Source organism: Anarhichas minor, unplaced genomic scaffold (genome assembly GCF_050575085.1).
Source record: "Anarhichas minor isolate MPS153535 unplaced genomic scaffold, ASM5057508v1 ptg000042l, whole genome shotgun sequence".
NCBI classification, from domain to species: domain Eukaryota; kingdom Metazoa; phylum Chordata; class Actinopteri; order Perciformes; family Anarhichadidae; genus Anarhichas; species Anarhichas minor.
Genome location: NW_027466488.1, coordinates 9,766,948 through 10,323,067, shown reverse-complemented (window position 1 = coordinate 10,323,067; position 556,120 = coordinate 9,766,948). Strand labels below are relative to the sequence as shown.

At 41.9% G+C, this 556,120-nt stretch overlaps 3 protein-coding genes and 1 long non-coding RNA gene across 5 annotated transcripts; 1 reads left to right on the top strand and 3 right to left on the bottom strand.

The window, feature by feature from the left end:
- Positions 1–9,781: 9,781 nt before the first annotated feature.
- Positions 9,782–11,614, bottom strand: LOC142970083 (uncharacterized). The gene is made up of 4 exons (XR_012959167.1): positions 11,566–11,614; positions 11,312–11,452; positions 10,290–10,494; positions 9,782–10,006 (listed from the first exon to the last, which is right to left on the bottom strand). It is a non-coding gene; the product is annotated as an uncharacterized LOC142970083 (long non-coding RNA).
- A 101,642-nt stretch (positions 11,615–113,256) lies between these two features.
- LOC142970061 (neural-cadherin) lies at positions 113,257–408,316 on the top strand. The gene is made up of 37 exons (XM_076110212.1): positions 113,257–114,304; positions 198,773–198,970; positions 200,243–200,468; positions 202,956–203,160; positions 208,325–208,436; positions 214,183–214,432; positions 225,158–225,300; positions 238,210–238,382; positions 242,221–242,389; positions 243,667–243,837; positions 244,690–244,862; positions 245,912–246,079; positions 248,439–248,688; positions 254,023–254,150; positions 254,450–254,636; positions 263,390–263,533; positions 271,722–271,842; positions 272,097–272,259; positions 274,712–275,380; positions 277,195–277,386; positions 278,311–278,754; positions 278,941–279,271; positions 280,254–280,347; positions 286,770–286,954; positions 294,577–294,806; positions 305,976–306,253; positions 322,383–322,597; positions 340,709–340,836; positions 346,650–346,777; positions 347,083–347,206; positions 353,416–353,596; positions 357,494–357,660; positions 375,019–375,283; positions 380,292–380,472; positions 387,208–387,452; positions 405,131–405,285; positions 407,687–408,316. Exons 1-37 carry the CDS (start codon positions 113,257–113,259, stop codon positions 408,314–408,316), a joined length of 8,871 nt encoding a protein of 2,956 aa, XP_075966327.1.
- Positions 408,317–420,638: 12,322 nt separating this feature from the next.
- dpy19l3 (dpy-19 like C-mannosyltransferase 3) lies at positions 420,639–472,379 on the bottom strand. Its single transcript, XM_076110265.1, has 19 exons — positions 472,124–472,379; positions 471,339–471,503; positions 470,510–470,637; positions 460,990–461,080; positions 458,022–458,143; positions 457,329–457,474; positions 452,558–452,681; positions 451,400–451,534; positions 451,000–451,131; positions 449,671–449,772; positions 449,364–449,437; positions 447,376–447,534; positions 446,278–446,406; positions 440,446–440,557; positions 438,911–438,967; positions 438,481–438,563; positions 429,677–429,809; positions 424,974–425,132; positions 420,639–422,753 (listed from the first exon to the last, which is right to left on the bottom strand). Exons 2-19 carry the CDS (start codon positions 471,454–471,456, stop codon positions 422,544–422,546), a joined length of 2,214 nt encoding a protein of 737 aa, XP_075966380.1. The 5' UTR covers positions 471,457–471,503; positions 472,124–472,379; the 3' UTR covers positions 420,639–422,543.
- Positions 472,380–483,174: 10,795 nt separating this feature from the next.
- On the bottom strand, positions 483,175–502,264 carry znf507 (zinc finger protein 507). Of its 2 annotated transcripts, none has more exons than XM_076109948.1 (7): positions 502,132–502,264; positions 497,770–500,064; positions 495,886–496,003; positions 495,638–495,746; positions 490,177–490,281; positions 488,645–488,779; positions 483,175–487,673 (listed from the first exon to the last, which is right to left on the bottom strand). In XM_076109948.1, the coding sequence occupies exons 2-7, from the start codon at positions 500,059–500,061 to the stop codon at positions 487,280–487,282; spliced, it is 3,153 nt and encodes a 1,050-aa protein (XP_075966063.1). In that variant the 5' UTR covers positions 500,062–500,064; positions 502,132–502,264; the 3' UTR covers positions 483,175–487,279. The 2 variants fall into 2 exon arrangements, with proteins under 2 accessions (XP_075966063.1, XP_075966064.1); XM_076109949.1 differs by having other exon boundaries at positions 502,128–502,255.
- Positions 502,265–556,120: the final 53,856 nt, after the last annotated feature.

Sequence of the window (556,120 nt, the reverse complement as noted above, 5' to 3'; positions counted from 1 at the left end):
AGAGCAATAACTACAAACCATGAAACTTCAAAAACAAGTGAAAATTCAATTCCAACTACCGACTGATTGACTTCACACATATCTTCAAGATTCGAACTTCCTCGAAGTACTCTCAGCATTTCGGATATATGTTCAACTATATCGAGCTCTGGGTGTCCACAGACAACTACAATATGTTTTCCTCCATTTCTGATTCAACAACATTAGGAGGTTAGTGGCAACAAGAAGAGAATCTCACTGCTGATCGGCTTTAAACGACACACACAATTAAACTCACGCAACTTCGTGAATGAGACAAATTTCACATATTTGCCTCATGGCCCCGAACCAATTTGCTTTAGTCACTCGTCTTCGCATTGACTTTGTATGTAAAAGTTTGCTTCGCGTTTGGTGTCAACACATCATTAGCAAGACTGCAGCTTGTGAAAGTTGTGCTTTCAGTGCATCACTGAATTGATTTTGGAATAGCGCTGCTTGTTTACCCACTGGTTTAGGGTGAATATACATCTCAAAGTTGCTTTTACAACATGAACTCCGTCAGTCACCAGAGACTGGCTTGTTACTTCAAAGATCAAACATGGTGAAATGAGCGTTTAGGTACACATGGCTGTAACAAGCTCACATCTGACACACTGTGACAGTCACTATATTTTATATTTACTGCTGCATTTTCTTTAAAATATAACTTGTTTATGTTATTCATGTATTTGTTCCTTCTATTCTGCCTGTCCATATTATTTCCTTCTGTTTTGATTTTGCACTTTGAAGGGTAGAGTGTGTGAAATAAACATATGCTGTAAATAAACGTCTGCTGCCTCTTTCTCACTCACCTCATTGTTCTAGAGATGGTAAGTACAGTGCAGGAGGTGTGTTTAGTGTGTGTGTGTGTGTGGGTGTGATGTCCATTTAGTCTCTTTGAAGATAAAAGACGGGTTAAAGGTGTCCCTTTATCTGGCACAACACACAATACAGTGAGGGTGAAACCGGAGAATGAGAACTCATGAATAATGCTGGAGAGGTTTCCAGCTTTTTAAATCTACATGCACGTGAAGCCCTGGAAACCTGGTGACATCATCTAACATGATTACTGTCACACTTTAATTCATGGTCTCAACCTTTCCCGCCTCCTTTGTTCTGCCGAGCACGGTCGCATCTGTTGTGCATGATTTCATGCACTGGGACGTACGGTGTGTGTCCTGTGTCCATGAGCAAAAAAGACCAATTCCACATCACGTCACACATCATTTAGTCACACTAATGATTTTACAATTATCAAAGCAGCACCTATTTTCCAGGTTGTTGAGCATAATTATTTTACCTACTGCTGTGCCAAAATGTACAATAAACTATTGTTATTATTGATTGAGAAAAAACAACAACATTGAAAAGACTTTTCGGAAAATTTGGGTCAGTTAACTTTATATTATACAGGTAAAGCCTAACAGCACGTTCAGAACAAAAGCTCTCTGGGAAAGAAAACTACATCAGACCCGTCATCCACTGCAAAGCAAAGGTATCCAAAATCACTGGGCTGAGGCGATTAGAAAAACTCTAAATAAAGGTCTGCATACCACTAGGAAAGCACCCGGGTGCTCTTTGGGTGCGCTTGGCCTGACAGAACGTTTCGGGTACGCTCGATTTGATGGCAGCCGATATATACGATATAACGTTTTCCAATAGAAAGAATTTGTTCATGGTCGTTTATTAAAGATCTGCTCAATAATTGCAGAATGGTAATTCTCACCCATAAAGCTACTATGACACCCTCCATGCAGACGCCTCAGTGAATCAAACCAAACAAATGAATCGTTCTCATGTTATATGGTCGTGCACCAGCTAGTGAGCCTTTTGGCAAGTGCAGACCAGATTGTCCTGCGCATGTGTTGTACACCGATGCTGTGATACGGAGCAGTGACATCTCTTTTAACTCTCCTTGCACTAGACTACGAAGCACGACGACGAACTGGCAACAGATAAAGGGGATTCCCACTGTCAAATCATCAAGTCCTCTCTGAAAGACATTTTGAGCCCTTTATGAACACTTTCCGTTGCATGGACAAACTACCCACAATTCATAGGGTTATGATGTTAAACACTATGGAATGCGTAAAAAAAAAAAAAAAAAAGGGGAAACAAAGAGGAAGGCACATCGGTGTTGAGCTTGGTAGATTGGATTTAAAACGGGAACATTATCATTAAGAATTTGAGATGATACATTAAAAAAAATAAAAAATCTGAGGGATGCAATAATAGGCTATATATTATTATTATTAGCCATCATTAATATTGCTTTTTGAAGCTGTTTCGGTGTCATCAGGGTAATGTGATATGTCCCCACAAAATGCTGTCCGATTGATACCAAGTGTCCCTGAGGGTTCAGGTCTTAAGGCTTTAGGGGGAACTTTAGCAGACAGCCGGGCTAATGAGGGACAGATAAGGGCAGGGCACACAATCTTACAGGTGGGAAAACACAGAAAGGCAGGATATGAAGTTGTCTTCAATGAAGGAGGGGAGAATCATAATAAAAGAGGAGACACTTCATGAATGAACAACATGTAACTGAATGAATATCACATCACATGTCACAATCTGGCTCTATGCCCTCTGACTTTTAACGCAAAGACTGGACTGTGTTGCATATTTTTGAAGATCCGTTTCTGGAGGATTTTGAGTTTTGGGTTAGGGTTTCTTTTCTTTGCTTCATGTGGGTTATGGTTATTTATTTAGGTTTTGTGCTTTTATTTTGTAAGTTCACTCTCCCCGTGTATCCTGTCTGCTTTTACTTCCTTGCCTTTTTGTTCGTTTTCCCACCTGTGTTGATCGTATGCCTCGCCCTGATTAGTTTCACCTGTCTCTCATCAGCTCTGCAGTCGCCAGACCGCCTGCTTACCTTTTCCCAAATCCCAATTTGTCAGTTACTACACATACCAGCCCAGTTTGCTTTGTTCTTTGTCGGTTTGTCTTCATTTATGTTCGGAGCTTTGTACCAGTTATCCTTGCCTCCTGTTTCCTGCCTGTTCTGTTGGAATCAAGCTGGTAAGCGTTTCCAAATGCTTTGTTTCTGCTGCCTCATCCTCTTTGTCTGCGTTTGGGTCCATCCCATGCTGCCTGCTCTCCAGACTGCAGACTGTGACAGTACCAACCAGCCAATTATGAAGCCAGCAGATGTTTTTGATGATGACCTTTGTGAACTGGTGTATTTCCTCGGATGCTTGCGTGGGGAACGGACACGAGCTCCTGGTGGGGGGTTTAAAGAGGCTGCTCTGAAGCTGGCATGCGTGGAGGTTTCCTCTATAAAACATGGTTAAGGAGTTGTTTACATGGGTGGCTTCTGGACTTAATCAACATCTCTGACTCCCAGCCTGTCTCCCAGTTGGCTAACCTCCACCCTGCAGCCCGGTCAACTTGCATCCAGCCCTCTTGCTTTGAGTCTGGTGCCTGCTAGCACACAGCTAGCTAGCCTCCAACCCACTGGTCCACAGCGTAACCTTAAATTTGCTGTCACTTGTCTCTCGTTATCTGTCTCCTTTCCTTGAGTATTTAGTCTCTGTGCTCCCATTGTCTTTTGTCGGTTCGTCTTTCACTGTTTGTTTGCACATGGAGTTTAGTTCGCCCATTACCTGTCTGCTTTTTTGAGGTCTCAGTTTATAAGAAATTCTTTTGTTAAATCATTCAACTGGCATTTACTGCCTACCTGGTCTGTGTTTGGGTCCTTCCTCTGCTGCCTGCTCTCCGATTGTGACAGAACGAAGGAAGAACATAACCCAGGAGCAGGGCAGATCATGGTTTATGTCAAAGTAACTTCTGGTGCGCAGATCTTGCCTTTTGAAATAAAAGCATCACAACTGGCAATAATGTGCAAATAGTGAACAGAATCATGGAAACCCTGTAATTCACTACAGTATATGTCCTACTTTTATGTTTTGTTCACACATAATAAGGCTTTAAGAAGAGGCATTTGGAACCTTTACCAAACTATAAAAAATATTACATGACAAGAACATCTCCTGCATTCAAATACGTACTGCCTCCTGTCAGTATCATATACTAGTGGATTAGTATTATTGATGTGTTACCATATAGGCATCTCTTTATTGTTGTAGTTGAACAAGGTGCTATTTCTCACCATTTTAGATACTGCCAGGGAGTTTAATCTATAACAACTGATAGAATTTAAGAAACATACCAAATATATTGTATGTGAAATCATAATCTGCAAAGTAACTACAACTGTTAAGTAAATGTAGTAGTGTGAAAAGGTATAATATTTTCCTTTAAGACAAAGCAGTCTGAATTTGAAATACCCCCCAAAGAATTACAAGTACTGCACTTGAGTAAATGTACATATTTAGTTCACACCACTCCTAATAACCCCATCAAACTAATACACATGTAGCTACAGGATTAAGCAATGCCAATAACCTAAAGGCCCAGCACACCCACACAGGTGTTTTCCATTAACCTGCTGATTAGACCTCCAGTGAGGTGGAGCTTTGCTGGGAATAATGTGAGACGCAGTCTAATCAGAGCAGTTAAGACAAAACACCTTTTGTGGATGCAGTGCGGATGTATAGGGAATATTACAGCTCGTATGGATTCACAACATTGTAAAATGTCACAGAAAACGTTCCATGCTTGGAAGTTGTAGGAAATTTGGGTTTAGAACTATGTTTTAGGAAATTATAATAGAAGTGTTTAATGATTCATAAATAAGAAATCATAATTAGAAGTGTCTTGGAATACATAATTAGAAGATTCATAATTGTAGAAGTGTTTTAGAATTTGTAGTTACAAGTGATTTGTAGTTAGAAGTGTATCTTAGTAGAATTTGTAGCACCTTTAGCTCTATGCTTGTGAAACTTGTGAAGGTTTTTGCCAAAAGTTGCAAATCCTTATCTTTATATAGAATGTTTACCATAGAAGTGTTAAGCCATAAAAGACAGTCATTGAATGTTTTAAACTGTAAAGAATAGTATGTTGGGAGTAAGGGACAGATAGATTTCTAGACAGGCAATTACAGGTCATACCCGTGCGAGGGTCCTGCGAGGAGGAGCCAACTGGATTTAGCCAATAGGAACTACGGACATTATGGGAGGTTTTTTGAACGATGTAAGGCGGGGGATAAAGAAATTCCGGCCTCTTGCTCCTGTACCACTGGGTGGGTGGTAACGACTTTTGGGGTGAGCAGGTCATATTCGGTGTAACTGTAAATGATGTACTCCACTATGCAATTGTTTTAGCATGAGAGGTATTAAATGCTTTGTTTATAATTGAAACCGGTTCTCTTTGTGTAAGAGGCTGGATTACATGCGGTTTCCACACAGTCTAGAGGTTCCATGAACCTAACAAAGTCAGCAGTGATTCTACCTGGTGTTGCTGGTGGCTGAGGCAGAGCTTAGGCAGTTTGGTTGATTGAATCCTTAACTTGATTAGCTGTGGTTTGGCAAAGCAGAGTTTCGTCCGTGCACCTTTTCAGCTATATCACCACCCTGTCGACACACGGTGCAGCACCTCCAGTCTGAGCATGAGCCACTGGCACTGTATTATTTCTCCTTAGGTACTGGTACTGGGGTGCAGACAATCACAAAAATACGAATATAGGTCTAAATCACAACTTTTTAATAACTCTTTGACATTTGAGAAAAATGTGTAAATAGTAAATGGACTTTAAGTCTACCAACCACTCAAAGCACTTTAACATTACATGTCATTCACCCTTTCACACCCATTCATACACTGATGGCAGGGGCTACCATGCAAGGTGCCACCTGCCCATCAGAACGATCTAACCATTCATACCCATTCACACAGGATGTCTGGGGTTAAGTGTCTTGCCCAAGGACACATCGATATGGACTAGCGGAGCCGGGGATTGAACCACCGATCCTAATCTGATTGAAGGACGACCCCGCTCTATTACTGAGCTCTATAGGGCTGCATCTAATGATGTTTATTTTTTACAATTAGTTGATTCATTTAACGACTAATTTATAGATTATTCTAAAGTGTATTTTTTTATTAAGTGTATTTAACTATTAATTTACCCAACAAAAAATAAAAAAATAAACACTTATTCAATCAACTTCTCTTGAAAACAAACAAATGTAACAAGATAATAGACCCTATTTGTCCGATGCCTGATTAGAAAAATACTGGAGCTCAAATTCCAAAGCATTGTTGTGACACATAGATTAAATATCTGTCACTGTATGTCATAGCAACCCTTTCCCTGAACTGAAGAATAAGTATCTTTATTTAAGTACTTGACTTAAAACTTTAATATGTTATGACATTAATTTCACCTATTTTCTCAGTCAGACATGGCGAGTAAAGTAAACAATATAACGGCCGAATAACAACGTTGACACATGGTGTAAAGTAACATGACTATAACAGCAGCAGTGCAGACATCACTTTTGACATGGGGGCAATGAAGAACATCTGGAAAACGTATTTCAAGTGACTACTACTAACGAAACACGTTCTGCATGTTGATAATGCATCAATGCATGGTGGGCAAAAAAAGTAAACATTCGATGTGGTCTTGCTGCTGTTGGCGTCTTGACAAAGCACTCCGAGACTTGTTTTCTGAACTGTTCGTACACAGCAGTCGCACTGCTGTGATAAGTAATTTCCAATTTCCAGAGTTTACAGAGAACCACGTTGTTGTCTTTGTCTAAAATACTTCCACACTTGAGAGGATCGTGTGTGTCTTTTTTTAGCTGCAGCTTGTTCTCTGGAAGAATCTTCGACTATATAAGAAATGGACATAGTCATCGTGACGTCACTCATTGGTTTGTGAACTGCCATTTTCAAGCCATCTTGGATTACGACTGTCGCCATGTTGTTTTTTTCGCAACCAATGAACAGAAGTTACCATATTTGGAATGCCGAGGAGTGATGTAGAGACGCAGTATACGGCTCTGCTAGCGGAAGCGACCTGTCAATCACAGTAAGCCCGCCCTAAAGCATAATCCGCTTTATGGTCTATTTGACTGTATATGGACCATAGTTTACTAAATGAACATCATGCTGTATTGAAGAAGACTTGAAACTAGAGATTGAGACCATAAAATCATGTTTACTGAGGTAATAAATCAAGAGAGAAGTAGAGTCATTTTCTCATAGACTTCTATACAATCAGACTTCTTTTTGCAACCCGAGGAGTCGTCCCCTGATGGCCAGTAGAGACAATGCAAGTTTAAGACATTTCTGCATTGGTTTCACTCGGCGGAACCGGAGGTTGCTGCCTGGGAGGAATGCATGGTTTCACAAGGTACAGCCATTGTTGCGACATGCCTACGCACATTATGGCGTATTTTTCAGTAATTCGTAACAGCCATTGTGAAATAGTTTCAGACAGGGACAAAGCTCTTGAAATCACACACGCCAAGAATCTGACTTTTGTTGGGAGTAGAGATTTCTGCAACAACTTAACCAACTGCCAAGGTGCATGGAGAAGGGAAAAAACTCCAGCAGCACTGGTATACAGAACAACTTTATTGTTAGACCAACACTTTGGACTTGTGGCCCGCAACAAACAAAATGTAAGTGGGGTAGGTAGGAAGCAGAAAAAATATAATAAAACAACCATACAGAACCTTCTACATATCACCCATGGGCCGGGTATATTGTCATGTGGCCTCAAGCCAGCTACTTTTGAATGTGGAGCAAGAAGCTGCTTCTTAGTGAGCAGAGAATGCTGAAGTAGATGTTGTATAAATCAATGAACTAGTTAAAGATAATTGTATATATCACACGTAGCACACATGTTGTCGCATCACCTGATCTGTGTTTATTACTAACCGTCGCAGTTTATTACAAGGTGTAGGGGAGTCTGGCTATCAGTACAAATCCATCCCGGCTGTTCATCAGATCATTATCAGGTTGATTTCGCTCACAGATAGAACAGCTAGGGAGTCGCCACACATTTGGATGGTGCAGTGCAACCATTGATATTGAGAGACCCTCTATATCTGCCTGGGAGATCATGCAGCTTCATATTATCAATTGTGTAATCTGATATGTCTGGGTATGAATATGGCTTCTAGAAACTATCCTACTATTTTTATGGATTGCTTCTCTTTATCCGATACCATCTTGGCACAGTCTCTGAAATTTTATATTTTCTTTTCCCCTTGTTTTTTCTTTCTTTGCCTCCATTCTTCCTCTCTTTCTTTCTTTCCTGTCATATGTTTCATTGAACATCTCACTATGAAGCAATGCATCTGACTTTAGTCAGTGTTTCATCACATATCTTGAGAACCGCTCATCCGATGTACTTCACATTTGGCAGATGTATTGCTAGGGACTCCGTGAAGTGCTTTGTGACGCGTTCAATATTGATAAATTTTGATTATACCATGGTCTGGATGAATACTCCAATCTGATTGGCTGCAGGGTATCCATTAATTTCTGATAATGGACACCTACTAAGTAGTTGTGGTTACACTGTTTGTTCGCTGTTCTAAATTGATTTGCTGGCAACCTAAAAAAAAATACATATTAATATCTAATTTACAACAATGAGTGTAATCTTCAGTGCCTCACCACACCACAGGGTTACTCTGCCCCTTACTGACACATAAGCGATCGTCTTTCACATCCAATTCGCTATTCAACGTGATATGCTAATAAAGATTTCATGAAAATATTGACTGGGGTGCAATGACATGGCAGGATAGCTAGCTAGTCTTCTTGTTAAACATACTGACTAATTGTATTTACTGTTTGTTAACCGTACGCAACGTTATTGACTTTGAATCTTGCATTTTTTGTCTTCATTTTTCTTTTCTTTGCAAGAGACCATGGTATAAGCAGTATAATGCCCTGAGGTGTAAATAATCAAGAATGAATGGCCTTCGCATCACACACTTTGCATCCACGTCATCCATTTATTCCTGATAACGGACATCTCGTAGGGCATTATCACTAACACAAACAAGCACACAGCACTCTGTGCAGCAGCTGGGACGGGCCCTGCCACATCATGTTTGCTGCTGGATCCTGGAAATAGCCTGCTAATGCTAAATAAATGCTGGACCCTTTCTGACACAGGAACAGCATCACTCTTATTAAATCCATGCTCTACTGTATAACTGTGGAGGATATGTCAAAGCAACCCAGGTGAAAAATAAATATGCTAAGTATATTTAATTTTAGCATACTTGAGTATACTTGAAGCCCTACTAATCATAAGTATACTTAAAGAGTGCTATTTTGGAACAACTTATTTTGTACTTAATATATTTTAGTTGTGATTAAATAGTAGTTATGCACAATTTGAAGTGTATTTAGTATATTTTTGTGTGCTAAATTGGAACAACTTAATGTATACTTAGTACAATTTAAGTATATGACTGTGTATGTACTAATATACATGCTGATAGCTAACTTAAATTATACTTTTTGTGTGTTTTAAGTATATTTGAAATATATTATGAGTGTTTTGCAAATACAATATTAATATATTGATATTGTGGTAATAGTATACCAAAAGTTATACTTTTGGCTTATTCCAATTACTAAGAAAGCACACTTTCTTATTACTATGCTATATTACTTTGTACACTACATACTATTATACATTACAATATTACAAATGTATTACCAGTATCCTAAATGCTGAATGAACTTCCCAGATAGTAATCAAAAAGAATTTATTGAATTTCAAATATATTTTATTAAAATATATATATAATATATTTATAACAATTTAAAACACACTTTGAAACAATTGCAATATAGTGCATTTTTGAGAAATAAAAGAAAATATATTGAACAGAGAGCAAAACAATTTTAAGTTTACATGGTACAAACAAAACAGAATGTTTCAGAATAAAACACAGAACCATCCAAAAATTGCACCGCTTCAGACTCTCGCTCTCTAAATTGAAATTGAAACATGTTCATTTCCTTTTGTTGAACTGCTCATTGTTGCATTTCCTTCTGATGGCTGCTCGCACGTCCGAGGCTCTCGTCTGTGGAAATTCTTCTATAACAGCATCTGTTAAGAGAAGAGACGAGAAATGATGTCACACAGCATATTCATACAACATTTTCTTCTATTTTGACTACACAGGAAATCCTGTTGAACCAATATTATTTTTTGAACAGTAAATCAGGATTAATATTGAGGAACTATATCAATATGATATGCCAATATTCCTACCAGTGCAGGTCAAACGTATATTTCATCACTGGTGGTGTGTTTACCACGAACATGTGATCCTGCTGCTTTATAAATCGCAGAAGCTTTAAATTGTCTACATACGACTCAAGACAATTACCTGTTATGGCCTGCACTTTGGCAACGTCCAGTTGTCTTTTCGGTGTTCCCTCTTTCCCAGACTTCCCAGTCAGGGCGGAGAGTGCAAGGACATCCTTCGTGAAAACCAGGGGAGCCAGCTCCTGGCAAAAAAGGGTCATGCGGGAACGATTAAGTCGCAGGAAGGCCCTCTTCGAAACCGTGACTGTGCTGCCAGCCAAGGCGTGCTGTATATGAGAGAATCAATGGAACACATTAATATACAGTTGGAAGATCTCTACCTACCTATTAGGAATTAATAGACGTTATTCACATAATTATACAATGTGCTTCATTATTTAAAACGGTGCTAGTAGTCTGTACATCCCTCTATGGAGCGGTACCACCAGTGGTGTGGAGGTTCCCACTCTCTACTAATTCACATGACTGATGTGTGACACATGTAACCTAGTAAATCCCATCACTTTATTTCTGACACATTTGAACTTGAACAGCAGACGATGCTGGGGAAGACAAAAGGAACGTGGTGTCATTTTTCACAGAGCCTCCATTCAGTAGAGTAACATCAAGTATATATTAAAGACAAGCGTTATTGACCCATTTGGCCACAAGAGGGAGTATACCTTTAAGTGAGTTAGTTTAATAAAAACGAGTAGCCATACTATTACAATTCGTCATTTTTTACAAAACCAATTACAACTACCAACAGTCATACCTTCAAGGACCTTAATGTATTGTCACATATTGTCAAATAACGAAAAATAAAGGCTAAACTGCCACAGCACTGTTTGGGAGAGGTGCTGCCACAAACAGTGGAAAACTGCCGCGACAAGTGCTTGCAACAGGAAGTGCCTCTACGAGTTGCCGCTGCTACGATTTGAGCCAGCTCCTACTGGATACAAGAGAGCGCCGAAGGTTTAGCTAGCTACCAGAGTATTTGAGCTAGCATATCAGCATGTAGGGTACACATATAAAGTTAAAGCAAAAATATAAATTGAATTATCACGTCACAAAAACGACTCGTACAAATCAATATTCACTCACCCGCACAGCTTTTTTTTAGGCTCCAAGATTTCGGTCTCACACATTTTCTTTTCATGCCTGCACTCCTGCTTTCCTCCTCTGCCCATATGTCTTTGCCAAGAATGAATAAATTCTTCTTTGAGACAAGTTCTTTGTACGAATCTGATAAAACGAGAACAGATAAAAAAGTTAAGCATTCATGTTCTTCAGACAAAACAAGACAATTAAGGAGTTAACTAGTAGCTGAAAAAGAAAAATGTGAACTCCAAACTCACCGCCAAATAGCAGGACTTTCGCGGCCACTGTCTTCTCCGGTTCTTTTCTTGTCATTTGTCTTTGTTTAAAAAAAAAAAATACTATTTCATAAAATAGTTACAGGCTACTTTAAATCGAACTCTGCTCTAATAATAGTAATTGTTTTATACATACGGTATAGTATGTATGCAAAATTGTTAATTGGGACTACAGATGAAAAATTGTCTCTTGGCTAACTCTGGCGCATTTACAGAAATGTTTTTTATTAATATTATCAAATAAACCAAATATTTTTTTTTTTTAATTGTCATGCACCAGCTGGTGATTGAAATCAGGACAGTTTAAAGTATGGTCAGAGGTATAGTCCTGGATGTGTTGACAGCATTGACGTTAACTTAAGGAAGGACATTAAGGAGCTGGTACTGCAAAATGGAGTTTTCATGTAATTTGCTTGTCATGTTATTGTGAAGGACAGAATATGGTCCTGGATGTGTACCATACAGTTAAAACAACAGACTTTCCTATGTGATGAGCTAATTATGTTAGGTCAAGTAATGAAGCTAAGACAGGTATTACCACAATGGACTAACGTGCAACAGTAAAATGAGTTTGATCTGGTTTTAATGTTGCTCCTGGGATAACACACACATAACGTTACTGTTAGCGTTATCTCAATTGTTGATCGTCTTGAACACACGATTGCGATTTCTGGTCTGCTCTCCCTTTTGATTATCGTCCCGATTGCAGTCCTACAGTCGGTTCAATAACAGCACAAGTTATGTTACTAACATTACATCTAAACACTGCAATTGGTGATTAACTTTATTTATGTTAAATTAACTTGCTATGCTGTTAGCTAGCTAACCTTTCTGAGGCTACTTGAGCTCGAGCTAGCTAACGTCACAGAGCTAGCTCCACCAATATTAGCAACCTAATGAAATGAAACAGAACAAGTGAAACATTATCTGAGATGTTAACAGTTCAATAATCATGAAGACAGAACAATAACGGAGACTTTGAATTTTAATTTCGGGTGATAAGCGGCTCCTCGGTTGATCTCCACATGGCTGTGAAGGATGAACTGAAGCTGTTGTGTCCAAAGTCACGTTTAGGAGCAGTCGGTCACGTCTTGTCACTCAAAAATGACTTGTAGGCAATGAGCAGTTTGAATAATAACAAATATTCTATCATTACAGATACATTAACCTACAATAGACTGTACGATGTAGATGGATTGTGATTCACTGAACTTGTATAGAGATGCATATATCCACCACTTCACAACAAAAATACTGTATCATGCTGATACATTACAGTAGTCTGCTGTTATTGTTAATTCACAGCATTAGCTGTTAATTTACGGCAGTAACTGTTCATTTACATGCGAGGGATGAACAATTAACTGTATGTTACAGTAAATAATGTAAGATACCGTTGAAAATCCACCGTAAATGTACAGCAATTCGTTACAGTGTATCTATACCTGTTCGGGGCCCTTTTAGTTGACGGTCCCAGGCCCAGGTTGCCCACCTTCACTGATGGTAAAGTCTGCCCCATGTGATATTTTTCTGAGCAATGTAGGAGTATGTGTTAAGGTTTTTGTATGAGCGGTTCTCTACAAAGCTACAGGCATTAAAACCACAGGCCAAGCATTCTGCGCTGCACTAGTCCTACTAATGTTAGTTTTACTGCGAGATACTGCAATGCATATCAAGAGACAACCTCTTAAAACATTCATTCAATAACGGTTATTTAAAAAAAGGTTTTGACACAGCATGACGACAAACTGTTAGCAGACGAAGACAGAGAGAGTGAGGGGAAAGGAGGAAAATAAAGAGTGATAGTTTTGCTTGTGATGGAATTCTAATCATGGAGCAACAAGGCTACAGAGTGACATGTTTTGATTATCACACTGATATGTGGCCTATTGTGAGACCTCACAATGAATCAGGCAGATCTCATGTTTAAATGTATATATTATTGAAAATGGAGGGGGTGCGTGGTGGTCGTGTTGGGGGGGGATCAACGGAGAGAATAACAAAGCAAGGTTGCTGGAGATGAAAAGGATGTCTGGAGTTTTGGTATCTGAGAGGATGACAGAAAAACGTCTGTCTTCTCTGCATTTGGTGGTTCTCATCATACCCCCACATGCCTGTCAGGCTTCAGGGAGAGATGAGAAGAAGAAGGCAGATCAGAAATCACAGAGTACCTCCGAAACCATCAAGAGCCTCTCATCTGCATACCGAGTGGCCTCGAGAAGAGAAGTTTGATGGAGGAAAACCTGTCTCAGTAAATTACGGGCTGTATGCTCTCACAGAATGTCCACAACAGAGTGAATGACAAAACGGAAAAAACACAATACGAGAAAGTACGTCTGTGAATAGTAACACTGAGACTTGAAAACAAACACAGGCTCATGTATAAATTATAACAGAATGCTATGTTTTCACTGATACGCTAGCACTTGACAGAATCTTTCAAATCACGAGTCCCATAGATGGTGGCCTTGGTAGGACATCTCAGGGCCAGCTTGTAAGACTTCACTTTCGTCAGATCACTGATATGATTTTTTGACTACAATCCATATGATCATCTGACCACTAGTGTGTCTTTCCCACATAAAACTTACTACTGTAGGACCTGCAACTTCTGTAATCTGATCATGCCAGGACACATCAAGTGTTAAGTCTACACACTCTTGAGTTCAGATCTTGCTGAATTGGGATTAACCAGACCACGTGCCGAGGTAGCTTGGCTAACATTGAGTTCAGATCGCAGTGAGGGTCAGTTATTGACTGACATCTTCATTAAAACAATGCTGTTTGTATTTCTGCACTGCAAACAGACACAACAACAGCTCTTATATTGGATTACAGAAAAAACCCAGGACTGAAACCTCAAAGATTCTACTTTTTAATGCTCACATACACACTACGATATTACATTGATATCACAAACTGCCTTAAATCCAGTCTGGATTGCCAACCAGACAAAGACAGGCAACCATACTGTGGCCAGACCTCAGTATAGTTATGTTTAATCAAATAATTGTTCACTAATTTAACAAGCAGCAAACCTGGGCTTGGTATTCCAGCATTGCTCCAGGCAAAATATAATGAAGCTTGTCATGCTTTGTTTGCTCTGTATACTCTATGGGGCCTTGAAGGGTATTAGGTAGCCTCCATACAACATACACCACAGAGAGGGAGAAATGCACAGTTTTGCCCCGGGGCCCCCTAAGGATTATACCAGCCAGGCCTAAAAACCCCACCAAACTCTAGAGAAACACGTTTGGGTTATGACATCACTATCTGTATACCTTTACTCCAGTGGAGCAACATTTTGATACAAAATAAACAAAGTTACTTTTCCCGGGGACATTATCAGCATCAGCGCCAGAAAATTCTAGGAAGAGCTCCGGGGGGGGCTATGAATTTTGAAGAAACAAACAAACTGTACTACTATGGAAAATTAGATTAAATGAGCACTGGCTAAAATGGCACATAGTTGAAATGCACGTTAGTTGTTTGTTTAGCATTAATGATTAGCTTTATATAATAATGCAAGCACAATACAATAAAATGCATACAAACCGTCACAAGCACAAACTTGTCCAAGTAGTCAGTGTTGGGAATAACATAGCCTGACACGGGTTATCAGCAATATGTTGGGAACGTAAAGGAGCGTGTTTGGGTTATCAGCATCTAAGAAACTAAATTCTTGACATCAATAGAATTATTAATGTCAGTAACAATTATTAATGATTATTAATAATAACGGGGCACCACCCTGCGAACAGGGACCAATAACCAAACGATAAACTAAGTCTCATAATTAGTGTTCACTCACAATGTCAATAGTCTGAGTACTATTACACATTCAGAGTGAAAGTGAAGGTTTAAGTTCGAGCACAGACCACATATACAGCTATTATCACAATACACATGCACAAAGTAATCACAGACAGCTGCTCTTTAAAATAAAACAGAGTTTATTACGTTCTAATACTAATGATCTAGTCAACTAATATCTAAACTAACAACAACTATACATTTATGAGCACGCTATCTAAAATCAACAGACGATTGAAAAGAGGGGTGTGTGTGTGTGTGTGTGTGTGTGTGTGTGTGTGTGTTTGCGTGCGTAGGGGTAGAGCGAGGGAACAGCTCAGCGACGTATGACGTAGTTGGGACGTGGGGACGTCTCTCATGCGCGAGACTCAAAATGGCGGATAGCCAACAGAAGACCCGGCGTCTATACGTGCCGGTAGCCGTTTAGCACGTAGCTACATTAGCTCAAAGCTATATGTGTGTGTGTGTGTGTGGATTAGTAAAAGAGAAGGGAAAGGAACAAAACAAAATGAAATAAAACAAGAGATTAAGATCCTCTGCGCCACGCGGGAGTACGGAAGATTGCTCTCTCAGGCAGGGGAGCAAGAACCGCGACTCTTTGTCTCAGCCGGCGGTTCTGACCTCCTGAACTGATGAGAAGCAACTTCGACCTCACTAGGCGGCTAGCTCAACACAGATCACGGTAGCATGAAATACACTAGCTTCTCCACAACCCCAACGATCTCAGCGACCGTTAGTGTCGGCGATTATTAAGCATACACCACGTTATAAAAATGAACAGTACTTTAAGCACACAAACAAGATAAAATAAACACAAATGAACTCTCTCTAACTCTGCCCAGAATCTATTTTGCCTTACGGTACGATGCAATCGTGGTGATTGAGGGGGTTTCTTCTGAGGGGTTCTTCTGAGCTTCGTTGGGCCCAGGCAGCGCGGCTGCGGGCCGCGGGAGGTGTTCTCTCGGTAGGAGAGAATCGCTGTCGTCTCGATAAGGGATTTTCGCGTCCTTATGGCCGGAGCAAACGAGGCGCTTGGTGGAGAGTGGAAGTTCTCTCTCTCTCTCTGAAGAAATCTTGCTTCTTCACTTCTGCAGGACTAAAAAGGGGTTCGCTTCGTGGATACGAACAAAGATAAAATAGACAGTTTGGTGAATTCGGCCAGCGAATATACTGTAAACTGTTAGATCTAGGTTTTGATTAAAAAGAAGAACAACGTTGCATGTGTGCCTCCTGCTACCCCGGAGGGATCGATGGAAAAAGCATTGAGGTGGGGGTTGCAGGTAGTTTTGTAGAACAGTGGCTGAACCACAGGGGTCCTGGGGTGTCTTGGCTCTCGGCCAATTAGATTGCAGCGTAAGTTTCAGGTAACTTCAGGTACACATAGTTTTTTGGGGGGAGGAAACTCACACCCTAATGTGAATTTCTTCAGAGTTGGGGGGGTTTGGTGCTCATACAACTACAATCAGGATGAAACCTTTGCTTGCAAAAGGGAAGGCCTGACTCTCTCTTTGTTCCACAGCACATGTCGAAGCCATATAGTCAGATCCCAACAAGAGTAACCAAAGAAAGTATCTGTGGATTTATGAAGTATTGTAGCTGTGAACAACAATGCCTGTATCAATGGCTACAGGTGATGCCAAGCCATCTTGCATTAATGTGGAAACGGGAATAAACAGCTCCTCACGACATGCCACCACAGCTGTTTCTAAGCACCGCCCTCAGCTGATTTTGACAGAGATTCGTTCATGAATTCAAAATACACCAAGCGCTCTGCCAGTGCTACGTTCTTATGTGACTGCTCTGAATAATAAATGTAATCTTTGATTTTCAAACTGTAGTGTTCTCGTTCAGTGTGTCGAAACTCTGATTTAAACACCGAGCTAAACCACAGTTAATGAAGACAGAGTCGTAGTAATTTTCACCCTTTTTACTGTCACTTTGTTCCTTTAACATGTTGTGTGGTGAAAACTGAAAATACAAACAATACAAAATATTCAGTCTTATTGTAAATACAAACATACATAGATCATTTGAACATCAACAAACATTCATAAAAAACACTGGCATTGTTCCAAACTTACATATAACACAAACCTATCTAAGTGACACATCAAACCCATTTGTCAAGACAACTGTACTGATATAAAATGCCCACTATGTCCAATGTCAAGTAGAGTACTTACAGCATTGCTCCTAGGACGCTTCCAGGTGGATGCGAGCAGATTACACCTCTGAGCATGTGGCTCTCTTTTGTTTGACTTCAACCAATGAAGCTACCAAAACCGGAAGTGACAAAACCGGAAGTGATCATGACTTGAACGAAAAGACAACATTACAATACTATCTTTTCGTTTTGTAATGAGCATAAACAAATTATCTATACAAAGTAGAAAAATGCCTTTGAAGGCAACACACAAACAGTAGTCTCATGTTGTTGTTACAGGCTGCAATGTGGAGTCGCTGGACATCAGTAGGCTACATATGAGACGTTTGGGGAACATCTGTAAATTGTTGCGTCTACCGATATATTTATAAATACATAAGTCAGTCTTCATATAGCCTATGTATGTTATATTTATATCCCATGAATGTTTTTAATGTAGCCTACATTAAATTATGTTAAACATATATTTCAATCATTTGAATGATGTCGGTAGTTATATGCACATCAGTCTGGGCCCCTAAGTGACAAAAAGGCCCAAGGTATGTGCCTAGAATGCTATAGTGTTGGATGGTGTGATGGCTACAACTACAGATTATTAGAGTTATTGCAGTGCCCAACATTGATGGAGTCAAATTGTCTGTCTTGACTCGCATTCACTAATGCGCAGCACTGGACTGTCTGTCACGGCTCCGCTGTGACCTCAGCTTGTCTCCCCTCTGTTGTCTGTCTGTCTGTCTGTCTGTGTGTGTGTGTGTGTGTGTGTGGCTTGAGTGCGGCTGCAATCATCCGGCACCTGGGCTCATCTCCTCACCTGACAACAATTACACCATCTCACCTTCAGCTTAAATACCCCGGCTTCCTGCAGTCTCATCGCCAGATTGTTCCATCAACTCAGTGGTAGCTACACCTCGGCCCCTTTGAGTTTAAATCTTCTCTTAGGGAAAGTTAGCCTTTTTGACATTTTTAACTAACTTGTGTTTTCCCTCTGCCTCAGCGAGTCCCGTGCCACATCGCCGCCCAGACGCCTCCGCACACATCGCCTCGCTGCTCCACCTGCATGCTTCACCTGCATGTTCCACCGGCTCCACAGACAAGCCAAATAAAACCCTTTTTTCACCTACTCTGCTGTCCCGGTGTCTGCGTTTGGGTCCAGGATAAACCGACCATAACAGAACAATCTGGCCACCATGGACCCAGCGGACCCGAACTTCCTCCACCAAGCACTGGCCTCCCAGGGCACCCTGATCGGCCAGCATGAGACAACTCTCCGGGAAGTAAGGGAGACTCTACGAGCCCTTTCCACCAGCGTGTCTCAACTCAGCGGCCACATGGATCAGGTCACGACTCACCTCTCTGCCCCCGGCGTTTCCGCTGCTCCCACGGCAGATCCACCGGTGCCACCCCCAGCCCCCTCGGCTCCCCCCTTTCCAGCTCCGCGTGCTTGTGAGCCGTTCATTCCGACGCCGGAGCGCTATGCCGGGGATCTGGGAGCCTGTGGGCGGTTCCTCCTGCAATGTTCCCTGGTATTCCAGCAGCAGCCAGCCACCTACGCCCCTGATAGGTCACGTATTGCCTTTATCACCAGTTTACTTATGGGCAAAGCTGCCCATAAGTAAACTGCCCAGTGGGCCACCGCGTTATGGGAGAGGGAGTCCCCAATCTGTAATTTATACACTGTATTTGTAGCAGAAATGAGAGAGGTTTTTGACCATCCCGTTCAGGGTAGAGCAGCAGCCAGGAGACTCCTCTCCCTTCGTCAGGGCGCCGGAACAGTCGCAGAATATGTGGTGGATTTTAGAATCCTAGCTACAGAGAGTGGGTGGGAGGAGATTTCCTTGCAGTGTTTTTATCTACGGGTTAGCTGAGAATATCAGGAATGAGCTAGCGATGAGAGAGGAGACAGACAGCTTAGACTCCCTAATTTCCCTGTCTATCCGCCTAGATAACCGCCTCCGTGAGCGCCGTAGAGAGTGCACCAGCTCCAGACCAGCTTCCACCTCTTACAGTCAGCCTCACGCAGCTCCCCGGGTTAGAGCGGACAGTCAGACAGCCTCCGGACCGCCCCTCAGCGATCGACCACCTCGCCTCCTGTTCCCTCCTGCCAAAAGACTAGGCTCATCAGCCACTGGAGGGGTCCTGATGAGCCAGACCTCCACCTCTTCCTCAGCCCCTCCATCCTGCAGACAGATGAAGGCATCACTCACGTGGAAGGGAGAATCCATCCCACTTCATGTCCTGATTGACTCAGGGGCAGACGAGAACTTCATTGACTCCACCCTCGTCGCACAAGCTGGAATTTCCACGGAAGCCCTTCCTGTCCCCCAAGGAGGTCTACGCCCTGGATTGACAACTCCTGGCTCACATCACTCACCACACAGCTCTCCTAAGTCTTCACCTGTCCGGTAATCACCACGAGTCAGTAGAACTACTCTTAATTTCCTCACCACATGTTCCAGTGGTCCTCAGCCAACCTTGGCTTAAGCGTCACAACCCTCACATTGATTGGTCCACAGGGGCTGTAGTTAGTTGGAGCACATTTTGCCACTCTCACTGTCTCCAGTCAGCCTCAGCTCCCACTAACGTAATTGCAACACCCACTATTGAGCCCCCTGACCTCACGTTAGTGCCACCCACTTACCACAACTTAGGGGAGGTATTCAGCAAGCAGCGAGCCCCAACACTGCCCCCTCATCGGCCCTATGACTGTGCCATCAACCTGCTTCCTGGCGCCCCCTTGCCCTCCAGCCGCATTTTCAAGATCTCCCGTCCTGAAAGAGAGGCTATGGAGAAGTACATCCACGACTCCCTTGCAGCTGGGTTAATCTAACCCTCTTCATCTCCGGTGGGTGCTGGGTTCTTCTTTGTGGACAAGAAGGACCACACCCTTCGTCCCTGCATCGATTACCGTAGTCTCAACGATGTAACCATCAAGAACAAGTATCCTCTCCCTCTCATTGACCCCGCCTGTGAGCCCCTTCTCAAAGCCACCATCTTCTCCAAACTGGACCACCGCAATGCCTACCACCTCATTCGGATCCGGGAGGGAGATGAATGGAAGACCGCTTTCAACACCCCTCTAGGTCATTTCGAGTATCTGGTCATGCCTTTCGGCCTCACCAACGCCCCGGCAGTGTTCCAGGCCGTGGTGAATGATGTCCTCCGTGACATGCTCAACCGCTTCGTTTTAGTCTACATTGATGACATCCTCATCTTCTCCCGGAACATGGAGGAACACATCAAGCATGTCAGGCTAGTGCTACAGCGACTACTGGAGAACAAGCTTTTTGTAAAGGCGGAGAAATGTGAATTCCATGTCACCACAGTGAGTTTCCTTGGATTCATCATCCAGCCGGGGCAGGTGAGGGCGGATGCAGCAAAGGTTCAGGCAGTGGCAGAGTGGCCTACTCCCACCACTCGGAAACAGTTGCAGCGATTCCTGGGGTTTGCCAACTTTTACCGACGGTTTATCCGCAATTACAGCAGGGTGGCTACCCCTCTCACGCAACTCGCCTCCACTGCCATTCCCTTTACATGGACTCTAGAGGCTGACGCTGCCTTCACCTCCCTCAAACAGCTGTTCACTACTGCCCCGGTATTAATTCATCCTGATCCCTCTCTGCAGTTTGTTGTGGAGGTGGATGCCTCGGATTCTGGAGTCGGGGCCGTCCTCTCCCAGCGGTCTCCCCAGGATCAGAAGATGCACCCCTGCGCCTTTTTCTCCCGGCGCCTGTCCCCCGCAGAGCGCAACTATGATGTGGGAAACCGCGAACTATTGGCAGTGGTTCTCGCACTCGAGGAGTGGAGGCACTGGTTGGAGGGAGCTGAACAATCATTCATCGTTTGGACAGACCATAAGAATCTCTCTTACCTCCGCTCCGCCAAGAGACTGAACTCCCGACAGGCTCGGTGGGCGTTGTTCCTGGGAAGGTTCAATTTTACACTCACCTGTAAACTCGCCTGGTTCACGCAGCATCAAGCCGATGCTCTCTCTCGGCAGTCCACCACGGAGAGAACCCCCTTCGAGCCTGAACCCATTCTTCCCCCCTCCTGCGTGTTGGCCGCTGTCACATGGGGAGTTGAGTCTCTCGTCCAGAAGGCCCAGCGCTCCCAGCCGGATCCAGGTGGTGGTCCTCCCAACTGTTTGTTTGTGCCGGACGCAGTCAGATCCCAGGTACTACAATGGGGACACTCCTCGAAACTCACCTGCCATCCTGGTTTCCACCGCACGCTCGCCTTCATTTGCCAACGGTTCTGGTGGCCATCCATGTCCGGAGACACCTGTGCATTTGTGTCAGCCTGTTCAGTCTGTGCTCACAGCAAGGCATCCCACCAAACCCCGGCTGGTCAGTTGCAGCCTTTGCCTATCCCCCACCGTCCCTGGTCTCACATCGCAGTGGATTTTGTCACGGGCCTGCCCCCGTCTGGTGGCAATACCACCATTTTAACCATTGTGGACCGGTTTTCCAAGGCGGTGCATTTCATCCCCCTCCCCAAATTGCCTTCGGCCATGGAGACTGCTGACCTCTTGACTCCACGGCATTCCCCTGGATATTGTGTCTGACCGAGGGCCGCAGTTCTTGTCACAGGTCTGGAAGGCTTTCTGTCGGGCTCTGGGTGCCACCGCCAGTCTTTCTTCGGGTTGCCATCCTCAGACCAACGGCCAGACGGAATGGGCCAACCAGGATTTGGAGTCGGCTCTGCGTTGTGTCACTGCTCGCCACCCGTCCTCCTGGTCCGTACACTTGCCGTGGGTCGAATATGCACACAACTCCCTCACGAGCACCGCCACTGGCATGTCCCCCCTTCATGGCCTCCTTGGGGTATCAGCCGCCCTTGTTTCCGGCCCAAGAAGGGGAAATAGCGGTACCAACTGTCCAGGCCAACCTCCATAGGTGCCGACAGGTATGGAGAGGTCCAGTCGGCGCTCCAGCGTTCGGCCACCCGGAACAAGCGCATCGCTGACCGTCACAGAGCTCCTGCACCCACCTATCGTCCAGGCCAGAAAGTATGGCTGTCCTCTCGGGACTTGCCTCTGCAAGTAAAATCCCGCAAATTGGCACCCCGGTTTGTCGGACCCTTCGAGGTGGACAAGGTCATCAATCCCTCTGCGATCCGGCTCAAACTCCCAGCCTCTTTAAAGGTCCATCCTACCTTCCACGTCTCACTGCTCAAGCCAGTCTCCTGCAGTCCTCTGTGCTCTCCGGCCGACCCCCCACCCCCCCGGTTCGTCAATGACCACACTGTTTTTGAGATCCAGTGCATTCTGGATGTCCGCTGCCGGGGCTTCCAATACCTCGTTGACTGGGAGGGTTATGGCCCGATTCCTCGTGGCTCCTTCACGGATGCTTCCCTCGTCCGGAACTTCCATCGGGAGCATCCTGACAAGCCCGGTGGGGCGCCTGGAGGCGCCCGTCGAGGGGGGGTACTGTCACGGCGTGCGTGCGTGTGCGTGTGTGTGTGTGTGTGTGTGTGTCAAAATCATCCGGCACCTGGGCTCATCTCCTCACCTGACAACAATTACACCATCATCACCTTCAGCTTAAATACCCCAGCTTCCTGCAGTCTCATCGCCAGATTGTTCCTTCAACTCAGTGGTAGCTACACCTCGGGCCCTTTGAGTTTAAATCTTCTCTTAGGGAAAGTTAGCCTTTTTGACGTTTTTAACTAACTTGTGTTTTCCCTCTGCCTCAGCGAGTCCCGTGCCACGTCGCTGCACACACCGCCTCGCTGCTCCACCTGCATGCTTCACCTGCATGTTCCACCGGCTCCAGACAAGCCAAATAAAACCCTTTTTTCACCTACTCTGCTGTCCCGGTTTCTGCGTTTGGGCCCAGGATAAACCGACCATAACACTGTCCCTAGATTTTCTACACCATCATCAGTCTGGTTGGAGTCTGGTTGGGCAGATGTACAAACTTGAAAATCTCTTTGCCAACTTTCAGTCGGCATGTTTGTAGCACCTGGCACATTATACTTTTACTTTGCAGTCATTTACATTAGTGGATGAGATGAGACAGGAAGTCAATAACTCAATAGAGTGAGAGTAAAGGTCATAAATGAGTACAAACTACTAACCGTGTTTAAGATAGTGGTTCCAAATGGTTCAGTTATATTTTGATTGCACATGGTTGAGAGCCACTGGTTTCTGAAATCAAATAACATAGGCCCTGCTTAATGTGCAAAATATGAAGTTGCCCTGCAACAAATCAAACTGTGCTGAAGACGTGATTGGGTTTTCTATTGACTGGATGAGAGATAATCATGTTTTGTCTATACCCCGTCATTCCCTCGCAAACTTATTCACTTTTGTTCCTCCTCCCTCCTCATTCTTACCAATTTTCCAATGTCCCTCTGTCCTCTTTTCCCCCAAATTCCCCCCAAAAACGTTGCTTTCCATCAATAAATATTTATGATGCAGTTTGCTCTCTCTCGCTCTCGCGCTCTCTCTCTCTCCCAGGCTGTTTGGTATTGGTGTGTGTCTCTTGTCTGTTAGATAAGCGGCCTGGTGTTGGTGGCTGCATTTAGCCAGAAGCACCACAGCAGCACACTCTCTAATTAAAGGCGACCAATGAAGGACAGTATTAGCATATCAATAAAGGCCCCCCCCCCCGCTCTCGCTGCCCGGCAGCCTGGCTGCTGAGTTGTCCGCGATGCTGCGTCCATGGGCCAACCACACAGAGCCAGGCTGCTCAGAGGCCGACTAATGGCGAACACAGAAGTTATATAAGGCTCATAACACTGATTAGAAAGTAATTAGTTATATAATCTAGTCATAAAATCTCAAAAAAAAAAAACACTTAAACATAGTCATAGCCTACTGTGAAATTCCTTTAGGTACTGTAATTATTGTTAGTGGGAGGTGACATGATGTATTACAAGATTTAAATATCCTGAATATCTTATCTGAGATTATTGTTGTTTCTTGTGGCTATGCTTATTAAAGAATTAAGTCTACTGTTCACACAGATAATTCCTCTCTATTGGGCAGCGCCGCACAGTTAAGTAACTATAAAACAGGGGAAAAGATCTGAAGATGTGATCTGGATGACATCTAAACCTTTTTATGCATAAAAAGCATTCTCGATATCCTGATTTTGCCCAGATTTTTTGTGGAGCTGACAGACATGAACATGGTACTTCTTAGTTCAAGCAAGGTGATGCTGCAAACTCTCAGAGGCTCTGAGATTCAAGCCAAGGGACACGCGACTGACAGAGATCTCGGGTAGAGTCGTTTCAACGACATTGTCCAGAATTTGCCTTTCACACATGTAGGACACAACAGGAGACTGTCCGTGTCGTTCTCACCAAAAATACTCCCTTTGGTTAAGGCGACGTATGCCATGATGTGCAGGAAGCGGGACATTGTGGTTAGTAATTTGGTCATAAACAACTCTTGCCCTTCCTTGAATTTGTCATCGGCATTGATATGAATTCGGCATCGGCCCTTTCCGACAGAAGTCCCAAAATATATGTATTGGTGTCTAAAAGTAATAAACCCTCTTCTTCATCCTCAGATGTTTGTATTCTTCCGGTTTAGTACCAGTTTAATGGAACGTCATCAACACGCCTACTCGCTCTCTGTGAATTCTCCGGACAGTGACGGGCTCTGTTCACACATGGGCTCAATCAGCTATGGCACAGACTTTGTACAAAGGACCTGGCAGGGTAAAGTCTGTTTTAATGTCTGCCTCAACTGATCCGGATATTTGCGTTCTCACATACAGCTCCTTCGGGTAATGTCTCGATAAGTTTAAGGTTGCAGTGCATGTGTCTCTACAGACATACAGGAGTTTAGTGTGACTAATGAGCATTATCCATAGAAGATTCACTTCAGAATCGAGTATTACAGAATTATTACAGCAGGGAGATCAAAAGACGTCTCATAAAAATGAATGAAAAAAGGAAGCCTTCACTTGTCTGTAGTGCTTCCTTCTATTGTTGCTTGGAATAAAATAATGCAAGCGCTTGCATCAGAGAGTCAGTACAGTCACTCTCTGATGCAAGCTATTTTTTTTTCACGATGCTATTTCACAAAGCCACAGAGACTCGTTGACTCACTGTGTGATTCGCTTCTCTTCACAACCTAATGTCAAGAGCGCAGCTGACACTCTGGGGACTGACACTTTGAACCTGCATTTGTGCTGCGCTGGTTTAGCCTCGGCCTACTGTCAATCGTGTATCTGATCTGATGTAAGCCGATTCACAGACTTCTGTAGTCTCAGACACTTATTATCTCACTGTACAATCACATGAACTGTACAATCACATGTATCTCATAATGAGCTAATCAAGACGGTTAGCATGTTTAAAATACACTAAATTGACTCCTTGAGGGCCACAGGGGGACCTCATCACAAGTCCCCAGCTTGCTTTGGGGTGCGTGAGCCTGTTTATCTGTTGATAATTCAGTGGAGTTCTAAACATAGGGCTGGACTGCTGTGGAGGAACTTGAAGTCAAATAAAAGCTCTCCCTACTAGTTCTTTAAGGCTCCGCGAACTCAGTTGATGGTGTTACAGAGGCAGAACAGAAGGAGAAGAGTAAATGTATAGATTTAACTCAAACAAAATGACACATTGTCAAGTTTGAGAGGATTTACGGGTATAGAGTCCTGTAAGCTGGCTGGAGCATTGAAGCCAAGTGGTGTGTTTGGCCTGCTGAGGACAGAGAAAAAAAGAGTGGCACTCTGTGTATTTCTATTTCGCTGGTCCCCTTTTCTTAAACCCACAGAGGCTAATGGCTGCCAGGACAGTGAACTACAAAGGCTGACCCAATGTCCTGTGGAGGGGACGAACGGTTTATTAATCTTTTAGTTGCATGATTCTTGGCGTCAAAACAAGAAGGGTAAAAAAGAGAAAAACTGTGATGATAAAACACTGAATTAATTAGCCACTTTAATTGTGTGTTCTCCAACTCCTATTCTCTGCGGGCATAATTAAGATGTGTTTATTTGGACACAGTTTGCTCTTCAAGGAGGTAACACAGCTAATTGGTATTATACTCAAGTCACGCATATATTGCAATTATATCAACTAGCTGCTGCTGCTGCAGAAGCCACTGTGTAGAGCTGGCATCTCCAATTACTTATTTAAAAGATAAAAATTAGCACATATTTTAATGGGTTTGTAAATGCAATAACATTTAAAAACGGAGCGCGGCCTCTTGGGAGGAGGGAGGAGATGGAAAATGCAATGGGCTCTTTCACCCACAATGTACTCCTCCAATCAGTTCCACTGATTCTTTCAATGAGGAAGCTTGTGTGGGAGGGATTAGGGACTACCTTTCTACCTGATGATGTTGCATAATTATACCCTTCATTAACAGATTAAGACCAGAACACCACAAGGCAGTTTTTTTTTCTCAGACATTCTGCAGTGCTGAACCTAAGCCACACTGTGATTATTTAAGTCCGGTGTGACACTTCGGCTTCTGTTTGTCTTTAGACGATAGAAGTTTGGTCAGGAGAGACTTCATTTAAGAGTGAAATAAATATATTGAAAGGGTGCAAAAGAAAGTTTAGAAAGAGTCTTTGACGATTGGACCCCATGGCAACGTCATAATTTTTTAGGGGGTAGTGGAACAGGAATATCCCGATGGAGTCGACACTGGTGGTGAAGAGATGAAGGGGCTGTTTAAAGGTTTGACAGCAACGATATGATTGGCTCACAGAAACTGTGGCAACGTATGGTTGGTTTAGTGAAAACCTCCAGCTGATTAGGTTGCAAAAAAGAGGGAGAGAGACTTCCTGAATGACCTTCCGCTAATCCTCATATCAACTTCCCTTCCTTCTACTTTCCTGAAATCACAAACATTTCATGCCCCTACGGTTTAATTAAAACCTTGAGTCGTTTTCAGTGGGTGACATGTTTCTTTTGGACGGGCTGTCAGTCAAAGGGAAGAGAGGGTTTCTATGTGGAGGAAAGAAAAGAAACACTGAAAGTCGGAGATGGCAATCACAGTGAAACAGCAGTTAGACGCTGTTTGGATTCCACAATGTGACGTATTCCTGATTGAAACGAGAGCAAATGTTTTATTGGTTGTCCTGAAAACTTTAAGTGTGTTCCTGACATTTACTACCCATGTTTAAGACCGGGGTCACCAATCTTTTTGAGAATGAGAGCTCCCTGAAGGGTAGAAAGTAGTATGGAGGGCTACTTTTTTTATATAATCTTCCCACATTTGCTTGGTTTATCAATGAAATTCTGAATATATTGCATTTAATAGGCTACATTTTGGAGACTTTGTTCACTGGTAACTGTGATTCCTCCCAATCATTATTACTACCGTTTTAAGAGATCATACTAAAACAGAGAAATCATTAAGTTTAATGATATCTCGGTTAAACTCCACAATGAATCTGTTTCAACATTTCACATCATGTTTCATTCCATTGTGTGTGTTTTTTTCCAGCTGACGATGCCAAGTGGTCTTCCGAAAATGCCCAGCTGGGAGCGCTTGAGAGGTGCAGCATTTTTTTCATCTGAAAGCTTTGATTGAGTCTGGTTGCTGTGATACGGAATATCTGTAAAAAAGTAAAAATGAATTAAAAATGACGGCACAAGGTAGAGTACTTATTCTGGACTAAGGGAAAGCTGAGGCAGGTATGAGAGAGAGGATGGACCCGCCGATGTCTGTGTTTATTAGATAGAAACATCTCGGCGAGTAGGATACGATTTTTTGGTTCAAGGGCTGAAGTTGGATGGAGCCTGGTTACAGAAGTAGGCTACTGTCGTGGTATTTGTACCGACGGGATTGGACGGCTGGGTCAAAAGTCCCGTGGTGTTTTATCCAAAGTTGTAAGTTGAATATGCAGCGCCCAGCAGGCCCTCAGAACACCATGCTGCTAGCGTTTGTGCTCTAGTACGCTGGCCTCATGAAAAACATTTTGACCAAACATCTACCGGTGACCCGTGCTATCTTTATCTTTTTTCATAAACTTCCAGGTAGCGCTGGGCGGTATGACCAAAAATGCATATCACGGTATTTTGTAAGATTCTGGCGGTTTCACGGTATTTTTTTTTCTTCGTGTTAAAGCATTAATTAATTAACGTAATTTCTGTTATTACAAATGTTAATGTGTTCTTTTTTCTTTCTTTTTTTACGGAACCTGGAATTTCCATTACCTTCTGTATAGAGAAGAATAAGAGGGTTTGTCAACATATGAATGGATACATTCATGTCCACACCGAGTTCAGAATACGTCATAAAAATATTTTAGTATTTTACAGGATGAGAAAAGGCATTTTGATATGATGATGTATATTTTTTTCTGTTACCTATATATGGCAGAAACCTAGTGATAACTAAGCAATTAACACCGGGACACAAGATTACAATTTTTTTTTATTATTGTTTTTTTTATTTGACTGTCTCTAAATGACCTCAATTGGCCTCCATCTACTTTTCGAGTGACATCAGAATTGATCATACACTCGCCACACACGCACACACACACACAAATTACAGACACAGCTTCACAATAGTAGACAAGTGAGCCAACTAATTAGAGCACACATCCCACAGAAATATCTGCGGAAGAGATGATTTGTCAAAACACAAAATAACGTCTTGTCATTTGCTGTGTTTTGGCTTGAAAGCAAATTCCGTAGCTATTGTTACTGAAATGTGTTTTGACTCCCCCTTGATCGCTCGTCGCACCATCTTCAATCACCGAGCAGTTAAAAGTACAATTAGACGGCGAGGGGGAATAGGAAGAAGATGCACAAGGAGATTTTCTTTCAAAACTGATTACCGGTCGCGAGATTTGATTTCTAAAAGCCAGAAACCTCAGCACCCGCCTCCTAAGTGTTTGAGCCTTTAGTATTTCTGAACAATACTTTCAGCTCCCCCCCGAAGATTTACTGCGTTAAAAAAAAACTTTGTGAATCAAAGAGTTAAGACAGCCTTCAGGAGCTGTAGTACTGCTCTGTCTCATGAATCTGCGAGAGTCATGTGAGAGTTCTAATTTGCTGGATAGATGTATCTTCTGTTAATGTTCAGACAGTATGGGTAATTTAGTCTTCTGAGACAATATTAAAAGAAGCAACACACTGATTCGTTATGAGAAGTGAAAAAGGAGAAGCCTCTCTGGAGTTTAGCCTGTAATGTATTGACAGAGTTACAAGGCTTCCTTTTGAAGAAGGGATGGACCGTTGCTTTCAAAAGAGTCCAATTTGAACACATTTTTCTAGTTGCACATTGAAGGCCGTGCAATTAAGTTTTTCCGAAAAAAAAAAAAAACTTGTATAGATATAATAGATATACTGCAAGCAGCCCACAGAGGTCAATTGAACGAACAGCGTGCTTGGAAGATGTGTTAAAGACATGGTTGGGGGATTGCAGCACCACAGTGAAACACTGATTCTTACTCTTTAAAAATGGATCTAGTCCTCCTCTTGAGCCCGTTTTAATATTTAATCCAAATTTATTATTACAGGCTTCATCATTCTTTAAAATGTTATTTTTGTACTTTAATAAGGTTCCGAATTAACCCCCAAGAGTGCAGATTGAAGATCCTGCCGAACATATTTGAAATGAAACGACATGTGGAAAGCGATATCAACTGTTTAAAGCTTTGAACACCCAAGTTTGAAGATCACAGCTCCTCTCTTTGCCTTACATATCTTCTGCTTCATCTCCCCCACAGCCTTTGTCTCGCCGTCTATTCTCAGTTCTTCAGTCGATCCTTCTCCCACTACCACCGAGTCACGCTTTAAAAAGAGAAGAACAGATATCGCTCCAGCCAATCCATCTTGGTGAGGAAGACCAGACGATACCGCAGTAGTTATTACAGTGGTGGAGCCACACTTTGATGGAAAAGATTTACATGTTGTGTTGCCATGGTAACTTATTAGCTGTGTAAGACTTAGAAATAGTTAGAAAACAATAGAGGAGGGGGAGACGCCTTGCTCATATGTTTTATTTAGCGGATTTTTCAAAAAAGCCTTCTTCTCTTTGCCCACTTATTTTTTATTCTCAGAATGACAGTATGACATTAATTGTACTTGCAGTGACTGGGATAGCAGAGTGAACCAGTGTGTGTGTGTGTGTGTGTGTGTGTGTGTGTGTGTGTGTGCAGAGGCAGCGATGGTTGAAGTCTGAAGGCGTCCATGTGAGGGGACAATAAAGATCAGCATCAGTCTTTATGTCTGGCCCACTCTGCTCTCTAAGAAAAGAGCTCAGCAGGCCCATTGTATGTATCATTCCCTGCACAGAATGCTCTTACTCCTCTTTACAGATAACACCTCTGCTCCTCCTTTTCACCGTTTCAACTCCATTCGCCTCCTTTTTCCAACACTCCTACTTTGTCTCCTTTGCTTTTGATCCCATCTCTCATAATCTCCTCTCCTTCTTTTCTCTACTTTATCTGTTTTCATTTCTCTCTTTTCTTTAAATCTCGCTCTCTTCCTTTCCTCTCGGCTCCACATTATTGTGAAACCTCGCCATGCCACATACACACTCCTACTTTTTCTCTTTTTTTTTTTTTAATCTTCTTAAGCCATTTGCATATTCACGCTGTAATTTTCCTCCCAGGTTGCATTTAAATAATACAAATCCAGTCTATATTTGTCAGCTGTGAGACTATCCTATATTTATGAATATAATTGAACACATTCCAGCCGTCAGAAGATGATGCCGAGGGGGGCGTAAGAACAAGGAGTCACATCTGGAGGCCCACTTTTCTCAGCCTCGTTTTTTTTTCTTCTTTTTCCTCCTCTGAAACCGGAGCATCGCAGCGAGAGCCAGAGTTCGATGCCTCGCTGCTCAGGCCGCCATTCATGTCTCCTCTTTCATTTTGCTTTGTTGCTTTGAATAGGTGCACATTTCCATCACCGACAGAACGTACGCCTCCCTTTCTTCCACGGTGTTGCATGTGTTGATGTGCGACACTGCCTCCTCACTTCCTCAAGTTCATTAATCCGGTTTCAAGGGGGCTCCGACAAAGCAGCACCCTCTCTCCTTCTGCTTCCGTCTGTCTCTTCCCCTGTAAGTGGGTCAGATTCATAAACTAATGATGCACTTTTAATGCTCCATCTGCAGTTATGAATGACAACGTTCATCAGTGTGATTAATCAATCAAATTAAAGTACCCCGTCTCTGATGACATTAGTTATAGCAAATGTGAAGATGTAAAAATTTGATGTTTTCACACCTCACATGTGTGTGTGTGTGTGTGTGTGTGTGTGTGTGTGTGTGTGTACTCTCTCTCTCTCTCTCTGTGTATGTGTGTTTGTGAAATCTGAGAGGAGGTGGAGAAAGCATAACCCTCAGAGATTGTGATCTGATGTGTATCCTTTGAAGCTGTGTTCTTGTAGTAACTGTGGATAATTGATCCATGCCTTTGATTCCAGCTCCATGCTCCGTCAATTTCAGGAGATGTGTGTGTATGTGTGTGAAATCCACGAATTGAGGTGAGAGGACCTACTGGAAGCTACCTACCTGAGCTCTTGTGCCAGAGCTGGGCAGTCTGCTGTGCAAACACAGACACACAAACAGCGTCAACAACAACAACAGTGCAAAAAGTTTAGACCTGGGAGGGGAACCGTGTGTCGGTAACCGCTGTTTGACCCCTGGGCAGTGCAGCGCTGATAAGCTAGCCACACACAGCTTCCATTCACATGATTAGTATCCAATGAAGTCCTCTATTGGTGTCAGTATCACTTTAAGTGGTTTAACTGGTATTGATACTGGCATTATACTTTTTTTTAACAAGACACACCTCCTTATAAGACTACATATAAGCCATTTGTGGGCCACTTTTATTCACAGATGTTACCGAACAGTAAAAAGAAGACTTTCACACCACAGAGCTTTGAGTTCAGCTGTCAGCAATCGGCAGACTAAAAGAAAACAAGTTCAGCAGTGTCTGTAGTAGTATCACAGCACCAGAAAATAAAATATTAATAACAAGGCGTCATTAGAGCAGAGCTTTACTTTGACAGAAACAGAGAGGCAATGGTTCGACAGTTAAGTTAGACGCCAAAAAGCATCTTTCTAAAGCAAAGTGGTCCATGACCGATACGACAGGGGGTCAGGGGGAAGTGACAGAGAATATTATAGCCTGCAGTAGGTGATGGTACACTGTCGGGGTGCATCACAGGTTGATATGGGACGGCAAAGTCGGTGAAGGATTTTCTTCTTTTTTTTTGTGAATGTGTTTCCTCACGTGGAGAAACATGATCACACGTGAAGTTAGTTTGTACCGAAAGAGAAAGCTGATCGCAACCCAATTCCAGTTGAAACAGGTGTAAAGGATGGTGGTGGCAGACTGGATGCATGATGGGGCCCAGGATAAGTGTGACTGCAGCAAGGGAAGACAAGACATGATGGAGGAATCAAGCTTGGAAAAACAGTTCATATTGTTTGTCTGGCTGAGGTTTGTGTGTTGAAGAAAAAAGCAATTCCCCTTTAGGAAAATGCTTTCAAATAGATACACAAAATATGTTGGATTCAGAACATGTACTAACTTAGTCATAGCCCCCCCCGACTATGTAAAGACTTTTACATCTTTTAGCAATCTTGCTTTTATACCAAAACACACAAATAAGAAGGTACACACACATTACAACGTTCCTAAACTGGGACAAAAATGCTGACATGCACAAGTATTGACAGAACACAAATACATCCACAGTAACACGCACACACACACATTGATGCAGTGGGCAGCCAGAGTGGAGTAGCCCCTTGACACTGATCTATAGTCAGCGATTCATTACTCCCTCTAATGAGTGAGGTGAGATGGCTGCTCTCAGAAGCAACTACCCACCACTGCAATGCTGCAGTAAATTACATCCAGCGCAATTCTCACAAGCCCACTGACACACAGACTGAGGCATAAACAAGCAAAAAAAAAAAAAACATCTCTCTCCTATCACCTCCCACGTTGTTTGCTCACTTTATACCCAATCCGTGTCTCATCTTTCTCCCCACAGATGGACTCGTGCGGTTTGTGTTGCAAGCTAGAGATGCACCGATCCGACTTTCTCGGTCCTGATACCGACACCTGGCTTTTTGGGGGTATCAGCAGATATCGAGAACCGAACCGATATCGGTGTTTGATTAATAAGCTGCATGCCTCATTGTGTGGAGGAGACTGGGATCATTCTTTTATATGTGCAATGTGCTAACTTGATGAAATGTACTGAATTATTTTTTAATAAAGTGACGGATACCAGATACCAGAATGGCCTTTTGTCAGATCTGGCTATTTGAGTCAGTATCAGAGACAGATATCAGCGTCAGTATCGGGGCATCTCTTATATCAAACCGCGCGGGATGGTGCGTCACTCGCCCTTGATCAATATCGAGAATGCAGTTATAGGGCGGTTAAGCCGACAGTCTTCTTCGGAGGAGGTGGCTAGCGATCCACATCCTCTTCATGCCTGTAATCACTCAGCGGGGAAATCAACAGATGAAGACACAGCGGAATAGAGAAAGAGCACCTCTTCATTCATGGAATCTTTAGGAGTTGAGTGATCACACACACACACACAAGGTGAAGACCCTACTTTATAGTAGCATTGACCTCTTTTCAGCTCAGCACAGAAACATACCAGCCATGACTCGAAGCGCAGCGTTCATCAAAGATTAAAGGTGGTGTGTTTGTGCAAATAAGGGATTCAGATTGAAAAGAACATTTATAATTAAGTAACTATGTGTGTTTATGTTTGTTGCTGGCTCGGAATGTCAATATGCTAAATTCATAAATTCAGGCTGTCATGCTTCTGATTACATGCTGCAATCCCACATAAAACAATTGTGATGATACACACCAACCGCTGGCAGGAGATGGAGCTTGCACAGCGGGAACACGGCACGTGTGCTAATCATGCATAGGTAATTATGTGTAAACTAGGATTTGGCAGGAGGAAGCTGGCAGCTTTATTAGCACCACTGACATTTCACAAGATGTGATGCTGGGACAGCACCGGTCCAACATTTTTAATGAGTGTTTTATACTGTGCTAGTCAAATGGGCCTACAAGTTATAAAATTATATTTTTCCCCACATGAGAAAAACAGTAACATTTACAAAAGGAAAGAAACACTGAAAAAAAGAATATATATATATATTTTCATTGTAGTTACTTGAAAGCCTGTTGAGTCTCATACAGAAGCTAAAGGGTGCACTTACAGTTCAGCACTTTTCATAGGTATCAGTCCGAACAGTGAAGGGAACAGCCTGGCTTGCGTCTAGAATGAAGATGTTATAGACATGACGGATACATCAACCACTACTGATTGGTAACAGAAAATGGTTACTGAAAAAGGCTAATAAACATGTCTGAAAAATGCAATGGTAGCTCACCTTGATTAGTTAGCAAAGGATCAATCCAGAATGCATGAAGTCATAAAAATACCAAGAACAATAACGTCATACAACCTTGTTGTGAACAAATATTTAACTCAGAGAGGCACAGCAGTGTGTATACTGCTAGTTCCAAACACCCTACAGAAAAAATAAAGATGAGCCAACGAAAAACATCATGATCCTCATACGGTCCTCCATGCTGATATAATAATACGAATAAATCCTTCCACTGCTGAAGTGCGTCACAGCAAAAAACATATTTCCCCTTATCTCAGAGAGAGCACACCTTCAGTTTACAAATCCTCATTTAATAAAGCACCCCTTGTTTCTGTATTTTAATGACACTACATAGTAAAGCCTTGTTTTTCTGGGTTCATAGCCTCAGGAATTATTTTTTTTTCAAATTTGCAAAACTGATTGAACTGAGATCACAAGAATAGAGGATCTAAAGACTTTTGCTTGAAGGTCTTCATTCTTTTACATGAGATAAAAAGGGAGCTGAGAAAATGGATTGTGACATTTATTGAAATTAGAGGTGTTCAGGGACTTACTAAACCACGCTGTTTGAATTGACTAATTAAATTCCACAGTGAACTCAGAAGTACACGAATGGCGCCTTAGAGGAACTTCTTTCTTTTGTGCCTCTTTTACAACGAGTACAAAAGGTCAGCTACAACATCTTTTCCTGAACGTGTTTTGCTTTCTTTCTTTTTTCCTGCACGCTTGAGAGAACATTGTTTCGGGTTTGTTTTTGATACCATCATGGAGGTAATTCGCTCTGTAGTAACGGTTGGTTAGCAGGGAACGAAGGTTACACCATTTTGTTCTTAATTGTTTCTCATTAATCAGTTAATTTGTATTTGATTACACGGTTAGTGTGTTGCACATACAGATCAGTATTCACTATTTCATGCTTTCATTACTGATTTACTCACCTTGTATTAGTTATTCTGGAGCTAGTATTTGATCAACGCAGTAAATAACAAATTTCCCCCTGGGGATGAATAAAGTATATATCTATCTATCTATCTATCTATCTAATAGTTGAATGAATACCTGCAGTGTAACTGTTGTTAATGTAGATTCATGAGACAGAGTATTGACCGACCACGGTCGTAATGCATAAAATGTAAGGTTCGTGATAAAAAGTCTACGTGCATCACTCCTTTTTTTTGGGGGGGTCGGATGTAGAAGCTGGTCTTTTATGAGGTTGTTTTAAAAATCTCAATCCTTATGGAACTGGGAGAACACGCACAAACCTGGTTTACCCTCCCACAGGTAGCCAGGAATTGATTCAGACACACCTTAAATCACCTGTTTGCATACATCAATACTTCTTTAATCTACAAATTGTTCAATAAAAGCAAAAGGAATAGAAGCAGCGCACTATTATGCAGGGATGTGGCTATTTATAGTGCCCGTATTATCATTTATTCATTATATAGCTTCATCCATTATTTAGTCTGTATTGCTAATATCAAAATAGAGAAAAAAAGATTGATTACACTTGATTACACAAAGGTAATGAATGAGCCAATGACAAGCATTTTACAATTGCTCCATGTAAAGCTAAACAAATCACATAATTAGTGGAATTGGCCAAAAACCTATAACAAATGTTTGTTTTCTATTATTGAGATTACATCTCTCATCTTATTTTTCATTTCCACCTTATCATTTCATGTGCAGTTGGCTATAGAAAACCATGTGCACTCCATGAGGTCAACCTACTCTAGGCTAATCTAATCTGTTTGTGTAGATACTATTTTTGTGTGTGGGTGTTTGTGTGTTGAAAGTAGCATAAAGCTTATGTGCAGACAAGTCTTACACCATCAATAATTATTTATCTCTTTGTATCTTCTGTTAAAATATATTGTCTGTCATGATTTATTAAAGCTTACGTTATAGTATGTTTTGTGATTTTGTTTTGACTTATTCTTTTTTAAATTAATGAACTGATCATTATACGTGATGATTCAATGTGCATAGCATCCATGTCATCAATTTTTCATTCAATTATGTTGTGTGTGTGCACACATTCACCAACAGGGGACCTTCAAGCCATAAGGGGACATTGTAGAGGTCCTCTGTTGGTCCCGCTTTAGATTATGCTGAAATCATTTCTAAAACCCTCTGGTGATTTAAGTAATGTCTGTGTGTGTGTGTGCATGTGTTTGTGAGTAAGTATTATTTATAGGATTTAATGAGCCAGCATCAGGATGAGGAGTGGGGACAGTAGGCTACAATTAATTACATGCCAAAAATGGAATCATCACTTTGCTTGACATATCCAAATGAGATCCGGCTGACAAAATGTTGGATCGTACAGTATGATTGGTACTAAGCTTATTATTTAGGAGTGTAGGAATTCAGATCTAACACCATTGCAACCGCATGCATTACACATGTCTTCTTTGGTAATACAAAATCTCTTGGGAAATGAAATATAGGAAAAATAACTGTTAATATAGTACAGTGGAAAGGCCCTTTTGATATTATAAGAAGAGGAAAAAAGAGAAACCGAGCTGCAGACAAAGAGGTTGAGATGAGAGACTGACAGTTCCTGTTCCTTAATAAATCATGTTAGAAGAAAACATGTGGAAGGAAATCTAAAAATAAATACTTTAGACACACCGGCTCCCTCAAAGATTTAAATACACAATGCGTGACCTTACTCTCTCTCTCTCTCTCTTTCTCTCTCACACACACACAAACACAACAACACCCAAACTGAATGTACTAAAACATAGATAGAGCTGACATTTAAATAAAGTCGGGCCCCGTCTCTTCTTGTGTCTAGTCATCTGAAGCCCCAAAAACCAAAACCATTCAGAAATCTTGCCAGGAACTTATATCCAGCTAAGAGTCATGCACATGTTGTTTCATACAGTATTTGTCTATTCTAGAACAGCCACAATAGAATTTGATAAAAGAGACAAACATCAGGTTTTGCTTAGATTGAAAGAGCAGGGGTTGTTTTTTGACGTGCACCGTGGTCACGTCATGCTCTCTGCATCGCTTGACAGCTCCAGAGTCGGCCCTGAGATGTCTCTCAGCTGCATCTGCATCTCCCTGATTACAGCCCAGCTGCTTCTCAAGGCTTCAGAGTGTTAAAGGCAGTGTCTGTCTGTCAGTTTTACAAGTTGTCTTGTTCTAACCTGTGAATCTGACAGGCTGAAGTTGTGATTTATTGCACATGCAGTGTACTGTATTCCAGTGGTGGGCCGTCAGGGCCAGCAAGGCCTTCTCTGCTGGCCTAGACACTTACAGAATCCCAAGCTTATACCTATTTTATAATTTACTCATCTTTCATACATGTTTTCTAAATATTTTTCCCATTAGCTTATTATTTCATTGCATAGCTACTGTCTTCCTCTGTTGCGCTGCTTACAGCTTGTTTAAAGTAGAGCTTTTATCCAATCAGATTTCGCCCCTATGTTGTCTCTAAGTATAAAAATCTGCCTGTAGGCCTTCAATATTATAAGTGAATCCCCTTACAGTTTAAGTAAATGGGGACGATATTGTTGACATGCCAGAGCAGTAGTAGTAAGAGTCAAAGTGTAAAGATATGTAAGACGTTTTTACGTGACATGACATTTTTAGCATTTTGGCATGTTAGACGGTGACAATCCCAATATCTGCTGCCTCTGCCGAGCGGACATTTTCAGCCCACAAACGCATTAAAACGTATTCAAGAAATACAACTGGGGAGGCTTGACTGTCATCACTGGCGTCCATGAATCGAGAAGCACTTCTTGCTGAAACTGAAATGCACGGATGTACTGAACAACCGCGTTATTGAACTCTTTGTAATCAAAGCAAGTGTGAACAGCTTTGGTTATGGTTAATATTGTTCCCTCTGATGTGAATAATATTTGAATGGCTCGTGCTCCTGAGTGTGGCAGAATGCGTGTTTTAGCGCCGCAGTTTTGCTGGAATATGCAGAGGCCTGTTGAATCCTGTTATTTGGGTTTTATGTTATTCTACCTGCTTTGTTGTCATATAAATATATGTGACTGGTTCTTGTGAGTTTGTTCTTGTCATTGTGTTAATTACATTGATTTTGACTATATGCATTGCCCGTTAATGACGAAGCATCCCGTCATGCTGGCGTCATAATGAGGTTATTAGGAGGTGGTTCAACTGTAGTAGGACAGCACTGAAGTTAGGTATAAAAAACACGGCCCGCCACTGCTGTATTTGGACCTGTTTCCTCTGTTGCCCCGGCCATGTCAGATTCCTGCTTTTTTTGGGGGGACTAAATATATTCCTATATAAAGGGAGGTCGGTTTATTTTAGTATTTGCAAGTCCCAATCAGTGATTTTGATCTCGCCAGGAGCACACGTGCGTAGATTTCTCTCCCTCAATCCAAGAGATACTTATAGTCCAAATTACCTTTTTGAAACACTCTTAGGCAATCTTGAAATATAAAGATGTATTTGTTGTCCTGTTATTGAGTTCATACTGGTCTCGTCCAGCATTCATAGCTATGCCTATTAAAACTAATGCGCCGTAATTCATAGATCTCCCACAAAACTATTTTGTATGTCATCTACGTCATCATGAACAAATTAGTATAAAGACCGCAAAAGCCAACACAGGATGGGAGAGGAAGTGGATGGGTCCAACAAACAGCAATCTTTCAGCCAGGAGAATTTGTTTGTTCCCCATGTAAAACGAGAAGCCAATTTATTTTCTTGTTTTACGTCAGCGTACTTCAGTAACGGCACTTTTTGTAGTTATTTTAATCCAAACAATGATCTTCTCCTCAACCAAACTAAGTAGTTTTGATGCCTAAACCTAACTAAGTTGTTTCCTGTGAAGATGGAATTTTATTTTGAAAAGGCCGCATCGAGCTGAAATTGACAAGTGTTGCTGGACTTTCACAGGAAAGCGGCAGAACAATGATAAGTAACTTTTTGTAAGATATATGTGCGTCCATTCATTCGACTGATCCACTCATATCAATCCTGTTTGAAGGAGGTTTTAGTCCACCATTTTACAGCCTATATGTATCCGTCCTGTGAAGCCTACCTCCACCCACTCTTCAGCCGCCTTCAATGTTTCCCTGCAGTCTGCTTGCCCCTTTATGTTTCCAGGCTGACTTTCCCCTTTTATTCCTGCTGATCTTTCAATCAATTCCCCAATAATCACAAACTGAAGTAAAAAAATAAAGGTTTACTCTTCCCAAAATGCAACAAACTGATGGAAATGAATCAGATATTATACAGTACAATGCAAGAGTAATGCCTTGCTCAAAGGAAAAGTTACACCGAGAAAGAAAAATATCACAGAACTGACAGAAACAGAACAATAAATAAACAGAAGGCTGGCTCAGTTAAACAGTTCAATACTATTAATAAATACATTATTTCCGAGATAAGTTCTGGTACAAGCTTCATACAGCATTAACCTTCTCATATCAAATGCAGTGGTGGGTATTGGTAATTGGTCGATGGATTTGCTTTCATATAGCACTTTTCAAGCCTTCCAACCACTCAAAGCACGTTACACAACATGTCCTACATGTACTTCATATGGAGTGATTTGGGGTTGAATATCTTGCCCAAGGACACTTCGACTGATTCGGGGATTGAACCGCTGATCTACCTATTAGCGGACGATCCGCTGTAACTTCTGAGCCATAGCCACCCACTATCTGTGACTATCTTCAGTGATGAACTAGCGAGCTGAATGGTAAACAGAATGTGAGGGGGGTAAGTGTGGAGGCAGCAGTTTGTCTATAAATTAAATCCGCATAATCCAGAACTCAGTAGAAAAACTGCTTTAACAACCCTCTTCCTTTAAGTCAGAGGGAAGCTGCTTGCTGCTGTCTGCAAAAAAGTTTGCCAACGAAGTTTTCTATATGATAATTCAATGTAAATTTCTCATCAAACCAGATGCAAACAATGTATTATTTATGGTTTGTTACAGTTGAGATAATCTCAATATCTGATGAGAACAACCTTTGTTGTGTTTGTATTAAGAACAATCGAAGAATAATATGGACCTGTCTCTTAGAAATTATTTTTTGATATTACTAATTTGCAGCAGAAATAACATCCTCTTAAATAAATCATCTTTGCTTTTTTCAAGGTTATGTTTAAGCACTCGAAGCATGTGGGAAAGGTTACTTTAAGATCGTGGTATTGTTTACATTTGGAAAAGGTCAACATTGATTTCGATCACAGGAAATGAAATCTATTTACTTACTTACCTTGTAATCTTTTCTTAAAGGCACAATAAGTAGGATTCATCAGTTGCAGTTTGTTAACCCATCAATCAAAGTTGGGCCCTCCTCCTCTGCTCAACCAGCAGATCTCAGATTCACTTTCATTTTCCCATCGTCTAGCTTTCTCTTGGATGTGTGCTTACAATCAGGCACCCGGCCACTACATTTTTTATTATAGAGGGTGACTATCAGTAGTGAACCAACAAGCAAAAGGACTCAAAATCAGACTCAGGAGACAGGACAGTAGTAAGTAAAAACACTTGGATGTAGGGTTCGGTACACAGGTGATCGCCATTGACTGTATATAAGAAGTGGATGTAGTCATCGTGACATCACCATTGGTTTGTGAACTGCTGTTTTGAAGCCTTGAGTTTGCCGATTTCAATGCCATCTTTAAATTTGACCGTCGCCATGTTGTTTTTATTGCAACCGATGAACGGAAGTGACCATATTTGGAATCCAGAGGAGTGACGTAGTAACGCCGGATACGGCTCTGGTAGGGTCAATCACAGTAAGTCAATCACAGTAAGCCCGCCCAAAAGCATACTCCGCTGTATGGTCTATTTTACTCTAAATGGACCATAATTCACTAAATGGACATCATATTGAGGTAATAAATCAAGTGAGTAGTAGGGTCATTTTCTCATATACTTCTATACAATCTGACCTCTTTTTGCAACCGGAGGAGTCGCCCCTGCTGGTCAGTAGAGAGAATGCAAGTTTTAAGACTTCCACATTGGCTTCACTCGGCAGAACCGAAGTTTGCCGCCTGGTAACACACAAGTGGAAAGAAGACTCTGAATGAGAGACAACAGGTAAGTGCCAAAATATAACAGAAAATGTGACAAACACTGAAAATACATGGGGCTAGGATGTGACATTGACGGCCAGAAACTTCTCAAACAGCAAAATAAAAAATAAAATACAGGGTAGGGTGTGTGCAGACACAAATACCGCCACACACTTCTAGTGGGTTTTTCGGAAAATCCTACTCATTCTGCCTTTAAATTTGATCAGAATCTTTTAGTAGCCTAAGCCTCACCACATGGTAGAACTCAAGAAGGAAATCCTGGTCTGTGGTGGCAGCGTTCTGCAAATGTTAAACCCACCATCGATCCAGACCATCCCCCTTCAACTTCAGTGTGGTGAGGGAACAAAGTGCTTCCTTGACATTCTTGCAGGTCATTCAATTAATTGGAGGAGAGTTTTCTTTTCAACTGGTAAAGTGTAAAAAAAACTTTTACTGGCAACATTTACCTGGCCAGTGTGTCGATACACACCAGAAACATTGAGCCATCTTCCCTTCAAGCTCTAATTTGCCTCAGTTTTTGTGTGCATCTAAATCATTCTGTAGGTTTTTGTTGTCTATGTGATTTGTACCTGTACAGCATGGTCATTTTAAGTTTTGTGGCTAAGGCTAATTGGTCCCATTATGGGCCAAACTGAATCCCAGAAGGCCAAAGCCTGAGCTACCAATATAAGATCTGCTTATAAAACACCCACTCAATGTGGATCAGTCTGTCAATCTGATTGGGGTAAGACACCCATGCACCCATACATGTGCACACAAGGCACCAACCCTCTTCTTCAAACATCCATCGGTGTATTCATTAATGTACTGAGTTTTTAATTATTCTATCATTTAAACTGCACCCATTCTCTTTAGCCAGATGGTACTGTGAGTCCTCAAACATATAGAAATAGGTTTATTGCTAGGTTTTCACATACAAGGAATTTGCTGTATAGTAATAGTCACAATGAACACAAGAAGAGAATAAAAATAAAAAAAAGTACTGCAAATGCCAAGAATCATCTACATATAGCAATTACACAGATTGTATGGACAGCTGCCAAGTTGAGAAAGCTGTTTATCAGCCACCTCACTGTAATTCTCAGTTGAACATATCAGGAACTGGGCTTTTTCACCTTTTGACATGTCACAGAAGGAAAAACATAGATGTAAATACCCAAATTAACAATGGCTCCATTCCATTTCAGGGTCCTGGTAATATGACTGACTGGGACACTTGAATAGAGCTGAGCAATTTTAGTGTCATATGTAACACCTGTGTATTTCAAAAAGTGTCAACAAACCTGTGTAAAACTGGCTGTAAAGTTACCACCTATCACATCAAAATACATATGAACACACAGAGCAATACAGTTACGCTTGTCAAAAAAACTCTAAATATCTATCACAATAAAAATACCGATTTAGAGTTTATCTCTATGTCTTTAGTGCGACTACAAGGCTAGCAACAGGTATAACTATCTAGGAAATCCCATGTTGGTATACAGTTTTGCCATTCTTCATGTACTGCCGATATTGTGCAAATGTAGCCTTAGTCCTGTATTGATGCTATTTAACACCAGCATCACTAAGACGGTCTGACAGACTGCTGGGTTTCAGCCCACCACTTTTAAACTCAGGTTTACACTAAAAAACACATCCAAGTGTGGCAACTCACGGTCAGAAACACAGGTGAAATACACTCTGGTTCACCGTAAAAATATCTAGCACTGCTTCAGGGTAAAAAAACACATCCAAGTCCAACTTCTCGCGGTCAGAGACACCAGTGAGATACACTTACACAAAAAACACATCCAAGTCTGGCAACTGGCAGTCAGAAACACTGGTGAAATACACTCTGGTTCACCGTAAAAAATACATCCAAGTCTGGTACTGGCAGTCAGAAACACTGGTGAAAAGCACTCAGCAGAAGTAGATCAATGAAGGATTCTCGAGATATACAAAGGACATATCGCCACAGATTCCCTGCTTTACAACTTGATGTGCTCAAAGTTCTGCCTGTAACGTTACAACTTGTTCTGTTGTAACGTCAACTTGTACTCCAAGTTGTCCAAGGTTGTTACAGTTATTGCTCAGCTGCTTTGTCAGATTTCTCGAACCCTGTTGGCAGAGTTTTCTGGGTAAACACATGATCCGTTACAACCGGCATTTCCACAGTTTGCAGACACATCAAACACGTATTCCAAATCACAATAGTACGGCTATACAATTCTTATTTTCTATCGCTCCGACAGCATTTGAACTCCCTTCTCTTTGTCACGCTCACTGTGAGATCTTCGTTCCAAAGCATATTGCACTATTGTCACATAAGCAGTCTTCTATTTGTTCAAGGATGGCCTTAAATAATGAAGAATACAACACCCAAGACGTAGTCCTTTTAATATCCTTTGTTGTGTCAAAGCTGGTACATTTTACGAGCTGTTTTCCTACCAAATGTTTTTAGACCCAGCTCAGTTTAAAGACACCCACAAATGTAAATTATAAAGCCCATTTTCAGGTAAGAGTTCCCTGGGATTTTACAGTGGAGGCTGCTTTGAGTGGTGTCCTTTGTGAGAGGCTGGCGAAATTATGCGTGTGTGTGTGCGAGAGCGAGAGCGGAAGAGAACGTGTAAGTGAGACTTTATAAATACACCAGTGAAAACGACTCTTGCATCGCCATGCAATGCACATCGGGACCATCTTCAAGCTTTTGTATGATACTCTGATTTCTAAGTAAAGGTCTCGCCTTTTCTATTACAAAGCAAAGCATCCCTAAATAAATCTGCCATGTCTATAATAATGCAGGAATAATTTTAGCACTACATCGAAAAACATCTTTAATCCTGCATGAATGGACTTTACCGGACTTCAACCAGAAACGCTGCTCTAGTTGAAGTAGCGCTTCAAACTATGTGATTTGATTTTTGTCTCAGACTTTGTTAGTGTCACAATATGTTTTTGTGTGACCGCACACTGTGTTTGCTTCTAGACCGCAATGGGTAAGAACATAATCTACATATGTATAACTCTGTTTGATATCATTAATTTTATCTTTGATATACACATTGGTGTGTGTGTGCGTGTGTGTTTCTGATTGATGTGCATTATGCTTCATCCCGGCATAAACCGCGAGTGAAGATTAAAGGAAAATGGGGATTCAGCAGAATGCGCTTAGCGTTGGTTTGCACATAAGCAAAGATAAGTGAAAACTGCAATGAATGTGCGCGCAGTGACTGAATCTTTTTCACATTTGTTTCATCTGGCTGATCTGTTGATCTGTGTTTGTTGAAAAAAACCCAGAGACACTGCAGATGTCAGATAACCCTTTGGCTTCTCTCCCGCTCCCGTTTCTCAAATTCAAATGAACCTCATCAGCATGAAATATCTCAGCATCTGTTTGCCAAAGAGCACGGTGACAGTCTTGAGGAAGGATAAATCGTTGAGCAAAAAAAAAAGGCCGGCACAAAATTACAATCAATGAATCAACAAGCTATTTTGTTCTTATTTGTACCCCCCCTACCCCTGTCTCCGGTTAAGAATAGAGGTTATTTATCTCTCTGTTCTATTTCTGCCTCGTTCTGTCACTCGTCATCTTGTTGAAATCTGCATGCAGCAGCATCCATCATATGTAATCATAGTATGAAATCCTGACTCCGGGGGTGGCGGGGCGTATATGAGTCTTATCTCGACAGAAACACAAACACAAATTGCATTTTAAATCACTATCCTAACAGTGTTCTCGTTATGAATGGGATACGAGGCGTCGGCAGCACCATTAGCCGGCAGCCAGCATATATTAACCATGCAGCCTTCATCACTGCGTTCGGTATGAATGTGTGGCTTGTAACCTGCGTTGAAGTATGTCGCCATAACTGAAGCTTAGTTCATACTCGCCATAGTGAAGCCAGCGCGAGGCATGTGCGCCAGAAAATGACGTGATCACAGCCGGCGCATATATAGACTCCGCAAGAGGTCGCGGCGCTTGGTCATGCACCTCTACATTTTTGGAACTGCGCGCGCCCGATCACATGACTGTCACAAATAGTAAAGATATATAAATAGTTATAGAAGACCAATTCACTTTGAAATGCTTTAGAAACAGCTGGTCTTAAAAATCTTCATTTGAGTAAATATTTTGCAGCCAAATTAAATTCTTGGATTCTTTTTTTACAGGTCTTGTATAAAGGTAATAAAGTAGTCCATGAATATGAGATACGAGTTTACAGATAATGACATTCCCTCGTCATTGTGGAGGTTGGTTTATGGCGTTTTGCAGGTTACACCTACAGTCTATGGGTTACACTCGTTGTCGTTTTGATTCTTCACAGTACATTTTGTTTGTACACCCTCTGGCGTTTCGGAGAATAACGCATCACATAAGAGTATAAACGCCTCCGTTCATGCTCAGAGCTGGCACGCTGTCTGCAGCGTGAACACAGCTTAATAAAGTCAACTCGGGTTCGGGAGCAGGGCCACTGCCTCAACCACACCTGTAATCACCAGTCAAGCCTACTTACACCTGCTCAACCTCTCCCATCCTCTTTCATCTCAGTTTTCTTGACCCACTCCCCCTTTCCCATCCCTCCCGCCTGCTCATCCCCATTCATATTCGTTGACCCTCTCTTCCCTCCGTTCATTCCGTCTTATTCAATCCTGTGCATACCTCTCTCATCTCTTCTTCTCCAGGTACAGTCTGTGTCCCATGATCGGTTTCGGGTCACTCCACTCCAGAGACAGATCCCCCCCCCCCCCCACCCACACTAAGTAGCTTTCATTCATCCGTCCCAGACCGCCCTCTCCACGTTCATCTCCTTCCTCAACATCCTATACTCCTTATGTTAAAACTTTAAAAATCGTGTTGCCGTGTTGGTCCATGTTAGTCAAATATTGGCCTTGATCATTGTTGGACTCAAAACAATGTGGAAATTGTTGAATGAACAAAACCTGGCTTATTGTTAATAGAGGGAATCTTGGATGTTTTCAAACGTGCTACCTGGTGAAAACAAACCTCGGCTTCACTTTGCAATGACATTGCTCCAGCTGGCAGAGCTATGAGAAAAAACATTAACAAAGTAAGTCTGGCTCACTAAAACACAAAGTAACAAGTGCTGGTATTTCTTTTTCATCCATTCAAAAATATATAACAATGCAGATCCCTAAAATGTGTGCAAGGTATAAATTTGGACTTATTTATACACTGACTGACTTTCACCACACCACTTACTTTGGCTGTGTTATCCAATAAAATACAGCCAATCTACATGCAAACTGTGAGTCCTTATGTCTTTTGTGGAAAAAGTACAAACAGTATAATGAAAACGATATCTGTTACAAGTCATTACAACATCCAATCAGATCATTTTATTTAAATCCTCACATTTTGAGTTTTTTTATTATTATTTTAGCAACATTTGGCAATTTCGATGACATATAGGATGTTCTATTCTATGGTGGTGTTGATGTAAACTTGGATCGATTAGATCACGATGTGGCCCTAGTCTGTTCTGGAAGTACTCCACAAGGCACGAGGCGGATGTCAGGTAATCGGGTAAAATAAGGTGATCTGGGAGGAGATTAAACCCCATTTCGTTTTTTAAGCAGACAAACCAGACAAATTGTCGTACAACACAGCAAGGTTCTTCTTCATTTACACTGTTTTAAGTTCCTCTGGAGGGTATTTGTGATCATTTGATTATAACATAAAATGTTTGGTTTGTTATTCCTTGTGGAGACAAACAAATAAGCAACTAGTTTGTGTGAAGGAGAGCGGATCAATCGGGCATTTTGTGCAGGGCATATAAAAAATTAATTTGGATTTCTCTCATATTCAGATTTCCCATGTGGTAAAGCATGTTGCACGTCAATTGTACCTAAAGTATCAGCTTGCACAGGTTTAACTGGATTATGTGCAGCACCCTGGCCAAGGTTTTCTGCAGGTGAACAATTTCTGCCAGGGAAATATTTCCACACCCACACTGATGCAAATTTGAGGATGTACTCAAACTGCTCAAATGATCCGCTTTTATTTATTCATACAATTTTTTACAATTATTTTTCCAGTATATGTTATATTTTGTTGAAAGGTAGTTTGTCTTGGGGTTACATGTATGACGGCCTTTTTATACAAAAGTAAAAAAACACTGTCCAGTAAACTCCTTGCGTCTCCAACTTTGATGTCTTGCACATTTTGGCATGCTCGTCTAAATGCTCCAGTGGCGGGCCGTCAGGGCCTGCAAGGCCTTCTCTGCTGGCCTAAACAGAATCACAAAGTTATATCTATTTTATAATTTAATAATTTTTCTTAAATACACTACATGTATTATAATTTATAAAAAATATTTTTCCCATTATCTTATTTTCTCATTGCACAGCTACTGTCTTCCTCAGTTGCTCTGCTTCCAGTGCAGCTTGTTTTAAGTAGAGCTTTTATCCAATCAGATTTCACCTCTGTGTCTCTAGGTAAGAACAGAGACCCAGGCCTGCAGACTCTCAAGTGAATCCCTTTGCAGTTTAAGTGAATGGGGACGATATTGTTGATTGTCATAGTCTTCAACCAATCAGATCTTTAGTTTGACATGTTGGGCGTATTCTTTGACATGCCAGAGCCTGCTAGCTGGCTTAGCCATACGTGATTGGTCAGTGGGCTAGCCTGACATGTTGGGAGGTGACAATCCCAATATCTGCTGCTTCTGTCGAGCGGACATTTTCAGCCTCAAACGCATTAAAACGTATTCAAGAAATACAACTGGGGAGACTCGAATGTCTTCACTGGCGTCCATGAATCGAGAAGGACTTCTTACTGGAACTAAAACGCACGGATGTACTGAACAACCGTGAGATTAAACTCTTTGTTAACAAAGAAAGGAGGATGGACTTTGTCTTTAAATAGTGAACAGCAGCTCTGGTAAGTGAACTGCTTTTGTTTTTACATCTGCAGTAGCTTTAATATGCTTGTTTATATATTATTATTTGTACAACTTGTTTTTATGAAGATGGATTTTTGTTTGGTTTTATATGTGATAGGAACCGTTGTTACGTCCAATGTTGCGCTGGGGACATATTTAGTTAGTGCCAGTGTTGCCAACTTGGCGACTTTCTCGCTAAATCTGGCGACTTTCCAAACCCTCATGGTGACTTTTTTTGTCAAAAGCTACTAGTGACAAATCTAGCGACTTTTTCTGGTGTTATTGGAGACTTTTCTGGAGTTTAGACTCTGACTTGAAAGCACGTACCGTTCTGCACTGTCGTGAACGAGCAGCGGGAGCTGCCGTGAGCCGCCCCAAAGCACTCACAGGTGGCCACTCTCTCGCGCAGCAGTCCCAGCTGCAGTCAGAGAAGAGAGGAGACGCACACACTCTCGGCGTATTCATGTATCTGCACTCTGCAGTTAGTGCATTTATAGGTATTGAGCTTCATTTTTACACAAAACAAATAATAACCATAGCTGTGTTTCAGCTGCGGGACAGCAGTGAAGGCCCAGGTATAAAATGCACGGCCCGCCACTGCTCATATAACATATGACCTTATCAAAACCCAATGGATTACATCATAAATGCTATTCATCAAGCTTAAAAAAACAGCTTTTTTGAGCTTCTTCAAAGTTCAGCACCATTAATATTGCACTTTTGGGTTGTAAACTAAACTCAGGTTTCTAAAACAAACATTTTCCCAGACAAAATATCACATTAGCATAACCTGATTATTTCTGTATCAACGGTGTAATATAATACAGAGATACAGCTTGGACTCAGGTTAAGGTTAAGCAGGGTTTACATGTAAATGAGGCTGTTCAGTGTCTCCCTATTCATTCTCTGGTCTCACCTTTTTCTGTAGTTCCTGCACCTCCAGACGGAGCTCCTGCATGTCGACACTCAGTTGTGTATGAATCAACAGATGGAGCTGTTTGAAGCACAGGCTACCTGAACACTATGGCGTGGGATAATGCTGCGCCATCCTATGAATTAAGCAGTCACATTTATTAAAAGACGATAATAAAGCAAGGTGAGAGAAACAGAAATGTTTTCATCATCCTGGGGAAAAAAAGGCCAGTGTACTGAAACTGCATTGCCAACACATCGCGAAGAATGACAAAGAAGTGCTCTGCAACAGGACTGACAAATGAGAAGGAATTGCTTAATTTGGAACAAAAAAACATTAAATATCATGTTTTCTCAAGAATGTTTTGAAGCTGGTGTTTTGAAGCACATGTCATGTCAGTTTTTGGAGCAAAAACTCCAAAAAGCAGGCACAGCAAGTGTAACCTTATTGGCGCTTTAAGACTGAGCAGCCAGCTGACCTCATATCTAGGGAGACATTGACTGACTGATCAATATCTTTTTGAAGCCAGCACCTTGTGACCATTTGGAACCGCCTCACATGACATGTTGGCCACAAACACTCAGGTGTGCTCATTCATGTGAAGTCACTCCAAACTGGAACTCGGGCAGATGTATGTGTGTGTATGTGTGTGTGTGTGCCGCGGCACACGAGAGGTGGAAGGCAACCATCTGCCACTGATATATTTCCTTTCCCAGGAGCCCTGGCAAAATGTTTGGGCTCTACTTATGACTTATAAATACGATTGTTCCATGATTGATAACGCACTCTGCTAGGATGCCGCAGGTTTAAGGTCCAGGGCAACAGTCCCACTTATTCCTTCATCAGCCCTTGAGGATTATGAAGCTCATTTATTTCCAATGAGGCCCATGCAGGTATATTGCACTAATTCAAAGTGATGGATAGAAGCCTGTGAGATTAATTGGTAACCTCATTTACTGTTAATGGCTTGCGTCTGCTGCGGATGGCCTGCTACCTGTGTACTGCAACTAACTGATATTATATCTGACTTGCATAAAATATTGTTGTCACACACACACACACATACACACACACAAGAGTGTAAGTGCGTCAGTGTAAAGCTCCGCATTGAAGTAGCTCAAAACTTGATAATTAACCTGTGGCGGAGAGGGAACAGCGTTTTTTATCATTGTGACTCGGAACGCTTATTTTTTTTATCAGTAATAAACACCTTCCTATGTATGTACCTGATAGCGAAGTGAATGGCAGTACAAGCACCTCCCTCAGGCATACAGTGCTCGCACCGGAGGCAATTAGTCACTGTGCCTTTACTACTGCTATTAGGAACTTTCTAATGAATCCGGGATTCAGATGTGTACCTGCTGAGCGATGTGTGTGTGCGTATGTGTGCGGGAGCCTGTCTGGTCTTATCTTAATGCAAGTAGACTGGTGGGCTGACGGGAGGGATCTGTAAAAACAAAGAGATTAATGAATAATGCAGGGGCTGTGCACACAAACACACACGCAGGCTCGGCAAATAGCACAATAAATACATCAGAGGTCCCCAGTGCGTGCTTGTAAGTGAATGTACGTGTGTGTGTGTGTGTGTGTGTGTGTGAGCGAGACAGAGCGGCCGAGAGGGTTCACGTGAAGGGTCCGTCGCCGATGCCGCGTTCAACCTCAAAGTGCACTGGGAATTATTTTGAGTGTTGCTGTGGAAATAAAGAGGGTGTGTGGCAGGTAGAGAGGAGTCTCTCCGCTGAATATCAATGACAGTCATACGGTGCGCAGCGATGCTGCTCTGTGTCTGTGACTTTGTCAAATATCGGTGTGATATTTTCAACAAGGCTGTCTCCAGCGCCACAGGCTGGGAACACGGGGGTTTGTGAAGAAGAGGAGTTTTCTGTCATTTGTTTTGGATTTATTTGTTGCAGTGAAGGATCCATTTTTAGGCGTACGTTCCCCAACTCGAGAGCACGTTGCACATTTTGGGGAAATATCTGAGGGGGGTAAATGTCGTTATGAATATAGTAGCTGTGCTATTGCAGCTAAAATAATACATTCAGAACTCTGTTTCATCAGTGTGTGGCTTTCTTTTAACTAGGATTTTACAATTGTAAAATAAATTATATTAATTTTTTCTATATTTAGTTTACATGTACAAGCTTGTGCAAACATGTGCAAGCTTTACAACAAGACAGCATTTTTGTCAATGAGCAGTAACCATTTCATGATTACTCTCTGGGTGGGAGTCTGGAGACGTAGTGACTCCATGTGTTTCATCACATGTAATCTAGCAATGATGTCATGAGGCTTTTGGCAAACCTTTTGATCAAAGTACCCTAAGGTAGTGTTTTTTGTCTTGGGACCTACTTTTCCAAGGATCAAGGATATCTTTATTATCCTCGAGGGGGAATGTGTATTACAGCCAGCAGTAACCATTTAACAAACAAACAATAAACCACACATGCATGACAAAAGTTACGTTGAGTTATTTAAAAGGCCAATGGCAGCAGGACAAATGAGTTCTCAACTCCTCAGGGTTTGCATCTTTGCAGATCGTATCTGCTGCCAGACAGAAGGGCCTTTTTAAAAATGACAAACCATCACAGCACAATTCACAATAGGCCTTATCTATTAATCGCAAGTCCCAGTCAGACCCCGAACAAAACTCAATTGTCAAAACATATTTATTCCTGGATAACGTTTATTGATGTGAACCAAATAAAGTGCTGATCATAGTCTGCATAAGGAGTTGGTCGCAGTGAATGGTTGGGTCAAACCGACAGGACTTTCACCCAGGAGATCACTGTTCAACTACCAACACTTGGTACCCTATGCATCAAATGCTCTATACCCCTCAAGGGTTTTTTTTTTCAGCGACAATGTGTCAGTTACAGCTCAATACATGCAAACTGTTTTTTTTCAAAAGAAGCTTCCAATAGGTGTTTGCTTTGTTTGGTTAGGTTTGAGCAACAAAGGTACTTGGCAAGGCTTAGGAAAAGATTGTGGTTTGGGTTAAAATAAGTGCTCATGTTACGTCAAATATATACAAGGTGTTAGTTAAGGACGTAAATGATGTAACAAAAGATTGATTTAGCTACACTGGCTCCCTGTAAAATCTAGAATATAATTTAAAATCCTTTTACTCACCTACAAAGCCCGAACTGGTCAGGCACCGTCATATCTTAAAGAGCTTATAGTACCATACTACCCCACCAGAGATGTGCTCCTTAAATTCAGGGTTACTTGTGGTTCCTAGAGTCTCAAAAAGTAGGATGGGAGCCAGAGCCTTCAGTTATCAAGCTCCTCTTCTGTGGAACCAGCTTCCTGTTTCAGTCCGGGGGCAGACACACTCACCACATTTAAGGAGTAGGCTTAAGACTTTCCGTTTCGATATAGTGCTTAGTTAGGGTTGGCTCAGGTTTGCCTTAGTCCAGCCCCTAGATAAGCTGGTACAGGCTTAGACTACCGGGGGACTTCCTAGGATACACTGACCTCCTCTCTCCTCTTCTTCATCTCCTTCTGTATGAATTGATGTCCCATTAATGCTCATTACTAACTTTGCTTCTTGCCCAGTCTTTCTGCTTTCTCACCTCGCAGGTTCCATGGATCGTGGTTATATCTGGACCCTGGTCTTGCCTCCTGCCGTGGTTCTGTCATAAACATTGAATGTGTTGTAACTCTGTTATGCTGTTCATTCTGTACAGATGACATCTATTGCACTTCTGTCCATCCAGGGAGAGGGATCCCTCCTCTGTTGCTCTCCCACAGGTCTCTCCCTCTTTTCTCCCTGTTAAAGGGGTTTTTTGGGGGGAGTTTTTCCTGTTCCGATGTGAGGGTTCCGGGACAAGAGGATGTCGCATGTGTAGAGACTGTAAAGACATCTGAGGCAAATTTGTAATTTTGGGCTATACAAAAATAAATTGAATTGAATCAAACAGACCAAACCTCTTTCCTAAGCGTAGTTTCTCGCTCTTTATACTCCGTCAGTTGCTCTGACTGTCTAATACTGACGTGGATAAGTTCACATTGCAGTTATTTGAAAGCGTTCTCATATAGACGCCAAGAGATACCGTGTGTGTCTGTATTAGACACAGAGGGACACTGACCAAGCGTCAGTATTTGATGAGTTGAGAGTGAAAAATGGGTTGGATTGGCTAATAAGTATTTATATTTCATATTATGTGAACATCAAGTGGTCCATGCATTCATAGAATCAATTAGAACACGCTGTTAATATAACTAAGATTGATTCCCTGTTACGAAATACAAAATCAGGTATGAATAAGAGGAACTGGGGATGGAGATCTAAACTACAAATGTAAATTCTGACAGCAGTTACATTACTTTTTGTTTCTTTTGATATTAAAGTATTAAAAGTTATAAGTGGGTGTAACCAAACAACATGTTATGCATGACATTGAAGCATGACTCAGGATAAAAAAGTGTGTTTTTTTAAAGGGGTACTTTTTCATCAGTGAAAAGTTGGTATTTTGATTAAATACGAATATACAATGATTTAGCTTTTCATTGGTTTAAAACGTGGACTGGCTACTTGTCAAACAAACTAGTCCTACATGTTTTTCTCAACTCTCCAGTCTCACATCTCTAGTCACTTACCTGCGGTGTGTGCAGATAATCATGTGTTCAAACATCCACAAGTTAAATTGATGAGCATGCAAGAGAGTTTGGGGGTCCACAAGGGTATGGACGTGCACGTTTATGTGAGCGCCTTTGTTCCATGAATTGATGTGTGGAAGTGACACGGAGAGAACAGTATATGTGTGTGAATATGTATCGATGGGTTAGTTTAATGGTTCATGATTCATTTTAATAAATACATAAAAATTGAGTGCAATCTTTGAAGGCCTTTTTCTCAAAATCATGGCTCGTGATATCGCGAGAATCGCATCAATCTAAAAATACCTTAAACTTAACTTACACTGTTGAACTGAAGATTAATGAATAGAGAGATACCAGACCAAACACCCATGTAGACCTTAGAATAAACTGTTGTAGAACATGGATCTTAAGTTGTCAAATTGAATCGTTTGGAATAAAAAGAAAGGAGGAGGATTTCTCCGGAGAAACAATGGGGAGCAGTGATTGGTCGTTAGGTACACACACTCACAGCTCAGTCGCTTTGCTCTATTTGCTGATTGTCTGACTGAACGTACTGCTGCTCTCCTCCACTCACAGGGCACAGTCTGTCCAGAGAGCCACAGCCACATTCAAGCAGGACACTACTGAGAAATAAAGGCGACTTTCTTCCAGGGAGAAGAGGGAAGGCCTGCTCGAAAAGTCGCTACATTTGTTGCTGTATGCCTGTTCTACGTGTGATTAAGGTACACCGTTACATTTGGCATATTGCCAACAAAGAAGATATACGAAGCCATGTTGCAGTTGATTTATTTAATAATAATATTTCAACAAAAGCAATGCAGAGGGAGTTTCCACTATCCACCCATTGACCTAAATAGTGCACTAATTAGCGATACGATCTAAAGAGCATAATGCCACTGCTAATATGAAATATGTGGTTTCTATCCTTATTTTCAGGACCATTGCATGCAGCATCTTGGTTACAGCCTCAAAAAGCCTAAATCACAACAACATAGAGCTACTGTTTCACAATGAAGGAATACATTTATTAATCAGTGCGCTCACATAAGAACCTAGCACAATCAGAGCGGCACATATTCTTTGAATCAATGAATGATGCTTGATGACCGTGTAAATTCTTAGTAAGGGACATCCAATACGTGTAATCACTAGCAGCGTGGGTTGCAGGTAACCCAAAGAGAACGTGTGCACCATCACGTTTCAGATGAGACGTTTTCAAACTTTGAAGAGGAGGCTGAGAAAGAACCCAGAGCCCAGCTTCACTTCTAACGGCTGCTTAGTACATTCATAGTCTTCTACCGTCGGCCGCTGAGCAGCTCCACTGGAGCGGTCAGGAGAGTTCACCAGTTCCCTTAAAGGCAGTACAAAAGCAGTTATTTGAGAGTTTGATTGTTCATTTCCCTGTCGGTCCAGCAAGTTTAGTATAAATCTTTTCAGAGAAATAAAACTGGTACAACTCTGAAATATAGTGGTAACTGGGCTGATATGTGCATCTGACAAATCCACCAACAAACCAGAGTCCACAGCTTCTGCCTTTATGACCTTACTGGAAGAACCCTGACACACACACACACACCAGCCTGCATCCCTTGACCCTGTCCATCTGTTCGTCTTTCCCTCGTCTCTGAGCCTCACTGATCCTTCCAGAAATCGAGACACGAGCGCTGGCATCGTGGTCCGGATGTCTGGACTCAGTGTCAGCCTCCAGTGCCACCGCGATAACATGCCAACAGGAATCCGTTATCGTTCAAAGAGCAGCCACGACGTGACGCTGCCCTGAAGAGCTGCTGATACCGAAGCACGTCGGATTGCTTTCCAATAAACGCGTCCACGTGAGAGTGTAATGTCTCTCGGCCAACACTTCACATGCATCTGTCCGACCAGAAATGGAAGGAAGAAAACATGTTTACATCACCGACGTTATGTCACTAAGGGACAGAACAAACAAAAAGATATAATGAATGAAGGAACAAACACGCCCCTGTTATTGAAATGGGGTTTTGAGTCTCCAGCCAAGTGACAACGCTGGAAATGAAGACCCCGTCTTAATTTGCCTGAAAACAAAATGTAATTTTCTCCTTGTCTCTCGCCCTCTTCTTTCTGTCTCTTTCTCTGTAATTAAAACACAGGTGTCAGTTTCTCTGTGTCTGCACGTGCAACAGGCTCATGAATATTGGTTTTACTTCCTCTCGTCTTGTTTGTTTGGCCTGCGTATCCTGGACAGCTGCAGATGCTCTTTGGAGCGTTTATCAATCTGAGAAATGGCTCTCGCACTGATCCCTTTTCAAATATTCTTGAAATGAGCCTTCTGCTCGGCTTAACATACATTAGACCGCCTCATTATTTCAAATGCTCCTCGCTTTGTATTCTCCACTTACACGTTGAGCGAGGAAACAAAACTAGTGCGGAAGGAAAAGGAGCTTGACACATCTCTCTTTTTGCAGCACGTCTTTGATTTTGTATCACACCAGCATTTACTTTAAGATCTCTGATTTCAAGTTATTGTATTATAGTCACGCATGCCTCATGCTACATCATTACAATACTGGAGCATTTTCTTTGAGTGTATTACAGTGACGCAGATGGGCTTACATTGTAGTTAAAAGCCCGGTGTGTCTCATACAGACTCTAAAAGGAGGCCAAGGGCATGATAACACATCAGTACTTGAAGACATGAGAAAGAGAAGAGCCTGGTCCAACATGGCAGAGAAAAGCGAGACGCAGCAATTGTTTGCTGACTTGAAGGACACGTTTACGAAAGAAATCAAAGAACTCAACTTAAAATCTTTCAATACGGACCACAGAATGGGACAATAAGATAATTATGCAACAAACAGCGGACTTAGGTAAGGACATGGAGAAAATAAGCAAAGGGCGTGGATCAGCTGAAGACCTGTGAGTGAGCTCGATGACACTGAGAACAGACAGTAAAAAACAATGAAATAAGTCTCGGATTGACATTTTGTTAAATTAATCCAGGCAGAATTATCTCTGAATTTACAACTTTAAAGAAAAATAGTGAAAGCAGTAACATGACAGCTTTCCTCCAAAAGCTAATTGTCAAAACTGTGGAAGTGCCATTTGAGCTCAATATTTTTCAAGCAAGATGCATTCATAAGGAGTAAACTAACTGGAGGAGACCTATTATTGTAACTTTCTTAAACTTTGACATGATGAAACGAGTCCTCAAAGCAGCACAGAAGTTCTGGATGAGGGTGGACGTTTTTAATTCGACAATGGCTTCACGTCTTTTAAAACAAGACAGTAGAAAACTCTGTATGAACCAATCCATTATTTAGCACAATGACCGTTTTTTGTGCAGTTGTACAGGTGCACCTGAGCAAGTGTTTTGTTTATCCCCCTTTATTTCTTAGTCTTAGTCCTACTTCAATTCCTAGCATGTACTCACTACTCAAGACAACTCGAAATGAGATCCTGCCAATCTCTAAACAGAAGATATGAAAAGTTGAAAAAATCTCATTAAACGTTAATGGGCAAAATAACCAAGAGAAGAGGAGGATCAGTCGAAGATATCCAAATGTTTTCCAAATTCTCTTCTTTCAAGAAAGGAAGGTAAAAGGATAAGGTAAAATGACTAAACGACGAATTTACTCCAGTTCATAGATCAAAATAGATAGAAGTAGCTGACATACTAACATAGAGAGGGAAATTACATTGTTGATAAAGAGGGCAGGTTTGCTTCAGTTACAAGAAAGAGTCAATTACTGTTTCCTTTTGAGACATGTTCTACCCAACAGAAATAGGCAAAGTATTTATACTGCTTATGACAAAATGCAAAGGAATTACGGTAATGGAAGGAGACCTGAATCTTACATTAAGTTCGAGACTGGACTCCTCGAATAATAAAACACATCGATCGACAAAGCATCATCGATATTAACGGGAGAAATCTCAGATTTTTTTTATGTTAAAAAAAGATGTAGAGGTAACATACATAGGCACGCCTGATGTGAAATATTTGTAGAAAAGAAACATAAGCATGAAGTTGAGGGCAGAGTAAAACAGGCGAAAGAGGTGTTTCGAGGCATCCTTGAGCATGCAGCCATAACTGTCCAACCAAAATATTATGCAGTTTGCTGCAGCAGAATTCAAGATTAGCCATCCCTCAGTGACGCACGCACACACATGAGCGATCACATGATTCTCCTGCTGGAGATAATAATAACAGTGATTCATAAGGAAGGTAAAGACGTTATGGAATGATCCTCATACAGGCCAATATCAGCATCATTAAAAAACAAGCTTTTTTTAAAGCTAATAGATTAAAGCCCAGTGTGCCTGATATAAAAGACAATGATCCATGTGGTTTCATACTAGGTAGGTCGTTGTCATAATACTAGATAATAATTAACTACATAATACTTTTAACATTAAAAAATATATATGAGCTCCCATTCATATTGATGATGCTTTGGCTTCTCTATGTTTTATTATTCGAGGAGTCCAGTCTAGGACTTAACCCTTAATACAAGATGGAGTCTTACTTTGATAAACTTTGTACAGAAAAATGGCAGAAATCTCACTCCTGAAGTTAGATGCACAGAAAGCCTTTGATAGAGTGCCATCGATTTTTGACATTTTAAGTACTTTTGGTTTCCATTAAAAGTTTAGTATGTAGCTCCAAGGATCGTATAAAAATCCATCATTTGGAGAAGTTAATGTCACACTGTCTATAAGATTTTAGATCCATAAAGGGACAAGACAAGGATACTTGCAATTTGCTAAAGGCACTTGCAGTCAGGGAAAATTAAAGGTGTTAGTGTAAGTAAAGTAAAGTAAAGTAAGTGTAAAACATAAATTGACATTATATGCAGACAATGTGATAATTTATTTAACATCCTCAGATCAATCCTCAATAACTCCATGAAAACAATCTCAGAATACAGCGAGCACTCAGGCTACAAACAAGAAAACAGACACCAGCAGAGCTCAAAGATGGATTTAAATTGAAATGGCATTTAAAGAAAATGAAGTATTTGTGAATCTATTTTACAAAAAAAACATACAACTACCAAGTTTTGGAAAACATATTGAGACACGACTTCAACAGATGAAAAACTGTACCAGAATCAATAATGAGTGAGTAGAAAGCGTAACAGTTATGATTCTTCCACAATTGTTCTTATTTCAAACCCCAATGCCCATTCCAGGTTGTTTTAAACGATGGAATACAATGCTTTCAATTTAGAATTATAAAAAAAAACAAAAAAAAAACAACCCAACCTAAAAAGAGAAGTAGGCTTCCAGATTTAATGATCTTTTTCCATGCTACTCAAATATATATGAAATTAAAGTGAACGAACAAAGGAGTAGGAACTTTATGGAAACTAACAGAAAAACTATCAACACTAATATCACTTGAAAACAGTATCTTACTTAAGATTAAAGGAAATGATGGATGTGTATAAAATAAATTGATGAATTGATGGAAAATGGTTGTCTTTTTCCATTTTCACTATGTCTCATTCCCTAAAATTAACAATGTTTTAGTCAATTACCATTTTCCAATGATTCAGTTTATTTGATACATTATCCATCGAGGTGTATAAATGACAATAGTTTGTTTATTTTATGGGTTCATGGGATTTTTGTTGTTCTGGCTGAGATGTTGTGTTAGATCAGCTGTGCATCAACACAATCAAGGACATTATGTACTCTCAGCAAGGAGAGACTGGGCTCTGTTAGTAGTATAATAATATGGATAAATTACTAGAACGATGGGCAGGAAAGTGTATTCACGCATCATTACAAATAATATGATGATTCATGAGCAACTACATTTAATTTAGGTAACACAATTGTTTGTGAGCTATCTCATGAAACAGCATAGGAAAGAACAGGGTATGGGAATGCATTGCTGAAATGTATGAATATAAATAGAAATGGTGACATTAGTAAAATCTCAAAACTCTTTAAATTATCACAGGAAACAAAGGTATACATGGAAAACACCAAAGAGAAATCGGAAACATAACTGGCATTAACAATTTTGGAAGAAGATTGGAAAGAAGCGTAAAACATAATTGAAATACAATTTTCGAGACAACTAAATTAAAATGTTGAAATTAATGTCCCTGGAAAATTAACATAAGACTTCCTAACACCAACAATTGTACAAAAATATTATTATAAGGCCGTGCTGAATGTTGGAGGAAATACCTAAACTCTGCCTTTGACCCATCTTAAGTCATTTGGTGGTGGTGGGTGGGCTCGGGGAGCAACTTGGAGTTCAGTGTCTCGCTCAAAGACAATTTGACATGCCGGCTGTGGGAGCCAGTGATTGATTAGCCAACCGTGTGGTTAAAGGCAACCCACTCTACCCGCTGAACTACAGCCGCCTTATGTAGATATGTGCGGAACAGGAAGCTAACCACGCATACTTTTTAAATTTATTTCCAGTGTTGAAAATGTTTAGTGGGCCAGTTCAGGAGGAAGTCACATTTACAGAAGCCCGTGCAACCGTCCAATATGATACTAGGTACCATCCTGTTAGAAATAGAAAGGGAAAGGAGGTAAATATATTGATAGAATAATAAGCATTGCTGCATTATAACAAATCCCACAACACTGTTGAAGAGATCAAATACAATCAGATCATCTATGCGTCAGAAACAGAGAAGAAGAATTTAGACACCCAGACATTTACATTTGACATTACATTACATAGACAAAGAAATTCTGACCATAAAACACTTAATTTCCTGAATTCTGGGCAGTTTTTCTACATCAGTTTATAGTGTAAATGGCTTTAATTATGTAAAGGAAAACACATTTTGAATACAATGGAATAAAATGCAGTAAGACTCTCAGGCATTCTGTATTGCTTTCAAATATGTATTGTCCTGTACATCAGCTTTTGTCACTTAATGTCATCTCTCTGTCAGTACACATTTAGGCATGATTAACTCTTCCCTCCTCTTTTGTGTCTTTAACCTTTTTAAATGTGCATGTGGCACCTATTCACTCCAATCATACATTAATTAATGTTAAATCATTTATAAACCCCTTAAATAGCTTGTGTTTCAGCAAGATTTCTGCTCCTGTTCAAAACATTCTGCATACACAAAACATCTTTGTTCTCTACATCCAGCATATAAACGTAATATGTTGTGAAAACGTATATTACGAGAATAAAGTCGTAAAAAAATAATGAGAATGAAGTCATAATATTTCATGAAAACATCTACCTGCCATATAAAACTGAAAATAACAGAAAACAACTTATGATCAGGCATGAATATCACTTTTGTGGGGCCTATCATCCACACAAATATTAACTTCACTCACTCTGATTAAGTGCAGACTAGATTCACTTCATCATTAACACTCAACCCAGCAGAATGCAAGTTGGACACTGAAAGTGAGTTGGACGTGTTAACGTAAACTGCCAATACCTATGAACGGAGAAGCATGTTCCTGCCTATAGCTGTGTGTGTTGTGTATGGATGACCACATATGTGTGCATGTGTGATGAAAAAGGTTAAAGGATGGTCTACAGATTAGAGTTCCTCTCATATATAAAGCAAAGCGAGCAACGGATGAACAAATGATGTATAAATCCTGTTGTGGGAAAGGAATGAAGGATATACTGAGGGTGCAATCAAATCCGGATTAACCCTTTGCTCTTTAAGTCATTGTTATATCCCTGTGTGTGTGTGTGTGTGTGTGTGAGCTCATTGTCCTCTCTCACACACTAATCTCCCTGCATACACAAGACAACCTAACATTTTCTCAGAAGAAGCCAAAGAAGCCAAGCGCCATACACTTATGTGTGTGTGTGTGTGTCTGCGGGTAAAATATTTGGAGGGAGAGGTTGCACATTTTGATCTGCTGGTATTGAACCCAGGTTATTACGCAGAGAAAGTCAGTTCTGATATATCTGTTTTCTCTAACCCCTGCCCTTGATGCCCCAAAACCTGCTGCCTCTATCCCAATGAGCATTGATTCAACTAAATTATTTATCCCTCTCTCCCTCTCTCCCTCACACACACAAACGCACAGACCTATAGAGGCAAAAAATATATTCTATGAAGGTATACTGCTACTTAGCACAGAGGAGGCTTTCTCAGAGGTTCCCTGCAGATAAGAGCTTGAAGGTGCAATGCATTAAGACTTTTAAGGAGCAGTCCTGATGCATGCTGATATCTGGAATCCGATTCCAAAAGCTGTAGTATGATAATGCATTTTTCTCAGCTTCTCACAGTGTAACCTTTGCCCTTTAGTACAGAAAAATAGCAGAGGAAAAACAGACAACACAATATGATGCATCTTACTGAAATGGTTACGGACAAGCTTAGGAAATACATTTTGTCTGTTGCAACGCGTCATCTGGCAGCCCGGAATTATCTCCCAAGTTTCTGTGACTTCAGAGCTGACGAAATCTTTCCCTCTGCAGCTGCTCCACGTTTAAACCAGGACTTGAAACCCGTAGTGCAAAAACCCTGACTTTGATGCATTAACCAACAGCACTATACGGGGATTATGGTACCAACAGATGTTGTAACACATGAAGCAACAACAATGGCAGAGAACATAAAGGGGGTTTAGACTTGAGTGAGAACAGCTATGTTTGAGGGAAGGAATATGTTCTCTTCTTTTTTGGCAGTTGTCTTGACTGCACACGTAATAGCCAATGCAGATCAACCAAGGTTTGATCAACAAGGGTTTCTAACGGCCGATACTGCTGCAACCGCAAATATGCTATACTTAGACAGTGATTTCATTTTAAAACCATGAAGAAATGTCTGTTGCAACCAACTAGGAATTCACGGATACGCTGGATCAGTTTTGGTGACGATACTGATCCTGATGAAGTGGATTGGGTACTGGCAATGGCACGGCCAATCCACAAAGTTTTTTTGGCAAGGGCATTATGAAGTTCAGTGCTTCTGCTTCAGTAGTAGTTACATTCATTCAGTCACAGCAGGCTGCTGACTTTTAGTTTTAGTCACACAACAATCCCTGGCCTCATGTCACTTGACATAAAAAAAATATTCCAATGAGCCCCATGCCGGGTGTAAATAAAGTACTGATGTTTGATAAGTACTCTGTATTGGCAAATACCCTAAGTTGAGTTATAGGAAAATGTGAAAAAGGACAATAGGTGAATATCTACATCCAGCCCTTTTAATTGCTTTTCAGCACGCAAGCTTTTATTTCTCTTCAGGCCGACGAGGTACTAGAGGAAGTTGTTGGGTTATTTTCTTCATGCTGGTCTCCTTGCTTTGATAATACCACGACCCTGACCCTGACTGTCATGGACTGAGGAAATTAGCAGTAGTGAGAAGTTACTGTCAAGGGTCTGGACTTGCATTGTGAGAAACGATTTGAGTATCTATGAGGATAGCCCTGGTTGCCCTGCCTTGATGTCACAGTCACGACCATCTGGAAAAGACTTTTGCAGTGAACCCAACGCATGATCAAGCGACTTCTGTTTTTGATTTGGCTTGTGGGTGCGTGTGAGTCCCCAGGAGGAACTAGTCTAAGTTACAAGGATATTTGAAATGCTCTGTTTGCTCTCATTTTTCAAATGTCATAGTTGTTTAAATCTTTATTTCATTCATTACTCACATGTCGTTCAGACAGAGCACTGAAGTCACGCTTGTGTTGACTGATTGGCATCAGCTGTTTGATTCATACTTCACCATCATGGGCTCATTTACAACTGTTAACATCAGTTTTCTAGAAATATCTAACAATAATCATGCAGGTGTACAAAGTGACCATTACTACAAGACACTTCTTACTTTTAGGCTGCAGGTATGCTTGAGTAAACGTTGTTTGCAACCGCAGCTCTCTCCCCCACCCCAACCTCCTCCTTGTATGCATTGACCATTGAGTATTAAGATGAGTGACAACTTTATTCGGCCTATTTTCTGTAACCTGTGTAGCATTTAAGCATGGTGAAAGTAACACGCTAACTAGCGGACAGCTGGCTAGCTAGCTTGCCAATTCCCCCATGCCTCGTCATTTACAGAAAATGAGCTGAACAGCAGGCTGGTGGTAAGCGGCAGGGCTGGCTCTAACGGTACCTCCTTCTTACTTCCTGTCGCTCTAGAGAAGGACTAACTAGCTAACTAGCCAGCCATTGATCTCCCCAAAGCTGCATCCACTCTCTTCCGGGCAAACTGTGACACGTTATGGCCCCACTGACGTGTGTTGTCTCAATAACAACTCATATTTCAGTTTCTTTTGTGCTCGTCAAATGACCATGGAAGACAGATTAATGTCCGATCTACTCCTATTCTTTTTCTATGGATTGAAAACTGAGGAGCACAGTGGGGCAGAGAGCCTGAGTGGACTGGTGATACTGGGGAACAGAAGCTGAATGGACTGGGAGTATTATGCTTTGAGAATGAATGAGGAGAGAAGTTAAACCTGGAACTAGATTGTGGAGGACTTTGCAGTGCACAAGACTCAGTGATGTTCAGACAGATGAGTACAACTCTTTGAACTCACTCTCCAGATGAAACCAATGCATTATCTAGTAGCGTTGCCTGTGCGTTTTATGGTGTAGAACAGGTCTTCAATGTTTTTCAGGCCAAGGACCCCCAAACTGATAGAGAGATGGAGCAGGGACCCCGACTATATATATTGTATATAATTGTGTTTTTTATTAAACTGGGCCTAGTACCATGTATAAACATACCTCTTTATTGTGCATTCAAATAATACACAGGTTCATATATTCATGTTTTTATTTTAAACATGTGCAAAGTACAGTGAATAGGGTGGCCGTGCCACTGCCATTTAGAAACATACCTTGTCAACTGATATCAATATTGTCTGTCAATTTTTTTTATTTTTATTTAATTTAATTTCATGATAATCATGCATACAACTATTCAAATTGACGTTTTTATTTTAAACATAAATGTGGAAACGAAAATGAGTGATGGCCTATTAGTGCCACTGCCATGCATAAACATACCTGTTATCTTGCATACAATACTGAACTATTCAAATAATGGAAAGATTCATGTTTGGAAAAAATAAAAAAAATACAAAGAATTGTCTAATCAACCAAAAATGTCACGGACCTCCTGTTGAAGACCTCTGGTGTAGAATAAATGTGTAGTCTCTTGTGTAATGTGTGCTTTTGTGGCTGTAGTCACTGTTGAGTTTGTATTGTATATTGTTCATATACACCACTGTGATGTCTGCCTTAGTGATGTTTTATTCTGCTGTTAATTCTATAAGTAGCTTAATGTTGCTTGTTGCACAGACCGCAGCGTAGTCCATAGACTTGTTATTCATCGTCGGTCATTTCACTGAGTTTTGTCTTTTCTAGTTATTTCTCATCAGGCTACACGAAGCAACCTTTTCCACCTGATATCCCATGCCATAATGTTGCCATATGTTGTTTACAAAGGATTTAAATGGTACATACACACATGAATGCTGAAAAAGTCAGAGTATGGCCATACCTCCTCAGTCACTAAGTTTGCATAATTCGTCCTTGTAAAAGCCATAATGTTTTACAATATGTATGTATTCTCTGGAACTCAGCATCATTGTATTACTGTGAGCATTTTAATGCAGATCCAGATGGATATTAAAAGCTAAACATTTGCCAATAAACAAAACAACAGCTTTAGAGAATTGTGTAGCCCCGACACAGGTATGTGCTCCCTGAGTGCTTTCTAGTTTATTTATTTATGTAATGATGAAAGCTAGAGGGAAAAATAAAAGAGGAAACTTAAATTTCTCTCAATTTAAATCGGTTTATCTTTTGCTCTGAGGATATTACAAATATTTTTACTCTCAAAAATATCCTATTAAACTGTCACTTTTTTTAAATAAAAAAAATATGAAACAGATTCAGGAACAATACCTAACTAATAACTAGTTTTAAAGTCATATTCCTTGTCGGTAAAAAAAACTTTCTAATGAAGGTGCTACAGTTTGCCAAGGTTTCAAGGTTGTGCCCTTGGGCCTAGTGTGACTGAAGAGAAGACAGGAGCAGAAACAGTGGGAGCAACAAAGAGATATAGGGGGAAGGAAGAGAGAGAGAGAAAGAGGCAGAGGCAAAAACAGACACGGAAAAAGACTGCAGCCAAGGTAATGAGCATCAGAAAAGCAGAGCGAAGATGAAAAGACTATCTTCTATCTTTTATTCATATAGTTTGTTTTTAGCCTGTCGGCTCACATTAACTGCTGTGCACACACGTACACATCAGCATTTATAGGAGCTTGCACAAGATGTTTTATCTTAATGCAGAAAAAATTTCCAGCTGAATGGCACTTTACAGAATTTATTTTGCAGTCCTGGATTGAAGCCATAGACAACTGACTATTGCGATACTTAACACATTTCCAGTTTGTTCCAATGAAGCAGAACTTTTTTACCCTATGAAATGGTTCAAACTTATTCAGAACGAATACTGAGTAAGAGCTACTATGCTATGATCGCTTCTTGCCTATAGATGTCATTATGGTTAACATCCATATTGGCACATTCATTCACCAATACATTTTACAGCTACAATAATTGTTGGAGCACATATTTTCTTGCACTGATTATTTACTCTTTTTGTATCCTCCTCAAGTGTGTCATATTCAGTTCAGTTCAGATCTTTTCACATCAAACTTTTTAGCAAAATTTGGACTTGTACTAGTGGAAAAAGCAGGTGTTACAAACAACATTGAAGACGATAACATTCTATTCAACAATGGCATCATCACAGTAAGTGTTTGAGGCTGGACCAGGTGGCAACATCCGGTTCTGAAGAGTGAAGCCAATACGGAAGTGCCTTACACTTCCATTCTCTCTCTCTGATTGTATAGAAGTCTCTGAGAAAATGACTCTACTTCTGACTTGATTTATTACCTCAGTAAACATTGTAGCACTTCTTCTTCTTCAATACTACATTTATGATTCAGTAAATTATGGTTCAATTTAGAGTAAATTACACCATAAAGCAGGGTCTTGTGATTGTAATTGACTGGTCGCTACCACCACCAGAGCCGTATACGGCGTCTCTACGTCTCTCCTCCGCAGTCCAAATATGGTCACTTCCATTCACTGGTTGCACAAAGTCAAAATGGCGACGGCCGTAATCCAAGATGGCGACGGCCAAAAAGGCTGAACGCAAGGCTTCGAAACTGCAGTCTACAAACCAATAGATGATATCGCAACGACTACGTCCACTTCTTATATACAGTTTACAAAACGAAACAACATTTGTAAGTTGGCACTTATTGTATTCCTATTAGTTTGTTGCACTTATTGTATTTGTATTAGTTTGCTTCTGTACTTTTGCTCTGGTTTATGCTCTTACATGCTTGTTTAAAAAAGGAGATGCACTTATGACTTCTGGTGACTAGTTCTCTTGAATACCTATGTTGAATACACTTATTGTAAGTCGTTTTGGATAAAAGCATCTGCTAAATGACTGTAATGTAATGTAAATGTAATGTAAGTGGCAAGATTACAAACAGGGCAAACCGATTTGCCCTGCAGGTGGCACAAAGTGTGAATGTATGATCTATATATTTAAAATTGTGTTTTTCCCGACTTAAATATATATAGTACGAGAACCCACTTCAGTTCCCGTTAAGTCTGGAAGTCAGTATGAACTGTGTCACACACAAGGATAACAAAGAAGCACATAGATACACTTCATACACACTCACACAGTCTGTGTTCAGTCCTAAAGTCAGACAGGGAGCTCCTCCTTTGGCTGTTTGTGGCAAAAAAAAAAACTTGTCAGATTTGAGGCAATGGCAAGACGAAGATGTGCTATTATTAAAGCTGAACTCAACTTGCTTGGGGAATAGAGCGAGGCAGAACATCAACGCACTGACTCTGACTTGCTCCGCACCGCTTGCACACTGTGCATGCATGTGCACCTATGCACAGATGCACATGTCATATACAGTAATTGTCATATACAGTACCTGCATGTGAATGTGTGTTTGAGTGTGTCGAGTTTTCCCCATAACACGCAATATAACCATGAGAATGAGTTTCATTCGGTGTTTAAAAGACAGGGTTTGACTGACAGATCTAACGCTCGATAACAAAAAAGAAATGTGTGTTGTTATTGTTTGTTATTGCTGGTAAAAGGGATGCTACAGGCTTTTCTTCAGCAAAGTTATCCAGATAGATTGGACCGTTCAACATTGATCATCAGTCAGTCACTTTAATCGTCCAATAATAATAATAAGCCTGTAAATTGGCTTTAACCTTGCTTCACATGGCATTGCCACAACCTTTTAGAAGTTGGAAGCAAACAAATGTCTAAACTATCATTGTTTGCTGCAGCTTAAGATTTCCTTAACTGGAAATAGAGGATTAGCCAAAACCATGTAAAAACATCCCAAACCAAAAAATCCCTTACATCGTTTTCCCCACATATTCAATTCAAAACTTCTTCTCTTCACTCACTTTGTATTCTGTGCTTTTATGATTGTTTTTTTGTCATTCAAAGAGTCTTTGAGTCTCTTGAGAAGCACTCTATAAATATAATCATAATAGTTATGTGAACAGAGTGGTCCACATTCCTATAGGACGAGTAGATCCGTATTACTCTAATACATAAAACGTGTTGACTCGCACACATGCATACGTAAAAGGGACACACTCAAGTAGCTCGATCGCTGTGAAAAGCCGGTGCTCGGGTTCATAATTGTTTTCATGACTTTCTGGTGGCTTCAGTGGGCTTTGGCCAGTTTGTTTGGTTTTCTACGAGGGAGGTAGAGTCCCATCCAGATCCAGAGCCAAAATAAGGAAAATAAGTTTGTATCAAGCCAAATCCGAGTGCAAAAATATTGCTTTGCTGATGTCTTCGAGATATCTTTCTGTAGTATACCACTAACTAGTTTCCATGCCATTCTTTTTTATTCATTTTTATCACTCTGATTGGCATTTTGATAGAATTCTAAAACACCAACAACACATTTTGAGATAATTGCCAGTTTAAAGCCCGTCGGACAACAAGTCCAAATAGTTTTGAATTTAATTTCCTAGACTTTCATGATTTTCCTTGTCAAAAACTGACAAGCGCACGCTCACATACACTGCTAGTTAATCAGAAAATTGTTAGGACCCATTTCATGTCCAATCTCTCCGGGAAAAGTCTCATTTAGGCGACCGATGCTGCAATTGTTATTTCAGTCCCAAATCAACACGCTGACGAGCCTTCAGACATAAAGGCACACACAGCAATTCTTCTCCAACCGATCTGCAGACGCTCCTTTATTGAATCAGTCAAAACTCTGCATCTTTTGAAACACCGTGCTTTTTTTTTTTCCCTCTTCTGTTTGGCTGCGAGCCAACTCTGCAGAATTTGGCAGCTGCTTCGCTTCGTAAAACCGAGGCGCAAACTCAATTTGGCAGCTGAAAGTGTGGGAAGTCTCTCTGAGTGAAAACTTTAGGTCCTCTATGTAGACGGCGTTTGAATGACAAGCGAAGGGAAGGGTGGATGTCTGGTGATGGAGTCTGTTATTCTGGTGACGGAGTCTGTTATTATGTCGCTCCCCCCCTCTTCCATTTCATATCTCAAGTCTCTATGTGTGCTTGCCACACCGCCTCAGGATAGCACCACGCTCAACGGGAAGTCAGAGGGCGTGTAGGTGAAGAGGCACCGGTGTTTGTGTTTTTTGTGCGTGTGCGCTTATCTGTTTATTATTGAGCTTGGCTTGTTGAGAGGGATGCTGGGAGGATGGGGGGAAATGTGTGTACGTGTGCATTTTTGTGCTTGTGTGTGTGTGTGTGTGTTTGGGGGGGGGGGGGTTATCTAGTTTGCCTCAGCAGCTTTGCGCTGAGCATCTTAGCTTGATGAACAGAGAGATTGGAAAGAAGGTAGCAAATGCCTCCAGGAGAGAAATGCAGTGGAATCAAAGCTCCCTCTCTCGCTGTGTTTTTCCTCCGTCTCTCACGCATGCAAACACACACGCGTAAACAAGCAGACCTACAAGTGCAGACACACACACACACACACACACACACATGGCTTCTTTATCTATGAGTGCCACCTGGCTGGCAAAGGTTTAGTATAACCTGGCAGACGGCCCGACCGGATGATCTGTAGGGCAGAGGGAGATGTAGACAGAGAGGACGGGAACGACACGCAGGCCAGACAGAGATAGAAAGAGAAACGGCGGAAGACAACGACTTTTTGATATTCTTTTAACGAACCCGAGGCAGACGCAGAAAAGAGATAAGAGAGGTCAAGCGAGGGAAAGAAGGGAGATGGAGGGGTTTTAGAAGAAGAGAGCAAGGTGAAAGCCATAAAGACCAATGACCCGATGAAGGGAAGGGGTCAAAGATGAAAGCGAGAGATACAGTGACGTAGAAAGTGAGACAGTGAGTGAGCGCGGCGAAAAGATGTGAGCGGAGAAGATGAAAAAGGCTGGCTGGCAGGAAGGAAGTGACAGAACGATGCTCTCTGGAGACGAGGAGAATACATAGCGGGAGATAAAGTGTGTGTGTGTGTGTGTGTGTGTGTGTGGGTGTGTGTAGCAGCTGTCGCTAACGGAATCAAGGAAGTCCGGCAACACGGGACGGTGGGAATGAGTGATTGGGGGATCTGACCGATTAAGATGAAGGACTCGCGGGAATTTCTTTTGCATTCTTCAATGAATGGGTTGCTGCTGTCAGCATGGTGTGTGGGGAACACGTTTTATAGCACATGGAGACATTAGAGAATATTTATCATTTAATTAGTCGGTGGTTTAATTAAATCAAATTTTAAAAAATAGCTCAACACTACATGCTCTAACTTCATGAGGGAAGCTGGAGCCTATATTTGAAACCTAAAAATCCATGCACTGATCACTTTTTAAACATAGTACAACATAAGTAGATTTTTTGTGTGTTGAAAGTGTTAATGTGGGCTTTACATGTTATGGGCCGAATGTTCTGTATTGTATGTGGTGAAAGGCTCGGGAAGCACAGCAGCAGTCCATCACATGACTAGCACACAGACATACTTCACCTGTAGATAAGCAATGTAAGACCGTTGAAGATACTGGACTGTTTGAGGAAAACCTGCAAACAGAAACTTCCCCTCTTGACTATCCTGATCTTCCTTTTTGGAATTACATAATGCTATTAATCCTCTGAGCACACGTGATTTTGAACTGACGTGGAGTGCTGTCGCAAAATAAAAAAATGATATTTTAAGTGAAGGGAGGAGGTGGATGGGTCCAAGAAACACAAACTTTGACTCAGGAGTTCTAAACCTAACGTTTCAGACAGTTCTTTTCAAAATTGACTCTCTGTCGACTTTCTTAGGTAAACAGTAGTTTTTTTAAAAAGCGAGGAGATCATGCATTAAAATGATTGAATAACTGAAAGAAAATGAAGGGAAGTGTTGCTTGAAAACAGTATAGAACTTAACGATTACCTGGATAAAAAGCTACACCGTGGTAGTGTGTGCACATGAAAGGTTGAGCTGACTCATTCCGCTCTATTATTACCCGGAGCACTTATACAGGCTAGAAACAGTTGCAGAAAAACACTGCTGTGTGATGGAGAAAGGCTTATTGCAGCTTCAGAGAGTCGTTCGCGTTCCCCCTCGTCTGCTCTATTGGCTTGGTAAACCCCTCCTCCTCTCGCAGTGTAATCACTCTCCCTGAAACTGCCTCCTTTTTTTTCTTTTTTCTTTTACCATTTTCATCAAACCCAAACCCTCCACATGCCACTTTCCCCTGCCTCTCTTCATCCCTCGCTCTTTCTCTCCTGATACCTGTCGGTTTTCCCGTTTGCGCTCCTGTTTCATTTGATATTCAAAGAAGCTGGTGTTGGCAAGATGTAATTATTGCCAAGGGAAACTGGCAATAATAGCGAATGTTTTGCTAATAGTGTACCACGCAGTCAAGTGATGACAAAATAATACATAACTTTACATTCGAATGACAAATTATCAAAGTGTGAAAATACCAAGTGCAGCTCTGTCTCCTTTCCTTGGGTCCTGCTACTGCCAGTCAAAGTTATATTTAACCTCGAGCAAAACACCAAAGGCCTTACAGGTCACTTTGTGACGCCTAATGAATACAGCACTTCCTCGTTAGCCTCATCTCCAATTAACTGGCAGGGGAAGTTTAGACGAAGTGCAGAAAAAAAACAAATGATTAGTTTTAAAGGACTGTACTATTATTTTTTTGTCAGCTGATAATTGCTAGACCAGAATAAATTTAGAGTTGTCGTTTGATAACATTTGGGTTCAGCTTTCAACATCTGTAATTGATTAAAGTTGCCTATATAACTCAAACAATTGTAGCTATAACATGAGATAACAAAGGCTGAATGACATTTTTAACAGGAGTGGCACTGACCTTGCAAACCATTTTTCTCTTGGGCTTCTTGCTCGTAGAAACTGTTTGTTGGAAGCATAACACAACCTTAATTATGATTTTTATCAGCATGATGGGGAAACCAAGTTGCAAACTGTTCATGCTGAATGTATGAAAAATGTCAACTGACAACATATTTCATTTGGTTTAACCACAATATCCACTTGTAGCAATTGAAGCATGATCAATGTTTTTACAGAGATGTCCCAAGCCAAAGTAGGGATCTATACAGGGAAATCCAATCACTATTTGAATGGATGGGTATTGGCTAAAGTACGGTCTCTTCCTCACTGCACTGCTCTGCTCTTCTTTACCACGGCTGGCTCAAAAGTGCCAATAAATACAAGCACAGAGAAGAAAATAGTACGCATAATATTATTGCATGCTTATATTGCTTACAATAATATTGTCTGTCAAAGCAAAACCCATTTAGTGCATTTAACTGCCCGATTACATTATGGGTTTAAAATAAAATATTTTGAGAAATGCAAACAAATAAAAATAAATAATAATTGCAAAGTACTTAAAAAAAGATTCGAGGCGTTCAGGGCCCTCCTGCAAAAACGTAAGGGCTCAAATTGTATTATAACAAGCCGCCCCATGCTGTGAAAATGTGCTCTGTCTGATCAGGTCCTAAATCAACATTTAAGTCATGTCGTTTTGTGTATAACACGTTACAATAATAATTTTAAAAAAGATCAGAACTAAATAAAAGATTCATTGGGATCTGAGATTCGCAAAATCTGTTGATTTTGCCAACCTGGAACTGGATCCAAAATGGAACCAGCTATTGTTTCAGCTGATCATCATATGACCAACAGAGAAACAATTGGTATTGTATTTCTGAGAGTGTGATAACCTTTTGCGTTAACCTTTAGAAATATCCAAACCCATGAAAACAATCTCCTATTTACTGAGTCTATCATGTCAACAGACGGACTTTCACACTATTTACATTAAACAGCAGGACCTTTATCGACTGTCTTATGTGAAAAAGAAAATGAAATGTGTCACAAATTGTTGTTTCGATTCAATTGTCTTGTAACTCAGTTTATCACAGTTTGTTTTAGAGAGCACATCAATTTTACAGCACAGACAGACACACACTGAGACTGAAAGGCTGACATGGAGGAGGAAACTAAATGTTTGCCCATTGCAAGACGGTGTGGTTTTGGGGGGGGGGGGGGGGGGGGGGGGTGAAGCAAGGTGGAGATAAATTATTTGTTAACCAGCAAGCCAAGGCTCAGAGAGAGCCAAGTGGATACGGGTTTGTATTCAAAGCCTGTTTGTGTGTGTACGTGTGAACACAAACCAGTAATTACATGACAGTAGTTCCTTTTGACATGGAGATTTGATACGGGCCCAGCGAGAGCAAAACAACACAACAAAACAACTCCGGACAAACAGTGAAATGGTAGCTATTGAGTTCAACACACAGGCGCACAAACACACACACTATAGACACACTAAAGACATAGGTGGAATGATGAAGACTCACAAAATGTCCTGGTGGATTAAATGTGCTCCGAATTTACAAAGAACTCAAACGTACTGTCTTCTGAACCATCGCACACACCACGAAGACTCAAAACTCACCGAACATAAATCGATGTTTTTCTGGAACAACAGTCACGTACGTGTGAAATGAACCTCGGCAGAATGGTTCTGTAAACACACACACGATTGAACAGTTAGCTCTGCAGGGCCTTTCAACATGTATCATGGCGTTTCCTCCTCTGCTTGCAATTTACGTGGGAGAAATTATCTGAAACGTTTTTTTATAAACCATTAATTTGACTTGCTGCAACAGAAACCTTCATGAACTCACAGCGTGCACTGAATGAGAGAATGGCCGTGGTAGAGGACTGAGGGGTATTATTATTTCAGACTGACGCAGTTGTTATTTTCACGCACAACCACCACGTGGTTTAAGTAGCAAATGTACTTGCCCATCTGCAAGTGCCCATCTTTGCACCCAGGGGGTCAAAGCCTCAGAAGCCTTTGGCTCACACACAAGTGGGGTTACAACAGAAATTTAGAGCGTCAAACAAATCATTTCCTGCATTCTGCTGAATTGTATTTAATGCCAATTCATGGTGGAAATTACTGAGCTCAGCGTCTCCTCTCCTCACCCCTTTGTGTGTGAGTGTGGACGTAGGGTACTTTAAAGTTTGCTGGCCCTCTCCCACAAAAAACTTGTGCATAATGCAGCCTCTGGATTCAGCATCCCACCCCTCAATGGACAGTGTCGAATAGTAATCTGTACCAACTAGTTAACATTCTAATTCTAAATCAACATTCGAATGCTGCTTTTTTTTTGGTTTTACATGTCTATTCATTGTGTTTAAAGCCAGTATTTCCCAAAAGTTGCAGATTAAAAATAAGCTATACTTGTATTATCAGTATTGTACTATTTGTAGAATTAGATTCCAGTGATGGCTGCATAGGATTTTTTCAGACTTGTGTGATCCAATCATTTCCAATAACTCCAGAGCATTGTAAAGTTCAAAAGTCAAAATGTAATTGAAAGAGATTGATGTAATCCTTAGCAAAGTTCCCAACATGTTTTATCTGACAAAATGCAGTGGCGGGCCGTGCATTTTATATGGGCCTTCACTGCTGTCCTACAGCTGGAAAAACAGCTACGGTCATTATTTGTTTCGTGTAAAAATGAAGCTCAACACCGATCTGCAGAGAATACGCCGGGAGTGCGTCTCCTCTCTGCTCTGACTGCAGCTGGGACTGCTGCGCGAGTTACCGCCTGTGAGTGCTTTGGAGCGGCGGAGGGGCAGCACCCGCTGCTCGTTCACGACAGTAACTGTAGAACGGTAGTCCTTTAACGTCACAAAAGTCTCCAATAACACCAGAACAAGTCGCTAGATTTGCCACTAGTAGCTTTTGACAAAAAAGTCGCCATGAGGGTTTAGAAAGTCGCCAGATTTGCCAGAAAATGTCAGCTCGACAGAGGCAGCAGATATTGGGATTGTCACCGCCCAACATGTCACGCTAGCCCACTAACCAATCACGTATGGCTAGGCCAGCTAGAAGGCTCTGGCACGTCAAAGAATACGCCCAACATGTCAAACTAAAGATCTGATTGGTTGAACACTATGACAATCAACAATATCGTCCCCATTCACTTAAACTGCAAAGGGATTCACCTGTGAGTCTGTAGGCCTCGGGCCTCTCTTCTCACCTAGAGACACAGAGGTGAAATCTGATTGGATAAAAGCTCTACTTAAAACAAGCTGCACTGGAAGAGCAACTGAGGAAGACAGTAGCTGTGCAATGAGAAAATAAGATAATGGGAAAAATATTTTCATAATTTATAATACATGTAGTGTATTTAAGAAAAATTATTAAATTATAAAATAGCTCTAACTTTGTGATTCTGTTTAGGCCAGCAGAGAAGGCCTTGCAGGCCCTGATGGCCCACCACTGACAAAATGTTGTTCTTCATTCCATAGTTGTTAGCGTTGTTAGCCTTTCAAAGACAACATTCCGACTGCAGAAAATTCTCTTCTCCAATATGCCAAATCCAATGCACCAGGTGCAGGCACACCTAGCTTTTAAAGGCGATGGGAGATGAAAATCTGATTGGTTTGATTCATATTGCGCCACAAACACACCTATGATTTAATTAAGAGACCATGGCGTGTTATTTTGCACTCAGATTACGCAGTGTTTAATTAGAGAAAGGGGAGTTGGACACGCCCTAAATGCATAGATCTTTAACCCTATGGCTCTGAAAACAAAAAACAAGTACTGTATCGAGGTGTTGTAAGAAGGATGTTCAAGATGGGATAATATTTTGAATCCTATACCGTATAAGTTAGTGGGGTCATACAAAAACGTCTTTGTGCATATGTGACTCAGATCTGTTTTTTTCAAAGTGTGAACAACACAAATCTCATGGAATCTGAGCTTTTTGTGAACTCAGCCTCAACAGTCATATACCATATACCAAGTCATATACCAACAGTCATGCCACTTTTACTTTACAATTCAGAGTTTTGAAGCGATTCAGGTCACGATCCCACCACTCCTGGACCCGTATAAGCCATAATAGAAAACCCAGCTCGCCTCATCATCTTCCACATTATCATCCGCTCACAAATGTGCTGTTTTCCACTGTAGATCAGCTTCTGAATGAGTCCTTAAACACTGACTTCAGTGGCCTCCATGCTTCGCTGTGATTTGTTCGTCTGTTTTGCTCATAAAATCTGTTAATCATTTCACGTAAAAAAAATGGCGATAGAAAGGCTGGTCTGCCAACCATATTATAACTTTTAACAATTTGCATGTCAATTTTTTGGAGCAAATCTTCCATCACAATAAAGATTCTGTCATTGCTTTGTGCTTTTGGTCACTGAACAGGAACCAGTTGGTGAGGAAAGTCAAATTGCCTTTACGAATCACAGCATGAGTGTGAGGGACAGCCCGGCAAGACTCAACGGACTGAAACGTCACCATAGTCTAAAGTACAGAAAATGCACAAAGTGAACTTCTGAGGTAATGCAGCTGGAAATGCTTTCTGTTTGATTTATCCTCGAGCCGTGAGAGTTCTCTCTTTAAAAGAGACGTTGTTTGGTAGGCTGCGGTCACACAGCGGAAACATTAATCTTCCGTTAAGAACTGAGATATCACAGGCGTTGCAGGCTTGCTTACAGAGATGATCTGTGCTCGATGAGTTCGAGATTAAACGCGCCTGAGCATGTAAAATTAGTACATGTTCTTTAGATTGCACATGCACTGTACTGTCTACTTGAGGAGAATACAGATGATCAGAGCATCTTTCTTTGAAGGTGTTATTGCATTCACTTTGTAGTGAAGCATTGCTGATGGATTACAGATAAATCCCGTACTTATTGGAGGAGTCCATGTGCATCAGATTGGCTTTGTGTTTGACAGCAGTCAAGCAAATAAAAATACAAGTATCGATCAATGTTCCTGGTTCAAGGTAGACAGCAATTTTTGAATGAGATTTGGGATTTATTTCAAGAGCTATAGTGAACACAAGGGGCAGGCTTAAATGAATACGTCAGACTTCTCCAAAACACAGCCCTTACTGTGGAAATCACGAGCTGAAAGCCCTCAAGAAATAAGGAAATATAAAAAATATATATCAGCTCTCATTGAGAAGATCAATCTTACTTGTCTTCGGGACATCTGCACACATGGTTGTCAATATATATTAGTGCTTCAAGGGTATAGTGGACCTCATCAACAAGATGGCACACATCAATTTTTTTATTAGTTTTATTATGTGTCCTGCAAGAGAGTTTACCCCTGATTTATGAAGACAACGCGTGCAACTTAAAGCTAGGGTTCGTAATCTTCTTGAAAAACATTTCATGCTATACTTGAAATTATCTTTACGTCCCGATATCAATCGCTGTATCAAATGCTCTGACAAATAAAAAGAAAGAAATCCAGTATGTGGCTCTCCCAGGACTGTCCATTTATTTCAGTTTGGCACAAATGAAATGATTGGACGGGCTACCTGCCCTCTCGGGCATCTTTTTGTCTGGCTAACTATTGCTAGATTAAGTAGCAGTCTCAGCTTGGCCGGGTGTAAATAGCCGAATAGCTGCCATGTGACTACTGTCACCCGTGTGCAAATAGACACTCCGTTTTAAATATCTAGCACCCTCTTGCTAGTTTCTCAAGATTACCAGCCCCAGCTTAAGCCAATTCCAATACCTAAACTGAGACCATACGCCACATTATCGCACAGTAGTGGTCTTAGAACAACAGACACGGTAGCAAAGGGACAGGCCAGAGCAGGGAGACCTGAAACAAATGCAGTCAAAATGAGTGTGTGATGGCTCTTGTTGGTCAAAGATCACACTTTTTCATTTCATCAAGGCCAGATAAATCAGTGTGACTTACGTGTGAGCAGAATATACTTTCTCTTTCATCCTCTGGTATTTGAAAAGATTGAACATATGCGCATTTATTATTTTATGATAACATTCTCGTGTTGCCTGTTGTGCCTGTGAACACAGCAGCCACGGGTTACTCAAAGACAAAGTTCCTCTCGCCATTTTGGGCAATTATGCAGATTTTGGTTTCATAAATCAACAGGAGATGTTCATTTAAATGCTCTCCCTTGCATTTGTTCCCTCCTTTGGTTCTCCTCGCAAAATATATTAATCTGGTCAAAAATGTGGCAAGTCTCTAAACCCAGCTGTCACCATCACATCTTTTAAAGTAAAGTGGTCCAATTATTATTGATATAATTCACCTTTAAACAGTTGAGCTGGATGTTTCAAGCGTGGATTACAGCTAAACCCTGAATGACTAAATAGAGCTACAGCCACAATTAGGACCAAGATTGTGTTCTTTACAACATGATTAAGTAAAGACTTTAAGGCCCTCTCACGCCGTTTATACTTCATTTCTCTTCTCAGTTTCATTATCCTGCCCTCCATTAGCACCACATTTGTTGTACGACAAGGCTGGTTTGTTGATCCTCCAAATTAAATAACTAGCAGATCACAGCAGCATACAAATCAGTTGTTAGCTCCCCCGCTGTGAGTGGAGGTAGCACAGCCTAAAGATAAAATTCCATGAATCGAGAGGAGAGAGAACTGTGTGAACACCCGTAATTGGAGACACGCTGGACTGATCATGCTCAAGCTGCAGGACTAAGTGAACTTCAGAGATTAGTGTGACACAACAGACTTTAATCAAATCAAAATGCTTAAAAGAAAGACAAAAAGGAGACAGACAATACAACATGTGGAATGGATTATGGAGAGCCTATGGTTCTCAGTGCATCCTTGGTGTGTTTGGTAACAGATTAAGGCAAATAATATATTGTGAATAGAAATGACATTAAAAAACACTGACGTTGAAGGCTGGTGAGCAGTTTGTATTTAATGAAATATAATATTAAGTATAGACTTTAAAATATTAGCTTTTAGCGATAGTAATTTAAGTAATTAAGCTGTCAATAGTTTCCATATTATGTTGAATTTTATTTATATAAAGTAGGATCGTTGGCTCATTTTCCATAACCAGTGTAGCAGTACAACCACAGCCTTTTGTTGTTTCTTTGGTGGATTTGTAATTGAGCCATCAGAACATTACACAATCTGGTGAATCAGTGTTATTTACTTCCATCTGGCAATAGCAATGTGCTTTGCTACACTGTGACAAGAGTGTGTGGATGACGCATTGAGTTGTTCAATTTGACTCATTTTGGGGCTGGCTAGTTAGCTATCTAGCTTCCACCACAATGTCATGCTACAGTTACTGAACATTAAATAGCAGCACATGAACTGCTGGGCTTGTAGCCAAACTTTACTGTTTTTAATTTGCCAGTCATGACGACTATTACTATTACTGTTTATTACACTACAGGATTTATGTAGGCATGAGTAAGAACTCATGCTGGAGTAGTGTTGTTTTTCCCTTAATGTGTAAACTGTGTGTGTCAAACAGCATGCACTTGTTATGAAACCACAGTTAACGACTTGTGAAAACAGGAAGATGTGCTTGTGGCATATGGTGTTCTCAAATTATTTTTTGAAATCATAGCATCCGAGCAGTTGCACTGAAACATCAGCTCAGTGCTTGATTACTTTAGAATATGCAGAAAACAGGATAAAAGGTTGACTTAACAGTCTGCGAAAATATGGATGTGTGCAGAGGAAGAGAGAAGAAAGCATGAAGAAACCCAGTTGAATTTCACTGTTGAGGAGATGTTGAGGTATGTCAACCAGTCAATTTCATTTTACATTCAGTACTACATTGACATAGGGCTACTTGATGAGGCAGTGACAGTGTTCATCACATAGCAGACCTAGCACAAAGAAGAGGAGGAGAAGCATTCTCTTTCTCTCGTATTTTTACAAACATTCCACTACAGATTCAAGTTGCTGACAAACCGTGAACACCTATAGTTATTTTCCTGTTTGACTGACAGCTATTCTCCACCTGTCAATGGGGCGGGCGCTGGCACAGGACGCACACACACAAACACGCACAGTTTCCCAAGTAAAGGTTATGGACTTGAAGAATGTTCTCATTAGTTCTGTGTACAACACTATCAGTAAACTGCCACCATTGTGGAAGATGCAGTGTGTGTGTGTGTGTGTGTGTGTGTGTGCATATATGTGGGGATAATGAGCTCATACCTCTCTCGAAGTGTGAGGTTGTGTGGTGAAAGCCAACTCTCTTCACAACACTCTCCATCACCTTAAACCCCCTGGCGTTGAGCGCACCAGATAGCACACAATTATGTTCACTCATATATATATATATATAGCTGTCACTCATACACGCATAATAGCATGTTGTGTCTGACTTAATGCCAAAATTAATTTACAGTCAGGCCGAACCATCCAATCTGGATGCGACGAAATAAACATTTGACAGCTGCATCACGCTGTTACTATTTTGTGAGCAAAATTTAATTCATATTTTGATTCATTTTATTTCCCGAGCAGGTAATTGTGCAACGGATCACAACACTTATCATCATAAAGTACTTCATTTTTGAAAAATGAATTGAACTGAAATGTCCTTGCCCTGCAGCTTTAAATTCATCTCATTTAGATACGAATTAACGACAATCAAAAAAGCCACGATATACATATTACTCTCGTCTTCTCAAAAGAGAAAACTGTGTGCAGGGACGTTATCTGTGGCTATGGAAACCACTTGTTTCAGCCCTATTCCTCTCTCTGTTTACAGCATTGCTGGGCAGTGAATGAATGTGTTAGGATTCTGATCATAGTGGGCTTTTACGTTTATTTATCTGTGCCTTCATTTCGGATTTCAGTGGGTACGTTTGACCAAAACCAGTTGTGCTTTGCCATTCTTGGTAAAAGGTGGTTTCGCTGTCCACTTTTCTCTTTTTTGCCCACGCCATGTGAAATAATTTATTTGACTCACGTAGTTCTCTTGCTTTGTCTCTCCCCTGTGTGTGTGTGTGTATATCTCCCTCAAGCCGCGATGCTTATCGGAAAACACATGTGTGATTGGCTAAGTGGCATCACGTGATATCATTTACAAAGCATGTAATTGGTCTGTGTTTCCTGCACCGCTGAACGAGTGCCGTAAAATCTAGAAAAGCTGTGCCGGTTGAAATAGAAGCGCTACGTAAAAATGTTATAATTCTCAATTGTATGTGGGTTATAGGCAGTGGTGTATAGTAACGAAGTAGAAATACTTCGTTACTGTACTTAAGTCGTTTTTTTGGATATCTGTACTTTACTTTACTACTTATATTTCTGTTGACTTTTACTTTTACTTCACTACATTTTGCAAAAAAACTGATACTTTTACTCCGATACATTTCCCCTGAAACCTTCGTAACTCGCTACAAATCAAATCTATCTTTAGAAACAAAATGAATCATGAGGCCAACGTCGGGGACTGTGGTGGAACAGAGACTGCAAGCAAGCAGGTTTGGTGAATCAGTGGTCCAAGCTTGCAAGTTAAATCATTGGTTAATCACGTTAATGCGCAATTGCAAACAAGTGCTCTCAAAGCCGCGGTGTTTTGATTCCCAGTGATGCCCAGGATGATATATGCTATAGCTAGCGAGCGACTACATTAGTATAATTCCACTCTACGATGACTGATTTCATGATGGAAGCAGAAATGGAAGCACCTGCTACTCCCGCAACAAACGACGGTGGTGACGAAGACCAACACCCGTGGATCGCTAGCGAGTTAGTGAGCTGAGGAAGTGTTGACAGTTGTGCAGCACTAGTTGGCTAACGTTTGCTATAGCTAGCCACAGGATTGACAGGAGCCGCGAGAGCGCAGCATTAGGGAAATCCTTCCCAGCTGTGCACAAGCTGTCTGTGAAGCTGAACACACCTCTACCTGCCTCAGCGGCCTGTGAAAGGCTGTTTAGCATCGCAGGACTAGTCTTCAGCCCAAGAAGAGCGAGACGGAATTCTCGCAATTTTGAAAACCAACTTCTTTTGAAGATGAACGGGACATTTTTCAGTTTCAAGTAATGACTGGGTTGCTGCTTTAGTATTGATCATGTTTTGATATTTGAGTCATTTTGTGGATGATCAGATGGAGTTATGATGGTAGCAGTCGCCCAATTGCAGATTCAGCTTGAGCAAAACCTTTGCCTGTTGTGTTCAAATCAGTTTACAAGGCAGGCGTCCTTTCTCACAACACTGACCTGATGCATCAAGTGGATATTTTTTGCTGAACACAACATTATGCATTTGCCCTCTACATCCTCTAGTCGGAATGAGCATACTTATAAACGCACTGTTACAACTCCTTCATACTGTCATATTGCTTTTCAGAGAATTATGATGATAAGTTCATAGTAGATGCAAAAGTATACTTATGTACAATATATTATGTTGAACATTGTTGCTCCTGGATGGATCACAGCCAATCCAATTATTTTCAACACAGCTCCATGTCCTTGGTCATGGTGCCACAGCACTTAAAAGAATAAACTTCATAATTCTCAAAATTCTGACCCTTTGTTTTTTTATTAACAGCATTTACTTGCACTTTTACTTTCAATACTTAAGTACATTTAATATCAGAAAATTACTTTTGATACTTAAGTACAATAAATATCAGATACTTTAAGACTTTTACTCAAGTAGTATTCTAATAGGTGACTTTTTACTTTTACTGGAGTAGTTTTCCAGTAAGGTATCTTTACTTTTACTCAAGTATGGCTTTTGAGTACTTTATACACCACTGGTTATAGGGTCCGATTACAATTGTGTCCTGGTTCGGACCCGGACCGCGGTCCATCGATTAGTGACTCCTGCCCTAAAGGGTGCCTTGTGGGTCAGTATCAAGAGCCACTGCCCAAGCGTCTGCATTTAATGGCCGGGGAGTGAGTGCAGGCTGAGTAGACGTCAGGTTGCAGGAATGTTGTGAAGGCATTTTATGTAATTTTGCTTGTATACAGTTAGGAAAAACCTTTGAGCTATTTGTGGAAAAACACTTTAGTAATTTAAGAAAGATGTTTTCAGCAGCCATACCAAGGAATGGTTGGATTAAAAACACGTTTTACCGATGTGACTAGATGCTAGACTGACTGTCAAGTAACACTGCTTGTTTTTCCACTATGTGAAATACATGCAGAGAGGTTCGCCTACACAGCCTACACATAGGAAAATTGCCCATCTGCTTTTGTTTGGGAGAAAAACAGCAGGGCATGTGAGAGTAAATTCTAGCGGATTTAATGCATTCAGCACCTAAGGCCAAGATTAAAGAAGCAGCAGTAAAATACAAAGTGACAAATGTTGCCTGTGCTGAAGAGCTGCCTATTGTGTATCAGCTGTATGTTGTGGGAGTGTTTGTGTTGGCTCTTTTCTCTACTGTATGATGATATGTGTCTGTTATCGTGCAAGTACAATGTTGTATCGCTCTCTGTCATCTCTGTGTTTTTATTAATGTACAAAGAGAAACAGGAGGTAATATGGGGGGAAATGAAGGGTTTGACATTACAGATTTACATCAAGCCTTCATATTCTTTTCAGTAGCAGCAGTTTATGAAAATCCTTGGGCGCTGTGCACAGAGAAGATCCGGTCGAAAGGAAGACACTGCCGTGGCCTTGTCGCTGAGACCGGGAGATGGAGCAGCGGAGCGACAAGTCTCGTCCCAGAGTGGGAGGGCAGTGCAGTGTTGGTGGCAGGGACGACGCTGCAATGATTCGTCAAACCGTTGCAGTTAGCTGATCTACGCTGTGGTGCCTCAAAAGCTCAATATGTCTCCACATAGCACTCTGCAAAAGAGATGACGCCAGCTGTGGCGGTGCATCTGGCAGGCCACCGAGCACAAACAAACACATATTTCTTGGTGAAGCAGAGGTTGGTCAGGGCCGACTGGTGATCAGACCCGAGGACAGAAGGGGGACAGGCTTCTGAGGTGCAGTGTGTTAGTGGCAGTGAAGTAGGTTGCGCTATTGACAAAATCACAGAGTATATTTTTCTGTTTCACCATTTCTGAGGCAAATGTGCCCCTAAAGACCCCCCAACCCCCTGAAACTGATTGATGGTTGTTTTACGTTACAAAAACAAGATGACATTTTGGAATGACTTAACTTGAAGTATGGCAAATACTATACTTTCCCTTTGACGGTGATGGTGTCATCCCATGTTCTATTTGCTATTATACTGTCCTTACTGAGCAGACATTTAAAAAAATGCAAATTCAGAGAAAAAAATGTAGTTGTTTAACATTTTGCTTGTCCTGAAAATCATTTGTCACAGAGGTTTTGTTTTTAATTTCTTTGCTATTAAAATCTGATTTTCAATCCATAGCATCTCTAAAATATATATTATGCCATTGCCTTTCAATACAGTCTAGATCAGGGGTTGGCAACTTTTTTAATCCAAAGAGCCATTTTGCTCTATTTTCCACCAAATAAAATTCGTCTGGAGCCGCAAAAGCTATTTGATATCACAGCTTATAAAGTGTTATATATAGTTATATTATATATACAAAAACTATAGTTTGTTGTATTTATGAAAATATAGAACAAGAATAAAGACAATTCTTGACATTTTTTTGCAATTTTACCTGATATAACAATATCAAACTCTTATGAAGAGGAGAGTTTGCTGCAGCAGCTGAGAAATCATCTCCAGCGTGACACTTTTCAGCACATGCTGTGTGCTTGTTCTGGAAGCATACAGGTAAGTCAGCATCGTTGGCAGTGAAAGCAAATGAAGACATCCACGCAGAGTTAAACTCTCTATTTTCCTCCGTGACTTTTCTTTTTTTGGATTTATCCATTGATAGTTTACAGAGGGCGGGGGTCAAGTGCTTGACAGGGGTAGAGGATTTAACTGCCTGTGGGAATAATTTATTTTATTTATTTAACCTTTATTTAACCAGGTAAAATCAATTGAGAACCAATTCTCATTTTCAATGATGACCTGGCCAAGAGGCAGTGATTAACATATAAGATTCCGTTCATTCTTGCTTATAAATTATATTCTCTCTGAACACGTTTCTCTTTTTGGAGAACGTCATGTGATAACTTCTTCGATTAGCGCAATTTCCCTGCTCTTCTTTCTATTTCCTCGTCTTAGCCCCGTGTGTCACGTGTGTGTAAAACTCGCTCGAGTCAGGAAACTTGTCAGAACACCCATATTTGATTGGCTGAGCTGCATCACGTGATGTGATTTGCAACGCATTGGTCGGTGTGTTTCCTGCACCGCCGAACAAGTGCCGTAACGGCTGAATAAGATGCGCCGGTTAAAGTTTAAACTCGGTGCCCAATATGTATAATTCCTAATTATCTATCGGTTTTTAGTTCCTGGGTCCGGATCCGGTGCACCAGTTGGGGACCTCAGGGAGCCGCAACAGAGAGGCTAAAGAGCCGCATGCGGCTTGCGATCCGCAGGTTGCCGACCCCTGGTCTAGATGAACATTTTATTCTGAGATCTGGCACTTCAATGGTTAAGGTTTGGATAAGTTAAGGCACAAAAACTTGGTTAAATGGAAAACTCTGCATGAAACATATTTTCTTCAGGCAACTAAATTACTTGGCTACGTTTACAAAAACTCATCATGGTTTGGTATAAAATTACTTATACGTTATTTTGGATACAGACATAAATTGAAATTTGACTTCTGGTTTCACATGGGACCCAGACAGCAGCCTTCCGAGTGAAAGGCCTGTTAGTTTGACCTATCCACAACCACAACCCCATTCCTACATGGACTTCTGCTGACTACTAATAGCTTTTCGTCATCCGTCAAAAAATACCGTAATCAATAAGAAAATAAGATGGACTCAAAACATGATTCGCAATACAATTTGTATGGTGGCCAGCTGGCGATGTCCTCCTTGCTGCAGATGCAACCCCTCTCCGCTGCCTTATTTGGCCGTATTCCCTGCCGCGAATAAATACGGCAAAACACTGTAAAAGATTACACTGTAAAAATCCTCATATTTTGGGATGCAATTTTAGAACAGATTTTGCAGCTGTGTCCCAGAGACACAGAGAACATTGGCAACTACTGCAGGTGTTATTCACACTGTATCCTTAACGTTAGGGTGATCATCTGCAAAATTTCCCTTCAAGGATAGAGAAAGAAGGCAGTTATACGTAATAAAAAGGCTGATCACAAGTGCATGTCTGTGGTAGGATGATAGGACTCAACACACCCTTGAAGCCAGCAATGTTGTCCTGCTTGTAGGGGCAGTAGGGGAACCGCATCAGAAAATAATCAATACTAAGCTGTTTTTTGTGTACTTAGTGCATCTTATCTTGTGTGCTATGTCTCTAAATGCTAACACTTGATTTAACATCTTAATGAACTTTAATGAACAATAAATTCCAGAAAAAGTCGACACTCTGTTGAGAGGCACTACTGGATATGATGTATTGAAGAGAATAAGGCTTCTTTTTTTCCCAAGACCTGCTGTACTCAAACTTTCAAAAGACTCAATAAAGTCTGTGTTGACACACATACATCCAGGCAGTGTGTGTACTGTATGTTCTAACTTCATGAAAAGATATTCTGTCTATCGATCTAGGACACACGCACACACCGAGGAGCTGTTAAGTCAAGGTCAACACTAGCTACTGACTAGTTTTCAGCTCTTATCTTTAGCTTGTGCTAAACCTCAGAAAAAATACCTCTTCATGAAACTATTTCCACTCCAAAAAATGATTCACATGCGTCTCCAACACCTGTGTTCCTTTCACAAAAATACCAAATACAACATTAGTAATAAACCATATATTTTCTTTGTTATTTTTACAGCATGTTTTGAAAAGATTTTAAGGTTTATTATATTGTAATGTAAAGTTGGATATTTTCAGAGAATTGCCATTCATGAGGAGAAAGTGATTCATGATTACATTCTGTGTTGTTGTGTCATGTGATGTGTTTTTCTCAAGTTTCAGACAAAAACAGTATTGTGTTATTATGATCCATATATGAGCTCTACAAATGTCTGACAGAAGGACACAACACATCCAAAGCCAACATTTTTTATTATGTATTTAAAAGTATCAACAATTCTATCATATTGCTGGATTGCCATTGCACTGCCATTGCAGAAAGTAGTGTGACAGTAAAAGTAGTAAATGTTTTGACACCAGCAGCCGATCACTCACATCTATATACTGCATGTACTTAATGATTTTTGCTACATTGCCTCCAGTATTTTACATAAACCGAATATTTAAGGAATAAAGTTATCAATTATTGAGCTACTTCGGTATAAAAAGCAAATACTTGCCCTTACATCTTCCTATTATATATTTGTGTATACTACAAATAACAAAAAACATTTCTTATTAACTGAACTCTCTTATAAACTTATTGATTGGAACCAACATGTTCTCACTCCCAACTCGTCAAATACGGCAGCTTGGTCAGCAGCTACGCTCCCAATTATGATGCGCCATGTACCACTCATGCGTCAGTTTTGCATGTGTCAATTTAAGCTCATTACATGCATACACTTTCTTTTCAAAATGAAATTCCATGTTCACAGCAAACAACTTGGTAAGGTTTAGGCAACAAAAGTACTTGGTTAAGTTGAGGAAAATACCGTGGCTTGGGTTGAAATAAGTAAGTTTGTTAGACTATGTAGTATTGTTATATAAGGTATGTAGCATAGTAGTCTATGTTACAGGAGCGAGGGAAAGTTACGTAATGTTACATAAATCATAATCAGGTGGCCACCTGAAAAGTAAAGCCAATCTTGAAGTGCCCGGAACTTGCATTCTTTCTGATGGCCATGAGGGGGCGACTGCTCTGGTTGCAAAAAAAGTCTGGTTGTATAGAAGTCTATGGGAAAATGACTCTACTTGTCACTTGATTTATTACCTCAGTAAACATTGTAAACATGAGTTTATGTTCTCAATATCTTGTTTCAAGTCTTCTTCAATACAGCATGATGTTCATTTAGTAAATTATGGTCCATTTAGAGTCAAATACACGATAAAGCAAGGTATCCCTAGGGGCGTGGCTACCTTGTGATTGACAGGTCGTTACCTCAGTCTTTTCCGATCTGGAAGTTGTCCTTGTTTTCGCTTTAGAACTTTAACCCTTTCACAATGTGTTTCAGTTCATTACAGTTAACTGTAACTTCTTTGATCACCTGAAAAAGCCTAGTTTTGCATTTGGTTGTAATTAGCTCCTCCCTCTCGTGTCACCAAAATGCCGAATTCAAATATTCAAAACTGTAGTCCACAACCAGTTGGTGACGTCACGGTTACGGCGTCCGCTTTTTTCATACAGTCCAGGGTTAAAAAAAGTCAACATTGACTTTTGGTTTTACAAGGGACGAACAAACACAGTTCTCCTCTGTGACAGTCCTGTGTTTATACTTTATTGCTCGTTTTACTATGTTACCTCAGTTCCTCTTTACTCCTGCTGTATCTGAGGAGTTGGGAGTGAGAGCGGGCTGTATATAACATGTCTGTAATGTTATTACCTTTAAATGGGTCACATACTGATGTGCACAAGATGATGTATCGTCGTATAAACAGACAGGACTTTCAACCAGGAGACTAATGTTTGTCCCGGTGCATGTGTCCCAAAGTGTCAAGTTATTGTGAAAAGACGTTTGTGTTTTATTTAACTTTATTTTTGTTGCCTAAACCTAATGTTAAATTATTTATGTGATTTTATTTCCGTGATCTAATTACTTGATGAGCTGCTAAGTGGTCGTGGTCATTTTATGCATTTCTGTGACAGTTGCCCATTGGTGGTCATCTACCATTACACATATAGTGTGTAATGGTAACTTGTCTTACCTGTGTTTTTCGGGGGGTTTCCTGTGCATTCTGTAATGCACCAAATGTCACCTTGAGTCCATGATGAGGGTTAGCGACCCTCTGTCAGTGGCCTGCAACTTCATTATGCACTTCTGCAGGAATGGGAAAACATCAAGCTAATTCAGATTAACGCATTGCTTCATGCACCAGATATGTGTGACTGGAGAATAACTTGTATGGAGTTGTTGTCTAATTTATTTATTTCAATTTAAACGATAACAACAGTTTTATTTAATTATGTTATCAATAAATACAGTACACTAGTATGCAGGAAAGTATGACCATTAACAGTCAAAGAAACTGATGTAATGAAAGAACATGATGCCAACACTTTACAGACTTAGTATGCCTGCTGCATTAACACCCATCTAATTTGTGAGAGTCACACTTAGTACCATATTTGCACATGCTGAGTGCCTCACAGCAGAGGGAGAAACAAGATAAAAACAAGAACATTCTCATGAATGAAGCTGCACTACAAATTGGTTATCAGGACTGAATTAGCTGCTCGTAATCCAAACAGGCACAGTAAGTCCATCACCAGTCAGAAAATCTCAGTCATGACCCCAATGTGCAACATCCAAACTTACTTGTTCAAAGCGTGCACAGAACCTGAAGAAAAACACGAGAGAAATAGAAAATCTGGCCTTAATAGTCCATTACTGTGTGACAAGCATTTTCATGCTGCACCCGGCGAGCCACAACTGCTGGGTTGGTGCTGGGTGTGTAGCAAATTGCAAAAGCTCATCGGTCAAAGAACCAAAGCTGTAATATATAGGGGAGAGAGCGCGGCAGAAATCCTGGAGAAAAAAAAGAGTAGAAAGTCAGCGAATGGGATGGCCTTTTAACAAATTTGACCATGCAATGCTTCCTGCAACTTTGTTACACGATCAGTAAACAACACACATGTATAGCTTTCAGAGACCATCTGTAAATTAAGATGGACTTTAAAACATACTGGTTCATGTCAATCTGAATCAGAAGCATTAAACACCATATTATAGATACACTTGCATCCACACATGATGCAGAATATAAATGTGGCCTCTGTGTATCCCACTGATTGGATTGATTTTTTCTTTTCTTTGTCAAAGAATACGCCCAACATGTCAAACTAAAGATCTGATTGGTTGAACACTATGACAATCAACAATATCGTCCCCATTCACTTAAACTGCAAAGGATTCACTTGTGAGTCTGCAGGCCTCGGGTCTCTGTTCTTACCTAGAGACACAGAGGTGAAATCTGATTGGATAAAAGCTCTACTTAAAACAAGCTGCACTGGAAGAGCAACTGAGGAAGACGGTAGCTGTGCAATAAGAAAATAAGATAAATAATAAATGTATTGATTTATAAAATGGATATAACTTTGTGATTCTGTTTAGGCCAGCAGAGAAGGCCTTGCAGGCCCTGACGGCCCACCACTGCTTGAATCCATTGACAGTATTATCCGGGATGTCATGGTTCTGCGTAACATCTGCTTAGATAAATGATATTATACTATATGATAAATACATTTAATATTATAAATACATTTATATCTTGTTACTCACAAAGACCTCTTGCTCCGATGCAAATGGGGCTCCATGCTGTGTAGCAAGTTGAGCCTCTAGAATTTGAACCCAAGATGCTGTCAAAAGTTTAATTTATAATTGCCAACACAGCCTCCATAATTCCTCCACTTTCTCAGCGCACATATAACTAGAACTCGACTTTCATTTTGATCCCAACTACACACTTGTAAAGTTTTGTGACACCAAATCGGGCAAGGGGTGTAAAGTGGCCTGAGCTAAATTTGGCCCAAATTTGATGCTAACCTCTGGGCTAACCCCCTTCACTTTAATCAGCAAGTGGCAAGCAAGACAGGGGAACCTAGCTTGTGGAGTTTGTAGCGTTTATTCACCGACAAACTGTACACAAAACTTACTGCAACGTCTAAACTAAATATATTTTCCCAAACATCAAAACAGAGTGCTGTTCAGTACTTTTAATTGATTTAGAATAGCCTCGATAGCAGCGTCGGTGTTGTCTGTATCTTTGACCATTGTTGCCGTTATTAGTCTTCGGTTCTGGTGCACAGCTTGACAAAAGCTTCTTGACGGCGATAGTCCCACCACTGACGCCAATTGGCTAATTAGGTCGCTCCATAGATGCCAGACGAGTCAATCAACCCGAACTCGTGAAGTGGGCGGATTCAAAGGTCTGGACCCAGGAAAGAGTGGAGAAAGTGTGGCTGCCAATCCAAACTGCCTGGGGTCTGTTTGTGAGGAAGTCTAATAACCAGTTGCAGAGTGAGATACTCAAGCCCAGAGAACCAAGTTTCATGGGTCTGATTGTGGTGCATGCTGAACTGAAATCAACAAACAACATTCCAATGTAGGTGTTGTTATTTTCAAGATGTGTGAGGGCTGAGTGGAGAGCAGCAACCTCTGTGGGTGTGTTGGCTCTTTATGCAAACTGGTGAGGGTCCAGGCTGTCTGGAATGTTGTTTTCGATGTGCTTGAGAACCAGTTTCTCAAAGCACTTCATCAGAATGGGGGTGGGTGCCACAGGGGTGGTAGTAAATTAGACTGGACGCTGCAGACTTCTTAGGTAGAGGAATGATGACGGCTGTCTTGAAGCAGGTGGGAGCACTCTCCTGTGACAGTGATGTGTTGACTCAACTAGCATGTTGGCATGTGTTCTCAGTACACATGATGTTATCAGGCTCAGCAGCTTTACTCATATTCACTGTTGTCCGGGTTTGTCTTACATCCCATGTAAATATTGACAGTGGACGGTCCTCTGGTGGCGGAGCAGACAAGCTACAAGCTCACTTCTAAGTTTTCCCCACATCTGATGGCTCCTACACTTTCAACACCCCCACAAAATCTGCTTTCCCTCCACCTCTTGTCTTGATTTAACATGACAGACACCCTTCAGTGGGAGAGAGGGATAATCTGTTTTGCCGAGGCAAACGGGGAAAGAAAGGACAGACAAATTGATCTTCACAAAGCTGATGAGATGCTCTCGTTTTGACCGAGGCAACAAAAGCTGCAGTGTAGGAGCTGAGAATGGATCCAAAAATGAGGCATTTTAATCCAGCGAGAGACAAAACGGAGGAGGGAGAGAAATAGATTGCGGAAAGAAAGGAGAGATGGTAGTAAAAGAGACGGAGAGAGATAGATTGAGGGAAGGCAGAATAAATGGGAGGGTAGACGAGAGAGAGATGGATTGAGAGACAGGGGTTGCAAAGGATGGAAGAGACAGATTGATAAAGGTAAAGGGAGAGAGATATCGATCTTGTGGCACGAATATGCCCCCTGGAGGATAAGGCTCCTAGAATACAGGGTTGGTTTCTTTGCTTACAGGAAGAAGTATTTCTGTGCTTCGTAAAGGGTTAGACTCGTATGGGTCGTTGGAGGTCAACAGCCAAAGTTTTGTTACGTCTTTACTGCAGCTTAAGATTTGTCTGCTTTTAAGATTGGTTCGGTTGCCTTGATTTGTATTTTTGGTATATTTTCTTACATGCAAGTCGAACAGCAACCGTTGTGAATGTTAATGATGTTAATGAACTCTCCTGTCAAACCTTTCTCTATCTTCTACATGGTGCTGTCGGTGGCAGGACTAAATAACTCTTTAAAAGACTTTCCTACTATGGAGGAGGCCTCGAGCACTTGTTTATTCTAAGAAAAATGTGTGTGAAAAAATCCTTTTCTTTCCCCTGAATGGACCTCTTATCAGGTCTGTGTGGTTGTGTACAGACTCTTTGATTGACATCCCCCTGACTCTTCTTTTAGCTTTGTTCCACCTGTTAAGGTGAGACAAATTACACCTTTATCGTTCTTACCAGTTCAGAATCTGGTGGCCAGCCAGAGGTACAGCTAAGCATAGTTCTGCCCGCCTTCAGGAGACATGAACAAGGATACAAGAGACTAACCTTTGCAGAACTCTTTTATCAGACCAACACACTTTATTGTAAATCTGTTAAATTGGGCTCAGACGAGAGGAGTTTTATAATCCTAACCGACTTTGGAATCAGGTTGCATCATACAGAAAGAAAAAAATCTTCACAGATTCACCAAACAGAGACTGACATCGTGCTACAACTTGCTGTTGTGATGCTTTGGTGAGAAAAAACAAAAGCAAAAGGTTGAATAAGAAATGGTTGGGGAAACGCAGTCAACACTGGTGGTCTATTCTTTAGTGAGAACTGGAGGTGACAATTAAACAGTTCATTTTAATCTTTCAACAGTAGTATTCTAGATAACGTTACCCTCAAGGGCTACAATGTTAACCGTTGCTTGAAAACACTGTCAGCTGTTCCGGCTTGTCTTTATCAATGGCTATTATGGACCCGCTGGGAAAGTTTAACCGTAATGATCCAGATTTCAACTCCTAAATATCAAAGCGTGTTTGAAATTATTGGGGCAGCCCCGATGAGGATTCGGACAGTTCGGGAGGTTTCAGACTGAATCTGTAAAACCTTCACATTACCCGATAATCTGGGCCGAATAGCGATACCAACCAAGGTCCTGGACCGGATAAATCGGCCAAAAACTTACACCTGTAGTCTGAGCCATATTCATTTCACTAAAAACCTGCTTCCCTGCTTCCTCTGTCCTTGCATCTCCAATGGGACTAAGACTCTAGGAAAAGATACGAGTTCGGGAAACGTGGATGAGGTTGAGGTAATGGAGATTTAACCACAGAAAAGAAACATGGTGCTTTCCATTTGGCTAACGTGGCTCCTCATTGGTGCTGTCATTTTTGTTTCCGCAGGACTTTCATCTAATCTACAGTATTACAATTTATGCAAAAGTGTCAATATTACAGTAATGCAAACTCAGTTGCATTACTGTATTACTGCATTACCTTTTACTGTATGTACTAATATACTGTTAAGTCAGCAATCAACCAATCAATATACATATTCAGATTGAAGGGGTATTACCGCCCAGTAAAAGGACTATGCATCCCCCTCACTCCGCTCTTTGAACTCCTCTGAGAGCCCCCTCACAGATGCATTAAAATGATTGGAATGTCCTTGATGATAGCGGATCAATTTCCAGGTCACGGGCCGGAGGACGGAGGAGCCAGTGCGGGAGGAGAAGCATCCTATAACAACTTATGTAGTCCCACCAACTTTTATGAACAATCTGCATGTCTGACTTTGACATGGGAGACTGCCGTTCACATTCCATTTCCTACCATCAGTTAACATTGCTTTCTTTTAACCCATGACCACAATCTCTCCATAACCATTTGTTTTCAACCCATGACTATACTCTTTCTCTAACATTAGTGTAATTTAATCGCTGCCTAGCCTTACCTACTCCATATCCATGGTGTTTTTGCCATAACTTTGATCTGTTACTTAGCCATGCTGAAGTTCACAGATATTGTAGGAAGTGAGAATTTCTAAAATGTTAGCACTGGTCGCTGAGTGTAATGTATTTTTAAAAAAAGTCCAGTATTGAGTGGTGAGTGGTTGGCCAGACATCAGCCCTTACTCACAGGACAATAAGAGTTCGAGGTCGCTTTTTAGGAAAATGTAGTGTTGGAACAAATGTCCAATGCTGCTGTTTGTCTGGTGAGGACAGTCTTGACGTCACGTCAGAATGCACGTCAGATTCACCTTCTTTCACAGCATAACAAAATTTCTGTAATGACGTAATGCCACAAAGTAGGCTGTAGTTGGCACTGTCAGAGGGACATGGGACAGAAAAGGCCTGGTTTATGCCAAAAGTAGATCAAAACGGACTGTGTGGACATCCATAAATGACAAGGTACATGGTTCACGACGACAGATTTCACAATGCCTGAGAAGTACAATACAGCGCACTCCGAATGCAGGAATATAAAAACCTCTGCTTTCGTGCATACAGTCATTACGCCTTGAATATCCACCAAACTTTATGACTCTGGCTCACAGCGTCTGGTAGCCAGAAAAAAACCCATTCCCACTGCTGAGGAAGAGACAGATTCTTTGGTTTATTTCGAATAAACAACGGAAATAGCAACGGCCACCGTCGACGAACAGACAAAAAAATGTGTAATAGGGAAATACATTTATGAAAAATGGGAGTGCCTGCAGAAAGCCTGGCAAATAAAATGTATTTTTCTGCATGAAAAAGGAAAATAATATCAGTTCCTTCCAGCAGGAGAAAGTGGAAGACGTTTAAAGCAGCTCTGTTTCATAGCAGCATGTCCTGCAATTAGACTGATTATCCTGATAGCTGGATAGGATGTCTGTGCGGGTTAGTCCGTGCATGCGTGCCTGATTTGACTTAGTTTATGTGTGTCAGTGTTTGTCACTGTGAGTGTTTGTGTTAGACTGTCATGTAAAAACCCATAAGTAAAGTTAAATGCTTTCTTAACTACGTCACAGACTGTAGACAGTGGTTAAATGTGTGTTTGTGTGTGTGTGTGTGTGAGAGTGTGTGTGTGTGTGTGTGAGTGAGATCACGGAGCAGAGACTAGAGGCAGAGCGTACCGTGACAAGCCTCATTAAGGGGGAATCTCTCCACTGTTCTGGCTGTCGACATCACCACCGCCAGACTTCTCTAATTACGCTCTCTAAGTGCCGTTTCGTGCAAGCAATCAGCCGACTGCTCTTTGCATATGCAAATATGACAGACCTGATCATTAGCTTTTATATCTCACACACTCTAATTGTTATTGTAAAAAACTGCCGCATGGAGCCAAGGGCAAACGCACTCGGTCCTCTCGCAGCCTTTCCCACCCCAACCCCTACCCCCTCTCTCTCTCTCTCTCTCTCTCTCTCTCTCTCTCTCTCTCTCTCTCTCTCTCTCTCTCCCTCAATCTATCACCAACTGTCGACTCTCATTCCGCTGCATGTTTTATGGGATTCCGTCGCTCCAAACAGACTCATGCGGTTGAATGTCACGGTAGTATAATCAGCTAACAAATGCCTCGGCTTGACATTGTTTCATCAGAGCCGAGGGGAGAAAAATAATAGAGGAGCACTTCCTGGCGATGGGCTAATTGGCCGAATGGAGTCACTTAGGCAGAACAACAGTCCCATCACAGCAATGATGATGATGATGATGACGACGATGACGATGGTGATGGTCCCAGAGAAACGACATGGGAGCTCACTGGCCCAAATATATCTCCCCCGAATCAACAGCAATGCTGTGTGATCTCCAGCGAGAATACAGTGAAAGAAATGTAAAAAGTTTCACGGACTGCGACGCGATTGTCCTTGAGACAACGCAAACATTTGCATTTGTTAAGCAGTGAATCCTTCTGACCTGCCTGAAAACCAATCCAGAGGCTCATATGACCCCAAATCTCGGGAATATGTATTTAACGAGAAGCGATGCATTAGTTGTCTGTTATGGATATATTTAGAGATTTTGGTATATTGATATTCACTTCTTATCATCATATTCTCAGTCACCTTCTCTTAGAAATGTAATAAAACAGAAAACAGTGTCTACAGCTCACATTAATAAGCTACTGTATAAGATAACAAAAGAATGCTAGGGACGTCTACATTGGCAAAACATTGATCCATTAAAAAAAAGAAATGCTATTAAAGATGTTTTAACAAAATAGAAAAGCCCAAAGACATTGTTTATCTTCTGTCCAGAGTCCTGCTGGTGCTGAATCTGTAAAGCTCCACATCGGAACCGACCTGCTACTCTCCGCTGCTACTCTCGACCGCTAATCATCTTTAAATCAATTCAGGATTCGACCTGGCCTAAGACTTGTGTCCTGACCGGTGGGCTGGCGTATCCTCAGAGCAGCTAAATAAATGCCAGAAAGTGAACATGTATATAATTAAACGTGCAGTGATACATCCAGATAGCGCAGGCAGATGCACCCTCCATCTTTTCTGTAGTGCACGTAGTGTTTCCTCCAGTTCAGACCCACTTCTCCCAAAAACCAATGTGTACCGGCCCGGGACACACTGCCTGCATGAGCAGAGCGTGTGCGTCTGGTTTTTTATATAGCGCGTGAGCAGCGCGGCTCGGCTGCATTTCTGCTGCGTCAGCACAGAAAGCAAAGGTAGACAGTGGAAATGATCTTTCGACTGTATATCGACATCATACCGGCAACATTACTACAGTTACTACAGGCTATAGCTCAGTGAGAATACCCACCAAGCTCAGTAATTTCAGCCCACACACTACAGGCTCTCTAAAGACACATGTATAGAGGAGTTATAGCTCACGGCTGCAAGCTAAGTACATTTCTTATTTTCAGTTCTATTGGTGTTTTGGGATGACACATCATGTGTGAGCGGGTTAGGGGAAGTGATGGATCACAGGGTGTGTCAATGGTCATTGGTCCTCTCTCCCACACTACCTGTCCCATCCAATTAACAAATGAATCAACAAGTCAGCAAATGGAGAGGAAACACACAGTGGGTCATATCCAACATGCAGGGGTTCTGGTTTCATCTACTTCTCCCACTAAACAGTACGCAGTGCAAACCATCAGGTGAGGGATGCTGACATCCATGGGAGGAAAATCTCAAAACAATTACAACTTTTTCCTCTTCATTACAGAATGTCTTCAGGACGGCCCGTATCCTCATCCAAAAATACCAGCTCTCTACATGCATCATTTCCAACCTGACAATTTGTCGGGCAATGGTGCATTGCATTTTCAATTTCAAAAGTCATTTTTAATTTCAGTATAATCAGTTCAATAATCAATTTCAATAGTCAGACTTCCGTCCGTAATTGGTTCGGTCAGTTTTGATGGTGGTGAGTCATAAACAAATTGGTTTTGTAGTAAAAGCTAATTCCATAACTAAGTGAACAGTTATGTAAACAGCATTATTATGAAGAGTATTCCGTAAAAGCAATCGTGTTAACACCTTCAACAAACTGCTTTTGGCAGCCATGGAATTCTATTGCATGCAAATATAACAAAATCCTAATGAATGTGCCACAATCATTTAGACTGAGACTGAAAATAAAGAAAATCATCAAATTACAACAACATACATAAGTTTTACTTGTAATAATGTAACAGTACATGTTGTATTGTCCTATAGATCACACAATAACCCTAAATCTCTACGATGGTGTAAAGATGACAGGAAATGAGGGAGAGATGCAGCAACTGGGTTTTGTGTTGCAGCACCCTTACAAACAGCCAATAACTTCTTTCTTCACAAACCTCACACTATTGATTACAAATCAATAAGTAAAGAATTCAAATCATAGCGCTCAATTTACTCAAGGAAAGCTGTTTACCCATTACATGGACTCAAAATGTTTCCTGCTTCCAAAGCAGGTGGCAATAATGGATACCTATTATTGTCTGTCATCTATTATCTATATTTCTTTGGTGACTTGTGATGATGAATTGAATTAATGCACCTTTTGAAAACTTTTCTTTTCCCCTCAAAGCGTTGGGAAAGATCAAATTGTCTGTCCTACTGTGTGGTCATCTTAACATCCACCCCTCCACCAAAAAACACTCCCGAGAGTAGTCAAGCTCAGCAAACCTAGCTTCAGCAAATAAAATAGAAAATCAGAGGACACTGTCAACCCAGCAGCCCTTAGCTCTGAGGAAGACCTCTGACAAGATTCTTCTTCTCACGCAGAAGGTCACGCTGCCTCGCTGCCTTCCAAGCCTGAGGTTTTCTATAATTAGTAGGTGAAAGACTAACATTTTATTTGCATAGCCCGACGTTAATGATATAATATCATGAATCAACAGTGTTGAGCAGAACAATAAACAATAGTTAAGAAAGGTAGTGGGTTATAAAGGTAAACAATGAACCATGAATTTCCATAAAAGAAGGAGAATCTCTTTGTTTTGTTTTTTACATGAATGAATGGCTGAGAGGTTTGTATTTACGAGTATATTGTTTGCATCTTCTAATAAATATTGATATGTTCTTGATCACTTTGTGTTTTGTCTATTTGCCTTTTCTGTTGAGAAGATAACTGAGACTTTTGAGGGTTTTGAGGCACTGACGGGCTTTCAATGTCATTAATAAATGCCTTGTAAGGCACAGATAATCCTCACTTTAGATGAGGTCACACAAAATACTTTACTAATGATTAGTAACTACCTCAATTAATCATGAATTGCAGTATTAACTCACGTTTATAAAGCATATATTAACATAGTCCTTAACCATTAGTGCATATCTAAATCATTATACTGTATATATAAATGTATGAATAATGTACATCTAAATAAGTTCTTAATCATTTATTTCTACTTTATAAAGGATGTTATATATATATATGTTATAATAATTGGTTTGTAATATATATAATACTTAATTTACAAATGGGGAATCCATCATTTATAAAATATGAAAACACAATCACAAAACACATCATAGACGAGCTTATTAATCAAGAATAAAACATTTATAACTGTTATGAATTGCATACTAATGAGTGTTAATGTAGGAACAATGCTTTACAAATGGTGAATTAAATATCTACTCATACTTAACTAATGCTTCATAGTGTGTAGTTATTATTAAGTGTTACCAAAAGTAATTACATAATGAAGTGGCCATTCTGGGTTCAAGCCCTTTTTAGCTCAACAGAATGAAGCAGCCGAACTTCCAAAATCAAAGCCACAGGAAGCAGAGTGGTTTTGAGTTTCACAAAGCAAACTCACTTCAGCCGGTTTAATTCTGTCGTAAGAAGGAGTATGAGAACAATCACACACGCAGCCTTTCAGTATTTGCACACTCAAAGTCTTGCCGGTCATATTTCTTGCCATTTGGGGGACATGTTTCAACAGCTTAATTCATAATATCCAGCAAGTTTGATGATGTTTGGACAAACTGTCATTGATTCAAATGTGTGCCTGCTCATGTTTGGAACTAGTGGTGCCCTCTATTACTCTATTAACTGGTAGTTTTAGACACATGGTTCAACTTTCCTCAGAGTCTTTTATTAATTGGACAAACAACTTCTGATTTATAGTCTGCTTTGTGTTGTGCTAGGCTATCCCCCTAGTGGTTGATTTTAATGGAACTTTCAGGGTATGTTTCAGATACTCTTGTGGACATATCTTTTTGTGATGATTGGCCCAAAGGTTGTTGACTTTGGTCAAGTTATGTGCTGAGCCACGTCCTTCTGTTCATTGGTCGATACCTTTTAAAACGTGACTAGAATCCTAAAAAATCTTGGGCGATGGTGTGGTTTGCAGAAACGTATTCTGGCGACTGGGTTGAATATTCAGTATGTGCACTGCTTTTTATTTACCAAGGCGTGGTATAGACAGGGCAAACAGGGCAGGTAGAGGGAGTAGAACATGAAATAGTGTATGCTGTAGACAGAGGGGTGTGGAGACGGACTTGCTGTATGGGGTTCAATTCACCAGCCTACCTCTGTCCCTCCATAACACCCCTGCTGGATGATCCTCAAAAGCTCGGCTTCAGGATTTAGTCCACTGGCCAAGGACCCTTTTTACTAGGGGAATCCATGCTCAATATAACTCCGACGGTGTCAAAGGAGCAAGAGTGAGATATTGGGACACTTACTGAGGAGGTACTCAATGCGGCAGCACAGATTCACTGAGGATCAGTGGCAGCCTTGTGCACTTAAATATTGAACAGAGGGGGGAAAATGAATCTATTCGCTTTCATGCATTATTAAAAGGAAGTAAAAACAGAATTGTATCCGCTGAGTTTCAGCTCTGTTCTCCGAAGTGAGCGGACAGAGAGTTTGGAATTATGAGGCTCCATTAGTAGTCAGGGCAGTTTGAGTTTCCACATCCTGCCCAGTGAAATTGACAGGCAGTACTGTTCATTTTTATAGCTTTCCAGGTTGATGCTCTAAAGGCCCTCATAGGTTCCATTAGGTGCTGTATTATGATGACTCCTTTGTTTTGATTTCATTCTTCGTAGTTTTTGCGATGTCTTTAGAAATGTGTAAAATGGTAACTGACTGATATAAAAAGGTTTATTGATGGCGCAAATGTGGCAATGGGGATGGCTGGCTCCGCTTTTATTGTTGTAACTGCTGCACTTGCATTAGACTTGGACCAAGAGTGCGTAATCCCCCTGGTTCATAAAAAACAGAACATCAGCATGAAGCGATGAAGAAAGCGGTTGACTAAAGCATTAAGACGTGCATGACAGCACAGGGCAGCAGCGGATGAGGCAGTGCAGGTCAGTCTGTTTCATTTAACACTGGGATGATGATGATTGGTGGTCTTGTACATGTGCGCTCTGTAGTGGACCAGTCAGTTTCAGTGGGGTAGAGTTTTCTGACTGGCTGCTCTTAAGTTCTTTGCTTTTCTCACAAGAGGATTCATTCTAACACACTAATGTGCAGCAATATATTACAATGCGTATCTATAGAAGTCCACTTGAGGTTGGATGCCGCACGAGGTTTGTGCAGAGCAGCTTCTGGTTTCCAGCTTTATCGCACTTGATGCCAGGTGTCAGTGGCAGTCAAGTTGCTCCTTCTGTAAGGTCAGTGGCGATGATGTTCACAGCTTCCAGATCATGCAAGACGATGTTATCGAACCTGATTTGTGGGCGACCAGAAGTTTTCTTCCTTTTCTGCTGCAAAGTCTGCACAACTTTGGTTGATTGATTGTGTTTTGCCTGGAGATCCTAAGGATGCATTTAAGGGATCACATCTATTGGCTGCCACTCTGTCAAACATACTAGAGAAGCAAAGTATTTAGGGCACACAAATTAAATACTTCTTGTTGTTAAGCCTTGCGAAAAGAATGTGCAGCCTTGCCAATGAGCTCATTGATTTTTGTATCAAGTGAGAGGTCTGTGACAGTGCAGCACACACATGCTGTATGAATTGATTACCAACGTATTACTGGTGGTCATTGATAGTAATAGGGAATAGGGATCTTGTATCTTGGCACAAGTGCTCTCCTTGTGGGACTTCCTTGTGGGTGTCTAGTGCATCGTCTTTGAGCAGGCTAATATCTGTGATCCAAAGTGTTTCTATCTGTTCTGAACGGCCACACATGAAGGTGGCATGTAAGGCATGCCATCATAGAGAGGGGGGGAGATGCAAAGACTGTTTCAATGGGGATAACTGTGCACACTTTGCCTCAAAGGCATTCATAGTGTTGCACTTGGATGCACATAAAGTGTCAAAAGTAAGATTGTAAGAATTTTTAGCGGATTCCGTTTTATTTCTTCCCAAAGTCCTTGTTTTCCAGTTAATTTTTTTCCGAATTTTGTGTTTTAAAATGTAGGCACATTTTGTCAAGAATGTCAAAAGATTTGATTTGTTTGTTTGTAACACAACGATGCCCTAAATGAAGTGCTCTCAATTCAGCTGTTAGCGTAAAATTCCAGATTTCTTTCCCCAACAGGTCAGATATTTAGCCTTCTAGGTGATGCATCTGTGAGCTCTCTCTCAGCTCGCGTATTTGAACAGCGAGCGTCGAGCCAACGCTAATTTGCCTCTGATCTGGGGCATTTGTTGGGAAGCTCCAAAAACTATTAGCATGTGTAAAATCAGGGCTAAAGTCATGTAGTGTGAAGTACGTTAGCTGTCTCAGAGGGCTCCTTTTGACATGACTGTAAGTGTGTGTGAGTGGAGCCTGGCTCTCGGTGAAACACCGGCATAGAGAGCAGACGAGGGAAGCAGCATACTCGTTAATTAATCCACAAACATAGAGTCAAAGGTTATTTCTGTCCGTTCAACTTAGGTGCTGTGAGAAATCCTCCTTTTCAGAAAAAGCATCCACATTTTGGCAAATTCCACAATATTCTGCATTTTGTAGATGTGTGGCGAATGAAAAAGAGATTTGAGAGTTAAGACCAAACCTGGCTATCGCCATAGCTCTGAACACTGGCCGCTGGCTGAATGAAGTCATGATTGTCGGTTTGAAAAAAATTACAAAACATTGTCGGACACAATCTGTTAAGCGTTTTAGATGTGACCGACCATCCGACAAGCACCTCTGTTAGAACTATGATTTTCCTTTAAGTGAACTTGCACCATCCGGTCCAATCTGAGGGAATGACCAGTCTGACAGTCAGCATGTATTCCAGCACTGTGGTTTAGGTGATCAAGGAAGAGGATGGTTCAAGTCTGGATGTCTCCATGGCATCTTGTGTTGTGACTTGCACTTGTCAAAGTAATTGGTAATTCCTATATGTGCAGAACTCAAAGAAGTAACGTCTCTTTTCATTTATTTTTGCAACCCAATGTTTTCCCAGGACAGATAACCAGGAGTCATACTTTGATGTTAACATCTCATGCAGAGAAAGTTGTTCTTGTTTTAGTCGAATCAATAGTGTCACTAACGGCGCTACCTTGACCGTCTGCGGTGGGGAATTAGATGGAACAACATTCGCTCTGTTCAGTTGATCCACTCTTTCATGGTGGCTTTGTGGTCTAAGACAGCACATAATTGCTACATCCCAGGTTTTGTACCGTGTCAGGATATTGCGATGCATGCCACCCCACCTCTCTCTCCTCATTTTCCTGCCATTCTCCAATGTGCTGTCCAATAAAAAGCAAAAAAAAACTTTAAAAAGGGAAGGTTGGTTTAGTCAGACTGATAACGTGACCCCTGATATTCTTTACAATTCTCACACAACCGCTACACTGTTGCTTCCTGTGTTGTGTCAGCGTTGTGAAGTGAAGCTGGAGTGTTTTGTCCAGAGTGCAAGCTTGAGCAGGTTGATGCAAAAGTACTGCTAAGCAGGTGACAGAGGTGCTGTTTCCACCTCACTTTTAGGTCCCATAAAACGGAAGGAGCCATAAGTGTTTTGCACCAGAGACATTTCAGAAAGATGCTGGAAGGATTTTAAAGACAATATCAGACGCTATGAGGTAAACACGTTGTCATCTGAGGCTTGGTTGGGACCCTTTGCATAACTTTGCGTATCAAACTATGACGCTCCGCTACGGCAGCAGTGAAGACATGGTTCATTTTGTGAATTCGAACAAAAACACTTGCTAAGGTTTAGACAACAAAACCACCTAGTTAGCCTTAGGGAAAAACATCGTTGTTGGGTTTACAATAAGTATGTTAACTCAGCAAAACGTGAAAAACATAACATATGTACAGAAAACACGTAACTTCAAAACAACATTCTGGGACACGAACAGTGGTCTCCTGGTTGAAAGTCCTGTATTTGTTTGATTTCACTGCCATTTTTATGACTTTATGAAACTGACCATGTAAGTCGTTAGCATATAATGTCAAAAAGCAAAATGAAGTCTATTTAGGTCCTGCTGGCTTTATTTAATGTGGATAGCATTTTTATCAATCCGAATCAGCTTTATTGGCCAAGTATGTTTGCACATGACAAGGAATGTGACTCCAGTTTTAAGTTGCTCTCAATGTACTTGCACACAGTTCAAGAACAGTTTCAAATTGTAATTCTAAAACTGCCAAGATGCTTATCAGATGCTCTGTTTTCGTGATAAACCTAAAACTGCACTCGACCAAGAAAGGTTTTATTCATCCTCCTTTTTAATTGATTTTGTAATCCGACCAAACTCCCTGCATGGAAAACAAATCTTGTGGAGGCACATTATAAAGATCCATCCATGTGTAAGCCTAATGTGCAGAAATGACAAGGATGTGGATTTGAAACTGTATGTGTTTGTTTGTTTGTTTGGTTAGTAGACTTAAAGCTCCGGGCTAGTATTCCCGAATGTCCCTATCTACTATCTGACACACCCACACGCTAACATACACAAGCACACACACTGGCATTATACCCAGCCAATTTACAGCCCAGTGGATCTCCAGATTGTGTTTGCAGCAAAGTCCAATTGGCGCCTCTCCAAAGCACTACCGAGCATATTCCCCGTCTCTGTTTTCTTTATCGTCCTATCAAGATATTTCCCCTGATGGCTAGCCTGTTGCAGGTGGGAGAGAGAAATTGTATGTCTGGATAATGAACTCACACCTTCCTCTTTTTTCTCTGCCAAGCATTCTATAAACTCCAGCGATGTATCTGTTCTCCCTTCCCTACGTTTGTGCATCGTCGACAGGCTCAGAGCCGATGCTTCATTTGTGAAAAAGCCTGAATTGGGGGATCGACAGTGTTCCACAGCTGATAATCCATTAATTGAAATCTGGTTTTGCAATGAGAAAGGCTGTGCGAGAAGAGGACAAACAGAGATAGAAAAAATAATTAAGACTCCGAGGGTTGTTAAAATGGGCGGGCAGAATAATCAATAGCAGTTAGGGGAGTGTGTGTTGTGTCAATCTAACAGCTTGTTCTTGTTCTAGGGGGACAAACCCCAGACGTAAAAACTACTCGGTCACGCCAGAGCCAGATTGACGTTCCACTTTATTGAGATTTAGTGGCTCTGCGTGGATTTGAATGATCCTCAGTGCACTCTGTCAGTTGTCATGATAATGAATGGAAGATGACAGGTTCAGTGCCAACCATTCTCACTTTGCTGCTCACTGTCGGAGGAGGCCAAACTTTATGACAAGGGCAGCCAAGGCATCTTAATATGACAATATTGGTGGGCCGTGATCATGATTAGAGGGAAAAAAGATCGATGGCTTTGATGTTACAAAGCATCTGGAAGTACTTTTGAATGACTTCAATCTTTTTAGCTGTAGTAGCTGCTAAAGGAGCCTAACTGAAACAAATCCAATATATCTTATTGAAAAATAAATATATTTTCTTCACTTATTACTAGTGCTGGGCAAGTTAACGCGTTATTTTCACGTTAACGCATTAAATTTATTATTATTATTTTTATTTTATTTTATTTTTTTCTTGAAAGACAAGAGACAATACATAGACATAACAACAAGAGGATGACAAGAACAGTGGGATAAAAGCCAGCAAACATCCTATAGTCAGTTGTGTATGTATGTGTGTGTGTGTGTGTGTGTGTCCTTGAGCCTTTTGAGATGGGAAAAAAAAAAAAAAATAATAATAATAATTAAAAAACAACAACAAAAAAACACAAAAAATAACAGGTAAGTATTTTTAATTTACTATTATTGTAACAGACTGTCTCATGTTTATCGTTTTGTATTGGAGATATGATGTCCCTTCAGGGTTGCCGTAGAGAAAAGGCGACTTCCGACTCTGGTCGAGGGGGGGCAGAAATAAAGAGAGAAGCTGCACCAGCTGTTGCTCTCCCTGGAGACTACTGGACATCGCTGCGGTAAAGTCAGCAGACACTTACATGTTAGTGCACCTATATGCTGAAATGCACGGTAAACACATTTAAATGGCACAGATCGGGAGCGAGCGAAGGACTTTGAAAGTTAGCGGAAACATTAATGTGAGACAACATCCGGTTTCTTCAGACAAACATCCGGTTTTCAGAATAAGATGCCAACAAAGTATGAATTATATTCACATTAAGTATAAAACATGCTACCTGCATCTCGTGAACCAAATGTTATTGCACTTTTGTTCATATAGCAGTACTTTTAAAATAAAAGTGCGCAATACACTACTTTTGAATTCATTATTGAACTTTACCATAACAATGCGATTAATCGCAAAAAATCCATGCGATTAATCGCGATTAAATATTTTAATCGTTGCCCAGCACTACTTATTACACAATAGCAGAATTGATTAGTTACATTAATTTACATTACTCCGCCCAACTTCTGTGTTTAACACATGCATGTTATTTTACCAATGGCAAATGTTACAAGATTTGGGGTCTCACCTATTTCTTTCCACGTGCTATTTGCAGTGACAATAGAGAGTCTTTGACAGTACATTGACGTCATACCAGCAACTACGGTTTGGATGTCCATCTTAAGAACTCGTTAATATTTATTTTTTAACATTTCCCCTTTCAAAATAAAACCCCTCTTAGCGTCATTCTGTGCACAGAATCTCTTAATTTGTTTACACAGTCTAAAATGAATATAAATTACATTTATATTGAAATGAAATGACACGTTCTGGTCATTATGAAAGGAAAACGCTAGAAAGAAGTGCTGGCAGCAGCAGCAGCAGCGCTGACTGTGTGGACGCCAAACACGTGAGAGACCACACAAGTAAATAATGCAACCTTGGAGATGGTAGAAGTCAAATGTCCTTGTCTCTTTGCAGAAGATATACCTGCCTCAGACCACCTACAGCCTCGTCGTTAAGCTAGGAGTATTTACTGAAGGACTGTAGTTTCACTACGTATAACAAACATATCAAATATTTGATACAGGTCTATAGAAAGTCTAAATTCAATGTGTTTTCTATCATCTGATAATACACTAATATAAAATAACAGATAGTATCACATCATCATTTTGCAGATAAAACTGTCTATGTATCCAAAGGCTAATATACCTCTCTGGATAAATTGTTCTGCAGTTAAATACACATCAATGAGCCACACTGTTACCCATGTTCCTGCATTACCATGAACACAAACACGTTATTTATTTTGGCTTAATTCCACACACAACGTCCTGATTAACACACAACAATTGTGTGTTAATCCGCCGCTAAAAAAATGTACCCAAAAAAATGACACTTGTTTTTAAGATGTATGTGTTCAGTAGGAGCCAATGGGCAAAGGGCTAAGTGCCACAGACAGGGTGGGAAAATCAGAAAGTATTATGAGATGAGCTAACAAGTTGTTGGTTTGGGTCTTTTCACTTGAAGTGAATCAAAAATACTTTTTACATACTTTGGATGGTTACAACTTTGTTTCAAATGTACCAATAATGCTTTAGAAATATATGTGTTTTTTGGTTTTCTTTTGTGCTGCTCGTATTTCTGTATTGTGCCAGGTAAACTCAGCTACATACACTTCAACCCACAAGTGTTTTGGCCCTGTGAACATTGCTCTCCCTGCCGAACCTCCTTGACTGTGCTGAAGTGGGACTGCGATCATATTATTTTGCCCAATGGCATTCTCGGCGCAGAGAATGCTCGAAAAAGTCCAGTTTTCATGGCAAGTGTGTGAGAGTGTTGTTTGTCATTTTACGTCAGTACTGGCGTCTTCAAATGCCCGTTCGGCTCGCGTACTGGAATATGTGCCTTTTCCAGAGACGGGATCAGCTGAAAAGCTGTCTGTAATACTGACAGACTGAAGACTGCAACATGAATAAGCAAACAGTTCCAGGGGAGGCTTAATACATACTGAGTTTTATTTTAAATCCAAAGATGCACACAAAGAGATGAGAGGGAGAGATGATTCAGTCTGGTGCTCACTGGGCCATTGTCGCTGCCACAGTGAGGGAATATTACTCCACAGTCAGGCTTAACAGCTGACCAAATCTCTCTCTGTCTGTCGCCCTCTTTTTCTTCCCTGGCTTGTTTTTGCTTTGAAAATGTGTTTATGACGATGCACTTCATGTGACAGATATGATGTTACAGAGGAATATGAGTTTTTTTTTTTTTTTACTATTAATAGATTTCAGATTTGGAAGAGGACAAAGGACAGATCCCCCAAAAAATAAGACAATAAGGTTAAAAACTGTAATGTTAAATACAATAAAATACAACATGAAGGTAATAGTGATGAAGGGATAACTAGAGAACAAAACTCTTGCACAAAAAGTATTATGCAGATTGGATCTTAAGATCCAGGGTTGTTTCTGCACGGTACTTTTGCTCTGGTTTATGCTCTTATATGCTTGTTTAAAGGAGATGCACTTATGACTTCTGGTGACTAGTAGTTCTCTTGAATACCTATGTTGAATACACTTATTGTAAGTCACTTTGGATAAAAGCGTCTGCTAAATGACTGTAATGTAATGACATGTGATGATGTAGTCGGTCGAGGTGGACATCATTTTAATTGCTTCAAACACTTTCGAGTACTTTAATCAATAGTAATGTATCTTATTTTATTAAATGATCATGTGGTATTTATTTCAAATTTTGATATGAAAAGTATAGGAACTATAGGACTATATAGTGGAGTAAAATCAAGTAAAGTAGAAGTGCCTTAAAGTTGTACTTAAGTAAACTACTTGAGTAAATGTAGTTTTTTTTTCTCCACTGAAAACTTGATAATACGCAATTATTATTGTACAAAGAGCACTGTACATCATGTTTTTATCGGGCATTACATCATAACAAAATCCATGATTAAAGCCTACTTTCTCCTGACAGAAATACTGCACATCCAATATATAATGTATCTTTAATTGTTTTCTTGAGTCTACATGGCATAATTAAAATGTGGTTTATTTACTATTAATTATTAATTATCCATAAAGAAACACTTATATTTTTTAACGTGTTAGACAGCGTTTTTTCACTTGCATGAGATACGCTCTGATTTGAATCAATAGAGCCGTCTGCTAAACTGCAGTTCACTGTGTAACCCTTCATGTTGCTGTTAGCTCTGTTAGCCAAACACACAGCTCTTAAGAGCTAACCTGCTCTCCTCCTCCCGACATGAGAAGACGTACTCCGTTTTAGTCAGCGCTCGGTTCAGTTTCTCATTCGCTAAGCGATTGTCATACGTAAATATATAACACAGTCGAACAAAAGTTTGTGAATAAGTCATGAACTGCAATCTATTGGTTTGGTGTACAGGGACATAAGTAGATTTTTGTTCCGCTTCCCTCAGAACAACTTCTTTTCAGGGACGACATTACATTACAAAAAAAAAGTTAAGTTGAGGCAAGAAAACCACTTAGTTAGGTTTAGGAAAACCATCATCGTTGAGCTTGGCATTGCTTCATACAGTTAGGTTTAGGCAATAAATCGACCTTAGGTTTAGAAAAACCATCACAAATGTTAGGCGTCAAAACCACAACAATACTTTGGGACACCCGGTCTTATGGTGGAAAGTCTTGTGTTTGTTGGACCCGTCCACCTCCAATCTTTCTACACCGCTTGCTCTGACAGTAACATATTCACGTGAACATGTTTAATTTGTGTGTCCACCACGGTAAAAGGATCTTAAATGACTTGCCATTAGCAATGTTTTTGTCTTGAGCGACACAAAAAAAAACGGACAATCGTGTCCATGTACACGAAACCAGCAGACTGCATCTTGTGATTATTTCAAGACCTGCCATGACCGTACAGGCATGATGCGGAGAACAGACGTCTGGTTTTCCCCAAAATTCACCAAATTCTCAGGCTTACTCTTTACTCTTTCCTTCATAAAGTACCCGGCAATGAAAATGTTGCGTTCACATCACAACACACTGCAAGAGCACATTTTCTCTCACGCACCGTGAAACTGCCGATATAAAAGATCATATTAAGACGGCCAGATAGCAATAAACAATAGCTGGCAGAGAATTTGCACACTAAAAAATACCTTGTGTTTGGTTTTAAAAGGTATCTGATAATCAATAAAAATCTTATATTACAGCAATATAGTCCGTTTAATGTTTACTAGTACTATAATACTGTGTCAAGATTCTGTGGCTGCTGAGGAGCTGACCATGGTGTTGAAAGGTGCTCATATTATATTTGCGCTGAAATAATTCTTGAAATAATAGTGATGATAACTTCAATACTGCATAAACGGGCTGTTAACTTAAGGGTCCTGGTTTGGGGGTTTGAAAATATGGTCAGACATACATGCAATTGTCTTAGGCGTGCAAATCAGGAGAGGAACAATTTGTAATCCAAGCGGAAGCAATATTTGATCACTTGCTGCCCCTACCAGCAGGCAGTACGGAAGAGTCGGCAGTCAATTACTGTATGAAACACCATTGTCAATCTTTTTTTTTTTCAAAAAGTGTGAATCACAGCAATGATGTGAGGTCCTTGAGCACACAGTCATAATTAAGCACAGCAAATATTAGGCTGATGAGTCCAGCAGTATGCGAGATTAGCCTTGGACAGACGGACATAGAGAGACACAGAGGTACACACACACACACACACACACACACACACAACCGAACACATAATGTCCTGGTGGAGATAATGATGAAAATGAAGTCAAGGTAATGGCTCAGTCTTCAAACACGTTCCTCGTGTTACATTTTTGAACAACGTATCCGTGGTTTCCTAATTGTGTGTATCCTCTGACATCAAAATAGTTGTGGGCTATTCACTTCTGAAACACCGCAGAGCGAACTCACCTTCACACCCTGAATTTAAATGTTATGCTAATGACGATGGAAATTCAGTCCCACACAAAAACCAAACTTTGACTGAACACAGTTTTGGTGTAAAGTCTGAAACTGATGTTATCCAAGGACCTGCTGATTTTAAACTTTTAAAACTGCACAGGTTGCAGTGCTTTCCTGAGTAGGAGTTCAAACAGCTCGAAGTACAAAAGGCACACCGAAGACTGGTGCTTTGGATGAGATAATGACCATCCAGCATGCTTTAGGTCCACAAACAGTCTCAGATTGTTATAGGGATCCACATGGAAAGATTGTGAGGCTTCTCGATTTGGTATAGAGTGCTGCAGGAATGAGCCCAAAAACCCGTAAATGAGTCAGCATGTTTTCCCTTCCAGTTCCCTCGTCAGTAAAGGAACATAATACATTTTTTTGTATGTGTTTTTGGTTCGATGACTGAAATAAAGTCTGTGTTATACAGAAGATATCTCAACGTTTGTTCTACGATATAAGTAACATCAGTATATAACCCCTCTCCTGAATTCTGAAGCTTTTCGTGTCTTAAAAAAAGTGGTCGCCAACAAGTGGCTAAATGAGACTACAAACGTCATCAGGACATTTAGCCGGCCTTCACAGCCTCATTGTGTTGCTCACGGCTCATGCCATCCTGATATTGTTCGTTTACAGTCTAACGTTGGCTTTAACCCTTCTAGCGATGCATTTCCGCTTCCAAAATCATAAAACAGTGATCCTTTTTGTGAAGATTATCTTGCTGAATTAAACGTGCAAACCGAAATCCAAGGAAAAATAATCCTATTGGCTTTTTTGTTGAGAGAACCGCTGCGATGCTAACTTCCGGCACCACTCTATTAAATTGTATCTATGTGGGGAACAGATATGAAAGTGGAAACTGTTATATGAAAGTGAATATTTGTTATATTAAATTAATTCCTTCTTGTTGCTGGGGACCTGCGTTCAACGTGCAAAGACCCTTGGAGAGCAGAAGCTCCCTGCCTGCAGCTAAAGCCTTTATTTTCTCTTTGCCCCCCTGGAGGCGTTTTAAAATGATCTATTTTTACATTATTTTAATCCAATGGACTGAAGTGTTATTGGAAAGAGGAGTGATGGATCTGGACGTGCAAGACTGGACATTGATCACCGAGAGAGAAGGGAGGTCGGGTTGTTTCCCCCCTGAGGATCACCCCTCCTCCTGACACAAACAGACACGCGCACGCACACGCGGACACATTTGCGCTCTGTTGGCCGTGGCCGTGGGGGTGTTTGTGCGCGCGCCCGAGTTGATTTGACTCGCTGCTCCTCTGCTGAGAAGTTAGTCTCCGATGAGAGGGATCCGTTGCCGCTGCATCACTTTGTTGTAGATGCATTGCGCTCGATTCTTTTGGCAATGCATGCGTAAAACAGTCGGTTCCGTGTGACATCCCTGATGGACCGCGTATCACCCGTACTTCTGAGTGGCAAAGAAGCCCCATTTCCTTATAATAAGAGGTCTGAACCATCTCTAAAGAGAGCCGGCGTTTGGCCGCGCGCAGTTTGCAGCAACTCAAACGCAAGACGGATATATGGGTCGGAAACAACGCACGTAAAAAGAGAGCGAGGAAGCAAACGGAGGTAAGCGCGCACTCGAGCTGTAAGAAGCTTTTTTTTTTCCTGGGACGCGCACAGACAGACAGCGCTGCTGGTGAGGCAGCAGACAGGGGAGAGAGCGCGAGAGGAGGAGGACGCACAAAACAAACACACAGAGACAAAGTTATCCTGCGTCGAGATGAAGTATGGTGACGACAAAATACCTGCGTTCCAGTTTAATGGAAGTTTCGCATCATAAAGGCAAAGAAGATAAATACCCCCCGAGGAACGAGCGCACCCATGGGTGTCGATGTGGCACGAGCGCTTTAGTGCAGCGGAGCCGATGAGATATCCAGTCATGATTTGGGTCGCGTTTCTACCTTTTTTCGTTTCGTGCGCACAAGGGAACGGGACCGCGGAGCAGGTGCCGTTCTTTCACGGGCATGTATTTGAGAACTCATCTCCGGGCTCCCGGGTCAACGGACTGAGCGTCCCGTTAAAGCGGCTCAACTCGCAGAGGCTGTGCCGTACCGAGGAATTTGCGCCGCACTTTAAACTCCTGGGAGACGGGAGCGACAATTTTCGCGTTTTTGCGCACCACAAAAAGGGGCATGTTTTGTTGAAGACTTCTGGGGTTCTGGACCGGGAGGAGCGGGCTGAATACGTGCTGAGTCTCGGTTTGTGTTGCGGGGAATGCGCGGGACTCTCCCGTGAAGTGGACGAGGAGTCTCCGGTTGTCGCCGAGGTGGCGTCCATCAAGGTGGACGTCCTGGACACCAACGACCACCAGCCCACCTTCCCCGGTGCCGATGTGAAACTGAGCCTGGATGATGCCACTGCGCTCCGCACGGCGATCTACTCGGTCACAGCGAGGGACGATGACAGCGGCAAGAACGCGGAGCTCATCTACTTCGCCTTGCCCAAAAACGGGAGTTTCTACGCGGTGCCCAAAACCGGAGACATTCTCCTGGTGGACTCCATCCTCGGTCTGGGTGAGCCGATTAAGTTTGAAGTGTTTGCCCAGGACCGCGGTTGGCCGCCTCGCACCAGCCAGAGCGTAGCAGTTGAGATCAATCCACGGCAGTGGCCCGTGGCGCCGAACCCCCAACCGGGCAAACGGAAACCTACATCTCAAATTAAAGTGCCAGCGAGAAGGTCCAGGTCAGTGCTGGAATCGGACAGCCCCGTTTTCATCAACGTGTCCGAGGATGCGGGGATAGGTTCGGTGGTGATGAACCTGGGCCCGGTGAGGTTTCAGTCGGCAGCGTTTGAGCTGGTGGAGCCCGACGTGGAGAGCTCACCGGTCAGCGTGAGCCGGGACAGCGGGGATATAGTCATATCGCGGAGGCTGGACCGGGAGACCGAGCCTCTGGTGGAGATCACCGTCAAAGTTCAGGATAAAAGAGGTGAGCGAAAGACCGAACTGTGTGAGTTTCGCGCGTGTCTGTCTGTGAGGTAGAGTGCGTGTGTGTGTGTGTGTGTGTGTGTGTGTGTGTGTGTGTGAAAGAGTGAGAGACAGTATGACTGTTTGTGTGCGCATTTTCTTGTCTAGTGTTTGATCCCCGCGAGTCTCGTTGAGCAACATACAAACATAATCTATCTAACAATGCGTTGTATTGTGTGCGTAAATACGCACGGAAAGTGCCTTTACTAAAGAGCCTAATATTGTGATATAATACAAAGCGATTGTCTTCCCTATAACTTTTTTCCACGGGGTTCCAAAGGCCCCTGGACTCTAGATTAAAGTCCACTGGACAAGATACAGTTTGGTAATAAAGAAGAGAAAGTAACCCCATATAGGTATTCCTTATACTTTATAAATTGGGCCTACTGGGCATTGTAATTGAAACTTGACTATTACAGAGCAGGGTCAGTGGGGAGCCACTGTGCGCAGCATCCCGATGTCAGGGTTGGTGTAAGGTTCTCGGAGGTGAAGTGTCTTTGGGGTGCGAGAAATCCAGGAATCCTGTTGCTGTGGGAAGTGTGTGCTGAACCACAGAGGTACCTTGCAACGTCAGTATTCTCCACTGGGGCCTCACATCCACGCGCTCCATCCTGAGCCTCGGACTGAGCGGTGTTCAGAGTGCCTGGTGTTTACAAAAGAGGTTCAACTGAGTGGCAGCAGTCAGTGCTGATGATGATACATGTGCTCGGTTGAATCAGGGCGGCCGGTGCCTGTGCCTACCGCTGGGGGGGGGGGGGGGGGGGGGGCTGCCGCCGAACCAACAGGTTAATTATCACCTGCGGATAACGGAGGGGAGCAGAGGGACGGGGGAGGGGGCGTCAACATCCAGCCAGATTCACATTAATAAATGGATATGTGAGGGGATGAAACGCCGGGCTAATTGACTGTGACACTGAGCAGCTGGGACTATAATACAGAGTGCAAAGAAAACAATATGAATGACTTTGCATTTGCTGTGTGATCTATATATCTATGTATCCATCTGTCTGTCTGCGTGGCATGATTGGAAGAACAGGTTCCGCAGCGTGTTCCATTAAGACCTGCTAACAGCTTTTGACTGGAGGAGGTGACCTGATCAATGTGACCTATTGGTCTCGGTAATGTGAACTATCCTGATGCGGGGAAAGAAGCTGAGGCCGCTCCTGGCACACAATGCCAGGTCACACTCCCTGTAACAATGTTGGCTATTTGTTACAATCATTTCCCTTCTTGGACACATTCATAGTGATGGCCGAACTTGATGTTGTCAGTGTCTAACGTGGCACTTTAGTGTTGCAGTATTATGTTATTCCCCTGAGAGTTCCTTCATAGAGCACCGGGAGCTAACAATTAGCTGCTGTCTGATGTAAAGGAGGGACTCAGTTGGGACTTCTTGGCATCCGAATTTACCCGAGATTTCTTTTTTTGTCGGCAGGTCTCCAAACTGTTTTCTTATTATTAAATTTCAAGCAAGTAGAACACATTTCACCAGCCGATGAAATGCATTAGTGGAGGACGTTTTTTCCCTGCACCCTGTCAAAAGTTAAACCGGTTTCGTCTCTTTCTGACGGACTGCGTTGTTATATTCCTCCTGCAAATGAGCAGGAATCAAACACGCGGGAGACAGCCTCGAATAATAACGTTGCTGAATAAATTGTCAGGATATTGGCAAAGGAAGGACCAGAAAAACAAAACAAGGTTTCGCTGTCGATTTTAAAAAGATGTAAATGCTATGTATGAGAGGCACTGGCAGGAGTGTCATCTGTGTTCTTATGAAACAAAAGTTTAGTGCGTGAAAAGTGAATTTTAATGTGTAATCCATTTAAATCCAACCAGATACAATGCGAATAAATTATATGTTATTTAAAGATGTAAAATGGCTTTCAATGTATCTGAAGATTAGAGACACATTGTTGCTGATGTAGCCAAATCCCTTTCTGACCAGTGCTGGTTTTCGGATGATTGAATCTTCAATGGCTGCATCTATAACTCAACTGTGGTGTGATGTGTTTTGCTCTAACAGTATGCGTACGACGTTTAAAGAGGACGGTCAGCGTAAAAGGGGGGAGGGGGGGGGGGGCGAGCCCGGCTCAGCCACGGCGTCTGAAGTGCGATGACGGCAGCGTCCGTCGGGTTGTCGGTGGCTCTGTTAAAGTCCTTTAATCCGTTTGGAGTGGAGAGCCTTCCGGAGCCTCGACCTCCCTCCATCTGCTCGCATTATCCCTGTAATCCCATCTCATTCTCTCTGTCTGCCCCCCCCCCCTTGCTCTCTTACTTTCTCGCTCTTATTTTCACTCTCACTCCAGGGATTTAGTTTGAGTGGAGGCGCAGTTTAACAGAGCAAGAGAGAGAGAGAGACAGTGAGCTTCTGACATGATTCTTCGAGGGACGGATGTGTGTGTGTGTGTGTGTGTGTGAGGCTAGAATTCTTGCATATCAGGATCTAAGATCACTGCTTATTGGTATAGGTTTGTGGCCCACACCACAAGGGAAGTGCGTGTGTGTGGTTGTATTTCTGACATTGTGGGTACTCACCTTGCCATTTTTGGGGCAAGACGTCCAACCCCACACGGTAAACATTTACATTTTAAAGTGAAGAGTTGGCCTGTGAGGGTGAAGGTTGGGGTGGGAGTCCGAGGAACGAATACTTACCTTCGGTAAATAAAGTGCTCTTTCTTTTATTGTCCTATCATCAACCCGTGTGTCTTGCCGCACATCTAGCCTCTGATATCCCAAACCTTTCATTTTCACAAGTCATTTAATAACGTGCCAACACCTAAAAGAGCACCAAGTGAGTGCTCCATTCATTTTCCCCAGAGGTTCCTCCTCCCCACTTAAAGCAGCCAATCTGACACCGTGCTTTGACTGCAGTGACTCCCGTTGGCATAATGATTAATGGAATTATTAATTTGGTTAATTAGTTAAATGATTAATTTGGTCAGGCACACACGTCTATTGTCCGTCTTCAGAGCTCAACCCAATGTTTTCTTTCACTGCTTTTCTTCTCATTTCTCGCTTAAGGTGAAACCGCCTTCTGCACTTTCATCTTTTCAAATAGACAATAAGCTATTGTAGTCCTTTTTAGGAAATTATTATAATGCACTTTTTTCTGTGCACACTCTCACAGTCACATGTTCTAGCAGCCTTTATGACATATCAAAAAAAAAAATACAATAATAAAAGAGTTTATGCCAAACAAATAGACCGTTTGTATCTTGTACGGCGCGACAGGTATTCCACTGGACTCTTACCACATGGGAGTCCAGTATTCTCTTACGTTTTAAGTCTGATTGGTCGACCAAACCCTGATGACCCTGTTACATGTTTGACTAGAGCCAAGTTTGACTATCAAACCTCAACTTCTTTTGGTGCAGACTATAATGTGACACTGTATCAAGAACTGTGAACTTGAGATCTTGTTTACTCAAAGCTCTCGTACGTCTGCTTTCGCTTAGACCAAATTTAACCATTGAGAGGTTTGGTCACATTGCAGGACATGCAAGATCAGCAAATTAACTCTTAACTCGTCATGCTACAAGTTTTTTGTTGCTTGACACAAAAGGAAAAGCATTAATTTCCTACATTCTAAGTCGGCCCATCACAGTTTCATAATGAACCATACTGTATATATATAATTTTTACACTTCTAAACGGGTGGGGTCCACTCAGTTGGCCCGAGGAATTCAATTCGGCGGGTCAGAGACGGCCGCCTGGTGTGGGAGGATCCTCTCCCCGGTGCTGGCTGGCCCTCGGCGGGCCAATTTCTTCCTTGTGAGCCACGACTGGCCATAGTAAGTCGACTTGGGAAGGTCTCGGGTGAAGGCGGTTAGCTGCCGTGAGCTACAGCACCCGTCGCCCGGACCTTGCCTGCATCCGGGGCGCCGTGGACTTGATGCCAGCTATGCCCTCTCTTCTTGTGGGGCTTGGACAGGGCTCCCGGCGCGACTGTCAACGGGGGCGGACTGTCCTCGGTGCGATGACTTTGCAGCAATGTGGACCACCCACCCGACCTTCTTGAAACACAGAGAATTTAGACGTTGACTCTCAGTGGGATCAGCGGTATTAGCAAAACTCTCACATTACAGGGAGTCGTTTGTTCAGTGTCAATATAAAAATAGCTTGTAAGAGACTTAAAATAAATATCTGCCACTTGGCTGGGATTAAACAAATTCAACTTTCTTCCAATGTGACTTCACTGTTTTCTTTCTCCATTTTTCTATAAGTAAGGCCTCTTCAGTTTGGTCCAAACTGCTGCAGTATATATACACAACCATTTAAAACTTCCTAGCTTCAGTCAGAGATGTGTAACACGTCATTTACAAATGCTTTGCTTGTTAAGTGAAGTGTATTTTGAAGCTGCTGATAGCAGCATTCTGTCAGCTTCAGCCGGCAGACTGCTGCATTAATCACTGCTTTGCCAGCATCAGTGAAAGGTTCAATTCTTTTTTCCCCCTTTTGTCTCCTCTAATTATTTCCTGTTGCTGTCATGCCAAGTCTAAAGATGGGTTCCCACTTTTATTATGTGGAGGAGAATCCTTCGTGCAATGTTAGCAGAGCTGTCGTCTTTGCACACTTAAACAGTGCCTGCAGACCTACTGGTGCAGAACAAATGAGCAGCTTACCTATGTAGTTAGTGTTCTTTAATTAGAGCCATTTAGCAAGCAACCCGTTTTTAGGCACATTTGAAATGCAGTTACTTTCCCAAATTTAGCTGATTATAACTACTAACTGGCAGAAGATTGAGCGACAAAATTAAAACAAGATTATTATTATAAATTAGTTTTTAATCATTTTGATTTAATGAATTCATTTTATTAATAGTTATATTACAATCACCATGGTAATTCTGTGTTAACTGCGCTAATTTTAAAGCAACACACTGTACAAATTGAAGTTTGTTTTTAATACATAATTAAATAACCTTTACAAAATATAATAGATTAAAAATACACATTTTAATTTCAAAATTCTAAACAATTTGCAAACATACTTTAATTACTTTGGAACATACGGGTAAGATGGGGGTTTATGGATGTGTATCATGTTAGATGTGTAATTTTCTTGATATAAAAATGACAAAGATAGAAAATAGCCAACAGTTTGCTCAAAAGACTAGATGCGTGGACACACATGTCCAGATTGCGCGTGAGTGTTATGGGATTTTGGTTAATGAAGAGAAACAGCTGGCTTTAATCAAGACAAGGGTTACTTGATCTCATACAGATTTCTGCCTCTCACAACGAGACCAAGCACGAACACACATGCAAACCAAACGTGTGGGGAAACAATGATCAGAGAGAACTGCGTTTTCAGGCTCTGCAGTCAAAAGAAATGCACATGGAATGCTTTTCCATCCAATTCTTTTGACATTTCAAACACACACTGATAAACACACACACATAAATACTGTACATTCACCCACAAAATAAAGCATTGTGCTTATTGGGAGTTCGGGGTTGCCAGATTACCATTCCATATCCAGACAGATGGCAGTGTGGAAAGCCTGTTAGCTGCATATGTTTCCTGTCTTTTGTTCATCGAGATGAAACATCGTCTGCATCCATTTATTCCTTCAAAGAGCATAAATAGCACTTATCTGGCCTTCTATGCACACGTGTGTATGCATGCACAATGATCACACTGATGGTTCACTGTGTGCAATGGTTGAGACGCATGCATATTTTTTTTAGGTGGCTTGTTTCATTGCAATTTGTAGGGCTGCTCGATTATGGCAAAAATCATAATCACGACTTTTTTGTCAATATTGAAATCATGAGTGTGTAACGTGATGACTCATTCACTTTGGAAACATCTGGATGCAAGTTAAGTGCGTCAACCTGGTGAATTTTGGGAGAAAAAATGGAGAGGCTAGATCTATGAAGAGCTTCTCCCTTATAGCATTTAATCATAAACACATTGGTTGCATGGACATGAACGATGATGACGCGACAAAAAAGCCCCATCCACAAAGCATGATTAACGAGGGGTCCGTGGTCTTGCGGGGAGCAGGGGGCCCCACAGGGAGAGGGGGATCAGCGAGGTCTGGGTGAGGAATGCTGTAAAGCCACAGACTGTATATAGGAAGTGGACACAGTCATCGTGACATCACCTAATGGTTTGTGGACTGTTGTTATGAAGCCTTGAGTCTGACAATTTTGCTATCGCATCTTGCAATATGGCCGTCGCCATGTTGTTTTTTTTGCAACCGGTGAATGGAAGCTACCATATTTGGAATGCTGAGAAATGACGTAGAGACGCCGTATACGTCTTTGGTAGCAACCTGTCAATCACAGTAAGCCCGCCCTAAATCATACTGCACTTTATGGTCTATTTGACTCTAAGTGGACCATAATCTACTAAATGAACATCATGCTGTATTGAAGAAGACTATAAACTAGAGATTGAGACCATAAACTCATGTTTACAATGTTTACTGAGGTAATAAATCAAGAGAGAAGTAGAGTCATTTTCTCATAGACTTCTATACAACCAGACTTCTTTTTGCATCCAGAGGAGTCGCCACCTGCTGGTCAGTAGAGATAATGCAAGTTTTAAGACAATTCCGCGTTGCCCCCTGACTAAAGGAGCCACCTTCACCTCGAACCTTTCCAAGCTGCTCTAGAGCCGTTCGCAGCGCACCACGGAGGAGGAAATGGACAGAATCTGATGGTTACTGACTCCAATTCTGTCACCAATGGTTTGCAAACTGCTTTTTGTAAAAATCCCAAGTCTCAGCTTCAGATACTGTCAAATGTGCTGTGGAATTTATGGCTTCCCTTGGCACAGTTCTCTGGTTCAGTGGCTTCAAGAGAGTTTATTGTATGATCCGCTTTGAACACCGAGAGGAATGGAAAACACAGTTACTCTTACTTTGGTAGCAGTAAATGAGACAGCTCAACTGCTCAGCTGTACAGAGTTTGTTAAGACGAAGAGCCATTTAAAGGTGTGAAATGCAGCATTTTGGATTTTCAGTAAAAAGAAAGCTAGATTTTCAGAAAGAAATTGGATTCATTCTTGCTGTAGAAAAATTGCAGTTGAAACAGTATGTGAAAAATGCTCATTAAATGTGTTGAGCCCTATAGCGATATTAAAAGCTGAAATTTAAGACGTTATGGGAAATAAAGTTGTACCTGTTGAGAAGATTTTAAATAGCGGTTAAAAGAGTTTTATTTTAAGTGTTAATGCTAAATGAAGTTCAAGCTCAAAATCTGAGAGGAGGTGAAGTGTAATTCCCGACATGAATTATTAGCAGTTAAAGTAAAAGATGTTTGAACACATTTTTTGATGAAATGTCATAATATTTCAAATAGATTTGGTAATGATACCAAAGTGACTCGTAGTCTTATTACACACCCATGGCATTGTTGGTGGTATTAAGGTACAGTGTTAAGGGTTTAGTGGGATCTGTTGGCACAAAGATAATCTTATATTCATTATTTTGTCTTCAACGGTGTAGATTCACCTGAAAGAGTCATTGTGTTTCCGTTTACTTACGATGAGCCCTTCCCATGCACATAGAGAGCTGGACCTGAGGCCATTGCAGGTTCTTCTACATGCTTAGAAAGGGAGGGGGTTAAGGGATGTTTTGTGCCACAGACCAGTTTTGCAGATTTCCATCCAAACCCAAATGCACTGCACAGACCAGGAGAGGCTGCCAACTTTGTTGGATATTGAAAATGGTTGGAGACAGGCTTGGACCCAGATTCAGCAGTGACCTGCACTCCATCAATGCTGACTTGGAACTTTAAAAGCTTTTCAGAGTTTAATGTCAGATATGAGCCACTACTTTAAGGCACGTCGGTAGTTATTTTGATTTCTCACCTTTCGAAAAGCACCTCTTAAAATGACTGCTTTCAATTGTCAGGACCTTCTTCTGCTCAGTGACAAAAGAAACCTTTTAAAGTTTGAAAAGGTCACCAGTCACCTAATGATAAACGATTGTAAGAGAAATGTTCCGAACAGAAAAATACATTGTTAAAGTGTTCACTTGGCTTATGCTCCTTGTACACGAACATTTTTCAATAATTATTTCTTGTCTTTAATCTGCGCAAATTTGACTTGTGTTTGAATAAACATAGCTGTTAAAGTGTCAAACAAGAATATCTCAGCTGTGGGTAGCACTGAAATCCAGGTTGCTAGAAGATGCTAAATCGGAATAACTGAGATTTCCAAATTTTCAGAAAATGTCATTTTGTGTGTGTGTGTGTGTGGGGGGGGGGGGGGGGGGTGGTATTTGGTCAAAAGCCAAAGTATTGGAAGTTTGGCTGATGGTACTAAAAAATGCAGTAAACTAGAGACTGTCAGCCCATCACACTGCTTTCCAAATACAACATATTATCATGAAGAGTTGGAGACAAATGGAACAGGTATCCTTTTTATGAGAGTGTCTCTGATTCACAGTGGGGAATGGATTCCTTTCATATTTTATGCACAGAAATGTGTTCTGAGTTAGTCACAAAAAATTGGAAAGGAGCCACAGCGGTAGTGTCCTCTTTGAAACTAGTACTTAAAACCTTTATGAAGACAGCACGTAAACACGTTAGTCACCTGGTTTAGAGAGTGATGTAGCAATGATCAAGGACAGGACCTGGCCAGTAAAGAAATGCAATGTGATGATACGACAAGGCTGCTGTGGCAGCCAGACTGAATATATACTGTATATATATATCCAGGGATATAAAGGGACATATGATGGTTTGGGCTGTTCAACTACAGTAAAAGAGATGTAACACATGACAGCTTGAGCAGTGTACCACACAACCTTATCATATTGTAAAGACTGAAAGTTAAGTTCTGAATAATGAATTACTGGGATAAAATGTAGCAGGCTTATTCTCATAACCTCTATTTGCATAATCACTAGGAGTGTAACGGTTCACATTATTCTTGGTTCGGTTCAATACGATACAGTGGTGCCACGGTTCGGTACGGCGCGGTTCAATGCAGCAAAAAAGCAGAAATGCCATCATAAAGTGTGTTCTTTTTTTACTTTGAACAGCGATGGATTAATTTGTGTACAGGAAGCTGCAGCAACTCCTGTTTTGTCTTTAACACGTGGGCTGCTGTTGTGCTTCTGTGAAAGAAGGTCACGCTCTCTCTGATCTTTGGAGGAGGCGAGAGATCTGCTGCACTGCCGTTGCTTTCTGAGACGCTAGATTAATGACATCGGCCTATTTGTGTGGTTACAGTCAGCTAGCTTTGTGTAGCCCGTGACGTCCGGCCGTCTGTTGTCAGAGCAACAGCGGGAGCTTCGGACATTTGATTCTCATTGGGCTTTTGTTTTCTTTTACAAAGCAGGAATTATGGTCTGGCAAAATGGGCTCGTGAAGGAGTAGTGTCACGGGGCTCAATAGCATTAAGCATGTAGGGTCTCATATCCGCGGCTATAAACATACCTTTAGCCCTGTTTGAATCGGTAGGGAATAGCTACCTAAATGCTGCGGGGAGAGTTTGTAGCGTGTGTGCTGCTGTTGGTTTTCCTGGTAAGCTAGTTTAACGTAGCGTGTAGAATGTAGAATGTTGTTCTTCCGTGGTGAGAGTGTCAGACAGCACGTTGTCTGTTACGTCGGGTTGGTTGCCTTGTTGAGAGCAGTGGCTCCACCGAGAGAACATCATATTTCCCACAATTTAAGCTCTAGCATAAATGCAATAGTATTATTCAAACGTATTGCTGGTTCGTAATGCGTACCGAACCGTGAGCCTCGTACCGAACAGTTCAATACAAATACGTATATTGTTACACCCCTAATAATCACCTATCACCAACCAGCATGGCAACTACTTTTAGGAGTTAGTGTTGAGCCCTGCAGCTGCCGGCTGTAGCTTCCTATTTAGCGGACAGATATAAAAGTGTTATTGATGTTCTCACCTAATTCTTCAGGAAAGTAAACTCCTTTTTCCAAAATGCCAAACCTTTTCTTAGAAATGTTCATATAGCTGTAGATGACTGCTGGTACTGTATGTCTCCATTTTAATAGATGACTTGATCAGCTTTTTTTCAGCTTTATTTTTCAGCTTTTTTTCACAGATACAGCTTTTTTTCACTTCCTCTACTCCACTGTCACACAACTTCAATTTTATTACAGCTAGTTAAATGATGTCCCTACAATCAGCATGTAATTATACACTGTTGCCCTGTTCTCCAAGGAACCAGCTGTGGTGCAGCATCAAACCAAGAGCCAAACCACTAAAAGCTGTTACTGATCAGTGATGGGAAAGGTGTGAGAAAGACTCGCATAACACCAGTGAATCTGATGAATCTATCCATCCATCCATCCATCCATCCATCTATCCATCCACATCCATCCATCCATCCATTTTTCCATTATTCCATCCACATCCATTCATTCTGCAAATTCTGCAAACTCCTGGCATTTCATTGAGACAACAGACAAAGCTTGACAGAAACACCTGTGATACTGGTTCTGTATGAATCAATGCGAGTCAATTTGCATGGTTACATCTTCCAAAAAAACCTCATGAATAATTAATTGTAGTTGGCAGCAACAATTTGTGCCACGGTCAATTTCAATTTCTGAGCAATAAATTGGCTTTCTAGCGTTGTGCTTCCCCCTTTTAATGGAATTTTGACTGTTTTACAATTTTACCTCTGCTCTCCTGATGCCTTTGAGTTACGACCCACCGTTTATGTGTTTAAACACCAGTATCATCAGATGTGTTGCCATTTTGTAAGCAACATATTTCAACTTTAGTGCGCAGTTCAAACTGCAGTTTGCTTCACGGTGACCTTCATCATATCACTAAAATGTCATGATTATAAAGGTAATGCTTTAAGACACACTTCAGGGTGCCTGTGATACCAAATCCATATTATCTTGTCTCCTGCTTTTTTTTGGTCTCTTTTGTCCATTTTTCTCCAACCTGAATTTTCCTCCTGTTACTGTCCATCTCATCGTCTCAGTTTAAACTAAATCTGTTGTAGTATCATTTCACAGTGAAGTCTATCTCTAGTGCACTAGTGTTGGCAGCTATTGCATGCTTTAGCCCCTCAACAAACATACAGTGCAGAAATAGCAGGTTGCTGTAATGGAATATGGCTTATAGCTAATATAAGCTAGTGTAAAATGGGGGACCTGACCCAGGCAGGTTTTATTCCTTTGTGTACAGACTTAGGGGCCTATGTATTAGGCCCCTAAGATTAATTTCAATATATCACAGCCTGTCATGGTCTATGGATTAATGAATGTGTATGCCTGAAGTGGGGAATAAGATTCAGAGGTAAATAGCGGCAGCAGTGTATGGAAGTTCACTGTGTGTTGAGTCATTTGTTTTTCACAGTGGAAGTCTTTGTCAGACTGGAATCCTCCTGTTCGCAGCATTACTCCTGCTAAATGTGATGCGAGCCGGAACAACTTGAGATAAAGCCTAAAAAAAATCTTGTTTTAAAATATTGATTTGTACCAGGCTCGCTATTTAATTGCGAGATAAAACCTCGGCATGGGAAGTACAGACTCGGAGCACAAAAATCAAAAGGAAATGAAACAACTGAAAATTAATTACTGTCGCATGTTGTTATCAAGGTGTTGCCATTATTGTGATAAGAGATTGTTTTCGTTTTGTCGTATCTTACGGGCATAGTGTAAGCGGTTCAATTCCCAGTGAACAAGCGGTATTTGCCAGCACTGGCAATGAGAATAAGAAAAGAAATCCATGGAGAACGACAACTGACAAAGTCAAAAGTTGGAAAAATACAGAATAACGAATTGGCTTCATCGTTATCACCAAAAATGTACAAATATATACATTGATTTTAATAATATATTATAGCCTTATGCATGTATATGTTAACAAACAAGAATAATCTATTGTATTGCCATTCAAGTACCTACTAATTGAATATTTCTGCCTTCACCACATGGCACCATCTGTCGTTGCTTCAGAAATAGCACAGGCAGAGGACAGTTTCATCTTCTATTGGTTGATGGAATTTTGCCAGGTCAACGTTGCTTTCCAGATTAGAAAAGAAAACAAAGCTGAATTTTTTTTTTTTTTTTAAATCTGCCTCTAAAATGTTGTTCTGTGACATCACAGGTAGGATTTAGGGTCAAACTGTCGGTTCAATTAAAGTCAACCTGTCCAGGACAGAGGGTGCTCTCTGTTACCTTTGTTTTCCCAGAATGAGAGAACATTCAGACCTATCATCTGTTAACTCTGATCCAAAAATGCTACTGTGCTTGGCAGCATTTACTCAACGGCTTGGTTGCATCGCACACAGCAAATCCTCAAGTGAGCCCGAATTGATCAAGTAAGCCACATGACAGCAGTCTTTTTCCCTAAATGGTCGGAATGTGTTCAGTGGCAAAGATGTTCTTATGGATGTAATCAAATTAAATTAGAGCGTCTTTTCTTTTCACCGTCATGAGATTCGTATTCCACTGCGAACAAATTGCTCCAAGGTTGCTTTGAAAGCACGACTCCTCTCAATGCAGTCTTGGTCTGCATGCTGGACTCTCATCTGTGCAAACTAATTCAGGCTTAGGAGGAAAATGTCTCTAGGGTTCAAAATAATTACTTTAAACCAACTGGGTGTGAAAAGAGACTTTGGCAGTTGCATCACCTGATTGGATTTTTTCATTTATTTATTTTTTTATCTTTTTTTCTTTACATGCGTAGGGTCTTTAGACTTACTAAAGGCCGTGTGATAAACTTCACCCTTTATAGAAATAGTTTTGGAAATACAGGCAAGAGTAGCAGTCACTCATTATGTATACAAAGAAAAGCACATTATTAAAAGAAATAGGATGGTAATACGTTAACAAGCTGTTTGTTCAACGCCTCCGACAGCAGGTCGTCTGCCACGCTCAAGTCATCTCTGTAGCTGCTACCCAATTAAAGTGAGCGTTGTTGTGATGCGAGGTAGCCTATTTATTTGTGTTGCAGCTTCCTCGTCTCTAGCCTTTCTGCCGGCTTTGGCTGTGCAGCGGGATCAATTAATGTCTGCACACGCGTGTGTGCGTATTTGTGAGTGTGCGCATGTTGGAGGGTCAGTAGTAACACGCGGGTTCGGTGTGTGGTGTCGGGCCTCCTCCTCTAATACTCTGAGCACACAGGAGAGCTCCTTCTTGCTCTGCTTCCTCCTCGTTACTTCTTTAGACAGATACACATTTCTCCCCCGTGATGTAAAACATGATTGAAGTGTTTTCTTTCCATCTTCTATGTTTGCAAGTGTGTCGTGGCCACACACGCGCCTCCCACTGTGTTCTCCGAGACCATCAAACGGCACACAAGCACACCGTCGGATTTGTTATCCGCACCTCATCCACCAAATCTTCTTTCTTCCTGTAATTTCCCTTTCTACTCCTCCTTCCCTGTGGTTTCACACACCCTCTTCCATCCCTTACTGCTATCTATCCCTCCCAAAGTCCGCACCAACTGTGTTTTTTTTTAATATAAATCTACGGCGTTCCCATTTTTCTCTCAGTGATCCTATCCCCTCTGTTATTTCCACCCTATTACATTTTTCCCCGGTTGTTGATATATGCCTGCTTTATTCACCTTTTCTTCACTTATTCTCGCAGCGTCACTTCTTTTTTTTTTCTTTCCAGGGGAGACTCATTTCATTCTCTCTCACTTTCTCTCCCGCGCTATCAATGTGAGTGATTGTGTAATCCGGCGGCGTGTTAAAGGCATGAGGAGACTGTCAAACAGATCAATAGACAGCGCCTGAATATGTATTCTAACCCCCTTCCCACACAGCTTTTCTTAAACACACATACACGCACACACAAACACACGAGTGCGCGGCGAACACAGCGTCGCGTCCGTCGCTCAGAACAAACAGGCCAGTGAGAAGGCAAGCAGGTGCACAACAGCTCAAACAAACATGGAATTTGCAATGTCTCATTTATGAAGTACACATTTATTTAGACATGAATCTTGAATACACACACACACACCTTTGAAACATTACATGGCTCACCCAAACAGCGAGTAGTGATTGATGTGCTTCACCGTGATAGATTTCCTGTCTGAAGCAGAGGAAGTCAGTTCATCTGATTAAAGACAGACAAGTTGAGAATTAAAGATCGGAAGCCACTCTTTATGTCTCTCTCACTCACTTTCACACACACACACACACACACACACACACACACACACACACACACACACACACACACATAATAATGTCCGACAAGTGGCTGATCCCTTATCTGTCCGCTACAGTAGCTGTCAGTGCAGAGAGTGGAGCCGGCATCATGTACCGCGCTGTTTGTCGGGTCATCCGTCAGCTTGTAACAGCTCCACGGAGGGCAGAGCGCTGCAGCGCGGACGAGTAAAATTAGACCTCTGTGATCGTCGCATATGCAAGAGCGCTCACCATTTACATTTCTACGCATTCAGCTGACTGCTACAATAGCAGCAATAGGACAGACACAAAGGTCAGAGCTGTTGTCGTCTCACAGTACTACAGTGATGACAAACAGAATGGATGCGAGGACAAAGAGGAAAGGAAACAGAGCAAAGGCTCACCAGGTTACTCTGTGTATAGCTGCAACAAACATGCAAATCATGGAGTTCACATATAATGGTCTGAAGGTCTACATCTCCTCCCACGCAGCACTGTAACGGCAATGGGTTGTCAGTGTGAAGGGAGAGCAGGATCAGGATGAATAGATGGAGAGTTTGGGGAGGAAGTTCTGAGGCGATACTCATCCAACGTTTTGTCACGTTCTGTGCCATTCTGTGCCCCGCTTCTAGCGTTACTGGCACAGGTTTTACTTTTCTTGTCAGCATCCGTTTTGGTATGCAGCACCTAAGTGGGAGGACATTGAGTGGAAAGGGTCTTATCAGTAGCAGTGTCAAGGATTACAGGACTTGCCAGGGAAGCCAATGAGCGTGTATCAAAAAAACCTCGACGGATGTTTTCTTTTACCCCACCGATTAGAAACACTCAGGATCATTACTTTGGCTGTCATCATTTGGTTCATATATTCTAACAAGGCATTTTAAGGACTTCCATCACATGGAAGTTCAGTGCGATTGGATAATACCTCAAGTGGGAGCCTTTTTGTTCATTAAAACTAAATCCACATGGTTTTAGTTTATTTCTGTACTAGAATAGAACTGACTGTGGAGATGTCAGCTCCCAAACTCACTCCAATCCCTTTTGCAGATAATCTGTGCCTGTGCTCCTCGACTAATCCTGTGTGGCTCTTCGTTTAGAATCACTCAAGTGTTTCATATTGTGGGGCATCACAAAACCCCACCACCAAACTGTCACAGGGGCCTGATGAAAGGAACTGAGGTACCTTATTAGCCAGCCATTTAAATGCCCAACCCAATATCCTAGGAACGACCATTTTGGATGATTACGCACCTCGCAATTTATATTTAATGGCAAAGTTCAGAGCCAATATAGGAGGTAGTATCTCCTTTATGTAGCATGGCAAGTAAGGGTTTGGAGAGCTGTACAACATGTTTTCACTCCCAACTTGTCAAATACAGCAGCTTCGTCCGTGGCCCCACTCTTCAAACCATGACGCTTCAGGTACACCTCAAGCGTCAGTTTTGCATGTCTGCATTTCTGCTTGTTAGATGCATGCATCTTTTCAAATAAACCTCTGTGTTCACAGGAAACTACTTGGTTACATTTAGGAAGAAATCCTGGTTTGTGTTAAAATATGAAGCCCACGGTTGTTCTGTAGTTAAGAAGTCAACGTTACGCATGCAACGAAAGTTGAGAAGGCTACATTTCTTGCTTACGTAATGAAACGTGACTTAAAATAATCAAAGCAAAATTTATACCGAATACTTACGAACGAATAACCGAATAGTCGAATATTGGGGTCCAGCCTGTAACTATAACCACAGTCTTTTCCTGACAATACTGTTGTTTTAAGCACTGGCATTGAATGTCATTTGGAGTTTTGCTGCATCGTTTAATTTCAAAGTTCTTGTCTGATAATAGTGTTGAAATACCACTCGCCAATGTATTCCATTTTGTTTTCTGCATGTGACTCGGTAACACTGCGCACTTCTGCCTATAGAAATATCAACAATAACTCATCCTGCTGGTTTAAATAATCTATGTTTGACTGTGCATGGCAACATACGTCACTGCGGCACAAAAATACATTTTCTATTTACACTCAATCAAAACTGAAAGGTCAGTACGTGCATGTTCATTTACATGTAACAAGCAACTTACAGCACCAGTTCTGAGGAATTTTTATTTTACATTTGAAGCACTACGAGCTGGTCTACAGCTCAGTGCAATGAATTGAGGCTCTTATGTAACTTTGTGGGGACCCATTATTTGAGATTGACAAACTATCGCGACGCTATTGACAACAGGCCTTATCTATCAGTAATATCTATTGAATTTGTGTGCAAATGAATGTTCCTGACCATTTGTACTGCCAGTTCTGCACCTTTTATATACATATTTAAAATAATAAATGTTAAATACAATGCCATGAAAGAAGTTCTGCACATTTATTTGGCGACTAAAATAAAATCGACTACGGTGAGACACAGGGATTTCAAGACAGACCAAATCACAACTAGCTGAAGGTTTGCTACAGCTGAAGGAGGCTGGGGGCAGCCAGTTACAACAGGCACTGGTGGAGGACTTTTATTAGTCCCCCTCCACCCAAAGGTGCCATATAAGTGAAATCCTGCTGAGAATTTGCAGAGCCAGAGTCTGTTTGCGAAACAAAAACTCAAGATGCGCTAGTTGAACATGCCCACCTGAGCGACTTTTCTCAAATGTATTGACATTTATTTAACTCAGCAGAGGGAATAAGCATGCTGCACCTTGTGAGGCCTCCCCCACTGTCTTGGAGGCTGTCCTGGCCAACCTCAGCAGCCAGTTGGCTCAAATTGGAGGTTCGTTAGCTTGATTAAGCTCACCTGGGCCTTCCAGACATAAAAGCTGGTCAATGTGCTCACCGCCCTTCCCCACCTTCTACAGCTGACGTCCACCCTGCGGCACTTGGTTTTTCACCGTCAACACCCCACACAGCTCATAGGCCGCACACACACCCACTGCTTTCAGTTGCTGACATTGATACTCTACATATCAAAACTTAATGAATTATGTTGGATTTTAAGTATAACCTTGTAAAAACAGTGACAAAGAAAATCAGGTTTATACTGCACTTTCCTCTCCAGCACACACTCACCAATGTTAACACATTACCTGTTTTAAAAGTTACATGGACAATGTGCTGATAACTGAAAGGTGCAAGTTGGGAGCCTGAGCACTATTTACAGATTTCAGCTGTAAAATATTGGCTTCAAGGAATACTACACTCGAAATCTATCTTTTGAGAATCAAATACTCACCATTGGCTGGCTTTGAAAGGGGGTCCGGAAGGTTTGGAGCTTGCTGCTTCTTGGAGAATGGTGGCTTTATTTAGCTTGGATTCACAGTGGTTACAATGGATTTCAGATGGTGACCCAAAGTCATGGCAAAACTAGAAAGAAAGTGTAAACTGTATCAAAACTAGGGTCGGGTTCATTTGATTTATTTTTTATGTTTATGTCAATGAATTTCTGTACCAAATATGATACCAAAATACTTTCTTCTGATATCTTACTTCTTAAAAAATAACTGTATTAATCGTTTCAGCAAATGCCCAATACAAATATGTCAACGCATTCTCATTCCCAACTCGTCAAATACCAACGCTTGGTCTGTGGCCCTACTCGTCAAACCATGACGTTAGGTAACCCTCTAGCATCGGTAGATAATGTCAGATAACACTCGTTACATGCATGGGATTCTTCTCAAAATAAACTTCTCTGTTCACAAGAAACACACTGTTTCCTTTTTTACATGCATAGTATCTTCTGAAAATAAACTTCTACTAGGTATAATTAGTTTTTATGTTCACAACCAAAGCCACTTGGTTAGATTCAGAAAAAAGATCCTGGTTTTGGTTTGAAAAGGTACATTTGTTACACTGACCAAACAATGGTATTTGATGGAGTATTTGGGAGTGAGAGTATTGAGAGTATTTAATATATAGTATATAATATTTTGTTGAACTTTTTGCTCCAGCTGGACAACAAGCATACTTTCTAAAGCTACTAAAGGTCTTGTTCCATAAACCTAAACATATGACATATGCTGTCTTTTCTCTTGGGAGGACAGTCTTGAGGGTCAAACACTCATGTGAGTGAGGCCACTGACATGAAAGAGTGCAAACACTCGGGCTTGTGTAACGCCAGAGGCGCCTGTGAAGCAGCTCGGCACAAACGAGAGAGTTAACACGCAAACTCAGGGCATCGCACACAATGAACACACTCAAAAAAGATTTAGGGAACACTCGTCCTCCTAAATTGCATAGTCAGGGTAATCTAATTGCAAACACAAAAAAAAGATGCCTGAAGGTGAAGTCCCACTTTTAGCACATAAACAATTCACTGTGTGTGTATTTCCAGGAGCCTGTGGTGTGTTTGTGTGTGTGTGTGTGTGTGTGTGTGTGTGCACAGAAGTACGATAACAACAGCCCATGCTGTGAGCAGTAATCTGCTAACGCAGTGGATTGAGTTGGCTCTGCAGGATTAGCAGTGGCGTGTAACACAACACACTCTTAATTACTGCTCTACAGTCATGTTCAATATAGAGGAAGAGACGGAGAGTGGACACACTTTTTAATTGCTGTAATACATTCATGTAGAGGCAGAGGAAAATTGAGAAGATTAAAAATGCAGTGTGTTTTTAGCTGCCTTTATATTTGCAGGGTGAACCCCCCCGAGCTGTAACTAACCCACACTCGTGCAGTCATGCGTGCAGACACAACACAAACATATGTCACCGAACTATCTGCCAGCCAGTTGTTCTCCGCGGCGGCCGCAACGGGATGAGACCGTTTCGTCATTGTCATCGCCATCTTCCTATCAGTGTGTCAGCGTGTGTGTGTGTGTGGGAGAGAGAGAGGCTGCCAGTTGGGGTAGATCGATATCACTGACTGAGAGATCACAGAGATGCTTATCGCCCATCAATGACTACTCATGTGTGTTTGTGTGTGAGCGTGTGTGTGTGCGTGTGTGTGTGTATGTTTGTATGTTAGACGGTATCCAATGACAGAGAAGTGGGGAATGGGTGGAGGATTGATGGTTTAATGAAAGAACAGATGAGTTGATGAATCCTATTTTCTGCTCCAACCCCTCTCATCTCTCTCTCTCTCAGTCTCTCTCAGTCTCTTTCTGTCTCTCTCCGTCTCTCTCTGTCTCTCTTTCTTGCTCTGTCTCTGCTGAGTGTCTGCTCCTATACAGAGGCACATTGGTGCCGTGGCAGAAAAAGACAGAACAGGATCAATATCACGTTAAAGCAGACAGATTTATTGTATTATCAAGATGTTTTATGTTTCTCAGGTTATAACGTGACCACTTCATGTTATTACAAGAGGTTTTCATGTTATTACGACACACATTTTTTATGTTGTTATAACGTGAAAAATATATTGTTATAACGAGACAATTTTCGCGTTATAACAAGAAACATTTCATGTGAAACATTTCACATTATAACGGGATGTCTTTTTTTAGTAAAAGAAGACATTTCATATGTAACATGATCACTTATATTATTATAACGTGAAACTCGTGAAATTGAGGGATATGGCTCATTTACATGATGTGAATAAGTTCTGCGTAATGCTTGGCTTGAGACATGGCAAGATTCTGCTGTTTTATTTAACTCGTTTTCATGAACATCTAATATGAAGTGGGCCCATCCTTAACTGAACGAAGTCATTTGATTGACTTACTTTTTTCAGCTATTTCAGCAAGGCCAAGAGTAGTTCTAGTCTGTGCTAAGGCCTTTTAAGGGTTAGGTTTTGGGCTAAATGCTAACATTAGCATGACAATATATTTGCGATATTGACATGCTGATGTTTAGCAGTCATAATGTTTACAATGTTCATCATTTTAGCCTATTGTGAAAGCATGCTATCATTTGCTTATTAGCACCAAACAGACTTGGCTGCGTTGCATTCTGGGTTGTTGACTGCTGCTGGGGAAGAAGGTGCTTATTCTCTCTTTTACACTAAACTTCACCTTGCACTCATGTTGAACATCGGCCTGAACTCTTGTACAAACTATGGCTGATCAGTTAGATGTGCTTGAAGGCAAAAACACTCAAAAAAGTGGAGTTAGATTTAAAAGTAGCTGCTGTTAATAGCTTCAGTTTTAAAGGCTTGAATTGTTCTTGGAGCTGTCAACCTTGAAATAATTGTATTAGTCTTTCATTGGAGAGTTGGAGTGCTCTATGGTGGACAAAACACTTCTTTGGCAGCTCATAAATCCATGCAGAATTAAAACTTTTACATTTTAAAGTAGTCGGCCTTTGTGCGGAGCGGTGGCTTCAACGTTCATCCACATCAGTCAGACCCTGAGCTCTTTGTCTCCCTGTCTTACATTCTGCTCTGTCATGTCTCCTCCTCATTTCCTTCCTTCCCTCTTCCTCGTGCCAATTTGCGTCGTCAGACTATCCTCTCATCATCGATCTCCTGTTCTTCCTCCTGTCAGTTTTTGGAAGACCTGGGCTGCCTCTCTCTCTCTTTCTCTCTCCCCCTCTGAATGTATTTTTTTCCATTTCTCCCCCTGGTTTCTCTTCTTGCCACTCCAAGCTAGTCTCAATCAAGTCCATCTCAGTTCCAACATGAACGGCTGTCAGACAAACACTGCCGAATAACTGAAATAAAGTGCAATCGCAATGATGTGAATGGATGACTACAATGCAACAGAACACTAGCCAGTATTGTATTGCCCCCAGCCCTGATTAGGTTGTTTCCCTTCTACTGTGCACTGTGTAACGCTCTGTGGCTAATTGCCAAGTTCAATCAAACAGACAAATGAAGAGAGGGGAGACACTGACCTTTCAGAGGTAGTCACTTCTCTCCTCTCTCTCTCTCCTCTGCTTTTCCTCTCATTTCCTGCTACATCTGCACTCTACACCTTGCACCTCGCTGCTTTGCCGCTTTCCCCTTATACATTCTTGTCTCCTCTCTCTTCTAACCACCCTATATGTCAATCCCTTTTTTATCTTCAACCCCCCTCTCTCCTCCCCTCTTCCTCTTCCTCTTCCCTCCCTTCTACGAGGAATGACTTGCCAGTCATTCCAATTTATTTTGACGACTTATTCTCCAGCTTGTCAGGAGAAAATGACGACGTACATACATGCTCACACACACACACACACACCCCTCGTCCTTGTGTGTGCTCACGCCGTATGTGTCTATTTCCACTGCCACCCATGGATAATGGCCCGCCCCTCCCCACACCCGGCTATTCAATGGATGGAGGAAAGCAATGGTCCAGAGCAGAACAATGGCTGCCTCCATGGCGCGCTGGAGTCGTTTATCTGTTTGAGGGCCGAGCGTGTCCCACTTGCTTTCCGTCTGACCCGCCGACCGTGACTGATGGTGCAGGCCACGCCACGTTGGGGTCTACATTACACCGGGACCTCTCTGTGTAGAGCGTGCTCGCTAATGGCTGCTCTGCACTCATTCATCACCGCGACGGCCCGGAGAGAAGCGGATGATCGGTCGGAGGCATGGACATATTTATGCATGCGTGCACATGCACGTGTGCGCCACGCAGCTACAGGGACGCAAGCGTGAAATTCTAAGCACGGATGGTGAAGTCCAGACGACATACATTTATGAGTAGGCCTACACCCACTCACGATATTACAATCAGACTCTAAAAAAGGCTCTTACAGGACCAAACATAGCCTCTGTGGGCTCCAGACTTTGTTTAAAGCAGGACATTATTTTTGCTTTAGCATTTTTTTTTTCTTTCTTAAAAGTAACAATTCGTGGAATGTTCATGTGTCTATTTTGCTGTGTGTGTAAGCAGCTGTGAAAGTGCAATAATAAGTCAGCCTGCAGCTAGTTGCACTCTGCACTCTGAGTCTGATAAGTCTTTACAGGGAAAATAAGCCTCTGCAGCACTGAAGGGGATGCATTTCATATTTTTCAGGAGTTTGAAAAAAACAGAAGATGAACTGTTTTTTTAGCGTAATCGTTAGATCACACCAGGCTTTTTTTTAACAGCAAAATTTTGAGACAAAATCAAACTTCCGATGGAGCCAGAGTGATTAGTGGAGAGACGAAGTGAGTTCGCACATTGCTTGTGAACTTCGACATGCACATTTGCAGCCTTGACAGCTTGCAAACCGTCGTGCCAGTGCTGACCTTTGAGGGAACGGACAGAACCAAACCAAAAAGACGTTTTTAATCATCTTGTAATGGAGACTTGGAGGGTCCTATTCTGGTTGAAATGCGTTTTTTCAGAAGCTTCCAAGAAACTTAAACATGTCATCTCCATATCAATCAAGCTCTGAGCTCTTTGTCACTCGGTTTTGTGTTTTGCTCCAGCGTGTCTCGTCCTCATTTGCTTCTCTCTTCGTTTTGCCAATTTGCCTCATCGGGCTGGTTGGGTTGACATATTTGTCATGTTCAGTCTGCAGAAGCAGTTACCTTTGTTCACATTGATCAAGAGTTGTTATTTCTACAAATTGACTCATAACAACCCGTACAGCTGTGTTGATCTCACTGTAGTGTGTTGCCATGTTTTTTTCCATGAATACAGCTTGGTAGTTAGCAAGCTATATATGAACGTGGAGTCTCAATTCAACAAAAAGTACAAACAAGTATTTTAATAACTAACACAATTTAAAGCATCCAATTATTGTTAGGTTTAAAACCAGGCTACATTTAGAGAGAGGCCATGGTTCCACTCGTCCTTTCAATTTAGACTATTGTGATCCGAACTCAGCTCAGTATGTGCATATGTGTACTTGACACCACAATGCGACCTGCACAATTGGATAGTGATCGGATATACTTTGTACTTTGGAGCGGCTTTAAAACGGTGAATAAACACATTTTATTACCAATAAATTCTTCACAACAAAATCCCTTTTATTTTTTTAGTACAGTATTTCTAAACATATTTTTCCTGAAGAATAGCTGCGAACAAAGCTACTCTAATTTGGTGAGAATTTATTTCCCCACAATAAAAGTTCCCCGTTATTTCTCTTATTTAAAAGCTTTTATTTTGAAGCAGCCAAATCAGGAAATGTTGGGCTTGACGAGACTCATACAGCGGGTCTCAGCTGGACTCGAGACCCGGTTTTTCTCCTCTATTCCCTTTGCTTTCCTCAGGAGAGGTACTCCTGTGTGTGTGTGGAGGGGAGGGGGGACATGATGGAGACCTATGTCCGGACTGTGCCCACATCCTGTCCACACCTCCTTGAGATCAGAACTCAATGCGAGCAAGATCCAATCTTAACAGACAATGCGCCCTTTTGTGATCGGATGACAAAAGTACCCTAGCTGATTGAAGAAAAGAGATACTTTATCAACAAGAAAACTGTGGTTGCCTGATAAAAAGCGAATCCTTTGAACGTTGCTGAGCAAAAGTTGTTGGTGCAAAAATGTCTCAATCCTCAGTGGTGGATGTGCTATCACTTCTCTGCCCTCAACTCCACCACCCTCGCCACTAACATATACTACATCTGTGCTTCTCTCACACTGTGTCTGCCCGTATTGACGGCATTATATCACTTTGACCTTGAGCTGAACCTGCGGTGCTTAGTAAGTATCTTGTTGGGAAGTATCTCGCCAGCGTAAATTCAAGTTTCACTCGTAACGCCCCCAATGTGGCTCTTTTTCACGGTTTTGGATAAAAAAATAAATACAAATACAGGTACTTGATCCAGCCTCCCGGACACAGCCAGTTCAGACACTTAATGGCCTCATATGAGGGGATAAATCCATGGTTGTCTGTGTATGTGTGTGCGTGTGTGTGTGTGTGAGAGGAGTTCAAAGCCTTTTTGTGTCGCAGAGGGATGAAGAGTCAATGCGGTCGGGGAACATCGAACCATTTGCCCTGTAGATTGCCTTGTTAAGCAGCACTTGTCTACCTGTCAAAATCCCTCCAGACCTCTTATCTGTCTTAGCCAATAATATCAGCCGCTAGCAGAACAGTGTATGAAGAGAACAGTCGCCTCTGAACATCAGAGCGTCGTGCCACAGTGCTTGAGAGCCCCAGGGGCCATCAGTTGAGTTTTTGCTTCTTCTTTTTCTCTCCTTGTGTTGTTTGAAGTGCATTAAGTTGCTCCCACAGCATTTTGCATCTATTGCCTGATTGTAGCGAGTCTCTCATTGCTCTCTGACGCTGGCCTTTCCTCGCGGAATGGCTTCCCTTCCACCATGAGATATCTTGAGATTAGACAGACTCCTCTTTGGATCTCACTGAAGCTCCATTCTCCAAGGCAAGCCATTGTCTCTGGCCCTTTGTTTTTGCAACATTTTGTACACTTTCTTCCTCCAACCAGTCACATCAGTTACATTTACATATTCCCCCGTGTGCAGAACAGCTCTCTCAAGTGTAGGTGGAGTGTGTGTGTGTGTGTGTGTGTGTATTGTGTACCTGAATGTGTGATATCCGACTCCTCAGTACACTGCCAAAGCCATCGCCCAGCATCTGCAGAATAAATGAGCTCGATATAATATGATAAGCAACAGACAGGCGAGATAAAATGATAAAATAGCCCTCACTTTATTACAGACATTGACTTGTTGGTCTCTCGCTGCAATATAATCAAACTAATGTGCGCCCATTGGAAGCGAGATCTAATTAAATGATCTCCTTCTCCACTGTTTTCGTCTGCATTTTGAAATTATTTTTCCTCAACACAACCCTGCCATCTCCTTTATCTTCCATTTTTTAGGGTCATCTTGTTCACTCTTTTCTTTTCAGTACACTCATCTTCTCTGGCGTATATTGCACTTGTGAAATTGTTGTTTGAGGAGATAATAACGGGTCTATCTGTGAGAACAAGGCTTTGGTAGAGACATGTCATAACTCTCTTTTTTTAACTTTTTTGAAGAGTTAACAAGCTATTTTGCATATAGAAAAATTCATGTTCCTGTCCTCGGAATCATTTGTTGACAAGGTGTCATTTGTCGGCAGTGCCATGTCGTTTCCCAAGCCAACTAAACAGACACGAAGAAGAGAGGATATTCTGCATGTTGTCAAGAGAACGCCTCAGACAGCGAGCGACGACTGAGCACTCGTTACCCTTCACGATGCATCTGCCAACAAGTACAAATTGTTTTTCAGGTGCCGTCTGCATGGAAAGCGCGCCAGTTTTCACTACGTATGCAGCACAGCTTGTTATTCGGCTTCCATCACAGTACAGTACAGAGCGTAATCAGTGATAACTTGTTTTTAAAAGGCCTCATTCTACACAGCAGCCGAAATCCGTGTTTTTTGCACCAACAGCTGTCCGTGGCCGAGCAGCTGGCACCTTTTGATCTTTCTGCCACAATCCGGATTTGCTTCCCTCTGCTACAGAGCGACGCGACCATTAACTTTGTCTGTCGGCCACAGACCGCCAACAGCATTGCCTCTCTTAATTGCTAAAAGCTCCGCACAAAGATACATTTGTATGATTAGGTCCAAAAGCTTATGTTCATGTGTCAATTTCCCCTCATTCGTGTTGATGCTTTCTGTGGCGCTCCATGAGATCAAACCTGTGCAGCTGCTTCTTTTTTTTTTTTTTTTTTTTTGTCAGTAGGATTATTATTAGATTTTCTATGACTCATTTGTGTCCCTAAACACGCCGCTGGTAGCTGTGTATTCTTGTTTGGAATAAAACCACGAAGTGAGATATCTCTGACTGTCTGTGTCCTTCATATATCTCCTGAACCATCCTTTCAATCTACTTCATACTCGGTGGGTGTATCGGGCAACACCACATGCAGCAATACCGGGAGCCACGGGCATGCTGTCTGATATCTATATACAGTATCTATCGACATGATGTGGCAACACCATGGCAAAGGATTGTTTAGGTTTGGGCAAATAAGCACGTGGTTAAGGTGAGGTAAACATCTTGGTTGGGGTTTGAATAGGTACTTTGTTAAGGGAAGGGTACCTACGTCTTCGTGGTAACAGTGTGTGGTTAAGGAACGATCAATATCCTGGTTTTAATAAACCAACATTGACTATCAGTAGGTATCGGGAAACGTGACAACAGTCTCCCGTGTTAAGATGTTGTCCCCTCCAGCTCCCCCCATGCTCTATGTCACCTGACACCTTTTTTAGCTCCTGGCGATCTAGAGTCACGATGACCTCGGCCGACAGAGGGCTTTTTCCTCTTAAACATGAATAGATGTAGTTTTGGAGTTGTTTTTCTTGGTGACGAAAGTCTCGAATTGATATATTCCTTACTCCACAGCTGCTTGGTAGAACATACAACGCTGGGACTGTCTTAAACTATAAATTGAATGGATATACTGTACTCTCATTGCTCATAAAGGAGGAACACTCCTGATTTTACATATAAAACAAAAGAGGAATAATACTGAGCCTGAATAAAAAGTCTTCTGTGGCTTTGAAGGAGCTCTATCAGGTCTTAGAGACTAACCCAGATGTCCACTCAAAGCACTGTAACACGACATGTCATCATTCACCCATTCATACCCATTCATACACTGATGGCAGGGGACACATCATACACATCGACATGAACTCGCGGACCCGGGGATCGAACCGCCCATCCTTTGATTAAAGGACGACCCAGATCTACTACTAAGCCACACAATGGGAAATGCCCTATAATTATATATGATTATATATTCATAACAGACATGAATATATCCATAATTCTAACCAGAAAACCAAAAACGACAATAGTCAAAAAGTTTTATTGGGGACCCACTTAATTTCCCTGGGACCCAGTAAAATGGCCGCCTGTGGGTCCTGAAGACTCACTTAGTCTTTTGATGCAATCTATAAGCTACTTTTGGAGACACATGAACATATTAGTTGTGTGATGGAGTTATTGAAAAACGGTCCCTTAGACATTGTCTGTTATCTGTTGCTTTGAGGCAAACCGTGAATGGCTCCACAAAGCCGTGTTAAAATGTTAAAATTGCTTTTGGTTTTGCCCCTCTCATGGTCCCTCCATTGTGCAGAATAATTAGGTGCTTTTTAAATGTCATAGACCCATCACCATGACGCTGTAATTAAATAAGAGAAACCTTTATGAGTGTCATAATGAATTGGCTAAGTTGTTATCGTCGCCACTAAACAGGCTTTGTTCCTTCACTGAGAGAACATGCTGTCATTTGTGTAATGAATCACACTGGAATGTCCTTGGGTGAAGTATAACGATGGTTTGATGCATTACATTATGAATATTTGGCGACATGTTTTTGGTTCATGTCATCCACCACAGCTTCATTCACAGTTGTAATGTTTGTTACAAAAAATACAAAGTTCCAGCCAGCTGAACTTTTTGCCATTTCCTCTCTTTTTTCTGCATATGACTTACACCTATATATTTGTTACTGTCCATTTTGATTTATACACGGGTTACAGAGAGTCCACCTTCATGTGGGTGAGCTCCATATCAAGTCCTAGTGCAGAGAACAGACCATGGTCCACACAGTGCACCATTAGTTGCCGTGTTTACATGCATAAAGTGTGTGCTAAAAAAGATTTGCCGATGCTGAAACTGTAGATCACCTGCATCACCTGCTAACTATCCATTCTCCAGTGAATAAGGCGCTGTGGATTAATAAATAATCTAAATCCAGATGATCATTAGAGCAGCTTGCCCACTCTGTGGTCGTAATGCAACGGACAACCCCCCTTGGGGACGGGCCGGTGTGTTTGAGATAATCTCCTGCTGTGGTGCAGATGGAGAACGACACCCATCTGCCTACAAAGCAGTGCTTCACCTGTTATAAGTGCCATGAGCAAATATTACTGTTCCTCCTGAGTACATAAATGCTCCTTTTGCAGCAACTTATCAAGAAAAACAACTTCCACACCGTGTGTGTTAACTTGTGGGAATCTGCGTATCCTCCTATCTTGCTCGGTTTGGGGAAGGGTTGGTTTTCAACAATCCTCTCAAGATCTTTCTTGCAAGAGAGGGAGGATGCGGTATCTGGTATCTGGTTGGGTTTTCCTTGACCCCCTCAGAGGGAGCTGCTTGTTTTATTTTGCAGGATACCAACTCGTTTAAGCTGTTGTCCATCATGGTGGCATTGCTGCTTACCCTTCGGCTGAGAGGGGGAGTGATTGATACAACCTCTTCGTCCAAAAGACAAAGTTGTGTGGTAATTGGCGGGGACATTAGGATGCTATTTTGGAGTCCTAGCTAGGTTGGGATTGGTGTGACAGTCATTGTGGTTGAGTTGCGGTTTGCCCTTTGCAACATGCCTCAGTGTGAGCGGTACATGTCTGGACTTAATAACCACACAACCACAAACACACAGCTGCATGTACAGTGCATATGATCTGTTTATGGGATGCACGGTAATGGACTGATGCTGACCTTCTTCACGCGGACATCTGCTAGACTTGAACCGATCCATTTTTACATTTCCAACTTTGTCCTTTGTTAGACATGTTGGGCTACACCTTCAATGTCATTTAATGTCCCTTACATTCATTACGTCATGGCGGGCCATCTTCTCAGCTTCTCTTTTAGCATCCCTGGAATGGTTTACCTTACCTAAAAAGTCCCATGCCGTGTGGTTGATATATTTTATATTTGGAAAAAAACACTGATTTCAGATGGGTACTCTGTACTGGTAGAAAATTGAAATTGGTGCATCCCTATATCATGTAAAAACAATGTAATGCCAACACTAAAGAGCCCAGTCAGCGGTCTTATCCAGTGCTCGGAGAACTATTGTTACAAAACACAACTATGAGATAACTGGTGTTTGCAGTTTTTCTTTTCTTTTCTTTTGCCTTTATTTCACCAATTGAATGGAGGACAGACAGGAGGGGCACAGAGTAATGACCTACAAACCTCTCCAGGGTGGATGGGAAGACAGTACATGGTTTCTATTTTGTATCTTTTAATAAGGGAATACTCTCTACAGCCTTTCCCTTTTGATGTTGTCTGTTACGCCCGGCATACTTTGACAATACCTATGATGTTATGAATGTCAGCAGAAGGAAATAAATGATATGCTGGTATTGGTACTGTTCGTACCAAATCGTATTGTGGCCTTTCACAAACAATGCATGTTAGTTGGAATTATCCCATGGAAGAATTGATAGATTGATTAATTGTGAGACCCCCCCGGATCGCCTCCGCACTGTCTTTATAAATGTGTGTTGGGTCAAACAGCATCATTACGGACGCTACTTCAACAGTATGTGCAGTATGTGACAGTCAACCACGCCTTGTCGTGTTGTCACGTTGCCTTTTAGTCCTCCAGTAAGTGCTCTACAAATCTGAAAAGCCTGATGGAGATTTCAATCGCTTAATTGAGGTCCAATGTGCAGCTCCTTTTCATCACTGGTCTCATTCTGTCTCAAGTAAACATTCAAATTGTACTATCTTTGGAGCATCTGGAGCCATTTACAACTATCAAGGTTTTCCTTGTATAACAAATACCTTATTATATATGTATTATACCTTTAACCATCAGCAGCCCAAGGGAATGTCTTTCATTAGCCCCAAGGGAAGTTCTCCCGCTCATAACATTTTTTTTAATCTTTTCGATCCATCTTTTTCCCCCCGTGTGAAAGGCTGGCCTTGATGAGGCTGGAATGATATACCTATCCTCCCCCTCCTTTCACTTGACATTTCAAATTTTTGTTAAACAATTTCTGTATTTCATTTTGACAAGAGGTGACCTAGCTCTCTCAAATTTATTTCAAACTTTCTCCAAAGCAGATGGGATTCCGAGGAGTGACAAAAGACACATGCGCTTTATCAAAAAGTTTAATGATTCTCCGTCAAAAGTAACTTTGCCTATTCATTATCTGTCCTTCCTTATTCTCCTCATCAGTTATCCATGGCAGTGATCTGGAATTGCATCTGTAAACAAAATAAAATAAAAAATAAATAAAATAACATGGGATTCGTTGCTCCCCAAATGATCTTGTGTAACTAGAGTGAGAAGATAACATACAAAACAACAGGAGATTCATTATGGAGACACAAACATAACCTACTGTAATAAAATAGTTGATCTTTTCTCTTTGTCTCTGTCATTCTCTTCTTCTCCCTTGGATGTAATATTTTAATTTGCATTGGTTAAGTTTGTCATTTGTTAAGATGACTGCGTGCTGTCATCGGCAGAGTAGTCATGGAGAGAGAACGCGGCTGTTCTGCAGTCGAAGGATCCTGCATCGCTTGAGTAATCTATTGAGCTGGCAATGATGGCAGCAACGGGTGGCTCCTCTTTGCTGTTGTCAGCAAAGCTAACACTTCTTGCTGCCCTTTAGTCATGTTAGTTTGGTCAGTAACCACCACTAGGGTAGCCTTGCTTCGTTTTTCAATGGTCTACTCTGTACAAAATGCAGAGTTGTTTGTTGACACTAGTCGGCTACCTTCTTCCTGAATCATTTCCACGGATGTGGAACTATCTAATGTATCTAAACCCATGACTACCCATCTGTCTGGATGTCACAGGTGAGATAATTTTAATAAAACAGATTCTGCATTCCTTTGCCGAGTTTGGTATCAGAAGCGTTCTGGTTTCCATTTTGATTCTGTGATTCTGTGCCTCGAGGAGGCCTTTGGTTGAATGGGGGTAAACGGTCCGGATGGAGAACAAAAGAGGTGGAATGCATCGGCGGGAATGCAAGCTCGTAAACCATTGGCTATCGTCTGACAATGATTTGTTTTTTTACTTGTGAAGTAACGTGGTCGTACATGTCGTCTCACAACTCCAACTGCAGTCTCCCATCTGAAGTTGCTAATCGGAGTTTAATCAAATCAGCAGTCCACTGAAACGAACGTCTTGGCCCAGATATCTACTGGCCACACCGGCAACCTAGCCCATGGGTTCCCGAAATTTCAGGTGAAGTAATGCACACTTTTGAAGTGGCATGTAAAAAATGTTTTTGGGTGTGTGAATGTATGCTTTGGCGCAAGTGTCAAGAACCCTTGTGTAAGTAATTGGCCTGTAAGAAATAGTGAAGGTTGATAATTATATGACTTTTGAATGCAGACTGAATTCTGATCGGCTGTAGGCCTCTTAATCACCTGTAAATGTCTTATAATGAAGTCGAGAAGAAAAGTGTTTTGTGCTTGCCAGTAAAATAAGTGTTTCTGGAAGTGCAATATAACTTGAAAATTAAAATAGAATACCTTTCAAAGCTTAATGAGAAGGTTAAGGCTGCAGATCTGTCTGAGCACCAACATTGCATTGCAGATGCTTAGCCACTGCAGTAGACGGACAATGTCACGTTGTAGGTAGAATCTACCAGATAGTTTGTGCTGCTGTGTTAGTAATGTTAGCAATGATTGCCATATAACTTCAGTATGCTTACATGAAAATCCAACTATAATTCTTTATTGTAAGCTGTTTTATTTAGTGTATTAAAGCTGGGGGAGGCAGTTATTCCATTATAATTATTTATTTATGGGATTGGTTTTCCCTAACACAATGACTTTGGCTTCATGTTAATTCGAAGGGAAGCAAATAAAAAGGATATAGAAAGCATGATATTACAGAATATACATCTAAAAGAGATTCACAATGAATAACTGATCTTTTCTCAAACATCACTGTACAATGCAGTTATGGGTCAGTCAGGCTGGTTGTATGGAAACCCAATTCTGAAACCTGATGTGTATTTGGCTTGTAAACATAGAAATTCACAAATAGGAAAAGCAAGAAGCTTGTTCCTAACTACTGGCTTGTGTGTTTACAGATTATCTATATCCTAAGCCCTGTTCCCATAAAGATGCTGTGCCTATACAACAAAACTGCTTATTGAAATACCTTTCGAGCGAAGTATTTTGTCCGGAACTCCGTGTTTTTGACGATATCACAAATACGTTTGTAAAGATTATCTGCATACAGAGGAAGCTGGGGTGGATGCATGGGTCAAACACAGGACTTTCACCCAGGAGGCAGCTGTTTGTGTCCCATGTGAAACCAAAAGTCAACTCCCATTTTTAAAAATTCACTTCTGTAACTTAAATAACATAACAAAACAAAAGTTAATTTGCACCCCAAATTAACTGGAGTAACTGGGAACAACTCTAACACCTTGCATCCCCATGGATCATGGGGAGCATGGAGCATTGGGAAGAGGTGACATATCCTGATTGGGTTTCCCTTGTTTAAGTTATCTGTCATTACGTCTTCGAATCATCATCTCTCTTTTCACATATTTGTCACTTCTTGCTAATCTCTCTCTCTCTCACAACTTCCCTTGTGAATGACGGAGGCCAATGCTTTGTCTAGAGAATGACACCAAGGCCTGACATGTTAGGGACAAACTAGTAGTGTGTTGGGAATAACATAGCCTCAAAAAGGGGGCACCAATATGTTGGGAATAACATTGCCTGACAAAAAGGGGTTATCAGCAATATGTTGGGAACGTAAAGGAGCGTGTTTGGGTTATCAGCATCTAAGAAACTAAATTCTTGACATCAATAGAATTATTAATGTCAGTAACAATTATTAATGATTATTAATAATAACGGGGCACCACCCTGCGAACAGGGACCAATAACCAAACGATAAACTAAGTCTCATAATTAGTGTTCACTCACAATGTCAACAGTCTGAGTACTATTACACATTCAGAGTGAAAGTGAAGGTTTAAGTTCGAGCACAGACCACATATACAGCTATTATCACAATACATGCACAAAGTAATCACAGACAGCTGCTCTTTAAAATATAACAGAGTTTATTACGTTCTAATACTAATGATCTAGTCAACTAATATCTAAACTAACAACAACTATACATTCATGAGCACGCTATCTAAAATCAACAGACGATTGAAAGGGGGGGGGGGGGAGTGTGTGTGTGTGTGTGTGTGTGTGTGTGTGTGTGTGTGTGTGTGTGTGTGTGCGTAAGGAGGAGGAGCGAGGGAACAGCTCAGCGACGTATGACGTAGTTGGGACGTGGTGACGTCTCTCATGCGCGGACTCAAAATGGCGGATAGCCAACAGGAGACCCGGCGTCTAGTGCCGGTAGCCGTTTAGCACGTAGCTACATTAGCTCAAAGCTATATGTGTGTGTGTGTGTGTGTGTGTGTATGTGTGTGTGTGTGTGTGGATTAGTAAAAGAGAAGGGAAAGGAACAAAACAAAATGAAATAAAATGAGAGATTAAGATCCTCTGCGCCGCGCGGGAGTACGGAAGATTGCTCTCTCAGCCAGGGGAGCAAGAACCGCGACTCTTTGTCTCAGCCGGCGGTTCTGACCTCCTGAACTGATGAGAAGCAACTTCGACCTCACTAGGCGGCTAGCTCAACACAGATCACGGTAGCATGAAATACACTAGCTTCTCCACAACCCCAACGATCTCAGCGACCGTTAGTGTCGGCGATTATTAAGCATACACCACGTTATAAAAATGAACAGTACTTTAAGCACACAAACAAGATAAAATAAACACAAATTAACTCTCTAACTCTGCCCAGACTCTATTTCGCCTTACGGTACGATGCAATCGTGGTGATTGAGGGGGGTTCTTCTGAGGGGTGCTTCTGAGCTTCGTTGGGCCCAGGCAGCGCGGCTGCGGGCCGCGGGATGTGTTCTCTCGGTATAGGAGAGAGTCGCTGTCGTCTGGATAAGGGATTTTCGCGTCCTTATGACCGGAGCAAACGAGGCGCTTGGTGGAGAGTGGAAGTTCTCTCTCTCTCTCTGAAGAAGTCTTGCTTCTTCACTTCTGCAGGACTATAAAAGGGTTCGCTTCGTGGATACGAACAAAGATAAAATAGACAGTTTGGTGAATTCGGCCAGTGAATATAAACTGTTAAACCTAGGATTTGGTTGAAAAGGGAAACAACGTTGGTGTGCTCCCTAGCTCGACGGAGGTCGAAGGGAAAAAGCATTGAGGTGGGGGTTGCAGGTAGTTTTGTAGAACAGTGGCTGAACCACAGGGGTCCTGGGGTGTCTTGGCCCTCGGCCAATTTGATTGCAGCGCTGCTTTCAGGTAACTTCAGGAACACATAGTTTTTGGGGGGAGGAAACTCACACCCTAATGTGAATTTCTTCAGAGCTGGGGATTTGGTGCTCAAACTACAATCAGGATGAAACCTTTGCTTGCAAAAGGGAAGGCCTGACTCTCGTTGTTCCACAGCACATGTCGAAGCCATATAGTCAGATCCCAACAAGTGTGTGCTCTTAACTGCACTTCTGCCAGCCACCATGCTGGGTATGGAGGGCGGCAGAGACCATAATATTATATGGATGGTTTTGTTTGTTTTTATCATAAAAGTAAAAGGAAGTAGGGTACCACACTATCTGTTGAGTAGCTACAAAGTATTTTATGTGCTATAGGAAAGGTTTTTAAGATTTCTAGACATATTTTTGTCTCTCTTCTCCTCTCTCTTTTTAGAGTAGCATCAAAAAGAAACAAGAAAGCCTATGAAATGTGAACGCACATGAATGTACACCACGCAAGGTCTATCTAGTAAAAGACAAGTCAGTTGATGAGTTATGGAGCCGGATTATCTACGCTCTTAAGCATGTGTATGTGCGTGTATCGCTGGTTGTGTGATGGATCAGTCTCGTTAAATTTTGATTGTATGCCTGCCTGGCAGGGACATGATCGGAGTGCAGATGTGCTACTTGTTATTATTGTGTGCGTCGGTGTTCACGGTTGTGTGTGTGTAAGAAGTATAAACTGGGTGTCATGTGTTGACAGGATAACAGATGTGCGGACAACACTCACACACGTGCAGTTCAAAGGAAGCGAATGAATCATTATGCATCTGCGCTGAGTCGACTTGACAAACACCTCCGGTTAATGAATAGAATAGAATAGAACAGTGGGGCAGAAAAACAATATGATGAAGTCATACTTTCTAACCTTAGGACGTCATTCAGCCGTGCAAAGCTTCCTTACCTGTCTCCACCATGAATTGGTCTACACATATTTGAGTGCTTGCTGCTTTTTATCTGATGTGCACACTGACAGCGTTAGCTGTCCTTTGCTGTGCTGTGCAAGGGTTTGTTCAGAATTTACACATTTGTTTTTACTGTTTTATGCTTGAACTGGAATTTGTTATTCCTTTTTTTTCTTTATTAATCAGAACAAGAAGTCGCAGAGTACTGTGGTAGCAACATGGAATCAAATTGTCAATTTGAATAATGTCAACTGTCAGAAATTTGGTGTATTTGTCTGTCGCCAACGATGCAGAAGGTTTACTTCAGTTCTTTGTGGATTTAAGACGGAAATGAATGAATGTGAAGACAAAAGCTGTTATTTAAACAAGAGGCAGACAAGTTGACTTTGTGACTTTTTGTTTTAATTAATCTTGAATCAAACAACACAGTATGCGACTGCCTTATGAGTATAAATCACTGAAGATGAGTGGAGGGTAAATTAGGTAACAATTATATCTGTTTATTGTTAATATGAATTTCTAAGAATGGAAGGATGCATACAGCTGTGTGCCACTAATAACACACATTTCCCTGTTTATTAGTATGTTCACAGATAAGCTAAGGATCACTGAAGACTCAGCTTTTGAAAATATACTATCATGAAGTAGGCTAGCTCATTATCAACCTTTAGATTTGTCAATTTTATTATTTTGACATTATTGCATCGGAACATCTACTTTAAGTCAAGTTAGTAAAGGAAACTATAATTTATTATAACTTGGGTCTCATTTTCAGTCCTCCAGTTACTAACAACATTGTACTCACAACTTAGAATGATAAGAAGAAGGAATGAAAGGAGGAAAACAAAACGTAGAATGCAAGACCTTACTGTCCTTTTAAAATCACTTCGCACTCGCAACTTAGTACAACTGTATTGGAAAGATTGCAACTAACTCAATCAGGTTAACTAATGCTAACAATGTTATGATGCGAGCAATAGTCCTGCTCTACTCTATGAACTAGGCAGAGAGAAGGCTCAAAAAAGCAACTCATGAATTCATTTGAGAACTATTGAATAACCTATAAAACGCTTGTAGTGGTGAGTCATTTGAAACACCACTTTCCCCCATGCAGTGTGATGGTGAGTGCTTGATTTTGACCGAAAACACTGATGGATTCTTTTTGTACACAGCCCATGCCTGGGCACAAAGCTTTCATTAAATGTTCTTTATTGAATAGTCACACAACCGTCTACCCTTTCCAATGCAGAGCATCAGAGGGGAAATTGCCTGTAAAAGGGTAACAAAGAGCACATAATGATAAGAAAAGAAAAAAAAAACACATCATCTGGCGACAGACGAAAACCAGAGTAAAAAAATTGCTGACCAGAGAGGGGTGGAAGTAAGAGCGGTTTGCTGGCCACCGGACATGTGTCGGAGGGGATAAGGAGGAGAGAATGGAGCTGAGAGGGTAGGAGAAGAGCAGCGGCGAGAATCCAGGGTGAAAGAAAGAGTAACAGATAAGAAATGGTGTGTTGCATCGATTAGGCCGCACCTTTAGAACAAAGTGCAGTGCAGGGGCAGAGAAAGTCTATTAACTTCATTTGAGCAAGGCAAGAACATTGTCTGCGGGTGTCTTTTTTTCTTCTGTGTGCAGTAATAATGGAGTTTATATTGTGTAAACTTATGTGCTCGTTCACGTCACTACTGCCTGACCGTTAAAATTAATTATGTGAGACTTTAAAGAGAAGCTGCGAGGAAAAGGTCAACAGCAAAATATTCACAGCAAACACAAAACAGATCGTTGAAGCTCAGACTCTCTTGTTTGGGTCATAGAAAGTAAATAGGCCTTTTTTTATGATCTGGCAAAGTGTTTGGGCTCGATGACCACAATGGATCGAAGCTTCGACCGTTGTCATGGTAAACAACATTCAAATTAGTATTTTATGTTTGTTTTTAATATAGGCTGTATCATCCCCCAAAATCCCAAATAACCCATGAAATATCCCACATTATTCATTATGCATCAACATTAATTCTTATGAGTTATTCTCATATGGATAGTGCTGTTTGTTGTGTGTAAAGGTTGTGTGTAAGTGTGTGATTTTCGGAGCTGTCCCAGGTTCTGAAACACAGCAGAGCAGATTGATAGAAAGACCGTCTCAACAAAGTCATTTTATTTGAAATGTTGGCATAGGCTACAGTCTATTCCGTTATTTATTTGTTTGTAGACCTCTTCGTTTCAATAAAAAGGAAAGTCCGGCAATACTAGATAATACTATCAAAGGATAATAATATATAATATAAGTAAATCATCAACTCTTCAGACTTTAAAGAAGAAGTGGACGTAGTCACCCTCACCTCATGCATTGTTTGGACTACAGTCATGAATCCTCGAGTGAGGCATTGTGGCCGTCACCGTCTTTGTTTTCGGTCGTCGCCATCTCAGTTTTTTTGCAACCAGAAGTGACAGGAGAGGGTGGAGATTTTTTAGGCAACCAAAATGTTACAATTAACTTTTATGGACTGGAAACAGTAACACGAAAATACGGACCACTCCCAGAATGGATAAGGCGATGGAAGCGACATGTCAATCACCTGTCAAGGTAGCCACGCCTTAAATCCTACCCTGCTTTATGGTCTGTTTTATGCTAAATGGAACCATAGTTTATGAAATGGTGGAGAGGAGAGGAGAGGAGACGAGAGGAGAGGAGAGGAGAGGACAAGACAAGAGAGTAGAAGTTGAAAAGGAGCCGAGAGCTTTTGGGATCTTTTTAAATGGTCATGGGCGCACCGGAGCCCTGCGCACACACACACACACACACACACACACACAGGCATGTACACACTGCTGGGAAAGACAGTTCCATCTGCAGTTTCTTTCAGCTCATTCCAACTTTGTAACAAGCAAACAGTCAGCTTCTCTTCTTTCGTGGCAAAAATACAACTACATCAGCAACCCCATTCCCCCCACCCCAGATGTACAAGGTGCCCTGTACACTGTGGCGTAGACCGTGTCTCACACACATCTATGCACATTTTCATTTGTGAACCCTGTTTACTTGCTACGGTTACTTCACAGCACCCATAAAGGAAGATGAACCATTAGTAGATGTAGAGTGCCTGAGCTCATCACAAGGTCAATGACTTTTATGAGATTTGGGTCGCTGAAAAATCTAAAATCAGGAGGTTACCAAAGGTTACCAAAACATTTAGGATTCATCCTCTGAGCGGCGTGCATATCCACATTGAATTTCATGGAAATACAGCCATAATCTTTTTAGATACCTTGATACCATGACTGTGTGGGTCTTGGGTTTATTTTGACCGTAGGAGGATGCTAGGAAAAAGGTCAGGAGGTTATTATTTTTAGGAATCATCCTTTCGATTTTATGCCTTTATTTGAAAGTGGACAGAAACGGGAACTTTGGGGAAAGAGACGGTTCAGCAAGTCGGGAATCTAACCGGAGCCTCGCTGCTGAGGGCGTTTTGGCCATGTAATATGCGCCCTAACCGCCCCCATTAGAGACTTACAGTGTATGAGAGCCATATTTAATGGAGATTTGGCCAGTAGTTGTTAAGATATGTATCTTGCACTGGACCAAGTGTTGGATGGACAGACTGATAAACAGCTGCCTGACTACAGATTTTAATCTTTTTAAAATAAAAAAATATATTTTTCATGTCTTTGCATTGGGTGGACATAATCATCACAATCACAATCTATGGTACTGCTTTTGGCACAGCAAAAAAAGGCACGATGTACTGTAAATCAGCAGCAGTAAAAACACTCATAATTACAAAGGGAGTCTAATAAATCTGATGAGGCCTCTTGGGGAAATTATTATGTTTACCACATGGTAATTACCAAGTGGTTCTTTTGATGGTTATGTAAATCAGTTTATTAAAACTGCTGAACAAAACTGATTAAACAAGTGGACCAGATTTTACATCCACCTTTAATCACCATTACCTTTAATCATGCCCTTTGATGAACGCCTGAAACTTCCCATAACAGAAACTCACGTCCAACTCACGTCCAACAGTGCTCCAGTGTAATGGAGCACTGTTGATCCGTGATCCGTACGGATCACACCTCACGGTTCGGTGCATTAAAACGATTAAACGTTAACCATCACAGTGTGAAATAAAGTTTTACTAACATCGTTATCCGCCAATATTCAGTAAAATATGCGATCAAGACATCAGCATTTATGCTTTTCTAGTCTCCGATCTCTGATAATGTTACAATGTGAACAACCAATCGGTGTTTAAATTGACCGGAGGGGAGCTGGTAACGTGGATCATGTCTAACGAATGTAAGTTCTGTTCAGTTACATTATGATGCGTTCAGGCTCTGTTCAGTGAAAATGAGTATTGGGTGAAGGTAAATTATTACGTTATCATGTGTTCACATGTAATCTCGACAAGATTTGTTTTAATCAATAAAAATACATTGTTTTATTTCTTAATCATTTGAATTGTGTGCCATTATTAAAAAAAACATTGTAAATTACTTTAACAAAGTAAAAGGATAACATTTAGAATGTTTGATGGTTTACAGACTTCAGAGTGGTTTAAATGATGTTTGGGACGGTGGCAAAAAAGCCTGGATCCTTGTAGCTATAATCAAACAACAAAGGGATCTGTATCTGCAAATATGGATCATCAATGATCTGTAAAAGTTATATTTGCTCCTTTTGTGTTGATCCGATCCATGACTCTGATCCGTGATACGCTTCGAACCGTGTGCTTTATAATCCGCTGCACCACTATCCAACCCTCAGAGCAATTAAAAAAATATGTGTATAATATAATATGTATTCTATTGAACTGGCATGCAAAAAATAATTTCTTCACATTCAAACATTCTCAGCACAGCTCCACCCAACAACCTCCAATTAGCAATTCATTGAAATCACCTTTGTTGGCGTGAATCCTGTTGCCTAGTTTAATTATTGACTTTTATCTCCATCTGATTGCCATTGTTAATCATACGATACATGGTGGAGTGCTTTGATTGGTTGAGTGGAGCTAATGACCTAATTGCCCCCAGCTGTTCGGAATCGGAGGGTTTTTCGCTTGTTTACTCAAATATTTTTTTGTATTGACCCTGTCCAAATTGCACCAACTTTGACACTGCATGTCCTCAGGCTTCTAGTAACACGCCCACCAAGTGTGGACTAGATCGGACAAACAGTTCTCGAGATATGCAAAGGACACACACACACACACACACACACACACAAACACACAAACCGATATCCCTGCACTATAGCTGGGAGACTAAACTTTTGTTCAGCAGGGTCCACTGTGGTCACAAATGTCAATTACCGGATAATGTCACATTTCATTTCCTATATTTCCAAAGACTCTCTGAGTCCGTTGCTCTAACTCTTTATCAATCAGTTACACAGCGGTATCTAACAAAGTTTGCTCACATTAAGTTATTGGTCATAACAGGCTGAGCAATGCTCTGAGAACTGAGCAAGGGGGTTTGCTTTATTGCTTATGAATTCATCTTTTCATCTCTAAGGGGAAGAGTATATTCTATATTTCTTTTTAAAGTCACATGGTCTTGCTTTGATCAAGCTTGTCAAAATGTTTAGTCTGTAAAATATACAGATTAAACCTAATCAGTGCTGCTGTTGGCTCTACAGCAGATGGCCAGGAATTAATGTTAACTATTTCGGTGGTATCACCTGCTTTATTTCCTCTTATCCTTTATCATCAAAATAAATGATTTATGGTGGTTATGATGGGGGAAAAGCTGTGATACCAAGAGGAAAACATAATAAAACTATTTTAAAAAGTAAGGGCCATTGAAATGAACAACAATCTGTATGACATATTGGTCAGACATTTGTCTGTGAATACTTCAAACAAAATATTTGATCAAAGGGGTTGCTCATTATCCGATGGTGCGTTGATTGTCACAGTAACTGAAATATCAATGTCCGTGACATTTTTGAAACAGGTTTACTTTGAAAACAAATCAATCAAATCTTAGGCTATTTAAAAAATTAAGAACTTGTCTTTATTAGGGACGGCCCCCTCTTAGTCGATTAGTCAACTATCATTTTGTTAGTCCATTAATAATGCTTTTACAAGCTGAATGACTTCATTCCAAGAAACAAATGAACACATATCTAGTGAACACATCATTTAAAGTGGTGCCTCCGCGTTATTCCTTGTGGAGAAAGACAGTTTTACAGATCTCTTGATTAAACCGACGAATCGATTAGTTGACTCAAATTTTCTTTAGTCCCGGAATGCCTACTTATAATGGGTATTTGCAGTATTGTCTTGTGACTCATGTACTTTTTCATACACTGTACAAGTAAAGCTCTGCCTCGCGAATTTAAGTCGACCCTTTTTGCTTATTCAAACGTATGCTGCTGTTTGTATTTGAAAGGGATTGTGTGTGTGTGTGTGTGTGTGTGTGTGTGTGTGTGTGTGTGTGTGTGTGTGTGTGTGTGCGTGCGTAGGAGTGTGTCAGTCATATTTGGGGATTAGAATCCAATTTGTTCTCATCCACCAGCTCACGGGCCGATGGGAAGTCCCTGTTGCTGAGCTAAGAACAATGATTGCTCGAGAAGATGAAATGACATACGGTCTGAACCTTCCCGCTGATGGTGTCCTAAAAACCCCTCTCTGTCCACCGTTAAGTCCACTTTCCAGGGATTTCGACGGGATAAAACGCATGGACTCCTCATTGCAGTGCTTCTGGTTACTGTTGTTCAGTCGCAGTATTGCTGATTGTTAGTCGTGCCGAACCAAACGAGAAAATTGAGCAAAAGCGCTATTCGACGGGAGCGAGAATGAGGTAATGGAGCTTCAATCCTCTGCCTTCATCTTCAAGCAACTGCAATCAGTGTTGCCGTCGATCCTTATCGTCATCACAGCCAGTGGCGAAATCACCATCAGCCGAATCATCATCATCATGATCATCATCGCTGCCTTTGTCATCACAATAATCTTCATAGTTATCCTCGTCAACACTGTGATCACCATCAGTACCGGTAGCGCCATCCTCATTCATCCTTATTATAACTGCGGCCCCCTTTCTCTGCGCCATTTGTTTTGCCACTACCTCCTTCTCCTCTTCTTCCCTCCTTCCTCCCACCCTGCTCCCATTTCCAGCTTACAAATCCCTTTATTAAACCGGATCCCCGGGCTCCTGAAAGCTGCAATACAACCAAGGAGCGGCTAAACCCCCGAAGGTCGCATAAGCTCTGTCCATCCCCGTTCGCTGCCTGCCTGATTGTTTGTTAGTGTATGTGTATGTGTACGTGTGTGTGTGTGTGTGTGTGTGTGTGTGTGTGTGTGTGTGTGTTAGCGGCACGCAATCCATCAGAATTTCCCACAGCACCGACATCCTACTTAGCCAGAGGGAAATGTTGTGTGCGTTCATGCCGGTGCGAGGAGAGGTTCTAAGCAGGGGCCTGTAACAGATTAAGGCTGCATGGTGCAATGCTTTGAGAAATGGGAGATACACTATCCCGCAACACTAAGATGCCAAATGCCCAGCAGCCACTCTGAGTGCTGTGTGTGCGAGAGTGTACCCTGACACCAGTGTGTAAACATAATGGTTTTAAGGTGCTCCATTTCACATTTTGCCCCCATTCGTCTACCACCCATCCACGCGTTCTCTTTAATCTCTGCTCCTCTCCTGCTTGTTTTTTACCCTTTATCCTTTATTTTCTTTATCCCTCGGCTCTCCTTTCTTCCCCTCCGCCTATAACTTTCCTTCCTTCCTTTGCTTTCTGTGTCTATTTCTTCCTACATTTTCTTTTCATCTTCATTTTTTGGGGGTTTTTGGGCCCCGGGGGTGCAGGTGGGGGTGTCTTATTACTGCGTCTTAAACACTGGTACATCCAACGGCACACACACACACACACACACACTGTTCTGAGGCCTGGAGGCTGGTTGCCTTGGATTGAGACTAATGGTGAAATTACACAGGCTGCTGTTCTAAACAATAGTCTTCACTCACACTTATCTGGGTCGATGGTAAGAAGAAGGGTGTTGGAATCGGTGGTCCGGGGGTGCCAACAGTTGCTGGAGGAGATGGGGGCGGGGGTCTTTGTCTTTACTTTCTTCATATCTTCACATTAACATCAGTTTATTATGTTGATGGTTTAGCCAGACACACTGTGGTAGAATATGCAGCTGCTTGGCTATAAACAAACCAAATTGTATTACCCCTGTTATTGCCTCTCTTTACAAGTCAGAGATAGATTATGTTAAAGCCCCTGAACACGTTTCTATAACACTATTCAATTTTTTCCATAATATTATATATTCATGATTTAATAAGCAACAGTCACACCTAATCTTCCAAAATCTGCCCTTTGATTAGATATGATTGATAGCTGTCTGGCAATATAAGCACCCCACCAACTGTTATCTTTGATTAAAACATTGTACATTTTATTTTATTGTAAATATTATATTGGTACATGACATCACTTTTTTTTCCGGCTCAGACACTACAATTTAAAAAGACAATTGCAATAATTTCTCACGTGAAACAATCACAACGTGAAGTTAACAGAAAGTGTACCACCTCATCATTCAAAGTAAGAAGTTGATTTTACAAAAATATTATATTTTTTTACACGGTGAATTGCTGGTCCTGCAAGATTCAGAGGGTCATTTCAGATTCTCAAACTGTGATCTTCTGACTGTTCCCAGTGAAATCTGCCTCAAAGTGGCTGGGCCTCTCACCTCTAGAGTTTCCTGTCTGAGGATCTGATGCTTATTTTACATTACCTCTCAAAACCCAGTTTACAACCTGATTGTCCCCACCATAAAATTTACGCCATTGGTGACTTGTTTAAATGCCTAGAAAGCTGTAGTCTATTTGGATTATTACACATGTCTGCAAGTCTGTCTTAAAACAGTAGCCAGGTACTAAAAGTTTTTATTTTTTTTTTCTTATTTTTTTATCCTAATGTTCATACTGGAGATCCCTTTCAAACGTGCGTTCAATGTTAGAGATGGGTGACAAAATCCAGTCCTTGCTTTGTGCAAAACTCCTTTCCAAACTTTATGTTGAGCTTATTTGTATGGAGCTAGAACAGTGACAGAAACTTTTGGCAAAATAAAAAAAAACTGGCATTGAAAACAAAACTTGAAAAGAAAAATTGGCATTGAAACAGTGGTATTGGGCAAAGTTGGATTGGAAAAAGTTGGATTGGCACTGAAACAAGTATTGGCACAGAATAAAGAAATAAAAAAACAGGCATAACATATTTTTTTATATTTGGATCATTTTAAATTCTGATTTATTTACTGATGAGAATCTTCTCATTTTTCCTCATTTTTTTTTTTTTTTACAGTGTCAGTTTTCTTTTCTTTTTTTAACTGATTGCTGAAATACAAGTCTTTTTTTGTGCATTTTTGGTCTCTCCATGCACTACTACCAGGTACCCTACAGGCTATGATAGCTGACATTAGGTGATGTTAGCGCTTAGCCCAGTGGACCTCTGCCAGACCGGCATAACGTCAGTAAGAGTTCTATGTGAAAAACCAACAGCAGAGAGAAACAGACTTAACTTACTTGCTGTTCGGAAGTCCCAGGTGCACTTGTGAAGGACATTGCCTTATGTGCCAGTGTTTTCTTTTTCAGCTCAAGTTTTGCTTTCTATGCATCTTCCTTCTTTTTTTGTCTTTTTTTTGCTGCCAAAACTTGCTGCCACTGTTCCAGCTCCATATATTTGAGGCTTCATCAGTCTCAGTTGGTCTTTGGTATTTGAAAGTTACTGCTTTTTTAGCTGCACATTCCCTCTTCATCGTTGTTTTAAGTCAAACTTCGGGGGGGGGGGGGGGGGGTTGTACCTTTACCAAACAAAGAAAATGGTTATATGTATAATTTTTATAATGGTCATATGAGTTCGGGAAGTCACTGGCAAACACACCAGGTCCGATAGTGACAGACAGATGAAAAAGAGAGGGGGGAGAGAGAGAGAGAGAGAGACAGCAGTGTCAGGGGAAAGAAAGCCTCATGCAGTGTGAAGAAGGCGAGAACAATGACGTGGTTAGAGGATATGTTTATCAACTATATGCGTATGCGTGATGGGGGGGCTGTTTTTGTTCCTAAGTAAAAATGCCATACATGTGGTTCTGAGAGTCTGCTTTCTTATTCTAGTAACTATAAAACTAAAAGTAAAGTATTCTTATTGGATCTATATTAGATCCAACTTTACTGTCATAAATACATCGGAATCTAATATTTACCCAGGAAGTGCAAAGTGCAAAGGATAATTATAAAGACCATTGCTAATGGTTGGTAAATGTACAAAAGTAACTAAATGTTGCCATATATACAGCTATATACAGTAAATATAGCAAGTGTAGACAAAACCCATTCCACTCTGCTTCATATGACTTTACTTATACAGAATAGTGGGGAAATCAGACATAAGTAAGCAATACTTCTCCATAGAGTGTTTAAATATTAAAACACTTCTTCATTGTCCTGTTGTTCGTTACCTGGGCACAAGGTAATTCTTCATTGCAATGGCTTTAGAAATACAGTACTTTTTAGATTGATGTGCGCTAAGAGGAATCTTCTTTTTTTTTCAAGGTTGCATGGCTAAATATTTTTAAATGGATCCCCGTTGACTCAAAAACAGACTTACAAATTTTTTTTTTTTTAAATCTTTAAAATGTTTTGAACATTCTCTAAAACTACCCATGCTACAGAGAGCCATTAAAAAGGCGTTATGGTGTGTTGCAAAATCTTGCAAACATGTGATCATCAATGTAATATGTCAACCAACCTACTGTTCAAACAATTACCGGAGAGAGGCAACAGATCTCACAATCAGTTTTGTTGTGATGGAGCTATCAGACACCCAACGTGATCTCATACCTATTCATCATATTTGCTAACTTTGTTACATTTGGTTAACATTGAGAAACGGTCACGGTTTACATTGTAACATCTGGTTAATGTTGTGAAGTGGTCACGGTTTACATTGTAACATCTGGTTAATGTTGTGAAGCGGTCACGGTTTACATTGTAACATCTGGTTAGCATTGTGAAGTGGTGACGGTTTACATTGTAACATCTGGTTAGTATTGTGAAGCGGTCACGGTTTACATTGTAACATCTGGTTAATGTTGTGAAGCGGTCACGGTTTACATTGTAACATCTGGTTAGCATTGTGAAGCGGTGACGGTTTACATTGTAACATCTGGTTAGTATTGTGAAGCGGTCACGGTTTACATTGTAACATCTGGTTAATGTTGTGAAGCGGTCACGGTTTACATTGTAACATCTGGTTAGTATTGTGAAGTGGTCACGGTTTACATTGTAACATCTGGTTATCGTTGTGAAGCGGTCACGGTTTACATTGTAACATCTGGTTATCGTTGTGAAGCGGTCACGGTTTACATTGTAACATCTGGTTAGCATTGTGAAGCGGTGACGGTTTACATTGTAACATCTGGTTAGTATTGTGAAGCGGTCACGGTTTACATTGTAACATCTGGTTATCGTTGTGAAGCGGTCACGGTTTACATTGTAACATCTGGTTAGCATTGTGAAGTGGTCACGGTTAGCATTGTAACATCTGGTTAGTATTGTGAAGCGGTCACGGTTAACATTGTAACATCTGGTTAGCATTGTGAAGCGGTGACAGTTTACATTGTAACATCTGGTTAATGTTGTGAAATGATCGCGGTATTTCGTGGTTAAACAGTTGAGGCTAATGTGAAACACGGTTAACGTTGTGAAACGCGGGCAGTTGTGAGACTGAATGGAGTGAATCTAGCTGGCATTCTTATGTCTTGCTGGCTGGTGAAGTGCTTTAGGTCTATATATGATGGGTATATCATTACTTGGAATCCTGCTTTAGTGCAGCTTTAATATAAGAGCATCTAACCAGATCTTTATTCCCAGTGTCCAGAGCTGACAAGGCTCTACTATTGTCACAATTGAATTTAAAATATATGAAAGTGCCTCCGGTGTGCAAGACACTACACTATCCTAAACAGAGATGCTGCACATCTCCCTGGATAGATTGGGTAGTGGACTGTGTTTGTGTGCACATCATTATGTCTTTGTTCAAAGTGTATATGCCAGTGTGTGTGTTTCTGTCTGCGCTCCCTGAGCTTAAAGTGCCTGTAAACCATCCTCAGTCTCAGTGGAATTGTAATGGGCTGTCAGTGGCTCAGTATCCCATGAGGTTTTGCTATTCATAATGTGTGTGTCTCATTGTTTTTTTTTGTTTGTGAGTGTGACAGAGAAAGAGAAAGCAAGAGAGGGAGAGGGTGTAATTCTTTTCTGTAGTAAAGTACATTGGCCACTGTGCAGGATGATCCTAATTGACAGCGACGGCCATTTCCTGTGGGACTCCAGCAAAGGGACTCAGTGTGTGTGTGTGTGTGTGTGTGTGTGTGTGTGTGTGTGTGTGTGCGTGTGTGTGTGTGTGCGGACTATGTGCTGATTTGTACGTGTTTGCACTTCGCACTGCGTCTATCATTTTAAGTAGGTGCACATTGTTTATGTCCTATTGGGTATTTTGTTAAAAGAAAAATGTGCCGCCTTTGGTGTGAATGGTCCAATCAGTGTTGACAATATATGTAGTTGATTGAAACAATACATTCCTTACTTTATAGCTATATTCAACGACAGTTCTCCTGCTGCAAAAGCTGTTGTTCTTTCTGCACCCTGAGCCACCATTTGACATGACGTAGTTGGTGGTAGGTAGAACTATAGGCCTCCACTGGTGGTGTCTTTGCTCACATTGCCCTCCGAGTCCAACAGAAACAGAATCAGTGTGCTGTAATGAACATCAGCGTGGGCAGTTTTTGTTGGATGCTGTCGCCAGCGCCAACCCCCAGGGAGCTTTTGTCCGTCAATATGTGCTGGAGACCTTCTTCCAGATCCTGAAGATAAACTGGAAAAGACCAACCAGAACAGCAGGGCCAAGAGGGACCATTGATGGAGTATTTTTGTCACTTAATGTTGTCAAATTTATTGTGAAAAGTGAAAACAGAAGGAGTGAAGCTGTAATGTGCTGTTGTTGAAAAAAAAAAGAGTTGTTGCCATCTTAGTTCTTGCTTGTTCAGACTACGGAGCTTCCGCATTTTGACATTAAAGTACACTGGTAGTTTTTACTTTCAAGTACGCAAAAAGAGGCCAGTTTTTTTCTTCTTGAACACCATATAAATTGATCAAAAGCCGGGCTGACTGAGGAACATGGGATGATTGTTTATTCTCCTCCCAAGAAGAAAGAAAAATGGTCAAAACCTAATCCTAATGTATTGCCCGGCGCATTTCCTCCACAGCGGTGCACAGCGACCGACCACCGTGTAAAAATACTTCGTAATGGGTAAAAGTCTTGCATTCAAAATCTTACTTAAGTGTGAGTACAACAGTATTGGCATCAAAATGTACTAAAAGTACCAAAAGTAAAAGGATTTATATGCAGAATGGCAGATTTCGGAATAATAAATGATACCATTGGATTCTAATTATTGATGCATCTAATTGTTTATCACTTTTATGTGGCAGCTTAATACTTCATATACTCAATGATTATATCATAGTTTATCAGTTGATTTATATTTTGTATCTAGAATCTGAATCTGCAACGTAGCTATAAACTAATATAGTCACGTTTATGTAGTGAGGTAAAAGGTACTTGTTTCCCTGTGAGATGTAGTGGACTTAAAGTATAAAGTAACATCAAATAGAAATACTAAAAGGACAAATACCACAGTGCTTGAGTAGCCTTAATGCACTTTGTTACATTCCACCACTGCTAGAGCACAACATTGTTTACAACCTCACATTCTTCGTGGATCTAGCCTCTTTAAATTGCTCTCAAAGTGAACCAGATTGATGCATTTAACTTTAAAATGTCTTCGTCAAATCCGTCAGAGGTTCACCCACCACAGCGTGATAAAATCCTGTGGGAAACACTGATGTTTGCAAATGATCTACAGAAATTCATTGTGCAGACTTCAGTGACTCATTGTCGGATGTATCTAGGTCGCCGAAGTGGTACTCAGAAAATGTGTCCAGAGTTGGCAGGTCTGCATCCTGGTACACGTAGACACAGCCGGCACGGCTCTGCAAGCAGGACAACTTGGTTTTATCTGTCTTTATAGCACACACTGAGGAATTTATGCTTCAATCAAATGCATTTACTCTCAACACTGATTGGACATCCAAATACAAGATGACTAATCTCCCCTTTAATTTCAGAAACAGCATTTATACTGTACTATACTTTAGGCACTTTCAGCAAAACTGCTAAAAAACTGGAGTACAGGAGTAGTCCTTGTACATTAAAAGATACCGATAGCTAATACTAATAAAAAAAAGTGACTATAGTTTTTCTATATTCTATTTATTAACATTATTATTTTCATTTACTCTTTATGTTCTTTGTTTCTTACATTCCATCTTTCTAGCACTTGAACTATTGGTCTATAACAGCCTCATTACCAATAAATACAATATACAATGAACACAAAGTATCTTTTACAAAGTCAAACAACTGATCTTCATTGGGGTCAAAGGTCATAACGAATAATAACCAGTACATTATTTTTGTATACAATAGCAATATAAACACTCATTGTAGCCTCTTTTTTACACCTATTTCAGGAAAGTGGGACACAGCCAACCCATAGCAACACACAGCGAGAGGTTACAACAACGCATGAACGCTCATGTTGCTCCTAAGAACCGGGTTTATATATATATATATATATATATATATATATATATATATAGAGAGAGAGAGAGAGAGAGAGAGATGGAGCAACATATAAGTTCATGATTAAGTCTTAGCAAGACAGTAGGCATGAGGCCGTTGTTCTGAAGGGATTGATATAGTTCACCTGGACCAGATTTTAAGAGAGAAAAAGAAAAGTAAAAGAAAGTGAGAAAGAGTTGTGGTAGATTACAAGCCACAGGAGGTGAAACGCTGTTTTCACACCAGCTCTTTCTTTCATCATTCATTTGGTGGATTTGAAATCGATGCTAGTGTTTGATGTCAAAAGGTGTAGCACCCAGTCAACCCAGAGTTGATCTGAAGAGTGTGGGAGACTTGTACTTGTCCAAGGATCCGCCTAAGAATACCGTGCACAACTTGACCCACAAAGAGTTGAAAGAAAGAAATGAATGCATCTGCACGGGCGAGAACCCTTAGATCTGTGCGAGGAAAACCTCTGGAGAACAAAATAATTAAGATTTATGAAACAAAAGTAGATCTGCCCTAAACTGGCCCTGACTTATGTTTTCTGATGGCAGATTTGCATCTGCCAATGTATGTCACCATCCTCCTCCTCCTCCCCCTCCTCTTCCTCTCTGTCATGTAAGGGTGACATCGCCCAGATAGGAATGATGTGCAACATAGCCGTCACAGTGATCACTGCAAAGCTCTTTGATTGATGAAGACTTTTTTTTTTCTTTTTGCTGATGTCAACCTATATTTCCTTTTATCATTATTTGTCACTCTGGCCTTGAATCCAGTAAACAAGATAGGTGTTTGTACCTTTACTTAGATTGAATGCTATTTTATATTTTTTCTCCGCTCCGGCCGTAGTTGGTTATTTGTCTTCTTTGACAGAGAATTTCTGCTTGCTGATGGAGGTCTGATATAAGAGCGTTTAGTACCCGACGGAGTGAAAACACCTGCATGAATTGTAGTTGCTCCTCCTATTGCAGAAGCTAATAAGAACTGTCACTAAGTGATTTGGGGCTACTTCTCAATTTGTGCTTAAGGGCTTAATGCCTGCACTTAATGTCATTCTCAAAACAGCCACATCAGTCAGAGCACACTTTTTTTTGTTTGCTTATACCTTCTTCCACCAACTAATGCGTGTCATCGAGAATCCAGCGAGGAAGGAGCTTGAAGATTGTGCTGACTGAACATTAGGCCGCCTTATGATGTACTGTACTTAATGTGATGACTCTAAGCAGCAGGTGAAATGCTTCCATTGTGCTTGTGTCATTTAAGTGCAGCATTTTATAGTATTTTATGTATTTCTTCTTGATATGGTGTTCCAACAGCTAAACTAGCCAAGTCACTTTAAAATAGTCGTCAATGTTTTCAGCACCATGGAGAGCACCATGGAGAGTGGCGTTTAACAGAACAGGCACAGGCAGGCGGTCGGAACAGTGCTCCACTGATTTAGCATCGCACTAATATTGTAACATTGTCAGAATCATAATGGGCATTTTGAAAAAGAATGAAATTGATGCAGGAGAAGCAGAGATATTGTTGTTTATCCCCCGCAATAAGAGATACCAATACTAATATCGGTCCCCTACTGACTGAAATAGCTGGATCGGTTATCAGAGAAACAATGGGGATCTGGTATGAGATATACCGTTATTTTAATAAATAACAATTCAATAGAGTTATATCTTTGAATTATTTGGTTATATTTTGTTTTACAAAGTTAGGAAAGCAGTTTTTAAGTCTAGCCTGACGTTGCCTTTCACATAAGATAATGATCCCAGTCTCCTCCACACAGTGAGGCATCAGCTTATTAACTAAACACTGGTATCGGATCTGAAGTCATTGTCGGCCAATACTCAAAGGACCAGTGAGTCCCGGGGAGGAGAATACCTGCTCAGGTACCGAGGAACGCAGAGATAGCGCCTCACTAGATTGGCGAGCCTCGGGAAAGTTACGACAAGTGAAGACGATTGTCTCTGAAATAGATACCCACCTCTGCGTCTCTGCCATTAGCGTGTTGCGGGGTGCTGTAGTCGTTAAATCTCACAGCTCACCTCGTGAACTGGACATTTTGACTTGATTGTAGTTGAGCATGTGATTGTGTTTTTCTGATTGTGTCACTGCCAGATGATTTACTTGCAACCTATGTGGAATGTTAGCTTGTCAGTGCATGCTGGGAGCGACTGCAGCTTATGAATGTAAGAAAAACATAATTGATGTTATATTGCCAATAAATCATGTTTTTTGTTGTTTTAAACACCACAACTTGTGTTGGAAAATGACATGCTACTTGTTGAGCTCAACGTTATTTACACTTAAACACTACATTGTAAGTCAAAGAAAACATTAACACTAGCCTCCTTTATTCAATAATACACAGCGCTTTGTATATAATTTACAGCTGCTTTAGATGGTAAAACTTTATAATAACTACACGCTATGAAGCATTAGTTAAGTATGAATAAACACTTAATTCATAATTTATAAAGCATTGTTCCTACATTAACACTCATTAATATGCAATTCAACAACGACAGTTATTAATAAGTTGATTAATAAGCTCGTCTATTATGTGTTTCATGATTGTGTTTTCATACTTTATAAATGATAGATTCAGGTAGTTACTAGTCGTTAGTAAAGTATGTTGTGTGACCTCATCTAAAGTGAGGACTATCTATGCCTTACAAAGCATTTATTAAGTATTTTGTGTGACCTCATCTAAAGTGACTTAATCATGAATTGCAGTATTAATACGCGTTTATAAAGCGTATAATAACATAGTCCCTAACCATTAGTGTATATCTAATTAATTATATATATAAATGCATGAATAATGTACATCTAAATAAGTTCTTAATTATTTACTTCTACTTTATAAAGGATGTTATTAATCATCTACAACTCCTTAATAATTGGTTTTTCATATATATAATACTTAATTTACAAAGTATGAAAACACCATCACGAAACACATAATAGACGAGCTTATTAATCAAGAATAAAACATTTATAACGGTTGTTATGAATAGCATACTAATGAGTTAATGTAGGAACAATGCTTTACAAATGATGAATTAAATGTTTACTCATACTTAAATAGTGTGTAGTTATTATCAAGTGTTACCCTTTACATTTAGATTTAGAGTTGTTAATAATTTTACAAGTCAGTTATCTTTTATTATCCTACATTATATGTGCATTATCATGTAATTTCTATATTCCCAGCAGATTGAAATAATTTTGTTGAAATAATTATCAACCACAATACATGACTCGTTGACTCAGGAAAGTGTAGAAGAGTTTGGTTATAACGTTAGCATATCAGTCAAAGGCCCGCTGCTGACGTCATGTTCGACTCAGAACCCTGGAGCCCCCCCCCCCCCCTCCGTAGGGCTGTTTGCCTGTTTATTCAAAGTTGAACGTGTTGTGTGTCCAAACTGTGCCAAATTTGACACAATGCTCCCCTGGGTCCCCAGCAATACACCCCGCAAATGTGAAGTAGATCGGATGAAAGGTTCATAGGATATGTTAAGGACACACACACAAACAGACAGACAGACAGAGATTTCTTGCTTTATAGTTAAACTTCACTCAAGTAAAAGTACTTTTGGAAAAAAGAAAATAGGCTTCAAAATGATTTGCATGAAATGTCAATGTGAATCTAACTGGGCCCTTCTGTCCAAACCAACAATATATTCCATTTCTGCAGAGGGCACTTTGCAGCCTGTGCATACAACTGGTTATCAATTATAAATACACAACTGCCTTCCTCTGTGTGGGCTTACTATAATTACTAGAAAAGAGACAAAACTCAGACAATTAAACAAAAATGGCAGACACATAAAAAGTCTATGGCCATTGCGGTGGGTGCTAAAAGCATTATTAAGCCACATAAATTGAGTAGCCTGACACTTCTTATAGAATCAACAGTAGAATAAAGCATCACAAAGGCAGACAACACAGAAATGTAAGGACAATAAAACCCCCAAAGCGACTGCTGCCCGCAAACACAAACTAAGCAAAGGAGAGACAGAAGATATTTTTCACACACGTAGGCTCTGGGGATAACATGGAACATTGGTGTGGCCCACCTAAAATAAAAACATGCTTTCACTGGGTGTACATTTCACCATTGTATGTGAAGCATAAAAGGGGAAAAACATGACAATATGGCACAAGTTATGAGAAAGCAGGACGGTTTGTGCACTTTCCAGTCGATTTCCAAGTCCTTGGATGATGACAGCGTTTTCACAGCTGAAAAGCAGAACCGTACTGTGATGTTGTCCCACTTTCTCTGCTCTACAAACAAAATAATGGCGGAAGGTCAGCATATTTCTTCTCTCTTGTCTTTATTTGCATATTTGGTATTTAGGTAATTCAAAACTAAAGGAAAGTAATCAGTGAGGTGCATTCATTTTCTACTAAAATACTTGGATTAGGATATTGATTACATTTGTTAACAGGTAATTAGTTATTGTATAGCAATACATTTTAAAAGTAACCCTCCCAACCCCATGAGCATGAGCAATAGACATTAGATCGACATCATCTTCAATTTCACCAAAATCACATAAAATACTCAACTATACTAATATGTTAGTGAAGAGTCTCGTGCATAAATAATCCTACTTTTAAGCAGTCACAGCCGCAGAAACTCAAACTTCAACCACAGATTTCCAAAGAAAACCATTTCACAATTTTGCATGAACACAAGTTATGACTGACAGGCAATCCCTGGAGAGTGCAGTGTAGAATGACAACAGCAAAGATTGAGACGAGAATGAATGAATGCATGAAAAATCAAAACAAAATGTGTCCCCCCCCAAAAAATGAAGGAATTGGCAAATGATAAAAGAAAAGCAACAAGTTTTAACCCAGACCAAAAGGAATCTCTTTGGTTGACACCAACATGTCGCACACAGATTATTGATCAGTGTGTTCATTCATCCTTGAATACAACTGCAGAAAACCAATCTGAAATGTGGGCTTACTTTAGGCTATAATCAACCTGGTTTCACAAAAATACGTGAAATGACTGTTAAAAATGCATTACGTGGTGGTGGTGCGTTCATTTTACGTGTCGTCACCACGGAAACAATGCCAAACGAAAGTCAAATAGGGTCCTTTTTTGTTGTGGACAAATTACTTAAATGCATCTGCGTGAACAGCAGCATTTAGAGCTAGTGACGCAACACATCCTTATAAAACTGTTAGTATGATCTTTCGGAAAATTACTTTTGTATTGTGTGCGTTATCCTACGAAAGCCAGCAACACGTTTCCACTCCTTACAGGCATACAATCTTTTAAAAAAATCTTTTTCACAGGCCTCTGTAAAGCAACTCTGTTATGTTCAGGCAGCAAAACTACTTTTTAAATATTGTTGTTTGGGTTAAAATAACTATGGAAGTGCCGTTACTGAAGTACGCAAGTTCAGTGACAAATACACTATGGTTGACTTCCTGTGTCTCAGGGGGAACGAACAAAGGTCTCCTTGAGGAAAGATCGCTGTTTGTTGGACCCATCCACCTCCCCTCCTGCCCTCTCTGTGTGGACTTTTGCATTCTTTATACTTCCTGGTTCATGATTACGTGGATTACATTCAAAATTTAGTTGGCTACCTATGAATTACGGAGCATTATTTTTTGTAGGTATGGCTACAAAATGCAGGATGAGGCCAGCCTGAATGACATAGCTTTAAACTTTGAGAGACTACTCATGATGGGTAGGAGGGGAGGGGGAGGTGGATGGGTCAAACAAACACAGGACTTTCAACAAGGAGACCCTTGTTTGTGTCCCGAAGTGGTGTCGAATTATTGGGAAGTTACATTTGGGATATTTTGCCTTATAAAATAAAATAAAAACTAGTTATATTGCCTTTACCTGAGTTGACGCACTCATTTTAAGCTCAACTATGGTATTTTTCATAAACCTAACCAATTGGTTTTATTGCCTGAAGAATTTCTGTGAGATCACATCATGTATAATTAATAGCACTTCTGATAAGCTGTGTATTGCGTTGTTGCAATCATACGTACAAATGAACAAGTTGCGCCCGTGTACACCAGCTGTGTTAACACACTTTGCATTGTGTGTGCGTCTGACTGTGTTGGAGTGCTCCAGCTGTGCCGGCGGTTACAGTTTGCACTTTGTTTGGCGAAACTGAACCCTGTTGTCCTTACATGTACTTGAATGTACACACACTCCCACACAAACAAGCATTGCCCAGCCCGCAAGACGCACAACATCCACACTGCACAACTCCTCTATAATGACAGACACTCCTCGCCCGCGGCGGATTGTCGCTCTGACGACTTGCCATTTCACATCACTCCGCGCAGATGAGTGAGACGCAAACATGATATCGCTCCAAAGCATGCAGATGGAGAGGCGGATAGACCCACTGACATGGATGCAGATGATGTTTATAACGTAGCGGGGTGGAGGAAAAAGCCTTGTGATATGAGTGATGCTGATGCTGAGACTGTGGGAAACGGAGATCCCTCGAGCCCTGGTGGGGTTGTCGGGGCTGGAGGCAGGAGTTGGAATCGTAGCATGCCGGCGATGGGAGTCAGCATCAGTAAAAAAAAAAAAAAAAAGGAAACTATATTTTAAGGGGCTTTGCTTTCCCGTGTCAGCACCAGTTACATTGTAAACTCACAGCACTTTCTTTCTGCGTGGCTAAAGGCTAGTAAATAATCCCCCTTTTTCCCACTGCTGGTTAGCCGAGGGTTAAGTGGGTTAAATTCTAAAATAGTCTTAACTCTGCAAGGTGGCTAATCTTGGATTACAGCAGGGTGAGCTAAACTGAGGTTGACTTGAGTCTTGGTTATCCACTTTCAGATGTGCCAGGTTGACACAATAGTCGAGTGCTTTAATCTCTGTCAGCAGTGGACTGAAGGTTTTTGACAATGCAGTAAGAAGATGCATTTTGCATTTGTACAGTGAACAATGAAATCATACTTTGAGCCATTAGTTCACACGCATCTATCCTCAATCAATACTGACTAATGAGGGTAAACAAAGACTGTCACCTTCTTCAGGCACTGCAAACAGAAAACTCTTTGGTATATGGAATTTGACTTTCATATACTGCAGAGAGAAGTTGTGTCTATGGCCTTGATCTTTCTCCAAGACAATTATAATCTTGATCTCATGTAGAAATGAGGCTAAAAAACATTTTGTCTTGTTTATATGATATTTTACTGATGCACACTACAAAGGACCATTCGACTGAGGTACTATTTACAAAGTCAACTGTGAGTGAGTGGTTTTACCAGGTCCAATAGACAGTGACCTGGCAACATTAAACATCCAAAAACCTACTTTAATCGCAAATTCAGAGGTGGAGCTGAGTTACAAATAACTTTCATCAACTGAAAACACACTGTGAAAGTGTTACAAACACAGATAACTCCTAGACCGGACAACGCCGTGGTAGCGACCTTTCAATCACAAGGTAGCCCCACCCTAAAGCATCTAAATGACCATCATTTACTAAATGAACATCATGCTGTATTGAAGAAGACTTGAAACTAGAGATTGAGACCATAAACTCATGTTTACAATGTTTACTGAGGTAATAAATCAAGAGAGAACTAGAGCCATTTTCTCATAGACTTCTATACAATCAGACTTCTTATTGTTACCGGAGGAGGTGCCCCCTGCTGGCCAGTAGCAAGAATGGATTGGGTTCACAATATTATTTTCAGAGCGTTAAAATAGTAAAAAAATAAATAATGTAAACCACTCCTTGCTTTCTCTGTCTGCCATGCTGGCCTGTGTCGAAACATTTATTGGTTTACGTAATGCACTTAGCTACTTGGCCAAAGTTCGATTTTAAAAGCATATTTTTATTGAATCATATATTTGTCTAATTATATTTGTCTAAAACCAATCAATATTTACTGTGCATTTTAATGGATGTCTGAATGGGATGGAAATGTAGGCTATGATTTGTCAAGCATACAACATAATGTTTATAATAATTGGCACTGCAAATAGATTATGAAATCCTTAGAAGATAAGCTTTGTATAACCTAATCAGACAAATATGAGAGATGTACATTCATGTCTACGTTAACTTTGCAGGTGCCTCATAAAACATTCACTTTGCTAAGTTTTTTTTTGTATCACATCTCCCTCCAGTTATAATAAACTATCTTGCACTGATGAGTAATGAGGACCAATTTAAGTAAAGTGTTCAAAAGTGTGTGGTGTGTTTGTCTGTTGGAGTTTGTGTGTGGGCTGCGTTGAGATGTTTCCTCAATCCGTGAGTTATTCAGTGAAATGTGGATGACACGCAGTGACCTCCGATGACCTCGCATACCTTTGCTTCCTGGGTGATGTGCTCTCGTCCGACAGATACGGTCAACACAGGGCCCCGAAGCTTCAGAGTAGGAGGCGATTAGAATGACCTACAAGCACTGGACGTCATTGCCGGAATCCGTTCGCAGGGAGCGCACACTCGGAAGCATCAGTGTTGAAGTAATGAGAACAGCGATTTGTGAGAATTAAATAAATATAAATTATGACTAATTAGTGACATGGATATGTTGTAAAAAAGACTCTGCTGCTTAGGGAGGATTACATTCTCATATACCTTCATCCTGAGCCGAGACACGCTGAGCATAACGCATCAGTTGGATGCTACAATATGGGTGTACAAATATATATATAAGTGCTCTAAATGTGGAATGGTCAGAGGACATAACGCTGCTCTTGGCAAAATGTTAGGGCACCAACAGAGATATTTCACTCCCACTCATTGAAACGCTGTTTAGTGAGCTTGTTTGTGCAGGCAGAATGCTGGTGTCTGATATGATCACTTCTCTGTCAGCTGGAAGAGGAGGATTTGAAAGATGCGCAAAACTCCCGCTTCTCTATCTAATATTGTCATGTCTGGATGTTCTTCATCAGTTACCTCTTGCTGCGTTTTGCATCTTTGATAAAGAACTATTTGGAATTCTGCTGATGCCAGAAACCGAGAAGATGTTTAAAAGGCAGATACGCATACAGTGAGGGTTCAGGTTCCTGCTAACACCACCGGATTAAAAAGATAGAATCATCACTTGAAAGGAAGTGTTTGTTGTTGGATCATTTTTGCACTAACTGACATTGACTAGACCCAAAATTGCAGATTGAGATTGACCACTTTTTAGACCGGAAGGCATCAGGAAGACCAGCTGCAGCACATCACACACACAGCATTTTTCCTGTGTGTGTGTGTGTGTGATCATATCATGAAGTCTGAGGGGGGAGGGGGACTTAAAGGAGATAGTTTTGTTTATATTTGTCCGGATTTTGAGGTACCAGGATTTCTCACTGCACCCCGATACAAATGAGGTGAATGGAATTTCATTTGAAGTGACCGCGGCATTGAAAAATCTCATTTTAGGGAAATCAGCGGCAACATCTTCTTCCTGTTACTCCTGTAACTACGTTTCACCAAAGAAATAGTCCCTTAGAAAACTATTAACCTTATCTTGTGTCCAGTATAACACAGATTATTCAGATTTCAACACAGGCAATACATTTTTCTTTGGGCCCAGTAGTCACATTTTGTATGATAATGTTTAATCAAATCTTTTGGCAGACGACGTAATGTGTTGAAGATTAGGACAACGGTCCTAATCAGTGAATGAGGAGTGTGTCGTTTACTCTGAAATCATTGATGTTCAAGGATAGTTTTTTCTCTTTATTTGAATAGGCTTGCCTTTTAACTGAAGTAGCATCATTAAGAGAAATTGAATTAAGATACAAAATGTTGCTGAAGCAATGCTGAGCATGAATACATGATTTCCTTGAGTAGGTGAATGGATTTGTCTGTAATGCTCGTACACATCTACAGCGAGTCTGCTTTCCAAGGCGTGGGTTTTTGCTCAATGGAAAGCACTTTTGCAAGTTTTTTTCCCCCTCTTTTTATTTACTCAAAAATAGAAAGAAAGGGCTGAAAACGAAGAGGGAGGAAAAAAGTGATGAAGAGAATGAAAGAAAAGAGAGGTAGAGCGCGTTCCAAGTCAATTTCTTCCTTCCTCAGATTGACTTCAAAGCAACACGGCTAATCCTCTCACGCCTGCTCATTAATAATCCGGTTAATAATCCGTTTAGCCGCTTTCACGCTGTGCTGTTTGTTGGCATTATGGTGCCGCGCAAAAGTGAAGGGAGTCGCGGCGTTTCACTTGAAGTTGCCCCCCCCCCTCCTCCAACACACACTCATTTAGTGACAATAGGCATCTATTTGTGACGTTCTTCACTCCAGCCAACACACACACACAGTCAACCATTTATCTTTTCAAGGCCTCTGCAATACCTCACCAATGTAAATATAGATTATTTTTAGAGCTTGAAAAGTAATGTGCTTTGTACATTGTATATTTTTTCCCCACTCACAAATATGTGTGTTTGCGTACATACAATGTTTCCCCGTTCTTAATAAGTTAAGTGGATACATAGAGACCTCGTCCCTCTCGTTGCCATGCATACCCACAAACTTACATCGTCTCTCTGTCTTTTCTTTGTCTCATTCGCTCTCCCTCCCAGTTTCTTTTTAATTCTTTGTTTTTCTTTCCCCTGGTCTCTCCCTCCATTTATTTTATTTTTCTCTCTCACAAATGGAACTAAGCCAGCCTTAAGTTTTTGGACTGGAGTCCATATTTTCGTAGAGCACGCTGGAATACAACTGCCATTCCCAGTGAGCCCGAACGAGCAGGTTGCCAGATCCATCATGGTTTTATCTCTCATTATCTCTGAGACTCTCAGCCCCCCTTTCACTCGCCGTCTGCAACTGCTGGAACAGAGTTCAGATGAGAGATGAAACAATTAACTCCCATTTTTATAATCAGCCGAGAGAACTTGACAGGAGAACCAGTAAGAAAGAGGGAGGATGTGGGAATCCAGCTCCTTATTCCTGTTCTGTCTACAGCTGCACAGTGTGAACCAGAAAGATGGGCGGATGAATGGACGGGTCACAACCTCTGTGATTTTAATGATCCCAGTCAACTAATCAACATCATGATTTCCACTTTTTCATAATTTCATTTCATAATTCAGAGAACAAATATGAAATTGTCATCAGACAAACAACGGTTGATCAATCAACAGAAACTATTTGGATTATGTATTCATTGTTTAAGTCATTTTTTTTCAGGTAAAAATGTCAAACTTCTGCTAGTTCTAGCTTCTCAGGTGTGGGGATGTGATGTTTTTAGACCATAACTGAAGATATATTTAGTTTTTTTTGGACTATTGGTCGAGTAAAACATTTTAAAAAAAACATTTACTCTGCGTATTAGACAGTATTGATTTAAGGCACCGCCCGGTGAGGTGCGTGGTGACATGTGACAACTACTGTGACTAAAGGCGTTTACAAGCTTACATGAAAAGAGCATTTTTGGATCCAGACTCAAAAAGAATGCCATTAGAAATGTAAAGACTGTAATTCAACATTGCCATCACAATTCAACAAAAATAAAGCGCAGTCAGATTTGTACATGTTTCTTTCTTACTGTACTTCACCACCATTGTGCATTTATCTAAACCGGGCCTGTGTGTCTTCACCATGTTTGAGCTCTCTTTAATGGAGTGGCGGCTGATTTGCAGTAGTGACAAGAGGGAAGCAGTTTTGTGAGGAGTGAAGGGATGCAGACGACATGTTTTGTCTGTAATTGAAGTTCTACTATAAGGCTGGAATCTTGAGGCCTTGTCTGCATGGGATATAAATTGTGGCCTAGAGGCATGAAAACTGATTACACAGACTTTATTGTATGTCTTCAAGGGATACAATAGATTAAGTTGATGACAGCACTTGCGATTCTCCCGTGATTCATTCAACGAATTTATTTTGAACTGTGGTGTGTAATAGCAAAAGATGAAATTCAAATATTAAAAACGCACATCACATAAAATACACTAGGCTATCACACAAGAAAAAAAACTTGGGATATCATTTTTGTGCACTTGAGTCCTAATGTGTATATATGTGTGTGTGTGTGTGTGTGTGTGTGTGTGTGTGTGTGTGTGTGTGTGTGTGTATGATATTATAGTGCTTCAACAAACTCATTTTCATAATCGATTAATCTGCTTTTAAAAAGGATCTTCAGGCCTACAACATGTCAGAAGTAGTGAACAATGCCTACACAAAATGACCCAAAAAACTATTTCTTGGTGTTTTTATATCAAAATACAATCATCTTTTCTTCCTGCAAAACAAATGATGACGTGTGCTAACGTAAGCTATTACCAACCATTTTCAACTAATACCACCATGACATCCATCCATCAATCAATCTGCAACTTTGACCGACAAGGGAGGTGTGTGTGGAGAGACAGTCCTCTGTAGCTCTGTATTGTAATGCAGTCTAAGCCTGCCCACTTTTTAGCAGTCCAATCAAATGAGAAGGATTTGATTTAAATTCCTGTTGTAACTGGACACCGCTCAAATATTCAGTTTCACTGGACAATACTCACACAATTCAGAAGCTAAAGGAGCTCCAACTTCCGTCCCATTGGGACTTTTAAGATCATTGTCTTGACCAACATTCTACAAGTTAAAGATATTCAATTCATTTCTAAAATGAGCACAAAAGACAAGTGGCAAAATAAGTGGCATTTTTGAAACATCTTGTTGTTAAGCACTTAGATGTGTCAGTTGGTCTTAGTGATATCTTATTGGTCCCACCCCTCCTTCACTGTTATTGGACGGCTGGTTAAAAAGTGACAATGACCGTGTCTACGGCTGACTGATTGACTCCCTAAAGGTGTCCAGGTGCTCATGGGTACCACTGGTCTAGTCGTTTGAATCTCTTGTGATTGTACAAGAGAAAGAAAAGTCTAGTTTAGGGTAAAAATAAATAAACTCAGCTTTGGTTCGGGGCTGGGTTAAAGATTTTCCCCATCACTTGACATTTTGCTTTTAGCTAAATATGAGCCAGCCTCCCTCTGAGAATTTGGCACTGTGTGAATAGCTGCTGCTTTTGAAACTTTAGCTAAAAAATGCTGTATTGACTTTCATATTAATCTTTGCTCTGTGCTGAACGGACAGGCAAAGTGTAACAGAGACAGGAGACGGCAGGATGTAATCCCTACTGAACCCCAGCACACCTTAACAGGACTAAGTAAAGCCGCAGATCATTGAGATTACCTCAGCCGAACGGTAAATTGAAGACACGTTGACCTGAATTGGACTGTTTTTAGCTAATTAAAAGATTCAGTAATTAACAGATTGTTAAATCGGGGACACATTGTCTTCTTGTCCTAAGGTTTGTGTTACGTGGGGTGTCAAGACCGATACCTTCTAACTGGAGCAGCAGGATGGAGGTTGTAAACAGGAGGTTGTAAATAGCTGGTATCTCCTTTGGTAAGACAGTCTTAGAGCCTGATGGTAAACAGGGGAATGTCGTTAAGGGATGATTAGGATGATTAAATGATTGGCTTTTGGAAGGCTAATACTAGGTCTGTGCAATGAACAGAAAATGTATTGAAACAGCCATTGTGAACCAGACTTCAGTATGTTTGATAAATCCCCTCATACCGACTGTCGGCTACCTTTTATAGTCCTAAAAGCAAACATTACAGATGAGGATGAACTTCTACTGTGTGTGTGACAAGTTGGAAAACATGCATTTTTATAAGTTAAGGAAAATAGTAATTTCATGGTCTATTGTGTGGAATGTAATGTGATTGAGAGGATCATTCATAGATAACTTTACGATTTACGGAAACCAGGAGTTAAAACACATCACACATGAATACGTGGTTGAGATAATAAGATTGTGTTTTCTTGCATCGTTTGTTTTGTTCTGAATTGTGTAGTTGGATACGTAGTGTTAAACTGATCTACATAGTGGTCTTGATCTTGAGTCTGAGATCGATTGCTTTGGTCTCCACCCACATATCTCGGGGAAATCGCGATCTTTTCCTCATTGCAGTAAAGTTCTTGCTGAGGAAAAACATCATATCACTCTCGTGATTATTTATCCCCCTTTTTTCAGGTATGTTGTGGATTTTAAACAGCGTTAACATGTCGGTATGAATCTGCTAACATGGTCCTATGTTTTAAGAGAATGTTGTTACATTTTTGGGTACTTTAGAGCTAAGTTTTACAGAGAGTACTGTATTGTGTGTAACTTACGTGAGTTCCCGCGTGTAATAGTAGCTGCGTCTACTGCCACCATTTTGTGAATTCACATGTACACAGACGGTAATATTTAGTAGTGATATTTTATTTGTTTTATCTGTAGAATATGTTTTATGCACTTTGAGAGTTTTAACAGTACTGAATGTAAGCTAGTTTGTGCTCGGGGAAATATCTAAAGTAATACTTTGAATAGTGTTTAACATAAATAGCGTATGTACTCTCTACTCTCCTGTAAATCTCTTCCTGTGTAAATGATTGTATTTTTGTACAAACGATTGCAGTAAAGTTCTTGCTGAGGAAAAACATCATATCACTCTCGTGATTATTTATCCCCCTTTTTTCAGGGTACAACATGTGTTTGAGAAAAACCAAACTATTTCTACAATCAATGCAATCATACAATGTGTAAAGCATGTTACACAAGTGCTTGTTCATAGTATGTCACTGTAAACACCCAGATAGGAACAAATTATCAGTCCTCGTCTCTGTCACTACCTCAGTCCAAAAGTCAAAATGTATTGAAATTTTTTTTTTTCAATTGACATGTATATATTCCCCCTTTTGTACAGCATTTGTTGCTCTTTCAAAAGCTATCTTTTCACTGAGGTGGCATTCTAACAGCACCATTAATTGCATTTACATAACCACAATAACACAAAATCATATTTCTCCCATTTGTTAGGGTGATGACATAAATAAGTGTGACGACAGACATTCAAAGCTTCAATCCAAAACCTCACTCAAAGCTATAACATTGACATCCGACATGCCCACAGCCCTGATACTCATACGGGGTGTCATGTCATGTCCGTGGATCAGAGACAGCGAACTGGTTTATAATTAAGGAATGAAAATTCACCAGTCACTGCTGATTAATGGGGTTCAGTCTGCCAGAAACCTCTCTATATGCACAGTAGGGCTCACATTCTAGAGATTATTTGTATGACGCCGTAATTCTGTCAGTAATCTATTTAAAGTTGTCTTAATATCGGCGTAGGAAGAAAAAAATAATCGATCATCACTTAAATTGTTGATATGCGATCCGATTGCCAATTGGCACAATCCTATGACGCATCTTATTCAAATCTTTGATTTCTATAATGTAGCAAAGGCCTGAAAGGGCTCTTGAACCTGTACGGATTGTTTTCTGTAATTTTGTTTGCTTGCTTTTGAATGTTTGTTTTTTGACCACTTGTAGCAAGATGCAAACACAACTTGATATATTTTCACCTTTCTACTTGTTGTGGTGAGTATATTAGCAAACACTTGCCCGTGTACACATCCAGCAGACCTATTAGCATTCACTTCAAGTCGTGTATCAACAAAGCTGAACGCTTCAAATTGTTTGCCATCGAGTAGATAACTATGTCTGTCAGCCGTTGCTGGGGAGGCGCTGAACATTTGGTTGGTCGGGGCTGAAATGCTCCGCAGAGTCAGCTGGTGCGTCAGTAGTGATATTGATTTCACTTGATATAGCCATCGCTTTATGAATTAGCTGTTGCACTTCTGTGAATGTGTTGTGTCCTTATGAGTGTGCATGCCAACTTGTGTGTGTATTTGTTGGAGCACAATATTGGCACTGCGAAGATTTTCAATTAGGAGTAGCTGCGCTGGAAGAATAAGCAGTGAAACTATTGGCTAACCATTTGTATCATTTGCAATTAATGTAAGAACTAAAGCTTGATTTTCTCTCTCTCTCTCTCGGTCTCTCTGGCTCTCTCTCTGCCCATCCCTGGGTTTAATTGGCTTTTCAGTGTAAAAATGTGAAAAAGTCACTAAGACGGCGGCGGCTTTCCATTTAAACAGATTATGGATGGAACAGTTACTAGTCAGGGCCAAATAGCCCTTTGTAATCCTCACAGAGGACATTTAATTAACTGGCCTTCGTTGCTATTCTCTCTTTCTCTCTCTCTGCCTTGCTTGTTTTTTTTCGTTCACTCTATTTCTTTCTTCCTTTTTCTTTCCTGTCTCTTTTTTTTCTCTCACTCCATTTCTCACTTTTTCAAATGTACGAGTGCGTACAGGACACACCTGCATGTGCAGACAGACACACTCAGAGTGCAGGTGTTCTTCTTCAGAGGCTAAAAGACGGGAATAGTTTGTGCCGCATGTTAAAACTAAATGGGAGACGGAGAGAAAGAGAAGGGGGGGGGGGCAGTGACACATTATGCCTTCAGTACTGTCAGCACAATGTAGAGCAGGAGGGGGAGAGAGAGAGAGAGAGATTGAGATAATGAGGTAGCAGCGAGTTAGAAAGGTGCTGATTGTGGCCATCAGAGGAGAGCGGAGTGTGTGGGGGGGGATTCATCAGCTGTTCACTGAGTGCCTTCCTATACACAAACACCTCGACATACATTTGTCGACAAACCATGTAATTACCTTAACATGTACTGACACAGACGTGCACAGACATCACTTCAATGTGAAAAAAGACATTTTCCCTTCTCTGATGTTTTCCACTTACATCTGCTTTGAAAAAGACTAACTGGCAGTCACTGCACTGCACTTAAGGAATGGAATGACTCATAACTGTGTTGTTTGACAGATATAATAGAAGCAATCGGATACTTATTTGTCCATCTAGTGTGATTGTGTCCTGTTTGTTTTGACACTTTAAGGTTTTCATGTGTATCCTCAATATGTTGACTATGTGCTGAAGATGTGTACTTTGCAGTAAAGTGGTGTAATATATATTTATATTTTTTCCCACAAAGATTATAAAGTCAAATTTATTTAATGATTCATAGAAATGATAGAAAGCACACACACCTTTAGGGGTGGAACGCTACACACAGTTTAAGGTTCCTTGTGTCTCAGTGTGGGGGTCATGCTGCGGTATGTTTTTGGTACAGCAGGGGAAACAATGTTTTTTCATTTTTGTTTTTAAATGTAAAAATGAACAGTCGCTCATTGGCCATAAATCTTACTCTAACAGTTAAGACACTAAATATTTTTTTTTTAAATGAACTCGGTTAATAAACTTTTTTTAAAACAGATACAAATAACACTAATTTCTGTAGTGTAAATATATGGGAAGCTGCCCGAACGCTGTGAGAAGGGTTCGCTGTGAAGTCTGTTTTTGTTTGGTTCCTCTGATTGACACATTTGGTGATTCCATTGTAAATTGAATGTTTGAAGTGTATACACTTCAAACATTCACATGTCACAAGCTTATTTCACAGAAAGAAAACAAAACTAATATTCTGTTTGCACTTTTTCTTCGGTTCATCTGTGCCAATTGAGATGTTACAACTGCCCTTTGTTCTAATGGCCTCCGGTCTCCCCTACTGTAACTGTAACACTGAAACCTGCTACAAAGACACACAAGGTCCAACCTATCTGGGCCAGTAAATACTAGAGATGCACTCATAGCTAATTGGGATTTCTGAATTATTAAAAGTCTGACCAGCCAATTTCGATTTTTGCCAATTGGAGTCGACAGGACCAGTGTCTACATCCATTAACTGTAGAGCTAAATGTAAATCAGTGGCATAAAAGCCAAGCTTGTTCATGGACACACACACTCATATTAATTGTGATTAATTAAACAGAATATGCACAGCTTTATAAAACTGACACATATAAGGGAATGCATATTTTTGCCTTTGTGCACACATCATTTGTTTTGAACCCACACAGTGTTATGTATTTGGCTCCTGGTCTCAACTTGGAACTCATTCATTGGCCGCCAGAACGGAATAGTGTTTCACTGCGTTTCTACGACCAGCGAATATCTGGGGCTTAGACCACAAAGTCTGTAATTTGATTTTAAAAAAAGTTGCAAATGTAATATCCTGCACTGTAGAATCTCAGGTTGCCTGTGCTTAGAAGTCAGGTACATTTATATGAAACACAACTTTAATAGTGATCTCTCTTAATGTTGGTGATTCAATCACATGAAGTCCAGCTGATGTCATTGACAGATTGCTACATTTAAGTTATTTAAAGACCATTGTAACCTATTACATCATTTTTCTATCTGTACACACATTTCTCAATGTGTGTACAAGTGAGCAATATCAAGACACGCATCATTGGAATCTTCTATATGTATTTATACATTGTGTAATAGTACATCTTCAGTTCATTATTTTGAGATATTTTGTAGATAATAACCAGAAATAACAGGATTGTAGTGTCTGTTTTTAATCCAGTAAATCCATAAATATCCAACAAATCAACATAGCTTACTTCATAACATTGATCCAAAATCCTTTAAATCCAATTCTGCCATGAAGCATTCTTCTAATTTAATTTTTCAACAGTGGCCATAATGGACTCGTAAAACCAGAGGAGAGCTGAATCTCTGTAGTGTCAAGATAGTGTCATACTGTATCTCCTAACCCTACTACACTAATGATAAAGCTTTTATCATTAGAAGCTTTTTAGTTTGAGCTCTGCCTCTTTTGTTGCTATGTATTTAATGTGACCTGCTTCTGTCTTTTCCTCTTGTGTTGCTATCTTGATTGTCTGCCCACACAGTTTGTTTAATGAAGAAAGGGTCAGTAAACCACAAACCGTGTAGAAGCAGTTGTTTTTAAAGGCAATTAAATTATCTTTTTTTCTTCACAGTAGTATTTTAAAGCATCCCTTGCCCCTTTTGAGTTCGATGGGACTAAGTACATTAAAGTTTTAAGTGCAGCGTTTTCTAAATATTCACTTGTCTTCCAAAGGCTTTATGTCATCTGTCATGAAAATATGAATAAAGGTCCGCACACTGTCACTCCCTTAAGTGCAATTCATAAGCACACCCATGAGTAACATTTGGAGCTAATGCTCAACTTGCTTACAGCGTACAAATCAACATGATTTCTGCGATCATTATTGTGATGTGGGCTGATATGGATGCTTTGCTTGTGGTGAGCTGAGCCTCCCACTGTGAGTGGTATCCTGGTCTTTTTCTAAACAGGAAATGATTTTGTACCTGGGTTACTCCAGATGTAGATGTTGTTCCCCATCTCTGCCATTATCTCTGAGCTCGATATTGTAGATTCCTGTTCCTATGTTTAAGGGACATCCTATTTTGGATATCGCGTCACCTACGTTTAATTCAAGCCATATAGAAGGAATGACAGCTACTGGCTTGGTGTTATTCTTATGAGTTTTTGTATATATTTGTATATTATATGTATATATGTGTGTTTTTCTTAATATATATGTAACATAAAAATGTATCCCCATACAATGGTTTGTATGATATCTTACGAAAAGGTGACTCAACACGTATCAATTTCCGCTGGTAACTGGTATAGTCTTTTCAAAATAAACTTCCGTCATCTCAGGAAACAACTTATTTAGGTTTAGACAACAAAACGACTTAGTTAGGTTTTGGAAAAGATTGTGGTTTGGGTTCAAATAACTACGTTACTTAAATACGGAAGTAACTTGATAAATATATCAATTTTGACTTCTGGTTTCACTCGGGGCACAGTCATGGGTGAAAGACTTTTCTTTTCGATGTGCGCATCAACTTTACTTTATTTGCATCTGTAGCTGGACTGTTGAACAACATAAAGCAAACAAAAAGAGAAGCATGAGGAGTTGGGAAATATGAAGCCGATACGATCCATCAAAGACTGTCCGGATTGGCCCGTGTCCTAATCCTGTGGATCAGTTCGGGACATCCCTGCTTAGGGACCTCTGTCTAAGTAGCATTATATATCCTTCTATATCTCTATTCTTGACTCACATAAAATAATAGATAGATAATGTTAACCAGTATCTATAACACTTTGCAGCCGTTCAGAGCTTGTGTTGTGAATGCTTCGAAGCTCTGACATAATTATTATAATTTTTTTTATTATGTGCCTTACCTCAGAAATTGCAAATAGCTCATGTAATAAGCGATAGTAATCTCGCAGTGTGCATTAACATGTATTCTGAGTTATTCTCAGACGGATAGAGTGTTTGTTGTATGTGAGGCGCTGTCCCTGGTGCTGAAACACAGTGGAGGAGATGGATAGTCTCAACAAAGCCATTTTTTTTATTTTGGCCTTTATGTTTGCATAAGCTACAGTCTATTTATGTATTCATTTGTTTATAGACCTACACATAATCAAATGAGTTTTTATGGGCTTTCGCTGGAATTTATTTGATGTGATTATTGCACATTTTGTGGCTGTTCTTCATTTGAATGAAAAGGAAACTCCCTTGAAATTCCATTATCTCTCATTAGACAATAATAGCACAACACATAACACAACGGGATGCTCCGTGTGTAAAGACACTACGGCAGGGAGGTCTTCTTACTCCGCAACAACCTGCCAAGAGAGAGGAAACAAAAAATCTTCTTCCAGCTGTTTATCTGAGTGAGATCTGTTTCTCTTACTGACATAGTGGATGGTGAGAGGCGACTGACGCTTGTAAAGAGAAGGAGCATCTCCATTAGCGCTCTCTCCCTCTCCATCTGTATATGCATGCATAGCATTGGTATTCAGGACAGCCCGAGTCATGCCTTTGGTTTTGGGGCCTCAGTTATTCTGCATTAGTCTCATCTGTATATATTTTTTACATTTGACCTAAAATTAATATTTAATGAAACATTTCATGTTTTGTTTAATATATAAAGGCAAGATAAGATTCAGTGAATCATGCTTTTAATGTACAGCATAGAGAATAGTATTTCATATTCACAACAATGTATTAACGTAGACAGGGAGAAGAATAGATTCAATTCAGTAACGCAAGCACAAAATCAGGTTACTTGAAGATGTGATGCTTCTGAAACTCTTCCGGTGACCAGAAATACGGTGTTAGGTATAAATCAGTTAGTTTTGCTTTCAATCATAGTTTTGAAGGAGAAGGCCAAGATGGCGCGAAAACCATGTTCATTAACATCCGCCAAGAGCCAAACGTGGGTCGATTTTCCGTTTTTGGAAGGCTATCCACACCGGCAGGTAAATGTTTGTACCAAAATAGTAATGAAATACGAAACTATGCTGAGAGTTTCTACCGCGTTGTAGTGTCATTTGCGGGCGCTTTGACACAGGCAGCAGAGGACAGAAGCAGAGTTTGACACACACACACACACACACACTCTCTAACAGATGTGTTTTAAGCATGTCTGAATGGTGTCACTGACCGTCTGTGGCGCTCCTAGTTTCACTGCACTGCCTACCATATGGGACAACCGGCTGTTCCGCTACACCATAGCGACCGTGGCAATATTTACAAGGAGCATGCTAACCTTTAAAACAAAAAACCTACCGACGAAAAGGAGGATGAAACAATACAAAAAGAGGCCTGTTCTTTAAGTTTGTATTTAACCTTATCTCAATAAAATGTACTAGACAAATGTGACACAAAAAGCAATTTATTATTTTACCTGGGGAAAAAAAAATCTTTACCGCTGGACTTTTTGTGAGTCAAAAAGTTATTTCAGGCACTGCATGGTTTCCACTTCAATGATTATAAGATAAAGTTAAAGATAAAATGGGTGTAGTAACTGGTGTCGCAAGCTATAAAACACTGTTCCGTTTCGCAGCTCATTTACTGTGCAATAGACAATCCACATGATTCGGCAAGACGCAGCAGGGTGGACAGTTTGCTGTCTGTCAGATCAAACAGCTGTAGACTGCAGTGCCTCTCTGTTTCCAGTCACAACATTAGAAACCATGAGAAATGTGAGTGTGTGTTATTTACTCCTCTGAGTGAGGCCTAGACAAGATTCAAGTTTTATGTCCTGTAAACCCACCCCCGCCACTTGACGGATATTTTCAACAGATTACAGGAAAGTACCCATAGACTAGAATCAGAGGCCCCTAACGCTTATATTCGTGACTTTTAAACCCATAACCGGATGTTTGCAAGGATCTGTGTCAGAAGCAGTGGCGGGCCGTGGATTTTATACCTGGGCCTTCAGTGCTGTCCTACTACAGTTGAACCACCTCATAATAACCTAATTATGACGCCACAGCTACAGTTATTACCTGTTTCTAGGGGTGTAACAATACAAGTATTCGTATTAAACCGTTCCGTACGAGGCTTATGAACCGAACAATACGTTTGAATAATACTAGTGCATTTGGAAAATGCAGAAGCTTAAATTATGGGAAATATAATGTTTTCGGTGGACTTCGCTCAAACTGGCAACCCTTCACGTAAGCGACACTCTGACCCTGGAAACAAAACATTGTACTCTGGTGAGGCCCGTGTGTTCTGGGAGGCACGCTAAACTAGCTTAGCAGGAAAACCAACAGCAGCACACACGCTACAAACTCTCCATACTGATTGAAACAGGGCTAAAGCAATCGCCACACAGTCCCCATTTCTCCAGAACATGATTCGTCATTAACGGACAATGCATAAAGTCAAAATCTACGTAATAAACACAATGACAAGAACAAACTCACAAGAACCAGTCACATATATTTATATGACAACAAAGCATGACAAGTCAATCCAGCAACACTGCGGCGCTAAAACACGTATTCCACCGCACACTGAAGAGCACGAGCAATTCAAATATTATTCACATCAGAGGGAACAATATTAACTATATCATAAAAACGACACCATAGACAAATGAACACAGTAGTAACGTTACTGCAGATAAAGGAGGAGGATAAACAAAGTCCATCCTCCTTTCTTTGATTACAAAGAGTTCAATGACGTGGTTGTACAGAACATCGGTGCGGTTCAGTTCCAGCCAGAGGTCCTCCTGTGAACATTTCCGTTGACTTGTAGATCCACTCGGGTCTCAGCAAAAGTTTTCAAAAGCACCGTAGCTTGTAAGTGTCCTGCCGCGCTACGGTGTCGTGTTGCTGCCTTGGTTAGCCAACTCAGGTTAGCGTAGCGTAGCTCCAAACAGCTCCAAACACCAAGAGCCCAGTAGCAAATGAAACGCATTCTTAGCCATAAAATGACGCAACGCTTCTCCGACGCTGTTAGCTAGAAATAACGTTCGTACAAATCCTTTTCCTGGCTGGGTCAGGGCTGCTAGCTGTGAGGTTGGCCGACCCTTTCTTAGATGTCCAGTTTTTTTGGAAATGTCCTTCAGAAATCCGTTTCTTCTCCTTCAGCCATTGAGTGTTAAGCTAGGTAAGCTAGGTAAAAAAAAAAAAAGAATCTACACCAAGCAAAACGCTAAAAATGTCATGTCAATGTCATAACTTCTTACATAAGTCTGTTGGGCTTTATAGTAGGCTACTATTCTGGTCTTTAACTTGATGTGAAATACAGCGAGCAAGTATGGGCAGCACAGTTGTAACATGATATATGGCTCGAATTTTAGGGACAAGAATTTTAGAATGAAGAACAATAGTGGATTTATTTCTATACCTTAGCTTTCCTGAAAGATCACTTAAAGAAAGCCTTTATACAAAAACACATTGCCGCTGATGATTGAGTGACAGAAGTTACTCAGGTGATACAGTGAAGCTGTGATTTTTGGCTATATAAGAAAGTTTTCCTTTTACCCTTTGTAGTTTTTAACAGATTTGAAGGCTAACTCGGAGCTCAACTACAGTGAAGCTGGTAGCATTGTCTGGAAGCGTTTTCCAAGCAAAGTTATGTAACCCTCTGTGGTGATGATCAGAGTTCAAGTCTGAAGTGTTTGAGGTTGTTTTTATAGACATGAATAAAGTATGAATATGAAATGTGACAAAGGGAGAACAGGTCAAGATGAAAAAAGTACAGTTAGCCGACATAAAGAGAACAGTACTAGTCATTCAGCTTGTAGCTTCTCTACACAATAGTATTCAGAAAGAAGTCCCGATTTTTCAGCAACTGAAGTCAACAAGTTGAACTTAAGCTCTTTCCATCTATGTAATTGTGACTTCTTCAATACAACTAAACAAGTAAAGGTATTTTCCATTTTGAAGTTCATCAATGTAAAATAATAAAAAAATATATATAAACGTCCGATTTCATTGTTCGTCTTAGAACTGCATTTGTATGAGGAAGAGGTTTCTTTTTGATTTAGAATAAGAGAGGTCAAAGAGGTGTAGAATATCTTTTTTCATATCTCTTCGTTTTATTCTCTGTATTCATTTCATATTGTCTTTGTGTGTTCCTGCCATTCCTGTTTAACAGCAACCTCTGTGTTGAAAGAAACTCATTTCTTTATGTATCCTGATTTAATTAATTGTCTGCCCTTTAGCTCTGTGTTGAGGGAAGCTGTTTTACATCGATTGACAGATCTCTGAGTAAAACCTTTTCTTGTAGTGCGAAGAAGAGCCCAGGCCAGCCCTGTGAGAAATCACACTTTAACTAGTGTGTACTTACACCCTGGGACTAACGAGGAATGCATGCATTGGGAGCTGAAGGTTTCAATATTCCACTTCCTTTCAGAGAATGTAAGCTTGGCCCGGCCCACACCTTTAGTTTAGCCTGGTATGTCCTGTAACACTGCATATAATCCTGGCCAGAAAGAGAGACGGCTTTATTGCGATCTTCTGTCACCACTGCGCGGTGAACAAAACTCGTCTCAACCAGACATAGAATTGGACCTGAAAGATATTTCTCCGCAACAGAGGGGATCTTTAGAATGACATTCAAAAGTTTAGAATCTCCTACCACAAAAGCTTGATTCTGTAGAGACGGCCCTACATGCTTTTAGGTTGTGGAAAGTACAAATAGATGTTATTTTGTATGAAGGGTTTGTTTAGTACATAGAGAACAAAACACTGTATTATAGATCAACCAGACAAAGAGACAAAAATACCTCTGAGCCAATGGCTTTACTGTAATAAAGAAGTGGGTGGCACACAACAAACTGGGGGTCCACCTCCAGGAAAATAAATAATTCCCTGCATTTCTACATATATTTAGGGGCCATGGTAACCATTACAATATCTGGAAAAAAATGTAAGTTGATTGTCATGCTAAATTCTGTCAGAATGCATAAAAAAGCTGTCTTACTTTCTGTGTTGTTGAACTTAACTTTACTGAACTTCACATGGTGAGTTTTTCAATTATGGATGTATGAAGAGACCTATGTATATTTTAAGAATAAGACGGATCTATGGTTTATTGTTGTGGCACTATTGATAATGTGCCATTTGCAACAATATATTACAAAGTCAAGATAGTCTGCTACTTGTGCTTCAGTATTCCCATTTTATTCTACTTTTATACTTAAGATGTAAATCAGATAGTCTACAGTTTACAGATGCAAATATTGTACTTTAACTGCACTTCATTTAACTCCACAGCTTTAGTTGAAATACCACAGATATCTATATGTGTTGGGATTACACTTTTGTGATGAACTGTGTTTAAAAAAAAAAGCGTTACTCTATGTGTTGAGGAAATTCTTCTACTTCGTAAGACTTATAAACTATGTAAACAGCCTTTTGCTCATGAAAGGTTGACTTGTCATGAGCTCAATTATAGGCAATCTGGTTTTGAGCGTCTTGTAATTTGGGGCTCAGTACCTTGTAATGGGACACTTCAAAATGTTGATGAAACCACCGATCTTCCCATTAGTGCACGAGCCGCTCTACCTACCTATTGTATTAACACTTGTTTTTCGAGACTCGTATCTCTGTGTTGCCATACCATGGAACTGCATTGTCAAATACATTTCAAGGGAAACATATTTTGTGATGGACGTTTGAGGTCACATACGTTGAGTCTGCAGAAGTCTGCATACCGAGCAGGTCGAGGTCATGGATGGGTCAGAAATCACTGGCTTTCACCAACGAGACTGTGTTGGCATCCCGTGTGAACCAGGGACATTTGTTGCCTGAAAGGAAAAGTTATTTACTAACACCAACCAAGTCGTTTTTGTAACCCTACATTTACAGTTTCAGTCCTTTTCAAACAGTTTCATACTGCCGCCGTTATCCAGGAGGAAAAAGACGAGGTAATTGAGAGTTGCATGGGAAAGCAATTCTGTAGCAGGCAGGGTTGCTTATCATTACTTTATACCACCTAAACTCATGACAGCAACTCAGTCTCCAGTATAAAAAGTTCTACATTTAGCTTCCAGTTGTAAACAAATCATTACCAGTGACACCCTGGATGGGTCCAAGGTCATGCTGCATGATAGTCCCTTTTTAGATTTCAGGGGTATTGAGCGTGCTAATTTATCTCAAAAATACGCTCCCATTTTTTACTTTCCTCATTATTTCTTGACCTTAAGATGCCACTCAAGTCAAGTGGTTTAGCTTTACTGAAGGGGATAAACAGATGAGACATTTTCTCCTAATGGTAATTGACTACTTCCACTCCTTTTGCTCGCACCACAGACCTTGAAAGCTTGAAGGGGAACATAGAAATGAAATCATAAATTGATTAGCTGATCGACAGAAAATTGTTCTGCAACCAATTTAAGCATCAAATAATCGTTTCATTCATTGAGCGTTTCTGCTTTTCTAATCTGAGCATTGGATTTCTATTTTTTATATATGATACATGATACTCACTCGGCTACAATATCTTTGGGTTTTGGACTGTTGGGTAAACAAAAACGACACTTACTTGTGGGGAAATTATAACACATCACAAATTAACAAAACAGTACTGCACGTACATGTTGAGCGTTGTATGTAGTTCTTGGCTCTGTATGCACTGGGGCACGTAAGTTGGTACAGAAAACATGTTGTGCAGGGCTGCTAACCCTCAAGCATTGACATTTTTCACCCGCTCTCACATCACATGTCCCTTTTCGACTCAATGACGGAAACAAATTTGAACTGATAACGTCCCGGCTTGAAATGTGGACACCGACAGCGCACGGACAGACCGGACGGAGCACCACAGCTCAGCAGCAGCACCGTGTAAAAAACACTGCGATCAAGCCAGCCACCACTTGGATGTTGATGCACATCTATTTGTGCTGTTACGGTAGCAGTGCTTGGAGCGTTCAAACAGGACGAAGAAAGACACACATTACAGTAGTTATTTATTACACATCATATATTGAATAAGTCTCATTGAATATGTGACCGCACCATAGAAGTCCTAATATGCTATAATAAATAAAAAAAGTTATGTTTTTAAGAAAATAAAAGTCAAAGTCAACTCAAAATACGTTATAATACATTGATGATTTCCTCATATTTGAACTGTCTTTAAAAAACGTCATAGCGGTCAATGTTGGATTTCTTTTAGGCAGATCTGAGGAGAAAGTGAGACAAATACCAAATGGTGCAGTAAAGAAAGAGGTGTTACCTGCACCAGTGGAAGGACACCTGAAAAGGCATTTTGAGCCCCGACTGTATTGGCCGATACACAATTATTGGTCCTTACTTTGTATCATCTTCAAAGATTCCAGCATTGGGTGGGCTATATGACCAAGTGAAACTTAAGTTGAAAGCAGACATTTTGTCTGCTGTGAAAAGGTCTGTCATAGTTTGACCTTTTTTTTCGTCTTCCAAAGGCAGTTTGCAAGTCTTTGCAGAGAAAATTGCAACTTATCCAACCTTGACCACAATTTGTGATCATAACAGAATTAACATGAACAAAAAAGCAGCAAACGCAGCCTAATTTATTCATTAGGGGTTTATGTTCATGCATAGGGCTCTGAGGACTCTACACATGCTGTATGTGCTCTGGGAACAAGATAACAAGAACGCGCCGAGTAAAAATGAATATGTAGCAATGCTTGACTTGCAACCTATTGACAAAATGAGGTAGGTGGGCATGGAAAGGCCTTCTGTAGCATTATTAGTAATTGCGGGTCACACTTTTTTTTCCATTGCAACATATCATTAGATCCAGTGAGATGCATTAGTGTGAGGGATGGCAGTAGCACCAAGCTGTATCTCCCAATGGTCCTTTATTAGCCACTAATCCACTGATGATCGTTATTACTGAGAAAGCTGTGTGTGTGTGTGTGTGTGTGTGTGTGTGTGTGTGTGTGTGTGTGTGTGAAAGATACATTTTGGCATAGTGCTCCGTATATTAGCCCAGTGATTTATTATCTGGGTAATGCCATCCCTTCTTCCCCAAAGCTGCATTGTCCTTTTGCCAATTAATTCTGAATCTGTTACGACCATAGGGAGGGAGGGAGGGAGGGAGGGAGGGTGATAGAAACAGATAGCGAGAGAGAGAAAGAAAGAGAGATCATCAACAAATACATTGGTTGAACCCCAGAGTCAAGTGCAGTGCTATATTTTTTAGTAAGATGTGGCTAGTTAATTTCGCTCTTGTGTCTTCTTTTGATATCCGCTTATGCTTTCCTTTCTAGCGTTCCCTCGCTCCCCCTCTCCTCTAATGCCATTGATTTATGCAACTGCCTATTGCTGTTTTCTTATTTTCTTTCTCTTCTTAATTCTTCCATCTTCCACTATCTATTGTTCTGCTGTTTCTATAACAACTGTGGGGTCATGTCTCAGCCTCTGTGTTTCACTCTTAATCCTGTTTATGCGACACTCAGCTCTTTTCTTTTTTCTTTTCTTTGCCTCTGTGCCGGCCACAGCTGTGTTTGGAGCCATTGTGTTTTCGGAGTTCTCTGTTCATCCCTCCCAATCTCGTGAATGTGATATCTCGGGAACCCCTAGAGGGAGTTTCTTCACATTTGGCACAAACAAGGATGAATTGATCTGATTTAGGTGTTCAAAGGTCAAGGTGGCACCTCTACTCAAGAATTCAAACGCTAATTATGACAACATTTCACTCAAATGTCTAATAGGATCAAATGATGAAGTGATGATAAAGGTCAAAGTCAGCTTCCCTGTGAGAGAAACACTTTTCTGGCCATTATGCATCGCCATAACCGAGGAACAGAGAGGGAGACTGTGACCATATCTCACTGTTCTCGCTGCACACCTTCATCTGTGGTGAGTGTATAGAGTGTAAACGAATTTCACCTTTTATTTTTATTTTCTAATGGTCTCACACACCAATAGACATACATCAATGCAGCAGCAAAACTTGGCAAAGTCAAATCTTTTTCATTTTTATTTATTTATCCCTCTATCACAAATCAGAAAGTTGCCTTAAGGCTTTGATCCGTCGTTCATCGAGCTATCAATGTGTCACAGCTCGTTGTGGAGAGGGAGAGAAGGGTTATCCAAGATGGCTTTGATTTTGTTCATCATCCTCCTCCCCTCTTCCACTGCCTTATAGACTGTATATAAAAAGTGGACGTAGTCACTGTGACTTCACCCATTGGTTTTGAAGCATCAAGTTCAGCATTTTGATTTTCTGCCACAGGAAGTGACATGTAGAGTGGAGCTAAGTAAAACGTTAAATAGGACAGTTTTAGGCGACCAAAACGGTAACAATTCACTTCCATTAACTGAAAAAAACTGTGAAAGTGTTAACGTTGTGGAATGAAAACATGGACAACTCTCAGACCTGGCAACGCCGTGGTAGCAACCTGTCAATCACAAAGTAGCCCCGCCCTAAAGCATACTCTGCTTTATAGTCTATTTGACTCTAAATGGACCATAATTTACTAAATGAACATCATGCTGTATTGAGGAAGACTTGAAACTAGAGATTGAGACCATAAACTCATGTTTAGAATGTTTAATGAGGTAATAAATTAAGTGAGAAGTAGAGTCATTTTCTCATAGACTTCTATACAATCAGACTTCTTTTTGCCGCCAGAGGAGTCGTCCCCTCATGACTATTTGAAAGAATGCAAGTTGAAGGCATTTGTGCATTGGCTTCCCTTTTCAGACCTGGAGGTTGTCGCCTGCACTGCCTCCACACTGTCCAGTCCCGATCACCTGGCTGAACGTCCTTAACATTTTGAGGTTTCAATGCATTTTTACTTTTGGCTTCACAAAGCTAAGTTATTGCAAATGTTTGGAACGATCCTATGCAGCCACCACTGGAACCTACATTTTCTAATATTATAATTCTAGTCATATTAGTCTAGCCTGATCTTTTTCTGCAACTGTACATAAATACCGTCTTTAAACACAATGAAGAGACATACAAAAAATAAATGAAGCTGTACCTCATAAGCATGTTGATTTAGAATTTGAATGTCAACGTTATGAATGAATCTTCGAACTATTCGGTACAGCTCTAGATGCAAACTGTATTACCATGTTTTAAACACACAAACTCACTGCAGGATAATGACGTACATTGGAAGCTCCGTTGACAGCCTGTTCCATACCAAACCATGGTCACAGTTAAAAAAGAGCAATATTTCAAATTTGTATTGCTAAGTGAAGATGCAGGTACTGCATCCACCACATCCTGCACTGATGGCTTTGTACATCTTCTTTCTCTCCACTATTCATCATATTCTGTACAGTCACAAACAAAAGGCAATTTCTCCTCTTACGTTTGTTATACCAGCCAGAGAAGGTAAAATATATAGGAAAGTCATCGTCTGGACTTCATTCATCAGAAAATAAACGTAGAACAATTACAGCTACACCATTTTGTTATATATTCCGAATGAGAATAAATCTATTTTTTCAATCGGGTACCAAAACTGACACCCCACAGAGCAGTTCTCTGGCTCGAGCCCTGAAAGTACACCGCTGCTCCCCTCCTGCGACCAGCAAACACTGCTGTGCAGCATCTTCTTTGTGTGTGTGTGTGTGTGTGTGTGTGTGTGTGTGTGTGTGTGTGTGTGTGTGTGTGTGTGTGTGTGTGTGTGTGTGTGTGTGTGTGTGTGTGTGTGTGTGTGTGTGTGTGTGTGTGTGTGTGTGTGTGGGGGGGGACCGTAGTGTGTTTTACCAGTGTCAGGATGATTGCTGTTTACACAGGTGCAGACAGCACTGATGATAATTGCGAGTTGAGATGCAGATATGGCCTCCTCTTAGTTTATTCTTGTTGTCTGGTGTCCAAATGACATATGAAGAAATACGTGGAGATGACAGTTGAATGGAAATCAGCGTAACTGATTAAGAACATGTGAGAAGAAAAATACTGGAAGACTTTGGCATTGTTACCACCATGTTTCTTTTTTTATTTATTCGTTTTGATATTTGTTTTTGGGGAAAATAGCATCTTAAGGAAATTATAAATTCATAATGGAGTTTTATTTTCATGTGTCCGAACACCTCTTTTGCAATACTTATACTTTATATAATATTGACTGAGCAAGCAGTGTTAACCTGAGGGGGAATTATCAGGCATAACCGGCGTAAGAGCTCACGCACATGCACTAACATGCACTAAAAGGCACGCAAACCAATGGGTGATGTCACAGTGTCTACGTCCACTTCCTTCTGTATATAGATGTTAGATACTATATTAATGCTCTGAATGTTGTAGAAAAACCCAATCATTTGTCGCACTAAAGGACTGTTTTCCACCTTATCGCCGTGTCTTTTAACGGCATGAGTAGAGTCAAAAAAGAAGGTTGAGATCCCAGGAAAGCTGCCTTAAATGAAGGAATACAGTTTGATATGAAAGTAGGCTAAAGGGACACAAAGCATATAATTAGTAAAGGATGAAATCTAATAATCATTTTAAAGCAAGTGTGTATAACATAAGAGTTCTGAATGATTTAACAAATGTAAAACTGATAATAATAATGTATGTGTATCTGAGTAAAGTGAAGTCTGTGTGTGTGTGGAAAGAGCTGATGTAAGCAGGGTGGGGGCCTTAAAGGCTGAGATCATAACAGATGTTGGGGTGTTGTCCGAGCACATACACGGGTGTAACCTGACACACGCTCGAACATTGAGGAAGTGAGAGCATCCACAGAGGGAAGTTAGGTGAATTCCAGAACACACACACACAGAAAGTTGGGTGTTGTCCGCAGCACACACACATAATCAATGATGTCATGATAATCACATGCCGAGTGAGGGAGTGTTGGGGAGGAGGGGGGAGAGAGAGCTCAAAGTGTTATAAAAAGAGAGACTTGCAAACAGCAAGACGGGATTCAACGCGGGAGCCACCCAAGTGCTCCATGGAGGAAACACTGGACCTCGACAGCCGCATCGGAGGACTTCGTCTCTGTTCACGGAAAGAAGACAGCCGTTCCTGGACAAAGATTGAAAGACGGAGATTTTCCTCTCCCCCCTGTTTGACTTTAACAACCGGACAACAGATGGACGCAGCCGCCCCAAAGACTTTGTACTGAGCCTGAGGGATCGCTGAACGGACTTCGTTGGCTGCGCAGGAGGAGCCGAAGGTTCGGACGGACCTTCGCTCCAACCCCAAAAGGACTTTTTATCACATCGTGACTCCAGCTCCACCGAGCCGCCTCGGCATCGGAAATTAATGAGTATAACCTAAGAAGAAATTGTAACCTGATCGAATTAAGTATAGTATTATTTTATGTGAGCTGTAGCTGTGCCCCTGCTAATATCCTGCAATAAATATATAATCTGCATTTAAAGTAAATTTCTCAAGAGAATTCATTTGCTGAAGTAGTAGAAGTTCCTCGTGGCAGTAAACGGTTAAATCTATTGTATGATTAACAACAAGAGTTCTTAATGGTTATCCTAGTGACCGGCCCACTTAAAACAGTCCCTTACGGTTTTAGTTGTAATCTTAGCCGTTAAAATCTAACCTGGCAATTTACCAAGAGCCCGGATCCAGAAGAGGAAAGCTGCCATAACTGACGCGACTAGGTAGAAGCACCCGGCCAGGGTGGCCCCTCGGCCGAGTGCACGTTACCAGTGGAAGCAGGGTAGACGTCAGGAGTAACGGTAGTTAGCAGAAGCCGGGCGAGTTTCCTCGACAGAACACCAGCTCGCCAATCTTTTAATAGAGAGCTGAGTCAGTAGGTAGCCCCGTATCGGGCCAGAGAACCCCCGGATCTAACAGTAGTTGTTATTAATGTGTAAAATGCACCAATGCTTTGCTTTGTGTAGTAGGCAGCCAATCCAGAGCAACCAATGATTATTTGCATTGACAATGAAGCTGCCATTTATTTTCTCATTGGACTAGTTATTGGTTTAGTCCATTAAATGTCAAAAATCACATCACAATTTGTAATCCAGTTGACGGTGATGCCTTCAAATGCTTTGCTTTGTCCAACCAACAGTCCATAACCCAAATACGTTCAGTTTACTAGTCAGAAAGTCCTCAAGTCAAGGAAGCTAGTGAATGTAATCCATTATCAAAATAGTTAATTACGAAGTATTACTAGTATATTTCTTTTTGATTAGTCAATAAATATACCAGTCAATCATTTTAGCTTTAAGTTGCATCAAGGGTTGCTTGTTGTGTCAAAGGTTTGCTTGTCTACAGAGAAGTATTACTTTTATCCATACTTGTGTCAACGATGTGCCTACCTGAGAAGTACCTAATACTATGCAAACAGCTCTCTCACTTTTCTTGTTGGCACTGGTTTGTTTACTTGTATTTATTTTTGAGCTGGCAACACTGCTACCTGAGCCTCAGTCTGTACTGGCTGCTGGAATGTTTTCCTGGGCAGCACAGCAGTCTGTTGCTGGCTGACTGTCACATGGTTTGCTCTGCTCGTAGAGTCTTTGGTCTGACAGAGAAGGACAGAGCGGTGCTTTAGACAGAGAAACAACTCTCGAAGACCAAAGCGAATAAAAATCTCTTAGACTTTTACATTTGGACTGAAAATGAACACAGCAAGCACAACCTCATTCACTTTTTGTCTAAATATGTCAGCGAGCCAGTAGGTGTGAAACATTCTTCTCCGATAAACCCCCAAACAAGTTGACTAATGGGAGCAAAGACAGCATGGATCTTATTTGTTGTCTACTTCTGTAACATATGCTAGGAACAGGCATTTGAGTCGTTGCTAAATGTGGCTAATGTAGCAGTAGTGAATTTACCTAGCATAGCAATGTGGAAACAAGGGCTGTCACAATATCTGATTGTCACGATTATTTCAGCAAAAATAATTCACATTATATTGTGATATGTCTTGAAAATCTAAAATATGAATAGCATTAGGGCTGGGCGGTATGACCAAAAATGCATATCACGGTATTTTGTAAGATTCTGGCGGTTTCACGGTATATCACGGCATTAATTAATTAACGCCGAAAAGGACCGGCCGGCCAACCGGCCAGCGAGTGGTGAACAGCTGTTTGTGTGGCGTGTCTTCCATTCCGTCACTTCCTGTTTCCTTCACCTACATTCCCCTGGGTCCTAAGCCCCTCCATGTACCGCTTCTTATCACCCTCTATGTACCAATGTACATTTATAACAAATTCCACACATATTACACGGTAATCAGCGTTGCATATGTGTCTAACCAAAATACCTTTTGTTGTTCAGTCTTTATTCATCCTGCATCGCTCTTTTCTGTTCTTTAATGTAACGTTACGGGAGCAACAGAGCCTCTCCCAGCTGTTATTAGTGTTACAAATTGTTTGTGTCACAAACTGTTGTGTAGTGGTGTTTTGCCCTGTTAAAGAGCGTTCGTTGTGGGTTGTTAATTGTTGTTATAACCATGACTAGGGGTCCCTCTCAATACACTTAAGATAACTAGCTCCGACCGCAGCGCTCTCAGCGGCAAACAATATATTTTGCTGCCTGTTGAAGAGCGACAGAAGTTGTTTCGGCTGTGTACCGGTATGACGGCATATGAAAAATCCATATCATACGGGAAATTAAAACCGGAATTAACCGAAATTAAAACCGGTATACCTCACAGCCCTAAATAGCATTACCAATCAAAAGTGTTGAGTATTTTATCAATATTGTATTATCGTCAAAAAAGGTATAGAGTGTCACCCAAGTTTCCAACCAAGTGGAATGAAATGTAACTGCATGCAGCATAATGTTCATACATCGTTCGTACATTTGCCAGACAAACTTTTCCTCCACCGACACTAGGTGTCTCGCAATGTTGTTCCTCATGAACTTGAAATGACCATATGAAAGGCGGTATCTGCCTGGAATGTGGTCTGCCAGTCACCGTGGTTAACCGCCTCTAAACTGACGTTTTCCCTGTTTTATCCCTCTTCAGGTCCAGAGTGGTACTTGGTCAGAGTGGAGTTGACTGTGACGGATGTAAATGATAATATCCCAGAATGGAGCATGGTTCCTGCGCCCTACCTGGCTGTGGTTTCCCCTGATGCCATTGCGGGTGCTCTGGTCTACATGCTCCATGCTGAGGACGGGGATGAAGGCAACAACGGTGAAGTGGAGTACTTCCTGTCTGACGGTAGGCACATTGTTCTACTTTTCTCCTGCATGTCCTATTGTTTAACATTTTATCCTTCAAATTCCTTTTTCCTAACTTCTTGCCTCACGGTTAAGGTAGATGGGTGAGGACACAAGGACACTAGTAATATAATAACTAATATAAGTGTATAGAATAGAGGGATCCCTTACACATATGCTTTTTCTGCTTTGACAAGTGAAATGTTTGTAGCAAAATAGTCTCATGAGGAGTTTAGATAGTACACACTTGCATCCACAACATCTTTAGAGTTTACTAGTAATCATACTGAAGTCAGTGCATTGATGTATATAAAGCCTCTGCACGTAGACAGTCTCAAAATGAGTTCAATTATGTCAATAGTTTGCATGGTTTTAGATGAGTGTTTCATCATTGAAGTGTATAATACAGAGGCCATAAATGTATCTAGGTCAATACTTCTAAATGTATCCCATGATGCAGAATCAAGTCTGTTTCTGTTGCTCCTTGAATCTTGAGCCTCCTTTTAAGCCAGTTAATATTTCATGCACACGTAGTTATTTTCCAGTGTAATTGAATTCATTTCTCCTCGACGCAGAAATAATTGCTTTTCTTATTGTTTGCCATGTAATGATTTCCTCTGCCCGCTTTGGAATCGGTTAAACCAGTCTCTATCAAGTGACAGTCTTCCAACGTTCCCCGTGGGGGTGACGGAGACTGAATTGATAAAATGAATGTCAAGAAAAGCAGAACCATATCTAGACTAAAGTTTTCAGTCATTTTAATTGATGTTGGTTTAATTGTTTTGTGAATGCAGGACTGGGTGTGGCAGTAGGATGAACCCTATCACACAGAGTCAAACATGATAACTACACTACAATTACAAAGGTCTTCTGGTGCCGTTATGTTACATGTTCATGAAGTATAACATCCCAGTGCGGTCTGACGTGCAACACAACATCTCTGCTCTTTGCAATTCACATCTCAACGACTTGGAGAACTGAATGTCCAGTGGTATCCAGCACTTTATCGACACGCTCAGCATGCATTTACTGCCTTTTTAACGGCTCTTGAAGGCATTGGTATTTACATTGCCTCTTGCCTTGTAGTCCTTAGCACTGCTTGAGTCTGAGTCCAGTAATCGTGTGCAATGATGCCTTTTAATAAAAAAGTGTTGTATATGTGTAATTTAACAAATTGCATTTGTGAGGGACTGGAAAACAAGTTATGTTTATATATATTTAACAGAAAAGACATTGGTACTCCAATCAACAAGCATGTTGCTTCTCTCTGCAGGCGGTGATGGTCGTTTTGAAGTGGACAGGAAGAACGGCCAGGTACGAACCACAGGCCTTCCCCTGCAGCGGGACAAGGAGTACCTGCTGACGGTGGTGGCCGCCGACCGGCTGGGCAGCCGCAGCGCCCCCGTCGTCGTGTCAGTGGTAGCCGGAGCTCGGCCGCCGCAGTTCACCAACGCTTCCTTCACCATCGCCGTACCGGAAAACACGCCAGAAGGACAGCCGTGAGTTTACACAAACACACACAGGGATTAAAAAAAAAAGACGCCTTGTCCTATCTATGGAATTTCTCCCACAATAGATATGTTGGCCTTGCAACAAAGAATTAAGGGTTTTCCTACCTGGATTTCTCGACGAGACATCGACATGAAGGGGTTCACACACCTCGCATATGCACATATACATATTTCTGTCTTTCTAACACAGACGTGATGCATAATATTTCTTTCTATCTCTGGATGTGCTAACGCATATTCAAGTTTCACATACTGCAGCTAACGCATATTCATGTTTCACATACTGCAGCACACAAATTGAAGTACTGCCTTCAAGTATTGATATGCACACACACACACACACACACACAGTATGACATTTTAATGCAGTGGTCCGTGATGGATTTAATGCATGCTCTGACATTGTAGTTTATCAGCGTTGATGTGTATTGAAATATGGATGTCACACACACACATACATGCCTGCATGCCTCCACACATTAAACTGCGTAGGCCTGTGTATCCTTACGCACACATGAGCGCACACACACAGCGTCAGGTCTGACTAAAGTGCTACAGTTATGACTAGTGTCCTTGGATTGGTGTCGTTATCACCCTCCAGCTCCTTTGATGTGACTGACACGTTTGACAAAGCAATAAAGTGGAGATTCCAGTCTGTTGTTTACCCTCGTTTCATCAGGGAAGTTGTGTCAGAGTAAGATGGCACGTCTAATAAATAACAAGCAACAACTCAACTCAGCATTTTACACCTGTGTGCCCTCCTCCCGACCCCCTCTTAGTGTGCTCTGCTGGGAGCTCTGACCTCACTGTGCCTCTCCTTCTACTCTACTCTAGTTTTCACTTTGCTCTTAGATAATGGAGTCTACGCTGTACGTCTCTGCTCTCCTTTTGCTCTACTTCACTTTAAAGGAATAGTTTGGATTTTTCGAAGTGATGCCGTATGAGGTACTTATCCGTAGTCGGTGTATCACGCCCCCAGTTTGGAGAACCAGATCAGTAGCACCACCACAGGAGCAAAGCAATTAACCGCTGTTGAAGGGGACTGCAGTAAAACTTATTATAGACACTTAAAAGAAAGTCTCACCCAAACAATCAATATCAGTTTAAATGTGAGCTATATTTAGAATGTTTTCACCGCTTTACCTCGACATCAGTAGCACTTTCTAACGGGGAACTTAAGCTGTTAAATCCGTTCCCTTGCCTCAATCGGTTTTACTGTCTCACTTTGGTGTGTTAAAGGGTTAGTTCACCAATATGGCACGATAAAACAAACAAAGTCAGTTAGTTTCAATGAACTTTAGTTAGATTATTTTGAATGTGATTTTGCATACATTTGACACGTCATATAGTAACTGGATTTGGACATGTATTTTTAAAGCAGCAAATTGATTTCAGCTGCATAGCTGAGCTCTCGCACAGTTTGATTCTAGTCTACCGGCCCTTCCTTACTACACTACAGTCCATGTTGCTGTGTCAAAACTTATTTACCCAACTTCTTTTCTCCACTATAATGCCCTCATTCTAATCTATAAACATCCATTCTCCTCTGCATATACAAGAGTACACTTTAATTTTCTGTAGTCAACTCCGGCAACCCACAGCAACTTAACAACCTGCAATTTAACATGTAGCCAATGTCAGCCACTGCTCAGGAGGTGGTACTAAATCCAAGCTCCAGGTAAGCCCACTCTCAGAGCCAGGGAACGCAACAACACAAGCATTGCAAATAATAATGTGTGCGTTTGTCCAAACACTTTCAAGGAAGCGTTCTTTTTTAAGGAAAAGGCAATATTGTGATCAACAATCTCCAATATTTATGTTAATTAAACCTCCCGGTCAATAGTTTGCGGTGTTTGGAGCACACTGGAACATTACCCGTAATGTTTGGGTTGTGTGTTTACCCAAACAAACTTTTATCTCATATTATAACTATTTCTGTCATTAAGAGATGGGCTTTTAGCTGCAAAGCTTGCTGCATCATGCAGTCCTTTCCGTATCAGATTCTTCACCTGCACCTCTCTGTTATGAAGCAGACAGAGCGAGACCGGCACCCGGTACTAGAGAGCTGGACAGTGGGGTAATAGCTGGTCTGGTGCTGGTCCACTCCGCTGACCTCCTACTGCAGGAGGAGCCCCACTAAGACTTAACAATAGTCCTATTTAAAAGTAATTGCTGTCACTTTTACATATTTGAGGACAGCATGTTACAGTGTTCAACACACAGTGGAAACTTAAAGCAGAACCTAAAATATAAGCTAGGCAAGTTCTTCAGTTCAGGTTATGGTAAAGCTCCCGGTTATGGCTCGTTAAGTTGCCATAGTGGAAGACGCCCATCTGCAGTACAGAGTTCTTCTCTACACCACTCTAACATACCAACATGTTCAGAAGACCATGCAGGTACATACTCCGCTCTCTTCTACCTCGCCCTCTACTGCACATTCAGTCAATGGTGTACTTTTTCTCCATGCCTCCCCAGCTTCCTGGTCACACCTGCCGTGTCCTTCCAGAAGAAACCAATCAGCTACAGCCTTCTCATCAATCCCAGCAGCCTCTTCTCCATCTCAGCAGAGACTGGTGACATCAGCCTGACCCGCCCTATCGACTACGAGAGCGACCAGCATCGCTACTTGCTGCTGGTGCGAGCCAGCGAGGGCATGGACAGCATGAGCAGTGCAGCGGAGGTTTGTTTGTGCGTGTGTGTGTGTGTGTGTGTGTGTGTGTGTGTGTGTGTGTGTGTGTGTGTGTGTGTGTGCGATGTGAATTCAAAGTCATATTTCCACTGTCAAATTCAATGACTTGACGGTCTTCAAACCTCAAAGATTGTTGACATTACAAGGCTGTCTCATGAAGTCTTGCACAGTCTATACAGCATATTGCAAACAATATCTGACAAGTCCTCAAATTAATAAGTCTTCTACGAGTGGGATGTTGTCCGGTCCTTTGACGTGTTCCTCATGTGGCACGGCTGACTTTGATCTGCTGCATTTCAAGCCACTGTCATGTACTTCTTGGACAGAATTGCAGACCCAGTGTAGTAGAAATTGGCCGGAAGCTGTTGAACTGTGGTGAGCAGTGGTGAGCAGTGGTGATTATGATATATCTTGCAGACAATAAAGTAACCACACATGGTCATTAAATCCCAGTCTGCTCTGCAGTCTGCTCTGAAACGTCCTTGGATGCTGTTGAATTTAAATGTATTGATCTACAGTTGCTGTATGGATGTAAACAGCTGTGAATGTTGCAGTTCTAGGGCTTCCTGATTGGTCTCTTCTTTGTTTAATGGGAGGCATTTTGAACTCATCAATGCTACATGGGTTGTTTTGGGATGCCTTTAACCCGCACTGATCGTAAAAGTTAATTAAAATCCTCAACCTCAAAGACAACTGTACACTTTTAGAGCACAAGTTTTGTCTTCAGTCAAAGCCAAATAGACTTGTCTGTCTGGATCGACTGCTTTGGTATTCCCAATGACTTCCTTATGTTGTCAGGAAGTGAGAGAACAGCGGTTGACCGCTACAGTCATCCATGCATCTGGTCTGGTCTCCATCATTACTCTGGCCTCAGGCTAAAACATGTCCTGCTGTACCGATCTGTCCTCAACTGCTCCGCTCTGGACCCCTGTGGCCTACAGAACACCAACAGGCCATACGGGCAGAGAGAGAGAGAGAGAGAGAGAGAGAGAGAGAGAGAGAGAGAGAGAGAGAGAGAGAGAGAGAGAGAGAGAGAGAGAGAGGGGGGGATTACTAGATCTAATAGTGAGAAAATGGAAAGAAAGAAAGAAATTGACAGAGAGTTGGTGTGTTCCCTTGTCTGTCCACACTTCTGCCCTGGGTGACCGGCCTCCTCATCCCCATGCTTGCCCTCTGGAGTCTGGGTATAGCTTTTTGAACATCCTCACATAGAGTCCCATCAGCGCTGAAAAGCCAGCAGCATCTCCACGCTGTAACCAACCCTGCTGCCCCAACAGCCGCCTCTCTAGCTGTGCAGTGTAACACCACCAGATAGAAACTATCCTGGGGGGGTTACTGTAAGGTTCGCTATATGGTATTCTGAGAACATCTATTGCCGTCACACGGTTCTCAACATGGCGACGGCTGAGCCAGCAGCTCACGGCTAACTGTGCTATCAACGCTAACACTGCAAACAACCGCAACAGTGCTGACGGGGCTGACAGTGTTGTTGGGGGAACTGGCTCTACGTTTCTGCAATCACGCCCTTAGTCAGGGCGGCGCTATCAAATGTAACTGCCGTTTGAGCACAGCACAGAGCGGTAGCTGGGACCTTTGGGCACGCTCACATGCACAGAAAGGCATGCGCGGCTGGGAGAGTGAGTTATTTCGTTATATCTTAGCATAGATAATAGTTGTTTGTTGCTATATTAATGCTCTGATTATCACCTTATGTATCACCTTTAACATACAATGTTGTTATATACAATGTATATGACGACTCTAATAACATTTCGTTAAGAATAGTCAAATTAATAAATAGAGCTTCACAATAAATGCATCATCATCGGGGCTCCAAGGGACACCCACATCATCAAGTCTACCTAACAATACGTTGGCTCCAGTGCTACATGCTAATACACTGGTCTCTGCTGAGTGATACTTTTGAACATTTCAGTAATTTCCCAACAGGGAACAAAAAGTGTAGTGTTTGTGAGTACATAAATATCCAAATGAAAATGGTTCACTAGATGTGTTGCTGGGTATTTTTACAAAAACAGTTAAACATCTTCAAACTCTTCTCTGAGCTTTATTTCTCTTTTTTTAGATTTAAATACAAACTTGTCAAGCCGACACCTCTTGATCAATTAGCAGCTGACAGTTACAGGTGCTGTACATGTGCATTTAGGATTTCAGTATGATACTCTAGCTAAAGTTCTTACATGAGCCTTCTGTTGTATTTGGTCTCTTTTGATATTTATGGTTGTGAATTGACTTACCCAGATGAGGGTGTGACTCGGATTTTCAACTTGAGACAAAGATTATGGACTTCAGGCTTGTTGTATTAAGATGTATGTATTGCTTCTGTGTTGCCCAGTGTTTAGGTCTAGTCGAACCACTCAGGTCTACTTTGGTCCTTTTCTCACTGAGCTCACGTCGGGTTCAGTCCATTTAGGGTTAACAAATAGATGCAGGAAAAATACTAAACCACTATACTTCAGGGATGAGGGTGACCGGACAGCGGCGATCACAGCCTCAACAAATCCATCTCTTTCCCCCCTGGCATCTGCCCTCTTGCAGGCTCATAGCCTATTACATAAGACATGCCCTCTTTAAAATGGCAACCAATCCAAAATGTCGACCTGTGACCATGCCTAAATGGCATTTTGGTTGTGTGCACTTTGTTTGATTTTAGACAAGACTGCAGCTGTCTGAGACTGCTTGGATCTGAGACACTTCCTGTACATGAATAACTGTAACTTACAGCTCAACTGCTTATTTTTAGTTTGTCCACCAATATGAATCAGAAGTGCTTTTGAGCACCTCACGATTAAACGCATTCTAGTTTCCCCTCGTTCTTGTGTTAAAGTTTACTACAGCGTTAATAATAGGGGACTGTAGAAATAATGCTGCGTCTTCGATTGATGTAGCTGCTATTTCTTTTCTGCTCTTCAGAAAATCTGTGTCTGTCGACCAGAATAGCGAACAGAGGTGGTGTACTTGTGTTGACTGGAGTCACTGAGCATGACTTTAATTTGCAGGTAGTTTCCAAGTTTCTCCCTCCAGGAGTGATAGCTCATCGGCGCCATTAGTTACCTAACCAGCCTGAGACCGGCCTGCAGCTGCCCCGTGTGTGTGTGTGTGTGTGTGTGTGTGTGCATGCACAATGTCTGTTCTAGCTCATCTTGCCTTATTACCCCTCTCTTCTCATTCAATCTTGCTTTTCTTCAGCTTCGTACACACATGTGCCGTATGTTTATGTCTTGTCGAACCCTCGCCATTTCCCGTCATACTGGCACACATGCACTCTGCCAAGTAAACACACACACACACACACACACACACAGACACACACACACACAGAGGCAAACAAAGATTAACAGTCACTGGCAAACACAAAATCACCTCAGGGAGTTGACATGGTCAGATTTTATTTTGCTGTCCATTGCTTCCAAGCTGATCTTTGCTGAAGGATTAACTGATATTACTGAACTTCATCTTACCTACCACGATTTAATACCAGTGGTATTTGCACACCACTTACAATGTGTGTGTGTTTGTGTGTGTGTGTATTAGAGAGTGATGTGTAGTGTTTTTGTCTGTACCGCTGTGTTTATAGGACGTTGGTCTGGGGATCAGAGAGGTGCTCCATCCAGCTCATGTCCGTATTTATTCCCCCTGAATGCTGCAAGCAGGCAGTCAACATCTGCCAGAAGATGTTGCGTTTGCCTTCATGCCCCTAATGAACTGAACAGCCTTACAGTGTCACACGCACACACACACACACACCTACATGCTCACACCATACAAATTCATCTGTGCACACTGATCCACTCTCATTTGTTAGCTCAGGGCTTCTGAAAAAATTGCACAAGATTGCATTCTCCGCTGACAGGCGAAGTGGCCGACTCTGCAGAAGCTCCCCCACTGAGGTGGGGTAAATAAACCAGAGGGATCAGGGTCAGGGCACGCCTTTGGAGCTGGTCGGGATGAGGCGTCCTCTTGGCTAGGGATAGGGTTAATTCGGGTTACTCGCAGATGAAAAACGACTCCGGACCCAATGAAAACCAATTCCGGATGGTGCCTGAAGTAGTAATCCCAGATTTAAAATTTTCATAACACCAACCCGGTGTGACTTTTAATCTCCTGCATTTCCACTTGTGATTGCCTGGGCAGCTTTAGCATGTAGAGACAGTCACAGCGTCACTGGGACATGTATGAGAGGACAAATGCAGAGACTTTACACTCGTTTCAAGTCTAGTATGATAGATATATTGTTTATGTTGAGTAAAATCTTTCTGTCATATAGATTGTTTTTCATTGCGCTTTGGCCATGCTGGGAGAGAGATTCATTTATTTGTTTATTTATCAGGGACAATGCACACCAATCAACAGTCAAACTGTAAGTGAGCCAGAGAGGCTAGTTCTCATCTGCTGTCCCCGGCCAGATGTTTGAAGGCAGCCTGAAATTACAAAATTTCAAATAAAAATGTAATATTCATAGATAAACAGATGGTAACGTATAAACAAAACCAATACACATATAAGCAAAAGAAAAGTGTACACAAGACACTAGAGCAGAGCAGACATAACAGGCTGCAGCATGCGTCAGGCAGAACAAACCCACCTACAGTACAAGCACATATTTAACACTTAGGAGCATAACATACACATCAAAATGGAAAATAGCAACACTGAACAAGACAAATGCACATATCTCTTTTCTGTTTTCTCCCTGAGCTTTCATTCTTTTTTCCCTGTTAATGTCTTGGGGGGGGGGGGGGGTTACTTATATACGATACGAGGGTTCAAGCACTGAGGATTTGTGATTTTGGGCTGTACAAAGGAAATGGAATTGAACTGAATTGAAATGCTCCAGATGTAGTCCCAATGCAGTTTCACTCAGGTATATGAGCGACTCTGTTCTTTTGTTCAACTTTCAAGATGTCTGTCTTGTCAGAAGAGTCCTTGAAGCATTTCAATCTCTTTATCTCGTGGAATAATCTTGATGATGGATTTATTTTTACCTTGAAGATTTTCATGCCAATGTATTCGGGGACTAAATGTTACAGGCATTTTTAATTTACTCTTGCCAACCCCTCCTCCTCCCATCTTTGACTTGCTGCCTGTCTCTCTCCATCTTTCGATCCCCCCCCCTCCTCAACCCCTCTCTCAGGTACGAGTTGTTATTGTCGATGAAAACGACTGCGTTCCCGAGTTCCTCCAGTCCATTTACAGCAAGGATGGTGTGCCGGAGACTGTGACAACAGCCACGTCCCTGCTGCAAGGTGAGACGTGTTCCATCCATAACCCCCCCATCAAACTCCCATCTGTATGTCACTGAGTGCACTTTTTCTTGACCTTATTTTGCACTGAAAATACCCAATCCATTTCTCATTGTTTTTCTGTTGTACAGAGTTGCTAGGGGACTCAGAGATGCACTTTACTGTTTTCTTTAGCTTCGTGTTCTCAAACAAACCTAAACAAAAGAACTAATGAAGCTGCGTTAGTGTTATTTTGCTACTTGACTCCACTAATTAAAAACTCCCACGCAATGTTGAAAATGTTTGGCGTTCTTGTTCAAATTGTCCTAAAACACACCTGATAAGCACGATACATGATGAATTAATCATGATGTTACTGTGTGTGTGTGTGTGGGGGGGGGGGGGGTACAGGGCTGTGTCTGTTTGTTTTTTTCCAGCCTGGGTTTACTCACAAGGTGAATTTTATTTTCACTCTGTCCATATCCGGTGGGTGTAAAATGCTAGACTTCAACAAAAACACAACATATTTTACCTCATGAATGCCTGGAAGTTAGGCTGAACTGTGTGTGTGAACAGCCCCGCTGTAGAGGCTTTCAGAACAAAGTAAGAGTGGCTGAGCTTTTTTAACATTCGTGTTTGGACTGGTTGGGAAACTGAGGAGGTGCTTGTCAGCACTGGCAGCCGTGAAATCACCAGCCTCTCCTTCCCTGTAACGACCCAATTTCCACACGGGGATCGCTTAAGTTTCATCTTATGTGGGGAAATGGTAATTGTAACCGTTGTGGGTGCGACTTGTCACAACTTAATCTGTCACAGTGTGGCTTAACACTGGGGAGGCCACCTTTTGAGGTTCTGACGGTCTGCCAACACAACTGACGGCAAAACATGTCACACTTCTCTATCCCTCTGCACACTGAATAAAGAATACACATTCTCTTTGAAAAAATGTAATATCTTTTTAAGAACAGTGTAATTATTGATCCAAATTGCCTGACGAATAAAAGAACAATCGCACTTTAAAAGCAACTCAACATTACAGTCATTTAGCTTTTATCCAAAGCAACTTACAATTCAGATTCTATCACATTCATACACCGTAGGCACAGCTACGGGAGCAATTTTTTTTGGGGTCAAGTGTCTTGCTCAAGGAGACATCGACATGCGACTAGCAGAGCCGGGGATCGAACCACCGAACCTCTGATTGAAGGACGGCCCTTCTCTCCACTTAGCCACAGTCGCCCCATCATTCTGTTTACAGCTCAAAACAAAGTGCTGCTTCAAATTCAATAAACAGGTTTACTTACTGTTGGCTTAAAATGGAAACACCAACAGGGCAGCAAATGAGTATCGACGACAAGAAAATGCAGGAAAATACAACGCTGCATGCACTATGTAAATTATTAATGACTGCTGTTATGACACGGCATTGAGAGTGCTCATTAACTTCCGCTGCAGGCGGAAAACTTTTGGATCGGGTTCCCATTACAAAGCATTGGTGAGGCACTATGTTTTCCTGTTGTCCGTCCAGCACTATATCTCAGGAACACCTTCAGGGAATTTCTTCAAATTTGGTCCAAACTTCCACTTGGACTCAAGGATGAACTGATGAATGTTCAAGGTCACTGTGACCACATAAAACACGTTTCTGGCCGTAACTCCAGAATGAATATGCTAATTATCACCATCATTATCACCCATATTTAAATTGCCTCTTTGTAGCAGTAGCATACACATAGTTTACACACCGAGTCACAGAACAGCTTTAACGTGTAAAATCACTTTGTGTCCTTTGAAAATAGTTTTGTTGTCTTGGCAGCTGAAGTCGCACATAGCTATGCTACTTCATAGCATATGGCAAAGACAGCTTAGTTGAGTAAAACTGAATGAAGCTGTGCAAATGAAAAGTAAAAATAACGTCTGTTTTAATCAATTTAGTGGAAATTGTGGCATGTTTAAGATATGTAGACGTTATTGCACACACTGCAACAAAGACATGCTGTATGTGATTAGTACTGACAAAGATATCTGAGCCCACACAGTGAAAAGGTTGTGTGCTTTAAATCCATTCAATGCAAACACAGAAACAAGGGTTTTCAGCCCAATGTAAGAGCAATTCAACCGCCAACTAAATGAACAGCAGAGCTAAACAGTAACTTGGATTATCTGATAAAATGCAACAACTGATGTTTAAAGCTATGAAAGATGAGAGAAAAAAATGGTCTGGGTTACAATAAGTAGGTTTGTTACTTAACTTGGGTCACCTACGTAAATGAAGTATGTTACATAAGTTAACTTTCCTTTCTAAGTTAATATGAGTAAACGTTGAGGCGCAGACATTGGGTTAAAGTCTTGTGTGCAGCTCAGGCTGATAAACCAATGTATTGGACAAATCGGTCCTTTGACCTGATGAAAGCACGAGATGTAAGTCAGGGGATCAACCTATGTTCATACAAAGTTTTAATGGCAATCCTTCCAATAGATGGATTTAAGGCTCTACGTTACAGAAATTACATCACCATATGTTCTCTCACATTTAAATCACTCATATGCTGAGAGAGAGAGAGAGAGAGAGAGAGAACCTTTATTTTACGAGTGTCAGTCTCCTCGCACCCTTCACTCAGTCACTCACTCACTCAGTCAGTAAGAGGAACAGATCTCAGTCACATATACATGTGCTAGAAAAAAACAATCCCTCTATGCAGATTGTGTCAGAGTAACCAAAGCTGCTCCGGTTGCATCTTTACATGTGGAGCCTGAGCCCCGATGAACCCGGACATGGAAACAAAGACCAACACAAACTATCAAACTGTCCTCAAATTTGCGGTCATGAGTGTTCTGTACTTTGCTTTTGTCGAAAGAGAGATGATGACAAAAATGTTTGTGTTAGGAAGAAACGGCAATAATAATAATAGAATTGCTGCAATAACACATACAAATGAAACACACACGCACACATCTACAACAACAAACAGCGCTATTGGTCTGAGAATGGCTAATATTACTGATGTTAATGTGGCCAAATAAAGCAAGCAATAATAAAATAAAATCAACAAATACAAACGAAGCTGTAAAGCAACACACTTTTATACTTTGTAAGGTGGGAAAAGGTCAGAGATTGGGCTCCGTAGCCAAACACTCTTCTTTTTACATTTTCAAAACTAAGTGCAGTTAAAATGCTTGCATGCATGTCACAGTGAATGTGACTAATTCAGTTCTGAGTGCACCTGAAGCTGAACAGCCCGGCCTCCTAAAATTACACCATGTTTTTCCTTTCCCCTTACTTCATTAAACGGGTTAAAAGGCACATTATTAAATGAAATGAGGGAGAGATGGGCATCCAGCATGGTTTTGCTAAATCATGTGCTAGTAATCCCATAATCACTTCCATCATGAGTGGACAAACGTGTACTTCGCCAAGTTGGATAAAAGAACTGCAGAGTGCCAAGCAAGCCAATTATGTTGCTTTCCATCGAGATCTGAGTCTCTGGCAGTTTCCATCTTCAGTACAAAATCATTATATTTCAGACGGACATGCAGCGATGCCAGCACAACAATGCTGATTTAAGATTACAGAGGGACCCGCTGATGAATACATGCTCAAACGGTGCTCTGAAGAGTACAAATCTCTACTTAGTAAATTAGATATTGACTCATGTGTGACATGTGTTTGGCCGCTGCATGGGATAGGACGGCCATTTTCTACCCATCACTGCTGGATGAGAGGTTATTCATCACTTTACAGCAGCAAAACCGCTGCATTTCAGTTGTAATTCAGAAAAATGTCAGTCCTTGTAACCAGGGCGGTAGTGCAGGGTAAACATCCGTAAATTCACTTTATCCAGCTTGCAAATCTGACCATAAATCTGAATAACAGACTTTACAAACACCATCATTTGTCATCTAAAAAAAGTGTGGCTGGGTCTAGACACAAATTGCCATTTCCACACTGGATTGGATGCAGTTTTCAGTTGTGTATTGCAATTTATTTCCCTGCTAAAAAGAAGGCAGTGTGACATAATACACATAGAGAAGCCACATTTGCAGCTGTAAACTAAAGCTTATGGAAATTGAATGATAAAACACCCATTTTGCTGACAGTGTTTACTATACATTACAATGTTCTTTTCCTTCCCTCTGAATAACATCGTTTTTGTAATTTACTTGGGCAATTATGTAATACTTTATACCAAAAGATGCATGAAATGTGTACTTTTTTGTTGTTGCCTGTCGTCCTGCATCACCAGCTCTACATGATTATCAGACCAACACTCTAAAGACGGAGCTCAGACCTGGTTACAGGTGAGGTGTGAAAGCATCCTCCTGTTTGATTCTATAGTATTCTCAGCCTGACTTTCATTAGGGTTTCCAATTAGTAACAATGCAATGCGCTTCACTTTGCAGTTCAACTAAATAGTTTAGGGCACTTTCATCTTGCAGCTTTATGAGGGAAGATGTTTTTTGGAAAATATAATTGATTTTAGTTTAATTTGATGGTTGTTCAGGATGATGAAAGACTGGAGGCCACAATAAAACATTTTATTTAATATAACAATGCTTGCAGAATCAATGAATCTGTTATATTCCAATTAAAATTGGACTCGTACTGACACAAAGGAATAAAACAAATTATGTGGATAAATACTGACGGAGTTTATAAACCTTCTTTTAATAAACAGATCTTTTCACTTTGTTGACATTTTGTTAAAACATTAATTTGAAGTGTGCTGAGAGTTTCTCCGAGGCTTTATGGCGATGACGCAGTACAGTTTGTGAGCTGAAGCAAACAAAGATGTGTTCATGTGTGCATGTGCCTGTATTCCTGTGCTTCTGTCTCTGTTTGTTTTTGTGTGTCTATGGGCACGAACCAAATGCAATGTAAGGTGAATTGGAGAATTGAGAGTTTGATGGCAAAAAGACTTGTTAGCGGAAAATATGCTTATTCTAATCCCTGGAGGATCTTTTCAGTTTTAGCAAGGCAATCAATTTGTGGCCGAGCGAGTCCGGGCTCCATGGATTTCCAATGTGTAATGTAGAAACAGAAATGTTGCAAAATGACAGTCCTTTCGATGCATGCTGTGCAAATAACTGAACATTTAAATCAGTGGGGGCATCACTTCCTTTTCAATCTTCTCTTTGGTCACATGGCATGAGAAGTGATTAGATGTCCTGTGCTAATGGGAGGTTCCTTTATACAAAATACATCTCTGGATTATTAACTAAACAGATTGTACTTCATTGTTTGATTCAGCTAATATTGTCTCTTTCACCGTGACTTAGATCAGTATGCTTTACTGGCATAATGAGTCATTTTCAATGTCATTTCATTTTTTTAAAGAAACCCAAGTGGGACAGAAAAAAAGAACGTGAAAAATATATTGATTCTGTATGACCTGCTACCGTTTGAAATCAGTTGGTGAGATGTTGAAACACAGTTGGTTTCATTTTTTTTTTTCATATATATTTCTGATTTCGACTGAGGAAGATAACAATGTCTGTAAAAGTGTTTCCATGTTTAAGAATGAATAACAGCCATGCTCATGCAGGCTACATCCATCAGAACCGACGCCCTTGCTTTCACACTCAGTGTAAACAGAGAGCCTGCTACAGCAGAGTAATGGTGGTGGTGTTAGAGAGTGCATCGCATCAATCCGCTTTCATATAAACTTTTTAGGACAAAGGAAAAGTTGGGATCTAAGGGGCTCTGGTTTTGTCTTTTAATCCCTCTAACTTCTTTTTTTCCTATTCTCTATTTCTATGTTGTCATCTCTAGTGTCCGCCAATGACTGTGACTCCGAAGAGAATGCAGAGCTGGCCTATTACACCCTGAGTCCAGACTTCACCATTTCCCCTCACGGGACCATCTTCCCAGCAGGGCCTCTGGACTACGAGAGGCCCAACCACCTGTACGAGTTCGTAGTGATGGCAGTCGACAAGGGGGAGGTTCCTCGCACTGGCACGACTACCGTACGGATTCGAATGGCGAACGTCAACGATGAGGCGCCTGAGTTCTCCCAGCATATGTAAGTAAGACTCGGGCTGTTTAGTTAAAACCCAATGGAAAGAGGCTCTGATGGGATGGGATGAAACTTGCAGTTAGTTTTAACTGTAAAAGCTGTTATAAGCTCCCCTTACTCTGTGTCAGATTCCTCAGTGCTGGTGAGGCTGAGACGCCAAAGGCTGACGCTCATTCTGTTGAGCAGGACCTCAGTTGTTAGCAGCATCGCCCTGGACTCCATTCAGTTCAGTAGGCTTTATTTGCATGACATCTGACATGCCAAAGCAGAATTAGGATTATGAAATATGATGAATGAAATAAAGAAAAACAAAAATAAATCGGAACCATTTTATTTTCAGGTGCATATTTACTGATTCACACTGTGGAGCCGCTGCACACTGGTGTTTTTCAGATGTGCTGTAGTCTGATGGAAAAGACACCATAATTATTAAAAAGAATCATTAGATGAAGCCCAGCTTCAATTTCAGCCGCTGTCTGCCAAAATGATTTGGTCGGGGCCGGGAGAAAAAGGTTGCAGTCCTTTTTATGTGCTCCTCTCTCCTTTGGATTTAATTGATGGCTTCCTCTACCCCTTTTTATTTTCTGTCTTTATCGTATGAAGATGCACCTACAATAGTGTGGCTCTACGTTTAATAGGCTGAAGCATGCTTGGTGGATATAGAGACAAAAATATGGGTAAAGCGATATGTAAAGATGTAGAGGGGGAGGGGGAGTCCTGCTTTGTCAGGTCAGCTCCTCACAGCTGCCTCCCAATTCAACATTGCAGCTGCTGTTAACCACAATTCCAGTGATGCCGCGGTGCCTGCATCTTTTAATTGGTTGATTTTCTGGCAGAGAGCTCGGCAGAGTGGTGAGGCAGGGTCAATCAGCCATGCCCACCAGCACCCTCAGGAGGCCTTGGGCACGACGCACTCTTTGTGTGTGTGTGTGTGTGTGTGTGTGTGTGTGTGTGTGTGTGTGTGTGTGTGTGTGTGTGTGTGTGTGTGTGTGTGTGTGTGTGTGCTCTTTCTGAGTATATATGTGTGTGTTTGTGTGTTCTGTTATTGGGAAGGTCTCTGCAAAGTGTAGGTATGGACAGAGTGATGTAGTTATAAAATGCATGTGTGTATGGTGGGAGTGTGTGTGTGTGTGTGTGTGTGTGTGTGTGTGTGTGTGTGTGTGTGTGTGTGTGTGTGTGTGTGTGTGTGTGTGATGTATTGATTTACTGACGTGCGACAGCAGAATTATCAGTCAGTGCTTTCTTCTGGAGCCCTCGACCCTCTACTGCAGCTGCCACAAAAACAGTACTGGACAATCAGTGATGTATCACTAACACACACACACACATGCGTGCGTGCATGCCCGGGAGAGACTGTGCACGAGAGTGTGTTGAGTCAATGCATGTGATGGATAGAGATGAGAAGACGGAGAGAGAAAGAGGTCATTAAAGATATCATTATCGAGGCAGAAAATCTGTCCTATTTGTATCGATTCATGCAGTTGGAAGCTTGCGATAATGAGTTTCCATGTGTGTATGCAAGGGCCTTAGGTTTCAGGTTCCATTGGTGGGGACGTATATGAGATGGGGAATCATGACGTCTTCCTCCAGGACATTTTTTAAGAGTCAAACACTTCATTTCCTGCATTCTGGGAAATTTGTGTGCTCTTGTATAGTAGAAGTGTCGTGTCTGCCCCCTCTTAGTCGACTCTTATCGATCGTTTTGGTCTTTGATTTCTTCTGTAGAGTGTTTTTAGGACTTTAGGACATGCAGAATGACTTATTTCCAAGAAACTTATAAGCACATCTCTGGTAAACACAAGATTTAAAGTGGTGCTAAATCAATTTAACCGATAATTTAATTCCTAAAGAAATCCTAATCTCTGCTGAGTGAACACACAGACAGATCTACTCTTCCCTCCTCTGTTGTGTCTTGTGTTTGGGGAATTCAATTATTGAAATGTGCGTGTGGCATTTATACACCTCAATAATGCATTTTAATTCATTTATAAGCCCCTGGACTTTAATAACTCATGTGTTTCAGCACGATTTCTGCATATTCAAAACATTTTTAACTGTGTTGTTTGAGGTGTCAAGAATAAAGTCGGAACATTTTGACATGAAAGTTGTAATATTACTCGAATAAAGTTGCAATTTAATTAGAAAGTCACAACATTTCAAGAAAAGATCTACCTGCCCTATAAAACCGAAGCTAACAGCTACACTTGTGATCAGGCATGGATCTCATCATAGATTGTTTCCTGTTCTGGGACAAAGGATGTCGTATGTGTACAGATTGTAAAGCCCTCCGAGGCAAATTTGCAATTTGTGATTTTGGGCTATAAAAAAAGTCAATTGAATTGAATCTCGTTATCGTGTGGTAAATACAGGCTAGATCCACTTTAACATAATCGTTACCACACTTTAACAAACCAGCGGTGTTATTTGTGATTCCATAAGCACCGTGTCAATTGTAAAAGCCGACTCAAATATCAGCTGAATATTTCATCAGGAGGAGGAACTGTGTGCTACTCACACTCGTGGTCATCGTCTGTTGTAGAAATCCAATATAAATCCATTTCAGGCTGAAAGTATACAAATGAAACTGAACAGTATTGTTTTGAGGGGGTGTCATTGCTACTTTCTTTTGAATGCTGGCCGTGGTGTTGATGTTTGTCACTGACCACCAGTGCAGAAAGACTGAAAAGAGAACTACTTTTTCTTTTTTCCATCAGTTGGACACTCTCAGATCTGCCTCTTCACCACATGGCTCTCCCTTCCTGGGGAGTGACAGAATAGCCGCCTTTCATCTATTCGCTGTCACTTTGCGAGCCATCGGGACCTTATTACCGTACCTACCATCACCTGCCTGTTGCCACGGAAACCACCCTGGGAGCCTTCCTCCACCGTTAGATGTGTGTCTAGTGTCCAGTCCAGAAAGAGCGCCCATGTGTTGTTTAGGAGCTGAAAATCTAAATTTACATTTCTCAATGATTTCTTTGGAATTGGAGCTTTCGGAACTGATTTGTGACGCCCAACCTGACCTTCCAGTGGAGAAAGCGTGATAAAGGGCCCTCCTAGGACCACTTCCGGTGGAGAAAGTGTGATAAAGGGCCCTCTTAGGACCACTTCCGGTGGAGGAAGCGTGATAAAGGGCCCTCTTAGGACCACTTCCGGTGGAGGAAGCGTGATAAAGGGCCCTCTTAGGACCACTTCCGGTGGAGAAAGCGTGATAAAGGGCCCTCCTAGGACCACTTCCGGTGGAGAAAGTGTGATAAAGGGCCCTCTTAGGACCACTTCCGGTGGAGGAAGCGTGATAAAGGGCCCTCCTAGGACCACTTCCGGTGGAGAAAGTGTGATAAAGGGCCCTCTTAGGACCACTTCCGGTGGAGGAAGCGTGATAAAGGGCCCTCTTAGGACCACTTCCAGTGGAGAAAGCGTGATAAAGGGCCCTCCTAGGACCACTTCCGGTGGAGAAAGTGTGATAAAGGGCCCTCTTAGGACCACTTCCGGTGGAGGAAGCGTGATAAAGGGCCCTCTTAGGACCACTTCCGGTGGAGGAAGCGTGATAAAGGGCCCTCGTAGGACCACTTCTGGTGGAGAAAGCGTGATAAAGGGCCCTCTTAGGACCACTTCCAGTGGAGAAAATGTAAAGAAGTGCCGAGCTTAAAGTTGCTGTTGCCAAGCTTGTCAGTCTTTCAATACGTGTAAAGTTTGCGGCAACAATTTTTGCAGATTCACCACTTTAATAAGTACACATTTTTAAAGACAACAGGTCCTTGATTTCAGACAGAGGTAGACAAGAGCAGGCTTCTAATTTTTTCAAGTCATCAACAATCGGTTTTCAGCTAAAATTAAAGCTGTCACTCACAGATCTCATCAGCTGCTGCTAGCTCGCTAGTTAGCTTGAGCTCTCTAACAGCTCCACATGACTCATATGAACATCAGAACCCAACAAATCAACAAATATGTGCAGTTGATGGGTACAAACAAAATAATTATGACCAGACAGCGCTAAAAACTAAAGCTACATCCCCAGTTAATTATTCACATGAGACATGTAGCAGACATAACCAAAAAAAGGAGCAAACATGTTGTATTGCAGGGTAGAGCACGCTAGCAGTAGCATTACATTACCTTAAGAAAATAATATGATATCAGACTTTTTTCTCTTTAACGCTAGGTTAGTTAGCTGAACAAACTAACGTTTGCAGCCATGCGTTAGGGCAGATAAACACGGATACATGTGTACTCTTAGATTTTTGGTTGTGGAAAGTCAATGTCGCTCATACAAACCTCAAAGTCTCCATAGAGCAAGGTTAACGGTCCATAAAGTTAAGGCCATGTGGACTCGAAAACAAAAGCACTACATCCTTTCACCATTTACCACAATGAATTTATTATACAAAATATTTTTTATTTTGAGAAAATGTGCCACCTTAAACCTCCTTGAAATGAGATTAGCGATGTCTTATAACGGCCCTCGTTTTGGTGACCATGTGAAGCTTCACGGCCATCCAGCAATAAACTTTGTCAAGAGGAGTTCTCAGAATTCTCAAGAAGCTGTATTTTACACGCTGAACATTAATATAGCAGAAAACTATAGGTTTGTAGTTTAACGTTTCATTTCGTTTTTGTGTCTGCTTACATGGACAACAGTATCCTCGGTTGTTTTTGGATGCGTAACCATAGTTTCAGAAACCTGGAGAAGGCCTTACCCTGGTATTGACAGGCCTGATTATGCTATCTGTGTCCTATAGCCACTGGAATACTTTGGCATTTAGACACTGAAATGGGGTTTCTGATCACTTTCTTTCACCTGTGCTGGTGCATCTTCATGTGAAAAAAAGATCCAAATTTACCATGATGATGAACAGTGTTGTGATCATCTACATCCTAAAATTCAAACCAAATTGTGGATAAATGTTGTCCCTCCATCACTGGTGGTCAGCGGGAGAGTATAAAAGGCAGCCAGAAGCACAGTTAACTCAGGGAGAGTGCTGAAGAGTTGCCAACACAATTACTTGGAGAATGTTGCATATTGCCTCGTCCAGGTTTCTCCATGTTCCGTGTAAACATCACTACCCAAACCGATCCTTTATGAAACATACTAAAGATTCAACAGATGGAGCTTTTAAACTCCACCAGGGTAAACAGAGCAGGACCCAGCAGACATAGCAATATCGACAGAAACAACTCTCATCAAATTGGTTCACATGAAACACTCTGCTCACATACACGCGCTTCTAACCCACCACCTTAATAAAATGGCATAATTTAAAATGTCAGAGCCGGGACTTATTATCTTGCTATAGTGAACACTGCTGCCTCAGTGCTTGTATTGCAGCCACGTCTGCGACAGTTATTACTGCAGTCGGCCCCACACACACCTCATTTAAACAAGCAAATGGAAAGAAAGCTTTGTAAGTACTGATTAACGGGGAATCAGACGGGAGGCATTCCAGCAAATATATAAAACAATCAGTGAGCAGCAGTTGGACCAGCTGACCTTCCCGGTCCTCAACTATTCACCACACACACACACACACACACACACACACACACACTCACACACTCCATTACCACCTCTCTTCCCTCCATTCTCCATCTATGCCTTATCTAGATAAACAAAATTAACTCAATAATTAAATTCAGTAATTAATGTTCACAACTGACATAAACAAAAAGTAAAACAAAAGGTTAAAAAAGTAATTAGTGTGTGGCGGTGTATGTCTGAGGCGGATTTCAATTGGTTGCAGCATTGATTCGGCCAAATTCGAGTTGTGGTGGAGCCCAAATGTGATTGCAAAAGGCATCTCTGTGCTGCTCGACTACTGAGCTGTTTTGCTTTCCTCTCGGTGATCCGTCCCGATCTCTCTCCGCTCCCCCTTAATAGAGAGGCACTCACACAGGCACTCCTTCACGCAGTGGAAGCCTACAAGCAGCAGCTTGAGAGCATTAGAGAGCGCTATCTGTTTAAGTTAGGTTGATGTTAGTGTCAAGTAGGATACGCCTTAAAATGATCTACCTGGATCCTGGATACTTCTGAAGTTATTGACATCATGCTAGGCTTAATGGTCAGCAATGTAAGTGTAGGTCTGCTTTCCACTGTTCTGGACACAGAGGCATTCGTCTTCTTTACCATGTCATCATCCAACATGTCGGTTTGTATTGTATCTTAAGAAAAGTTTTCTGTCTGTTCTTCTACAACTGTCCAGCAACACGATTTCAGCTTGTTACTTGCATACAGTCTTCTTTTTTATCTTTTGATTATTTGTTTTCAAAGTACCTATAAGGTGTAACGATGTATTTCTGTGGACGTTGAGCTGATTTAAGTCAACATACTGAAGTATCAATTAATACGTTAGTTATTACAGCTGCCAGTTTTTCCACTGAAAAATACATTTGTTCTGCTGTTCTAAAGAAATGAACTGGAGGTCAGTAAAGAGTGAGAAGGTGCTCCGTGTGTTGAAATGTGCTTTAGCTGCTTTGCCTCTTTGGGAAGACGAACGCACACATCATTTTTAATGTTTGTAGTTCATTTTAGATCTTTTTTATAAACGAGCGTGGTAATAGTGTTTGTTAATCTGTAATAGTGTCCTTTTTAGTTTACAAGGTATGATTTAAATTGTGTTTCATATTTATTCTGATTATCATCAACCCAGGGTCTTCCTCGTCGACGGTGTTTTGCTTTGTTTCATAGAAAGAAAAAGAAAAGGTTCATAAAATCATAGCATAAAGAGGTAAAAATGAAACGCCAAAGCATGGTTTACATTTTGTACTACCTTGTCATTTTCAAGTGCCTTCATGATTTCAAGTCTTAAATTTACAAAGAAATGTTATTTCTTATATAGTAATATTAAAACCCAAACATATCCAGTTTACAATAGTTAAAAATGAAATGCAGCACAATTTTTAGAAACTGAAAACAGTTTGAGTTTGACATTTTTGCTTAGTATAATTGTATTGTGTAATTTGCTGTTGACTAATCAACTAATTGTTTCATGTCTGCCATAGATGGTGGGAGTTTTTAGCATGCCACTAAGTTGATTGTCTAGCAGACCAACACGGGCCAACTTCAGCTATTGTTGCCATATCAGGCTGCTCCTTCTTATAAGCCTAATTGTAAGCCAACTCCATTTGGATCTATAATGATTAATCTGTCTGCATCTGTAATGAGTACGTTGAGTTCATTCGGGGAGTCGGGAGAAAAGAGGCTTAGCAGCCCGTGTAAGAGAGTCGTGCATGAATTCAACTGCACAGACAGCGTCTGTAATTTAGCCATCAAATTGCAGGCAGAAATGCACAAGGAGGCCTAGTTCTTTCTGGCTTTCAGGTGAGATAAATACGAGCAATTATCTAATGATCTTTCAAATAGCTTCCTTAGACTACAAGTTTAAGCCGTTTGATCAATGCGACCTATGTAAAACACTGCACAGCATCTCCTCCTTGCCCCTTGCGTATTGATCTGTGGGGAAGTGCTCGGCTTGCAGACTGTGAGCTGAAATTACTCAAATGCTGCAACAACAGTTCTACAAACCGAGCAAAGCAGTGGCACTTCGCTGATCTTCCCAGGCAGAACTAGTCCAACAGTTGTTGAGGCAGAAAGACGGCAGTGACGGAACACGATGACAGCGCTCGGCTTCTAATGAGAGCGCCTTGTTTCCAGTGAAAAATGAATGGGCCGCGTCGCCCGGACGGTGTGTGACAGAGGATGTGCGTTTATGTCAGGCTGTCAGTTACTCGACCTGCCTTTTTGGATGTGCACGCACATGCAAGCAAGTAATGAGTCATTGATGAACGACAGCAGAGTACGTCTTTTAGTCCTACCTTGAAGCGCATTTAGCAAAAAGGGACATGCACACAGACTGTCTGTTCTTCATGGAAAAGGCTTACAATTACTGAAAGGATCAGATCACCCAAATTATGTTTACCCCCCTTACTGTTAGTCAATCACTCATTGAGTTCACTGACAGCTGTTGGCAGTATGGGGGTTTTGCTTAGAAACCACAGTACTTATGAAGGGTAACTTGATGAAAAGTGTTTTAAATGTCATTTTTTCAGTGTTGTGAGAACTATTAAAATGATTCAGTTTACCACGTTGGTATTTTGAGTCTCAGCGACACATTTTTGTGACATTAGAAGTGTCCCCATCTAAGAATGTATATAGCTGAATCTGATTGGTTAAGTTTTAGTTTTGTTTCTCATTGATCCCCCTAAGCTCTATGTATCTCAAAATAAGCCGAGAAACATGCAACTAATGCTTCTCTACCCACTCCTACAGACCCAGTGTGTAGGTCTGTAGGAGTGGCCGTAGTGCTGAAGTCAAGCGGAGACTGATTTAGCATCTTTGGAAATAACTTTCGGTCCTAATTCTGCATCATACACACATTATTTTTGACTTATGGAAAGGACCTCGGTGGAGGTCTGCGCTCTCCAAGTAGCCTTTTCGTTCCTCGTGTTTTAGTAAAAAAGAATCATGTAATTTCAAGATATTTTAACATCTCTATTGCAATTATCTGCCTAATGTCCTGCACCAAGGTGGTTATGTTACAGTTTGTTTTGGTTTGTTTGTCTGCTTGTCAGTAGGATTATGGAACAAAAAGGAATGGACCTACTTATATGAAACTAAGTGCAGCCTGGGCCAGAAGAAGCTATTAAATGTTGGAATGGATTGGTCTGCGCTCTCTGAGTGACCTTCAAGTTCCCCCATGTTTTTGAGATAGTGACACTGACTAGAAGGGTTTTTAAACCAAGAGAAACTGCACTGGGAACATGTAATAACTCATTCATGCTTGCTGACTCAGACTAACATATTGCTTGATTTCCAAAATATACAAAATGGAGAATGAATGGTATTGGTGTATGGTACTGTAATGTTTTAATCATCATTAAGCTTAACCCTGCTAGTTCAAATGGCTTTGTCCTATTGCCTATTGTTACTCCTTATCGGTTAACTAATAACCCAAAGAGTCTGGCGTGTTGTATTTCGCAATGATATCTGCTATTGCCCTAAGGACCGCTGAAACGTGACCCAGGAATGTAAAGTGTGAACGCGCGTGTCAACAAGGTGGAAAGACCAGCCTTTCAAGAAAGGTTTTGCTTTCAAGCACATCAGTGGTTCGGAGATGCATGCGCAAGGCCAAAAGAGAGTTCAAAGCTGAAGTTCAAAGTGCTACTCTTGAGATACAAAGACAAAACTGAAGGGAAATTTTAGAGCAAGAAGCTGAGCTCAGTTTGCTCCGCATGGGCTGATAAAAAATGCATGTCAGGGCAAGTTAGCTTGAATGGGATTTATATATCCCATTCAAGCAAACTTGAATGGGATATATAAATATACATACAATAAGGACTTCCCATTTCTGTACATGCATGCATAAAGTCATTGCATGAGTACTCTGTCGGGTTAGATGCTTCTGTTTGCAGTGTAAAGATGAGCTCATGATACTGTTGTACATTGCCCAGGAAGGCATCACTTAAATGCCGAAAGAACTTAAAGCAAAACTGTGAAAGCATTGCTGTCTAAGCTCACGGAGGATCTCGTTCACCCCCGTCTCTTGTCCACTGATTTTAAAATCCAGCAACAGACATAAACACCCTTCAATTTTGATTTGGGTTCGGCCATTGAGGGTATCCTCCACGACGGTGATGCACACTTGCGGCCCACTCAACCCTGTAGATTGTGCTGTGCTGAGAACTATTCCCGTCTACTAAAGAGGAAGCTCACTTTCACAATCGTTACCCTGCTCCACGTTCTCAGTTTGAAAGTTGTTAGATTGCAGGCACTCCATGATGGAATGTGTGATGGAAGATGGGTGTTGTTGGCGGTTAGAAGTCTGGGATGCGAGTGTGAAACTGTCTTCTCTGTATGGACATATGTCGGGTTTTTTTTCTAGGTTATTTAGAATTTTGCCCTGCGGGTCGTTTTGTACGCTGCTCCTCAGAACTCTGCTGGTTTGTAGTGTTGCAACTGCTCAGGGACTGATTAACACCCGGGGCTCACGGTGAAAGCAACCAACTAGCTGGTGTAAATGGAAACAAAAGAGAAGAGAGTTCAAGCATTAAACGCATGACATGTTAACACTGAATAAAGCTCTGGTGCATGGCGGTCTGTTGGCTATGTTGGAAATGTTGTCAGTATTGCGCACCTGGGATCAAAACCACTTGCCTCATAAGAAAGTCACAGTAAGGCCTCCTGTGGCTGCACATGTAAACATTTTACGAAACTGTCTTTGCTCACAGGGTGCAATACAAACACTGGTGCAGCCATCGCTCAGCAGATCTCAGGTCAACATGGACAAAGATGTGATTTTTCATCGTTTAGGCTGTTGATTGTAGCACATGCAGTGGGATTTATCCAGAAGGTCTTTTAATGGCAGCCCCCCTAGAGCTGTTACAGGGATATCAAACCAGCCCTGTTCATGTTTGTTCCCCATAGTTGAATTTGAAATGACACTAACGCGGTTAGAATTTTTAGTACTGGTGCGTTGGGTTGGTCTGTAAATGCCTTTGCTCATGACACATTTATGATTGAAATCAATCAATATTTTTGTGGGTATTGCAGCCCGTTTCTATCTTTGTCTTATGTGCTGATGCATTGATCTGCTGGTCGAGCATGAATAAGATGGAATTGATTTGAAATATTGACAAAACTATGTTGAACGTGTCTTATTTTTGCCTTTGCAGCCAGGGCTCGTGTCCTCCTTAAGTGTAGGCAAGCTGTTGATTGTGTATCCGTATGTGTTTTATCAGATATCGGACCTTCGTCTCAGAGGACGCGGGACCCAACACACTTGTTGCCACGGTGCTGGCGAAGGACCCTGACGGGGACGGGATCACGTATAAGATCACCACAGGAAACGAGGAGGGCAACTTCATCATTGACAGCCAAAAAGGTAAGACATGCATTCTTTCTTTTTCTCCTCATCTGCACATTGTCATTCGACCAAGTGTTAATGATTCCTAGTTGTTATTGTTATTAGTTAATCCCATTTTCACCAAGGCAATACATTGACATCTTGATGTGCAAACCATGCACAAATGGCTGAGGGGGGTTCAAAGTTCAAAATTCAAAGTTAGCTTTATTGTCAATTCCACAATATGTACCGAACATACAGATGAGTTGAAAAGACGTTTGGGTTGGGGGAATGGATTAGCATGGGACAGCGTGGTAAGTAATTTTGTTGCCTAAACCTAAAAACGTATTTCACAATCTTTTCCCAAACCTAACCAAGTACGTTCCTGTGGAAATGGAAGTTTATTTTGAAAAGACAAAACATAAATTGACTCGTGCTGCTGCCTTTCGTAGGAGTAACTTTTCGTAGGTTATGATGAGGATACGTTGCCTGGTTCGACCCTGGGGCCTCTCCGACCTTGGGGCTTCTCTCTGTTATTACCGGTGCCCGTTGGTGGCGTGGCAGCTCCCAGCGTGTGCCTGTTTGAAATGGGCCGATTGCTCCAAAGAGTTCGATTGCACTGCAGTCAATAAGCAGCAGCCTGTAGAGGCTCTCTGCAGATTAAATGATTATTGGTTTTATTATTATTTTTCACATAAATCATATGCGTCTTCCTGTTCAACTCGTCTTGCCCTATTAATAGAACAGAGTCGAGTAGAACTTCAGGCTGCTCAGGAGCCTGTTATTATTGAGCTATTTACTCGCTTTGCCCTGGAACCCTGACATCTGCACAAAGATTGCTTTTTTCCAGTTGTTTACACCCTGCTTTGCTGTCAGCCCTACCTGCTATATTTACATACACCGTATAGATGTAAAAGCTCTGCAGTTTGTCAAGCGTGCCTCGGAGCTTCTTGAAATGATGCTTTATATAGTGTGTGCAGTATAGTTTTATGTCCTTTCTCACCATTCTGTGGGTAGGGATGCCTCACCAGCCTCCCTTCCTCTGTCTGCAGGAAGCTTTGTCAAGGATATTTAAATCCTGACAGGTCATGTCATGGAGACGTTAGAATAATCAGCCCGAGTGAGTGGAGCGTTTCCACAGTGTCTCTGTAACAAAATATCATCTGAGGTTTATAGTCACACATCTCAACTTCCTCTGAGGCAGGAGCAGCAATGAGAGGCAATGTGAAATAGGAAACGGTGTTAATGACGCTGTGTGTGTGTGTGTGTGTGTGTGTGGGTGGAGTGTGGGGCGGCAATTGCATAGTGGTTCGACCCCTTTGTAAATTGCAACCCCCTCTGAATCTGCATATCCTATTATAGGGTAATACGATGACTTCTACAAATTCAATTACTCAAAACTTCAAAGCCCCATCTCCTCTGATCACCAGCTATGACATTCCCTGTCAGCAGAGTCAGTGCACACCGTGGTGGTCACATTGTCAAGCAGGGAGAAGAAGTGCGGCTAATAACTGGATTCCTTCCGCCATCAGATGATGGCGCAGGCTTGCTTTGCCAATTATACTGTTTTGGCTCTCGTGTGCATTTAGACACATATCTGACACAATGCCTTTTTAGGCATTTGGCACAGATTGATCGATTTAGCCATATATCTGGTAATCTGCAGGTTCACTATAATTGGTGTTTATGACTGGAATACCACATGCTGGTGTACCAATACTCAGTCGGGTAACTGATGATGGTTTTTTTCACTGTGATTAATCTATTGATTATTTTTACTCAACTAATTGATTATTGGTTTATTAGCTACACCAATAATCAGCCACTGTACTGATGACCTCGTCATCATCCTGTTGTCGTGGCTGTAAGCGTGGTGATGAAGAAAGAGGCAGCAGAGACGGGCTTTAGATTTATGGATTTAGTTCTGACTTTCTCTTTGTCTGAAATACTTATAAACAATATTTCATACATTTTGCCAGAGATTTAGGAGGCTATTTTTCACAGCAGACATTTTGAGTCTTAATTGAATATATTTTTGTTTTCGACAGCTGGTTTGGCAAAACAATGTTCAAGACATAACCTTGGGCTTTGGGAACAAATTATGTACATATTTCATATATACATTTTATATATAAATATTTGTATAAATACTTGTAAATTTAGTGATTAATCGAAAAATGACCATTCTAATGTTTACATTACAGCACTTTACAGTCATTCTTTCAGGGTGACAGTAGCTCAGTCTTGGCTTGGGTAGATGGTTGAAGTCCAGCAGGTGCCAGGTACGGAGTGTGGACTGGTAGCTGGATAGGTTGGGCACTGGAGGTCAGCTGGCTGCCACAGCTCTGTCCCATCAATCTGACATCGCTCCTCAAATATCAGCAGAACACAAACACAAATTTCCCAAAGGGGACAAAAAAAGTACCCATATTCACAAATACTTGGCCTTTAGAAATGTTGGGGTTCACTCAGTATTACATGTGGACTGGAGAAGCCAGGGAGCAAACAGCAAACAGTCAGCCCGGCAGTTAGTGACTGCTCACTAAAAAGCTATTCTGTGAGCTGTTCTCACAGCTTTATGTCTTCAGTATTTGGTTACAGATGGAATTGGGATCAACTGCCAGACCAGCAAATCTGTAAAGTATTGAGAGATCCACTGACACTTTTGAATCATTGATGACAAGAAAAATACAGAAGTTCACCAGGTTTATCCTTTAAGAAATTCATCAATTGTCAAATTTGTTAAAGATTACATTTCTGTTGATCGACTAATCAATTAAATGTTTCAGTTCTACAGTTCAGTAAATATGTATCTGTACTAATAAAACAAATACTGTCCCTAGCAGTAGGATTATTCAAGTGAGGTAAAACAGTTATTATACATGCAACACGGAGATGAGAACATGCTCCTCCTGTCACCATCACAGTACATGGACACCTGCAGTCACACTCACACATGCAGACACACAGAGGGAAGCGAGCCTCATACAGATGTACACAGAGCCACTCCACACTTTGTCCGCACCAGAGTGTGTGAGCCAAGGTGCGACACCATAACGCTTGTATTATGATCCAATATCTTGTTTGAAAGAGCCCGACATTTGGTCATTAAAACTGTTTTATGGCTCTTATAATGGGAGGCGAGCACGTTGGATTCCGCCCACCCTCTCCAACCCACCTCATTCTCTCCCTGCCGCTGATGAAAATCGTTTATCGCCTCTTCTCCCCTCTCATTGCCAACTCATCCTAAATGTCCAACAATCATTCAAGCGATTGTTTTCCTCCCTTCCGGCAGGAGCAGCCCTGCCGGCCTCCCTCTCCATGTTAATTTGCCTGTAACTCACCCCAGAATACAGTGCGTTTCCCCGAGATTTAGGATGAGCATTAGGATTCCAGCAGGCTGGTCAATATGACGATCACGCTCTTCCTATTAAAACCCATAAATACAGAGACACCCGCTCACCCTCCTCCTCGGGGAGGAAGTATTTACTGACGGCGAAGGGGAAATTCTGGCACCAATAAACAGGCTTCCATCATTTGCTATTTTTCTCAGCAAAGTTTTATGGCAATTTGAAAGAGGAGAAGAAGAGTATCTCCTTGAGAGGGAGGCAGTAGGTGGCTTTGTTTCCAGTGAAGACTCTAGATAACCAGTGATGGGGTAGAACGTCTTCCTGTTGTCTGGTTTCATTTCTATTATGTTGTCTTTCCTCGACTCCATCTATTGTGTTCGGTCTGATGTGGTGACCTGAGTCTGATCCTGCTTTACGTAACTAGCCCACATTGTTCTGCCCTCATTGTTCTCCATGGCTCCCCCTGGTATCGTTATAGTCTCTTTCTCTCCTCCACTAGTCCACTTCCCTCTCCTTATAAAGCTCTTTCTTTTTTTTCTCGTCACTCTTTATTTGGTCCCTTTCTCTTCACTCGTCCCTCTTCCTCTCCCAGACTCCAGTCGGCATGACGTCGACTGGAGGAAGCCCTCCCTCCGTCCCGCTCCTCCTACACCCCACACCACCACCACCACCACCGTCCCGCTTTATCCCTAACTCCTCCGCGTTGTCTCTCACCCATCCCTCGCTTCACCCCTCTACTTCCTCCCCTCCTGGCTGCCGTTCATGTGAAGTGACGTCTGCTCACTGACCCCCGGGGAAACATCTTCTCCATCTCGGACAAGCAATGATATGTGCTGGCTCTGTTAGCAGCAACACCCACACACACAGAAACAAGTGTGGACATGGAGACAACACACCCTCACACTGTTAACATGTAAGCACACACACACAGACACACGACAGACAAAACCATAAACATGAACAATGAACACACATGTGCATGTATACAGAGACTTACACATAGAAGGGACCGTGTACTGTACATATGCATGCATCTACACACATGCAGACACACACAGAGATGCAGAACCCGTACCACAGGGACACATATCTCATAGCTTAGAACAGATGCTCGCTGTGTGCTTTGTTCTTGGAATATCCTAAAACCTTTTCCGTGTCCCTTTTCCAACCACTTACCCAGCATGTGTTGCTCTCATCTAAGGCTTTTAGGCTCTATTAGATGTTTATGCCAACCAGAGGCAGAGTAAAGCGGGGCTCGGACTGGAGGGCGCCCCCGGTGCTCCCTGTACATGTCACATAGTGAGCAGGCAAGTAGCCTTTCTCTTTCTCTCTGCCTGCTGCCTTTACTGAACTGGTCACATTTATCTGGCCTTCTGTCTCAATTCATTAAGCATGACTGCACTCTGCGGCGCTGTTGAAGCAGCGTGGGTGGAGAGAGGGGAGGATGGAAGAGTGCTTAGTCTCTTAATGCATCTTATGTATGGACCTACATGTCTGTTTTTGTTTTGTAATTCATGATTCTAGCCAGCTTTCTGCTAATAGAAGGCCAAACAAAAGCAACACTACTGCTACTATTTCTGTCCACCACTACCTATTGCAGTTCTGCTGCTACCATTACTATGACAACTTTTACTATTGCAGTACCACAGTACTACTACTGATTTAAAAGGTATTTTACCCAAATTACTGCCAAAAAAAAACATTTTCTCACAAACTGCAGATAGTGTTAGTTTAACAGGTTGTGAGACCTTTTGAGAAAATACTGAAAAATTGACCAGAACGTTTCCTGTGGACTACCCACAGAGCACATGTCAATTATTACTCAGGAGAAAGTATTTTCAATGAAAAGTGTTCACTGTGAGGAAGGGCTGGGCAATATGGACACAATCTCAATATAGGTCTTTTCATATCTCCATAACCATATCACTGTATAGCATGTTCTCTGGTCGTTCAGTAGATAGTCAATGTGAACTATGGTACACATGGTAAAGTCTATTTTTTATACTCCTGTGTGAATTGAAAACTTGACAAATGACAAGTATCTCATTTAAGAACTTGACATGAAAATAACAGTTTCATTTGAAATTATATAGAGAAAAAACATATATTTTCAGCTATACTCTGACTATGTTTACATGCATGCACACAAATACAATACAACAGTATTTAGATTAAGACGATAGTTTGACCCGATCCTTTGAGAAATGTGAACTAGTACGAGCTTGTTACCATCAATTATTACGATATCGTAGAGTGTCACGATATGTCAATGTATGATTTCATCTCGATAATGATTCCGTTGAAAGACGATAGATTAACACATTGAATTATCGCCCAGCACTGTGAGGTCTGTAGATGTTATCTGGGGTGGAGGCCGAAATCATCAAATACGTCAAAGCATCGCAAATCAAACCAAAACTCTATCTTTTTAAAACATCTCTAGAGATGGCAGTGCACCACTTTGGTTCAGACTGAAGTATCTTTATCTAGCTATTGCTTTGGTAGCCATGAGATTTGTAAAGACGTTCATGGTTCCAAGAGGACGAATTGTAATGACTTTGGTGATTCCCGGGTTCTTCCTCTATAGTGTGCTGCCCAGGCTTTCCCTCTTACACCACTACGATATGAATTGTTGTGGTTTCAATTGAATTATCTCAATAACTATTGGATAGGTTGTCCTAACATTTGGTACAAACATTAATGTCCCTTTCAGGATGAACTGCGACCCCTGGTTTATGATCAAATACCTGCAAAAACTAACCAGCCTCAGCTGCATTTGTTCTTTACCGTGTTCACTATATAAAACTGCTAAACAGCACGACGCCGTTGTCATTGTGAACATTGCTGATATTAGCATTTAGTTGAAAGTACCGATGTTCCCAAGTGCAGCTTCACGGAGCCATTTGCTATCTTAGTCTTTTTGTTTAGGTGGACCAACCCTCTAATTTACACCTGACAAGCAGTGTTACAACATCTTCAATATATCCACAAGGATAACATTAACTGCACATTCAGCACCTATTGCACCACGTTCATAATAATAGCTCAGAAAGTAATCTGGATTTTAAAGGATAGTTCAGTTATATATTTACTTTTGTGGCCAGTTTGTGTTGACCCAAGTCAGTTGCTGTTTCTGTAGCAAACAATTGTTTGTCTAATTTTAGTCTCATTGTTCCCTCTTTTTTTATTTATCACAATCTCTTGTAAGCCCTTTCTACAATGCAACCCCTATCAACCCAAGCCACGCAGTGTACAATAGCCTATTTGTGTTTGAATAATGAGAAATTGGGAGCAAACCATCCAGGCCGCTGTCGTTTTAGAGTATGAGCAAATTGCTTTTTTTATCTTAGCAAAGGTGTCCAGGTGAGAGATTTGGCCTAAATACATCTAGCTGCTGAGATGGCCAAACCTCGAGTGAAAGTCAGCAACACTAGCGTGGAATAAGTGTCTGTAATTAAAAGGCTGGCCTACATGAAGGAAGGAGCAGAGTGAATTGCATGTGCATACTTAGTGGTTTTTACTGGAGGGAGGGTACAGCTATGTTTTTAACTTCAAAGAGCTGTGATGCAGCCTTGAGAGTGCAAGTTATCGGTTGCTTATGTCTCTATATACAGGAGCCTAATGAATAGATATCCAGGTAAATGTTGAGATCTGCCTTGATCTTAACAAGTTTCATTGTGAAGTGAGTCCATCATTGTGTGTCCAGTTATTCATTGCTACTGAAAGATTCCTCTACAGCACTGCTTATTTCAAACAAGCTGTAAAGCTGATGCATAATGGGGTTATGGCCTTAAGTTGTACTTTGCATTTAGCTGAGCTGTTGGTATTAACTTTAAAGGTGTTTCAAAAGGTTTGGTTTAAAATGGTGTGTCAAGTATATCTGCTTCTACCTTTGTTTTGTTTTACACAAAGCAGCTAGTACAGCCAGAAGTCCTGATGTGTTTGGGAAGTTTGTTTTCTTTTGTCGTTTGATGGATTTACTTGGCATTCAACATAATCCCAACATACCCGGTTTGATTAGGACTGAGTATCTTTTAAGCATGTCATGAGTAACTTTTCATAAGATGTCATATGAACTGTTGTATGATGAGACATCGCCATTCTACACCCTTCCACCAAGTTGTATGATAATCGGCCTGTAGCTTTCGCGTAATCCAGCTGACAAACAGAGAAACAAACAATCCAAAAACATAACCTCCCGGCACCAGTAACACATTTAATACACAGCCATAGTTGCCAAATATAAAACGGCTAGTAGTAGCAGTTAGATGTATGGAGTACATTTAAAAAGGCTATTATGTTCAGTGAATGCGTATTGCGATGGTGAGCAGGTAGATTAGCTGACGAGCAGGTGAGCCGCGCGGCACATTTGTCCTTGCTCCTATGCAATGAGCTCTATTTATTTTAGCATGATCAGCATACAAAACATAAGTGTGGATGGTGACCGCTCTGGCTTGCTTAGTTTTATCTGTATTTACATGTTAGGAAAATAATTGATGGTTGCCAGGAGGTTTGGGAACAAGGGCTCCAAAGTGGGCTTGCTTAGTTTTATAACTGCATATGTGTTTACATTTTATTGATGAACCACAGGGGAGTATTATATCTGTACGTTGTCCAGTCCACCTCAGATGTGAGGAAAAAGGCCAAGAAATAGATCTTGATCAAGGTCTGTTCAGCCAGATTTCCTGTGAGCTTGACAATGCGCCAACGTGAGCATGAAAGCAACCACACAAAAGCAAGACACTGATACTACATCATTTAATGTGAAATATTCCTCCAAGGGATTTACAGATCTCTCCCCATTCGCCAGCCACTTCTTTTGCATGTCCCAGATGCATGATTACAAGCATAACAATTCTCTGACAAATATTACAGAATATTAAAATATGCTGTTTTAACTTTTTGCGTGAGTTTGAATTTTTAAAGAATGCCACTGTTGGGATTTGTGGGCTGATCCAGAGAATGTCCAAATTAAGGCCCTCTCGCAGGAGACATTTAGGAAGCCTGTCATATATATCAGTGGCACATAATATAACTCTCAGCCAACATATCAACACAGTGGTGTTTGCAGAACGCAGTGGAAATTGGGTCGACTTTGCACGACTGATAAAACTGAAAACAGCTTGAAACTACATGCATGTGGTGGATTTGTGGACTCCCTCGACAGAAAAGCCCGTGCATGTTAATAATAAACATACAAGCTTTTGCAAAACATCCCCTCAGATTCCTCTGCACACATAGTGCTGGCTGGCTGTAGACTGTCCTGAGAAAAAATCACTGCCGGACTTTATTGTACTCTGCAGCAGTGTTTGCTGTTTGTTTGCACCTGTGTGTACGTATTTCACCCCGTGTGTGTGTGTGTGTGTGTGTGTGTGTGTGTATATTTATGCATTTATAAGTGCCAATCACTTTGTATGTGACACGTCTTTCTCGATGCAAAGCTTCCTCCCCTTACACCTCTAAGAGTGTAAATTAAATTCATCTTTCATCCTCTCTTGCATGTCTATTTGTATCTCTTACACACACACACACACAACCCTACGTATACCCTTAACCATGGACAGCAGTGCCAGAGAACCAGCCATTGTGACAAACACCTCGAGGCACACACCCCCTCCATGGCAATCCTCCATCTCTTGTGCAACACACACACACACACACACACACACACTGCAAGGCAAACAGAAGGGACATACTGTAAATGTGCAGCTCAAAAACGATGAGCTTGTATAGCATTAACTTGAGTAGAATAGTAATTCTCCTCTTTCCTTTGTCAATCATTTCCAAAGACTCATCTACAGATCAGTAGATCATGCTAATTCAGGAGCTATCAACACACACGCATTCCCAACAAAACAAAACAAAAAAATTCATACAATGTCTGGCTGCAATCTGTCTCATCAGTTGCTTTGGTCTGGCAAACAGAGATAGAAGGAGGAATAGTGCGCGCTCGCATATCTAGTGTGATAGTGTGCGTGTGATTCGGATTCCAGGGTCTCTCGTGTAACAGCGAGCAAGTGAACACATGACAGCCACAGCACCTGCCCCTGCCTCTGAAGATAAGGAGGGTGTAATAAGTGTGTCTGCACTTTTAGCCCACACACGCGCACGCATTTTCACGCGAGCACACGTACAAAGTAAACAGAGCACCAGAGGGTGAGATGAATACAGAGCGGAGGAGAGTCATTCAAAGCAGAGAGTGGGATGCAGATGAGCCGCCTACACCGGACTGAGAGAGAGAGAGAGAGAGAGAGGATGAAATAGAATGCCAGAATGATGGTGCTAAAAGGGAATACCAATCAATTTAACTATTCATATGTTGTGTGGACATAATTAACGAAATCTCTCTGAGCTAAAACAAACTGAAATAAGAAAGTTTGTGTCCACCAGGAACTTCTCTCCCTCTCTGATGACTTGGCTTTTGTAACAGCACAGACGGTGTGATGGATAATGTGGGTTATTTGTCGACCTTGCTCTCACTTTACTCTGGTTTCGATGTTGATTGTGTTGATTATTTCCTCACTTCACTTTATAGATTTCATGCCCTCGAGATGTCAGGAGTCCTCTGTCAACACACAAAGCCAATCGGTGCTCTCCAGCAGGCCAACATTTACCGTCTTTATTAGCATGGTTTGCTACCTAAAAGGGTCATTTTCTCTTATTTGTGGAGAACTGTTCATATCTTACAATAATTTCAGCAAGTGAGTAGATCTAACAGTTACCTCAAACTGAACCAAACAGAGAGAGACTCCCCACACCACGGTTCTGAAAACAAGCTTTTCCCCTTAAAAAGAACAAAACATGCCTTGTCAGCATTGCACCAGCTAAATGCTAACTTTAGTTGCCCTAAAGTCTGAAACGGGACGGCAAACTCTTAATTGCTCCCACATTGTCATTGTCAACGGCAACGGCAGCGCATTACAGCTTTACACTTTTTCTGTTCATAATTTTCACAATAAAAGCCTGAGACATACCAGACTGGAACTTAAATTCAGTCAGATAATTTCAGTAAAAGGCACAGCAGGAAAATAGCTTATATTGGGTTTGTCCACGACGGCCCAAATAAGCCCATAGAGATAATAATGGTAATGATACCTTGAAAAGCAAAAGCAATGCAATATAACAACAGAAAGCACAACAAAGGCAACACAAACTAAGGTCATATTAAAACACCGATGAAACAATAAAACCAATCGATACAAAACAATGAATAAAATATAGAGAATTGTGATAATAATGATAACGATAATAAATACAATTGGTAAAATGATGACAGCACATAAAAGCCAGAAAGTAAAAATGAGTTTTAAGAAGTGATTTGAAGAGATTACTGATTCTGCGAGCCTTATCTCCTCTGGTCGTTCCAAAGCGGACGGCCAAAGCACGATCACCTTTAGTTTTCATCCCCGACTTTGGAACAGCCAGAAAGGCCCCATCCGAGGATCTGAGGCTGTTTGGCTCATACGGGGTCAGCACTTCTGCTATATACCTTGGGGCAAGACCCAGACGTGCTTTAAAAGTGATCAGTAAAATCCTAGAACCAATTCTAATACCAATGTATTACAAGTGTGTCAAACAACTTGGATGGTTTGGATTTCTTCTTCTTTTAATTTCCAGCAGACAAGGCACAGGAGGTGTTTATTTGCATGTAGAGCAAGTAAATGGGGATCAGAGCACAAGTGGTCCCTCGAGACGCACGTGGAGACGCATTCTAACGCCAGGCGTGTGGTGACGTCTTTAGAGCCATCCACATCGGATCACTAAAGACGCATGCTAATGCCGGGTTCAGACAGGGTCATAGAAACACCTTTTGTTTGCTCTCCATCCTTTTTTCTTGCTAAAGAAGTTGATTTTCATGTGAGAGACACTCATTGTTCCTTTAAGCTCAGCCTTGATTGTCTGTTCTCGCCTTTGTGAGGTATGAGCTGTACCAATTAATGTTTTTGAAGCAGTCAGTTCAATTGGCTGGATTTATCTAGAAGGATTGCACTAGACCTTCATTACATTACATCAGTCATTTAGCAGACCCTTTCATCCAAAAGGACTTACAATGAGTGTATTCAACAGACTGTAGGTATTCAAGATAACTACTAGTCAGCAGAAGTCATAAGTGTATCTCCTTTTTTAAACAAGCATCTAAGAGCATAAACCAGAGCAAAAGTACCTTCACAAAAATCTGCTGCTAAACTAAGCTCGCTGGTTTACTTTGACGATTATCTGCAGTGCTCAAATACTAGACTGGATTGGGTCTGAACTTTTTCTACATGAAAACATGAATGGGCGTCTGACCGAGATGTCATTGCTGCTATATTGACAGATACAAAGTATAATATGGCTTCACCTTAAAGAACAAAAAAATGTGTCTGCAAAAGGACCATTTTAAGATTAGAAATTCCAAGCTCTCTGCAATCAGAATTGGTTCTTGTTTGAAAATGTTTGTCAAATAATAATCTCATACTAAAAAGCATAAGTCTTGTGTCATGTTGTTTGGAGATATATGCTGCATTTATCGTCTGAGCGATTGGTTTATAGAAATACAAACAAGCCAGAGCCTTTTTTTCCCGATACCAAAAAGACAGTTGGTGCGGCAAGACCTTTCTTTAGCACTGACACAGCGCTGTGGATGTAGGTCTTACAATGCAAGACTACTTGATAAGTAAACAGGAGGAACCAGGGATTGAACCACCCATACGATCAAAATGTACAGTCATAATTTGAAAAAACAGCCAACTGCTAACTAACACTAGAGCAAGAATACACAAAATTTGACCAAGCGTATCATTTACTTGAGCCAACCGTGTGTTTGTGCCACTAATCTGTGTACATTTCAAGACTTTGTTTATAGGAATATATCCAAAGTGGAGGAAACAAGAAAATAACTTGTATTTCGTTTTGTCCTCTCCGCCACCAGAAGACTACTTTGCAAGGAGGAAAGCGTGCAGCAGCTCCAGTAGACAGACCTTTAGTTATGGGAGCTGTAGCAAAGCCCAGTGCTCTACTCCCGGTGAAGAGTTCCTCTGGTGGTGGGGAGGACGTAATGACAATACAAGTCACTTTCTCACTTCTTCCACTTTGGATTTAATCCGACAAACAAACTACCAAAGCATACACGGACCCTGCACCCTTTATTTGTGGACGAGCCCTCGGGGCAGCTCTACTTCTTCGTCCTCTCATGTTGGACTCAGGACAGACTGGACGCTACAGACTCACTATCGCCTCTGGAGGAACAAGTGGTATTTCAGTAGATATCTCTGCAACACAATACATAGACGTCTTCGACATACCGTCAACACTGTAATGATGTTTAAACTAAAACTCTTAGCAGATCTTTCACATTTGTCCTTTCAATTTGGGAAAAATCTTCTGGTAAGTGGTCAACAACCCATGTTCTGTAACTGCTCCATTACCAAATCTGGTAAAGTATTTGTTTTACCTTTGGGAAGTTTGTCTCCTTAAAATCCAGAAATGGAAACATGTTACTAATACAAACACCGTACTGACGTCTGTCCATCTCAAACTTAAAAGAAGGACATATGGGGCCTCAAGTTCCATCATTGACGGCTGACTGAGTGTGTGTTATCCTCATGTCTGGTTGCAGGTTTGATCCGTCTGCGCTCCAGCCCGCCCCCCCACCTCCAGGGCGTGGAGTACGTCCTCAATGTAACCGCGGCGGACGACAATGCCTCAGGCGGACCTCAGGCCTTGTCGTCTACGGCCCAGGTCATAGTGGGGGTGGACGACGTGAACAACAACAAGCCCGTCTTTGAGAAGGTAAGGCAAGCAATGGCGCACTTGCATCATTAAACCTCGTTTCTGCTTGCTCGTTATCTAGTTGTGTCTGAAACAGTGTTGTGGTGTCTGCTCTCCTGGTTGCCATGCCATTTATTGCTCTGCTTTCTGGTCTCCTTAATACATCTCAATGACTTCTCACTCGGTCCTTTCCTGTGCTAGTTCTATTTTTCCTGTCTCTATCTCTCCAATGTAACTCTCCCCCATCACTCCTGTGGCTCCCTCTCTTTGTCTGTCTGCGTCCTCTATTTATTAGCCTCTATCTCTCCTCTCTGGAGGAGCGATTAGCCGGCTTGACCCTCGTCTCTCTGCTACATCATCTCGGCCTTTTAATTAAAGCTTTGAGGGATGTGGGAGAAATCCCGACCGGCCCACTCTGGAAGCGCTACGTCTCCACCCTTTTTTTATGTCATGTCTCCATTTTAAATGAGGTGACTTTTCGAGCCCCCTGTGGTAGCGCAAGCCAAGATTAGGAGAGTCGGCTTGCCGAGTAAACTCCACTCACTCTCTCCTGGGGGAGAGTGATCGCCAAGTGTTTCCCTTTCGGCTTCACCTAGTAGCAGGAAGACGCAGAGGGACGGGTGACAAGATGAGAGCCAAGAGAAAAGATGAAGAGGAGAGGGATTCATATGATCTGTATGCTCCAGTCTCTCTCTCTCAGGATCTCCTGCTGGCATCATACTCCAAGTCTGTGATTCATTCGCTTCTTTCTGTGGGCAGGATGTTGGTTGTAACAGACAAAGAAACCCTTGAACCCTGAATACAAAAAATGCATAACTGAAGATGAAAAACAACAAATGAAGCAGATACAAAAATACGAAGAAAGAAAAACAACACTACAGTAGATAGAAGAGACAAACACAGCTGTTGTATTTATGTCTTTGGTCAAAAATGGACAAAGAAACTGAGCGGAAAAAGTTCTGGAACAGGAAATTGAGAAGATTTGCAGTGTTGGTCTCTGTTAGTGGAGACATCCAATGTAAATGGATGTTTCTTCTGTCGCTGGCAGCCAGCAGCAGGACAGCAGCAAGGCCCTTAATCTTGTTTTGATACCCAATCTTATACAACGGACTATATTCTCTCTGGAACTCAGAGCTGGACCAAGACAGAAGGGGCAAAAGGCAGACACTGAGATGTGGGAATACAGGGAGGCAGGATGTCTAGTGTATAGCCAGATCCTGCATTTTACCAGCGGCATAGATATCACACTACAGACACAAAAAGACATTTGTTAATGTGGAGTCACAGGGGTATTATTACAGGTTTTTTTCACACACACTTATATCTTAGTAGAGAAATCTAATTGGTATTATTCCTAGATGATACTAGATTTTTAATAAGTGGATTGTCCAGACGCTAGTAATCCACAGTGAATATCAGAGCCTTCATCAGAGTCATTACAAAATTCAGTGTTTTCGCCATCAGTTACGTTTTTCAGTCACACACGGCCAACTTCTTAGTGTTTAGTGCCACAGCAGACCTTGCCCTCATGTTCCCTTCGATGAAATCAATCCCAATGGGTTCTCTGCTTTGAGGTTACAGAATTTAAATTCAGGGAAAAGAGAGCTACGATCAAATTGGTTCTTTTAGTCGTTCGGTACGCTGATATATTGGAATCGGTATTGGAACAGAAAAAAGTTGGACCTCAAACTCCTTCGCTCCTAAACTTCTCTGAGGGTGAACCCAGTCACCCCGTGAAGCAACATCATTTCAACTTCTTGGATCTGCGATCTCTTCGTTCGGTCACAGGTGAGGGTCGGACTTGGATCATCTGGTCAATCCGGAGCGTTTCCTTCAAACTCAGCTCCTTCTTTGGCACGGCGGTCTGGCACAACGTCCACATTGCTGGCGACTACACAACCTCACTCTTGAGCAAAGAGCCTAAGAAACTCAAACTCCAGCGAAGTATATGGTGTTAGACTTGAAGGCACTGACTTTCATCCCAACTGCTACACAGCTGCAAACCATCCAAGCGCACGGTAAAGGTCACGGTCTGATGAAGCCAGCCAAAAGCACATCATCTGCAAAAAGCAGAGACGCAATCTTAAGTTCACCAAAGCAGACGCGGCTGTTCCCAGACATTCTGTCCATTCAAATCACAGAATTGGTAACCAGGCACATCAATCACAGCATCTCCTTGTGTTCAGACTTATTGTTGTGTTTGGTCGGAATGTGACCGGTCCACACACCTGGGTTCTTTTAACACTGACTGAGCATTTGTGAGCACTCTGATACATTGCATGAGTGAATGCCTGAATGCAAACCTGCATATCTTCATCAAAGTCCCTCCGTATTTTGTTGCTTTAAAGCAAAAATGTGAAGCTCTGGAGGCAAAAAGTCCAAAAGCTTCTGATGAATTCAGATGGAAGGGTTGAAGGGGCAAAGAACGGTAAAGCATTGTTCCACGATAGAAGAATAGAGGACGGGGTAGAAGGGATAGGAAGAATGGGAAGAGGCAGGAAGTGAGGGAAGATAAAAAAGAGTTCCACTGTCATTAGTTAGACGTCAAAGCAAGACATCAAGCAGCAGTACTGAGGGATTCCTTCCATTCCACTGTCGGCACATGAGCGTCAGCAATCCAGCGAGACGTGGGGGAAAAAAGAGCTAGAGAGCGAAAGATGAGAGACCAGAGAGAAAAAGAGAGGGGTAGGGGGAGTGAGCGAAACCCAGGCAGCGTGTAAATGAGGATAATAAAGCTCTCTGTGTGTCTGACAAGTTCAGTGATTGACAAAATCTTTGAGAACCCAAACACGGAGCAGCTACCTTGCAACTCACCAGGAACTGAAGGCGCCTAATGAATCTCTATGAGGACTCAAAGAACGAATGCGTAACACCTCATGGAGAGCAGTGTTAATGTTTTATGGTTGGGAATAGCTTTTTTTAAACATGACAGCAGATAATGTTAAGCACAATGTTTCTCTTATCAATTTGAGAATAAAACGACAAAATGCCAGTTCCGCATATAAAGTCTGATTTCCAGCATACGCTCTTACCGGTTTTGTCATGTGTGAGTGGTTAATCTTTAGTTAGCAGGCAAACAACCACACAAGCCCACTCATGCACTCCCATGGGGTGTTTAATGCATGCACTGCAGGTGCCACCCTTATAGGAGTAAATGTCCATGTGTCACATTCCCTTTTTATTCTTTTTGTCTAACACGTACATAAGACATATTATGTCTGTGGAACATCTGTTCACCACAGTCTTTTTGAAATATCGGGTTGTCTACCTTCCATACTGCTGTTTATTGTGCATTCAATTATTCAGTAAAATCACAAACATGGCTCAACAACAAAAGGCTTTACTCACCTGACAGAAACATACCTGCTTCATGTCATATTTATTTCTAACTGCAGCTATTTGCTAGTACACTGCTGAAGGCTTACTGTGAAGTGTGGCGCCCCACTTCCAATAAAAAAAGGACTTGTTGTAGACAGAGCTAACAAAGCGGGTGCCGAAAGATCAGCAGATTTCATGGTTACCAAGGCACAGTGAGCACATCAACACACAGCTATTGAGCACCGTTGCCAATAGCCTCCACTCCAATGGGTGCTGGGATAGGCTTCAAGAGCCCTGAACCCCATCACCACTATCCAGCTTACACAGACACATGTAGCAAATCAATGAATGGAGATGGTGCAGGACCCAGGCTTCCTACTTTCTTTCTTCATCAATCTGTCCTTTCAAAATAAATTCTACCTCCCACATACTCTTGATTACAGTTTCGATAGAACAGAGCACTGATCCAAGTTTCTCCACACTTTCATTGCTGTGATCTTCTCTTCCTCCTACCTCCGCCCGCTGTCTGAATCCTCCTAAGTGTCAGCAGTACAGAGAGAGCACGTCAGTCCTGGAGAACCAGCCGGCGGGGACGTTCGTTCTGCAGGTTCACGCTGTGGATGCTGACGAGGGCTCCAATGGCAGGGTCACATACGGCTTCATGCACAAAGACTCCACTGTGCCCGCATTCAGTATCCACCCAGACACCGGTACGTACACACACACACAAACATACACAGTCTATGTCTCATATTTAATAGAGTACAACAAGGCATGCAGGGTGTCTACAAGTTTACAAGTCTAAAATCTTGTAGATCTGTTTTAATACTAGACTCAGTTAAAGGTAGTTGTCATTTTGCTGAGAAATGGATCATAACTTAAATGCTTCATGGCTTCAGTGGTGAAATTAGTTTCACTTTTAATGTTTGTGAGACATACTGGAAAACATACAGTAGGTTTGATAAACGGTTTTGTAAAAGTTGTACACAATAAGTTGAAACAATTCAATGAATCTGTCTTTAATGGATCAAATTATTTATCCCTTTGTGAACAAAATGTATCTACTGTCTTTGTGCAATGACCATGGACAAATATTATATTGTGATTTGCTTGCAGTATCAACGTCATGTTGTGTCCCGAATCTATAATTCTACCTATATACAGCATGCTCTATATACTAAACGTATTGGGATACTGTTTTTGCACTTGATATACAAGAAATGAACATAATTAACCATTTTTACTAACAGGAAAATTGTACAATACTGTTGGATGTCTATAAATGTTTGTTAAAAAACCCTGGAATATGATTGGGCATCTAGGCAGATGTATTGGTTACAACAATCCCAAGGCCGGAAACTGCAGCAGCTTCCTTTCCCATGTTGTGTTTGCAAGTTTACTAGTGAGGTCACACGGTCATGTCAAGGGTTTGGATGTAATGTCAAAAAAGTAAAGACTAATAAGTGCCAAACAGCATTTACCTTTCACCTCAGAAGCAGCAGTATGTGTAGTAGGGATGCGGTACCTGGGATTTGAGTATGGGCCGATACCAAGTACCAATCTGATAGCAGTGTTTGATTAATAAGCTGTACGCCCCACTGGACAACACCACGCTTGAGTTAAACATGGCTTTCTTGACTTTGGAAAACAAAATGTAACAAATATATACATGGATATAAATGTACTGAATTGGTATTTTTATAGAACAGTCGTATCCGATACCAGATCGGCCTTTTGTCACCGATAAACGATCCAGCAGTTTAAAATATAGAATAAATATATCTCTCTTCAGATTTGATGATAATTACTTCAGTCTCCCTTCTTCTTCTGCTCTCCATCTGCTCTACTGTCTTTAAAATGTAGCTTCAAGGCAAGCAGAGGAAATCATTTTTAGTGTTAAATTGCAAATGCTCTGGGGACTCGAGACGAAGCGTCATTTGGTATGATTCAGCTGTCTCATCAAACTCGTTATCTCTTGTGTCTCTAGGAGTAATTGTGACAGCCAGGAAATTTGATCGCGAACGCCAACGGGAGTACGCAGTGACAGTGACTGCCACTGACCGGGCGGCTGACCCGCTGATTGGCATTTGTCAGCTCAACATCCTCATCCTAGACCAGAACGACAACAGTCCCAAGTTTGAGAACATCCGATACGAGTGTAAGTAGATATTAGTGTAAACGTGTGAGCTGTGGTCACTGAGAGAGCTCAACCCACTGCAACTTGCAGTGAGGAAAACATCTTCACTATTTTGACAACAAAAACTGAATAATATGAACTTCATCCAGTTACTAATGCACGTTCCTCAGTTTGTAGTGTCTCCTGGCAACCCTGTCTTCTACTAAGTCACATTCGTGTACAACTTAACTGCACTCTCAATTATGTTTTGAATGAAATTAATTTTCTTCCGGATTGCGGCAGTTACAGTTAATAGTTTGAAACACGTGGTTGACGGTGTTAATTGAAACAAAACAAACAAAGACTACAAAGCTTCTTGGTTAGGTTTAGGCAACACAACTACTTGGTAAGGGTTATTAAAACTCATGTTTTTGCTTAAAATTACTACAGAATTGAAACAAAACAAAACAAAAATGCAACAACAGTACTTGTTTTTTCTTTTTACCCCTACCATCACCCTGACCCCCCCCCCTTACACGGACTATGACGGACTCATTTGAAACTTATTTGTGATGCGTCAAAAGCAAACTTACACCACAACATAATATTTTTCCCTCCAAGCGTAATTCACAATGTAGTTTAATTGTGTAGGAACACGGTCTGTAGGAGACAGGGCTGCTCCTGGACATGTTTGTTGTGATGTTACTAAGTTCCATTGTTTCTCATGAATGTCTTTCTTAATTAGCTTGTGTTTTATTTGTCGAAGGTATTTGTTGTCTAAGATTCTGTTCTTGATTTGTTGTTGTTTTCTGAAGTTACTGCCTGAATACACGGTATAGAAGGCCTCTCAGAACCACTGGGGCCTAAAGCACACCTCCTTTTCTTCCCCAACAGACTTCCTTCGCGAGGATACAATGATCGGGACCAGTTTCCTGCGGGTGGCGGCTCATGACGATGACTTTGGCACCAACGCAGCCATCACGTACTCCATGTCCAGTGAACAGCCTGAGTATCTCAGGGTCAACCCCCTGACAGGCTGGGTGTATGTCAACCAGCCCATTTCCCAGGTACACACTAAACTGTATACAAACAGACAATACCAAACCAAAGGGAAAGTTTCAGCTTGCTATTTAAAAGCTTACATCATACAGTATGTTATATATGCGTTTCAAGTTTAGCAATTATATATCGAGCAACTGTACAAGCAAACACCATGGCACTATTCCTAGTACATGGCCAGAAAAGCAAGTATATTTGCATTCAAGTACATTCAAGTATTGCTGTGAATGAGGTGGCAGAAGTCCAGTGGCAAGGAGCAGACCTGAATATGGGATAATGTCTTCACTGCCTTTTCTTTGGCATCGGGAGAAATAACATTGCTGATATTTTCCTCATCTTGCTGCCTCTAACCCTTTGCTTCACCACCAGCGAGAAAAACATCTAGGTGGGAACACGAACAAGCAATAGAGTGAGATTGCCACGTATTGTGTGCAAAACTAGTCTGTGCCTCAGATGAGTGCCACAATGATCATGCCCCCCCCCAAAATAAAAAAAGCAAAAACTCGCCATCTTCCATTGCCAAGAGGAATGAATGTCTGTATCCTCAGCACCTTGCATCTTACACCAACACAGGGCACCATGCCAGTGTTTTGCCTTGCAGAGAGAACGGTTCGCACTAGAACACATTCACATTCGAAGATACAAAACTTTTCCACTAATGAGTACAACTGGATAAAGTGTAATACACTAGTAGGCACTGCCTGCACGTTTATTTCAGCCTATGCCCATGTGATCATCTCAGTTGTGTTAATTGCTAACAGCAAATATTTTAAAACCACAAAACAATCTTAAAAATGTGAAAAACTGGCTTCATGAATTTGAAAAATTGTTCTTGTAAGGGTTACAAAATGCTGCTGCTCCACAGTTGGCCGTGCAAATCCCTGCACAGAAGTGTAGAAAAATAGATCGCTTGCTGGGAGCTGTGTGATCTAGATTTCCAAAATGTTTATCAGTCTTTAAGGAAGCTGTAATGATCGCTGTGTCATACTGATCTGCAACACAAGAACGCACCATCAAGTGATCATCTCTCTTCATCTCTGTGCATTCATGACCACAGAGGACCTACATCACCAGGGAAATCGTGGCCACTGACGGTGGGAACAGGAGCAGTTCGGTGGAGCTGGCCGTCACCATCACCAACGTGAAGAACCAGCCTCCACAGTGGGACAAAGACAGCTACAGCGTGGTCATACCAGAAAACACCGTCCGAGACACAGCCATCGTGGTACGTTGGGGGAGGGAGGGGGTGTCACAGCCATCGTGGTACGTTGGGGGAGGGGAGGGGTGTGGTAGTTGGCAGACAGAGGACGCAGATGCACAAGCACAAAATTAACAAGTCAAAATAGGCATACATTTGTATTCATATGGCATCTTACAAACAAGGGGGCAGTGGTGGCCTAAAGGGTGGAGATTCAGGCTCGTCGTGAGCTGATCGAGGCTCACGACCCAGCTGGGAAAGCAACAGTGAAGAAACGGTAGATAAATAAATAAAAGGTTCAGGAATTTAAAATGCAATACAAAGTAAGATGTATTAAAGTAGGGTAAAAGACAAAGCAATACTAATAAAACAGAAATATAATTATAGTGCAGCTACTGTGCTGCAGTGTTGCTCCAAATTCAATTACAGAAAGAACTATGCAGCAGATAAATTAATCACTCAAAGGCACAGGGAAAAAAAAACAGGCATCTATACACACAAGTGTAAGCATGCAGATATGCACGCACATTTGTATACTTCAGTCAGGAACACTCTCGTCATAGATTTAGCCATTTATTGCAACAGATGGAAATACAGTTATGTTCTTAAAAGAATGTTCACTGCCGCAAGCCAAGCAGCATGCAAAGCCAAAACGGGGAGCACATACACGAGACACGAGTGGGCCCAAAGCAAGACATTGAATACCATTTGAACCTTTGCGCGATGCACGTTGAACCAGAAAGTCGGAGGCGGCAAAGCTGCGGTATGTAGCAGCATTGGTTTAGCAGGGATTCATATTTAAACAGACCGCCTTGTACTGAGGCTGCGATTGGTGAGTGACTGATAACAAACAATGACTCAATCAGCTGGCTGTCAGCCGATTACAGCTGGGGGCGTATGACTCCCGTGTCCTGCATGAACTAATGTGATGCCTCATTTCCTGAAAAAGTCTCAATGCTGTTATGTTGTTGTTTAGTCAAATTTGCCTTCTTTTATCTGGATGTCCAATCAGTGTTTTAGAATGTATCCTTTCAATACACTACATTTACTGTAAACACTGATTGGGCCATCCACATAAAAGGTGGCAGATCTTCCCTTTCACCTCATTTGATTTTAAGTCTCAAACGTTCAGTAAATCTGAGTCAATGATGAGCAACAAAAGAGTAAAACTCTGTAACACATGTTTGGGGACGTCAGGGGAGCTACAGGTTTAGGAACCACAGCTATATAGAAAAATGCAGACATTAAAATACGGCCTTAATTCCAATGATTATCTTTGCAGTTATGATGTATCCCGTCAAGTGCATTTGATTACTCATATTACCCTTTCATGCCACTACACGGTTTCAACTAATCAACAGAATTTTCCAAGGATCTCTTGAAAGCAATTAAGCTCATTAAAGTTGCTGATGAATATTTCAAACAGAGCGATGGAAATGAAAAGACAGAGGAGAGTGCTTTACATGAGAGTGTGTGTGTGTGTGTGTGTGTGTGTGTGTGTGTGTGTGTGTGTGTGTGTGTGTGTGAACATGTTACTGTTAAAGACACGGAGCGCGGTCCCCACAGTGCAGTGTATTAATCGAGACGGTAGTGTGGTGTTGATTTGCCGTTTGTGCAAAGCTGCAATGACTCTCAGTAGGTTGTTATAGCTCTACCGTGGAAACTTGAGCTTTTTATGACCGAAATCAGCACATGCACTAGTCAGGCATGTTTGCCAGTTCTGCATGCCTGATGGGATGTCTCATTATTGTAACTGCTACACTTCGCAGGTTGAATACATACAGCCAGTTCACCCATAAGCACGTCATGTCAGAGATGGCATTTTTCTAATTTTAATTGGGGTGTATATGGCATCAGCTGTGAATGAGGTCTCCTTAATTAGTTTATAGAGACTGCAGAATGAAGAACAGTGTGTTTCCCTTTGATCCCAGCGGAGTTGTTGTCTAGTCCAACAGTTTAGGACTGACTGTCTTAATACTTTAGTGTTCATTATCATGCTATGAAACCCTTTTTTTTTCCATTGGGCAGATCATTTTCTGCCATTTAGAATGCACACTTCCATTAAAGCTCCGCAGCTGCTGTCCTGCGCGTCTGTTCCTGTCCTTAGGGTCATTGCTGGCACGAGGGATTTTTTTCCAGCTCTCCAAATTGATAATTGGAAACATGTAAAACTTCTGTCAATTGGAAATGAGTGTCTGTTTTTAAATATTTGGTTCTGTTGGTCATCTCTCACTTACATGAAGTGATAATGCCTGACTTTTATTCCAAAAGTGAGACAATGAGAACTACATTATTCAAAGTCCCACCTACCTATGCAGGCGAACATGAGCGAGATATCATGTCATATTGAGACGTGACCTCGAATCCTCTTCTTCGTTCCAAACAGACCATCAAAGCCACCTCCCCTCTCGGGGATCCCAGGGTGACGTACAACCTGGAGGACGGCATGGTCCCTGAGACCAACATGCCAGTTCGCTTCTACTTGACCCCCAACCGAGAGGACGGTTCTGCCTCCATCCTTGTGGCGGAGCCCCTGGACTACGAGACCACCAGGAACTTCATGCTGCGGGTTCGAGCTCAGAATGTCGCCGCTGTACCACTGGCGGCCTTCACCACGGTCTACATCAATGTCACAGGTGAGCCTTATTGAATAGTATGCGCTTTATTTGAAGCAGTTTTAACGATCCTCAAATGTAATTCATTCCTCAAACCATGCGTTACTATTTGTTGTCTCCCAGCACTATCGTGTTTCTGTGTAATAGTTCGGTATTTCACGTGAATTATGTTTTTTTACATATATTTTCCTGACACCTGCTATTCCATGATAACATTAAACACAGCATTATTGCATAGCATTGTTATTTCATTAATAAGTGTTATTAACGCTACATTCTGAGGCTAAAGATACTGTAATCAAGGGGATCTAGTTGATTGATTTTCCCTCGTAAATATAGAGTTTAGGTGAAAAGAAAGAAGACAGCATTGTGAAGAAAAAGAAAAGTCAAAGATGCACAAAATGTATTGTGGATAAACACAAAGTATTGAGGAGAAACAACAGTTTGTAAGGGAATCGTTGTTGTGAGAGATGAATATTGGTTAATCGATACAAAGTATTTCATGTTTCATTATTGTAGTGAAGTGAAAGGTTCTGTGATACATGTCACTGCAGCACACTGAGCAGCTGTATGAGCTACAGCTAATGGAAGAATAGATTTTGCCGTTTAATTCACGAGATGGGCTTAATGGACTTTTCAGAATATAAATAACAAAAGCTAGAGCAGCATCAGGCCCCGTGCTTATTCAAAGACTGAATGCGGGACCCTTTTAAGATCTAGCTGCTCATATTTTACATGTGACTGACACATTAACCATTTGCAGCATCATCACCTGATGTGTTTTGGTTCAACAGTTTGTGTATTTTCATTCATTTCCATTTAAGAGGAAAAAAAATCTTAAATCTTGGAACATACAGACAAGTTCACAATTTTCCGTGGAGCTGTGTGAGCTGTCGACGTGAGGAAGAAACTGTAGAACGATTTATCAACACGACAAAACTTTGATGTGCACATCAGCAGAGGGGGTTCTGTGGCTAACTTACAACCGTCTGATGTCGGTTGCACAACATTTAATTAGCGGGTTTGCTGTGCTTAATTGCTGCTTGATAGTGACATCATCAGTCCAGTTAGAGACTGCAGATGGAACAGAGACCTGCCTTCACATGGCTGTAAATACCGGTGGAAAGGAAAGAATTTTAGTGTATTTCCAAGTGTCTTGACAGACAGAGCTTTATTCTGCCGGCATTAATGTCATGACCGCTGGTTCAAAACATTTTATTATCATGTTGTAGAATGAAGACATTGTTGCGACAGCAACAATGAACTTAATTCTAAGAGCACCATGAACCGCCATCCATGGATGTGTGATGCAGGAGTTTCTCAATGGCCTCTGATTAGAAGGCATTTACATCATCAAGGCATTGGCCTTGCTGGTTTCAGGGCTGATTTGAAACAGTTATTGGGCTATTGAGCCATTTCAACCCATGAAATCCAGATTTTTATAGGTTTGTTCAGAAATGTCAACATTAGCGCCAGCGCTGATGCGTTTCATCACGGTACCAGTTTACAGCGCACGTGTATAGTACCTCTCTAAGTGAGCTTAGGTTGATTAATCAGCATCATTTACTGCCAGCTTTGATGTCTGGAGGATGTATGAGCCTTTCAACTTTGACAAAGGCCGCGTAGACCAGATCCACTCCTTCGCTTCCTACCTTTAACAATAAAAGCGCTTGACAAATACAATAGCTGTTTACCAGAGGGAAGTCAAATTCACTCAGAGCATTTTGCTGAAAGGAAACCCAATCAAATAAGCAGCTTAGGCTATACAGTTTGCTTCAGACAGAGTGCCAGACACTGCTCTGGGTCAATAGGAACCGGGTCGCCTGCACAAACCAATTCTAACCTTTTATTGTAAAAGTGTCCCAAATCGTGTCCGTAAAATAGTTTTAATGCAACATATTCTCTGCAGAGTATTTTGCATTTTAATGCTGTTTTTTGGTCACGCCCCTCAGTGTGTAAAGGCCCTTCGTATGATCACTTTAGTCTGGTGTAACTCTGTTTCAGTGACATTTAATCCCTTTGCAACGTGCACATTCGACAACACACACACACACACACACACACACACACACACACACACACACACACCTCATTCCATCAAGTTGGTTTTAATCCAGTGAGAAATATTTAATTCACAGACCCTCTCCCTTCTCTTGCTCCTCTCTCTGTCCCTCTTCTAACTTCCCCTTCTCCACTTTCTTTGGCCCTTCCCTCCTCTTGCTTATCTGTCTTAATAAGAAAGCTCTTTGACTCCTCCAGAGGCATTGCGGCTGAGGCAGGCAGGGAGGTCTTTAATGGATTTAAGGCCCCATTTTTAATTCATAGATTAAGACATTTGCACAGAAGAAAGGGAAGGAGGAATGGCACATGAAGCAGCATTAGATTTAATGTGTTGCACTATTCAAGTCATGCACGTGACCTTAAATTAACTATGTGAGGATTTGGCTTCTGCTTTTAAAGCAAACTTTGGAGTCCACGGCCCGTCTCACTGGTTCATGGTACTATCTGCTTCATCTCTCTGAATAATGTAACTCTCTCTCTCTTGTTATGGCTAAAGGTAACTGATGTAAGCTAAGGAACATTTTGTGGCCATTATTAATTAGCCTGAGTTGGCATGTTCTGACCCTCTTGGCACCAAAAGGACCCAGAAGAATAACCACAACAGTAAAAATGACATTGGAGGTATAATATGTAACTTGTGTGCTTTAAAATGTCTAAAAACCACTGGACATGTGTTTTTTGGCTTGTTGAGATGCGTCCTTACATTATCCTAAATGTTTCCAACACTTTTCACATCTGGAGGAATCCATACATTTTAATCAAGGTAACAGTTTGTTTGCCAAACCTGGCCACCTGTCGATTTGACTTTTTGATGCCACACCGGGACGTCTGGGAAATATGGTGAAGTTCTCCAAGAAACAAGCTGAGCAAACACGGTGTCTGCCGAGCAGCATCGGAGAGAAACATTTAATGTGAAATGGTTTTATTCAGTGGTTTATAATGGTTATTATAGTGGATTTTAATCACGGGGTCCGTTCGTTTTTGAGAGGAGCAGAGCATAGTCGGGTCGAGTCACAGAAAAAACTCCTAAACGCCGAGATGTCCAGTTATCAGAGAATCAAGCTGACCAAACTTTAGTGGCAGCTCGGCTCGCAGCCCCTCCAGGATGTCCTTTGTCCGCCGAACCGCATCAGAGAAACCATCCCGGTAAAAACCTCCGGAGCAATGAACACTTAATGAATCCTAACCGGGAGATGCTGACTGCATGACAGGAATGATGTTAAAGACAACAACTCCCATGATCCCGCTCTACTTCACTAAGTCAACAAACTAATTTATGCTATTTTTTTCGAGAGAAAATTACATATTGGGTTATTAATACATTAATACGTCACTTGTCAGAGCTACAGTAAATGTGTGGGCTTAAAAAGAATCAATAAGATGATGAGGGAACCACTATGGTGCTAATGCTGATCCCTTGCAATGTTCTTGTTTCCAGGATTTATGTCTCATAAATAAAAAAGTGTAAACGTTGAAAACTAGGATTAACTCCTATCTATACGTCCCTCCAATAGCCACACAATAAACCGATTTTATAAGAAATCTGAGTGAGTATGTGCTTGTTTTGTGTTTTATCAATTTAGAAGACTCAATTGTATATAACAATATCTCAATGTATGATATGATCACGACATGATTCCATTGAAAGACGATAAATTATTATATTGAATATCGCACAGCTCTACTCTGAGGCAGGATTTTACAACTCTGAAAAGATATCACAAATTCATATTTCTTTCTTTTGTTACAATGATTACAAGGTAAACAGGAGAAATGAGGCTTCACGTTATTAATAAATCAACGAGGAAGAAGCACGTGCACATATTTAAATGGCCAATGCTGTTCCTTTCGGATGTCGTTTCCTTACATTCTGCCAAAAGGAAGTAGTAGTAGTTTAAGTAAGTAGTAGTTGTAGTAGTTCTCTTTTCCACTAAAAGTAGCACTTCAAAATAACATTAATAAAAACCAAAGTTCAATAGAAGACAATATTATTTAAAGTTATAAATTCCAGTTTCACACAGCACTGACCCAGCTGACCTAACGTGAAAGCTGCTCCTTTGTATTGGAGCTAAAGCAGGAGAACCACAATCCACCAAAAGCTTCTGAAGAGTCTAGTTACAGAATAATGTGGTGGAAAAAACTATTCAATAGTACCGAGTGAGTCCTATGATACTGAAATTAAGAAACATTGAGAAAAGAAGTTTAAAGTATTTATTCTCTGCGCAGAGAAGGTTCAATCGTCATACAGAATGCAATGCGGTCTGAAGGAAGAAGAACCCAGAGTGTTGGTTGTGTACGAGTTATAAAGGCCCTGAGCACATGGTGGCATAGGAGGAGTTCATCACTAGGACATCTGGACAACAGTGATCATTCACTGGTCAACCATTGAATGGTTAACCACTGAATGGTCCACTGATTGCATCCCCATTCAGCCCTTTATCTAAGCTGACAACATTATGCCCCTGATTAAGACACACACACCCTCACTGACCATGTCTGACATTTATTAACCTTACTAAAACAAAAAGGGCCAAAACACTGAGTGGTCAGACAATAAAAACAGATAAGTCATAGGGGAAATTTGCCATCACAATACAGGGCTAAACGATCAGAAATATATCAGGGATGTTATATGTAATTCATAGGATCTATAATTGAATTCTTAAACGCAACGGAGTACAGCCAGATACATTTGCCCCGTGCATTTGGCGTTACCCAGAAGCCATGCATTCTGGTCTAAATGCCAACGTGCATTTGCAAAGACATTTAGTCATTTGAACTAAGGGGTGAAGTAATTTAAGATAAGTGGCAAATAAGTGTTATGAAATAATTGTCGGCAAAAGACGCAAATTGAACTGCAATAACCCTTCAATTCTATGCATGAGCTGTCAAACGGGGCTAAACGGAGCAAAACGATTGCAGGGGACTAGATATAATGCAAATCCTTTGAGTGTCCAAAGTTGTGCTCAAATAATTCTCATGAGCTTTATCCATCAATCTATCTGTAACATATAATGTATGCCTTGGCCTGTTACTGTTTTTTAAAGAATAACATCTTCTCGTTTGAATTGATAACTGTGCTAATCACAACCATTTGTTGTTAATAAGCAGGTGTGGTTAGATGGATTGATGGCTAGATGGATGCTACCACCTGGTGCTGATGCCAATTTGGGCTTTGCTAAGAGCCCATCAATCATCTGAAATGTTTCTATCAAATACACCACACATACAATGCAAAAACTAATTTTTTGGTATACCCTAAACACACTTCCTCCTGTTCTCGTCCTTCTCTAGATGTAAATGACAACGTCCCATTTTTCACTTCCTCCATCTACGAGGCCTCGGTCACTGAAGGGGCAGAATCGGGAACTTTGGTTTTCCAGGTTTCAGCCAATGACCTCGACTTGGGTCGCAATGGCAAGGTAAGAACACTTTGTGCACACACACACACACACACACATACACACACACTGTGGTAAAAGTGGTGATGTTGCTTTTTCAGAATGACCAGTTGAAAAGGATGTTTAGAACTCTGCCCTTTAACTACATGCACTCAATCATTTTCAGTCTCCCTCTGTTTTTGATTATCCAAAACATGTTCTTCCTTGCTGTCTAAATGAGCTGTTCAACTGTGTTGGAGCCACTTGGCCTTCTATATAATTGTGTCTGCCTCAACCCCCCCCCCCCCCCCCCCCCCCCCCGCCCCCCCCGCACCGCTCAGATCTCCTACTCCCTGCTGGAGGATCGCAGTGGAGACCACCAGTACTTCCGTATCGACCCGGAGCTGGGACTCATCTACTCGCAGACTGTGTTTGACCGCGAGACCAAGAGCTCCTACCTGTTGGAGGTTCAGTCTGTGGATGGCTGGGAGTCAGCGCGGCCCGGCAAACATGGACAGCCCAACTCTGGTAAGTGAGACTGCCGCTGATAAGAACAGCCTGCGACTGAATCAGTCGTTGAGTTCTGATTTCTGTGGTGCTTTTTGCAGTCTGTCCGTTATTGTTACATCTAGGCAAGAACAGCAATTGAAAAAGCTGTCATGAAGTTCAACCGGTACTGTGTTATAGCTGTCAGGGATAAAGAGAAGCTGCAGTTCATAGAGGTGAAACTGTGAATTAGGACATAGGAAACATTTGGTAATTCAATTCCCCAACAGGTTGTCACCTGCACTTATGTGACAATAGCTTACCAAAATGTCAGCCTTTCTTCTGTAGTCCACAAAGTATGTGGACACCTGAACATCACACCCATAGTGATGTGTTGAACATCTTCTTTAAACTGCTGCTGGAACAGCTTCTTTGGCGGTTTGCTCCCATTCAGCCACAGGAGCGTTAGTGAGGTCGGCCGCTGATGTTAGGGGATAAGTCTTGGCTTGCACATCGGCACATTCTGTTTTCGTTCCAAAGATATTGGATAAGGTTTTCTTTTCTTTATGGACCTGGTTTTGTGCACAGTGTCATTGTCATGAAGAGGACAGGGCCTTCCCCAACCTGTAGCTACAGAGTTAAAATAACAGCAGTGTCGTATCCTGTCGCATTAAAACAGCCCCAGACCATTATTCATCCCACACCAAAGAGTTGGCAAGGTACATTCAGGCAGGTAGTGTTCTCCTCACACAACAATGCCAAACTCAGCTTTCTAATTAGTGAAGCACGATTCATCACTGCAGCCTAGACTTTTCTAGTGCTCAAGAGTCCAGTCACAATGTGCCTTACACCTGTCCAACCAACGCTGCTTGGCTTCTCACATGCCTGCACTCAGGCTCGTGTGCCACTGCTCAGCCAAGGAAAGCCACGTCATGAGACTCCTCACAAACCACGCTAGTGCTAATGTTTCTTTTGGGGGCGGTTTGGAACTCTGCAGTGAGTGCCTCCAGTTCTGTTAGCTTGTGTGTGGCCCACTGCTAAACTCTCATTGCTCCCAACCTGGGCAAATTTTGCAGAGAACACGATATCCTTGGACATCGCCATATTAAAAGTCAGTGCGCTCTTCAGTTCAACACAATATATATATATATATACACAAATGTTTGTAAATTCAGACTGCATGGCTGTATGCTTGAATTGATGCTGCACCTGCTAGCATTGAGCCCACTAATTGGACCTTGTGGTTGGTTAGATTGTGTTGGATTAGAATAAATTCATAAAATAAACCCTAGCTTTTGCGATTTGAAAATTACATTCTACTTCATCGCAATGTCGGACGACTGCGATTAATCACCCCCAAGGTGAAAATATATTACTTATGTGATGTTCTTTTCTGAGATACGATCAGCCGCAGCAGTTCAATTCAAACAAGAAGTAATTATACTGGTTACTGAATCTGTAGCTTTCATGTAAAACTTATGATTCTGTTGATATGAGATTTGTAATCCAGTGTATATAATGATGCTGGTTGCGGTTCTACTGATTGAAAAAGAGGACAAGCACAAAAAGGGGAAAGAGCCATAACAGCTGCTCTGTAGACTTCGTTAAAGGCTCCAGATCTTCATTCAAGGCTAGAATAATCTCTGTTTTCCTCTTTCTGTCTCTTTCCCCGCATCTGCTCATCTCTCCCCACTGAACGACCAAATGCCATCTTTCTCTTTCAGTCGGTCTCTCTCTCTCTCTCGCTCCATCTCTCCATTTCTCTCTCATTTGCTGCCAGATGAAATGCATACATTCTCCAACGGTAGAATAGAGAGAGACACAGAGAAGTGAACAGATGTTGTAGACAGATGGGTGGATGAAGAGAGGTGTTGAATAAACAGCAAGATGGCCCAGGATATATTTTTAATAAATGTGATCATAGATTATTAACAGATCCCCTCTCTAGGTTTGGCTCACTACGGCATTTGTGGCAATGTAAACAGAAGTTAAATATTAAGCAGAGCAGAGGCTGACGGACTGCAGTGGAGCTGTGTGAGTTATTTTATTTAGTTTTTGTCTGTGCTATGAATATTGAATGAGGTTTGCATGATGACGGATGGGTGACAGGCAAATTGACCAATTTAACACACGCTTTTTTCAATCTCTGATATTACGATTTGCACAGGGAAATCATTTCAGTGTGATGTGACCGAATATTACTCAAACAATATGTTAAACCTGTAACGGAAGCATCTCGCCACATCTTGAACAGCTGCAGTTTCTAAAACTTTATCTTGAAAAAAGCCATACCTGCTCTCTGCTCTGAAACAAACAAAAAAATACAGAAATTTCAGTCACATTTTTACAAGCATGGCAACAAAGCAGGGTGGCATGTAGTATTTTCTCAGTGAAAAATAGGGCAGAATACCAAACTACCCCTTCAATCGCCGATGAAATGGGGGATTTCTTATTTCATCCAAAGGCTGACATTTTTCCATTTAAAAATGAAATAATTGCTTCATCCCGTGATGCTCTTTAAATCACAGGGTGGTTCTTATTCAGCTTCCTTTTGTTACAGATGATGGAATTCTGCTCTCGAACCTCTGATCTCCAATTGAGAAATACGTTTGGCTATTAAATGGTCACATTCTTTCCAGGATAGCTGTGACCATTTCTGGAATTGTGCTGGTACTCCCCAGTATCAAGTACCAGCCAACTAAATTGGGAAAATGATTCATGATTATATTCTAGTAGCAGTCCTCATCGTTATTACTTCTTAGGCCTTTCATTATCTCCGTATGGCGTAAGCTGGCGGGAGATCATGCTTCAGGTTGTGTGATTGCGTGTTTGTATCTGTGTGTCTGTCCACGGCTGATGTTAGTTTCATTTATTTTATTAAATTGATTTATATCAGGGACCATGTACAAAAATAATCTCAAGAAAGAGAGGGGATGCTTTGTACCAGATCTACCATCTGCAGTCCCTGGACAGGTGAAAGGGAACAATACAAAACCTATCATCTCCACTACAAATGGACCAACAACCAATTGATTTCCACAAACACACACTTGAATAAAAATAAAACGGAATACATAAGTCAAAATATTAGGCAATAATAGGCATCTTTCTTCGGCGTACCCCACCTCAACGACGTTCTGGAGGGCCCACCTGCTTCCACAGTCAGCCTGCTGCTCAGAGAGCAGGAAGCCTCTGTGTGAAAGGGAGGGGCCAAAATATTTTGACACGGTATTTCGACTGGGAGCTGCTACTGCCTCAGCCCCACCGTATCAGACTGAGTTTTTGGACTGTAGCACCGGCCAAGTGAATAATCAGATTCAGGTACTTCCTACAGGCTGTGTGATGTCTCGAGCCACTGTAGGTTCAGGTCCAAGTGTGGCCCCCCCATGACGTGATGGCAAGATTATCCAGTCTCAATCCTGTCGATGTTGTCAATAAAGTTGATTTTGGAAATGTTGGAAATGTAATTTGGATTAAAACAAATTACATCTCTCAAAGAGAAAATTCCCCTCCTCCCCCACCACACCGGCTCTCCATGACATCTTGTTGAATTTGTCTTGAACAGAATGTGATGCCTCATGGCTGCCCAGTGTCAAAGGACACACCGGGCAGTGGGCCGGGTCATTTATGCCAGTAAAAGCATCATGTCAAAGTGGCTCCAGTACACAGGAAATGATTGCGGTTCACCTTCCAGGGGATAGCCTACGAGTGCAACAGGCTGCCATTCGGCTATCCCTGGCCCCCCCCCCCCCCCCCCCCCGGACCTTCAGCAGATGTGTGGGCATGGCGCTGCAGCTACTGCGCAACCAACGCAGGAAGGTCTTCTTTTATATGGACGATGTCATCGTCATGGCCATGGCCAGAGAATGGGCTATGTTTAACACATTCCAATTGAGTTCGCCATCAACTGGAGGGAGAGTGGCCCCCTGCCACACCAACAGGTTGAGTATGTGGGGGTTATGCTCGCAGCGAGCAGACTGTGGAAAACTAATTCGGAACACGGACGCACAGCCCTTGCTGCAGGGAGTTGGAAAACTGCGGCACGGTGTGGATGTGTAGTTGTGGGGTTCATGGCGGAGGCCTGTTTGTGTTGCTGGGCGCCTGCATAGATGGTTTGGCAGCTTCCGCTTCGATGCCAAGAAGCACAAATTGCACTTGGTTGACATTCCCTCCTCGGTAGAGAATGATCTACATTACTGGGGTTCCCCCACAACAGGGAAGGGAACGCTGCTGGGACGAGTGCCCTCTTTCACTATGGTGTTCACAGATGCGTCCCTGACGGGTTGGATGGCGACCTGCCTGGGGACAGCATTTGGCAAGGTAGAGTTCGGTCCACTGGCATAGAGCCTGTGGTTGTAGGCCTTGTCTCCTGAGAGGTGCAGGCCAAGGAATGCTGGACTATCTATGCAGGTTGTAGAGACTGTACAGACAGATAGACCGGGATCCACCATTGCCTGTTACATGGCATAGCGGTCAGGGTTCCAATGCTGGTGTGAGGAAAGGAGGCTAGATCCCCTGTCCTGTGCAGCTTGGTCTATTTTCTCCTTTTTGCAGTTTTTGGTGGATAAAGTGCTGTCTCATGCAACCATTGTAAGTGTATACAGCAGTCACCCAAGGGTGCACCCCAGTTGCTTGCTGCTCTGTGCTGCTCCAAGGCAACGGCAGCGCGTGCATATGCAGAGGCCGGAAACTACCATACTATTGTGACTAAATACACTCATCAAAGTCGGAAACGAAAGAACGAAGATCGGAATAAGTTTGTGTTGCTCCTCTCGACATTCATCCTAAAAAATGCACTTTAGTTTTGTAGTGAGGTTATCAGCAGATACATTACAAAACAACAGAATGGCATTATTAAAGCTGGTGATTAAAATCAAACATCAGATCTGTTTCACCTTGATTCCACCATCATGTCCACATCTCCTGAAGAGGAAACAATCAACTGGACCAAATTTATATGAATGTTCATGGCAGCCCACTGATTGGACAATCATATCATATTTCCCTGCTTCTGCTGCATACCCCCAGCGTATGTAGCTCTTCAGGACTATTTTGACTGTACAGACTGGAACATGTTCAGGGATGGCGCCACCCAGGAGAACGACATCAATCTGGACGAATATACATAAACAGTTTCATAATATATCAGCAAATGTGTTGATTTTGTGGTGGTGCCGACCATAAAATCGTTTCCAAACCAGAAAGCCTGGATACATGGAGAGGTGAGGGCGCTATATAGAGACACAAAAGCTGCCTCTCAGACAGGTGACAAGGAAGCATTCAGCATCACCAGAGCAAGACTGAAAGCTGGCATCAAGGAGGCAAAGCGGAGGCGTCAAGAGAAACTGGTAAGAGACAAAAACACCAACAACATTAAAGATATGTGGCAGATGTGTGAGGTCACATGGCCAGATAAACCGTACACTTTTTTTATGCTCGCTTTGATCTCCTCAACAAAGAGTCAGCTGTCAAGTCCTACCCTCCTCCAGAGGACCGGTAACTGTCAGTCTCCTCAGCGGATGGGAGAAAAACCCTGATCGTGTACTAAGAATATGTACCAACCAGATATCTGATGTCAAATATTGTCAACATATCAATGTCACAGGAGAGTGCTCCCACCTGCTTCAGGACAGCCACCATCGTCCCTGTACCTAAGTCAGCATTGTCCAGTCTAAACGACTATCGCCGTGTGGCATTCAGCCCCATTCTGATGAAGTGCTTTGAGAAACTGGTTCTCCAGCACATAAAAAAAAAACTACCCCAGCCAACCTGGACCCTCACCAGTTTGCATACAGATCCAGCACATCCACAGAGGATGCTGCTCTCCACTCAGCCCTCACACATCTGGAAAATTACAACAACTACATCAGAATGTGCTTTGTTGATTTCAGCTCAGCATTCAACTCAATTTCCCACTTAAAAGATTAGCACTCTGGGCTTGAGTACCTAACTCAATTCACGCAACTGGTTATTAGACTTCCTCACAAGCAGACCCCAGGCAGTTCGGATTGGCAGCCACCGCTCCTCCACTCTAGTGTTGAACACCGGAGCCCCCCAGGGCTGTGCGCTCAGCCCCCTCCTGTTCACCCTTTGCAGTTTGCTGGTGACACTATCGTCATTGGCCGCATTACAAACAACAATGAGACTTATAACTGAAATGAACAACCTTGCAGAGTGGTGCTCAGAGAACAATCTACTGCTCAGGAAAACCAAGGAGCTGATTGTTAATTTTTTTAAAGGAGGCAAAGACATGTACCCCTGTCAACATGAATGCAGAGGAGGTGGAGCAAGTGAACATTTTTAAGTTCCTGGGAATCTGCATCACAAACAACCTAACATGTTTATCACACATCTTCATCCTGGTGAAAAAAGCTCAAAGGATATTGAAATACAATTCCCACCCCAGCCAGAGCCAGTTCACTCTGCTGCCGTCTGGCAAGAGATAAAGAAGTATTAGTTGTCGTACCACCAAACTTCAGAGCAGCTTCTTTACTTTTTTCAGGCTATGAGACTCATTAATTAATCCTCCTCCGTCCACATATAAAAAATATAGCAAAATGGGACAACAAACTGCATTTCACTGTGCAGCCCTGTTGTACGATGACAATAAAGGAACCTTGTAACCTTGTGTTGACCATAATAGAGCTACACTCAGACCAAATCCCTCTTTTAATCCCAATAATAATTGATGGCGTTCTTTCATAACCCCCATCCTTGGGGCAGGGAAGCAAAGTTACCTGCTTTACCCAGTTTGTGCTTTGGCATGTTATGTTGAACGCATGACCCCGTTCAGACATACTGATCAGCTGTTTGTGTGCTTCGGGTATGGTGTGGCCAGTAAATCCCTATCAAAGAAACTCTTGGCAGGATGGCTTTGTGAGTGCATCTCCCAAGCCTACAGGCAGGCGGGAAGAGACCATCCAACTGTAGTCCACACAAACTTAAGCACATCATGGACAGTGTCAGGGGCCTTATTCGGTGTGGTCGACACCCTGTCCTTTAAAACGGTTCTACGACTTGGACATGTCAGGGTCCGGGGTCTGTGTGTCGGTTGTGTGAGATCTGCACTCTACTGTGGGCACTTTTCTAGTTAATTGCCTAATACATGCGTACATATTTTTTTATTTGGATTGATTGAAGCCTACTTTAGAATGTAATTATGTACATGACAACTACTTAAAAAGCTTGTATGCTTCTGTATATTGCACAATAAGGTTCCAACTGGGAAGCAACTTCACTGAAATAATTACTATTACAGGTTTGATAATTCAAGTAAACAATGCTCCTATCAACGTCATTTAAACGTTTCTGATACACTAGCATGCTGGTCACATGTTTTCACTGGATAAATAAAAAACAAGTCAAATTTGGCTCGGATAAAAACTAACTATATAGTTGGATTCAAATTTCCATAATGAAACCTTTGCTGCGGTTCTCACCGAGGGATTGCATCCAGTTAACTTCTGCACTCACAGCTGCTGCATGAAGCAGGGCCGCAGCTCTCATCACTTTTATGCTGCGATGAGAAAGTAGTGATTGAGGGCTTGCCTGCATTTGATATCTCCTTGTTTACGTGAGGATACTTCACCTGTATGGCTTGATACGTTTTGTATTTGGAATACCCTCTAAAGAATTTTCTTTAAAAGATAAAACTCTGATAACTGGCAATATTTTTCCCTTTATTACGTGTTGTGTTCAAGAACTTAAAACCTTAAGACCTTCCTTCCTCTGTATTTATACTAACAACCCTTCAATAAGAGTGGGAGCATGTAAGACAGTATTATTAGTACATTTATACTGAAGATTGTGTCACCTGGTTTTTCAATGCACAAGATATTTAATACATCAAAAGCTCCAAAGTGCAACTGTAATCTGAATAAGAAAATTAAAAGAATAGAAGACGAGATGATATTTGCTCTATTTAACTTTAACACATTTACACATACTACACACATACATTACGCATGCAAAGCACCAAGTTGCACACTAGAGAGAGCAGCATGTTGTCAAGTGGGCACAAAAATAACCTTGATAAACACTTCTTTCACCGGCAGTTAACAAGCTCTCCTGCTACTTAGTGTGCGGGGTTGGGTTGGAGGGTGTGAGTTTTACACATATAGTGTTAAAACATGCATGAGCTACTAACATCTACGTATCCACTTTACATGTTCATCCTCCATCCCTCCTTACCCCTTCTCTCTCTCTCTCTCTCGCTCATGCAAAGCCCTGGCATAATGCGACTGGTTTTGTTACAGCTCCAAGGGCTGCGCTAGTTTGCTATCTCTGCTCTGAACTGTATACCATCTCTTCCACCCTGGCTTAAATAATTCATCTGAGTGTTGCAGATTACGCTCGTTTTGATACCAATATCAAGGCAAGCTTTGTACGTTGGGTTGCTCAACTACCGAGCCGTACACCGATGCCCCCAAGGGTGCTTTGTACTCCGCTTCAGCCCACAGTTGAATGCTGGAGGAGAAAGAAAACGGTTGGATTTAATGGTAAAATAGTCAGAAATAGTGGAGACATATGACAGATGTAGCATGAAAGTGGCAGACAATGGTGGATGGAAGACAGAAATTGGATGTTATTTTTGTTCCTGTCTGTGTGCTTGAAGAAATGTCATCTGTTTGTGTATGTTGGCCTGCATGCTGGTAAAAAGTGGCTAAATTGTCGCTATCCAAAGAGAGAGACAGATGTTCATGTTCACGTTGACAGAATAAGAACAAACTCATGTTTATGATTGCCTTTCTCCTCCTTCTCTCTCTCTCACTCTTTCTTATCTTTTTTTATTTCAGACACGGCATATGTTCGCATTTTTATCAGTGACGTGAACGACAACAAGCCAGCGTTTGCACAGGCGTCTTATGAAGTTGATGTGGATGAGGACGCTGACGTAGGCTTCGCCATTCTCACTGTCAGTGCCAACGATGGGGACGAAGGTGGGTAGCATGGATAAAGGAATATGTATATGTGAGTGTGTGTGTGTGATTCTTGGAATGGCTCGATGTAGATACAGAAAGGAAAGTGTGGGAGTGATGGTGGGCCTGGTGTTTCTCTTTTCCCTCACTAAAGAAAAAACTTTCACTTTTCACTTCACTGCTTTTGTTTGACCCCTTTTTACTCTGAGGGCAAAAAAGGTTTACACTACAAAACATGTCATGAAGTCATGACAACCGGAGCAATATGTGAGTTTGAATCATCCACTTAAGAAGAACCAATTCAATACAACCTCTTGCTGTAAGGCAAAGAAAGAATCTCTCAAGCGCTGAAATGTGGACTTTCAACATGTGAGGCTGTTGTTTTCCACTTCTTTGGTTAAACATTTCTTACCGTTGAGATGTTGCTCACTGCAGCTAGTGCAGGTCCTTGGGATCTTCTGTCACGGCTGGTGTTTTTCATTTTCCAACTGTGTTTAGCCCACGTTTGAGGATGCGGTGCTCAGTTTAGTCAACCGCTTCAGTGATTCCATTCACTTCAAGTTGATTGTGGCACACACTTCCACTTGGCTGCACTTCATGGAAAACGATGGTATCATGAACTATAATCTTGAGGCCAATCCTCTCTTTCTTACTTTAAGGGTGCATATGCTATTTCTAAGGTCTAAGGTTTTTCTGAATAGAGCTAGGAACAACACACAGTGGCTTTCAATATAGTGTGTCCCTGAAACCCACAGGTGGTGATTTGAGTGGGTGTCACGATTTCAATTCTAAATCTAAAACTTCAAAGATGACACAGCTTAGGTTACCTTTAGCCTGCAGCGGCACTTTTCGTAGCCACTAGCGGAGGAGGAGATGACAGAGATACAACATTGACAGGTGATTAGATGACCCATCTGTCAATCAAACTCCTACCGTGGTCAGTTGGGAGAAGAGCAAAAACATATTTTTTTCATTGAAAAAAGTCTTCAGTGGCATCGTTTGCTTTTCTTTCAATGAAGAAACAGTCTCCAGTTTTGATATAACTGATGATATTGCAGCATCCACGCTAACTTCTTTAGGCGCCGCCCTTGTCGACAAACGGTTGCCTCTCTGTGGCATCGCGCACACCTAAGCCACGCCCCTAGCTAAACGTGGCTCCTCACAGGACGCTGATTGTCCGTGCTTGCTGGACATGAACGCATTACTTGAAGATTTTTATCTGAAGTGTAATCCTGCCATTCTTGCGCGATCTAGTGACATTGAGAGATTCCAGGCTATAAGATACAACTGAATGAGAGTCAAACGAAAATGTTTCCATGTCATCAGAGCAGAGAAGAATTAGAAAAGTAGGGCTGATACCTCTTGATTTATCCATCAAAACAGAGTTAACTGGATAAAGCTAGTTGTTCCTTCTGAGTTGTTGGCAAACAATTTGCCCACTTACACCTCAGCCAACACAGACCAACATTAACATTTATTTAGAGTCGTGTTTCTGTCCACATGATGAATGTGAGTCCAATATTCACTCTCCTTCTGTCTCCACCTATCCCTAATATGTTGGGTTGTTTTCAGCAGGTACTTGATAATTTTGTCTGCCATTCGTTGCTAGACAGCTGGTGTAGAGTGGGTTCAATCAGGCTCTTAGCAGGAAATGGCTTTGGGCTTTCCTGAGTGGTGAGACTGAAAATACAGCAGCCTTAAAGGCACCCTGTGGAGCTGTCTTGAAAACAATCAGAGTTTCGATTTATAATCAGTGTTACTCACCAAAACACACTGAGTGTATCATTGAGGTCTAACAAACATGTTAAATGCATGTCCTTCCTCATAAAAACCTTTATAAAGCCATTTTCTTAAATATTTTAAATCCAGCATTGTTTACATCCATGTTTACTAGTTGGCAGTCTTCTTCTCCTCCTCATTTGTTGCTGCAATGCTGTATTTGTTAGTTGTTGTCTTTCTACCTGTGTCTGCTTACGATTGATTTTTGTCAGTGCTTGTTGCAGCCAGACGCTCCCTTGCTCACTTAACGATGAAAGCCCTGAGAGGCAAGTGAGGAAAAAAAAAAACAGTTGTGGCGATTCAATTTCTAAGTCTGATCCAAATAGTTTTTCTCTTCTGTGTTTAAGACCTCAAGGTGGTCTGTACAACATTCCGAGCATTAATGCAGCAGCAAACAACTATTTGCATGTAAAGCTATTGTGTAGTAATGATGGTGGTTACTGCCATCTTTGTCACAGAAGCGTAACATCCACCTTCCAGTTAGTTCCATCAGCACTGTTGCCATTGTTTGCTCCATTCGTGCTGTTAGCACCATTGGCCGCTAGCTGCAGTCTCAGCTAACGCCATGTTGAGAGATGTGTAGAGGCAATGCTTCAATCATACATCTGCTCTGAATTCCTCAGATCTTATTTTGGAACAGGTGAAAAAAGGTTTTGCGAAGATTATCTTTCTAAGATGCTTATTTTATTAATTTTTTTATTCCGGAAACCAGTGGGGTAAAACATTTTGGCAGGTAAAAGTATTTTTGCGTTTTTGTTAATACTCATTTCCGCCCCAAGAGGCTGAAGTGCACCACTAGCCAAAGTTCTGAATGGGACTAAAAGCATTCATGTTTTCCCCAACGGCAGATTAGTACGGAATAAAATACATTTCTATCCAAAAGAAACCACATTACAGTAATGGTACATCATTTGCTGACAAGCATTAGAATGCATGGAGAAATTAAAACTCTCATGGATAAAAAAGTAATATTGAGAACATGGGTTAGTGGCAGGCTTTTTAGCCTCTTGTGGAAATGAGTATTACAATGACAAACACATCCTGACAAAAACGAAATCACCTCCCAAAACTTTTTATTTCTTAAAGATGATTATAAAAGTAATTTTCAAAAAGCATAATGGCAAAACTTTTTTTTCCTCCACCTATTTCACGGAACTTAGGTTTTTTTGAAGAACATTTTTCTCACTTTTTCTTCAGTCATAAACACAGGAGTGAAAACAATTCGGATCAGACTGGGAAAATGGATCTATGTTTTTAATTCTCCCTTTCCTCCCAGGGCTTCAATACTTTTTTACATCTTTAAAATAAATGTAAATATTGAATACTAAAGCACATCCAATTTTCTGATGTGAAGTAGGCCACAATTCAAGTGATGATTCATCAGCAGATGATTCTGTGAAAAAAATATATTGCTGCAAGTGCATCGGATTTAATTTGCATCAGGCATTCCAGCTAAGAGAAAACAGAAGTGTGAGTGTGAAGCGTGAAAGAAAACGTTTCAACTATAATTTGCTTGGACTCATTATAAACAGCTTGGACTCATTGCTCATGTTGAAAATTGTATTAAAGGGTCCAAGCTGGGATTGAACTTGCATCTTTGTGATTGTGAAGTGTTTTGTTTTGGGGTTATTTTCTACCATTCTGGCACTTTAGTCAGTGAGCTGCATCAACTAACTTCAATAACTGCACCTTAAGCTCAGGCTGAGTTGCTACACATACCTACTCCTCACTATCAGACACAACTTTGTACCTTTAAGTTGGATCAGATGGTAGAAATCTGGGGCTCAGTATGTACCTGTTATGGTTCACCTGTGAAAACTCTATTTCTCCCCACTGTGAAGCAATACACTTGTGTAAAACAAGAGAGAAGTATTGAAAGTCAGTGTTGGATTGAAAATGGTACCTCCACTTTGAGCTGTCATCATCATTCAAACCAATTGAATTTCACCTGGTAAGAGCCTGGGAATGGTGTCCACGTATTTACTGCTTAGCAAAAACTCCTATCGAATTCTGTCAGCTTGAGTATTGTGTTGGAAAGCCAGAGACGGTCAATATTGGGACTCATAAAGGTCTCATTACCTTTCATTTTCTGTCCAGAATTTGTCAAAATGACCCTCAGAGAAATAATCTTTAAATTTCAACTCGCATAACTCTACCCCTGATTGACCTCGCTAAGTAGTGATACTCAGTGCTGAGACCAGCTCATGGGACTTTTTACAAATGCTTCTGTTTCTCCGGCCATAGCTTGAGATGTGTCCATTGTGAAGGGGATCAATTTGTATTGGAAATACAGAAGCAGGAAAGGAGGAGAGAGAGAGAGAGAAGGATGCATTGTGTATGTGAGGATGAAGAGAGGACACAGAGGTGTAACTCTCATATTATCTAGAGTTTTTCATAGGCCTGCTGTGCACCTGTGATGAATAACCCTCAACAGCTGCACACATGACATGACATGACAGACGCCTATTTGCTTTCTTTGTTGTGCGAGTGTGAGAAACCTGCTGGAGTCCAGGAAAGGGTTATTACCACCAACTGTGCGAGATGCAGCAAGCACCAACGTGTGTATGTTTAATTTTTCTATTTGTGTTGTGCGTACAGAGGATTAAATTGGGGGAGGATGAGATTTGAAGGAGACTTTTCCTGCTGCCAGCAATGAGGACAATGTTTACATATCGCACAGCTGATGTAGCCAACATATATGATATATGAATTAATTGCCTATTACCAGTCAATGTATAAACCACTATGTTGAAGCAGGATTTTAAGTTGTTGAACGTTTGGATATTTTCAAATGTTAAAGCTGAAGCCCCAGCTCATATTGACTCTGGTGAACCCAGAGATTAGCAATACCTGCATTGGAATTACAATATGTAATCATGTCAGTGAATCATCTCCATAGATTATCATTGATCTCTCAGAATTGTGCTTCTATCATAGGCGCCGGAATAATGAATACGCCACTGAAAATATTTAGCTCAGCTCCTTTATGCTTGAAAGGTGGCTTCCGTCTTCACAGAGGACAACGGCCGTCAATCTAGACTCACCTTGATGGAGTCAATGGTTTTGTCCAATAGATGTCCACCCCTGTCATGTGCCAGCATGTTCCATTGAACAGCTGTTAAAGGGTTTGCTTAATCCGTCCTTGCTATACATGCACTACTTAGCCTTCATCTTTTTACGTGATGAAATGTTATAAAAGATGTGCAATAAACCTCTGGGCCGGTCCTTTAGGAGGTACTGCTCAAAAGGCCAGTTTGAAATTGATTGCATGTTTGCGTTATCATAGCTGTTCAGCACAAGATTGTAAATCAGTAAAAATAAGCCTTGCATTGCTTATGTTAGCTGTAAACAGGCTGTTTCTTGCGCCCTGCTATACTGTACATGTAAATGCCATTACGCAACAAAACATTTATTCCAGGTCAGCATAGCAACAGTCAGCCCTCAGACATAATTCAAATGAATGCACTGTTGAAATCAGTTGTTTTATGTAATTAAAGACAATCTAAAGTAAATGTTGTTTATAATACTGCATATATTGGTATTAGTGCATACAGTCAAGTTATTTCTGATTCGCAGGTAAAACATTGTTTATTCTCAATTTAGGTGGACATGGTTATTTTCGTAATATTTGTATCACAGAGAAACGTTTAAATATTTATAACCTGAAATTAAATGATCCATATTTGAAAGAAACATAGAAAGTCTTTGTGGTAAACAAACACTCACTAATTGAAAGAATGGGTACAGACGGTTCCACTGAAGTCCCTTCTTTGATAGGTAGACATCACTCAAGGATGCAAGTCCCCTCTGGGCAATTTCTTTGAAAACCATTAAAAAGCACATTTACAGTAATATTCCTTATAAGTAAATTCTCTATTTTATTTTTCTTCTCATAATGACCCAAAACATAGGTCCACACTTGGCCGGAGTAATGTGATAGTCCACTGTTGGTAATGTAGGAATGTACGTGTGTGTGTGTGTCTTTCCCTCCCTGCTCTCTTGTCTGTATAATCCAGCTTCAGTAAAGCACAGCACCACGGGAGATGAAAAGAGTTTTGAAATTGGTACAACTGGGAATAAACATGAATTGTTTTGTTTATTTTAACAGTTTTATTTCCCCTTGCGCTGTCTCTTTCGTCCATTGGGTCTCAGCAGTTTTCTGAATACTTAAGAGATTGAGAAAACTAGGGGTAAAAAACAGGGATGTGATTGCATATATCCCCAAATGTCTCATTTAAAATGCCAACAGACCGCCAGTACAAAACGATCTGGATTAGTGCATTCTCCTCTCTCCTTCCTTGACTTTCATCTTGCTAATAAGCTGCGGATCTCATCTCGTCTTCAGAGGTTTCTCCTTTTTCCCTTTCATATTACCATCAGGGGTGGTAGATGCACTGGTGATTGAGATGCAGACCTTCGCATTACCAGTAACTGCATAATTGCATTAAGGGGGGAAATTTTGTTGATCAGCATAATACAGTGGACTAGTAAAGTTGCTTTGCACAGCTTTAAAAAAAGAAGAACATTATTAAGCGAGTTGTGGGGAGAGATGAGGGGAGGGGGAACTTCAAGGCAATATGATTTTAAATTGCTTGGAAGAATGGATTATTTATAATCCAATGAAAAATTGCTACTTACTGTTACGTTTAAGTATTCTTCTAGTTTGACCGACATTTGGGAGATAATCTGATTAGATTCTAAATTTGCATACCATGTGTCATGCTTACCAGCCTCTTCATAACGGATCCAGGCCTGTATCTTTTGCAGGGAGCCATATACAGTACATGGTACTTATGTGAATCTCTGAATACCATGTACCAATGTAAAAACCATCAAGTTGAATCATATTGCATTGTTCTCCCAAAGAGTCAACTACTGCATTGGCACATGTACAGGCAATGAAAGACGCTAGATCTTAATCACTTGTAACATAATAGGAGTTCTAATCTTCTTCAATTCTAAATACAGCTCGGTGTTGTATACTTAACAACTATACGGTGATGGAACTATGCAAAATGAAGCTTGTGCACACATCCGCAAAATGTTTGCATGCTTCAGCACTCAGGACCTCGCAGGTACCCACTGTGAATGCCTTTGGTGATTTTCTGCTCTTTAAGCACATCCACAATTAAATGCACCATGTTCTACCAAGGGCCACTTCTGACATAGGATGTTAATACATATTAATAATTACAATACTGATATTAGCAATCATATGGCTTGAACCTTTCCAGTGTCAAAAAGGAAAAGCACCACTGAATATGTGCTGTATTTATTTTGTTTTGTATTAAGGGGACACTGGTAATGCATTATTGCCAATGTAGAGTTTTTCTCTGTTATTTTCTTTTCCACCTAGAAAATATGTGCACTTTTGATTCAGTACTCTTCTCAAGTCTCGAAACACAATTTAAATGTCATTTTTAACAGCTGTTTGTTTGATGGCTAAAAAGGCAGAATTACGTTACGTTTGAATGATGATTCATTTTTAGAATGTCCAGACACAACCTTTTAAGTATTTTACTATACATTTAAGCCCACATTACCCAACATAATGTTATCAAATCGCAATGTACTTATAATGATTCATAAGGATTTTAATACTCCTATTTGCTATGAAAGTAAAGTAAATGATTCAAAGTATTTTATAAATTGGATTTAATTGCTTTTAAAAAATCTTTGGGTGATGCCAGTCATTATAATCAGACATTTTCTTAAATTGTGAAATTATTGTTTTCTGAATAATAATAATAATAATAGCCCCCTTTGAATATTGATTTAAAGGGAGATACATTCCTTTACATCGCCTCACAGCAAGAGGGGCTCAGGTTTGATTCCCGGGCTGGACGTGTGGAGTTTGCATATTTTCCCCATGTCAGCGTGGGTTGCCTCCGGGTTCTCCGGCTTCCTCCCACAGTTCAAAGACATGTAGCTCAGGTTGTTGATGACTCTAAATTGCCCGTAGGTGTGAATGTGAGCGTGCATGGCTGTCTGTCTTCATGTGGTTGTCTGTCCAGGGTGTACCCTGCCTTCGCCCAATGTCAGCTATTTATTTTCATGAAGATGCAATTCTAATGCAACAGGTTCACCATTGTGAGGGCCAATGCTGCTTGTTGTTTGAAGATTCAAAACAATCCGATCCCACCAAACACTCAATATCTGATTCCACCAGCTAAAGCGGGCTGATGCTATCAATCTCTCTCCCTTAACTGATGAGGGAGACAGATTTGTGGATTGGCACAGACAGCAATGGGCTAGATGGGGACTTCCAATCCACCAAAGCCCTTTCATGATACAAATACAACAGATAAGCTCCTGGCCTATTTCTTTCCACCCAACAAGTGTATACAAATCATATTCTGCTTGTCAGTAACTAAAGTTATTTACGTATATGTCATTCATCATTTAACCTTCATCTTCTCCGGTTCTGCAGGTGGAAACGCTAAACTGCGCTACCAGATCACATCAGGGAACACGGGAGGGGTGTTTGATGTGGAACCAGAGGTCGGCACTATCTTTATCGCCCAGCCTCTCGACTACGAACAGAACAAAAGGTAGGAACACACCCCAGGGAGGAATCCTTTGAGACACAAATGAAGTAAATGCTTGTCAAATGATTTTCACTCAAATATATGGTTGTATTCTCCCTCCTGTATTACTCGTTTATTTCTTTGTCTGTCACTATATATGCTATTGCTTTAAACTGAACTTTCTATACAATTACACCTCAGTATTTTAATTGTTCAAGAACTTTTCTAGCAAGTATTTCTTTGTGAAAACCCATGACAACGCATAAACTTTTGCCCAGGTACAAGCTTCATGTCCTGGCTTCAGATGGGAAGTGGGAGGATTACACAACAGTGTCGGTGAACGTGGTTAACAAGAATGACGAGGCTCCGGTGTTTACCGTTAACGAGTACTACGGCAGCGTAACGGAGGAGCTGGATGGCTCTCCGGTGTTTGTGTTACAGGTACAGTCCAATCCTTATTCCGCTGTACGATAGAGCCTGTGAGAGTTTTTGCAATCACCTGACTACTTAGCACGATATGTCTGTGGTATCACAAGCAATTGACCAGTCACTTAAGCATTCATCTCACCTGTCTCGTTTGTCAAAGAGAATGTAAGCGATAGCAGCCAGTTTTACGCTAGAAGGGAAGAAGATTATCAGTTTTCCTTATTCTTGTAAAACTAGGCCGAACTAGTTATACACCGCATTACAAGCTTTTAGAACAATATCATGCATGTATTGCCAGTCTCGAGCTAAAAAATAAGAAGCTGCTTTTGTCGACTTCTGTCTGAAATCAAGGGCGCATTGTTTAAAATAGTCCAAAAAATGTTGCGTGTCAAATCTTCATGTTGTGGAAATGAGAAGTTTGACAGGCATAGCAACGGTAACAAAGAGGAACGGGGCTTTACAGGAGATCAGTTGCACACCCAACTTAAGACCTACACACTCCTAGAATAGCCAACACCTTGGTGAGTTTAATTATGTTCTTGGCAATATTGTATGACGTGTCTGTCTTATACGAAGGCATTGAGCCGATTGCCTGCATACATCGCTGCCTATTTTTGATTTTGAATGAAGTGTTTTTTACGACACGTTGCAGCCCATTGGTGTCTAGACGGGTTGTTAGCCAACCCTTCTGAGTTAACCACCTCTCTATTGCATGAGTAAAATACACAGTTTTTAACCCCTTTAGAGTGATTCATAGCCCAGTGCTCCCTTCTCTCTCTTAAGAGCATATGTCTTACTCTTTTAAAATAACACAAGTTAATTTTGGCTCTACATCACTCCGCAATTACCGCGCTAAATTGAAACATCTTTGGCCTGCCCAGGGTGTAATTGCTGCCGATGTGTTGAGAATGAGTGAGAAGGAGCAGACAGGAGAAGAGAGGCAGGAGAGGTGGGGGTCGGGGATGAGGAGGATGGATCTCTGCCAGGTTTGCCCATCAGAGAGTTCATACCTGCACAGAGCAGTTGTGAAGTGCCTCCAGTCAAGATATCAATTCAGCAGCATTTCAAACCTTCTGGCTACGAGTCTCCCCCATTTGGGGGCACTCTGGCTCAGCACCCCTGAAAATATTGTTCGGAAAATAGCCTTATTGTTTGCCAGTATTGTGGATCTGTCCAGTTTTTTTTCCGGATTAAACAGCAACGTATGGGCAACACTATCATATAAGTCACTTTTTACACACTCCAAACACAACTATACACTACTAGTATAAGCATCTAGAAAATGTGGCATAAAATCATGAAATCCTGGGCAGAAATCGGCGTTATGTCTGCCTCAAATCAATATTTTCACCACGAAGCTAGCAGCTAGCCGGCTAATCCGGACATCGTTTAGCATTAGCATCACGCAGAGAACGCATACATACCGTCGGTTCTTCTCTCCGTGGACGCACCGCAACGCTGTGACTGGACAACGGTCCAATGCCACTGGTCTTCACCGGAAAAAATCCATGGTTTTTGGTCAGGTTTTATGAAATATTAGTACAAAAACATCGAAAATGCTCCGGTTCAGAGCTACCGTCATGGCCGCGAAGTGCCTCCTGTTTACAGCCTAGCTGTTTCCTGTGGAAGGGGGGTCAACCCACCTCGGGCCAGCGGTCAGACTTTCGGCCAATGGAATTTTACACTCGGGGAGACGAGGCTCTCTTTGCAACTTTAGTGGCTGAAACTTATGTCAATCAACACCAAATTCGACACAGACCTTATTAGGGCTTATTGACTGAAATCGACCGATGATAGGCTGAGATACAGCGCCATACACACACAGGGACTGAGAAAATCCTATGGCTGAGAGCCAGAGACAGGCTCTGATGATGCTAGGAATCTCAAAATGATTCCTAACATCTGTATTTGTATGTATTGAATAATATGAGTGATAAAAAAGTGAAATATATAGTTATATAGTATATAAAATTAGAATAGAGCATGAGAGAGAAATGAGCATTCGGCTTGAAATTCTGTACTCAGACCTCCTATTATGCTGGCCTGCTTCACTCAATCTAAGTAAAATGAGCTTAGAGAGACCACAACCCTGTTGTGCTATGACACAGGAGTATTTGTAGGCTTCACTCTGCAATAATTCCAAAAAAATGTCAATGAAAGTGCTTTTTTTTCAGGCGAACCTGGAACTTTTTCAACTTGAGCTGTGCCATAAGTGTATCAGTTATTAACCAGTAACATATACACAATATTTACACAATATTTACACATCTCACAAGTGTTACCTGTATAGACCATCAAAATTATTAAAATAGACCTTGTAGTTTGGGTAGTTTACTCTCTTGAGTATGAGTATGCAATTTTCGAGCAGAGGGCTAAAAATAGGGCTTGTAGTTAAATAGTGTAAAAAAAAAAACATGATTACACTCTCATCACCCTCTCTGTCTCGCTGTGCCTTTTGATGTCGTAGGTGACGGCGTCTGACCCGGATAAGGATGCTGACCAGGAGGCCCTGCGTTACTCCCTCCACGGCCAGGGTGCAGAGAGTGAATTCATAATTGATGAGGTCACAGGCAAGATCTACGCCCAGCGGACCCTGGACCGCGAGGAGCGGGCCGTGTGGCGTTTCGTCGTCTTGGCCACGGACGAGGGCGGCGAAGGTCTGACGGGCTTCACCGACATCATCATCAATGTGTGGGACATCAATGACAATGCGCCCGTCTTCACCTGTGCCCCCAGCTGCCACGGAGACGTGGCCGAGAACTCGGTAGTGGGGACGTCTGTGATGGAGATGACAGCCACCGACCTGGACGACTCGGCTGTGGGGCAGAACGCCGTGCTCTCATACAGAATTATGGGCAGTTTAGACGCCACTAACATCGAGGTGGGAGGAGTGCCTACCTTTTCGGAAATGTTCACTATCAACCCCACCACAGGGACCATCACTGTGGCCATGGGCGGTCTGGACAGGGAGCAGGTCGAGTCCTACCTCCTGGTTGTGGAGGCCAGAGATGGGGGAGGGATGACAGGAACTGGAACTGCTACCATACTAATTAAGGATGTGAACGATCATGCTCCAAGATTCACTGACCACTCCTGCCTGGCAAGGATCTCTGAGAATGCAGAGCCCAATGCAGAGGTAGGTTGGAAGGAGCTTTAATGAGGCACCATTTTTATTATTTATTTAAAAAAGCTATTAGAAACATGTTCTCTCTACAAATGTAAACGTAGCATTTGTTGGTGATTGATGGTATACTTCATCATCCAATATATGACAAAAAGACAATACACAACAGTGTCATACAAAAAAAACATCAAAGGAAGTACAAGTCAGCAGTCTGTCTTAAATGGGTGCCCTCAGACCCTCAGTATTGATTTCATATGTCAGCTGTTGCCATTGTATCTAAGAAATCACATATGCTACATTCAAAATCAGCAATAAAACACCCTCAAACATCCAAACTGAAGTATTCCACTGAGAAGTGCTGCACTTGTTGTAAATAGGAAGCTTTCCCACGTTTAAATATCATGTTTTCCAAAAGAAAGTGTGTGGACCAGGTGAGCTACCGCGGGGCTTCAAGAGAACGTTCCACATCAGCTGCAGCCATCTTGGTTGTCCTCTTTATGGTCTTTGTCTCAAACACGCCCCCGTATTAGATAGATGGTTGGGGTTGGCCCGGCAGATCAAGTTGTTGTAGACCTGTCCAAAGCGCAGAGGGACCACCGCATCAGTCAGAGCAAACAAGAGCTTGCAGATTTGTCGTGTTCCCAGAGATAGCTGTGGTATTGAACCAAAAATCGTGATCGGCAAGCCACAGTGATTCAACTGACGGGTCGCCATCGTTCAGTCGAGTATCCAGTTTTTATAATACATCCATGGTCAAACTGCTCAGCTCTCTTCACTCCAGCAATTCAACAACTCAACAATTACAAGGATGTTTTACTGGGGAAATTCAGTTAAGGGTTTCTCACTGCAGTGCTGACCTGTAACAGAGATGTTGTGGCAGAGCTCAGTACTACAAAAGTGTCCTCACTGTGCTCTTGAGAAACTCCTTCCCTTCCTTATATTCACTCACTCCACGACAACTTATGAGATGTTTTTTTCCCTTTTTTTATTGTTGGTGTCAGTGATCGTTATTATGGAAACATGGTTCTTGGTTCTGAGTTAGCTGTGGAGAAGGCTGTCTGGCAGTTTAGGTAAATGGACTGTACTTGTATGGCGCTTTTCTAGTCTTCTGCCCACTGAAAGTGCTCTAACATTACATGTCATCATTCATCCATTCATACACTGATGATAGGGGCTACCTGCCCATCAGGACTCTAACTAGCATTCATACACCGGAGGCAGAGGAGAAATTTGGGGTTAAGTGTCTCACCCAGGGAGACATTGGCGTGCGCTAGTGGAGAAGGGATTGAACCGCCGATGCTGTGATTGAAGGACGATCCTGCTCTGCCGCTGAGCCACAGTCGCCCCAGGCTTATAATAAGTCGGCCTTTATTTTTGTGAAACTGTCTGACTTGCTTCAGACTAATCTGATCCACAGATCAATTTATAATATCTTTGTGAAACCGGCTAAAAAGCTGTGAATATTGGACTTTTCATTCATCAGGTAACCAGTCAATACTCCAGTGGGACACACATGTTGCTCTATGTCTGCTGGTTGTTTTTAGCATGTTAGTTATAACAACTTGATAGCTGGTGGTATCTCAAGACTGTCTCTTTACCCCCTAATGGTAAGAATATTTAAAGAAGTGTGTTTAATCTATAGCAGAATATTGTCAAAGTACAAGCTGATAGTAACTAGAAAGCACATTGTCTGCTCTGTTTGAAATTCGGCTATTGTCAAAAATACACCAGCACGTTAGAGATGTCAATCAATGTATCAAAAATGTAAGAAGCCAATAATCCCAAATGAGATACATTACTTGCATGATGGTATTGCTTGTTCTAAGGTCCTGGAGCTCACTGCAGAAGACAGAGACACTGGAGAAAATGCCCAGCTGACCTTTAGTGTTGTGGCCGGAGACCAAGAGCAGAAGTTCTATATGGTCAGTCACAAGCAGGAGCAGCGCGGCACCCTGAGGCTCAAGAAACGACTGGACTATGAACGACACAGCGAGCAAAGGTTCAACCTCACACTGAAGGTATGTGGCAGCTTTTCCATGGAGTAGATTTTAGTCGGCAAGTTGTAAGTTTGGATGCATTCACATACAGTGTGTTCCTGGAAAGTTTTAAAAGTTGTTGAAACTGATGGGGAAACAATGAAAAACTGTTTCGGGAAATTTCATAGACATTGATCTCAAAGTTTTTTCTATACTGAGCATAAATCTCTCAAATCAACTGCTGCCTCCGTCAACAGGTACAAAGACTTTCTAGGTGAAGAGAACTATAAAGTCAGTCACAGAAGACACAGGAGGTGTCGTATGTCAGACAAGAACATTAAAGCTCCACAAGGCAACTTTTCATATGGGTGTCAGTAAGAGGTAGCTGTTGGAAAATAACCAGAAATCCTATCGGGTGATACAATAAAAAAAGCTGCAGCACACTCATGCACATAGATGTATGGATGGTGTGATATTGCTTCTTATCCAAATAATAAGAAATGTTTCCAAACATTAGGGTGATCACTACTGTTTATGCACAAAATCATGAATATCTTCCGACAAAACAATTGATCACAATTGATCACAAACACAACTAGAAGGGCATTCTGAGAGCGCAGACCTCGAGCAATGTCAATGAAAGTGAAAAAGATTGGTGTAACCGCTTCGTGATTAGGATCTTCACCAAAATGTCTTCTTCGTTGGCCTATGCTATACGCTTTCACCAAGTTTCATAGAAATCTGCCCGATTGTCTTTTAATCCTTCTGACAAATAGACAAACAAACCAAAAACATGACCTCCTTGGCGGAGGTAATTATGTTAATAATAATAATTGTAGCGGTGCCTTGGAAACATTGCAGACCAACCTGATAATATTTGGCTGATAAGATGGATGTTTATACAGTTTAATCTTGCCTATACTGCACATGTATTACATGTGAGACTAAATGAGGTTCCTGTTTTAGGTTGAGGACTTGGACTTCTCCAGCCTTCTGCACTGTGTGGTGGAGGTAGAGGACTATAACGACCATGCTCCTGTCTTCATTCCACACCTCCTGGCTCTTGCCCCACTACCTGAGAACATCAACGTGGGAACCAGTGTGGCGCGTTTGTTGGCCAGCGACTCTGATTCAGGCCAGAACCGCGACATCACCTATAGCCTATCGGAGGACTCCGATCCCGATGGGCTGTTCACCATTGACCAGTCCGGTGTCCTCTCCGTGGCCCGGCTTCTGGATCGGGAGAGGATATCGCAGCATTACCTGGTTGTCATAGCAACTGATCATGGGGTTCCACCTCTAACAGGCAGCGCCACAGTCCAGCTGCCGCTGTTGGATGTAAATGACAACGGACCAGAGTTTGAGGCAGCTTATTCCCCATTAGTCTTTGAGAATGTGGCCGGACCACAGGTACGTAGGTGTGACTGGGCTTGATCTCACGTAAACATGCAACATACTGATATAATGCTTTGATTTGGCGAAAAGAAGAAAGTTAGGCGGATGCAAAGGAGAATTGTTTAACATTGGTGGTATGGATGAAATAATAATTAGAAACTTAGCAAAGCACAACACCTTATGCTCTCCCTTCTTGTTTAGGTAGTAAGGTTGAACCAAACGTCGACCCTCCTCCGAGCTGTGGATCGGGACTCTCCAGACAATGGACCGCCCTTCCACTTCACCGTCCCCTCCGAGTATCGCCACAGCAATGATTTCTACCTCCAGGACAACCTAAACGGGACGGCGACACTCACAGCTCTGAGGACGTTTGACCGCGAGCGGCAGAAAGAGTTCCTCATTCCCATTGTTATGAGCGACAGCGGCCATCCAGCCAAAACGGTGACCAGCACCCTGACAGTGACCATCGGCGACCAAAACGATCACGCACACGTGGCGGGGGAGAAGAAGATTTTCATCAATAGTCACAGAGGTGAGGGGTTCATCTGAAGTGATGAAGCTCTGGACTTCATCTACTTTTATAGCACATTTCTAACTTTGATGTCTCTGTAGCTGAAACTGATTCCGCCAGCCAATTAATTTCCAATCAGTGTGCACACAAGCAGAACATCACTTTTATGGTGTTATTCACCTCTGCCTCAATCCACCTGCTGTCACCACATAGTCATTGTCTGCATGATCCCTGTTTAGTCAGAATGGCTCCCATGGTGATATTCTAAGGGTCACAAGGGCAAGCCATTGCTGAATTTGACATGCAAATAATCCATTTTTCACATCCATAGTTTCTTTTGTTGATATTCGTACTCCTAAACCTATTGGAAAAAAGCACATTATCAGATTTTGCCATTGTAAGGAAACAATGTGTTTCAATGAAGTCTAAATTTTTCCTTATTTTCTGTCAACAAAGAACAATAGGCTAAAATTCAGCATGTCAAGGTCTGCCTTTACATTTTCAAGGGTACCCTCAGAATAATTCCCACATGGTTCAGAGAGTGAGGAGCTGGAGGAGAGAGTGAAAGCAACAATCGTTATTTCTCCATGATTATAATCGTAGTGCATTCTCACAGCCTTTACTGTTATGTATTTCTCTCTTCTGAAAGGTAATTGTGAATGAAGCCTGAGACATACGTTCTGGCCTACATATATTTATGTGTGTGTGTGTGTGTAATTTCTTCCTTGTTGATGCTGTGTTTTGAATACCATATACTGTGTCTATTGGAATGGTTTTTAAGGCTTGTGGTATTAATGGTATTACAAGCATGGCACACACAGTACACACTTAAATACACGTGGAGATACACCTGCTGAGATACACACTATTCTTACCCGAACGTTGTCCTGAATAAATGGAAAGCCAGTGCAGAGTAATATATTTGATCCAAAAATGTTTATACACCGAGTTGATGGTGATTTTAAAAAGTAAACTGATGACCTCGTCTGTTTTCTGTTATCAGGTCGTATGCCAACTACGGTGCTTGGAAAGGTCTACTCTCCTGACCCTGATGACTGGGACAACAAGACGTTCGTATTTGAAGGACACATGCCGAGGTAAATAATGTGACTCTTCATGAACCATTCATGCCGGATGTTTCATATTTCAGACCTATGACACAGGAAAGAGAAAGCTGCACTGTGTAAGATCTGTTAATGACAGTGCAACAGTTCTATCAACCTAAAACACAGACTGTAGAAGTATTTTCTAAACACACAACACAATAAGTGCCAATGAAACCGCAAACACAGTAACGGAAATCACTGAAATACTCCATTGACTCCATGATTCCTTTGCTCAAGATTTTCCGAAAGGCACCATTACCATTTCAGATATGTAGGTTGTGTTGGCCAACGTTTGTGATGGCCTGATCTTTGTTGTGTAATGATAGATGATGGACCTGTCCCACTTGGGATGATGTACACTTTGTCATGAAAACCTCAATGGGGATTGCTGTGGGAACACATGGCTTTTCTTGGTCTGAGCCGTGTTACGTTTCCCTGCTAATCTTGCAGCACACTGTGTCTACATAATAGGTTTTGTAGTTGTGATTGATTCAGACATTTAAATAGTGCAAAGCAACAACACCGCTGACTGAAATATCTCTCAGGAAGACAGTAGCCAGATGTTTTCTTGCACTGTGATCAATTCTGGAGACTCATGTACTAAAGAAGTCCCTCACACTTTGCAGAATTCAAACAGCTGCGTTTTGCTGCTATTCACAGACTTTTTTGTTTTGCTGGCTCCCAATGCCTTTTTTGCATTTGTCACCAACTAGTTGGTTCCTCAGCTGAACACCGGCCAAGTGTGAAATCGGTTGGATGGAAAGTTGTGGAGAAAATGAAAGGACAGGCATACATAGACAGAGACTCCTTCCATTAGAGTTAGATGTATCACGTTACAATTCAGTTTTTTTCTTGCATAGACCCAATTTCTTGTTGACAGTGTAGTCAGTAATCAACCACCAAGCTGCGTCCCTGATGTATTGATTAAGCTACAACTTCCTCATTAAATCAGCAAGATAATTCTGTAGTGTCAATTATTTTCCATCGTTTTTACCACTCGATTCCTCCCTCACCCCACCATCCTGTCCAATTTTCCTTCACAGGTTGGTTTTTATTTTTCCTTTTTTGCTGATCTGTTCCCTGTTTCAGGATGCAGAGGCTCTGGCCTGTTTCTAAAAAACGGCCACCTCGAGACGTTCCTCTGCCAATATGGGCAGTTATATTTTTCACTTTTCCGACTCGCACACACACAAGTACCAAAAATCACTTCATCACCCCACAACATCTTAAGTCTTCAGTCCAAACTGAGCTGAACTCCCAGCATTTCCCCCCTTCTCCTTCTTAAAGTGAAAGTGCAGCCTTTATAGAGGACCGGGTGAACTATGAGGCGTTAACATTTCATGACAGCTCTCATCTCTTGGTTTTTCAGGCCAGTCGAGTTCAGAACACATTGAGTTTTCACTGCTGTACTGGCTTTTCACAAAATGGAGTGGGTCATAGCTCATTCTGTTCTACTTTATATATTTTTATGTCAGTGCATCAAATCAAACACGATTGCTGTTGTTCACTGTGAGTGCGTGCTTTATCTGTTACATTTGTGGTGTCTTATATCAAGGGGCTGTTTTGTAGTTGTAGTTAAACAAACAGCACGCAAAGGATATTAGTATTATAATGAAGCATATCAATGCATCTTGTAGAATAGTTCTACTGCACCCGTCCTACTTTGTCTGGAAAAGAAGTGGCCAATAATGTAAAAGGTAGTTCACATAAATGGCAATAGAAGCAGGCTTCAGCAAATTGGGAAGTACCAAGTGGGAAAGTATTGGTAGTTTTAATAGAGAAGTAAAAATTGTCTTTCAGTGAAACCTGAAATTAAGTGCTATACATTAGACATCATTTACCCACCACAGCATATGCTGTAAAATGAGTTAATGGGGCCCTGTAAGTGGTTTATTATTTGATTTGCCAAGTTTCTGCCTTGGATCTCCTCTATAATCCAACTTGAATGAGCTCATTTGCTGTACAAGGGGAGCACGGAGACGAGGACCAAGTGAAATTGCTTCCTTGCATGTCTTTGTGCCTATTAGTCAGTCTCATTTGTCCCTGTGTCTTCCTCTCTCACTTTCTATCATTGTCCCAGGGGGCCATTGCTTTACAGCAGAAAACAGAGTAAACACATGGCTGAGGGGGATGAAAGAGTATTTCTATCGGTCTGTCTTCATCTTGGACAGTTGGAACACGTCCTGAAGGCAATCAAAACCAGGAAAGGGTGTTGGGACTTTTACAGAATATCACATAACTTTAACACATCTGCTTCACTCTTTTATACATATCTTTACAAAATCCCTGCCGACCCTCACACACTGACAAATTGTTGTGACTATCGCCTATTAAGGGTACAGTACTTTCTTCATTGGCACTGAATGTTGGCACTAGATGTTAATCTTGAGGAGTGAAAACGTCCGATATTGATGCAATTCTTAGTGATACTTTGCTGGTATTTTATAATTAGTGCCCGAGCATCGACCAGCAGTCATCAAGGACCCTATTGAAACTGAAGGAATTAATGTTATTCTCTCAAATTGATTGCTTTTTTAGGGGCTTAAGATGCTCAAAGAGTTGTGCAACTTGTCAGGATTAAAGAGGAAGTCAAGCCATTTTTTATTTAAGGCCATTTCTAGCCTTTTTTCAACGCTGTATTTGTCAAACTCCTCCTACAGATTTAATCGGATCGACTTACATTTGGTCATTACAAAGGTAGTCAGATGTTTTATTTGGTTTAAAACGTTTAGAGTACACTGACCCTTTAATACTGGCTCAAACCAACTAAAAGCCCACAGGTCCTCTATTGGTACATGTGGTGGTAAATTACATTACATTACAGTCATTTAGCAGATGCTTTTTTTTTTTTTTTACGGGAGCACTTTTGGGGTTAAGTGTATTGCTCAAGGACACATCGACATCAATTACAAAGTTTATTACATCAAACAATATTTTAAACAGGGTATTAAAAACACAGGAAATCCATTAAATCGAATCGATTCAAAACAGTAACAGGTATATATCAAATATACTTTGTGACACAAACTACAGTAAAAGAGGGGAGTGCTACAGGATAAATGGACGTAGCCGCAGACAGAGGGGAAAGTAATGCTGGGACAGAGTACTCACCATGGTCCGGTGCCCCACATACACACTGCAAAGCTAAACGGTAAAGAAACAATTTGTGGAGGGAGTGCAAAGAAAACACATGATTATGGGGGTGCAAAGCAAGGTGAGAAACTCTATGACCAAACCCTCCACGCTCCCCACCGGCCCTATAGCACTCGGACAGACAGACAGACAGAAAACAAGTGCTCAGCACACAATGTTAGCGTCGCATGGCAGCTACAAGAATCTATTAACTATTAACCTCTTGGGGGAAATCAATGACTGCCACGAGGGCTAACAGAGGGTAACAAAATAAACTAACACTAACAAAAACCAGCTAGTGAACTAAAGACTAAACAAAACAGCAGTGGCAGTCAGCGTCTCTCCTGCCTGCTTACTGCGTAGCCCCCATCTGGAAAGCTCAACACAGGGAAGTGAGAGTCGCTATGGAGCCAGAAAGACACAGCTCATCGGTACGGCTTATATAGGGAGCCAAACAAATTGGGAACAAGGAAGTAGGAGGTGCTAAGGCCTACCTAGCCCTACAGTAGCCCAGGAGGGACATCTCATGACCGGCTACACAACGTTGTTTCTGTGCTGCCAAAAAAGCACATTTTGCCATAAAACGGTAAGTAGTTGTAACGTTGACATGCTTTGTCCAATCTGCTCCAAATTTTCCAAGCAATATAAAGGGTCCAGTCCTGAGGACATAAGACTCATGTCCCCACCCCCTACACATAAGCCCTGTTTGTTTCAGACCCATGTGGGAGGCATCATTTCACTCATTAGTGAGTTCCTGTTTCATTGATGTGGGTTATCACCGCTCCCTACACTGTAGCCCCGCCTTCTTTCATAACTCATAAGCCGTTTGTCGGAGACTCTTGTGGAATTAATTATTGCACTCGGCTGAGTTCCTGTTGGATTGTGCCTGGGTGCTTCCCGCCGGTACTCCCGATGAGCGGGGGCCCGTTCATCACCTCTTACAGCTTAAATGATTGTATTTTTAATTAAAGGTCTATGAACATAGGCAGAACCCTCACTCAGGGCTATGAGTTTTACATCACATCCTAGCAGATGGACATACTAGAAATTTGCTCATTGCACACAATGAGGATGAGCCCATCAATATGAGCCCCATAAAAAGGGTCCATGTCCATAATCATGTTTCAATTCCACATTTGTAGAGGGCTGCATGGACTGCTGTGACAACACTGGACACACACAGTGGAAGCTCTGAGTCGATACCCAAGGGGAGCGACTCATATTGTAGAATGTCGGGTCCGGTTGACTCTGGACCTACAGGAGATAAGCAGGCAGTCATACTGAGAATTATTTTTCCACTTAGACGGTTACTATTGTTGGGAATGAAAAGGAGCGTGTTTGAGTTATCAGCATATATAAAATCTAAATTATAGACATCAATAGAATTATTAATGTCAGTAAGATTATTAACGATTAATAATAATAACGGGGCATCACCCTGCGAACAGGGACCAATAACCGAACTAAAAACGAATCTCATAATTAGTATTGACTCACAATGTCAATAGTCAAAGTACTATTCCACATTCAGAGTGAAAAGTGAAGGTGTTGAGTACGAGCACAGACCACATATCCAGCTATTATCACAATACATGCACAAAGTAATCACAGACAGTGTGGCTGCACGTTGAAGATAGACCGAACTACCAAAATGAAGTTTGCACGTAACCACGCTTGCGAGACTACAAAATGGCGCCGGACTCTAACATGGTGATAGACAAAAGAGAGATTGCGTTATCTGCACGTGTCTGAAGCAGTTAGCTTCCCGCTATATGTGTGTGTGGGTTAGTAAAAGAAGAGAGAAAGCAAACAAAACAAAATAATTCCTCCAAAAACAAAATAAGATCCTCCCCGCCGCGGTGGAGTACGGAATATTGTTCTCTCATCTACAGAAACACAACTGACGATCTTTGAGTCGCCCAGCAGCGGTTCTGGCCTTTGAACTGATGAGAAACAACTTCCGCCTCCGCTAGGGGTGAATCATCTCAACGCAGTAGTATGAAATACACAGTAACTTCGACACAACATTAACGATCGCGGTCGTTAATCTCTGCGATTATTGAGCATACACACCACGTTATAAAATGACACAGTAACTTAAGCAACACAAACAATTTAATAAACACAATAACCTAAATTTAGCCCAGACACTGTAAGTGGCCTTACTAAGAGTTGATTTCGTGGTCTGATCGGTCCTTCTGAGTTTCTCTGCTGAACTCAGGCGGCTCGGTGATAAAACTCTCTGTGCGTAACAGATACTTTCTTGGGCTCACTAAAGGAATGTTCTTTCCTTAAGGCTGGAACAAAGTCGACTTGGTTAGAAAGAGAAGTAAGTTAAACAAAACAGCCTCTATTTGTCCAGCGAATGTAAAACTGGGGTTCCTTCTAAAAACAGCTACATTGTGTTCGTGCTTCCTTTCCCTGACGGAGGTCGGGGGGATAAGCAAAGAGCTGAGGGGAACTCAGGGGTTTTGTAGTTTGGGGGTATCCAGTCGTAAAACCGGAAGTCTCGGCTCGGCATCCCTGGGCTCGTCCAATGAGCAGCGTCGAGCTTTCACAACCGAACTACCTCAGAATTTCATTTCTTTCTTGTGGGGGGTTTGGTTGCCATCTACCTAAATCAGGCTCCAGATTGCTCTGCACAATAGGAAGGCCAGATTCCTTTGTCTCAGAGCACATGGCCCCAACACTATGCCGACCTCTGATGGGCAAATAACTGAAATTACTGTTCTCTGCAGATGCACTGTCACGTCTGAAATAGCCTAATCAGTACCACACCAGCGGTTTCCTTCAGATTCAGCAGCTTGACCCTCTCAGGCTCCAAGCCATTAGAAAGTAACTAAGGCCGGGCGATGCAGTAGTTGCACTGTTCACTGTGGTGAAATTGGATGCTGCAGACAAACCAGCCAGTCTCGGACCCTGGTCACACTGTGATCCAGCCCTCTTGGGATCTGCAGTAGCCAGTAGATCGGCACAGAGGTTCGTGACTCGTTTTTGTGGGCTGTGCTGGTTGGCTGTCTGAACACGTAACATTTTTCATGCGTTTCTCACGAGGCTGAGATTCAGGTTCAAACTACTTCATACATCCCAAGAAGAGGAGTTAATTTGAAGCTTTGGACAGTCCATAAAGCTTCAAAACTCTTAGGAGAGAGGGTAAACGTATTCATCCCTGCACAGGGCTTGGCTTGTATGAATTCAAACAAAGGCATTAAAATGTTGTCATTTAAATGTAATTTTTTTAAACTGGTTTGGGTATCTGTGTGTTTGTTCTTTCCCCTCAGTTACTTTATCCTGAACAAGCGAACAGGCTTCCTGATCATCAAAGAGAACGCCCCACCCGACATCTATCAGTTCCAGGTCCGTGTGTCCGATGGAGTGTGGCCAGATGCCGTCTCTACTGTCACCGTGCACGTGAGGGAGCTGCGTGACGATGCCATCTACAACTCAGGGTCTCTCCGCCTGGCAGGTAAGATTGACTCTGTAGAGACACACACACACACTGCCCCGCCTCCGGTCAGAAATGGTCTGAGGTGTCACACTTAAATGTCCAGGACGCTGCGTTTGGTTCTGGTCTGGTGTTCACAGACAGCTGATGTTGTCTGTTTCCGGTGTTCATGCAGTGCACTGTAGAGGGTCTCACACATCTGTCCAGTGTGATGTTATCACATCAGCTGTGTGTTGTCATGTGGCTGAAGTTTGAGACGTCGTCCTTGACCTTAGAAAACTGGATTGGCTGAGAAATATCTTGAGATGTGGTGGAAAGCTCCAGAGAAAGCTAGTCAGTGGACCTCCTGTCAAATAACTTTGACCAAAAATGTCTCTATGTCTGGTTTATTGACAGTATTCTAATATATCTGTAATATACGGCACATAAGGTTTTGTCCGGGACATCACCACTGTCTCTAGTGTTAACACAGTCCACCAATCCTTTTATGAATGTCTGTATATTTTCTGCTTCCGCGCCTGCGACAGCTTTGGCCAGTGGCATTACGTTGTCCGTCCGTCCGTCCCGTGAAAAACCTCAGGCACAAACATCCACCTGCACTCAAGGATGAACCGATTAGAATTTGGTGGCCAAAGGTCAAATGTAGCCTCGCAAAAATACGTTTTTGGCCATAACTAAAGAATTCATCGGCTAATTGTGACAATTTCACACAAATGTCTATGAGGATAAAATGATGAAGTGATGACAGACATGGATGTAAACTGCAACTTGACTGGATGGAAGAGGGGCTAAATACAGTTTTTTTAATTTTTTTTTTTTATCTCACTTACACTTTTAACAGCACTCATACTTACTCTCATACTCTCTTGTGTGGATTCAGTGAAACAGATATGTGTTCTGAATACTGTAAACAGCAATTAAGTCATACAGGAATCTAGTAACATACTCTGAGACTGTCCTTTCTCCTCATAAAGACAGACATACAAAAAACTGTCCTTCACTTATAGATTTCAGTTGAGCTTTGGCTCTGTCATCTCCTTCGTATCGCATGTATTTGATATTCATGCCAAAGTGCTTGGCCCCTTTATGCTATTACAGCAACAGGTAGGACCTAAAGCAAAACCAATTTGTGATGAGCTGATAAAAGTCAACGGGAAAAAAAGAACTGTGCTGAGTGTACTGCTGACAAGGGAGTGTGGGGGATTGTGGTCATTATTTGCAAAGTTGTCTCCAGTCATAGAAAATTAATGAGCTCTGATTACTGTTTGCTGTGGTTGTTTGCATTGTTTCACAGGACTGTCACACTCCCAGTTAAAGATATTTCCTTAGCGAAAGATTACACCCATTATTAATCCCTCTCCCCTGACTCATGAGATTTCAGTTTGTCGTTGGCGCACACACAGAAAAAAACCTGTTTCCATTACTTATGCTGGCAAAATAATTAGTAGAGAAGGTTTTGCTCAGCCAGCACATTCTCCTCACATGTTGAGCAGCATCCATCATTACCTGAGGCAGAGCACATCGGCTGTCAGAATTAAATTCGCTTTAGAGAAATGGGACATGGTTGAGGGATTTTTATGATTTCAGAGATATTGAAATAGAAGCAGAGGGGGAGGCCAGGAGGGGGGCACTCCGAAGATGGGAGGAGAGTAGAGGGAGAGAGAGGGAGAGAGAGAAGGCAAGGAGAGGATGGAGGGGAGAGTCGAGCCTCATATAAGTAGATAAAAGGATTTGCCTCTCATTCTGAAAACGGGGCTGAGGTAAATTAATGTGCACCAAAACCCAGAGACGCTGGAGAACAGCTGGCGCACACATTTTCAATATTTCTGTAAGGCAATTGAATCCATCCGCAAAATGTGGACTAGCAAATGTGTGTTCAAGATGAATAATGGAAATGAAGAATGACAGAAACCGCTCTCGCTTTTGTTATTTGCTTTTGCGAATGAAACCATTTTTTAATGAGGTCAGGTTTGTCAGCAACGTATCCCTGATGGGTGGTCACTTCACTGAGGGTTTTTAAATGGCAACGCTGTCATCAAAGGGCTGTTAGCTGCAGAGTGTATTGATTTAATATGCCCCGGTTGTAACAGAGGGACTTAAATTGAGAGCTGGACAGCGCCGCTGTGAACACAGTGTCAGAATGACTTTTAACCTGCAGTTCAGCAATAAACAAACAAAAAAAATGTAAGTTTGAAGTTTTGAAGCAAAAGGTAATAGCAAGAATTAATGACTTTGAGATCATCCTGAGGTGTAGGCAAGCTACCAAAACAGTGGTGTGTGTGCGGAGGATGTGTAACAGAAGACATTTCCAGGATTGTATTTTTTCATGTGCAGCTTTGGAGTGAACAGTCTCATTGATTCTCAGTCTCAAGGATTATGAAAATATTCTACTTATAGCATTACTTACACCCTCCTTGACATCCTAAATCCCATTTCAAGAACAAATGTGGAATGCAATGAGGACCCACAAAGAACGCACTCGTTAAGTCTGCCTCGCTGAGATTAAGGCCTCTCTCTTCGTTTCTCCCTCTCTCTCTCTCTCTCTCTCTCTTTCAATATTGATGGAAAGGTAAAAAAAACAATGTGGTAAACAAAAAGTCCTTGAAATGTCCACATAGCACTAGCTTAGAGTGGAATGCACAGTGCTCAGGGGGAAAGCACAATCTGAAGCACACAATGAGTGCAGTGCGTACACTCCTGACGTGGTTTGTGTCACACAATGAACGTGCTTTAGAAAGCGCAGAGAGCTTGTCCTTTAACAGAATATCTCTCTTTTCACATCGCTCTTCCCTCTGAGGTGTGCGCATTGTGCGATCAATATACAATTGTGTTACATGATTTGTCAGGATGGATTGGTGAGATACCTGAAACTTTCTTCACCTCCCTCACTGATCTGACACTTTAGTCGTTACTCAAATTGCCGCTCTCACTGTCCTCATGTCAGCTCATGAGCCTGGTATGTTCCATTGAAAGAGCAGCTAAAAGGAAAGTAGGAAAAATACACGAAATGCCACTAAACCTCATGGCCTTGTTTTTCTGTTTTCTTTTCTGTAGACGGGGGAAGATGTTTAGATCTCCTACTGCACACCACCTACTCAGCATGGTTGTAGTACTTGAGATCGATCCTGCTTTCTAGGCCGGTCTCAAGACCGCTTATTGAAGGTCTCGTCTTGGAATCGACTGCATTTTTTCGAGTTCTTGTCTCTGTCTCAGACAACGAGGACTCTGAATTTTATTTGAAGACTACAGCTGCGGGGATATCACTAAGTTGGGCCTGCATTGTCTGATGTATTTGTTGACATCATTACTGTGATTGCTCATAGAAAACAAAGGAAAAATTCACACACATAAAATTGCAAGCACCTTTATCCAGTATGTAGGGCGAATAACGATGAGTCCTCTTTTGTTCTCTCTCGAAATTTTAATGGGAAATGTGGATTTTTCAGATCAATGTGACGAGTGCCTACATGGTTTACATGTTCAATATTTTGTCATCAGTGTGTCATGCAGTGTTGGACTCTGGTCTGGTTTTGACTCTGACTCGCCCAGCTTTGGTCTTGACTTGGTGGCAACCACTAAATGTCTTGGTCTTGACTTGGCGTAGCCCTGCCTTGGTGTTGGTCTTGACTTGGCCTCGACTTGGCCTAGCCCTGCCTTGGTGTTGGCCTTGACTTGGCCTAGCTCTGCCTTGGTGTTGGTCTTGACTGCGTGTCAACCCCTTAAAGTCTTGGTCTTGACTCGGTCTCGCACTGTCTTGGTCTTGACTTGGTGCCAACCCCTCAAGGACTTGGTCTTCTCTCAGTCTTGTTACACTTTGTTTAGGTGGTTTTGATAATAACACTGCTAGTCTCATTGCGCCGCATCCACTTTCATCATTGAGTTATGGCTTCAACCAGTGAGTGTTTTCATTAGCAATCAAAGGGGCCATTTCCTGTTCATAAGGAGCTCTATTCAGCCTGTGTCATCAGCTTTTCTCTACTTAGACTTGAAGAACATAGATTTATAACAGAACAGCCGGCATTACAAACTGGAGATGTTTACCAGGCAGAGAGGGTCTAACAAAAGATGATATCAAGTTGCATGATGGGAAAATATAGAACCTAGTGTTTCTGGAGATGCAGTAGGGACTAAAATATCACAATATTACAACCTCTGCTTCATTTTGACAATTTCTGTGTTTAGGTTCCCCAACATTATTGAACACTGGCTTGCCTCTTTACTTGGCATTTTGTCCAGAACCATGATTCAAAAGGTTGTTGTTTATAAGGCCCTTTATTTTAATTGAAAAAATTTCATGTCAGAATAAAACACCCATCACAATTTCCCAGAGCACAAAGTGACATCCTTGAATCGCTTTCTTTGTCTGAGCAACAGTCCACAACTCAAAGATTTGTTATATTTACAATGCTGTCAAACTAACAGCAGTCGTTGTGGTCAATTAAAACTCCCTGGACGAATACATATGTCACACCCTCTGTCCGTGTCTTGGCCTAACAGAAGATTGAACCAAAGTCAACCACCTCGTCTGTTTTTCTGTGTGTGTGTGTTTCCTTGTCTTTCGCTGTTCCCCCGAGCTCTTCCTGTTATCACTGAGTGGGGTCCTGAAATAAAATCTGTTCAAAACCATGGCAACGCAGGTGAGACATTTGGCGGTTCTCCACATGCATCACATGAGGAAACCAAAATACATCATGAATTGTTTTTGAGTAAACAATCTACATTGAATACAGTTAAGATAGAAGAGATTTATGTTTCAGCTGAGTGCCATCTGCATTCTGCTGCACACAATTATGCTAATGAGCAATATGTTTCTATTGGCCTCATTAGCTGTCTGCTTGTGTGTCTTCATTGTGAATCGGAGTTGATAAAGGCACACTTCCATAAACACCTATCAGAACATCTAAGACGATTCAATCCTTACTTTTTTGCAGCAATGCTTTGTTTTCTCTTTTAATATTTTTATTTTAAAACTGATATTATTATATTGTGATATTTGGGTCTTTAAATAATCTATTCTTAAGTAAAAATGTATTTCTTAAGTAGGATTTTATGGCAAAGCACAGCTGTTTGCTGTCAGAATAAGACAATATAGTAACAACTGCTTGTTTCTTTGAAAAATGATTCAAGGTAGGTTTTAAGACTTCATAAGTCATCAAAACTAAAGAGCACGTATAAAAACAGCTCCACTGTGTCTCAGACTTTCATGAGGAAGAATCGCAACAAGCTGCACAAAGACCGTGGTAGTATTTGTCTTTTCTCCCTTTGTGCTTTCAGCCCTTTTGTTTACTATCACATGAGTAGGATATTAATCCCATTTTTGCACCTATTTGTGAGACATCACAAGCCTACAGGCAGGAGTGCGTCCGTGCACCGCCACCTCGGCTCCAATGAAGCCTCTGGCAAGGAGAAAGCAGCAGTGAGTTGTGAGGTTGGATCAAAGCCAGGTGCAAAGGCTGCCACTCTGCGTTAGGAGTTACTACCCTCTCCCCCCCAGCCCCCATCCCTCCCGACTGTCTCTCTGTCTGCCTGTGTCCTTGTTTCTCCTGCTGGACTGACTGATGAGAGCTGACATTAGCCTCGATCCCTCACGCTGTATCCGATGAGCCCATTCTGAGCCCCCTGTCTTGTCTCTTAATGCCTAGGCTCTGTCTCCCTCTACGCACTCACAAACCTAATCACCCTGCCCAACCCTTCATACATATATACATATATGTGTGTATGTGTGTGTGTTCTTGTACTTCTGTCTCTGTGAGAACCAGTTTGAGTCTCAGGATGTTGATTTTAAAGACATTTCTGTGACGTAGGGCCGTTTTCCGGTAGTCCTTGGAATCTGTTCTCAAGTTAAAGGATAGGCTCACTTTTTGTTTCATAAAACAACACTTACATGCCCACTTGTGTGACAAAACACAGTACTTGCTCCCCCAATAGGAAGAGATCCCTTCCTAATGTGATATTAACAGTTCCATATTGTAGAAAGTGAGATTTCCATGTCTTTTATGTTATGTTTTTGGGTTGTCCGTTCAGTCCATTATTTCAGTAATACTTTGAGCAAAATTCTTCAATTTTCTGCACAGACGTCCACGTTGACTCAAGGATGAACTGATTCAAATTTGGTGGTCAAAGGGCACTGTGATCTCGCAAAGAAAACTCAAGATTTCGTATGCTATTTATGACAATTTCCCACAAATGTCTAAAAAGGATAAAATGATGACATTTTGGACAGACACGGATGTCAAACTGCAACATAAATGGTTGACAGAGACATCCAACCAACAGGCTGGATTTTGAAGCTGGTCTAGGTGTTTTGTAAATACTTTGAAAGTATCTCCCCAGAGCGTTACAGACACAAGCTGAATACAGATAAAGTCAGACAGACCATGTGGGAAAAATGTTTTTTTTAACATTACAGCATGTAAACATTTTCTAGTAGAAACCCAAAATACAAGTACCAACCTTAAAATGAGCACGATATGTTGCCTTTAATGTAATGTAAAGGGGAATGTTCTATCTAGACTATAACTGAGGAAGCTACCCTCTTGATTTGAGTAACTGAGACTGCTGAATCATCATATTCAGAAGTTTCCTTATATTCTGTGTCTACTGCTCGGCTGCTGTCTGCTCAAGACCAAGATCAAACAAGTCTAAAATGATCATGGTTGGCCCCATGTCTGTTTAGGGACGTGATATTTCTATCTGTAAACTGCTCTTGTTGTATGTGGAAGATTGTTGCTAAACATGGACCCAGACCTGGGGGGGACTAGCCTAAAGTTCTTGTGTCTGATGGTCTTTGGCCTGAGCTCAGCCATGACACACCAGGCCTGTTCGTCATCTTGACAAAGGCCACTGGTCAATAGATTAAGTGATTATGAGTTGATTTTGTTTTTGTACCTGTTCTTATGGACATACAGTAACTGTCTTAAACATATAACTCTGGCATGCTAAACCACAGGTGCTGGACTGTCTTTGAGGAAAAGGGGTGCAAGATTCCTTTCTTTGTCAACAGTCTGATAAGAAATTGAACCACAAATTACTGAGAGCGTAATTACCTTTTAATTACACTCTCAGGTTTGAAAATCCAAGTCCCAATCACTACCGTCACCCACAAGCACACAAACACAAACGCACACACAAATAAGTCCCAAAACAATAAATAAAAAGATGAATATCCAAATCCTGTATATAGTGTTGTGAGAAAAACTGGAAAAAACAGCGAGAAAGGACAGTTTCTTTGAAGTCTTGAAAACCACCTTGAGACAATTTTGACAGGAGCTTCCACAAAAGATAAACAGCAGTTACAAGACTGTCTGTTCACTGAGAGCAAACTGCTGTGCCTTCCTATACAATTCTTCTTAAGGAATACATTTAACCATTAGATCATTTAAGGGTAGAGAAAACAAATATTAATATCAAATATCTGATATATCAAATATCTAGAAGAAAAGTAAGGATTAGAAATGACTCTGATAAAGTGAGCCATGTTCAATAATGTATCATCACAGGTCCGGTTTCCAGTCCGGTTTAGCACGAGGGCCCAGTTTGAAAATAATTGGATTTATCCTTGAGCAGGGGTGGAAATAATGAGGCCACTTCTGCACAGTCCATGATTCCAATGGTGTGTGTGTGTGTGTGTGTGTGTTCCTCAGACATCACAGCAAAGGAGTTCATTGAACTGAGAGGGAAGCAGCGGAGCCGCTACGAGCTGCTGGTGGACTTCCTGTCTGAGATGCTCTCTGTTCCACCCGACGACATCAACATCTTCAGCCTCATGGATGTGAAGGAGCGAATGCTGGATGTCCGCTTCGCCGTGCACGGTGGGCCCTCCTTCCTCCAACCTGAGAAAATCCACGGCTATGTGGCCGCCCACAAACAGAAGGTAGGTCCTCGTTTGAGCCTTTTATCCACATCGACACAAACGGTTCTATACAATCTGCTTGTTCCGTTGGCTGGTCTGTTGGCGACTGTGTCGACTTGATTGATTGGCAACAGGACCTCATGAATGACGCACACATAATCTACTTGGCATAATCCAACCAACTGCACACCAGTGAGCAAGTGCGCTACAGAAGCACTGGGATAAGTCAAGACACAGAGAAATCCCACAAGGTAACACTTGTTGGTTGCAGGCAGCGGTTTTGCCTCTGGCAGTGTTTTGGCTGAAGCATGCGCTAAAGTCCAGCAAATCAAAACTGTCAGTAGAAATGTGGGACGTTGTCTCTGTTTGCTGGGTGCAGGAATGACAGTCAAATGTCCAAACCCAACAGCATGAGTCATACAACTGTTAAGAAAGGGCAGTGTGTCAGATGCCTTGGACTCACCCTGCACAAGAAACTCTTTTTAGAACAACACGCTTCTAAACATCCGTAAATATTGTCAACAATAGCTGTCATCTGTGCACTCGGAGCGGTTTCTGTTGTTGCCCACCTTTTATATACCTGTCTCACCTGCTTTCACAACAGTCTTTGCTCGTAATAGTGGGTGGAACATTGCTCTTGGTTCCCATTTGAGTTTCTCCTTTGATCTCACTTGGCTGAAAACGGCTCTCCGTTGCAGGATTTTACCATTACCATGGTTAAATAACGGCACAGTTTTATAACCATACGAATTGAAATAGCTACGACTATTACTATGGTGTCCTGATTACTGCATTGTTCCCCTGTAAAAAGGAGCATGGCGAGACACGTTTGTGTGTGCAGAGACATCTCCTAGTGTGTGTGTGTTGGTTTGTTTTGTGTTTGTGAAAGTCCTGCCGCTCACCTGAAGCGTCGAGAGGAAGAGGCGTAAAAATGTCAGAGGGAACAAACATTCCAGCATTAAATCCGCCAAAAAAGTGCCTTAAATCAGCATTGTGGAGCATGTTGGATATATAAAATGAGCAGGGAGTAATTGGATTAATTACACATTTTACCCACCACTGCGTGAACAAAGTGTTACTGTCGATTGCTATCGGAGATCGCCATTAATGCTTTCTGGTTGCCGATCCCTGATAATGTTCCACTGTGAACAACAACTCTGTGTTGGAATCAACAGGAGGAGAGTCAGTGACGTTGGCAGCTGTTGTTAAAAAGTACCTTGTTACCATTCAGTTACATTAAGGCACGTTCATGTTCCATTCAAAATGATGAGTGGGCCAACGTCAATTAGGACATTATCATGATGTGTTCAAATGTAATCTTGTGAAATGTAGTATTTGGGGAGGAACTTGAATAGATCCAGTTGTTTGAAGGAGATGTTTTCACAGCAATGTAAAATAGATATTAGAGAGGGAATTATGACCTACTTCCTAACAATAGCTCTATGCAACATCATTAACACTGCTAACCCCAACATTTTTAATAAATAACAATACAATCTTTTGTTTCCTAATCATTGGAATTGAAGGCTGTGACATCACTGTTTGAGTGAGCGTTCGGGGTCACCTCCTCTGCCATCAGTATGGTGTGTGTGTGTGTGTGTTTGTGTATGGATGAATGTGCAGCGCTTTGAGTGGTCTCTAGACTAGAAAGGCTGTGCTATTTACCATTTATTTGCATCAGTCTAGATACCCTTTACCACCACCGTCCTGCACCAATATACGAACCGTAATCAAGTCATCATCCACTCTGTCGCATAATAATCGACTTTGCTTACGGGGGATGCACATGCATAATTTAATTTAATTTATTATATTGGGAAATTTGTCTCTGCATTTGACCCATCCCTGTATATAGGGAGCAGTGGGCTGCCAATGACAGGCACCCGGGGAGCCTGGGGTTCAGTGTATTGCTCAGGTACACTTCGACACGTGCCACGTCCCAGTCAAGGATCGAACCATTGACCTTCCGGTTACCAGACAACCCTCTTAACCCAGTGAGCCACGGTCACCCAAATGCAATTTATACTATTGCAGACCATAAACACAGGACAGAAAGCAGCAATACCACAAATCCCCAATTGGTAACAAACATACACCTGTGTTTGTTGCAATAGGCCTTTTATAACGAGGACATTTTCACATATCACAGCATGCCAGGGTCCTATTGTGCATGCTGGCTCATTGCTTATTGGGACACTTGAATAAAACAGAGCCATTGTTAATGTTATAAGCAACACCTGTCCGCATTGTCTGCTGTGAAAAAGGCCTGTTGCAAATTTCAATTCTGATTAAGTTGTTTGTTTTTTAAATTACACTCCAAGCCCGTAATAGCAGTCTGAATATCATCAAACACCTAGAGAGCATAATGGCAAAGATATTTTGTTTGCATAGTTAACGCAGACTATTTTTTTGTTCTTTATTTTCAAACCGGTCAGCCAGAGACAAGTCAACTGGAAACAGTGCCAGTAAGTCACATCTGACAATGTGAAACTAGCTTCATGCTTTCTAAATTGCCCTGTTGACAGCTCTACATTGTAGCTGCTCGAGCTACCATTAGCGTCACACACTGACAGGGAGAGCTGCCTCACAGCCCCAAATCCTGGCAGATTCAGACCTTTAAATAAGACGCTCAACTGGGAGATTCGGACTACCGTTCGTTATCTGAGAGATGCACTTCTCAACAAAAGCCTGCCTGAGAGTGACGCGATGCTGTCAGCACTCTGTTGGTCAGTTTTGAGCAGAAGATAAATCTAAAGTCTGAAGAATGATAGTGGCGGACTTGAAACCTTAAGCGGATCAAGAGCAGGTGCAACATGTCCGCTCCGATGTTTTTTAGAAGCGCCAGGACTCAGTCTGAATGATCCCCCTCTGGGAATGGAAGCATTGTGAGAACAGCTCTCCAGGGAGCAGCTGGCTGCTCTCCACCAGATTTTGGTAGAGACATTCACACCTGTCCAAATAAACTTGGCCTGCTGTAAACAGTCTAGAGTTTTATTCAACCACCCTACATCAGGTCTAAGATCCCCCACTACAGTGTACTAGCTCTTTTTGTAGTTTTTTAATACGTAGTCTGCAATGTTGCAGCACAGTGGTCTTAAACATGCCGCTTTTAGAGCGTTTCTCTCGACACCATTTTCAGTCGACATGTCTTTAGCTCCCTGAAGAGAAGACTGGAGACAATAATAAGCCCCTAAAACAAGCTAGAAGTGAAGATTTCGTAAACGTCAAATACTTCAGTAAACGTCCCTTATTTGCTGCAGATTATTTGAAACCAAATAATAAATACCATGACTTTGTGTGACTTTATGTTAAGTCGCCCAATTATTTTCTGTCCCTTCAAATTGTTGGTCTGTGTACAAGCAGGGCAGCATTTCCTCCACGGTTCAAATGATGTGCATGTAAAAGCTCTCCAATTAGAGCTGAGAGTCGCCACTTTAACCTCAGTCATAGTGTTGGTAGGAGTGCTGCCCACTGGAGTACAAAGCACATCCTGCCGTGGTTACGCACTGAATTTGGATGCAGACAAATCATAAGATCAATTGTCAAACCATTTTTTATGTATGATTTTTTTTCTTTCGAATATTAAATACAATGACTATTGACTCAGTCAAGAGATACACGATCATAATGTGAAACAGTGGTATTGAACATCGGGGGATTGGGTGGATGATAAAGACCTGATTGTGAGACACAATAAATAGTTTGGTTAATTTGAGTATATAAATTAGCATTATACAAAAATACCAGCCTCGTATCATTCCTCGAGTGTCAAATACAGATGCATTTTCACACCTCTCGGTAATGACGCACAAAGCCTCCTCTAGCATCTGTATGAGACAAACAAACAGGACTTTTACCCAGGAGATCGCAGTGTTCTATGCGTCCACACCGAAGCAAGTGTGTTTGGTTGAATTCACGTTAACCACATGTTCACTGCGACCGTTGTGGAGCGTCATAGCTTGACACACTGGGCTACACAGTGTGTTAGAAAATGATGGCAATCTCCATCCTGCATTAAGAAAGACGTATTGTCCTCTTCTGAGACAAAGGTGGTTTATGAGAGAAGAAGGAGAGAGAAACCCACTGTTATAAATCCTCAGCCTTAACCGTTTTCAAACAGAAGTACTCCTTAATTCATGGCTGATTCATGTGCCCAATATATTTTGCCCAAAAGACAAGCTCATATTGCCGAAGACACAGCCTGTATAGTTTGTCTGACTTGTTGTCGGTGTCGGTGATATATACTGGCCTCCACAGATCATCCTCCACCAAACCATTTCTGTTATTTAGGACGTGATTTAGGCCCATTGTCTTGGATAGGTTTTTTTTCTGGGCCAACTCAGGAAAATAACAAACCTGTTATTTCTACTTTATTCATAGTCCATGAGTGTGGAACATCCCCTTTAAATCCAACCCAATTTGACTCAAACAGAAACGCACAGTGTGGATTATGCCTGTAATTCTTTGGCTGTTCACAGGAAGAGAGAAAAAAAACAACCTCCAAAAGAACTGCTCTCTGTCATAGATCTTCCTCTATTTAGTCATAAAGTGTCTTAATATATTACATTTTACCCACTGGATAGCGTAGGCTAATCAAAATTGAAAACATAAAAAAGCATACCGTCATAGAGTCCGGGAGAAAAAAACAAACGTTTCACTTCATCACACCGAGGCTCCCTGGCCGCTGGCTCCAGTCGGACCTCATTTCACGTCTCAAAAGTCGAGAGAGAGAGAGAGAGAGAGAGAGAGAGAGAGAGAGAGAGAGAGAGAGAGAGAGAGAGAGAGAGAGAGAGAGAGAGAGAGAGAGAACCACGGAGAGTTGAATTGTATGCATTTTACAAGTAGGGAGAGAAAGGGGGAGAGCTGAGCCCAGTCTGTATTTGCGTCTGTGTGTGTGTGTGTGTGTGTGTGTTAGGGGGGCAAACAGTCCAGAGTCCAGTCACGGCCTCGCCGGTCAGTTCAGGTCGATCACCGCACTCAGCCCTTTGCCTCTCTCGCTTAGCTTCCTCTTTGTTTCATGTGGCTTTTGTTCGAGGAAGAAAAAGAGGCGAGAGATTAAAGATGAGGTGAAAAGCATGTGAGTTTATGATTGAAGTCTTTAGGATAAAGAAAAAATAGCAGAGAGAGAGAGATGTGTGTATGCGTAGAGGTATATGCGGGCTTTCAGCTGTGATTTGTGAGGAGAGCGCCGAGCGTTTCATCTGAATTCAGCCAGGTTCTCCGGAGAGGACATTGATCAGAATGAAATGTGAAGCGCGGCGATGGAGAGGATGAAGGAGAGGCAGAGGGGGGGTGGGTAAGAAAGAGGAAGGTGAATGAGGAGGGGGGGTGCAGAAGATGACGCTTATTATTAATGTTTTCAATTTGCCAGTAATGCTTCAGAAGTAGGAGATTAAAAAAAAAAAAACTTTCTTCCTTGTGTCTCTCTATTTCCCCCTGCTCTAATAATGGAAGTTATCCCTCAGCGTTTTCAATCCAGCACGCTCCACTTGACTTTTAATGGTACCACATTTTTTATTCGACTTTTTAAAAATCATTGGTATGGCGCTCGGATACCGAGGTTCATCTTGTCATTATGTGAATGTGGCCCTGAGGGCCGTGGAGAGGATTGCAGAAGCTTCTCGGTGCATTGGAACAATAGTCCGGGGAACAATACGTCCCTCTGGTCCTTTGTTGCTTGCTATACACACTGCTCCGCTTTTCACAGATCAAATGTGTGCTCCTCTGTACATTTCCTCAACATTTGGCCGACTGTGACAAAAGATTGAGCATGCGGATTCATTTTCAGGCTTTGGGGATTAAGAGCCTCCAGTGTGGGATGAAGTGTCTTCGAGAGACGGACTGTTGAGCAGGGAGATCTATTTTTCAAAATATAATCGACAGAAGAAATGACAACACAGAGCACCGCCCCACCTGAGAAGAAGAAAGAAAAACTTCTTCCGTCAATATATTAAAGTGTCTTATTGGCATTCCAAGCTCATAACAAAATGAATCATGGAGCGAGAGTGAAGCCGTCTTTTGGGTCTCATTGAACAGGATGAAGTCATTGTTTTTCTCTCTGCATGATTGGGTGCGGGGCCTGCTAATAAAAATCTAAGTTATTTTCAGGTTAATATCTCAGCTGTCCACCTGCTGCTTTTTGATCACCTGACACCCAGCATGAGGCTTATCCCAAGATTCTTCCCTCCTGCCCACCCCCTTTCTCCTCCTTCCCTCCCTACCTTCTCCCCTCCTCGCCTCCTCCTTCCACTGCAGACATTTCCACACTGCATGAGTGTGTCTCATTGGTTTTTAATGTCAAGGAAGGATCCATTATCCTGTGCTGGGAAGGAGAGCTTGACCTACATTAAGGAGAGACCCTGTTGACCGGACCGCATCTTTTTTTTTCCCCATCTGTCCATCACAATTGGTAATGCATTCACATTATGTAATAAACACCAGTGCACATGAGATTCTTATTTGAAAGTAATACTCCTCCTTTGTCACAGTCAGTGTGAACGGATCCGTTACAATAGATGACGTGTATTCTTGATAAAAAAGAAAGTAGAAAAACATCTAAAGCACAATCCACCTCTCAACTCTACATTTGTGTGCCCATTATGTTACACCCGTTATGATTATTGATTTGTTTCTTGTTTGTTGGGCCAAACGCTGCCTCCATATGGCAACTCCATTCATATTATTCTCCATGAAGTTCCAACAATGTCCTCATATCTGTTATAAATTATGTAAATAAGGATTACGGCTGAGTATAGTTCAATGGCACATTTCAGTAGGTAGGAGAAAGAGACAGACAGAGAGAGAGAGACAGACAGACAGACAGAGAGAGAGAGACAGACAGACAGACAGACAGACAGACAGAGAGAGAGAGACAGACAGACAGACAGAGAGAGAGAGACAGACAGACAGACAGACAGAGAGAGAGAGACAGACAGAGAGAGAGAGAGAGACAGAGAGAGAGAGAGAGATTTTTTCTGTGAGTAATTGATAACCTACTCAGAATTCAGTCGTGGATCACATTTGCTGAGCATCCACTAGGAAATCAAATCCTACAAAGGACAGTTTGATTCTAATAATATTAGTGTAGCCCGATCTTGATACGCAACCGTACAGAAATACCAAGGTTAACCAAGGGCCAACCTCCGATGCTGAGTAAATAAAGTGAAGAGTGCCAATAACTGCATTTCCTCAAATAGACCCTTGAGGTTGGCTCCAAAAGCAGGTCAATCCCCCGAGACCCCCACGTTAAAGTGGCTTTACTGCCGAAATAAACACGTTAACAGCCGGGTACAAAAATGGTTTTGGTCCCTCCAGCTAATATCCCTTTATGTAACAGCTGCACGGGGGTTGAGTTATTTTATGATTCACCCATTTCAATTATATTAATGCTTACAGGTCGGCATAATTAAGGGCGTGGTCGCTGAGTCAATGTTGGGTGCCATCTCAGGTCGCTAACCGCTAGCTGTCTCATCTGCTGCATCACCTCGGCCCGCCTCAGCTCCACCGACGATCCACCTCTTTGACCATTTGTGGATTAGCTGGGATCAAATGTTGATTTAGAATTGTCAACATTATGAAAAAAGCTTGGCACTATTTGGCACAGCCCTATTAATATCCATCCCCAACCATACCATCTCTGCTGGCTTCCACTCTACAATGTATCTCCTCACCTTATAATGGCTAAATGGTACACAGGACACACAAGATGCCCTCTTGTGTTATCTAAGTGACTGACTCCCTTCATAGTGTATTTATTGTGATCAGATGTGCAGGTTAAAACATAATGATGGGTAGCATTATTTACTCCTTTCTGTTACGATCTTAGCTCTCTAAAGCCTGAATAGTCAGCGGAGTGGAGACACATTCGATATATTCCATGTTGATTTGTAGACTGGATTGGTTTGCAGGACAGCTATCATCAGGCTGGTGTCATCCAGCATTCGTAGCTATACCTATGACAAATCATTTATTCATTTAATGAAATATGTTATATTTAATATTTATTTAATAATATTTTTAATGTATTATAAATGTATTTCGTAGATAATCCCCAAAAGTATTTTTCTATGTCATCCACGTGATCATGAACGAGGAAGTATAAAGAGTGCAAAAGCACACACTGTGCGGCCTGGAAGGGAGTCTGACGGTTACAACAAACAGCGGTCTTTGAACCAAGAGGCCGCTGTTCATTCCCCGTGTGAAACAAGAAGTCAATGATGATTCATTTGTCACGTAACTTTCGCAGCGTAGTCTCGGCACTTTCCTAGTTTTAACCCAAACAACGATTTCTAAACCTAACCAAGTAGTGTTGTTGCCTGAACCGAACTGAGTTCCCTGTGAAGACGAGGAGTTTATTTAGAAAATAACGTATGCATGTAACGAGTGTAAATTGACACTAGCTAATTGAGTAGCTTTTTGTGAGATATCATACAAACTGGTGTATGAGGATACGTTGCACTGACATCCCTGCTACACTCTCCTGCAAACCAATCCACTCACCATCCAAACACCACCTCCACAGCTGCCATATAACACCCAGTGACCCAAAGAAACCCAGAAAGAGGGCTGATAGATACGGTGTACGATCAACTGCAGGCCCCGTTTACATCGTTAAACTCCTTCCATGGTTAATTGAATCTGTACAAGACTGTACATACTCTCATAACATTAAAGCCAATAGAGGCATTTGTGTTGATTCGATTCTATCTTACACGATCTAGGTGACTTCTCATCTAATATAAAGGCTGTAGCCAGAAACTAAGGAGGGGTTTTTGATGGTGACCTGACTTTAAGGAGCAAGTAAAGAGCGTTGAGCAGCTTCGCTTCCTTCCGCACAGAAATGTATCAGAAATCAAGTCATGTTTATCTCATGCTGATTCAGAGAAGGCAATTCATTTCATTGTATTTCATCTCGTCTGGACTATTGCGACTCTCTCTGTGCTTGCCTCGGTCAAAATCAATCTCGCGTCTCCAGTTCGTTCAAAAAGCTGCGGCTGGAATTCAAACTGGCACTAAACGTAGCAACTGTACTACCCCAGTCTGAGCAGTAAGTTTCAGTAAGATTCAGAATTGATTTTAAGACTGAACTGATTGTTTTGAAAGCACAGAAAGGTCCTGCCCCAAGCTATATGGCTCCTGGTGAGCTGGAACGCAGCCTTAGATCCTCATGGAAGGCTCTTTTGGTTGTTCCAGGTTCAAGACTGAATGTGCTTTCTCTGCTTATAGAGCTTTTATAGAGTTTATAGATACTATTAGTGCACCTGTACGTGAACAAACTGCCTGAGGAAATAAAGATAGTAAAATCAGTTTCATCTTTTAAATCCCTTCTAAAAACACACTTTCATCAACAGGCTCTTGTGTGAATCGCTCCCTCTGGACTTTTAAATTTTGATCTGTTCTTAATTCTATCTCTGGTGGATCTTTGCTGTGATTAGTTGCTTCTATTTACCTCATATATTACCTTTTATTTCTATTTTGTATTGCTGCTGCTTTGGGGTAATATTGTATCTAAAGCATTTTGTAAACATTGTTTTATTAAGTGCTACACAAAGACAATTAGTAGTATTGTTATTATCAAGTGCTATGAGACATCAGTCAGCAGTAACAATGATCCATGAAACACAACCTCCTATCAAAGTCACATTCACTGCAGCACAGGCCGTTTGGTGGAATAAGTGGATTAGATATGAACTGCATGGTTAGTGAGCGCCATCCAGTCGCACTGAATCAGGCCCAATCAGTCCAGAACATTGGGCATGAAGTGACCCGCTTCAACAGGACTCGCGTCGGGTGGGTCCGCATGTGCATTTGAGTTTGAGTGTGTACATGTGTGTGTCCCCTGTGCATGAGTCCATGCATATAAACTCAGAAGAATTCTCCTTGACCATCGTCACTCTAACCAGTCAAGGACAGCACGTCCAAATGCGAATACGCACGCGCACACACACAAACACACACACACACACACACACTCTCACAACACTAAAGTACATATTCAATTTGACTTCCATTTTCCCTGCCAGTGCTTCATCAAACTGCTCAACCTAGAAAGTCGCAGCTTCCTTTTCCGCCTCATCACCGTTTAGCCCACTTTTTTTCGATAACTAGTGCAGAAATAACAGCTGGAGTTCTTAGAGCTAAACTGCCTAAGTGTACTGCAATACATTCTCCCACTAAATATGCACTTTCCACATCAGCATTCTGTTGTTTGTCTGTGTGTTGGTGCGTATGCACATGTTTATTTGTCTGTGTAACATAGATCAGGCACACATTGTTACCTATGCAGGCATTTTCAGTAAATATGTATTTACTGTACAGTATAAATGTACTCATTTGTTTCAGTACACCACTATCATTACCGCCAAGTATTTCACTGAAAACCTATGTTGTGTTGGGAATTGGCAAAAGGTAAAGTCAGTGAGTACAGACGAAGACATGAAAGGACTCATGTTAATACACAGGAGACTGCAGCGTACCTCACAAGTTATGACAATGAATCCACAAAATCACTTTCATGTTTAAGCTGCATTGTAGTCGGTTGGTTTTCTCCAGCCAGCTTGGTGATTTCCAACCGCCATGACAAATAAGCTTCAATCATATGTTCCACATGTTTTGGACTTTCTCCTTGACGACATTTTTGTCTTGCTCTTGACTTTTCTCAGCCTTTAAAAACAAAATGTATTTACTGAAGCGTCGTCAGAATCAGAAATAAACAGTTGTATAGCCTAAGCCTCCATAAGCAGTTTTATTGAGATTCCTTTTAGCAAAATGCTCTGATTGAATTTGAGTTCCCTCTGGTAAACGGTGTGTATGTCTAGGGCTTTTAATGTGAAAGGTAAGAATGGAAGGAGTAAATCGAGTTTGAAAACGTCCATTCCACGCAACATGTTGGTTTGATGCCTTTATTCGCTGTGCGAATGATCGGTAAAATCGACCCTGTTCTGAAATTCGAAAAGAATTTAAATGGTTTTTAACCACGTACTACATTCACATGTAATGTGACAATACCGATGACAACAGTTTGAAAAAATATCTCCTATTGGTGAGTATAAGAGCCTGTGAAAATGGAGATACAAGGGGCTGTACTACTAATACTGCGATAGTGCCTGCAGTGGTCAGAACTATGAAAGTGCTACATAACACCTCCTGTTTCACCCAGTGCTTTCGTCTTCTCTGTCCATCTCCTTCCAGCTGCAGTCGTTCCTGCAGGTCAACGTGTTCCAGGTGCGGGTGGACGAGTGTCCTAGCTCAGAGTGTGCCGGGGCCGGCGGCTGCACCAACATTTTGAACGTGCGTGACACACCCACGGTCGTGGATTGCGGGACCATGAGTCTTGTATCGGTGACGGTGGAGTCCACAGCCGTGTGCTCCTGCCCAGGGAGAGAGCAGTCCCATCAGCCCTGCACCGCATATCCCAGAAACCCCTGCTTCAACGGCGGCGTGTGTGTTGACACTCAGCATGGCTACAGGTGAGTGGGAAGTGAACGCCATTCATAAAACACAGCCTGAGGGGCAAAGTTTAATAACATGCAACAAATGACTCTTGTTGTTCCAGTTACATTATGATGGTTACCAATTTTCTAAATGTTGATAGCTGCCCTGAGGTAGCAGAGCCTAGAAATTAGTGGAAATAAAAACAGTTATAGGTTCATTTCTAATCCTCCTTTTACTTTATCACAGCAAAAAACAGACAATAACCCAGAGCAATAATGCTGTTTAGTTTCCCCAGTCAATTACAGGAGAGTAAACATGGAGCTTAGATATGGCTGAAGCAGAAATTGCTAAGAACAGTACAAATATGAATAAATGAATACAATGATGCAATATTCTGAAACTGTTTACATGTAAATGCATTGGTATCGCTGTGCTGGTGGTTTAGCTGTGGTTGGATTTTTACTGAAGGTTCATGCTGACACGTGCATTACTTCTGTTTCACAAAATGCAATGACGATGCGATTTTTGCATATATATATATATTTACAGTCAATAACTCCAAATGGATTTGAAACTAATCAGTCAATATGTGGTTGAAGTGTAGACTTTCAGCTTTAATTCAATGGATATAACAAAGAAATCACATTAACCGTTTAGGAATTACGGCCATTTTTACACAGTCCCCCACATTTTCAGAGGCTCAAAATGAATTGGACAATTGTCTGACAAACGGTTTCATGGCCAGGTGTGGTCGGTTCTGTCACTATTTCATGACAAATGATGCACATAATAGGATTCAAAATGTTAAATTAGCATTTGGTAGCTGGTCCTTGGAACTCTCAGCATGCGGACTAAAAAGGTGTCAATGCAAGTGAAGGAGGCCATTGTTAGGCTGAAAACACTTAACAAACCTATTAGTCAGATAGCAGAAACATTAGGATTGGCCAATTAAACAGTTTGGTACTTTCTTAAAAATAAGGAATTCACTGGCAAGCTCACCAACACCAAAAGGCCCAGAAGACCACGGAAGACATCTAAAGTGGTTTGTTGCAGAATTCTTACCTTGGTGAAGAAAACCCTTCATAACATCTACTGAAGTCAAGAACACTGGAGGAGGTAGGCGTGTCATTGTTAAAGTCTACGATCAAGAGACGCCTTCATGAATCTAAATACAGAGGGTTTACAACAAGGTGCAAACCTCTGGTGACACTGAAGAACAGGAAGGCTAGACTTTGGACAGATGAAACCAAGATTCACTTGTTCCAGAATGATGGGAAGAGAAAAGTGTGGCGAAGGAAAGGAACGGCTCATGATCCGAAGCATTCCACATCATCTGTCTAACATGGTGGAGGCAGTATGTCTGGCTGCTAATGGAACTGGGTCACTGGTGTTTATTGATGATGTCACAGCTGATAGAAGCAGCAGGATGAGTTCTGAGGTGTTTAGGGCTAAACTATCTGCTCAGATTCACCCGAATGCTGCAAAACTGATTGGACGGCGTTTCACAGTGCAGATGGATTATGACCTAAAACATACTGTAAAAACAACCCAAGAGCTTCTCAAGGCAAAGGAATGGAATATTCTTCAACGGCCAAGTCAGTCACCTGATCTCAACCCAAGTGAGCATGTTTTTCACTTTCTGAAGATAAAACTGAAGGCAGAAAGACCCACAAACAAGCAGCAGCTGAAGGAGGCTGCAGTAAAAGGTCTGTCAAAGCATCTCAAGGGGAAAAAACTCACCGTTTTTAGTGATGTCTATGGGTGCCAGACTTCAGCCTGTCATTGACTGCAAAGGATTTTCCTCCAAGTATTAAAAATGATGATTATATTCACAATTATGTTAGGTAGTCCAATTACTTTTGAGCCTCTGAAAATGTGGGGGACTGTGTAAAAATGGCCATAATTCCTAAACGGTTAATGTGATTTCTTTGTTATATCCATTGAAGCTGAAAGTCTACACTTCAACCACATATTGACTGCTTAGTTTCAAATCCATTTGGAGTTGTGTAAAGAGGCCAAATTAGAAAAATTGTGTCACAGTCCTAATATTTATGACCCTGACTGTATATATATGCAACAGTGTTTCTTTTGTGTCTTTTGCCCATGAGGCCGCTGTTCATTTCCCGTGTAAAAAGAGAAGTCAACGTTGATTTATTGTTCACGTAAATTGCATACTTCAGTAACAGCACTAAGTATTTCATGATGTATTCATAAATCTAAAGTACTTGTGTTGCTCAAACCTAACTAAGTTGTTTCCTGTGAAGACGGAAGTTTATTTTGAAAAGACTGTTTGCATTTAAAAAGTGGACATTGCCATGTGTGGCATGAAATATAAGGAGATGCTTTTCATAGGACTTCATAAGAACCGTTGTCTGAGGACACGTTGCCTGCTGAGATAACCTCTGGCTGAAAGTTGCAATTTGCTTCTTTTCAAAGTTAAAATCTGCACATTTATGCAATCATTTTGGATAATATACAATCAATAATTGTCAAATTATTTATTTTTTACCTTACGTTAACTATGTTAATAATGGCTTACAGAAAACGACCCTGGAGCCAATCCAAATACAGCCACTGTCCCCAATCACAACGAGTATGAACTCTTTGTGGTTGTTCTTCACAGCTTTTTTTTGCTATGGTTATTCGGAAGTTTTTTTTTAATAGTTAAGGGACAAAAATGTTCTTTCAAAAACATAAATAAGTAGATAATTCAACCATGTGCCCTTAACAGGAAAGCCATCTTCTACATGCTCGTTGACTGATCAGTTCTGGACACGTACTGTACTTTAATGCAGTTTCCACTAATATTGGCACAACTATTTTCCCAACACATAATCCATGAAAACTTTGCTATCACAGGCGCTTAAAGTTACATCAAAGAACATGGTAAACTAACTGGAAAAGCATTCAATGATTAATAATCTCAGGACTTTAGAGATTGTTTATCTGCTCGGCTGACACATCAATCCTAAATCCCAAGCACCTTGGGTCGATCAGTTAACATCTTTTAGTGCTAGTTTGATGCCAACTTTCTGGTTCTGCCAGACCAATGCTCAAGTTTAGCTGTTCCACTACCTGGCCTCCAGACTCAGGGGATTAGCTGTGTGGTTATGAAGGAAAGAAGTGTGGCACAGTAATCTGATTCCTGTTTGGCTGATGCTGTTGATGTCCCAACTGCAAAGCAGCTCACAGGTATGTATGAGCGAGATACCGGGACAAAGACTGAGTCCGTACCACATTAAATGCTGTTGAGCCTAAACGCAACATTTCAATCACGTCCAGCTCTTTCCATGGTGAATGAAGACCGGTGTGATATTTTACGAGAGGGAGATCAGGGGAGAAGATGAAAGTGAAGGGAGGAATTAGAAGGAAATTAGGAGGAGTGAACATAACCTCAAAGCATATGCTTTTGAGACTGCGAGGGAGAGATGAAGGCAAAGTGCCTGTGGGGGTTTTTGTGTAACTGCATGCGAGTGCGTTCATGCTGTGTTTCGTTTAGAGGCGAATTCTCTCTCAAATGATGTCGGTGATTAAAGAATGTGAAGGAAAACGAACACATCAAAACAAACAACCTGCCCAATGCCACTAAAGAGAACTTCCATTTAATACTATGGCATCAAATGTTCTAATAATCCCATAACTGCTGAGCTCTTAATTTGAACTCCCAGGTCTTTTCACACGCGAGTGACGCGGATATGAAAGCTAGTTTATCCGTCTTTCCTTTATTTCTCTCTCTTTATTTGAGAAAAGTTCATATTTGTGTTGTCAAATTGCACTATGACCCTGAAATTCTGTCTCTTGTGTTATCATATACTGAATGCAAGCAAAACTACAGACCAAAATCACACTCTTTCTGGTTGAACCAATCTGTGAACTGTCTGAAACAATGGATATACCCCAAATGGGCCCCAAAAAAAATTGCTGTGCGCTGCACGCGCAAACATGCCACTCCCCTTGGGGCTTAGCCCCCCCTTTCTTTGAATCCTAGAAACGCCCCTTGTACACACATTCATGTCCCACTCACAAACAACTGTCCTAAAGTGGGTTATCCCTTCACTTCTATTCTGTTGCCATCACCAGGACAAACTTTCAAATTGTATTCCTTCTTAACATCAGCATGTTATGCTGCGTCCAGACAACTCAGATTTCGGAATTTTTCCAGCTGAAATTTCCAATTTCCGACCTCCAAGCGTCCCCGGTCCACGATGCCAACCAAAAACAAGACAACTGCTGACAAACTGATGTGTCTCTGGCAAGTGTGCACACAATAGAATTCTCAGCATATTTTTATATTTTAGCAATTTTTAACGATTTCCCGATAACCTTTGTGCGGAGAAGTTAACTTTCAGAGATCGTTTAACATAACCAGCTACCTAATAACATGGCGACATATTTTAACATTGATTTACATGCAGAACACGTTGACTATAATATGATAGTTTGTATTATTCAATTAAATATAGGCAAATATAATTAACGTTGCCTTTTAGTTAATGATTCACCATTTACGATGTGCGTTTCTGTTATTGGATGACGTCAGACAACTGCTTCTTTGTCGGGGTAGACTGATTGGCCCGGAGTTCACAAGTAGGAACTCCGACTTTGAGCGGTGTTTCTTCATACTTGTAGAAGGAGGTCGGACATTTCCGAGTTGTTCGACAGCGGCATTAGCATTGTGATTGTGAGTTTTTTAGCATGCTGACAATAGCATTTAGCTCAAAGCAGCACTGTGCCTGAACACAGCCTCACAGAGCCTGTCATATCATTAAAACATTCATATTCAACACATCTGCAAAATACTTGACATCTTTTGAAGATTTGTTCCTACTGCATATTTAGTCATGAACTTAACAGGAAAATCACTGTCAATGATTTGATAGAAATGATAATGTTGTATTTGCAGCTTTACAACAAGGACGTCTATTCTTACTGCCTTATCTGTAATAGCAGGAGGACATTACACCCTTAGTCATCTCTGCTTGTGGCAACTGAAACATAGTTACTTAGTTAAGGTTAAATGAGTTGCATCTAAATTAAGAGACCCTTATAGGACCATACCAAGTGCTTTGGTTCTTAGTAACCAAGACCAGACTCAGGACCCAACTCAGTCCACGCAGTTTCAACTGAACTCACTATCACGTCTGCTCATCTAGTGCGATGGGATAATATTCTTTTTTGTGCGTGATTGTTAGGACTTACTGTATACTGCTACTTCTTTTCAATTGCGGCTGCTTCTTAATTGATGCAGCATCATGCTGCTGTCTGTGTTTAATGCTCCCTCTCTGCTTGGGTTTGTTCTGGTAAACCACATTTTGGATGGGGTCTATTTATTTTTCTTTTCATTTGAGCATGTGAAGTTCGGTTACGTTTTCCCACATATCATGCCCAAATCTTTCTCTGAAGACCTTGAATATGAATGTTATTTGTAGGAAGAGTTGCACTGAGACGTCATGTGCTGAGAATTCTCCGTGCTCTTCTAAGATAGCAGAGACAGAGTGGAGTGAAAGTGTAAAATGAAATGTCGACAGGCTATAAACGCAAGGCTTCATTAAGGAGATGGATGCTGAACACATTTTAGCTTTTCTTTTTAGGGGCATTTTCAGCAGTCCTGATATGCATTCCAAATTTGGGGAGTTTTGGGATATGATAAAGCCCCCAAAAAGGCAATTAATTTGCAGTATAATAATAATAATAATAATAATCATTACAGTTTCAATGGGACCTTCGCGGCCCGACGTTGTCGGTTGTTCAGGCCCTAATAATAAACTAAACGCAACTGTATTAAACCACCTTTTGTGTTAATAACTATTTTACATATTAAGAGAAGAGTTAGCCTGAAATGAAAATTTTTATAATTTATGGGTCCCATGCTTGAGTTTGCAATTTACATTACCTCTCATCAAACTCTGCCCACACACTTCCTAAATATCCTGCCTTTTTTGGATTCATAGAATTTGTGGAAAAACGATTTGGAGACAATCTGACAATTTCCTCTGTATGAAATTCCCTTATTAGCTGCAACGTCCTGATGCCCAAGTCTGACTGAGTCTCCCTTGCCTCCAGCAACAATTCAGCACTTAAGTGGCTATTGCATTTATCCTGTTATACAAATGTATTGGGCATACATACGGGCGCTCACATGCCCAGAGAAACAGCTAAATGAAAATAAAGCAGACTTCAGCATGAATAGTAAGTGGGCCTAGACAGGAAGTGATGGGAAAATGGAACAAGAGTTTTCTTTGCGGCTTTGACATGTTGACAGAGAAGCCACTGCCGTTGATACGGGGATGACACCATAATGTCAAGCAGATGTACAAAGAAAGAGGAGGGAACTGCTTAAAATTGCATTTCTCTACATTTGGTCATCTTCGTCTCTTCTGTAATGGCATGGGCCAAATTCAGTGGATTATTAAATTACACCTCAAATTAAAACCTTGAAAATCAATATGGTTGGAGGACGCAATAAATAAATAAAATGTTGAATATGTACAAGCACATGCATAGGATTTTGAATTAGTTGTACTAGTAATGTCTCAGTTCTGCTCTCCTTTTTCTTAGAATTTGTCTGTAAAGGTTTTGTGAAATGACCACGGTTATGTTTCTTAACTGCAAACTATAACATTAACACAAACTGGACAATTTGGTAGATGTTGACTTCACGCAAATAAGGCAGCTTCGTTAAAGGAATATTAAACATTCTTAATTTCCGCTGTACAACCCCAAATCAAGGATTTTACACTTGTAGTCGCGTGTCCTTCATCCAACTGTTCATTGCTAAACCTACAGTATATTTGCCCCACTTTTCCTGTATAAAAACACATTAACATCATCTGCTAAGGGACCATGATCAGAGTTTGCAGCTTTTGGTTTCATAGCATTTCGTTTGTAAGGCCTTGGCGGATCAGTGACATTGCTGCAGTTACTGACAGGATTTAACTGGCTGGCCTTTCTACTGTTATGAAAAAAAAGTTTTTCAGAATATTCTTGGTGGAGTTTATCTCAAAATACAGCTCTTGTTCGCTTTTCTGTTTCCTATTGTTATAAATAGAAACAAACCTTTCACAACCTCCTACTAGATAAAAAATCAACCATGTTAGCTGTCACACACTGCCAGGTCTTGTTTCAAATTCCCGGCAAACAAGTGAACTGAAGGAGAGTGTCTTCATTAGCATAAATCCCTCTGGAAACAAGGCCAAAAGTGGGGTGAGAGCGTTTCAACAAAGCCTTTTAACTACAAACATGATAATGAAATAAGTTTGTTCGTGCTTCTGGTGCTAGAGGAGACGTGGTGACTCTGTTTAACTCTGATGCACTGTGCATCCCGTAGCTCTCTGCAACCAATTAACATGGCAGTAGATAGGTTTTTGCTTTTTCTTATCATTTATGAAGCAAATGTTGATTTCACAATGCAATTGGCTGTAAAATAATGACACCATCGGCATTTAGTTTGTTTTCCTATAAGCCTCGCTTTCACTACGCAATCCTGTCTGCCACTGAGGATAGCGCTTCTGTTCCAGTAGCTTTCCACAATTACCAGAGAGTTTCAATATTAGTTCTTTGCAGTTCAAAAGTTGTCTTTTGTCATTTTTAATGAAATACCAACGTGTGGGATAAGCTTTTTAAACCGTCTCAAATGTTGGTCGGAATTCTAATAACTCTGAACTCTTAATAACTCTGAACTAATGCAGGATATGAATATCATGATGAAATTAAGACTCCATTTGTTATTCTGGCACAGATGACATTGTCATCATGACTCGACCTCGATATTGCTTCGTTAGCTAGTTAAGCTTTTTACAGGAGAACAGCTTCAGTTTGTCGGTGCAGGGCAACATTAGTGGCTAGCAAACCTGACGAACACTAATTGCTAAATATACATACAGATTACTGAGTTTAGCTGATAAGAAATGAATTGGAACAGTTAGCCAGAGATTAGCAGTAAACACAGCAACAACTACAGCTGGAGATGGTGGGAATAGCCTTTATATTTCAGGTACCGGGACATAAGATTAAGTACTAGACAAATTCATATTTTGTCCTGAAAGGTTAAGAGACCAATCAAATCAAGGCAGCTCACTCAAAGCCACAAATGCCAACCTCACGGTGACACTAGAGGAAAAGTAAGCAAAAATCAGAGGATCACCAAAGTCTTCAGGGTACTCTGTCTGGGAACCATGAATATCTGGACAAAATGCATGCCAGTCGATCCTGAAGATTTTGAGACATCTCACTGGATATGATGAGACTTAATGATGGTGGTGGCATCAAAGCCTTTAAATTGTATCCTCTGGGGCATCGTGACAAACGATTGTGATGTCAAGTGATTGCCGAGGATTATTAAAAGCCTCCGAGACTCTGGGTGTACGTATACAAGATTTGCTATGTTCACACTATTAGCGACAAAGATACACAGCAGCCAAGCGAGGCCGGCTGCATTGTCGAATAATTGCTGTTGAAGTGTTGCTCAAGCTCGATACCGATGCACTGGGCTTTAAACTAACTCCAATGTAAACCCACTCATTATGAAAGGGTCAGAGCAGCTGCGTATAAAGAGCGAGATAGTCCACACAGAGCCAAGGAGGGCGATGGGTCAAAACAAACAGGACTTTTGACCAGGAGGCCGCTGTTCAGGTCACGTGCAAACTAAGTTGTTCGTCACCTGGTAGTTACCGTTAACCATGTTCTTTTCCTAAACCTAACTAAGTGGTTTTGTTGCCTTGTTTTGAAAGGAAAGAGATGTCAAAGCTGATGTAGGTTGCAGTTAAAAGTCTCTTTTTTTGCTGTGTTGTGGCTGTTATCAGTCAGTGTCAGTTAGCCAATGATAGAGTGATATAAGTTACCGCTTTGTGCAGGTAAATCTGACATTAACTCTTTAATTCTCTGTTTTTCTATGTGGACACAAAGTCATTCTCACTGGTATATGCACACACTGAGGGCGCCGTTATGAAACCAAATATAGTACAAAGTACAAATGTCTCCATTGTTGGTCGTGATTTTCTTCCCAAGTAAAAGCATCTCCATGTCATCTACACAGCAGATCTGTATGCTGTAGCAGATTAAAAAAAAACAGTTTAATATCAGTTTGACTTTAACATAGTCGGACCGTGAAAATGCTATAAAATTATGATAACAACTAAAGTAAATTATTCGATTAGATCTCAGCTTTGAAGTGATAATGCTAAGAGGAACATCTCCATTCGGCATACACAGGCGGGGGAACCAGTGAAGCACATACACACACATATATCTGATCTCGGCAGAATTTAGACATCACACAGAAAAAATGGTAGTAGCGGCTGCTACTGCAGGTGTTCCATAGCTAAGATGTTCAATTACTTTTTTAATCCTGAAGCACCAGCACAGACATGCGTGTTCAGCCCCCCCCACACACACACACACACAGTGCATACACCCTCTGAACATATGTGGGAGCAGATGAACACAAGTCTCATCGCACACATGTCCGCTAAGCTTTCTTGCAGTGTCTTGCAGAAGTTCATTTTACCCTTCAGCTTCATTTAATTAGAAGCAGCGAGTGAAAAGTGCAGGATTTCAGTCCGGCTGGCTGGAGCCAGCGTGTAATGTGGCTCACCGCTGGACCAGAGCAGGATGACTGGTTAATCCTTGGATTACACACACAAACACACAGTTATTAGACATGGGGACATGAAATGTCCCTCTCGTTCTCTCTCTGTAATCTGATCTGCAAGCAGTGTTGTATTACTTTGCATATTAAGACACCTTGAGTACCCAGTTAGCATGCTGATGGAGCAGGTACCCTGATCGCTAAACTCTCCCCTCAATAAGCAAAGCAGATTTCCTCCTCACTCAGATAACTCATCACTAAATGAAGTTCTTAATAAGATATTTTAGACATTTAGCAAGACTTTTCAATTATGCTAAAATATCTTTTAAACTTCTGTACACCTCCCGTCAGATTTTTGCCATATTGTATCATACTCAGTTTTCACTTCCCTTCATTGTATTTCATGAGAAATGTTGATTTAATATATATATTTTTTAATTAAATGTCTATATTTTAAAGACATTTAGCTTTAATTAGAACTTTCTAAATCCGTATTGAACGGTGAAAAGCTTTTCTTGCTGGCCTTATTGTTTTAAATGCCTACCGTAAATTAGAGAGAGGGAAAGAAATCAACCTATACCTTAAATGGAAATGGAAAAAACTCTGTTTGCAAATGATAAATTGCTGCCTCTGTTGACTCCAAAATATTATGTCTTTTGTGAAAAGCGGATGTGGGCCAGAATGAAAGTGCAGGAAATGTGTCTTTGTAAAGTGTTGATGACAGGACAGAACACGACAAAGCAGGCAAAGTTGTCAACCCGGAGACACAGATGCCGTATGATCGTCACATTTTCAATCATGCTCCGGTACCTGAACTCTGTCAAATCTGCTGTGTGATTCTCCAGGTTCAGAGGAAGAGAGGAAGCGAGACGTCAGGGATGGAGACAATTAGGCTGGAAGTTGGAAGGGAGGGGAGGAATGAAGGAAATTAGGAAAAGAATAGAGGAAATGGTGAAAAAGAGGAGAGCACGAGAGAAGGGAGAAGAAATATTACATGTCGATAAAGTAAGAGGTAATGCAAGATAGAATTGCTGAAGGGTAGTTTTCTGTTCCAGAGGCTTTCAGATATGACCCTAACCCAAACACATACAAACATCCGCAAACAGATTATGGCCCAAGATTGATGCAAGAACATGCAGATAATCGAGGCGCTGGGATTAATAAGGAGATCAGGGTAGTGAAAGGGTTGTGGGTCGGGGGTGGGATTACAGCTCCCCGGTCCGACGTTAACAAACACAATTCCCAGCAGACAGCGAATGAGCAAAACAAAGCTGCCTTAAGAGGATTGGAGGGCTTGGCCATTGTGACTAAAACTATGTGTCGGATTGTTCCGCGTTCAGAGAATTAGGATGACATTGCCAACATGGAAATGCAAGCGTGGATGTTTTCCTGCATGTTTCTGAAATCATACACACTCATACACACCCACACAAAATATAGGTCTAGATGAACAGAGTCGAGGCTTAACGCCTCTGAAAAGCAAAAAAAAGTATTTTTCTATTACATTAAATATTCATGACTTAATGAGCAACATTCAAATTTGAAGTTAGCAGAAAAAAAACATCCTTTAGTATAATAAATGAATGAAAAATGTATTTATATGTGTATTAATCATTCATACAATCTGCTCATTTTCTTCATCAGTGCAAACAGCCCCACGAATATCACATGATTCATATTTAGCTAAATTCTGATTGGTGCAAGAAAGCATGTGTTCATGAGAGAATAGGGTTGGGACCTTTAAAGTCTAAATGGAAAAAAAAAAAAATCGGATAAAGTGTGTATGTATCCGTGCTGTCTGTTTTGTTTTGCATACCTAGTCAGTCAGTTGTATTAACCAAATAGAAAAAAATGGCCATATGTCCATTCAGAGCATATCTATGAATCAGAGTCTTGCCTGCACTCTCCTCTTAACATGGAGACGGCTGAGCTGGTGGCTAGAGGCTAACATGGGCAACAGTGCTGACAAAGTGTTTCCCTAAAACGCTGTCCGCCACCATAGTAACCACTTGACCACACAAAAAGTTACACAGGGCCTACTGACGTCGCAGCGTCCTGCATTTTGATTGGTCCAATATTTATGTGGGCAGGCACAAAAACTTGTTGCACAAAAAACTATTTCAGCGCTTCCTATGATGTGACTCTGTGACGTATGTTATTCTGGGTCAGGATTCAAGTCACGCAGTAACACAGAGGCATTGTAGGCCAAGTTACTGAAAAAACATGAAACCCGTTGTTCATTAAAAAACACTTGCATAGCTTTAGAAAAAAAAGAGAAAGTAATTAGTGACATTTGCTACATCAGGCTTCTGTCATTACTCAGCTCATGCTCCATCAAAGGTGTCTTTAATAAACTCAGAGTCTCCACAGCAACACATCACATCTCCAGTATGCAACGTGTGTAGAAATAGAGAGACATTTACTGGCTGGCAGCAGGCTGCTCCCCGATGCTGCCGGAAGCACTCACAGTAAGGCAAAGGGCACCACGCTTCCTCCAACTCTGACCAAAACCAGGTGGGAGTTTATTGTTGGCTAATGTAGCAAGACAGCATTCCTCCTGTTAAACTAACATGTGCTGCAGCAGTCTGCCCACTGAAGCCAGTGCTAACAAGCTTACTACCGAAATGCTGCGGCAATAAATCATCACTGGGATTAATAACGAAAATGTGTTTGAATGAGTTTCAAAATTGCACTCACTTACACTGAGTTATCATCCCTCAAAAACAGATCCAGATCAAACTATCAGTAAAATATAAAAACATAATAGTTTGAATAGGTTGCAAATTATCTTCCACACCATGAAAGCCCAAATCAGCTTTTGTTAAGAATGCAAATAATTATTGAAAGGGGCTGCAATATAATCGCTCGGGGCAATTCCTCACCGTCGATGTTCATTCACTAAAAGTGCTTGTTTTTTGCCACTGACGGGCTCAGATTGTTGAAGTGTCTGACAACAAAAGCTTTTTCTTTATAAATGATTTCGTCTGTTTGTTGTTGTTCATGTGACTTGGTGCCGGTGGACAAAGGTTTGGAGAGAGCATTGCCGCTGTTGTCAGAGTTTGCTGTGTTGCAGTCCAGGAATCTGAGAGGTTTTCAGTGTTGTTGCATAATATTTGGCTGATTTTTGACAATCCGGACGAGGCCACGAAATTTCAGAACTCGACTTCTCCGAGCGAGACACCACAAGAACAAACAGAGTGGATCAAGCAAAAGCTAAAGAAAAATATTTCTCTGTAGGGTCCTTTAATGATGTCGCACACTTCGAACAACAAGCCTGTCAGGGGCAAGAACAAGCTATTTTAGTGGACGGACATTGAAGAGTGGCCCCGAGTGTTCTCGCTCAATGCTGGAACAACTGTTGTCCCCGATAGTCACTTAAGAAATATGGTCCGGATTGAAATACAGAAGTTAACCCTTTAATAACTTAGCAAGTAAAGCATCGGAGTTCTTCAAAAACAATTCAGCAGCAGCTACTACAACACAAAGTACGCATGTTCCGAACTTTGAGAAATGTAAAGACCGTGTTAACCGATCAGGCCCGTAACCTTCTGCAACCAGAAGTCGACAAAAGTAGCAAAGGCGAGCATTGTAGTATATATTACCTCTTTCAATCCCGGACGAGAGCAGACACAGGAAAATGAGCTCTCTCTCACCGATTACCAATGAGGTGTGTGTATGTGTGTCTATATATACACATGCTTTTGCAAACACACGTCTTTGTGTGGTTTCGCAGGATTCACAACTCCTGAATATCCTGAGAAGCAGTTGAAGTGTGAATAACATAAAGCAATGAGAACGTCACCCATCAGCAGCAGAGGGACTGCCCTGGAGAAATAGCTTGTTTCTCTGAGCTGAGTGTTTGTGCATAAAGTCGGGATTCAATTTGTATATTTGGTAATTGCTGAGGATTGCATGAGGTGAGGTGTTATTTTGCTGAAACGATGCAAGGCTTTCTCATCAGATTGATATATAGCGCTACTAAATGAAGAAGGATGAGAGGAGGTATATTGAGAATCAGAAAAGAGAAAATGATTTGTGTCGAGGTTTGAAGATAAAATCTTCGAAAAAATGTTAAAAGAAACAAACATTTGTTGCTGATTCTTTTCTGGTTGATTCTGCTACTCGTGGTGTATTTTTCTTCTCCACTTGGATGACTGGTAATTGCAGACAGCATGGTTGGATATTTCATCTGTTGTGGAGTCAATTGATGCAAAACACATGCAAGTTTTTTATGTACTTAAACAGCAAAAACTTCTTTGTCGATTCTAGTTGCTTCTCAGCGTGATCCATTCGGTCCTTTTGGCTTCATAAAAGGTGCAGGACTGTAATGTACAGTAACATTCAATTAATAGCATCAATCACCCTAATCCTGGAACTATATGTAGTCTTCATATACTGTATTCTGCAGAGGTGTCATGAAGAAAAATATATATATTTGTACAAATTGCTAATCTAAAAATTGTTGTTGGCCGGAGACACCTGCTCTCACACTCAAGACGCCCAGGCGCCAAATCAGAGGAAGCCACACAGACATTCCTCAATGAAGAATAGCCAGTAGCTGTAGAGGTTTACTGGGCTTTACCTGCAAACAGAGCGGTGGGTCAATCTCAGGCTGTTCATACGGTGGCATTGTGTTTATGGAGTGTCCGTCCATAGTCCGATCCATTCTGGGGAAGGCGATACCTCAAGAACCTAAAAGGAATTTATTCATTTTTAACAAACGTCCACCTGAATTAAAGGATGAAGCAAGTAGACTGATGAGACCGTCCCATTCTCGTGAGATCTTAGGATCTTGGGACTGCTACATGACAATGGTTATTCTATTTCTCCAACTTCCTGCTCAGAGATTGCTCCAAAAACATCATACAGAGCGCGACATCCACAGTTTGTGTGGTTTTAGTTGACAGACTTACGTTCAGACACGCACACAAAACAAACCTCTCCGAAATGTTAGTTAGGCCTCTTTCACCAGTTATGGAAGAAAAGTCAGCACTGATGTCTGATGATGTTTCTTGTGTAGGTTTATGCCCTTAGATACCTGAAGCATTCACCCAGCAGCAGGAACAATATGAATAATGGTGCTGAATGCTTTTTTTACAGATGTGGCACATGCAGCGGTAACTTCATTACTTATTCACAATCATTAACCGTCCCGTCACCGATGATTCAATCGTGTATGACAGTCCGCACTTCAGACAGATAAGCTGCAACGCAGAGACTGCATGTTTATCCACTCGTATCATTTGGAATGACGCTGCTGTCCTCTGGAGGAGCCCTGATCTCCGTCAAATCTGTCAAAACATTTGTATTTAACTGTAAAGAAAAGTCCAAACTCTGTTCCTCCTGGAGTTGCAAAAATAGTTTTGTTCTCCTGCCAAATGTTTGCTACCTAAATGGAACGTCTCACAGTATTTACTGTTTGGCATTATTGTGTGATGCCCTTCCATATACAGGATGCAACCTCTTCTATTCATTAGAGTAAATAGCTAAATGTGGCAGCAGATGGTAAGAATCAATGCGCTTTTCAACGTATCATATGTACACTGACACCTACCAGAGGTTCGACGCAGTATTTATATTAAATGAAAAAAAATCCCAACATATTTTTGGAGCTCAGTGCTCATATTTTTTTTATTTTAAAGACCAGGAAATAATTAAACAACCCTATTGCTGACACGTTGTGCAGCTATAACAAGGGGGTGGCCCCTGGGAGGCTCCAGGATTGTTTTGACACCAACATATAGACAATAATAATTAACACTAATAATGTAACATTTCTTTGAAAGCACATAAAAACATTTCTTTCTCTCAGGCTTCTGAATAGTGAGTACTACTTCCACCACAGCACTACGATACGATCTGGGCAGCGATACTGTTTCGACTGAGAGTTTTGCACAATCAGCTTTACTCTCACTTCAGCAGCTTTCTACGCTCATACATTGAACCCAACTGGATGCAACATTTGTGTATGTTTGACATTTCAGAAGTTTTTTTTTTCTCATGCAAATATCTTGCTTCTGATTGTTGTGTATGTTTAACTTCTCAGATCAAATATCACGTATGGTGCAAGAATCTTTTCATGTATTTTTTGAATGGGTGAGATAAATGGGTCATATGTACAAAACCAGACCGGATGGTAGTGTGGGAGAGATCCCAGAACAAGTGGGGAAGGACTAAAACAAAGAATGGTAATGAGAGGGGTTATCCAGAAATCCAAGGATGGAATTTTTGTGAAAGGTGAGACAGAGATTTTGAGGTGAAAAACAATTAAGTCCTTGGATGTGTGGAAATACACAGAGAAGAGTTTCCTAGTGATGTAGCGATTCTCCCTGTGGTATTGCCACTAATGAGAACATCTGCATCAGTGAAACAGATGGAGTGAGAGAGAGAGAGAGAGAGAGAGCCGAGGGGGAAGGCTGTCTGAGAGGAGAAAACAACTAGACTTAGAGAGACTGAGTGAAGGAGAAAAAAATAGTTGAAAGAACAAAACAGAGTAAGTGCTTCAGAAAGAAAAAACCAAATTTATTGCACTCACTAATTCCTGTCGTTTTGGCTCTTGGTTCCCTCCTCTCCCCAAGGTGCCAATGCCCAGCTCAGTTTGAGGGTCCTGAGTGCCAGCAGAACAAGCGCAGTTTCCATAGCAACGGCTATGCCTGGTTTCCTCCCATGATGCCTTGTTTTGAGAGCCACGTGTCGCTGGAGTTCATCACGGACGTGGCCGACGGACTGCTGCTGTACAGCGGCCCCTTGGCGCAGCTGCAGGCCTGGGACCACGAGGACTTCATGGCCATAGGTAGGAGACTTCTCAAGCTTCATAACGTAACCCAGCACAACACTATTCACTGTAACTGAGATGAGATTTTTATTTTGTATTTAATTAATTGAACCTGTCTGGACCGACTGTGTTTCTTCTCAGTTTTGAGGAAGTACAATAGCAACATTGCATAGATTGCATATCTTTCTAGCCTTTTATCATCATCTCAAACTACACTGGTTTGGTTTCGACAATGCTTGATAGAATGATGTCACTTCATGCTGTTTTGTAACATAGAAAATAAATAATGAAAAGCTGATTTGCCCTTGATTTATAAAGTGGAGTTTTTTACCATTTTTAGGTGAGGTGGAAAATGTAGACTTTGTGTGCCAGGATGGAGAATAATAGGACACAGAGGAGGTATCGTCTCTGCTGTGTTGCTCTACTCTGACAAGAGACAGCAGAATCTAGACTAACTGCAACAGTGATTCCCAAAAGGGGGGTACTTGTACAGTTGATGAAAATTCATATCCACATATGTCATCAGCTGTAACACCTGAACAATACATTTTGCAATTGAGAGCCAGCAAGCAAAGAAATTTAAACTCTTTGCTTATGAATTAATGGCTGTAATAGTTAGAGTTTAGTAATGGATACATGGCTGTAATAGTTAGAGTTTAGTAATGGATACATGGCTGTAATAGTTAGAGTTTATTAATGAATATATGGCTGTAATAGTTAGAGTTTATTAATGGATATATGGCTGTAATAGTTAGAGTTTATTAATGGTTACATGGCTGTAATAGTTAGAGTTTATTAATGGATACATGGCTGTAATAGTTAGAGTTTATTAATGGATACATGGCTGTAATAGTTAGAGTTTATTAATGGATACATGGCTGTAATAGTTAGAGTTTAGTAATGGTTACATGGCTGTAATAGTTAGAGTTTAGTAATGGATATATGGCTGTAATAGTTAGAGTTTAGTAATGGATATATGGCTGTAATAGTTAGAGTTTAGTAATGGATATATGGCTGTAATAGTTAGAGTTTAGTAATGGTTACATGGCTGTTACACCAGCTATTAAAATGTTGTTGTTTTTTGCAGTAAAATACATTTCAATGGAATCCCCAATGTTCATTTTTCATAACCACTTCTGTCAGAATGTAAACTCCTCAAGAGATGATTGGTTCAAAGAGTGTCGTGAGACAGGAGCTGTGTAAACGTATTGTCCGGTCAGCAGTGGAGCCAGCTAGTTTGCTAACTGTCACTATAGCATGCTTGTTAGCACACAGAGAGCTTCTTTGTCTCTTCCATAAAAGTCTTTATTGAATGAAATGATGTACAATACGGAGAACAAAATGTCATGGTGGGTTAACGGCACACTGCAGGGAAAATAGAAAAACAAACTGTATTGCATATGTGGTCATCATTAGGTAAGGCAGAAACAGGAATGTACAATACAAATGAAAGACGGGATGAATACACGCTAATCTCTTTCACTTAGCCTGAAGACTGAGGACTGTTTGTAAACTGAAACAGAAATCCAGTTCAGGTTTCATTCCCTGTGTGTAGTAACTCTACGACTTGATGATCAGGCGGTGTCAGTCACCCTTACACAACTGCACACACTCACACTCTGTGATTTTGATCTTGTTAGAGCTGACACCCCATGCATTTGCCTGTGTACTACTTTGATTCCCATCAAACAGAATTGTTTTTACACATGTGTTTATTGAGAGAAGAAGAAAAAGATATGCAGTGTGGGACAGCCAATCACACGCACTCTTACTACTCACTATAACATATACTGCCATAAAGCTGTGGAAATGTGTGTAAACTGAGCTTCGGCCGCTGTACATCTCTAGCTCTTAAGGGATTTATTTTGTTGCTGTGGCAATATTGTTGAGGTTTGAAGACAATAAAGCTTGTTGAACTGAGGGCGGCAGGCGGGAATTACAGACAGACTGAAACGGAGAACAAAATGTCTTGTACATCTTGGTATATTTACTGTTTTAATCTGAGAGACTAACGCCTCCTTGTCTCTCTCGCTGCTTCTTCCCTTGCATTGGTCCTCACTCCTGGGAGAGATGGTGTTGTTCCATCACTGCCAAAGTAATATGTGTGGGTAGTGAGGTCAGCCTGGAGAGCCGGGTGTGTGTGTGTGTGTGTGTGTGTGTGTGTGTGTGTGTGTGTGTGTGTGTGTGTGTGTGTGTGTGTGTGTGTGTGTGTGTGTGTGTGTGTGTGTGTGTGTGTGTGTGTGTGTGTGTGTGTTATAAGCCGGTTTTCAGTGTATTCCCTGAATTATTTCTTTACTTTTAGTTGGTGTGAGAGGGTCTGTGTGCATCTGAAAGCCAGCCACAGCGTGTGCTATCAGATCCTGAAGAGTTAATGTGTTTGTGGAGCTACGGCTGATTTGTCACTGCGCAGAGTGTAATTAGAGTCAGGCTGTACATATTTAGAGCTCTAATTAACTTGTTTCAAGGTTCACCTACTGCATGGGAAAAAAAATTGTCAGCAAGCCTAGACTGTGCTGGAGCTTTATGTAACTGAATTTAAATTTAAATGCGTGAAAGTCGATCAATGCACCAAAGTGCTGCAATATAATTATTTGTTGAGGGCCTTTTCTGTTATTTGCAGATGGAAGCTACTGACACGTGACCATTTGGACCAGTAATCTCTGTGTACAATTCTGACAATCTCTATGCCCAGTAATGACTCATCTTTAGTTATTATTAGTGTTAGCATTAGAATTACTTCGGTACAGGAAAAACATCGTGGTTGGGCTAAAATAAGTATGCAAACAAGTTAAACGTAAACAGCATCATATAAGTACAGAACAATCGTCACAAACATCACTGACGTAACTTTGGGACACGGTGTTGACTCGAGTCAACAAGCAATTTTTCCAGAATGCCGCAAGCTGCACTTCCAAGGACCAAGCAGTCAGCCCGCTCCAAACGGCCCGACCCCCAAATAACGATGCAAGCAGCAATACCAAACGGCCACCCCAAGTATGGGCACTGCATTAGAATTTTCTTTATTTTCTTTTATTATCATTTACAACCTTTCCTTTTAGATATATGCACTAAACTAAAATATTAAGACCTACAGTATAACCACATTTTTTGACAAGGTCTCTCTAGAAAATGGGTTCACAACAACAGCTAATAATGCTGGACACCTAAGGTTATGTTGTACTTGTAACCAGGGGTTAAAGTGGGCCTGGGATCAGCACATGAGCCTAAAGTTACGCTCCTTTACGTTGGCGCCGCCAGGCAACCATTCTACAGTTATTGGGGGTCTGCTTACAACCATTTCCAGATACAAACAGGTTAGAAATTCAGTTTTCATAACTAGGAACGATTGTTCATGAAACATTTCCTGAACAACAACCACTTCTTAAAGAACTAATAATTATTTTACGGTTCTTTTAGTCATGGTAAGGCAGGTTTTGGAGTTTATTGTAATCTACCAACACAACACAGGAAAGGATTTATTTGCTTGGACGCATAATGCACAAAGCTATCTGATATACAAATATTATTAAAAATCATCTTCACCAGCTGCAGTTCAGGATGAACCCCTATCATATTAGATATGAACAACACTGAATGCTTTTTAATAAAAAAGGATAATACTGGCACAGTTTAATGCAGTAGCCCTTTCATACTACAGACTGTAAACCTCTCTAATCATACAAAGTGCAGATATGATTCTTCAAAGTATATTTGATATGACAGAGAGAGAGAGAGAGAGAGAGAGAGGCAGAAGGGAGGAAAGCATTGAGTATACTGTTCAATGTACACATATGAAAATTTTAAAAATAAGCCATAGAAGGTATTCATGATTATTTCAACCAGCTTCACTGTCCTTACAGGCATATAGAGGTGCATCTCTATGAATTAGAATATCATCGAAAAGTTAATTTATTCCAGTAATTCAATTCAAAAAGTGAAACTCGTATATTATATAGATTCATTACACACAGGGTGATATATTTCAAGCGTTTAGTTCTTTTAATTTTGATGATTATGGCTTACAGCTAATGAAAACCCCAAATTCAGTATCTCAGACAATTAGAATATTACATCAAAAAAAGGATTTTTAATACAGAAATGTTGGCCTACTGAAAAGTGCGTCCATGTACAGTATACAGTATGCACTCAATAATACTTGGGGCTCCTTTTGCATGAATTACTGCATCAATGCGGCGTGGCATGGAGGCGATCAGCATGTGGCCCTGCTGACGTGTTATGGTCCAGGTTGCTTTGATAGCGACCTTCAGCTCGTCTGCATTGTTGGGTCTGGTGTCTCTCATCTTAGAGATTCTCTCTGGGGTTTAGGTCCGTAGATTCTCTCTGGGGTTTAGGTCCGTAGATTCTCTCTGGGGTTTAGGGCCGTAGATTCTCTCTGGGGTTTAGGGCCGTAGATTCTCTCTGGGGTTTAGGTCCATATTCTCTCTGGGGTTTAGGTCCATATTCTCTCTGGGGTTTAGGTCCATAGATTCTCTCTGGGGTTTAGGTCAGGCCAGTTTGCTGGCCAATCAAGCACAGTGATACCGTGGTCATTAAACCAGGTATTGGTACTTTTGGCACTGTGGGCAGGTGCCAAGTCCTGCTGGAAAATGAAATCAGCATCTCCATAAAGCTTGTCAGTAGAGGGAAGCATGAAGTGCTCTAAAATGTCCTGGTACTGACTTTGGACTTGATAAAACACAGTGGACCAACACCAGCAGATGACATGGCTCCCCAAATCATCACTGACTGTGGAAACTTCACACTGGACCTCAAGCAACTTGGATTGTGTGCCTCTCCACTCTTCCTCCAGACTCTGGGACCTTGATTTCCAAATGAAATGCAAAATGTACTTTCATCTGAAAAGAGGACTTTGGACCACTGAGCAACAGTCCAGTCCTTTTTCTCCTTAGCCCAGGTAACTTAGCCCAGGTAAGACGCTTCTGACATTGTCTCTGGTTCAGGAGTGGCTTGACACAAGGAATGCGACAGTTGTAGCCCATGTCCTGGATACGTCTGTGTGTGGGGGCTCTTGAAGCACTGACTCCAGCCGCAGTCCACTCCTTGTGAATCTCCCCCAAATTCTCGAATGGGCTTTGCTTCACAATCCTCACAAGGCTGCGGTTATCCCTGTTGCTTTTGCTCCTTTTTCTACCACACTTTCTCCTTCCACTCAACTTTCCATTAATATGCTTGGATACAGCACTCTGTGAACAGCCAGCTTCTTCAGCAATGACTTGATTTACAGAGAAACAGTGAGCCTCAGTCATCAGCATAAGGGTGAACAAATAACATAAAAGGAACAGCAGGAAGGGGAAAAAAAGGCCTAACATTGATGGAGTGCCACTGTTTATTTTATGGACGTTAAGGTGACACAGAGTTGGTTTCCCCGACCAAATTCTGAACTTGTCTTCTCTGCTGCAACAACAGCAGCAGCTTTTTGATTAACTGTGATCAGTGGGGCACAAGGGAACAGGAAAAAGCTTTTCTACCTCAACCCAAGAACACAGCTTCAAGCATCCACTGCTCGCGTTCAAAGAGCTCAAAGCTCAAAGAGCCATATTGGATTGATGCGTAATTACAGGGGAAGCAGACCAAATGGGATGATTCACTTCCAAATAAAACGCGTCACGAACCGAATGTCGAAGGTCTCATCTCGACATGAATGTATTATAAGTACAAGAGCTGTGCTGGAAAGTATAATGTTACAGGAGGACACTGTTAGGTTCAAGGAACCTCTAGACTGTGTGGAAACCGCATGTAATCCAGCCTCTTACACAAAGAGAACCGGTTTCAATTATAAACAAAGCATTTAATACCTCTCATGCTAAAACAATTGCATAGTGGAGTACATTATTTACAGTTACACCGAATATGACCTGCTCACCCCAAAAAACGTTACCACCCACCCAGTGGTACAGGAGCAAGAGAACGGAAGTCCTTTCTCTCCCGCCTTACATAGTTCAAAAAACATCCCATAATGTCCGTAGTTCCTATTGGCTAAATCCAGCTGGCTCCTCCTCTCTCAGCCAGCTAGGACCCGCCTGGCTCGGGTGATGCTCCTTCTGCGTCCGCTGCAATTGCCTGTCTAGAAATCTCTGTCTATCCCTCTGCTACTCTTTACAGTTTAATACATTCAATGACTGTCTTTTATGGCTTAACACTTCTATGATAAACATACTATATAAAGATAAGGTTTTGCAACTTTTGGCAAAAACTTCACAAGTTTCACAAGCATAGAGCTAAAGGTGCTACAAATACTAAGATACACTTCTAACTACAAATCACTTGTAACTACAAATCCTAAAACACTTCTACAATTATGAATCTTCTAATTATGTATTCCAAGACACTTCTAATTATGATTTCTTAATTATGAATTGTTAAACACTATTATAATTTCTTAAAGCACAGTTCTAAACCCAAATTTCCTACAACACGCATGACTTGACGTCGAAAGAGTAGTTTGAAAGGGGGATTTGGGATTTGAGGAGGCAGAAGGAGACTTGTTTTTACAACTGCTGAACTGCCTTTTCGTTCATGAATGTCAAGAGGCACACGAGAAGCCACTAATATACCTCCAGAATTTTCATTTTGACCATATCGCTACGTGTGCGTAAGATTGTTCACCTTGTTATTAAGCCTTTGCTCAGGGATGCTGCTCGTTGGGCCTGATCATATTTCCCACTGCTTCACAACGCACATTCCCACACAGAGATCGTCAGCTTCTTAGTGAGATGCTGGTTTGCTTTTCCAAAGCTGCCCACTCACCCGCCCTTTATCCTGCTGCAGGGCAGCTGTACCGAGCCAGCCCTGCTGTGTGGACCAGAGGAGGTGTAAGGCACTCACACACACACACACACACACACACACACACACACACACACACACACACACACACACACACAAACACGCAGTGGGAACATAGCTGTGTACTAAATCCAATCTGCGGCCGCTGGGGGAGAAGAGATTACATGGTTATAACACAGAGCTAGTGAGTGTGTGTGTGTGTGTGGGGGGGGGGGGGGGGGGGGGGGGGGGGCCTTGCCTAAACTGACCTCTGGTGTTCTAGGTAAAACCTGATTATTGGATGATCCCTTCAATCCATTTATTTTCTCCAGCATGTAAATATTGTTTATTAATCCCCTCACAGAATTGGTCACCCTTTACAATATTATACTGTCCTCCTGAATCGATGAGCTTGCCCCCGCTTAAAGGTCTCTTTCAGCCGCACCGCTTCGTGGCACACCCCCGAGCGGTCTCAGATGGAGTCCCAGAAACGTCAACTTAGAGCGGCTCTTCAAGAAAACTGGCCTCACAGTACACACCCTGGCACACAAAGACCACACGCAGTAATACAAAGATGCTCCCAACGCACGCTACTCTGGCCTTGACCTCACCAGTTCTGCTAACCTCAGAGTCCTTTTCTCCACAGTAAACAAGCGTCTCGAACTCATGGACAATCTTTTCACTCTCTCGCAGTTGATGAAAGTAACTCCTTCCTGTCGTTCAACCAAATAAATAATTGAGACCTTCTACAACCAACTGGTCACTTCCAGTCCTGAGCCACCAATGATCCCCTCCTCTCCTCTGATGCCCACTCCTTCAACATACTTATTCTTACTTGACCTCAGTGCTGCCTTTGAAACCATCAATCACTCCTCCTCAACCGCCTCGAGTCCTCTCCCACCATCCTTGTTCAAATCATACCTCTCTATCCACCACCAGTTCATCAGTAATAAATCCAACTCTCTCTCAAGGCGTCCCCCAAGGTTCAGTGCTCGGTCTCCTTCTCTTCATCCTCTAAATCAGAGGTATTCAACAGGGGGTCCGCGACCCCTCGGGGGTCCGCGGAGGTACTGCAAGGGGTCCGCGAAAGTTTTGGTTGATTAGACAATTTAAAAAAAATAAAAAATATTTTTTATTTTATTTTTTCTCTAAACATGAATGTGTCCGTTATTGTAATAGCTTAGTATTGAATGCACAATAAAGAGGTATGTGTATACATGGCACTGGGCCCAGTTTAATATAAAACACAATTGTATACAATATATATAGTCGGGGGTCCCTGCTCCATCTCTCTATCAGTTTGGGGGTCCTTGGCCTGAAAAACGAAGACCCCTGCTCTAAATACTTCGCCTCGGTCACATAATACGTCGCCATGGCCTCAATTTCCATTGTTATTCCCCCTCACCCCTCTCACCAGGTACAATCACCGAACCACTGGGGACAGGGCCTTCACTGCAGCCGCCTCCCTCTGGAACTCTCTCCCCTAAGTGCCTTTGACTACCTTTCAAATGGCTATACAAATACAGTATTGTTATTCATATTATCATTATTGATGGTTGTAATAATATTGTAATAATGCATAATTATTTAGCCTTCATTTTCCATAAAGGCATTTTTAGATTAAGACAGCCATCTTGGTAAACATTCAGGGTCATGTTACACATTTACATGCATGGAGCTGATCCAAATTCCTAGCACAAAAGAGCAGCAGTTCAAATACCAATACTGAGTTGTATTGATCAGTACTTTATTCATGAGGTTAGAGTGTAACCTTTAAGTGATCATGAAGTGCAACCTATGACACAAACAACCACGCATGTACCAGCCTAACTGAGCCGCTCTTGTGTGCAAACCGAGACTTTTCGGGAGCTGCGTTGCCTTTTGGCAAATCTGTTCTGATTTATACAAGCGGAGGCTGCTGTAAAACACTATTACAGAATGCAACTATGCAACCAAACCCTCACAGCAAACTTAATTACCATGCTCATTTACCTGGTCATTAACATAGTTTGGAAACCACTGTAGTTGTTTGTACAAAGCTGCATCCCCACCACAAAGCATACAGTGGTATTGAATACACGAGCGGCTGTCACTCTCTAACCAGATTTTTTTATTTTTATATCTCTATAAAAACCTGACTGCAGAGATGGAAGGATAAAACTGAGACCCCCGTTATTAACATACGTGGCTTGTGCCCAGCTTGTGTCAAGAGAAGATTTAGTTGACATACATAAATCACTTTTCTCTGGGTATATTTACGGCCCAAAAGTTGACAGTGAACACCTCCTCATGCTTCCATTTTGACATTACATTTTTCACAAGTGTGACACTGTCCTAGCCGCCCCACCACCTGTCTGACAGGCATTTACTTTGACATTGTCACCACCTCCTCAGGGGATGTTTCCCCAGTGGTGATTTGATCTGTGTATAATACTTACAGGGGATATTTATACCTCAATTGGAGTCAGTTAGAATTATTGTGTGGTGGAAAGATTGCCACCTTCCAGTCATGTCAGATTTATCATTGTTTACCGCATAGAAATACGACTTTCAGAAACTGTTTCCTGGTAGTAAATACAAGTAGAGCATACATATGCTGTGGGTGTCCTCTGTCATTGTAGATACATGCAGAGAGTATGGCAGTCCAAATAGATAAAATCAATACTATCAGTAACATTCACAGCAACGCAACTCAGCTCAAATTATCTTTCTTCTGTTCAATGATGGATAAGATGATGATTGCAGTTGACACTGATGTGTAACCACTGGTTCTGCCGGGTTTTTGGGAGTGGTAAAAATAAACTACCATGTTGGGGCGATATTGGGAAGACACGCCGCCTACGGCGCACAGCTTGACAACGCTTCACAACAGCGTTAGTCTAGCCACTGCCGCTCATTGGGTAATCAAAGTCCGGCTAGCTGTTTCCCCCCGTTTCCAGTCTTTATGCTAAGCTACGCTAATTCATCATATGTATGGTGTAGGAAATTTGGGGTTTAGAAGTGTGTTTTAAGAAATTATAATAGAAGTGTTTAATGATTCATAATTAAGAAATCATAATTAGAAGTATGTTGGAATACATAATTAGAAGATTCATAATTAGAAGTGTTTTAGAATTTGTAGTTAGAAGTGTATCTTAGTAGAATTGTAGCACCTTAATATTTGCTTGTGAAACTTGTGAAGGTTTTTGCCAAAAGTTGCAAATCCTAATCTTTATATAGAATGTTTACCAAAGAAGTGTTAAGCCATAAAAGACAGTCATTGAATGTATTAAACTATGAAGAATAGCCAAGGGAAAGTCAGACTTCTAGACAGACATTTGCAGGTTGTGCCCGCGCGAGGGTTTTCGGAAGCCTGACGCCAGGAGGAGGCAACCGAAATTAGCCAATAGGAATTAAGATGGCCAAAAGGGAGGGGATTTCAAACTGTAAGAGGAAGTGCTGGAAAGGTATTCACTCTCTTCCTACTCGGCTCTCAGCGTGGAAGCATCTGTGTTTTCAGGCTGAGTCGCGAGTGAATAGCTTTTCCGCGCGGATCATATTATTATATATTTTGTTAGTAGTGTACTTCATTCTGTAATTGTATTAGCTTCAGTAGAATTAAATACTTTTAATTGTAAACCAGTTTATGGTAGATTTATTAAGAAGCAACTCTACTGCAAAATAACAGTGGAGCGTGCTCTCCGGCCTTCTCTCGGTGGGGGAGATTCAACCCTCCACAATGGCATAGAAATATGAGTGGTTTCAATCTTTTCTTATAACACAAACCTCATGTAATGAATATGTATAAGTAAAAAAAATCTACTTTGCATCTCTGTGTTGGCCAACAATTTTTTATTGAAAAACAAACAAAAAAACGTACATATTTTTATTGCGTTTTCTGACAGTGTAGAAATGGGGGAGGGAGAGAGCAGGGTATGACATGCAACAAGAGTTCTAGTTCGTAATCATGCACTGTAACACCAAAACACTCCATGAAAATTACTTTTGAATAAACTAGATTTATATTTTATAGAAATGGGTATTACATCAATTCTCATAAGTCTTGCACTTTTGCAGCTTGTCAGATGTAGACTGCGGACACCACATACAATATAACTGGCTCATTTAGCATTATGACTGCCTGGCCTGATCAGCAAAGCCACACTTTGACCTTAACTGTATTAGTGAGATTGATTGTCTCGGTAATGATTTGTGTCCAGTGAGATCAACGGTAAATGACAGACATGGCTTGGAGCGTTATACCTGCTATAAGGTGCTTGATCAAACACACACAGTACTACCCTCTCTCTCTCTCTCACACACACACACACATACACGCACGCAAAGCCCACCAGCCAGAGGCCAGTGCTTGTCCAATCAATAGACAAATTAACAAGACAAATTAAATTTGTGTAATCACAACACCCTTGAAGAATGGAAAAATGTTTCCCGGTGGTGGGTCTGGTAAGAATCGGTGTGTTTTTTTTAAACTTTTTTCTACTCTTGAACCAAAAAGAACATATTCTCAGCTCTTTATATAGTTGGATATAAATGGAAGAAAAAGGGATCGAGCAAGCAACAGCACACACAGATTCACTTTCAATTTCCACGGAGCTGTTTTGTAGCAGTAGCCTCCAGCTTAGCACTGCAGCGGCGTCTCAAATAGGAAGTGCTGCTGGATGCAGAGATCCAATATGCGCCGGCTCCGGGGCTGGCTAGCTAGCTGACAGATCGTTTATTCAAGAAGCTCTCTGCTCTGCACTTGCTGCATCGCCTGCTGATTTGTACACAGGATGACTTCAGTGGGCATTAGAGTATATGTGACTGCTTGTGCGTGTGGATGGGGGGGAGGGTGTGTATGTGTGTAGCAGTGTGATTTGTAATGCTGTTTTTGCAGTCCATATGCTCTTGGGTTGGCTCCTGTGTATCTTCAGGCAGTCAGAAGGACATTTTTCACATTTAAGAGCCCCCAACTCTGTGGGAGTTCAAGCTCTCCTGGCACACAACACATACACTTTTACTCACCCCCTCTCTCTCTCTCTCTCTACCCCCCTATTTTCTATCTCAGTAGGAGGTAATGAATTACGTATGAGTAGCAGAGAAGAAGCCTGGTTGTGTGGATGTGCCCTTTAAGAGCAAAGTCTTGTCCTAACCTTAGTACACCCAGAGCATTTAAAAGGCGTGCCGGCCCCTATGAAGATGTTCCCGTTTGGCCTGCCACCCCGCTGCACTCCCAGCTAGACTCTCCAGCCAGCTAGCAACAGTCTTTCTTTCATCCGTTTCTGTTTGTATGTCTCTGTGAAGCTTTTTCACTCAGTTCACTTCCATTTAACTTTACCAAAAGAGAAGTTCAACAGTTATAACGCTAGACAAAAGGACAATGACCTGCATGTTTTTTATGTTGCTATAAGGCTGAGGGATTTTTCATAGTTCTATTTTACAGTTGAACAAATCTTTGCGAGTTCAAATCTATCCATCTTTCCAACTATAAACAATGGAATCTCTGTCTGTGTGTTCTTCGTATATCTCGAAACTGCTCATCTGGCGTCGCTACCACGGTGTCGCTACCACACGGCGTCGCTACCACAGTGTCGCTAGTGTAGGGCTGTTGTGAACTCAGTAATCATACTTTCGTGCAAAACAAGATCCGAGATCATTTCTAAGCGAACTCAAGTGTGATTCATGCAGTGAGAACATACTCGCAGCCAATTGTAGGAAGTGAACCATAACTTAGGGGACTACAGGCTGCTAGTGCACGCATTTGTTTAGATGAACATAGTAGGGCCATAATTTGCATCACAATTAATATCATAATTAACATATATTCCTGGTGCACCTTGCTAACCAAGCTAATAAGCTAGCGCAAGAGTTAGCCGGTAACTTAACGTTTGCTGGTACCTGGCCCCGCCGAGCCTCGCTCCTCCACAGCTCCACCCTCTCCTCTAAATATGGCCTCTTCTGGTTCCGGAAAAAAAACAAGATGGCGACGATCAAAATGCCAAACTCGAGTCCACAAACCAATGGTTGACTTCACGGTGGCTACGTCCACTTCTTTTACACAGCCTATGTTACAAAGCTCCTTTGAAGTGCTTTTTATAACTGTAGTGTTGTTTTCTGAGCAGCTCTCCTCTCAAGTTGTCTTGTACATGGCATGGTCAACGCTGGGTTTCACATCAAAGGACGACCTCTACCTTCACATTAAAACAGCATTAATTTCGAAGCACATGCATGTAAGATTAGAAGCCGTGGCTTAACACATCAAAATGATCCAACAGCTGCCAATGAACGGTGCAGAGCTGAAAGGGCTAAAATAATTCATGGTGATGATCGGTCATGTCTTGTCAATAAAGTCAGTGTTAGGCCTGATACGGATCCAACAGATCAGGTTGGTGCCACAGAGCTCAAACCTGAATCAAATGTTTGAACATCAGATCTCCTTTTCTTTGTTTGTTTTCTCTCCCACTTGCTGTTGAGAGAATAAAGTTCCTTGGCACACAGGCTTGTTGTTCAATGTGGTTTCAGTCTTTTTAACACTCTCTCTCCCAGGGTTCCTTTAACATTTGTTCAGCCATGTGTTAATACGATCACTGTGTGTCCAATTCATTAAGCCAGGTTGAAGGGGTTAACAATAACAGTTTTGATTACTCATGTTTGACTGATGTTTATAACTAGCAGGGATGATCTCTCTTGCTTTCAGTGCCAAATGTCATGGTTTCTGGATAATCTAAATGCAGCTCTTGCCCATTTCTGCCTGTTACAGATATTTGTAATAAATTGGTTTCATAACAATCTTAGTTGGAGACAAAAAAACAACATTTAAACTCAGTTTTTGCTTTGAGCCTCATTAACAATAATAATAATAATAATAATATGATGATAATAATGAATAATATCATACAAATGAATAAATCAAAGAAAACACTTGACTCTTGCTGCTTTGAAGAGGTTAGAGGACTGCAGCATATCCTTAACTCAGATTCTCTCTTCCTTTGCTTCCTCCATCTGCTTTCTATTTGTCCTCCCTTTGATCCATCATCATGTTCTTCTTCATGTTCACTACTCATCACCTTCTGTTTCTCCCTCTCGCCTTGTCTGCATTGTTCATTTCTCATCTATTTACCTCACAGTCCATCATCCCACTTGTCATCTGCCATCTTGTAACTTGGCCTTCGTCCCAGCTTTGTGCTCAATCACACTCACTCTTATCACTCTTTTCTCTCCTCCTCTACCCGTGCTGTTTCCATTTCCTTCTCTCTACCTTTTTTTCTTCCTGCCTTACATTTGACTCCTACAGCTCAGTCTTGCTCCCCCCTTGCTTTTTTTTTCTCTCTCTCTTCTCGCTGCTTCACTTTGTCTTTCCGCTGCTCCGAGAACTCTGAAGTCAGACTTCATCTCTTGGGAAAATGTCACTTCAATCACAACAAGAAGGCTCCTGAGCCGTGCCAGACGATCGGCTGGTCGATCTGCCTTTTAACTGGTTTTAGGTGCGTGAATGTACGCGTACACTTTTCTGCACTTGCCTACACTTAACACACGTGTCTGTGCATTTACACAATTACATTGACGAGACAATCTGTGGAAAGGGTCATTTTGTCCGACTTATGAAGGTGTCCCTTGCGGCTCTAAGTTTCGACATATCTGGCTGCACCAGCGCGGGTGTAAAGGGAGGGTTGGGGGTAATAACGTTTGCATACATTGAAGTTCAAGGAAGAGGGGAATTCCCCTGAGGGTGGGGAGCGGGCAGCCTGTAGAACGGATATTGGAAGACTGCGATGTGTGAGATAAAACAGAAAAAAGGGGAGGGGTCCCGCAGACGGGACAGTAAATGAGAGGAGGGAATGAAGGAGGTTACTGAGATGTGGGGGGAGTGAGGTGGGGCCTAAAGATGACAAAGTATAAGTTAAACAGAGGCCTTGGATTGAACTGATATATTGAATTTACTCTGTTCGCTTTGGTCAATTGTCTGGCCCCGGAGAATATATTAAAATTAATTGGACAATTCCTGAAGTGCAGCAGCAATCTTGCAGCTGGAGCGGGCTAAATCAACTTGCAGGTAATTGAAGGAAAGTTGAGAATAATAGAGGGGGTAACAACAAACTTGCACTCAAAAAACTCCACTGCCAGGGCTTTAGGCTTTTTTTTTATTTTTATTTTTTTTTTACTTTATGAGAGGCAGCATAATGAAGAATGGGGCCCTCCTCCCAACGGCACATCCCAGCCTTGACAAGGCAATTAGAGAGGAGCAGCATCTCGTGTACTCAACAACACCTCATTTATACTCGCTCAGGGTGAAGATTCATGGCATGAAATAGTTTGAAGAGGTGTTGGAAACATTGTGTAGTTGTAACATTCTGTATACTGCCCTTGTCCTAAGTTTAAAATATAATGGCTGGCCTTTGCTAAACCCGTAAAATACAGGCTGAAAAATAAATTTGCATTAGAAAACGCAGTCATTCATCACAAAGTCTGTGTACCGGCTGCCGGATTGGCTCCATCCCCAGGTTGGACCTTCATCTAAGCTGTCAAAGCTGCCCCATCATGTTCACTGACGTCATCTGCAGCACATTTACAGCAGATGACTCCGCCTTTGACTGCATTCCCCTTTAGTAAACAAAAGAATTGGAAGAATTGTTAATGTCTGAATTCTTAAAATATTGTCTGTGAGCCGGTTCCCTCAGCTGTTAAACATAATAGCGGGTCATGTTTAACCCTTATGATAACATGAGGGTGAATAATCAATGCATCCCAATACACGTGATAGAAAACAGTGGTTTCACACAGTAAAAAGCTAAATGTCAGTCGAAAGCTTTTTGTGAATTTCTTGAAAGCAACACAATGTAGAAATGTCAGTTACGGTGAGAAAGTTAATGAAAGAGTGAAGCGCGGCAGGAGGTAAAAAGAGAGAGACGGGAGATGAAAGAGCGCTGATAGACAGACTGAGATTGCGAGAGATGCACCAAGAGGGATGACGAAAGCTCAGCTGAAGTCAGACACACAGCGGAGTGAAGAGCCGTGAGAAGGGAATTTTGATTCTTGTCAGCTTCTTTTGACTTCCAACTTCTACTGACTCGAGCATCAAGACAAGTGTCGTAGTGCGGAAGTTAGCGGAGCGCAGCAGTTTTATCTCCGTGTGAATTATAATTCTAGCATATACTGTAACCGTTTCAGTTTGTGAGACTAGGAGTTAATTGCCAATAGGGAGTCCTCAAAATGAAACATGAGTACAAATGTTTTAGAGGGAACTGAATCACTAATTCACACAGTGGGTGTGTGGGAGTGTAGCTTCAGGGTGGCAACGGGGAAAATGAAGAACTATTGGAGGAGCTATTGGACATGAACTGTGACAGCCTATTATTGTTTTTAATTTAATACAGCCAACAGATACTTACTGCAGTTTTGACATAAGCCTTAATTTCATAACAACATCATTTTTGGGAAGTCACTACAGTTGTCATTTCTTTTCCACATCTCCTGGATTGAATGTAAACACATCACTCTATTGGACTCTGACTTTTCTATACGTTTACGTTTACTAGACACAAAATAGTGTGGACTAATGAAAAGGTGGATCAGTCCTTAATTCAATGGTCAGCTGCATGATGGTCGTGTTAGGGAAGACTTCAGTAAACTTAAATGATATGTGCATTAGGCAGCTGTGGCAGATGGGCGATAATGAATTGCCTTCATATCCTTTTGACTTCATGAAATAGACCCAGAAGAATATGTGAGCACTCTGTGGAGACCAGTAGAGGACAAACAAATAGAGGATACCCTATTTAATTTTATTTTTATTGTTAAGTCCAGAAATTGACATCAAAGCTGTTTTTCCACTGAAAAAAAAAAACACAAACATCTTTCTTTTGTCTTTGTGATGGCAAAGGTCGGCAGTGATTCGTTTTCGCCCTGTTTACATTGTGATGCAGACTCGTGTTGTAGTGAATATATATTTAATGACTTCAGGCAATTATTATAATTTATTACATACAATTGATATGCGCTCTTCAAAGCCACCAGACTCCAGTCAGACAACAGTATATTTAACTTGCTGATCATCGAAACTCACGTCACTCCGACTCCACAGAAACAAATTACTCATCAAAACCATCTTAGTTAGTCTTTCCACATCACCAACTCTGGTTTGAGAGAGAGACTGAATAAGTAACAGATTTAAAAAGAGAAGTAAGAATGTTGGGGGTCTCAGATCTGATAAGGCTGCGTGTAGTTTAGAAAATGTGCGTTGTCGGGACCAATACCAGTAGCATAAAATGATACCAGTACCAAAAGAGTACTTCATTTGATACCCATCATGGGTTACCACTGATAACGCTGTCCCCCGACCCGAAGTGGTGGGACTGCTCGCGGAAGCGTAACGCCCACCGTGCGGTTCCCTTCAAGGTTCAAACTATTTGCTCTGTCAGCACTGTTGTCGTTGTTGGTGCTGTTATGACCGTTAGCTGCTAGCTGCTAGCCGCCGGCTCAGATATCTTAGTGTTCACAGCCGTGTGCAGGCAGGCAATACCGGCCGTGTGGGTTGTAGCTGCTGAGGAAGTAGGCCAATCACACGTCGCATTGAATCCAAGAAGGCTTGCATTGATTGGCTGCGAGCAAATCCAGAAATAGTAATTTTTGTCTACATCCAGGCACAAAAATAATTAGTTTTTTGACTGGAGAAGTATTGATACTAGTACTTGGTACTGGGTTATTTTGGTCGATAACTTATTGAGTAGTACAGCCCTTGTTCTGGTAGTCTCTAAATACAAGCTACTGTGGCGTGAAACAAGTATAGTGAATAAGGAGAGACACCAGGATCCTTAGTGATCAGAGTTATGTGTCTGAATGATCTTCTGAAGTTCAGCGTGCACGATGATGGATTGCCGCTGCTGTTTGGCAGACATGCGTTCCCATAATTCCCTTACATATGACGCCGAGCACACAAGCAGTCTTAACCACTTCATTAACTTTTAATTTGCCATTTGAGTAAGTCTGAAAATAGAATGTAATAACTTTTGTCTGATGTTTGTTGACTGCCATTAGATGTGACGGGAAAACTACATCACAGCGAGCTCTGTGCAATAATCCTCATTAAAGTGAATATACAGATGATATCTGGCAAGTTCTATAACACACTGCCAGTGTGCACTCCATAATATGTCACTAATGGCACTACTTAACTCTTTGGTATGTATCATTGAGTCACAATAGTTCTCAATGCTGTTTAAGAGAGTTGAATACCAGCACCAAATATTTCTATCAACTATCAATAATGGCTCTAAAAGCTCAATATTTCTAAGATCTAATGATTTCAATGTAATCTCAACCCCTCACCAATCCTCCCTGTCTCTCTCTTTCTCTCTCTCCATCCAGAGATAATAGATGGGACCCCCACCTTGAAAATCAACCATGGCTCCGGCACAGTGGTGCTACAGTTGCCAGGCAACGTGAACGTGGCAGACAGACGGTGGCATCGGCTGGATGTCCGCAGCAACAGCAAGGTTGGACGCTTCACCTATTTAACACCAACCGCCATTTATTGAGCTATTTAGCAAATAAGCTCCAAGTATATTCACGCCGAGCTGTACTGGCAGATGACAGAGCACGCACGCACTCTATTTCACCACTAAAATCAAGAAATGCTGTCTTGCATTAAGATATTTTAAATAGATGTTGGCTAACAATTTATATTCGTCATTCATATGAACGGCTTAATTTGTTATGTTCACACCCATATTGGCCAAGATGTGCTGCTTACTTATCCAAGGAAAGAAATTCAAGCAACTCTTTTGTTTGTGATTATCTGTCAATGAAAATAGTTCAATTGCATTTCAGCTGTGATCATGTAAATTCTTCTTTATGCCCTTATATGTGCATAGGCACAAATATCACTTTCAAAGGAGAGGACACAAGCCTGAACGTGTTAACACACTGTGGTTGTGTTGCTGAACTTCACACGCGTTGACTCTTCAGTTATCACTTTACACTTGCTGAACATCCACCCACACCTTTGGCCTCAGCTTGACACCGACTCACGCAGCCCGCAGGTACTCAAGACATAATCTGGGTTCGACAGCTGCATGTTTAATGTGAAATGGTGTTTTGCACGCAATTTGAATGCTTCTTTGAATACAGTGTAGATACATCAAGATGTGTCATAATCATCGAATCCTGTCTGGATGTGACTGGAAACTGGAGCCCCAGAGAAAACAACTCAAATGTGGTCAAAATGAGTGATGTGGAAGAAACAAGTTGTCGCTTTAGTAAAGTTTTACATTATGCAGGTGACACGAAATATCTTGCACACCATTGATGTAAATGAGTTTTGGCCATTTTGTATTGCACATTTGTAAGAGCACCACCGTAAGCCTTAGTTGATATGGGTAGTCAGACCAAATATTAATGTTGACTGAAATCTGACAACCAGTGGCCAGGGAACGCGCTAAACATGGATCAGGGCACTCTGAGCTGCTGAGCTTCCCAACTTTGGAGTAATGATCGTTTGATGGTGCCAAACATTATAACTAAATGTTACATTACAGTCATTTAGCAGACGCTTTTATCCAAAGCGACTTACAATTCAGAGTCTATCACATTTCTACACCGTAGGCACAGCTACGGGAGCAATTTTGGGGTTAAGTGTCTTGCTCAAGGACACATCGACATGCGACTAGCGGAGTCGGAGCCGGGTTTCGAACCACAGACCCTCTGATTGAAAGACGGCCCTGCTATCCACTTAGCCACAATCGCCCCAAATGTTCTTATTTGGACCAATAAATGAGTGATTCCTGACATTGTTGTGAACAATTAACATAATCACATTTCTATCCCTTGTAACCTTATAGCTGAGGAAACTATATCATGCCATGGACTCCAAATAGCCCCATGCAGGCCTATTTGATACTATTATTAGGCACCCAAATGGGGATGATGTTTGTTGGTGATTTAGTATTGCAGAAGTCTCTGCAACGTAAAGTACAAAGGGAGACAATAGCGGTGAGAGGGAGACAAATTATTGCAATGGCCCTCCTTTGACATTCTCTGCTCAGGCTCATTGGAAGTGAATTCAATTAGAGTAAAATTAAGGCGAATCTTCATTTGACTGAGGGGCGCTTAGAGCTCCTCACCTCCAAGGACTCACACGTAACCACTGCCTCATTGTTCTCGTCTCGCTTACATATCAAGGCAGGCAGTCAGTGATGCTATTTTTAGAGGCTTTGTTGTAACCCACCCTGAAAGCTTCAACCTCACGGTCTCACTCCGCGCTAAGGACATCTCAATCTCTTTAAACAGATGTCTTCATGTGAATGCAGAATCTTTAGGCAACGGGACAAGATTTAGTATTCATTTACGTTTGTAATCTGTGTTGTTTTGACCAATCACGTTTGAGCAGGCTTTGGTCGCATGCAGGTAAACAGACGAGGAACGTGTTGGCCGAAATGCAATCTCTGAACCCACCGGCTATCGTCTGACAATGCTGTTTACGAGCATGCTTTTATTCAACATTCATATTCAGATATCTGTTTATAGACATTAGCCGTAGACATTGTCTCTCAACTCAATTCTTGCGTGTCAAGTTGCTAATTGGACCGTAAACGATGGCCATCGCACGTGAGAGGAAGTCTTGGCCCGGATATCTGTCATCTGGAAATCCGGTTAAAGCACCTGGACTGGCTGAAACCCGTTCTGGGACACCCATCTCAACGTAGATGAGTACCACTCAAGTAAAAGCACAGGACTGAGTTTTGTCAGCACTCTACCAAAATAAAAGCCTTTTCATATTCAGCACCATTTAAAGCCTAAAACTGAATAATCAAACTTATGTCACACTTCAATTTGCTTCATTTAGCTGGTGACTCAAAGTTCCCCAAAATGTTCCCAAACCCCCTTTTCAAAAACAAAGAAACACTGCTTGCTCTACCTTAAGTGCAGGCTAACCATTTTAACGATGCCATCAGGAACATTACCTTGCCTCTAATACAGTATCCCACTGAAATGTCTGTGCAATTTGTGTCCTTTACCAGAGCGTTCTTTGTCATTCGATTTCTTTTGCATGAAAGGAAATATTGGCTGTAGGTTCAGCTTCACATTGACAACACTGAATGCATTTGCTCTGTATTATGCTGTATTGAGAATGGGGGCAGCCGGACAAATGCATGAGTGGATCAGGACTTATAACAACAGATTTATTCTGAATTTCATGAATACAATAACTCATTGAGACTTCTTTTTTATTATTACAACGGGGATTATTCTGCACCACAATGACATTATTCTTAATAACAGTTGAGTCCTGAATAGTCAGCAGCAGCTTATCCAACCTGGTCGTGTTACCAAGCACGGACAGAGCTGCAGTCTGTAGATTCACTGTATGATTCAGCAGCGACGAATCTAGCCGTGAGCACTGTTTTTTTCTAACATCATACAAGACAGAACCATGAATCAGATTTACCGAAACCAACGCATTTGTTTTTGTCTGAAACAGTCGCTAGCCCTGAGCCTAGTAAAGAACTGAATGATATTTCATAGTGTATACAGTACCTTTAATGTAGAATCCTGCAAACAATCACTGTGCATGTGACACCATCAACCTCATTGATGATCAATCAGCTGGCGCAGCGGGTGTAAAATTAGCTGCTCTTTCCTCGACAAACGTGCCTCTGTCATTTTACCCTAAAGCAGAGGTAGCCAACACGGTGACCGCGGGCACCCTGTCGCCCGCAGGGACCACGTGAGTCGCCCGCAAGACATGTTCTAAAAATAGCACTAGTCATTATGGAGCTCCGTCTAAAATTGTAGTTGCTGTTCTTTTTTAATCAAAAATGCTTGCATTAGTGTAGATTTTAAAATGACAATATTTCTTGTCATAAGAGAGTTGGGTACCCGGAGGCGCACGGCGGACAGCCAGGACGAGGCCGCCGCACCGCACTAGGTTTTCAGGTTCTGAATGGCGGGCGCTTCCCGTTGGTGCCAGACGCGCGCCGCGAGCGCACCCCGTCGTCAGGTCCGTAAATCCTCGGAACAGGCCGCGGGGCAACAACTCAGGGGTGGCGGGGGTAGAGGCGAGGCAACGCAATCCGACCGAAAAGGCCCAGACTAGAGGTTTGAACACGGGCGCCCGAAGACGCTCGTGCGCCTCGGAGGGTTGGATCCCCCGCTCGGCTATAGACGAGACTCGTTACTAGTTTCTTCGTTGAGAAAAAGGTACCATTGGAAAATCTGGTGTCGGTGACAACAGACGGGCCGGCATCCAGGCTTCATTGCGCAATGCAAAGGTGACCCAGACTTCGCAAAATTTCTACCACTGCATCATTCACCAGCAGGCGCTATGTGCAAAAGTAACCGGCTTTAATCATGTGATGATACAAAAATATCAGATGTGATACCTCTGACTTTCAAATGTTGAAACAGATTAACAGAAATAAAAGTTGCATGTTTAAATATGTATGTGTAGCTATACCATCATTGTTGTGGAAATCATTCTTAATAATTATTGTGAGGAATAATTAACTGACATGTGATCAAACAGTCTCTTCACATATATTATTATTATTAAGGTGATCTGTGCAATTTTGTTATTCAGGAAGTTTGTATCAAATAAGTAGCCCTTCGTACTACTCGGTACCCTTGGAGTAGCTCTCAGTTTAAAAAAGGTTGGTGACCCCTGCCCTAAAGAGATAAAAACATGCCCACACCCACAAGGAAGGTCAGTTTTATGATTTTGTTGGCATATTCAGGCGTGTATGGTGAATTATACAGTTCAGTAGATAGGAAAGCTCTCTCACTCCGGTTTCAAGCAGCTGTTTCACACAGCTGTTTCTGGGTCTTTAAACGAGTCGCCGTCCAGGGGATCACCCCGAGTTGTTCCCGACAGTGTAGCATCGCCTAGCACATCATATTCTCTCCTCCATCTCCCTTTACTGTCTTGTCCCCGAGACTGCCTTTTTTTTTAGCATTTAACTTCATGTAAAACCATTTTTAACAGTTAAAACCGTTTTTCTATTCAACTTCCCAAAAGCCGGACGTAAAACTCTCCAGTCATGAACATCCACCTGAACTGAAGGATGAACCGACTCGTATTTGGAGCTCAAAGGTCCCTGTGACCTCATGAAACATGTTTTTGGCTCAAGAATTCTTATGCCAATTAACACAATCTCACACCAATGTCTAAGAGGATACAATTATATTGTGATGACAATCTGGACGGACATGGACTGGTTTGTGAAGGCAGACAACCGTGGGGCGGTAATTCTAGTTTTTTAATTATTTTTTCTTTACTCGAGGTTAAAGTTTCTGTGAGTAAAACTTACGCAGGCCGACTTATTTGGTCGCATTGATTATGCTAATGATCAAATCTGGTGAACGTGCCCCTACTCCTGAACAGGTGATATATATTACATGTATGAAAGTACAAGTAATGAAATAAAGTGGGATTTAGGATAAGAATACTAAAACGTTCCCGGCCTAATATGTTTATTAAAGAGTCTTTTTGAGATTATAACTTTGAAGTATCCAACTTTAATATTGCAACTCAAACTTCTGCTCCTGGGACACGTAGACATGTTCTCCTCGGTTGTATTGTGACAGCACATATGAAAGCTTGTATCACAGATGTGAAGAAAAAATGTTTTTACACACGGAACTGAATGCTTATGCACTGCGTATTGCTAACCACCAGAGTAATGGTGATCATTTTTGTGCCACTTGTTTTTGGGAATTATCAGGTAAAGCTGCAAACAAATCCCCCCCCCCCCCCCCCCCCACACACACACACACACACACCAATAAAAGCCATTTGCAGGCCATTAACATACCCTGTGCACTGGACAGTGTGATCCCAGTACGAGCTGAATTGGGCTGTATGCCAATGAATAACAAAATCAACCATTTGTCTGAAAAAGGTAGATTAACATGTATATTAGATTCTTTCTTTACTGTAACTTTAATTTGATCGTTTTTCTGCTGGCCTAAACAAGCTTATTGAAAGAAGAACATTTCATCAGTTGAACAGTTGATATAAATAGTATATCATCCTTTGACAATAGGTTGTCATGGCTTCCACATAAGCACCGTCTTCTTTACTTGTAAGTACACCAATTATTGGAACACGCTGGTTTTTCGTTGGTGCTGCAACAGGAGACCGAGCAGGCAGCAGCAGAGTAATACGCACTATTGTAAGAAATGTAAGAGATGACGGTAAACGCCCTTGATGTCAATACAAGGTACACTCATTACAATAATACACAGAAGTAGGAGCCTTTATTAATACATTTGGTTTCTATACAACATGTTCTTGACTGTGTGCTCCCCACAGGAAGTGCGCTTCACCCTGGATCGCTGCTCGGGGGCGGCGGTGATGGAAATGGAAGGACTCGGCAGCTGGTTGACCACCGAGGACCACTCCTCCTGTGAAGTGACAGGCGTTACACCCAATAACGACAGGTACCTGAACAGTGCACGCCACTATGTTTTGAAAGACAGGTGTGACTCTGTGTGGGGATGCGAATGAGAGTGTGTCAAAGTCATTTTAATGTGCTTTCATTTGGGGCCCACATATTTACAAGGGGCCAGATGAGGGGGCCTTTTGATCTTCAATTTACCTTTTTTTTTTTTTTTTTTAACAAACTGTTAGTGTGCCCAAAGTGAACAAATAATCTCTACAAGTGTACCCAAATGACAGGGGTATGGCATGTGTTTATTGAACTGTTTGTAAGATGTGCCTCTGCATGCCTCTATATGTGTTCTAGACACCTGAACATGAGCCAGGTGCTCCAGCTGGGCGGTGTGAACGAGGACATCCCCTACATCTACCCTCAGCTTCAGCACAAACACTTCACCGGCTGCATCCGCAACTTCATCGTGGACAGCAAGGTAACGCAGCGCTGACACACGTATACACACCTGTGCAGAACCACACGACCGCTAGCACACCGGCGCCCGAGCACTCTCAAACTCCCGCCTGCACTCCAGCTGATAAATGGATTAATAACGGGTTTCAACATTCACAGTACCCTTGTGCCATGTAAGAGGAAGAACTGTAACCTCAAAGCTCTTTCAAATATTACACACATGCCCTGCAAGAGCGAAGTGGAATATAAACCTTTCCACTCCCGCCCAATCTTGACTTCAAGTCGAGACTTTCAAGTAACCTTCCACTGCTCTGTTGGACTTAAAAAGTCAAGGAGTCCATGGTCAACCATGACAATCTGAGCTCAAGCCCAAATCATTTCTGTATGAACACAGGCCTCAGGTGTGATAGCCTTTTGTGAACCCGCTGCCTTCTAAAGCCGAGAATTTTTGCTTGACTTCAAATAAAGCTAAAACGACTGAGTGAGAAATATTGGCCCTGCCAGTCCAAAAGTATTGCGTCTTGCCTGATATAACTGCTATTAAGACATAAACGTCAAGGTCTTTTTTAAACTCTATTCAAACTGATGCTGACAGGGTAAGACGTGGGTTCCCTGATAATCAAAAATCACTTGGACAGATGACCAAGCAAATCAGAAATAAAATGTTGATATTTGAAATATGTTTATGTCACTTCTCAAGCTAGGTAATGTGTAGCTTACCACGATTTAGAAGCAGTGCTACCTTTGTTACTCGCTGCTGGAGATACTGTCTCTTTTTGTTTGCACTTGTAATTTACATTGTGATTAAGACCTAAATTGCACCTATAAAATGTGCTCTGCATTCAATTATGCTTGCAATCTGATCACAGAAGTTTTGCATCTCTCCATGCAAAGCAAAAGAGTGGGAGGGGAGCAGGACTTCTCATCTTCTTTGACACTTTCATTGGAGGCAGCAGAAGCTTTGCTACTGGTTCTTTTTTGCTGTGCACGGAGCTGCTTTGAGCACTGCGGCAGTGACTAATTTGAATTGGATATCAGAAAAGTGAAACTCCTGGTCCTGTAGGAGCGGCTCTCGCTGGACTCTTTCAGGGAAGCTAGCTTTTCAAATGATCTTGGATAAATGCATGATCATATTTAAAAAAAAAAGGAAACATAAGTGGAGAGTCAAAAGTATGATCAGCCCTTTTTTAGGCTTTTTACAGCAGCTGAGCAGGACTTCATTTAAAGCTGAGTCACATGTTTTATCTAAGCCAAATCTTGGCGTGAACTAACAAAGCCTTGTAGAAATTGATGTTTATAAAATCATATGCAAATGAATCTGTAGCTAGAGATGCAGCACACTTTTTTCTCTCCTAATACACATTCTACCACCACGACTTCTGACCAATACCTCTTCCATATAACGAGGTCAGTAACAGCTGAAACAGGATCCAGTTTTTAAGGAAATGTGTATCTGTTCCTCTTGTTGCATCATTGTAATTATGTAAAAACTGACTCACATATTCAATCTGACTTAATTAATTGAGCAACTTATTGTCGACTAATTTACTTTATCTACATTTACATTAATTATGCAAATTAGTTTCAAATATATAATTGCGTTAATGGAAAATCTCTATCAAAATTGCTGTAAGCTTGTAAGATTATATCTTTTTTCTATTTGAAGGTTTGCTTTTGTACAGTATTTGAGAGTGTGTGTGTTTCTGTATGTGTGAGTGTGGCCTTGTTGTTTTCCCTCTTTTGTGGTCGCCCACTCGATCCAACAGTGAAACAAGTTTGTACGTGTGAGCTAATAACAACCCGAGAAATAGACACGTGTCGTACTGGCAGTTACCTTCAAATGAAAAAGAGCCTAGTCCTTCACTTGTTCAGTTAAAACCACTTTGGTCTAGTAGTCTGGTTCAGTGTAAGGAGCGACAGGGCCTCTAGGGGCGGTGAGTTTGGCTGTTAGAATTGTAGGCTTGTTCCCTCCATAAACACAAAGTATCCATATGCATTCATCCATTTCATCCATCAGCTGTATCCACTTGACCTTCAAAGGGTCAGCGCTGGAGCTGGAGCCGATCCCAGCCGACATTGGGCGAGAGGCAGGTTACGTCCTGGACAGGGCTTCCAATCAATCACAGGGCTGACACAAAGAGACAGACAATCATTCACCCTCACATTCCGTTCCTAACCTGCATGTCTTTACTGTCTTGTAATGTGGGAGGAAACTGGAGCAATCACAGAAAATCCACGCAGACACAGGGAGAACATGCAGACTCCACACAGAAGGAGGCTCAAACCCAGATTCAGTAGATATGTAAAGCTCTATTAAGATGTTGAATCTCCAGAATGGAAATATGAAAGGATATACGTTTCTCCTGCTGCAATGCTAAAGGCTTGTACTGTAGTTGGTGTGGTGTACCTGAGCTGGAGACGTAGCGGGAGGCTGCAAAAACCTCATACACTAATGAGAGAAATCTGCATGATGTGTGTGGGCAGACATGAGGATAATAAATCTCCACAGAGCAAGCAACAGTAGGCGTACTGATGATTAGTAATGTTGATGGATGTGTTCCGACATTGTATGATCTTATTTTTGTCATTTGTTGTTGCTTTTATCGCAGCAGAAAGTGCTAATGTGTCACATTTCCATCTGTTTTGAGGTGTGCGTGCCTGTGAAGTGGTAAAGGTAGAGGACATTGATAGTAGCTGAGTACTCTGTGTGTCTGTTTCTATGTACAGTACATGTCTCCATTTTGCTAATGTGTCTCTATATCAGAGGTTGCTTTTTTGTGAGGCGAGAGTGAGATCAGATTGTAGGAAAGGGTAATTGGTTGAAATGAACCATTACCAAATCTTAGTATCATTTACAAAAAAAGGAAACATATTTAAATTCTGATTAAAATGCTTCCACAGCCACAACTGCAGGACAGCCAAGAAAGTTGTGTTTGGGGGAACCTCGTATTTCATTTTTTTTTCATGCTAATATGTTGTCGGCTAAAACGCGTAAAATGATGCTCCGACGGAGTACGTCCTCCCCAATCTATCAACAACCATATTGACATGGTGTTGGTCCAATAATGATTTCCAAATTGTATCTTTAATTCTCTACCACTGTTGTACGCTATGGTTGTACGAGTGAAACTGTCAGATTCTTACAGTAGCATATTAGAGAAGAAAATATAAAGTGCAAATTGCGAACTACTTTTATACACATTGCTAAAAAATATATATTTTAGTTAGGCCTTTTCAACAGAGTCCAGTTTTCTTTTGTTCAGATTGACGTTTCCCTGATGTTATCAACCAGTAGCTAGCTAGCTACTTGCGTTAGCCAAAGCAACACTTAGCTTATTGTAGTGTTGCGAGCCCTGAAGGACGGTTAAGCTAACGGTCCGGATCTGTTTGGACTGGAGGGCGCGGCCGGAATGGGTGAACAGGTATCTGCCAACTGGGTGTCTGTATGTATGCGTGTCTTTCCTGTGGGTATCTGTACATTAGGATATTTCTGTTTTGGAGCCAGACAAAGATGCAGCGTGTCAGGACCACGTCACCTCCATTAAACGTACTGAAGTGTGATGCACGGCTGTTGGGAAACAGTGTGTGTGGATGAAGAAGAAAGCAGACTAGACTGAGCTAAAGGCAGTGGGAATGTGACGCTGTCTCCTGGAAAAGAGACAGGAAGAGATTTTTTGATTTTATAATTGTGTTTCTATTCTGGAGTTGGGTCTCTCCCCTCCGGCTGTCATTCGCCATTGTCTTTTTTAACTCCCTCATCCTCGTCTTTCTCCCCTCAGCTCTGAGAGAGAACATTACTGCTACCAAGTTTTTCGGTTGTTTTGACAAAACTGTCACTCCATTTTTTAAGTATGGAGGTTTGGAGTTACAAGAGTTGAATCTAAAGGATTATACCTTTATTTAGAATTAAAGGAAATCTGAATGCTACAGCGTACAATGGTAAAAAAAAACAAATGTTCTCCAACTTTGTGACAACACTTCAGTAAAGGCCCTCTCCTCGTCTCAACATGCCCCTGTGCACAAACCCAGGTCCATTTAACAAGTTTCCTTTGGTAGAACTTGACCTGCACAGAACTCTGACTTTAACCCCTTTCAACACAACAGCCTAATCGGCCAGCATCAGTGTTCGACATCACTAATGCTCTTATGGGAGCAAATCCCATAAGAGGGATAAGACAGGTTCCAAAATCTAGAGGAAAGCTTCTTTAAAGAGTGGAGGCTGTTACAGTTTTGTAATGAAAAGTCTGTCATTTACATATTGGTGGAAAGTTCCTGCCTCACTCACTACGCAGCACACTCAGCTCTACACTTTGTATTTTGATGTAAAATGTGTGTTTTACTTCCTGTGGACTGAGACATTTTTATTAGTGCTGGGCAAGTTAACGCGTTATTATCGCGTTAACGTATTAATTAATTAACGCCGACAATTATTTTATCGCGCGTTAACGCAGTTTTCTTTTTATTATTAAGGGGACATTTTTAACACAAGGGCTGGCAGCGAGTGGTGAACAGCTGTTTGTGTGGCGTCTCTTCCTGTTTCATTCACCTACATTCCCCTGGGTCCTAAGTCCCTCCATGTACAGCTTCTTATCACCCTCTATGTACCAACGTACATTTATAACAAATACCACACATATTACGGTAATCAGCGTTGCATATGTGTCTGACTAAAATACCAAAAAAATCAAAAAAGAAATGATTCGTTTAAATTATTTTTTAAATCTTTTTAAAGTGTTTTTGTTTGGAATATGTATAATAAGCATATCATTTAGTTATCGCTACTGAGAATTGAGAACTGAGAACATAAAAAACAAAAACAAAAAAACATGACTTGGATAGGTTTGCAGTTTTCAAGGTGTATATTTCAAATTGCATCTCTTACACACATGAAGATAAAGTTGTGAACACCGGCTGAATATCTATCATCAGAATCATTATAACTGTATTATAACTGCTACTGTGTAAAGGGAATACTGCTGTTAAAAAGAACCTGATTTGTTTGCAAACCAAATGTTATTGCACTTTTGTTCATATAGCAGTACTTTTAAAGTAAAAGTGTGCAATACACTACTTTTGAATTCATTATTGAACTTTGCGCATAACAATGCGATTAATTGCAAAGAAATCATGCGATTAATCGCGATTAAAAATTATAACCATTGCCCAGCACTAATTTTTTATACTTAACACCTGGAATTATTCTTGGCAAATACAAACAGGCCTATGTCTCTGTGTGGGTGTGTTACTCTTTTCAGCCGAAGCCAAAATTTGTAATTCAATCAGAAGCAGGTGTATTTTTGCATTCAGCTCGTATTGTAGGTCCAAGTTTTTTGCTCAAGCACACAGATACACGCCACAGTGACACAGAAGCACAGTCGAAATCAATTGCAGACGCCCCAATATGTCTTTCAGTCATTGATTGCTATGTCAGTTTTTCGGTTCTCAGCAATCAACTTGATCGGTCCAAACCAAACAGGACCAGCTGTGGCTTATAAAAGGTCAGCAACCAATAAGATGCCTCTTTGCTGGAGGTCAGAGCCAATCAGCAACTCCCTGGCGGTATGACTCGCTGTCAGTTTTTACAATCCTTTGCATTCCCATGTCCTCGCCCGCAGCACCAACATAACTCATAAAGTTCGTTTGGGCAGCGACAAGATTGAACATATTAATGTTTTTTATGGCGTGGTTTTGTGAGGGACACAAATTGAGGCGTTCAAGGTTCCCCCGTCCTTACAGCTTTCTATGCAGTCGGCCATGCCGTTTGTCTGTTAGAAGATTTGTCCAGGGTTTGGTTTCATCTCTGTGGGAAGAGAGTCAGAGAGTGGAAAAGCACAGAAGGCCACAGTTTATCCTGAGCTCATGTCCTTCAACACAATTATTTATTTTTTATTTTATTTTCACTCTCTTTGACTTTATTTTCTTCTTTTCAAACTCTGACTCCCCCTCTGACTACTAACCCCTACCTGACTGTCCTATGTCGTCCTCAAACTGTTTATTGGCAACTCTCTCTCTACTTCTCATCTACTCGTCTCAACTTTCCCTTTTCGTTCCTTTTTAACGCTGTTATCTTACATCTCTCCCTCTTCTTTCTCCTCTCTGTTCATCTTCTCTCTGGCCCCTACCCATAACCCCATCTCTCCTTCCTCCTCCTCTCGTCATTCCTTTCCTCTCCTCTCATCCCCTCTTCATGCACCGCCCCTCCATCTCCTCTCCCCTATCTCCCCCATTCAGCTGTATGATTTGGGCTCCCCGGCCGACTCGCAATCCAGCTCTCCAGGCTGCCTGACCACCGACAGCAGCTGTGTCAACATGGGCTATCCGTCCTGTGGCCACCGGGGTCGCTGTCACGGCGAGTGGGGCTCCTTCAGCTGCCAGTGTGTGCCAGGATACGCAGGACACCACTGTGAAGAGGGTAAGCCAAACTTATGCATTAAAGCAATACATCAAACAACAACAAACCAAAATCATCCATGTGTCCCGAAAAGAACATTTATGTAAAACTAAAGCCTAATTACTAGCTGTTGGAGAATGAGTTTGTTGTAGCGTTGAAGCAAAATGGAGTGTAACATTTAGGTCTGAAGGTTCTGTTTGTCGCCTGAAACAGCTTCCAGATATGAACCTTGTTTTTTTTCCAAATATGTGGATTTACAGGCCATATAACTATTACACATACAATAAGCACACCGTCAAAGATGTTTCTGTCAGCTATGTAGCACAGCCAAACAAGATGGTCGGTTCCATGTGACGATTAAAATGGATAAAATGAGACGGCTTACAGCTTGTTTTCTCTCAACGCCTCAGGGATGTGGAGCAAGTAAACCCACTTTCTTTTTATTTGCGGTGTAAAATATCCTAAATGCTGTTTTAAATCTAGCTGACACAAATTTATTGTGAATGTCATCATAAACGTTAAGTGTGGGTTCCCCCCGGTTTTGTAAAAATGTAACCTAGAATCGTAAAAGAGGATTGAGTGGACCTCACCCATGGCTGTTTCATGCCTTTCTAACATGAATACATACAACTCCATTTGTAAATGAATGCATGTATAGGTCACACACTTGTCATACTACCCCTGACCCCTGAACTACCCCCTGGTAGCTCCATACTAAGGATACTTATGGCCTGGAGAAAGCAGCTCCGTGTGAGCTTCTCTGCGGTGGCCTCATGTCTGTGGAGGCGTTTGCCTGACTGCAGCAGTTGGACGAGACTGTTGTTGGACTGAGATGGGATCTTTAATGACCCTCCCGCACCGACCCCCATACACGTCCTCCAGATTGAGAGCACCACCACAGATGAATTCTGCTGACTGCAGCAGTCTTTGGCGGGCTTTACAGTCCTGTTTGGTTCTCTTCTTGTACCGCACAGACACGGGACTCTCAAATGAATTCAATGACGACAATGTGAATGAATCATTCTCCACATTCATGAGAGGACTCGTATCTTTGAAGAAGCAACAAGCTGTGGAGTCGATGACCAACGAGGGCCATGTGGATGCTTTTGGCAACCATTGAGGCAATCTTTGTAAGAAGAAAGTGTTCTGTATTTTCTAACATGATTCTCACAAGCAGACTGTGATTTATCTGTGTTAAACCCGTTCTCACTCCCAACTCGTCAAATACCGACGCTTTGTCAGTGTCCTTCTGCGTCTTATACCAACGCACTGGCACACCAGACTTACTATAATGTCAACCCATCCACCTCGTTATTAGATGGTCAGACTAATAGTATAAAGAGCACGTGTCGCTGGATCACCCTTCCCAATATCAAAGACTTCCACATTCAACGTATCCGTGGTTTACGGAAACCAAAAAAGTTTTAGCTGGCGACAGGGCTGACTAGGGGACTTTTGTTCCATCTCACTCTCGCCCGTTTCCTGTTGTTGCTGTTTTTATAAAGGCATCGCTTCAAAGGAGAGACCCTTTATGTCTGTTTTGAACTTACCCCATACCCAGATGCGGGAGATGCGGCGGGAGATGCTAAAGTGTATTCACACCTGGTATCAAATTGCATTTCTGCACTTCACATGAAATATTGACGTGTTACAAAAAAAAAAAAAACTGGCCTGTGCTGTCGTAATATTTAAGCACTCAGAGATGCCCACTGTAACGTTCCACCTCACTTGGCATTCAGTGAGAAAACACCCCTGCGTGAAAGAAATGCAAGGGGCTCAGCTGCTGGTGGGGGTGTTGTTCATGTACCGGTGAGATAATGGAAAATGATCCGGGGAGTCCAGTGAGAGCAGTGGTTCTCAATCTTTTCACGGCCAGTGCTCCCCAATCCATTATCCAGGTCCCTTACTGCCCCCCATTAATTAAAATGTGATCTCAATGTCTCAGCACAATATTAATGTTGATTATTATTCTGTGTTATCCATAAAAAAAAGCATGTGATTGAATGCCAAATACCAGATTTGATTAAACTGGACAGTTGAGATATCATGAGTTTCCCAGAGAGCAAAGAAGCCATGTAAATATCAATGTTAAACAAATGCAACAGTTGGGAAATTTGAACTTTAATTAGGTCTTGTTTATGGTCATAAATGGCAATCAGAAAGCCACTTTAGTGATGTAGGTTTCATTTTAACAATAGGGGGTTTGGGTGGGACACATATTAAGCAGAGTTCTCCCCCAGAAGTGTTGAGCATCAAACAATTAATTTGTATCCGTCAAATGGTACAAACATCTTTATTTATGTAAACACAAAATTGAGGAAGCAGGTGACAATTCAAAATGTAAAAACAGAATAGAATATAATAGTAAGACTCATTTATTCTGTTTTGCTTTGGAGTACGTATTCTCCTGTAGATCAACTTTTCTCATTTAATGTCGAGGAATAAAGTTGTAATTTAATGAGAATAAAGCCATAATGTTTCAAGAAGAAAAACCTACCTGTCCTAAAGTCTGCTGCGCATTACGTCATCGCTATGCTGCTATGGCAGTGCTCCCTTCACAGTCTTGACAAACGCATAACCCACTTGTTGTGCACTGCTCTTCATCAAAGGTGTAAAACTAACAGAAAACACTTCTGATCAGTCAAACATCTCGCCATCGTGTGACTTCTACATGCAGATGTTAACTTTGCAACCTACAATACAGTGCAGCTCGAAGCTGCTTCCCCCCAAGCTTTTCAGAAGCACACGCAGCATCACAGAGCTACAGTTCAGAGGAGTGCAGAAAACAATGAAAGTCCATGAGTTTGAAACATCGTCAGTCGCCACGACGCTGCACAGTGGTTTACAATATTATGAGGAAGAATTCTGCTGCTTTGAAAAGTGTGTCTTCCGTTGTTGCAACAATCATGAGGTAAACAGCAGAAATATGCTTTTCACATTACAAGTCGTACTGCAGCCATACCCATCCAACGGTATCCTGCAAACATCATGTCACCATCTGAAGCCCACTGCTGGCTCTTCAATGGATTCATGATATATATATATATATATATATATATATAGGTATATACCGTATACGCAAGGTAACATCAGGAAGAAAAATCTAAGCAGCAGTAAGAAAACAGCTTAGATGTTTGTTTTTTTCCTTATGTAGCAGTTGCTTCAAAAAGTCCTCCAGGGATTTAATCAACACCCCCATTTCCGGAGGTGTAGCGCACCACATTCTTCTGTACTGAACAACCTATCTGTTTAAGAAAGGAAAGATTATTAGTGTAAAATTGATAGTGTTAATAGGATTTTATTTGCCACATCCCACACAAATCCCAAATCCCACACAGGCACACAAGCAGCTCCGTGGCCTCGATAAACAGCAGTAAAAGACATAACGGAATTCTGAGAAGACACGTCTGATCAGATGCACAGCATATGCCAAGGAGAGACCCAAAATGCGCGATCTGACATTGCCTCCAAGCGGGATCTCACGAGCCGCTCAGTTTCATCGAAGTTGCACGGAAGGGAGACAAAGAGGGAGGGGATGTGCAGCAAGAGACAGACGGAAATCCGGGCTTGCACATGCCATGAGATGGAAGAATGGCTTTGGAAACATTTTAGGTGTGCTTGGTTTAGTCTGCCTGGCATGCATAAAAACCCACTTGTGAACATGTGCCTAAGAAGGAAGAATAACCCAAGCTAGACCACACATACATATCTTGTGTATTCTGCATATTTTGTCCTGCCACCAGCTCTCTGCATGGGGGGGGGGGGGGGGGTGGTGTGACTTGGGGACTATGTGTGACGTCACTTCCCTCTGAACTGAAACGTCTTCTAACTGGATATAAATGTGTGTTTATTCTCAATAATATCGCTATTGTGTCGCTGACTGACTTGTGTGTATTTGTGTGTTTGCGCCAACACCAGAGGCCCCAGAGTATTCCTTTGATGGCCACAGTCACGTGCATTATCAGCTGGCGTCCCCGCTGCCGGCCCGAAGGACGTGGGTTCAGGTCCTGGTTCGAACCCGCAAACACAGCAGCACCATCCTGAATCTCATCTCGAAGGAGCTGAGTGAATACATACGACTAGAGGTAAGGCTGCTACCTGTGCGCGTGTGTGTGTGAGTGTTTGTGCGTGTGTGAGTGCGGATTTGGTATATTTTGGTTAGTCTGCCAAAAAACATTGAGCCTGTTTTTGTACGGTTTTGAATATAGTGGATATGTCTCCTTTTCCTTCCATCCTGCAAAGTAACAGCAGTCATTTTCTTCAATCATAAACTGCGCTGACAATAGGCAGCGTTTCTATTGCTGTCATGTAACCTATCGAGCAGCCGGGTTGTAAACAGGTTGTTAACGGAGGGAAAAAGCAATTTAACACAACATCGAAAACAAGCTGCAGATATTTTTCACAAATGTTCCTTGTTAAGTCATAAAAGCTGAATGCTTTATGATATTACAGTGCATTTGGGTGCGTGTCCCATTAAAGGAATAGTTCAACATTTATCTGGAAAACACCTATTTTCTTTATTTCGGAGGGAGAGATAAAAATATTGTGATAAATCTGTCATGTCTGTCATCACCATGATACTGCAGCTACAGTATTCTATATTATTTTCTTTGTTTCTGTCTGTCCCTCTACAACAGTCAACAAGCAGGCTAACTAGCTTCCACTCAGAAAGTGGGAGTTACATCACCTAGCTTGCTAAGGTTAGCACTGATTTTCACTACTTTTCATTGACGTTACGATCGGCTCCTGCACACTCACAGTATACACAAAGCATGAATTTCGGCTGCTGATATCGCCATGAATTGCGCATCACTTACAACCGCTGTCTGCCCCGTCTCAAGGTTGGACTCATAAAAGATATTGCACTAATGATATTACAGCGCAGACATGCCCATACATTTTTGCAGCTGAGTGCAATGATCCATTTGTCAAAGTATACATTCTGCCTTTCCGTCAAGAACACACTAGGCAGAACATCATCAGAGAAAAAGGAAATTCAAACATGACAGAGAAATGGTATTTAGGACTGTCTGTCAAATGCACACCTTCAGACTTTAAAAGAGGACGACTTGACGGTTTATTTTTGTCTTATTTGTCCAGGTTTAGCTGCACAAAGTTTTAGTGAATTTGCCGAATCAGTCAAAGAAGGAGTGTAGCTAGTTTCTGATGTTCACTGGTTAAACAAACATGCTAATTGGTCGGCTTTAATGAGTTGATAAGTTTCTTTTTTTCCATTTTCCAATGTCCCCCTGATCCGTCTGTGTGTGAAGTAATGTCCTCCAGCTCCGTGTCCAGAGTGTCTCACTGCTGCGCTCCAGTATCTTACACATCGGTCTATTTTCGTATGAGCTGCTTGAATTTTCGAAGCACAGAATGTACTTGTGAATGTACATTAATACGTATGTGTATTGGCGTTTGGCTGATTGAGTCGTAGCACAATCAGCCAGATCGTCATCCTGATCCAGCTTCATGTTCTCGTGACACTTGTGGAAACAAAGCCAATTGTTGTATTTTCCAGAACATTGAACCATTCCTTTAATGATGTGATTTCTGTTGTATCGCCTTACATTTGACATTCAATAAGTGTACCATGCATACTCTCTCAGCTTGGAATGATGTCAGACTTTTACCGCCTTCAACAACATAGAAAATTCCGTGTTATGATTTGGTATCAGAACCTTTTGACTTGTGTTGTTCTGCGCTTCTGTTCTGGAAACTGCTCAAATACCCTCTTATGGTCAATATACTGTACCTAGGAGAACCAAACATCGTCTGAATGTTGTACAGTTTCATTTTATACATTGATAGCGTTTCAATAAGTGGTTTCACTACAGTGGCTTCTCTCAGCTTTCTAGCCATATCCAATGTATGCAGGAGAAAATAATAATAATAATATAATAATACATTTTATTTATATAGCGCTTTAAAAGGCACTCAAAGACACTTTACATGTTAAAAACAGAAACAATAGAAGCATTTATAATGGGAACAAAATATACGACATAACGGTAAGAAAAAAAAAATAAATAAAAAAAAATAAAATAAACATGAAAAGAAAGAAAGAAAAAACATACATGACTGACTTTAGAGGTTGAAAGCAGATTTGAATAGGTGAGTTTTAAGTGCAGTTTTGAAAGTGGCGAGTGACGAAGAATGTCTGAGGTGTTGGGGCAGGGAGTTCCAGAGGGAGGGGGCAGCAACGGAGAAGGCCCTGTCCCCCCAGGTCCGATGCTTGGACAGAGTAGGGGGGGTAAGGAGGTTGGCGTCGGCAGATCTGAGGTTGCGGTTGGGAATGTGATGGTACAGGAGGTCCGAAAGGTATGAAGGGGCAAGGTTGTGGAGGGCTTTGTAGGTGATGAGGAGGAGCTTGAACTGGATTCTTTGCTGTATGGGGAGCCAGTGGAGGTTTTGAAGGACTGGGGTGATGTGGTCTCTGGTGCGGGAGTGGGAGAGCAGACGGGCAGCTGAGTTCTGGATGTATTGTAGTTTATTGATGATTTTGGTGGGTGAGCCATACAGGATGCTGTTGCAGTAGTCCAGTCGAGAGGTGATGAAGGCGTGGATGAGTGTTTCAGCGGCTGCGGAGGAGAGGGAGGGACGGAGACGGGCGATGTTTTTGAGATGAAAGAAGGCGGTTTTTGTGATCTGATTGACGTGGCGTTCATAGGAGAGAGTTTGATCGAAGATGATCCCGAGGTTACGGACATGTGTGGAGGCAGGAACAGTGATGCCATCAATGCAGAGGGAGAAGTTGTGGTGGGAATTGTTTAATGATTTGGGGCCGATAATGAGGACTTCAGATTTGTCGGTGTTGAGTTTGAGGAAGTTGGCTTGCATCCAGGTTTTTATATCTGTGAGGCAGTTGGTGATGGTGGAGTGGATGGTGGGGGTGATGGATTTGGTGGAGATGTAGAGCTGGGTGTCGTCGGCATAGCAGTGGTACTGGAGACCATGGTGGCGTATGATGTCACCAAGGGGGAGCAGGTAGAGGATGAAGAGGAGGGGACCGAGTACTGAACCTTGGGGGACACCTTGAGAGACTGGGGCTGTGTCAGACTTGAATTTGTTGATGCTGATGAACTGTTCGCGGTCAGAGAGGTATGATTTAAACCAGGAGAGGGCTGTGCCAGTGATGTGGAGGGAGGACTCGAGACGTGAAAGGAGGATGGAGTGGTTGATGGTGTCGAAGGCTGCGCTGAGGTCGAGCAGTATCAGGATGTTGAGGGAGTGTTCATCAGAGGAGAGGAGGAGATCGTTGGTGACTTTGATGAGGGCAGTTTCTGTGCTGTGATGAGATCTGAATCCGGATTGAAATGGTTCATACAGTTGGTTTGAGTCCAGGTGAGTTTTCAGTTGATGGGCAACAATGCGTTCCAGTATTTTAGACAGAAAAGGGAGATTGGAGATGGGTCTGTAATTGTTGTGAATGTCGGGGTCAAGGCCTGATTTTTTGAGGATGGGTGTGACTGAGGCGAGTTTGAGGGCGGGAGGGACGGAGCCAGTAGACAGGGAGGAGTTGATGACAGAGAGGAGGTGCGGGCGGAGGGCCGGGAGACAGGCCATAACTAAAGTGGAAGGGATAGGGTCGAGGTCACAGGTCGGAGTCTTCATGCCAGAGAGTGATTTATTGAGATCCGAGGGGGAGATGAGAGAGAATCGGAAGAGTGACCGGTCAGTTAGTGGAGGATTTGCAGATACAGGGTTGGACAAAGCGGGGCTGGAAGTGGCCAGTTGGTTGTAGATGGTGTCGATTTTAGCTTTGTAGAACGTCAGAAAGGAGTTGCATTTCTCTGCTGTGGAGGAGTGAGAGAGATTGTCCATAGGTTTGAGGAGTTTGTTTATTGTGGAGATGAGGACCTTGGGGTTGGTGGAACCAGAGCGGATGATGCCAGAGTAGTAGGTGGAGCGAGCAGAGTTTAGAGCCAGTTTGTATTGCTGTATGTGTTCCTTGTACGCCAGGGTGTGAACTGTGAGGCCGGTTTTTTTGGAGAGTCGCTCTAGTCTGCGTTTCCGGGATTTCATGAGGCGGAGTTCAGGGGTGAACCAGGGAGCAGTGTGGGTGAATGAGACAGTTCTGGTTTTGAGAGGGGCAAGCTGATCAAGGCAGGAGGATAGTGTGTTATTGTAGAGGTTGACCAGGTCTGAGGGGGAGGGGCTAAGGGAGGGGGAGAGTGTGGAGAATTTTTCAGTGAGACAGGCTGACAGGGATGAAGGGCAGACAGACTTGATATTTCGGAGAGTGATGGTGCGCGTGAGTTTGGGTTCTGGGATTGGGATGTCGATCTCCATGATGATGGCTAGATGGTCGGAGATGGTGAGGTCATAGCCGGAGAGGTGGTTGATGGTGATTTCAGTGGAGCAGACCAGGTCCAGGATGTGCCCACGATTGTGGGTGGGGAAGTCGATGTGTTGAGTGAAGTTGAAGCATTTAAGCAGGTCCAGAAATTCGGTGGCAGTTTTACAGTCTGAGGAGTCGATGTGGATGTTGAAATCACCAAGCAACAGGATGGAAGGTGAGACGGAGCAGAGCTGGGTGAGGAATTCTGATAGGTCAGAGAGGAAGGCAGGGTTGGGTTTGGGGGGGCGGTAGATAATTGCAATGACCAGGGGTTTAGGACCAGAGAGTTTGAATGTGAGCTGTTCAAAGGAGGGTGGACTGTCGATGTTAGTCAGTCTGGTCTTGATATGTTGGCGGTGAAGAGCAGCAATTCCTCCACCGCGGCCATCAGGGCGTGGTTTATCCAGGTAATGATATTCAGTTGGGGTGGTTTGATTGAGTGCGTAGTAATCCAGGTGTTTTTGCCAAGTTTCAGTGAGACAGAGGATATCAAGGTTGTTGTCCGTGATGAATTCATTGATGATTGGGCCTTTGTTGCTTAGTGACCGAGTGTTGAACAGAGCAAGCTTCATGGAGTGTTTTGTGGTTGGTTGTGAGGTTTTGGGGAGGGTTCTGAGGTTGGCTGCATTCACGTGCTGTTTGTTATGATGACGTAATGAGGGAGTGGTGGTACGCCGATGATGAGTCCACAGAGACGGGATGGAATTGACAGAAGTGGGGTTGTAGATGATGAACTTGTGCTGGGAGCCGATATGAACATCACTGGGAGGGATGTAGATGAGGTTGTTTTTGTTTATGGCGTTGCGAATGCGGTGTGGATGGGGCAACCTCTCTGTCACAATAGTCTGAATGGGGAGAGCAGCGGCTGAAGGGGTTGATGACAGGGAAGGCCAGTAGGGGGAGCAGTCACGGGAAACTGTGCTCAGAGGTGGCAGCGTAGAAGAAGAAGGGGCGTGTGTGTGGAAAGTAAATAGTCAGTCATGTGGACAAGAGTGTACAGCATGCTGTAAATTAGCCGCTAGCAGGCGGCTACCCAGCTTGTTAAAATGAACACCATCGTTCTTAAAAGAGGAAGAGCGGTCCCAAAACAGGTTAAAATTGTCAATGAAGCTCACGTTGTTGGTCCTGCAGGCGGCCTGGAGCCAAGTGTGGAGGCTGAGGACTCTGCTGAACCGCTGTGATCCACGGCCGAGTGTTGGAGTTGGACCACTCATGAAAGCAGACAGTCCACAGGTGTTTAAAAAGTGTAGAAGATTTTTAAAATCCATCTTGGTCAACTCAGACTGGTGGAGTGCTGTATCGTTGATTCCCACATGAACGATAATTCGCCGAATGGTAGACGGGAGGGCGTGCAGCAGGCCAGGCAGTTTCAGCAGGATGTCGTGAGCCGTTGCTCCGGGGAAACAGTGTGTGGTCGCGTTGAAGAAACGGGTATTCCTGATTATTGAGTCCCCGACTATCAGTGTCGTCGGGGCGAAGAGGGGACGAGGCGACAACACTGCGCGTGTAATACGCGTGGGTGGAGGAGAGGATTTAACCAGTGGTGGCGGAGTGGACGAGCAAGGACTGAGAGAACGGGGGACCGAAGCTCGCCGCGGTGCTGGTGTAAAGCACGGTGTGGAGCGGCGAGTCCTGGGGCGAGAGGAGGGCTCAGGAATGACTGGCGTAGGGATGTCGGGGGAGCCGGGGCTGTGGGTCCCTCGAGGCGGCAGCTGGGATGGTGTAGGAAGCTGGGAGTCCCTAGCCAGAGGAGGGAAGTCGTCGAGGGCAAGGGTGTCATATTTATTCTTCAGCTGGACATCGAAGTTATGGGGTGTAGGAGAGGGATGTCTCCCTATCCGGCTGCTGCGAGCACAGACCAGGGCTCGTGATGTGATGGAGTGGAGCTGACCAGGGCTTTAGGCTTAGCTCCGAGCCGTAGCCAAGAAGCCTCAGGAGCTGTGACCGGAGGAGGGGCCGCGGCAGCAGGACTGGAAGCGATGGAATCATGCACACGGTCGCTGGCTGTGTCGGTTTGTGCTGGACCGAAGATGATGGTGTCCATGAGGTTCTCGGCATACTGGATCCTGTAGAGTGTGGATATTCTTCCTTCCAGCTCTGTGATTTTATCAACCAGGCGGGCGCAGCTGACAGTCAGATGGAGAGGTGAGTAAAGCCATAGCAGATCTGGTGGACAATTGTGCTCCAGCCCGTAGTCCACAGCCTTGTCCAGGTATTAGCAAAGGTGGAAGCTGATTCACAGAACGGTTCCGTTTTCAGTTTGACGTGTGTGGACACTCTATATCTGTGGTCTCCGTAGCGTTAGCTAGCTTCAGAGCCCAGGGCTAACAAACGAGCCAGTAGTAGCCCAGCAGGCTAAGCGGTCTAGGGAACGCAAAAACCTAAGAGGTCTAGTACGTGTTGGCTGACATCGTACTTCTAGTTCAATTCACACAGATCAGAACAGCTAGGATCTCAAAAGTATAAGGCAAAAAATGTGGCCAAAACTGGAGAAAACAAATGCCAATTTGTGAAAAGGGGTGAGCGGAGAAACAGACACGACGCCACAGAACGCTGACGTGACAACAGGAAACAGGAAGTAGGTTTTAACACTTTATTTTATATATACTGCATCCAAAACGACATGATTTTTGCCAAAAACTGCATGGGATTAGCATAAAATGGGCACGTCTGTAGAGGGGAGGCTCATATAACCCACTTTCATTCACATACCTTGAGGTGGGAGGTCACCCCTGTGAATATAACAATGCCCATTTTTCTCTCGCCCAAATGTAGCCCCCTTAACTTTGGATCGTTGTTATTCCCGACAAGCACACATGACACAGTTGGTACCAATGGATAGGTTGTCTAGTTCCACATGACACCAGAATCTTAACTAACCCCAGAAGGGGAAGCAGGCTCTTTTAAAAGCTCAGCCTGCTTCCCCTTCTGAAATACAGTGGTGTCAGCCGAGGATGGCGGCGTCCTAGGGGTGTTTAAGAGAGTTAATACAATGTGTCGTCTTAATTTATAGTCAAAGAAAACAGAGGTTCTTATACAGTCTGGTGTATTAGCAGTGCGAATGATTTAGATTGACGTTGAAGACACACTGCCTGGACTGAATACTGAATATAACTATTTTATTTGGTTATTTGTCTTGAGAGCTTCATTTCCTCCCTGTTATTTTCCTCCGGTTGCTCCGCTCACACTCTCGTATTTTTTTATTCGCCAGCCTCCCTTTGTTTCTTTCCCCCACCTTCATCCTTTCCACCCCTGACTTACTCTCTGCCATCGTACAATAACTTCCCAGTCCTTTCCTCTCACCCTCATGCTGCAGACCGCGCATATTGATCAAGCATTGCTGTCTGAAATGATGATGATTATCCGTACCACAGCTGCTGTTACAGTAAAAGCGCTCCTCTGATCCCCGTCTGTCATCCATCTGTCTCTCCTTCCTACATTTCTTCTGAAATGTCACACTGTTCCCTCAGCACAGCCACATGGGGAGTGGGTTCACATCATTCATCCACCATAAACTGTGCATTTATTCCCTGGGTGCAGACAGCATGAAAATATGTGTAATCTTATGAAATACCCCCCCACCCGCAGTGAACCATTGGAAACCCTGCAATGGTTCCTTGCAGAAATCTAACCATATTGCCTTCAAGGATGCTGTTTTTCACTGTTAGAGTTGTGTTTGCTTTTGATCAGAGCGAGGAATTAGTATGCGTTACTCTTGGCTGGCTGCAGACTCACAATGTGAGGCGCGCTTTGTTTCTGCTGTTTGTGTGTGACTTGCATTCCAACAACATGGTTAGTTAAAGATATTGCATTTCTTTCTTCCTCCCCTTGGATTACTGATTGCAGCATTTTGTGTGAGTTCCTACATTCTGCTGTTACCCTCCCCATGAGGAGGAAAGCTTCTCGCTTGATTGGATGTATTAGACCGTGGGTCGGCAACCTTTACTATCCAAAGAGCCATTTTGCTCTATTTTCCACCAAATAAAATTTGTCTGGAGCCGCAAAAGCTATTTGATATCACAGCTTATATAGTTTTATATATAGTTATGTTATATATACAAAAACTATAGTTTGTTGTATTTATGGAAATATAGAACAAGAATAAAGACAATTCTTGACATGTTAATGTTATTTTACCGGTTGCTTGCCTATTGCAAATACATCCACTAAAACAGAATTGTATTAATGATGATGATTTGATGAATAATTTCACCACTGCACATAGTTTATAAATATTAAACAAAGAATGATGGTGAGAGGGTGCTGTTATTTATTGATACAATGTTCACTGCCTTTTTGTAAAATAATGAGTGAACTGTTTTTTGTTAGTTTTTTATTTGTGAACATACATAATCACTGAAACATTATTTAAAAGGTGTCTCTCTTTTGATTTGATTTTGGGCTTTATCTTCAGTGATAAAAATGGTCCAAAATGATGTCAAATTGGATAGTTTTAAGTCATGAATTTGTTGGGGGGAGGACACCCAAACCCAATATCTCCTAGTGGTATCCTGCTGCATAATGTACCCGCATCTTGACTGGAACACTGCTTTTAAAGCTGAATGAATAGCTCCCTCGGCTCTGCTCTACATGCTGATTCCAGGCTATAGACATCCTATGATATATTATAGAGCCGTACTATAGGCAGCAACAGGTTAGCACTAAGTGTTAACACTTTGGGTAAATATACAAACACATCACCTTAACCCTGTAATGTTTCAGTTGGAATATGAATGGAGTATTATAGGCCTACTAAAGAAGATGCAAAGACCAATAATACAACAATAAAGTCACAACTGACTCAGTCCAACATTCTTAAGGAAACAATAAATGAATAAATAGGAATAAGTAGCAGAGATCACTGTATTTTTATTTTTATTTTAAGCACTAAATATGAGTCCCAATCACAGTGCAGGCCAAGTTTGCCATAACCAAAGGTAAATAAATAAATAAATTGTATACACCTATCAAACCTCCATTTTCAAATGATATCCCATGGGTGGGCTATATCACCGATTGCTGCGAGCGTTTTGTAAAGTTGTGAAGCAATCAGTCTGATTGCTGTAAACACATTTATACTGGGGTGACACTCGTGCTTAATGCTGCATGATGGATGCACTGGCACTGCTAGCGGACTACGTGAAGGGAAGAATTAAGAAGGGAACAAGTGTTCGGGGACCACCTCACCCACAAGCACATCGATCTCTGTGTCAGAAACATTCTTTCTCTTGGTCTTCCTCTCTGTCGTTGCCGTGATTCACCGTGAACAACCACTGATCAGCAGGCTCATTTTTATGCATAAGGCTTCATGAGGTGCTCTCCATTGACCATGTATGTTGAGGGCGGAGCATGAGGCTGAGCCAACTGCCCACATTTCCAAGTGGATTTGGGATTTTTTAAATGGAAATCGAGCAGTGGCAGGCGTACGCAAGGTTTTATGAATCTGAATAATTGTTTGCGCACGTACATTTCCTCATTTGTAAGTACAAGTATATCTTGTGTGGATTCACGACACAGTCCTACAAACGAGGCCCCAGAACTCAACCCAACTGATTACCGACTGGAGAGTTTGGACAGACGATTTAGACCATCACCAAAATGAGGGAATTTCTTTTGGAAGAATGGTGTTCGTCCCTCCAGTAGAATTCAAGATACTTCAAGACAAGGAGGTGGCTCAAAACCTTTCTAAGACATGTTTAATCTGTCACTTCTGTGCTCTTACAGCAGGCACAAAGCAAACACATCTACTGTTGCAGTAGCATCCTGTAGTGAGCCGTCAGTGAGGTTGGTCCAGGCTTCTCTCACCAGGCTTCTCTCACACTTTCTATATTACTACTTAATAATATGAGTATGAGAAAACCTTACATTGTACTACCCACTACTGCTAAGAAGCATGTCTTCATACTGTGAAGAGTTTTGGTTCATCGGTTCAGACACCTTTCAGTGTCAACAAATCATCGGCACCCCGCTTCCAACAATAAAATCCCTATGCCAAAACACTTGTCAAAAAAGAATGTCTAATCATTTGAGATCCCCCTCATCCCTCTCAGCTCCCGTTCCAGCCGTTACCCTCTGTGATGCCCTGTAGATCACTGCCGTCCCACCGCCATCCATCTCCCCCGGAGTCAATCTATGTAGCCGCTGTGCTGTGTGTGTAGTGATGTCCGATATGAACGTGGCTTTGTCATTCTTGTCTTTGCCTGTGTGATTTTAATGACTACAGACATCATTGAAAGCCATATATTTTACTCATGCTAAGTGGAAAAGCCAGTGCCCATTTCAAGCTGCTGCTCCAACCATTGAAATATTCATTTCAGCCTGCCACTATGCACTCCGTCCCTGACCGATGTGGACAACAAGAGCAGCGTTAACAATTAGGTGAATAACATAGAACCACCGGTACTTATTGTCCTAAATCAACTACAAGCCTGGTGTTCTATTAGCTTCACAGGCCAAAGTTTAAAACTGGTCTTGATCTAAATAATGAAACTACCGTTGTATTTTCTATGCTGTGCACCCATGACTTTCTGATGTCGGATTACAACTCTCACTTTGTGCACAAATGTGCCTGTACTTGGAAAATGTCCAAGAAATGAAGGGAATCTCTGAACTGACCTTTAAAGACGATAACCATGTTGCAAGAAGGCAGGCTAAAATTAATAATTCAACTACTCTTTACATGAATAAATGCCCTGGAATGCACTGAACACAGACTGGCTGACCGGATTGGTGGAGGTTTTTCTTTAAGATCAAAATGTAATAACAGGCAACGGGAGGTCCTGTGAAGTAGAGGAAGGTGCAGTTTAATAGTGTGTTGTTGGTGAACTGCTTTGACAAGTCTGAGATATCATTATTGCTTCTCGGTTCAGTAAAGCTGCACTCTTTTTTTTTTTTTTTTTTTTTTTTTTTTTTTTTTTTTCAGTTTTGTTGGCCTCTTCTTGTGTACTCTTTTCTCCATCACTGCCTCTTTCCTCAATTCTACTTCCTTCATCTCACTTTTGTTCTTCCTACAGATTTCCTCAGGGTTGCTGGCGTATGGCTGTCTAGTTGCTTTGATACATTTCATTTTGCTACCTTTATTATGAAGACATTACACTGGCATTAGGGGGGAGAAAATGCAACTTTGTGAGTCAGAATTAATGGGTAATATACGAACGTGAGAAAAAAAAGATTCCGGTCATTCATTTTCTAAGTCTGATCTAAATTGTGTTTATGACTTCTGTGAAAACAGGTAAAAAAAAAATTGGCAAGTGAATTTCTTTTTCAAAAGACAGTATATGTACTTACCTTATGTTAAGAGTGCATGGAGAAATTAAAACTCACCCGGGAAAAAACTAAGGAACTTAGAAAGATTATTCTGGAAAAGCCTTATTTCACCTTATAAGTCGAAAACAGAAAGCATTATGATTTGCGTCTCAGGACTTCTGTAGTAATGCAATTGATCATGAGGTTAAATCACACTAAAATATGTTTTTTAAATGTCTTCTGGTATTCTAGATGTGTGCCTGTAAACTGTAAACCAGCTAACAAATGAAGTATTGTTTATTAACTCCAATATTTCCTCCATGGATCTCATCTTAACCACATGACCAACATGTCCTCTTTACTGTGACTTTATGCGGAATTCCTTTCTTTACTTTTGCAAGCTTTGCATGCATATAGATTGCTCGATTACCATTATTATTAGATCCTGTATTAAGCATTAGATAATATTATTAAAAAGCACAGGACGAAAGTTATTATTAAATACTATACAGAGGATAATATTATTCAGGGTTCAACAGATTATTAGATCATTATTGTTGCCTCCACAGGAGGGGGTGGTTGAAGTCAGTGCACTGTAAATATACACTGGATTCATGTTTAATCATCAGAAATTTCATTTTATAAGGTAAAAACATGTATATGTTACTTGTTTACTTGAGAATTATGAATATACACTAAGATGATTAAAAGGCCAAACTTCAGTGGCACATGCAAAGGAGAAAGCATCATGGGAAAACCTCATGGTCTCCTGTGTCATGTCATCACCTCACAGTGAGCGTGACCAATACTTTGGTAGCCATTTTCACTGATTTATTACCAGCCAATTAAAAATGTGCACACCATAATGAAAAGCTTTTTGACAGAACAAAGAAACAACAAATCTTGTCATAATCAAGAAAATTATCGTTTTCATAGTTGATGTGAAATTCTCTCTCTCCACCACTGCAGATAATCATACTGCATTTGTGATAATTGGCAGTTTTCACAGGTGGGAAGCCAGTGGGGGATCATTCCTTTGTCACTGCTCTAACAACTTAAAGTGGTTTGTTGCTTTTAGCTGAATTTATATGTACGTGTATGGGGGTTATGGCTTATTTTGCACACGTAGCTGCTGTAGCTACGCCGTAGGCTACACCTGAGATACCACAAGAACTGCTATTTGTTAGCTTCTATTTCATCCTGCAAGTTTCTAACACTGGTGCAAATTGTTGATTGTAAAAACATTAAGGACGTTTCAGAAAGCCCCCAGGTAGAGCGTAGGGCTTTGAGGCAAAGTTTACATCGTGGCCAAACGGAGGAATTACAATTTTTTAGACCCGTCACGTTGAGCCCAAGAGGACTTTCTCCCATACACTTACATTGGGAAAGAGACGTCTGTAAATCAGCAGGGTTTCTTTCAGTGAATGAGTGAACATAGATAGAACACAATGACTGTGGGGAATGTACGGTAAAGCAGCTCAGGGCATGATCTCGTACGATGCATTTTCCAAAATGGAAGATGGGATAGCTTGACCACATGAAGGTGCAGTTGTAAATGCACACAAACAAAGCGCATTGAGGACGAATTGTGATCCGATCGGGCCAAACCATCTCCGCTGGTGGTCGGGGACGCATCGTGACCACATTGAACACAAGGTTTATATCCACAAACAACAGCTACATCGGCAGAGATGTAATGCTAGGGCTGTTTATTGTGCTCCGGAGCTCCAGTAGTTATCAACAGCCCTTAAAGACAAAGCGATCAAATCTCAGTCTGATCTCAATGTGGACACTGGAGGCACCTATAAGTACCAGGTGTAAATGTAATCAGGTTAAATCATTGACACTCTCTGGTTACGAACGGCATTTTTAACCAAGGTGTAAAGGGGGTCGGAGGTGGCATAGGGTCAGCAGTGACAAGGACCACCCTTAAGATATTGTAAAGGATGCATGTCACACATGGACACACCAAATACCTTTGGGCATCCTTTGTTTTTGTTACCAACAGCCTTTGCCCTTTTGAATTCAAAATCAAGCAATGAAAAGAGCTAAGAGGGACAACGATCAATGGACATCTCCTTAAAGTAAAAGTCAATAACAACCAGAAGTTTGTACACAGCCTCTGTTGCACGTTATCAACAGTTCGGTAGTTTGCTTCTTCAAAGCCACAGTAGCAAGCCACGGCTCCAGCTAGTGAAATGCATTGATTCAAATAAGTCATTAAAATCACGCTGGGCTAGAAGTCACTTTGCTATTTTACTGCTTCATTAGCTTCTCACTGTTTGGCTCATTTATTTTTACAAGGCAGATTACCTTGACTGGGGAATGACAGACGGATACCTTTGAAGAATGACATTCAGGACAAAACTAGCTGGTGCACAGCACGTCAACTGAACATTCAAAAAATATGAATTCAATTCACAAAATATCCAGAATAAAGTTTCCTATAAATAATGATGTACTTGGGGTGGAATTGATTTTAATAAAAAAACATTGTCTTAATTCCCCTCTATATTTGGCACCATATTGTATAGTTCTCTCCAGGAAAATGGGAAAATATTGATAAATGATGGGAAACTTTGCTTTAACAAACATGTGGTTACGCTTCAGATCGACACAAAACTGGAGCTCAAGACAGAGCATTTAACATAAATTACACTCATCTGCCTCTGGGCTGATAAGAATTTAAAGTGATGTAATTTGCCCAGCAGCGTATGGTATGTATTTTTTAATGATCAAATCAATATCTAGTCTCTGAAGCAGGAGAGTCAAATCTGGTGGGGAAAGTAACACTTGTATGAATATGTTGCTAGAAATGAGCACAGAGGTCGGTTTCATTTCCCAAGCATCATTTAAGGTGAAGAAAAAATGCATGAGCCAGTCATGGATGCACATAATCTGTATCTGCACGCCATTATTTAATCATGACAAGCGGGTAGATTAACACATCATCTGCACATGTCCGCCAGGCTGCAGCGCGGGGAAGCGTCCCGGGGATCGGGACCGTCCCCGCGGTGGGACTGTTTACTCAAAAAAATGCAGTCGCACACCTCCACACACGTCCAGTGTGTGATGCTCCTGCATAGACACACACCCTTGAACCTGTTTGCACCCAGGGAGCGGAGCCGGAGCCAAATTGCTCCGGCTCCGCTCAGCTTTAATTGAGGGTAAAATCAGGTGGCTGTGAGAGTGCGTCTGGTTAAAAAGCACCGCCCCAGCGGATTCTAGATAGAATTAATACTTCATCACAGAGCCTTGAAATGAGCTAAACAGCCTCGGAGCCGTCAGCACTTTATCCCAGCTGCTTTGAGGGGAGAGGAAGAGACTGAGGGACACGTGGATGGGTGAATGGAAAGACAGGTGGAGGAGAGAGGCTTGATGTGGCAGAGAGTAATGGAAGAGACAAAGACATGGACACTGGTAGAGGGGGACAGAGAGAGCAGACAAGTGATGGTTGGTTTGTCTTTTTCCTCCAAAAAACTTCCTCTTCACATCTCTCTCCCTTTCTCTCTCTGTCTCTGCCCTCCCCTTCTCGGTCCCCTGTTTATGTGGCAGAGAAAGATGGAGGGGAGAAAATGATGCTCAGTGGGACACATCGAAGAAACAGTTTGAAATTGAAATGAGTACGACCCACCCGACACACTATCCCTCTTAAAACCTCTCTCTCTCTCTCTCTCTCACACTCACACTCTCTCACACACACACAGATAGACAGCCTCCTGGATTTGTTTTAAATGAATATTACTCTGTGATGGACATGTGATTATTAGCATCACAGACGGGCCAAAACGGAACCGTTTTCATCTCAGGCTCTGAGGGCGGAGGGAAACAGCTGGTTCTGTAAGCTGGGTTTTTTTTCTCCCTCATTCTCACTTCGCATCCATAAATTCTCTCTTACTTACTTTCCCCTCATCAATTCCTCACAAACCACTTTTCCTCAACATGATGCCCTCCCAGAGCTGGGTTCTGCGTGTGTGTGGGTGTGTGTGTGTGTCTTGGCGGCACCGACAGCAGGGCATGTTTGCACAAATCAACAAATTGTTAGTTAAAATGTCATCTTAAACAGAGCAGTGCCTCATTTAAAATTCATTTTAGGCCAATGGCAACAGCACGAATGACAACTAGCTGTTCCCCAAGTGCCTTGTGATTTTATTATGGCAGAACGTGTTGCCTCTGCTCAACCGATAACACTTTGGCTGAGGGAGCCAGATGCCCTTATGTTGATTGATTTGTTGATGAAAACACATATTTATATTTGTTCTAAGGATTACTTGAGATTACATCATCATCGAGTGGTGGAAATGTCAGTTTACTATACGTATGGGCCTTTTTCATTTTCCCTGATTGATCAACTCCTGGGAGTTGATCAGGTTTTACTGGCCAACTGGTCAAATTGGCCTATTGATCCAGTCTTTTACTAACCAAGTAAAGTCTTTTCTCCCTCCTGATCCCCATTAGCTTTAAAACCCGAGACTTGGACTCGAGTCGGTTCAGTTTATTCTCCCCATTTACCCTCAGCGGTATCTTGCCGTGTGGATAGTTGTGATTTGATTTGCTGAGATCCGTGCCACTGAGACTTCCGCCACCGTCCCAAAAACAAAGAAACCGAATGTCATGAGCGCCACTCAAAGCGTTGAAAAAACACTACATGTAGTACATTGGCGTGCTTCTTTCTGCTCAAATACAGACAGATGGCAGTTGTAGTTTGGAAGAAAAAATGTTTCTAATTCTTTTAGGATTACTGCAGTCAGTTTTTGTTCTTTGCAAAACATCGGAGATTATCAGCGTTGCCTTTGATCTGTATTGTGCCAAGATTCATGATGTTTGTTCTCCTCTGCTACAGTGATTTATTACAGTGCACAAGTATAGTTCTAGCACCAAGCTTTGTGACCCACTTTGTTTCAGTGTTGCTGTGTGGCTGTGCTGGGCCATGCAGGTAATAGCAAACAGCACATGCCAGTAGCAGCATGCTTAGCCAAAGGTGGCTAGACTAACCGGTGTCATTTTGTCTTTTAACTATTATGCCCTGGGTCGCTGGAACAGTCTGCCTGATGGTCTGAGAGCTGCTGGAAGTTAAACTTGAAACCTTCCTTCTTTTGTTGTTTTCAAGGTTCGACTTGTTCTGTCTTATTTTCGGCCTGTCAGTCATCTGTGAAACCCTTTGAACTGCACCAACCTGTACGAAACATTTCTTTTTATTCAAAGCCCAAGTAAGTAGTTGTAAGACACAGAATGCTAACATAAACTGTTAGCAACGAGGCCCGTTGCCACGTTGAGACTGCAACGAAAGGGAAATTATGGCCATTCAAGTTCTGAAAGGGCTAAGAATAAATGAAAAAAGAAGGAAAGGTTTCGTTTTGCTCAGTCTTAATAGTTATGGGCTTTTGAGTTCTCTGCACTTTATAAATGTATCTTGGTTGATAGTAACAAAGGTTTCAAGTGTGCACAAAGAAAGACTTTGATGGTGAATGATGCAGTCTTAAGAAACCCTGCTTACATATTAAAATGTATGGGAGAGGCCAGAAGGAAAGCTTCCCAATGGAGCTGCCTCAACAAATGTCAGGTAACCAATTAGTGTGCAGTGTAATTTTATCCTCAAAGAATGAAATATTGATGAAAGGCCAGCTTCTTAGTGTTTGACTAGTGGTGCCTGCTGATGTCAAGCCCTTCCTGTACGTGTGAACGCAGTGCATTCCAACTTGACTCATTAAGCTAATGATGGTTCAAAATTCATCATGTAAATCAATCACATATTTGTTTGACCATCAACAATCAGCAACAGCCATTATGATTGAAATGTGGTTCACAAACATATAACCTTGGTTGAAGCTGAACTAAAGCTCCTCTTTTCCCGTTGAAGATCTTCCAGGGCCTCCTCTGCGTTTTCTACAACCTCGGGGACGGGGACTACAACCTGACCCTACCTACCTATCGCCTCGACAACGGCGAATGGCACGAGGTCTTCCTCGATCGCCACGACAATGAGATGATGCTACGACTGGACGGCGGCGGGGGGCAGCGGGAGGTCACGGGATCGCGGGGCCGAAGCCGAGAAATCATCATTGACCCCACTGTGGTGATGCTGGGGAACACCTTCCCCTCTGGAATCAACAAGAGCTTTCAGGGTAGGTGACACACAACAGCATCCATGACCGTTTATTTGCAAGCCTTTTCATTGGTATCAGAAAGGACCTTCCAGACATCAGGTGTTAAGAACGGCAAATGAAGTGATGAAGGTTTCCGTGAACTGGACATAGTGTAGGCTGAATCCCAAGCTCCTTGCAGCACTTCCCTGTGTCAGCGTAGATAACTTCCCTTCTCATTCTCGCTGAGGGGCTGTCTCGTACGTCGACATGGGTGCAGCTGGGTGAGGCCAGGGGCTGAAGGACAACTTGTTAAATGGACAAAAAGTAAAAAAACTGTTGATGTCCCATAGCACATAATACCAATACCAGCAATTATTACCCAGGTGCTGACATTTCTAACGAAACCTTTTCAGTCTGGACTTTCAGGGACCGGAGTCTGATTTACCAGATGTGGACAGCTGCATGCTGTTTCCATCTGCTCTCCCTTCTTGAATTGCGCATCACTTGCAACCGCTATCTGCCACGTCTCAAGGTCCAATTGACAAAAGATATGGCACTAAGGATATTACAGTGCAAACATGCCCATAATGTTTTGCAGCTGAGTACCATTTGACCTTTTTTTGCGCCAAGAACACATTAGGCAGAACAACGTCGGCGTGAAAAGAACCTGGTGCTTTGAGAATCACACGGTTTCTTTTTGTTGTATTTGTGCAGGTTTAGTAGCCGCGTAAAAGCCGCGCTATCCTTTTCTGTGTTCAGAAAGTGTCTTCCAGCAGTGCTTAAAAAAACGACAGAAAAATGGGAAAAAATACATTATAAGGCCATCTCACCGTCTACAAGAACAGCAAACGGAGAACAAGGTGACAAAGCTTGAAAGGCCAGTGGTTATTAAGAGTGCAAACATCAGATTTCTAGTTATTCACCCTAACCCATCTGGAGTCACAGCCAGTTGACATGATTGAACGTGTAAATCCACAGGAAAGCCAAGATGAGAACCACACTGGTTCATGACACTAATGAAATGAATGGAAATGAACATCCATGCAGCACCTGCTGCGTAACGGGCAGTTTGACCCAAGTTGGCTTCCGGCTGCTGAGAAAAAAATGCAATCCTAAATACTGGAAATAAGACCACGGTAGGAAAAAAACAAAATAAATATGCATTTAAGATACAAAGATGTCAAATGATTTCAACCATGTTTTCTCTCAATAGACAATTAGATAAGAAAAGGGTATCACACAAAAAGAAAAATACATACAATACAATACAATGCTCGATAATTTAGATTTCTTTTTTTTGTGACTAGGATTGGTGGTGCAAACTAATCCAATAATCCTCACTTGTTCTCATCCTGATTCTTTTTCCAAGGATTTTTTTTTTTAATGATTTTCTACAGAACAGCACTGTTACATTTATTTTTCAAAGTGAGGACAAGAGAGCCTTCCTTTCAAAGTCCCAGGCAGATGAATGCCAGGGCTGAATTGTTAAGAGGTAAACATGGTCTGTAGAGAATGGGAAAGAGGTCATGACTCACAGCGGTATGAATGTTCCTTTCAGTGGAGCACCGACGGTTCGTACAATGGCAAAATGGCAAAGTTACACTGATGATTGTTTGCTGTAAACCACCCAAACATCATCCTGGCTTTACTGTATATAACCTGTGTGTGTGTGTGTGTGTGTGTGGCGGGAGAAAGAGATACTGTGATGCGTTCCATGTGTCACAGGGTGAAGTGAAAACGGGTGGTGTGTCATTCAGGGCCATGTGAGGCGGTTTAACAAGTATTCCTCCTAGAAAGTGCTCCCAGAAATAAGTCCTTTTATCTATTCATACGCATTCTTTTCAAGGGGGAACTGTGACACGTTACGTGTTTATGAATGATTGATATCACAGTTTCACGGCTAATTCACCCAAATGCATCTTCACTGTTAGCTGAGATGATGGACTGATGGGTGCATAAAGAGGCTAGAGAGCTGTGTGTGTGTGTGTGTGTGTGTGTGTGTGTGTGTGTGTAAAGGGTTTTTAGTGTGTACTATATATACAATAGTGTCCGTGTGTGTGAGAGATAGATGTTAGTATAACTTAATTATGAAAGCTTTTATTAAAACACATCAATTGCAAGTATGCAGTATAAGTATTCCAAATATTCTTAACTTAAAAAAACCTTGTATTTCAACCGGGGGTTAAGCCACCGACTATGTGCTTAACGGACGACACGCTCTAACCCCTGAGCCACAGCCGCTCCATGAATTACAGTTAAGAATCTTTTTAGACTCTTGTTTGTGACACTTGTAATATTGTAAATACATTCGAGCATAGCTAGCCATCTCCACGTGTGTTCCATATTAAGCAATAATATACTTAGTTATACTATGACACATAGAGGCGCGTTCTGATCCAATACTCACTCCAGCAGGATGACTTCATTTGTCTGTGCCTTTAGAAGATGTTCACTGTTAAACAATAGATGTGTTTAATCATGCCACAACGATATGGTTAAGGTTGTGTTAGGATTAGGCACAGAAAGGCCTTGGTTTGGTTTGAAATAAGTACTACGTTATTGTGGTATGGGTAAAATAAGCACACCATTAAGGTCATTGAACCTTCATCGTTGTGGTTACAACAATCCAGTTGTGGCTATGCTTAAACCAAAAACAATGTTGATCGTCAGTCTGAAACAAGACATACATAAAAGGTCTGAAACAGGAAACAACCCGAGTTAAATTCTCTTACGTTGTTGACTCATCCATGTCCCTGGTGCTGTCGTTCTTGGGAGGACAGTCTCTGTTTTAGGGTTTGGATTGGCATTAGCACATGTTTGTGTCATAGATTGAAACATGTTAACAGTTCTGCTAAAGCCGCAAGACAGTTTGTTGCCCAAACCCTGTAAGAGACACAGAGAGAGGAGCACGCAGCACACGCAGTATGAACCCTAATGTTGGCAGAAAGATTCAGACAGAAGAAAGACTTCCGGATAGGACACGTAGAAAAAAAGAAAATGAAAAAAAGACAAGACGCTGTATGATAATAGAGAGAGAAAAAGGTCACAATTACTGAGAGAAGCCGACTTCAAGTGAGAGAGAGGCGGAGAGAGACAGCTGTGCCTCAGGCAGTAAAAGACAATGCATGTGTTTATTAAATGGACTTTAAAAACATTTCCCTTCAAAAGAAGTAGACGTGATAGATGGTGGCAGGGAAAATGTACGCGAACGAATGCGTGTGTGCGTGTGCACCCTTGTCTGTGTGCGGTTGCATTTACTTTTGTGAACGTCTCTTTTCAAATATTGACAGAGGTGTAATGAGATGTTAGAGGTCCAGTGTGTAGGATTTACTTGGATCTATTCACGGGAGTGGAATATAATATTCGCAAGTGTGTTTTTATTCGTGTATAATCACCTAAATCTAAGAATCGTTGTGTTTTGGTTTCCCTAAAATGAGCCCTTTATATCCACAGAGAGGGCGGGTCCTCTTTAGGAAGTCCGCCATGTTGCTCCGCCGTGTTTCTATGGAGCTCAGAGCGGACAAACCAAACACTGGCTCTAGAGAGAGCCTTTCATGTCACTGAAGCCTCTCCCCGACCGCCATGCTGCTAGCTAGCATCTATAACGTTAGCCATAACCCAGCATGTCGTACGGCGGACGTCATTTTTAAATGTACACTTATTAGTTTTACAAATTGTTTATTTGTCACATGTTTTGCAAAGTTCTAACCATGAGTAAGAATCGAACGCAGTTAATACGGTTCCCTCTCAATGCACTCAGATTTTCCCTGTCGAAGCGTATGAAACGGTTCACCGCCCTACACTAGAATAAAGTATTGATAAACCAGACTTATGAAAACAAGATCCGCATTGTGATGAATCAAAAGTATCCTGTAACTAAAACTAGGATCCAGACCCATCACGGTTTGTTCCAAGCAGAAGCATGTTGCCCCTATGTGCAATGTTTTGTATTAACTGTGCAGCATTTTGCAAACAGCCTTTCAAAGATGTTTCCTCCCTTTTGCTCAGTGTCTGAGGCATGTAACAGCGAAGCAGTGACACGTGTAAACAACACATCCATCAGTTCACCATGGAGCACATTATACAAAATCCAACATGTATGCAAATCTTTGCCCTCAGAGATTCCCCTCGAACAGTATGAACAGCATTTTAGATGCTGCAGTGAGCGCCCTACAACAAGAAACAATGTAACATTTCCTCATCATGTCTTCTTATTACCCACATACACAGTTATCATGAAGATTCTGCCATTCATCAATGTTTGCTTGAGAAAACCATTTGGGATTTTGATTTCTTGTGTAAGAACAGAATCTACGCACACTAGAGAGCACACTAACGCACATTTGAGTGCCATGTTTTTGCAAAATAAATTTTCTTCAATTATACTTTTGCATAATATTGGAATATATTTTTTTATCATTTACATTTTTTTGGACTCATATTTTCATTATTTTACAAAGCATTACGGTCTTTCAAAATAAATAAATGAGTACTAGCATCCCGTTATTTTATACCCTCCACTGACACTACTAATTATGACTGCTCATTTGACGTTCACTTCCTGCAGAAGTACCTCAGTACTTCAGGACAATTTTTCATTTTATTTTTATTAAAAGTTTAGTAGTAATATTAATTTTATTTAATTGGATCCTTATTGACAATTTGAACCCCCTAAAAGGCACATACAAATACATAAATAACACAAAGGTTATTAAATTAAAGGGAAAATATAACCAGACCAAAATCTTTCAGACTGAATCTTAAGTTAAGTTGTACCTACCTAGTAGGCAATAATTCCCTTCTAGGTTTACAAAAACAAAACTGAAACAAATTGCATTTCAATCAAAATAATAATCATACCTCATTTTTGTAGGTGTTTACCACCTTTTTTTTATGCATACGTGTCTTAACTGGAGCCATTAATCTATCAAGAACATGTGGTTGATTTGCTCACCAGTTACATGAGGTAAAAGTCTCGGTAATTTAATTTTGTGTCCGTAAAGTCGTTTGTTTTCCGCTGAACTCTTTTCCATTTTTCTCCCTGCAGGCTGCATGAGAGACGTACGCCTCAACGGTCGCTATATGCCTCTGGACAGCCAGCCGCGAGATGGGGTTTCCCAGGTCAGCATACAAGGCCTCTCCCCTGGGTGCTCGTCTGACTCCTGCAAAAGGAACCAGTGTAGCCCCCCCTTCACCTGTGTTGACTTGTGGAGAGTGCACGAATGCAGGTACACACACACACACACACACACACACACAACCCCGACCGCATTGCTCGTAGCTGCACAGCTCATTCACACTTGGATGCTCCGCATACACACTCCCGCTTTTTGACACAGAGGCATGAAGACACATGCATTTAAACCTACTGACTCTTCCTCTGAAGCCATTGTTCTGACCTTGGAATTATTTTTGTTCACAGCCACATAAATGTGCTTTGAAACAACCTGCCCTGACCTACTTGAGGGGGAGAAATTGCAGAAGAAAAAGCATCAATCACGACCAGAAATCAATCACCATTCAATAACTGAAGTGTGTCATTGCAATACATTTATAGCAAAACTCTTTACATGCAGCTTGTGAACACACAGGAACTAAACAGAGTCCCCATGTAAATGGACTGTACTTTTATAGCGCTTTTCTAGTCTTCCAAGCACTTAAAGCACTTTAACATTACATTTCATCATTCACACATTCACACTCATTCATACACTGATGGGGCTACCGTGCAAGGTGTCACCTTAAGTTAAGTGTCTTGCCCAAGCACACATTGGCATGGACTAGCGCAGCCAGGGATCGAAACGCCGATCTTCTGATTGAAGGACGACCCGACTCTTACCACCGAGCCACAGTCGCCAGAATGTAAGGTTCTGTCATTGAATGCTTACACCCTATCAGATATCAGATATCATAGAACAGGCCGCTTAATCGGCGCATTCCTGGTTGATTGGCGACACCCTATTTACTGGTTTAATGCTACAGGTCCTTGAATACTGGGGTCGGTAAAACCAAATATTATCATTTTAATAAAAGAAGTCAGGTCATCATTGGCCTTTTTCCATCATTCTGTGAGCAACAGTGATCATATTTTATGCTGCACACGTCATGAGTCTGCAAACAGTGAAAGCAAAAGTTTTTGATGTCCTTGTTGAGAAGTTGCTCTTCGTCTAACAGTTCACTGTGGATGCTCCTTCTTGACCAATTACTCCCTGCAAAACTTCAAACTGTTGACACATTGTTGATGAACCACAACGTCGAGTGTCAAGCTCACACATTGCATTTCCTACTTCATATTAAAAGTCAACTCGTGTTTCGCCTGCTGTGCATGTGAGCGTGCCCGGCTGGCTAGCTCACGGCCGCCGCTCTGCACCGCGCCCACACGGCGGTTACCGCTGATAACGCCGCCCTGACCCGACTGTTCAACGGCATTCTTTCTGACCTCAGTCTACCTTTTTCCACAGGCTTGATTGCCCGGTTTACTTTCATATGTGGATGTTAACGTACGTACGTAGCCTGCATTGACGCGTCTTTATCGTCCCTCGCTGCTCAGTCATTTTGATTAACTCTCCAAGTGCCAAACTGGTCGAAGGTGAACTAGCATTACGCATTCATTTTTGTTGTCTATTCAAATAGATATCTGCTCTTTAAAAAACAAAAGAGCAAGTATGCTCATTTAGTCGTGGGCACGGTGTCATGTGCGCTCAGATCAGCACTGTGCCGCTACTCCCTCAGCCTGCCTGACTGAGGAGAAATACTGTGGAGCAGCTTCAAAGTCAGTGGCTCGCTGGCTGACACTAGACTCTGCAGCAAAAGTTGAGCCAGTATCCTCTGTGTTGTTTTCCTCCCTGCCACGACACCTCCTCTGCACTATGGCCATGGTGGTTAATGACTAAACATGGCCTCGGCCAGACTTTTAAAACTGGAATTCCCACAAGAGCCAGCGTCTTCGGCAACAACCACATCTGCCTTTTAAAAGGCGACGAATGAACCCCATCTGCTCGCTCACCAAAGCTAAACGCCTAAAAATGCCGGTGGTGAAATGAAATTATTATCCCAGCCCCCCTGACCCCAATGGGATTTTCACTTTTTGCTTGGTCAACATTTCAGATAGACTGCTGTGTGACTTTCTGCGCGAGGGCTATTTGTTTGTCAGCGGGAAATAGGAAATGTTATGCGATGAAAAAGCTGCAGCAAACTAACAACCCTCACCTGCGGCACAGACCAGAATCAAACGCCGAGAGCTCTTAGCCACATGCACTAATCTCAGCAATTTCTTTCTGCCATAGGAAACATCAGCCTCCATTCAGTCTGTGCAGCCTTGCTTTTAATCTTTTCTTTACCTTTCTGTTTTTTCACTCCTCTGATCCACTCACCCACATCATCCATCCACCAACCTAGTTCTATTTTTTTTTTAATGGCTCTCATTCTCGCACTCTGCCCCTCCATTTCTTGGTTTGTATGGCTTTCATCTGGCTCACTCCCGCTCGGTTTTTAAAGCCATGTACCATTGCCACACACTCACAGTCCCCCCCTCCCCCGCACCCTGCTGGCTTGTTCGCCTGTTTCTCCTTTACTCCACTTGACCTGAACCTTGGAAGATGATTAGAGAGTAGTAAGTGTTGGCAGCGAGTGCGCCAAGCCCAAGTGTTTGATACCTGATTACTCAGGGGGGCCACGGTCGATTAATAACACACATTGTGTGGATTATTCTTCTCCCCGGGGCTCAAATAAGCACATAAACACTGATTTGTCTTTGATACTTTTGATTAGTGTGCAAAACACCCCCAGACCCCTTGATTGACACTTGAGACCCCATGAAAGCATTAACAGCAAAGCTTTGGGGGTCTCTAGAAAAAGGTATTTGTCACTTGCAGTTCAGCTGTATGCATTAATCAAATGGCAAACCATGTATTCAGAATTATGAAAAATGTTGTGGTGTTTCCATTGATACCGGCTTGTTTCTGGTAAGGCCTTCCTCCATGGGTGCAAATGGTCCTTAATGCAAGTGTCGTTTGTTTTTTTCAATATCATGGTTACCCTCACGTTAAAAATCATACTCAGTACGCCTATAGTCGTGGAAATATGTCAAACTTACTTGTGGTCCATTCTTTTTTAAGATGAGACAGACTTTAGATAGACTGCTCTGCATAAGGGGAAACGTTGTAACGTGTGTGCGTCGGTGTGCTGTGTAGATTCTGTTTCAGGGCATAGTTGTTGCGTGGTTGTGTAGTTGTGTGAGTGGTCCTATTGTGAAAGATTGAAGCCTTGGTGATGTGTGTGCAAAGCGTGTACAGCCTAGTTGATTGTCTTGGCTCGCATCCATTGAAATCTTGTTGGCTACTTGTTGCTGTATCAAAGCTATTGAATGAAGGCTGGGACTGTGCTTAGCCGCAGGGTATGACAAATGCGCAGGATAACTGGAGCTGCGAGGTTGGAGGGTAGCAGACGGCGCTAGAAATAAAAGGATGGTGCTTTCAAATAGAAAGTATTTGTGTATAATCTTTTATTGAAGAGGTTTCTTTTTCAATAATTGTAGAATTGTAATTCACACTCATAAAGGAGGCGACTACGACACGAAGTAACCGTCCTCTTGTTCCGTGATCGTGTGCCAGCTGGTGAGCCTTTCGGGAAGTGTAGACCAGATTGTACTTCACATGTGCTGTGCCCCAATGATATGACGCAATATGACACGTGACATCTACTAACACTGGAGCGCCAGGTAGAGGCGACCGCCTGATTGCTGCTTTTGATTTTAATTTAAAGAAATAACAATGTTGGTGTTTAATTGACTATTTGCTAAATCCCTCTCCTGGACTGCATTTGTCCAGTCATAGTTTAGCAACCGTAACTTTTCATTTGTCCACAAGCGGTTTGCATGGGCCTGTAGTCAGAGCAATACCTTTCATATGGAGTTTAAAGTTGTTAGGATCTGGGTCTGGTTCGTGAGAATCTGTCACAGTAACACAGAGGACAAGTTTTAAGAATACAAAAAATAGAAATAGCCAATCATTTCGCCGATGGTCTGGTTTATTTATGTAGGTCTTATAGAGGCATCAGTATTAAATTGAGACTCTTTCATAACCGGTTAAAAGTTCCTCTGGTAACTTTAACTATATAGGTTGTGCAGTCTGCTAGCGACAGTCTTCATTTCAGCTGACGAAATCCTTGCCTTGAAGTGAGAGGCCTGTGTTAAGTTCTGTGTGAACACATTGTTTTTGAAATTACAAAGCTCTGCAAGGGGGGGGGGCACGGCTTAGCGCTGATTATTACTTTAAATAAGAATCATTTTCAGTGCAAAACGTTGTTATTATTGTTAATTGGAACAAGCTGATCTGTAGCATGTTTAGCGAGAGATTATCAGGTGCAACTGAATATAGGATTGAGCTGATTTGAAGTTGTTTTTTTTTAAAACAGAAGTGATCCGCCTTCAGAAACTCCCACAATGCCACATGTCACCACCTCTGGCCATAGTAATTATGACGAGAGCAAAGGAGGACGTCAGGTGGCGTTTAAAGAGGGACACAGTCTCTCGTAGGGTGGATGGATCGGTCCAACAAACACAGGACGTTCCAAACCGCTGTGAATCCCAAACTCAACGCACTGACTTATTTTAAGTCACATACGTAAATATGTTACTGACTTAGGAACTTGGTTACTGCATGGTCATACGTACATAACAAACCATGAGCTTTTTCTAAACCTAACCAAGTAGTTCCGTTTCACAACGTTAACCATGCGTATAAAACTGCAACAGCTCCACAACGTTCATGGAAGGGTCATGTATGTCGTTTTAGGAGTCACTGGCAAATTACCTGTTCTGTCTGTTCTGTGAATGAGGACGTGTTGGTAATGACTGTGAGTGAGCATACATGCTCATCTAGGTTATAATAAGACACTCATAGCACCGATTCCAGTCGTGGCTAATGACGGGCAATGAAAAGAGAGAGCAGAGACAAGAGAGGAGAGTGTTGTCTAGTTGAATGACAGGCCGTCCTGTTGGCAACACCTACACAGACTCCAACCAGGCACAATCACACCGAACGCTGAGCATTTGTCACGGCTTAATAATCCCACCCACAACAAATTACCTCTTAAAATGTTGTGTTTCAAACAGCTGGGTCAGTTTTTGGGTCAACACATTTTCCTTCGAGAAAAGACTTTTAGTGTTGTTCTTTGCTCTTCTTTCAATGGAGAAAAAACTCTCCAGCATTTATAGAACTGATGCTATTGCAGCATCTACACTGACCTGTTTACCACCCAGCATTGTTGTTGCCTCTCCCCTTCGTCAAACACCCATAAGCCACACCCTTAGCTGCCAGTAGCTGCTCACAGGACACCGATTGGTCCGTGCTGCGGCTTATCGGACACAAACACATTGCTTGACGCTCGGCAAGATGGATTTTCGCGTGACATGTGATCACATGATTCTCACGTGATTGTCATGTGATCTTGTGACATTGTGAGAATCCAGCTGCCGTGCAAGGTGAGGTTCTTTTTCTGCACTGGTTAAAAACTCCTTACACCATCATTCTGCACATCGGTCAACTTGGGGGCGCTTTAATTTGCTGCTTATGCAGAAGACAAGATGAGGCGCATTGGAGAAAAACTCAGTAGCCTTCTTCTTTTCAGTAAGGCACATTTAGCAAAGCCGTAATACACTGCAGACCTTCTGTTCACCGCAACAATCAAGAATTCAAGATTGGCCTAAGGAGACATGGCATGGTAGCGGGATGTCAAAGCTAGACGCTTACACCCCCATCCAACATCCAGAACCCCCGAAATATTGCCAGTGAACATAAATCACTGGAGTTTAGTTGCATACAAACATAATTTAGAAGAGACAGACTTTGGCACATGATGCAGTGAGTTAACCCTTCAGTTTCTCATCTGGATTGGTTTTATGGTGGAGGAGGAACACTTATGAGATAGATTACGGTACCGTTTTGACTGTAATGTCGCTGTTTCATAGTTAAGTGAGTCAATATTTATAAGCATGAGCAAATCACTATGGACCAGAGGCAAGACTCATCTCTGATATCATCAAAATGTCGAGCCTGGAGCTGCTCCATAGACATTGAAAGAGATACTGAATTAATGGGCTCATAAAATGTTTGTTTGAGCTGTTACACCCAAATGAGCTTTTAATTATAGTGGTACTTTCTGAAGTGAGGCAGAAAATATGGCCCTGCCTCCATAAAATCATCCTTGTTACCGGCAGTGTTGCAGTCAGCATTTTCCTCTCCCCCAGTTCATTCTCTACTGAGGTGTACATCAGTGGACGATCACTGACTCAAAGAGAGTATTCCACTTTATTCAGTGTGGGAAAAAGTAATAGACATCCAATTCAAGACATTCATGTTACCTGCTGAAGCTTTATCTGTTCAATATGATTTGTTTTATTCCCCTTGTTCCTCCATTTTTAACTACTGAGGGATTATTACACGGTCACCTAATCCAATCTGGTGTCACGCACATCTAAGCAATCTTAATCTGCATGTTGTTATTGGAATTGAAATGTATTTATGTTTATATATTAGTAGTACGATTTGTTTTTTAAATATGCAAATTCCTCTCAAATCATATAGACTTTCTGTTGTATTTCCACCTTTGGATATTTTAAGGTAATAATTGATTTTTATACAAGAATTGAGCTGTTTCAAAGTTGACTAAATGTCTACATTTGAGTGAGAGTTGTCTTTGTCTATTTGTTGCCGTATTCCCAACTTTGTTAAAACCAAACCCACATTTTAGAGATTCCAATTCCTTCTCCACTGGATCAAAAATATTGTCACAACAAAATACATTGGTATCATCTGCAAAGAAGATACAATTTTATGTTTTGGAAACCCAACACATTCAATTTATGGCAAAATATACCATAATGGGCCTAACATTATGTATGATTCTCTTGTTTTCCTCTTTCCTTACGCTCCCTGTTGATCGTGTCTAACTCTTCTTTGCAGATGTCCTCCTGGCCACATGGTCCGTGTGAACGGGACAAGGAAGTCCTGTGTCTATACCCTCTGTGCTACTCGGCCTTGTCACCGCGGGACCTGTGTGGCGCAGTCACCCTCCAAATTCACCTGCCACTGCCCGGAGGGTCACAGAGGACGCCACTGCGAGACAACACTGGCCATCTATCGGGAGGACGTGGGCCTGAGCTTCAGCTCCCTGTTTGCCATCTGTATCTGCTTCATGGCCTTACTAGGTAGCTATTGCTTCTACTGCGTGTTACACAAACAGTAATGAGGAGATAATTGCACAGCAGGAGGGCTTATGTTTGCGTGTTTATTTTGTGATAGCATCTTGCCTTTCCCTATGAAGCCTAAGATGCTTAACAAACACAGTGGGAGAAAGGAATCCAACTGGGATCAGACATTATCCCATCACCAGACTTTAAAGGGAAATTGCAGTATTTGTCGACGGAGATCTATTCTCACTATTGTGTTCATTATGACTATTTTTGTAATAATACTCACCATTTCCATTGTATAAATTTAGGGAACACAGATTCTATGCATGTGCAGCAGGACAATATAATACAGCCACATACAGTATCAACATATAGGGTGTATTGTATGTTGCCACACTATACATTGCGTCCTCTACAACGTCCTGGTTTAAATCGCTCCCACACAGGAGGGAAAACAATTCATCACTCTCCATTGACTTTGCAGGGTGTGATTGAGTCCTTAGAGCAGTTGTGTGGTGGGATGCACAACCAACAGGGTGAAGAACCCAGAACTAAGTTTTTATAATCTGCCAATCCGAAAGAAATGAGACTTGAGGCATAAGCAGGAAGAATGCAACAACTGTGGGATGCTGACACTCAATATGCCTAATGTTATGTGTGCAGCAGGCATTTTAACAGTAAGTTTAGGCTAACTCTATTTCTAATAGAGTGTCTATTTCTAATAGAGTTAGCCGTAGACACAGGGTGCTAAAATATTCCTTTGACATGCTGAAATCTAAATGCCTTTAGCTAGCTACAGGCATTTCGTTAGTGTTTCACCCCTTGGTTGCATAGTGTGGCGCCGATTGTTTTCCCCACCGATAGGCCTGGTTTTTCAGTATGACACGTTGCTCTCTGTCTCTGTTAGACAGCCCAGGAACCCAATCCTACTCATTGCATACTAAAGATGACTTGGTGTGCCGCATGGTTTGTTACACAGAACCCTCTGAGAAGCCCTCATTGGAAACTGTTTGGAAAAGGGCAGGCACTTGCAAAAATCATTTAAAATATTTGACAGGTGATTGGAGAAACCAATCTGTCAATCAAGCTCTCACCGAAGCCATTCGGAAGCGAAAGCATCTTTTCCGTCAAGAAAAGACTTACGCGTCTTTCTTTGCTCAAATTTCAGTGAAGTAACTCTCTCCAGTAGACATAACCGATGCTACTGCAGCATCGACAATAAGAGCCGCCATTGTTGTTTTGACTGATCGAACAGTTGTTTCTCCGTTGCGTGCACACACACTCACACTCACACACATATAAACCACGCCTGCAGCTGCTCCTCACCGGATGCTGATTGGTTCGGACACTGGCTGTCGGCACACAAACGCATTACTTGAAGCCTGACAAGGTGGATTTTTGCATGATAACGTGAGAATCCAGCTGCCGTGCAAAGTAATACTAAAGATGCACACTCTTGAAAATCATCAATCAATCTTTTTTTGCCTCCTACATCAGAAAAGAAAAGTTAAAATGACTTAAATAAATCATTACAAACACTTGTGTTTAAGTCTGATAGAAAGTAAACACAGGAAGTAGTTCCTTGGAATTTCTTTAGCTGGAATAAAAACTCCATATTTTAGTTAGTCCACTACCGCAGGTTTGATCAGCCTGCAAGTTGACACAGAGATGGATCTGCTTAAAATGATGGAATCTCCCTTCAAGAAACTGAAACAAAAATGGCTAACGTAAGTCCAAGTACAACACAGACCTGAAATCTAGACCAGAAAGATGTTGGAGCTCTCTATCTCTCTCTGTCTCTCACACACACACACTATGATGGTGATAGTGTACCAGATGTTTTTTTAATGATGTACTAGACATTTCTTTGATAATTAGTGCCTTACTTTAAGAGGCTTGTTGTAAAGGGAAGTGGGTATAGCAAGGCCCTGGGGACAATGTTATCACACTCCGACTAACAAGGACCTGACAACATACAGCACTTTGAATTGGACGTAATAATCGCTATTTGGTTCTCCTTTTAGCTCAGGCTCCACACATCTTCATTTACACCTCTCACTGCAGCCACATCATTTGTGCGCACATTTGTAAAAAGTAAAAGGTAAAACGTGGCCTTTAGTAGGTGCTTTAGAGCGTTTGAGGCGTGCATCCTAAATGTCAGAACCATTCATACTGTCCACAGCCCAGATGCAGAAAATCATCTCACTGACATGTGGGCAGGACAATCATCCGTGAAATTTCCACTGAACTCTGCCTTAAAAAAAAAGGGAAAGAACGACTTGAGGCAAACATACTGCTGCCGAGGTAAAAGGGACAGTTGCATGCTGGGTTTCTGAGAAACAATAGGAAGTTAGTTATTGTAGTTTTGCCTATGGATTAGGCTCACTCACCAACTCGGTGAGCGGCAGCAACAGTGGCTGTGACATACAGCTCATGGAGGCAATTCAGATAAAAACCCGATGGCGTCAAAAATCTGTACTTCTTCTCAGCAGGCTGCCGGCTTTTCAATTGAGTCTGGAGTGAGATTCAGTAACAGTGCATTTTATGAGTAGGCTTTCTGTGACATTACCCACAGCAGAGGTACTATCCTCACTCCTCGACCCTCAGGAACTTTGTCTTAAAGGTTCAGCCTGCCACCCTCCAGACACTATAGCCTAAATGATGCTAAAAAAACTCATTTTGATGCACATTTTGAACGATGAAGCCACCACTCAAAGACCGACCCGAGCCCCTTCCCACTTCCGCTTGTTAGAGTTCCCTTTTTTCCATAAAACGGGTCTGTGTGCTAACTCTGTTATCTGTTTGGTGGTTCATGATGCTTTTGATCATTTCTTTTTGATGAAATGGATTCCTGAGATTGCACATGCTGTTATAGCTGCATGAAATAGCAAAAAATAAATTAGATTGGTAACATGTATGATTTAGTTCATTGTTGCAACAGCAAACTATCATTCTACAACATGATGATGCAGCTCTTTCAACCAGCTGTTGGCATTAATGCCAGCTAGGCAGAATAAAGCTCTAGTAGCACTATACTAAAGGTTTTTCCTTGATACTGGTGACTATTTTCACAGCCATCTGAAGGCAGCAGATGTCTTTCATATTTGCAGACTCTAACTGGAGTGACCTTTGTAAAATAGTCACAGAAGAAGTTTTTATTGGGCTTGCTGGGTTGTTGGGGGAATCCAGTTGTCTCAGTTTTGTGGGGGACCACAGAGTCCGACTTTAACAAACCTTAAATTAGAGCTCAAGAAGCAACTTTTTGAATCCAATGGGGTTCATGAATATAAAAGTATATACTGAGTATATAGAACAACAAGAGTGTTGGCTCTCATTGTTTTTGTTTGGAGGCCTATAAAACACTGATTCTTATTTGCATGTTCTTTTGATAATAAACTGTATTATGCAGCTTAAAGCCAGCAAAGAACTGACGATAGTTCTCCGAAAGGTCAGAAAGTCTCCGGAGGAATTGCAGGTATGGACTATAGATACTAAACTTTTACCGTGGTACTGTGCAAGCATTTCCTCAGGCCTGTGGGTGAGTGGACTGCAACAAACTGGTGTCTGCTTGTCTTTTGCTAAAATCCACATTTTTTTTCCGTAAGTCTGTTTTTTTTTTGTTTTTTTTGCCTGTTGAATATTCACACGCTCGTACCTTTAGCTCTGTGTTCTTATTCCTAAAGGATCGTCTGCTGAGAAAGTACCTCGGGTGCAATTCGTACACAGAGAAAGAGTTGTCAGTGCGATGGCATGTTTAATTGAGGACAATACAACAGAGCAGTATAAGACAAGAGAAGACAACAGATCAGAGAGGTACAGAACAAAACAGGACCAGAAGAAAACAAGAGGGAGATGAAAAGATTACAAAGCAGAGTCGGCGCACCGCACAGCGAGAGAAGTGAAAGCAGGAGATACAGTGTTGAGAAGGATGGTGTCAATGTCACACTGCTACTGGCCATGTCTGCCTGTCTCATTGGTGATTCAGAGGGCACCTCCTTCCCTCCCTGGGACCAGACAGACACAGTTCAAATGATCATTTCTCCTTCTCTTCTTCTAACCTTCATTGCACAATATCTCTCTTCAAACTTGGCTTTGGGCTCGTATTAAATGCGACCTTGATCCTGCGGAGGCTCAGTTCTGTTTTCAGTGTTAATTACTTGATTTGTAGGCGTATAAGGTGCTGTTTACCCAAACCTGCAGAAATTGAGATCAATGCTCCAGGGGATTTTGGTAGTAATTTCAATCGGTGTAGCATTCCGCGCTCGATCGGTAAAGCGTTGCTCACTCTGAAATTTAAGTAGCAGCAAGAGAGACTTCTTTTTTTTTTTGAATGCCTTCACCCAGTATTGCTTGTACGGTCTTGACATTTCTGAACAGCAAGAACAAAAGGAGGGCGGCAACTCTCTGGATGCAGTGCTGAAGAAGAAAAGGCTGTTCTTTTGAGAATGTTATGATGGGTGAAGATTAAAGACAAAATCCACTCCAACGCAGAATTCATAAGAAGACATTCACTTTGATCTTATTGTCCAGTCTTGTACGGTCAACTTTGAAAAGTGAGGGTAGGGTTTTATGCGGCAAAATTTGGCACTTAACTCATCGTAGCCATGTGACTAATGATTGATTTAGTATAGATATTTATGATTTCCAGGAGATAAATTGTGCTAAATAATTGACCCCTTGACTTTCTTCTTGCAGCACCATGATGTAGATATTTTTAATATTAAACGAAATGACTCAACAGCTTTTGGTAGAGACATTTATGTTACCCACAGATTGAAATATCTTTAGTGATCCCTTTTTTTCCCTCTATTTTTATACTTCCAATGCTTTAGTTTAAGACAAAATACCTGCAGACCAAATTGTTTAAGCATGGTGACATGGTTAACTAAGATATTAAATATGGTAAACATTACCAGCTAAATGTCAGCATGTTAACATGTACAGTACTGTATATCTGAGGGAAACTTAAGAAAGCTAAATGTCTGTGCCGAGTCCCAAAATCACAAATCTGCCTCAGAGGGCTTAACAATCTGTACACATGCGGAACAACTTTAACAGAGGAGCAATTTGTTGTTTCCCAACTGGAAACAATAAATTGGCATGGTGTGTGCAAGGCCAACGACAGGTCTGGGGCACTGTAGCTGGTGATTAAAACCATCCCTGAACATCATTGGTACCCATCTACATAGCTTCAGTCAGTGATATCGGTGAGGTGCCTGTGCAGAGCCCAAAGGATATTAAAAGACATTTCCCGATCTGCTGCTCTATCTGCTTTCATATTGCCAGACTACAGAGCAGCTGCAAAAGCCTAAATTCAGGAAAATATAATGTTCTCAGCTGGTCTGGCTGTGGAATCCACCATCATTCCTTAATGACAAGCCCCGACCCAAAGAGATTATCATCGGATTTTACTTTCACAACTTGAACGTTGACCGTACTGCTCTGCAATGTCTTTCCTCGTCTCAGTCTCCTGTGTCATGGTGCATCTCACTCAGTCAGAATGCCCATATTTGATTAGCTGAGCTGCATCACGTGATGTGATTCACTACCCATCAGCCTCTGCTGGCTGTTAAGTTTCGTTTCACGATAGTCACGTGCTCGCCCACTGACCAATCACAGCACACTCTGCCCCTCACGGCAAAGCTGCACATGGACACTGAGCGGCATGTAATGCTGACGTCATTATAGGCCGGCGCACAGGCTCCGATAGTCAAAGAATACGCCCAACATGTCAAACTAAAGATCTGATTGGTTGAAGACTATGCCAATCAACAATATCGTCCCCATTCACTTAAACTGCAAAGGGATTCACTTGAGAGTCTGCAGGCCTGGGTCTCTGTTCTTACCTAGAGACACAGAGGTGAAATCTGATTGGATAAAAGCTCTACTTAAAACAAGCTGCACTGGAAGCAGAGCAACTGAGGAAGACAGTAGCTGTGCAATGAGAAAATAAGATAATGGGAAAAATATTTTTATAAATTATAATACATGTAGTGTATTTAAGAAAAATTATTAAATTATAAAATAGATATAGCTTTGTGATTCTGTTTAGGCCAGCAGAGAAGGCCTTGCAGGCCCTGTCGGTCCACCACTGGAGAAAGGACATGACGAGGGTAAACGCTACCTTTCCATAGATGTAAAGTGACCCACTAGTTTAGTTACTGATGTTTAGACAATAGAAAATATGTCTGGAAACCTTTGGTGCTGTAAAAGTATTTGTAGTTAATGATCTATAACACAAAAAAGTCACCACCAAGGTGGTTCTGTGGGGCCTGAAGCAGACCTACAGACTCAGAGTGCGGAGATTAGAGATATCAGATTAAGGACACCGATGTTGGTCAATAAGTCATATACTGAATATATCCGTACAATCTCCTCTGCCAGATGAGCTAAGCAGTCAGTGCAGGGATTGCTGGCATTGATTCTATCCCAACAAACTCCTTCAAGGTGAAGATGTCCCCAAGAATTGTGCATTGTTGAGAGTTTGGAGGAAGATTGAACATTTGGTATAGCACATGAGAGAAAATGAAATAGTCTTTAATTAATGGAGGAAGTTGACTTTTGTCTTTTTCCTCCTGTCCAGCTGTGACTTGGGCTGGTTCTGATAGGTGGTGTTATTTTGGGTTTGGGTTCGCTCAGCTTCAAAACCACCAACGGTCTTTATTTCAGAGGAGCAATGTACAAAGCAATCAGGTGGGAGACTTCTCACTTTTTGTTGCTGCTAACTGTCGTTATCATGGGTTGATATGACAAACATAAAGACACCCATCCGTCCATACATATACAAATACATACACACATACAGACAAGCATACTGTAACAATACGTTGGGTTCCTTTAAGAAAATGCTCAAGTGAAAAGGAAGGTTTTCATTTAGTTTTTGTTTGTCGTCTAAGATCAGCAGGCAAACTGTTCCATTCTTTAGGTGAATAAACACTGAATGCCGTCTCACCAGACTTACACAGTGCTTCGGGGCCCATGGGGAAATGTTCCACCTTGAGAGTCAGGTGAGAACTGCTGGGGTTATAAAGTGACAGCATGTCTGAGATGTACTGTGGAGCCAGACCAGCCAGTGCTTTGTAAACCAAAAAGAGGATTATATACTGAAAGCAACAGGGAACCAACTGAGGTTTCTGAGCACTGTAGTTACATGGCCTGAACTTTTTTCTCCTGGTTAGAACTTGTGCTGTACTGGAAAAGTACATACACTGATTTTTTTAGTTTTGAAGACCCATAAACAGAATATTGCACTAATCGAACCTGCTCATGAAAAACACGTGCATGAGGTTTGGGTCAGTTTGGGAAAGAAAGCCTCTGATTCTGAATTTGTTTCTGAGTTAGAAAAAGGCAAATATATATATATATACTGTATATACAAGAGCAGTGTAACAAGCAACAAAAGGTCGATGTGCACAGGATTGTAGCTTGTCTGACGTTTTACAATGTTTATTGAGGTTACTCTGGAGATGTGCCTAAAACAGAAGCATCGAGACGAAAACAATCAGCTTACAATGCCGAAAGCAAAACACAGTTAATTTCACTTAAATGATTCGAGTAAAGTCGATCTTTGCTGTGTCAGTGCTCCAAACGGCTGTGGTCTGACAGGGCAGCAGCAAGCGCAGGGCCCGAACCCATTTCAATCTTGACTAAACACAGCATAGACAGCCCCTTATTGAGCCTCCCACCAGATCCTTCTTCATATTCTGCAGAACACCCAAATCTCTCCAGCTGAAAGCCCATTAATACCTTCTTAAGCCATGTGGAGCTGGATGTACTGCTGAGGAAGACGTGAGTATATTATGATCCACCCAAGCAATGTAAGTCAAAGATAGTTACTGTGTCTAAGTGGAGCGCAGGGCTGTCCTTCAATCAGAGGATCGGCGGTTCAATCCCCATCTCCGGCTCCGCTTGTCGCATGTCGATGTGTCCTTGAGCAAGACACTTAATCCCAAAATTGTAGAAATGTGTTTGTGATTTGTTTGCTTTGCTGTCTAGAACAAAGTTATTGTAGTAGGTGAAGTGTTTTATTTAGAGGGAATAGCACATTTTAATTAAATTCAGTTCAATTTTACTTTATTTTCTATTGACATATGTTTGGTGGAATGACGCCTCAATCAGATGCTATTGTTGTCCAATTAAAATCATTTCATCTGAATGTTCCTCAAACAGTTATTGGATTATTAGAGGTTAATCATTTAACTTGGTCATCACAGTTTGATTGGCTGCCAGTAACCATATATTACAATAGCAATTTTGAGATCTTAACTGTGCTTCTCATAACTGAAGTTCCTGGTTATGACACCTGCATCCATCAGCTCAAAACTTCATTTAAGAAGTAGTCAATGAATAAAGATGTCTTCATTGCCTTTAACCTGATGCTGTTGAAAAATGTCTGTATTTAAAAGCCTTAGTTTTTCTTTTTCTTTTTTTTGGCCATATTTGGGTATTAACACATCAAGCAGATGCAGAATTAGCATTCATTTGGAGTTGTGTTCCTGGCCACCTGGCGAATGAAAGTCCAGTATTCACTCTCCTTTCAGCTCTGATTTTGGTCTCCCCCAACTTGTGAGTATAATATCTGGCTCTTTGGCCAAAGCTCCACTTTCTTTACTTGCTAGTTGCCAACTTTGTTTGTTTGTTGTTTGGTTCCTGGCAGGTAGCATACAGTACAGAGGGTTTATCAGAGGTGCTTTTTATCATAAAGAGTGAAGTTGTGGGCCGTAAAACCAAAAACCCTCAGCTGGTAAAAGCTAAAAGGTTCCGAATTGCAATGTCAGTAATAATTCTCTGCAGGCTTGACATTTCAATGATCCATAGCACATTATACATTTCATTTATTGTTCAAAAAAATATGAATAATGTTGATTTCAGCAGCTTTAAGAACAGATGGAGAATAAACTTCACAGCGACATCATATCTTCCTCTTGTTCAACTTTCAGTACTTTCTTCAAAACTCAACCATCCGTTGACAGTTCCTCGCTGCAGTTGCTGTTTGTGGACTGGACACTCTTTGCATTCATATTTCAATGCTAATGTGTCCAAATGCATCTCTGAGCAGCTGATCTGCTGTGGACGATCTGAGATTTCACACGCCTTAGGAGGTGAATTCATGCCTCAACTAGACAATAACAAAGTTCAGTGAACCGAGGCGCACGCTGATGTGAGGTATGTAGGGAAATACACGCAGAAAAGTGCTTTGTGAAGTTAAAAAAGAAAGTATCTATCTGAAACAAGTTCTGCCTGTTTGTATGCTATTGTTCAAACTGTCCCTGGGTGCGGTGTGTACGTCAGGGTGAATGTCTATTCGCATAAGCATCTTTGTAAGAGCGTAGCTGAGATACAAGTAGATGTAAGTGTGAAACTATTGTTGGGAATAACATAGCCTCACACGGGTTATCAGCAATATGTTGGGAACGTAAAGGAGCGTGTTTGGGTTATCAGGATCTAAGAAACTAAATTGTTGACATCAATAGAATTATTAATGTCAGTAACAATTATTAATGATTATTAATAATAACGGGGCACCACCCTGCGAACAGGGACCAATAACCAAACGATAAACTAAGTCTCATAATTAGTGTTCACTCACAATGTCAACAGTCTGAGTACTATTACACATTCAGAGTGAAAGTGAAGGTTTAAGTTCGAGCACAGACCACATATACAGCTATCATCACAATACATGCACAAAGTAATCACAGACAGCTGCTCTTTAAAATATAACAGAGTTTATTACGTTCTAATACTAATGATCTAGTCAACTAATATCTAAACTAACAACAACTATACATTCATGAGCACGCTATCTAAAATCAACAGACGATTGAAAAGGGGGGGAGTGTGTGTGTACATGTGGTGTGTGTGTGCGTGCGTGCGTGCGTGTGCATGTGTGTGTGCGTGCGTGTGCATGTGTGTGTGCGTAAGGAGGAGGAGCGAGGGAACAGCTCAGCGGCGTATGACGTAGTTGGGACGTGGTGACGTCTCTCATGCGCAAGACTCAAAATGGCGGATAGCCAACAGGAGACCCGGCGTCTAGTGCCGGTAGCCGTTTAGCACGTAGCTACATTAGCTCAAAGCTATATGTGTGTGTGTGTGTGTGTGGATTAGTAAAAGAGAAGGGAAAGGAACAAAACAAAATGAAATAAAACAAGAGATTAAGATCCTCTGCGCCGCGCGGGAGTACGGAAGATTGCTCTCTCAGCCAGGGGAGCAAGAACCACGACTCTTTGTCTCAGCCGGCGGTTCTGACCTCCTGAACTGATGAGAAGCAACTTCGACCTCACTAGGCGGCTAGCTCAACACAGATCACGGTAGCATGAAATACACTAGCTTCTCCACAACCCCAACGATCTCAGCGACCGTTAGTGTCGGCGATTATTAAGCATACACCACGTTATAAAAATGAACAGTACTTTAAGCACACAAACAAGATAAAATAAACACAAATGAACTCTCTAACTCTGCCCAGACTCTATTTCGCCTTACGGTACGATGCAATCGTGATGATTGAGGGGAGTCCTTCTGAGCTTCCGTGGGCTCGGGCAGCGGGCCGCGGGAGGTGTTCTCTCGGTGGGAGAGAATCGCTTCGTCTGGATAAGGGACGTTCGCGTCCTTATGACCGGAGCAACGAGGTGCTTGGTGGAGAGTGGAAGTTCTCTCTCTCTCTCTCTGAAGAAGTCTTGCTTCTTCACTTCTGCAGGACTATAAAAGGGTTCGCTTCGTGGATACGAACAAAGATAAAATAGACAGTTTGGTGAATTCGGCCAGCGAATATAAACTGTTAAACCTAGGATTTGGTTGAAAAGGGAAACAACGTTGGTGTGCTCCCTAGTTCGACGGAGGTCGAAGGGAAAAAGCATTGCGGTGGGGTAGTTTTGTAGAACTGAACCACAGTGGTCCTGTGGCTGAACCACAGGGGTCCTGGGGTGTCTTGGCCCTCGGCCAATTAGATTGCAGCGCTGCTTTCAGGTACCTTCAGGGAAGCATAGTTTTTTGGGGGAGCAGGGTCGTCTTACCAGAGGTCCCGCCTCGGCCTCCCTGCTCTCGTCCAATGAGAGCAGTGTTGCATTTGGGGGGAGGAAACTCACACCCTAATGTGAATTTCTCCAGAGTTGGGGGGTTTGGTGCTCAAACTACAATCAGGATGAAACCTTTGCTTGCAAAAGGGAAGGCCTGACTCTCTTTGTTCCACAGCACATGTCGAAGCCATATAGTCAGATCCCAACACTATTAAGACTATCTTTACAAGAGGAGGAGGAGGAGCAGTGAGTTGAGGAAGGGCACAATTAGATATATAACAAGACAAATGGAGAGACGATGCAATAGCAATACCTTGAGAGAGCAAAAGGTAGAGAACAGATGTGAAGCTGATAAATAGATATTGCCCTTGGATTAGGTATTGTATTCGCTTTCCATGGAAAGCTTCACTGCCCTATGAGCTAAACAGATGACACGAATCACAAACACTGGGGACATATTTACTTACTTTTCCAGAATGAAAATAGTCTGTGCGGTAAGACTACAAGAGTGTGTGAGCTGGAAAGAAACTCAACACCTTTTTTTTCCATTTATCATTGTTCAACTCTTATCATTAGACGTAGTCTTTTGAAGCTAGAAACCAATGGAAAACCTCATCACAGCTAAAACAGGTTATTAGTGGCAACAAATTGGTACGATGGCATGAAAAAAAAAAGAGCGGCGAGGAGAAGAGGAGTGATAAATTGAGCGTGTAGAGACAGACGGCTGCGGTAAACAGAATTATACTTTGATGAGGCTAAAATCCATACAGTATTATTGACTTGTGTTGATGTACTCATAGACACTGATCTCATTGCAGGGCAGCTCGGATATTGATCGTCTGACTGGAAATCCCATTATGCGCACACTCATTCAGCAGCAGCGCCATTTGAACTGAGGTACAATGGATTTCCCTGCTCATCAGAGAGCCGCACGCCGCCATGTTGTGCCTCCGGTCTTACATAAAGGGGCAGTGTTTGATGTCTTGAGAGGCCTCTGCAGGACGTTCAATTGGCATCGTTCTTTCAATAACGACACGTTTTCCCTTTAGCAGTTAAGAATGCTTGCAAAGATCGTTGGGAATCTTGACGTGTTCTTTTGAAATGAGTTCATTTCAAACAGTTCCGGTGCTTTTTAGGACTGTGGCAATGACGTGGTGAAGGGAATTGGTTTGGGTGAGATCTTGTAATATCTAGCGTGGTGCAGATTGCCCAAAGTCACCAAAGCAAGATGCTGTGATAACAAAGCACACAGAGGGAGAGCGACTTCATTCTCTGCTCAGGTAGACGTGACTCCATTATATCCTCACATAGGAAACAGTTGTTTGCTGCTATATTAATGCTCTGAATGGTAAATGCAGCTCCTTCAAGGGTTTGACTTCCCATGGCTGGTTATTGTTAACAGCCAACTGACTTAGTTGAAGTATCCATCTTGAATCCAAACAGTGTCACTTGGGATTTTTCCCGGGAGTGTTGCCACGGACACCCAGTTCGTAATACTGCAAATGTAAGATCTTTCATCAGTGGGCCGAAAGCTCAATCACCGCCGCGTTCACTTCATTCCTTCATTCGGCTATAGTGATTGAACAGATATTTATTTAAATGAAAATGTTTAAGATGAATGCTTTATAGGCCGTAAGACGGAGGGAGGGCCCAGTATAAGGCAGGAGTTTGAGTTAAGCAGAGAGAGTGAGAAAGTTGAACAAAAAGAGGAGTGATGGTCAAAGAGACCTCGGTACCTTGGAGGCATTGTAAACAAATAAACACATAATCTCTCTTTTCAGGCTTGCTCACTCACACACAAACACACACACACAATGCCGATCACATTCTCCATTTCTCTGTTTGCCCTCTAGAGAGAGCCTTTGAACAGAGCAGATTCATCTTGTACGCCCTAACCTCCAGCTTCCTAGCTCAATTCCCTGTGGAGCTCACACTAGCCACGTCCTCACACACACACACACACACACACACACACTGCAGATGGGAGTAGAGTGTAAACACATAAAGACATAAACTCGACCACCTTACACCAAGCAGGACCAGACCTCTCATATTTGCAGTTTCTTGGCCTCAGTCTGTCTATAGGCTGTGTTTCCTCCCTCATATAGGCCTAAGCCCTAATGCACGCAGGACATTTATCCATGCAGGTATAGTAGAGTCGTCCTCACAGTAGCTCAAGACCACATTTCATTGTCTGCCTCTATTGACATCACATCACATCACAGCTTTTTTATTTTTTTTATTTTGCTCTATATTTTTTTAACCCAAGTGAGAAAAAGAAAGTCTAAATGGAGTCCATGTGAAGACATCCACATAGCCTATGGCATTGTATAGACATGTATTTTATACCAGAACTTGACTTCTAGCCTAATCAGTTGTGTGCCATTCACACTGGAACACAAAGAAACTTTTGTTTTTGCCCAGGCTACCCTCTGAAAAAGTAGGAATTTAAAGAATCTGGAGAGATACAGTACATTTTGATGCATTATGAATAATATTAATGCATACAGGACTTTTTTAAAGCAAACAGAACAGATAATATATTGGAGCTAAAATATCAAACATGGGGTGATATTAAAAAAAGGCTCACAATAGTTAGCAGCTAGTAGTTATATGTAGACAGTAATGCTCCCCTTGACTTCAAACCATTAACTTTTCCAATAACTCTTATATGATCATCTGAGTGCTTGTGTGTTTTTGCTGCCAGACTTCATTTTTAATATCATCACCACCTTCCCAGATCTCAGCAATTAACTTGGTGAGTCCATGTTTGCTGGTGAATTGCGACATTTTTGCTGCGCTATCGCCACCAACTCTATTATCAGTGAAATAGCATGAAACCGCCGGCACAAATGTTTATTGCATTGTGTCCCAGAGATGGTGACTTGGACTTGGGACTTGGGCTCAAGTCGCACTTAATTTGCACACACAGTAACTTGAGACTTGACAAAAAATGACTTAAACATCTCTGGGCTTGAGAGGCTAGAGGGACGTGTTAGAGTAGACTGTGAATTGTCAATAGTTGAAGAAACAGTGTAATTATACAATACTGAAAAATGGGTTATGGTTATTATTACAAGCATAACTTCTGGATACCCCGTGTAACGTTAGTCTATCCACTTTTACAGCAAAATACAGTTATTTACTTTAAAGGAAGGTTTTCTTTGTGTGTTTTCCTCATATTGCATTGTATTAAGTTTAAAGCGATCATACACCAAACAGCTAATCAATGCCGGTACTGTATGCACAAAGATAAAGGAGTGATAATGCAGTACACACTTTTAATTCCATAGAAAAGCAGTGCTGTGTTGTGAGCAGACTGGATGGCATGCAGCAGATTACTACTCTCTTCGAAGACTTGGGACTTGACTTGCTGCTCAAAGACTTGAGACTTAATTGGACTTGCTGCTCAAAGACTTGGGACTTGACTTCGACATGTAAAAAATGAGCATCTTTGTTAAGTCTTCTTGCACATAACTAGCAAAACCAAACAGGGACTCGCTCATCATACTGTAGATATTGCTCCATAGGTGATCAAAGGCTTCTTTTCCATCTCAAATTCTGACTAAAGTTTATCAAACCACTTGTTATTATTTTTTCTTAACTTTTGGTACTGTGCATTTTGCTGTTTATGGGAGGATGAATTAATGAGTTGTATTTGTATATTTGTATACACTTTTCAGTAAATGAAATAAGTGAATTCTGTCATCTCGTTTTGTCGCTTGATGCTCTTTTTTTTAGTATTCAATACGACTGAGCTTCAAAAGCCACAAGCCTAATATTATTATTGGCTTTGGAAGCCTCCAGGCTGCTGGAACAGCGACTTCTCTGCACTGTTGTTCTGTCTTTGGGAAGCTCAGGGCACCCCACAGTAAATGAGGACCATTGCAGTCGAGGGGGGGGGGGGGGGACTGAACCTGTGACCTTGTTTTTACCAATTCACTGCCTCTGTAACATCATGGCCACTCTCTGCAGCAGTCAGCCACATGCGTCTCCTGCCTCACAGTGTCTTGATCGTTTTTCCTCCTCCTTCTTCACTGCCATTACACCACTCTGAAAATGAAACAGTGAATTTCTTGAAACAATTTCAACTTATAAATCTGCCTTGACGCTGGAGTTGTGGTGGAAGGGACAAGTTGACAGCAATTGAACATTGATTTTTTTTCCTCTCGTACTGTGCAGCTGGTTTCTGGCTGAGTGAATTTACTCTTACAGAGTTGTCGGAGGGTGGGCTGTTTAATGGGCTGTTATCAATTCATCGGGAGTTTGACTGCCGTCTCTTTGGTGTGCTTACATGATGGATTGGATGCTGTTGTAGGAGAAAAGACGTGTGGATTAGGAACAAGCAGAGGCTGATGGGGAAGGAGAGACTGTTTAAAAGATGTGTTTGAATTGTTTAAGATCACATTGATAACTTACCTCGGATTAATAGGATTTGAACAGTCGGGGTATTTATAGTGCTGCCGGTTGAAATCGTTTGCACTACGCCATTGCTGCTGTTGTCAAATGTGATTAAACGGCAGCTCTCCCATGTACAGAAATACATTTGAAAATAGATTTGAAAACAAGCATGACTCTGAGAATGATTCAGTGTGACTCAATTAATCATATGTGTTTGTAATTATTAAATATTATCTCAACATTGCACTAAAGATTCTACAAGTTCCTCTTTTTGCAGCTCTTCGGGGGAGGGGGGGGGTCCTTTTGATTCAGAAAAGGCACAGCTGGATTAAAGGGGAAATAGCAATGGGGGACACAGTGAGAGTGTGTGTGGCTTTAAAGCTGGTTGATATTATGGAAGGACTAGTGACTTGTGTAGTGTTAACTAAGGCAAGAGGTGATGGGGAAGAGACAAGGCACTGGGGGTTTGTCAGACATCTGAAAAGGTCACAGCACTGCTACAGTGGGAAATACATGCAGATTGGTTGAACTGTGTGTCTGCGTGTGTGTGTGTGCGTGCTGCCTACAATCTGCTTTTTACTTCAGTTAAATCACATCTCAATCTTCTAGTGAAACTGAAATCAATCCTATTTTCGGAGCTATTCCACTTCTTTTCTCTGGCATATCATTTTTAATTAAAGTTCACACCCCCTGCAAGTGAAATGTGAATAATTCACATTTTGAAGCTGTCAATTACAGGAGCGTAAGTAGCTCTAATAAAATGCCAGGCCACTAATTGTCTCTGTTTCCATTGGCCAGGGCATCATTAGGATTCTATGAATCTATCTTTGTAAGTTACAGCACTGTCAGCGCGGCCTGCAGTGGCTATTATCTAAAGGATGTTCCATGCCTGCAAGGCCTGTCATGCAATCACACAGTTCTAATTAACATTAACTGTAGAGATATGGCAAATGTAAAGGAATGAGGATGTATATTTCATTTGCAATTGAAGTAGCCTCATGTGAGTAGTAGTAGTAATTGTAATGGCAAATCTGATACTGACCAATTAAGTCATGTAGAGCTCTGATGAGCTATGTCATTTATACATTCAGTGAGTGATCGACATGGAAGACGCCTTTGATCTTAATGCAACATGGTGACCTAATCCATCTCTACTGTTATTCTGGGAGACACTGGAGAGTTACACTGTGACCACAATGATGTCAATGTTCTTTAAGAGAAATATGGTCAAGAAAGAAAAAAGTGTGTTTATACGAAGAAAGGTTTGTGCGATGGATGCTCATGCAAAGCAAATTACTTCATTCAATCAATCACAAAGGAACAATTATTGCATCTTTAAAACACTTAAGATGCACTTTTTGTTTTTACGTCACAGACCAACTAAATGAGTTGAGTGAATCATGAATTAAATAAAATGAATTCTTTGAATAACAATAACAAATTCTGTTGGTGCTGTTTATTTGTCAGTTCTCAATAAATGCCCAAAGCTTATAATTCTGCGCAAATTTGTCTGAAGACATAAATAACACATCATAACAATACATAGACATGTACATTTGTGTCTTGTGTATACGAGTGTTTTTTTGTTGTTTTCTGACATTAAATTATAATATTTCTGTTACATAATATATGAAGGCATTATAAGGTTACAAAGAGATTGTAAGCAAAGCCCTGTTGTAGAAAGCATTAAGCAAAATTTAATTAAAAGCATTAAATAAAATTAAAAAACGACTATTAAAAAAGAATTGTAACAGGTCTCCAAATGATTACAAATGTTGCTCCGTGTCTGCGGGAGTTGACACAGTTTGTTCGCTGGAGCCAATTCAGCTGCGAAAAACACTTCAACTGGTCTCCTGGGGATGCACAGATACTCCATTTGTGTCAGCCCCGGGAATCTTGGACATCCCTCTTCCACCAGTAAATAGAAAGAGAAAAGGAGGGTGTTGCTTAAAAAGTTCTGGACTCTGTATTGAAGTGTGTGTTAAGCACTACTGGCCCCTAACAGATCACCTAAGTCAAAAGAAAACTCCTTGAAATGTATTTTGTCAAATAGCAGCTGTGAAATAGCTCCTGTTTGCTTGAACACTAAAGCATCATTATCAGTTGAACCCTGCAGCTCATCACATTTCAGCTCACAGTTTTGGCGAGCCAACTCCATCAAACAGCACCTCTCTCTGGGGCCATACCATAATTGGCTGAAGGGTCATAATCATTGAAATGATAATGCTAATGCCTGCACTGATGAGCCTGCACAACTGTCTGTCTCAACTTCAGTGCTGCTGCTGGGCATTTTCCTCTACACACGCTGGAGGAGCTACAAAGGGCTGAAGGAGGGTGTTTACCACGTCTCAGCCCACCATGACGGCTGGGAGGACATCCGAGAAAACGTCCTCAACTATGACGAGGAGGGCGGCGGGGAGGAGGACCAGGTAACCCACTTGGATACACATATACACGCACACACATGTCCGCATAAATGTGTTGATGATTTCTATTTGGAAATACTAAGCGGTGGATACTATGTAGCACTTTTATAGTGGATCCAGTCAGTTCTATTTGGAATAGAATACTCCACTGTGTATGTGTTCTTGTATTTGCTACATAGTGAGGACCAAGACCAGTTTGTAACCAACAAAGTGAGGACATTTTGGCCGGTCCTCAGTTTGTCAGGCCTGTTGGAGGGATAAGACCTGGTTTCGGTTACAATTAAGTCTAGGTTAGGCTACCCAGGCCACATTGAACACGTAATGTATGCGTTGACTGTTCACAGAGCGGCTGCTGCAACACTACGCTTCCATTGTAATCAATTGAACTGGCTACACCAGGAGTGAGAGCAGCGCGTAAGTGGTGCTTTGCGCCATGGAGACCTCCTCTACAAACCTAAAAATAGACCAGGTTCTTTTTTATTAAACTAGAGATATACAGGAAATTACTTTGTGAAAGCCAATGAAAGTTTGTTTTTGAGAGTTTCTGTTACCAGCTGGAGCTTGCGGAGTAACTGCTTCCCATACGTAGCTTGATGTTGTCTGTAGATGTTAACTTACATCACGTTCACATTCCAACGGGTCAAAAACTGACGCTTTAACCCCTTGGCGTAACTTTCTAATGCACTGGATAGCGCACGGTCGCAGTTCACACGCGGTCAAGTCTGAATTCAAACAAAAACCCTTCGGTAGGTTGAGGAAAAATATCATGATTGGCCTTAAAATAACTGCGTAAACTAAGTAAAACGGGAACAACGTAACTGAAAACATGTCACAAACATCACTGCTAAATAACATGAAACAACAATGGTCTTGAACTCAAGTGTCCTGGATGAAAGTCCTTTGTTTGTTTGATCCATCCACATCCCCCTACTACCCACTCACCATGTGTGGGCTTTCTCAGTCTTTGTACTACGTTGTCACACTCCAGGAGCATTTTCTCTGAGAGTCTACTAATGACTCGGAGGGGTTTACATTGTAGTTACTTGAAAGCCTGTTAGGTCTCACACATGCTAAAGGTGCTCTTGTACTTGGGTATCAGATGCTGAGTGGCATGGAAGTGTGAAAGAAACTGAAGAAACAACAATCAAACACAATTCCCAGAACAAAAAGGTCACTACTGTCTTGTTTTGCCTGAGACTCACACAACCCTACATCGTATGTGAGCTGCAGGTGTAGCTAGTAAAAAGATACAGTCCAGTCTGCATCTGTTATGTTTTCAATCTAGCCTGGCCGTAAGGGTTGGGGTTAGGCATTTAGTTGTGAAGGTTAAGGTCAGGTTAAGGGCCTAGGCAATGCATTATGTCAATGAAGGTCCTCACAAAGATAGAAGTACAGGTGTGTGTGTGTGTGTGTGTGTGTGTGTGTGTGTGTGTGTGTGTGTGTGTGTGTGTGTGTGTGTGTGTGTGTGTGTGTGTGTGTGTGTGTGTGTGTGTGTGTGTGTGGCGTGCGGCATGCGTGCTAGCGATTTTAATTAGGCCCACGTAAAATCCTTATCTCCTCTCTCCAACAGCCACTGTAACCCACAAGCACTCAACAGTACTTAAGAGCTTGCATAATATAACGGCTTTGATTGAAACAAAAAATGACTTGAATACACAGATTGTTGTCACACCATGTCAGTACCCATAAATCCTCAAGGTCTTGTCCTCCATAATGTAAATCACCTGCAGCCAAACATACACACACACACACACACACACAGTCCTGATCCTATAGCGTAGCAGATGCTGCAGTTGATTCCCAAGAGTCTTGTTTGAAAGCTCTCTGGAGGAATAGAATCAGCACTTTCCACCCATCACATAATCAGTTTTACAAAGCGACCCACACCTCCTCCGTGTGTGCCGTTTCTTTCTTCTCCTCCTCCTACAGCTCTCTTTTTTTTCCCATCTCTGCTGCCGTGGTTACTGGTTTGGTGGAATCCATTAGTACTGAAGTGATTGGCTGTTACAGTGTATACCAAAGTAAAAGCAGCCATTAAACCCCACTGCTCCAGTGCATATGAGAGATGATAGAACGAGAGACGCCCTTCATCTCTTCTGAATCACCTGCACTCACACACACAGAAGCTCAACTACTCCTACATCTCTGAGACTGTAAATAGAGATAGATTGGAAACTTGAATAGGTGGAACATTCACACTAAACGTAATGGGGAGAGCTGATTGTTTTTCTGCTCTCTCTCTCTCTCTCTCTCTCTCTCTCTCTCTCTCTCTCTCTCTCTCTGTCACATTTCATTTTTTTCTGCTTCACCTTTCTCCCTGAAACATTCCCTCTTTCACTCATTTGCTCATTCTTCTGTGCTAACTGTGACTCTTCCTGTTCTTTTGCTATTTGTGTGTGTCCAGAATGCCTACGACATGGCGGAGCTGCAGAAGTCCCTCCAGCCGAGCCCGGCCCAGTCGGTTCAGTACTGCCGCTCCAGAGCCCTGCACCACCCTCCCCCACCCCTCCACCACCACCACCACCACCACCACCTCCTCCACCAGGCGCCTCCGGCCCCGCCCGCCGCCCAGCCGCTGGACCCCCTCAGCCGGACATCCAGCTCCACCACCTTGCCCCCCTCGGCAGCCTCCACCTCCTCCACCGCCACCACCACCGCCAGCCTCCGCAGGGACGTGCCCCCCACCAGGCTCCCGGCCCAGGGCCAGGCCCGCCCCTCCCAGCTGGCGCGCCGCTCCCTGTCCTTCTCCAGCCAGGACCTGGCGCGCTACCTGTGCGAGATCATCCGCGACGCCGACCAGCACCCGGACACGGGGCCCTTCGACTCCCTGCAGGTGTTCTCCACCGAGGGAGGAGGCTCGCCCGCCGGCTCCCTCAGCTCCTTCAGCTCGGCGGGGCTGGACGGAGGGAGTGGCGGGGATGGGGGAGGGGGAGGCATGGAGGACGGGAGGAGGGAGGAGACGCTCGGAGAGTGGGGGCCCCGCTTTGAGAAGCTACGGGCGCTATACGAGCAGGCCGAGGCCAGCGACCTCTGAGCTCAGATGCGCGGACCGAACTGACAGGACCCTGGTAACGGGCCACCCCCGAAACAATCAATTAGCAGACGCTTAGCAACGACAGAGGCGGGAAAACAGCGAGAGACTGAGTGACAGAGAGATCGCTCCACACCCGTCACCCGCCGGCAACCGACACGGAAAGTGTTTACTGGTTGATGAGCGCCGTCAATCAACACGGCGGCCCAACAGACAGATGAGAGTGTCCCTGTGAAAAGAGCGCGTCGCTCTGCGCTCCCTCCACCTTGGATGACAATTTTGCAGGAGCAGACGTTATCAAACCTGCCAGTCAGGTTAAAGGCGTCGGAACGTCACTCCCTAGCCGGGCTACTCACCATGATGGAGCTTAGCTTCACTGTCACAAAAGATCAGCTCCTGTCACAGCTACTAAAACCCCCAAATTCTCCTCTATTTTCTAGTACGCATTGTGCGCTGCTCTGGATGAGTGTCAACCGAAGGCCTCAAATGTGAAATGAAAATGTTTTGGCCAGGTTATTATTATCTTTTTTTATACCTGAGCAGATCGATGCCACATCAAAATGTTTTTTAGCACCTTGCTGCCGGATTAAATCGATGTAAATGAAAGGACTCGGGGGGGGGGGGGGGGGGGGGGTAAAAGAAGCACTCTTACATATATTCCACTTGGTGCTGTTACATACGACAGTGAAGATGAGTGGGATCATACTGAGTAGCCCATATAATGCAGTTTTGGTTTTCATGATATAGTGGACACATTGTGTTCTCGCTGCCTGTCTGTACACAGCTTCTGTCAATGTTTGTATGAGGGGGGGGGGGGACCGTCCTTTGACCAGTACTGGGTTGCAGCGTGAGTTAATTATTCTTTTTCTTCTGGTAACGTGTCCTTCACTGGGTTCAGTAATTCTGTGTTGGTTGGGTGTTTCAAGTTCCAATGCTCCGTGGGTTGTAAGACATCAAGCTTTTTCTACTTGCTACTGTGCCCTCGTCTTCATGTGATTTCCTATTCTCATTTGCGCTCCTCTGCCGAGCGTTCCTCCTCACCCCGAGGGAGGGCCCACAAAAAGAAGGGAAAAAAAAGAAATTTCAAACAGCTTTGTAACAAAGCAATGGGAGCGGACGTGTGGGCTGCGGGAGGGAGAGGAAATACTTGCTCTGTTGCTCTGCGTATGCGCTCCTCCTCAGGCTGCGAGAGACTATTTTAACAGACGGCGGCAGAGTAGAATACAAACTATGTCGAACGGCTTTCCAAGGTGACTGCTCAATCAATAGAAAGGGAAAGAGGAGGATGAGGGGATGGCGGAAATGGTTATTCATATATATTATTCCGAGCTGTGATATCAGTGCAGTACGCAATTCACGCGCACATTTATCCATCGTCTCTTGCTAAACTACCACACACTCTTTGATTGCAGGAAAATAGACCGAACACTGCAGGGAAATAAGAAGTCTGCAAGTTATTATCCAAGCTGTGAATTGTCAGCACAGTGGCAAGTGCTCCTCTTGTTTGGCTTCCCTTTCACATCAGGTTGATGCCCCCCCCCCCCCCCCCCCCCACTCTCTCTCAACTCAACAAAAAAATCCCAGACCTCCTGCTGTTATGGAACCGATGAGAACAATTTGTGTGAAAAGAACCGAAACGGCAAAGACCAATAACAAAGCTTTGGAGGGGGAGAGGAGCGCCGAGTCTGAAAAGAGGACCCGCTCTCTTCACCTTTGATAAGAGAGATGATTACAGGGTGGAGGGTTGAATCAGAGAGCAAATGAGGAAGGGAGGCAGAGAGGAACCATCTTACCATGCCTGGCTCTGTGATGAAATGTGACGCCAGCTCTCAGTAGCTCCGACGGGAGCTGTAGAGATATGGGGGAGATGCCGGGAGCAATGTTTTTCTGCGGAAACGGTTTGTTGCACAGCAAATGGCATAGATAATAAGTCATGTGTCCGAAGCTCATCCCTGCAATGCTCCGAAAAGCCAACCTGGCTCCTTCAGGCGCCGTATTCAGCTGGAAGTAGCGACGGCGCTCTCATCGCGCTCTTTTTATTCTTCTCGGCGCCGGCAGGAGAGCCGAGCCTGTCGGCAGAGAGCAGCTAAAGGGTAGGAGTGTGTGGAAACATGTCAGGCCACTAATCCTAATAGGAGGTGATCGCTCGCTGTCATGCTGGGAGGAAAGAAAACCAAAGGATTGCGGGGTACTTTCAAAAACAATAGTCAACAGAGGAGTAGATTCCAAGATTGCAGCTTTCCAGAAACACACTATTTTCTTAAAAAGCCGAGGCAACAATGCAGCTTTTTAAAGAATGAGAGACTTTGCGGTCAGGTGAGGGTGCAGTACGCTCTGAAAGGAAGACAGGCTTTTTTCAAAGACAGTGGAGATTTCCTAGAGGGGGACGCTTGGTTTGTTTTTTCTTTCCTTTCTTATTCCCCTGTAGAAAAGGGTCCGAGCCTGAGCCACGCAGAGTGGTGAAGGATGAAGGCACTTCATGCTTCACTCCTCTCTCTGCAGCCGGAGGGAGCAGCGACCTCACTTCCCCACCGCCATTCATTTGTACCATAAAACAGCTTCTTAGTGTTGTGTTCTGGGTGCAGACATGTTGTGAACAAAGTTGATGTTTTTACATCATTTGTAAATACAAAGATAGGTTAATATCAATGATTGCTTGTTTTGTCAAGAAAAGCACCACATAGATTGAAAAATGTGCAGCTACTCAGAAAAGAAATGAATATATATATAACAGAAAAAAATCTTTTTTATCATCATGGAGGTGATGAGCTTTGGACAGTTATGTACGTGTTTTGTATTTGCTTTGATTTTTTTTTTTTCTCAATAAATTCATTTGTTTGCACCAGTGGCTGTGCTGCATCGTGACTGCATCTGCAATTATTGATTTATTAGTTAAGAAAAAAAAATCTTTCAAATTAAAAGGCACGAAAAAGTTAATTTTATAAGAAATACTGCCATTGATCATTGACGTGGCTATTATATCACACTGGCATCGGAGAAGATTTCTACTGTACGTGTCCGTCACCAATAGCGTGCTTGGCATGAGAACAATTTTAATTGCAGAGTAAACATTTACTGGATTGTGATACTTCTGATATAAAAAAAAAAAACAGCTGTACAACATGGGTTCAGTGGAGTCTTAGGAAGAGCAAAACGGAACAAATGATGAAAGGCACTGAAATACACAAAAGAATATTCCTCTTTTAAATAAAGAGATGTCGATAGTTCACTGACGGATCTCCTATAGAGCCAAAGATAATGTTCATGCTCCACAGCCATTATCAGTTTGTGCATTTATCTTCTTATATACAGTCTATAGCTTACATCAGTGTGCACTCAAGAGTGGCCTACAATGTCGGCCAATCAAAATGTACCTTTAGCCTCTATTGAAAAGCCAACTTCACTTCTGATGTGTACCAATATGTAATCACAGGTTTTATTTAGACCCCTATACTTCATGTGGAAATGTCACATTCATAACTCGTTCCAATATACTTAAATCTCACTGGCTCAGTGGGATCTGTTTGTTTAGAGATGCAAGAACAACAACCCCTTCCAACACGGATAACAAATCACAGAAGGCAAAGATTCATTGTCTCTAAAAGACGGCGAAAATGTCCACGCTAAATTGCAAAGCTTCCGAAGAGGACGCCATCTTGGAAAGCTACAACGTGACGAAGCGGAGTCAATTCAAGGTGAGCTTCTAGACCGCAGTGTTCCAGAGATATACGGAAAGTACTTTGGTCAATTAGGTCGACATTGCCGACGTAAATGGGTATAAATGTTTCACCCAGCTGTACGACGGCCCGCGGTACATTTCCTTCTGCCTATACTCAGTAATCACCTGCTGTACCTACTGTCCCCAACACATGCTGCTTTCCGGGAGAATATACAAGATATGCTTCATCTACTGAAACTGTGGGTGCTTTTGATTTCCCCCAGCACCCTGATACAATGTTATTTCATCTCATTATTTAAAGTAAACAAAAAACAATGATCCAAAGTCATTGGGGACAAATCGATTGACAAAGTCATGAAATAAAAATTGGATTTACAGAATAAAACACGACTGAGATATGATATGAAAGCGTATCACCGGGGTCTCTGGTGGTCCCAGTGATGCACTGTTGAGCTGCTTGAACTTAAATGGCTAATTTGTGTGATGCTGGAGGTCGTTGCAGTGTGATAATGTATCCTACTGTACAGTCTGTACAGTATTCTCTCTTAGATATGGTTTGGTAAGGTAATATAAACTCTGCTTGTGTAACGTGTTCAGCAGCAGTGGTTTTATTATTCATGGTGCAGTTTTAATTTGCAGCTCACGAAGCGCCTATTTCTGTCATAGCCGACATTCCAACTGTTTAAATAGACTAACTGCGTGATAACAACTGTGCTGGTGTTGAGCAGAAGCATCTCACTGGAGGAGGAGGTATTCTGCTGTCAGGGATCTAAAGATGTGTGGATATTGATAGTTTCCACGGGGACTAATTAACCCCTGTGTGGTCTGTAACCCCTTTCATTATAGCATTGTGATAACTGTAATACTTATAGACCATATATTCCATGGCAACATGCCATGTTAGTAGACACAAAGTAAATGAAGTGAAATGATGCATATTGAAGAGTGTGAACCAATGCCAAAGACCAAAATACAAGCCAATAAAAACTCTCAAAACAAAGTCCCATCCACTCTACCTGGTGGATCAACATACTTCCTGATTACTTATTAGATCGATTAATGGCTGATCGGCAGGAGCATCGGTGGATTAATCTCTGTAAGTCTTTCTTTTACAGGCAATTCCTAGACTATTATTGTCGGCTAGGCGCTGTTATTTATTTAAATTGTCTCTTATGTGAAAACACGCTTTCATGCAAACTTAATTTTGTTTAAATTATTAATGAATTAACAACAAAATGAATTGAAATGGAGGATTATATCCACTTTTTATTCAATCCAACTCAAACTATTGATTTTGTTTGTCATTTTATCCATGAACATTATGCAATTCTCCACCAATTATTCATTCTATAAAAGTGTTGAATGATTTATACTTGAACTGTCGGTGTGCAGCTTGTGTGCTTTTATTTGTGACACACTAGCAGATATATGCGGCCTGAGTGGATGACATCTGGGGAAAAGAGAAATGTTACACAGACCATCTGAGACATCTTCTCTGTGCTGAATCTCAGCGGTAGGATCTTTTTCCTCATTACCAGCTTCACTGTGTACAGTGCTGTTAATATTGTAAGCATACAACTTATTTAAAATCAGAGGCCTCCTGAACTTTGTTATGAGCTTCTTGAACATTCATGAAATTATAGGACATGGTCTGTGAACGACACGGACCATCAGACGTCATTCAGTGTGATTTACACTTGAGGAGAATATCGTTGTCTCTGATGTCCACAACTTCAGAATACCTGACACTGACATTACATCCCATTTCAGGAGCTCATTTGTCTTCTTTGTTGGTTCTCAGAGAAACGCGGCGCTGTTGGAGGAGCAGCACCTCTCGTCTCCAGAAGCACCTCAGCTGCCTCGGAGACCAGATCTAAGACGAGCAGAGGAAACACCAGTGAAGCGAAATGTTGGCTTCATACTTTGATAGTGTAGTATGCCATGAAAGAAATCATAGTATAGTATGTCGTAGAAGTGTCGTAAAAAAAGCCGTAGTGTATATCGTATGCTGTAATAAAAAATGTCATCGTGTAGTATGCTGAAAAAATATCATAGTATACTTTACGGTAAAAAAAATAATATAGTAGTGTCATACAAATTATAGCCATAAAGAAGTCATAGTGTAGTATGATTGTGCAAAGTGTCTCATCACAATCATAAAAGAATTATCAGTTTTTCATAAAAAGTTTGTACTTTGACATACTAGACATTTTTCATGATATACTAAAGTAATAAAAAAGTCATAGTATGTCATATAATATTATTGTATATTAATAAAAACAAACATATAGTATGTCATAGTTATCAAAATGTCATAATAGTGTGTCTGTTAGTTAGTTTGTCATGAAACAGTAATGTTATAGTGTGTAACGTCACAGTATATTGTGCCGTAAAAATTATATTAAGTTGTGTCATGAAAAATGCATTACATTAAAATCATAAAATATCACAGTATGCTAAGAAAGTCATAGTATATCCTAAAAGAATCATAGATTTTCAGATTTTAGTATAGTATGTCATGAAGTAATAAAAAGGTCATGGTAGCATGTGAGGAAGAAGTCACAGTACATAGTAGACCAAGAAAGAGTCCATGAACAAATAATAATCTAGTATGTCATTAAAAGTCATAATAAAGTCATGGTTTAGTATACCGTATAAAATCATACTTTACTACTATGACATAGTATACAATGAAACTAATAATTTAGTTGATTTCAAAAGTAATAACACAGCATGTCAAAAATAAATGTTAAGTACAGTCATTCTTATAAATGCTATGAAATGTCATAAAAATGTCAAATAATTTTAATAATATGGTGTTCCATAAAAATGTCATGAAGTAATAACAAATGTCTTGGTATAGTCTGCAATAAAAAAGTTATAAAATGGCATGTCACAGAGACTATATTTTAATGGTTGTACACAAAATCATAAAGAGGCACATTTGTTCGGGTTTTATGTAGCTGGACTTCTGCTCTGGCACCATTCCACTGTGAATGAGAACTAGTTCATTCTGTTTCACCTCATGGCTCACAGGTTGCATACAGTTAACTGAAAATGTGCGACAGAACAACTTAAGAGCACAACACTCTAAAGACAGTGGAGATGGTTGTGAACTTCCCCGAAGAACGCAGCCCCACTCGCTGCTGTGGAGTCCTTCAGCTCTCTGGGCTCCATCATTAACCAGGACTTCATATCAGCTCCATCAACCAAGAAGACTCGGCAGAGGATTTACTTCTCGTAACAGCGGAAGAAGTTCAACCTGCCAAAAAGTGTGTCGGTGCACTTTTACACTTACCCTGCCATTATTGAGTCCTTCCTCACCTGCTCCATCACCATTTGATCACTGTTGAGAAGGTGACTGGCTGTAATCTGCTGTCCCTTCAGGACCTGGAGGAGGCCAAGAGGATTGTGACCGACCCCTCTCATCCCAGACACTTCCCTCTGGCAGGAGACGGTGGTTCATCAGGCTTATTTTGACATACTATACTATCACTTTTTTCTGGCTCTTTTCGACATGCTATACTATGACTTTTTTTACCACACACTAAAGTCAGATTTTCACCGCTGTAAAAGGAAGTGCACGTGTAGCCGACAGAGGCACTTCCAGCTGACGATGACTGTGTAGTGACGGAAGCGTTTTTCAGGTCCACCTCTCCTTAACTTGATGTACTCGTCCCAATCCAGTCTGCTGCTCCTCCAACAGCACCTCCTGTCTTTTCTCCACAAAAGAAGACAATGGGCTGTAATTTCAACTTCAGGTATTCTGAAGTTCTGGAAAACAGAGATAATAATATGCTCATAATATACTCATAAAGTATCGGTACACTGAATGATGTCAGGATGTGGTCTGTGATAGACATTCAATCATTTCATGAACTTTCGAGAAGTTCCCAATGTAACTAAAGAGGCCACTGAATATAAAAAATGATTTCAATATTCAACGCCATTAAACACAACAGAGCTGATAATGAGAGAAAACAACATCCTACCTCAGGCCTTGTCTCAGATGGTCTGTAAAACATTTCTCTTTTCCCCAGATGTCATCCGCTGAGGCAGCATATCAGTGTGTGGAGCAATAAAAGCACGTCTTAACATGCAACACAACTGACAGTTCAAGTGAAAACCATACAACAATAATACACGTTTATAGAATGTATAGCTATATTTATAGTTAACATTGGCAATGGGAAGTATATCACAGACTAATGTAAACTAGATCCGGTTTTACATATTACGCTATGTATGGTACATCTATTTATAGATGTAATGCCAACTTCCCGACCATAGTGTATATCTTACACTTTACATACTGCTGGCTATAGCTTGTGAATTTCCCACAGAGAACCAATAAAGCCTTATTGGTGTAAACATATGTATTTATTTATTGGTTGTATTTTATATTAGAAAATTATTGTTTAAACCGTGACTGGCTCGAAATCCACAAACCAGCGTGAAAATGAAAACGATTGTGTTAGGGTCTATGGAGCGGAGCCGGATACTTGGACCCTGTCAGAGCTGGCCGATGCTGCGCTGTGATTGGCCAGTCAGAGCTCAAGGGGCGGGGACTCAACAAAGTCTTATTTGGGTCCGGTTCGAGCTGGATACAGAAAATGGCACATTCCATCCAGTGTGGAGTTGCACATGCTTACCGGCAAGCTGAATGATGATGTTTCCACCAGTGTGGCTTATCACTAACAGTGGCAAGTCTACCAATGGAGCAGCGTACAGGCCAATGGTTATTCAAATAATACAGAGGGCTACATGTGCTTGAGCATGGGTAGCCTTAGCAAAGTGAACCTCCGCTGTGATGAGGTTTCAGTGGTCCCTATTAAAACCCTTTGGACCCGAGAGACCCCCACCGGGGTCTTTTTAGAAAAGTGTAGCATTCAGCATGTCGTAGAAAGCATTTTTCATAAACAAATATAATTAATGGTCCAGACATATTAAATATCGAATTAACGGGAAAAAGTCCGAGCAAGATCATCATAACAGCCATTGTAAACACTGCAAACACAACTATACATGAACTAATATCATATCTGGAAGATATCTAGAAGATTTGCCACAATTTTGGCCAAAAATCGACGAACTGTGCTCTCTGTATGATCTCTCATCACGAAGCAGGGATCGCACATGGCGGATGAGCACATGTAGCAGGCTCGTGATTCGACCCGGAGACGAACAGCGGCGTCGAAATTACTCTCTTTCAAACCGTTCAAAAGTTATGGGTACAAAAAACTTACGTTTCGATGGTTTTGGTGATCGAAAACGGATTTAATCCAGCGGATTTTGGCGCTGCTCCTTCCTCCATGTTGTGCTGCGTGTCTGTGACTGAGATCAATGCGCTGGCAGAATGAATGACAAAATGACAGCCGATTCTGTGAGGTGGACCAATGCATGTAGAGAGGGGGGTTCGCCCGAGAGATGTATTCTCCTCTCTGTACGGAGCTAACGCTAGCTGAGACTGAACACAGTGAAACATCCTCATCACAACAGTTAGATGCAGAATCTTTTTAACGCCTCTCCGGTTCCTTTTCACCGACTGAAGGAAGAACTGGAGCAGTCCAAATTGGCCCGAAAAATGGCGCTCACGCCAAAATAGCAAAGTCCCAGTTCCCCACAGCCTCCCTGCGGTGATCTGACCAACTATTAACAGCAGCTCGAAACAAAGTGAATAACACATTCGGCAACGGAGTTCCATGATCAATCAGCACCATCTGTAACGAAAGAGCAAAAGAGAAGATTGTGGTTCATCACATATAGACAAAGGAATATGAGAACTGGGTTTTTTTTGCTTTGCTTTTTCCTCAGTCAGGATTGATGATCCTGATGATGAAGATTGATGCGACGGACAACACAACCTTCACCCACAGACATTACATTCCAGCAGACACAAAGCTTTCTCTGAGCACATCTGCTATATGATATTTGTCTGATTGCCTCCGTGGAAGTGTGCCCCAGCTCCATAACATATACTTACAATCAAAGTGTGCACTGTTTTTTACTGTTCATATACAAGAAATGAACGTATTTGGTACACACAGGAAATCAAAGGACCCACCAGCTTTGTCTTCTCACTTAATTTAGCCTGGGACAGATGTGGAGGGGGAGAAACAAATGAATCTCACGCTGTGGAAGAGGCAAAGAACACAGAAGACACGACTGAACAGTTAGTCAGCATCAGGTCTTTATCTACAGCAACAGTCACACTAGTGACTGGGTTTTACGTCTCTTACAAGTGAAACGGTCCGTGATGGAGTTGATGCACTAACAAGATGTTTGTAATTCACAAACCCTTCAGAACAACATTCACCTCTGTCATTCTTTTCAAATGAAATGTCTTTGATTATATTTGTTCAGGGCGCATACATGTCTCTTGGATGATAGAGGTGGAAACACTGATATGTGTTGCTGATACTGTTTATGTTACAGTGCGCCTGTTACCTGCAGATGTGCCGTCCTTCACAGGTAACATCTCCCAGATGTTGTGAGGTCGTATCCACTTTCTCCTGCATCCTTTGCTCACATGTGGCTCCTCGGGGTTCGCTCCACGCATGCAGGGATCCATCACAATCAAAGAAGGTTCCAGTTGTTCATTTTCTATTTCTTTAGGCAAGAAGAGCATCTTCTCATTACTATTAAATCAGGGTGAGAATAAATGTAGGTGTTTGGTGATAAAGTCTGTTCATAAACTAAATGTACAACTGAAGCCTTCTGCCTGCGAGGAAAGCTCTCTTATGGCCACATGCAGTGCATGTTTTAAACCATTTACATTAGAACTGTTGTCTCACATGTGCTGTGTCATGTGACAGGAGATCTGTGCTGACAGGATGAAGATGGCTCGTTACACAGAACCATCAGCCGTTACTCAAGTGTGTTTGGAAAAGGGCAGGTACTTGGCAGCTGATTGGAGGAACGCTCAACGGTCAATCAAACTCTTGCTGAAGCCAGTTGGGAGATGAGTGAAAAGCCTTCAGTGTGGTTCTTGTCTCTTCTTTCAGTGAATCCTCTCCAGTTGTGATAGAACTGATTCTATTGCTACACTAACCTCTTCAGAAGCCATCGAGGATCCTACATGTGGTCTCTGATTCTCTGAATTGAATATAAGAACATTTGCTCAATTATATTCGATTGCTTTATGGGCAAAACACAAACACTGGAAATAAATAAATGGTTTTCTGTAAAAGGAAATTGCTTGTTTTATTTGGAAGGACACAGATACAGGTGTGAATTTGGCCTGTAGTCTGATTTAAGGTCAATTAAATTTCTCCATCTCTTTAATCAAACTATTCATTTCCCCGAGTAAAAACATGAATTCAAGTGGCCGCATTTGTTTCAGTGACTCGGCCCGGTTCATTAAAGAAAGAAAACGAGTTGAAATGAAGCGTCGAGCTGAATTCTACATATGCACAAAAGTTAATGGATTTCTTCATCCCCCTTTTTCATTAAGAAAACCATGGGCAGGCTGCACGCCCCGCCCCTCCAATGAATTACTAATCCCAATATGTATGGAAATTAAACAATGCTGACAAAAATATGACATTAGTACACCCTTATTAGGCAACCATAATGGAATCACCTCACTCTCAAATAAAGCAATCAGACATCTCTACAGATGAAACATCGGATATGAAGGCGGGAGTGGGGTGAGGGGGGGGGTGCTGCTCCGCACTGATCCGATTGGTATGCATTACGACGAGGCCGCGCCAGTAACGAACAACACGCTTTCAACAGCCCCACAACAACGGGGCTGTTGGAGCGTCTGCGAGGTGTGCGGCTTATCAAAGACAGAGGTCCTTATTAACAAGTGCACAAATATAGTGTGTGTGTGTGTGTGTGTGTGTGTGCGCGCGCGCCCACATACGGGCTAATTGTAGCAGGCAAATCTGGCTGGCCGCCCCGTAATTACCGACACAGCTCCAGCCTTTCAAATGGCCTCCTCTCCTCTCCTCTCCTCTCCTCTCCTCTCCTCTAGCTCCCTTTGGTTCAGAAGGAGGAAAGGAGAACTGAGGAGGCTCAGATCATTGTGAATCTGTGCTTTGATACGCTGCTGCCGTTTAGACACGAACTCTTTTTTTTTTCTAACCACAAAGCCTCAGTTTGATATGCAAGTGTTGCACCCCCCCCCCCCCCCCCTCCCCTCCCCTCCCCTCCTCTCTCTCTCTATCACAAACTACTTTGGATTGCGGTGGGGACTCGGCGTCGTTGTCAGCCTGCTTCAATTTCCTGGCTGCTTACATTATTCATGTGTGTGTGTGTGGCTGTGTGTGTGTGTGTGTGAGAGAGACAGAAGAGGGAGTGAAGAAGTTGAGGCTGCTGATGATGAGAATCACAGAGCCGACAGCACCCAGAACAACAACAACAACGTCACTGATATCACTTGTTACCAGCTTTGACCTCAGTTTTACGGCTAAGAAAACACGTTCACGCACCGCCGGACTCCGAACCGGGTGGCTGAGTTGAAACTGACAAAATGATTTCCGATTTCTGTTCAGGGGTAATTGATGACATCTATCACCGAGGGCCGAAGCGCTAACGGAGTCTATGATGAGTGAAGCTACAGCTACAGCTGAGAAAGACTCTCTATAAATAATATACCTCAAGTACACACAGGACACAAGTAATGTGCAAAATAATCTGAAATACTGAAAGAAAAAGTTTATTTGTGAACACAGAAAGTCATTGAACAACACAATCTCAAGCAGAAACGCAGTTTTCATTCAGTTCTCATGATATCCGCTTCATCCAGAGCACTTGGAGAGGACTGTGTGACGGAGCACACAGCTCTGAAGAAAGCAAGCAAGTGCACCTGGAGTTGGTAACTATTTCCAAGGTCCAGAGTAAACATTAATGGTCTACTTGTAAAAGAAGTCTGAACCGCGCTGTGTGGGTGAAATCACAAACGGATCGGCACGCCAGATATTTTGGGGCCCAATCGTATCATCTCAATGGAATCGTCTACGATCTCTGAATTCACTTCAACCCTGGTGAACGTTGAGCAGGATATTTGCACCTTTGACCAACAGCGAGCCGTCTTGGCGGTGCTGACTTTTGGGGGAAAGAAGAAGCTTATTAGCTGATTGGCACAATGCACTTTTATTGAACTCTTCTGTTGAAGTAGAAAGTTCTCCAGAAAAGAAGGAATGGTTCGCAGACAAATACGAGACAGGAGTCGCTGGTACGAATGCTTCTTAAAAACTAACTGAAACGGCCGAGTGGGCAGTTAGCAATAAACCTCTGCTGAATGAAACTATGTACAACACACAGAACAAAACGCCACGGCACAGTACACAGAGAGAGAAAGAACGCGCTATCGTGACTGAGTAGCGTGAGCAGGTCTCGGCTGGCTAGGGTGTGAGTGGTTAGCTTGCCGGCTACAGTAGTTCACCCGTTAGCCCTCCACGCAGTCACTGAAGCCTCTACAACCTAATGTTTCACAAAGACATGCAGGTCCATCGGGGTTTGACACTTTCTGGATGCGACCGGGGCTTTAAATGGCAATCTAGATTTGATTTCAATAAATAATCTGTTACGTCACCGTGTTTTGCCGAAGGAGGAAACACAATGGTGACTGAGCCTGTGGCCAACTGCTGAAAGTATTGCAACATGTAGACTGTATATTTGCGGTATTGCAGTAATATTACTGTAATATTATTATTCACGCCAAAAAAAAAAAGAAGTGACTTCTGCACACAACATAGCATGTTAGTCTGGAGCTCCAGACTCTCACAGAAACTCTAAATGAACTTCAACGGCTCCTGAGACTGCATACAAACCATTACCATGACAACTGAGCCATCTGCTGACGCAGTTGAACGCTACGGGAAAACAGTTTGAAGTTGGGTTGAGTTTTGTCTAAAGTAAGAAGCGTTTTTTTTTTAAACAGCACAACACATGTCTAAGAAGTGCTAAAGGACGAGTGTGTAGGACTTAGTGTTAGTTCTACTTCTGGAGTATTTACAAAGAGCCCATGGTTCAGATACGGCACGTTCATAAACTGGAGGTGCACCTGTGTTTATCACATCTCGAGAGCTCATTTGATCCCTAATGTTTACCGTTTATACACTCAACTACCTCTTTATGTTCATAACAGGAAAACTGAAAATCATGAGATTTGTAAACTCAACAAATCTTTTATCTTCTCCCTCTTTTCATTGGCAAAGAAGAGCTCAGTACCAAATATCTACACGTTTTTGTATTACAATGTGTTGAGTCTTTAAATGTCAGTTATTTATGACTTGTTATTTAAATGTGTGAAAAGCAAAACTAAGTTTATTTTTCTTTCTTTCTGATTTGATCAATTCTACTGAAACCCTAACCCTACCTTGTATGAGAGAAAACAATATTAATGAGCAGCAACGGATTTTGTTCATTTCATGGCGCGCTGCAGAATGGACACTGACTTGTGAGTGGCTGCTGGTGCTCCAGCCTGCTTACAGGCCTCGTATTAGTGTTGCTATGGTTGTTGATCTGCACCAGTGAGCGCTGGGAGACAGAGGACCGGCGAGGATTCAGTGCTTTGATGTCTTGTTTTTGTCTGATCCCGCTCTACTGGGTCACACTGGGCTCCGTCGAGCTCTTGGTGCTCTTCTTGCGTTTCTTCTTGACCCGGTACACGTGGAAGGTTTTGTTGTGGAATGTTCTGGTGAACAGAGCGCCGTAAGCCGCCGCCGCCTCCTCCGTCTTGATGGCCTCGCAAAATCGAGGGTGGGAGGCGGGGACGAGGTCCGGGTCGTTCTCTCCCGGTCCGTCCATGATCTGATGGAACACAGAAGGAGCGTGTGAGTGAGAGAAGGTTAGCACCGAGGTGTGTTCTTAAAGGGGACATGTGATCATCAATACATCATCTACAGACAGTTAGTCGTAAATAAACAGACCGACAGCCTCTCACAGGCTCTAATGTCATCTCTGGAGCACTTCCACTGCGTGGTGCGACTTACTTCTTTGGTTTATAGATGTGGATAGCACCCGGTGGTATCACTATATACTAAATACCGACACTAGAAGGTGGAGTTAAAACACTGCAGACCACTGGTCAGAGCGAATCGTCACAGAACATCCTGCACAAACCCGTCATTTTGAAATAGCCAAGCAGCGATCAGTAGCGACCACACACTTTGTATTCACTCCACCCAGATTACAAAAAAATGGCAGCTCCCAAATTTGGTTGGAGATGAAAGGATCAGGTTGTTGTAACTTAAAGGCAACTCCAGTGTCTGTGTAGTCCCTAAACATCCGTATGCTGTTACTACATGCACTGTAAGCCATAACTGACACGTGAATGTCTATTGACGCTGTCATGGTGCTCTGAAGGCATCAGATGAGATATTTCAGCAACATCTTTGTGAAGAAACCCAGGAATCTAAATGATGAAGGTGCTGGTTCCAAACTATAAAGAGGATACGATTACAGTATTGATATGATAGAGATGTAAGTTAGATGACGTTTGTCATTTCAACCGAGAGACAGTAATATTATTAATTAATAAAAAGAAAAAGTATAAATAACATATCATTATTATTATTATATCATATCAATTTATTCCTTTTCGCTCTCTCCAAACAGTTACTGCAGCTGCAGAAAAAAGCAGCTTTGGTTGGAGTATTTAAAACAATATCTCTACTTCTAACGTCAGCTCTGTGCATCGGGCCTTCAGCTTTCACAGATACATGCTCCCAATAATGATGTGATTATTGAATTGGTTTTCTATATAAATACCAAAGAGTTCATAGTTTTTTTAAATGGTAAATAATAGGGGTGGGAATCACCAGAGGTCCCGCGATACGATATTATCACGATACTGCGATATTCTGAGTATTGCGATACCATAGGCCTATATTGCCATTTATTACTTTTTTCAACTTCAAATTATGTCCCCAAAGGAAAACTGTGTCAACATGTTTTATCTAATAAGATAAAGTTTTCAGTCTGTTCATCTCACTTCAATCATTTTTATTGCAGCAAAATATGATTGTCAAGCAGACAGACTGACCAACAATGTCAGAAATGTTGCATGAACCTGACAAACTGAACTGTTTGTATTACTACATAGTCCAACTTAACTAAATGCAAACGTGTGGACTCAGTATATGAACTATAACTTATATAAGTAGGATATAAGAGCTATATAACTCAGTATAACTTGCGATGCGTGGACATCGAGGGCAGAGAGACAGTTATGCGCTGCACTCTCCCCATGAGCCTGGCTACTGTTGGCAGATTTAACCCCGTTGTGAGGCCAGATGTCTATCTTTGTTTTGACCAACTTCCTACCAATCACGCTGACCCGGGACCTTTCCTGACCTCACCAGAAAACAACTCAGCACCATTCTTTAAATAGTTTATATAATAAAAGATCGATACTTGGCGTCCGTGTATCGATACAATATCGCCACGCAAAATATCGCGATACTATGCTGTTTCGATTTTTTCCCCCACCCCTAGTAAATAATCTAAACTTCTCTGAATGAAGGATCTGGTTCACCAGAAAGAAAGAAAAAACACAGACAGACACACACACAGACACACAGATAAATAAAATAGAAAGAGGAAAAAAAGAAATAAACAAGAGAGAAAGAAAACAAAGGAAGGTGAGAGTGAGAGAAAAGGACAGGCAGATGTAAACCCAGCGTTCCTTCAATAAAGCTGTCTGTATGTCAGATGTTGTGTATGCTGTCTGACATTTACACACCCACCCACCCGCGCACACACACACACACACACACACACACACACACTCTGTCTTTCATGTGTCAAAAACACCACACAGAGCCAGCCAGACTGAAGCTTGTCTCTCCTCTGATAATCCAAATAGCCAGGGGGGGGGGGGGGAGACAGCAACAGAGTGACAGACAGTGAGGTGCAGATGGGAAGTGAGACTATTGATCTCTGAGAGCTTTCACCCAGACACAGAAGCTGGCACATGCGGTCAAACACACACACACACACGATGAGTCACGTTAAATAAATGCCACCCACATGTCCGTTAGCCAGGTCCAGCAGGTCCCTCAGTCTGCAGCCTCGGCTGTGCCTCCGCTCGTAACAGATGCTGTTCTCCAGCACCACGTAGTCGGCCCCGATGGCCCTCAGGGTGTCGTGGACCTCCTCTGGGGACCGGCAAGCGTACACCTGATACACCTGCTCACACACACACACACACACACGCACACACACACACACACACACACACACACACACACACACACACACACACACACACACACACACACACACACACACACACACACACACACACACACACACAAACACACACAATACAAGTGGATTTATCTTGGTTTGTGTGGATTTTTGATTACTTTCCCCCCCCCCTAAAGATCATCTAGTGTAATAATGGAACACCGATATTGTTGGAAGGAGAAAGCGTCTCTACTGGAACTCAATTACCAGACACATCTATTTTCTGAATTACAGTTTTGATGAAAGTTGGTTCAATTATAACATGTTTACTGAAAAAAACAAATGAGAATGAAAACAAAATGAGAGGGAGAACAACATCAAAAGTGTTAAAACATAACAGATCACAACTTTGTGAAATCTGTTATGGTTCAGCTTTGTAGCAGAAGAAATAAAGTGTTTCACACAACAACAGATTTAAATAGAAGATGAAGAACTGGATTGTTTATCGGGAAGAAAAGTCCGCCGGTAGTAGAGTTCCAATTGGTTTTTGGTTTAAATGAGGGCTGGAACATCAAAGTGACAAAAACAAGTTGCAAGTTTAATGTTTAAAATTCCCACAAAGGAGCGGACTAAAACCGCTTCTTTCTGCTAACAATCCCACAAATGTAGAGGTTAGAATCACGCGACCCGTCAGTGACGATGATTCAAAGGTGTCCGAGACGCCAGTTCAGTGTTCACCAGCCTAAACTACTGACGGGCCAACTCCCAAAAGGACTGCACGACTTTTGCAGCCGCTAAACCTGCACCGATAAGACGAAAAGAAACGGTGTAATTCTCAAAGCACCCACAAAGGGTGAAATGTTCCCATAACTGTGCTGCCGAGCAAATAGCATCTCGGTGCTGCTCTTTAAGGAAAATCCGTTGCCTATTTCAGAGTGAACCAGTCGCCTGTATTTGAGACAAAGACTACACAGCCGAGAGTCACTAATGACAAAGGGTTGTATAGTATCCAAGGATGGACTAACACGTTGTTGGTTTTGGTCTTTTCTTGGTATTTGTTGACAAATATAGAATAAAACCACCATTATCCTTCAAAACCCAGAAACACACTGCATTCTCTGAACACACCCTCTCTTTTCTGTTTAGGAAACCCTGGACAGGAAGCTTTATAAAAGGGCGTGCTACAGTTTGAACACAAATAAACCTTTTCCACGGTTGCTCTCCAATTTAGAATGTGTGCCTGCTGGGTATGTGAATTCATTCAGAAAGGAGAAAAAGCCTCACACAGGAGGTAACAAGAAACACTTCTTTGTCCACTAATGAATTATGTTGTTGTGACACACAAAGTAAGCCCCAGATAAGAACTGGAAACATCATTAAGGTTCTTACAAATGTTAGAAGATGCATTCACACTGTTTTTTTCTGCCTCAATATCACACAGAAACACACACGGAGGCCAGAAGGCCTGCACCAGTGTCGTGGACCCTTAATGAGCTCCACGCTCAGCTCGGGCCTCGCCTGTGGCTCAGCTCGGCTGACTTCCAGCTGGGAGGAAAAACATAGGTTGAGCTACCCGAGAGATGACCCACACATTACTTCCTGTTCATGAACAGAAGACACACACACACACACACACACACACACACACACACACACACACACACACACACACACACACACACACACACACACACACACACACACAGAGAGAAAGAGAGAGAACGCAGGAGCAGAAACGAACGATAAACAGTGAAGATAATTTGCAACAATATTGTCCATCAGTCTCATGCGGTCGTGTTCACAGCATCTTCTAGCCTGGATGGTGTTTTTGCCATCAGTCTTTGTCATGTTTCTATATTTCAAAGTCTATATCAGAGTTAATAAAGATATTTAGGTCTGTTGGCTCGACAAAGGGAAGAAGAAACCTACGAAGCAACGAGAATTAACACCAACAAATGAAACAAATGCCGTTTATGCCATTTAACAGATAATTTAATGTGTAAAATTAACAGAATCAAAAAAAACAACTCACATATTTAGTTTGTCATGAAAAGTGTTTTTGTCCATCAATGACAGCGAGAACCCTTTCCTGTCCACATGAACAGAAAATTAAAGCGATGCTCTCCACAGTACGTCTCACACACTGAGATGCACATCCATCCCTCCTGTACTGCAGCGCAGCGCTTCCATCTCCACTCTCCCCACCTTACTATTCAGTGCGACTTAATGGAGCACATTGTGCTCAGTGCGTCATTCACACAATCTCTGCAGGTCACTGCCCCCCATCTACAGACAGGTCCCCTAGTCTCTGGCACTAACGAGGACGCTAACACGGAGCTGAGTGAGATGTGGTAACATGGTATCTAATGCTTGTATATACCAATGTTCCTATATGAACGCCCACCTGGACAGCAAAACAAAACTGCATTCATGTGAGCTTTTACCTACGAAGAGGAGACCAGGGAGGATGAGCCTCTACAGAATCCCGTCTTGAGAGAGACTAAGCAATTCTTAATGAAATACGGAGCATATGGGTCACACGCATTCCTACATCTTTGCGTTTCCTTTTTTTGAGAGCGGATTTAAACACTCGTGGGTCCAGGAAAAGGAAATCAGTCTGCATTTATCTATAAATGAATACGAGCGACTCTTACGCCGTGTTCACGGCGAAGGAGAAGAGAATTCATCAATCATGGCTGAAATAACCACTGTTGCTGCTTTGTACATGTTAAAGAGGTCCTCTTGAACACCTGGGTTTACAACATCATCCAGTGAATTGTACAGAGCCGTATGCACATATTCATGATGTAATTCACAGTAGTAGAGACTTCTTAGTTCCACGGTGTTTTTAACAAGAACACTGAGGACTAAATAAATCCCCCTGATTTACTAAACTAAAGAATGGAAATGTCCTTGTGAACATAAAGAATAGAGTTGTCGGAGGACTTATTGTTTGGCTACAAACAAAACAACAAAAATGAAAGAGAGAAAGAGAAGTGGCGAGTGCTGCTGTTCTGTTGCGTTTTGCAGCACAAAGTGAGATGGAGAGGCAGCAGACAGTAGCTGCAACAAAGTCAATAGAAAGAACGGAGACAAAACAAGAAACTCCGCTGTGGGCGCCTCACATTTAGCTGGAGACGGAGTACATCTGCTTGAGCTGAAAATGTTTCAATTTCAGTGGAAATTTGTGTGTTTTTTTTCTTTTCCCGGGCTTCACTGTCACCATGAATTTAGAGACGGGAAGCAGAAAGGAGAGGGTCTGGAGGAAGAATAAATGGAAACCATGGCAACTTCGTCAGTCGGGGGCTGTCACGCATCAGTCGTCAGCTAGGAGACTCGAACATTGAAGGCTCGAGGACACGAGGTTGCAGCCAAAAGACAGAAACACGACTCGGGTGGTCAAAAATGAGCCAAGGAATCCCCACCACGCTCTCCTCCTATTCCACCACGGTCACGGAGGCAAATGAATGGATCCTGTGAACACCAACCGTCAACCTTTGGTATCACTAAACTATTATCAATTTATTTTTTCCTGACCTTGAAACCCACTTTGCTCCGTCTACGCAAACAGGTGAAAGGTTCATTCAATTGAGACATTTGGGTGGAAGCTGGGTCGAAGACTCAGATCCACATCTGGTTCTGGCACAATGTCAATCTGTCAGGTGACTTTAGCAGCAAGAGCAAACTAAATACAGCAATGAATAATGTTTAAAATATGAACAAAGTCTTCTAATTAATCCCTCTCTAGCCAGTAGACGTATTTAAATCTGCATCAAAAATCAATGTTTGATGTTGTTAAAGCAGGAACACAAGTCTTTGAGTCTGAGTGATTCTTACAGCATCTGTTGTCCACAGCTGCTCTAGTCTGTGTGAAAGGCTTGTCCTTCACTTCATTCTTCAAATGTGACGCCAGACATTGTATCAATGTATCAGCTTTGAATGGAAGGAAAAAAAAGCCGCCAGACCGTGTTACACCCGGCCATGTCCGACATGCTAACGCTTCTCAACAAGAACAAGCGGGCAGAATTCTGCACAGATATCTTCTCATGTTTTTCTTGTTGCAGCGTCACATTTAGTTGTTTTTGAGTGTCTCTCTTATAAACATGTTCTACATGTGTTTAACATGTCTAGGCCCCGACATCTTTATATGGTTCCTAGACTTTACGATGCTGTTAGATAATATGCAATCTGTTGCTGTGGAAATATAAAAAGACACGCATTTGGTATTGTTTGGTACAAACAAAAGTTTTATGTTCTTTTTTTGCAGGCCACCAAATACCTATAATATAATATCGGTCCAGGAAAACAACAAATCAGGTTTTATCAGCGTTTTTCTGGAACAAACATGGCATCACACAACCACAGAGCGTAAAGCTGACAGTAACTATAAACTAACAACCATCTATTTACCTAAAAAGTTGAAATTCTCCATTTACAGTGTCTGCGTTATCTTGCTGCCCCTCTGGTAGTTGCCCCCCCCCCCCCCCCCCCCCCCATGTGTGTGTGTGTGTGTGTGTTTGACAGTATAGTGCGCTCTACAGTACCTGTTTGGTCCTCTCCCGCAGGTCTTTATCTTCATAATGGGGGTGGTTGGTGAGAACTCTGCCTGTGCACAGCTTGATGCCGGCCAGCAGCTGCATGCTGCCTGCAAATACTGCCCTCTTAGGGGTCTTTGTGCTGTGGACAAACGAGAGAGGACACATCATTCACCGCTATAAATATGTACATAATACATACCGTAACACATCTTTTGATGAACCACAGGATGTTTTAGGGCTTTGTGAGTGAGGTTAAAACAACACGAGAGAGAAAAAGAAGAAGAAAGAAAAAAACATCTCCCACAGAAAGATGTTTGAAGGAGTTGGAAAAAGTATGAAGGTGCATCCAGTCATCAAAAATACGTTTGATTGAATTTTGCGCTTGTTTATTTTTCCAGCTTTATTACTCCACATTATGTAGCTTCCTGCATTGACAGCTATAATTGTGACCTACTGATGGCATTTAAAGGTTTCCATCAGAGATGCGGCTTCAAGGACAGCTCTCTATATTGAGACCACTTATAAAAGCATTCTTTGTGCGGACAAATTGAGAGGCACGAGAGCAAACCTTGAGAGGCTTCAGCGTGTTAACCTGGTGGTCATTTTTAACCCTGTTTCAGTAATGAAACTATAAACTAGATCAAAACAAAGTTAAGAGTCTACAGCCGTGCAAACAGCCGTGCTAGTATCAAAAAAGTCAGAGGATCACCAAAGCTATTAAAAATCAATGTGGAGACAGTTTACTCAAAACCAGAAATGTCAACCTCATGGTGGTACTACAGACAACGCCAGGGGATGTCACCAATGACATTAGAACACATTGTCTGGGAACCACAGATGTCCCAACTGAATTTTGTGCCAATCCACCGAGCAGTAATCGAGATATTTCACAGGATACGTGAAACCTCGACGCTCTGGTGGAAACAGTGAGTAGGATGCTTCCTCTGGGCACTATGACGATATCGGTATAAAATGTCATAACATTCCATCCAATAGTTTTTGAGATATGTCACCAAAAACCACAAAAAACATGTCGCCCTCATGGTGACGCTAGAATAACAGTCAGGGGGATCACCCAAATCACTAGGATTCATCCTCAGGGGACCATGCATGTCTGTACGGAACGTCACGACAATCTATCCAATAGTTGTTGAGCTTCTTCCGTTCCAAGTGGTGGACCAGCCAACAGACTGACATGGTGCTAGCATGGCAAAAAAAAAAAAATCCACTGTGTCCAAAATCACTTCGTCACCATCGTCCTATGTAGAGGACTATAACATGTCAGATTACAAAGATAAAAAAAAAGAGAATCACTCTTTACCTCGGCCATTCCGTTCAACCGGCACGCATCAAAATTTATGAGCCATGCAGCAGGTTCCTGAATGAACTCCCCCGGCGGACTGTGATGACAAATTGCTCTCTTTTTTTAATCACGTGTCATGTGGGAAAGCTGGTCGGGGACCATGGGCAGGGACTTGCGAACATCATGCCATAAGACAGCTCTTTGTGTGATTATAGAGTTGGTTGTGTGAGGGTTAGAATGCAGCGCATTGACAACATGGCACCATATCTATTAAATAGGAGTTTAGTTTCTATGTGGCTGGCTTGACACAACCACATTTGTTTGCATTTGAGGCCCTTCTGTTGTCGAGCGCCAAGTTGGAAAAAAATCAGAGTTTCTCAGTTGTAATTACGACACGAACGGCAATTAAAAACTGTAAACTGGTAATCATGTGAACTCTGATATGACAAGAACGTGGCACAAGCCTGAATAAGCCTTCCAACTAGGATTCTAAAAACTGCCAACAAGACACGCTTTAAAAAAAAGAAAATGGTTTAGACCCAAACAATATTCACTTTGCAACGCATCACATCCAGCAAACCGGCGTTCAGAAATGAGTTGAATTTTTTTTACACATGTTAACACTCAAACTTACAGATAATGAGGAAGAGGAGGCTTCAAACCCCAATTGGAAGTGGCACAATAACACGCACGCACGTCATTATAGATAGAAAGACCCTGGTTGTAGTCCAGCTGTACATATCGTATGATGTGTGTGGCACAAGAATGACTCGCCACAAGCCTTGTGTGTGAAATGCAGCCGTTCTGCTGGAGTGGATGTGCACATATGTGTATACAGTGCGTGCTCTCGGGCGGATGCGTGGGTTGACGTCTTGCCCTCCTGACCTGTAGTTGAAGTGGGTCATTTCCATTTCTGTCCGTCTTCTCTCCGCGAGTGTGTCAGTTTAAGTGTGTGAATTTAATCGCCCACTGCATCCCGGGGAGCGGCTTCCGTTCCCCTCCGATGTTGATTTACATTTTGATTCCATGTTTATATTCTCGTATGTAAATGCCACAGGGCACTGGCATGCTCCCCACTGACATTATAAAAATGATAGAGGAACATTAATCGAGTATGGGGGGGTGGAGAGGGGGACTCACTGTGGTGCCCTAGTGCGGATACTGGCTTGTTTGTATTTTACTCTGTGCGCGTGGGTCAGTGTTTACAGGTTCATGCACTTGTGCTTTCAAAGTGTTCATTAGCACCTGCTGCTGTGCTTGAGAAAGCACCAATGAGAAGGAGGAACATGAAATAAAAAGGGAAGAAAGAGAGCAGAGAGCAAAGACCTGAGGATGCTTTTAAGATACGATGCAACACCGGCAGCCATATTGGATGTCAATTATTAATAGTCACAGTAACAGAAAACATGACAATGCGTAAAACAATAAGTACTTTCAGTCGCTCCAAATAATGCAAAATAAATCATGCCTACTTGAATTATTGTAAATACTAAAATAAACATACTCAAAACATCTCCAGATGTCACAAGACAAAAGCTGGATCAACACTGGGAATGGTACTTGCAGAAAGCGATTTAAAGAAGAACATTTTAGGGGGGGGGCGGAAGAGAGGTGCTGCAGTAATGACAGTGATGTGTTTAATGAACATTAAAGCATCTTAACATTTTCTAGTAGACCCCCCCCCCCCCTAAATAAATGAATGAACCTGAAAATTTGTCAACCTAGACAATATGAACAAATCCTCCTGCTTTTACATACTGTTCAACATAATGACTGCATGCACTCATATGATGACATATGATGCCGCTACGGAGATTTGTGATAACTGCGAGTGCTCTTTTAAGATGCATGCCGGCATTTGCCTTCAGAGCAGATGAACTTTTCGCCTGCAGTCACTTAAGGACTAAAACGACTCTTCGTCCTCTTCACAACTCTGTTGTTGTCTGACAAAGCGTTGAAACTTGTAATGAAACGCATTCACAGGCAGAATGGCCATCGACGCCCACCTCAATTTACATTTCCAGTGATGGTTCAGGTAAAAGTGTGACATCAATGAACACGACTTGAACCATTCCAACCATTCAGAATAACTGAAGACACCTGTGTGTGTGTGTGTGTGTGTGTGTGTGTGTGTGTGTGCAGGGTCTGTGGTTCAACATGTCTGAGAAGCTGCGTAACTTTTCTGATCATTATTTTAGTTACTTCTACTTGCAAAGAGTTGAGCACTCCAAACACACACAGACACACACAGAGTTAAGTGGTACTGAGAGGAAATTACTAGGACGACCAATAGTGAGATTGAAGAAATGATTAGAAGAGTTCTTCTATTTCTAAAAGTTAGTTGTCATTTCTGCTGACGTCTCACTTCTGATTGAGAGGTGTGTATAGTTCAATCAAGGACATCTACACTCTCCCGCTGAACTTCCTCCGGATGAGTTAGAATGCCATGGAAGACGCGCACGCACGCACGCACGCACGCACGCACGCACGCACGCACGCACGCACACGCGCACACACACACACACACACACACACTATTCAAGGATGAGGCCAAATGCTGGTAATTTAGACAATTTAAAGACGCGACAGGGAGCCGCATGACAGGAAGACAATTAAGGGAGCAGGAGAGCGAGCAAAGAGCGAGCAGAGGATGTTAGAAATGGTGAGGAAAAAAATGGATTTGTACAGAAGGATTGATGTAGAGATGAATAGTGGCACATGCTTCCCAAGAATGGATAAAGTAATTCGTTTTAATTACACAGACAAATGGACACTACGAGACAGATCTACAGAACGAGTCTGAGCGAGAGAGAGAGAGAGATGAGCTCTATTTGCACTGGACTTGAATTATCTAGGGAGCTCATGTGAGTTAGGAGCTTAACCTTTATCCAGACAGGATGCAGAATGGAGGCTGCCCTTCACCAGAACAATGACAGCATTGGTCATTTGCACAAACAATCAAAGTGAGCATTGTTTAATTTTTAATAAAGGCCGCCCTCTCTCAGTGAGGGAGGGAGAGCAGAACTAGAGTGATTATACAAAAAAACCAATAATAGTTTGGACACCTGCTAGAATGCTGAGGCTACTGTCACAAGAGCTGATACGACTATAGCTAGCTAGCCACACAGTTCACTGATGTTACACGCACACAAACCCTGGACCAATCATTGCTCAGGACCAGGCGGAAATCTCTGATTTGGAAAAGCAGGGGGCGACTCCTCCGGTTGCAAAAAGAAGTCTGGTTGTAAATAAGTCTATGAGAAAATGACTCTACTTCTCTCTTGATTTATTCCCTCAGTAAACATTGTAAACATGAGTTTATGGTCTCAATCTCTAGTTTCAAGTCTTCTTCAATACAGCATTATGTTCATTTAGTAAATGATGGTCATTTAGAGTCAAATAGACCATAAAGCAGAGTATGCTTTAGGGCGGGGCTACTTTGTGATTGACAGGTCGCTACCACGGCGTTGTCCAGTCTGGGAGTTGTGCGTTTTTGTCTTAGAACTTTAACCCTTTCATAGTGTGTTTTTTAGACTTTGAAAGTTAATTCTAAACTTTTTCGCCTCCTATAATGTCTTATTCAGCGGTCGGTTGTATTTAGCTCCATCCTCTTGTGTCACTTCTGGTTGCAAAAAGCCGAGATTGCAACGAGCATAATGTCGAACTCGAGGCTACGAAACGCTAGTCCACGAACCAATGGGTGACGTCATGGTGACTACGTCCACTTCTTGTATACAGTTAATGCATGGACCAAAAAAAAAACGTTTTTGTGAACGATAAATAAAACAAATACAATTTTAACTTATAAACTGATTGGTGGTCAAAAACCAACACATTGGAGGATATAAGGGAAATGGGGTCACTCTTTCACACACTGGGTAACGCTTGGCGTCACTTAGGTTTCGGCAACCAAACTACTCGGTGAGGACTTAATCGGAGTCACTCAAATATGCTGACTCTTTCATTTGAGGCTGTTCCCTCTCTGAGCGGCGAGATGAGCATCCTGAATTTGCAGCAAAACTGCTGTCAAAGCGCTCATTAATAATTTCCACCGCAGCCTTCATAATTCTCGACCACAGACTGTATATCTCCACCCTTAAGAGGAGCTACATTTTTTTTTGGGGCTTCGGAGTCAGATATCATGAGCCAATGAATGCCGAACATATCTTACAAATGCCCTGCGATTGTGACGTTCAAACGTTCAAAATGCAATAAGAGCCCCCACTCGTGGCTCTCATCTGCGCTGTGAAATGAGACGTGAGCTTTGTTCGCCCACTGCAGCTCCAGCCTGCAGTGCTCTGCAGTGAAACGACTGTGCTTATCTGTGAGCCCTGGCAGTCTGAGAAGCAGCTGTTTACATTGAACATGTGCCTGAGCTTTAGCTGCTCCTCTCCATGCTGCAGTGCACATGTAACACTTTGACTGCCTTGAACTCCTCCATCAAGTTGATACGGACCAGGAGCAGAGCGGGGGGGGGGGAGCCGGCGCTAATCGGCACTTCTTGATTTCTATTTATGAGCCCTCGTCAATAAGACACCGCTCCGCTTTAGCAACACAAGTGTGCACATCTGAAGAGGAAAAAAAGGTGGCGATATATATTGAGGACGGGAGCGACATCAGTGACTTTAAAAAGTGCACACTCACGACTATAACTCAGGAGTTGGAGGCAGTTGAACGGCCAGGCATTGCTATTGATTTATCGAGCTTCCGTTTAGAAGGGACTATCAGCCTGCAGCTTCGGCTGTTGCTGCTGTTATCAAGTGGAAACTTGTGAATGATTGGCTGTGCAAAAGCACAAATGAACCTCCGCCGGTTGCTATCGCGTTCAGCTGCGGCGCAGTTCCTCAAAACCTGTGAAGTCCGGGGGTCATGACTGATTGCCCTGATAATCCCCTCATCGACCTGTGTTAACACACATATGTCAATGCCCACGAGGACATGTATCGTTCGCTGAGGGACATATTGCCTCTGACCTTATTAAAATCTCATAGCTAAATCCATTTTAAACAAATATCTATATCTTTTTCCTAATCCTAATCCTGAGTTTGGATACTCTCTTTTTTTATCCTTGTCCAACAACACAGATAAAGATCCCCCTGCATCTGTGTTTTTCTTCTGGTTCCACGTGAAACCTTTCTCTGCAGCCTTTAGTCATACATGATTCATACATGGAACAACATCCCCCCGCAGCTAGAATTACCACGACGAGTCGCTGACAGCTTTACATAAGCGTGAAAGGCCGGCCCGCATATATGTATCGTCTGCATCTATATTTCTTTCTGCCCCTCGTTACGCCGCGGCTTGAGAATCCCCCGCGATGCGTCGTCAGCTGGAGAACACGGCGTAACATTGAACCATCTTCTCCGTCTTAACACTTTCATCTGGAATGTAATTAGCACAGCGGCAAGAGGTTTAGCGCTCAGCCCCGACCAAGGTAACTGTAGGCAGCCCCTAATCCCTCGTAGCCTAATGGGATTAGCTCCGGAGGGGAAGGGAACCCATGTCACACGCACAAATACATAAAAAAAAAACAGCACCTCCTCCTCTAGCTCGCTATCCATCTCTCTCTGAGCCATTCCACTATCTGTCTAACAGGATTAGACCGAAATTAGCCATTTTCTTTGAAAGAAAAAACCCACATCTGGTCCACTCAGTGTCATCGTCCTGATGATGATCGGATGGAAATAATGAGCTTGGAGTGAGGACAGTGTAGAAGACCTAAATCTAAACTGGGTCTAATTGTTGCACAATCCTGCGTTTCAATTAGCGTCTCATTTCAACGGGGAGTTCTGGCCAATCTAAAACATTTAGAAACAGTCACACTTTGAAGATTTCTTCCCCTGAAAAGTTTTAAAAGATTCACTTTTCAGTTAAAAAAAAAAACTAGCAATGTTACAGAACCATTTGTGCTCATCGAGCAAAAACATAGTAGCAAGTTAAATTAATTATTAACACAAAGAAACACATTCACTACATGTTCCATAACGTAAATCTCCCTCCAACACCGTACAGCACAGGAACTGGAGGACTCTTCTGCTCACTGAGGCTCAGAATCAAATCTTTTCACAGCGTGTCCAGGTATTTGTGCCTTCATGTTTGATAGGCCTTTCATACACACCCACGTTCTGTGCGCTACACTTCAGTTCAACCAGCAGTGATCCTAAAGAGGCAGCCACTGCTTCACTGCTGAGTCACACTGAGCTACACACAAGGACTTTACAGTATATATAAAATGAGCACTTTACAGCTTCTTTTTTGTCGTCAATATTTCATATGTTTAAGTAAGTAATTAAGACAATAAAATAGTTATTTTTATATTATCAATTATATGAAACTATCAGCTCAAAGATCTACTTACAAGCTTTTCTGAAGATTGCATGAATGTTTCCCATAGAGGATCCATACACATAATGAGGTCCACTTCTGCTGAAAATACCTGTGTGCATGTGACTAACTCCTGATAATCATCCAAACAGCTGTTACTCGTACTTCAAAACTGGAATAAATGCATGACAGACTTTTTTCCACGATTTAGATCTGTTTTTATTTTGATCCTTTGTTAGGTGCTCATGATAAAAAAAAACAATGTAAAACAAACAGATAGTAGCCCAAAGGAGAGCCCAGAGGAGCACTGATATTCTAACATACAATGGTGGTTAGGGTGTTGATATGTTGTCAAGATATTGATGTCAAAGAAACGCTCTGAGCACCTTTTTCGATGAAGCAATGGGATGAAGTGCTACCCAGCGTCCCGCAGCCGCTTTTCTGCCAGAAAAAGGCGCTATGTGGACACAGTGAGGCATACAGCTTATCATGTCAGCCTCTAAACTCAGTACCGGTCGACCTCTAGTCTGATCCGTGTTCACCTCAGGTCTGGGGGAGGGTTGTAAAACCAGCTCAGCTGACATCCGCTGACCCGAACAATTCAGGCTAAACTCACTTCATCGTGCTGCTCTGAACGGACTTCAACAGAGAAAAGTGACAAGAAACCTCGTGTGACGTGTCCTTGGCCAGACGTTGGTGGTTACATGGTTGTAGACCGCCACGCCCCACATCCACATGTGCAAAAACAAAACCACACACACACACACACACACACACACAGCAGCCAGTACAGAGCCAATCCAAATCACTGCTCCATCTCTGATCCCATCGCGGTGACGCTGTTGATAGAGAAGCCCGGGCCACAGAGACCACCCATATACCCCTCCCTCCCCCGGTGGTGGGCAAAGCTCTGCCAACAGCTGGGTCCTTTCCAGCACCCCTGAGTCTTGGTCATGGAGACACGTCGGCTCTCATCACTCATCAGACATACTGCCCCGCAAACAAGTGCCGATGCACATGTATAACACACACACACACACACACACACACACACACACACACACACACACACACACACAGACTAATCAAGGACATCAGGCAAAGTGAAACTTGATCGGTGTAAACAACCTAATCAGATTTGCTTCAATTTGATGTGTGAGTGTAAGTGTGTGTGTGTGTGTACCTAATCCAGGTCATGAGCTCCACAGTGTCTGGATCAAAAAACTCCCTCAGTTCTGATAGCTCCTCCATCAGCTTAGGCCAGAACTAGAAGGAAACAGACAGGTGATGGAGATTCATAAAGGCCGTGAAGCAGAGCGTCAAAGCCAGCGACGTATCTTCAATAACATCTCCTCACTGCACTGAATACAGCAGGGTGTGTGACATCCATTTAGACTCTTCGGACTGAGAGAAATAAATAAACAGGGATGCATTCATTCCGGGTGTCCTGATTACGATCCAATTGCTCGTTCTCATTTTCTCCCGCAACTTCCATTTCAGGTTGCTTTTTTTCACTTTTCTCATGTCGTTGCGCAGAGCTTCTCACAAACGGCTCCGTAATGACACCAACTATACAGACGGTGAACACAACACAGGCAGAGGAAACGGCATACCTTGTAATACAGGCAACCGATCACCAACAGTGGGACGGCGTGTCTGACGAGCCTCAACTGCGAAACGAGGGAAAGAAAAACAGCAGTGACCAAATGAGAGCACACAATCGGGAAAAGTGAGAGTCAAACTGAGATATACCTCAAAATGAAGACGAGCACAGAATGAGATAACGGGGGGGGGGGGGGGGGGGGGTTAACAGACGGACAGGGCAGCATTGCGCACAAGTATCACATCTTATCTGAGCCAAATGCTGTTGCTGTCATGTTATGTTATGACCACACTGACACCTAGTGGCCTCACTGGCGACGTCGTCACCAGTCCAGAGCAGAGGCTGTGGAGTCGAATGCAACTCACTGGGCACCTCAAGTCATAGAAAGGGGAGATATGATGTCTCATTGCGGTGCTGTTAGAGGCCAGCAGCATGCTCATCGGAGACTGGTAATGGCTGTCACTGGAGCTTTGTGTCAAACCTCAATGCTTCCTGAGCACCGAAAATGTAATGTAATGTCAATTTAACGTCTGTTTGCTCAGATAAATAATAGCTTATTTGAAACTGAATTTGGTTTGGGCAAAGCTCTTGTCGTGCTGCTCTTGTTACCACACCAATGCTCTCAGGTGTTTGGTGTATTCCGTCACATAAGAGCACTGTTATATGTTTTATATATATATTATGAAACTAAGATAAAAGGTATTGATAGTGAAACACAGACCTTGTGTTTGTATAGAAACAAATGACCTGGGCATTTCAAAGTGGACAAGAGTAACACTGTGGACCTGCCCATGTATATACTATATATTCATTTTTACATGTAATAGGGTAAACATGATGAAATTGTGCGTAACACTTTAAAGCTGTATCAACCTTTTTTTTTGGAATAACATGAGCATTAATTAGGAGTCATGTTGGAGCTCAAAAGGGGCTGAAGGTAGAGCACATGGGGACTTGATGCAGGTGATGTTCTTCACTACCAGCTACATCTTCACATTACACACAACAATCTGATCTGTGACAAGCGCAGCTTTAAAAGCTGAATGTGTGTAACAGGGGTGTAATAGCTGCGATTCAGAAACGAAAAAAGCTCAAAACTACAACAATTACGACACAATTACCCGCTCCACCTGTTCCAACTTACACCCAAAAAAAAAAAAAAAAAAACACTTCAAAAAACAACACACGCACAAAAAAGTTTCAAATGTAAAATCAAACTGAATTGTGTTTCAGGAGAATGCATGACACCCTGAGTGTAAATCATACCTGCAAACTCATAAGAGGTGAAAAAGGTGACAAGCACGCGAACCCGAAACCCATTCGGGGGGTGCAGGGGAATGCTTCCCCGGGAGAATATTTATATAATATTTATATTCTACGGATCTACACGATTCACGTGGATGATATATTTCGATTCAAAACGGCGAATTTCGCCGAAAAGTGACAAGTTTGCAGGTAAATATAGCTTTCAAAGACATCAAAGGAAAAGAAAAGCAGTGCTGCAGATGTTTCGTAGCAGGAAGTGCAGCCGCTGTGAGCTCTCACCAGAACTTTGCTGTTGCAGCTGAGCGCGTTGAGAAGCAGAGTCCACAGCTCCTTCCCACACACACCGTAGGCCGCGACTGCACACATGTGGCCGGTCCATATATACTTCATCCTGGGTGGGAGACAGAGGCACTAACATCAAGCAGAGTAGACTGTTAAATAGTTGTTGCTTTTGAAACGTCTCACCTGGTTAAATTTCCACTTGCTATTTATGTGTTTCGTATCATTCTCCGTGATACAAGGACAGAAAGATTTCTATTTAAATGTGATGCTTGGACTTTAGGATGTTCCCTGGAGCCACTAGTAGGGAACATTACATTCAAACAAGACAACCAGACTGTCTTTAGTGTAGCGGACGACTTAGCGGAACGGTTCCAGGGCTGGTTAGACTTCATTTAGAGACTTTTTTAGATCTATGTTCTGATTCAAGGCACATGCATTACAGTTCTCAAACAAATGAGGGAACAATTGAGTGAGCAGCAGGGAGAAGACAAGAGGATGAAATGAGCTGAAACCTTGTTGACAGGAGCAGCGAGAGAGAGAGAGAGACAGAGACAGACAGAGAGAGAGAGAGACAGAGAGAGACAGACAGCGAGAGACAGAGAGAGAGAGAGAGATAGAGACAGAGACAGAGACAGAGAGAGAGACAGAGAGAGAGAGAGAGAGAGAGAGAGAGATAGAGACAGAGACAGAGACAGAGAGAGAGACAGAGAGAGAGAGAGAGAGAGAGAGAGGAGGCATGATGAAGTGCAGCCTCACAGAAATAAATCTCAGTGCCGTTTTTAATGCAAAGGAGCTGTCTGACAGGAACGAATGGCTTTCTCCTCTTTTGGCCTTTCGCTCTTCATCAGCATTTGAGGGAAAGTGCTGAAATCAAATGTGTCACTTTCTCCACCACCTGGCTGCCGCCGCATGAAAGGCTCTCGGATTGTTCTTCCCTTGCATGAATTCAATCAGTGCTTTAATTCCTGACTGTAACAGGGATGCATCGTATATATATGCATGTATGAAATGGGCAGTAAATCACAAGCCATTCCAAATCCTACCCGGCACACATGTACCACAAGAGCACAATGTGCATCAGCGACAGAGTGACCCAGCTACCTTCGACACAGCGCTCACAATCGTATTCAAATTAAGTTGTTAAGTGAAAGTTTGAAAACCTGCGTCCAAATATTCCCCTTTGCTTTTGGACGGAGTAATTGCAGGTTTCTTTTAATGCAGAGGGAACAGGAAGTGATGACTCCAATCGTAATCCCTGCAATTTTCTTTGACAGTCCTCACCAAAGAGCCAAAAGTTAAAGGCAATTAATACTTTCACAATAATGAATCACGCAGGTCGAGCACGGCGGCCTGTGTTTGCAGAATGCCGCTCAACCCAGGAGATGTACTGATGGTGCTGGCAACGCGGGGTTTGTGAGGCCCAAAGCAGTGAGGCGTGTAACACGCATCCAGAGAATTAAGAATGTGAAACTCTCCACTGGTTACTATAGAGAAATTCCACAACGTGTTATAGTTGCTCAAGCAGCACATAAGCCCTGGTAATAGAGTTTGTTTTTGTCATTTCTAATAAATAAAGCAAAAAGCAAAAACAAATTGATAGCTTTTGGAGGTCACATGGGATTACAGTGCCTTGGCCTTTTTCCTAGTATTTATTTTATTGTTACATACAATAGTCAAAATTGGTAAAGTGATGAAAAAGAAAAGAAAAGTGATGTGTGTGTGTGTGTGTATTCACCTCTTTTGCTATGAAGACCCTAAAAAAGATCTGGTGCTACCAATTACCTTCAGAAGTCACATCATTATTTAAATAAAGTGTCACGAAAATCTGTCATATGATCTATACGAATATGGCCCCACAACAAACGTGCCGAGAGAGGAAGCAATTCTCGAGACAAAGAGACCACAGACAACCCTGAAGGAGCTGGAAAGACAACACGTTGCCCCACAACCACACGCCTTTTGGCCAACCAGGTCCAAATGCAGGCGAATACTTTTACAAGGCTCTGAAACAAGGTTTGTCATTTGATCACAGAGTATGGTTGTGATGGACTCTACCAGGGGCCCACCTATAAAAGCAGCCATCTACAAGCAATCTTATATTATCAATAATTCATAATGCCCTTCAAGTAGCTGGAATATATGCCAGGCTTGTATACTGGCCTGTTGTCTTCTACAGTTAACCACAGGTTTTTGTAAAAATACAATTTGATCAATGATGATAGTAGACTACATCTTTGGGAAATTGTCAGATAGTAACTGAGTGATTGCGAAACATCATCATCAATAAATGACTGATATTCGTCAGTTCACACATTTAAAGGTTCTCTCTACTGAAGTCAGAGCATATCTATTAGCTCCACACAGCTATCGACATGGGCTAGAAGCTAACGGTGCTAACGGTGCTAACAGCGCAAACGACAGCAACAGTGTATATGAGAAGTTGACAAAGTCACCCATTGGTTTGTGGACGGAGGTGACAGAGAGACGGAAACACTGAATAAGACAATTTTAAGCAACAAAAAAGGTTGCAATTAACTTCCATGAACTGAAAACACACAAGGTTTTAAGTTGTAAGACATAAATACAGACAACTCCCTGACCGGACAACGCCTCAGTAGCGAATCACAAGGTAGCCCCGCCCTAAAGTATACTCTGCTTTATGGTCTATTTTACTCTAAATGGACCATAATGTACTAAATGAACATCATGCTGTATTGAAGAAGACTTGAAACTAGAGACTGAGACCATAAACTCATGTTTACAATGTTTACTGAGGGAATAAATCAAGAGAGAAGTAGAGTCATTTTCTCATAGACTTCTATACAATCAGACTTCTTTTTGCAACCGGAGGAGTCGCCCCCTGCTGGTCAGTAGAGAGAATGCAAGTTTAGGGTACTTTAGCATTGGCTTCACTTTACAGACCAGGAGGTTGCAGCATGACCAAAAATGCACTTGCATTTGTATATATAACTTCTAGGGAGAGTGACTTCATTCTCTGCTCAGGTAGACATTACTCTACTATGAACCGAGTGAAAAAGTGAGACATCTGTTGCTGTGGTGGAGGCCAAGATTGTTTGCTGGTCATAGTTCTGGTGTGACCAATACAAGCACATTTGTCACGAGCCAGCATGACACAGAGGCAGTGGAGGCTAGCCAGCTCAGAGAGCGGAAACATTCTGGGAATTCAAAACGAAGTGGCTGGTTATGAAAGTCGCCCGCAAGTATGATGTTTCTGTTCGATGGTGAGGCCGAGGCGGCAGCGCTGGAGTCAGGGCTCCGGAGTTTGGCTTCTATAACTGGGGCCTCAGAGGGAACCTGCCAATAGATGATGCAGTTAGGTGAACCAGAGGAATGGGCCACGGGGTTTGTGTGTGCCAACAAGAGAGAGAAGCAACATAGAACGGGAGAAGATTACGTGAGGTGAGGGGAATGAGGCCATTTGTTGAAAAGGAGCGACACACAAGGTGAAATATTGAACAGTACAGAGAAAGTGCCATGTAGAGTTTTTATTCTCTGCTTTTAAATACAGTTAAATAAACAGCATTTTTCATTTTGACCTCACAACTTTGCGTGGGAAGTGGCCTCGGCATCTTTCGATTCCCATTTTGCGTGTCGGTTTACAAATGATCTCGTGAGGGTGCTTCCCGCACAGCATCTCTTAGCATCCATAGAAAGTGTGTCGTAAAGAAGGAATAAAAGTTTTGTCGAGCTTTGGATTTGTCCACATGCAGAAGTAAGGTGCATGTGGCTGCAGGAAGAGACAATCTGCATCGAAGCCTCTGGAGTGTGGCGTCTATTTTTCTAGCATTTCCAAAGCCAAAAACACGAGAGCAAAAAGTGTAAAGAATGGATTAAACAGAGTGTTTATCTTTGCTCCACTGTAAGCTGCAAATAGCTTAGCATAGCTAACAGCATGTCTGGCTGAGTAGTTTACTTACTTAAATCTAAAGTCCACTGAGCACATCACTAACTAATTACATTAGTTTATGGGGTTACAGGTTACTATGTTATTTTATTTAGCCAGTTTAATGGTCTGCTTCCAAAGAAGGAGTGAGAGACGCTGCTCAGTGCTTGTTTCTTTTGTTTCTGTCGAGTTTGAATGAAGTGTGTTTTACTATGAGGCAATTAAGCTAGTCTCATTTCGGTGAAAGAGCGAAACTTCAATTCAGAAGGTGTACGGTTGTATTGATGTGTATGTTTTTCTTGTCTATTTATTAGACTAAAATAGCTGAGAGAGCTTGTTGAACGTAGTGACTTTGTCACCAAGCTGAAACTACAGGGGGCTCACACACACACACATCGTCACGAATATAACGGCAATTGTCAGACAATTTTAACATTATTGCCAAACTAGGAATGTCACGAGAACCGATGTGTCGGTACCCGGTTGATACCGAAATTCTGAAAACGTGATGGCCCTCGTTTCTCTTCAGAGCTGCAGGTACCGTTAATACTGGCCGGGGGGCTCGAGACTTAAATCTGAAAGGACGCAGTAAAGTCGTTATCGATGCCTGTCTTTTTCCTGATAACGCCACATTTTGAACAACAAATCTGTGTTGAAATCATGGAGGAAAGCTAGTTAGCGTTACCACCCAGTGGGCAGCACAGTCCTGCGGAGCTAACAGCTAACATTAACGGAGGTTACATTGAGTTTCATTATGATGTGTTCAAGCTCTATTCAGTAAAAAATAGTATTAGGTGAAGCTAAATTATGAATGTGCTCAAATGTAATCTTGTAAAATGTAGTTTTTGGCAAGAAACCTGAAAAAATCCCTGGCCATCAGGGGGCGACTCCTCTGGTTGAAAAAAGAAGTCAGATTGTATAGAAGTCTATGAGAAAATGACTCTACTTCTCACTTGATTTATTCCCTCAGTAAACATTGTAAACATGAGTTTATGGTCTCAATATATCTAGTTTCAAGTCTTCTTAAATACATCATGATGTTCATTTAGTAAATTATGGTCCATTTAGAGTCAAATAGACCATAAAGCAGGGTGTGTTGTGATTGACAGGTCGCTATCAGAGTCGTATACGGCGTCTCTCCTCCACAGTCCAAATATGGTCACTTCTGTTCACTGGTTGCATTAAAACAAGATGGCGACGGCCAAAATGCTAAACTCAAGGCTTCAAAACAGCAGTCCACAAACTAATGGGTAAAGTCACGAAGACTACGTCCACTTCTTATATACACAGTGTATGATTATAACATTTTTAACTTCCTAACACTAGCTTTACATGCTATTGTTTTGTTTTAGTTTTTTACATGTAAGCTTAGCAGTCAAACAGTGTTTTGCTGGAACGAATAAAGTCTGGTCTTACATTGTTTCTTGCAATACAAGACAAATGCTGTTTCGTTATTGCCATGTCTTCCCCTGGCAACTTTTTGTCTGAGAAGCTGGGCTTTAGCCTCAGTCCAGCCATCATTAAAACCCCTTTCACAAGATTGTCCCTTCAAAACAAGTCAGACCAAGGGGGACGGGGCTTAGCAAGCGGTCTGTTGCATTCTGGTGTTGCCTTGTGTAGTACAAATTAACTACGAAACACGTACAGCTGTTCAGCAGTAACTCGCTGTTCAGACAGGCAGTGTGTGCCGGGCATAAGCCGCCGTGGGATGGTGCTCGGAGCGGGGGGCTGATCAAGGCTAAAGTGGACCACTCAGACACTTGGTGAAAAGCATTTGAGAGGCACTTTCCGGGATTCCAAGCAGCAGAGAGGAAAAGTACATTTGAAGAGTCCCCGTCTGGGAATCAAACCGCTGCGGCTACTTAGGAATGTGTGTGAATCTCAGATAACTGCGTGTACACAATCCTGCAATTACATGAGCTCACCTCATAGTGCTGAAAGCCAGGAGGCCGTAGAACAGGGTATGCAACAGATTGTAGGCCACATCTGGACGAAAGGCCGCCGCTCGCGCCTCTCCGCCTCCTTTCCTCTCCTCGGCTGAACCTCCTTTAGGTCTGCAAACAGAAAACAAAACAAAAAAGGGCAGCGAGACAAAAGACAGCAGTGATACATAAAACATTAGAGCCAGATGGAGGGTAGGTGGGTGGAATTATTCAGATTATTCAGATTTCAGTAGCTGTTCTTCAGATTGCATTAGCCGCTTACGCACAAGCGGACACGCAGTGATGCACACCCACGAGCGTTTGTGTCTGCGGGAGTCAGCACACAGACAAACAGTGGAAAAAAAGGCCCGAGGGCAGCGGTGTCACTCCCACGATTTGGCCTCCCGCACCGAATCAGACGGACAGCGGCTCTCATTTGAATGCAAATCCAATCTGAAGCTCTTGCTTCTACGTGAGGTGGGGTAAACTGGATTAAATGAATCCCCCGAATTGGCAAACAGCCCTGTGTTCTACGAGGTTAGTATTCCAGCCCTCTAACGGGCAGAGGGCGAGTTGATATGCTAATGTCATTAGCTCAGCGCGGGCCCTCACCTTGCACCGCAGGCAAATGGAGCTGGTAGAATTTTTTTTTTCCGGAGCTCAATGCAACGCCGCCATTTCTGAATCTGCAGCATTGTCCGGCGGAGACTTGGGGCTGGTGACTACCACTGAGACTGGGATTCTGCCTCCGATTGTTAATGTTGTGTTTGAGGGAATTTGAACAAACTGCATGTTAGTTCATATTAATTATAGATTTTTTTATTTATTTTTTAAATCTTGTCACTCAAATTAAAATGAGGTCAAAGGGAGATGGTTGAGAAGTATTAACATAATATTATTTACATAATATTTCCCAATAATAAGTCAAATATGCATATATTTACATGCCACCTGATAATAACCCTTAATAGAGCGGAGGTTGAGAGAAAACGTGTACACCATGTGTGTTACCGTGTATCTCCTCCGACACAGAGCTGCCAAATGCCACCTTCCATGTGATGGAAAAAAGTTGCTTCCACGTTACACCCCCCCCTCACCCACCTGAGGTTCTGCAGTGCAGCCGCTGCCAGCATGGTGCTGAGCAGCAGCAGTGTGAGGGCGTAGGGATACAGCAGCAGGGTGCCGGCCAGGCGCTCCAGTGTGTCGAGGGGCAGCAGGCCGAAAGCCTCCTCGCACAGATACAGACTGGCATCGAAATCCCTGCAGGAGGTGGGGGGGGAGACGACACAAATGGGAGGAATAGAGAGAGAAAGGGGAAGATGGAAACAAAAGAAGTGAGGTTTGTGATTAAAACTTCTGATGCTTAACATTCACTGCTGAGGTGACCCAGCAGAGTTGGGTCTATTTAAGGTTTTGTCGGTCCGGTGTACGAGCTAAAACCCGGTGGATTTAATGCATACTGGCTGAATCAGCATTTGTCATTATGACACGTTCTGGCGAGTTAGAAATTAGCCTACATACGCAACCTGTGCCGACGGCGTCACGGGGTACAAATCTAGCTTGTGTCACATCAGTAATGAGCAATATCACGACGTGATTAACATAACATTATGTTTGTTTATGAACAGACTGACGGAACTAGTAGCGCCTCACTAAAAAAATATAAATTGACTGACTTGTTATTCATAATTAAAATAATAAATCGTACACAACTCGTAAACAACTTGGTAGGAAATCTTTTAAATTAACAGCAATTACAAATCAAGTGTAAAGCTTTTTAATGCAGCAACAAATTCAAAACTTGCACAGTAATTCAAATTGCGGTGTTTAATGTATAGTATAAAAACAGACTTCATTGAACAGATCGGCCCCGTTGTTACTGACACCTGATCCAGCTTTTTGAGTCAGTATTGGCCCCATAGCCGATATCAGTGCATCCCAGCAACTTATGTGGGTTTGGTATTTAGGGAAGCCTCCCAACATTCACCGGATATAGTAATGTAAAGTCATGTAAATACATGTAGTGGAGTAAAACTAATGTAGAGCAGTAGAAGAAGAAGTAGAAGTGCCTCGAAATTGTAAATGCACCCAGTAACTAGTTCATATATGATTTTCACAAGACGTCTTTGTCATGATCCAGCTAACTGCATGTTTGGCCTCAGGGTTTGTTGCTCTGACAACAACACCAGACCATGAAGCGCTGAAGAGTACCGGCTTTGTCCATCATCCACAATCAAATCAAGATACGTTATCTATCCGTGTATGAAGAACAGCGGAGCCCAGTTCTACAAACCAACTGGAGACAGCGATTAAAAAAAACAACCTTTGTGAGCTGAAGAGAAGTGTATTGTTACTGACGTGTTTCTTTCACAATGAAACACAAAAGCATACTTTTATATAGCAGGCGTTTTCTAAAGAAACTGCGTCTACTATCTCAAGAAAGCATGAATGCATAGTCTACCTTTTTTTTGTATTGTTGGGTTGTTATATTTTACAGCATTCATTTTCCGCATTACATCGGCAACGCTGCTCCTGGTTAAACAAGCCGTGCTCTAATTGATCTGAGAATTGAGATATTGCAAAACTCAAGGCGCAGAAAAAAAAAAAAAAAAAGGTCAGAGGAGTGAAATCAGTGTTGGCGAGGCGGAGCCGGAGAGAGCGTGGAGGGAGTGCTGCATGTTCCCAGCCTCCTGAATAATTGAGGGGGGGGGGGGGGTTGTGAGCCGTGTTATCTCCCACCACAGAGCAGCTATCAAGTGGCTGAGCAGCTCAACATACACACACACACACACGGTATCTGATCGGTGGGAGGCCTGGTGGCGTTACATCGACATCTATTATTCGCACACACTTCACACTCCGGGTGCTACAATACTAGTGCTCAGTGAGTAATACAGTCGAGCTGCATCGAGTCAAGAGGTGCGTGAGCTCAGGCTGTGCAGACTCTGCTGCGCGTGTGTGAGCACGCCTTAGTGGCAAAGTACAGATTAACGAGAGGAAAGCGTGGCGCAAGAGCGCGTCAGTCTGTTCTGTGTGTGTGTGTGTGTGTGTACACTGCGCGTATGCATCCAGGCAGTGTGCGTTCATACCTTGTCGGCCCCAAGGCGAGCTTTGACTTGATGAATTTAAAGATGTGTTCGTCTGATCTGAGCTGAAGAGCTTTCTGTAAACACAAATACACACACACACACACACACACACACACACACACACACACACACACACACACACACACACACACACACACACACACACACACACACACACACACACACACACACACACACACACACACACACACACACACAGATAAGGTCATCTTGTCAAGGCTAAAGATCAACATGCTGAGATGTATAAGTAAATATGGGGAGGAGGGAGGTATGACAGGAGGAGCACCTTGGCCAGGTAGTTGATGGTGAAGGTGAGGAGGAGAACCATGGTGCTGTGGAGGAGCAGTTTGGCCAGACGAAGCAGCGGGCTTCCCGTCTTCAGACCGGGCTGCAACAAGAGATTAGTCAATGCTAGGCTGTCACAATTATCCAAAAACACGATTCCATTTGTCTTTTGATTTAAATATTTGTTCCCAGTACTGACAGCTATACCATTATTAGACCACGGAGTATTGATTTGTAAAGATCAACAGTCAACTGTTGTTACATTTTAAAAAGATGGTAAATGGACTTGTACTTGTACAGCGCTTTTCTAGTCTTCCGACCACTCAAAGAGCTTTAACACTACATGTAATCATTCACCCATTCATACACTGATGACAGGGGCTACCATGCAAGGTGTCACCTGCTCATCAGGACTATCTAACATTCACACACCGCAGGCACAGTGACAGGAGCAACTTGGGGTTGAGTGTCTCGCCCAAGGACACATCGACGAGTGTAGCACACTAAGGTCATGTGATATAAAAATAACTTCTTTCACCAGTCAGTTAGGAGCGAGCTGGAGAACGCGAAAGCAAAAAGAAGGGCCACTAGTGGCCTTTAGATTGCAGGAGGGCACAAAATGGTGTTTGGCCGAGCGCAAAGCGCCAGCTTGCACATTAACCAGACGGCAGCCAAAAGTTTCATTGCGGCCATTAATATTAATTAGCTAGAGCTGATATCATTTACCATCGAAGGAGTTTTTCATTTAACCAGTGAAGGCTTGAAAACAAAAAAAAGGAATGTTGGAAATGAAGAGTTGATACACTGCAGACTTTTTTTTCATAACATGAATTTTTAATGTCGTTCCGAGCCAAAAGCTAAAGTCCAAATGAAGTCACGAGTCGTCCAAGTCCTATGACTCGAGTCCACGCCTCTAAACCATGTAGGAATGGCTAAATGAAACCTTTCACAATAAGAGCATGTGTTACTATGTAGAAATTATCTAAAGCCAGAAATCTTTCCCAACCTCCCTCCATCTGTCTCTCCTTCCCACTTTCAGCCTGTCACAGTAAATGTTTCTGTAATTGTTGCTGTGATACGATCTGATTGAACTAAATTGCATTCACACCCGACAGGAAAATGTGTCTCCGGCATACAAATTGGAATTATCTTCTACAAAAAACTGCAGTGCGGGATTCTCCGCGCCGCGCGGGTTAATCTTCCATCTGTGTTTTGCGAACGAGCTACAACAACTGTCTGGATACTTGTCTGTGCGACTTTGACAATCGTGATTCTCTGTGTTCCCAATTCCTGCCTTTTACTTGTATTCCACACACACACACTCACTAACCTGGCAGTGTCTGATGAAGAGTGCGGCTACGATGAAGCTCAGGACCAGCGATCCCAGTATCATGGAGTTACAGAACTGGAGGAGCCACACGCTCAGCAGACTGCACACTTGAACAAGGTACATAGTGGTCACCTAGAGGAACGCACACACACACACACATACAGTGAAGTGAGACTCAAGCCAGTATCCAGCAATGTGTGCTTCCATAATAGTGTATAAATACCTGCAAAAATACTAACAACTCTTTTACAGTTACATGACTAAAGCTTCCAGAAGCTAAATAAAACATTGTAAGACTCTTTGTTTCTTTTAGACGGACCATTTTCAGTCAGCTGAATGGCGCCATTTTAGAGATATCTTATAATATATCATAAGTGCCTGGTCCTTGTCGGAGCCATACCTGTGTGGTTGTCAGGAAATCACCACAGTCCAGGGTGTATATGATGAGCGCCTGGACGAGCAGGATGAACTGGTTGAACTGCCACGTCAGACAGAAGCAGAACGTCGTCACATACATCAACCACACCATCACCTTCTGAGGAGGGAAACACACACACACACACACACACACACACACACTGGGGTTAGACATGTAAACTGGTGTAGGTTGATTACTGTAAATGGGTTAGCAGTGAGGATGGGATGATATCGGATTTCATTGCATATCGGGATAAATACCGTTTGAAGAGATAAGTTGAGAGTGGTATATCGTGAATATCGTCACAATATCGTGACTTGGAAAAAGCCACCTTGCTCGCTATGGTAGACAAGTGAAAAATAGAGCCTGATTTTTGTTTTTTAATCTATATTTCTATATCATGTAAGAAAAAACATGTTTTCTTTAAACAATCACCAAAACTACAGCCAGTAACTGTAAAAACTGTAATAATAATAATCCTCAGATTGTCCACATCATGTGTTTTTTAACGCTTCGGTCAGAAAAAGCAACCAAAACTAAGCTTAAAACTGTGATATTTCATCAAAAACGTTTTAATCTACAATCTCGCTCTGAATAAACCAGATTCTGTAACAAACTAATTCTGAGCTCCTCAGCGCAACTAGGAAGCCATGATTGATTCATCTGAGACCAACAAAACATCTGTGAAACTTTGACGGAACTGCAGGCTGATGAACACAGAGCTTTACAGAGGAGATACAGGAGAGGCTGTAAAAATGTGAACAGCTCAATATATATTATATTTTAAATATTTTTCATTGTATGGATATATAGATTCCATTGTTTGCCATTTTTTGTAAAATAAATTATCAAAAAAATTCAACTTGCGATTTCTTCTTTTATACAATTGATGGCACAGTACTGTGTACTGTTGTACAGCACAAAAGACATGTTTTGAGTTCTCTACTTCTAGCCATGTTAAGAAAAGTTTCTTTCTTAACTAAATGTGAGATGAAGCGATTCATGTTTTAGTGTCAGTGTCAGAGTTTTAAGCATATTTTGATGATTATCGGAATAACGTTGTGAATCCCATGTCTAGTTGAGTGTGCCGACATGAAGCCTGTCGTGTGGGGGTTTTTTTCTTCTTTTTTTTGTGCGTACCTGCTGCAAGGCAGTGAGTTGAGGCCTGAGGTAACAGGTGATGGCGGTGACCTGCAGCGCTAGGAAGGGCAGAGACCAGTTCTCTCTGAGGGAGATGGTGAACTCTACACGAGTGGTATCGACCCTGATGGGAGGGAGAGAGGAAGAGAGAGAGGGAGGGATGGATGGAAATCAATTGTTTTAAATGATGCAACATCAAAACTCCCAATTGAACAAGGTGAGACGTACTGCGCTGTTTGCAACTCCCTGTGCTTTGTGTGCTGATGGAGCTAAACAACCAGAGGAGTTTGTTAAAATAACGTGGACTGGCTGGTCTGAGGAGGACCCGAGTCTCCTCGGGAAGAACAGTCTGCTCGGTCCCTTGGGACTTTTTATTGAAGATGATAGTGTCCCCCGCATTCTGTGGAAATGTTGGGACGTGGAGAGATGGAGGGTGGGCCGTCCTCTGGAGTTTGGCTTTTTTTGTTATAACAAGGTTCCAGTGAGTTTCAAGTGAAGTACCAGTATGTTTCAAACTGTTTCTTTTGCACCATAGCAGCTCTTCGTGTAAATTATATGTTGTAAGTTGTAAAAGGTTCAATGTTTTAGGTGATACACTTGTTCCTTTTCTTTGTGTTAGTTAAAGTTAGATGGGAATGTTCATACCGCTCTCATGTCTGACTGAAAACAGGGGTAAGCAGCAAACGTGGATCCGTCCCAAAATAACAACATGTGACTGGCAGCGTCTTCTACACTGACTGATAAACACATCAGCTCATCTGCTCCGTGCACAAACAAATGACAAAAAATGACAACTTGTGATTTTACAGGGGGGTGAAGGCTAAACATGTTGAAACATGTCTCTTTTGACTAAGAAAACTTGCCCATTCCCAGTTTGAAAGCCTTGTTTCTGTCCATGAGACGGATCAAGTCCCCACCACGCTCTTACTCCACGCACGGCAAAATAAAAGCTTGAACAGGTGTTGTCACCAATAACTATGGCAATGCATTCATGGCCAACTGTGAGCAGTTTAGGGGGATTTTGTTTTGGAGCAATTTATTTTATTTTCCACTCAACCCTGCAAGACAATAATCCTCTATAAAAAAACACATCTTTACATTCACACCTGACATAAGAGCACTAGAATATATTAAATGACCTCATTCACAGAAGTGTGCTGCTGAAGTGGTTCATTAAACTCTTGTATTTTCCTTGCTTGGAAGAAATCATGATTCAACGGGACCTTTACTGTACGGCTGTCTTAATGACCACCTTGTGAATGCTTGAATCTGTTCATTTCACTGCTCTTGTAATCTATCTATCTATCTATCTATCTATCTATCTATCGAGAGAGATTAATGCATAAGACTTAAGGCTTTTACACTCGGGGGGGCCTGACGAGTACATGAAAGGAAGAACTATTCATACCGGCAGCGATGCAAATTTGCAACAGTTGCAGCACTTTTTCAATAAAAGGTTTGAATGGATTTACAAACTTCCAGCGTCTAACAGTCTGTCTGAGGGAAATTGTTGTATAGATTAAGCTACTGTATTATAGTGAGTGAATTTGAGTTGCCTCTACTAAACAGTTATGCAGTGTATAAGTCTAGGGCTTTTATTGTGAAAGGTAAGAGCGGCAGGAAGGTTGAAAGGAGTAATACATTTTGCCAGCTTGGTTCGGACTACGGAGCCTCCCTGTTGTTGTACACTAAAGAGAATACTTTTGAGTACGTCAGTTTCACACAACGTAATTGTGTGATGCCTTTATTAGCGGTGCCAAAGCTCAGAAAAATCAACCTCGTTCTGAAAAAAATGACATCTCCTTTTCGTCGCATAATATTCCCGTTCTGTGTGAAAGCACTATTGGCAAAAATAGACTTACACTGACTGAGAAAAAGCAATCACGGCTTAAGTTTTCTATCCAGAATCTGAGACATTTAGATGATTTGGTGACACGTGAATTCTAGTTACATTACATTACTATACAGGGGAGAAGGTCAAAACACAGTCCTCCATGGAAGTACATAATGTGATCCAATTAACAATCAAAGCGTACAAGAGAAGAAATAAATGTCAGCATGATATCAAGGGCTGATTACTAACGATAAACACTCAAGTAAATAGAATGAAGAAGTGAGCAGTTACAAAGCACATGAGTCATATATGTTGGATAAAGAGTGGATCATTCGATGTAGATCGCTCACGTACTGGAAATGTCAGAAACAGGGATGTAAAAGTGTGTAATGGGAAATTATGTTATAGTATCATGTGAATAGTTTTAAAGAATGTAAGTACTAAAAGTGCAGACACAGAACAGTAGTTCTGTAGATTTAATTAGTTTAGTATCCAGGTGTCTTGTTATCTGTTATCTTGTACACTGTTTCTTTGTTGGTAAGACGGAGACACAGAGAGACCTTGACTAACAGACATCCTTTGTCTGAAATACTTTTTCTCCCCTTTTACGCATTATCTGAAGTTGTAAAGGCGTGAACTTTTGTATGCATAAATGATGTTGAATATTGCACTTCGAAGAAGGTTTCACGCAGTCTACTGAATACGTGGCTGTTGTGCTTTCTTCCCTCTTGCGCAAGAGAATAAACGGAAAAAGACAACTTTGAATCTTCTGATGACTTCATTATTGATTTGAGAACACAAACTCTCTCCTCCCGATTAACCTAGAAATTTTCTACCACAAGTGTCACCACAAATACTACAGGACATCCCTATTAGCTGTTATATGCTAAAATACTACGAATAGCAATTAATTATGAGGAATGGGGTAAACCTAGCTCCTCAGACAGGACTAACAGCTAATGACTGATGAAGATACATCGTGAGATTTAAAGATACACAACAGGAATCAAAGCGGGGGGGATCTGAGATTATTCACACAAATGTCGACAACAACAGGAGTGCATGAATGCTTTAGAACGTATTTTTTTCTTTAATTGATATTGTTTAAAGATGTCCTGTGGAGTGTTCTTTTAAACAAAGACTGTTTACGTTCACTGTTGCTCCACAAAACACATTGTGAGTGTCGTTGAGGCCTAACAAACATGTTGAATGCATTTACTTCCACATAAAACATCTGCAAAGACAATATTTCCTGAAAAAGTTTGAAAACTGCATTGTTTCCACCCACGGTCACTTGTTTACAGTACTCTTCTTCACCACAGAAATCTAGTCAGCTGAGCAAGAAGATGGCTGAAGCGACTTCACTGTGAAACTACTCAGGCTCTTTTTAACCCCCTTTACATACAACTCCTTGGACTCAACTACCCACAACTCTAGACATTTACCAGGCATATTAAAAAGATGTGCCATATAAAATAGTAATATAAAATAGCTCATTTTAGACAGTACAATTTGCAACCAATGTAGCAATGAAGCATGGTGGAATTGCAATTTCCTGGCCCGTCACATGATGCCATTGGGCCCAAAAAGACTCTTTCCCCATAGACTTACATTGGGAAAGAGATGTCTGTTAATCAGCTTCCCAATATGATCACTTGAATAGCCTTGATTTAAGTCATTAGGTTCTAAAAGTTGTAGAATGCTCTAATAGCCAAGTTCACAGTTATTTTCCTTCCTCCGTTTATGTAAATGAGAACGAGGCAGGACCGAGGCGGGGTCAAAGGAAACATTAGTGCGCTTGCTCTATGGGCCCCATGCATGTGGAAGAGTTCATGAGCCACGGAGCAAGTTTCATAGGAATGAGCGGGGCGCCGCCTCCGACACTGTATCCAGCTCTCTTCATACGTCCATACGTCCGCTGGTTAGCTTGCTAATTCCATGCTTCCCTAAGCGACAAGAGAGTGTGGGTGAAGTTATTAAATTTGACTCATTTGACTCTGTGCTTTGAAACGTTACTACTCCGTGGCTCATTTTTGTGCAAGACCTCACCTTAGAGAGTCCACCACTTGCCACAAGTCGGGTTTAGTTAATATGGAAGTTAGCCCACTACAACGGTCTCAAGTTGACTTGAACGGGAACATCTGCTCTATTCTATTTCTATGCTCCAAAACATCATTGAATGCAGTGATTTATTTTCTTAATTTCATTTCTGCACATCATGTCGGTCTAAAGCAAACACGCCCTGGACAGGAAATCCCGACAGTATCGCCTCTGTTTTATACTTGTTAAATACAAAATTTGACGACTCAGTTTTGTATTCAGGTGTCCGTTTACTGCACGAGACAATTGATAGAGCTGCCCCTCAACTGTTGAGGAGCTTTGTTCAGCTCGGCTCTGAGCACATAAGCAGAGCTTCGAGGTCTGCCTCCAGGGGAGATGGTAACGTCCCTAAACGTGGCTCTACCTTCGCACAATGTGCTTTATCTTTTAAAGCCACTAAAGAACGGAACAAGCTCCCCGTCGATATCAAAGAACTGCACACATTTTCCACCGAGGTTAAAAAATGGATTTTAAGCAACCAGTCTGTCATTTTGACGACCTGATTCTATAACTTGGTGCGACTTATGTATATTTTGACACTTGTATTCTGTTTTGTGTTTGTTCCATTGAAGTGTGTTTGTGTGTTGGCATAAATAGGTAGTTGGTCCATTGAATGTATTTTTGTACATGCTCCCTGATGTAAATAAATGTAATAAACTAAAATACCAAAAGGTAAGCATCCAATTCATAGACACACAAACATGGTTAAAATGTAAGGGCTATTTTTACTCTGTTTTTTTTAAGCGCTCCTGTCACAAAATGAGTTGCGGGGATTTGCTGTGATAATGCTGTGATAAAAAGCGGTTTACACATGAATGCACAGGGCCTATTACCCACCTGTTGAGGATGTACCAGACCCCCGTGAGCGTGCCGGCCAGCCAGGAACCCGACAGCAGCCACGCTGTGAGGTACAGAGCGATCACGTACACCGCTTGGAGCGAGAACACTGTGTAGATGTAGAAATACACCGGCTCCAGATAAGACTGGACCCCCCACACACACACACACACACAGAGAAAGCATTAGTTCATTAGGCGCTGTAAATGGACAGAGTTGACTGCAGTGACTGCGATCAGACTCGGGCACTGAGGAACGTTGTGGCCTTTTCAAAGTTTGGTCCAATATTTCCCTCGCTGGCATTCTTGTCGCGGCGACATCTCCGAGGGAGCTAAGTAACCGTTTCTCGGTTAATTCATATGCCAATACGGAAACCTTTTCCTCCAGTGTGACAAGTGCAGGTGTGCCGAGCCACGTCAAGACCAAAAGAGATAAAATGCCAGAGCACCTCAAACGCCCCGACAGCCTATCATTCATAACAGGACCAAGAACTTAGTTCATCATTAATGTGGCAGTGTGTGATGTTGTTTTTACATTTTTCACACGGCGAGAATGCTTTGTTTCAAAACGACAACGAAAGTCACAGAGACCGTCAATCATTTGGTTTGTTTTGTAATAGTGGTGGTCATTACTCTAATCTTTTTGTGTTTTACAAGCCAATTGTGAAGAGCTGACAGCTGAGTGATGAGGTACCTGTATGGGCAACACTCTGTAGAGAACACTGAGAAAGACCTCTTGGTAGATATTCATTCTCTGCAGGAGATTGATGGTCCTCTTGGATTCTGTCAAGTTGTCATGGATCAAATCGGAGAGCCCTAGGAGAACACACACACACACACACACACACACACACACACACACACACACACACACACACACACACACACACACACATATATATATAAAATGACTATCTTCACAGTGACAGAGAGTGATAGTGATTATTGGGAGGAACGGGTGCGATTCATGTTCCTCAGAGCTCCCATTTACAGAGTACGCTGCTGATTAAGGAACAATAACAGTGTTTGAAATGTACGCTACCGGCTACAACCACAGTGGGTTCAGCTTGAATCTAATCCCGTAGTCGCCGAGAGCACAATGGAATATCTGAACCCGTCGTCGGTGCATTCCACCTTAGGTACCTTCCGCCTACCGAGCCCATGAATCTCCACTAACATCATGAAAGGTTTTCATCAAATAAAACATTAACCTTTAGGGGGGAAAGCAGATGAGCTAGTTCACACAGCAAACGCAGCAAATGTCATCTATCAAACTGACCACGAGAGGAGATGAGTCAAGTCTACCTCTTCTAAAAAGCTTCCTGCAGGAAATGTGGTTCATGGACAAGGAGGATGGAGGCAAAGCACTGAAGATGACGTTACATCAGCTCATACGCACGCTGTTGTCATCATTCCAAAATGGGGCACTGGGTGCAGTATCATTACTATGCATTGGGTTTGACTGGAACAAAGCGTGACACTAAACCTGCAGCAGAGGGCTGAGTTTGTGCTGCAGGCTGGGATGTGTCAGCCTGATCACTGCTGTGTTCTTGATCCATGTAGGACCATAAAAACCAGCACTGTTTTCCATAAACAAAATAGATATTACTACCCACACACACACACACAACGCGCTTCCCTTCAACCATTCCTTTTTCATCTTTCTTTCAAACTGTCATTTTTCCTCACTCACTTTGCTTCCTTATCCTCTCCATCTTCCCTTATACCTCTCCTCTCATCCCTGCTTCTGTCACTGTCCTTCCTTTTTCTCTTTACACGCCTCCTTGCATCCTTTTTTCTGCCACCTCACTTGTTTGGCTTTCCTACATCCCATCTTTTGTTTTCACATTTCTTCCGTGACGCCCTCCCTGTATTTTTCTCCTCCCTCCCGCACCCTTAGCACCGTAACTCTGAGTAACTTCTGTAGTTTCTGCACATCGAGCCTTTCTGCTGACGGGAAAAGAAACCCAGAGCAAGACAGAGAGGGAGGTCAGCCAGTTCCTCAAACTGATTGCAGCTCAATTATTTGCCTTTGTGGCAAATTAGGCCTGTTTCCAACTGGGTATTTTACATGATAATGGGAACAAATAATTAGACTAATTTCCCTCAGACCAGACTGTGCGTCACAACAGGCTGCAGTGATTTGTTTGGTATGGTTAGAAAGTTAGGGGGAGAAACTAAAAGTTTCTTTCTCCTTGTTAGAGTGGGTAGAGACAGCCATCTGGTGTCTATCCATGTAAAAAAGTACATTATTGTATTATAAGACAATGTTCAATAATTACAGTTAAAATAACAATTCTCACTATAAACATGAAATGCTGGATGATATAATTTCATACTGCCTGGTGGCCATCTGTCACTGGCAGACTGTATCAGCTGTAGCGAGCTACCGACTTGATAAGGTCTCGTGATGTACGTCTGAACCGAATTATGGATTTGGATAATCGTTAGATCCCAACTCATTAAGCTCAGTAACATTAAGCTAATGTTAGCTCCATTAATTCCTTCTCTGGCCGACTCTTTAGTGATAATGGCTGACTCATATTAAAACAAGAATCCCGTAAAAGGGTCTTAAATAAATGTTTAATAGCAAGATAAATGGTACGATGCTGAAACACTGAGGCTGTAGCTACATGTCCCAGCTAAAGTCCTCCTCACCAGGTGATGAGTCATGTAAAAGACAAAAAAAAAAAAGATTTACCGCCTCGTGGTTGTATGCCTGTACCAACCCGGTCATGTTTCCGTGTATGTCCACGTCAGTCCAAAATGTCAACACTTCCTCATTTTATCCTCTTAGACGTTTGTGTGAAATTGTCATAATTAGCGTAGGATTTCTTGAGCTGTGGTCAGAAATGTGTTTTGTGAGGTCAGAGTTATCTTTGACCACCAAATTCCAATAGGCTACGCTATCGTGTTCATGAACATGGACTGGACGGACAATTCAACAACATAATGCTTTCAGCCACGGCTGTGGCCGGCGCAGAGGCGCAAAAACAGCTTTGTTCTTGTGTTGCAGTGTAGAGCTGGTTAGTCGTGCTATCATAAGTTTGATTAAGGAAAATGTAAGATCAGACTGTACCCTAGTTAGCCACACAACCCTGTGTGGCTAACTAGCTTATATATCGGTTTGTATTTTCAAACAGTGTGTTGTCACGTTTGAAGTCACAAAAGAAAACGCTTTTAGGATGACGACGTAAGTTATGAGGGTGCAAACGTCCCCAAATCCAATAAAGAGCAGAACAGAGCTGCTAACGTTAGCTTAAACTCTGTTAGCATCGAGGACCGGCTTCCACACAGTAGGGAAATACTACATGAACAGTGCATGGTTCAGTCAAAATAATGTAGTAGAAATACTGCTAGGTTACGACTGTAGTAAGCTAGTTAGTCCGACTTGCTAACATTTGCAGCCTATGCTACATCAGATGCACACTGTTTAATCCATTCACAACACTTTTGTTCTCGTGTCTAAACATTAATGATACAGAGTATCTCTTACTAGAGACACATGCACATTGCTTCATGTGGAGAAAGTCAGAGCGCTCATAACACCAAGGATGACATAAGTGCACAGGCTGACATTTGATAACTTCAATAAAAAGACAATATTGGTGCAATATGTATACGGAAAAAAATGATGTCGCCACCATAAACACAGTTCATACCTTCCTGTATGGACGGGGCCTGCAACATCTGCTTGTAGTAGGAGTAGTACAGTCCACACTCAGTCCGAAACGAGATCTCCCGCTCCACCTCCTGAAAGCAAAAAATAAAAAGGTGGGGTTTTTTTTTAGTTGCATGAAACCAAAGACTTTTTTAAAATATGGAAAACAGATATCCTGGCACAGCATGACAGAAACACGGAGGATGGAGGCAAAGCAGCTAATACACTCGTAATCCTCGGCAGTAACAACGAGACAGGTAGCGCGGCGTGTATGTGTGTGTGTGTGTGTGTGTGTGTGTGTGTGTGTGCTTAGACGATGGCTTCCCAAGAGATTTCCTGCTTGCCATGCATGATTACTGTTCCACTGGGGGGTAAAAAAACAGAGAGCAAACAGAGAACAACCAGCTGCAGAATATTAACTCCATCAATCTATCGTGTCCCGTTAGTAAATAGTTTTTACAGCTGTGCTCCATTTAAAAAGACATTCTTTGACCATAGTGATACATTTCTTTGCCATATCGGCTGTGATTTGACTGTTGGGTGTTTGTCAATCCGAGGGAGCTCGAAATCTGCTTGTTAAAAACCAACGAATATTTCGGAGTATTATTACGATGCCATTTATGTCATCTTGTTTCCAGTGACCTGGCATTGAGGAATAGACCTATGATTAAAAGCTCATCCCACATAAAAAAAACAAATGAATGGACGCAAAAACCTTAACAACTGATTCATTGACCAAATGACACGGAATGGAACAGACCCGCTGATTTCTATTCACATTACAACGTGAGCTACCGCGACATTCAAATACACTTTGTATATAAAATGTCCCATATTCTAACCATCTATGAATGTCCCTCTGTGGCCCGTGGCCCCACCCTTACAGCTCCATCTCATCATCTTAAGTGGAATTGATGGCAGAATTAAATTAGCCTGGCTAATTTAATTCTGCCATCAGCTACCTGACAGCAGGTATCAGGGAGGATCACAATCATGCAGGACACCGGGCAACTACAAGCGAGAAACTACACAGGCCAGTGGTTCTCAGTGTCCCAGACCAACACGGGTGTTCTCATTGTATTTATGAACCAGTTGCTGATTAATTGAGTGAAAACCAGCAGGACTTTGAGACCCGAGGAGCACAATAGAGAACCACTAGTTCATAACACAGTCCTAACATCTTACATACATATAAAAAAAAGAGGCCGGCACTGTGATCAGTGTGAAAACAATGTTAATAGGAAATAAAAAAGACCCTCCACCGCCGCAGCCCGCCCACAGAGGTGCTGTTAATTAGACTGTTCCTGGGACGTAGTGGGCAAGTACAGGCGGTGCTTGACTGACATCTTCCTGTCTCTATGATCCATTGTGTTACACCGTTCAGGGTGGGGAACTTATTATTCGGAACCATTATACATACACGTCAACCTGTTAATATATACAGGGTATATGCCTAAGACAATGAGTAGAGAGGGTAGACTTTATTTTCAAAAATGTGAATTAACCAATCATAAACTCCAACCACATCTTTTTTCCCACAGAAGGACAACATTTTGGTTACAGACGCAACATATAATATAATATATATGACCCTGTCTATTTAGCTCAATTGTGTACAAGAGGCCTACATCATATGGTATAATTGTAACACTACAATTTGCCAGCAGCCATTTTTGTAACACACAAAAAAAAAACAGATGCATAAAATTAATTATGGTCCCATTCTATTTAGTGCGTCACAGCCAGCATGTACAACAGGCTACCAGGGCTGTGGCCCACCGAAATGGAACAGGGCTAAAATGAATATCATGAATTACACCTGTGTGATCGCTGTGGCTCCTTCGACACACAGTATATTGGTGCATCTATGTCGTGTAAAACTTTCTCAAATCAGTGTAAAATGATTGTTAGTAAGTATCGAATATAAATGATTCTCTCAGCCTAAAACGTCTACCCAAAGCAAACCCAAAGTAAATTGAAAGCTGGTCTTGGAGGACATGCATGGTTTTGGTCTCTTTTGAAAGGTAACAATGTCCAATAGAAAATAATCTGAATCACTGTAAGTGACAACTGGCATTGAGGATAGAAGATTTAACACACGGAAGTAGAGGGTTTATATTCCGGCCAGAATATTCCCCCCCCCCCAAAAGATAACCCTGGTCCCATGGTGGTTAGGGAGGAATCAGGGGGTTTGAGGGTGTCTTGCTCGAGGACACTGTGACAGACTGGACAGGACAAGATCACGAGTAACGATATGACACGTGCGATGTGTTAAAACAGACACTATGCTACTTTTTTACTCATCATTTAATGTAAGTTTGCTGATAGTTCTGCAAAAGTTAACACACATGAATTAATTAATATACTTTATGATTTATTCCTGTTTTATAAAAACATTTTGCCATTTCAGCGACAATAATCTTGTTTTGTTTTAACTGCTTTGCAACATATTGCTTGTTGTTTATCTGACTGTATCGTGATGTCGTTGTTATTGTGACCATTGTATCGTGACGTATTGAGACACCCTGTCATCGTCTGTAGTACAAAGTCTTTTCAAAACTACATAGAAACCACCTGTCCACTTGGCCCCTAACTGAGGCAAGATGCTTTTTAAGTTGAACATTTTTTACTAAACATAATTTCATATGATATTCAATGAACTTATTTCATATAGCCTAGCTTTATAGAGAGAGAGAGTCAACAGACTCCTACTGTAAGAGGAGATTGGACAGCTGAGGGGTGTTTTCATTTGCACCTGCCACTTGGGAGCGGTAGCTCGTCCGCGCTGCGCTCGGCTAATCAAAGTTTAAAATGAGCGCGGCGTCAGAACTCCTACCGTGAGCTGAGAGAACCACAGCAGGTTCTCGTGTATGGCGTTGACGCACCAGGCCTGAGTCAGCGCCAGCAGCCCGGCTAATGACAGCCCGGCCGCCATGGAAACACGCCGTCGCCAGGGCCGCCGGGCCAGAATGCCCAGACCGGAATGAGCGCCGGACCGTCCGAGCAGAACCGCCTCCCCCGCGCCCTCCTGGGCGGCATGGGACCGCTCTGTGCTCCGCATCACGTTACCGCTGCGTCTCCCTTCATCTGCAGCATCTCGCGGAGGGCCCGCATGATGTTGCAGCTTGCTCGGCTTAACTCTCTTACGAAGCTCCATTGCCTGAGACTGCGGAGATCATCAATACACTCTTGGATCCTTTGATGCGCTGAATTCAGGTAGATAAACAGCACGCTCCCGGGCTGAGTTATAGAACTGATCCAAATCCATTACACGGTAAGTGTAAATGCGGTGCGCTTCTCGTTTCTTGAAGTCGGTCCAAATAAATTAACTTTTTAATCGCTTCAAGTTCCTTGCCAAAAGGAAATATGCAAAAAAAAGCTTTCTCCGAGGGAATGAGCAGCTAGTTTCCTTCCCAATCCTCCTTTAGAGTTTGCTCGGGGCAGAACAAGCCTTGGCTTTCCACCAAGAACTCTGATGAGATGGCTAATCCTCAGTTTAAATTAAGGTCAAAGAGAACGGGCCCAGTTAACAAGTTCACACGTTGCTCATTACCCCGAAAGCTACTTCACTCCTCACCAGGCACCGATCCTCCTCTATTCCGTTTCCCTCTGCTGCCGTTTCCTCTTCATGGCTTTTTCAATAACACCCATCCCTCTGATGCAGCACTTGAATAATCCGGGCGAGCTTCCGTCCAGCGCTGCCGTCGCATCAACGACGACCAACATTTGCCTCCCTTGAACTCCAGCAGTCACTTCTAAACAAAAAGCAGCCGTCCTCGACCGAGCCGCAGTAGGGCTACGAAACAACGGGCTACGAAACAACGGGCTGGGCTGTAGATAAGTGGAGCAGTCAGAGGGAGGGAACGGGAAGAAAGAAAGAAAAAAAAGAGAGCCACTACTGGTGACCTCTTGTCTATAAAAAACACACATGCACACAGGCAAAGAATAGGATGGGGTGGGGGTAAGGAACGTCACTCGGAAAAATGCGGGGGGGGGACATTTGTCAGAGAGTTTTGTGGATCTGGAACCGGCCTCAGGCTGTGAGCACACGTCTGAAATAGACTCGGCTCTGTGCCGGGACTGTCTCTCACTCCACACGTCAGAGGAGGACCGGTGAGAATAAGCGCTGTGTGTGTGTGTGTGTGTGTGTGTGTGTGTGTGTGTGTGTGTGAACGAGAACTTGATAACAAACCCCCTTCAGACCCTTTGACCTGAGGCTGAACAACTGCTGCCGCATTCTCCTCTACAGCACCGTGGGTGAGGAGGCCACGTGTGAGATTATTAAAACCATTCCCCAGTTCTGTTCGGCAACAAGCTCCTCCACAGACCGCCAGCATTCTGATACCATCAGACACGTAGGGTCGGGTCAGACGGCAACAACTGCCAAAAGCACAAACAGCGAGCGGGCAGGACTCCCAGACTCACAAATGACTTTCCAGCATGTTTCACGGTCCTTTCCATCCTGCTTGACCTGGACCCACTTAAGAGAGCGCGTGTGTGAGTGGGAGTGTGTGTGTGTGTGTGTGTGTGTGTGTGTGTGTGTGTGTGTGTGTGTATGTGCGTGTGTGAGTGAATGTGAGCGAGTGGATCTCTAAGGGCAGGAAACAAAATACACAATCTCAACTGTAGTTGAGGGAGGAACAGCCAGCAGTTGGAGGTGAAGTCAGACTGCAGCATCAGCTCCAAAGTTCCAAAATCTTTAAAGAACATTCGCAGCTAAACAATGAACTAAGCTTTTAGCTACTACCCTGTTCTTATGATCAAACTCCGCATGGCATGGCTAATGTTACATGCAGTGTACGAGGATGGACGGCTGCTCCACCAACAGTCCACAACTGAGCATTTCTGCACATTGATGTTCTGCTCGTTGGCTAAATGTTGTGATAAACTGCTGGTATTTCCTCCCTTACTTGTGAGGGGTTTATTGCATTTGTGACAACGAGCGTTCTCAGCATCTACTGGAGTGAAACGTAGCCACACTTTCCATCTTTTGTTCTCGCTGCACAGAGCAGTAGAACATTCCTGTGTTCTGCGAGGTAAAATTACAGTTTCTGTCAACAAAGTCTGAAGGCTTTGTAGATATGACAGCTTCAGTTCTGTGTACAGTAATATATATATATATATATACATATATACATATATATATATATATACATATATACATATATATATATATATATATATACACACATATATATATATATATACACACATATATATATACACATACACACACACAAACACGGAACTGAAGTATATAACATATAAGTAAGTGAAAATATTACAAAGTTTAAGTGTGCACTACAGCAGTACATTTCTTTGCAAACCTTGTTTCACATATAAAAAGCATTTTCAGATTTAAACAGCAGAGGACCACAAACTGTGTCCGTACGGAATCCGCTCAATTAACTTGGACACGGCGCTCTGTCTCTCTGTGACGAAAGCTCACCAACGATCCCGTGCAGATTGCCTCTATGTGGGTCAAGAGGCGCTGCACATTTGCATGAGAAACAGATGAAGCACCTGTCTGGTGCTGCGAGTTACTGCCGACGGATGAGAGGAATTCTCATAGTCGTAGATTTTCAGAGGGTCTGTCTGCCCCATCTCTCTTCTGTCCTGCACATAAAAGGGAAGTCCATCCCCTGTGAAGGATATATGCTATATAACGCTTCCACAACATCTGAAGCAATATGTTCAGCTGAAACTCTGCCAAGGTCACTAGATTTAATCAAATCAACATTTAAATGCTGCGCACCCTTTTTTTTTTTCTGCATGTCTATTCATTTTGTTTAAGTTGCAGATGCAGATCAGGCTGCACTAATCAGTGTTTCATTCAGCGGCAGGAGAGACAGGTGGAAAATTAAAAAAATATGTGTGTGTGTGTGTGTGTGTGTGTGCGTGTAGTCGGAGGAGCTCAGCCCTCAGACAGCAGAGGAGCTGTGCGCTGCAGCGTTATAACAAATGACACACACAACATTAATAAAGTACCGATGAAAGAATAGGAGCTTAATATTCACAATCACAACGATTCGTGGCGTCAGATCATTACACACATTGATGAAAACATACATCATATTCCATTCATGCCAATAAATCCCTCTAAGTCCTACGCACTATTCCTTTAAGTCCGAAGTTATTCAAAAACGATGGATGCAATCATTTTTCAAAATTCAAAACATGTCTTTATCGGTCAAAAAGAACGGTTTGTGATGAGTTATATTCATTTCAAAAAGTTGATTTAATAAAAAAAAAAAGACTAATTTATCTAATCCAATGAATCACAAAATTGAGATTTTGTTCACTTAATACAATCTTCAATTATAAATAAAAATAAAGACATTCAGTACAGCCCTGCTAACCACACAACATGAAACTAAACCAGGCCACACCATGTGACCTGCATTCCTTTTTCTAACGACTCCTTCATCTACCTAAACAAATGACTACCACTGCACCGCCAAATCACACAAAAACTAAAGCTGGAGAAGAACACCGTTCATTCACACGTTGCCCCAGTTATGACTCTGACAGGCCGATCTGTTCTGCCTGCTATGTATATCTCAGTCTGAAGCACAGCGATGGTGAAGCTATGGAAAGGGGATTTTAAAAAAGTGACATCACATCTGGCAGCGCACGGTGTTCTGTTGCCGTACAACACTGAACAGACTCTAAAAAAGGTCCGTGTAGTCGGCAGTGGCCTTGGTGCTTCATGCGGTTCATTTCACGGGCTCAGAATCAATCCGCTGCAGCCCGTGGACGAACATTGGAGCCATTACAGGCATGAAGTGTTTATGACGCGTGTTTAACGCCGGATGAGGGGATGTATCTGATTGGCACTTATGTCAGAGCTACGTTTCCTCCTGAGATAAGCAAAAAAATGTGAGTGGAATTTTTTTTCAGCTTTTAAATTTCAAAAGCGGGAGACATTTTCCATCTGTAAATACCCACATGTGTGATGTGCTTGATGAATCTTCCACATGGATGTCAAATCCTCAGATGACCTCCACATAAAAGTGTCAAAATACTGTTGGCCTCCATCAGTCTGGCCATCTCTGCTGCTTCTTAACAACTGCCTCATAAAAATACATTAAAAGGCTCCGTATGTTTTCAACATTCCCAGATCTTCTTTCTCGGCTGGCACAATCTCAAATAGTTGGTGTCACACTGTGAGTGACACTTACAGCCAGTCAGTTTTTAACCGGGTAGCAACATGCCGTTCTGAAAAGTGAAGCCAATGCGAAAGTGTTTTACACTTGCATTCTCTCTACTGGCCAGCAGGGGGCAACTCCTCCGATTACAAAAATAAGTCTGATTGTATAGAAGTCTATGAGAAAATGACTCTACTTCTCTCTTGATTTATTACCTCAGTAAACATTGTAAACATGAGTTTATGGTCTCAATCTCTAGTTTCAAGTCTTCTTCAATACAGCATGATGTTCATTTAGTAGATTATGGTCCATTTAGAGTCAAATAGACCATAAAGCAGAGTATGCTTTAGGGTGGGGCTACCTTGTGATTGACAAGTCGCTACTGCTACCAGAGTCATATGCTGCGTCTCTGCGTTATTCCTCCACAGTCCAAATATGGTTACTTCTGTTCACTGGTTGCACAAAAAAACAAGATGGCGACATCCAAAATCTAAGATACCGAACTCAAGGCTTCAAATCCGTCACGACAACAACATACACTTGTTCTCTACAGTCAATGGTTCTTACTAAACCCCTGAGACATCTACACATACATTACGTGGAGAGGATTGGCAACAAGTCAGCACATCATCATTTTCCATAAATAGTTTTTAACATACACATAAAATGCAACGCTTATTTTGCTCCATTCTGGTATAAAGAGAAAGTCGCAAAATGTGCCTTAATTGAACCTGGCAATTGAAATGTAGCCATTCTAGGGGCAAATATTACAATATAGTTATTCCAATAAACATCCTTCTTCAAAGTGTGATCCCTGCTGCCTTCCTAAGCTTTATGTTACACCATGACATCCACTCTCTGCATCCTTTTCGGGGGTTTGCTTGCTCCTCTAATTGTTGACTTTACTTAAAACTGTCTGTTGTGAAATGCATGCAAAAATAACAGCTGTTCTACTGTATCTAGTTAATATGTACACATGAAAAGAAACATCAGTGGCATAAAGCTACAGCGGATTATAGCCCCTGAATGCAACCGAACATGACACTAATCTAGGATTTTACTAGACACTTAAATCCACGATAGACCACCTTACCTGTCATGTCACCCGAATTTCATTTTTTGGGCTGTGTCTAATCACTGCATTGGGGAAAGAAACGCACACATCGTGATAAACTCTGTTGTATGGTCATCACTGGGTAACTGTCCTTCGATGGCTCAGATCCAGAGAATACGAAAATGAAACTAGTTGCTGGAGAAGCTCGTTGGTTACTAACAGCTATGACCACTGAGAAAGTGGCACGGCAACCATTATCGAGATGGTTGACCATTCATTTGGATGAAGGAGATGAAGACTCCGATAGGGTTTCTGACCCCCCCTCTGGTTTTCATGAGGGTTCGGGTCAGTTTTGTTTTCCATGAACTGTGGGCTCGTAAAGCCCTTTGACACTGTAACCGTGAACAAGGGCTCTAAATAAACTAGGAATGTTGCTTTAATTCGTCACCCATCGGTACATGGACACGGCTGACACAGGGGCCCTTTATTAAAAATGCATCGTCTAGGGATGTGACGTGCCTACCATATTTCTTTTTGACAGTTTTGTTCTACAACACTGATTACAAATTCATGTTGGAGGACACACTGACAACTTGGAGGAACTTGAACGGCAAATAATGGCAATTACTGCGATCACAAAGGTCGGAGCCTCCACAAGCAACAGCTCAAAGGACATCAGAGTCGTCACAGGCCTTCGGAGGTGTTGGCAGGGCCGGCTCTGTCCTCATGGGCTTGACCTACGCACTGAATCTCCATCATCCCAGGCAGCAAGGAGTATACATTTGAGAAAAAACTTCTCTCGGAAATGTATGCTTCAAAGCTGTCAAACAAACAGCGTGGTACACTTTTAAGTAGGCCGACACTCAGCGCTGCACAATGTTCAGCTGCTGCAGAGCTTAAGAAGTGACAAGTCTGTCAGTTAGTACGGATTTTGACTCCACCACACGAAGCCCAGCAAAACTTCTATTGTGGGTGTTATTTTGTAAATATTTGTAAATATTTTTTTATTCTAATTAAGTAGTTGAAACTGAAAAATAATATTTGAGGTTTTCAACCAACTACACAAAACTCAACTTTGGTCTGCTTAAATGGTTTGACCAATGCACCTGATTTGTTATCCCGGACAGCTCATGTTTAAGTCTTAAACTTTGAGGTCCAGTTGCTAGAGAGCAAATGAGCTGCTTGACATGAGACAATAGTCATAATGCACGGTTATGGTTGTGTTGAAATACTTCTAAAACTTCAGCTTTCCTTCTGGGGGGGGGGGGGGGGGGGGGGGGAACTTGACCTAAAGATTGTGACAGTGAAAGGTTCTTTACCTTAATGTTGGAGAACCACAGGTCGTTCTCGTGCAGCGTGGCCATGTAGATGCAGCACAGCAGGCCCAGACCAACAGACACGGACCAACCGACCGACGTCCAGATTATTGCTCCCCATGACCAATCACCTGCAGGGACATTAGCGTGTCAGTAAGTCGCCGCTGCCGAGTGAAAGCTTACGAACCTTTGTTTGAAGGGAATGACGGCTCAATTCCATTCAGCTGCTTCAGTTTCAGGGTCCTGGTATTGTGGATGACGGCTCAGGGCCGACATCCAGAAATGAAAAGTGAAAAAGTGTCGGAGTGAAAAGCCGGCTGTCGTATAGAGGAGGGAAGGGGGGGGGGGGGGGGGGCACACAACATCCCTCATTGTCAGTCTCTTCTGGAGGGCATTCCTAGTGTTGCACCAGAAAAACCATAGACTGTATAGAAGAGGTGAATGTAGTCATGTCATCAGCATCACTTGGCAGAACCGGAGGTTGACGCCTGAGTAAAACTAATTTATGATGGAAACATAAATGTTGCCCTGAGTCAACATGACAACAGGTGTGTTGTTGTCATGGGGAGGTTCAGTGGATACTAGAGAAATACAGTTAACTCATAATATAAATGGCATTCATTTCAATCATTTAAAATTGAAATGCTAAAACAAAAAAAGGCATTTATGCCCGATGTCTTCTGAGGATGCAGCCCAAGCAGACACGTGACTGCTGTATGCATTGGTGCACAGAAGTTGGACAGCCGCAGACTTCAACCTAGAAGAGTGCGGATGAAAAAGGACGATGGCATTTCATTAGAAAAAAAACTTTTTCCGCAGTTAGCTCACTCACCGTGCAGGATCTTCTCTGGGTGGTGGTCAGTGCAACAGTTGGACTGCTGGGACTGACACTCTGCACCGAGAGGGGGCTCCTTCCCCCTGCTGCCCTTCCTCTGACGCAGAGCTGTCATGTCGAAACACTGCACAACCAGACACGGGGAGTTGGGGGGTGTTGTGTCTGATTACACACACAGATATGATGAACAGATACCCAGTGACGACACACAGAGACGCGCGCGCAGGCACCTCAACACGCAAACAGCGCGTGCACCGCTACAATGTGAGCTAAAGATCAAACAACGAGACGCACCGCTGTTGTGTTTTGCGTCACTGTCTGTAGCCGTTCATTCGGCTCGATGGACGGGGTGCACAGGCCTGCTGTACAGCGGCATTTCCTGCCCACGTCGCGACCAGAACAACGTGAAAACATCAGGTCCCGTCTATCGACACCGACAGCACCCGGAACACCGGCAAACTACATTCATACTAACGTCGCCGTATTTACGTCTTAACGTATTAACGTCCGCCGGACGGTAGGCTAGCCAAACATAGCAGCAGTAGTCATTTCATAAGGGTTGTTAGCAGTTATGCGAATAGTACCAACACGTTAGGTATACGTCAGGTTTCAACTCCTATTATGTAGCATACTTCTACAGCCTCATTGAAATTAATGTGCATTTTTTTTTTTTTTTTTGCATTAAGGCGCACGCTACTGTTATGGACGCCAGATTTTCTTTTTGTCTTGACAGCAACAAAGACGAATACGATTTGCGCCAACGGTACATTTATAAGCCTCACCCTCCTCTACAGCAGCGGCTGGTAGGATGGTCCAACGGCTCTCCTCTACCTCCCCTCCCTCTCTCTATCTCCCTCGCTCTTTCATTTTCCTCTCCTCTTTTTTTCCCTCCCGTTAGAATTCATCGGTCAGCTTCATGCCGCACTGGGACAATACCGGAACACAAGAGAGGCTGCCTTCAAAATAAAAGCGTAAGGGTCATCACTGTTTTAAGGATAACATGCGCTGGAGGAGAGACGGACGTAAAGTATCTGGATGTGTTGACGTCTATGGCCAGGGGTTATGAAGTAGAGGAAATGAGAAAGATGTTGTAGATGTTGTAGATACATGCTATACTGGAGGATATGTGGTGGGGCAGAAAATTAATCAAAGGACAAAGAGAACAAATGGAAAAAAAATCAAGAATTGTTACATCTATCCTTGATTTCATTGAAAAAGGCCAGTCAGAATTAATATCAAGCATCCCACAACCCAAGAATGTGTTTATGGATTTAACTGTAAATATGCCCTCTTAAGTAATGAGAACAGCCGTGAAGCTGCTTTATAGAAGTGTTTTATATTTTCATTGAATCAAATGTTACATGTAATGTTGGATAAATCACATGGAATTAAGTAAGAGTGACCAACACAGATTACATGACTTTGTCAATCGATTTGTTCCAAATGACTCAAATGACCCAAATCATTGTTTTCTGGTTAAATTGCTTGTAAGCGCTTTTTAAATAATGATAGTTTTAAATAACAACATATTGAGGTCCCGGGGGACCTGAGTCATAGCACCCAGTTGCAGCCTATGCAGTTCAGATAGAAGAGATAGATGAGTCCTAAATTAAAGTATCGCACCATATCAGCACTGTTAGAGGGGTAAAGTGGCAGTCTGTGATTTTGAAGGAGACAGATGCAGATGCAGCAGACACAGTTTCCTCATGCGCTCAGTCTATTTTTGTTTTACAAATATGCAAATTAAATTAATAATAACAATATGTTTTCATTCAGATGACATTATATATAACTTAAAATGTTTAGAGAAGAAATGAGTCAACATGTTCCTATGATGGTTGTATCTGTCTTATGCACAAGCCGTGTAACTAATAAAGGTTTATTATAACCTCAACATTGTTCCTGCTCTGAGGATGGCTTTCACTGACATTTGAGGACTTCAACCCTTCATCAGGTACTTAAAACCTAAAGGGACAGTTCACCCCAAAATCAAAAGTACATATTTTTCCTCTCACCGTTATGGCACTCGGCTTGCGGTGCTCAAAGCACCAATAAAATACATTTGAAAAACTCAACAGCAATGTCTCTTTCCAGAAATCAAGACCCAATTCCATTACATGAAACTGCTCAGGACAAGGTCTGTGGATTATCTTGAGTAACCGGGTCGTGATCTCTGGAATAAGATATTGCTGCTGAGTTATTCAAATGTATTTTTTTTGGCGCTTTGAGCAACACAAGCTGAGTGCGATATGGTTCCACTATATTGATATTCGATATCTCAGAAACCCACACCAAAGCAATCTACACTGATAAATAGCACTACAGGTAAGAGGAAAAACATGTATTTTGGGGTGAACTGCCCCTAAACATTTATAACAAACACCATATATGTACAGACATGAAATTTGACCTCTTCATTTAACCCATCCTAACTTTAGGAGCAGTGGGGAGCAACTTGTGTTTTAGTGTAGGCCAACCCTGGAAGCTAGCATCGCACTGGTTCCCTCAAAAAATACCCAATGGGACTTTTCCACTGGATTTCAGATCATTGCAGAAAAAAGCTCTGTGGGAAAACGCTAATTTATGATACCTAAAAGATTCGTTCGGCGAGATAATCCTCACAAATGAACACCACTTTTATGATTTTTGAAGTGTGAATGCAATTACCAGAAAGAAAAAGCCAACATTAGGCAATAAACGAACACGTTTGCGTGAGTACAAAACGAGGCTGTGAAGGTGGACTAGTCGGTGTGATGACGTTTTCATCCAATCTAAAACCCAATAAAAAAACAATGTAACAACAATGCAACACTGCGGTTCTTCTCATCCTATTCCATGAGGACATTGTTAGAGACACTGCTTGGCTAAAGCCCCATCTTTTCTCACTCTACGGTTCTGTTTCCTGCCTCCACACATCTCTCAACAACCTCTTTGTTCTCTACGCACTCTCATCTAAAAACGGAGTAATGTGGACAGGCCTGTCCACATTACTCCGTTTTTACTCCGTATTTGCTACGTTTACACTGAGCGGCCACACTATGCCGGAGTTTTGGAGCACCCTAAACGGAGGAATCTGAAAACTCCGCCGAGGTTGGAGGTATTTGAGAACTCCGGGGTAGCGTTTGCGTGTGGACGGTCGGAAACGGATGTGCTTAGAAAAAAGTAGCCCACACCCGTGTTCGCTACTGGATTGGTTCTTGGCAACCATGACGTCTCCGTCCCTGATTCGTCACACTCACTATCACGTGACCCGTACCTGAAGAAAACAAACTGGGCTACCAGCGATTCATTTCAACATGGATAACTAATTGCAAGAGTTGCTGCTAGCACAACAGCTACATGATGTTGCTGCTAGCACAACAGCTAGCAGCAGCTAGCAGCTGTTGTGCAGTAAAAGTCTGCATTTCTGTGGAGGAAGCAGCTGTTATTGGAGTGATTAGCGAGCGGCGTGACCGGCATCAGCCCTATGGAGCAGCTTGTTGTTTTTAGATTCTAATGAGAAGACATGCTGCTCTAACGTTTTACTTCTTCCGTTTGGTAGCCTTGAGAGACCTTAGTCTGTAAGTATGTATGTATGTATGAAGCATGAAAAGATGTACGTAGATATATTCTATTCGCGTGTTTAGTATAACATTTGTGTTGTATTAAATGCTAATCGCGGTTAGCATTTCTCCATTGGCGGTAATGTTAAAATTAGCTTAGAAGCTAGCTAGGCGGACATGTTACATGCTGGCTATATCATGGATTGTTGTTTTGTATTCATGTAATGTGTATAGGGACAGTTTGTAAAGCCATATTTCATATTGTGTTTCCACAGTTTTACAAATAAAGATTCACACTGAAGTCTTGAAACTCTTCTATGGATTCCATGGTCTTTATTTCACGGATCTACTGTTAGCGATCTGCTAAGCTTTCCTGCACGAAGCAGGAGCAGAATAGAGTGAGAGACGTGTGTTGACCACATTTATGGACCCATATTCTAGTAAACGTTTACGTGTAAGTGTTGATTTTAAAGTAAATTTGATGTGAGAGAGAGAGATAGACCCGCAGCGCTGTAATGCTAATCGCGGTTAGCATTTCTCCATTGGCGGTAATGTTAAAATTAGCTTAGAAGCTAGCTAGGCGGACATGACGTTCAGAGCTACTAGTGAGAACAGACAACACGGAGGAAACGAGTGAGAGACGTGTGTTGACTACATTGATGGACCCATAATCTAGTAAACGTTTATGTGTAAGTGTTGATGTTAAAGTAAATTTGGAGAGAGAGAGCAAGAGACCCGCAGTGCTGTAACTGAGTCTGAAAAATAAAACTTACTTTCCACGAACTGTGTCTGTTTGAGTTTATAGAGGGAGATTTTAGAGGAAGATCTTAAGTATCAAATACAACCTTTCATTATTAAAGACTACTTTATTACTCTGTCGTATTTTTTTTTTTTTAACTAAGCAAGCAATCCACTTCCTGTTTACACCGTCACGCGCATGCCCAGTGTACGTTAATGGTCACGTGCTGTCCGCCTTCGAAGGCTGCCGTGTGGACGCAGATCACCTCGTTTCTATTTGACAAATCTGCATCCAAGGAGAAACGGAGTAGTGTGGACAGGGCATCAGTGATGGGGGTGGTTTAGACAAACACAAAACCTCAGCTACACAGACACTCAATACTGCCATATGCGAATGAACAAAGGTCCTGGCTGGGCTGAGGCCTTTGTGGTATTTGGTAATGTTTTTTTCAGAGCTTAAAAAGACTTAATGAAGTTGTGGGGGTTCTTGCGTGTGGCTTGTGGAAATCTTATCTATTTCCATTCCTTTGCCACTTTTTTTCCAAGTCGTTAGGACTTTGGAAGCTGCATGCCTCGCAAATATTAGCTTAAGCAACCAAAAGCTTTCTGTGAACTGCTGTGATGACAGACGTCCGCTGTACTCTGGGTCTACTCAATGTGGCCGCTCTGTTCTGTGGGGAAAGCTGCTACACACCCAGGGACTTTCACACCCTATGTTAGGGCTGGGAGGTACACCCAGTACGGTGTGATGACGTTTTCATCCAACCAAAAACCCATTCAAAAAACCCATTGACTTAGAGACGAGGGAACCGTCAGTGCAAAGGAGTCATTTAAGGGTTTTAGGACTCATGCCTGCACTAATCTATTAGGTACTTGAGGAAACCTTTCCATTGGGCGCATTATTGACCTTTCTGTTGCAAGACTAAATCCATTCTTTATACCCATGGTCATCATATTTGACAACGAAACGTAATAGCTGTAGAGGCATTCATCTCTGTACAATAAAGCTGTTGTGGTTATTTGATTGTATTCCATTTTTAGGAAAGCTACAGCATCCGCTGCTTGTAAAAGGCTTAAAGGAGCATTGGGAGATGTGGAATGAAGTCTACTTGTGCATGCACAAGCCTAAGTGAACAAAAGACATTTTCTATATCGGTTATCAATGAAAGGATTAACTTTCTTATCGACAGAAAAAGAAAACCTCATAAGTCTTGAGAGAAGCCCATCTTCCACCTTGAAAAGCCCATAATACAAAGTATTGGAGAGTGGGAATGTATTACTCATAAGGACTAACAATTACCATGGGGACTTCTATGAAGTCTGGTCTCATTTTTTTTTATGTATACAAACAAACATAACAGACCGAATGAAAATGTGCTCTTCATTCATGCTATATTTAGGTGAATTAATTCCACGAAAAAACTTAGGGGGGGATGGTGAATTAATTAATAATTGAATGTGTATCGAAACTAAAAGACCCTTTAAATCTAATGCAAGAAACATGGACTCAAACTGACCAAAATTAGAACTCTAATTGAACCGCAACTGAATATAATGATTATTTATTGCAGGCTTGTTGCATTGGATTGCTTTAGATAGTAGACATCTTTCTATGTGTCTGTTCTCTAAACTTGTTGCTCAGCCACCCTGAAAAACACTGAGCCCTGCTGCTCCTTTTATCCAAGCAGTAAGTGTGTATGACAGAGTAACAGAGATGTAAACACAAAGAAGCAGCATTAGTGCAACAATAACTGTAATACAAATGTAAATAAACAGTATATATATTCGGTGTATTTTTCCATTGGAACACCTCATGTTGTTAAGTTGTCATTTGGTCAGTCCCGCCGAGCTTTCTGTGTATTTATAGTACAGTATATGAGAAGGACCATTGCTGTGTTTGGTTACTTGTATTAACAATATATTACTATGTATATATATCTTATATTGTAGAAGTATTATTGTAATATTGTATTGTAAAGGAAGTTCGCTCCATGGTATAACCCGCAAATTAAAGCAAACATCGCGAAAACTTGAAAGGATATGGCGTTCCACCAATTTGGAAGAATCTCGGTTAGTCTGGCGAGACAGTCTTAAGACATATGAGAAGGCCCTCTGTAATGCCAGAGCAGCTTATTACTCATCATTAATAGAGAAAAATTAAGAACAAGGCCAGGTTTCTCTTCAGCACTGTAGCCAGGCTGACAGAGAGTCACTGCTCTGTTGAGCCGTGTAGACCTGAGTAGTAATGACTTCATGAACTTCTTCAATGATAAGATTATAGCTATAAGTCTTGTGGCTTAGAAGAGAGCGGTATAACAACTTCACACCCCGTCGGAAATGTCTGTTTGACAGTAGGGTAAACCAATGGTTGGACAGGAGCAGCAGAAAAATGTATTATAGCCACATATAGAAAGGCCCACCTAGAAATATCAGTTAAGTGTTGGTTATAGTTAGAATATTTTCACCGCTTTACCCTGCCACCACTCAGCGGTTGCCGGCGGAGAACTGAAGCCATAATCTGTGCTCTCTTAACAGCCACAGGACTCCTTGGACAGAAACAGTACCTTGCAGCACACAGGAGTTGCTGGTCTACAGCTGCCTTGATCGCTTAGTTTGTTTGGTTGTTGTTGTGCGACTTTCGGATTGAACTTTACGTGGCGTACACAGCAGTAGGAAGACATTTCTTAGCTTCCGTGCCGATGCACCTGTCTGCTTCTCCAAACGAAGAAGAATGATCTAAAAACCTCTAACAATAATAGAATGAAGCAACGGACCTACCCTTTAACTAGCTACATTAATGGTTGCCAAACCTTTTTCTTGTTTCATAAAAGTAAGTTGTTCTATAATATTTTTTCTCCAAATAGCATTTGCACAGTTCCTTTACCATAAAAGAGTAGGTAGTGAGTCTGATTCAAATGAAATGAAGAATAACAACATTGATAGAGAGCAGAAATCCACACAATCAGCTGACAGTAGCCAGTGTTCATGGGTTCATTTGTAAGAGCCATCATACATGACTGACCTGGAACACTATGTTGATGCTCTGGTAGGAGACATAATGATTATTTCAATGGCTCAGTTTACAATATGTATATATTCTTACATCTAGAGGTATCTATCTTGCAGATAGTTTGGCTTTTGTGTGTCCAGGTTCACAGGAGATTTGTGGCTTCACCCAAACACATTGGAGGTGAATGGCATTACCCACAAGTATGAAATATTACATTTGAAAAGGTCAAGAGTAATGTGCCTTTCAGGAAAGTATACCTCGCTGTGGCAATCTTCCATCGGAGCGACTTTCTATTAAATAAGTAGTCCTCAGGGGAAACTGCAGACATTTTGGTCTGCGATTCATCCCATACGTGTGCCAATTGTCCCTTACTTTCTACACATCCATATAAACGCAACCCTCCCAACTACGCAGAGAAATCAGACGCCGGTCCTGACGAGCACCCTAGAGACAGCAAACAGGTCAAGTGGGAGGATGCTCAGGGCATTCAGATGCAAAGGAGAGTGTGTATTTGGGGGGGATGACATGAAAGACCTGGAGATTATCAAAAGAGATTTAGGAAAATAAATTGGCTTGACTGTTGCTGGAGTGAAGGATTACTGGAGAAGAAAACTGATTGTTTAATGGCCATACTCCCTGACTCTGTCCCCTTCAGGTCTTGGATCATTTCCTCGTGGCCACACTTACGCCCAGTCCGAATTTGACCTTAATTCCCTCCTCCCTTCTTTCATTTCTCTAAGTCTCGTCATCCCGAGCCAGGGAGTGCGACTGCAGGAAGATGGCCCATTAAAGATAACGCTCGGCTCTCCCAGTGTGCCCAATTGGCATCCCTTTAGCCGGCGTGGGATCAAAACTCCTCTTACTTTTTTTTCACTCACAGTAACACAAAACAAGATTGATAGAGCGAGGGAATCTTGGAATTAACCATTAAGTCGAAAAGTAAACCTTTGTCCCTCGAACTGATTCTAGAGTATCTCCAACTACTCTTCATCCTCCGTTCTTACTTTGCCTCATTTCATGTTTTCTTTCTCTTTTTCTTGATCTCCACTTTCATGGTGGGCCCTCAAAAGGTTTAAGTAGAAAACTCATTCCTGTAAAGAAAATAATAGACTGTATTTTCTAGTATGCGTTTTTTATTATATTAAGTTCTGTTTCTCTCTCTCTGGTCATCTCGTATTACCTGCCATTACCCCATTTTGTCAGCACTTTTATCGTTGTTTGCACTGTCAGCGCTTTTAGCATCATTGACACTTCGTTGTTTTTTTTTCAAACAAGTCAAAAGCTACTTAAGTAAAGATAAGAACAAGAAAACAAACAAGACAGACTTGCAGAGATGCAATAAATACATTAAAGCATCAGGCGCATTTCCATGAACTGTTTTAGAGCAAATATCCTCGTGGGCGTAGATTGGTCAGAGGTTGGTGTGGTATATTTTCAGGCCTTGCACAATACAGAGAAGACCCCAAGTGTAGTTGTCTTAGATGAAAACCAGATGTGCAGGAGACCAGGGGCAGAAGGGTGGATGTGTAGAATGAGGAGGCCACATACATTCTCTTACGTTCCGCCCAGATGTAAACATAACATGTACCCTATATAAAGATGAAGCGAGAGCCCTAAAGGAGGGACTTTCAGATTCGACTTGAGACCTCCGGACGATCTAGACGTCCGTAATGGCATGTGTTGCTTGTTTGTAATAAACTTTATTATACCAGCAAGAACAGTGTCCACGGAGCATCCTTCCTCATCACTTCAACAGAACTGTCGCATGAAAGATACGACATTGGCTACGCATGTCTGTCATTCGCCAGTTAACAGAGTAGAAGCTGTGGAGGTTGTCAACCGCAAACAAAACCAGTCGGCTTGGCCGTCTGACTCGCATCTATGAGAAAACAAATGAAGAGAGGTCTTTCGAAGCGGTCAAGTTTGAATTGTTATTTCATGTATGCTAGTATTGGCCATGTTTCATGCTGTCCGGAGACAAAGACAACCAGGTTATGGGAATATCAAAGAAGACACAGAGCAACAACAGCTGATCAGTCATTTGAGTTGAATGTTTGTGTCAGAATTTATTTGGCAAAACCATTTCCATATTCCATTTAGCAGATTACCTATTTTTCCACAAAGGCAACAACCAACTCAAGCGAGTGTAAAAACCCCTTTTTCTGCAATTGAGTTTTATTGAATTTTGCCGTTTCCATTCAGCTTTTCTAATGCGACATGTGAATGGAAACACGGCTATTGTCTGCTTTATTCCTCTGCGTTGTACTAACTCAGTTTCAGACCCTACCATCCCCCCCTGCCCTGCAGTAACCCCGTGTTCCAGCCATTCCTCATCACCAGATTTAAAAATATCCCCAATATATGTGCCCCAATTAAGTCCACAGGAGGTCGTATAATTATAAAGAGGGTATTGAAAGAGAAGGCTGGTGTGTCGGTCTTTAATCTAAGTATATTAAGTCATCCTGGCAAACGCTAAACATCATTGATCATCTGGTGCTTATTAGGTGCTACGTACTGGATCTCTTCTTCATTTGCCGTGTAGTTGTTAAGTATGTCACAGTCATTACTGTGAGATTACTCTCCAGCTCTTATCTCCCTGTGTGGTGCCCGTGGTCCTCTAACATATAAACAGTGACGTTTCAACCAAACCTGTGGTACAGGACAAAGATTTCACCCGTCATTCACGTGGTCATATTTGTGCTTCATAGTCTTCATATGTGAATAGAAAACGTAACCAACGACTCGGTTGAAGAAGAAATAGGCAAACTTGAAACTTGCCAAAAGACCAAGTTCACTTATAACAGGAAGAGAGAGCTCAACAAGAAAAGCAGAAATGCTATTGGTTAGGCCAGACGAGTGCACGCCGGCTTGACTGCAACCGGATCAAGCCGGTTTTATTGAAGGAAAGACCTTCAGCGTTTCCCACACATCATTGACTCCACTTCATCTCAGACACCTGTGCAGTCTTGTCCTTGGATGCTTGGAGTGGCATTACTTATGAGTTATGAAACACTAAAGAATGAGAATCTGCTTTATTGGCCAGGTATGAGTACGCATATCAGGACTCTGGTTTTTGTTCTCAGTGTACATAAATAAAAATACAGCTTAAAAACAACGATAACATAGCTAGGCAACAGTAAACATAAACATTTATTCATTATTACATTTTGTTATTTACATACATCTATACGTATATATATACACACATGTATATATATATTGTGATGACCCCCCCCCTTCCACCAGGGGTCTGTGTCCTGTTCTCAGGTTGTCTTTCAGGATGGTAATCTGCTGCTGATGAGTCACACCTGGGCCTGCTGTAGGTCCCAGCTATAAAGGCTGACCCTCTTCTTTGGCTGGGGCTCCTCTCCTCTCTGACTCCTGTGTGGAGGACCTGGCTGGCTGTTGATTTGTTCCTTAAGGGGGAAATTTGTCTCTGCATTTAACCCATCTCTGAATATAGGGAGCAGTGGGCTGCCAATGACAGGCGCCCGGGGAGCCAGGGGGTTCAGTGTCTTGCTCAGGGACACTATGACACGTGACACGTCCCAGTCGAGGATCGAACCGTTGACCCTGCGGTTGCCAGACAACCCTCTTAACCTAGTGAGCCCTTATTGTTATTATATTGTTACGACCCGGCTCAAAAGGCCGTTACATGAGGGACGAGTTAAAAGTAATAAATAGACATTTATTTAACAAGAACAAAGCCCGGCCTCATCCAAAGAAATCTAACCTCACTCCTGTGGTAATGTGTAAAGAAATAGCAAGGAGAAGATTGTTTTAATTGCCACACTGTACTTAAAGAGAGTTGTGTGACATTATTCCGTGTTCAAGTTGTGCGGGACATTACGCATCTCATGTCTTCTGTTTGTTTCAACTATTTTCATTGCTTACGTGACAACTGACCTCATTTGTCATTCTTTAATTTATAGTTTATCTGCATTCAGTGCTTCCGCTTCAGGTTCAGGTTCCGCTTCAACTGAGGTTTTCTCTCAGGTCGTACGATGACGCAATTTTCAGCGCATCAACTTCAGCAGACACTTCCAGATCAATTCATGACACTTCCACTGACATTTAAACTTCTTTCAGGACTTCAACCGAACGTTCGACTCCTTTAACCACTTTCACCCGAAATGACACTTGAACTTCACCAGCACCACCGCATGCTGTCGTGAACTCTAGAAGAAAACATGCTTTCCTATGCCTTCATGGGGAAAGGAGAATCCGAAGATGGAGTAGGTCCTTGATGTAATAGATGCTGTTTGATGTCCAGCGTTTAGCCCATTTATGATTATATGTTTGTGTTTTTGATCTGGGTTCAACTGTAGGCCTATGTCTGTATATGTATTCTTAAATGTCTTCTCTGCTCTGTGTAAGTACATTGAGTATTATGAGAGCTGGAGTCAGATTTATTAGAAGTGCCAAAATACAAATAATATTGTAATATATATTATCTAAATATACAAATAAATAAATACAAAAAATATATATAATACATTCATATTTTCCATCATCTCACAAACACGCCCAGAGACAAAAAGCAGTCATTTATTTCTCGGTCTTTATTACCAAAAATACAATGGCAAGGTGGTGACATAATACTGCCTATGATGTCCTAAAAATAAATAAACAAAGCAAGTGTCACACTGCTGTCCCAAACAATTCAACGTTAAAGTACAAAATTGAATATGAGCAAAAAGAAGAAAAGGCTGGTCAGGACAGACGTGTTCTAGCTTCTCCGCCTCCTTTGGTTGAAATGCACGCAGCTCAGTTTACTGCGTTTACCTTAAAACCACCAACTCTCTCAAATAGACTGGGAGGAGATAAGAACAGAGCCAAAATACAATATTTTTTTTGTCTGTTTTTTTAAATTATTTTTTTACAAGATCATTCAAAAATAGATGTTTTCTTTAAAAAAAGTCATTTTCAAGGTTCTGCAGTATTGATCTACAATATGTACAAACTAACAGTAGGAAAGTATTTGAGCTCATTAATAGGTTAAAACAGCTAGCAAGTAGAAAATAAAGAGCCGTTTCACATACTTGGTTTATTGTTGATGCCGTGTCCCCAAAACTGAATAAAACAGAAATGTGGATTTGCCTCTCTGGAAAAGTGTGATGATGCCCACAATAAATCCACTTCGACACCACTGGCTGTGCCCAAATCGAAATTTGGATCAATTAAACTAAATATGCGACTGAAGTTTTGGCAAACAAAATTCAGCTTTCAACACACATGACACCTTCACCCAAAAGGCACAATAAATGATTTGCCTACAAATGAACTAACATGGCACAAAGTTGGAGTTCTTTAGTCACGGTGTGAATTAATGAAGGAAATGTAACTGTGCTCTGAAAGTGCTGCCGTGTTGCCACACTTTTGCCATTTGTGAAATTAAAACACATTTCCACGTTGGTTTTTTGCCTTTACTTTCTAAAAAAGTATCTGAAATGATCGTGTTTTACTTGAAATATTATCATGAGCTACGTCGTAGGACTGGCTGACGCTGCCGTGCTTGGTTTGCTATCAACGTTATTCCCAATGAACACATATGCTGTACGGTCACAGAGTCCAGTGACGTTATTACTACTTAGATGCTATTCTTTCCTGTAGCTTTGGCCTTTAATAGAACTGTATGCATCAAATTAAGGACAAGTCTGGTGGTAGAATATACGTTTCATATTTTGAACAACTCCCATGAAAAGACCAAAAACCAACAAAGAATGTGTCCTACTAATGTCCAGTAGTTCTCAGAGACGCCGGACAGACTCACTACCACACCAAACGTGTATTGATGCACGGCTGGAAATAGTCCCCAACAAATACACCATTTACAGCTCGCTTGAGCAACAATTGCCAAAACCTATATTGCCAAACTGTTATTAGAAATGTCAGCTTTTGAAAAAATGATTTAATTATATATTCATGACAAAGTTATGTCTTTCAGTGAGATTGGGCTGGTGCCATAGACGGGGTAGGGAGGCTGACATTGTCAGGTGGACCAATGCGCCATTGGTTTGGGTCGTTTCATGGGATCGGTTGACAATAAAAATATATTGGAAGTCATTTATTTGCTAACCCACCACAGGGCAGGACGAACAGCTTAGACTTTATCTGTACCAACAAAGAAACCAAGGTGTGCAACCCGAAGGATTGCAAAAGAAAAGTGGGATCGCCTTGTCAATGAGACAGGAGGAGCACTGAAGTCACACTTTCATTTAGACGCGTCCCCAACTGCTTTAATTCGGACACTTGGCGTTGTAAATTTAAAATGCAGACAATAATTACCTGCTATGATGATGAGAATTCCCGGCCAGGTCTTTTAGATTGATATTTAATTTAGTTTTATCCACTACGCTACACACACACACACACACACACACACGGTGAAGAAGGGGGGCATGGGTTATTGATATTCCATTTTATCTTCATTTGCTCCGCCTCGGTCTATGTGGATGACATACTGATGACTGCAGGATACATTAGATGGGTTGAGATGAGGTTGAAAAGAACACTTTTCTTGAATCTACGCTAAATTTTCTGTGAATTTCCAATCCCAGCGATTGTGTCCCGACATGTTTGACATGAATCAACATTAAGGGGATATCTTGAATGAGGTTCTCATCCATAGTCAGCGTATTATCTACAGTAGATGGTGGTCAACATGCCCCCAGAAACAGACAGGAGCAAAGCAATGTACTGCTGGGGCAAAACCTGTGTAAGACACCTAAAAATATCAAACATCAGTTGAAGTCTACGCTATATTTAGAAATATGTTCATGCTTTCCCTTGCAGACTGCAGACTCCTTTTACCTCACAGAACATGAGTTGATGATGTACCGCTGCCTCGATCGGTCAGTTTGTTTGCGTTAGTGTGACTTTGGTGTTTTAAACCTCTGCGTTCTGTAAGGTATTATTAATTATTTTGTCAATGGAGTCCGCTGGCTTTGAAGAGAGCATAGATGGACAGAACGGCTTCACTTTCCCATCACAAAGGGCTGTCGGACAGCAAGGTAAAGCGGTGACAATATTCTAAATGTAGCATCGATTAAAGTGATAATATTTTTTGGGTGGAGCTCTTTTTTTGGTGGCCAACCCCGAGAGATATTTTGGTTGTTCCTAGCACGCACCTGGGTGACTAGATAGTCAGCTTTGTGCCAGTGAATCTTTTCCTTTGCAGTCAAACAGGTGTTCTCTGCGTCATCTGAGATATTAGTTACATTTGTCTCCTTTCAAGAAAGCCACTTGCTGTCGTATAGCCGCATGAAAAATAACTCCCCCCCCCCCCACAGCGAGACCATCCATCACAGCTAACAGGAAGCCCGCATTGATCGAAGTGTCCGTTTCACACTCATTACACTGTGCTGAGTTGAGTGTTTTCCATATCAGAGCTGCAGTAATTACATTACACTCCTGCTTCCAGTCCATCACACGAGAGCACACGGCAGGACTGGGTGCCAATAAACCTCAAAGAAACGTGTCGCCGTCTCAACTTTGTTTATTTTCACATCCGTGTCTTCATATTTCAGGCATGTTGGTTAGCTGGGACAGCAGTCATTCCATGTTTGTGTTTGACACTAGAAAGTTTGTATTTTAAAAACACCGACAGAAAAGAGCAAACGGTTGTTATAAAAAAACGTTATTATATACACAGCATGAATTGCATGGACTACAAAGAACAGACTTTACCCTTTAATGCCAACTCTTGAAATGAGCCTAGCGCCACAATCACGAGTGAGAACACATGTCTGCTTTTAAATATCGAGGCGCCGCTCATTTGAAATAACTACTTACGCCAGCTTCCCTTTTGATCATCCCCAAGACCCAACCCCTCTGTCGCCCGACAACCAATCAACTTTGCTCTGATCAACTTCCAACTTCCTCCTTTGAGAACTACACCCGTCTCCCCTCAAGACGCTCATTTCTATGATCCGACAAGTAAAATGACACTCACTCATACGAGAGAAACGCAAAGAATAATAATTAATAACATTTGCCATTTTTTAACTTGGCATTAACGGAAACATGCATACAAAAATAAACTGATAAATATTAAAACCATATTCAAGCTGCGATACATGCCTTTAGGCATCGGTGAGTTTGCACATGTACCTCCTGAACTAGGCTACAGTCGCCGCCGATCAAATACATTAAATATTACAGTAGCAATAACAGAGCTGCCTTATGGTCAAAATATATGAATTAGACTGGAAAATATGTGATTTCTTTTTGTTTCCATTTCTGGTGAGGGGTCGTGTGGTTTTCGTGAGGTATGAACTTGTCCCTGTGTATTGAAAAATAAACTTGGGTTGGAGCTCGGACTGAGACACATCTCGTGTCCTCTTTAATGTCAACGTATTTGACACAAACAGATTTTATTCGTTTTCTTCTTTTAAACATTCCTTTTAAAAAGGAATATGCCGCTGAGAAAACAGTTTCATAAATCCCCTCAACACCTGTTGAAGGTGTTTTGCGTTGGACAGCAGCCGCACGCCTTCGGCACCACAACATTCTGACATGTTTACGCCTCGATATCCATCGCAAACCACCTCGAGGTAAAGAAACGTAATGAAGTTCTTTAGTGAGCAGTAGCTCACTGTGAGATTGCAGTGTTGTCAGTATTAATATAAGGGGGGGGGGGGGGGGTCTCACTCTGCTGTTTGTGCTTCTGCTTGCTGCTGCTGCTGCTCCTTGTTGAGGATGATGCTGATTATGTCCCCCTCGTGCTCCTTCATGTGCTCCATCAGCCGCTCTTTGCTGGTGGACTCGAAGCCGCAGATGCAGCAGCAGAACAGGAGCACGCAGTATTCCAGGCCGGGGCCCGGAGAGGGGCGCTGAGGCTGAGCGGGGTCCTTCCCCTGTGAGGGGTCCGTAAACAGGCCCGCCGAGCTGTCCACGGCCACGCTGGGGGCCGTCGTCGTCGTCGTCGTCGTGGGTGCTGGCAGCGGCTCCACTGGGCCCTGTGCTCTGTCCTTTGAGGGCGGAGCCACCGCGGGGCGCTCTGCCGACGACTCCAGCACCGCCGACAACTTCTGAGGAGCTCTGAGAGAAAAATGACGCAACAAGAACACAACAAGAGAGAGCAAGATTAAAATCTTCGGGTAGTGCTGGCACATTGAAAATGTCAAATTGCCTCAGTACTATTTTATCTGTTGGATGTAGAAAGTTACTTGCTGCACATAATGGACGCAGTGTGTATTTGTGAGACAGCTGCATCACGCTTTATCTTTCGAAACACAAACTAATGAGCAGAGTGAGGAAGGAACTCCTGTTGAAGTACAACCTTTGCAAGTAGCTGAATGTCTTCAGTTATAACAAAGACAGTTAATAAAAGGAAAGACATTTGCACATTCTGGTGCTGGTGCCTGGCAGCTAAGTACATTAATGTAACTGCATGGGTTGACCAGGTTAGAGGGTTCTCTGTACAATTCATGAGCAATAGATCTCAGAGGATATCTTTTATATCCAAGCAATGTTGGTTATGTAACAGAAATCAAATCCCGAATCAAATCAATATTGAATCGGATATCTAATCGGCACCTTGCGATACCCAGCCCTACGGAAATTCGTTTTTAGCTAAATATGGTAAAAAACAAACAATAAAAACTCTACTTGAAGCTAACTTTAGGACTTTTTCAGAGCCTGCTAGTGCCAGTGTTGAAGAAATCCAACGATTAGTATTCATTAAAGGGCACACAAATGAAGTCCAATATTTAATGACCTGTACAACTGACATAACATATTTTATTTAAAGCTGCACGAGGCAACTTTGTACACTGCGGGCTACAAATGGTGGCATTTACAGTTCGGGCTTTCACTGTAAGAATCATTACAACATTAAGTGTGCATATTGTAGCGTTAGCTGTAATCAGGCTCTGAAGCCCTTGTAATATGAAAGTGCTTCTTACTAAGTGTTTTCCAGGACCTACAGTGTGCTGCCAGTGGATATATACACTGTGGATATTTGCAAATACAGAAATTAAACCTGAAAGAACGTGGCTTCATGTATTTACCGGCTGCTCTGGGAGATGGCCTCGTTAATGGCTTTGTTAACTTGCTCGTAGTTGTAATTCTGGTCTCCGGCGTGCTTCCACATGTGGGACTTGAGGGACGGGGGATGACTGCACACATAGCCACACAGAGAGCACCTGGAAGAAGAACAACGGAGAGAAGATGCAAGTTAACGTTCGCCGTACTCTTCTTCTACTTTATATTGAGAGGAAGCGTCCCGACTCAAAACTCCGCAGGGTACACTGGGCTTGAGAGATGGGGACAAAGAGTGGAGCAAGGACACAGGATTTAAGGTTTCAGAGATGGAGATAAAATGTTCCTAATAGTTTAGCTTAGCCTTCTGCTAACCTCCTCAGCCGTCACATAGCAGGCTGAACTGAGTAATCGAGAGAAATGTTGCTAATAGTCTTAACAAGTTGAGAGAGAATTAATTTGAAAGACATTTTCTGCATCCGGTGTTGCATGAAAGCGTGGTGGGATTAGCCAGCTAATTAGCAGACGGCTGGCTACTGAGCTAGCTTGCAAACTCCACCACGCTTTCACGCAACACTGACAGTAAATGATCTGAAATAGGTTGTCACTTATGTGCTTTCTTACACTGTGACAACTGTGTGTGGATGAAGCATTGAGTTGTTAAACTTGACTCTTTTAGCTAGCTACCTTGCTACTTCCACGCTACGCTGGCTACAGAAAATGAGCAGCAGCTTTGGGAGGAGAGCAGACAGGAGCTCTGGAGACAAGTGAGCTAACTAGCCAGCTCTGGAAGTGGACAAGCTAGCGAGCTAACTAGCCACCTGTCCTCTCCTGAACTCCCGTCTGCTCTCCTCTGACGTGGTCAGCCAGGCTCACACAGTAGCGCTGGTTAATGTTAACTTTCGCATGTAAAACTTGCTGTCCTGGAGAGCGAGTGACTGTACATATTGAGAAAAAAAGAAACTTGTATTTTCTACGGCAACTATGAAATAAAACAAGCCGATGAAACTTGCTAGCAAGCGTCAACGTGTTCAGAGAAATATTCTGCCTCCACCTACAGATGGACCAAGAGAAAAGGGCGTTTATACGTTTACTCTGTAATGAACAGGGTCAATATAGAATGGACCAGAACTAAAAAGGTTACAACGCATCACTGTTTCTTTGGTTTCGACCAAATGAACCAAGCTACAGCTCAAGTTCCCAGACTATATAGTAATAGTGCAGTACTGAGTAAAGAAGGGCATTGTCTGCATGGAAACCTGGGCATTCCAGGCTTGAAGGTACTGACGACAGTATAATACGGAACAAGCATTTACTGAAGTGGAGATCAGCTGTCAGTGCCTTGCTCCAGGTTGAGGATATTTAACCCCCCTCCCCCCCCATTCACTTTCTCCACCCTCCAACCACTAACTTTGCCCATTTCTAAACTTTCCAGGCTGTTGGCACCATGAGACACAAATGTGGCCTCACACCAGCTTCTTCTGGCCAGGTACAGCTCCTCATTCTCCCCTCTGAGGTCCAGCAGTCTTTCTTATCACTTCTCTGTGTGAGGTTCTCTCACCTGTACTGCTCCAGCAGCTGCACGGCCTGGTGCTCCTGAGGGTGCCTCCTCATGTGGCTCTTTAAACTGTTCATGTTGGTGGTGGCAAAATCACAGCTACAGCACCTGGCAGATGGGGGGGGGAAGGAATGGCGAGAGATGAGAGAAACACTTTTGAGGTCATCGTTTTGCTTGTTTACTCTTGTAGCCTGAAGGGAGATGGAGGATTTAAAGCAAAACGGAGAGGAAATTGGCACTTTAGGAAAAAGACGAAATCACAACATTTTCTACTTTGTTGCGCTACGGATGTTGCGGTTGGAAGACGGAACTGGCTTTTTAGCTGCTTAGAGGCAAATACTGCACGAGGACAGCAGACCGAGGCAACACTCAACTCGCAACTTGCTGCATTAAAATGAAGTCAAACAAAACTAAGTGTTGCACTTCATCATGTGAGGTTTACTGGGTCCTGAGTATTGAAAAGATGGATTTGACGAACCAAGAAGACTTTACAGCGTATTACTTAGCTATTGCCGACACACTGCGTTTCTTGACAATAACCCATTCAAATAATAATATACAGAACATAAAGATAGTTCGGGCCACTAATGTAGCCTAAAATATACCACGATATGGTCAACAACATTAGACATGTCCCGTCTTTAAGCGCAGAACACAAATGGCTCGTAAAGACATCAGCTCAACTTTTTAGTGGTCAGCTGAATGAGGGGAACCCAACTATTCAGAAACCTACCTCGGGCTGAGCAATATATAAATATATATTACATCAATATTGTGATATAAGACAAGATATCGTCTTAGATTTTGGAAATTGTAATATGGTCGCGGCTGTTCCATTAGTTTCCTTTACCCACATAGTCCTTATTTCCACATTAATGATGATTATTCAAAAATATTTGATGAAAGCACTACTCTACCAAATGGTAGAAATGTCAACATTGAGGTATTTGGTGGAAAACATTGTGATACTTTCTTGATACTGCCCAGCCTTAAATCTGCCCACAGCTAAATGTTGAGAGTAGGTGCCAAGTGTTGATGGAGATAAAACTGGGATTGCAACTAGAATATAAAAAGGTTCAGTGCCCTCCAGAATTGTTGCCTCCCTTAGTGTGAATGTGAGCAACACAGGATGCTGTTTATCCTCTCAGTCTTTCACTCGAGACAACATTCTCAAAAGTCTCGCTTTTTCATTGAAGTAAGATTATTGAAAGAAAAAATGTTTGACATTAAACACATTTTTTCTCCAAAACACGTGTGCCACAGAAATGATTACAATCTCACTAAAGTATATTTCCAGACACATTGGACATTTTTAAGATCCCCTCTTGGATTAGGAGCTCTTAGAGAGTCAACCATGAAGAACTGTCTCACTGGGGGTAAAACATGAGGTCACACGGGCCAAGTTCCCTTCGTCATTCATCACCGTGTCATAGACCCGAGAACGCAGTGACGTAAGGTTGTTCAGCTGCACAAATCGAGGGGATAAAAAAAACACCCATTTCCACAGTGAGAGCAATAATTAAGAAGTTTAAAGTGACAGGAGATATTAAAGAATCCGTGGACTGTGAGGAGGTTGTTTTTCTTCCAAAGGCCCCGGGGTCTCATTTAGAGCCGCTGCGTACGCACAGAACGGGGTCTTTACAGGTAGAATGATGCCTCTTGCTCTCATAGATCCTCTTTATCATAAACAGTCCAACCAGCAGTGTTATGTGTGCTGGTACTAGTGAGCTATAACTATAAAATATTTAAACCAACTCAAACCTCAAATCAAATTTTGCTTATTATTTCATCAGCGCTGTCTGCAGAGGAGAGACCGAACTACCGACCCTCGTGGTCATCTGATGAAATTATCATCATCTGTAAGAGAACGTCAAATAGCATTAAAGAAATGCACAACAGAGCAATCTTAGCTTTCATTAAGCGTTAGTGAGTAAAATCATTGCAGTGAACGCAACTTTATTCATTCATTTATGGTTATTTCCATAGTGACAGACAAACTGTACACAGCTATCTGATGAGAGTACCAGAGCCCGCTGGAGCAGAGGAGTAACCATGGTGATGTCACACACATTCTCCAGTCACCTGACCCGGCAAATCATCACCACCTAATTAGCCAAGTGTGGCAATAAAGCCAGGGACAGCTCTCGTACGATCGCTGCATATCCTCATTAGCAGTCCTGATCATAATGCCACAAGAGAACACAAGTATAGAAATAAATTGTGTTCACCTAATAAACCTTTCTATGTTTTAAATGACATCCTAAGGTGACACTCGTGATTCGTTATGTTGCATAGAAGAAGATACTTAGACTGCGTAAATGGAAGAATTAGGAGTGAACGAGAAGTAGTCTCTGTGATTCACCGCAAAGAGCCGCTGATCAGCGGCTCAGTTCTGTGCATCAACATTCATAAGCTGCTTTGCTTTGACCGTTTATGGTTGAATGTGGACATGTAGAGGATACATGGGGTTATGGACTCCATCGAATACCGGCCAATATTAAATGAAAACCCAACCTGACTCAGAGCCCAAAGGGAGGCTGCACAACATATTCAAATAAAGCGGTTGTTTCGTGATAAGAATTGAATGATTCTTTCAACTGTGTTACTTCGAATGTAAAGTTAGGTTTTTGTGAACATTTTGAATGAAACATCGTGGTTGATGAACCATAAAGACTTCTCAATGCAAAGTGCTCTTTTTGTTCCCCACATCTAAATGCATAACTACGACGGGCATTTCTGCACTCTTTGCCAATCACATTATGGTTAGATATGAGCATCAGTCCGGTCCGTCCTATTGTTATGCTGTGGAAATGTGAGACGCCAACAGAGACGATCAGCATCACCATAAAATGTTGGGCCCTTAGACTCTAATTGCAGTAATTGCACAGTGTGACATACCGGCACATGGCGGGCGCACGTGTTCACAATGATCTAAGGAGCAGCAGCGCCGCTTGAAACTGGAAACACGGCAGCACATTTTTGGTGAGACCGTCACACACCAGAGAGGCCGTGTTGGCTCTGTGCTGTATCCGAAATAAAAAGGGCGACTATGGAGGGGGAAGTGCTAACTTTCAGCTTTAATTTGAGGCTGTTTAAATATAGATTGGGTTAAGAACATCCGCCCTGTCAAAACAAGAGAATCTGTCCGCCAACACCTACACACCACGCTGACTGTCTGACAGATTGGACATTTCCAGTCAGATGTAACTGTATCTTCTGCATTACAGTTTCAATAAACTCCAAAGTATAGCTGATGTCAAACACTTAAAGCACAACATCCTCGTGAAAGCACAAGGACACAAGTATGTGGACACAATAGCAACAGCGCTAGCACAATGAACTACGTGTCCTTCAGCCATAAGACCTTATTCAGCCATTTACAGCTGCTTTCTTTGTTGCCTAAGTTTGAATGTTCGCTTGTTTTCACCTGTTTTATAGCTGGATATTTCAAAACTCTTCTTTGGCTCTCATACCATTAGCTTACAGGACGGTTCACCCCTCTGGTTAGAAACAGCAATTAGATGCCATCTGACCTTATCAAAGCAGAGAGAAATCTTGTTTTGCGCGTGTGTGTGTGTGTGTGTGTGTGTGTGTGTGTGTGTGTGTGTGGGGGGGGGGGGGGGGGGGTATGCACATTTGACCTTAGAGCACAGGTGACACTGTTACGGTAGCTGACAGAAACACACGTATATGTTCTCACCTCAGGCAGCTCTGTGTTGACACAAACAAGGTGTGCGTGCGTGGGGGACGGGACTGTGGCTACACAGTGAAGATGACCGTGCTGGTCTGAGCACCACCGGGCATGTACTGCCATCTAGTGGTCCTTTCTAAAAGACTCTGCATTGAAGCATCTTTGTCTGGCAGCTACTTGGTTCGCTCCCTCTGTATGAAACGCTGTCTGAAACCTGAAAACTCAACATTCACCGACCACTAACACCACTACAGGGCACACATGGGAAGCAATCAAACCGGACTCGAAAACATCGAGTGTTTTACTTCTAACATGTAGGAATAAAGGACAGCAGATCTGTGGAATTGTTGTGAATCTAGCGTCCCGTTAAGGCAACATACTGTGTGCTAAATAATTAACACAGAAGTCCGTAAAGTTAACATCCAATTTGCAACGGATGTGAAATATGCAATCAGTCCCCCAAAAAAATGCAATCAGTCTCCAGATTGGTGTCTGCTTCATTCTAATGTCATTAAAGCTGAATGTCATTTGTAATTTCTGCAACTATCATTAACATATTCTATAACTATAAAACACAATATAACTGCAATAACAAATTATGTTCACTGTAGAAAAACGAAACCCAAAACTTTTTTAAAAGGGTAATAAAGTATTAAATCAACAGCACACGCAGCACCAGTTTAAGTATATTATTAAATACAATAAATGGTATTTGCAAAGTGCCTTGTGTGACATTTATGGAGACTATTTTTAAATCATGTTCACTTTGATTATAATAAAAATCATAAAAGATAATTCTAACACAAATACATTTCATAATGAATAATGATGTTCTAGAGCTGCTTTACTCTCAATGAAAAGCAGAAGATCCACAAACTAAAACTCTTCTTTTAACGCCACTGGAACTGAATTCAGGCTCATCAGTCAAACAAGCAAGTGTTGAAACAGCCCCAGAGTTAACATGGGCAGTTTTCACACACTTAATTAGTATGAAGAGCATGTGCTCTTCATAAATGATTTATTATTTACATGCTTTACTTCTTTGGCACAGAATGTGATTAGAAGCAGCTGTGCACAGATGACTCAACTTCTGGGTTGATTTTTCAGTAAAAGGGCAACGCACACAACACTCATTATCTTGCTCGTAAAAAATTGAATTAATTGTCACCAAAGGTTGTAAATGACTTCTATATCGTAATTTTATCAATTTTTTTCAACTACATTTCATCATCTTATCATTTATTTCCTGGTTCAGACTCAATGTTTTAAGCCAGTTTGGTTCTGATTGGTCGGGGGGTAAAAACAGCTCCAACAAGAGTTGCCTTGAGGTCCGGTCACAGCTGGTTTGATTTTGTACCAACTGGCTGAAACTGCATTTCGTCACTATGACACATTCTGGTAAACTAAAAAGAAGCCGACATCAGCAACCTGTGCTGATGGGAGCGGATCTGACTGTATTCTCTCAGGCTTCACGACACGCCCACTTCACTACGCGACACGCCCACTTCACTACGCGACACAATATGATAGAGAAGAAAATCTTTAAGTTCCAGAAAGAAATCTGTAACTTAAAGATTTTGTTATTGAAACAAATACAAACTTCTAATGGACCCAAATCCTACACCGGTAGCTTCTAGTTTTTCGAAGAAAACACTGAGAAAAATAATTATATAATAAGAAAAAGTCAGTCATAAGAACCTGTGTTCAGTGAATCAGTGAGTGGTACGAGTACTTGTATTTAGGTGATAGTGTTTGTTTCTTTTTACAACTCACCGATAAGGCTTGTCGGAGTTATGAATCCGACGGTGGTTCCTGACCCCAACATACGTGGAGCTGGTGTAGTCGCACACGTCGCACTTATACACCTTCTGCAAACCACAATCTGTAACAGAGCACAAACAATCTTCTGAAAACACTGACAGAAATCATATGGCACTATGTGGCCCGGAGTCATTGTCATATCTTGTAACAATCCATCTTTCCATCCTAACACATAAAGAGGTCCTAAAAACACGCCTTACCTTCATCCGTTACCCGCTCGGCTTCCTCCACCATGGCCACGGTTTCAGTAACTGGTGTGAGGGCTGCCGTGTCCCCGCTGAAGCTGTGCTGCTCCCTTTCATGGTTTCTTAACTGACTCTAAGGAAAGAACACACACACACACACACACACACACACACACACACACACACACACACACACACACACACACACACACACACACACACACACACACACACACACACACACACACACACACACACACACACACACACACACACACACACACACACACACACACACACACACACTGGATAACGATTGTCAGTCAAACTGTATTTCACACTGTGATGGTTAACGTTAAACTGTGTAATTAATCCCCGAACCATGAAGGGGGGGGGGGGGGGAGATCCGTACGGCTCACAGATAGACAGTGGTCCGTTACACCACTAGTCTTTAGACATTATTCAGCCCATTCCACTGAGCACCAATCAATCGTATTTCAACTAGCAACTAGACTCTGTTGTTCACTTTTTATGTGGTCTGGTAAGGTACCTAGAATTCCTCGGAAGCCTTAAAGTAAAGATAGGAGTGACTTAGTCTCCACCATGTGTAAACTGCAGTCTATTTAAATATGTGGGCTGTCTGCCGTGGTTGTCCTCCTGACAGTAGCCTGGAAGAGATGCCCCTCATGGCTACACATCGAGCACCTTTCCTGCAAGCCTTCACATCTCTCAGCACAAAGGCTAAAAAAAAGACGTACACGGGAATAACACAATTATCCAGAACTCCTTAAAAGTTCGGTCTCAGGTGATGCAGCTGTTAAAATATACCTAGACCTCCCTTCATGCTCCAATCATGCATCCGGGCCTGGAGGACCTGCTCTTCACAACTTGGAGGGAGAAGGGAATCATCTTTGTAGGACATTTTTATATAAATGATCATCTCGTCTATTTCTAGAAACTCCAGCTTCCCAATTTATCTTTCCTCCATTTTCTACAACTGCGACACTTTTCTGAGGACTCATGTCTCACTGCCCGAGCAGAAACCTCACCATGCTGCTTCTGGTAGTCTCTTGACTATTAAACCATATCCTAAAAAGGTGCTGCGTCATATTTTACAACATCTTTCAGCATTTAAATAGCACATCATCAAACGTCGTCGATACAACTACAAGTTGAGCATGGATTGCCCTTCTCTCCCACTAGCTTATAGAAGAAAACTAATGCTGCAAATGTAGAAACATTTGATATGTGGCTGAAGTAATCAGGAAGTGTAGTACGTCTAGAGAAAATAAGATGCACTATGTCAAACAGAGAGGGACTCTTTCACCAGATCTGGCAACCTGTTGTTTCTTTTCCTCTTTTGTGTTTTTTTATTGTGTTGTTTGTGTTTTGCTGTATTTCTATATCGCTCGATCAATACAATTTTTTTTAAAAAGACTAAAAAGACGATAGGACTAAGGATTATTTTCTTAATTCATTGCTTTGTCCATAAAAATAAAATGCTCAGAATAATATTTTTTGAAACCAGGGTAACACATTCAAACGGCCCAAAGCTCATTATTCAGTTTACTGTCAAAGATGAAGCAGCACATTCTTACATTTGAGAAGCTGGAACCAGAGAATGTTTGGCATTTGAACTCAGAAAATAACTTTCTGTAAAATGTGTTTTTAGAAAAAGATAATGAGGACGTGCACAAAAGAAAGGACAATTGTTTGAAACTGTGACACAGTGGTACGAGTGAGCCCGAGGAAACAAAAGTGGTGGACTGCCAGTGTTATATTTACTGGAAAATAGATAAACAGTGTCCCTCTGAAAACGTATTATACGTATTATAATATACAGATTACTGGATCACATATAAAATAACAAGACTAAACGCTGCATTGCCGTGTCCTCACCTTGTAGTGGAAGGCGTCTGGACACTGCTTGCACTGGTACATCCTGGTCTTACAGTGGTGGATCATGTGGCTCTCCAGGTCCTTGCTGTCCGAGGCGATGTGCTCACAGATGGGACACTGGTACGGCTGCCTCTGCCTGTGCACCCGCAGGTGCTGTTTGATGTAGCCCTTATTGCCGCTGCTGTAGCGGCACAAGCGGCACCGGTACGGCCGCTCGCTGCCGGGGATGTAGTCCACCAGGCCGCCGTCGGCAGAAGCAACCAACCCGTCCACTCCCGGGATGCCACACATGTAGCCCCCGGCTCCGTTCCCCGTGACCACTGCTCCGTTTTGAAACTGGGCGTTGTCCTGAAGCTCTTTTAAGATGTCCTCATCCGAGGCGTTCTGGTCCGAGCGCTCTCGGAGCCTCTCGATGACGGTGAGCAGCGACAGGCTGATGCCGGCTTTGGTGGCGGGGCCCTCCTCGTCCCCCTCCTCAAGGCACAGGGACCCCAAATCTTCCTCTCTGCCACCTCCGTGAAGCTCCAAGTCCAGCAGAGCTGCTGTTGTCTCTGCGTCGGAAGCCCTCTGCCCAGCCTCTACGAGCTTCTGGCCGGAGTTGGGGCTCTGTGCCTGGGCTGTGATGGTCTTCAGACTTACCTTGGTGGGGAGGTCGGGGGTCCTCATGGGCATAGCGACGAGGACCTCAGCTGCCAGAGAGTGCAGGCGGAGGGACTCAGAATGTGTCCTCTTGCGACTGGCCGGGGGAATGTTCTCATCCCGTGGAGAGTCACTACCCACAGAGGGTTTAACTTCAGCTCCTAATGGCTGTCCGGCGGTGGCAGCGGGGACCGCCTCACCCTCTGCAGCTCCCGCACGGCCCCGCTCTTCCTCCCCTGCACCCGCTAAGTTCTTGTCCCTGTCCACGTCCGGGCTGAGAAGAAGCGGGTTCGTCGCCATGACCGAATCCTCGGCCGAGGGGAGGCGTTCTACGATCACGTTGATGTGGCCGGCGCTGTTGGGACCGCTGTTGATGATCTTCTGAGCTGACGACAGTAAGCTGTCCGTCACAGAGGTGCCGTCATGATGATGACTGCCGATCTCCACCTCGGACTCCGCCTCCGTCATAACCTGCACCTCCACCATGGGCTCCTCTGAGGTCATGTCTTTGATGGGGTACACCCTCTCCTCCTCTGTCTTCAGGCTTACGTCGAGATCAGAAACCGGATGATTCAGCGCATCCCGTTTGCTCTCGACGGCCATCGGCACGCGGAGCTGGAGCTTGAAGGCGGCGGGCAGCTTTTGCAGGCTTTTGTCTTGAAGGACCGGGGAGAGAACGACTATTTCCTCCCTGGTCGCCGCGTTGGCTGTGGCCGGGGCCTCTCTGCTCGCGGCGGCCCCGTCTTCGTCCTCGAAGATGGGGTAGGAGCAGTCGACCAGGCCGGCGTGCTTCCAGGCGTGGGTCTTGAGCATCCGCTGCTGGCTGCACACATAGCTGCAGATCAGGCAGCGGTACAAGCCGTACTCCTCGTAGCTGTACCACTTCTTCTTCTGCGGCAGCTCCCTGGAACCGTCCGGCGAGCTTCTGATCGCCTCGGTTGCCACGCCGCTGCCGTCCTGCTTCCTCAGAACCTCGTCCTTAGCGGTGTCGATGTGCAGTCTGACGTGGGCCTCCAGCTGGCCCTGGTCCCTGGAGGTGAAGCGACACTCAGAGCACATGAGGATGAGGTCGCTGTGCTGCTCGTTGTGCTGCTTCAGGTGCTCTTTCAGCAGCGGCAGTGTTTGGGAGAGATAGGGACACAGGCTGCACTGATAGCACGTCACCGTCCGCTTGTAGTCGCCGCTGTCGGGGTCGCTGGCTGCCTCCGTTGCTGCGGAGGCGATGCTGTTGTTGTTGCTGTCACCAGGGACAGGCGGAGAAAGAGTTGCACCACCGTCCAATCGCACCTCCTCCTCTACGCTCTCCTGCTCCTTCTTAATTTTCTTAAAGGGGGATCCTCCTCTGCTCCCCCTCCTCCCCCCCTCCTCCTCCTCCTCACCTCTTCCTCCTCCCCCCGCAGAGGCGGCTCTCTTCTGTCCTGCCAAGGTGCAGCGGCGCTGGGGCCGCTTCTCCACGATTTTGCTGAGCTTCTCGATCACCTGGATGAGCGAGTCTGCGGCCTGTTTCTGCTGAAAACTGTGGGAGGCGTCCCCCTCGACGTCTTGCCGGGTTCGGCTTTGAGAGAGGGATCCCAGTGCTGACGCAGCAGAGGAGGAAGAGGAGGCGGTGGAGGAGTGGGGGATGAGTACAGCTACATTGCTGACCTCCTCCATGACCTGGCAGACAGCGGGGAAGAATGGAAAAACTGGTTGGTGCCATGTGGTACATTAGATTTAAACAGTTGTGGTCCCTTATTAATAATATAGATATACATACAAGATATACATAAATACAATATCGAAATGTTCCTCCAACATTTTATGTTAGGCGGATACTTAAACTCACACAAACAATATTATTATTTTTTTAATGTAGCATAACATATTGCTAATAACATATTATTGTCAATACAGATTATCCGACTACAGTTTTCGTATATTATTTGTTTCTGCACTTATTCGTTCCGCCTTTGAAACACTAGAAAACAGTGACTTGCTTGTTTTGTCCAGTCCAAACTCAAAGTTACTCAACTTACATACAAGAGTCTTCACATTCGAGGAGCTGGAATTTGTGGGTGTTTGATAAATATTATGATCATCAAAACAGCTGTCAATACTTTTTTCTCCACTTCTGCATTAACTGAATGATCAGTGCAGCAGCACTAATAATTTCAGACGTCGTCAATATCATGCATCTCTAGAAGACAGTTAAAACACTATTTGAGACTCAAAGGTTTCTGTTGACTTTTACTGTCTCAATTTCAAAATGTGTATCTAAACAGGGTCGGCAACAGTCAAAACTTTGCCATTCATTATTCGTATTTTAAAAAGATGTAGAGTAATGGTGGCTTTTAGAAAAACTTTCATGATATTTATTGATTATTCTGTATCACTGTAAATATAAATAATGTAGCCTACAGCCTGACTAAACACTCGGGCTCGGCGATAAGTCGACCATCACAATATTGTTGACAAAGTGCCTCAAAATCGATATTACAATAATATTGTAGGGTTGACTATTGGTGCTTTATTTACACAATTGCATTTTTGATAAGAAATCATCAGTAAAGTGGTTATAATGACTAAGCGGGTGAAGGCAAATAATAAAACAGCTACAGTCTGGTAAATTCAGAAAAAGACTTAACTTTTCTGTAATGCGCCCTTCAAACACAAATGATACATTAGGATATTACGACATCCATAATCTAAGATGATATCCAGTATGCTGTACGGCTAACAAGACAACTATCAACATCTGTTTGAGCTGCTGTCACTTCTGCACAGCAGTGTTTACTGAGGGGATTGATCGTCTGTGTGATAGATTAACTCATTCATGATTAGCCCCGTCAAGCAACTTCACCATGTGCATCTGTTTACAAACTAAGCTGGAGGGAAATGGTCACAACTCCTGTGGCTGAATTTCTTCCTTTTTTTTATCTCTGCATATCCAAAACTTTCCTCTCTCTGACCACAAATCGCCTTCCTCTTTCTCCTACTTCCGCTTCTGTGCATGACTACATCAAAACAGTAGGAGACACATATTTGGAGGAGAGCTACCACATGTGCAAGGATTATTGGCTGTCATCCAGCTTGATTTCTGGATGCTGTGGAGTGGAGCTACGGGGAAACTGGCCTGGTGTTATTAACACTGGAAGCGAGGATAAACTCCAGCCAGCAATAATGGCCTTCTTCTATTAGAAATGTCGTAACCGAGCAAATGGAAATCTGCCAAATAGGCCACCTATGGTCAGATCACTTCACTGGCACAGATAAAGAAGCTCGGTCTGTGGTCAGCGTGGCTTCTCTTTAGACCGCCGTGTGCTTTAACCAGTCTCAGACGAGCACCTGTTATGTCAGGGTCTAAAAATATTTCATCCACTTTCGCTCCCCTGTAGAATGAAGTTGAACACAGCAAACGTCAGACAGCCACTTGTCCAAATACACTAGCTAAGGTTAGCTAACGTGCTGCAGCTGCTACAACAAGAGACGTTCACAGGACGGGGAAAAAACAAAATTTGAGTAAGAGGCAGCACTGTTAGCTTCACTGTTAGCTTCACAGCTTGCTGCCTGATATTCAAACACACACATACATACACATGCACATACACACATATATACACACACGAGTCCCACACAGTGCTAGCAGTTATCCACACATGAATGTGCAAGGACATTTTAATTATCATTTCGGTTAATGTGTGACGGAGGAGCGCGTGGCTGCAATTTGAATGAAGACGTACTCACTGACACGGAAAGGCTCGACGCTCTTTGTCCTCAACACATAAAACCGGCTTCGTTTTATTCGTTAGCCATAAAAAAGTGGCCTCCCTGTCTCTCTCTCTCTCTCTCTCTCTCCCACATTGCAAAATGGCGAGGATGGAATATCAGTCACGTGACTTGGAGTTCGGGTCAGGTGACCGACGCGGACCGATGATTGACGGTTTGCCTGATGCTGCCTTCAGGTGCTGCTCGTAAAAACATCGCGTCTCATTTTTGACCGGCGTGTTATCGCTTTTAGGGGTTTAAATTACATTTTATAAATGCATTGACCAATATCACCATCGCAAACAAAAATTAAAAGGAGCAATGATGTACAAAGCATTTGTGCTCTAAATTATTTACACAATTTCAAACATTCGGACTATAGTTGTCTTTGTTCAGCTACATAGGGTAGCCTATATTTATTTTCAAAAGTAATGTGGATTTTAATGGTTTTAGTAAAAGTGTCTCATATAAGGACAGTCTGTAGATTTGTTCTCTACTAGAACTGTAGATTTTAATATTTTTATTTTAATATTTCATAAGGGCAAACCCTAAACATGTCTGGGCTTTAGACAAGTTTAATGATTAAAATAAGCTAATTATTAAAAAAAGCCTAATTGCTAAATATCTCTGACTTGTTTTGAGATTGGAAAAAGATATGATAAAAAAAGGATCAAGTAAGGGAACAAAAATTGGAGAATAAAAAGCCATGGTAAATGAAATGTCAAAGAAGGACATAGAGAGGTAACTAAGCACACTTTTCTCAATCATTATAAACCGAATTAAAGGGCTAGAAAAAAAGACCCTTTCAATGAACCTAGAGGTGAATTAATTCATTTTAGTTCACACACTTGAACTGAAATTTCCACCAACAACGATGATAGATAAGACTGTGAGCATCATATTACTTTTACGTAATATTGTATAAAATATGGTGATAAATTAAGCCACGATAAATTTGTCCATCATTCACGTATATATATATCTGCAATATTTTGGCTTAGGAGGAAAACTTACTGCATCACAAAAAGATTAGTTATCTGTGCACTAGCTTAATCATTTCCACTACAAAACTGCAATGTTACACTAGAACTACAAATTAGGAAACTCAAGTTGTTGCGACCCTACATCTTATCTGTTTTTCTACACTGACAAATGTGAGAGAAGAAAGTTCAGTGGGAAGCACAGCCCTTTTTGTCTCAAAATGGAAATAACATTATTATATGTAATTATGTATTGTCATGTATAGATTACAGTAATAAACAAGAAGGCAAAAAGGGAGCAGAGACATGTTTCTCATTTAACCATATGATCATTAACTACTGATCATTAACCATGGTCTTGCACACATTAACCACCAATGGTCAATGGTCAGTCCACTCATTTCCACCTGATCCAGGCTGGAATGATGTAGCAGGAAGCAATCAACAAAATGTTGATAAATCTCTGATGGTGATATTTGTTGAAAATTGTGCACAGGTGTGTGGTAAGGTAAGCACTACAAATCACTATTTATATGAAAGAGATACAGCTGGAATATGAAACTGTGGAAAAATATCACAGCAATCATTTACCACAGAGCAGCTGAAATAAAGAACTTTGTGGCAAAAACATTGTGTTTTCAGGCACCGGTCAATTTTGAGATTTTGGGCTATTTTGCTTCCATGTCTCCTTTCAGACTAGTGGAGAGAAAACATCCACAATACACATGAAGGGCTTTATTTTACTACTTTGTCTATTTGCGTCTGTAGTTTTCTCCTAAATTCACCAAAAGTTGTCATTAGGTAATGCCTAATTTGCATATTAAACATACCATTGCAGACAATTTGTAATACAAATAATTGTTGTCTTAATGTAAGTAATCAACTGGAGAGGTTTCATGGTGATATCTATTCTATTTTTATTGTTTTACCCTATTCACCTGCAGTGTTTTCAAAATGTATGTAATTGTTCACTAGATGTGAGGCTGTTTTCTGTCTCAGACTGTATTCTGAAGGTTTTTACTGAGGGGTTTGTTTATATATCGTTCAAAGCCTGATTTATACAACATTCTATTCCTAAAAACATGGTGATAGGGGATTTTTTTTAATGGTTGTTGACAGAATTTTATGATTTGGAGTGATACAAAGAGACATCCCAGATCCCCTCTGTAAAATCCTTTTACTATACATGTCAACTAAATAAAACAACAATTTTTGAGCCTGGCTTTATCAAATGTTCAGATTTCTGGTATAGAAATTAATGCAAAATAGCACACATTGAATTAGATATTGCCTCATTTCTAACCATAACATTTCAGAAAACTAGTAAAACTAAAAAATATCTGTATTAATGTAAGTAATCATCTGGGAAAGTTTCATGTTGAATCTGTTAGTACATTTATTTTTATCCTATTGGGTGTCTCCCCTTAGTTTGTTCCTTAACTCAAGGACTGTGAACTCTACTGTGCATCTATTTAAAGTATATGCCATAAAAAGTTAAGGAACTGAAAAGCAATTTGGAAAAGATATGAGCTGTCAAGGTGAAAACACATCACACTAATATCAAATGAGTGAAATACAGGAGCAGTGTGCGTGTGTGTGTGTGTTCAATGAGGTTTTGGAGAGGATTTTCTCTCTTTTACATGACGATACAATATCAACCCTTCACAGTGCAGTATGGCACTTTTCTGATGAAAGAGGATATCTAGCATTGGGTCTCTTCATTGCTTCATGGCCATTACTGTCTAACCCATTTTTTTTTTATAGGATGACGCTTATTCACCCTTTTACAGTAAATCATCATCATCTAAATCTCGTAGCATAGAGAAGAAATATCCAAAGAATGCCTTGAAAGACTTAAAGGGCCAGTGTGTGGGTTTTGGCGGCATCTAGCGGTGAGGTTGCAGACTGCTACTACCTGAAACTTCCTCCGGGTGCCAAGCGTGTGGAAGAACTATGGTGGCCGACGCAAAAAACGTGAAAACACAAATGGCGCTCTCTAGAACCGGTGTTTGGTTTGTCCACTCTGGGCTACTGTAGAAACCATGAGGCCGTCTCCGTGAAGACGATCTGCTCCCTATGTAGATACAAATCCCTTGTAATGTAAAACATTACGTTATTTTCAAGCAATGATACAGTAAAGAAAACACATTTATTAATATTATATTCAATTTCTGCCAACAAATCTTTCTAAATGCTACACGATGTTCCTTTATGAAGACAATGAAGACCATGAAGACAAATGCTTTTGTAAGGGGAATTGATTTTTTTTTGTATGATTATCACAAACCATTTTACCAGAAAAGGCATGAGCACAATAAGTATCTCTGAGGATGTTTCTGCATGTGTAGATTCCAGAAATAAAAACTGAAAGGTGACTCTTTTATTGTCCACATGAAAAGTAAAACACTTATTAATTAAATGAGAGGCCGATCAGCTCAAGATACAGTTCTTCTAACTGACTTTGTAGTTGTCTGTCGTGCTCATGGTGATGTTGTGGTTGTTAATGATTGGTGTTGTTTTTTCACAGAAAGGTTGAATAGTGTTTTAAACTGGTATATGTCAAATATTTGATGATCATATTCTCAAAATTGGTGGATAGAGCTTCATGACTCACAGCTAATTATTTGTGAATTGTAGATAGATTCATTTGAAATGTACAGAAAACGATGCAGCTATGCAGATGTTACAGAGAGACTTGAAACACAACACCTCTGAATACTCCACACACACACACACACACGCGCACACACACGCACACACACACACACACACACACACACACACACACACACGCACACACACACACACACACAATGTAATTCAGGCCCAATTGGAGGTAAAACAAGCCTGTGCTGAAAATGACATATTTCATTGTTGGCTATGTCCATTCATATGTGATTTTTATGAACTGTAATCCCTTCCACCTGCTATTACCCCCGCTGCCTCTCCGTCAAAGGCACACCGAGGCGGCTCTCTAATCTGAAGTGACAGCCCATATACTCTCACTCACACATTACAGCGTAGCCTCGGGCAACGGAGCCTGCTCCTCTCAAAAATGTTGGAACCAGGTTATTTCTATTGAAGTATTAAAGTAATACTTCAGTTTGAGCTATTATTTCAGGGTTTTTATTATTATTTCTTTTCTCCCCCAACTGCAGGGCTGAGTAGGGATTGATTGAATGTGAATGAGGGAGAGAGAGAGAGAGAGAGAGAGAGGACACACTGTGGAGCTGGAAATGTGGAGATGTGGAGAAGGAGAAGCAAACATGCTTTCAACTGCATCTCACAGCCTTCTTCAGCAGATGTGAGTTTGCTCAGTTGTATGTGAATACGCAAATTGTTAAGTTCCACACTTAGACCGAACTCCATCCTGCTGAAGAAGACCATGAGATGCGAAGGAGGTAAGTGGACCTTGACTTAGACATCTTTTTTTGAACTTATAAATAATTCATTGATTCAAATGGTTCTCCAGAGATGTGTGCACGTCCATAAAGCTAGATATATCCTTTAATATTAGTCCCTTGTGTGGATAAAGCACCAAAAACACAGTTTTCCCATAATGCAGCTCACTAACATTTTCATTAGAACCTCCTTGACGCCGTGCCTCCCTCGACATTCAAGCTCCACGCCTCCGTTATTGTAAAGACTTTCTGTTATAAATCTGTAGTTTCCAAGGCCACGCTGAGGTCATCCTAAATTACTTCATCAGGGGTTCCTCACTTCACAAAGCTCATGGTACATAAATGCTGTATTATACTGTAATTTAAGATAAACATAGGAGAAAAATTAAATGGATGAATCTCCTCAGTGCCCTCATACAGAACGTAAAGGCCTCTCTTCACCTATGTGGATACTGCTAACTGTTATCTCTTACATCTCCAAGATTTCTCGTCAACTTCAAATGTTCATGACTAGATGAGCATCAGTCCGAGTTACACTAAAGGTCAGACGAGAAAACATCTCCAGACACTTTTTATTAACAGTTTAAATCTGCTGTGTCAGGACTGTGCAAGTGTGATGTCATCAGATTTGATTGACAGTGGCATTTTCATTTGAATATTGCTAGATTGTGATTGGTGCAGAGACATACGTGACGTTGTGTTTTGGCGATGGAAGCCTGCCCTATTTGAAAATAAAATACAGAAATACCTCAGTTGAAATAAACAGAAACGAGACGTTGTGTCCGTGTAGGACACCATGATGGACGGTAGGACGCTGATTGAGAGAATGTGTCTTCAGGGCCTGTCTATTTAAAATGGCAAAAATAATTTTCTCCAACTGTTCGGATGTGCTGCCATCAGCTTTGGGACTGCAAACGCAGTGATGCACTGAACACAAGTTCAACGGCTCTCACTTCCCTTTTGCTGAACTCTGTTGTCTTTCAACGCAGAGTTTACCACGACCACACAGAAAGCACCAATGAAGACAAACCCTGCTGTGTTGGCTTATACTTTCCGGTAATGTGCAGGTTAGTCTTTATGAAATCTGGAACTGCAGCTCTCAGAATCACTGTAAACAAACAATAATCTGAAACGCTCAGCTCAAATGAAACACTCATCACGTCAAGACAAAACCAAAGAAAGCAAACTAATTTGGTGGCTCAGACTTCCTCCTCTACTCACTATCTTTAGCTGCAGCAGTTTCACAGCGTGGAGCTCCTTCGTGCTTTTCCAAAGACCACCACAAGGTGGCAGTAGTGACCTTCTGGTGGGTGACAGAGACAGACACAGAGAATTTGAACTGAACCAAATTGTTATTGAGGGTTTTTATATCAAAGCTGATAACATTAATATTTGTGTGCATTTTTCTCCTTTATTAATATCAATCATCCGTTTTGGAATATTAACCTTGAGCGATGCCCTTAGTCAACAGGATCTTTATTTCCTAAACATACCAGTGAAACACATTTGAAACGCACTTCATTGAAGGAAGTAGTCATAAAATTGAGAGAAGAGAAAAATGAGATACGTTAAATAGAGGGAGAGCAGTTATTAGATTTGATTATCACGTAAAATGTAAATGTTTTTGTGCAGAGACAGAATAAAATGAGAAACTAAAAAAAAAGAGTAAATGTTACAAAGAAAGGATGACGAAAATGTGCGGAGTCGATGAAGAAGGCGAGAAAGTGAGGGGGGGGGGGGGTGAAGAGAGAGGTCAGACTGGATTTTGTTCTTCTCTTATATTATGTGATGATGGACTGAGGGCTCAGAGGAGGTAGAGAAAGAGGGAGAGAGAAAGAAGAGTGTATGAAGGAGGGAGAGAGAAAGAAAGAGAGGAGGGGGGGAGGTATTATTTTTGTGGCAAATTGATGCGATCCATCTGAGCCATGTGACTCCTGCAGCACACTCCCCGAGTGACCAGCGCCGTGCCACACCCAAGGGCAACTGGAATTGCATTGTGGGCCCCCCACTTTTTTTTTTCCCCCTACTGCTTTTCTTTTTTCTTTTAAGGCAATAAGAGACGATGTATGTCCTCCATTTTGCCACGGGAGTGAGCAAACAAAACGACAGCCTGTAGTTATATGTATCGCAGTCCTTCTCCCCCCCCTTAAAATATATATATTCTGCTAACGCGCGCGCCCTCTGAGAGGCGGACATGTGGCTGGCTTTCTTCTCCTGGTCGTTTCCCTTTTGGAGTCACCACTTTATTGTGCTCGCTGATCCGATTTCCCTTCCTCTCCGGTGTGATTTCTCTCTCCGTTGCCCGGGCCAATCTTACAGCCTCAGTTTCGACCTGGAGAAGAAAAATAGCGTGACCTCTACACCAAAAACACCGGCACTAAGAGCAGCAGCAACAACAACACGGCATAATAATACTTTCACGTGAGGACTGGGGAATAATGCATCTTCATGATCTATCTGGGCCATATCAAACATATGAATCATGTTGTTGGGAGGAATTGGGGGAGACCGGTGTGTTTGCAAAGTGCGTCATGAATGGTGGTGCTACTGTTTGAACTAAGAAGTGCTCTCTAGTGCTGTGTTCAGTTCACTACTTAGATAGCCGATTAACCAACAGTGAGCGTTTTGTGTGTGTATCAAATCCTGATACATCTGATTCGTCTGAGCCAAAGAGCTCCACTGGTGTCCAAAAACTATTGAAAACACATCATTGTCCCTCATACACACCCTGCTGCTGGAAATACTCACGGGAGCACCAAGTGTGTGTTATTCTGCTCTTGAAAAATAGTCCCCAACAAATGCAATGTGTCTACTGATGTTTGAGTGAAGTTTGATAAAAACCACAGTGTCCAGGTTGTTTAGGAAATAACTGAGCCTTTGAAAAAAAGAAAAGAAAAAGCTTTGTATGAACCTTTAATAGATTGGTGTCTTGAGGGGGAATCAAGGGGCTTGAGTCAGGAAGAAGACTATAACTTATATGTACCTGATTAAGATAAAATCATGAGCATGACACAGTCACAGTATTATACTTCATATTTTTAGAATTAGAAAATGACATAAAAAGCTAAATAACGCACAGAATGGGTAGAAACTGTAACAATGGGTGAATGTATGGCAGCAAAATCTAAAACTGGATCCATAAAACAAAATAAAATCATCGTCTGTACTTCACATTGAAGGTGTTTAGTTGACTTTAGGCCTGTGTGTCCATGGAAGAAAAGAAAAAGAAGTGGAAAGTGAGTAAAATAAAAAAAACAAAGACTCCACCTTCAGAGTAACTTGACTGTACAGTAACTCGATTCAAAGTTGCTCTCCCAGCCCTCTGTCCCTGGCTCGCCTCCAACAAAACAAATGCAACCTCATCACGAGGTGTTGTCCGCTATCGGTGAGGAGGAGCAGAGCAGAAGACACACTCGTTCGTTGCCCTCTCGGGGAAATCGAGGCGAGACACATCTATTCATCGCGTCTCCTCTCTTGCTTCTAATTCAAATTTGAAGTTTTTCAGACGAGAAGAGGAGAAAAGTCAGAGGCTGGAGCGACATTAGCGACATTACGGCGTCTGTTTTCCCTCAGCCGGGGAAATTAATTACTTATTGATCAAGAGAGCGGGTGAATAAAATGAAGCGAATTAATAAATAAGTGAACAGATAGCGGAGAGCGGCCCATATGTGGGCTACTGGTTCACATTTGCAAACATCATGGTTGGCAGATTCCATTTGTTTTCCATTCCATTACTACCAAAACAGGGCCCTATACGCACTTAAGAGTTCATTTGTTAAAATCGGATACTTTTGAAAGGAAATCTGAGGACAGCTCTTATATGAAACCCTCAATGTTTACATGTTCTTAGACTTTTGAAATATCCTGCAGTACTAGTATTGAAATCCACGTTTAAAGGGGCCATTAAAAAAATGAGTTCCCCTCCTTTTAATGATTGCTTGTTTTGAATTATACGAACAGTTAAATGGCAATAATTCCTTTTAATAAACGCTCCCGCTGCTGGAAAGTTGTGCGCTGATTGGAACCTCCCTTAAAACTTGCAAAGTACATATCATCAAGCCTTGGTCCGGGATGGTCCGGCTAATAAACAATTATTTATAACTAATTATTGCCTAATGTATCAAATTAACAACATGCGGCATGTGAGATTTACGCTCTGCGCTCGCCACATTTATTACACTTACTTAAGGTATGCAGCCACACACAATTGGTGTAAAACACGTCTTTTTTTTGGGGTGTGTTTTATAGATGCTGCTTTATGGCGGGATACGTGAGATTAACAGTGTGAAGTGTGTTTTTGTTTGGTTGATTCATGGACACCATAAAGTCCTGTTTATTGGGCCTGGCGCAAATAATTAAATGGTGGAGTTTTTTTAAGTGCAATATTCACCTAATGTAAAAAAAGGAACGGGTGGAGATATTACCTCGTAAAGTCGGAGTTATCTCCAAAGTCAAGGAGTCAAAATATTTACATCGATAAATCCGTCCTCAACACCTCGCAGCTAACGGGGGGGGGGGGGGGGGGGGGGGAGGGGGGGCATCGCCCGACCAGTTGGCTTTTGTGGCGGCAGGACCGAGATGGATGTTGGCGGGAGACGCTGCAGTTGTTTTTCACCGCTTCTAATTGCCTTTTTACCCTCCAGTATGTAGAGTTTAGGACAAAGAGGAAAAGTTATACCAACTACACAAACACGCACACACACACACACACACACACACACACACACACACACACACACACACACACACACACACAAAACAACAACAAAAACAGCTTGATTCAATTTGTTTCATTCAGCAGCGAGCAACACACAACCTCCTGGCTACCAACATGCATGTGCGCTATTCCACGTACAAATATGCACGCACGAGAACACGAACACACACGCACACACACACACACACACGGTGGGCATGCACAGAGGTACACAGTCAAAGAAACATTCAGCCATCTAGGTCAAAAGCAGCAAAGACTGAACCAGAGTCAGATTGATTCCTTAAGATATTCATAGTAATCTTAAAATTCCTGCTTGTTGGGTAATAAGACACTTTATCATCACACGCGGCGACAAGGAGCATTAGTCTTGACCTGCCACAGGGGTGGGAAAAAAAGGGGGAAAAAAGACACAAAAACGGATGCAGTTTGATCCCCATAACAACCGGCTTATTGATTATAACAACGTGTGGCGGGGCTGATGTGTCCCAACGCTGATGTCGCTCCTCGAGAGAGAGAAAGGTGAAGAGGAAGAAGGGCAGAAGAGTCCCGAAAAGAGGGAGGACAGCTGTGTTTGTGTGTGTTGGCCACTTGTGTGTCTTTGTCCTCTCTCTCTCTCTCTCTCCAGTCCAGGCAGGGACTCCCAGAGGAAGATAAATGTCCGCTTCGCAGAAATTCAATAGACGTTCAGATGCACTCAACAGCCAAAGCAGACAAACTTTTTTTTTACTTTAGTGTATCTTTAGAAGTTAAGTGAACACAGAGAAAGTGTTTGAGGCCCCACTTACACCGAAGTCGTCCCGGTGTCCCCAGTGGACTGATGGTCCATGCTGGGTTTGGATAGTCCTCCACAGTGAGTTTGGTGCAAAATTTTTCCTAGAAGTCAGGTTGTTATCTTATCTTATCTTATTTCTAGTGGCGGTTCTAGACCATTTTAAATGTGTGTGTGTATGTGTGTGTGTGAAAATACATGTGTCTGTGGATTACTGCGATATCCATGCTGTAAATGATCTCTTTGTTTTTACGTAACATCCATAACATAATTAACATAACATAAACAATAGCAATAAACAAAATAATACTCATTCACTGCCAACGTTTATTTTATCACTGCTATTAATAATTAAAGAAATGTCCCGTCTTTGGGGATAAACGTGGGGTGAAGAAAGTAGTTTGTAAAATATGTTCCACTGTTAGAGGGGTTCAGGCTTCATGTACAGTGGTACTGTCATGCAAATTTAAAAAAGTAACACAACATATGATTCATTCCAGGACAAAAAGGTCTGCCACTAAAGTCAACACAATCCATGTAAGATCCTCAGCAGCAGTGTGCTCAGTGCTGCCACGGGTGGAGGAAAAATATACAGAAATGACACGAACAATAATAATCATTTATATCTCTGCAATAGCACTGGGATCAGGGCTTTGGGTGGTGGCCGGATGAGATCATGCAAAAAGCGGTTTATGTTTAACGACAGCCATTTTAATATTCTCATTTTCGATTATATCTGCACATGGCAACTTCCACATAGTGAAAGATCGGGGTTAGGGTTACCATAATAACATACAAGTAGTAGCAGGTCGTTGATGGGACAAGCTCAGCCTCCACATTCTAACTTTCTGCCTCTATACATGAAGGGCCGACTGCTTCCTACAGTGATGCTGAGTGCTGCTCTGGATGCAAATCGTTTGAGTTTGTCTGACTTAGACTCTGTTAATTTATTCTAATTACATATTCCAAAATGAGAACTTTGGATTCATGTTCATCCATTTGTGTTACTTATTGTGTTCCTTTCAATGAGCTGTGCTTTTGTTGAAGATAATTTGTTGGTTGTTGGAAGTATGACATAACCTTGCAAAGATAGACCCTTCATTCTCCCTTCTGTCAATACAAAATACACAATTACATTCATATATTTTTTTTACACATAAACCCAAGTACAAATCACAAGATTAGAATCCAACCAAATAAAATCATAAATAAACCATCACATCAAAAAAATGACGGCGGTGAAAAAACTGAAAATGGCACCTCAAAAACAACAGAAGCAAAGAGCGTGGATAATGTTAGTGGTATTCTCACTATTGAACAGGTGACTACCGGTATGCTGGTATCTTGCTGTGTGCTTTTGTCCTACTGACAGACATAAACAATAAAAGGATCAGAGGTTCCGTAGATTGACAGAATGTGGACTCAATGGAAGAACCAGATGTGATTGATATCATTTGTAAAATACACTGCGTTAAAGCTAACCGACCCAGCAATAGCAGGCTACCGAGAATTTCTGTGTGTGCACGTCCATGCTCACACACATGTAAGTGCATCTGTTTACACACACACACACACACCAGCCACAGTGCCTGAGCTATGGCCTAATAGGATAATGAATTCAGTGTGTAGAGGCGGTGTAAGGACCTGTGGTGTGTGTTGGCGTGAGCGTGCAGGGCAGCAGTGGGGGTTAATACAACATGATAAATATTTGATTTCTGCTGGGGCCGGTCCCCACCTACAGAATGGGAAATGGCTGTAATGCGATTCAGAACAGATTGTCCTCTGGGAGGGCCCTTTGTGTGTTTTGCTCGCTACGTGTGTGTGTGTGTGTGTTTGTGTGTGTGTGTGTCTGCGAGCATAAAGGCCCTGTGACTGCATGTGTATGGCCAGGGGAAATAAAGGAACAAATCGGCTTACAAATCACCACGGCACCGAGGCGAGCAATGGCCCCTGTCTGACTATCACCCACTAGCAATGACCCCGAACACAGCGATCAAGTTGATATGGGCTCTGACGTGACATTATGTACGGGTTCCGGAGGAGGGAGCACCGTGCCGCCGACTGGGACGCACTAGTTGCACTAAATGATTTGTGTTCGTGTGAAGAAGAGAGAATATCCCGAGCGGGATGAGGCCGCAACTGTAATGACGAGTTTGAATCATAATACTCTCCTTGGAATATGCCGCTTGGGATATAAATAATCGAACATTTTGAAATACAGCACATGGTTTAGCACTCCAAAATGGGACCAAATCATCAACAGATTTGATTCATTAACTCAATGGTTTATAAATACAGAGAGGACGTGGTTTATTTCACAAATGCAAAGATTGTTGTAAATAATGTGGTAAACTTTTTTTTATCATCTGTCTACCTGGATTACACAACCTAACCTCTCCTAAAAAAAATATGCTTATATAGTCTCGTAATGCAGATTCAAATTGTAATCCTTAAACACTGTGATTTGTTCTCCACAAACTAAGCACACGGCTTTACATTTGACTTCAGTAAATAAATAGTTAGAAGTCCATGTTTTGCTAAAAACTCTACACTTTGTGTCAATCTTTCTTTTTTTTAACTTAGGCTGGCTGACATTTTTAAGGGGTTAACAGCTAATGCCGTGTTCACACCAAACGTGCGTATTCGGGTCATTCGCGCCATTCGCGCCATTTGCGCCGCCAGTCTCGCCGGGGACTATTTATGTTCATTCGCGTGAATCGTGCTGGACGCGCCGGAGAGGGGGCGGGGCTTATCGCCCTGAAAGCCGTTCAACTGTCCACCATCAACCATGGAAAAAATAACCTCTATTTCTGCTTAGTACGTGTTGTGGGAGTCCCAGATATCCCGGGAAACTAAACGCCGTCATGTCTGGGTTCATAACATTGTCCAGAGGAGCTCCGTGGATTTTATCGAGGTGTATTCACTGTGTCTAGCAAGCCACACGTCGCTGTTTACTACAGCTGTATGAACACAAAATAAACTGATTTGGCTGTGATCTAACGGCAATAAACCAAAAAATAACTACGTAGTAATGCCGATTTGTACTTGTTTTCTCAATGGAGCGGATGGATCGGTGCTAGGCTATGGAAACATTGGAGCAGCTCCACCAACACTCAGAATAATGTCATCTAGATGTAAAATACGGAAGCGTCTATTCATTGTTTGTACCATATGGTTTACACACACACATTTATACACATAGTTTGGTCCGGTCTCTATTGATATGAGGCATCGTAGAGCTCTGGGTGAACACAGACGGCTACAGGATTTATTTCCTGATTCAACAACGGCAGGACGTCACTGATGACAGGAGAAACATCTCAACACTGATAGGCTATCGCGCCACAGCGTCACGGCATTTTTTCGCCGAAGTTGAAAAATTTCAACTCACGCGTTTGCCGTTTGACGCGAATTCGTGTAATTCGCGCCGCGCCATCGCAAATTCGCGTCACTCCAGTCTCATCGCGTCTGTGCATAGACTTTGTATGTAATCTACTCGCGCGAATAATTCGCGCTGCATTTGGTGTGAACGCACCATTACTCACATCTCCTGTAAACTCAGTTCACCAACACATTGCAGTGACGCTGCTGCTCGCACATTCATGAACGTTCTAACGTACGCAAATTTAGAACAAAAAAAAACAGCAACATTTTCCTTCAAAATAAAAGCAATGCAGCTGTATTCCTTGCATGATGTACACTTATTTACGTTTTATTCCTAATTTCCCAGTGACGTCCTGCGGGCCGGTCAGCGACAGCCAAAGGGCTGGGTATGGCCCGGGGGCCAAACAATGCCCAGGTCTGGTCTAGATTGATCACCCTGTGTGCATCTGATATCTTTTTGAAGATTCCGGATTTAACTCAAGTTTATTGCATTTTATTCAGGGGTAGAAATTGTCAGATTGAGTTTAATGTGATTGTTAAAAGTTAGATAGTTAGGATTTTTATTGTCATATACATATATACAAAATTTGACCTCTGCATTTAACTCATCCATAGCTTATTGGGAGCAGTGGGCTGCTGCGCCCGGGTAGCAGTTAGGGGTTCAGTGTCTCACTCAGGGACACTTCGGCATAGGACATGTAGCAGTTAAGGATCGAACCGCCGACACCGGACAACCCTCTCTACCCATTGAGCCACTACTACTCTACTTTTTATTCATGTAATCGTGTACTTGTGTTTTTCTCCTCTGTACATGCACCACCTAGTGTTGCTGCTCCTCAGGATTCTCCCCTTTTTACCCGTTAAAGGTATATTCTGAGGGTCTTCTTTATCCATATTAATGGAGGGACAAACTTGTAATTGTGGGCTGTATGAATGAAACTGACTTGATTTGGATAGTATTCTTTTGAATATTCTGTAGCGCAGTAGTTCCCAAGCTCTTTTCCTTGAAGCCTCCTCTGCTTGTATCTAAGAAAAGCTGAGCCCCCCTCCCCCTATTTTCTGACGTCATCACCCTAAAGAAATTACAAATCCTCAAACTAAGTTCTCAATTTGAAAAAAGTGATTCAGTATAATAAATGAGTTAGTCTTTTTTGATCAAATCAACTTTCTTTAGTGAATATAACTTGTCAATTTCATCTTAAGTCGGTAACAGTCCTACGCAGCCACCACTGGAATCAAATTCTACAAATAGCATAAAAATACTAATAATATTAGAGTAGCCAGGCCACCATTGTAAATTAATGTTCTTTATGATTCACCTGGTTAAATAAAGATTAAATGCACAAATACTGGCATTTAAAATAATCTGGTTTACTAAGTATCCTACTGTTTTTGAGCGACGACACAAAAATAGTTTTATATCCAGACTTTTATATAAATTAGCCAGTAAGTGTGTTGTTATGATTTGGGTTATATATGTGCAAATCTTATTTTGACAACCTAAGAGCAGACAAATCCCGGCGCAGCCCCTGTGATCACCAGGTTAGGAACGACGTATCAATATATAACAGTTATTGTACTAAACAATGTCCAAACGCTCTGCTGGCCAGCGAAGGCCTCGCTGTATTCAGGTCACTGATCTGTCTCTCGAAAAGACTGAAACAGATGTTTACTCCTTTAAGAACCCTGGACACACTCTCCAAACAAACACATCTACACAGATCTAACCCCCCACCCAACACACAATCATGTTGTGATAAAAAAAAAAAAAAAAAAGCCCTCAAACTCAATACTGCAGGGAGTGACCGGTCTGTGTGATATATTTATAGACAAGTGTGCCACACAATCAAGAAACATTTTGTCCTCAAGTGGGGGAAATATGGTTTTGGTGATATTGGGTGGCACGGGAGAGACGGTAATGATTGATTATAGCCAGACAGAACTCTTGTTGCTAATTTAATCATCGCTGAAAAATGACAAGAGCAGTTCTGCAACAAACACACACACACACACACACACACACACACACATACACACACACACGCACACACACACACACACACGCACACACTCCAACCCAGCCACACTCCCACTCCCTTGTCTTTTCCTGTTGTGCAATTGTCAGAGCAAATTAATGCAATTAACGTGGCCTTGGGCGGAAAGTGAGGGGTTTTGAGTTTGTCACGCTGCAACTCTGTTATCTAGAGATGAAAAAAGAAAAAACACAAACACACACGCACAATCTTGTTTCTTCAGCTCGGACTATCCCCCCCCCCCCCCCATCTTTCAAAGGAGCTATCCGTTTCCCGCGTGTGTGCGGCGCTGTCACCGCGTCCCCTCTCATTTGGGATGAGACGGAGACGTTGGCGTCATCCCCAATGAAATCACTGTTAATGTGTCCTAATGAGTCAGGCGCGCTGACGCACACGCCGGCCACTTGGATTTGTGTCTAGACGCACTGCGCGCGCTAGAGGAGAATGCACGTGCACACACGAGCGTGCACACACGAGCGTGCACACACACACACAAGCGGTTGTAATTGCAACAAGCTTGATGACAGGTGTGATAACTCGATAAACTCCATCCCTCCAACACGGCGTGTGGATAATCCTTACGCACTTTGGATAACTATTACAACCTTACAAAGTGAATATTGAACGCATTTATTTATTCTTTTTTATCTCCATTTCTTAACAGCCGACACAGTCTGCACGGCTGTGTATCCAATGGCAACCTGAACCTTGACCTTGAGCGTTATTGCGGCGCGACACTTGTAAGAAACGTCCTCGCCTCTATTCTCATAATTGTCCTTGTAAATGTCAAATATTGACATTTACCAGGTGACATACAGTCAATATTTTCCACTTCACAGTTTTATATTGCACGTGATATACAACATGCGCATAGCTTAAACTGAGGACGCTAAGTGCATGAGCTCTGAGGTGGTGGGGATTTTATCACGCCGAGGCGCGATTCTCCTCCCAGCTCGCTCTCGCTGATGTTGGCAGTGACCCCAGACATGCAGAGCTGACCCTATTAGCGTTGTTTATGACATGTTTAAGACTAGTAAACAGAGTAGCAAACACTCCATTAGGCTTCAGAGGAAAAAGAGCTCATCACCTCTGCAGCCACTGGCTTTTTAACCAGAGCTCTGTGTGTGTGTGTGTGTGTGTGTGTGTGTGTGTGTGTGTGTGTGTGTGTCTGTGTATTCCCTGTGTGTGGCCTGTTTGTCGAGCGTCGGAAGAGTATTTCTTCCACCGCGTTCGGCCCATCCTGCTCAGACCAATTTGTCCGTCCAGCCGTCTGTGATTTAGTATCAGCAATAAGAGCTTCAGAATGTGGTGTGTTGCTGTTTTTTTTTTTTTTTAAACTGGTCATTGTGCAGAAACGTGAAATATGCATTTGATATTTCAAGATGCGGCGAAAGCAGGAGGATGGAGCCACACAGGTGGGCAGGTCAGGGGCTGGGGCTTTTTATGTTGCAGGCCAGATGACAATTCTTGAATGGATGGTCCAATAAGACGGTATGATTATGTGTCGCGAGTTCAAATGCTGAGGAAATATGGGGCCCATATTCAGACCAGGTTGGGACTGTTAATCAGACCTCACCGACCGTTTCCCAACAACTGTTTACTCAGTCTTCTGGGCACAAAAATGAAAGTGAAAGATTTTCCACCGGATGGTTTTAGGACAGAAATTAATTGTGATTTTTGGGAACGCTTGGAAATGACGAAAGCGTCTGTGATTTATCTCATTCGTTTTCGGCAGCGTGTCTATGGAAATGGCGTTGTTGATCAGTCTAACGGTCCAATCTGTAATGCCTTGATAACTATTGAATGCCATTACCTTTGGTCCATATATTCATGGTGCCCAGAGGAGGAATCCTCATGACTTTGGTGATTTTTCATCTCGAGCCTCCAGAAGGTCAAAGGCTTCACTTAACCAATGAAACATCTCAATATTCACTTGATGGGTTGTCACCATAGGAAGAATTTTAATAACTTTAGTGACCCTCAAACTTAGCGCCATCACTGGGTCCAAATTGAAATTTCTCCAATACCTTCAAAACTAAAAACATTCCAGTCAGCCTGGGCTCAAAGCACCACTGTGTGCATTAAATGGTGACCCAACAAAAACACTCAAACAATCTATACAATATATAGAAACTGCTTTATTATTAATGCAGTAACACAATATAAAATAACATTTAGCTACATTGTTAGATCATTTTGTATTTACTTCATGCCTTCATGCTTTTTCGCAAAAACCTAGATTCAATTTCGAATCGTGTTTAATTTGCGAGCCCACCATGAAATTCTAATTGACTTTTCGTTGCCAGCGTCTCCATGCTCACCGCCACGTAATGCATTGTCAACAGGTCGTGGCCATTCCGTGTATTTCTGTGAGACCAGGCTGGCTGTAGACGAATATCCTCCTCATGCAGTCGTGACGCTGGAGTTGGTGGCTGAAGATCCGGATGCGACGTGGAGCAGGACTTCTGATGAGCTCACTGGATGAGCCCACCGGGAAGACCGGTCAACCGGAGGTCACTGGCAGCTATCAGCAGCTGAGAGAAAGGAACAGTTTTAAGGGTTGACAGCAACAAGATCACAGACGTCCTGGCAAAAAATGGGATTGATTGAACTGAAAGAGTGAACACTTTCAGTCACATGGACTTGCTCTAAGCCGCATTTATCTGTAGATATAAGTTCATCTTGCTGTCGCACATCTTCATCAGCTGAAACAGGTTCAGCTGGATTTCACGGGTAGATACAAGATCAGCGTTGCCTGGCTGTAATTGTGTTTTTTTGCAAATATGCAAAGGCAGCAGGGCTGAATGTCACCCGGGGTAATAATAAAGACAAATCCATCTGAACCAAATCAGTCTGGAGATTCAGCCCTGCTGCTAATTAGAGGCAGGGTTATTACCGACTGGAAGAACAGTCCTTTTAATTAAATCTTTAGCTTTAATAGTGATGTTTAACTTGTCACGAGGACGGTGATGTTTTTTTAAAGGACAGCCAGAGCTCGTTTAATTGGGGCAAACTCGGAAGTGAACAGCAACGGTGTGGCAAGATGTTATTTTTTATTTACAATGGAAAAGGAAGACATCATGTGTGATCGAGCTCGAGGTAAATCACAGATATAAGCAGCATAGATATAGCGCTGGTTGGGTTTTTATTGATACAATTATGTCTTTGTGCATGTTATGACTATAATGACACCTTTTAACGAAGCCAAAGAATTTTTTGATTTTTACTTTTTTAAATAAACCTGTGCCTTTGCTTGAATCCAAGCCCGTGGTTTTCTGGTCATCAACGTTATTGCTTTGGTTCACCATTCTCATCAGCTTCGGTTTCAGCAGCAGCAGGTTGCTGTCGTCGGTGATAAATCCACTCTGCTCTACCAGGCTGACACCAAACAGCAGACAGCTGGTGAACACAGCGGAGCATTTAGCAGCTGTAGAGCACCATATCGAGTTGGTGGAGACCTAATCAGAGCTAAAAGCAGCGTCAATATTGGACCTGTATTCATCTGTATTGCCAGACACATAACTTTTGCTGGACATCTAAAATAGGCAACCGTTTGCTAACAAGTACACCATATCGACATAAATGGCAACCAAAAGTGAAACAAGAGGGTGGAGCTAATTAAAATTGAACGCAGAGTAAGGCATTTTTAGGCAACATTAAATGAACTGGAAACCCTCTGTGAAAAGGGTTAAAGTTCTAAGACGAAAGAGTGACAACTCCTACACCGCTGTGGTAGTGACCTGTCAATCACAAGGTAGCCCCGCCCTAAAGTATACTCTACTTTATGGTCTATTTGACTCTAAATGGACCATAATTTATAAAAATGAACATCATGCTGTATTGAAGAAGTCTTGAAACTAGAGATTGAGACCATAAACCATTTCTTTTTGTATAGCCCAAAATCACAAATTACAAATTTGCCTCAGAGGGCTTTACAATATGTACACATTTGACATCCTCTTATCCTCTTTTCCGACCCAGAGGTTACCGCTTGGTTTAAGGTGCTAAGTTACTTCAACATGCTGTATATGCAGAGCTAAATACAGAGATAATACTGTTATCATAGTAGGAATGTTAGGAAAGAATTCAATCTAGCTAGATCTTGTACTAGCAGGACAAATGTGGTGCTTGCCTCTCCTTTACTGGGCACTGTTGAGGTGCTTTTGCGCAAGGCACTTAGGGGGAACAGTTTTATGCAGAGTTATGTACTCAACTATTACTGTGAATAAGAGTATTTCCCAAAATTTACTTTTTCTTCAGGAGGCTGTACCGGGCATCGCTATACAGCCCGCACTCACTCCTGTTCTATCTTCCTAAACCTACCACCTCAGTGGTTTTGTTGCCTAAACCTAAGTTCCTGTTAGTACTGAAGTTTACTTTGAAAATGTATGATGTCATGCCGACCACCACTGACCAAGCTGCGGTATTGGGAGGTATTATCTTCCCCCATAGCAAAACAACCAGTGTAGCTTGTTGTTTTACATTAAATGATGAATCATTTGTTCGTCTTCACAGATATTTCCACACTGATATTTCCACAATTTTTCAATTAAATCATCACATTTCACCAATTTTCATTAAGATTTGGTAGAAAATTGTGTAAAATACAACTAAATTGAGTCGGATTCGTTCAACCAGTGATCTGAATAACCATGAGGTTCAGACAGCAAACAACAAACGTGCTCATCTATACTGGTTCATGTGTACCGTATATCCATACTGATGGAATCACAACTCATTTGTATGATTCAGAGGAAACACGTTGGCCTATATTCCAAACAAACACACAAACATGTCCATACATATCTGTGTGCTGCTCATTAAAGTGAACATGTTAGTGGGATTAGGATCCTGTGTTTGTGCCCGAACAGTGTGTGTGTGTGTGTGTTTGGCTTGCTGGCTGCCAGAGGCAACAGCTCTAAAGTGTGTGAAATGACGGAGTAGCCAACGGTAAGCCCTTGGCTAGGAAGCAGCATTGAGGAGAGTGTGTGTGTGTGTGTGTTTAGGGATGTGTTGTGTGTCACATACATATCAGACATATGTCAAATTCACTGACACATCTGCTGATGTGAGTGACACTGAGCCTGCGGGCCCTCTCCATCCGTTCCCCCCCCACCGTATTTCCCCCCTGACGTGGAACAGTCCTCCATTTGGGCTGCTGGGTAATGAGGCAAAGCGATGAGATGGAGGGAGGCTACGAGGTTCAGTCAGGTGTCAAACTTACTGGAGGCCTTAACGACAGCACACGAGGTGATAGTGCAACAAATACAGCGTGTGTTTGTTGTATACAAGCAATGATTTCAAGTGGTATTAGTGGAAACTCATTTTCTGTGTTTTTTCTTCTCTGATTCCTTCCTTCATCACTCATTTCCTTCATATGTTTTTCACAATCATGCACATATATATTTTTCCTTCCTCATTGTCTCTCCTTCTCACTTCATTCTTTCCTCCCCAGTCGTTCGGTTAACTTCATTATCCCACTCTGCCTCTATTCCTCGCTTCTGCCGCTGCACAATAAGATCTTTTTTTAAGATCAGGCAAGGAAGGAGTGATGTTAATTCATTCTTTTTTGTTCTCTTTGTTGCTTTCTTTAACATCCTATAGATGGTGCTGTTGCCCACGACAGGAAAGTCCTCAGTGATATTCACAGCCCTCTTTCTCTTTTGTTGAAGGGAAAACCTCTCTTTTCCTTATCTTCTGTTACTGTTCCTTTGATTAAACAAATGATCCAATGCTGATGATGCGTCCTACTCTCACCGACAAAAACTATAATGCAACTCTGTTTGTATGAAAGGGTTTGTTCAAAATATTGCTTTGCATCTGCTCTACAGTATATGACCCACATCTGGGCTGAAGATCCACTGGTTACAGCCTTTTGTTTTTTATTTGTAAAACTGCTCAAGCTGTACAGTTAAATGATCAATAATTTCCACATATTGTATTTTCAGTTTTTCAGATGTTGTGTTACTGTACAACATGCGCTTCCATTACTTGAAAAAAACAACAAGACAAATGCAACGATGAGTAAAATGGAACAGATGGTGAATCTTGAAAAATAGTTCCTGAATCACCATCTGTCATCTGTCGTCATTTGGATGTACTTTGGTCTCAGAGGACAGACATTCTCTTTCAGGTTTTCCTTATTGTTGTAGCTGCATTCAAAAGAAATAAAGTGGATCCTCACTTGGATGAAGTTTGGTTATTAGGGACCACAATAAGAGCTGCATGTATCTCCAAATGTAGTGTTATATTTTTTCTTTCAGATAAACTGAAGGATTAAGTGTTCCTTAGTGAGAAGTTCATCATACTTCCTAAATAAACTATCTAAAACCCCACTGGTTTATCTGAACCGCAAAGCTGGAAACATGGCTGCTTTCTAATAGTAGACTACATGAAAAGTTAATATGTGCACGTTTTTTTACCAGACAGCGACGCACTTTTACTTATAAAGAATCTGCACTGAGAAGAAGGGAAAAGTTGTGTATTTCCTGTAGTGAAAGTGTACAATCATAAAAATGAAGACACACTATCACGATTAGAACATTTAGCAGAGTTACAGGTGCAACTCAAAACATCAGAGACTCTGAGCAAAGGAGAGAAAACCGAGCAACAGATTAACAGACTCGGGGCACATGTCTCATGTCACTATTAAAAAAGAATGGAAACATACTTTTACTGGTTGAATGAAGGAATCAATCTAACAAGTGTATTTCCTGTCCAAACCACGTCGCCATCCGAACCCCTATTCATTTCTATGTAGTGCGTGGAGCCGCGGTAACCATTTCACCTGCCCGCTTTAGTGGACGGATAAGAGTCGCTTGCATATTCATAAGAGCAGATAAGAGCTACCCATGCAGCTCCCTTTAATTGAGAATGATGGAGAGGGATGGAGGGACGTCGGAGTGCAGGAGAGGAGGGTGGAGGAGGATGGGGAACGATAACCCGGCGCTTGCCTTGATGCATTAATTGAGGGTATTAGAAGGAGGGATGGATGGACTGGGAGGTGGTGGCGGTGGGCGGGTGGTGGCGGCATACCACGGAAATGCCAGCAGTGCCAATAAATCACTCCCCGCCGGTGATTGACTCTGCAAATGTAGTCTGGGGAAGTTGGAGGGGAATCAATCAAGGCACTCCCAAAACTTTTCCAACCCTCTCAGTTCTGTCCGGCGGATAAAAGGTTGTCATCACAACTGAGCGGGACGCGCCGCGACCTGGAGACACTTGGACTCGATGTAGCTTTTCAAGGACAATTTATTTTACACGGCTGAAGGATTGGAGGGACCCGCGGGAGTCCGTTGTGTCCATCAGCAGAAGTGTGAGGGAATGTGGTTTTCAAGAGGGCAAACGCTATTGGTCAGCAGTATTTGGATTAAACATCTAAAATGTTATAGTTTTGGCCAATATTCCTGTCGGCGAGGCTTCCTATTTCATAAAAGATATAGAAAAATGAGAGAACGTTCCTTGAGCTTAAAGAGGCACTCTGGTGATCTAGCATTACGCTTCCTTAATGTCAAGAGAGGTTTAGACAAGAATGGCCAAAATCAACGCAGCAGAGGTTGAGATATCACAACTTTTAGTCTCAAGTAAGAGGTCAAGCCCGCAAAACACTGGATCCTGCATTTCCCATAATGCAATATAATAGCATCTTTCATTACAAACCCTGTACTACAGCTCACATGCATGCAAACATATATTACTGATACAAAGACATCATGTTTGTAAAGAATGAATTATGACTAGGAAACAATATTGCATTACATACTGTTAATGCAGACAAATATTAAAAATACAAAAGAATATATATATAGACAGTGATGTCACTTTGCAGCATTTGCAACATTGCAAGCATATTTAAAGGGGACATATGAAAAACTCCCTTTTTCATGCATTTGGGTGTCTGGCGTGTCGACCAACCCTCCAGCTTTCAGATCAGAAAACATGTGATTCAACAAGCCAATCAGATGAGGCTCCACTTCCCATGTCACATGCAGACTCATTACAATATATCGCCCCAACAGCTGAGTATCTTCACCCACGGATTGAGAACTACCTTTGCAAAGGTTGCGCCATATTTTTCTTGCAAGCCAATCAGAGCAGACTGGGCTTAAAGAGACAGACGCGGAAAACGGAGCGTTTCGGGCAGAGGGTGAATACAGGTACATTCAGACAGACAGTGTGAGAAAAATGAAGTGTTTTTTGAACATTAAAGCATGTCAACATGTTCAAGTAGAAACCCCAAATACAAGTATGAACCTGAGAATCTGCATCATATGTATCCTTTAAAATGCAACAACCCACAGATGAAGAATGTTTTTCAGGTCGCAGACGTACAGTAGGTCCCGTTTTATAGCCATGATGCTATTATGGGATGTTGGGTTGTTAAGGGAACTCAGTCTCTTTGACCTGCTTTACCAGAGGTTGCCTCCGTGTCTCTGACTGTGTCTCCACCACCAGTACCACAGCTGCTCCGCTCTGCTTCAACCACAGAGACCGTGTGTGTCTCATTGTGTTTTTTGTGCTAGTTGGAGTAATGTGATGTATGCTTTTTCTGATACTGTGTTTGTCTATTTATTGTTTGCACACAACTTTGTCTGTGTCTGTGTGATTATGTGAATATGTCTGGCTATTTGTGTATTTGTGTTTTTTTTTTGTGTTGACCCACCAGGGTTCATATATCCACTGTGTGTGTGTGTGTCCATGAATACTGTAAGTGTCCATCTCTACTACTGTTTGTATACTAGCGTGCATGTGAGTACATACCTAGATATAGTGTCTGCCTCTGCAAATGTGCGTGTGTGTGTGTCAGAGATGCCATTGTTTGGCCTCTGGAGGTTTCATTAAGGCCCAGTGTCCAGAGGTAAAAAGTCATTCATCTCCCCTGTTGTGAAGAGGCAGCTCTGGGCTCCGTCCCCCACCTCCTCCCTCTTCTCTGGCCTCCCATCTCTTCTTCCTCTTCCTCTCCTTTCATTTTTTCCTATATCCTCAGCCACTCTTCCTCTGCCTTTCTCTTTTCATCTCCTCCTTTTCTGTTTTCTTCCATCACGGTCTCACAAAAAAACAAAGAAATAAAAAAAGAAATCAAGTCTTGTGCATCTAAAGAAAAGAAATAATAGTAAAAAAAAAAAAAGTATAGCAGAGTGTCTTTGATGTCTTTCAGACGGACCGGCCTGTCTAATGAATCCTTCACCAATCCGCTATGAGATCAGCTTGTCGCTATTTTTTTTTTTTGCTCTTTTTTGCCTCCATGCACATTAATTAGAGCTGTCAAAACTTAAGTCTCTCCCTCTGTCTCTCTCTTTCCCTTTTTATTTTGCTCCTTCAAGTGGCTGAATGGGATACCGTTAATTAAAAAGATATCAGATCATAGAGGCCCCCTGAGCGCTAGCAAACCGCCTGGGCTCTCGCTTCCCCCGACAAGTCGAGACATCAGGTTTTTTCATGTCCCTACACACTCCAAAGAAATCCTGGTCCCTTTTGTCCGCAAGTTAGAGCGATGGATTGAAGTTCATAGGGTGGGAGACGGGAGGGAGTGTACGTTCGAGTGTGTGTGTGTGTTGAAGTGCTGTGTTGATAAAAGCATCTTTTCTTTTGGTATTTAATTTTGTCTCAGCTTTATGAAAGCGTGGACTTCTCTTCTGATGAGGACTTCTGAAGGTTCACTGTTTTAAGTGGAATATCTTTGCTGACAGAGCAAAGTGCTGAATGAAAGACACTGAGAGCACTACCTTCTCCTTTGTGTGTGTGTGTGTGTGCGTGCGCACATGTGTGGGAGAATACAAGTTTGTGTTAATGGGTGTGTATACACGCGGAGACATCCGTTGAACAAAAAAGACAAAAGTAGATCAGTGACTTCTCGTGTGTTACTTTTACTACAACCAAGAAGTGGCACGTTATTATGAATCCCACTGCTCTTCTTGGCATGACCCGCCCTGAGCAGCATTCAAGCAATAGGATTGGCCAGACGTCCATGCTGATTTGCCCCTGACCAATGGGCTGTCCTGGCCCTAACCACTCAGGCTGCTCTCATCCAGCATTCGTAGCTATACCTGAGAAACATAATGCTCCGCAATTCGCAGTTATTAAAAAATACATTTTGTTCAATATTCACGTAATCATGATCAAGGAAGTTTACCGCAAAATAACACACAAAGGAGGGCTGGAAGGCAGGTCGTGGGTTCCCCGTGTGAAACGAGAAGTCAATGTTCATTTATTTGTCATGTAACTTCTTTTTGGTTATTTCAACTCAAACAATCATCTTTTCCTAATCCTAATTAAATATTTCAAACCCAACTGAATAGTTTCCTGTGAAGACAGAAGTTTATTTTGGAAGGACCGCATGAATGTAACAAGAAATTGACACGTGTTGCTGAGTGTCGCGGGAAAACGTACAAAAAAGGGGGCGTAACTTATCACACGAAAACCGTTGTATGAGGATACGCCAAACTACTAGAGGTCAATGACGAACCTCAGCCAGTTGTCTCCGCCTCAACTCGGCTACCAGTGTTGCCAACTTGGCGACTTTCTCGCTAAATCTGGCGACTTTCCAAACCCTCATGGCGACTTTTTTTGTCAAAAGCTACTAGCGACAAATCTAGCTACTTTTTCTGGTGTTGTTGGAGACTTTTCTGGTGTTTTGACACTGACGTGAAAGCACATACCATTCGGCACGCGGGAGCTGCCGTGAACGAGCAGTGGGAGCTGCCGTGAGCCCCTCCGCCGCCGTAAAGCACTCAAAGGCAGTTAGTCTCACAGTAGCCCCTCGCGCAGCAGTCCCAGCTGCAGAAAGAGGAGACCCACACTCTCCGTGTTCAGACTGCAAATGAATCGCGCATGCGCTGTTCCCGCCTCTCTCCTACAGCGCTCATTATGATTATGCAAATTAGGCAATGACGTCATTTAGCGACTTTTAGGACAGCCAATAGCTACTTTCCTTACTGAGGAGATGGCAACACTGTCGGCTACGCAGGGCGGGTCTTGCCTAGAAGAGCAGTGGGATTCATAATTGCACAGAAGTGGCACGTTAAAATGAATTCATGAACTTATAGGGCTACTTTGTGAGTTAATGTGGCCGGCAAGGTAGTAGCTAACTGCTTGGTAACATGCTAGCCCTAGCGGCCACAACAGCCTTTTAAGTTAGCAATGGTAAATGTTAATCGGGCCCATTCCATAGAAATGAGCGGACCTGAAATTTGCTGTTACGAGTGCTGCAGCAACCCGTTTGTAGCTGTCTGCATCTCTGCATATGACTAATACATGTATGTTAGGAACTTGTCATTGGTTGCCACTGTTATTGATGTTGATGTATGGTTTTCATACATTCACTGACACACACATACAGTACTGTTGTGTTGCGAGATCAGTAATTTGTAGTTAATCATTTGGGCTGAAGGGGGATGAGGATGGGTGAGAGAGAGAGAGAGGGGGCCCTCCCTGCCTTCTCAACAGCATAGTGGCGGTGGAGAAGCGCAGAGACAAATGATGCACACATATACATACACACACACACACACACACACTCTCCATGCAGAAACCTAATTAATTTTGTGCAGTGTTTCAGAATTGATTGTGGTCATTCCTGGTTGCAATTTTTCATCTGGTTTTCGAGGGCTTCCTTCTTTCTGTCATTCTCACCCGTCTGTATTCCTCTTAAGTGTGAGTGTTTGTTACCATGTATAGGAAAATGTACCTGCATTTCTTACAGACAGAAGAACTTTATTGAATATGTATTTTTTTTTTCATCCATAAAATACAGTCCCTTCCTGCTAATCCGGGGTCAGGAGGCTAAATGGGTTATTCTAGACGTTTCCTCTCCATAGCAACAGTTTCCGGGTGTTTTTTTCCTTCATTTGAAATCAATTGGTCATGTTAGATAATTCAGTTTGAATGTAGTATTGTGATTTTAACATATAGAAGATTGCATGCTTGTAAAACTGAAAATATGTCTTTTATCACATGTGAAAATGTCTCGATTTACTGCTGAAATGATCTTTTTCACATCTCAAGTTTAGTGACACTGCAAAGCTGAAAAGTATGCCTTCCCTTCCATCACGTGATTTTGAGGGTAAACACATGTCCGTACAGAATGTTATTAGGCCTTACCGCTGAAACCCTCTGGATACATCATTTATTTGTCTTTATTTACATTCACATAGGAAATGTTTCAGATCACACGTGATAGTTTTCACATGGTAAAGATGACATTTCACATGTGCTTTTTTCCACAAGGGTGGGTTGAAAGCAATGTAGCGATGCAACAAAGTCACATTTTCAAACAAATTGAAAGCTGCTATAATTATATAAAAAAAAACTACCGACAATCAGGTCATCAAGGCAGTATGAATTGCACAACTACCATGTTGGGTAATCAGTATTGATAGACATCTCAGAATCAAAGCACACTTTCCTGCATCTCTATTTTAAAAGGCTGTGCCGCTTTAAGAAAACCCGTTAGCCCTTAGAAATGAAGGAAATGAATGAATCTGATTATGGCTTTGTCTAATAGTTTATGCATCACAATTTCCTGTTTTTAATCACTACAGTAGGAGTGTGCAGCCCAAGGGCACTGTTTTAATTCTTTTTCTGTTACCAGCAAAAGCAAGGGGGAAAAAATTATAAGATTAATAATTGTTTTGCCAGGATCTAATAACAAGCAATAAAAACCAGCCAACCAGCATGCTGCCACCATACCCAATCTGGGTGCTATTATCAGAAGCCCTCTCTTCATGTGCAATTTCTTTCTTCTTCTTCTTTTTGAATCTTTTCATTCCTTTTTTTCGTCACTGATAATATTAAATGTTTTTTTTCCAATTCTGATAAATATTTGAATTTGCTTATGGAAGGGGCTAATGCTGTCACATGAATAGAGAATGCTCTTCATGCCTCATTATGATTTACTCTAGCCAATGACAGACAGACATGCTGATAGAATATTTACAGCCTCCCGAGGAGACATTTAGTGGGAACACATCACAGCTGATGTGCACCTGCTATTTAAAACTTTATGTATGAGTGTGCCTGCAGGTGTGTGTGTGTGTGAGTGTGTGAACCTGCCTGTGCGTGTGTCTAAGTGTGTCTAAGTGCAACAGAAAGACAGAGTGACAAGAGTGGCTCGCTCACATGGCACCATATTGGAGCTGACATTCTATCAGTAACACAGACATAAATGCTCCGTCTCTCTCTTACTTCCTCAATTCCTCCTACTCTCGCTCTTTCCCTCGGTCCACTACATTCCCATCATCTCCCTCCCTCCTCCCCTCCTTTGTCTTAGCCCTTCATTTAAAGTACGACATTTACAGCACTGCTATCTACCAGCGAACTTCACCACATCAGCTACGTTATGCTAAAATGAAAAAAGAAATAGGAACATTTAACATTATTGGAAGATTTTTCAACCGAACTACCGAGAGGTTATCAGGATGAGTGACCCATGTTGGAGAAGAACCTTGTTTGGTTGAGGAGGACTACAGGAGGACTACAGGGCTCAGAATGCTTCAGGCAGTGGCGGGCCGTGTATTTTATACCTGCGCCTTCAGTGCTGTCCTACTACAGTTGAACCACCTCCTAATAACCTCACAGCTACTGGTTATTATTTGTTTCGTGTAAAAACCGCATATTCACATAACACTGCAACATTTGACAAGTGAAATAAAATGTTACATGAAGCTCAACACCTGCAAATACACTAACTGCAGAGTGCAGATACATGAATACGCACATGACGGGATGCTGCGTCATTAACGGACAATGCATAGAGTTAAAACACACATTCCGCCCCACACTCAGGAGCACGGGGCATTCAAATATTATTCACATCAGAGGGAACAGTATTAACCATATCATAAAAACGACACGATAGACAAATTAACACAGTAGTAATGCTACTGTAGATTTAAAAACAAAAGCAGTTCACTTACCAAAGCTGCTGTTCACTTAAAGACAAAGTATATCCTCCTTATTCTGAATAGACAGTTGCTGATGCCTCCCCTCTTTTGCCATGCCAGCCACACAGTGCGTGAGCATCGTTAATTGTCTCGAGAATTTAAAACGCTCACGTTCATTAGTTGCAAACAGATATTATTTCCCCTCACTGTTTACCAAAAAACATGTTCACAGTGCTCTTGTGGCATGTCCATGCAGAACACTGAATGCTAGCATGTTATATATAGCAGGCGTAATGTTTACCATCTTCACTGTGTCAGTTTAGCGTACTCACATGCTAACATTTGCTAATTAGCACTAAACACAAAGTGCAGAAGAAGCTGATGGGAATGACATACGTTTTGCAGTGGATCTCATAGTTCTAAGTCTGGACCGAAGTGGTGGACTGACGGACCAATAGACAGACATTGCAAAGCCCCCAGAGCTATGCAGCTTGACATGATTGATGTAAGACTTTTCTGATTTGCCATCTTTATGGTTAACGTTTGGAAAGTTCAGTCATGTAAGAGCACTTTCAAACACGATACCTTTTAGTTTCCTGTTCACACTGGCTTTTTTTTTTTTTTTTTTACAAATAACATTCTTCAAATCCATTTCTACTGTTTCATGTTCTGGCCACAACATGTTGCAGTGGCAACAGTACTCAATTTCAAGACCTCCCAACAAAAAGTCTTCCAGAAGGGTTGAATACCTGAAAGGCCTCCTGTTCTCCTGCTTTCCACAGTGTTGGTGGGTGTTCCAGCGCGGCGGCAGTGAGGTCCATCTGGAAATGCTCAGAGCGTCTCGTCTCATAGCTGCTGCCATCACCTCTCACAGTATTTCACTGTTTTATGGACACGACCGGCTCTGGAGCTCACCGTCTCCCTTTGGAGCTTCTTTGGAAACATCAGCCAGCATTTTATTTACAACCTCTGAGGCTGGGCCTGCTCCCCACTGTGGGAGGTGTGTGCGTCGTGAATATTCAGGAATATCAGCTGACAGATTTCAAGAGAGGTAGGAATGCATTGTGTGGTTGCCGTGTCCATGGATCTGTGCACACAGTTTACTAGTGTCAGAGGGCCCACTGTGGCCACAGTTTTCTGAAGCTTTATATTTCACACTAGAGCTTTTTCATGATCCAAGCATTTGACCTCTACCAGGCTTGATCACTTTCAGGAAGATTATTACATTTTGACAAGGCAATATTGTCCCATTCCAGGAACAAGAAATCAATCTACAAGAAAACAGTCAGTAAACCTGACAAGACATTTAATTTTGTCTGCCTGTGTCATTTGTCTATTTTATTGTCTGAGCATGTTTTATGTTGTAATTAATTACTCTACAGGTAAGAGGTTCTAGGTCATCCTGTGTGGATGAACTGCTTATGCTAATTGAAATTGTGGAAGGATTTGTACCCGGATTTGTCTTTAACATTTCCATTTTTACCATTTACCATGCACATTTTATGAATATAGGAATTACATTTATTGAAACAAGCCTTCAACCATGAGGCTACCTGGCTACTGAAGAAGCTACCACTGACCTGACTGGTTCCCAATAAATACAACTTACTGCTCCCTTATGTGGCACTTAAAACCACCTTACTTGGCCTCGTTTAAAATAAGTTTCTATCCTACAAAAATAGTCAATTATGTTTCAAGGGAAACATTTGCTCCCGGATTATGTTCGCTTTTTACATTTGACACAAATACGTCTAGGTTTGCAGTTTTCAAGGTGTATATTTCAAATTGCATCTCTTACACACATGAAGATAAAGTTGTGAACACCGGCTGAATATCTATCATCAGAATCATTATAACTGTATTATAACTGCTACTGTGTAAAGGGAATACTGCTGTTAAAAATAACCTTATTTGTTTAAAGTGTTTGCAAACCAAATGTTATTGCACTTTTGTTCATATAAGCAGTACTTTTAAAATAAAAGTGCGCAATACACTACTTTTGAATTCATTATTGAATTTTGCGCATAACAATGCAATTAATCGCAAAAAAGTCATGCGATTAATTGCGATTTAAAATTGTAATCGTTGCCCAGCACCAATATATATATATATACACATATATACACAATCAGAGGATCGGCGGTTCGATCCCCGGCTCCTCAAGTCGCATGTTGATTTGTCCTTGAGCACACTTAACCCCAAAATTGCTCCCTATTTGCCTACGTGTGATTGAATCTGAATTGTAAGTCGCTTTGGCTAAAAGCGTCTGCTAAATGACTATAATGTAATGTCATTTGTATATACAGTGTATATATATTGATAACAACTGATTATACGGCTCTTTTCTAAAACCTTAACAGTATATATCTCTGTTATGTCAGCAAACGTGTTTATTAACTTGCAGTAACACATATGATATGCACATACTTTATATTATTTTCACACATTTTCTCCAAAATTGTCCTAAATCACATTGAGAAAGTTATGAAAAGAGAAACAGTTATCAATAATGTTAACACAAGGATGCAAACTTAGAAGATTGACTCACAGCAGAATATACACAGAAATCATTTACATGGATGTCTTATTGTGGATTTAAATTAATAAAGGAAAAAGGTGACAGTCACAACTGTCATCTCTGTGACAGCAACAATAACACATCAAAAGGATCTACTGGTTGTCTTAAAGGCTTTGTATAGGTTGAGAGCTAATTTAACTGTAACCTTAAATACAAGATGGTCAAATGGAGATATTACAAATGGACTAATAGCTTATTTCCAAGCTACGGTTGCTGAATGTTTGTCCGTCGTTCTCCCCCCTCAGCTTGATGAACTGAGCCGTTTGCTCCTGGCTCCCTACAACAAAACAAAATGTAGAGTTAGTTTTATTTCACACCACAAAACAAAAGTAGCAAAATAACCAAGTTCAGTTTATTTATGATGTTAATCTCAACGTTTGAAACGTTACTGGACTTAAAGTGATACATCAGTTTGACAACCTGTCTACCTGAGCTCAAGTTGGTCCGTTAATGGACATAATATGAAGTATAAATAATCTGTAAAATCGTCACAATCTCAGTAAGATATTAGTCAACCTCTGAAGTTTGAAAGTGAAGTTATTAAAAGTTACTTTACAAGGCTAACTACGGTCGGATGCAGACAGACGGGCTGCCGCTAATAGCGCAGCGGCTAACATTAGTTAGCTTGTCGGTTAACCCAATACTTACATTTAAAAGTGAATACTGCGGCTTCGCCGGCTGCCGCTACACTCGCCCCCATGTTGGTTAAAATTTAATTTTCATCCGCAATGCATCTCAGGATATGTTGGGCCGCGAAGGATACATCAGTTGTGTCCTCCGAATCTGGGACCAGAAGGCTCCATTCGTCGGCTCCATTTGAAGGAGTCTTTGAAAACATGCAAAATGGGACAGCCTAGTCCGCAACTGGTCTACAAATGCAGCCTCCGAAGGATGCAGCCGCTGAATTGAGACACACCTTGTATGAGACTTACCGGGCTTTCAACTAACTCCAATGTAAACCCACTGACTTATTTTACATTGCATTTGTTACGTTCGGTACGCACTTAACGAACGCCAGTTACATAACAAGATTACTTTTTTTACTCAACAAACATACTAATTTTAACCCAAATCACTGTCTTTTCCTAAACTGAACCAAGTAGTTTTGTGTAAGTAAACCTAAAAGCTAAGTAAACCGACATTAGAAATTTCTTTTGAAAATATGATACGGCCTCCTGTATGCATGTAACGAGGGGACACTGTAGATGTCCTGTGAACACGGACATTTATTTAGAAAAGACGCTGTGCACGTAATGAGCGGAAACTGACACGCTGTCCCTGACACGTCAAAACCCGACGCTAGATGGGCACCTAGAGCATCGTAGATTGAAGCTTAGGGCCACTGATCAAGCATCTGTATTTTACGAGTTGGGACTGAGAACGTGTTCAAGTTGACACCTGTCCTGTTTGGTTAATGCAGCCTCTAGTATTTGTTTAACTGCCTATTGTACTGTTTGTTTATGTTGTTACCTGTTGAGAGGTCTGGGACCGAAATGTCGATTAATTAGATGTCATTCTCGTTCATGCCGCTCTTACAGGCGTCCATTAGATGATCTACTCTTGTGCACCCATATAGAAGTGACAGTCTTTAAGAAAAACTAAATCATTTTGAATACTCTTGAATGACAGTACAGTGGAACGTGTTTGAGCGAAAACCGTACATGACAACACGATCTAGTTCAACTTTCAACAAGTTATAAAGTATTTACTTAATGGTAAAATCCCATAATATTCCCTGAGAATAATAGTTTAGGATACACCTGCGGAAGTTGGGTCACTGACGCTATGATACTGTCTCTGTGTGTGTGTTAGTGTGTTAATATACATGAAAATCTACCCGTGTGCATACATCCATGTTGCTGTGTAAACAGAGTTTAGAGTATGGAAGGGCACAGGTGTGTGTGTGTGTGTGTGTGTTTGTTTGTTTGCATGTTATACAGTATGTGAGGTTATAAGAGTGCGTCTCTCAGTCAGCGACACTTCCTCGTATGTGTGTGTGTGTGTGTGTGTGTGTGTGTGACATGCTAGCAGCACCACTTGGCCAGCTGACAGGCCGCTGTCTGATTATAAAGGCACTTTACTGGTATTAATATTAATGCCACTCCATTTTATTCAGGATGTCTGCCTGCCACTCCGATGAGACTGCACTTTACCGCCTTAAATGGTGTGTGTGTTTGACAGGAGGTGTGTGTTGGAGTGTGTATACATGCATACTGATTCATGTGTGTTCGCCTGTGTCTCAAATGCAGTTGTCAGAAAGAAAGAATCCTTCTAGTCCATTAGCACCAGGGCAGTTTTAAACTTGCCCCCCCCCCCCCCCTTATATAGAAAAACAAAAATCTTAATTTTTTCCTCAGAAGTGTGTGTTTTTGTTCTAAAACAGATGACACAAGCTTTTAGTGATAAAGGGATTGCCCCCATGCAAAGACATGCAAAGTGTGTTGGGAATTATTGAAGTCAGAGGCCTAAGGCTTTTACACAACAGGGGCTTTTTTTCTTCTTTTGTGCAATTCGTGCATTTCCACGTTTGTTACACAAATCACTTAAGACATCTTATCAAGTCTCATATGGCTCTTACACCAGCCCCTAATTGCTTATGCTGGCTGCAAAACAATTACCAAATATTAATTACAAAAGGAGCCATAAACATTCAACATGCATCCATAGTCATGTTCACATCATATGCAAAAGGTAAATAAACTGTATCCAGAGTCTTTCATCCACTTTTTGGGGTCTACTTGTTTACACTGCTTGCTTCAGCAGGCAGAGTTTGTTTACAGGTTAGTCCAGTGTGTTGGTTTTCACACTAACTCGCCTGACTGTTCCACTGGAGTCTGGTAATGTCTTTACTACACGACCAATGATCCAGTAGTTGCCAGCAGTTTCATCCATTATCAAAATGATATATTCTTGCACAAAGTTCCTCTGTAATGTCTGCCACCTCTGTCTGTCCATTTTCTATCTCTTCATCCCAGGCATGCTTCTTTTTACACAGGTCTCGCAAGATGATCTTCACTGGCAACATGAGTGGCGGCAAAAACCCAAGATCCCACGTCTAGTAACAGGCTTGTCTTGCACATTTATCTGGAACCTGAAGTTGTCGGTCTCTGTGCACCACTGAACCTCAAGTGCACGTTCCATGGGAAGTGTGTTGTGACCTAAGTCCAGGTCTTTCACTCCAGGAACTCTTTCTTTGTCAGGGATAGACAACAAAACTGTCTTGCTGTTGCTCACCCACTTGGTCAGATGGAAACCTCCTCTTGAGCACAAGTCTTGGAGGTCTTGTACTAGGCTGACTGCCAGATCCTTTGTTGCCACTGGATGCTCTCTGAATCTTAACAGGACACCAATTAGTGTGTTGGTGAGGTCGGGTTCTTGGAGTAACTGCTCATTCAGTGACATTCCCTGATACGTAGCAGTGCAGTCAAAGACTACTCTTCTCTTCTTTTTCTTAGGGTGGTACACCCCGTGGTGAGGAATGTACCACACTCTGCCGTCACTGCGACTGAGCTGCTCAGTTGGTATTTTCTCGGCGTAGCCTTTTTCAATTATGTTTTTCATGAAGGTCTTGTAATCTTCATGGACGTCTGGGTTTCTTTTGAATTTTCTCTTGAGAGTATCAACCCGCTGCTGAGCAATGCAACGACTATTTGGCACTCTGATGTTTTCACTTCTCAGTGACAAACTCATGCAGTAATGTCCATCAACCACCTTTGCTGACCTTGTAACTAGGTGCATGAATTGACGATCCTCTTGAGACATTTCTTCCTTCTCTTCACAGCTCTTTTCTGGGAAATCTGTATTGTACTGCTTCACTAGCAATTCTTCTATTTCCACCACTGAGATGCGATTAGCGGTGTAGCTCTGCAGTTTACCGCTGGCTGTCTTAAGGTCTTCTCCCTTTCTGAGGGGTCCATTGACCAACCATCCCAGAGCAGTTTTGACAGCATATGGCCCATCACCTTCACTATTTATGACCCGCCATGGTTCCATGGCTTTTGGGATGTCGGCACCTATGAGCAGACCAACCTCTGCTTCAATGCACGGGAGATGCACGTCTTTCAGGTAAGGCGATTGCGCAATATCTTCCTGTTGTGGGATGTTTTCTTTCTTTACTGGGATGTGGCTGTGTGTAAACACCTTTGGCACCTTTGTGTTTTCTTCAATTCCACAAACTTCTAGGTCTGAAAGAACACAACTCCTCATCAACTTGTGACTATTAGAATTGTCTTGAGCCATAGTGTCAAGAAGAAACTGGGTACGCTTTCCTTTAAGGTTTAGTGTTTTCTGTAGCTCTTCAGTGCAAAAGGTTGCAGTGCTCCCAGGATCTATGAAGGCGTATGTTTCTACATACCTTTCACTCTTTCTGGATTTCAGCTTTACTGGTACCACAGCTAGAACACATTCTCCTTCTCCAGCCCCAGTACTTCCACATGACTCTTGACCCATTGACACATAGGCACTTGAGATAGCATTGCTCTCAGTATTGCTCTCTTCAACTCTATCTGGTGCAGCATTGTCATCTTTAATGACATGGAGTATGTCTGGGTGCCACTGAGAACAGGTCTGACACTTCATTCTCTTTTTGCAATATTTACTAAGGTGCCCCAGTGTAAGGCATCCAAAGCAAAGACCTTTAGACTTCAGGAAGTCTATCCGTTCTCTGTTCGTCAGTTCTTTAATCTTATCGCAGACAGACAGAGCATGATTCTTCTGACAGAATAAACATGGCTTGTGGAAAGCTGTAACAACATCCTTTACTGGGCTGCTTTTCTGTGCTGTTGTCTCTGAGGTTGTGTCCTGTACACCTGTAGCAAAGGTGCTTTCGCTTTGACCAGTTTTCCTGATGGTTCTCTCTTTTGTAGTTTTATCCTTTTCTTTTGTGGCTTGGTAACTCTCCACAACATCTCCGAAAAGAGGATCCAGAGCTACCTTTGCCTGCCGGTCGATCAAGTCAACTAGGTCAGAAAACCTTGCTCGTCCTCTTCCTCTCTCATGAATCTTAAATGCGGTTGTTCTCCACTTGTCTCTCATTTTGTAAGGAAGCTTTGAAATGACAACTCGCATGTTAGTAGGATTATCCATTTCTTCCATGAATTCTATATCTTCCATAGTGTTCCTACAGCCAATCAGGAAAAGAGCGTAAGCGCTTAATGCTTTACCATCCTCTGGTTTGATCTGAGGCCATTTCAATGCCTTGTCCATGTATGCGTTGGCTATCTTCAGCTCATCTCCATAATGCTTTTGGAGTAACTTTCTGGCCTCTGAGTAGCCTCTTTCTGATGACATATGCTCACAACTGCGAACAAGCTCTTGTGGTTCCCCACTGGTATACTGCTCCAAGTAGTAAAGCTTGTCCTGATAACTGTCAGTTTTGCTATCCACAGCATGTTCAAAGGCCCTAATAAAAGATTTGTAAGTGAGGGGGTCACCTTTAAACACTGGAATATCTCTGCAAGGGAGGTAAGACATAGTCTGCTGCTTCACAAGCATTTCAGTGATCACATTTTGTCTCTGCATGACTTGATACAGCCCATTTTCATTGTTTCCAGACTGACAGTGACTGTTATCATGAGATTGGACGCGTTGCGTGTCTTGTGCAGTCTGCACCGCTATGCTTGGATCATGTGCTGCTTGTCTTCCTACAGCAGTATTTAAAGTTGGCTTAGCCTCATCTCTCTCTTCCCTTTTCTTACTTTGAGAACACTTTTTTGATACATAACTGCTGACGTTGTCTTTAGCATTGTCATATTCTTCAAACACCTTGAGCTTTGCACTGGATTCCGCAATTGCAGTATCAATTTCTAGTTGTTCCATTTTAGCTTTTAGCTGCACTGTTTCTATTTCAAGCGCTTGCATCCCTTTTAATGCAGCTGAACGTGCAATCAGTGCTGCATGCTCTGCTTCTTCCTTAATGCGCACTGAGAAGCCTGTGGTCGCAGATGAAGCTACTGAGCTACAGCTGGCAGATGAGCCAGATTTATTCTTAATCCGATGCCGTCTATTTGCAACTTGAGATATGCTGTCTTCTGCATTAACATCACCGTGTTCAGGTTTGCTTCCTTGAGATTCACTTGTAAGATGAATTCTACTGGCATCTTTTTGATCTGTTACTTTCTTCCACATTGCAGAACACCAGTTTTCAGTATTTTCCACAAAATCTCTTATGGGTGCTGATCTTGGTTCAAACCAATTATGCTGATCTGCTTGTCTTTCATCTTCATCGAGTAAAGCTATAACTTCAGCATTGACATCCTCAAACTCTTTGAACACTTTGCTAAATTGATGAAGCATATCTTCTACTTCATTCACATTCGTGCCATAAATTTTAAGGTTTTCAATTGTTTTCATCATGACTGAAAGTTGAGATAATTTACCTCTTCTGGTTCCAATAAGCCGACTGATTCTGTCTTCCGTGGCTCTTTCAGTGGGCTTTGGCGCCCTCTTTTGGTCAGAATATTCCATAGCAACACACCGTTCAGCTGTCTCAGTCAGTGCACAAAACCGTCTGCATTTGCTTCAAAACAGTCCGTTTTCAAATGAGAAGCTAATGTCCAACAATTTCTTTCAGTGTGCACCGATTTTCCACGGATAGCTGTTGTCCAACTTCCACTACTATTCACCGCCTCCACTGGATATAAGCCACGGTAGTTCCAACGGCCGTTCCAAAGCTAGCAGCGATCTCGTTAAGCTAGGTACTAGCTAGCTAGCTAGCTCCAAGTGCAATGTACGTTAGCCTTCCGTCTGTTGATTTAGTGGCGAAATCTTCCTAAGAATCATCCACAGTAACTTACGTTATCCATTATGAAGACTTTGACTTGGTCCTCATCCGTGTAAAAGGGTTTATTCCACGTGATAATCCTTTCTTCTTTCCATCGTGAGCGAAGTTTTTTGACTCAAATGTAGCGGCAATCTTCCCTCCGTCCGATAGTCCACATTACCACTACTGTTACAGTCTGGGTTTGGCAATAAGCTTGACGCGTAATGAATCTTCGTAGGCAGTAGCTTCATTTAAAAAGGTTTACTCAACAAAATAAAGTTACAAGATACATTCTTTGCTCAACTTGTCACAGCATTAGCACAACGGTCAAAAAACTATGTTGCTCTGCAGACTGAATAACCTCAACTGAGGGCTGTTGGCTGTGACGTAGTCAGTAATGCAACTAAAGGAGCATTTCCACATGTTTGTTACACAAATCACTTAAGACATCTTATCAAGTCTCATATGGCTCTTACATTCCCCTTTCAACCTTGACAAAAGCAGCGTAGACAGATCCACTCCCTCCGTTCCTACCTTTCACAATAAAAGCCCTAGAAATATACAGTACATTGTGTAGTACGGGAAGACGTCTTTGGAGACAGCGAGTCCCTCCATTGTCTGGTTCACCTCTTTGTCTCTTTATGTGGGAGACCCGCTCTTCTTGGCTCGGTTTTGGCTTGCTCCACGCTTTATCATCACTCTCACTGTGAGCAGGGTGACAAACCACTGGAGGTTGTTCTTACTTTCTGCCTCTGTTGTAAACAGAAGGAAGGCAGAACGATCGGCAGACTCCGTTTGTGTTTGAGGTTGGTTCATGGTAAGCTCGACCTAGTACACACAAACAGATAGATACAATAACACTGCTGAAAGCTTTATATTATATTCTTTAACATCCCTAGAAGCTGCACGCAGGAACTATTCTTTTCATAACACATCAATAACCACATGACATGAATAAAATGGTGAAAACCCCGAAAAAAGTGAAAAGTTGTTTGCTTTGGTTTGTCTTGTACATCCTCCTGGCACACTACATTGGACACGTGACTCAGCATTCCAATACATTACAAAGACAACTATCTGTTCTTGTGGGTGCAAGAACACAATGCACCACTTTATTCTATGCAATTCTACATTTCTTTACAAAGCCCCTGAGTAGTAAAAGGTAAGCTCTGATAGAACTACAAAGTCATACATTACATTAAAAACACAGTATATTAAAAACAGACACCCCATACCTTTAAAAGAGTTCATGTATTTTACTTCCAATTCTGCTGTCTTGTTGAGGGCCTTAACAACATGTTCTGTCGCATCCCTTACAGAAGGTTTACCTGCATCTCCTTGCAGCCATTGATAATCCTATGATCAAACACAATGCATTTTTAATGGAAGCAGATATCCTTTTATATCTTACACTTTAGAAAAACGATGTATATGTTAAACAGCCAGATTTAGACCACTGTAGATCAATAAGATGCTGCTGGTGGTTACAGTTTAGTGCATCTGAGTATTAATAAGTGGTCAATCTATCTATCTAGCAAAAAGGTATAATCCACTTACTGACTGGCAACCAATTTACACACTAACGGTAGGTAAGAAATGACAGGGGTCGCTCTTGCACTTGCTTATTGAAATTACCGTTGTCATTTAAATGTCCCCTTTGCCATCCACTTTCACCATTTACTGCACAAAACATGCTCATTTTAGAACAGATGAATCCTCCCTTGAGTCCTATTCTTCATACAGTTGATTTGATCTTTTATTGAGTTAAGTAAGTAACTATACAAACAAAATCGAATTTTTTTACCAGTGGGTGCTGCTAAGTAACCAGATTAGCCAATTGGCCGATAGCTTAGATAGCTAACGTGACCAAGCATAACGCAGCTCTCCATTGAGAGTAAAATATGTGAAACCTGTTGCTTTATAACTTTTAGACAGAACTACTCCTGTTAATTGCAAGAAATTGTAATGTGGAAAAGTCTTGTGAAAATTCACGTTTATTTCAATTTTAATATAAGCTAATTTACCTGGCTCAATTTTTGCTCAATTTACAGAAATAAATCGTAATGTAGGCATTACTTACCTTTTTATTAACACCAGTCTTATTGCCATTTGCCGAGAACAAAATGCAGAAGTCGAGTGCTTCTTTGTTTTATGTTGGAATATTATTATAATGGATATGTTACTGTACTTACAATAAACATACATTAATATTATCGCGATTAATCGCATGATTTTTTTGCGATTAATCGCGATTAATCGCATTGTTATGGCAAAGTTCAATAATGAATTCAAAAGTAGTGTATTGCTCACTTTTATTTTAAAAGTACTGCTATATGAACAAAAGTGCAATAACATTTGGTTTGCAAACACTTTAAACAAATAAGGTTATTTTTAACAGCAGTATTCCCTTTACACAGTAGCAGTTATAGTTATAATGATTCTGATAATAGATATTCAGCCGGTGTTCACAACTTTATCTTCATGTGTGTAAGAGATGCAATTTGAAATATACACCTTGAAAACTGCAAACCTATCTACTTCTTTTTTTATGTTTGTTAAATTCTCAGTAGCGATAACTAAATGATGCTTATTATACATATTACAAACAAAAACACTTTAAAAACTCAACAATATGTATTTTAATTTTGTCACTGTTGTAAATTGTTTGATTGCATGATTTACTTTTATTGTGAAGAGCATGGAAATGGAAGTGCTTTTACTTTGAAGCGACAGGAAGTAGAATGGTACGTGTTCTTGACGCTAACAATTTTGATGAAACTTAGAAAACCACATGTCGGTGCAAGAGCGCGTTGTGTTCACTGTAACACTGTAATACTGCACTTCAGACAGTAAAGTATTCCGTTCAAACAAGACGTGTCTTGGTCCTCACTAGAAGCTCCACTTCACAACAGTCACGTTTGATCTGTAACGAGACGATCGCTGTGTGTGTGTGTGTGTTTGTGAGACAAGAGTGAACGACGGTGACGGGAGTGTAGGAGGGGTTCCGGACCCAGGGGGAGAAGGAAGTGACTCCACACAAACACAGCTGTTCTCTGCTTGCTGCCTGGTTCTTGTGTTAAAAATGTCGCTTAATAATACATTTAAAAAAAACTGCGTTAACGCGCGATAATATAATTGTCGGCGTTAATGAATTAATGCGTTAACGCGATAATAATTGCCCAGCACTAATTAATATATTATTCAGTGCTGACAGCAATTCCTTTATGCTGTTTATTGATTAATTACCTTAATATTAGCTTTTAGCATTAGCAGCTAATCAAGGGCCTAACCTCAATCGAAGTTGGTTGCTTGCACATGTGCATTAGCCAAGTGTGTGAGCAAAGTGTGTATTGGTGCTATACCATCCTTCATCACTAGTGGCGATACTGAGCTACTTCTTCGAAGTACACCTAAGTTGGTGTATGTTTATGTGAGGAAACCTCTAAAAACTTCACAGGGCATTTCTTTGACTTTGTTTTCAATTAATTTGATGTAAAATGTATGGGGTCCAGGCTTTTGGTCCCCACCATATTTTTGGACCCCATGGCTAGACTGTGCTTACATGCCTCTGGCCCCACCATATAATAAACACACACACACACACACACAAACACAAACACACACACACACACACACACACACACACACACACACACACACACGCGCATCTATCTTGTTTTACTCTTGTTGTTGGTTGTGGTGTAGGTCGTTCCCTCCTCTGTCTGCCATCTGGGAAGTCTCTCTCTCCATCCATTATGGCCGTCCTGGGACAGAAACCCTTCAACACCAGTGTGCCCCGCAATCCCCACATGCATGAACATGTAGCGCGCGCACACACATATCAGCAAACACACATGTACACTTCAATCCAAGAAAACACAAACTAATGGCAGCACACTGAACTCAAACATGCACACGGACCAGTAAGTAATGAACACAAAGGAAAATACAGCCAGTCAACACATTTAAACACACAAACAAACACACGTGTGCATCTTCTGCATTACCTGCTTATGGTACGCAGATAATTCACAAACAAAAAAGAAAAACACGGTTGCCAATATATCTTACAGAACTCTTTACACCTGTGGATAACAAAACGTTGGTGTTGTGAAGCGTCCAGATTTTAAGCGCAGTTGTGTTCTTAAATGCAACAATGACATTCTGGCTCCATGGTGGGACCATGAGGTCTCTGACCGCTAGCTCACACATCGAGACTCTTTACATGTTTCTTCCTGTCATACTAAACAACGGTACCATTGGGACAACTATCAATAACGCATGTTCAGGTTCACAGTGGGAGAGGAATGAAGAGACCAGCACACGGCTCTGGCCTTCTCTCGCCTGTATTGAGTGAGGAAGAGCTGGAGCGAGGAAATCGATCTGCATCACCTACTTGTGCTCCTCTTTTTGCATCACCGGCTGCGTAGTCTGAACACTGACCAGTACTAATACACATCTGCAGCTGAAAATGAAATGACATGTCCTGACATTAGAATACTGGAATGACTGAGTCAAGAATGAAAATGAATTATTCTTATCTGTCACACAGTTACGGTTTACTTCTAGCGGTAAGCAGCTTGTTGCTGCAGCTCTCTCGCTCCCACTCCTTGTTTCTGGACTTTTTGTCTACTTAACACTCTCATGAATCAGAAGCCCGTTGTGTAAGCTTGCTAGCACTGCTGCGACTTTGTAGTTCTGGAGTAAGTGATGGATTTTTGGCTTCACAGTGGTTGATAAAAGGAATTCTGTGAAAAATTATATAACCACAGCAGCTCAAGGTAAATTGAGTACCAGAACGGTAATTAATCAAACTTGATCGTGAATTAACTTTTGTGAAGCTCAGATGGATGGTATGAGTCAATGTAATAATAACTGGTGATAACCCTAAACATTACAAACCTGTTGCGCAAGTGAGGACCAACCAAATGTCCTGTGTTTGAAGGACTTCCCCTATCTCTTGCATCTGTCTTGCAGACCTCCACCACCAGCTCTCCATTCTGTTCCTTCCCCATCAGCAGCAGTGAGCTGGAGACAGAGAGAAGGAGAAAGCCAGGCGAGGATGATGACGACGGCAGGCTGAAGCTCAGTGCAAAGCTCCGGGTTATCAAACTCATTAATCTACATGCCATAGTCCCCGGATGAATAATTGTGCGTTGAATTTATCTGCCACTGTGATAGCTACAGCCCAGCTCTCACCGCGCCACAACCGACACCGCATTGTGTCCCGGCCTTGTAATTATTACACGCTTTGTCTTTGCTCGGGGTGGAGGCGGGTGGAAGGTGGGTGGTTGGGCTGGAAAACAGAAACACAGTCCCACCTCTTCTTTTGCAGCTTTTCATAAGGAATCATCTCACCACCCCTCCTTTTGATGCTTAATATCCCCCCCCCCCCCCCCCCCCCCCTCCTTCCTGCCCTCAACCATGCTGTCGCATAGAAGAAACATGACAGGAAACAAAAGGGGCCCAACGTAAAGCTTGACAAAACAGGCATTTTATAATCTTTGTGTGCATGTGTAAATATATTTAACATCCTGAGGAGGCGTTTGCATTAACACAAAGAATACACATGATGGATTTATAAAAGGACTATGTCTATTTTGAGCAAAAACAACTCCTTTCATAGGCAAGGTTGTGATCCATTTTTAAAATACAAATATTTTGATATTAACACCAAATTGAGTTACATTTTCTGTACATTTTCTCTCCCCAACATGATGATTTAAATGATGTTTGGAAGCCTTCTCCACACGGCCAAGAATATAACTCTAGTGGAAATATAATAAACCCCTTTATTTAAAAAAATAAAGATTTTCTTAGCTTCTTTTTGTAACATCAATCACAAGCAAACGTGGGGGGAATTGTATCCCCTGTCCGTGTGATAGGTCTCTGGTGCCCGATGTGAATGTCCTCCTTGATTGTCCACTGACTCCTGGTCGATGACCTTTGACCCCTTCTCAAACAAAGTTAGCCATTAGCTGGGTTGAACATAGTGGAGCATTTTTCAGCAAACATTGCTCCTGTAGCTGTGCCTACGGTGTAGAATTGTGATAAGTCGCTTTGGATAATAGCGTCTGCTAAATGACTGTAATATAATGTAATGTAAAAAGCGACAGATATTTCTCCGAAGAGTAGGTGGAGACCAAAAACATAGCTACAAGGAGAGGCTTAAACACGTCAGGAATGAATGTTGCTCCGTGTCCACTGGATGTGTAAATCGGCAGCTTAAAGCTGTGGTCGGCAACAGTGGACAAATCAGCAAGAATAAGCTGTTTTAAAAGTATCCAACAAATGATAGCAGCTAGCAGCACTAGCTCCAAAAGTCGCTCAAGTTGGCAACTCCCGCCAAACTCTCCCAAATCTATCATAATAAACGTAAAAAATGAACATGGCTAGTGTTAGCACTCACAGCTAGCAGCTTGTGGAGGACTCCAGTGACGCGCAATGCAATTAAATTTATTGATTGTTGTTTAGATGTAAAGATAATTTGAACATCTTTAACAAACATACTTCTGAAATACATTACCTTCATTAGCTTTCAAAAGTGGTCATATGTTCACAGCTGGTTGGTGCTGCCCCTAGTGTCTAGAAGTAAGTTTTTCTGTGCGTCTCACACAGACGCACGGTTTGTCTGCACGTTCATGCGTGTGATACATCACAGCTTCACAGTTTCACCACAGATACACACCCCACCGCACACAGCAACATGTGTAAACATCTCAAAGCTGCTTGTTGGTTCTTTTGTCTTTTTGATCTGAGGTGTAGTTCTCCGGATGAAATAAGAGCAGGGAACATGAAAGAACAAACAACAGGCTTGTTGGTAACGGCGGGTGAACACGGTAAACAGGCTGTGTATCTTAATGCTCTTTATCTTCAAACAAACCTTTGCCACCCTCTCCGAGTGTGTGTGTGTGTATGTGTGTGAACAATCCAGGATTCTTTTGGCTGTCACAGAGAAGACTTCGGGAATGATTGTGTGTAATCCAAAGTATGATCAGCATTGTGATATATACTTGTTTTTTCCCCTAGACGACAGAGGTACAAACCCCTAATTCTCATGACATTTGATGACATCTCATGACAAAATACCATTGGCCAGATTTGTACCCACAATGCAGTGGTATATGTGCCTTAGCCTGCTGAATTAATTTGGTGCTTCCGATGGAGATTTTTCCACCACCAACGCGAGCTGCATTTCCATCCATCTGTCAATTTGTTTAAGATGTGTCACACAAAATTGGGTTTTGGGTTAATGTTGAACATGTTTCACGATGATCAAAACAAAGAAATGCATTTATGCTCTTTCAAATGTGCCAACTAATGTCATTGCAGCTGTTTAGAGTGAGATATTATGCATAGTGAGACTTTCCTCAGTAAGTTTTGCTGAGCTAACTTTATTCTTTGACATACATTTTACTTCAGTCCAAAACTGACCCAATTGTTGTTTTCTCAACAAGTGACCCCTTGTGCTTATGTGACTGACTTCTCCCTCAAAAATAAGAAGGCAGATGTGGGACGTTGTTATAGCACCGGAACAAAACTCCGAAGCATTTTCCCTGTCAAAAGACAATATTAAATCAGTTATCCACCAATCTATTGTCTTATCCAGACTATCGCAGGGCTGACAGATACAGAGAGCAGTCATCCTCACACATCATTAACCTAGAACAGAAAATAAAAACTCCACACAGAAGGCCCGCCCAGCCCAGGAACCGAACCCTGGCCCCTCCGAAGTTATTGTTGTGATCTTATAGGGCTTTCTGCCTGGAATGAAGAATGTACTCTGCAAAGCAACTACTCTTAAAAGTAGGCATGCAATTGCTCAGATAAAATCACTCGAGTACAAGTAGTATCCTCAAACAATGGTTTGTATGAAGTTACTCCTCCTTTTTAATGCGCTTTCCTACGAAAGCCATTAACACATGTCAACATTCCGCTCATTACGTGCATATTGTCACAAAACTACTTAGTTAGGTTCAGGAAAAGATCGTTGTTTGGATTGAAATAACTACGCAAGTGCTGTAACTTTTTAAGTACCCAAGTAACGTTGCATACTCCTCAATGTGAAACATTGGGGAATGAACAGTGGTCTCCTGAGTAACCCATCCACCACCAAACCGGCCCCTTCTGTGTAGGCTTTTGCGCTCTTCGTGTACTTCGTGGTTCTAGATTACATGGAGATTGTACTGAATGATTTGGGTGGATATCTACGACACGTTAATTTTAGTAGGTATAGCTACGAATGCTAGATGAGACCATCCTGAATGGGGACAAGGTACTACCCCCCCCCCCCCCCCCCCCACTGCCAACAGTCAACATTGGCTTCTTTTAAACATGACTATGAGTGGTCACTGGTCACTAACCTTAATCAAGTAGTTCTAATTGGCTAAAGTTAACCCAGGAAATGCTCATTTGTGTTTTTGGATGTCCATGACAAATGGCTTATTCTACAGTTTAGATTTAGAAGCTTGTTCATTTCCACTGTAGTTTATTGCTAGATTTCATCATAATGGTCTACAATTGTTGGTCACCTTCAAACTGTCTCAATTTATTCACTGAGTCACTTGATTTTTTTTATTAATAATTCAGATTCATTATTTCAATTTCGATCAAAATCATCTTTACTAGTCAGTTGGTAAATTTACAGAGTTGTGAATGGAAACCCAACTGTGTGTGTGTGTGTGTGTGGGGGGGGGGGGGGGGGGGCATATCATTGCGTGGTTTGGAGGCTCTATCAGAGTGCAAGTGTGTGTGACATTGTGTGTGTGTGTGTGTGTGTGTGTGTGTGTGTGTGTGTGTGTGTGTGTACAGCAACCTGAAGCCAGCTTGTCCTTGAGACAACCTCAGATGGCAGATCTGACTCAAAGACAGCATTGTGTTTAATTTGTTTTTTACCTGCTGGAAGGTCATCAAGCCCGGAACAAGTTTGGGCGGGTGGGGGTCGGGGGATGACCATTCTCTCTGATTATAAGAGCCTAAACAGACTCTCGACCCAATGTCGCATTTATCATTTTCAAACAGCTAATATCTTCGGACGAAACGGTAAAGGATGGCGACCCTACCCCGCCGTTGCAGCGGTGGACCGAGGGGAGGTAGGAGGGAGACGGGGAAGACACGGGTTAACCTTCAGATGCCCCAGGCATTGTCCATTGAGAGAGGGAGAGAGGGAGAGAGAGGGGTGATGTATTTTAAAAAGCTCTCCTGACCTGTAGGCACCCAGTCCAATGTTTGCTTAAATGGACAAGCCATAGTTTTAGAATGTGCTTTGTGTAGCAGATTTTGAAATGCGCTATTACATTTCAAAGAACACACATGTTCATCACACACACACACACACATGTGTAGGTCCACACAAACACACACTTATTGAAGCTGCATAGGGCATCGGTGTCAGCTTGAAGGTTTCTGGCAAGGTCCTCTGGGTAATTCCCATTCACCTTGTCCAGGGTCTGTATGAACAGAGAAGTGTGTGTATTGTGTGTGTGCGTGTGTGCGCGTGTGTTTGGACACTTATTTTGCTGTATCTGCGTGTGATCTGACTCATTTTTATGAGACAGAAGTACGGAAAACAAAAAGGAAGTTTTGGAGGTCACAAACAAATCGTAGTCTCTACCTTGTGCTGTGTGTGTGTGTGTGTGTGTGTGTGTGTGTGTGCGTAACTGCATCCTTGTTTGTTTGCACCTGTGTATGTGTACGCACTCCAATATAGTAGCAAATTGAGGAGAGCGTGCTGTTGTGACTACAGGTATTTGTGGAGACTGTCTATATGCAAATGATAAAAAGATGTGAACATAATGACCCGGCATTGAGAAAGACCCGGGCTCTTTGGCTGTTTAGAATGAGGTGGGAGCAATAAGAAAAACCTCATGCGGCTGTAGTGGAGAATGCTGGGAAAGGAGTATCTGGCAAGTCCAAATGCCCATTTCGTGGTTGTTTCTGTGTGGACACACGGTATGTAAGGGCTAGACAAAGTAAGAGAAACACTTGATAATATATAAAAAACAAAAAGTGAATGGTTTTAAAAAACGATTTAAACCCTCTGGGCAGCTATTAGTTGCAGTTCATTTTATTGAGGCCTATAAAAGTACTAAGCAATGTTGGATCCGGCCAGAGGTAAGTCATCTTGGTGGCCTCCAATGATTCACCTACTGAAAATCAGTGCATGCACAATGTTGCTGGGAAATCAAACCCAGAGGACAAACAATAAGCTGACACAGGTTCTGTTAAAAATCATATGAATTTGCTATTTTCTCACATAAAAACAAGCAAAGTGTTCATGACTGCACCGAAAAAAAAAAAATACATTTTGAAATAATCTCTTCTTGAACATCTTAATCAGAGAGACTAAATTAAAGAGCGGCACTTTTTCTGTCACTAAATGAGCATGTCTTCTTTTCTGTGAGGTTTGCTTGATTGAGTGTTCTGAGTCGGAGAACTCTCTGAACTGCAACAACTTGTCATGAAATGCTTATTTCAACTCAGCCCATTTCCACCCACATTTTGCCAGTCTAGTATGCGTTTGCCCTAGCTTTCCAGCCTTTGTTTTGCCTGACTGACCCACAGTATGATTATTCTCTGCCTAACCCCGTTGGATAAATATGCCAGTTCTGACTGCACTGCTAGTTTAACGTGAACTTTCATGTTAATCTGACTGCCTTTGTGTCGTGCTTTTGGGTTAGAGCGTGCTGATTCTCTGAGCCATTACTGTTGTAGTACTGAAATAAAGCGGGAATTGTTAGATGCTGAAAATTGTCTCTCCGAAGCAAAGTGTTCTGTGACTTAGCTTGATTTATGCTTGACCCGTTCGAGAGGGATCGCAAATGTCCGCAAAGCCTAAGTGACATCGCACCATCACAAAGGACCTCTTGGGGGGGGGGGGGTCTATATAACCCCGCTATAGACCTGGCTTTTTATATACACTGTCCCCTACAGTTTGGGAGAATATTGATTTGCCGTGAGGAGTAACCTGCTTGGAGTATAAAAGACTCAGACGTTCCCTCCTCACCATTCCCCTTCAGCTCATGTCTGTTCGTAAAGTATAACTGTGGCTTGAGATGGGAGGCTGTCAAAGAGAATGTGCCAGTGATGGAGATGGACAGGAGAATATTATACAGCAGGTGATTTACACTGTTTAGGGCAACAGAGTACCTCCGGACAGGGATTTGCATAAAGTCAGTTGAGTATGAGTGAGAGAACGTTTTGAAAACTCCAAGCATAAAGTTTCCAAAGTATGCCAATAAAATTTCCAGGCCAGGCCCAGTCACCATGAGCTGTGGAGAAGCAAACTATCTGTACATGACTCATACAACTGGCCTGGGAATTTTGTTCTTGCCTAAGAGGAAATTCTAAAGTGGTAATTGCAGCAAGTTCTCTTAAATCATGCCGACTTGCCCCCCAAAGAATAAATCTGTTCATACAAGTGGTTCCACTGATCCTTCAGCTGTAAAGATCTAGATGGATGTGACCTGCAGCAGCACTCTGTATGAGCTCATTTTTATCAGAATGAGTAGTGAAGTGGGAGAAAAGTGTCTCCCACAGGATTATGCAAGACTGTGGTGGGTTAGCCCGGCAAGGCCAGCAACCAGGGAGAGGTCCCAGTCGGGGATCCTCCCGCTCTGGTGGGCGGCCGTCCCTGGAGTGTAGAAATGTTTTTTTTTCGTTGTGAAACTGTTGCGGGCTGGATGTCCGATCACTTAGATTTCATTTGAATCAGGCTACACATTATGATTGGATATAGGTCCAACATGTCTGACGCCATAGATATAACCACTTTATTACGTATCACCTGACAGCGGGGGGGGAGAAAAGTCTTGTTGTCCCCCTTTTTCTGGCGCCAATGACTGGAGGTGAGAAAGTGAGGGATGCATGGGTCAATCAAACACTGAAATGAGAGCTGACAGCTGCCCAGAATGGAATCGCTGTATATTACCAGCAACAACATGAATACAACTTTGACAAAAGATTACGTAAAGTTTACAATAAAAGATCATCTTTTCAAGAATCTTAGGAAATGGCTCCCTATGCCTGGTAAACAAATTGACAGCAGTGACTAATAATACAAAATCATGGAAGCTGTGAGGTATTATCAACTTAATCTTCATCATCTGGATGAATTCAAACTGCTGGCAATGCAGAACAGTGATCGGAGCAAACTACTGAATGATGGCTGCCCGTTACAGATCCACCAGCATGTGTGTGTCTAATAGCTCGACGTGGACACATTTGGTCTGGCTAAAGGAAACAGTCTTTCTATTTCCCATCTGGATGTGTGACTCACTCTGGTGCTCATTGTGCTCTGGGCTCCGGCTTTGTTGCTTCCTCATGCAGGTTGAATGCATCCCTGCATTGGACACAGCTGCCGTGCAAATGGCCATAAATAACAGCTTTGCTTAATGTGGCTTTGAAACTAACATTAGAGTGACGACCGCTTTTAAATTGGACGCTGCTGCTCAGACAGTATGCGGTGGGAATCTTTGTCACGATTCCATTCAGAGTGGATTTTTGATTCAATACTGATTGTAAATTCAGTAAATAAAAAAAACTATTCCCTGGCTCTTGGTCCAGTGTACCAAACAATTTGCTTTCTTTAATCAACTGACTGGCTTTGGTGTTTTAAAGGGTTAGTTTGGACTCATCAAAGTCACACAATAACACAAACTAACTAACAGATTGATGCAGTGCTGGTTTTCTGTATTCTGTGGGGTTAAATTACTGTTCTTGTCAAAGGACTTTTGTTGCTTTGAAGAGAGCGATACAACAGCTTCAGTTCCCCGTCAGAAAGGGCGGTCTGACACCAGGTAAATATTATACGCTACTGAGAGTGGACACTTGATTTTCTTTAGGTGCGCCTTTCTTTTAGCTGTCAGAAATAGCTTTCGCTGCTGACCCTGTCCACAGTAGTACATTACTTTGCTTCTGTGCTGGTACTCCTGTCTGTTTCTCCAAAGTGGGAGGGTGCCAACCGCCATCTACTGTAGGTAATACACTGACGCTTGCTAAAACGGGAGTTGGATGCTCCATTCCGCTACTGTCTATCTCTGGGTGATGGTGTAAAAAGTATTTACAAAGTACGTCATCTTCATGTTGTAAAGCTAATTACACTCTTTGGGTGACGCCCTTTTGTTGGTATTTGTCATCGTAACGTTATTAATAATGCACAAAAATCCGTATTAGGAATATGGGAATGGATTTTGAATTCTAAAAGAGAAAAGTTGTGATTCTAACAGTCTGTGAATTGATTTATTTTCCCCTCCAACCCTGATAATATGAACTCCATGTAAGTTGCAATTTCTGTGTATTTTTTCCCCCCAAAGAAATAACTGCAGTACTTCCTGTCATCATAAAATCATAAAACACATCCTAATAATTTCCTGAGATGCTAAGGTAGTTTTGCAGAGAGGCCTTCAGGCCGGATCAGGGGTGTCATATGTTCACAGACTGTTAAGCTGAACTGACCTAATTTGTTGCCATAAATTGATAATTTGAACATCAAATGTTAAAGGATTCATTAAGTGGCTATTGAGATGAGGAGTGGACATTTATAGCTTGTAAAAATATGGTGTTTCTGGTATTTTGTCCTTGCTCATACACGTGCCCACTCCTGTCTGTAAATGGGATTTTATGATTGCAATTGTGCTCCTGTCTGCATGTGTTTGTGTCCGTATCCACTGTACCTCCTGTCTCATTTGCCCTGTCTTGTGTATTCCACATCCCCACAGTGTGTGTGCATGTCCTTGTGCCTCGTTGCATCAGCATGGACCGCTGGAAACAGGCTCATCACTGCCGGGTAAGAGGACGCGGCGGCGGTGGTGGGGAGCCGACAGAAGGTGGGGCAATGGAGGAACGGGGAATGTGGATGCAATCCTAAGTGTTAGTGATGGACTAGACAATGGAAGGTGATGTAGGATTTAAATCAACTCTTCTTTTTTCTTTTTTTTTCTCCCTCGGAGCACTTGGAGGCTGATGGGAGAGGAAATGGCTCTGTGATGCTATCCGCTGCAATCCCTGCTGGTCAAGAAGCCCCGTCTGTGTGTCTGCTTGTGTCTTTCAGCTTCTCTTTTTCTTTCTGTGGTGTGTCGGGAGACCACGGATTAGAAATGTTTAACCAGAAGGTTGAAGATTGGATCCTCACCCGAAGACTTAATGAGTAATGCTCCTCCCTTTACAACTAGTTAAGGTGCTTTTGAGTGAAACGCTGACACGGTGTTAATATGATGGCAAGGACCAAGCAGCCACCATCACCTTTCCCCAGCTAAACAGCATGCACACCTGTTAGTCTTTATGTCCGTCTGTGAGCTGGGCTCTCGATAAAGCTAATCTTAGTAAAATCCTCCCCCTTCTGTTCCACTGCTCTCTCTTTCCCTTCTTCCCCCCCTCCCTCTCACGCTTACACTGTAAAGTAGAAGCCATCTCCAAATTTCTGCAGTATGCATCATCCTGCTGTACACTGCAGTTTTAAGTCAGTTATGAATGCTACCCAGCTGAGCGGAGATGGTGCCGCGTATAGTAGTTGAACACAAGATGATGTCTTCATGCTTCTCGACTTCATCTCTGAAAAAGAAAGTAGTCTCAACCGCATTCTGAGCTGATTGTACGGGAACATATTTGCCCGTTTTATGAAATAATGACGGGTTACATAAAACAGCAGCAGACACTGTAAATGTGGAATGGGTTTGTGTATCTTTGACCCCCACTTACAAATGGCATTAACATGCAATCTGTATCTAAATGCAGTATATGGATTATGCTATTTGATTATGGGCCTTTGCATTTAAACCTGTTATTAATTCAAGTGTTCTTGTTTTTCCGATTCTGCGACCGCACCTCTCGACGTGCAAACTCTTCCTGTTATAGCTATTGATTAGTTTGCGAGTGGGCGGGAAGATGCTTCAAGTGGTGGAAATATTTGTAAGATCTTGCTTTGACGAGCAGCGTGTGTGTGTGTGAGAAAGATGGTCCCATGATGTGTTTATAATTAAACGACGTGCTGCAGCAGCAAATGCTGACCAGTAGGATCGCGGCGTATGAATGTGTGTGTGTGTGTGTGTGTGTTGGGGGGAGCAGAGAGAGGATGATAGATGACTTGGCCACTTGCAATATCTCCATACCAGAGGGAGCTATGTGACATTAAATATGGTCACATATGATTATTAATGTAGGACATATTAATAACCAGGAACATGCAAGCAATACGGATGAAGCTGCAGCCACACATCCCTGCTCCCCCGAACAAACACCCACAATGAGTCACAAATGAAACATATAAGTTATGAGCTGCCAGGTGAGAATCCCAACATAATCCGCATTATGTTCAACGGTAATGTCTTGTAGCTACATTCTATTCCGCCAACATTGTTTGGATTATTTTTTCTTCAATATCTGAATAGCCTTCTTGCAAAAATTGTCAAATAAATATGTATAAATTTGGCTTGAAGTAAATTAAAAGTGACTGTGCCGGACTTTCCAC

What these genes read in the sequence shown, in the direction of transcription:
- LOC142970061 (XM_076110212.1), top strand. Translation starts at nt 113,257, where the DNA reads ATGATTTGGGTCGCGTTTCTACCTTTTTTCGTTTCGTGCGCACAAGGG. An exon ending in CAAAGTTCAGGATAAAAGAG is followed by an intron (nt 114,305 to 198,772) that starts GTGAGCGAAAGA and finishes ATCCCTCTTCAG; the next exon opens with GTCCAGAGTGGTACTTGGTC. An exon ending in ACTTGGGTCGCAATGGCAAG is followed by an intron (nt 254,151 to 254,449) that starts GTAAGAACACTT and finishes CGCACCGCTCAG; the next exon opens with ATCTCCTACTCCCTGCTGGA.
- dpy19l3 (XM_076110265.1), bottom strand. Translation starts at nt 471,456, where the DNA reads ATGACAGCTCTGCGTCAGAGGAAGGGCAGCAGGGGGAAGGAGCCCCCT. An exon ending in TCTTCATCAGACACTGCCAG is followed by an intron (nt 449,773 to 450,999) that starts GTTAGTGAGTGT and finishes CTCTTGTTGCAG; the next exon opens with CCCGGTCTGAAGACGGGAAG. An exon ending in GCTGCAACAGCAAAGTTCTG is followed by an intron (nt 438,968 to 440,445) that starts GTGAGAGCTCAC and finishes CTCGTTTCGCAG; the next exon opens with TTGAGGCTCGTCAGACACGC.
- znf507 (XM_076109948.1), bottom strand. Translation starts at nt 500,061, where the DNA reads ATGGAGGAGGTCAGCAATGTAGCTGTACTCATCCCCCACTCCTCCACC. An exon ending in CAGACGCCTTCCACTACAAG is followed by an intron (nt 496,004 to 497,769) that starts GTGAGGACACGG and finishes TTCTTTCCTTAG; the next exon opens with AGTCAGTTAAGAAACCATGA. An exon ending in AACTCCGACAAGCCTTATCG is followed by an intron (nt 490,282 to 495,637) that starts GTGAGTTGTAAA and finishes CCCATCTGCCAG; the next exon opens with GTGCTGTAGCTGTGATTTTG.